General features: G+C 45.2%; 1 protein-coding gene across 1 annotated transcript; it reads left to right on the top strand.

Annotated features, from left to right (window-relative positions):
- The first annotated feature begins 120,606 nt into the window (after positions 1-120,606).
- Positions 120,607-397,597, top strand: LOC147678438 (retinal guanylyl cyclase 2-like). Its single transcript, XM_086946580.1, has 20 exons — positions 120,607-120,842; positions 124,551-125,409; positions 196,023-196,327; positions 200,640-200,991; positions 223,779-223,863; positions 229,501-229,597; positions 247,053-247,187; positions 313,617-313,697; positions 329,660-329,836; positions 334,675-334,831; positions 341,605-341,754; positions 342,325-342,473; positions 357,528-357,691; positions 361,290-361,482; positions 361,591-361,765; positions 375,670-375,768; positions 381,971-382,065; positions 389,667-389,752; positions 395,731-395,870; positions 396,364-397,597. The coding sequence occupies exons 2-19, from the start codon at positions 124,680-124,682 to the stop codon at positions 395,828-395,830; spliced, it is 3,330 nt and encodes a 1,109-aa protein (XP_086802706.1). The 5' UTR covers positions 120,607-120,842; positions 124,551-124,679; the 3' UTR covers positions 395,831-395,870; positions 396,364-397,597.
- Positions 397,598-478,074: the final 80,477 nt, after the last annotated feature.

The following is a 478,074-nucleotide window of genomic DNA, read 5'->3' as shown; positions in this document are numbered from 1 at the left end:
CATGGGGGCAATTTTTGCCCCCAATTTTGCTGTTCTGTTTGTTGATGACCTGGAATCTAACATCATTCTTAATACCACAAACCCATATTGTGGCAAAATCTGTCTTTGGCGCAGGTACATCGACTATGTCCTCATGATCTGGGATGGAGATGAGAATATTCTGAAGGAATTTTGTGAATAGCTCAAGTCAGCCAGATCTCAAATTTACATTTAATTATGACAGGCACCAGGTAAACTACTTGGATGTCATGATTAAATGCTTGGATGAGCAGTTATATACCACCCTCCTCAGAAAGCCAACTGAGCGTAACACCTTGCTCGAATACCATAGCGCTCACCCTAGGGCACTTAGTGATGGCCTCCCATACGGCCAATTTCTTAGGATCGGGCGCAACTGCTAGTTTAAAGAGGACTTCTATCAAGGGGCCGAGGTTTTATGCAAAAAATTGACAAGGGGTTATCTTGGGAAACTAGTGAGAAGGGCCATAAAAAGAGCTTGGTACGCCCATCGAGAACACCTGCTTCAACCCTAAGCGAAGAAACCATTAACTAGGATTACTTGTGTCACCACATTTAGCACTGTCAGCAACAAACTGGCTAAATTAGTTAAACATTGGTCAGTACTGGACCCACTGGAGCTTAACACAGGAACTCCATTGTTCTCATTCAAGAGGACGTAACCTTAAAGATCACCTAGTGAGGGCGTCCACTGTGACCAATAAGAACACGATTCAGGCATGTCTCAATCTACCACCTATTCTAGGGCATTACAAATGTAATCACTGCATGGCATGCGACTTCACCACCAATACTAAAGTCTTTGAATATGACCGTTGTAATCCTATGCTAAAATCATTCACCAACTGTAATTCGAAAAACGTAATCTACTGCATTGAATGCCCCTGCAAACTACTCTAGATTGGCCAGACTACCCAGCAGATTAAAACCCGGACCTCCAAACATAGAAGCAGAATCCGCTGCAAGGTTGTCACAGCACAGCTTGTGGAACACTATCTCGAACATGGACACTCAGAAAATGATCTGAAGTGGCAGGTGATAGACAAGCTGTTGCCCAGCGCAAGGGGAGGCAACCAACAAACCACATGGAATCGTTTGGAATGCAAATGGATTTATAATTGTAAAACCATTGAGAGGACTCAACACTCTTGACGAATGGAACACATGCATTTGACTTGATTGTGCTATACGTATCAACACCTGACGATAGTCTGTAGACCCTATGTATGAATTACAAATATGCATTGCTATTGCCAAGAAATCCCTCTCTGTGCCTTTAATGTGTACGCTAATGTGCCTCCTAAGGAGTATTGTATATTGGGTGGCCCCCTATATTTATTGAAAATGTTTTTAAATATTGCTGAAATCTGTATCTGAAAAACAGGTTAGTATTATATTCCTTACCTTAGAATATCCCCAGGCGTCAGACTGGATCCGGAAATTTTTGCGTAGCAGTACCCTTGAGCGTCGGTAGGCGGCTCCGCGTGGGCGCAGTGATGACGTAGTTTAAGTACTTAAATGCCGCCTCCGCGTGCTGACGTCAGTTCTTCTTTTTTCCGCACCAGCAGCGCAGATCTGGAAAAAGTGGTACCATAGTCATTTTTTGACTAAACTTTTTACGATCCCTTTTGATCATTTTTCTGAGTCTTCGACTCCGGACGGTGCCACTAGGGATGCCAGGTTTCAAGCCTTGTAAGGATTGCGACCGACTGTCGGTCAGCGACCCTCACCGTCGGTGTCTTCACTGTCTCTGCGTCTACCACGACAACAAGACCTGCTCCGACTGCCGGGCCTCCGGTCCCTGGGCAGCATGCGACGCCGGAGGAGATAGAGCGCTTCCTCATGGCCATGAGGTCCCTCGCTCCTCCGACTGGCTGCGCGGTGCCTTCGGGCCCAGCGGACCCGTCTGGGGGCCCTAGCGGGTCGGGTGCTTCTGCTCCGCCGCCGCCGGCGCCTTCGGGTCCGGTGCCGCAGGGCCCCACTGGATCCGCTTCTGAATCCGGGTTGTCGCCTGTTGACCTCACAGGTCCAGTCCCCCAGGTGTCTCCTCCGGCGCCGTCTCCGATACCTCCCTCGATCCGGTTCCGGCGTCAGAACGGCGCCGCTTTCGAAGCCGCTTGGGGAGTTTACTTCAACGGGCTGGGCCCATATTTTGACAACCCTGATTATCAGGGGATGGGTGATGAGGAGTATTGGGAGGGGTCTGAAGACTCTCTGACACGTGAGTGTCAGTCCCAGGAGGACTGGACAGGTGGACTTGGGGATGCGCCAGACACTGGTTTTGTCTCGCCTCCTACCGTGGCTTCGGAGGAGGGGGCAACCTACAGTGTGGTGTTGACGCGGGCGGCCAAGGCCTTGGGCCTTGAGCTCCCCGTCGCTGCCGTGAGGACTAACCACCTCACTGAGGTCCTTAAACTGCAGTCAAGCTCGGCTGAGCCTCTGCTGCTGTTTAATGAGGCCTTGACTGAAGTTCTTTTGGGCACTTGGTCCAGGCCCGCTACAGGTTCGCCTGTTGATAGGAATGTGGCCAGACTCCACCGCCTAGCCCAGGAGACCCATGTTTCCTGTCCACCCACCCCACCCCTGAGAGCCTGGTCATCCAGACCTCCAATTCCCAGACCGCATTCCCGTCTGCTCCGCCGGACAGGGAATCAAAGAGGTATGCGCAGTACTGCAAGAAGGTATTCTCCTCTAGTCTGGGACTGCGGTCTTCCAGTACTGCATGCCTCTTGGGCCGCTACACCCACTCTCTGTGGGACACAGTTGCGAAAGTGCTGCCAGAGTGCCCGTTGGGCCAAACTCGGCCAAGCCCTTGTGGAAGGCCGGAATGCGGCACAGTATTCTATCCGGTGTGGGCTGGATACCACCAACTCACTGGGCAGAGTGATGGCAACGACGTTGACGCTTCGCCACCACGCCTGGTTGAGGTCTGCCAACTTATTGGCCGATGTCCAGAATACACTCATGGACATGCCGTTTGATGGCCGTCGCCTTTTTGGCGACAAGGCAGACAATGCGCTTGAGCGCTTTAAGGACTCCAGGGCTACGGCCAGGTCTTTGGGCCTTTCGGCCCCGCGCCAGCAAACGGGTGCCTTTCGCTCCTTTCGTGGCCAAGGAAGGGGTGCCCCACACGTGCTGCCAGCCAAGCACCGCAGACTAACATCCAACGTGGTGACGGCCGTGGTAACCGCCGTGGCGGCGGTTGGGGACAAGGGCGAGGTCAGTCCACACCTTCCCCCTCCCCCCCCAGCATCCGCCTCAAAACCCTCCTAGTCCGTGCTTTCAGGCCCATGTGACGCCAGTGGGGGGCAGGGTTCGCCATCACCTCCACCACTGGTGCACTGTCACATCGAACAGGTGGGTGCTGCAAATCGTCCGAAGGAGCTACTCCCTCCCCTTTGAGGCGGCCCCTCAAGCTGTGTCACCGCTATACCACCACGAATCGGGGGATCAATTGCAACTTCTGCAGGAGGAAGTTACGGACCTCTTGGCCAAGGGGGCCCATTGAGCATGTTCCTGGGCCAGAAGTAGGGTGTGGTTGCTACTCCCACTACTTTCTGGTACCCAAGAAGGGCAAAGGGGGCCTATGCCCTTTCTTGGACCCAAGGAACGTCAACTGCTTCCTCCAGAAGTTCAAAATGCTGACATTGCCTCAGGTCTTAGCTGCCCTAGACCCTGGAGACTGGATGGTAGCGTTAGACTTGCAGGACGCTTATTTCCACATCCCCGTCCTGCCGGCCCACCGGCGCTACCTGCGGTTCACGGTAGGCCACGAGCACTTTCAGTTTACCGTGCTCCCCTTCGGCCTTACCAGCGCCCCACGGGTGTTCACGAAGGTTATGGCGGTGGTCGCAGCTAATCTGCGCAGGTTAGGGTTTTCAGTCTCCCCCTACCTCGACGACTGGTTGTTGAAGGCGAGCTCGCCTCAGACAGTAGTCAGCCACCTCCAGACTACGGCGGACCTCCTGCACCAGCTGGGGTTTTCCATCAATGTGCCGAAGTCACACCTGTGTCCCTCTCGGAAGCTCCTCTTCATCGGAGCAGTTCTCGATTAGGCGCAGTTTCGGGTTTATCCACCCGAACAGCGGGTCCGGGATATTCAGGCTCTGATTCTACTCTTTCAGCCTTTATCCCGGGTCTCGGTCAGGTTGACTCTGCGGCTTCTGGGGCTGATGGCCTCCTGCATCCTTCTGGTGCATCATGCCAGGTGGCGGATGCGGGCTCCGCAGTGGGACCTGAAGTTTCAGTGGGCCCAGCATCAGGGCAACCTGTCCGACCATGTTCTGATCTCGGAGGGCACTGCGAGACTGCTGCAGTGGTGGCTCACGGACTGCGATTGGGTCAGCGGCAGATTCCTCTCCCTTCCCCCAACCGGAGTACGTGGTTGTGACGGATGCGTCCCTCCAGGGCTGGGGAGGCCACATGGGAGAGGCGGAGATCAGAGGCCTCTGGTCTCCGGCGGAGTCCCGGCTCCATATCAACCTTTTGGAGCTGCGGCCGATTCGTTTGGCACTGAAGGCATTCCTCCCCTCTGTCAGGGGGAGTGTAGTGCAGGTGTTCATGGACAACACCACCGCCATGTGGTACCGCAACAAGCGGGGCGGGGTCGTGGACCCTGTGCCAGGAGGCTCTGCACCTCTGGCAGTGGCTGGAACATCATGGCGTGACCCTGGTGGTTCAACACCTGGCAGGTTCTCTGAACGCCAGGGTATGATGGATCACGAATGGCGTCTGAACTCTGACGTGGCGCAAGGTCTTTCTGCAGTTGTGAGAGCCTTGGTTAGATCGATTTGACACAGAAGAGAACGCGCAATGTCATCAGTTCTGCGTGTTGGAATTTCCAGGGCGACTCTCGCTCTATCGTCGCGAGTGGAGTTGTGGTCTGTTGTACGCCTTTCCGCCTATACCACTTCTGACCAGAGTGCGGAAGATCAAACGCGACCGGGCCCAAGTCATCCTTGTGGCTCTGGACTGGGCACGAAGGTACTGGTATCCCGAGCTACTCGGTATGTCAGTCGACCCCCCCGGTTTGTCTGCCTCTTCATGGGGACCTTCTGTCGCAGCAGCAAGGGATGGTCCTCCACCTGAACCTGTCCAGTCTCCATCTCCATGCTTGGAGATTGAGCGGCGACAGTTGAGGCCATTTGACTTGCCTCCTGCAGTCTGTAATATCATTCTGGCAGCCAGGTGTCCCTCCACGAAGTCTGTATACGCCTGCAGGTGGAACAGATTTGTGGCATGGTGCACAGCAAAGGCTGTGGATCCTCTCTCTGCCCCTCTTGCTGAGGTTCTTCTCTTCCTTCTTTCTCTTGCCCAGCAGGACTCTGCTCGGGGCACTATCAAGGGCTACCTTTCTGCCCTTTCAGACTTTCTAAGGCTGCCTGATCAACCTTCTTTGTTAAAGTCCCCTATTGTAACTCGTTTTCTGAAAGGCATCACACACGCTTCCACCTGTTCAGTCTGTGATGCCTCAATGGGACTTGAACCTGGTTCTTACCTATCTGATGTGCGCTCCCTTTGAGCCACTTCACAACTGTCCTCTCCGCCTTCTTACTTTGAAGACTGCTTTCCTGGTTGCCATCACCTCTGCCAGGAGAGTGAGTGAGCTCGGGGCTCTTTCATCCAAACCGCCTTTCCTTTCAGTCCATCCGGACAAGGTTGTTTTGCGGAAGAGACCCTCTTTCCTGCCAGAGGTTGTCACGGCCTTCCACATCGGGCAGTCTAATCACCTTGCCCACCTTCTTTCCGCCTCTGCATCCCACAAAGGAGGAAGAGCCGCTCCACCGTCTGGACCAACTCTTTCTTGGTTACGTGGGCGCTAAAGAGGGAAGGGCGGTACACAAGCGGACCATCTCCCGGTGGATCATCTTGTGCATCCAGGCGTGTTACTCCTTGGCTAAAAAGGAACCCCCTGTTGGGCTGAGGGCTCATTCCACTCGAGCCACAGCCACTACACCTGCCTTGGGCCGAGGTGTGCCCTTTCAGGACATTTGCCAGGCGGCTACGTAGGCCTCGCTGCACAAGTTTGCGCGACATTATTGCCTGGACAGTCAAGTCCGGAGGGGATGGCTACTTTGGCCGTTCAGTCCTCCAGGACTTTCTGGTGTGATTATTGGTTCGCAGACCCACCACCACGGGGTTGGTATTGCTGGAGTATCTATTCTAAGGTAAGGAATCTATCACTAACGTGTCTTTCAGATGCACAAGTTACTACTTGTGTAACGATATATCTGTAAGAGACATTAGTTAGTGATAGATTCCTTACCGACCCACCCATACTCCCCGTTCTGTGAACCAATATCTAGGGTTACGGTTATCCCCTTTCAAGGCCCTAGTTTCATGGCACCAGTGTTGGTTTTTGGCATGGCTCTGGGCTTCTGGCTGGGAAAAGCTGTGTCTAAGAACTGACGTCAGCACGCGGAGGCGGCCTCTAAGTACTCCGACGTCATCACGGCGTCCACGACGCCGACGACTGACGCGGAGCCGCAGACGACGCCTACCGACGCGCAAGGGTACTGCTACGCAAAAGTTTCCGGATCCAGTCTGACGCCTGGGGATATTCTAAGGTAAGGAATCTATCACTAATGTCTCTTACAGATATATCGTTACACAAGTAGTAACTTGTGCTTCAAGGACTCTAGAGCTATGGCCAGATCCTTGGGCCTTGCTGCCACCTCTCGCCCTGTGCAGTCTGCCTTTCGCCCCTTATGTGGCTACTGAAGGCGTGCCCCACCACGTTCCACCCAGGGCCACATGCCGGGGCAAGCTACCCAGCCTCTGTTCAGCCGGTGACTTGGGACCCAGCGCCATGGGTCTGGGGGCCAGCGGGCAGGCCAGTCCACCAGTGCCCCCTCTGCAGCAGCCCCCAAACCTTCCTAGTCAGACCTATCGGGGCCACCAGTTGCCATTGGGCGGCAGGATTTGCCATAACCTCCCCCACTGGCACAACCTCACGTTGGACAGGTGGGTTTTGCAGATAGTCCGAAGGGGCCACTCCCTCCCCTTCAAGATGACCCCTCCCTCCGTGCCCCCCACACTCCATCGCATGTCTGAGGTTCACTTGAACCTTCTCCGTCAGGAAGTTACGGTTCTCTTGGCCAAGGGAGCTATTGAGCGAGTCCCAGTCCCACAAGTAGGCCGTGGTTGTTACTCCCACTACTTTCTGGTACCCAAGAAGAACAAAGGTATACGTCCCATCTTGGATCTCAGGGATGTCTATCGCTTCCTCCGGAAGGTGAAGTTCAAAATGTGGACATTAGCTCCGGTCCTGTCTGACCTTGACCATGAAGACTGGATGGTAGCATTGGACTTGCAGGACTCCTACTTCCACATCCCCGTCCTGCCAGCCCACAGGCGTTACCTACCGTTCACTGTAGGCCACAAGCATTTTCAGTTTACCGTGCTCCTCTTTGGCCTTACCAGCACACCTCTGGTGTTCACGAACGTGATGGCGGTGGTTGCAGCTCATCTGGGCAAATCAGGGGTTCCAGTCGTCCTCTAACTCGACGACTGGCTGCTGAAGGCAGGCTCTCCCCAGGCTGTCGTTTCCCACCTCCAGACTACGGAGGACCTTCTGCACTCTCTGGGGTTCAGTATCAACGTGCCGAAGTCGCACTTGATTCCCTCTCAGAAGCTCCTTTTCATTGGAGCAGTTCTGGATACAGCGCAGTTTTGGGCTTATCCTGCTGAGCGAGTTTGGGATATTCAGGCTATGATACCAATGTTTTAGCCTCTCCCCCGGGTTTTGGTGAGAATGACCTTGAGGCTGCTGGGCCTCATTGCCTCCTACATCCTGCTGGTGGATCCTGCCAGGTGGCATATGCAAGCTCTGCAGTGGGACCTGATGTTCCAGTGAGCCCAGCATCAGGAGAATCTTTCCTATTGCGTCCAAATCTCAGAGGGCACTGCACACCAATTGCAGTGGTGGCTAATGAACCAGGATTGGGTCAACGGCAGATCCCTCTCACTTCCCCAACCAGAGTTAACAGTAGTGACAGATGCGTCACTCCTGGGATGAAGCAGACACATGGGAGATGCGTAGATCAGAGGTTTCTAGTCTCCGGCGGATTCCGGGTTCCACATCAATCTTCTGGAGCTCTTGGCACTGAAGGCATTCCTTCCTTCTGTCAAAGGAAGGGTAGTGCAGGTGTTCACGGACAACACCACCGCCATGTTGTACTGCAACAAACAGGGCGGGGTGGGGTCGTGGACCCTGTGTCAAGAGGCTCTTCGCCTTTGGACATGGCCGGAACATTAGAGCATGTTCCTGGTGGGTCAACACCTGGCAGGTTCTCTGAACACCAGGGCAGACCAACTCAGCCGCCGGTGCATGATTGATTACGAATGGCGTCTTCACTCAGATGGGGTGCAAGGTCTCTTTCAGCAGTAGGGGGAAGAGCCTTTGTTAGATCTGTTCGCCACCAAAGAGAGCACGCACTGTCAGCAGTTTTGCGAGATGGAATTTCCAAGGTGGCACTCGCTCAGCAAATATTGTCATCGCAAACGTGATTGCGGTCTCCAATAAGCCTATACACTTCTGCCCAGAGTGCTGAAGAAGATCAAGCGCGAACGGGCACGAGTCATTATTGTGGCTCAGGACTGGGAATGAAGAGTCTGGTGTCCCAAGCTCTTGAACACGGCCATCGATCCTCCTATCAGACAGCCTCTTCGGGAGGATCCTCTGTCTCAACAGCAGAGAGCGGCGGTCCTCCACCCGACCCTGTCCAGCCTCCACCTCCTTGCGTGGAGATTGAGCGGCGCCAGTTGACAGCTTTTGACCTTCCTCCCGAAGTCTGTAACGTCTTATTTGGAGCCAGGCGTCCCTCCACTAAAACTGTATACACCTGTGGATGGAACAAATTTGTGGCATGGTGCACAGCAAAGGCTGTAGATCCCCTTTTGCTCCTCTTTCAGAGGTTCCTCTCTTCATTCTATCTTTGGCCCAGCAGGGCAATGCTCTGGGCACCCCTAAAGGCTATCTTTTGCCCATTTCAACCTTTCTTTGCCTTCCTGATCAGCCTTCTCTTTTTAAGTCCCCTATTGTAAATAGGTTTAAGGGCATTACTGACCTCTTCCCTCCTATTCTTTTCGTAATGCACGTGTGGGACTTTAATCTGGTCTTTACTTACCTTGTGTGCTCCTTTTGAGCTACTACATAAATGTCCTCTCAGACTCTTGACCTTAAAGACAGTTTTTCTGGTTGCTATCACCTCTGCTTGCTCTTTCTTCTAAAGCTCCTTTCTTTGCTGTCCATCCGGACCTTCTTTTCTTCTGAAAGTGATTACCTCTTTCCACATAAGACAGACAATCACTTTGCCCACCATCTTCCTGCCCCTGCATCCTTTCAAGGAGGAGTAGAGATTCCACCCTCAGGATCCACAACGGTGTTATTCTTTTATTTGGATCACACAAAACAATTCCGGGTAGACCAACTTTTTGTTGGCTATGTGAGTGCCAAGAAAGGTTGAGCGTGCAAAAACGGACCATCTCTGGATTGGTCGTCCTTTGCATTAAGATCTGTTACTCTTTAGCAAAAAAGGAGCCTCCGGTAGGACTGCGACCCATTCCTTCAGGGCGACAGCAGCCACTACTGCTTTGGGACGTGGAGTCTCGCTCTGATATCTGCCAGGCAGCTACAAGAGGGCATCATTGCACACGGTCGCTAAGCATTACTACCTGGATAGTCCAGTCCAGAGAGTCGGCTTCTTTGGCCGTTCAGTTCGCCAGGTTTCTCTGTTGTGAACTTAGTTCCCAGGCCCACCTCTTGGGTTGGTATTGCTGGGTATCTATTCTAAGGTAAGGAATCTATAACTAATAGTCTCGATGAACTAGTTACTTACCTTCGGTAACAATATATCTGTAAGAGACATATGTTATAGATTCCTTCCCGCCACACCCATCCTACCCTTTCTCGGACTGACTTCTAGGGTAAGGGATTCCCTTTCAGGGCCCTAGTTCTGTGCACCAGGGGTCAGTGTCTTGCATGGCTCTGCGTTTCTGGCATGGAATGTCGTGTAAAGAACGGATGTCTGCGTGCAGGGGTGGCATCTAAGTAGATACCGTGACATCATTCTGGTGATCACGACACCAACGACGTACGCGAAGTCTACCGACTTCACCTACCAACACTCATGGGGTATTGCTGAGAAAATTCTCCTGATCCAATCGGATGCCTGGGGGAATTTCTAAGGTAAGGAATCTATAACTAATGTCTCTTGCAGATATTTTGTTATTGAAGGTAAGTAACTTGTTCTTTAGGTATCTTCTGCCTCCAAGTAGCACTCTGATTCTTTCACCCACTTCTCCTGCTGATAGGGATCTGAAGAGGGTTGAGGAGAAGGTGAAGGGGGTGTTTTTTGGAAGCCTTGCCTTTTGATCCACAAATGCAGCTTGCCTTCAAGCCTGTCATTTCGACTGCTTGTGGAAGATGGTGCAGGCAGCCATTCTGAAGCTCCCTAATCATCTTTGCGGAAGCTCTGCATGGTGGACAGAATGCAGCAAAAGAAACCCTGTACCCTGGAATTGGATTGGGTCCTTGGGTTCCGGTATTGAAATCCACTGCCATGCTTGGATGCGCTCCACCATATCTTGGGAAAGGTCCAAGCAAAGCTAATAGACATGCCCTTTGATGATGCTTGTCTATTAGGTGAGAAAGCAGATTCCATCCTGGAGTGCTTCAATTAGGCCTGGGCCATGGCCCGATCCTTGGGACTGTCTTCTCCTGCACACCAGTTACCTCAGCAGGGTCACAAATTCAGGAGATCTACCTTTTGGTGGCACCAGCCTGTGCAGCCACCCAATAACTTTCAGAGTTGTAGTGGACAAAGCGATTCCAAAATACATTGTGGGAAAAAGCAGCAGTTGTCTTCCTCTTAATCCCCAGTCCCTCTCGTAGGACGGCTTTCTTCCACGCTTGAGGAACATGTTAGACCTGACTAGAGGTGTTTTTTTTTTTTTAATTGCCATTTCAAAAACCAATATTGCATACAATTACAAAAAGAGCCAGACAGTTGCTTATACAATAGAGATATTGTTCCGTAACAGTCATGTGTACTCTGATCATATTGATATACATAATTGCTCTGATATATAGTCCCAATAACATGGTAAGTGTAGCCAGTATAAATGATTCAGCAGTGCCCCTAGCACAAGAAATCAGAACAGGGTATGTCGCATCTAAAATTATAAAATACAAAATGCGTACAATATAATCAGGCACATTGGCTATACCTCCAGATTACATTTCACTCCTCCTTTAAGGCTACTCTTGGGGTCCCATGGCGTCCGTTGTCTCTTGATGTTCACGGACCCACATCACGAAACGTTCCCATATGTCCTTGGGTCTTGATGTGGAGGCTATTAGTTCCCAAAAAGTGGTTAGTTGTGAGTGACCAAACGTTATGTATGTTATCTAATCAATTTTGAATGGAACCCTTTTACTTCCCCAATGCATGGCAACTCGTCTCTTGGCGAAAAGTAGCAGTAATGCATGTCCTTTCCTGAGCTTGGCAGGAGTGTCTTTAACATATCTCAACACTCCCTGCAAAAGAGTGGGGTCCCCAGCCAACCCGGTTATTTGGTGAAGGACATGTAACACATCGGCCAAATATTTCCCTAATCTAGGGCAATCCCATGCAACATGTAGAAACCCGGCAGGGGCTCTCCCACATTTCCAGCAACTGTTCTCCTCTTTGAGACCTACATGATGTAAACTAATAGGTGTCCTATAAAATCTATGTAGGAATTTGAAATGGACTAAACAATTGTAGTTTGGGTAAAGTGCTGTGAGTTGACTGCAACAGTAAAGCCACTGGTCTTCTGTGAGTGAGGTTTGTAGTTTTCATTCCAAGCCCCTATTGCTCGTGGTGTCATCAGAGGGTTCGAATTCTGCATGTGATTGTATATTCTGGTGATTAGATGGCGAGGGGAGGCTGACTTAAGAACTTATTCAAAGGCACTAAGAGTAGGTGGGGCATCTGGAAAAGTACCATGTAGAGATCGACACGTAGCCTTGAGTTTGATATGCAAATAGTTCGGAAAACTGCACTTGCCTTTCTTCCGTGGTCGAAAGGCGGTCGGAAAGACCCTTCTGTGTAGAGGTCAGCGAAAGTGTGTAATTTGATATTATGTGCTTAATCTCTTCCAAGACCCTCCCCTGTGGGGGAACAGCAGCAGGTTATTAGCTATAGGTATTGCAGGGGCATATAGGTTGGAATAGCCTGCTCTCTTCCTCAACTCGTTCCAGGCCCATCGCACAGTCTCTACCGTATCAATGTCTTCCCTAGGGTGTTAGTATTCCTTATATAGAGCAGCCTGTAGAGGAAGGGGCGCCGCAACAGCAGCTTGTGGCTGAAAAGGAGTGGGGTGTGCCCAGTAGTGTAAGAACTGCGCCTGTGCGCTCCAAGTATATAATTGCATGTCTGGAGCTCCAAGACCACCTTTTGGTGGAGAAGTGTGGCTCAATGGTTAGAGCGGCAGACCCTGATGCAGAGGTCTGGCCCGGGACCAGGGTTCAATACCCGCCTCGGCGGGTCTTGGGCTCAATTTCCTCGAACCTGTTAATTCTTGCTTCAGTGCCTATTCTAATCATGGGTCCCACTCTGCAACGCTGGGCAATAGCTTGCTTAATCTCCACAATGGCCCCAACAGCGCTGGATGCCTGGCTTCACCTTGGGGGTGCCCAGGAGTGGACATTCCACAGGGAAAAGCCAGGAAGGGTTCCATAGCGGTATACGGACAGCGCCGGGACACTTCGATGGAGGTAGCTGGGCGCTTTATAAATGCTGGGATTTCATTTCATCGTAAAGGGAGTGTCAAATGTTCCCAGGAAATTCTAGCTCGTTTACCCGCCCAAATCAGGGAAATTGGGAGGGACCGTAGGGTCCTAAAAAGGCCTGTGTGAGTGGTAGTGGGATATTAACAAAGGAATTTTGGAAGTACCACCATCTTGACCAGTGCTATTCTCCTGGCCAATGAGTGGGAACCCAGCCCAAGCAGTGACCTTCTCCTCCAACCAGTTTATGGCACGTCCATAACTCATGTTCCATAAGACCTGCATTTCTCTGCTAACCCATATGCCTAAATACTTCATGGGCTCCGTCATCCATGTGAGGGGTAACTCAGAAGGAGTTTGGACAGTAGTGTCGGTGAAAGAGAAAATTACTGACTTAGCCCAGTTGATTGATATACCGGAGAGGCACCGAATTTAATAAACTCCCACAATAATGGATCTAAATTTGATTCTGAATCGGACACATACAGGGTGACGTCATCCGCATAGAGTGAAGTTAACAGAGTACGGGCACCAAATCCAATTCCCTTGGCAGTATGGTGTTGCCTGAGCCGCGCCGCTAACGGTGCCTCGCAAAATGTTAAATGGTGCACAGAGGAGCCCATTCACTCTCACACGTGCTATCGGGCGGGTGTACAGTAGGTGTATTAAACTGATAAATAACGGACTAAACCCCATATGGCCAAGTATTGTAAATGGGTATTGCCATTCCAAAGTATTGAATGCTTTTGTATCGTCTAAAATACAGCGGCTGCCTGTAGTTCTGGATGTAAATAATGTAACGCCAAGAATAAAGTCCTGAGGTTTAGGGATGTCTATCTCCCAGGGATGAACCCAGATTGGTCCAGGAGGGCCATCAGTGGGAGCAAGCGCTGTGGCCTATTAGCGATGAGTTACGCCATTATTTTGACATTTACATTTATTAGCAAGAGTGGCCTATAGGAGTCCAATTCGTCGGCAGGCTTTCCTGGTTTTAAGAGGGTAATTATAATTGCCTCCCGCATTGATTGAGGCAGGACACCTGTTTCACGGGCCTCCTCAAACATCCCATTCCTCAACATATGTTTTTATAAAAAAGCAGTGGTTAGGCTGTCCAATCCAGGGCGTTTGTTTAACAGTAGGCTTGTTATAACCTTTGCCACATCGTCTACTGTAAAGGGAAAATCCAAATACTCCCTATACCCATCACTCAGCCAAAGCAGTCCAATCGAGTCCAGGAACTGCAGCATGCCTTCCGGAATTGAGCACTGCGAGGTGGAGTAGAGCTCGGCGTGAAATCTAGAGAATTCATCTAGTAAAGCCTTCCGACCTCTAACTATATAGTGGCCTTCAGTTTTTAACTCTGGGACGAATGCAGAGGATCGTGGGGGTCGTAACATAGCCACCAGCGTCCTCCCGGGCCTATATCCCTCACCATAGTGCCTAGTCCGAGCGGGTTTACCTAGGAATTTCACTTCTCTGTGTCCCTCTTCCTCAAATTAAAGTATTTTTTTCTTTCAGAAGAGCCAGTTTAATTGACTCGCCGGATGCATAGAATTGTTGCTCCAGTTCTCTAATCTGTTTTTCGAGTGAGTCCAGTGTTCACAGAATGGCCTTCAACACCCCGGCTTATCTTGCTATACAGTTCCCTTATTACAGTTTTAAAGGCTTCCCATAGCTTAGCAACTGTGTCTACATAGCCTGTGTTGAGCGAAAAATAATAATGTAGGTCTCCTCTAATTTCTTCTTTAAAAGCTTAGTCTAATAGTGAGTCTTGGGGCAGTCTCCAAGTGTACATCCTTGGTATGGAATGTGGTAGTTCCAGGCACAATAAACTAGATGCGTGATCTGATAAGGATCGGGGAAGATGTAGGGCCTCCCTAGTTCAAGTAGCCACATCTCTGGAAACTAACCAATAATTCAGCTTTGACCATGCCTTATGATATTCTGAAATGCATTTTCCCTCCCTAACCTCCGGATGGACCCTTCTCCAGAAGTCAACCAAGTCTCCATCTGACAGTATGGCATTCAGAGTGGTGCTAGCCAAGGGATGTAGTGTTCGTGATATCCCTTTTCTTTCCAGTACATCATCAAGAATGGCATTAAAATCCCCATCCCATATAATAGTGTTGCAATTTGTCGGTTTCACTTTAGCCCATATATTTTGAAAAAATTCTGGTGTCAGCGTTGGGGCCGGCGATTGCGACTATCACCATTTGATTACCAGCTAGAGTGCCTTGTATTAGTACATATCTGCCTTCTGGGTCAAATTGTTGTTCTCCAGCCTTCCAGTCTAGATCTCGTCTGATCAATACAGTGACTCCTCTAGCATAGTTAGAATAGGTAGAGGAGTATATCGACCCCCATCTTGTGGCCAATATAGGTGAGGCTGAACTACTTAGATGTCTCCTGCAGCAGACAAATATCAATCTTATGTCTAAGTAAATAAGAGTGCACTAACCTAGCTTTCCTACCATCATTTAGCCCACAAATGTTCCAGGTAAGGAAGTTTAAAGAGGTCATCTGGCAACTATGTCTGTATAATACAATGATCCATCAGGAGCGGAGCATAACAGCTTGTACATTTCCACATGACAAGTAGTAGTAACATTAAAAAGCATAGATCTGGCTAACCATTAAACATCCCTTACCCCCAACCCACCACCCATTCCAACCCCCAATCAGGTTGCAGAGTATCCATCCCAAACATCACTAACGATACAACTACTACTGGGAGCTCTCCCATAGGGGCGTGGTATCGCTGGCATATTCCCCTGATTTCTCAGGGTGGCCAAGAAAATGTCGGTAAGTCATTCCAATCTCTTACAGTAGTTAAAAACCCTAATTACCCAAATCTTCAAGAACAAATGCAGTAGGTGTATATTTACCCCAGTAGGTCCTAACCTATATCAAATTAACGGTCCTCAGGTAGCCCCAGCAATCGGTACTGGCAGATGTAAAACCCGCAGAACCAACAATTAGTCACGACAGCGTTGTATATCAAAAACCAGTAGCAAAAAATATATAGTAAAATGCAACTTTCCATCTACAAAGATCACACCATGTCGTCATAAGCCGTCTAGATGTAGACCAAGGGCTCCCAGGAGCACGATCCGCATCAGTCATTGTCGCTTAAACTGTTCTCTTCGGAGGCCGACCCCGTGGAACGTTGTTTTGGTGCCTTCCCTCCTATATGCTTTGCGAATTTGAGGGCAGACGTGGAAAAAATGGACAGAGCCCATCATAGGTTACTTTAAGTTTTGCAGGATTAAGAAGTGCATACGAATTCTGGGCCTGCAGCAATAGACGCTTAGCTTGGAGAAATTCCTGCCTTGCCGCCTGCACTGCGGGTGTAAAGTCCGGGTAGAAGGAAATTGTGCTGCCCCCATAGGTGATCATCCCTTGACCCCTGGCTAGGCATAAGACAGTATCTCGATCTTGGTAATTCAGCATCTTGGCTAAGATGGGTCAGGGGGTAGCGCCAACTGGCGGTCGAGGATCCAGAGCGCGATGCTCCCTTTTCACGGCAAAGACTGAGGAAAGATGTAGGTCAAATAGCTTGTGGAGGAGGTCTGCCACTTATGTCTGTATCTTCGCAATTGCTGTTGTCTCTGGTATGCCACTAATGCTGAGGTTACTCCGGCGAGACCTAGCCTCCAAATCCTTGTTTTTAGCGCGTATTATGCCAATCACTTTGTCCATCTGGAGGAGTTGCTCTTTTGTCTCCATTTGAAACTCATGATAGTCCGAGGTCCTATTTTCAAGCTCGTCCACCCTAGTTTTCTGTGCTCCCACCTGCGTCTTAACAGCTTCCAATTGGGGGGTCAGAGTATCCAGTTTGGAGTCTATATTACGAAGACTGGTCCTCATTTAGAGCACTAAGGTACGTAAATCCTCCCCCTGGTCTTCCGTCTGCTGGTTCAACTGCTTCTCCATTCCGGCCTCTGACTCTTGCTCCGCGAGACTCGTGTTACTCCTCTGCTCAAAGTTTTATTTCGGTTGTTTTGCATCTGACTTCCCCATGGTTCAATTATGTACAGATTCAGGCTCAACGTGCACACTGTATTGCTCTATCACCGATCAAACGGGTGGTGGAGTCCTTCTGAGTCACCGACCCAATCCACCACCTAAACCCCTTGCTCCAGAGTATTTCACCCCCTTCTTCTTTTTGTCAATGGAGCATTAGTAGCAGGGGGAGATATAAAAACAGAGGAGTTGTCGCCTTTCCTTCCCCAAGGTCTCGGTAATGCTCCGCAGTCTAGTGGCCTCAGCTGTGTTGCAGCGTAATATGCAGCCACCAACCTCTATGTACTGTAGGCTTCGCACAGAGCAGTGCGGTCTCATCACGCAATATCGACCACCAGCCTCCGTGATCCCCCAGATACATAGCATGCCTGGCAGTCCTTTAGCATGGGGTCTCGTAGTGCCGACCTCTACTGTTAGGGCGCGGGTCCACTCAGTAACATATTGCCATACCTGCCACTTCAGCCGCCAGGGCCCATCCTCCCAAGCCGTCTTCCTGCCATCCGTGGACTGCCACAGTGAAGTTAATGCCCCGTAGAGATGCCACTGATCCTCTGGTAGTTCCGATCAGGTCCTCCTCCTCGCAAGGAGTCAGCCAGTTCTCCGCTGCCGTGTATGGAGGTTACGGCCTCCTGCACCTCGACGCCACGGCATAGATTTCTGCGCAGTCCGCCACCCTTGCGTTTCACCGGAGCACAACGAGCCTCCCCCGCAGGCCAAGTCGCACTCATCCGCTGTGGAGGCACATCCAGCAGCTATCGTCTGGTCAGTGGGCTCCGCGTTCCTTGGGCTGTAGACGAGGGGTAGTTTTGCACAGAATGTGCTCACCAGATATCGGGATAGTGCAAGGATGATGTCCCGGCCGGCGGAGCTCGTCTAGCTAGCTGCTATTTCGCAGCTCGGCAAGCCACGCCCCAACAACCTGACTCGAGATTGGTGTCACTTGGCAAGATTGCAGTCCACCACAACAGACCATTGGGTCCAGCAAATTGTCAGTCAAGGGTGTTCTGTTTCTTTCCAGTTTTTCACATTTCATGCTCTAACCTGAATGACCATGCTCACATTCTGCAGCTGAAGGTTTTGCCTCTTTGGAGCAAGGATGCCACGGAGTTGGTTCCAGAGAATGGGATGGGACATGAATCCTTATTTAATAATTTCTTGTTCCAAGAAAATTCTGTTAATTCTGAACGCATATCTTTGTAACATGAATTTCAAGATGCTGTTTCAGGCTCAAGTTCTCTAACTGTATGGTTAGGTGTGGTCCACCGACGTGCAGGATATGCAATTTCTCATACCAATCCTCTGGCAGTGCAGGAGGTACTTGTGGTTTGCGAAGAGTTCCACCAACTATCAATTGGCTTTCCTACCATTCGAGTTAACTTTTACAAAGTGTTTTTTCACAAAGGCGAGATCAGTGGGGTGCCGCATCATAGCAAATAAGAGGGTCTGTCTTTTACGATACCTCTGCAATTGGTTGCTAAAGGTGGGCTCACCACAGCTAGTGTTGGATCACCTGCAGGCCATGAACTCCCTCCTGTTCGACCTGTAGTTTTCCATCAAACACCCCAAGTCGCAACTTTAGAACTCCCAAAGTTCCCTTTTCATCTGGAAGAAGTTTGACACTGTCTCCCTTAAGGCCGTTGCCAGACACAATGGTGACCTCGTTCTCTCTGGTGGTGCCTCCACTTCCAGTGGATCCAGCACTGTAAAGACCTCACAGACATTTAAATTTCACCAGAGGAGGTGGTTCGGGACCTGCAGTGATGGCTTATGACAGACCACCTCACGTGGGAAGCTTTCTGCCTTTCACCAACGATTGCTACATTGATGACTGATACATCCTTCACAGCTGGGACAGTCATCTCGATATGCTGGAGATCAGAAGCCTATATTCTCAGTCGGAACTCTTTTCAGATGGCCAAGGAGCAATAGCAGCTACTGGGCCCAACCTTGGAAGTTTAGACCTTTTTACTCCTGATGTCCCGGGCCTGAGCTGCTATTGATCCTGAGCATCTGGGCCAACTACCCCTTCAGGGCGTGGGAGGAGGGGGGGGGGTTCTTTTATGACAAAATGAGGACTGTTATACAAACCCAAAGTGAAATACTGCATACACAAACAAAATACAGCCCACTGAGGTCGGGGCATTAGTGTTCAATAGGCAGGTGCCCAAGTCCCACTTCCCTCTCAATAGGGGTAGTGGTTGTTTCTCATTCTCTAATAGACATTCAGGTTAGGCCCAACTAGTAGCCAGAGTCTCAGGAGTCCCACCAACTGCTAAAAGTAAAAAGTGTTCCAGTGCCTGAAGCGCAATGCAGCACAAGTTCCTCCTGGGCCTTCCAGCCCTATGATCAGTTTTACCTGCTCCTTCATGAATGGTCTACATGGAGTCTCTGTGGCAAGTGGCAATGACTGCTTTTGGTGAGTAGCATTCCCTGCTCTGCAGGGGCAGCGGCTGGGTTCCACAGCACTTCTTTCTGTGAGACAGTAAGTTTGTTTGATCCTTCCCACAGGGAAGTTGCTCTTGTTCTGATCCTTAGCCTGACTCTGGCCCGCATTGGTCACCACAATGACTTCTTACCATGACTACTTAAACTAGGCAGCTGTCCTTTTTTGGGCCCCACCTGGCATATGGGGGGTCACTGACCTTACTCTGCACACCAGCTATGGCCCAATCTGCACACCAGTATTTACAGCCACACAACCTGGCAAACTGGGTCACAGACTTTCCTACACACGCGGATTATGACCCGATTGGTACAGCAGTGATGCTGATTATAATTAACTTCACAGCAGCCCTCTCTGGTATACGGGGTTGCAAACTTGACCCTCCAAGCTGGTGATGGCCAGATCGGTTAGCAAATACCAAATAAACACTTGATTGACAGAATGCAGAACAATGTCCTACATTCACCCCAGTACAGAGATCTGGGCATAAATCTATAGGTTTTTTTGCTCACCATGCCATTCCAGTTTGGACCCAGTCCTGTCCGATCGGTTACCAGCCATCTCCTCACTCAAATGGAATCCACTTGCTATGATCACCCCCCACTGGAACTCTATCTGCAGTGCTCTCCTCTTCACAGTGCACACTGATCTTGGCAAGCAGGCAGGCCCTGGTACTCCAGCGGATTTCCCGGAGTGATGTCCCCTCACCTAGCTGGGATACTGGCTGGCCACAGCCCCGGTCACAGGCAGAAGTCTTGCAGAGCTTCTCCTCGCACAGCCCTACTGGCTGTTAGACAGTTGACCATTTTTATAGTCCATTTCCAGACACCAAATGTGTATTATGGACTCTGTCTTTGAAGTTTGTGTTGGGGGTCTTCTTTTTTAAATGCCCACTACTCTGCCTTTTCATTCCTCCAGAAAGTAGTCTGACACAGCAGAAGCAGCTCCAAATCTGACTTCCCCACAACACAGGCCATAGGAGTGACTAGAGATTCACACCGGATGTCAGCCGTAGTGATAAGTGTATCAAAGTTACCCCAGGGCCCCCAGCACCACTCATTATGATTCTCTTAACCTCACCCCTTTAGCTGAGCCCCGGCTCTTTTTCAGTCGCCCCTTGCTGAATCAAAGAACACCCTTTTAAGTGTACTGAAGCGCCTGGCTATTCTTTCAGTCTTGCCTAGCTCACAGAAATGCGGTAATCCACGTACCAATTTGGGGGATTCCTATACCTCCTCATGATCCTTTCCAGCCAGCCCTGGATCTCCCAAAATAGAACTCAGTCTTTTATTCCACACAAATGCATTGAAGAGCGTAATTAAATTCATGTAGGCTAGTGGTGGGCTAAGCACAAATCAACTGCACTTTACATGTAGACCTCACTCCAGTGACACTGGTAAAAAGGCCTGTTCACTCTACTGTTCACTACATGGTATGCTGCCACTACCACGCTTCTGCTGCTTAACTCCTGGCAAAGGCAGTAGCCTTCCACCACTATGAGCGTAACGCTTTGGGTGGTCACCCCCTGACCCAATAATACCACAATCCATGAGACATGACTACATCATGGCGCATACACAGTATCAGTTTTCGCCCATGGAAAAAAAAAATCAGCATCAGGGATCTATACATTACAGTTGGGCACTAAGGGCAGTGATGCGCGTCCATAATCATGTGAAGGACTTTTCTATCCCAACAATCTTTCTGAGCAGAAGTCTTACATCAACCTGATCGGGCTTAATGCCATCTGCCTGCCCTCAAATCATTCCTGCTCTCCTTCCAAGGCCAACAGGTCAAACGACTGCCATGCGGTATGCTAACAAGCAGGGTGGTATGGGCTCACCTACCCTCTATCTGGAATCACTGATATGAGCCCCAATATAGACCTAGGTATCTGCACAACCTTTTACTTAGATTTCAAACAGGTCTCAGCTATCTTATTAGCTAACATTAAAGGTGAAGCAGCATCAGTGACAATCCACCAGAAATTAAAAGAACTTGATATTACTGAGCAACCGTCTGAACTTGCCAGAAATATTGAAAAATCCTATAAAGAACTAGGAAGAGATAGTTTGGGAGGGACACCTGTAAAGCCTAAACTAACAGAAATCCTGAAAAAGTTTTTATCAAAAACAATCTAATTACTCCTAAAAAGAAATAGGAAAATAGTAGACAGTCAGTTCCTAAAGAGAAGCGCTCTCAGTCCAGAGGTAGATCTCCTCAAAAGGAGCACTCTGAAAAGAGATATAACCTTAGAAATAGGGATAATTTAAGAAAACCTGATAGATATCAAGATACTGATACACGATCCTCTCGTACCTTTCAGACTTCCTCGCAGAAATCTGAAAGAAGAGGACAATCAGAACAAAAAGAAGAATGCGTGAAGTCCAAAGACGAACAACACGTTCCAAAAAATAAGAAAACTTAATTCTCCAAAAAGAAGGTAGCAAGTATTAAAATCAGACATGCTGAGGATCTTGAGGACAAAACTCAAGAACTGGGAGTAGGCCCAGACAATGCTGGACAGTGCAGCAGAGGTCACCATAGCTTGCAGGATCCTGAAAGATCATCTGGAGACAGTGGATCTGAATTAATGCATTCAGGTTGAAACTGCTGACACCAGGGTTAGTGTACCGCATAAGTTATATGAAGTAACACTCCGAATAGAAGGGGACATAACTAGAAAAATAAAACACTCTTTTGGGAAAAACTATCTAAGGGATATGACATCCTTCTGGCTAAAAAAGACTGGCCACCTGAATTTGTCAGGGAGTGTCCACATGGCGAAGAGATTATGCCAGCCTTCTCTAATCATATTCCTATTCATAAAAAATACACCTATGCCAGAAAATGGGCTGTGGCCCATGCTCCAGCATTATACAAAAATCATGTGGGATGGGATGAGGATTCTCCTCACCATAAACTCCAGTTAAAAAATCAACCTACTGCTCAGAGGCAGTATCCAGTAAAGCAGAAAGCTAAAAAACAAGTCAGGGAGATCTTAAATTAGCTTGAATACCAAGGGGTGATTGAAACATGCACCTAGTCAATGAACAATCCTTTGTTTCCTGTCTCCAAACCAGACAATACAGATCATCTAGTTTTGGATTACAGACATTTAAAATCTTGTTGCAAAACATTTGCAGTATAAAATGCACACAGTGCAGCACTGATGAACAATATAGTTCGGAAGAAATATAAAACTACTTTAGATATTTCAAACGGTTTCTTCTGTCAAAACATTAATTAATTGTGGGTTTCTAACGCGCTAGAATCGACTCCTGAAGGAGTATCTCTGCGCAGTAGACCGCTGGGGAACCTGTCCTGGCTTTCCCTGTGGGATGGTCCATACTATCTCACTATACTATCTCCAAGGTGAAACCAGGCATCCCCGGCGTATGTGGGGGGCCGTTGTGGAGATGAGGCAAGCTAATGCCCAGAGTTGCCGAGTGTGATCCCTGGTTAGAGTAGGCACCGAGGTGAGAATTATCGAGTCCGCTGACCCTGGTCCATGACCCTGCCGCGTCTGGAATTGAACCCTGGTACCAGGCCGTCCTCTGCTCCCAGGTCTGCACCTCTAACCAGTAAGCCACACCACTCCACACCATTGCACCAGAAAGCAGGTACTTGACCGCTTTCTCAATAATGGGGACAGAACGACACTTCTATCGTCTCCCCCAGGGATTCAAGAACATTCCTGGATTATTTTCAGCCAGGGTAACAGAGTTACTACAAACATATGATGATGAGATATTATCTTATGTCGATTACATCTACCTTACAGATGATGATTTGGACAGGCACTTGAACAGGGTGAACACCATAATACTTGGGTTCACCTCAGAAGGGTATACATTCAACTTTAAAAAGTCCAGAATTGCCCACCTCAACGTCCTATTCTTGGGATACGAACTTTCAAGTGAAGGCAAAAGCCTGGCAGCAAACCTTTTAGAAAAATGTGCGCTGCTCCAAACTCCAAAAACGCTGAAAAACGTAGTCAATTCTAGGATTCCTAAACTTCACAAGAACGTACATTCTGAATTACACAGAAAGGGTTAAACCTCTCTACGAATTAATCAAACCTGATTTCAAACAACTAATTGGACTCAAAAACACACAGAAATTTTGTGTTTAGTACAGACATGTTGGCAACAAAACATTTACAAACACGCGACAATGTACGCAACCTTGGTATCCAAATCATCCCAGGGAGATGCAGATTCACATACCTAACCTTTAATGAAGGTAAAAAGGTACCAATAGCTTACAAATCACACTTGTACACAAGCTGAAATGAGATTCACTTCAACAGACAACATTCTGACAGCGGTTCAGACTGCTGTAGCAAAGGAGAGAACCCTCGCACAGGGTAAACGCATTAAAATAGTTACACCTGTACCTGCCTTAGAGGCAGTGACAAAGGCAAGCATTCCAAATGCAGAAGCTCTACATCCAAGATGGATACAATGGGTTAATTATCTTGCTGCAACAGACGAATACGTTTTTGACCCTTACTTGAAGACACAAGAATTTCTCCAATACGAACAAGAATGTCCTCTGCCTACTGAAATTCTACCTCTAGAACATTACGGCTGTATAATATATATGGACGGGTCAGCACAGCCCGCAATTGGCGATAAACAAGCCTATAGTGCTGCGTGTGCGATTGTTAAAGGTCACTGGCACAATGGTAAATTCATACCTATGGTCACAAAAACTCAATCTCTCGGAGACTGTACAGCTCAGCGAGCTGAACTACAGCCATTCAAGATGGCGCTTGAAAATACCGAACGCTAATTCCCCACACTCGTAGTGTGCGATTCATATAACTGCGTCAGGAATTACAATGAATATCTGCAGACCTGGGTTCAAAATGGTTTTAAGAACACAAAAGGTGGCACAATCCAGCATAAATTGCTTTGGGTACAAGTAGTTCTATTACAGAAAGAACTACAAAAGACTCACGTGATCCTTACACTGAGTCATCAGCGTGATGCATTCACGTTGCAGGGAATTCATTGGCTGATGAAGCCGCGAAGGCGGTTGTGAAAACGGCTTCCGTAGCTACATTAAATCGTTCGAAAACAACGGTAGACGGTGAAACCATGCTAGCTGTCAATGCCACGAGCAAAGGCAGCAGAGCTGCATTACCTCTAACTTATCCTCTCGAGTATACATACATAATTGATGCAAACTCTGTTCCTTTTGCTCGAATCCCTGGAGTGGGGGATAGGGCAATTCCAAACAGGAGAGGTGCTCTCATTTTTGAAGCACATATGGGAGAGGGTCTGATACATCAAGGGATCTCTGAATCTCTACTAGAATTAGAGGAGATGTTCTGTGACCAGGGATGAAAGCTCACGTATACAAATTCGAAATTAATTGCGATGACTATTACAAATACCACAGCTTTGAACACCACCAGATTCCTGACTACAGCGTAGCCAGCCCAGTACAGACACCACTGTTAGACAGCATAAGGCTATCTACATGCGGACGTCCAAATGGATTGATGCAGTCCCACAAATATTAAGACAGATTCATTTGGATGTGGCCTCAGCGCTCAGCTGACGCCCGAACTGGTATAAAAGATTGGTGAGTCTTTATCGGCACATACGCAATCGGCACGCTACATTCTGACCAGGGTCCTGCATTTAGCCCTAGGGCTTACAAGGAGGCCATAGCCAGCTTGGGCATTGCATTACGATTTCCGAGTCCATTCCATCCTGAGGGAAAATCGGTTGTGGAGAGAAAAAAACGTGACATAAAGCAATATATAACAGCTAGGGTATTAGGTTTGGGTGATGGGTGGGTCAAACATCTAATAAATGTCCAACATAGTCTTAATAACCTGCCAAGAAATTCTCTGGGTGGAATCACTCCAAATGAAATCCTTTTTGGTACTAGAATGTTGGTTGAAGACTTCGATCGTCACACTTCAGTGGTGGAACAAAAACCTTTTGATATCAAAGATCGTTTGGCTGTTTTACAGGACTTAAATGAAACAAGAAGAAGTCTAAGCAATACCAGTGAAAAGCCAACGACCACTGAAGAATAACCACCTGTCCCAGCAAGACCTGTCTGGATTCCAAAGATTGGGTATATGGTCAGGGAGAAAATAGCGGATAAGAAGGAATTTGGGCCTTCTTACAGAAAACCAGTACCTGTACTAGCAATCTACGGATCAAGAGCAGTGCTGCTGCTGCCCCTTGCTGGAAAAAAGGAGAACCTGTCTGTCAATTGACCTGGTAAAACCACACAATGTGGCCAATAATAAGTAGTAGGCCCAGTGGACTCCCAAGATCTAGCAGACGACCAAATCTTGCTACTATCCAAGAGGTTCAAACTGAAAGACTCATCACCTTTGAAGATTCTAAAGTGAGAAAAGGACTATGCAATAAAGCCATGGAACTTGTGCCTCTTGAAAGCCAAATAAGTCGTCAAGAAACTCTCGTCTATAATGATGTAGCATCTGACTATACAAACATGTCAAGGGAACAAGCAACTCCAGCGATTACAAAGAATCCGGAAGCGATACCAACAATTGACAGAACTGCCTCTGGCTATTTTATGTTATGTTATTGTTATTGTTATTTGTTGTGCGCACAGCTACTCCAGCTAAGGAGCGTCCTGGCGCATTGACAAGGAGGAACATAACACAACAGGAACAAGCAGAAAACTAGAAGGGGCCATTCTAAGTTTAATAACACAACAAAACAAGCAGAAAACTAGAAGGGGCAACTAAAACAGAAAGGTTTTTATGGCTTTCCGGAAAGCCATGAGATCCTCCAGCAGGCGAATTTCAACTGGAAGAGAGTTCCAAGTTGATGCAGCTTTTACGCTGAAGGAGCGTCCCCCCATACGGCTGAGCCTATATCTAGGGACTACAGCAAAGGCCTGGCCTTGGGAGCGGAGGGTGCGTGTGGGGACATAAAAAGAAAGAAAGCTGGACATGATTTCAGGGCCTATACCTCTCAAAATCTTAAAGGTCAAACAGAGGACCTTGAAGAGAATACGCTTCCTCACTGGAAGCCAGTGTAAGGAGCGAAGGACACTCGCCACCGGGCAAAATCTGGGCAGGCCGACAATCGCTCTAGCCGCAGCATTTTGTACCCGTTGCAGGCGAGTAAGCTCAGCCTGATTGGCCCCGACCAGGAGAGAGCTCGCGTAATCCAGGCGAGAGATGACCGTGGCCTGGATTACCAGCTATCTGGTTGGGGCGTCGAAATATTTGAGGGCAGGTCTTAAGCCTCTCAACAGACCAAAACAACAGGCAGCTGTTTTTTTAGTGAGTCCTACGAAGGTAAGACCAGCGTCCAGCCAGACTCCCAGATTTTTCAACTCCGACACCGGAGTCGGGGTTGGTCCCAGCTCTGGTGGCCGCCATTGGTCACCCCATAGTTCCACTCCCCTTCCGACAATCATGTACCTCTGTCTTAGTGGCATTAAGCTGGAGACAGTTCCCCGTCAACCAGCTAGCCACCGCCTTCAGTCCATCCTGAAACCTGGGGTCATCTAGTTCCGCATCGCCGCTGAGAGTAACGCCAGCTGTGTGTCGTCGGCATATGAGACCAAAGTTAGGCCCCACTGCCTGGCGACCTCAGCCAGCGGTCTCATGTACAGATTAAACAACGTGGGTCTCAGCGAGGATCCCTGCGGAACCCCCATGGCCAGTGGCTGGAAATTGGACTTGAAGGGAGGGATGGCAACACAGAAGGAACGATTGCCGAGGAAGGAGTGGAACCACTGCAGGGCCTGGCCGCCGACACCAATCTCCTCGAGCCGATGCAGAAGGATACTGTGAGAGACCGTGTCGAAGGCGGCGCTGAGGTCTAACAATATCAGCGCCGCCGTCTGACCAGCATCCAACACCGCACGGAGATGTTCCACCATCACAAGAAGAGCGGTCTCCGTGCTGTGCCCAGCACGGAAGCCATTTTGTGTGGGATCAAGGGCATTGGTCCTGGCGAGATGTTCTGACAGGGCCAAGTTGACATGAGCCTCTGTTATCTTCGCCGGCCAGGGTAGCAGTGAGATGGGACGGTAACTTTCGGGCTTAGACGGGTCCAAGGAGGGCTTTTTGATGATAGGGGACACCACCGCCTGCTTCCACTTAGTTGGAACTACACCCGACTCCAATGAGAGGTTGACTAGGGAACACACAACAGAGCGTCCCATAAAGGCCTGATCTCTAAAAAGAGCCGGTCTTACTGGATCAGATGGAGAACCAGATTTAACTTGCAAAGCAAGTTTGTCAAACCCCTCCGGAGAAAGAGGGGGAAATGAGAGCAGGGTGGTATGATGTAGCGTCCCATTAGAGCTTCCCAGGTCGATCCCTGTGCTGGGGAATGCCCGGTAAATTGCTTGGACTTTTCCCAGAAAGTACGAAGCAAGGGATTCACAGTGGGAGATGGAACTCACAGCCACAGAGTAAGTCCGCTTCGCCACAAGATCTTTCACGGCCTTTAAGTTATCAACTTCGATAACTATTCTAAGGATCCCAGTGAACCTGAAACTACACCAGCAAACAAATCTTTCAAGGAAAAAGTAAAGGAACTTGGTCAAGAGCTTACAAATACATATCTGGTTTCACCTTGGGTTGTACTTTGGATTGTGTTAGGTGTACTTTTTCTCCTGCTATTGCTCATTCTTGTGTTAAGTTTGGGAAAGCTGATAGATGGAAAGCACATTAAAATGGACACAGCAGGGGGCGTGGCTAGCAGCCAACGATGGCGGCCGCAGCTTAGGGAGGCTCCCGGGTAAAGGCGGCTTTCCGCAGCAATCCGTACAATTATCCTGATCTACTCCGGCTACAAAGGGTGGACCGGACCCGGAGTCCGTGCAGCGAGCGACTCCAGAACCTTTTGGGTCGGCAATAGACCGCACAAGCACATTCCAGCTGGCCGGAGACGGAGGAGGAGCCAGGCCTGCACTCGACCACGAAGCCGCAGAGCCGCAGTTTGGTCGGACCCGACCGGAAGCGACCTGAGGCCGGGGTCGGGGGACAGGAAGTGTCGGCTCCCCAACTGCATCACTCCAAAGACCCGCGAACGTCCCCCACAACGACCCAAGCTCAAGAACACGCTTTGCAGTCACCTGTTAACCCTCTCCGGGCGTGCAAAACTCTGCAGAGGGCGCGGAGGACGTCGCGCACGTTGGGCACAACGCCGCCATTACCCGGCGGAGACGAACGGGAGGGCCGCTGAGCCGCCTCAACAGCAACTGCAATATGTCGCACAGGGGCCCCAAGAACACAACAACCCAGGCCAAGTTGGACAAATTCGCGTATGAGAGACGCTCACCCCCCCAGGACCAGCGAAAAACCGGTGGGAAGATGGCGGAAGCCGAGGTGGCGAGGAAGGCCACGCTGGACGATGTCCTGGCGGCGCTGGCGCAAGTACAAGAGACAGTGGGGGCCACGGCGACTGAAGTCACCTTAATCAGGGCGGATCTTCAAAAAATGAACGAGCGGGTCAAACAGGTTAAAGTGGTCACCAAATCGCTGATCGAGGATGTGTCCGAACTGCAGATAGCTATGGAACGCCTGCAAACTGACAATAAACTACTCAGGGACAAGCTGGACGACCCGGAAGGTCGCTCACGACGCAACAATGTCCGTATTCTCGGGGTACCGGAATCGGAAGACACTGGGGCCCTGGATTTATATGTGGAAGAATTGATAAAAACTCGACTCCAGCCAAAAGGCCTGTCCAATTTTTTCTCGGTCGAAAGGGCCCACAGTGTCCCGGGGGGGAAACCCAAGACGGGAGGCGCGCCACGACCAATACTGGCGAGATTGTTCAATTTCCGGGATCGGGACGCCATTTTGCAGGCCGCGAGAGTGGCGCCGGCCATTCAGATTCAGAACTCAAAAATTGCCTTCTTCCCGGACTATACAGCGGAGGTTTCTAGGAAGAGGCGAACGTTCCTGGAAGTGAAGAAAACCTTAAGAGAGAAAGAGCTACCATACTCAATGGTATTCCCGGCCAAACTACGAGTGGTGGCGGACAAGAAAGTGTGTTTTTTTGACTCTCCTGACGCGGCCCGAGACTGGCTGGAGGGCTGGCACACAGTTGGACGACAGCGCAGGACGAATAGACCGGATCAGGATCGCAGAGGAGACAGCAGAAATGGCTCGCAGGCGTCTGGTCGTGTGTAGGGTGCCTTCCCATGGATTTGAAGGGGGAGGCGGAGATGAATGACTCCGGCTACGGACTCTGAACTGACCGAGATTGCCGATCATCTACCTAACTTGGTGCTCCATAGCTGCACGCTGACTCTGGCATGGCAACCCCGAGAGCCTACAGGGGAGCCGCCAACCCGGGGAGACGCTCTCCCCCCTACACGCAAGTACTCTGGTTTTGGGATGGGTAAAGCACTCTGCTCAGTTGGGGTGGCGGGCAGTTGAAGGTCCATTAAGCAGGGGGGCAGGGAGGGGGGTTTGTTTCGAACTGTTTATGTTAGGAATGTGCAAAAAGGGTCGAGGACAATGTTTCAGTACTTATGGGATTCAGGACACATTGCTGGGAACGGACAGTGACACTATGCCCCCATGATGCTTCTGGACGCCTTGCTGCGAGACGACGCAGCCGATAGCCCGGTTACATCTGATACCCCCCGATGGCTAACAATTCCGTACCGACAGGGGGGATGAATCCCTCTGACACACAATGCCCACCTATGACCTTGTTGTCCTGGAATGTGAGAGGCTTGGGGGACAAGGTTAAGCGGGGATTGGTATTGACTGCTATTAAGCGTCTGCGGCCTACTGTGGCCCTGTTGCAAGAGACACACCTAGTGGGGGGGCTACGAAGGCCTTGGATAGGCGAGGTTACAAAATGTGGGCCCACTCTGCTTTCACGTCCGGCTCCAGGGGGTCCGGCGTTCTGGTACAGAAGAACTCACGTTTCTTGCCCCTCTCAATTAAAACTGATGACCAGGGCTGCTTCGCGGCCGTGCAGGGACAATGGGAGGGAAAACTCTTCAACTTGGTATCAGTGTATATTCCACCGGCATTGCATTCGGTCCACCTCCCGAGACTGGGGGACTTCCTTTTAACTCTCCCCGAGGGTGAGACCATTCTAGGGGGGGATTTCAACGCGGTCATGGACCCACAACTAGATAAACACCCCTCCCCCAACCAGACAGGGGGGGAAACGTATTTTCGACGGTTTGCCACGGCTATGGGCCTGACAGACATCTGGAGGCACTTACACCCGGGCATGCAACAATACACGTTCCATTCCACGGTATATGGCAGCCTGTCTCGCATCGATTATTTCCTGTCACTGGGGGAAGCCCTTTGCCATGTAGATACCCTAGTGATACACCCTCGAGGTATTTCGGACCACTCACCACTCACACTGACACTTTCCCTAGAGACGAGAGCACGTAAGCGTATTTACCCCATGCACGCATCGTATTTTAAAGTTCCACAGGTTCGCAAAGCACTCAAACACGCCACGAAACAATACTTTCTTGAAAATGCACATTCAGTGCGTTCCCCGACAACGCTTTGGGAGGCCTATAAAACGGTTCTGCGGGGCCAAACCATTAACACTATAACCGGACATAAAAGACAACTGTCACAGGAACTGGCCGACCTAGAGGTTACTTTGAGGGAACGGACCGCGGCACATGAGTCTCACCCTTCTCCCTCTGCCCTGCATGCACTTACTCTCCAACAACAGTTGTATAATGATCACCTACGCTTGGTAGTCAAGGGTCTCATAACCGACACTCAGAACAGGATTTATGAAGTGGGGGACAAAGCAGGGAAAATGCTGGCGTGGCTCGATAAGCGTGAGGGCAGCTCCAGGGGAGTCCAGCGTCTAAAAGATGAACAGGGAGTGACACACACCGATCCGAGGCATATAACTGAACTGCTTGCGACCCATTTTGAACAAGTGTACACCCCGGCTCGTAAGATTACACCTGAGAGAGCCAGGGCGCTCTTGGGACCGATCGAAGTTCAGACCCTCTCGCCGGAGGCGGACATTACGGCCGATGAAATTCAGCTGGCCATTAAGGCTCTAAACCCGGGCAAGGCATTAGGACCGAACGGGATACCTATAGAATGGTATCAATTGATGCCGGACACCCTCAGCACGCACTTGTTGGGGATGTTCAAGGACAGTTTGGAGAGGGGTTCCCTTCCACCGGACCAGCGTGTGGCTACTATCGTAACAATCCCCAAGCCGGGCAAGCCACCAGAAGACTGTTCCTCCTATCGACCCATTTCCTTATTGAACGCGGAAGTGAAAATCTTGGCCAAGCTTCTGGCACAAAGGATCCTGCCCCATCTGTCCTCGATTATACACCCGGACCAGTCCGGATTTATGCCGCATAGGAACACAGCGCTGAATTTGCGGCGACTGCATGGTATCTTGGCCAGGGCGGACACCATCAACACGCCGGCAGTAATCCTAGCACTTGATGCCAAAATGGCATTTGACCTGGTGGAGTGGGAGTACCTTTTCGAAACGCTGACGCGTATGGGGTTCGGGCCTCGCTTTCTAGCATGGGTCAAACTGCTGTACACAGCCCCAGTGGCTCACGTAGTAGCGAACGGCCACATTTCCCGCACTTTCCCGCTGGGACGGGGCACGCGACAGGGATGCCCTCTGTCACCTCTGTTGTTCGCCATCTCACTGGAGCCCCTTGCGACTCTCATACGAGCCTCTCCCCTCCTCAAGGGTATACCAGGGGCCTGGTGTTGGGAAGACCGTCTGTCCCTATACGCAGACGACATGCTGCTGTATTTAACAGAACCCGAGGAGGGTGTACCGGCCTTGTTGCGCATCTGCGACACGTACGGCAGGATCTCCGGCTACACGCTAAACTGGTCCAAGTCAGAGATATATGTCTTACGAGGTCCGGCCCCAGATCTCGGCAATGATTGCCCGCTACGACTGGCGGGATCTTCTTTTAAATATCTAGGCATACACGTCACTAGGGACCCGAGTGAATTCATGGATAAGAATCTGAAGCCGCCCTTGGACAGGCTCAAGCGGGATGTGGAGTTCTGGTCCGGCCTACCACTAACACTCCTCGGTAGGGCGGCACTTTACAAGATGATGGCGTTACCGCGCTTCTTGTACGTTCTTGATAATTCGCCCTACCCTGTGCCGCCCAAGTTTTTCCAGAAAGTGGCGGCTCTGGTCTCCAACCTATTATGGGGCAACCTCCCGGCGAGAGTGGCACAATCCAAGTTACACAGAGACTGGTATAGCGGGGGCATTGCACTACCGAATTTAAAACTGTACTATTGGGCTGCACACCTAAAACCCATTAATCAATGGATCCACACACCGCATACAGAGCCAGCATTTCACTCAGACCGGGTTCAGTTGGGCGCTGATAGTCTATTGGGTCCACTGTATGATCACCGCAAGTTGCGAACTCTGGTCGGCCCCACCAAGTTAACCGTGCAGATATGGCACGCAGCTACGGCAGCTCTGGACTGGAAAGGGAGAATCACTAGGATGACTCCGCTGTGGGACTCTCGCGCACTGGGCAACCTGAGGAACACCAAGGGGTTCGCACAATGGGACACGATAGGCATCTCCGTGGTGGGTGACCTATGGGAGAAGAATGAGGTTATCCCATTTGCCCGACTGAAAGAACTCTATGAGCTCAACGACAGGGAACTCTACAGGTACATTCAGGTCCGTCACGCACTATTGGCAGCCATCCCAGCAGACACGCCACTGCCAGAATCCTCGCCCTTGGAGGATCGACTACTCACTGATTACATGTTAGAACGGGCGACATCCCTCACTTATCGCAAGTTACTCAATAACTCCCCTGAGCCCACATCGCACCTGAAAGAGAAATGGGAAGGAGAGATTAATGACATGGATGAGCATGAGTGGAATGAGGCACTTGGGTCCCCTAAAGAAGTAGGCATCTCGGCACGCATGCGGCTGGTGCAATTTAAGATCTTGCACAGGGTCTATTACACAAGGACAATGCTACATCACATACACAGGGTGCCCCATCCTTACTGTCTACGTGGGTGCGGGCAGGAGGGCACGTTCTTCCATACCATTTGGGACTGCCCCAGGATCCAGGAATATTGGAAACAGGTGCGCCGCACACTCTCACAAGCATTAGATCACTCCATACTGCCTGACCCGAGAATGTGCTTGCTTAATTTATGGGGGCCTACCGACTTGACCCGATACGAGCAACTTTGGGTCACGGCGGGGCTAATGGTAGCGAAACGGGACATAGCACAGCGCTGGGGGGCAGCAGAACTGCCAACCAAGTCCCAATGGTGCTTGAACATGGATCGAGTGATGTTAACCGAGCGAGCAGTGTACACCAACCGAGCCTGCCCCGGGAAATGGAATAAGATATGGCTGAAATGGAATGAGTACAGGGGGGACATCTGCGAACCCCTACCAGAGGATGACCAGGATGAATCTGATGATGAGGGAGAGGAGGGCCTAACCTAGACGGGATGTAGGGATGGGGAGGAGGCCTGGGCTGCTATAGGAGGCTTCTTCTTAGAGCTTACCCTGATGAGTCAAGGGGGTGGGGGCGTGTGTGGTGAGTGGAGGCATGCGAGCACTGTGTAGGGGTGCCGGATTTCCGCACTCCCAAGAGACACTGGAGACTTGAGATGCACTGATTCGTGTCAGACCATAATGTCATTCCTAACTGTTGTTGTTTTGAGTTTGTTATTTTTCAAAAAACGAGAAAACTCCATAAAAACCTCATTTCCTGCATCGAATAATTGCTCAACTGGCACTTTTGGTTTTTTCAGTACGCTACATCACGCATTTATAATAACTGTGGCTTCGTTATCCTTTGTGCTGAACATCATTGTATACAACGCTCCTCTGATAGCGGCCGGCCCACAGGGTTGTAGGCATTCCGCTGTGTACTATGCAAAGTGCAATAAAGGTTTTGAAAAAAAATAAAAAAATAAAAAAATGGACACAGCAAGTAAGAACATCAACTTGCTCCTGAAGCCACACAAATTATCTCATCGTGAACAACGAGACCTGTCATCAGTGAACATCACAGCGGTCCCACTACCTGGTGGAATAGCATGGGATACAACTGATTATGACATTTATGGCCCTGTTGAGCTACTAAGATTCCTCATCAATTTAAGTCCTTGAGTGATTTAGTCTCACCTAGCAAATTATCTGATGTTTGGGACTTTGAGACTTTTAATAACATGATGGCAGACTTAGAAATGTCAACAAAATGTACAAAACATGAATACTTAGAAGGTTCATCAAATTATGAAGACATATATTGTTTTAATCATTGTGGCCATCATTACTTGCATAAATCTGCAAACCCTAGAAATGTTTTAACACATAATCAATGGGAACATTGTCCAACTCCTCCAGAAGGTAGTTCTAAAACGTTTGTTAGAAAATTCCCATATTTCACAGGTTAATGTTACAAACCCAGAAAGTTTTTACTTAAAAAATGTGAATAAGACAGGCATGAAAAGTATGTTGACAAATACTAAACAAATTTATTCTGCTTTTATGCTCAATTGTCCACCTTAGACTTTGACTTTTGGAAAGACAACATTGAGACAAAAACTGTTTGGGGCACAAAAGACTGGGAGGTACAAGGTTTAGAAGCATTGTTCAGAGCCTGCATCATCCCAGAACAAATGACGTTCCTAAATGACACTGTTCAACAGACATCTTATCTTGGCATTGCTAAGATAAAAGATTTAAACAAACCGTCCATACCTAAACCCACACCTGATAGTAATTTAACTTCAGATGAGGAGGTAGACGTAAATTATATTTTACAAAAGAACAGAACAAATCCTGAATGGAAAAAATGGTTAATCTGGCCAACAGACACAAATAACTGTCAAGATAGATTCCTGAACAAGACACAAGGGTTCACAGTAACTCTGCCAGATCCAAGATATACCCAAAGACAACATCCAGGGATAATAACAACTTACAGTGTAGGAAAACTGTGCCTTGAATGGCTACAGAAATCCACACTTCCAGAAATAAAACAACACTTATCTTTGCTTAAAGATGGCGTTGATTTATGAGAATTTTTACCAGGACCTCTTAATCCACGTCATAAACTTTTAATATTCGCCGGTATATTAGCCTAATCCACAAACCAAAAAAGTTTGTATATTCTGCTATGGGATGGTCTCGACCTTTTTCTTCTGTAACTAAGAGCCATTTCATTAATGTAATTTTCGGGATTCATTCAGTTAGCCTTTCTAATATCATATCATATGCTTACAATGAAGTCATTTTCCTTAAATGTGTACTGTACAAAATGCTAAATTTTTCGTGTACAACCATTTCGAATGCATTTTATATGATTTTTTGGGGGTTGTAAACACATGCTCTAGATTATATGTTTTAGTGCTTGAACTTAGATGAACATGATAACGTGGAGTGGGTGTTATGCATCATTTTAGGACCCTATTGTAAGTTTCCCGATTCATGCCCTTATACAGGTATAAATCACCATATCCTTATATAGGCATAGAAATCATAACTATATTTAGGCATAGCTCATGCAGCCCAAATATGGCAGGGCTACTTCCACTAGTTTATGCGGTTGTCAGAGACTAATCCCTTCTTATGAATTCGAGAAAGTTTCTAGTGACCTCTGAGCTAGCTGGCACACACAATTAAGTCTAGTATATTTGATATAGACCTAGTCGACCTCAGTCCTATGTCTAATCTATAGGATATATCATTCCAATGCGCAGAGCCTATTGGGAATATAGGAACTACACTACAGCACCATGGTAGAATTCTACCTTTTATTTAGTCTGTCGGTGCTTGTGTTCTTCTATATCTGTTTCTGTCTAATGATTGTTGCAACAAATATTTTATACTAGATTTGATGCTGGTTGGGGGGGGGGGCGTGGCTACGCCGTGTTCGGGATGGCCGCACGGAGCTGAAGCTCTCCCGGCCATAACCCCAATTAAACTAATTTCCTGTGATAAATGCGGCCAATAATACCTGTATGTGGCTGAGAGATCTGTGAAGGGGCTCCAACATTGGCGGCGGCAGTCGGGCAGCCTTAAATGACAACATGAGGCTAATTGGCGGCTTTGTCGGCTCCGGTGGCGTCCACACAAAATGGCGGAGATGCGAACGAGGACAGAGGAGGAAAGTGGAACGCAGCAGTGCAGCGGCCCCTGATCGGCGCGGAGGACGGGCGGTGAGTGCGGGTTTTCCCGTGGGACCCCTGGGGGCCTGACATCCACACCAAGAGCCGTCTAGCTTTGTGGAGGTCCCTCAAGCCTCCCGCGTGACGCGCCCTGCTGATTCAATCCCTGCGGGCTCTCGAGGGTGCTGGGAGGTGGCCTCTGCTCTTTGGGCGCGGGGTGCGGGCACCAGCCCTACAGTTACGCTCCTGCTGGCCCCAAGGGGCAAAGAAGACCAGATCATGGGCCCAGCACTTGGAATACGCGGGTGGCCCCTTCCCCCCTGACCAACCTCTTCTATGGCGGCCTAGGGCTGGGATTTTTTCCACATTACTCAGCTAGCAACCAAAGTCAGTCCCTGGCTGTGCATCTGGCTGCTTATCTCTGCGTGTGGCTCATTCATTTTGAAGAGGACATAGACACAGGGGAGACACTACATCCATTCCTCCTCGGGTGGAGCCTGGGTGTGTATTTCCTGCCCTGCCTTCTTGTGAGTGGCTGACAGCGCTGGCAGCATTTGAGGCCCACCCGGGCAAACATTGTGACTGGTGGTGAGGGTAACGTGTGAGTAGCGAAGGCGGAGTGGGTCCTTGCTCTGCTGCACCTGTTGTGTCCCCCCAGCACCACACCATTGGTTTTCACGCCCTCTGGAATTGGTTGACCGCCACCAGTGATCTGACCTGCCTGATTGCAGCATGGGCTGCAAATATCCAAAGCAGAGTGTGCTCCCTTTTGAAAAGCTTCGTCAAGAGACCGGTCTACAGACATGGCAGAAGGTGGGCAACCCTAATCCACCTCGGCGGAGTACCTGCATCAACTGCACCCATGACTGATGGAAACTAGAGCAGGGTTTAAGGCACTAGATGTCTACTTCGACTCCCTGGACAGGAACATGGCGGAGCGGGGAACCAAGATCCATGCGCATGATAGACAACTGGATGTTGTGGAGTCGCGCACATCAGACCTGGAGGATGGAACGGCGCAATTGGTGAAGAGGTTAGACCGCATGGAAAGGATCCTAAAGGAAGTCGCGTCGAAGAACGAAGATTTGGAGGCGCAGCTGGCGCAATAATATTGGCCTGATGGGTGTCCCGGAATCCACAGCGAAACGCATGGACACAATAGTAGACACATTAGTAGAAATGATCCTCACGGACCTCTTTGGGAAGGAGTCTTTCACTACTGGATTTGTGGTGGAGCATGCCCACAGACCATTAGGCCCACACCCCAATCCCGGTTGCCCTCTTAGACCCATCATGGTGTGCATAATGAATTTTCGGGACAGGGACACAGCACTACGCCTAGCACGGGAACATGGCGAACTCTCCTGGCAGTGTTCCAGACTGTCGCTGTATCCAGACTTCACTGCCATGGTACAAGATGCTCAGAGGAAATACCTGGGGGTGAAGGCAACGCTGAAGAACTTAGGGCTGAAATACGGCATGATATACCCGGCCAGGCTGAGAGTGGAGGTGAATGACCGGGCATGTTTCTTTGAGAATCCTACAGAAGCTCCAGAATTCTTCCGCACTTATAAGCAACGCACCAAACGATCCGCAGGAGCGGATTCCGCCTCACCCCCACACAGTGGCTCAGCGAACAGTGTGGTCTTGTTTTCGAACTCTGGGCATGGCTGACTCTTGATGGCGGGCCTCCTTCCACTATGCCGCATGTTTACTATGTAGAAATGACTGCCGGGACTCCATATGTTACATATAATGATCATTTGGGTTGTTAGGCCGTTAGAGAACGACCCCCCCCCCCCCCCCCCCCCCACTTTGGTGTACACCTTGAGACTGTAATGGTGATATCAGAATGTACCACAATAGTTACACCATTTTCTGGATGTTGAACTCCTATTGGTACTGTTGTACGTTGTTATGCAGTTGGTATTGCCTCTCCGGATGTGCGGGCAGGCTGGGTGGGGGGAGGTGGGTGGGGTATTGTTTTCACTGTAGCTTTAGTTCCTTTTTTCAGTTTACAGCAGATGGGCAACATACTTGGTTTTGTACTATGCATGATTGGTACTCTTTAAAATGGCACAGTTAGGTTACAACACTGGTCCTTCAACTATTACACTAGCGACGTGGAATATCCGCGGCTTAAACGACACGCGCAAAAAACGTCAGGTGGTTCATTATTTTGCTCAGACACTGGGTGGATGTGGCCTTCTTGCAGGAGACCCACCTCCCTACTAGCGATCAAGCCAGGTTTGCCTCCTCTTGGGGCCCAAATAGGTTTTTCGCAAACTTCAGCAATTACGCAAGGGGCACTGCCATACTTATTCACAAGAGGTTACATTTCAAAAGTCACTCGGTTACTACTGACCCAGATGGCAGATACGTGATAGTGGTAGGCACGCTGCTTAATCAAAAGATAGCTCTAGTTTGTTTATATGGTCCAAACACTGACTCCCCTGACTTTTACTATACTTTGCTGTCCAAACTGCTACTGTTAGGCCCCATTCCTCTCCTACTAGGGGGTGATATTAATATCGCACTCCACCCTCCCACTGACAGCACTTTGACCGCCCCGGACGCTAAAGCTTGAGCCCACAAAGCTTTGCGATCTATATGCGAGCATTTTTCACTCCAAGACTTGGGCCGTTCACGGGACCCGGTACACACCACTTACACCCACTACATAAGTCTGCACGATACTTGGACCGAACTTGATTATTGGTTGGTTACTCTTGACATCTCCAAGTGGTTCCACCGACTTAGAACACTGCCCAGGACATATTCTGACCACTCCCCTTTATTGCTGACTTTTCAGATCCCGCGCCCGAAGGTTTTGAGAGGCAATGGAGGTTCCGCCATCGAGAATTGGAAGATGAGGTGTTTAGACAAGAGATCCAGGATGCAATAGAGGAATATTATACACTTAACACAGGTTCAGTAAACACGGAGGCGGTACTGTGGGAGGGCTTTAAGGCTTATATTAGAGGAGTGTGTATGGCTAAGTGTTCCGGGGTACTCCGGGACATACGCAATACTCTGACTCGGATTGAGAGGGAGATTGGGGCCTTGGACTCTGCACAAATGGCAGCTTTTGACCGGGAGCGCATGGTAACAAGGGCTGCCTTGCTCCTAGAATATAGAGAGCTTGCTGAGCGGGAAAGTCTGTACATGGTGAAGTACCATAATGCAAGGGTGTACGGAGAGGGAGACCACCCTGGTAGGGTTCTGGCACAAATAGGTCGGCCCACCTACACTAAGGCTCAAATTACTGAGGTACGCTCCCAGTCGGGGCAACACATTACTGACCCTTTGGAAATACAGCAGGAATGTATTTCCTATTTTAAGACACTATACTCCACAAAACTGGGATCTGACTGTTCAGGCCAGGAAGCCTATTTATCAGAAATTGCACTTGTGTTCCTCGAAAAATTCATGCAGGACTTCCCAGCAATACCAATCACAGCGGAAAGCATAGACGAAGCAATTACATCCCTGAACCCCTCCTCTGCCCCTGACCTGGATGGGTACACGGGGGAATTTTACAAGGCTTACAAGGAACTGTTGATTCCTTGTCTATTAGACATGTATGCCGAAGCATTAGAAAAGCAGATCCTCCCACCCATGATCCGCGAAGCAGTTATTAGACTACTCCCTAAACCCGGGAAAGCCCCCTTATTGTGCTGTTCCGACCGGCCTCTGTCTCTCCTTAACCTTGACTTTAAAATACTTGCCAAGGCTCTATCCTGTCGCCTTTCATTACTTAGGGAGTCCATAATTGCTCCAGCCCAGTCGGGTATTTATACCCCATCGATCCACAGCGTTTAACCTTCACACGCTATTTAACACCCTACATAGGCTGGATCCTGACACCCCCGCAGCCGCTGTCCTGTTGGACACCGAAAAGGTCTTTGATTCCCTGGAATGACCCTTTTTCCTCTCGATAATGCAGCGAATGGATATGCCACAGGACTTTATAGCCACCACGGCCCTGTTATACACCTCGCCTACTGCCAGGCTCAGACTAAATGGCACCTTGTCTTCACCCTTCCCGCTATCTCGAGGTACGACACAGGGATGCCCCCTGTCTCCCCTGTTGTTCATTCTGGCAATGAACCCGCTAGTGCAGCATTTGCAGGAGAAACATCTTCATAGGGGCCTGGTGTTTTGCACGGGCCCGTTATTGGTCTTGCTGTATGCAGACGATCCTCCAAGACTAACTTAGACCCACTTCTACGAGAAATTATACGCTTTGGCACTCACTCTGGCCTAGGGATAAACTGGCATAAATCTGTAGTTTTCCCACTTACGAAGAGTACCGCCCCTTGGGTGCTGGAATTCCCATTGGAATGGTGTTTCGACTCAGTGAAATACCTGGGGGTACATGTTCACAGCGATCCGGACCAAGTTCTTCGCCTCAATTATGGGGTGGCGATCTCTAAGCTTGAGACACAAGTAGATCATTGGTTGAAACTGCCTCTGTCTATGGCAGGACGCGTGACACTAATCAAAATGATAGTCCTTCCAAAATGTCTATATATTTTTCATAATATCCCAATTCCCCTGTATGGGAAGTTTTTTAGCATGTTTCGCACCCAATTAAATAGATTGGTTTGGGGCAATAGAACGCCTAGAGTAAGATGGCAGGCCATGACTCACTCTCACACCAAAGGGAGGTATGGCGTCCCAGACATGCAGCTATACTACCTGGCGGCGCAGTGCAGCTTTGCACAGGCATGTTATCATCCGGAGGCTTTTTGAGGCCAGAGTCGGACTTTTTTCTGCCGGACACTTTAGCTGCAGTCCTGCCGATTGGGGTCCCACGAGATCGCACAGATATTCAACCAGTCTCCACTACAAGCTGGGCGTGGGCCACTCTGGGACGCCTCACAAATACACAAATGGTTTATTCATCTGCCATACCTCTCCCGAATCCCAAACTGCTGCCCATTAACCGAGAAAAGCTTGTACAAAAAACTTGCACAAAGTTTAGTATCGCCAAAATGGGAGATTTCTTTCCTGCGGGCCACGTATTTAACCTGGAGGATGCGTCCCTTTTTCCAGATGCTTCATTTATGGACAGGTTTGTGCTGGCCAGGCTCAGGGCTGCGCTTCTGTCCCGGCTTCCTGGCTTTCCTCTGGAACCCCCGTCTTTTGCTCGCTGAATGGTTATTGACAGTAGCAGAGGAGCACATTTGATTTCGCAGCTTTATAAGGCGGGTGTGGACTTAGTCGCAATAGATGATGCCAGAGTGTGGGGAACCTGGGAGACGGACTTGTGTGGTCCTGTGTCTGATGAGCAGTGGGCTCCATGCTGTTTGGAGACGCAACAAGTGTCCATTAACAGCAGGCACAGATTGATTCATTTTAAGTTTTTACGCCGAATATACGTTACCCCACACAGGGTGCACGGGATTGACCCCAATAGGTCTCATCAATGTCAACGGTGCCAATCCCCTCAGGCAGACTTTGCACACTTGGCCTGGACCTGCCCACGTATTCATGTGTTCTAGCTGGAAGTTCATCGCACACTTAGCAAGATTATTCAGGTACAGGTGAACCCCATGCCCGAGATTGCTTTATTGGAAAACGTGGTACAATTCCCCCTTAAGATCAGAAGGTTCACAGCCATCGCCTTGCTTTTGGCGAAGAGGGAAGTGGCGATACACTGGGGAGGTAGGAGAGCCCCTACAGTACAGTCCTGGCTACAGAGTTTAGCGTCCTGCTCTGTGAGAAGTGAGCACTATGCAGACATATCCCCCCAAACCTCCAGACCTAGGGACATATGGGGCCCCTTCAGGGCTTATCTCGAAGTCAAACGGCAGGAACATTCTACACAACAAGAGCAAATGCTTGGTGCCAACTGGTGTGGGTTAAAGTACCGCTTTATAATGTAAGCACGATTTGTGCTCCGACGGACTGCATGTGCGCTGTGACTGACCAATGTGACACTGGGAACTCTTGGTGGGACGGAGGGAGTGGGGGTATCCAGGCACCATCATTGGAGGCTAAGATTAACATGGGCCAGATTTGTGTACTTTATATATCGTACTGTTTACAGGTAACCTATTGTACAGCTAGGAGGTTGCTTGTAGATTTTCATGTATGTATAATCGAGTTGGGCTTACACAGGGCTCAGTGCATTGCTTTGTTATTTCTTAAAATGCTAAATAAAGTAAAAAAAAAAAGAATTGACGCTGGTTCAATAAATGCTTATATGAAAACGTCTATTTTTAAAACTGGGGAACTGCGTACTCTTTTTTTACATACTAATGTTAGGGCACGTACACTGGACCCTGTTAAACAGCCCTCTCTGGCCCTCTTTTTGTTAGGATATATGAAAACGTCCCCATAGTTTATTCTGTATACCTCTTGGGGACAAAGTGGGCACAATTGACTGAGCGAAAGGTACTGTACTGTTTCCACAATCCCTGAAGGATCAAGGGTTGTCTTGTTTGATAGTTGCCAGAAACTATTCGCTCCTTGGTAAGGTTAGGGGGCCTATGGTGGCACTGCGAGCTAGCTGGTCTAAAGGCTAAAATATCCTTTGGAGATGTCTGGAATCAGTCTGGACACCAAATCCTTAGTTTGTTATCTAAACGAAGATCCTATATATTATTAGCAACTACACAACATGGTGCCACCAACGTTGGTTTGGTTCTTATTTAACGGTCAAATCTGACTAGTTTAGTCGTGCTGTCTCAGAGATCCCTGCTCGCATATACCCAGAGACATCTGGGGTGGGAAGGAAAAAATCTGCTGCAGCTGAGTAGGTATATCTTATGTATTGGCTGTAGGTTTATTCAAGCTTGAAGGATAATTACTCCAGTATTGGAACTTTCATAGATTCCCCGTCAGAATAGGAGTCCCCGGTGTACCTTAAATAACAATAGAAACCATCACCAAAACAGAACCTAGGTCTAGGCTAATTCTTGTTTTGCAATCTATCCACTTCTTTTTGCAAAAGAGACCAAAAAGATGAACAACCAATCGGATTAGTCTCATCCCATAGAACCCTCCTGAGAGAAGCTCAGAACCTCAGATTTTCTACCACACGTTGTGCAAGGGAGTCTCCACTGAGCTCTGCTCATTTTTTTCCTGTAAACTCTATTTCTACAGTTTTTCACCTGTTTTTTCTTCAACAACTACTTCGGGATGTCTGATAAGGAGAAGGCCCTCTTTAAAGTCTTGTGCTAAGAAGAGATTATATGTGGAGGACAAGCACAAGGATTGTATTTACTGTCTGTACCCAGACCATAAGGCAGCATACTGTAAAATATGCTGCGCTTTTTCTACAAAGACTCTGCGAGACCGTGAGGGGCGTGTTTTGACCTGGCTCCAGAAGCTTAAGTCAAGGAAAAAACCTGTCTCCAGTGACAGTGATGAAGCATCCTCTGCTACATCTTCCAGAAAGTCTGTAAAAAGGGGTAGAGCTTCTCCTTCACCTTCTGAAGGACTTCCTGGTAAGGCATTAAAAAAGAGCTCTCATGGGTCTGAAGGGCTTAGTCCTGGCAAATCTCCTCACCGAGGTGTAAAGGAAAGAGAAGGACTGTCAAAAGGAATACTATCTGGGAGGAAATCCAGCTCTGTTCCTCCAGCCTGTCCTCCAGCAGCTCCAAAGACTTTCAAAAAGCCCTCATCACTCTCTTCTGAGGTAAAAGCTATGAAGAAAGTTCACTCGTCGCCGATGCTGTCAATGACTCCGTCAACGAAATTATCAAAGGTTCAGTCTTCTCCTTCATCTCTAGCTTCGCAGACGGTGATTTCATCATCTCCGGCACTGTGTCAGAGTTCTATGTCAACGACTTTGACGCCCGTGGTGCCTGTCGTCCTTGTCGATGGTATTGACTATATCGTCGACAGTGACTACGACGACGGCTGGGGTGTCGACGGGCTCGACGAAGGCTGTGCCGACGACGTCGATTTTATCGTAGACTATTCTTTCATAGTCATCGAACTAGCGGACTTGCAATCTATGCTTGTGGACTGTAAATGGAGATTTTCAGCGCAACCTCCAGTTCCATTGCCTGAGGATGCAAAAAAAGAGGTGAAGAAGATTCTTCAGGAAGGAGAAGTAACATCGGCTGAAGTGATTGACTGCAATGGACATTGCAACGACTGCATTCTGCTCCCTGGCGGGCGCTGTTGTCCTTCGCCATCAAGGCTGGCTGCGGGCTACATGGTTCCATCCTGAGGTCCAGAACAAGATCTTGGATCTTCTCTTTGATGGAGAAGCGCTCTTTGGGAAACATATTGATGATGTGCTTCAGGACATCAAAAAAGATACGGGAGACCGCAAAATCCTTACAGACTCTGCAGTACCGCAAGGTCCCCTTCCGTGGAACCAAAAGGAGAGGTAATGCCACATATCAAGGAGGGTACCAGCAACAACGGTATTCCTCATATGGATCTAAGTCGCAATCTTACCGGACGAATTACAACCAGCGGCAAAATCAATCCTCTCCTTTCTCTAGATTGTCAAACAGAGGAAGACGAGGACACCAGGGGAGAGATTCCTCAAAGCGTCAATAGCGGCTTGCCGGCTCTTACTACTGTCCCTTCTCCTCCTGTGACATCAGTAGGAGTCAGAATATCTCTATACCTCCACAAATGGCAACAAATAACATCGGACCATTGGCTGCTGAAGATCGTTCAATGCGGCCATACTATGGAGTTTGTCCAAGCACCCCCTTCCAAGCTCCCTCGGGCCACTGTGTCAAAACATCTGTTTTCTGCGATTGGAAGTCCATCAAATGCTCCTCAAAGGAGCAATAGAGCCAGTCCCCATCTCTCAGAGGTGAGAGGATTTCTACTCCCGGTTCTTCCTGGTCTAGAAGACTTTAGAAAAATGGCGCCCTATTCTAGATCTGAGGGAGCTCAACACCCATCTCATCAAGCAATCATCTTCTCAACTCCGGGGATTACATGGCCACATTGGATCTAGAGGATGCTTATTTTCACGTACCCATGCATCCAGCCCACAGGAGGTTTCTTCGCTTCACAGTAGCCAGGAGCCACTTTCAGTTCGAGGTCCTACCTTTTAGACTCCGTTCTGCTCCGCGGATCTAAACAAAGGTGTTTGCTCCTGTAGCAGCCTTTCTATGAAAGCAACAGCATCAGATCTTCCCTTACCTGGATGACTGGTTGCTGAAGGCTCCTACCAAGCAGGCAGCAAAGTATTCTGACATAGTGTGCACACGCCTGTTCGACAATCTCGGACTAACTCGCAACACAGAAAATGAATCTCTCTCTCCATCCAGAACAGCCAGATTTCTGGGAGCCATTCTGAACACGTCCATCAACAAAGCTTTTCCGACCCTGGAGAGGCAAGAAAAGCTGATGGCCATGGCCCTTCTGCTGTTAAAAAGAAAGTCACTTTCAGTTCACCTCTACAAGTCCCTCTTAGGGTCCATTTCCTCCTGAATCCCTCTGATCCCTCACTGCAGGTTGCAGATGCGTCCTCTCCAGGAGGAGTTGGACTTGCAGTGGCGCCAAGTCGACGGATCCTTTGACGACAAGGTTCCAGTTACCGAGGCCATGAGGGATGAGGCATCATGGTGGACGAGCGAGGAGAACATTTCTCAGGGTCTTTCCTTCAGGATCACCCCTGCTCCTCAGATAATAACTACAGAAGCCTCGCTGGAGGGCTGGGGAGCAGTCTTGCAAGACCTTCATGTAAGCAGCCGTTGGCTACCCCAACATCGTCTTCTACATATCAATCTGCTTGAGCTCAGAGCGATTCGCCTGGCCTTGCAGGATTTTCTTCCGCGAATACAACAGTCTGCAGTTATAATACGTACAGACAATATGACAGCCATGCATTATAGAAACCAGGAAGGCGACACCAGATCTCGACTTGTCTCAAGAAGCCCAGACAATCTGGGAATGAGCAATCCAGCAGGGGGCATCACTCTAAGCGAAGCACCTTCCAGGTGTTCTCAACAAGGTAGCGGACATGCTGAGCAGATTAAAATGGGTCAGCTATGAATGGAAACTGGACCACTCCACTCTTCAGAAGATCTTGAGCAGATGGGGTAGGCCTTCCATAGATCTCTTTGCCACGCCGGAGAACAAGAAATGCCGATTTTACGCAAGCAGGCTTCACCATCCGGGATCGTTGGGGAATGCGCTTTTGATGGCCTGGTCAGGCGCCGTTTGTTTACGCTTTTCCCCCCATTCCTCTGATCCCCAGGCTTCTCAGGAAGCTCAAAGCGGAACCCTGCAATATGATTCTGATAGCTCCTGTGTGGCCCTGAAAGTTTTGGATCACAAACTGCACCTTCTCTCCCTGGACCTTACACTTGCGTTGCAGCTGATTCCTTTGCTGTTGACTATGTCCCAGGGTCAAGTCTGGCATCTGAATCCGCAATCTCTGCAGCTCTCGGCATGGCTCCTGAGAAGCGAGAATTGTTTGGGTTGACCCTTTCAACAGAATGTAGAGAGGTTCTCTCTCAGGCATGAGCCCCAAGTACCAACAAGACATACAAGTTGAAGTGGAAGTGTTTCTCCATTTGGTACCAGTAAAGGGTGTCCATCCTTTCAAGTCTGAACAACATGAAGTTCTTCCATACATTCTTTCATTGGCAAAATCAGGACTGGCTCACTCCTCTATTAAGGTGCACTGTGCAGCCATCTCTCGCTTCAGACGCACATCTTCAGGTCCTTCCTTCTGGTCGGCACGAATAATGAAACAGTTTCTCAAGGGCCTTTTCAGAGTTTTCCCTCCAGTCAAGCCTCCTCCTACTCTTTGGCATCTTAACTTGGTTTTTGCCCAACTCATGAAGCCTCCTTTCGAGCCTATTCGAGTTGAAAGTCCTCTCCTGGATGGTAGCTCTTCTGCTAGCCTTGACTTTGGCTAGACTTGTGGGTGAATTGTAGGCTCTCGCCATTCAAGAACCTTTTCTCCAGTTCAAAAAGGGTTCGGTTATACTGCATACCAATCCAAAGTTCTTACCGAAAGTACCTTCAGACTTTCATTTGAATGAGCCAGGTATACTTCAAACTGATTTTCTTCAACCCCGCTACTTCGGCAGAAAAAGCACTTCACTCTCTGGACATTGAGGTTCTTAAAATTCCATCTCCTACGTACTAAGGACTTCAGGAAGTCTTATCAACTATTTGTGTCCTTTAGTGACCCTCATAAGGGCTTTCCCCTTTTCAAGCAGGGGATTGCTCGTTGGATTACCAGCGCTATCCAGTATTGTCACAGAGCAGCGGGTAAGCCCCTGGAAGGTCGGATCCATGCTCACTCCACAAGAGCGATTTCTTCTTCGACAGCCCTCTTTGCCGGAGTTCCTATCCGGTAGATCTGCAGGGCGGCGACCAGGAGCAGTACTCATATGTTTACAAGCCATTACTGCCTGGATTCTGCAACGCAGAGTGATACAGCCGTCGGCAAGGCAGTCCTGAGGAACCTCTTTCAGTAGTGGTGAGCTTTCCCTTTCATCCCTCCTTCCACGTTACTGTCTTTTCAGCTCTTGCACATTTCTGAAACTCATGTGTTACTATGTTCTAATGTTGCTAAGTATGCTGTTGACCATTGAAATTGTCATTATGGTGAATATGCTATTGCTTTGTTCTTGGTTGTATAATGATCATGGTTCCAAAAATGTGCTGATAACTGCTAGCTACTCTGATACAAGCATGGGAATCTATGAAAGTTCCAATACTGGTGTAAGAACACAAGTTACCTGTAACTTTTGGTATTGGAAACTTTCAGAGATACCCATGTGTTTCACCCTCCTCCCCTGGGAAAGTTTAGCCTTTAGCTTCTTCAGTGGTGTGGTTACATAACGGCTACGAAAATCTGAGGTTCTGAGCTTCTCTCAGGAGGGTTATATGGGGCGAGGCAAATCTGATTGGTGGTTCATTTTTTTGGTCTCTTTTACAAAAAGAGGTGGATAGGTTGCAAAACAAGAATGAGCCTAGGTTCTGTTTTGGTGATGGTTTCTATTGCTATTTCATGTATACCTGGGACTCCTATTCCGACGACGGGGAATGATACAAGCATGGGAGTCTATGAAAGTTTCCACTACTGGAGAACCAAAGTTACATTTAAGTAACTGGTTTTCTTCCCTACATTGTGCATTAGCTTGTTGCCGTAAATACTTCCTCTCAGAATGGAGAAGCTCGTGCTAGTGGTACTAGTGCAGAGGAAGCTGAGCTTGAAGGAGCTCTTAACATTTCAGAAAATTGCAAATATGCGGTTACTATGAAATTTGGGTGGGACCGTTACCTTTGTGATTGAGGCACACAAGAAATTCAGAACAGAGGTATTCGATTTGTGGGTTAGATTCCCACCTGCAGATGCAGGCTGTAAGAAAGCGCCCTCTTTTTGCATGCTTGCCCCCACTTTTTGCCAAACTGCTGATGTACTTTGCCAAACAGGTACCTATGGCCTATGTTCTTTCCCTAAAACTAAACTGCATTAAACCAAAACCCAATTGGCACTCTTGGCCACAGGTCAGTCCCTTGTAAATAGTACCATAGGTACCAAGGGCACTGTGGCCAGTGAAGGCCTATAAGGGCTGCAGCACTTATTGTGCCACCCTTAGAGGCCCTGTACCTTTACACACACACTGCCATTGCAGGCTGCGTGTTTTGGTGCATAACAAAGTGAAGTCGACATGGCACATATACCTGTGTGCCATGCCTATAACCACTGCCCTGGCATAGGTGAGCCACCCCTCTAGCTGGGTGCACTATACCAGTGGTGAGGGTACAGGTGCAGGAGCCCTGTACCCCAACAGTGTCTAAGTCAATTCTTAGACATTGTAAGATACAGTAATGCCTTTAGAGTAAATGGTGCTGGGAGTTTGTCATTATGACCTCCACAGTACCATAATGGGTTTACTGAAAACTGGGAAGTTTGGTATCAAACTTCTGAGCACATTAAACCCACACTGATGCCAGTGTGGAATGTAATGAAAAATGCAATCAGAGGGCATCTTAGAGATGGCCCCTGAAAAAGGACCTAACATTAGTGTCCAGGCTGAGTGGCTGCTTGCCAGTTGCCACCACCAGACATGTTTCTGGTCCCCTGGGTCGAGAGCCTTCTGCTCTCAGGAGTCTGAAACCATGCACATCCTGAGACGAGGTGCCCCCCCTCTCCTCCCACCCCACCCATGATAGGCAGGGTCCACGAAGGAGAAGCTTGCCGCCTTCGTGAGCTACCCCAGGCCTTTGCTGCTTCCAGCAACTGGCCCCCACCGGTTCTGCCACCACTTTGGGCAGGAGAATTGGCTGGAAAGCCAAGTGTGGAAGGGAGGTGTGCCCACTTTGCCAACCCCACCCCTCGGGTGGGGAGGTGAGGTGAAGCACAACTGTCAGTCCACCATCCTGTAGATGGAGGACCCAGCCAACAAGAGTGAGGCATATGTCCCTCTCCCACTGGAGGGTGGCATAATTGGGGGTGTAACCACCCCAACGAAGGAACCCATTGGTCCCAACCTTTACTTACCTGTAACACCCCTAAATCTAGTATTTAGGGGCAACCCAGAACCTTGCCTCCTCAGACAAGAATTGACAAAAAGCGAGAAGGGCCGAAGAAGCCATGCTAAAAATAAGAGGAGGACGCCCACTGACTTGGCTCCAGTCGTACTGGCCTGTCCCCACCTCGAACCTGCTCCAGCGAAATCCCAGTGTGTCCTGCAGCCTCTAGAACACGAAGGACCTGCCCTGCCTTCCAAGTCAAAGACTTTGTCAACCGTGAGCACTGGATTTGCTCACCCACACACTCAGGCCCCAGCCAAAACTGCGAGTCTGCACCCGACACCCATGGCCCAAGTACGAGTGGCCCAACACCACAAGGAGGTCTCCCTGGCCATCCTGATCTGAGATCTGGTGATCTCTGGCCTGCCTCAAATCTCCAAGCGAAGCCTGCAGCCTCTTTCTGGAGGATCCCCCGGACCGTGATCGGAGCTGGTAGGAATACCGAAGCCTAAAGACACCCCTGCACCCGACATCCCATGGCCTTGGGTGGCCCAACCGACTGTGTCCCTGCATCCCCAGGGATACCAACTTACTTCTCCAGCCAGTGGTCACCTTCAGAAGATCTTCGTCCCCTGCTGTCTTTGTTGTAACCGGAGAATCCCCATGGAAATCAACAGGGCACCTGACTCCAAAACAGCACCCTACACCGAGCCGCCACTGCGGGTGTACTTTGGATGCTAACTCGGATCCCCCTTTGCCCTGAGCTAACACCTGGAGCTTTGTTCCAACAACTGTGTGGCCTGCTCGTAAGCAGCCACCAACCGGAGACCCCTTATTGGATAACATTGGGCCTCAGCACTCGGCACCCGACCGCCCTAGTGCAGCTGAGGGGGCTTTGAGAATGCATCCTTGACCCTAGGAGAACCTTGTTTCTAACCCCAAAATACCAACTCCCACAAACAAGTACTTAACTGCAAAATTGTAACTTCATTTTTCTCCATAGGAATACAATGACTGTTTTTCCTTGAACATTTTTTGGAGTTGGTTTTGTATGAGAACTTGAAAAACTGCAAATAACTAAAAACTGCTTTAGTTACCTTTTCTCACAGAATTGTCCCTGAGTGATACCTAGGCATATCCACTGAGAAGAAAAAGTAATCCATAAAGTAATCAATAAAGTAATCTGTAAAGTAATCAAACAGTAATTTCTACTTTATTGAAAAGATTTACAAAGCTGTAACAAATGCATTTTCATTCACCATGCTTGCATTGTTCAACCTGCCTGGAAAAGTACCATTTACACTTACCTACACCAGGCTTGCTAGGTTCTGTAAAATAAATATACCAAAATATTTTTTATGCAAACAAATTGGTCTGAGTTCAGTCTATTAGAATGTGACATAATTTGCTGCCTGAGCGTGTACAAGTAAAGTCTTACTGATTGCCCACACTACCACAAATGGAGAGTAAGGTGCTTTCTGCTTTGTGTACATTTGGGGTTCCCCTGGACTCTGTGCACACTATATCTCATTTTGGTATAGTATGTACAGAGCCAGCTTCCTACACATGCACACATACGTTTCACTCTTATACTCCAGACGAACTACTGGAAGAATACATTCCATACAAGGACATAGAAGTCCTGTTGACTTACCAAGAGCATATCAATTGATTTATAGGTGCGCTCCCCCATACCATAGATAAAGTTAGACTCACACCGTATCCAGAGATTGATACATTGCCAGCAGCAGAATTGCATTCACTTTATAAAGAGATAATAAAACTCTACAGAACTCTTACACAGTTCATAATGCGAACACTTAAGATTTAAACTTCAAGGGTCACTCAAGCTGGTCAGCCACAAGGGACTGCATCAAAAATCACCCCACAAACGCTGAATGCGATTATGGGACGAATGCCCACTAGACATTTTTTTTTTTATTTTTTTTTTAGATTTGTAAAGCGCATAGCTGCCCCAGTGACTGGGCATCCCAGCACTACCTAAGCTAGGGCTAAGACCACTCGAAGGATGGAAAGCAGCCTACGCTGGAAAGAGCCAGGTCTTTAAAGCCTTTCGAAAAGCCAGGTGGTTCTGAAGTCCTCTAATAGGGATCGGAAGAGAGTTCCAGAGGCGCGCTGCCTGAACTTTGAAGGAGCGACCACCTGCTCTCGCTCTGTGAAAACGGGGAGTGCAGACCGAACCAGAGTTAGCGATTTGGCACATATTGGACAAGCAGATCCGCTAAAATCGGCGACCCTTGACGAGTCAAGATTTTATGGGCCACACACAAAGACTTAAAATGAATTCTTTTCGCTATCGGCAGCCAGTGCAGCTTAGGCAAAAGGTGCGCAACCGAACACGATTTGGGCGGTGCTAGCAGGGCGCGAGCCACTTTGGAGGCGAGCAATACAGGATTTGTTGGCACCTAGATAGAGGGAGTTACCATAGTCCAACCTCGATAAAATTGTGGCCTGAAGAATGGTTTGGCAGACTTTTGGTGCAAAATAGACAAGTAAAGGTCTCAGCCCTCTTAGGAGACCAAAGCAGGATCCCGCTAAGGCCTTGGATTGCGCATCAAATGAAAGTTCACTATCAATCCAAAAGCCTAGGTTTTTTTTACTGCCTTTTTTGGCAGGAGCGCAGGTTTTAGTTTGTCAGGCCACCACTGTTCGGACCAAAGGGCACTGTCTCTCCCCATCACTAGAATTTCTGACTTGTTTACAGCTGAATGCGGCCAATTTGCTGCCATCCAGTCAGAAATGGCTACCAGGTCCTTTTTAAATTTAAAAAGATTTTCTTGGCATTTTCTTGAGAAAGCGATGACTAGCCGATGGGTGTCATCGGCGTAAGAAACAAATGACAACCCTCTACTTTTTGACAGCACAGCTAGGGGTTGTACATAAATGTTAAAAAGCGCAGGGCTCAATATAGAGCCCTGAGGGACCCCATGTTTGATAGCATGTATCTGTGAGTGATACGGTGGCACCACCACTTGAAAGGTTCTACCTTCCAAGAAGGACTGAAACCAGGCCAATGCCAGCTCCCGGACCCCAAAATCATGTAGTCTGCCTACAAGAATCTCATGGGAAACAGTGTTGAACGCTGCACTTAAATCCAAAAGAAATAAGACAGCGGAGTTTCCAACATCTATGCTACGCCGGATGTCCTCGATTACGGCTAACAGTGCCAATTCGGTGCTGTGACTGGGACGAAAGCTGTTTTGAGAGGGGTTGAGGGTTTTGTTGTGCTCTACAAATTCACCCAAGACTGAGTTAACATATGACTCATTGACCTTAGCTAAAAAAGGAAGCTGGGAGATAGGACAAAAATTGCTCGGGTCCGACGGCTCCAAGGAAGGCTTTTTTTTTTTTAAACCCTTCGCTGAGGGGGTAATTCCCTCGCTGTGCTGGGGGGGGAGGGGGCTCGCACAGCGCCCGCATGCTCATGATGAGCTGAGCTCGTCATGAGGCACGGCGCTCCTGTGCTCATGACGAGCTGAGCTCGTCACAGGTGCACCGGCTCCCGTGGAATGCTCAGCACAACAGGGGAATTCTCCCCGCACCTGAGCGTTCCGCGGCTCATGATGAGCTGAGCTAGTCATGAGCACCGCAGCACCGTGCCTCATGGTAAAGGTTAAAGAGGTATAACTTTTGCATGCTTCCAGGATGCCGATAATAGTGCAGAGGACAGTGATAAATTAACCAATTCCCTCAGACGTTCAACTGGAGAGCCTGATGAATGAATGAACGCAGTCTTATATTGCGCAGACTTAGCCCATGGGCATCAAGGCGCCTAACAAGAATTTGTTTTGATTTTAAAACCGAGAGATTCCATCTCAGAGATGGAAAGTGGGGGGAAAAGAGCACAATGTTAACTTAGCAGAGTTTAGCCTATCTTCAGGCACGAATATTCAGTTGATATTCAATATGACTTTAATGGGGCAGACCATTGGCAAGTTGTTATAGATAGTCTCTACCTTGCGCACAAAGAAATCTGTAAGTTCCTCACAATGAATGTTAGGGGAGATTGGGGGAGCAACTTTTTCGTTAGAATGTTGCATGTTTTTAAGTAGGGAAAAGATCACATGAGCAAATTCCATTCTGGATAGCACAGAAAATAGCCCAGCTTGAGGCAGTGTTTTCACATAAGGACCCGCATGAAAAACAATACTGACAATTTGCTTGCCAATGGGAATAGCCCCTGATAGAGCATTGTACCACTTGGGGTACAGTTTTCACTGCCGTTTACACCCGAACTCATGGTACCCTCTCAATAGCAGTGATACCAGAAGTATTGAATCAAATACATAACGAGTACGGGCAGAACCTGCCTTTGACTTAGGGATGATTTTGATAGGCAATTTTGCCCAGGTATTCACAATTATGTTAGCCAACATAAAAGGGGCGGCAGCAGCGGTGGCTATACGCCAATGCCCAAGGGAATGCACTCTTGCACACCAGGTGCGAGAATTACCAGAAATTATCAAAGATACCTATGCATCACTGGGTAGAGATAATTTAGGAGCTAGACCTGCGAAACCCCAATTAATGGGTAATTCTAATAAGGACAACTTGAAGCAGGCACCCGATTGTTCTAAAAAGAAATAGGACAACAATAAAAAATAATAAGCAGAATGCATCACAATCCTGGGGTGGCTCTCCTTAAGAGGAGCCCTCTGACAGGAAAACAATGATAATATTAAAAAAACCTGACCGATATCAGGATTCCGATACCCGTTCCTCTTGTTCGTTTCAGGGTTCATCCGAAAAATTCCGAGAGGGAAGGATGGTCAGAACGCATATCAGAAGAGCGAGCAAAACCAAGAGACACATATCGCACTTCATATTACATTATCAAACAAGATCAACCCAAAAGCAAACCTTAATTTAAAAAGAAGGTAGCTGATATAATAAGAAATGCCCAGGCTACTGAGGACTCAACTGCTGAACAGGGAATGGGCTCTGACGATGCTCGATAGTGCAGCAGAAGTAACAATAGCTCGCCAGAACCCGATGGTGACAGCAGCATTGAATGAGCATGTTACGGTTGAAACACCTGATACTAGGGTAAGTGTCCCACATCAGTTACACGAAATAACGCTCCAAATGCCGGGGGACATACCCAGAAAAGTGAAAAGTCTCTTTTGGGAGAACCTGACTTTTGGATGCAATATCCTTCTGGCTGAAAGAGATTGGCTGCCTGAGTTCGTCATGGATTGCCCCAAAGGGGGATGAAGTAATTTTACTGGCTTTCTTCAAACACATTCCAGAATAACTAAAACACACATACACGCAGGAGTGGGCAGTAGCACTAGCTCCTGCATTATACCACAGTCATGTAGGGTGGAATGCCGAGTCACCTCACCATGAAATCCTAGTTAAAACTAGTCCTACACCACATAAGCTGTATCCAATAAAACATGACTCAAAGAAACTAGATCAACTTGAATACCAAGGTGTGATTGAGAATTGTACCTCCTCCATGAATAATCCTCTGTTTCCCATAATGAAACCCGAAAACTCATACCATGTAGTTTTAGACTACAGGCATTGAAACACATGCACATAGACATTTGCAGTACAAAAAGCACACAGTGCCACATTAATGAATAATATTGTGCGTAAAAAATACAAAACATTAGTTATCTCAAATAGATTCTTCTGCCAAAATATAGTGCCTGAAAGCAAACATTTGCGATACAAAAGGGGGTGGTGATGGACGGAGCATCTGAATCAATCAAACACTCACACCCAGTCAAAAGATCTGGGTTTAATCCATCACCGTTCTTTAGCTCACTCAGCCACCCCAGGTCAGACATGGCCATATGCAAATCAGTCTGACCCTGTTCCTCATGGGAACAGTCCAGCCCGAACTGCCAAGCCATGTCTTCCCTGGACCGGAAACAAGCTTCCGAGGACCGGTTTCTGGCATTCCAGCCGTCTTCAGCCCGGCTTGCTTGAATCCAGTGGCAAAGTGAGCAAGGGACTCACGTCTGAGCATACCCTGCCACACTTATGGCGGCCAAAAGCGGTACAAAAGGGGGTGGTGATGGACGGAGCATCTGAATCAATCAAACACTCACACCCAGTCAAAAGGTCTGGGTTTAATCCATCACTGTTCTTTAGCCCACTCTGCCACCCCAGTTCAGACATGGCAATATGTAAATCAGTCTGACCCTGTGCCTCCTGGGAACAGTCCAGGCCGAACTGCCAAGCCATGTCTTCCCTGGACCGGAAACAAGCTTCCGAGGACCGGTTTCTGGCATTCCAGCCGTCTTCAGCCCGGCTTGCTTGAATCCAGTGGCAAAGTGAGCAAGGGACTCACGTCTGAGCATACCCTGCCACACTTATGGCGGCCAAAAGCGGTACAAAAGGGGGTGGTGATGGACGCAGCATCTGAATGAATCAAACACTCACACCCAGTCAAAAGATCTGGGTTTAATCCATCACCGTTCTTTAGCCCACTCTGCCACCCCAGTTCAGACATGGCTATATGCAAATCAGTCTGACCCTGACCACGCATTTTCAGTGCTCGGCTTTCAGAGCCAATTCAGTAAACTGCTCCAAGGGCATAAGAATAGGCCTGGGTTGTTCTCAGCCAGAGTGACAGTTACTTCCAAAATGTAATGAGTCATTGTCCTATGTAGATGACATTCATCCAACGGATGATTAATTATTGGATCGCTTGCACACGGTACACAACATAAACTTGGGGTTCCCCACCGTGGGGTACAAATTTAAATCAAAAATTGCCCACCTCAATGTCCTACTTTTATGATATGAACTCTCAATTGAAGTAAAAAGCCTGTCGGCTAATGTTTTAGAAAATGTGTGTTGCTCCAACCTCCATAGACTGAAAAATGTACAATCGATTTTAGGATCCTTAAATTTTGGCAGAACATACATTTTGGATTACGTGAAAAAAGTAAAACCTTTCTATGACTTAATTAGACTTGACTTTTCAGTTTCACATTGGACAAAGCAACACACAGATATTCTCTGTTCATTACAAGCTGACATGATAGCTTCTAAACACTTACACACACGTGTAAATACAACAAACTTTGTGATCCGTGTAATAGCGGGTCAATCAGGATGTACTTACCTAACCTTCAAGAAGGCGAAACTGTTCTCATTGCATACAAATCTCATTTGTACCCAAACGATGAAATGCATTTTGCATCCACAGAAAAAATACTGACAGCAGTACAGACTGCTGTAGTGAGAGAAAGAGCACTACCTCCAGGGAAACGAATAATTGCTGTGACTCCAGTAGCTTCCTTAGATGTTGTTATCAAAGCAAGCATTCCAAACTCAAAAGCACTGCATCCAAGATGGATACAACAGGCTAATTCTCTCACTACAACAGGTGTAGACTACAAATTTGATTCACAAGCATCCCTGTAGCACGGACAAAAATATTCTCTCCTGAATTAAATAATGCCTCTAGATCAGTATGAATAAATCATTTACACTGACGGATCTGCCCAGCTTGCCATAGGAAGTAAACAGCAATACAGCACAGCATGTGTGATTGTGAAGGGATGTAAGCAGGATGGCACATTCCTTCTTAGCAACACGCAGACCCAGGCTATAGGAGATTGCACGGCACAGCTGGCAGAACTAAAAGCACTGATACTGGCACTAAAAAATATTGACCTGGAATTCCCCACACTTATTGTGTGCGACTCATTTTACTGTGTCCAGTCATACAATGAATATCTTAATTATTGGGTCCAGAATGGGTTTAGAGATTCCAAAGGTTGCACAGTAAAGCACAAGTTGCTTTGGTAACCAGTGGTAGAGATGATACAGGGCTTGCCATGGGCTCATGTAATTCACACATTGAGTCATCTGCATTTTGGCATGCACGTTGAAGGGAATTCACTGGCTGATGAAGCTGTTAAGGCGACTGTGAGAACTGCTGCTGTTGCTACAATCACTTGTTCTAGTACAAGGATAGATGGACAGATAGTGATAGCTGTGAACGCTATGCGCAACAACTCAGCCTTGCTAAAAGGTTTTCCTTAAGTACTCCTACAAGTTAGATGGGCAAAATATTCTGTATGCTCAAATTCCAGGAGTGGGGGATGGAGAAATACCAAACATGGATCGCAGATTGGGTTTAATTCTAGGTGCACACAAGGGTCTGAGTTCAGCACAAACAGCTTTTACTGCAATGGTTTCACTACTGAAACAACGTTCTTGGTGGCCAGGTCTTAGTAAACAGACCAAAGATTTTGTCCTTAAGTGCAACATATGTCAACAGATGAAGGGTTCCACCGTAGCAGGTCTACCGCAAACACCACAACTGATATCAGACAGACATCTTGCATGTGTCTATTTGGACCACTGTGGCCGCTTACAATCTGACGGGGCTTACAGGTACATCCTAGTGGCAGTGGATTTGTGCTCTAGATTCCTGTGGGTTTGGCCCCAGGACTCTGCTGATGCTCAAATTATCATAAAGTATTTGCTAGTCTTTATAGGGACATGTGCAATTAGCACATTACATTCTGACTGTGGCCCTGCATTTAGCTCACAGTCTTACAAAGAAGCCATGTGAGGTTTGGGTGTGGCATTGCGGTACTCATCTCCGTATCATCCAGAGGGAAATTCGATTGTGGAGAGAAAAAAACATGATTTAAGGCAATCCTTAACAACTAGGGTATTAGGCTCGGGTGGCAGTTGGGTCAATCACCTATATGGGGTCCAGAAGGGCACTTAACATGCCAAGAAGTTCCTGGGGGGCCGTACTCCCTATGAAGTCCTGTTCGGGATTAGAATGTGGGTACATGACCTAGACTGTGACAGCACAGTGGCGGATGAAACCCATTCGACATCAATGATAGTTTGGCTATTTTACAGGAACTCCATGAATTCCGGGCATTACAAAGCAATGTCCAAGTAAAATGCACTGCCACTGGAAAAGTGAAAGCTGTACCGGCAAGACCTGCCTGGATCCGGAAGGTTGGGGCTCTGGTCCAAGAAAAGGACAAAAGTATCGGTAGCAGTCGCGAGCATACGTGACCACTCACAATGAGAAATCTGCCCTACCCGCGTTGAGAATCTCTCTGGGAGGTTTATTTTCCACGCTTGCGATCAGCAACTTGATGTTGCTGATCCCGAACAAGGAAAAAGTCTCGCCAGGATGTCATTTTGCTCGCTTGCCGTCGCCAACTTGATGTTGAGGACCGCGAGCAAGCAAAAAATTACCGCTACGCTACGCGTGTTTGCACTGTGCTAAGTGCAATTTGCGTAGTGCGAAGTAGCGCAAACTGCGCGAGTGCAGCGTAGTACTTCGCCCAGGGTTAACTATGTGGTCGATACTCAGAAGTAGGCTACGTGGGCTCCTGGATAGTACCAGATCTCCTCTTGCTACCATACAGGAAGTTCAAACAGAAAGATTATTAACGTTTGAAGATTCTACTATGCACAGTCAAGGAGTTGCCTACAATGGAATGGTACTCATATCAGTTGAAATTGAACAAAAAAGTACAAATGAAACATGGATCTCAATTCGGCCTAATACTGACATTTATGTGAATATGTCTTGACAGACATCTGCCAGTTCTACTAAACCTGCTGAGCTATCAAAGATAGATTGAACTGAGTCTGGCTACCTAATCGACTTTTTCTCTGGATCCAAGTGAACCCGAGTTACTGCCACCACCTGTTTCCCCACAAACAACAAATTCATGGGTTCTACCTTTGGCTGAAAAATACTTACTCTGTTTCTCCCTGGCTACAGCTCTGGATTGCTAAAGGTCTACTGTTCCTAGCCCTTTGGATAGGTGTAGTGACTGCCTTTTTCCTGCTCCTGAACGGTGTACCTCCCAGAACGCTCATAGTATAAAATGTGAACTTGGTCCTGAAAACACATTCACCATCACACTGTGAACAAAAAGACCTGTACTTAATGAACATTACAGCAGTACCAGTTCCTGAAGGAATAGTTAGGGACCGGGTTTCATATGATGTATATGGGCCAACTGAACTTTTAAAAATACTACATTTATTTAAAATTTCATTAAGTGATATCATCTCCGCCAGTTCATTCTCTGATTGGGACTTTGAAACTGTGAATAATATGCTGTCTGATTTAGAACAATTAGCTGCATTTTCTGGCGATTATTGTTTCTGATGATGCATCTGATTTTGACTGGTTAAGTGCGTTACCAAGTGCGTAAACGCATCCTTGTGATAGGGCACACCTTTGGGTTCGTCAATCACTCACAGACTCCGTGGATATTTTGAAGAAAAAACCTTTTTAATTTTCTTGATTAAAGTGCTTCATAGTTATTCACATTGTTTTTTTGTATCCATGTTTAACCATGTAAATTCATTGAGATTGAGACTCCACTTTGTTATATAACACAAATGCTCCGATGCATTTCAGGCTGGGATAGCCCTTTCTCAAGGAGCGCTGTAATATAATGATATACGCTTTGGTAAAAAAGTAACACTGACATCAAGAAATCAAAAAAATCACATATTTGTACACATCACATTTTCTTTGAATGAGTTCAATAAGTAAACATGCTAGTGTGTAACCCGTGAGTGTGTTAGAAGGTCACCTTATAGACCAAGGGGGTGGATTTGAATCAGGGGATCAGGGTATGAGTAAAAAGAAAGAAGGATCTTACGTCAATCGGAATTGGCGGTTCAGAAGGATACCTGTTGGAGAAATGAAGACATTGGTGAGCGTTTCAAGCCAAATTGGCAAAAAACGGCGTGTTTTCACCCGTCGGGGCCCCGACTTACTTGTAAAGGTGATTGCGCTGTCATAGCGCTTCTAGTGAACTCTGTTGTCTGGAACGGTAACCGGAATTAGATGCGGAGTATTCCGCGTAAAGGGCTTCTAGTTTAGCGGAGTTACGGCGAGACATGTGACGCCGTCACGTGACTCGGTGGGAGACATAGAGAAGGGACTAGTGTTGAATGTGGAATGGAAGTTGCCATATTGGAATGGTGGGAAAGGAGATCAAGGGCGGGTGGGGCAAAGTGTAAAATGGATGTGTGGTCAAGTTGCAAAGGAATCATACATTAAACAATCATGTATGTACAAAGGATAATAAACAAATGAATGAATGTTCAAGCTGCACCGAGCAGGCAGTCAATGTGTAGAAAAAACAGGTACCACAAGGGTACTACAAGAATGCACTTAGTTCAAAGCGGTCATTAAGGCCGTATGGTTTCATGGCTCTCAGTCTATAAATCCAGGCTAATTCTCTCTGAAGAAGTACTTTATTATTGTCTTTTCCTTCTTTTTTTTGTATAGTTTCCAAGACCATGTACTTCACTTGGGCCACATTGTGATTGAAGTCATTAAAGTGAGTGGCAACACTGGACTTCTGGTTTTTGGTGCGGATATTTGATTTGTGTTCGTTAAGACGCACTTTAATTTTTCTGGTGGTCTTACCCACGTAAATCATGCCACAGGGGCATTTGAGGAGGTAAATGAGGTTCGAAGAATCGCATGTAGCATCAACGTTGACTTTGATTTTAAAGCCTTTCAAACTAAAACTCATTTCACTAAACCTACGCAGTGCGCCTGACCTCTCACTCTGATTTTGACAACATGTATTGTTACCAACACTATGGTCATAATTTCTTGCACAAAGCTAGCATCCAACATAATATTTTCTCTTACCATCAATGGGAACATTGTCCAACACTGCCAAAAGGTAGTTCAACAACATTTGCACAAACGTTTGCTATTTTTCAGGGTGTATGGCTGACAGAGGAACTCCTTCTCTATTTTGCAGCAGACCGTGCAGACCCTTTTGACCAAAGGAGCCGTAGAGAGGATTACGGCCTCAGAAGTAGGAACTGGGTGTTACTTCTGTTGCAAAAGGACAGAGGCATTTACCCAATTTTAGACCTCTGCCTTCTCAATGCCTTCCTGTGAAAGGACATATTCAAGTAATTCACTCTTTCCTAGGTTTTGTTTGCTGTGGATCCTGGCCACTGGATGGTAGCATTGGACCTATAGTTTTTTTATTAGTCCTTCCTACAGGCCCACATTGTGCCAGGAGTATTTTCAGTTTGTGGTGCTCCCTTTTGGTCTTACCAGTGCCTCTCTGGTGTTCATGAAACTGATGGTGGTGATCTTTGTGCACCTTTAGAGGTTTGGTGTACTAGTTTTACCTTATCTTGATGACTGACTGTTGAAGTTGGGTTCACCCCAGGCAGTTGCAGACCACCTCTAGATGACAGCAAATTTCCTAACATCGTTGGGGTTCACTATCAACTTGCCGAAGTCACACCTGACTTCTTCACAGATACTTCCATGCATCGGAGCTATCACAGATACTGGGCTGTGTCAATTGTTCCCCCTGGAGTGGAAAGCTCTGGACATTTGGGCTATGATCCTGATGTTTCAGCCTTTGTCTTGAATCTCAATGAGTTCAGCGTTAAAGCTACTGGAACTATTGTCATCGTGCTAGGCAACCCGCCCCAGATAGCACATGTGGGCTCTGAAGTACTAGTGGGTACATAACCAGGGGAGCCTTTCTGATTCCATACAGGTTCCGAAGAAGACGGCAAAAGATCTGTAGTGGTGGCTACTAGATTGTGATTTGGCCAGTTGCCGACTCCTCCTTACACCACCCTGAGATGATGGTGGTGACGGTTACCTCATTACTGGGCTGGCAAGGCCATCTGGAAGAGGTGCTCAGATAACTCTGGTCTCCAGCAGAAATCTGCTTCCACATCAATTTGTTGAAGTTGTGGGTGAACCACGTGGCATTGAAGACCTTGCTACCATCAATCAATCAGGGGGTTGTATTTTCTTTCTTTTTACAGAGTTATATAGCGCAAACTTGACCCAAATCGGGTATCAGATCGCTTTGCATAGCACCAGTTGCGTTACACGAGGACACATTCATTTTTGTTAGGCATGGGGAGATTAAGTGATTTGTCCAGGATCACAGGATGTTCAGCGCCATTGCCTAGACTCAAACCCAGTTCCCCAGATTTGGGGTTGACTGCCCTAGCCATTAGAAAAATTGCAAAAACAACAAGTGATGGACCGAATGTGGATCAATGTCACACATTCCCCCAGTCAAAAGATCTGGGCCCAAATCCATCGTTTTTTTTGCACTCCACACCACCCTGGGTTAGACAATGGCGATATGCAAATCAGCTCTGACCCTGTTGCCCCATGGGAACAGTCCAGTCCGAACTACAAAAGCTATGTCCTTCCCAGAACGGAATCAAGCATCCGAGGACCGGACCGGTTTCGAGGTAACACCTCTCATCAGCCCGGCTAGCTTGACTCCAAGTGGTGTGGAGTGCCTGGGACCCACGTCTGGGCATCCCCAGCGCACTTAGGGCGGCAATTGCAAAAACAACAAGTGATGGACCGAATGTGGATCAATGTCACACATTCCCCCAGTCAAAAGATCTGGGCCCAAATCCATTAGGCCAACTCCTCTCCCATAGTATCATGCAGGTACTCACCTGTGATTGCCTCAAGGTGCTAGGGAGAGCTGCTAATCTGTCTGGGTGTGGAGATTCAGTCGAAGAGGCAGGTCCTGAGGTCCTTCCTGAAATAGGTCAAGGCACGGATTGCCTGAGGTGGAGGGACAGGGTACTCCAGGTCTTGAAGGTGAGGTAGAAGTTTCTTCCGCTTCTGGTCTTGTGGATCCATGGGATGGAGGCCAGGGTGACTTGGGCGGAGCAGAGTTGTCTGGCGGGTGTGTAGAATGAGAGGCAGTTGTTCAGGTTTTCTAGTCCTACATTTTGTAGAGCTTTGTCCACATGTGTAAGGAGCTTGAAGGCGATTCTCTTGTTGATTGGGAACCAGTGGAGTTGTCGGAGGTATTGCGTTATGTTGCTGGAGATGTCGAGGACAAGTCTGGCTGCGGAATTCTGGATGTTCTTTAGTTTCCTGAGCTATTTCTGGGTGACACTGGTGTAGAGTGCATTGCTGTAGCCGAGTCTGCTGGTGCTCAGTGCATGGGTGACTGTGTTTCTGGATTCTGTGAGGATCCATCTAAATTTCTTTTGAAGCAGGCGGAGCGTGTAGAAGCAGGCTGAGGATACTGTGTTGATTTGGCAGGTCATTTGAGAGCAAGAAGTCCAGTATTATGCAGAGGTTGCGTGAATGGTCCATAGGAGTGGAAGGGGTTCCTAGTGCGGCAGGCCACCAGGAGTCATCTCAGGCTGAGGGGGTGGGTCCCAGGATGAGTACTTCGGTCTTGTTCGAGTTGAGCTTGAGGCAGCTATCTTTCATCCAGGTAGCAATGACCTTCATTGAAGTAGTGAAGTAGTGTGGCTCACTGGTTAGAGGCGGCAGACCCGAGAGCAGTGGACGGCCCGGGACCAGGGTTCGAATCCCGGCACGGCAGGTTTCTGGACCAGGGTCAGCGGACTCGATAATTCTCTCGCCTCGGTGCCCACTCTGATCAGCGATCACACTCGGCAACTCTGGGCATTAGCTTGCCTCATCTTCACTAACGGCCCCACCAGACCGCCGGGGATGCCTGGTCTCACCCTGGAGATACCCATTAAGGGACCATCTCTCAGGGAAGCCAGGAAGGGTTTCGCAGCGGTCGAAGCGCCTTGGGACCCTCCGGGTAAGTAGTGCGCTATATAAATGCCTATACATTTACATACATTTACATTTACATTTACATTTACATTCATTCCGCTGTTAAAGTTGAATCTGGCATCTGTGGGTACGTTGGTGAGGATCAGCTGGGTGTCGTCGGCGTAGAAGACCATATTGAGTCCATGGCTTCTGATGATGGCTGCCAGGTGGGCCTTGTAGATGTTGAAGAGGGTGGAGCTCAGAAAGGAGCCCTGGGGCACTCTGCAGCTGATCTCTGTAGTTTCAGAGAGGAACGGTGGTAGTTTGACTCTCTTTGTTCGGCAGGCACAGAAGGAGTGGATCCAGTCCAGTGCCTTGTCATGAATGCCGGCATCGTGGAGTCTCATGATTAGGGTGCGGTGGGAGATAGTGTCGAAGGCGGACGAGAAGTACAGTAGGATGAGGGCTGTGGGTTTGCCCCGGTCGAGGATGGAGCAGAAGTCGGGGGCGGTGAGGAGTGCGGTCTCGGTGCTGTAGTTTCTTTGGAAGTCAGATTGGGAGGTGTCCAGGATGTTGTTCTCTTCAAGGGTAGACTAGTACAGGTACTAAGACAACATTACAGCCATGTGCTACTGCAACGAGCAGTGTGGAGTGGGGTCTTGTGCCAGGAGACTCTGCGCCTCTGGAAGTGGCCATCTCATCAGAACATTTCTCTGGTCGTAACTCACTGTATGGGATCCCTCAATGCTAGGGTGAACGAACGCAGTTACAGATACAGATAGATCATGCATGGCAACTACACGTGGAGGTCGTGCAGCACATTTTTAACAGCAACACGGAGAACCATGACTCAATAATTTCACCACAGTCGAGAATATGCAATGTCAGTTTTTTTTTAACTTAACAGCCCTGATAATAAATTCAAACCAGTCCTGGTGGGCAGAATTCATCTTGAAGATGTTTTTAGTAATCTTAGAACTAGGGAAGATTCCCACTAATTGGAAGGGTGCAATAATTAGGCTGATTCACAAGAAAGGGGATGTATATGTCCCTAAGAATTACAGACTCATTAACCTGTTAGATATAGGAGAAAAGAGCTTTGCGAAAATACTATTAGGTAAATTAAAAGATTGGGTAGACCAGGGATCTATTTTACCAGTTGAAAAAGGAGGGTTTAAAGAAGGTCACTCCACAATAGACCATTGCTTTGCCCTGTGGGCATTGGCCAGGACATCGATAGAGCAAAATGGCAAACTGTTTTGTTGCTTTGTCGATTTCAGGGCGGCTTTCGATTCTGTGGATCGTAATAGCCTTTGGGAAGTCCTGGAAAATTATGGAATACAGGATGGTATCTTGATCATTTTAAAAGAGTTACACAGTGACAACTGGGCCCAGGTCATTAGAAATACAAAGGGGTCACTAACTCATAAAATACCTGTAAAGAACGGTCTTAGACAGGGGTGCGTGTTGGCACCCCTGCTTTTTAGGATTTTTCTAGCAGATCCCCCCGCAGTGCTAGAAATTGAAAAAAGTGCGAGTCCGCTTATTAACAGAAATAAAGTGCCCTGTGTTTTGTACGCCGACGACCTTGTGATCTTTGTCCAAACTGCAATGGGACTCCATAGAAAATTAAATGTGTTTAAAAATTACTATGATCAAAAGTTTTTAATTCGAAACATGGAAAAAACAAAGGTCTTACGATTTGGGAAGAGAGTTAAAAATAAAAATGTAAATTGGTTTTTAGGACAAGATAAATTAGAAATGGTAAGCGAATATAAATACCTAGGCCTTTGGTTTGATAGTGCACTGCAGTGGGATACTCACTTGGAGGCACAAGCCGCATAAGCCTTTTCGTCAGTATGAGGTCTGAAAAAATTTAACAAAGAATACCGCGACATGTCACATAGACCATAGTTAAAGGAATTTGAAGTTATGATCCCCCCGCAAGTTCTGTATGGTGCAGAAGTGCTCTATTTGAGTGGCAAAAGGGTGTGGGATCGTGAAGAAGGAAAGATTTTTAAAATGCTGCTGTCTTTACCAAATAGTACCATGATTCAAGCAATCAGAATGGAGGTAGGACTAATAGCCTGGAATGTAAAGACCCTAATGTCCCTACTAAGATTCTGGAAACGCCAGGAGCCAGATGGCGTGCAAAAGGTTTCAACATGGTGCAGAGGAAATCCTAACGAGAAGCCTTGCTTGGGCACGGGATGTAAGGAAAACCCTCCAGACCGTAGCTGCGCATCTAAAGTTGAGCCTTTCCCAGCCATTCCTGGACATAGTCTTTACTAAGAGAATGCTTAGAGAACAAGGGCTCCAATACTCTAGATCACAAGACCTTGACTATTTGAGGGAGAAAAGATCGGTTAACTGGGTAAGGAGCGCACGGGAAAGGGAGGTCCGGTTTCCATATTTGGATTTTTTGCCCAATAAATGGCTAAGACACAAAATCCTACGGGTTCGTGTGGGTATTAACCCTTGGAAGTTGGAAGGAAAAATAAAAACAGCATTGATCCAAATGGATGGTATTTGTAAATGTGGCCTAGGAGTAAGAAATGATATTTTGCCCATACTGCTTGATTGCACATTGATTTTAGCTATATGGAAAGTATTTTTACATCCAATATTTTTAAAATATAAGGTGAATTCACGTGCTCAAGCGGCTTGTCTCCTTATGGATATGCCATCCCTAAATATTACAATTGCTTTGGGGAAGTTCCTGAAAGCAATACAGGACTTTACAAAGGAGAAATTAAAAGAGGAATGTTGATTTTAAAACTTTTTAAAATGTTTTCCCAAAAGTGAGAATTTATGGATGAGAATTTTATGGATTTATATTTTTTGTAAATTGTGTTAAAATGAATTGTGTCTTTTATTATGTTATCACTATGAGGATCCAAAAGCTGTGTATGGTTTTAAAGACTATGGTCTAAAGAAACATTATTTATCTCTCTCTCTCAGTGTTTTTGTGCATAGGAATTAAAAGGGTGTCTCTTGCAGACACATTTCACCTAGAGTGGAGCTCTGGATTCCTGTATGCCTTTCCACCTCTTGGATGGAGTTTTGCTGAAGATCAAGATCTGCTGAGCCCAAGTCTGGCTCCGGTGTGGACCAGAATGCTGTGGTTTCCAGAGCTTTTGGGCATGTGCGTCTGTCCTCTGATCAAGCTGCCGGTCGGGAAGATCTATTGGCCCAGAAACAGGTCTCGGGCCTGCACCCGGAACTCCTCAGTCCGCATCTACATGTGTAGAGATTGAGCGGCAGCTAAACTCCTTTGATCGTCCTCTTGAGGTTGTTTATGTTCTTCTGGCGGCCAGGCACTCATCTACAAAATGGGTGTATGCCTGGGGCTGGGACAAGTTTGTGGCTCGTGCAATACCCTTCAGATTGACCTGCTACAAAGCTATGTTGTCTGAAGTGCTGATTGATTTTTTCGGTGGCCCAGCAAGGACTTGCTATGGCCACTGTTAGAGGCTATTCATAGTCTCTCTGCTTTTGCCGGATCAGCCTCTTTGCTTAAATCAGCTGTTGTGATGAGATTTTTAAATTTTTAATTTTTTAAAGGTTTCCAACATGTGTTAGACTGGTCATCCCAGTGTTGGCCTTCTCCCAACTTTATGCCTGCTTACCTCCACTTTTTACTCTATATTTTTGTTGACATTAGAACTCTGAGCTATTTACCACTGCTAAAAAGTGCTAAATTGTATGTGCTTTGCCCCCAAATATGGCGACATTGGTATACACCTGATTGGCAAATATAGTTTACTTAAAAGCCTCTTGTAAAGTGGTATACCATATACCCAGGGACTGTAATCTAAATGCTACTTGTGGGCCTGCAGCACTTGTTGTGCCACTCACACAAATAGCCTTTCAAACCTGTCTCAAGCCTGCCACTGCAGGGCATGTGTGTGCAGTTTACTACAACTTCGACTTGCCACTTAAAACCACTTGCCAAGCCTTAAACTCCTCTTTTAATACACATATGTCACCCCTAAGCGGGGCCTTGTCTAGTCCCAAGGGCAGTGTGCTATGTAACTAAATGGTAGGACATATGTTTTTTCCAAGTTTTACACTTCCTTGTAGTGACAAATAGCTAAATGTGTTCTTCACTACTTCCAAACCTACTCCTCCCAGACTAGCATTGGGAATTCCTTAAAACCCGTTAAAGCTGTAATTCCTGATTAGAAAGGAGTAGCTAAATCATGTTTTATATCTTTAGAATAGTAAGGAGAAATCCTTTCTAGTGGTAAAGTTGGATTTATCATCACTATTTTAGAAATGCCACTTTTAAAAAGTAAACATTTCTCTGCTCTTAACTTCGCTCTATGTGCCTGCAGCCGGTCTCCTATGCAAGTCTGGGATGGGTTTACAGCTACACTTTGTGCATTCTCTCTAGACAGTCAAAAAACAGAAAGGGTGGGTGTGACAGAGGACTAATCTGCATTCTGATAGCCTTCCTGAGCAGAAAGGGAGCTGACACTTAATCTGAATAGGCCTTGTACTATCCCCACAAAAAGAACTGATTACAGTCCACAGATAGCCTGGCAGAAAGGACTGGACTCAAAGGAGACCTGTGCACTTCAAGAAACTGTTTTGAAGTCACCTCCCAATTCAAAGGCACATTTGGGTATAAGTACTGGGACACTACCGCTACCAAATCAGTACACTAATGGACCTGGGAAGAACTGTGCTAGAGTAAAGACTGCTGTGCAGTAAGGATTGCCACTTTGCCTTGAATTTCTGTTTTGAGGAACTGCTTTTCTGATTTGCTTAGCTGCCCTACTGCCTGCTGATCTCTACCCTGCTGAGGTCAAGGACTGGAACCCTCTCACTTGAACCCAGAGGTACTCCAATGGCTTGCCTCCTGTTTTCTGAAGTCTCAGAGACACAAAAGACTTCCTGCAATTCTGTTGGTGCTGCTGGACTCGGCCATCGGTGAGTCCTACCCTTTCCTGAGGAGCCCCCCTCGAGTCTCACGCCTCAGAAGTGGGATCTACAGCTAATTTGCCACAAAACAGATGCATCGTCACTTTTTCACTGATCAGAAACTATATATCGCTCTTTGATGCAGGCTGTTTGACAGCGACCCTACAGCCTGCACGGCCCGGCAATGAGGCTCTGCACAGCTCGATAACAACACATTGCCTGTATTTCAATTAGGCTCGACGATGAGGCTACCTGACTATGTGGAAAAGATAGACATATCTTGCCCGCAGCATCAGCGCTTTGCTCCATTCAAGTTACTGTTTTCAGCTGGACCTATATGAGTCTTGTAGCTGCCTTCCCTCCATCACGGTTGGCCTGAACTTTGGATCAATATCAGTACCTCGCGACCTCAAGTAACCTTTCAGTGCTATTGACTTCAAAGCACGGTTTTTGCATTTTTTCTTTAAAAAAAATTGTATCTTGACTTCTACTGCCTGACTGGATTTTTGGCTTTTTGATCTTGTTTTACTCAAATATTCCCTTTTTCTAAACCTGTGTTAAGTCTTTTTGTGGTGTATTCATTTTGTTAGTTACTTTGTGTGTGTTGCACAAATATGTTACACATTGCTTCTTTAGCTGCGCCTGCCTGCTCTATGCTAAGCTAACAGAGGGTGAGCACAGGTTCGTTTCAAGTGTGTATCTAGGTTACCTTGTCCAGGATTGTGATCCCTATTTGGACAGTGTGCAAACCTCTGCCAACTAGAGACCTAATTTCTAACCATATGTTTCTGCGGAAGCCTTTGTGATACCACAGTGGAACTTGAATGTGATTCTCACTTTTCTAATATGCATCCCATCTGAGCCAATACACTGCTTGATCTTGAAAACAGTCTTTATGTTCACAATACCATCAGCTCTCGGTGTGACTGAGCTGCAAACACTCTCAGTCCAGCCACCATGCACAATGTTTTTTTCAGAAAAACTGGAGGGGAGAACTGGAGCTGCATTTCTGTCAAAAGTGGTGCCATCTTTCCAGGTCAGGCAGGCTATCACCCATCTGACTTTGTTAGCACCACCTCATCCCTAGAAAACGGAAGCGGGACTTCCCACATTTGGATCCCAGAAGTCCTCCGTTTTTACTCTATTAGTACCAGACACCACTAGGTAGATGATCAACTTTTTGTGGGCATCTCGTGGGCAAAGTGAAAGGTAGCGCAGAAAGGAACCATTTCTAAGTGGATGTTATATTAAAATATGCTACATGCTAGCTGTTGGTACAGAAACAGAAAAGCCCCTTCTTGGTGATGAATGTTTAACCCTGCCCTGAGTGTCCCCACTACAATCCAGTCTGGATTCCTGGTACTGATTTTCATTGCCATGGGCTAAAACAAATGATGTGTGTACACCATAACAAAGGCCTGTTTCACAGATAGCGGTCTTTTTGAACTGGGAGGGGTGCCCAAAGCACTACCCTCAAAGTGATGAAAGGCGGCTGTCTTTGCAAAGAGTTAAGCAGCATGAGTGGAGTGGTGGCGGCTGCATACTGTGTAGTAATCAGTAGAAGTGGACAGGCCTTTTTACCTGTGTCACTGAAGTGCGGTCTATAGACTGACTTAAGTAAAGTTCTACTGTTGTCAACATAGAGTTATTATGTAGTGCTTGCAGTGTGTGTACCCGATAAGCATTTTCTGGGCGTATGTGTGCCTGTGAATGATATTGTATAAGGAAGATTCTTGGTTCCATTTCGGGAGACTCAGGGCTGACCGGTGAGGAGCATGTGTAGAAAGATGAATCCCTCAGACAGGTTTGTGGATTGCTGCATTCCTGTGAGCTGCTCAGGACATTCACTGGAGGAAGGAGAGCCTGGCTCTCCAGCACACTTCCAAGGGGGCTCTTTGATTCAGAAAGAGGTCACTGGAAAGAGGCCTGGGCACATCTCAGGAAGGAGATGGGGGTGATAAGACAATCATAAAGAGTAGGGCTGAGGCCTTGGGGTAACCATTCAATACACACATCACTGTGGCTGATTTCCAGGTGTGAACCTCTATTCACTCCCATGGCCTGTTTTGTGGGGCTATCAGATTTGGAGTTGCTCCTGCTGTGACAAACAGCCTTCTAGAGCAACTCATGTCAGTGCATCTGGGTGGCACTTGTATGCAGCTTTAATCATCACTTTTGAAGGAAAACATCATCTGTGCAGAGCAGCACAATGGTTCCCACCGGTGGACATGAGTATAGCTTTTGATTTTTCTGAATCCGGTTTCACACCCGGGGGAATCTGCGCTTAGAGTATCCACCGAAAAGAGTGTTACCAAAGGTAAGTAACTTGTTCTTCTTTCCCGTGTCTGCATTACTAACAATCACCAACAAAAAGTGTTTTATTATGCTTGGTGATGTATGTTTAGGTTTTGAGATGTATTGTGGCATCAGTCACTGAAGTGCCCCTTTAAGTTTAAGTGGCCTTCCAGGGAATGGAACTGCAGTTTTGTGGATTCTAGTGAAGTAATGCAGTGTCAGCTTGTCAATGGGGTTTTCTTGCCTTTTACTGTTCTTTCAAGAGATCTTGGGGCACATGCATCAAGCGATTTTGGAGTCGCAAACGGTGCGAATCGCAAAATTCGTCCGTTTGCGATTCCAAAATCACTTTTTGGGTTGCATTAAACAATTTTTTAGAAATCACAATTTTTTGCGATTTCTAAAAATGCGATTGCATTTAAGGAATCGCATTTTTGCGATTCCTTAAAAAAATGCGAATTCGCAAATAGGGGGAGCAAATTAACACGAGGGTTGATTGCCGTTTGCCATTTCTAAATTGCGATTCCTTAATTTTCGCAATTTAGGAATCGCAAACGGGTGCAAGGATGCATGTGCCCCCTTGTCTTTTGTTTCGGAACCTTCAGCTCTGGTGTCACCAGATAAAGTTTGACATTAATGAGAGGTTTTGGTGGTGTTTGATTTGGTGAAGATTTGAGAATTAATGTCAGCCAAGTGGTGGAACTAATGAACTAAAATAGGGCGTTATTAGCCACCATCAAGTTAAGTTGAGCACACTGAATGGAGCTGGCCAACAATTTTCATATTCTGATAGATCTTTTTTTAGGTTGTAGCTGTAGATTTGGCTTGTGTGGGGCTTATATGGGGGGAGTTAGGTGTGGTTGAATTTAGTTGCTGCATTGTCCATGCAGGTCATGGGATATTTGCTGGTGATAGTGATGAGATTCTGAGGGTTCAAAGATTGCATCAAGAGGATAAACAGATGCGTGGGGAGGGCCAGAAATAATTTGGATCTTATCCCGTTATTTCATGCTGGAAAACGGGTATTTAAATATGGGAAACTCAGGTTTGTCAAACCACTTATTGGAAGTCCCCAGTATACAAAGGTTGATAAGATTCTTTAAAGGGATATCTATAAAGGTGTCAGGAAATGTGGAATTGTAATGGGGGAGCCTGTTGATGAGGAGAATTGAAGTATACGAGTGTGTAAAAAAAAGTTTGGATGAGCAGAGGTCTGCTGTCTGGAGTGGTGCAGTTCATAATGGAGTTTGTTGGTAGTGAAATAAGGCGATTTGTCTTCCCGTCTCCTTTGTTGTGCAGTTTCTTGTAAGGGTTTTGTAGCCAGCAGGCATGGCTGAACAAAGGACTGGTCTGGCGTCATCTTGCTCTAAGACGGTGCACTTTACTTCTTTGTTGGGTAAGGCTGGCCTAGTTTTAAAGTGAAAAAGCCAAAAACTGCTTGGTAGCAATGTTGTTCTGTGTGGTTTTAAATCCACTGCATCTATTTTTTTGCATGACATTAGAGCCAAGTCATACTGGGGCAATGTAGACTTTTTGAAACTCCAAAATATTTTTGCCTATAGATAGTAGGGTTTATTTTTATGATGGCGAGTTCCCGGACCTCCCCCAACAAAAGTTTAAAACAAGCATTGGCAATGCCAATTGGTCCGGCTTTAAAGGAATGTTGCATGGCAATGTGAAACATTACAAGTAAATTCCATACATATTTGTGCGTAATCAAAGAACTGAAGAATACATTTATTGTAGTTTAAAAGGTCTAGTGGCAGTTGCGCTGTCAAGCCAGACCTAAAAAACCATATTGGTTAATAACTGCCTTTTCCCATCTGTGCTGCTGCCTTAGAAAGACAAAAATAACACTTTTAAAGCATCACAGTGTCATGTGTGTGCCCCTGAAAGTTCAGGCCATTGAATAAAAAAATGCAAAATGATCACAATTGGTAAAGGGCAAGCACTTTTTTGTGGCAGCCCACAACTTCTGCCCAGTCAAGCCAGACCATAAAAACCATGACCGACAAGCATGACAAAGCCAAAAGGCTGACAGACCTATTGCCTTTGACAATGCTGGTTTTATTATTTAGTTCGCTCTCTAGGATATAATGGTTTATTTTATTGATTTATTCTAAATGTAATAAAATGTTGCTTATACAGAATTCTTTGTTTATAATTGGAGAGCTGGATTTTGACATTTTCAAAAGCATTGTATAGACCTTTCTAAATAGAATGTGCTCTGTTTGTCCAAGTTCCCACACCTCATTGATGTTGGCGCTGTACAATGTAGCTTGTCTCACCTGTGTTGGGACCAAGTCCCCCCTTCACCTTTTACGCAGATGGTAGGGCCTTATAGAGAATTGTTTTCCTGACTTTTACCGCCTATAACAAAATCATTGTCTACTGAGAAGATCATACACTCACACATTTCTGGGCCCTTAGATCAACAGGCTTCAGCTTGCTGGACAGAGACATTTGTGAGATACCAGTTTTCAAGTTTGAGCCTTTGCTATGAGTTTGCATTTGTGTAGACTTGCCCATAGGTCAGATACAAGTTAAAGTTCTGCCAGCTTTGGCAGACATGGTTTAAACCACCCTATCTGGTTATTTCAGCCCCCACCTTAATCATCGTGGTGCCTTCTGTCTTATTGTATTGGGGGCATTTTTAGGACCCACCTGCATCCACGCTGGCCTGAACACAACATCCTGAAGCCCCTGCATGGCTGGAGGAGCCCGAGGCTCCCGGGGCTGGGCTCTGTAAGGCAAGGGATTTCTGAAGTGACATATGTTGCTGTAAGCCATCTCGCTGCCGTGGCGGCGGCGGCTCAGCCTGGGCTGATTAACCTAATCTGCTTCGCTGGGTGAATGCTGGTTTACGCAACCTCACAGAGCCATCCTTCCACTGGGGGAAGGGGAATCCAGGAAGCTTACAAACTGGCTGAGTTTTTGGTCTGACGTTATATATATATATATATATTTTCACTTAAAAAAACATAGGTTTCAGGCCTTATATATTTAGGAATTAGCATTTAAAAAAACCATTGAAATTGCTCCTATATAGTTAGTTGTACTAACTATATTTCGCGCACCCGCAATACACTGCTGATGATGTCACATATTACATCATTTATGACATGGTCAGTGACATCACTGATGACATCACTGATGACATCTCAAATGACATCATTCATGACATCACTGACTTAGTAGGTGCGTGACTGACGGTATGAGTGAGTGATTAAATGTGTCTTACTAAATGCATGGGTTAGTGACTAAACTGTCGGAATGTGTGCATCAGTATGTCTGTTGTTGTGTAAGCTGCTGCATGTGTTGATCAGTAGCTATATTAGTGGCTATATGGGTTATTGATTGGTTGCCCAAGTATTTGAATGGGAGACTGAGTGTGTGTGTGGGTGGCTGGGAGGTGTGTGACTCTGTGCATAGATGTGTTAGCAGTTGATTCACTAGGTGTATGAGTTCAAGACTGCATGTGGAAACAGCTACATTGGCGGTTGACTGTGTGCATGGGTGTGTTGATGAGTGAATGGATATCTCAGTGCTACATGTCCAAGTAAGTACATATGTAAAACACAGTGCATGTGAGAGTTGGCATATATAAATGACTATACATGAGAGCCAGTGAATGTGCAAGTGGCTGTATGGATCATTGTGTACTTGTATCAGTCATTGTATAAGAGAGTAAGTATGTGTTAGTATATGTTTGAATAAATAAGGTGTTGTGTGTATAACTGTATAGTTGAGGAAATGGAAGTGTGATTGATTCTTTGCATGACTGACTAGGTGTGTAAGTAACTCCATGGATGAGTGGCAGTGTGTGAGTGTCTGTATAGGTGTATGAGTGCATATGATAGTGTTGTATTGATGAGTGACTGTATGTATGAGTGATTCTATGGGTGAATGAGTGAATGTGTGTGTAGACCTAGGAATCAGTGAGTGCGTATGTAGTAACTGGAATTGGTGTGTCAATGGTTTCAAGAATGGTAGTCTGTATTTAACACTGGGTGTATCAAAGGTTATATTAGAGTGTGAGAAGGTGCATCGTATTATCACATGAATTATATCAGCAGTGATGTGATCAGTGATGTCAAATGAGATGTCATCAGTGATGTCATTTGAGATGTCATCAGTGATGTCACTGACCATGTCGTGAATGAGGTAATATGTGACATCATCAGCTGTGGATTGCGGGTGCGTGAAATATAGTTAGTACAACTAACTATATAGGAGCAATTTCAATGGTTTTTTAAATGCTAATTCCTAACTATATAAGGCCTGAAACCTATGGTTTTTAAATGAATTTACAAGTTTTTTAAAATGCTAATTCCTAACTATATAAGGCCTGAAACCTATGGTTTTTTAAGTGAATTTGCAAGGTTTTTTAAATGCTAATTCCTAACTATAAAAGGCCTGAAACCTATGGTTTTTTCAGTGAATTTGCAAGTTTTTTTAAATGCCAATTCCTAACTATATCAGGCGTGAAACCTATATTTTTTTTCAATAAATTTCAAAGGTTTTGTAAATGCTAATTCTATTAGCGGATAACGTTTATATATGTTATTATCCTTCTGGGACCACCTGAGCAGCCATCTTGTTTCTCAGGAGAAGTGAGGCACAAGAGAGCACAAAACAAGAGTGGAAAACGCAAAGAGGGGGCAGGGTAGAGACCCCCTGACCCCCTAGCCCTTCTCAGGGGGTCCCAGAAGGACCACCAAGTGCAAAACAATAAAAAAAAAAATGTTAAATCTCGGGGTACGCACACGGTACGCGTACGGTGTGCGCACACCTCGATTTTTTTTTTTTTTTGCCCTTGGGGGTCCTTCTGAGATCCCCTGAGAGGGGCTAGAGGGTTGGGGGGTCTCTACCTTGCCCCCTTTTCGTGTTTTCCACTCATGTTTTGGGCTCTCTTGTGCCTCAGTTCTCCTGAAAAACAAGATGGTGGCCAACACTTCCTGGTTTGGACAGTTTGGAATGTTGACAGTCGACTGCCAGCCAATCAGAAACTCGCTCGCGTACATAAGGGTACGCGCACGCACGCGTACAGTACGCGTATCATGCGCGTACTGTGAGCACATATAGATATATAATTTGCTCAAATTCAATTTTTTCAACAACTACTGGAGGGATTTTCACCAAATATAGAAAAGGCACTACTGCATACCTGTCCCTACCATTTTGCCAAGTTTGGTGTAATTCCGTTCAGCCTGCAGCCGTGTCTAAAAGTCCCATAGAAAAAACCATTTGAAAAATTTCATATTCAATTTTCTCAAGAACTACTGGAGGGATTTTCACCAAACATAGCAAAGGCACATCTGCATACCAGGCCCTACCATTTTGCCAAGTTTGGTGTAATCCCTATTGAAATTAACAAGGGGAAAACACCTTTTGGGACCCCCCTTTTTTCTTGGCCCCCGCTTGATGAATCCCCCTGAAACTTTCAGGGAAGGAGCGGAGCGTAGATGAGCAAATTTAAGGAAAATTACACACAGATTCCTCAATCGGCGCCAAAGTTATTCCCAATAGAATGTTGGGGATTTCCTATGGTAACTAGGTCCTAACTATATATACCTTTATTTATATATATATATATATATATATATTAGTAGGTAGTTATAGTTAGAATTATTTTCAATAGAAAAATCGGAACATTCTATTGGGAATAACTTTGGCGCCGGTTGAGGAATCTGCCTGAAAATTTCCTCAAATTTGCCTCGCGGAGCTCCGGTCCTTCCCTGAAAGTTTGGGGGGGATTCATCAAGCGGGGGCCGAGATAAAAGGGGGGGTCCCAAAACGTGTTTTCCCCATGTTAATTTCCATAGGGCGGTCAACCTCACTTTTAGCCCAAACGGCTGAATGGATTTCCACCAAACTTGGCAAAATTGTAGGGACTGGTAGCCCGATGTGCCTTTGCTATGTCTCAAGATATGTGCTCCAGTGGATTTTGAGTAATTTAGGTTCTAAAAAATATATATATCTATAAGCGCGCCCGGGTACGCGCACCGGGCGCGCTACGCGAGTTCGCGAGCGGAGAGCTGATTGGCTCTCGGGTGTCTGTCAACATTCCAAACAGTCCGGAGCGGCCGCCATCTTGTGTCTCGGTAGGATCGAGACACAAGAGGTGGCAAAAACAAAGGGGGAAATGAGCAAAAGGGGGCAGGGTAGACCCCCCCTGACCCCCTAGGTTTGATGTGGGGGCCATAAAAGGGCCCCGCGGGGCAAAACATTTTTATTTTTTTTCGACTTTCGCGGGGGGAGCGCCCGGTACGTGCACCGGAGAGCATACGGGAGAGCGTAGCATGGGGAAAACCCAGTTCATTCACTGCGACACCTCTATGACCCGTTCTTGCGTCAATACGCCCCTTTTGCATACATTACACCTGACGTAGGTATAATGTGGCGCAGGGGTTTACAAAGTGACGCATCTACCTGGATGCGTCACTTTGTAAATATGACTCAATAACTAAATATGACTCAATAAATAAATATGACTCAGTGACGCATGGCCTCATAAATGAGGCCTTCAGTCTTCTACTCATGCGTCATATTAAATATATGACGCATTATGTTGCAAGTACTTACAGATACGTCAGTATTTCAGACGTATCTGTAAGCGCAAAAGTGATGCATTGCTGGAGTGTGTCATAAAAATGATGCAACTCCAGCAATGCATCCTTTCACATGGGGCCATGCCCATGTGAAAGGGCCTTCATCAGTCTTACGCCTGCTGTGAAACAGGCGCAAGATTTGGACGCAATAGCGTCATAAAAGTGACGCAGTGATATCTCATAGATTTCACTGCGTCACCTCTACGACCCTTTCTTGCGTCAATACGTCCCTTTTGCATACATTACACCTGACGTAGGTATAATGTGGCGCAGGGGTTTACAAAGTGACACATCTACCTAGATGCGTCACTTTGTAAATATGACTCAATAAGGTGCATTTTTAACAGCACTGGTGCGTCACAAAAAGTGACGTACCAGTGGCGTAAAAGTGACGCAAGGCCTCATAAATGAGGCCTTCAGTCTTCTACTCATGCGTCATATTAAATATATGATGTATTATGTCGCAAGTACTTACAGATACGTCAGTATTTCAGACGTATCTGTAAGCGCAAAAGTGATGCATTGCTGGAGTGTGTCACAAAAATGATGCAACTCCAGCAATGCATCCTTTCACATGGGGCCAGGCCCATGTGAAAGGGCCTGCATCAGTCTTACGCCTGCTGTGAAACAGGCGCAAGATTTGGACGCAACAGCGTCAAAAAAAGTGACGCAGTGATAGCTCATAGATTTCACTGCGTCACCTCTACGACCCTTTCTTGCGTCAATACGTCCCTTTTGCATACTTTACACTTGACGTAGGTTTAATGTGGGGCAGGGGTTTACAAAGTGACGCATCTAGCTAGATGCGTCACTTTGTAAATATGACTCAATAAGGTGCATTTTTAACAGCACTGGTGCGTCACAAAAAGTGACGCACCGGTGGCGTAAAAGTGACGCATGGCCTCATAAATGAGGCCTTCAGTCTTCTAGTCATGCGCCATATTAAATATATGACGTATTATGTCGCAAGTACTGACAGATACGTCAGTATTTTAGATGTATACGTAAGCGCAAAAGTGATGCATTGCTGGAGTGTGTCACAAAAATAATGCAACTCCAGCAATGCATCTTTTCTTACCCTTCCACAATCCCGTTCCTTTTCTACATTTTCTTTGAATATCCACATTCCCCATGTTCACTCTCCTTCTCCTTACTTTCCTTCCCAACACTCACCTTCTTTCAGTCCCCCTACTTCACTTCCTTTCTCCTCTGATACCTTTCTGTTCTTTCTTACTCATTTTCCTTTCCTTTATCAATGCACTCCACTTCACTTACTCTTTTTCATTTTTTTAAGAACATAGCTCTTTGATGAGAATTGGAGGTAGTTCTGAAAAGAAATTTTTTTTTCTTCTTTTTTCTTTTTTTTAGAACAAAAACAAAAACAGGGAATGGAAACTGCTCAACAGGAGCAAAAAAATAAAAATAATTAGGGCTGGGAACGGCAGCGATGGTTCTCCAATGCTCCAACCATGAGCAGAACACTTTGCTCCCCATATCAAAGTAGCTGATCACAGTCTCTGCATTTCAGGACGCCTTTGTTAAATGCAGGCTGAATGTTGGGAACCAGCTCTTGTGATCTCCCCCTCACCGATGTTGTTGGTCCTCCGGTTGATGTAGAAGCCCCATCACTGGGAACCTCTTGTGCCAGAGCCCTGATACTTTCCCGGGCAAAATTCTGGGGGTGCCTCCTCTCCACATGGCGAATCATTGTGGAGATCCCAAAATAACATTTTTTAGTGGGGTCATCCCGTGACAGGACTGTGTGACAGATCCTGCACTCCACTTTTGGAGCATTTACCTTGTTCTGGTCATCAGGTATGGAAAAACATTTCCAGATGAAATGTTCTTTGACTTTTGGCTGAGGAGGCTCTTCATCGATGAATTCATTGGAGTCATCTTCACTGCTGGATGGCCTGGCAGCCATGATAATCCAAGATATCCAACAAAGAACCAAGAGCAAAAAGGCAGGTCTTTCAGTCACAAAAGTGAAAGAAGAAGAGAAGGAAATGGGTGGGGATTTCATTCTTTGTAAAAAAAACTGTTAGCAACCAATGAAAAGTGTTATTTTAAGGTCACATGACTTGACGCGCTTACGCTGCGTGCACGAAGCACTTCCGGGGGCGCTTACGCGGCGCGAACATAGGCGCTTCCGGGGGCGCATACGCGGCGAGAACGAAGGCGCTTCCGGGGGCGCTTACGCGGCGCGCCTAAGTGACGTTTTGATAGTTTCACGGAAATGCAAAATCATTTTAATTTCCTTATTCAAAAATACTGCTTTTATATGTATGGTACTAAATGTCTTGCGTTATTATTTACTTTTCATTCATATTTCTTTACACGAACGCAAGTAGCGCTCTGGGTGCGCTTTCCAGAGAGCTTACCGGTGCGCGCACCCAGAGCGCCCCAGGAAAAAATGATCAAAAAAAAATAAACATTTAAAAAATATTATTATAAGAAAAAATCATACTTACACAAAACAGCAAATTAAAAACAAATCGTAGGTTACAAACTCGATATAGAAAGGAATTAGCTTTTAAAAAACTTTCACTGAAAAAACCATAGGTTTGACACCAGTTATAGTTAGCTGGAAATTTTACTGACATAAAACCATTGAAATTCCCAAGTTGTAGTTACTTGGACTCACTATAACTTGCGCGCCTGCAATGCACTGCTGATGACGTCACATATTACATCACTCATGACATGGTCAGTGACATCACTCATGACATCACTCATGACATCACTGATGACACCATCCTTGTGACAGAGTGACAGACCTCCTTTCAGTGTAATGTAATCCTTGAAACACATATTCAAAAATAGAAACTAAAATTTTCAAAAAAATGGAGATGCCCATACCAGTTACAACAACCAATTCAGTAATTCAACCAACTATATACACATCCACTCATTCACCAACAGTTCTATATAGTCATTCATACATATACTCACTCATCATATGTAGTGATACACCTATACATCCTGTTACACACCGACAGTCATCCAAAAGTTACTCACACATGCAAATAAAGTATTGAACATCCATTTATTTGCATATACAGCTATACACCCACTACCACCTTACTTCTAAGGAAACTTACACATACTTACTCTCTAAAACAATCACTTATAGAAAGACATACTTATTTAAACAGGAACTCTTACAATCTCTCACTCTCACATATACTCACTTATATACATCAATACTCACATATACTAGATTAAACCAAATGTAGTTACTGATAAAGACACTAGGGAGACAGTCATTCACTCACTAACACACACATATACACACTCATCCACCCATACAGTCCTGCACCCACATCAAACCTAGGGGGTCAGGGAGGGTCTACTCTGCCCCCTTATGGTCATTTCCCCCTTTGTTCTGGCCACCTCTTGTGTCTCGATCCTACCGAGACACAAGATGGCGGCCGCTCCGGACTGTTTAGAATGTTTACAGACACCCGACAGCCAATCAGCTTTCCGCGCGCAAGTCGCGTGGCGCGCCCGGTGCGCTCCCCGGTGCGCGTACCGGGGCGCGCTTACAGATATATATATATTTTTTAACCTAAATTACTCAAAATCCACTGGAGCACATATCTGGAGACATAGCAAAGGCACATCGGGCTACTAATCCCTACAATTTTGCCAAGTTTGGTGTAAATCCATTCAGCCGTTCGGGCTAAAAGTGAGGTCGACCGCCCTATGGAAATTAACATGGGGAAAACGCGTTTTGGGACCCCCCTTTTATCTCGGCCCCCGCTTGACGCATCCCCCACAAACTTTCAGGGAAGGACCAGAGCTCGACGAGGCCATTTTGAAGAAATTTTCAGGCAGATTCGTCAACCGGCGCCAAAGTTATTCCAAATAGAATTTTGAGATTTAACATTGAAAAAAATCCTAACTATAACTACCTATTTGCGACTGCCAGTAGGTAATATATATATATATACTAGCAGCCCGTCCCGACGTTGTCCGGGTATGAATTGCTGCCCGCCAGTAGTATATTGTTTTGTAGGATTTCGTTTTGATAGCATTTCTTATCTGTGACAGGCCTGTGAAACGCTCCGATTCACAGTGCACTGCTGATGCACTTAAGAGTGCACGTTCAGTAGTGTGTGAACTCGAGTTTCCCTACTTTATTTTTCCTTGCAATATTATATAGTGCAAACTCGACAACATGGCATGAGCACAATTTACATTACAGAAAAACACATTAATTTGTGGTAGGCACGGGGAGACAAATCGATTTGCCTGGAATCACAGGATGTTGAGCTGATGCCGAGATTCGAACGTAGCTCCCCAGCTCTAAAGTTCGCAATTCTAGAACTTGTGGTGGGAGGTGTGTCTAAAAGTGTATGTCGGTGCTGGCCATCAATGAGAGAGACCTGTGCATTTTTTAAATCGGTGGTGAAAAAATATGAGTATGTTGCTGGAGATGTGGGCCGCCGTGCCACCAATGTACTTACCGGGGGAGGGTAAACACCCCTTATTCCGCAACTTTCTTTCCGCATACCATCACTCTACATACTTTCATTACGAAAGTACCATGACTCTGCAATGCCATTATAACGCATGGCATTACATTTAATATGCTTTTACCACACACACATTTACAACGAATTCGTTGAAAATGCATGAATGGTAAAAGCTTGTTTTTTTAATGTTTGGAAAAGGTAAGTATGGGTATAGGGGTATATGTTTTGGGGTACTGAGGTATATGTTTTGGGGTGTTTGGGTATTTTAAGGGTTCAGATATAGTTTTGGGTTATGGGGTACAGGGGTAGTTTTAGGGTTTAGGGCTAGGTTTGGGTTTTGGGGTGCAGAGGTATTTTTAGGGTTCAGGGGTAGGTTTGGGTTTTGAGGTACAGGGGTATTTATAGGGTTAAGGGCTAGGTTTGGGTTTTGGGGTACAGAGGTATTTTTAAGGTTTAGGGATAGGTTTGGGTTTTGGGGTAAAGGGCTTATTTATAGGGTTAAGATGGGTTAGTGTTTAAGGGTGTTGGGGTATTTTAAGGAGTAAGGGTAGGTTATGATTATGGGGTGCAGGGGTATTTAAAGGGAGCAGGAGGGATTCATTTTTAGGGTGTGAAGGGTAATAAAATAAAATAATAAATAAAAATGTTATGAATAATGCAATTTAAAAGAATAAATGTTTTAATTAAATGAAAAAAAAATGTATATTTAATTAAATATTTAATTCAAGAACTCTTTTTGTACAAGGGAATTAACTTGTTTACATTTAATAACGTATGCACTTGCACTTTGAGAATTATATATGATATTTACTAGATAGAGATATACATACCTATATATCTCTTCTATTTTTGAGCATTTCTCGAATTTCTTTTGCGTTAATGTTCTGTTGTGAGAAGTCCAAAACAGGTTATTCACTTGAATATCTATGTATTTGATATAGTGTTAAGATGGCCGCTATGTTTTTACTTAACAGTCCCTCCCTCTGAGTCCCTTTTCTGTTTTTACCACTCTGTATTTGTGTAAAAGGGAAACTCAGACCAACGCATAAACATCGTGAGCAAGGGAGCGTGACTCCCGAAACGCGTTGATGATATATGCTTAATAAATAAGCTTTTTGATAAACCCTGTTCGTGAGTGCCTGGATGCTTTCAGTTGCCGAAACTGCGAAATCTGGATTCCTATTCTGAATATAGAGCGACTTGGTCGATAGTCGCGGAACCAGGCACCGCCGGCGGTTTGGCAGCACGCCAGTTTGAATCGCCAAACAAACGAAGTAAAACAGAGACAGGCGCGCCCCCCGCTAAGATCCAGTGGACCGGCGAAGAGTACGCGAGTGGTGGAGCTGAGGAAGGCGGCTTCCGGCAACCCAGGGATCGGAGGATCTCGGCGGTTCTGGTAAGTCAGCCGGACTCGCTTTTACTGATAAACGCGCCGTTTTGGGTCCGTATCTGCAATAGCGGGAGCCGGTCTTTGGTGGATTATTTTTACTGTGTGGGTTCACGATCAAAAAAGAGCCCGCTTTCCTTGAAGAATTTGAGGGACTACTTTCACAGTATTAATCACCAGACGAACAGGGTAAAGGCTAAAAAATGAGCGAAGAAGAATATGCAGCGAGGGAACTCGAGGCAGTGAAACTATTTGAGGATTCTGCACAGTTAATACCGGAGAAAGCGGGTGCGGCTGCATCTGCCAGTAATTCGGATTTGACAAAGAATTTGCAGTCTCTGGAAAAATTAAAGAAAAGAGAAATATCCCGTTGGTGGGAAGTGGCATCACTGAGGCGTTACCTTGATGTAAACAGGATTCCGCGAGGGCGCCGCATAATGATTTCCCCCTCATCCGAAAACCCGGATATTGGAATGTTAGAAGAATGGGCTGAAAACAGCGCTGGAAGCTCTAAGAATATGATGCAAATACTTCTGAAGTACGCAGAGAAAGAGCGTTTAGAAGTAATTGATAAAATCAAAGATCTGACTGATATGTTAGATAAACATGATGACAAAACGCGGATTGAAAAATTTAAAACTGAGCTGAAGCCAAAACTTGAAAAATACGAGAAACGCATCAAAGACAGGAAGGCGACGAAATTTATAAGGGATCGAATTGATTACGAGACCGGGCGAATTTATACATTCGCAAAGAAATTCGACATGGTCCGTCGCCAGAAGATCTACAGTGGCCAAAATGCCCAACAAACACCGATGCAGAGTGATGCAAGTTCAGGAACAGGCTCAGAACAAGAATCAGATGACGGTAACCGGAGAGGTCCGAATGATGTACGGCTGCCGGTCACTGATGAGGTCCGTTTTATGATCATAGAGCAACAGTCGGACCATCGCATGGGGAGAGGAAGAGGCGGGGGGAGAGGCCGCGGAAAAGAAGACAAAGACGAGGGGGGGAAGGCTACAGGAGGAGTGCAAGGTTGGCAAACAAAAAGATCTCTGCGGTCCAACACCAAGAAGCAGTAGATATTGTGAATATTGCCAAAGAGGACACAACAATTATTAATCTGAGCTCAGTTCAGTTAACCAGTGACGACGAGAAAATCCTGAAGTTAGGTCTCTCCTACTGTGATTCAAATGATTTTAATTATCCTAACAGTAGGATGGACCTGTACAAATATATCAGGAAGCTCAAACTGAGTAAAATGCATGCAACTAAAAAGAGCAATGCCGGACTGAGCTCAGCTATGGAATCAAGTACTACATTGCCCTCCCTCACAGTCCATGAATTACCAGCATTACAAGATATGATAGCGCTCATGGATGACACCTCTGAGGAAGAAAATATTGAGAATTCTGACTTTGGAAATGATCTGTTACCTGAAGACCATACACCCTTTAGAGCTACATCAAAATTTCTTCCTCAAACAATGAAAGATAATGTAGACTTATTTGGGGAAAATGTAACTAGAGATCTGAAAAGTCTATACTTGCAGGAAAATCAGAAAAAATGCAAGCTGAATCTGAGGAAAGCTAACTTCCACAAAACTGTGAAGAAACTACAAACGGAAGATGGTCTCCTGGTAAAACCCTCCGACAAAGGAGGAAACGTGGTTCTCTGTGGAAAAGAACAGTACAAGAAAGAGGCTATGAACCAACTATTGGACCACAGCTGCTATAAAAGAATTAGTAACAGAGAATATGAGGATGTCATCAGAGAATTTCATGGAAGACTGGATCACTGGAAAGAAACCGGCCTACTTAGCTGGGATGAACATACATACATTAAACAAGACAATCCAGTGATTCCAGTCTTTTATATGTTACCTAAAATACATAAAAATGCCACTAGTCCACCAGGGAGACCTATTATCTCTTCATGTGGGAGTCTCTTTGAGAAAGCTTCACGTTATATAGACTATTTCCTTAATCCCATGGTCAGAACACTTCCTTCGTACATTAAAGACTCAACTGACTTTTTAAAATGTATTTTCGATATTTGTTGGGATCCAAATACTATGATCCTGTTGACATTAGACATTTCTACTCTGTACACGAGTATAAGACACAATGATGGCCTAAAAGCGTGTGCCCACTATTTGAATAGAAGACCCATTCGTCTTGCATCCCAAAATAGGATGATTCTTGAGATCATGGAGTGGTGTCTATCAAAGAATATTTTTCTGTTTGGTAATGATCTTTATATTCAGGAAAGGGGTACTGCAATGGGCACCTGCTTTGCCCCTAGTTATGCCAACCTACACCTTGGCTACTGGGAAGAGCAGGTGCTGAGAGGGGGCCCGTTGGATCATTGGTCGGAGCACATTCTTTTATGGGTGCGCTATATCGATGATGTCTTCGTGCTGTGGCAGGGCACGGAGGCATCAATCAGCACCTTTATTGGGGAGATCAATCAAAACTCTTTGAATCTGGAATTTGTGGGGAACTTTAGTAAGGACTCGATTGATTTTTTAGATATCAGGGTCACCCCCTCCAATAATAAGCTTGAAACAACTGTGTTCCGCAAACAGACAGCAGGGAATTCGATACTGCACGCTGGAAGTGCACATCCAACCGCTTTAATAAGGAGCATTCCGTTTGGGGAATACTATAGGGCCAGACGGACATGTAGCAGCGATGAGCAGTTCGACACCATAGAAGGAGAAATGACCCAGAGATTCCTTGAGAGAGGATATAGCAAGAAAGTTCTTCAGGGTGCCGCTAGTAAAGCTAGAAAACTAACTAGGCAAACTTTACTTTTCGAACCATCCAGAACCTATAAGTCAAAGTCTAACCAACAGGATCAAATCAGTTCTAGATTTATCACTACGTATAATATTCAGCACAAACAAATTAGATCGATATTAAGAAAACATTGGTATCTGATAAAGAATGATCCAGTGTTGGGCTCCAAGGTGAAGAAAAACCCAGAGATCACTTATCGGAAGTCCAAATCACTTAAAGATCTAATTGTCCGTAGTGAGTTTGAGGACAAGCGTAAGAGTGGTGCAGATTGGATGAAGGCAAAACCAGGGTTTAAGAAGTGCTTTAAATGTAAGGCGTGCCTACATGGCATGAATCGTACAGAATTTAAAACTTCTTTCAACAAAACTGTAACAATTAAGAGTGCCATCACCTGCAAGAGCGAATTTGTTGTATACCTCTTACAATGTCCTTGTCCAAAGATCTATATCGGAAGTACAACCTTACCAGTACACCAACGAGTGTTACAACATAGAAGAGCTATAGTGAACCAGGATAGGTCTTACCCTGTGGCCCGTCACTTTGAACTCCATCATCAAAGTAACCCCGAAGGTCTGTTATACTCCTGTATTGCAGAGGTCCCCAAAAAGAAGAGAGGGGGAGATAGAAAGGGGGATTTAAGGAGATTGGAAACTTACTTTATTTTGGAATTTAATTGTAAGGAACCACAGGGTTTGAATGTTGACGAAGACCTGTACACGTGCCTGGGTTGACTATACATACATGATGATTTATTTCTGAAACCTCGAGGACCCTGATACTGCATTTTTTAAGATTTTCTCATTATGAATTCTTTTATTGTGAAAATCTCTTGTCGATTTTAATGGTTTAAATCTGAAGTTTTCCTTGCCTGTATTCTCAAATGCAGAGGTGGTTTCATGTGTGAATGAAGGCTCTGGGAGAAAATTCTTTATCTGTGATGTAGTTATGCTGTCTTTTATCTTGCGATTTGCACTGTGATTTTGGATTAATGTTTTTTTGATTGTGCAATTTGAGTAGAATGTTTACATTTATGAAGTACTGTATTATTGCTGCAACAGCACCTGTCACTTTATAATAGAACTTAGGAATTCCTCCTATGCATTTTAATTTTAAGCCATAGGAGGGTAATGTGGAGATATGGAATTCTGTAAAAAATACAGAAATATCTACACCCCTGGTGGGACATTGTTTACCTCTCAAGCACTAGCACTTTGTCACCTTCCATGTGCAATATCCAGTCGAATCGTTTACAGTATTTATTTTATCTGTGAACCAATGCACTTGCACTTTATGTCTATAATAAGGTACATCTGTTGGGCAGCATTACCATAGATATAACTCCCTCACAATGTAAAAATGGAATTTTAATTATAAGAGCCAGGACTAACTCTTAGGGAATTGACTGTGTTAAATTGAAGACGGCGACCTTGTGGACAGTATATAAAATTTAGGACAGTGAATTATCTCTCACACATAAAGATGAGTTATGCTTCAGTAAAACTGGCACTTGCCAGATTTTAATTCAAGAACTCTTTTTGTACAAGGGAATTAACTTGTTTACATTTAATAACGTATGCACTTGCACTTTGAGAATTATATATGATATTTACTAGATAGAGATATACATACCTATATATCTCTTCTATTTTTGAGCATTTCTCGAATTTCTTTTGCGTTAATGTTCTGTTGTGAGAAGTCCAAAAACAGGTTATTCACTTGAATATCTATGTATTTGATATAGTGTTAAGATGGCTGCTATGTTTTTACTTAACAGTCCCTCCCTCTGAGTCCCTTTTCTGTTTTTACCACTCTGTATTTGAGTAAAAGGGAAACTCAGACCAACGCATAAACATCGTGAGCAAGGGAGCGTGACTCCCGAAACGCGTTGATGATATATGCTTAATAAATAAGCTTTTTGATAAACCCTGCTCGTGAGTGCCTGGATGCTTTCAGTTGCCGAAACTGCGAAATCTGGATTCCTATTCTGAATATATATATATAAATACACATACACACAAACATATATTTGATGTCTTAATAATGTACTTTTACAATGTATATGACTTTACCACACATGCATTTGCGTTATAATGGGATGTGTGATAAAGTCATATGCTTTGTAAAAGTTTTAGAAATGATGTCTTTGCGGAGTACTAGTCCTGCGTTATAAAAATTGCGGAGTGATGGTATGCGGGATGTTGGTTTGCGGAATAACGTCACATATTCCCGGGGGAGGGATAGTCCCTTTCTTGCTATTTCCGTGGAGGCGGGCCTTGTGGCCAGATGGGCGTGGCGGGAGGGCTGTGCGCAACAGAAGTGGAAAATCTCCAGTGTGCGCTTCAGGCATCACCGGAAGTTAAGGCGAGATTACATTTCCTGTACAATGGCCCCTGTTTGCACTCCTTCTGGCCCTTGGGAATAGCGCCATGCCTGTCCTCCATACAGTAAAGCAGGTGCACGTCACTGGGAGCGCGGGGCAAGCACACCCAGAGCTGGAATGTACAGAACCTTGGAAGAAAAAACAATGAAATATTGGGCACAATGCTCGCTTTTTTTTCCCGTAATCCCACGCCCCGCACACGCCCCCAGCACACAATATGAGACATGGGATGAAGGGCGGAACGTACCACACGCCCCCAGCGTATGTCACGCCCCCAGCACACGCCCACAGCGCAAAGCAGACACGCCCACAAGGGACTACTTTGCTGGCACAGTTCTTTTACCTTTTAAATGTATATGGTGGGCGTCTGCATAGCCTATGTCCTTCTGCCGCAACTGCCCTTTCCAATGCTGTATTGGGCTTTGTGATTGGTGCTGTGGTTCCTGAGATTATCCGCCTCAAAGGTTTGGGCTCTCTCTTTATTATATTAGTATAGGTGTATATATATATATATATATAGAAACAAAGTCCTGCAATGCGACTCCTCACATCACCATCAGGAACAGATCTCCAAAACACCAAGAGTTTGATTAAAAAAAGTGGCTTTATTTTTCCCTCGCCATCGGCATGACGCGTTTCGGCCGTCACAAAACGGCCTTGATCACATGGCCTCAAATTACCAATGGGGGTGTTTATATACTGTGTGAAATAGAGGTAGAAACAATAACATCAAATCAATGGGGAAACTGACATGGAAAAAATACTACCTTGCACATACGTGAAAAAATTATTATATACAATCTCAATATTAATTATATTAGTATAGATGTATATATATATATATATATATATATATATATATATATATATATATATATATATATATATATATATATATATTTTCGCGCTCCTGTCCCTGCAGATTTCGGGAGCACTCTCAGACGGGTGCGTGATGCGGTTGCAGGACCCGCAAAATATTCCGCTCAGGGTTTCCACCTTGCTCGCACTAGAAACCACGCACTCCGGGGGTAATTCTCATATGTTTTTATTTTATTTGCAACAGACGCGTTTCGGCGCTCCACCTTCCTCAATGTTACAAACATGTTTGTAACATTGAGGAGCGCCGAAACGCGTCTGTTGCAAATAAAATAAAAACATCTGAGAATTACCCCCGGAGTGCGTGGTTTCTAGTGCGAGCAAGGTGGAAACCCTGAGCGGAATATATATGATTTGTTCTTAATTTGGCGAGGTTCAAAAACAGCAGCGCAGATTTTCATCTCAGAACTCAACAAAAACAACCTAAATCTAGAATTTACTTCTTGCATAAATGAAAAGGCGGTGGTTTTTCTAGATACAGAAGTATATGTATCAGGTGACAGATTAGCAACCAGAATGCACAGAAAGCCCACAGCAGGGAATACAATTTTACATGCTTCTAGTCAGCACCCTCGTCACCTAATTGACAGCATTCCCTTCGGGGAAATGCTGCGAATTAGGCGGATTTGCAGTTCAGAAACAGTGTGCCATAAATTACAGGATGAAAGCAAAGAACGCTTTTTGGCTCGTGGATACTCTGTTAGAACAGTTCAACGAGCTATTAATAGATCTCAAACAATATCCAGGGATGAAGCTCTGACTAGAAAAGAGAGATCTAAAGAAAGGGTAACTGACAAAAATAAACTGATTGCACCCAGAGTCATTGTCACCTTTAGCAGACAACATGAAGAGATCAGACGAATCTTTTACAAGAACTGGAATCTAATAACGGGGGATCCCGTTATTGGCAAATTTGTGGTAAAAAAACCTGACATTACCTTTAGAAAGTCCGTTTCAATGTCAGACAGACTAGTTAAGAACTTTTTGGAAAAACCTATCTCTGACACTTGGGAAGCATTGGGAGGCGGTTTTAAAAGGTGAGCTGTGTGCAAAGCTTGTAAAAACGGGTGCAGCAAAACTCAATATACAGTGCCTTTTTCAACCAAACCGGTACAAATAAAAAAGCGCATGTCCTGTAAAACTGACTTTGCTGTATATGTGCTGCAGTGCCCGTGTGAGCTTCGATATATAGGCAGCACTCGCTTGCCGGTGCACAGACGGGTATTGCAGCACATCAGAGCAATAGTGGGTAAAGACCAAACTTACCCGGTGGCACGCCACTTTGAAAAGGCCCACAATAGCGATCCGTCGGGCCTTTTATACTATGCTATAGATTGTGTCTTGCCCTTAAAAAGAGGAGGAGACAGGGATGCCAAACTCCGCCTTCTCGAAACAAGGTACATTATCGAACTTGACAGTAAGGCCCCCAGGGGCCTGAATGCAGGTGAAGATTTGTACACTTGTTTATAAGCACCCACTAATAAACTGCATAATAGCTCCTAGACAACTAGTGTGACATTTCAGAGATTGTAGTTCCTATATAGGGTAGTCCTAGATCTGACAAATAAATAAATAGGTCTGTAGTTGTGGGATCAGTAACTAATGTACATCTTGGAGGCGGTGCTAATAGGCTGCCATGAATAAGAAAGAAATAACATCTTATATAAGCAAAAGTCAAATTCTTTCACCTCCCACTCCATGAATGTGAAAATGAATTGGATATCATTTTTCACACAAATTAAACATAAAAAAAGATAAAAAACACTAAAAGAAAAAGAAATCAATTACACCATTATTTTCAGTTATAAAATATTTGCACTGGGGTTTTTTCTTTTTCCTGGAGTCATGAGAGATCAAAGTACTGTGGCACATAAGAACCAAGAGTTTCGGTAAAATCCGACACAAACAATTCGTATAAACAAGTTCTAAAAATACAAATGGTACTATTGTAATATAGGTTAAAAAAGTACATAACACATTGCACTTTACCTGTTTGAATTTGCACAATTTGGTATTTTTATAAATATGAATTACATAGAGGATTAACAATGCAGACACTGAGTCTTTTATTGTAAATAGTATGTATATATCATGAATTTTAATTATTTATGAAATTTTATATATATTTTTTCCTCAAGAATGTAATTTCAAATTCGTGTACATTTTGTATTTTTCTACAGAATTTTCAGTAGATTAGATATTAGTTCCATTTGAACTTGAAATGTATAAAAGAATATGGCACTGCGCCATTTATATGTGTAAATAATGAACCAAATACCACTGTGTACATATGTATTGAAAGAAAGACCACAAGGAGTTAATTTGGGCGGTTTATTTGTACAAAACTCCGCCCTTTGTCGGTTCAGAAATGCCTTAAGTACCCTCTTTGAGATCTAGTAGCGTATCATGTGATCAAGCCTCTGGCTAGAGGCGAAACGCGTCATGCAGGACAGCTTGGGTGTTATTTGATGAAATAAAAAACACTTAACTTTGCACAAGATCTTGGGTCTGGCTTGTTCGTTTTTCCGGTTGGAGCAGTGGAACTGGGATGCTGGTAGCATCAAGCGATACAGGACTTCATATATATATATATATATATATATATATATATATACACACACACACACAGTCTTCCCTCTTCATACATTGGTCAGTTGTTTTGTCATTCACATTTTTCTTCCGCCTGCTTCAGGAGACAGCGGATTGGCCCACTTTAGCTATTGGCTAACTTCAGTGTGAGTGACCACATTCTGTTCTTGCACAAAGTGCATATTAGAAAGGCTTTGTCAATTTCTTTTAGCATGTTAAAAGTTAATGGCTTATTAGAAAGTGGCGTAGAGTAGAGTGGCGTGGATTGGCATTGTGTGGCTAGAGTAATACAGTTGTGGGTATAAGTAACTTAAACAAGTGGCCGAACTTAATTCAAAGGTATGAGGCATAAAGGGGATGAATGACAGAAAGGTAACGAAAATAGGGTGCAGCGGCAACCATCATGAAGGTGTAAATGTGTTGTTAGTGTGGTATTTATCAGTTTTAACGGCTTTATCCAGCCACGTAAAATGTAATTTTATTGTAGTAAGAGTAAGCCAAAAGATGCAGGTGTAGGAAATTAGTGACCAAAAATGCATTTGGAACTGCACGAATGGAGACAGCATCACGAGAACTGAAAACAGAGGAAGGGTCCTGGATTGCGTACCTGAATCACAGCAAGGTCAGCAAAGGGATGCTAATTAAGTAGGATCAATCTTTGCTTGGTTCATGCACCACAGAAAGAAAAGGAAGTGACAACCAGCACAAGCCGGCCAATGGAGGAGGCAGCAAAGAAAAGTGACCATAAAGCCAATAAATGGTAAGCAATGGGTGGGCTCCAAGCCCCTATTGTAAACAATACCCCTCACAAGCTAGAGTTAAAAAGTAGATCCCTTCAGTGCCAGGGGTGACTGTGATAGTGTGCTTTTTGATAAATAATTATATATATATATATATATATATATATATATATATATATATATATATATATATATATATATATATATATATATATATATATATATATTTAATTTTTTTTCACTTCGAAATTGACGTTATTGTTAGGTGGCAGGGGCCAGGTACAGTCAAGTCAAGTTTAAAGTCAAGTTTAAATTTGTATAGCGCACTACTCACCCAGAGGGTCTCAAGGCGCTTGAGGGAGGGGGGGAGCTTTACTTATCAAATATCCAAGTTTTTAGTTGTTTTCTGAAGGAGAGGTGGTTCTGTGTAAGGCGGAGCTACAAAGCAACAGTTTTAAGTTCCCAATAACAACAAGTATTGGCAAGGCCAATAGGCCTCTCTTAGTGGTAAAATATTGTCTTCAGCAATCGGGTGAGGGTGGAGAGCAGTACGGTAAAAAAAAAATGCTATGAAGAAAACAGCACAGTGCAAGTGAAGGGGGAAGAAACATGGACGGGGCAGATGGGGGAGAGATGAAGCAGAGACGGTGTCGGCAAGAAGGAACAGGGGCAGATGGGAGGGGAAGAAGAACCGAGGCAGGTGGAATTAGAAGAAGAAACTGGGGCCGGAGCTGGAGGCCAGGATGAGAAGCAACAGGCAAGGTTGCGATTAAATATCAGAATATCACGTTCAGAAATATTTCCTAACATGAATATCATTTACAAAAACATTGTAAAGGATATTTAAGGGAAGATATGTCAGGCAATACTAACAGCGGTGTTATGGTACCATACCAAGGCTGCCCTTCCCACATAAACACGAGTGTTTCCTAGGACTTTCTGAATGAACATCTAAGCTAGACACATCAAAGTACAGAGGAGTGAAATATTCTGAGAAAAAGGATGTATCCAGCTATTACTGAACAAGGCACATGCCATTGATTTAGGGGTTGGCGCGTCCAGTATTTATTTTCTAATAGGCAATGATAATGTTAAGTTTATTATTATCATTTAAAAAAATAAAGCAGCAGGAACTGGAACGGGACCTTCTGTGGCAGATATGGTAAGTGAAACATGTTTTTAAATGTATGTTGTGTGCATGCAAGTGAGCATGTGTGTGTGTGAGAGACCGTGTTTATGTATGAGCATGTTGGATGTATGACCATATGTGTGTGTGTAAGCAAGTGAAAATTTGTGAGAATGGCTGAGATTGAGGAGATTTACCAAGACTTATGCTGGTGCTAAGACATGCAAATTGGCGCAAAGTCCTGATAAACTATTTACCTTCCAGTGCAAAGGTTTTTTGGTACACTGGAATGTAGCCTCAAAGTAGCGCAAAGGATGCTCTTCTGCTACTCTGTGCTGCTTTGCATCACGGTGCATACCATGGGTGTTATTTAGGTATTCCCACACTATGACTCGTTTTTTTAATGCGAAGCCCTATCTACTAAAAATGTTAGGACTTTGCATAAAAAGCACCTTCCTGAGGTAAGCATTAAGATGGAGAAATAAAAGTACATTGGCATTCATAGCTTGGCTCCAGGGTTGAGCCTACACCAGGTCAGTCCCCGCGCGTTCCGAGTTTCCGTGAGCTGGAATGACCCCATCCCAACTCCAGGAGTTTTATGAGGACGTGCACCTCCTATACGGGCAGCTCATCCCCTACAGGACTTCCGCCAGGCGGGTTTGCCCTGGCGCCGGCGCCAGTCAGTGCCCTTGGATCCATGAATGGATCCGGACCGATGCTGCTCAAGCCACATCAACCTCCCCCGGAGCCACCCCTATTGCTGACGCTGCCCCCATACGCTGGATAGAAGTTATCTGAGCTCTGTTTCTATGGGCTTGGACTTGGGATAATTAGGAGGGGCCACGGAGCCTGATGAATACCAGCCCCTAGGTGTCACCGAGGACACCTGGTGTGAGGGTCTGCCAGATGCTGGTGGTCTTGACCCCCCCTACAGATACTGACTTGGTCTCATCTACCATGGCTACGTAGGAGGAAGCTTCATTTGCTATGGTGGTGAGGAGGGTGGCCGACGTCCTGGACCTTCAGCCGCCCTCTGAGGTGTCCAAGACGAACATCTTTATGGAGGTGCTTCAGCCTAGAATGACCCCATCTGGACCACTTCTCCCGTTTAACGAAGCCCTCGTGGACGTCCTACTTGGGCCTGGTCCAAGCCCTGCACAGGGCTCCTGTAAATAGGACTATTGCCAGCCGCCATCACCCAGCCCCAGGGACCCCATCTTCCTCACCCAGCACCCTACACCGGAGAGCTTGGTGGTCTAAGCTTCCACTTCCAGAGTAAATCCTAGCACATTCCCTACCACTTCACCAAACAGGGAATCCAAGAGGCTGGATACCTTGGGAAAGAAGATGTTTTCTTCTGCCAGCCTTGCACTGCGGTCAGTGAACACCACTTGCCCTTTGGGCTGATACTCCCATCCATTCTGGGACTTGGTTGCGCTAGTTCTGCCTATGGTCTTGGAGAAGGCCCTGAGTCATACTCCCCCAAGGTATTGCTGATGGGAGATACACAGCTAAGTTCACTATATCCTTTGGGCTGGATACAACCTACTCACTAGGCACAGCAGGGTAGCAGTTTCCTCGTAAGTGGCCCTTAGGCACCACGCCTGGTTGAGAACCACTGGCTTTTCGGGGGATGACCAGGTCTCACTCATAGACAGGCCCTTCAATGGTTCAAGTCTATTTGGAGACAAGATGGACTTCGAGCTGGAGTGCTTCAAGGGTAGCAGGGCTACAGCTAGGTCCTTAGGTTTTCCATTGCCCCTAGCCAGCCCTAGTCTATCTTGCGCTTTCAGCCGCCTAGCCATCACACCCTGCAAGCCTCCCAGCCTTTGCATGGCTCAGGACGTGGTACCCACAGACCTTGTGGGTCAGGTAGCCAGAGGTCGGGCCAGTCCACCCCCTGACCTCTGACCATCATGGGCATCCAGTCTGGAGGCAGTATGCATCATCACCTGTTATGTTATGTTAATAAATTTGTTAAGCTTGCGAATACCCGAGGGTGTCTTGGCGCTGAGCAATGGATTATGCCAGTATCCGTAAGGCTAAGTGACTATTTATCAAATAGCCAGGTTTTCAAGGCCTTAAAGGCAAATAGAGTAGGAAGGGTTCTGATGGAGAAAGGGAGCGCATTCCAGAGTTTGGGGGCAACTGCCCTAAAGCTTCTACCACCCCATCTGTCCTTGAAGTCTGTGTGGATGAAAAGTAGTATTTTGTTGATGGTTTTAAGCAAGAAAAAAATGTGATGCACCACTGGAGGTTAACATCCGAAAACTGGGTTTTCCAGATTGTCCAAACGGGCTGATCCCTCCCCTTTGTGACACCCTTCCATCCATGCCACCCACTTGTGACAGGCTGATGGAGAACCACATCTCTTTACTCGAACCACAAGTAATGTCTGTGGGCAGACATGATGTAAAGGTGGAAGTAGGTGTCCTACAAGTCCAACACTACCATCCAGTCTCCTGGGTCCAGGGCACACAAGACTTGAGCAAGCATGAGCATTTTGAATTTCCCCTTTTTCAGGAAGAAATTGAGAGGGCACAGGTCTAGGATTGGACGAAGGTCTCTGTCCTTTTTGAGCACCCAGCTGGAATAACAACCACAACCTACTTCTGATGCTGGCACCCTCTCTTTGGCTCCCTTGGCAAGAAGAGCTGCCACTTCTTTGCGAAGTAAAGAGGTGTTGTCCTCCGCCAGCCTGTCACAAGTGGGTGGCATGAGAGGAGGGGTAGTCACAATGGGGAGTGAGTAGCCTCTTTGGACTATCTGGAGAGCCCAGCAGTTGGATGTTATCGATCTTCAGTGTTTTTTAAGCAAATTGATGTGAAACTGTGTTTTAAAATGCACTATCTGGTCAATTCTTTAAACATTTTCCTGGAAGGAGACCTCCCCAGTCCCCACACCTCCACCAGAACCCTACCTAGTGGGTATTACAGCCTACTTCATTTGAAAATCAGCAGCTGCCACTTCAAGAACAGAAGGTAAACAGTGTCTTGAGGAGCACTGTTTACTTTCTGCAGCATCCACTGGGACCATGACTAGGACATTACACATTAGGCTTTGTAAAGGCAGTACATTTATTAGTAAATTGTGCACTCTTCTGATTAAATAAATCACTTCACTAAAAAAACAATAATTTTACACAAGTTGGTGCCATGTTCCATTTTTCTTAACGATTAAGTGTCTGAATAACATCTTCAACTCTGTGCTTTACATGCACGATAGGTTCTTGCAAGTGATCTTAATTCAGAATGTATTAAAAGTAAGGAATAGTTGAGGCCAATAATTTAGCTCAAATTCAATATGTGGGTAACATTAATTAATACATGTGGACATTACTGTTGATTTGTTTAAATATTTTTGTCTCTCCCTATAATTTAGCAACAGATTTCTCATTGCAGTATATAGTAGGAGATTATTAAATCATAAGAGTTTGTGGTGCAAAAAAATGGGTTACCGGTGCCTTGTGTGTGTTTCCGCACTATAGCCTCTTCAGATGAACACATACATTTACATGTAAAACTAAGAGACTCAATCAGTGATCCCCTTGTATATCATGTCAGCACACACCCTACTACAGGTGGTATTAAAAAATACATGTGTCTGTTATTATATTGATCATGCATTTATTATGGAACTTCAGCAATGTCAATCATTGTGATGTCATCAGGGTTAAGAGCATGTGACATCACTTCCTTGGAACAGTGAGAGCCAAAGGTTACATTATGTCACTTCCTGTGATGTAATTAAAGTTAAGGTTGTGTGATGTGACTTCTGCTACCTCAGGCATTTTGGTGAATTGACGCCCATGATGACCTTGACAATGTGTTTGGACTAACATTAAATATGATGCAATTACTGCCATTACAGTCCAAAATCTCCAGTTTCCTGGGGAAAATCGGACTCCACAGGCACATTTGATCAATCGATCAGGATTTGTATAGCGCGACTGCATAACCCCTTGGGGTCTCTAGGCGCTGGGAGATCATGCTGCCTGTTCTCCTTTTGGTTGAACATCCAGGACTTGAGGTCCTTCCTGCACTGCTGGACTGATGGTGAGGCTCTAAGGTGCAGGGGGAGGTTGTTTCACGCCTTGGGAGAAAGAGCGGCCTCCACTGTCCATCAGGATATGTCCGTGGTTGCTAGGGAGAGGGATTTGGAGCGAAGTTTCCTGGTAGGTTGGTGGAAGTTAATTTGATTGTTGAGGTACGCCAGTCCTTCGTTATGTAGTGCCTTGTAAGTGTGGGTGAGCAGCTTGAACTGGTATCTCTTAGCAACATGTAGCCAGTGGAGTTTTTTGAGGTGAGGGATGATGTGCGTATATCTGGGGAGGTGGAGGATGAGTCTAGCTGCTTTGTTCTGGATAGTCTGGAGTTTCGTCATGAGTTGGGCGATGATTCTTACATAGAGGGATTTGCCGTAGTCTAATCTACTAGTGATGAGAGCTTGTGTGACTGTTCACCTGGTTGGGTGGGAGCCATATAAAGACCTTCCTGAGCATTCGGAGGGTGAGGAAGCAAGTGGAGGAGATGGCACTGACCTGCGTCTTCATGGATAGCTTGTTGTCCATGGCGATGCCAAGGTTTTGGGTGTGTTCGGTGAGTTTTGGGTTTGGGTTACAGCTTAGTTGGCCTCCATTCAAAATTCCAGATAGTATCCTTGCCTTTCTCAAAGATGAGTACTTCTGTCTTGTCGGTGTTGAGTGTGAGACAGTTGTTGTTTATCCAGATAGCCATGTCTTTCATCCATCTATGGAACTTGTCCTTGGTGGTCGTTAGTCAGGGAGAGGATGAGTTGGGTGTCATCGGTGTAGGAGATGATGTTGAGCCCATGGCTCTTAATGATTTTGACCAGGGGTGTCATGTATACGTTAAAAAGGGTTGGGATGAGGGATGATCCTTGAGGTACACCACAGGTGATGTTCTTAGGGAGTAGGGAGGGAGGGTGACCTGTGTACCTCCTGTGAGGTATGATGTGATCCACTTGAAGGCTGCTCCTTGGATTGCAATTTGGTGGAGTCTGTTGATCAGTGTGTGGTGGGATACAGTGTTGAAAGCTGCTGAGAGGTCAAGGAGGATGAGGGCTGCTGTTCCTCCATGGTGTAGCAGCATTCTGATGTGGTCTGTGGCTGTGACTAAGGCTATCTCTCTGCTGTGGTTTGCTCTGAAGCCAGATTAGGAGTGGTCCAGAAGGTTGGGGTTTTCAAGATTTCTAGTGAGCTGGATGTTGATGGCTTTGTCCATGACCTTGGCTGGTAATGGGTTCATGGAGATTGGTCGATAGGTCTTAGGTTCTCCTGGGTCCACGGATGGCTTTTTCAGCAACGGCTTCACGTCAGCATGTTTCTATTTCTGGAGCGAGTAGGCCTTGGTAATTGAGGAAGTTAGGTAGACCGTAACCTTAAACCTGGTAGTGCAGGCATATAATTCATTTACACTCTTTGGTGTAACGCCTTTTGCGGTAATCTTGCCTCATTAAAATGCCACAGTTCACCTGTCACAGCCACACTGACTATCAAGAAGGGTATTTACAACATTGTTGTTGGAAATAGAAAGAATGAAGTGTAATCTCCTACTCTTCTCATCAAGAATGCAGTTTCTTTCGTGCCTTTCTGTTTTGTAAAGTAACACCTTACAAAGAATAGATATGGAAATAATAATAGTTTGATGTGGTTAGCCCAAGCCATTATTAAATAATGCAGTTGAGATTTATTTAACAAAAACGTTGTGTGAAAAACTATAAAAGAAAATAAGAACAGAAAGATAGAAGATGCTTTGCAAAACTGCAATGTTTTTCTGCAGATAGCTGATTTGGTGATTTGGATACATGCATTTAAAATTGTGCATTGACACAGTGTCATAATGTTAACAACAAATGATAGAGAACTTGTTTCTTATCAGACAAAATATACTAAACTCATTGCAAAGGCGTCCTCTGTGTCCTTTGAAAATAAGCGAGAGCTAGAAAAAGCCTTATGGCGTGGCCACCTCTGGCCAGATCATAGCACATTTATACCTGCTTTAGGGGGAGAAGAAAGAAACAAAAAATAGTAATTTAATCACAGCCCCAGCAGCAGAAGGACCTTAATAACTTTGAAGCAATCAGTACTTAGTCTGTGCTCCTACAGAAACAAGATGAAGTGAAAAAAACAGCTTGTGCTGCCCAGTTAGGAGTGGGCGGGCTCCAAGCCCCTTATTCAAGATAATATGTCTCGCCAGCGAGCATACATGCGCTACTGCACATTTGATCATGCAGGCGAGACATAAAGACTAGAAGTAGAGCAAGAGTGTATACTAAAGTACACAAGTGCATGAATCGAAGTACAGAGCGGTCAAGTAATTTGGAAGTGCTGCACTATACAGAACCCCAGTAGCAGAAAATGATATCAAAATCCAGCACGGCAAGTTAAAAATAAACATGAGATCTTCTAGTAGGGATGTGTAGAAAATGAGATTATTAGATAGGGTGGGTGACTACCCATCTCAAGGAATTATCACAACCCTTGTCATGGTGAACTCCTCAAAGTCACTAAATTTAGCTAATCTCAAACCGCTGGTAGCTATAGCACAGAGTACACCGGCCTATTTTAGGATAATGTGTAAACTATGTATTCAGTACTAAAAAAGTAATAATGTCAAAATTCAAAACAATAAAAATGTCAAAGTGAATTAGAACACTACAGTAAAATGTAATAATCAAAATGAGAACAAAATTACAAATATCCAATAAGAGGAACCAGTGATATGAGATTGTAAATATAAAGGGAAAATAGTGACATAAAGCACAAAGCACTAATGACTGTCAGTGGTTGCGGTGGACTGGGCCCTAGGCACAATTTGAGGCTAGTTGGAGATTCGTCCTGGTTAAAGATTTTACATACTGACTTTTTATGTCCTTATCCAACAAAGGAGCGATAGTAACCCAAAACATTTGTGCTTTCGTGACGCCCTGGGCAGCAGAACCTACCGGCACTTTTCTCGCCAGTGGAAGCTCATTGGCAAGGATGCATTCAATGGGCATCTAGAGACTGACAATGACCCTCAGGGCAAGTACATTGTCCCAATCTAAGGCATACCATGGCAATAGGGCAGACCTAGTCAGTCAGTCAGTCAGTCAGTCAAAGTACTTTATTCAGTTAATTAAAACCATAAAAGCATTCTATACAAAAATATCAAAATTAATATAACATTTGTTAGCAGCGATAATATTGAACTAAGTTATGAAAATAAAATAGACAAAAACGAACAGTTTAAAATACAACATTAAAAAACCCCAATCTACTAAAAATAAGTTAATGTTGACTGGGTCATAGAGAACACACTGACTTTTTTCCTCCTTATTCTCGCTGCTGCAGTAAGGAACCTCGCTACACTAAAGATTTCCCAGACATTGGATAGCATCTGCAAATACATAGGTGCTGGTTTTGCTTGTAAAAACCCCTTGTCCTTTAGAATTGGAACAAAAAAACGTTTCTGACTGTGCAAAAAGTGCTCACAAAATAAAACAAAATGCAGTGTATCCTGGGTGGAGAATTTGTCACATGAACAAACTCCCAGGTCCTCCACTCTTCTCCATCCCGGGGGATCTGGAAGGAGAAAATGTAACTGATACAGCCTGAATCTTACCAGGAGAAAGCAGTGGTATGGGTTGGTTACTACATTCAAATACGGTTCAATTGCACAAGACGTTTTTAGCAATTGATGGGCACGGCATGCCAACTCCCTTTCTTCTCTTTCCATGAATGCCATATATAGATAAGATCTCTTCGCCCACTGGATATCACCCTTTTCCAATTTATCTGGGGAAATAAATAGTTCAGGCCATCCCAGTTTCTCTGCCAGCCTTTTTACATGGCACAACCAAGGAATGCTACTAGCTCGGTCTAGAGCTAAGCAATCTCTCAGGATTTTACGATTCATTTCAAGTTCAGGTTTTAACCAAATTGCTATCCATTTTAATAAAGGTGCTATTGCAATTAAGTCCTCCACAAAGCCTGTCCCAGTCTCTTTATGACTAATATATGTTGGCAAAGACTGTGGCACCAATAGCAAGTTTCTTAAAAATGTATTTTCAACTACTTGAATTTCCTTTGCTTCCCTAAAACCCCATAACTCAGAACCATAAATTGAGAATGGAGGTACATTTAGCACTATAAACATTTAACAGTGCTTGCATTGCTTTTCCCCCCTAGCCTGCGTGCAAAACCTAGAACTGTAGAGGTCAATCTAGCAAGTACATTTCTCTTTGCCTTCATTTGTGGGATCCACAAGCCCTTTTCATCAAATAAAACTCCTAAATAAGGGATAATGGTAACCCTTGTGATCACATTACCCTCGCAATACAGACTTTTGACCCTATTGGGTTTAGGACCTACTATAATTGTAAATGATTTTGAAAAGTTAACACTTAGGTCCAAAGATTTCATGAAAACAGCAAATGAAGTTAAAAGACTTTGTAGACCAACCTCTGTTCTTGCTAATAGGGGACATCCTCCGCGTATAGGAGTGCTGGGATCAGTCGCTCCCCCACACGTGGAATATCTTTACTTGCTATCCCTAAATCTTGATTTAGGTTATTGATATAAAGGGTAAAGAGTAGGGGAGCCAGAATACATCCCTGCCTAACACCATTAGCGATACGTATTCCCTGGGTACAGTTCCCCATTTGATCGTACCTCACTGTAGCGGTCAGGTCCTTATGCAGGTCGCCAAGGAAATAGGCAATGTTTCCATCCACTCCTAATTTGGTAAGTATAGCCCATAACTTGGATCTATTCACTCGGTCAAAGGTCGATGAAAAATCCATAAACGCCAAATACAAGGTGCCCTTCTTGGCAATGGTATTCTTCCCAATTAGTAGGTGCAGGTTCAGGCATTGGTTGGTGGTGCCCTTTCCGTTCCTAAAACCATATTGCAGGTCTTGTAGGGTGTTAGATTCAATTAACCAAGCCATGAGTTTGCTAAGTACGACCCTTCCAAACACCTTTACAGCAGAGTCTATAAGTGAAATTGGTCTGTAACAGCTTGGGGCCTCTCTATTACCCTTTTTAAAGATCGGCACAATGACTGACTCAGACCATGACCTGGGTAGACCTAATTTTCATGCCCTTGCTCATTGCACCATCAGGATTCAAGCAAACCGGGCCGAAGACGGCTGTAATGCCAGAAACCGGTCCCCGGGAGCTTGTTTCCTTCCCAGTGTAAGAATTGGCTTTTGTAGTTTGGTTTGCCCTGTTCCCATCATGCACTGGGACAGGAACAGACTAATTTGCATACAGCCAGGTTCTGAAACTGGGATGGTGCAGTGAGCTAAAAAACGGTGTTGGATCTAGCCCTGATCTCTTGACTGGGTGAGAGCTTTCTGCTTAATTCAGAGACTCTGTCCCTCACCACCCATTGTTGTAAATATTTTTGTCCACCCTAAGCGTGGAAGGGTATTCTCAGATGTGAGACCCTTGCTCATTGCACCATCAGGATTCAAGCAAACCGGGCCGAAGACGGCTGTAATGCCAGAAACCGGTCCCCGGGAGCTTGTTTCCTTCCCAGTGTAAGAATTGGCTTTTGTAGTTTGGTTTGCCCTGTTCCCATCATGCACTGGGACAGGAACAGACTAATTTGCATACAGCCAGGTTCTGAAACTGGGATGGTGCAGTGAGCTAAAAAACGGTGTTGGATCTAGCCCTGATCTCTTGACTGGGTGAGAGCTTTCTGCTTAATTCAGAGACTCTGTCCCTCACCACCCCTTGTTGTAAATATATTAAAAACATTGGCCAATAGTTTGGACCAAAATGTTACGTTACATTTAAAAAGATCGGCTGGTACCCCATCTGGTCTAGGAGCTTTATTACTTGTCATTTCGCCTCAACTACTTCTAGCTCTGTAAAAATCATAGTATATGCCTTAACATCAAATACAGTAGCTGAAGACCCTTGGGTCTCCTGGTCACCATATATAGATTTTAAATGGTTGAACCAATCTTGCTCCTGTATATTATATTCAAGAGGACTGCCCATAGATTCTTGAAAAAAGGATTTGTTTACAATTTCCCAGAAATGGGCACTACTTCTAATAACATCAGTGGACAGTGGATCGTTCCATGCCTCATGTTTGATCTCTTTTTTACGTTTATTTATTGCCAGTTTATATTTTTTCCTTAGAGCTATGGCACTTTTATCTTGTGGTTTAAGTTTTAAAGATGCTAGCAACTTTCAATGGGCAACTGAGCAGTTATGATCGAACCACCTATCCCCCATATTTTGACGTTCCTTAAAAGGGCGTTTAAGGTCAGAAGCCACCTGAGTGCAGATTTTGGTGTATACTATAATGACCTCTTTACCCCTTAAGTTGTCATCTGAGCAGTGGTCCATCTCCCTTCCAACAGTATTCAACAGGTTCGCATGAAAATCCCCTGGCACTGCCATACTCGACTTAAGTCTACGGGCCTGGACTTTAGGTCTTATGTTAAAAGTGCAAGCATATCTTTTCGTTTTTTGGTCATTTTTAACACCGCCCGCCAATGTCAGATGTATAGGGTTGTGTTCACTAAACTGAGACCACGTAGTGGTGTACCCTATCACCCGGGGGGTTAAAGCTACACTAATAAAAATATAATCAATAGTGGAATACATTCCCCTACCTCTAAAGGTAGGAATATCAATATCATGCGTTGTATTGGGATAGAATAAACCATGATCCGCTAAAGTGCTTTCTAAGAATCCACCCTGTAGTGAGTGTTCAAAATGTATCTCTGCATGATTATCAGGAACTCGGCTGTCAAAAACATTACCGTTCAATTGACATCTATGTACATTAAATTCACCTAAAACAATAACCGAATAGGGAAAAGTTTGTTTCTGTAGGAGAGTAGGGTCTGCTTCCTATGGTTACCCCCACTTTTTGCTGTGATTCTCTGGTTTATCGACTTTAGTCTGGCTGTGGCCCTGCTAATAAGGCCCACAGCCTAGCTGTTCTCTCTCTAAAATGATACCATGTACTTTAGGTACATACCAGATTGGTTACTGGGTCACCCTGGTGAGCCCCTGTGTAGTGTACCCTAGGTACCCAGGGCATAGGTGCACCCTAGGCCTACCAGGGGCTGCAGCATGTATTGTGCCACCCCTGGTTTGCCTTCCAAACTGACACCACAGGTCTGTTCACACAGCCTGGGTAAGGTGGTGTAATCACCCCTTACTTAGATATGGTATACTTATATCTATATATACATATAGACACATATACACCTATAAGACACTCCTAAGGCAGACCTCGGCAATCCTGGAGGTAGAGTGCTTGGTTTTATGTGAGAGGGTGCCCTAGCATGATCTGAACTCCTCTGCAGCTTTTGGAACCATCTCCTTATAGCTGTTCTAAGATATAGCCATAGCATATACTCTTAAGTGCATTATAATCCTTGCGGTTAATGCTAACTTTGTTTTGGCTTTATCAAAACATGTCGTGTAAGGTGTCAAACACTTTGGAATACTACCCCCCCCTCCGCCAGTCCTGACGGCGGGGGTAGCATTCCACCCTTCTAGAGGGAGAAGACATGTAGTTACTGGTTTACCCGGCTAAAGTTAAACAGAGCCTCAGCATCACAAAATGGATGCTGCTGCCACAGACACGAGTCTGACCTCCTGCTGCTGGACGAAACTCCGGCAGGGGAGGCCTGGACAATAGGTTTCCTGTCCAACCTCCCCAGACAGGATTGTGTGTATTGGGGCAGGGAGGACTGCATTCAGTGAATGCTTTCCAGACAATGCCTGGGGCACGCTAGGTGCTCCATGCATTTCCCAGTTCAAACCGGTTGCTGGGGAAACCACCCCCTTCCCAGGTCCACCCATAGGAGGGACCTTACAGGTAGCCCAACCCCTAAACTTAATATAAGTATAGGAGCTGTGTCCCTAGGACTTTAGATTACCCTAGATGAAATTTTGAAACACAAATCCTGGACCTTCGACATTCCATTTCGACTGGAAGATGGAAGACATCTCCCTTGTGGTCAAGGAGTGACCACCCTGTTCAAACAGGCACCAACAGCAACTTTGCCAGTCTGCATTTTCGAGGCTCCCGCCGGATCCCGAAGATTATGCGACACAGGACATGGACTTTCAGACATCTCTGCGCTGCTCGACGTTCCCAGCAAAGCTGAGACCCTTGGCGGACACGAGAGATGTGGGACCGGAACTCCTGGACATTCTGCATTTTGCTTACTACATCTACTTCCAAGGTATCTCGCAGTTGTGCATTGGGGTATGAGAAGCCCCAACCCTGAGCACCATTTGCACCGAAGCTCAGGCCTCCACACTCCAAGAGTGTCCTGTGACCCTGCTGGTCTGCACCGAAGCCAATCTCGACATCCTGCGTGGATTGCGTTTGCCAAGGCTTGTTAGGTCCAATCCGGATACTGACACCGCAGTCAACTAGATCCTTTGTGGGACAACTTGAATCCAGCTCCTGGTTGTCGTCGACACCTCCTGGACCTCGTGGGTGAAGAGACAAGCTTCACCTTTCCACCTGAAATCACCCGATATCGCCTGGTTCCATCCTGGTCACTGGCAAGTGACCCAGACTCTGTCCCTTCTGCTTTCAGGTTCTTCAGATCTTCAATCCACCCTTGGATCCACCCAGACACTTTTCCTCTGGTTACCTGCAGCACTTCTTTGCAGCTCTCCATTGAAATCGATGACGAACCCCGACATCAAAAGACACCTATGCACCCGGCTTCCCTGGGTGAGGTAACACGAGTACTCTGGTAGTCTCGAGGGTATTGGCCCTCCTAGAGTCTAAGTCTAAAAGGGTTTCATCGTAGTCCATCCGGAAGTATCCTTAAATTGTATAATTGTAACTTCTTTGTTTCCCATAGAAAGTCAATGGTAACCTGCGTCTGTGTTTAGACACTGCGCGCATCTCCCTTGGGCCTCCTACTTCCTAACCTTTGGTTGTTTAGAGTAGCCCCAGCGATTCCACAGGCCCCAGGCCTGCTTTCTAATTCTCACGTGGTTCTTATACCACTATTTTAGTATATGGTTTGTGAGGCCCCTAGGGCAAAACGTATACTGTGCAACTTATCGTATGCTAATTGAGTAACTTGTATTGTACTTTTACCTCTGACCTCATAAAGAGTGCAGAGGGGTTGTGTTTAGAATAAATACATATATATTTGATATATACCTTGTGTGGTGTGCTTTCATTTGGTACTCAAGAGATTATAATTGGTAAAACAACTTGCTTAAAATCGCCTACTGAAGTCTTAGCCTGATGACTGCTGGTCCATGCTACCACTAGGATAGTTTTCTATAAGGTTGACTTTACAACCATCATCAATAAGGGTTGATTAGACTGGTGCAAGGTGCCCACTAGAACTAGTGGACATCATATGCCAGGCTAACTTTTCACTGTTTCCCACTGTACAACTCAAAGAAACGATTTAGACTGACCGTATGTTCATTTACGATAGTTCTATCGAATGAATTATAAAATTTAACGATGAGCAAATTAGGTGCATTAGTGGAAGTAATCTGTACGACTAGACAATTCGATGAACCTGAGTCCCATTTACAATGATTACATGCAACTTTTACGGAGATCAGGGTCAATAAACCACCCTTTGCCCTGCCAGCTACCGATGGTTTGGCTGGCTCAGAATAGGTGGTATAGCCATCCAACCGTAGACTGTTCTCAGTATCCCAGGTCTCCTGGAGCCCAATCATGTAGAACCCACTTAAAAAGACTTTCCACCTATCATCATCTAACTTATTTTTAAGTCATGCAATGTTCCAACTTAGTATCTTAACATGCTGCCGTAAGTTATTCTCTACCCCCTGTGCTTGTTTAAAAATACAATTCATATGGTTATCTCCATCTCCATCTCTACTGTGCCCTTCAATAGAATAACAAGGTTCTAGTCAATCATTACTGTCCAACTCACTCAAAGGAGCAAATCTATTTGAAATCTCAAGTCTACTCTCATTATTTCTATTATTTGCTCCAACAGTGACATTTAGACAACCTTGAGGAGGGTCAATATTTTTTACACAGAGGGGTTGGCTAGAATTATGCGCAATTTTAACAATAGGTCTAAACAACCCTTTTCCTGTCGTGTGTCTTTGCGTCTCCTTGCTAACGCTACCCCAGTCACCTATAACCGGCGGATAGAAGAAGCCCAGGGGTAAGGCTGTGATCTCTCCCCAACCCCGGTTAGGGCTCTCCTGGAAGAGCCAGCCTGCTACGTCTGTCTGATCAAAATTAATCCCTATGCAGTCACCATCCTCAGTTTTAGGGCGGCTTCCCACCCATCCTACCCGCCTGGCTATTATGATGTGTGTGGATGCTCTACAGCCTACCTCAGAAAACCTACTACACCAAAACATGACTTTGCAAATAAGTTCCTCAGTTGTTTCCATATTGTTGCTTTTGAGTGGGGGCACTCCTACCAGAACCGCTACAAGAGGAGTGGCCTCAGTTGGCAGATTCAGCCTTCCTTGTTTGATAGGTGCTTCTATGGGTATTAAGTTTGGTCCTGTCAAATATTGTCTTTTGAACTTCCCCTGGAAAGTGCTTGCATCTCCCTGAGCAATGCCACCCCTTGGGCCACTACATACCTCATTTATTTTTATATGCCCCGGAGGTGTCCTAGTCGGTGGCCTTCCCTCTTCAGGGGTTCTGTTCTGAGTTGTTTGTAAACTCGTGCCAATCTCAGCCTTACCGAATCTATTACCTGCGACATTAACATTGTGAACCTGACTCCTTCCCATGCTAGGTTCATCAAGCTAGGACTCTATTTTAGTTAGCCTATCCATCACACAATCTAAACCAGAAATGACAAACTTAAATAAGTCCTCCTTAAGTGAGCCACAGAGCATATCGATGTGTAATAGGACAGAGTCCGCATTTGCTTTAATCCGATTTAGGGATGATATTTCCACTGTTGCCCGATAATCTACGCCCCCTTCCATGTTAGTGCGTCCTTTATAACGGGCCTGTTTTGGGGCATTTTTTCCTCTTTTTTTACCAATGGGTACAGCCATATCTCTTGACAGTTCCGAGCTCCCCTTGCCCTCCGGTTTTCCTTTAGGGCGAGAGATAGAAGAAATGTCATTGTCCCTGATAGTGTTATTGTCTCTAGTAATGTTATCTACAACAACGTCTATGGTTAAGCTGGGGACAGGGTCTACACATAAGGCGTCATCAGTGCAATTGACCACCAGACCATCTACTCCCAACCCCAACCGGGCCTCCACATCCTGAATCGCATTCGTTATGGCTCCCACTGCTGTGGTTAGGTAGGAGGTAATAGAGGCACAGTTGCGTGGTATCTTTGCCTTGGATTTAGTCATGTCTGCGGAACATTGGTCTTTCCGCTTACCCATGGTGATATCTCAATTAAAGAGAGTTGGCCCGGTCCGGTCTCAGTCAATCGCTGACAGGCGCAGACGGGCCCGCCATTGGCCTGGGCTATGCCCGAGCGCGTCCCGCTCTGAGGTAGGTTGGTGGTGTTTTAAACGCGCCTCCAGGCACGTGTGCAGTGTCACCGGGTGCAGGGATGCTGGGAACTGTAGTCCAGCCGTTTCCCTCACGGTGCGATTGGAATGCATCCAGCCGTCCCCCTCACGGCAATGAAAGCAGGAGAGAAGTACCGGACCCTGAGCGTCCCGCGCTGTGGGAGGTCAGTGGTGTTTTTAACACGCCTCCAGGCGCGTGTGGAGCGTCATCAGGTGCAGGGCTACTGGGAAGGGTAGTCAGCCATTTCCCTCACAGCGCGATTGGAATGCGACCTGCCTCATGGCAATGAAACAGGAGAGAAGTACCCAACATACTTATACCCATGGGCCTCGTTATCATACAGCCCTGCTGTGGCAAATATGGTTCTGGGGAAACCAACTTTGCTACTACTATATCTGGTTGGCACAGGCATCATGCAGAACAGTGATAGGGACCCCACTCACTGTGGCCTACTGGAAGTTATGTCTACCTCCCTTGGGGATCACCAGCATACCTTCTTGGTCCACCTCCAGCTGGGGGATATGAGGACATGCTACACCCTCTCCTCCTGGGAAACACTAGTCATCCCTGCTGAGCGCACACCCGTGGGTGTCTTTCGGGTACATACAATGTCCCTCTTCTTGTGCTCTGTGTATAGACAGGCATAACACTGGGCTGGGTGATAAAGAACCATGGTCTTCTGCCACCAAAACTTCTTTCTTAAGCTCAGAAGTGGTCTGGGATTCACTGCCAACTCTTTTGCAGTCCTATGGGGATCTTCTCTGTATCATCGTGACCTTCCCCTTCCTTCTGCGGTAGGGAACCTAAACCGCCCTTCTTTTGGCTGACCCAGAGACCTGCTTCTTTCCCAAGCTCTTTGGGCACATTAAGCTTGCAGTCTATCAGGTGACTTTGTACCTCTGCAAAGCAATCACTAAAGATGTGCTCCTTTGTAAACAAACTGCACAGCCCATCATAATCTGTTACTTTATTGTCCTTCACACAACCTTCCAGTGCATCTACAAAGTCCACACAAGACTGGTGTGCCTGCTTCTGGGTATCCCTGAACTTCAGACGATAGTTATCTGTAGTTGCACCAAAATTGGTTATAAGGTCTTCTTTAATGGAGCCATAAGTAACCCATTCAGCTGCATCTATGGCCAATAGACTCTCCCTTCCAGCAGTCAGCATTTGCTTTCACAGTGTTCCACTCACCTTTCTGCGTCACTGCCAACATTATCACTGGACTAAGAGGCCCTCTTGGACCTGAAGTCCATCTTGCGCTGGTTCCTCTCTGGGCCAACAGGGTCATCTTTTCTTCTAAGGACAGAGTCAACTTTTACTCCTCCAATGCAAGGGGTGCTGTTTATGTTCTCGCCTCCGTCGTCATCACTGCATCTGCCTTCTTCTCCACAACATCCACAGCCAACTTTTTCTCCTCAAGGGCAAGAGTAGTCCGCTGCAATTTCAAGGTCCCTCTCCATCTGCCTGTCCTTCAGCTCTGAAGGGGATAAACGTTGTGAGGATACACAGCTCTCTGCCCTGGGCACTGCAGATGATGCTGTCCCTTGGGAGGAATACTCGTGTGGCCTTATCAATTCCATTCTCAATTCCTTCCTTAACTTCATCCTCTTTCCTCTCCGAGATATAATGTAGCCAACTAACTTCTCTCAGGCTCTGGGGGCAAAGTGGTAATCTTCCTTCTTGGACTGCTTGTCCAGCTTCAGTCCTTGTTGCTTGCACAGCTCTGTCATGCGAAGACTCTCCACGTTAGCCAGATTCACTTCTATGCTCCAGAAAATCTTAAGATGAAGAAATAAGTGCAAGAGTAAATTTGTAAAACAAAAAACAACAAAATTAATATTTGTTTAAATCTAAAACGTCTATTTTTGCTGTCAATTTAAAAAGGGTTTTTAAATTTCAGCTTAAATCACTTTATGGTACTGCAAAACACAAGTCCTGGGTTCCATTGCTGAACAACACCATTGTAGAGATTGGAATATTACTTGGGGAAGGTGACTACCCACCTAAAGGAATAGTGACAACTCTTGTCAGGGTGAACCCTCAAAGTCACTAAATGAACCTGAGCTCAAACCCCTTGCTAACTGGCATGGAGCAGATAGGCTTAACTTCAGGCAATGTGTAAAGTATTTATGCAGTACCAAAACAGTAATATGCAAAAGAATAAAAATCCCAATCCAAACTAAACTATTGTGTGAAATGTATTTAATAAAACAACATCAAAATGACTCAAATCCAATAAGGTGAACCCGCTATAGGAGTTTTTAAGGATTCAAGGGAAAATAGTGTAACAAAGCACCAGCGATTGTGATAGACCAGGACCTAGGCTCAGTTTGAGGCTGACAATTATGGAATGCAGGTCGGATGCACCAACTAAGTCCTTCCTGATCTAAGATTTTACCTTCCGACTTAGTCTTTTCAATCCAATGCACCCCAGAACCTCAGAGGAGTCAATCGAAGACTCAGTGTTGGGCAGATTCCACCAGCAAAGGCCAGTCCAGGTATATTTTGCTTCATGTTAGCTGGGTACTTCCAGGAAAAGGCCTCTTGCAGCTTTTTGTTTCCCTGTAGCCACACAAGGTCAGCCAACTAACCCTTGGAATCCGCGTCTTTGTCGTGGATACAAGAGGAAGCAGGTCCAGTCTTTCAGGAGTTCTCTCGGGTCACAGACAGCAGGCCCAGACCTCTTATGATCTTCTGCAATTCAGACAGTGTTCTAAAGTGGGTGCCTGGAGGTGCCACATTTATACCTAGCACTGGCTAGGTTGTGGGGTGCCTCCTAGGCATACCCTAACCAGTGGGAAGCATGTTCTATGGGCCAGCTCACCTACTTTTGTCAGTAGCAAACCAAAATACAACAAAGCACACCAAGTAGTTATAACTATTATCCAAAAGCAAAAAGAAAATCAATAAAGGAATAAAGTTTTTTCCAGACTGTGTGGTTCAATTCGCCATAGATCAATGTCCTTTTTGTGGGAATCCACAAAGAGTCTTGAATCAGGTCCTTTTGCTTGTTTTATTTCATTTCTTTAAACATGAAAAACAGCAGCAGCCAACGTACGTTTCGCCCCCCTGAGACAAGAATCACAATCCTTGTTATGGTGAGCCACGAAAAAGTCACAAAATTAACCTGTGCTTTACCCTGTGGAAGCTTGGCACAAAAGAAGTTAGTCTTAACTTCGCGTTAATGTGTAAAGTATTTATGCAGGACTCAAACAATAATAAAGTGAAAACACAACACAAGAAATACCTCAAACCAACGTACAGAAATGGAGTATTAAATAAATTATTAGAACAAAAATCCAATCAGTAGAACCAGAAAGATGCAATTTCAAACTTCTTAGTGAAAATAGCTCCTCAAAGCACACAACACCACTCATGGTCATCTGATTACGCTAGACTGGGATAAAGGTCATAAGTTCAAGTCGACCGTGTTGCAGCATGGGTTGGATCCAGGGACCAAGTTAGTGCCGCTGAAGAGTTGCCTTCTGAGTCCGGCGGGAGGAGTTCTGTTCTCGGTGGAGGAGGCTGCAAGGAGCAGGGAAAGCGTTGCAGATAGTCATTGCTGTAGCGCAAAGAATATGTCGGGTGGCACAGCCTGTTAACACGAACAGCTGTTCGAGCATTGCAAACAGTCTTTGTTAGATCTTCTTATTGGTGGTCACTGAGGGCTGTAGTTGCTGTAGCACAGAGCTATGATCTCGCGTTGCTGGCCACTGTAGACTAAAGAGCAGGTTTCACCGGACCTTCACATTGGCTTTTCATCGTGGGCAGCAGAGCCCTGGTGCGAAGGGACCCGTTCAGAAAGAGTCCAAACTTTTGGATTTCACCTTTTCTTCTTTGGAGTTGCTCACACTGATGCCAGCCAAGGGTCCAGGACCTGTGGTGCATCTGTTAGGGATCAATAACTCACTCCAGCAGAGGAAAACCAGCGCTTGAACAGGTCCACTTGCAGGTTCGGTGCAGCAGGCCAGCTGGGCAGTTGCAGGGAGCCTCTAGAGCTTTTTATGTCTCTGTAGTTCACACAGGGGGTCAGCCAACTGACCCTTGCAGCTACTTGGGTTAGTCTGAGATGAAGGTAAGACGCGGTTCCAGTCTTTCTTCTCAGACAACAAGGCAGCCCTCTAGCAGCAGGGCAGTTCACTGACATCAGGGCACTCATTCTACTGTAATGTCCACAGGTCCAGGAGTGTTCTGATGAGTTGCTCTGGAGGTACAATAATTATACCTGGTAACAGCCAGGTCAGACCCCCCCCCCGCCCCCCCCGCCACCCCGCCCCCTAAATCTGGTTTTAAAAGTTCTTCTCCTTCCCCTGCAAGGCTACAAACAGGCTGGGGAGACAAAAGATAGGGCTGGCCGAGTGTCATATTCCTTTGTGTGTGTAGGGGGCAAAGCCCTCTGAAAGGTAAGTAGGACTGGGCACAGCCCCTTCCAGTCATTCTGCAAAAATGGCACATCCTGTCCACACCTAAGCCTCTTTTGTGTTACTGTCTGGAGGTCGACTCTGAGAATGCTGGGACTGATGGCTATCTGAATTCTGCTGGTCGAGCAATCAAGGTGGTGTATGTGGCCTCTGCAGTGGGATCTTAAGTCCCAGTGGACCCAACATCAAGGTGACCCCTCCGATGATGTCCAGATTTCAGAAGAGGCTACAAAAGAGGTGCAGTGGTGGCAACTGGGCCACGATTAAGTAGGCAGCAGCTGGCAACTGGACCACGATTAAGTAGGCAGCAGACCCCCTGCTCTTCCCCCCCCAGAGCTGACAGTGGGGACCAATGCGTCACTTCTGGGCAAGGCCAACCACCTTGGGGAGGTGGAGATCAGAGGCCTTTGATCTGCAGTGGAGACAAGGCTCTAAATCAAACTTCTGTACCTGAGGGCCATTCGCTTGGCCCTTAAAGCCTTACTGCTGTCCATCAAGGGTAGGCTAGCACAGGTGTTCACAGACAACATCACTGCTATGTGATACGGTAACAAACAAGGCAGGGTGGGATCCTGCCCCTATGCCAGGTGGCCTTGTGCCTCTGTAAATGGCTGGATCGCCAAGGAAACTTCCTGGTGGCAATCACCTGGCGGGCTCACTGAACGCCAGGGTGGACAAACTCAGCCCTTGGCTCCCAGGAGATCACGAGTGGCAGTTACATCCGGAGGTGGCGCAAGGTCTATTCAGCAAATGGGGAGCCCCTTCGCTTGATCTATTTACCACCGCAGAGAATGTGCTATGTCAGCACTTCTGCAAGTTGGAGTTTCTCACAGGCAACTGATCGTGGGTTGCTGTGTTCCGGTTCAGAGAGGACTTAGTATGCCAGTTTGGGATGGACTGTTCTATTGAATCAGGACCAAGAATGATTTGCATTTGGCTTTGTCAAATCCGAGGTGGCATGGTGGGCAATAGAACAGTTGTTAGACAAATGGCAAGGGTTCCTCTCATCACCTTTTGTGTCTTTGTGATACATACTATTCTGCTGCTGTCTTCATTGGAACAAACCTTAGGTTCCAGTAGGGTATCTCTAAGACAATACCAAGCGCTCTTTTTAGCCAACTTAAACAGTTCTTTCAGATATCCTCCATCAGAATATTTGTTGATCAGAATGTCTGATTTCTTTGAAATAATCAAACCTGAGGGCACAGTTTCTACGCATTCGCAAGAACTGTCCATGGGGCAAACTGCCCCTTAGGCTTCTAGGAGGGTGGCTCCAATACCTAAGCACTCAGTTTGCTTGGGTATATGGTTGTGTATAGTTTATCATCCATGACCTAGATGGTAATATCTAGGAAGTTGATTTCATCTCTACTGTATGTCATGGTATATTAGAAGTGAACAGCCTTACTGTTTAACCAATGCAAGAATGCTTAATGTCATATCATCACCTGTCTAAATCATTATGACATGAAGTCGGTGGCGATCACGCACCTTTGATCCTAACTGGGGTGAGTTGATTCTTTCATATACACTACATACTTTTCCTTAAGGCCGTACAATAAACCACTGCCTTACCTATACTTCTTTTGAACCACCGAGCGACCTCCTGGAGCTAAGTGTTGAAGTCCATGACAACTTTCATGAGCCTTAGTTGCGATTTCTTCACACACAGTGATTAGGTGAGAGACCATTTCTGGTGCACGATGACACACAACCATTGACAATGCACACACAGTTGAGATAAAATATCTTTATTTGACAACACAGGGTGTCTCCACGCGCTGTCCTGAGGAAGACCCCATTTTGATGATCCAATGTCACTTACATATAGGGGTTCAAATGTTGTTGGTATCATTTAGTTGTACTGGCTTATATCAAGGCACTAAGAAAAACGACTCAGTCCAAATTGATGTTTAAATCAGTTGGGCAGAGTTACACAACTATGATTGATTGATCGAACATTGTGTACATCTATTCATGATTGATTGATTGAATGGCGATTTGTAAAGCGCAACTTTGCCCGAAGGCGTCAAGGCGCAAGTCATGCACATATCATTTGTACAAGCACTTTTCTTGCTGCACAAGGAGCACCTTACTTATGCATATTGCCCTTATAGTGATTTCAACTATTTAGAGACAATATACTTTAAACTCATGAAACAATGTGTCTGTTTTTGTGTGTTGATGGATCAATCTTGACCTTAATATATATTTCAGGTGAGATTGCTTGAGACCTATTCCCCTCCCCCATCTCCCTAATGTTATAAGCACATTTACGACACAACCATTTCTTTTTTGTGTGTTATGTAATAACCCAGGTTCTGAGGCACGGGTCCTACTCATATTAGTTTCCGGTTCTCAAGAAAGATGCGGTCTGTGTCCAATCTTAGACTTTATGCTCTTGAACCTTTACCTTTGCAAGGAAAAGTTCAAGATGCTGTCCCTGGCTCATGTAGTTTTGGTAGTGGAAGCAGAAGACTGTATGTTGTCTCTGAACTTGCATAATACATATTTCCACATATGGAGCATGTAGCTGTACAGGAGAGGTACCTGTGGTTTGTGGCAGCTCCCACCTAGTACGAGTGTGTGGTCCTCCCATTTGAACTTACATTGGCACCCAGAGTCTTCACTAAGGTGGTGGAACATCTGCGAAGGTCTGGGATCTCAGTGTTCATGTACCTTGACTACTGGCTGCTGAAGGTAGGTTTGCCCCAACTGGTGTGAGACCACCAGAAGGCTGCTGCATCCCTGCCCAAGTTGCACCTAAAGTCCTTTCAGTGCCTTTCATGGCCATTGGGCTTGTTCCATGCTGCAAACTGCCCGCTCCTCCAGATCCAGCTCCTGGAAGAGGATTTGGGTCTGGTGTCTGTTCAAAGGGTGAGGAATCTGCAAGTAGAAGTATCCATCAAAGAAAAACGGGGCATATTACCAAGCAATAGCGATAATTATCGCTATTGCTTGGTTAGAGACAAAAATTTACCGCTGAGCTGCGGCGATTTTTACCGCAAATAAACCTTGGTATTACCAAGGTTTATCGCACATGCGATAAAAATCGCCGCAATGCATGAATATCGCTGAAAAGTCAGCGATATTCATGCATTACCGAGCTAATGCTCTCAGCCATGTTATCCACCTCCCATTGGATAACATGGCTAAGAACTGCTCAGGGCAAGTGTTAGCTTTTGGAGATATTCGCGCTTAGCGCGAATATCTCCAAAAGTTGGTAATAGGAGATAGCGATGTTAGTGACTGTTTTCAGTCGCTAACATCTTGGCACGCCCACTCTGCATATCATTAGTGATAAATATCACTGACATGCAAAGCGGGGCCCAAGATGGTCGCTATCTCCTACTAGCTGTCGCTAACTGGTGTTAGGGACAGCTAGGTAATAGGGAGATAATTTTATCTCCGCTTTCTTGGCTTTTAAAGCCAAAAAAGCGGAGATAAACCCCCATGATAATATGCCCCAACGTTACTTATCTTCAGTAACAATCTTTCTGGTGGATACTCGGTCTACCTGCAGATTCCTCACTGATCCTGCAGACCTCCCCGTTCTGAAGAATGGTCATAGATCTTTGAAAACAAATAAGGTTACAATGTATTTATCTCGCACTGCACATTCACGTTCAATCTTCTGCTCTCCTCGTTCTGCCTCTAAAGGCACAGTAAAAAAATGGATGAGAAACATATTTGCGACTCCACAAAATCTCAACAAGATGAAGAGAGAATTACCCGAAACGACGCAGACAACATTGGTTCACTGAACTAGTTCTCACGTTGGAGAAACTTCAAATTCAGCTGAAACCTTTCCCCAAACTGTGACAATGAACCACACCAAATACTTCACTTGGATCCAAAATTCTTACAATTGTGTGCCTGGCTCCTGGACACAATGAGCTTGCATACTTAAACATCTCACAAGACTGTAAAGAAATTCTTGCTACAGCTGATCAACCAACAAAACTTACCAACTTAAATGGAAGTGTTTCTGTTTATGGTGCCAGAAGTCGATGATTAGCCCTAAATATCACAACCAGAGCAGATTCTACTTTACCAGTTAGATTTAGATAAAACAGGTTTGGTTCATACTTTAATAAAAGGGATGTATGTCGTTACAACGCATGCTTTTTCCACGCATGCCTTTACAACGCAAATCCTTACAACGACTTGCGTTGGGGGGTGCTGGATAGTGAATAGTTTAATTTACTATCCCAACTCCAGTCCCCGTGGATAGTAGGGAAGGTTTTGGATAGTAAATTAAACTATTCCCTTTCCGACAGCGCCCTCCAGGGCAAGTCGTTGTAACGACTTGTGTTGTAATTCCTGCGTTGTAAAGGTACTGCGTGGAAAAAGTTTCGTTGTAAAGGATGTTTCCCAATAAAAGTGCACTTAGCGGCAGTAGCACACTTTAGGAGATTATCTGGTCCACTGTCTTTATGATCAAGAAGGAACATCAAAGAGTTTCCTAAAGGACTTTGTCAATCACGGGATTGGGTAATCAGATCTCTGAGACGTACAGACCTTTAAGAATATGTTCAACAAAAAGACTGCTCTCTATTAATAAGGAAGCCCCTGACCAACATTACTGTGTAAGAAAATTATAACTGGAGCCTTCTACGCCGCGTTGGGTAGTAAGCGCTATATAAATACCATTATAATACAATAAGAGCCAGATGTACGACTCACCAATTAGCGAGTCGCAAAATAGGATTAGTACATGGGCCACAAGTCTTTTGCGGTCGCAAACGGGTCTAAAACCCATTTGCGCCCACAAACAATGTTAGTACATCTGGCCCTAAGTGTCGAAGACGACCCTATCAAGGGGTGTGTAGGGCGTCTAATGTCCTACCCACCCCTTGATAGCACAGCCAACCAGGCTCTTCCTCCCCAGACAGATATGTAGCTCTCGCCACACGTGGGCCCTCTCCCTCCAAGATGGAGGTGGGTGAGCCATTAAAAAGTGAAGCCAGGCTCAAGCGAGAGGCCTGGCTCTGGCTCAGCTCGAGGTCTTCTTGAAACCTTGAGCCCAAAACGAGCTGACCTATGTGCGACTTCTGCATGCCACCACGTTCTAACTTCATGCGGCAAAGACGAGGAAGCAGGGACCTTTCATGGAAAAGAGAGATAGACATGGGGAACTAGTGGCTGAATTGCACAGTGTGGCCTCCTTTTCTTTATTCCCCCATGTTGAGAGACCCTTCAAATGCGTGCGTTCAGGAACAGAGTGTGCTGCACAAAATCGTCTTGTGTGTATGATAAGAATCCAGGCCACACAAAAAGTGCACATAACAACGGGCTTCCCTCTTAGTTCACTAGCGGAGGTGTCGTCAGGGAGGGCAGAAATGTTTCTGAGTTCATGTTTAATAAAACTATCACCTTAAATAAATGCCTCTCATTGTAGGCGTCGGGCGCCCCTCATCAGCTATGATGCGAATCCGTCCTCACAGGACCTGCCAGAGACCCACAACCAATGTTTTGCCAGCATCCTCCAGGAAGTATGTTCATTCCTGAGGCACTCTTAATCCACACACCTTTAAAGACCCCTCCTCTCTTCCCAAAACGACAATAGCTGCTGAAGATATGTAGGTAGTCTGCCCATTTAGATCAGTGGAGTGTACTCACTACTCCTGCCTGGCATTCATGACTGGCCTCTGCCGCCAGTTTGCCCAGGGTCACAGACTATCCCAGGCCGCGCTGAGACTTGGGCCCCCGCCGCCCCGATCTCAAAGCGCTGCAGATCGCCTCATTAACAGGAATCCTGCCCTGACTGACACCTCCCGCCTCCCTGCTCCCGCCGTGAAAAGTCATGGGGAGCTTTTCTCGTAATCTCTCTCATCTCTTCCCTATCCCTGGCATGGCTCCCCCCGGCGCCCTCCACCCGCAGTCTTTGCATTAATCAGCTTACATCCAAATAGATACGAGAAGGTGGGGGTTAAAGAGGTGGGGGGGATTAGCGTTCGAAAAAAAAATCTCCCTTTTGCTGCGCACTCTCAGCAGCCAAGAGATGCACCTAGATGAAGTGTCCGCCCGCCCCAAGGCAGAGGCTGCCCCGCACAAGGAACCAGGGGCCTAGGAGGGGTACCACCCTGGAAGCCCACCCATCCCGAGCCCGCCTGGCAGGGCCTGAAGGACTTGGGCAACTTTACTAGCGGAGATCTGGGGCTGCGGAGATGGGCGTCATCCAACCAGATCCCGCGCGGACAATCTCCTCCGGATATTCACCATGTGAATAGATTTTGGGTTAGATTTTTTCTACCTATGTCTCCAGTCTTTTTTTTATTTCCACTACCCAGAAGCGGCAGAAAGTCGCGTCGGCATCTTGACTCTTCCTGGTGGTGCTGGATTCCATGTCCTACAGGTGGGTTGTCATTTCAGCTTTTGATGGGGGTTCTCTTTGAGTTGGGCCAGTAGGTCCCAAGTGCTGTTACACAGATCTAGCGTTTTCAATTGACAGTATGAGCCAATTACCATCACAAATGACAATCTGAGATAAATCTTGTCCTAGAGATGAAAGATCAGATTCCTGCAATCTCCAAATTCAAGCAGAAGTATGTATGTGTCTTGTAAAGCGCACTGCTGCCCTGAGGCGTTGTGGCACTGTAGACCGCTGGGGAACCCGTCCTGGCTATTCCTGTGCGATGATCCCCACTGGGTATCTCCAAGGTGAAACCAGCATCCCCGGCGAATGTGGGGGGCCGTTGTAGGGATGAGGCAAGCTAATGCCCAGAGTTGCCGAGTGTGATCCCTGGTTAGAGTAGGCACCGAGGCGAGAATTATTGAGTCCACTGACCCTGGTCCACGACCCTGCCGCGTCGGGAATTGAACCCTGGTCCCGGGCCGTTGCCTCTAACCAGTGAGCCACACCACTCCACACTCTCAGTCAAACTCTCAGCCAACTAGTATACAACAAATGTACGGATGCAACGTCTTGTTCTCCTCATTCGACTGTCCTTTCCTAATCTTCTCAGCATCAGAACTCTGCTGTGGGGTTTTAAGTAGGGGCTATGATATTATTTTTTATTGAGGGCTGATGCACAAACTTTTACGTTGCACCTACAGAATCATGCAGTCGGTTCAGGGTTTCTCCCTGAATAAAAAATATATGAGCCCCAATTTAAAACCCACCAGTAGATTGTACCTTCAAAATGTATTCAACTTCCAGTCAATTGCAAGGCTGGTGGCCAAGAGGAGAATGTTCCATAGAAGGGACCATTGCTGCTGTTGTGAAGCTGTGTTTCTGTGACCACGACGGAGCTTCTTTTCCCAGACCGCCGCTGCGGCTCATTCATCCTTTTCACTGCTGTTCTGTGAAGGAACAGCTCTACTGCTTGGTTCTATCCAATGTCAAGCTCAGGTAGCCTAGCCGCCCTCTGCCTCCATTCCTGTACAGAAAACAACCTCAACTGGTTTAGCCTCTCCTCATCAATTACCCAAAAACCTAGAATTCAGTAAGTTTCCCTTGTTTGGCATGACTTAAAATCTTTTATATCTGTATTCGGCTCCTGAGGAAGGTGCCTTGGGTAGATGAAACCACATATAATTGTGTTAATTGTCGTTGTAATATATATACACATATAGATACATATATACTTCTTTATACGTCAAAATAATATAGATTTCATCACCTCCCAAAAATAAATTTTCTCCCATTGGCATCTCATGCACCCGCCAAATAACACCCAGAGCAACAATATGTCTAATAAATGGTTCTGGATCTCATTAATGCCTGCCATGCCCACCTAACCTAAGGGGGGAAATGGAAAACTAAGACCCGTGCATCCCTGGAGAGGATCCTGTGGTTTAGAAGGGCTTTTCATAAACCTCTTGAGATGCTTTGTAAGAACAAATCTCTCCCAAGCGTAGGCGCTTTAGGGATCCCGCTGTCTTCTGAGCACACCTTGCGGTGACGCAGGCTGGCCCCTGCTTCTGTATCGGCTGTTTGCCAAGCCACCAGATGTACCCATGGTGCATCTGTGCCCTTAGGGAAGTGAGATATCGATACCTACATCATCAGGGATAATTTGGCTCTAGTAGTGAGACAACTGCTGTGTTTTATATTTGTATAACAATTTATGCCACTTCAAGGTCATCTCAAGGCCTTCAAGTGGGACATAAGAGATGAAAGATAGTAACATGGAGAAGAAAGGACCAATGAAGGGGCAGAAGCAGGAAAGAGCTTGGGATGGAGTTGTATTTTTCAAACCTCTAGTATCTTACTATGGAAACAGGGAGCGCGCCATGTGGCAGCCGATCATTAGGAAGTTGTCACATAAGGTTCTTACGGGAAACAACCTTTACAATGCAACTTTTACAACGCACTACCATTACAACAAAACTTTTACAAAGCAACATCCATTACAACGCATGCCATTACAACGCAACCATTACAACGCATGACACTACAACGCATACCACTACAACGCATGTCATTACAGCGCAGTCATTCCAACGCATACCATTACAACACATACCATCACAACCCATAGTACCCTTACACTATCCAACACTCACCCTACTGTTGCACCCCCTGGAGTTAGAATAGTAATTTTTACCCCTATACTATCCAACACTTACCCTACTGTTGCACCCTCTGGAGTTAGCATAGTCATTTTTACCCCTACACTATCCAACACTTACCCTACTGTTGCACCCCCTGGAGTTAGAATAGTAATCTTTACCCCTACACTATGCAATACTTACCATACAGGTAATGTAATGGTATGCGCTGAAATGGTATGCGTTGTAAAGGTAGTATGCGTTGTAATAGAATGCGTTGTAAAGGTAGTTTTTAAAAATTCGTTGTAATGGCAAGCGTTGTAATGGAATGCGTTGTAATGGATGTTGCGTTGTAAAAAATGCGTTGTAAAGGTATGCGTTGTAAAAGTATGCGTTGTAACGTCATACATTTGGTTCATACACACTGCCAGTGATGTTTCTTGGTGGAAGCGATGCCATTCAACACTGATTGCAAGGCCATAAGAGCTGTTATGTGTAATTGTAACGTATAAATATCACCAGCAAGGGTTTCCTGGTGCTGAACAGGTGTGCGCCTAGCCCTGCCTATGGTAGATTGGTTAATTGAAAACTTCAGCTTCCTATAGAAATCAAGAAGAGAATAGGCTCTGATGCGGAGTGGGAGGCTGTTCCACACTTTCTAAGCGATGTAAGAGACCGCATGTCCTCCTGACCTAGTTTTGTGGGTACGATGTCTTGAAATGTAAGATACCATCTCACACTGGTTAGATGTTCATATACTGTGATGTCTCCTGGATGAAGAGATGTCATCCATCAATGACTGTAAAGTAATAGAGGCTGTAAACAATGTCTCTTACAGTGTAAGTAATTTAATCTTAGAGCTTAGGCTGGTTGTAAGGTTTTAGTGACTAAGGAAGATGCCACTTACAGAGTAAGTGTTGTCATCTCAGAGACGGGTGGTGGGTAATATGCACTGCTAGCTATGTCTCTTGGTTGAACAGATGCTATCTTACAGTCCCTAAAGGTGTCTAAACTGTGACTGAAGTCAGAATTTGTAAGATGTAATTTCACGCAAGGTACATACAGAGTACTGGGAGCTGTGGATATGTTCTTCTACAGTATAAAATGTGACGTCTGATTTCTATAGATTACGGGTGGTGGATGGTGTAGTTTATGGTAGGCTGACATGTCAACCAATTCTTTTTCTTTAGTTTGTTCTGTCTTCTTCCTTCTTTATCTTCTCTCTTTACTGTATTACTTTGCTTGCTTTCCCTATCTTCTCTTCCTTTCCTTCCTTGTTCTCGCCTTTCCTTTCCTCTCTCTTGTACCATAGTCTCCCTGCTTTTTACTGCTTTGCATCACTCCCACCCTCTTTGACTTCTTCCTGTTCTTGTTTGCAGGTTGATCTCTGGTTCTTTGTATGAACAGCTTTCTTTTTCCTGTCCATGGCACCCCCATACCTGTAGAGAGCTACCAGCAATGTGCCACAAAGGGAACCTTTCCCTGAGTCCCCTTCCTCAAGAAGGTGGTTTCTGTTGACCAGATTGTGAGCTGTCTCATTGACTTATTTTGTCTCTCCCTCTCTTTGTAGGTATTTAGGTGGGAAAACCTTAACGGAGTCTCTGCAAATGGCTGCCTCTCTTCCAGCGTCTGCTCAGAAAGGCTTTAGCGACTTCCTAGCTGGACTCTAGAAATCTTCGTGCATAAGTGACGGTTGATCATGACGCTTTTGGATTGTAGGTTCCAGAATTTCTTGTTGATGCTCTCTAACCACCCGAGGTGGAGACGGAGGAGACACACCCTCGAAAGCAATCGAAACTGGTCCTACAGCATCTGCCTCCTTCTTTTCTGCTTGCCTTGGTGCATCCAGTCCACCACTTTCAAAGTGGGTATAGTTGGGCCCTGGTCCTGTGACCCAATGTTTGCCAAAGCCCTGCCTGAGCTGGCTGCCAAGCTGGCGGTGAGCCGGATCAACAGAGACCCTTTATTGAACAAGGGTTACTGGTACGACTATGTTATGTTCAACGAAGACTGCCTGACCTCAAGGGCGTTGGCTGGGTTTGTCAACACAGTGAACTACGCCTCTGGGTTTGTAGGACCGGTCAACCCCGGGTACTGCACAGCAGCTGGACTCTTTGGGAAGCACTGGAACAAGGCAGTTTTCTCCTGGGCCTGTCTGAACACCAACACCGAGGTGCGCGGTTTCTCTACCTTTGTCCGGCCTCTCCCACTGGCCTCAGAGGTTCTCTACACAGTCCTCCGGTTCTTTCAGTGGGCCCACGTCGCTATCATCACGGCACCACAGGACATCTGGGTGCAGACTGGGCAGGAGCTGGCTGGCTCTCTTCGGGATTTTGGCCTGCCAGTCAGCGTTGTGATCACCATGCAGGCAAACCCCAAGGGAGCTGAGGAGGCCCTGAGGCGTATCCAGAGGGCTTTCAAAGTAAGAGGTAGGAGGCGCCCAGAGATGGGTTGAATCTGTGAAGAATCCATAACTCCTACAGGGAGGTGCTCTTAACTTGTTCTTATGTTGTGTTTTTTATTAAAGATGTGAGCCCTGGTTCTGACAACAGAATGCGCCTTAAGACTCGATTCACGAGCCCCAGCATCCCTTCAGGGATCATAGTGTGGTGTCTCTTAAGAGGATACACTTCTAGCACATGTAGCACCCACTTCACTACACAGAATATGGTCCACAAGGGGCCTTGTTGGAAAGTATCTCATAGGACTCACCTAACTGCCCTTGACTACCACAAGGAACAGGGCTTAGAAAGGCTTTATATGGGATAGATAAGAAACTCACCACAACAGTCCCTCCACCCAAAGGAAAAAGCTAAAGAGCCTAGAAGGGATTTATGTAAACACCACTGGATTCAGAAACAGAGCCTGGAATCTATATAAGGAATGTACCCATAGGACTCACCTCAAGAGTCTCTGCATCATCTAAGAAAATAGGATTTATATAGGGAAAATGCCACTGGGACTCACATGGGGAATGTAAACCATGGACCAGCCTGAGTTCCACACAGTCACACCTCACCTTCACGAGCTCAGGGCACCATCTTTAGATTCTGCAAAAGGGAATATACCATTGGCCCGCACCTCAGTCACTGTGCCTCCAAAGCCTGTGAGGCAGTCATACAGCCGCAACACAAGGTGATGGGTGGAATGCTTGAATTCATCTCAGCCACTGGCTATATCGAACAGGCTATATTCCACTCCAACATTTTTCTTTTACTATACCACTCTAGAAAGACACCAGCCATATGGAAATCAACTTTGTTCCTGCTCCAATAGGGCTAGTTAAGTCCAAAACGCAAGTCCATGTTCTCTACACAAGCACCCTCATATGTGTTTAAGACTTACATCCCAGTTACATTTTCCAGTTTTACATCACAGTTCTTTACTTCACAGATACATTAGTTTTAGGTGTTCTAACCTTAGAATAAATATATATATGCCTCTGTGTAGGCCGAAACGTTATATATATATATATGACTGCCACACACTCCAGGTCCTCGAGTGAAAAAGTAGACGGCACTCCAATTCTGTGTTCACCATAAAATGTTTATTGGCAGACCCCCCTGCCCCCTTGACAAACGCGTTTCACCGTTTAGGCTTCGTCAGTGTCAACCATGATTGCGTGCAGTTCACCATTATATCTCCACCCCTCCTTGTACATAGAGAGAGGACTGAACTTGCCAAGAATCTCTTGGCGGCCATCTTATAATGTGCAATATGTATTACATATATAAACATCAAAAACATTCCATACGCCGGGGAAATGGTGATAGTAAAGTGCTCGTGCAGTTTAAGAAAAGCAACAAGGTTGTACCCAACATTGTCAATGTCATATTTTATTCTAGTGCCAGAGTGCAAGGGATATTTGTTGATATACTTCTTCTCTTATGGGATATTACATTCACCACTGCACCCATACATGCACTATTTTATTTGGCCCTTTATGGGCTAAATCGACTGTTTTAGGTTACCTTGTTCTGTTGTTTCGCCCTCTATGGGGCTATAATACAATTCAAATATTATTACTCCCAGGAAATTAATTGGGAGAGAGAAAAGGGTAGATATAAAAAAGGAGCAAGATGTTCTAAACTCAAGTCAAACTTCCCTACTGGATATCTTCCTAGTATGCCTAACTAGGTAGGAAGTTACTTGTTGCAGATCTACAATTACATTTGAAAGTACCACCTTAGAGAATGGACCAGATCACTCCAAATGGACCCAAAGTTCCTCATCGTTGTTCAATCCTTTGGGCTGCATACTTTGGAGGTCAATTATATACCTGGATTCTAATGCCCTTAACGCTCTTATCTTGTCTCCACCCCGTTCTTGCTTACCCAGTTGATCAATTAGGTAAAAAGACAACAGGTCCCTATTGCTTTTATGGTGGGTCTCAAAATGGCGTGCCACCGGATAGTTCTTATCTTTATTTGTGATGGCACGCATGTGCTCCAGGATACGTTTTTTAGCCGGGTTGATTGTACTACCGATGTATCTCATGGAGCACAGGCATTCTAGGCAATAAATTACATATTCAGAATTACAGTTCAAGAATTTTGTGATCTCTCTCATGGGTCGTGGGTCATTAGGTCTTCCCTCATATTTGGTCCGCTTTTTACTATACTTGCATGCCTTGCATTGCATGCATGGAAAGAAACCATTTATGGGTTTAGATTTTAATGTTTTGGGGGATTCCTAAAAGTGGCTGCTAGTTAGATGGTCACTGAGAGACTGGCAACACCTGTAAGTTATAGACATTTTTTACGGTAGTATGTTTTTTATAGTTGTATCCGTCCCTAGGATGTGCCAGCTTTTATTGAATATCTGCACCAGCTCACTAGATCTCATGTTGAAGCTGGTAATCATTCTTGCTACACCCTCTGGCTCCGTCTCCCTCACTTTCATCTTGATGAGGTCTTTTCTGTCTACTAGCTCCGCCTTGCTCACTGCACTTGTTAGTGTTGAGCTAGAGTATCCTCTATCTTTAAACCTCGACAATGCTTCATCCCGTGCCTGTGAGAAATCTTTAGGATCAGAACAGGTTCTCTTCAGACGTAATAATTCCCCAAATGGGATATTTTTTATCATACTCTTGGGATGATGGCTTGCCGCATATAATACGGTATTACCCGCTGTGGGCTTACGATAGAGTCTAGTTTGTAGGGAGCTTCCTGTCACAAAGACCTCTAGGTCGAGGTAATATACCGATGTCTCACTTATGTTGCTGGTGAATCTCAAATTGAGATGCGACATACTCCTCAGCCGATGATCTAACGCCCCGCCAAATGACAAACAGATCATCGATATATCTCGACCAGATCATAATATGATCTAGCCATCTTTCGTTGGTCCCCCCCCAGGCCACGTGCTTCTCCCACCAGCCGACGAATAAATTTGCGTAGCTGGGGGCGAAGCACGTGCCCATGGCGGTCCCTCTCATCTGGCGATACATGCTGCCTGCAAATAGAAAAATAATTTTGTGGAGGCATAACTCTGTCATTTTCAATAGCATACAGTTATGTTGATGATATTTCATGTTTTTCTTCCCCAAAAACCATTTTATAGCAGAGATACCGTATTTATGTTCTATACAGGTGTATAGACTGGTAGCATCAAGGGTAATGAGAAGCATGTCTTTTTCCCACTTGATGCCATCAATTTGTCTTATAAAATCTTGGGTATCCCTAACATAGGAGGGCAAGTCTCTGACAAAGGGGGCCAGGTAACTGTCGATGAACCTTGATGTATTCTCCAGTAAGCTTCCTATAGAGGAAACCATGGGCCTCCCCGGGGGATTTCTGATGTCCTTATGCACCTTGGGGAGGTGGTAGAATGTGGGAATAATCGGATGTTCGCAAAGCAAATAGTCGTATTCATTTTTATTGAGCATTCCCTCATCCCTCCACCCCTCCAATAGTGCATGATAATCCGTTATGCATTTCGCAAAATCCCTTCTGTCTAAGATCTTATAGCAGCTACTGTCCTGTAACTGTCTCAGGGCCTCCTTTTTAGGTCTCGCCTCTCAATTCGCATGCGCATTGAGCGAGACTATAGGGGCTTAAATAAGGCTTACCTAGACTGGAGATTTGATGCTGTGCCCGTGCGCTTTTAGGTCAATGCGCATGCGCATTGACCTAAAATACGCGTGCACATCATCAAATCGCCATCTGTTCCACAGCAGCACTCCTCCCACACCTTTGAAGTGAAGCTTAGCTTCACTTCAAAGGCCCCTGCTGCTTCACACTATTCACAGCCGTAAGGCCGTGTCTCTCCCCCATCGCCGCTCTCCCCGCTCCGCCCCCTGCTGCGGCCGTGTCGCATTTCTCCTCCCCCCTCCCCACAGCAATGCCCTCCGTCTTGTTTGTTATATGTTTTAATGGTGAGGAATTGTTTCCATTCTACTGTGTCTACTATTTTCTTGAACGTTAAGTAGCAACAGTTCCATGCCTTCCCCTGAGAAGCGTGTGTGCTTCGTGTTCCCAGTGGACCGTGCATGAATGTTTAATGTGCCTCCGAGGACCCATCAATTAAGGTGCTTTTAAATCCTCCATTTTTTTCCCCTTCAGAACACCGTCTCCTATATGGCTTTTTTGTTTACGTGTTTCGCATTCCCGGCCTCTCCCAGTCAACTGACTGAGTGGTTAATCCCACATTAATCGCTGCGCTGCACATGCACTGGAGTCAAGGGTTTTAACGGGAGCTTTGAAATTTCAACATCTCCTGGGGCGTTTTTACTTGCAGTTTTATTTCTTTAAACCTGCAGATGTGGATTGATTTTCACAACGGATTCCTGCTCTTTTATGACCTCTGGTTAAAGATTGGGTTAGTTGAATGAATTTGGACGCCTTTTCGCTCAGTAAACATGCCGGCGCTTTTTGAGAACGCGTGCGGTACATAAAACAGTAAACCAAAGCTGAAATTCCAAGTTTTCTATTGGAGCTAGTGGTTTTAAAAGCGGTAGTTTTTCCACCTAACGTAAACTTTACTTTTACTGTAGGAGTAGCAACATTCAAAATCTACATAAAAATGTGAACATAAAGTGAATATTTCTCAAATGTCTGTGTAGATATTTTGTAAGAGCTGCCTGGCAACCTGAAAATCTGTAAAAATCGAGGTGAAAATGTACATTATATTTATCATGTTTCTATAAATAACCTAGCAACGTTAAACTGCACTCTTGGTATGTCACTCTCCCCTGTCCTCACTCTCCCCTCTCCTCACTATCTATTTGAATAACAAGCACTAAGTCCTTTAAAACGAACGCACATTTGTCAGACCATTCCTAGCAGCCATTTCCTAAAATTATTTGAAAAAAGTCACACTATTCCAAGAGTTACTTTTGCGACCTTCCTCACACACCCACTCACCCTCACCCTCACACCCCCTCACCCTCACACCCCTCACCCTCACACCCCTCACCTTCACAACACTCAGTGCTACAACACATATTGTGTTTACAATAGGTGTCACATTTGCGAAAGATAAAACTATTGGCATTGTAAATAACAAAGCTATTAATTTCGCTATTTTCAAAACAAGCACATAAATAAAAAATGTGTCCTTTATAATACCAATAGCTCAAACTTTCCTAATTTGAGACCTATTGCATTGCTGTGCTTCTCTCCCCTGCTGCACTCTCCTGCTCTCTAGAGATGTGGCCTAACGACCAGAGCTGCCATCAAAGTCACGTAAATACAAAACATGTTGCATTCCAAATGCTATAGGTGTCACATTCGCGAAAGTTATAACTATTGGCATTGTAAATGACAAAGCTATCAATTTAGCTATTTTAAAAACCAACAAATAAATACAATATTTGTCATTTACAAGACCAATAGCTCCAACTTTTCTAATGCGAGACCTATTGCATTTCCAATGCTTGTTATGTTTGCTTTTACTGAAGATTACAATTTTCCCCCCCTTATCTGAGGGCTTGATCTCAATCGAGGTATCATCTTTCTGAGACTTGATCGCTTCCCATTCCAACCGTGAGATGTTGGAGTTCTTTTTTGTCAGTTCTGTGTTTTTTAATGTCATTTTCTCCAGGTCTTGGAGGACAGCGTCATTAAAGACGTCTATTGCATCATGTGTAACATGTGGTAAAATTCTTGATTTGCGTTTTAGATTGCTAGGATCCCTTGTTTGTATGATCTCCTCCCTCCTTAGCACCTCCATGGAGCTGGGCACATCATCCTGGTCCACAAGCTCGTGCGCGGTTGTGAGGAGTGTTAAATCACTGTCCATGAGAGCAAGTCCGGTTTCTGCTGTTTCTACCGGAATATTTCGAGTTCCAGATCGATTTTTCAAAGCAAATATTTTTTGTAATTTGAGCTTCCGGACAAACTTGAAGATATCTATTCTGGTTTGCACCGGGTCAAATTTGGCTGTTGGGCAGAACTTCATTCCTTTCTTCAGAATTGTTTCTTCATATGTTGTAAGCTTTCTTTCAGAAACGTTCACAATGGTACGTTGGTCCTCTACCATCTTCCCCTTCTGCCTTTGCTGCGAGTTACCATTGGTGGCGCCGCCTGCGCGCCCCCTTCTGCCCCGCCTTGTTTTCCTCCTCTTTTTGGTGGTGGTATTTGTGGCATCTGTGGTTGGGCTCGATGCCTGGTTTCCTTCATCACCTGGTACTCGTCTAAAAAGGGGGGAGGGACTGTAGTTCCGCTATCATATCATTCGCCTTCTTCTTGCCTTTACTACTCCTGGCAGATTCATCCTCTGAGATGGACGCATCGGACTCTGATGTGATCGTCCCTGAGGAGATTTGAACTCCCTGAGCAAGTCTCTTTCTTGTTGCATCAAACTTTTTTGCAAAAGGGAGTATTCTGCCAGTTAAATAGTCTTGTTCATCCCTCTGAAACTTAGTTTGTTTTCTTTTTTTTATTCCATTCTCATAGTCCTTCCATCTTTTTTGCATTTGATTCCGCAAATCCTCAGCAGATTTAATGTCTTTGTCCTTGCTGATTAAGTCCTCCAGTCTTTAGATTTCGGAGAGGGCTTTATCCCTATCGCTCCAGGCATATTTAATTAGCATTAACAACATTCCTTTGCTCGAATCGGCAGTGTATATTGCCCAGTCTTTCAGTAGTTGCGGGTCCGGGTTCTCGTAAGAGGGTATTGTGAAAATCCTTCAGCACTTCCGCAGTTTTGGATGCCGATGTGGATCCTTCGTACCTCGGGTCGACGGCCAAATTAACTTATCGAACAGCTACGTCACCGCCGTCGCTCCTCCTTGGCCCCCTTTGGAATCCAGTTAGTAAGCTACGCCGATGACACTCAGCTAGTTGTCTCCTTAAATCAGGTGGAGCCCCTTCCGACCAATATTTGCAGCTGCCTGGAGGCGGTTGCGAAGTGGATGGACTCGTCCCATCTGAAGTTGATCAGGGGGAAAACTGAGCTGATGTTACTAGGGAAAAAAGCCACATTCAATAACTCCACACTGTGGCCTTCCTGCATGGGGCCTGGGCCCATTCCAAAGACCGAGATTAAAAGTCTCGGTTTCTGGTTGGATACGGAGTCGTCATTTAAAATCCAGGCAAGAAAGACAGTGGCTACTTGCTTTGGTTTGCTGAAGACAATTCGTAAAATCCTCCCTCAGCTACCCGAAGCAGCCAAGAAAACCATAGTCCAGTCCCTTATTCTATCTAGGCTGGACTATGGAAATGCGCTTTACCTAGGAGCCCCTGCTCGGTCACCCGGCAACTCCAGGTTGCCCAGAACTCTGCAGCGAGGCTACTTACGGGTACCAGCCGCCGTACATCAGCTGCCCCCGCGTTGAGCACCCTGCATTGGCTTCCAATAAAGGAGCGGGTTCAATTCAAGACCCTTTGTCTGGTCCACAAAACACTTTATGGGAAGGGCCCCCCCATCCTAAATGACATGATCAGGCCATATAAACCATCCAGGAACCTTCGCTCAAACCAGCAAAACATTTTAGTAATTCCCAGGATTAATAGGGCCCGCACAGGGGGCCGCCTTTTTTCTCAAAATGCGGCTAAGTTATGGAATGCTCTTCCCCCACTTCTCCGTCAAGAGCCTAACTTGCTCGCATTTCGAAAGAAGTTAAAAACTGTCCTGTTCCCCAAGATCTAGACAAGCTAGGCGTCCGCACTTTCTGTAATCTATTTCCCTTTGGTTAGTCCTAAGTGCTGGGATGCTTCCGAGTAGCCATGCGCTATAGAAGAGCCTTTACAATTACAATTACAATTACCATATATATATATATATAGGTGTAGCCATGGGGGCCTGTTTCTCTCCCAGCCTAGCGTGCTTGCACATGGGCTGGTGGGAGGAACAGGTCCTCATGGTACAACATCAGGCCAGCATGGAGAACCATGTCCCCCTTTATTTGAGGTATATAGATGACCTCTTCTTTATATGGCAAGGTACAATGCAGGAAGCAAGTGAATTTGTAGAACAGCTCAATGCTAACAATTTAAATCTTGAATTTACATCCACCATAAGTACAGTGCAGGTATGCTTTTTGGACATAGAGGTTTACATTGATTCAGGAACATTAGCGACTAGGCTATACAGAAAGCCGACTGCAGGCAACACCGTCCTGCATGCGGCCAGTCAGCACCCCCATCATTTGATACGGAGCATCCCCTTTGGGGAGATGCTTCGTATCAAAAGAATCTGCAGTGACGAAATGGAGTGTTCCAAAGCCATGGAAGCAAGTAAATTGCGCTTTCTGGCACGGGGTTATTCTGAGAATATATTAGCCAAGGCAATGGAGCGCTCTAATACTATTTCTAGAGCCCAGGCATTAGCCCCAAAAACGGTGTCAGGAACATCTCATTCAGACACCATGAGTGATGTCACTGACCATGTCATGAGTGATGTAATATGTGACGTCATCAGCAGTGCATTGCAGGCGCGCAAGTTATAGTGAGTCCAACTAACTATAACGTGGAATTTCAATGGTTTTATGTCAGTAAAATTTCCAGCTAACTATAACTGGTGTGAAACCTATGGTTTTTTCAGTGAATGTACTAGGTTTTTTAAATGCTAATTCCTAACTATAACTGGTGTGAAACCCATGGTTTTTTCAGTGAATTTCTTAGGTTTTTTAAATGCAAATTCCTAACTATAACTGGTGTGAAACCTATGGTTTTTTCAGTGAATTTCAAAGGTTTTTTTAATGCTAATTCCTAACTATAAGGCTCACTTTATAAGTAAGACTGTTAGCGCTCTAGTTGTTCTTTAGAACACTCTGGTACATTCTGTCATTGGGCTGTAGTTGGGCTACATCTGGCTGATATTTGGGCTACATTTGTTTTTTTTTTGTCTCTGGTGGCCATCTTTGGGCTACATTGGGCTACATTGGGCTACATTTGGGCTCAAACATATATATAGCCCAATGTAGCACAATATATATTTTTTTCAAAGTAAATTTTCCTAAAAACCACTTGAGCATATATCTTGAGACATAGCAAAGGCACATCGGGCTACCAGTCCCTAAAATTTTGCCAATATTTTATTGTATATATATATATATATTTTTTTGCCTTGGAGCGCTCCCGGTGCGCGCCCCGGTGAGCGCCCCGGAAAGAGTAGTTTTATGAAGCGCCCTGGGGCGCGCACCGGGGACCGTCCCGTAAGCGCCAATATCGCGAACGAAAACATGATCGTGACGTATCGCGTAGCCGCGTCCGCGTGATACGCACGGCGTAAGCGCACCCGGAAGCACTCGCGCGAATACGATCGTGCAACGTGGGCGTCCGACGGGCTTGCGCGACGCGCCCCTGGGCGCGCCCCGGGGCAAGCCCCGGGGCGCGTAGCGTAAGAGCGTCGGGTCATGTGACCTGAAAATAACACTTTTCATTGCTTCATAACAGTTTTGGTTTCATAATGATGAAGCCCCTGGTCATGTGACCTAAAAATAACACTTTTCATTGGTTCAATATTTTTTTTTTTTCAAAAGGATGAAAGACCCCACCTTTTTTCCTTATTCTGACTTTGTCCTTTGACTTAGGAAGACCTGTTTGTACCTCTCTGTACCTTTTTGATCTATATAATGGCTTCAGTAGCAGCAGCAGCTGGTGCACCTGCACCACCACCACCACCACAACCACCAAGAGGACCACCTCAAGATATCATTGGTGGTCAACAAGAGGAGGAAGAGGAGGAGGAGGAGGAAGAGGAGAGGAGAACATGGCTTGAAGAACAAAATACCCCATACCAGCCAAGACCACACATTATCTGGGAGTTTTTTTCGATCCCAGTGGGGAAGAAAAAAGTAAATGCAGCCAAGGTGACTTGCAAAATCTGTGGCATGGAACTTTCCAGGGGAAACCCGAACAAGAAATATTCATTTGGAAACAACACGATGATACGCCACATGCAGCGCAAGCATCCAATAAATTATTCTGCTGCAGAGATGAGGGAACTGGCCAGTAACCCTCCCCAATCCACAAACACCACCTCAAAAAGGAAGCAACCCACTCCGTCGGCACCAGAGGAAAGTGAGACGATGCCTTGCATTCAGCCACGATTTGCAGATTTCCGAATTATCTGTAAATATTGTGGGAAGACCATCTCCTACTGAGAACAAAGCGTAAAGCTCATCGTCCTTGCTGGGGACAACCATAAATGCTCCAATAAACCCTAATTATTTCTTTTCTTTTTTTTTGCTCCAGTTGAGCCATTTTCAATTCCCTATTTTTTCGTTTCTCCCCATGAAAAATACAAAAAAAATATAAAACTGTTCAGAAAACCCAAAAAAAGTACAAAATGTTCAAAAAAACAATAAAAAAATAGAAAACAACAAAAAGAAGAAAAAAAACTGTTCTTTTTAGAACTACCTCCAATTTAAAAAAAAGGCTACATTTTTTAAAAACTCTATTATTCATTTTTCCCCATGGGACGCTCCCCGGTCCGCTCCCCGGTGCGCATACCGGGCGCTCCCGGCGCGCAAATAAAAAAAAAAAAAAATGTTTTGCCCCGCGGGACCCTATTATAGCCCCCACATCAAACCTAGGGGGTCAGGGGGGTCTACCCTGCCCCCTTATGGTCATTTCCCCCCTTTTTTTTTTGCCAACTCTTGTGTCTCGATCCTACCGAGACACAAGGTGGCGGCTGCTCCGGACTGTTTCGAATGTTTACAGACACCCGAGAGCCAATCAGCTTTCCGTGCGCACCTCGCGTGGCGCGCCCGGAGCGCTCCCCGGTGCGCGTACCGGGGCGCTGCCATAGATATATATATTTTTTTGAACCTAAATTACTCAAAATCCACTGGAGCACATATCTTGAGACATAGCAAAGGCACATCGGGCTACCAGTCCCTACAATTTTGCCAAGTTTGGTGGTAATCCATTCAGCCGTTCGGGCTAAAAGTGAAACCGACCGCCCTATGGAAATTAACATGGGGAAAACACGTTTTGGGACCCCCCTTTTATCTCAGCCCCCCACTTGACGAATCCCCCCCAAACTTTCAGGGAAGGAGCGGGCCATTTTCTTGGAGAAATTCGCGAAGATTCGTCCACCGGCGCCAAAGTTATTCCCAATAGAATGTTGCGGATTTCCTATGGAAAGTAGATCCTAACTATAACTACCCACTGGCGACCACCAGTAGGTTATATAAATATATATATATATATATATATATATATATATATATATATATATATATATATATATATATATATATATATATATATATATATATATATATATATATATATATATATATATATATATATATATATATAAAACTATGATTCCAAAATATAAATACACACACACACCATTCACACACATCTGCATAGTTATAGTTGGATTACCGTAGGAAATAGATTTTTTGGTTCGCTAATAACTGTGGTGCAGCTTGAAAAATCTACACAAAACTTCCCCCCTCTGAATTAAAAATGATGAATTATTATGGATGTATATTTAGGAAAATAATAATTTATAAAAAAATATTTGTAATTCAATTGTGTGTGTGTGTGTATATATATATATGAATCCATACACGTTAGCAACTCCTTCTGGATCTTCAGGACCCGTGAAAGGTGGCATGCACGTCGACGGAGTAAATCCGACAATCTTTACTCTCTCACTCAAAAGCCTTAGAAGCACGCTGCTGTTTATTCCACAATGCGTTTCGCCGAAAAAACGGCTTGATCAAGCCGTCTTTTTGGCGAAACGCGTTGTGGAATAAACAGCATTTCTCTGATTTCGGTGTTTACCTCGTTTTTGTCCTGAGAGCGTGCTTCGAAGACTTTTGAGTGAGAGAATATATATATATATATATATATATATATATATGTGAGAGAATATATATATACATATATATATATATATATATATATATATATATATATAAACTATGATTCCAAAATATAAATACACACACACCATACACACACATCTGCGTAGTTATAGTTGGATTACCGTAGGAAATAGATTTTTTGGTTCGCTAATAACTGTGGTGCAGCTTGACAAATCTACACAAAACTTCCCCCCCAAAAAGTTCACCCCTCTCAGCTCCTTCTTGAAAAGGTTTGGAGAAATCCATAAATCAGGGGCTGAGAAAAAGCAGGGGTCCCAAAACACAATTTCCCCATGCAATTTCGATAGGGATTTTCAAACAGTGCTGCAGCCCAAACGGCTTAACAGAATTACTCCAAATTTGACAGAAATCTAGATCATTACCCAGAAAGTCTGCTTTTGTGATTTGTTGTACATCTGTTCAGTAGTTTTTAAGAAACTGAGGGACAAAGTTTGAAGATATCCGGACGGTTGGGTATGCGGTAGTTCCGCAGGCAGGCAACCTCAATAGAGCAATCTAATTGGCTAAGGGGGCTTTTCCCAATCAGCTGCCTTGCCCCTGCAAGACCCACCGTTCCTCGTGTTCTGATTGGCTAGCCGCAATATTAGGAGAAATGTGGCCACCATTACAGGTCACCGCCTACGTGTCCTGAAAACCAACACGGAAATAATGGATAAGGAGGTAAAATTAAACAAAATAAATATTTTTGTTGTAGGTGGTTGCTATTCTGCGGGACTCTTGCAAGAGCCAGTGCAATTCCCTTACTCCTGCTAGAGTCCAAGGATAAAAAAACAACAACAAAAAAGTGGGGTGGGTGCCCTTATTGCAGCCCAGACCCTGTTGCCAGCCTCATGCTGCATACGGTGGACGGCACTTCGGGGGTTGCCTATCTGTGGCGGACTAGGCACAGAACCTGCAACTAACCCTATACAGAGCTGAAAGCATAGTGGCATTGGATTGGCTGACCACAGGGGGTGGGCCCATGGCCTGTCACCTAATCCAATAGATGTACGGTGGAAGGCTGTGGAAGGGCGGGGTTTGGCCGAATCCAGGGGGTTGGGCGTAGCGCCTGGCAATAGTTTTATCTCAAACCATTTATGGTATTTATGGTTGGATTTTCCACATGAGCAATCTCTCGATCCTGAGAGGTGCCCTCGGACACCCCACAGTCCCATCAAAGATCCATAATCAGTAACTCTTCATGTTGATGAGAAGATCTAATTGAGGGATGCTTGTAAGAAGGCAAATCTTGAGAATTAAAAGTGTGGCAGAAGGAGGGGATATAATTAATAAAGACCATATTAAAAATTTGAGCTTTTGTTTATTGTTTTTGTTTAATTTAAGGATGTCTGGTGATATCGTTGGGTCATTTGGTAGGGAGTCCTATTCTGGGCTGACCCATCCTGAAAATCAAGTGTCCAAAAACAGTGTGGTTGAATATTCAGTGCCTCTTTTAATATGCCTAGTAGAACTCCTGTGCACTGAAACTGTTCAGCAGCACTGTATGTATGGAAATCTTTTCTTAAATTCAGCTCCAAGTAGAAGGAGTAAAAGTGTGAAGTTTCAAAATCTGCAGAAAATAAATCCCTTGAAATACTTGCATTCAAGATACTGTGCTGGGATTTGGAAAGGCGTCAATGGTTCTCAAATGGTGGCATTTAATGCTTGCATACATTACAATGGCAGGCACTTTTCACATACTTTGGGAAACGCACGGGCCCCTGAAAAAAGGATACAACCCTATCAGGGAAATCAACTGCTTTGAAAGAACTTTAGTACCGGGCTCAGTGCTGATTAACTATAAAGTAGCGTGCAAACTCTAGACACTCAACAACAACTCACATTATAATAAACAACTTAGAAAAATATTTTTGATTTTATTGATCTTTTTGTATTTTTTTATGGATAGAAAAAAACATATATAAAAATAGATTCAATTTATACATGATTTGCTTCAAAGCATAAATACATATACATAACACCATATTTTGCACTGGTTTGAACCACATATTAATACCGATTATAATGTCACCTGAAGGAAGTTGATATTCATGTGCTGATAAAATACACAAACTTGTATATGGTAGATAGTCAAACAGTGCATTACATTTATCACACTCTGTATTGGCAGAACACAATTTGACTTGAAATTAAAGCCATATATGCAAAACACTGGTAGTGATTTGAGGAATACCAACAACGCGTTTCGGCAAATGCCTTCTTCAGGATTTTCTTTACCAGTGGGTACTGTGCTGGACTCTTCAATGATACTGACAGTGACCACCCTTCATTATTTATTCGGTTATGAACTTAAATTGGCAGCTCTTTTTAGCACTTTAACTAATCGAAGAAGTATCTTTAATTTTAAAATGGTATTTAGGATGTGAAGGTAAGCTCGAAGGACTTGTCCTGTTTTATATCTTCTTTTTTATCCCTTTGTCAGTCCTTGACTGTATATCTTAACTATTTCTATTGGTCGGAGGTCTGTTGAGTATACATATATATATATCTCGTCTAACATTAGCAGGGGCCTGTCCACAATGACATATTCCTATTTTCTTTCTCCCTCAGCAGAGTATTGCTGTGTGATATAATTCAAGGATCCTAAAACTACATACCCATTCGCTTCCTGTTTCATTAAATATTCCAACGTAGATGTTTGACCAATTTTTGGACCCACAAGGGACCCCAGTGTTATATCTGGACCACACTCATCGGGCATTCTCTATTCCTGCCTCCGACCAGCTTTCCGTCGACCTTGCATATATGGCTTTAATTTCAAGTCAAATTGTGTTCTGCCAATACAGAGTGTGATAAATGTAATACACTGTTTCACTATCTTATAGGCCGCACGCCAAATGCTTTGCGTAGTCTGGTTAAAACCTTTATTGAGTACATGGACGGTCTGGATCTACGTGTGAATTTTTAAAAATCGTTTATTATGTCATGCGGACCAGGGAAACGCCAGCTCAATTCTATATTGGTAGGGAATGACAGACTAATTTCCACCTGTACTTTCCCATATCTGGGGATGGTCTTTGCTGCGAACGGCTCGGGGACTGGGCATTTGGCCCACTCCACGAGCAAGTTCTCAAAGGCCATCAAATCAATTCTAAGTCTCCCCCGTCCAAAGAAAACAGGTGCTATCCAAGCTATTTTAAGAATTTTTTAATTGCAATGCGTTCCAGTAGCCACGTATGGGGCTGAGGTATGGGGTTTGGAGAAGAATCAGTGCATCCAGCAGGAAGAAAATCGTTTTTGTAGAAAGCTGCTGGGTGTTCCAATCTCCACCTCCCAGTGTATCTGCCAAAGGGAACTTAATCTAAATTTTATATGTTATTTTATTAGCGCCCGACTTGCGTTATTTTGGCTCTCAGTTTGGAGGAATAAATCTGCATCCTTAACGGAAGAAATGATAACAGATTGCCTTAAGTGCGAGAGAGGAATGGATTTTCCATGGCTATCGGGGGTCTATCAGAGTCTATCTAGTATTGACAAAGGTAGCCTCTTTTTAGACCCAAGTAGAGCCGATTCATTCCACAAGAATGACTTGAAAAAATCCCTCTATGCACTTTACAATTCGAAAAGGATCAGTGAGGAAACTAAGAAATCCTCTGTTTTGAGTTACTTGGGCAAGGAATTGTATGGCTATCCTTTATCAAAATATCTTACCTTGCCAATGACAAACTGGGAAAGAAGCCTATTATTTCGATTGAGGGCGGGAACTGTAAGATTTCTGTTATGTTTCCCTTTAGGCCATCGGTTAAACTTAGTAAATATACCATGCCCTTGTGATGGAGTGAGCGCACAAACTGAGTTGCACTTTTTCTTCTTTTGTAAATATTATTTAAAATATGCAAAATGGTTTTTAATTCCCTTTTAAAAAAATATATATACCTCTCTCTTTGGGGGAATCTTATCAGATGCTGTTTTCTCTGGATAATGAAGAAATAGTTTTCCGCACTAGCACTTTTTTGAGAACCGCCACCCGAGCCCGCAAAATGATGGATAATCCTTGACTTCCTTTTTGTATAGAACTCTGCTAAAACTGTCTGATGTTTATTATGGTTTAACAAAGCTTTTATATAATGATTTTATAATAATATTGTAAATTTGTGAATGTGCTTTTATGAATTCTTGGAATTCGAATAAAGATTTATGAAATGACTATCTACCATATACAAGTTTGTGTATTCTATCTGTACATGAATAGCAACTTCCTTCAGGTGACATTATAATTGGTATTAATATGTGGTTCAAACCAGTGCAATATATTGTGTAATGTATATGTATTTATGCTTTGGAGCAAATCATGTATACATTGAATCTATTTTTATATATATATATATTTTCTATCCATAAAAAGATACAAAAAATACAAAAAGATCAATAAAAGCAAAAATATTTATCGAAGTTGTTTATTATAATGTGTATTGTTGTTGAGTGCCTGGAGTTTGCACGCTACTTTATAGTTAATCAGCACTGAGCCCGGTGCTAAAGTTCTTTCAAAACAGGGACTTTTCACATAAACATGGCTTTTGACTTGTCTCTCTATTCACAGTAACGCCTATTCTTTTATAGAAAGTAGACAGAGATGTTATATGTAAGTGCCTCTGCTAAGAGATGCTTCTCTTCCTTCCAGTGTGTCATTAAGCAGAGTAAAGAATACATCCCTGTACAATATAATACAGCTGCCTCTAATGGCATCAACAAACCATGTTGCATAGTTCAGAACAAATGCAATTAATGGTAATAAATGATATTTCTTCTTCTACATGAGCTAACGTTTCTTTAGTGTGCACGTATGTTTACTTTTCTGTGCCCATATTTTTTGTCCTTTTCCTGCTACCACTCCTAGTCAGCATTTGATGGGATAGAATGTAGGAGCAGTTTATGAGGGTGAAATAAGGATCTTGCAAACTTTTTAAATATTTCTGCTAATGACACTGATTCAACTAGGGTGGTACAGTGAAGCACATTAAAAACTGGATCTGGTGGATCAGTGGACCAGTGCACTGGCTTAAGCAATCTTTGTCGACCTTATGTTTATAGGTTCCGTTTCCTGCAGGTCCATTTGGTCTTTCATCCTGCTGAGGTCGATACTATGAGTGCCATTGAGTTCTATAACAATAAATGTATGCTATACATTGTAGAATAGCTTCCCCCGTCTCTGTTTTTCATAGTGTATGAAGTTCCATTAGCAAAGCAAAGAGGACAGGCTTTAATGTGCTAAATCATGCAGACCACAGGCATGCACAATGCTATTTACCTGTATTAGTGCATTAAAGACAGAGGAATTGGTTTTCTAGGGGAATTTCGTAAATCATAAGAAGATAATGAAGAAGCTACACCGCACTAATCCTGTCAGTGTATTAAAGTTTAGTGAATTTGTAAAGCAAATGTTCTTCGTGTGGGGTATCTTGGAGCAGAGTAATCAATATTTATTCATATCCAACACATTTAATTGACGATAGAAGGATGCAATGCTGAGTAAACGTATCAAGATTGACTTTGACATAATAATTCTGGTGACTATGGGTGCATGTGCATGAGTGGCTATTTTTGAAAGCTTTTATGTAAAGTATAACAAAAATCTTTCCAAAATGGCTGTCATTGCGTTCGCACACATGTGGCCATTTTGGAATGTTCCTTCATTCTTTACCCATTCAAGATGGTTGGCATATTGCGTCCAAACATTCCGTCCATCTTGAAACCGTATGTTTAAACTGAGCTAAATTAACATTTGCAAAGCCAAAGCCCTTATACCCAAGGCCGGACATCTTACCTTGCCAGTGCTTGGTACTTCTTAAAGACTGTGATTTCTTCAAGTGTTAAAGAGCTTGACTTGGTAGTAGGATTGCCTATCAGAGAATTCTTTCCCTTCTTTTATGTATGATATTTATTTTTGTTCAGCGTATTGTTACAGTTTGTATAGCCTGGTTGTCCTTTCAAACTGTAGGTGCCCAGTAGACATGGTTTGGGAATTCACATCAGCCAGAGTCATGGTGGTCTGGTGTCCTTGTGTTTGTTGAGTCAAACTGGTCATTGTAAAGAATTGCTTAGTGATGGTTCCTGTGGGCTTTACTATCTTTACTAATGTGCTAATGTGCTTAACCCTCTTTTATAATCTTGATTATTGGACAGCAGGTTTTTCTTTTTTTTAAAACCTTTATTCGAAAAAGTGCACACAGCTATTCAGCCTGACATCCCGGAGGCAAGGCAGCATTTGTAAACAGGAGAGCAATAGTGTAAGAATCAATGTCACAGTACAATGAGGTTGATTTTATTGTTTTTTGTACAGAGGAACATAAAGAGAGAAAAAGAAAAGGGCGCCAGAAGGGCGCAGTAAGAGTGGCAATGGGGTAGAAAAACCCAGTGAAGCGTAGGCTGCGGGGTAGGGGGGGGAGCAGTGGGAACACAAGTACGGAAACAGGAGAATAGATCAGAATAAGGGGGGAGGAAGAGAGAGCAGGAGAAAAATTTCCAACGTGTCACAGTTGGTGTCACAGGCTATGGCGACAAATGTTCCTCCAATGAGACAGGTTCCGGGGGTACACAAATGTCTCCCCTAAAGGTATTCCAGGCACCCCACACCTTCAACCATTTTTTGGGCTTACCCTTGGCAACATAGACCGTCTTTTCCCTGAACATACACCAATCCATGTTGGCTTTCCATTGCACCACCATGGGAGCTACCGAAGCCCCCCACTTCTGAGCAATATCGCGTTTAGCCACTATGTTGCCAAGGGTCACCCACTGCGTCTGAGCCACATTGTGGTCTGTCGGTCCCCAAATGTTGAGGAGGCACCTCCTAGCTTCCGCATTCACTACCACCCCAGTTACTTCATCCATAATCTGGTGCACTCGTCTCCAGTAGGAGGCTATGGCGGGGCATTCCCAGAGAATGTGCATAAAGGTGGCAAGGGCACCACAGCCGCGGCGACAAAGCCCATCGACCGAGTAGCCCATATGCACAAGCCGGGGGCCAGTCACGTACACCCTATGGAGGATTTTGAGCTGCACCAGCCTGAGACGGGAGGAGATGGCAACCTCCTTAGGGGAAGAAACTGCACTCTGCCAATCCTCATCGTCGAATTCCAATCCGTCACACACCCACTGATCCCGCACACCCAGGAGGAGGTCAGTGCGAACATTAATAAGTTTCTTGTAAGACAGTGAGATGGCACTGTCAGGCATATGGCCGTCTAGCACCCTGTCTTCCAACGGGGAGCTTTCTGGAATCGCCTCCTCATCTAGTTTAGCAGAAAGCAATGCGTGTCGCAACTGGGCATACCGGAAAGCCTCTGAGGTACCCAGCTGGTATTCAGCCTGCAATTGGGAGAAGGTCTTGATCTCACCTTTCGATAACATATCATCCACCCTGGAAATACCTATAAGGTCCCATTTATCAAACCCTTTGGTGTGCCATAACTTGCCCAAAATGTCTGAATCGTACAATGGGGTGAATCTAGTCAGCCTGCCTTGCCAGCCCTGAGCCTTGGTAATTGCCCTCCAAATATGGACCGCCGTTCTAGTTGGGCCCGACATCCGCCTGTCCAGAGACCTCGAATAAAGCGCCCTATAATAATTGCCGCCACTCAAAAGCCACTTATCCATAGCGTATCCGGGGTTATTGTCCGGACCATAGAAACCGTGATTGATGGCTGCCAATTGGGAGGCCCAGCAGTATTTACGCACGTCCGGTAGCGCTATACCTCCGTCGTACCACGGAAGCGTAAGCTTCGTGATAGCGATACGGGGTCGGCCATCCCAGAGCAAGGCACGTTGAAGGCCTTCGATCTCCCGGAAGTATCGGGCGGGAACCGGATCTTGGGTGTTCTGCAGGGCGTACAAGAACCTGGGCAAAGACATCATCTTAAATAATGCCGCGCGCCCGAGTAAGGAAAGCGGAAGTTTGCGCCAACCCTCCACGTCTCGCCGGAGGCGGAGAAGAGGGGGAAGCAGATTGTGTTCATTGCGCGCCTTCGCATTACCAGAGATATAGATCCCTAAGTATTTAAAGCCCTGGCTGGCCACCTGGATGCCGCAGCCTCTAGGGAGGCGTGGTGTGTCCCCTTTCAGTACATAGAGGGAAGACTTGGCCCAGTTAATGACGAGGCCAGAATACTGGCCAAAAAGTCTAAGTACATCACATGCCACAATAAGTGACTTGCAGGGGGAAGTGAGGTAAAGCAGAATATCATCCGCATAAAGGGAGACTCTGTCCTCGAAGCCAGGGGCCCAGCTGATACCATGTAGATCCGGGTGTGTCCGTATCAAGGCCGCGAGTGGCTCAAGAGCGAGCGCAAACAAAAGAGGCGACAAGGGGCAACCCTGCCTGGTGCCCCTGTGAAGGGCAAAAGTCGCCGAGATACGGCCATTGACAGCAACGTTAGCCAGTGGGTCAGCGTACAAAAGCTTCACCCATCCCACAAACACCGGGCCAAAACCGAGCTTCGCCAACAACGCCCAAAGGTAACTCCATTCGAGAGAGTCGAAAGCCATCGTGGTGTCCAGGGACGCAAGGACTGCCGGCTCCTCAAGAGTGTGGGCCCTGGCCTGGGCGCCGTGGAGTCTACACAAATTAAGAGCAGTGTTGCGGTGTGGAATAAAGCCCGATTGGTCCGGATGCACTAAGTCGCCGATAACACCAATCAGACGATTAGCGAGTATCTTGGCGAGAATCTTAGGCTCAGCATTCAGGAGAGAGATGGGGCGGTACGACCGACACAAATCTCTCGGCTTCCCTTCCTTATGGATGACCACAATAGTGGCCAACCTCTGGTCAAGGGGAAGTAGGCCATTATCCCGCGCTTCCAGGAACATGTTACGCAGGTGTGGGGAAACCACATCCGGCCTAATCTTATATAACTCAACTGGAATACCATTGGGACCAGGTGCCTTGCCCGATCGTAGTGAGCGGATCGCAAGTGCGACCTCATCCACAGAGACGTCCCTGTCCAGGTCACCGCGCTCTTCTTCCGACAGGCACGGGAGATCGACAGCCGAAAGGAACACTGTCGAATCGGTCTCAGACCGGTCCGAGACAGAGGTGTAGACGCCTCGAAAGTGGTCGGCGAAGGACTCGGCAATGGCACTTGGATCAGTGACGACAACTCCGTCCTCCCCCAGTATCTCGGGTACCACACGGCTAGCCATCTCCTTTCTGTCCAGCCAGGCCAGCAACTTCCCGGCCTTGTCGCCGACGTCATACACCCGACCCTGCTGTTCTTTAGCTAAGGCGAGGGCAGCGTTTGTAGCAAGGTCACGGTACTCCGACTGTTTGAGGGAGAGGTCGTGTAGGCGAGCAGGATCGGGCTCAGCCTCCAAGTGGGAGTCAAGCGCCATGATCTCCTCCTCAATGCGTAGTAAATCAGCATTCTTAACCCTACGGGCTTCCGCTATAAGAGCAAAGGCTTCGCCCCTCAAAACTGTCTTAAACGCCTCCCATAAAGTTGCGGCCGACGCAACCGATCCCTCGTTTTCAGTAAAATAGAGATCAATGGCCTTGGCTAGGAGATTACGAGCCTTGGGATTACGGAAATACCACGGGTTAACAACCGCCGGTCGTTCCGACAAGACAATATCAAAGTCAAAAGAGACCCACAGCGGGGAATGATCAGAAACACCCCGCGCCAGAAAACGAGCCTCAGAAACAGCAGGCGCGTGAGCAGCCAGTGTAAGAACGTAGTCGATCCTAGAAAGACTACCATGGGCGCCAGAGTGAAAGGAATAATGACATTGCGTGGGATGCAAAAGCCGCCAACTATCTACCAGCCCCAACGTCTCAAGGAAAGATGGTAACCACAATTGGGAGCTACGGAGGTCTCTAGGCGGATGGCGGTCCAAGGAGCCGGAGCAAACCGAGTTGAAATCACCCCCCACTATCAGCAATCCAGCAGGCAAATTCAAAATGGCGCCACCGAGGTCCTGGAAAGTGCTAGACTGCAGGCCCGGGGGAACGTAAACTGAAAGCAATGTCAGGGCACGCCCTTCCCATCGACCCGCCACAGCGGCATACCGCCCCCTCTCATCGATCACAGTGGTGTCAACCTCAAGCGGAAGGGACGCACGAACAAGAACACCCGCCCCCGAGATCCCGAAGAGAACCCCGAATGAGCCACCATTTTGTACCCCTTGCGATTAAGCGCTTTACAAGTATTTCCAACCAAATGTGTCTCCTGCAGGAGAACGACATCTGGCATATGACGTTTAATCACTTGAAGCACAACTCCTCTCTTAATACGGTCACCCAACCCGTTAACATTCCAACTGAGAACTCGTAGTTTCCTACCCCCCATCATCGTGGCCCTGGCCCCACCCCACCCCAGCAAGCCTCAACAAAAAGTGAAACAGATCAATATATACCACCCATTGCCTAAGAGATAGGAAGAGAAAAGAAAGAATAAACAAACAAACTTCCCCACCGCCACCCCCCACCTGCACCCCTGCAGCAGACTAGAAAGCCCCCCCAACCAGCAGTGTGCCTGTCGCCCCATAAACTAATCTACAAAAAGACCCTAGAGGAGTAAGGAATCTCTGCAAACCCCTCCCGCCACCCTCCATGGAAAAACAGAGGAAATATCAAAATCGGAAAAGCATTGGTATCAGCAGTCACAGACATCAGGGACACCAACCGCCATATTCGGCACAGCAGAACCTAGTCCTAGAGATCAGGGCCACCAGTTGTGCCACCGGAGTGTTCGTCATGTTCTTACCGGCGTTGCGGCAAAGTGTCCAGCCAGTCGCTCGCATTCTCTAGCACATCGAAGAACAGAGCTCGGCCCTCGTACTCAATCCGTAATTTGGCAGGGAAGAGCATAGAGTACTTGAAACCCATGTCCCTTAGGCGCCGTTTCACCCCTGCAAAACTCTGACGCTGTCTCTGAACGGCCCTGGTGAAGTCCGGGTAAAAGTGCACCTCAGAGTTCTGAAATTTGAGCGGCCCATGTCTCCTGGAGGCTTGAAGGATCACATCTCGGTCTCTAAAGTTGAAGAGCCGGGCAATGATGGGTCTAGGTGCAGCCCCCGACTTCGGAGGGCCGCCAGGTATCCGATGGGCCCGTTCCACAGAAAAGAAGTTACTCAGGCCAGATGGCGCGAGATGTGTCTGTATCAAATCTTCCACAAAAAGGTCCACTGCCGCCTCCTCCGCTCCCTCCGGTATACCAATAATGCGAACATTCTGCCGCCTTGCACGCCCATCAAAATCCTCCAGCCTTCTGGAGAATTGGTCGTTGACCGATCTTAGGTTCCGGACCTCTGCTTGCAGGTCCGAAACATCGGTAGTCAAACTGGAGGTCTTGATATCAAGGGATTTCACCCGATCGTTGGTCTTTCCCAAGTCGGCCCTGATCAGGTTGAGATCCACTGCCAGAGTGTCCACTTTATGAGTCAGGACCTCGTGTTGCTTCTGCATTTCAGTCCGAATGCCCGCGATGGCCCCCATAACATCACTCAAAGTAGGCTCAGAACCATCAGGCGAGCCCGCACGTTGTGAGTCCTTAGAGGAGGCCATCACAGTGGGCGAGGTCCGCTGCTGGGCATACCGGTCAATTTTATTCAACTGCGCCTGAGTCGTCCTTCGAACGCCTCTGTTCGACGTCTTGTCGGGGTCTCCTCTGCCGGCCATGATGGACCGAAGGAGAACAAAGGGCCACGCTATCAGACAAGGAGGCAGATGTGCAGAACAGAGGCGAAGCCAGCAAATAAACCAGGCCGACAACAGGCGACTTCGCAGCTACATGCACTTCGCCAGCAGGGACCGAAGACGTCCACTTCGCATTCCAATCATGCGGAGTGTCGGTACGAGCAGCAGCCACCCATGAGACAGTGGCGCATCCCTGGCACGAAGTTCAGCTCGACGTAGCTTCGCCTAGGAGCAACGGATTTGAAAGCGGAAAGCAGTTCCTGCGTCCGTGACCTCTCACCAATCGGAATCCACTAACGTGGAGCAGGATTCTCAACAGGATATTTGCGGAGGGTCGGAGGGTCCGCGGAGCTCCGAGCTTACGCGGCCATCTTGGTCGCCCGCGAAGCTCCTCCCCCTGGACAGCAGGTTTGACCTAGTCCCATTGAGCTCCCCTGACCCAGATTTGGGTTGAATAATCAGTCTTTCTTCACACCAGTTCCTTCAAAGGCCACTCTCCTGGGTTACCTAACTAGACTGAGGCTTTTTATTTCTGGACCACCCTGATTGTGGTGTTGGCCAAAACTGAATTTCTTCCCAATCCAGCTGTCACCATCCAAACATGTGCAGCTTCTCCCTTTTGTGTTCAATTGTACATGCCACTGCATGTGCTACCTACCTACCTTGTTCTCCTGTAGCTTCTGATGTGTTACTGAGTCTCCCTCCATGCTCTAATCTAGATAACACCTGTCCCAATCAAGCAAATACCTCTCCTTTATATTGCCACATGGTATCCTCTATATAAATTGTGTATAACTAATAGTGTGGCTCTGGAGTGAACCGTCTTGAGGTTTACGCATGCTATTGCATGGTATAAAACTGGTGACTCGTGTGAGCTATTCTGCTTTTTATCTATGTTTTAGCATTTGTATAGGTCTAACCTAGATTTGCAAGCAACAGAGAGGTAAACAAATGGCTTAGCCCTAGAAATGATTCTAGGTAATTCACAGGAGATTGGTTGAAGATAGAGTTGTTTTTCAGCAGGCGGCTAATAGTTTTTGAGGAGGTAGGTCTTTAGGCACTTTCTGAATTGTAGGTGGTTGAGAACCATTCTTATGCTTTTTGAGATGCTGTTTGTTCGGACAAGAATGTCTACTGTGTGGTAAATGGGGATGTACTCCTGCCCTGAGTGCAAAACTGGTATTCAACGTTTTATTTGGCCCTGGCATTACGGTAATCTAACGTGTGAACAGAGGCGTAAGCCTGCTCCTGGTGAGGTCTAGAACATGACTGTGGCCTTGGGAAGCACACTAAGCGTGCCCACATAGTGGGCGTTGGACTAGTATTTAGGCCCTGGCTCAATCACATCCTATTGTGGTGGCAGTTTACCATGTTTTGTGAACCTTTAGCATGATCTTTCTCTCAGTGCCAGAGAGTACGGTCCACTGATCCCTGTTGTGTAAAGTTCCACTGTTATGTAAAGCCCCAGAACCTTGCACTGGCATCCTGTGTGCATGTGATATGTGTTACTGCAGTGAATGTGCAGCACATATATGGTAGTAGGGCTCTGTGTGCAGTTTGAGTGGGGCCAATGGGATCCATTTTAGATGCTCCCGGGTTTGCATGGTACAGGATGTGGGATGGAGGCAGGTTTCCCTGACAGAGTTAGTGTGTGGCCTCCATTCCTGCAATTTGAGGGTGTAGAACCAGATATTGAGGTGAGGGGTATGGAGAGAGAGCTTCCCTTACCGGTTCAATAAAGACCTTGTTAGCAGAGGGCTTCGATTAGTTCTTCTTGAGCACTGCCATTGGGTCGATGATAGGGGAGAGGGTTGGAACTGCTGTTTCGTTTGTTCAAGGTGACCGAGGATGTCCTTTTGTCTGTCCCTGATTGGTGCTTCAGGAAAGCTGGTGTCAGGCAGGTGCAGAGATCTCACACTTCATTGTGCCCTTGCTTTGGATACTTTGATTACTCTGCTGCTTAAGAAAGTCCCATTTGTACCCACAATGAGAGCAATTATCTTGTACAAATGGTTTGTCTGAGGAACAGCCAGAAAATGACATTCAAAAGAGAGCCGGCCCAAAGGTATTCTCTAGCCTTAGACGATGGGCGCACATTTACTGTCTGGAACATGGGTATAAAAATGGGTTCCAAACCACCCACTTTGTTCCACTGCAAAGTCCTCGAAGAGCTACTATGGGTGGCTGCCTGACAGTCAACGGAACACCATCCGAAGTATGCAGTTTCTGCTGGAGGAGCTGAGTGTTTGTCTAGTGCCTAGAAGCCTGCCTGCCACTTGAGCAAGTGAAAAAGAGTGATTAGGTTTGTAGAAGCATACACTGTCAGGGAGGAAGAGTCCAGCATGTTCCTGGTATGAGAAACAGGCAGAAAAAGCTGACCACGAAAGACAGGCTAGCCAGGAGTGACCAGTGCTGTCACAGGAACCTCATTCTCATTGTGGGGTTCCTGTTATAAACTGAAGCAAGGCTTTGTGAAATAAAGAATCACTGTGTTGTCTGGAAGCCTTCTGCAAGCCTCTAAGATGGGTACTGCCAATGTCAGCTGTGTTGCTGCTGAAGGAAAAGACCTGATCTGCATGGAGGCCGCAACTGTCGGGGGCACACCCTCACGGACGACACAGCCACCACAGCTCCATACCTGAGCAACGACTATACTACGTCCAGCGACCCTGTTCTAACGCGAAGCTGGCACAGCGGCCCGAAAGAAGACTAGAATCTGCTGTGTGGATTTAAGACTTTTTGCCTGAGTGAACATAAGGCTCAAAAGACATTGAACTGAGTTGCACATCTGATTAGTAGGGTATCTTTAAATAATCTGCACCTGTGCCTAATTAATATCTATGCCCGCAGTATCTGGGGCGATTGTCATTAGAAATTACCCAATTTGGGGAAAGAGCACCCAACGGGGTACGAGGGGCCTTTTAGAAGATTGTAACCAGGATTACAACACTGCAATTGCAATTCCTACTGCACTGTGTGGCATTTCATTTTGCTGTGAGATTAACTTAATTTCTGTTAAATCAAAGAATTACTGGGTGGGACAATATGCTATTGTGTCTGTTGGCTGACTGTTGATTTCTGATCTCATGCCCCATACCAACTCCCTGAGTAGCCTTTGTGGGTTTTGAGCTCTTGCCCACAAACTACCTCCCTGAAAACCCTTTGACTGGTCGCCTGAGAGTCCAATTCGGAAAAGGTTGCATTTGTCCTACAGTGCAGAACTATAGTGGAATGAACCCCCGGACACTAGTGGCAAACTAACTCAACCACAACAGTGGGGGTCCAGATGGCCACCTGAATGAGGTCGGACTGTGTTCAAGATCCTGATACTTGAAATTGAGAAGGCCTGGCTTCTGGTGTTTTCCTACTTTGCACCTTTTAAATCTCTTAAACTCCAATATGGTCAGGTCTTGGCTCGGCATTGTCCATGTGATGTAACAAGTTTCTTTGTCAGGCAGTTAGAGATGCTGTTTCTGATGTTTTTAACTGAATTAGTTGGCCTCAATATGGGGGTGATGATGATGAATCTCTTCAGGTTTATGATGAGACATACTGTACCAGAAGGATGCCTTTGAGGGAGATCAGAGTGGTGTTGGGGAAGCCAGTAGGGCTTTGTCTCCATATAATTGAAAGAAAGGTAGACTCCACAATGTCACCTTGAAGGCTGTGTTTCACTTTTTCTCAGGAGAGATACATGATACAATGGTCTCTCTGTTTTCTTTGTAAGAGAGGATTGTGCTTAAGACGAATCACAGTGATTTGCACTGGTAGACATGTAGTGGGGGGAAGCCACCAATGTTCTTTTCATACAAAAAGGCTTGAATCTGTAGTTGCTGCATTGCCAGCCATCAGGTGGAAGGGTTTTTGTTAAGCTTTAGATAGGTGGTTGACATCCAGTTCTGGATTAGACTGATATAGGTTCTAAGCTCTCAAATGTCATCAGTCAAGGAGATTCTTTAGGTTCAGTTGTTTGACTTCAGCATTTTGAAGGAGCATGATGCTGTTGTCGATGACCATGGATCCAGGAGGCTCCAAGTACATATTGAATGTAATGTGGTAGAGGGTGGATCTAAGGGATGTTCGCATGAGATGAGGGGGTTCTTGGATCTCAAGATGCCATCGAGACATGTTGATGATCGATGGTGATTGTAATATAGTGCTAGAGAAGTTTGCACATGTTTCTAAAAGTTTGGGCCAGTTTTAGGGGGATTACCATGTATAAGGTTGCAGAGAGGTGACGCAGTACAGAATTAGGTGTCATTTCTGTTGGCTATTAGGGGCTTTGCATACATTACGTGGTTGATAGCAGTTTACGTGCTGAACCATGACCTGCACCTGGATCAATAATCCTTCAGCAGGTTGTTTTTATTGATCTCAGCGTGCAGTAGCCTGGAGGCTGTTTTCTTGATGATTCCTCCTATGAAAGGTAGGTGGGTAATGGGCCAGTAGGTTCAGAGAAGGCCTGGTACAACATCTGGAAAGGATCCCCAGCTGAACAAGGGGATGAAAATGTTTAGGAGGAGGAGTGTGGACATCTCCACCATGGGGAGTTCGTGATGGAAGAGCAGTGGACTGCGACGTGCCATCGGCCATGTTAATCCTGTTACCACCATTCAATATCATACAGGCACCTTCTTCACTACAGTCCCGATAGAGGTGGTGTCAGAAAATATTATTAAAACCATGAAAGAAACATTTTCTGCAGCCAAGCCTTCCATCTTCTTCTTTTTAGAGGGATCAGATGCACAATCTTTTTCTAACTCTACACTCTCCCTAATAGACAGGTGATTATGATGGAACAGTATCAGCGGTTAGTACAGACATTGGGTCCTAAGTCAACCGACCATAAAAAGCTGTCCTCTGCATGGCCAAGAAGCAGTAGAAATTTCTCAATGCCCGCCTCTGCACTTCTCTTAGCCCGTGAATACGCCAGTTCAGAAGAGGACATCAATGCACAGATAATTCAATAATGTTGCTGTACAAAGTCAAGGCACTTACATGAAAAGAACCTAGGAATGCCACTGTTAGACATTCTGACTTTAAGTACCACCTGAACATTGGAAAACATGTGCAGTGCACATTGAGTCATCTGTGGCAGAAGTCACTGTTAAACCTGCACCTTATAATTCAGCGAATCGAACTTCCACCCAAGGAACCATGAGAGCGAGGTTTCGGGAGAAGAGGTGTATGAAGAAATTGCAAGGGTATCTTCCCACACAAGTGGAACACAAGGGATAGAGCAGTGCAAAGATACAGCACCCATGGGTGGATAAAAAGAGGAACACATCTCTGTAATCTCACCCAGTGAGGAGCTTTCGGAATGTAGAATGCAACGCCTAGGACAGCCAGCAATGGCCCTGATTGGCTTCAAATCATCTGTGTCATGTCACCTCAGAGAACATTGTTCAACAACTGAGTGCTATCCCGTCACCAGTGCCCACCCGAGTGAAAATTTGAATCCAGTGGCAGCAAGCCATCCATCCCAATTGACAAGGTATTAGTTGCAAACATGAACCACAAGAATCACTTAATTAATGCACAAATCCTTGTCAACAAGAAAGAAAACCATACACTCTGGAGCTGCTAAGCAGGGTAAGCACCACAGCTTCTCCTTCCAAACATGGGACCTTGCAGAGATGCTAGTCAAATAAAAAAAAGTCTTTCAGTCAATTGGCTGCCTGAAAAGTAAGTGTCAGATTACACATCTACTTGTTGGTCCAATTGTTTACTCCACTGCTGGATACACTTTGAAATGAGAAACCAAACAGACACTGAGGTGAAGAAGGTAAAGAAGACAGGCTCATTGGAGAGTCTGAGAGTCTCACACCTTGGGTCTCGCTTATTGTCATTACCAAGAAACAAAAATAAATTAGTGAGGTCCACATCTTTGTCAACATGCTTACGCCCAACAAGGCCATCGTTAGTGAGCACCACATCACCCAACAAGCGGGTGCTCTACTGCTTGAGGTAAATGGTTCAAAGTGCTTTTCCAGCATCAGACTTGTTGCAGAATACAAAGAGTCATTGAGTGAGTCGTTTTATATTCCCAGGCTCCTGATCATGTGGGACTCAGGCAGCCCAGACGGCTACATTTGGCATATCGAGCACAGCGGAGATGCTCTAAAGCTGCATCGGATGCATGCTACCTTACTATACAACCATTCAGCACACCTCAGAGCAGTGCTCAAAGGAATCTAGGACAGAGGGCAGACAACACACTGCAGAAAAGGTCAATTTCATGATCCAGCTCAGAATTGTTTAGCTACTGTTTCTTAGTTGAAGAAAGTGACTATGTTTCCACAACCTCAAAGTATTAGCCATACAATGCTAGACTTCCTGAAAACGGATGCAACCTAGGAGTGAAATGAAAGCCAAAAACAGGTATTCAGTGACACCAAAGATGACTTGTCAGCTGAAACTACAATACAACATTATGATCCAAGGTAATTCACGAGCTAGTACGCGATGCTAGTCCCACTGGACTACATGCCACCCACAATCAAAGGCACAATATGGCACTTGTTGTTTACACCAGCTGGGCCCTTTACTGCACTCAACAGAGGTACTCACATGGTGTAAAAGTAGCAATAGTAGATTTGTGAGGATAACACAATTTTTGTTATAGATCTCTACACAAATGGTTTCGAAATTTGTTCAGCTCACAAGACTTTGTTCCCTTACTCCTGAGGTCATCAATGAAACTCCCTCAGAAGACTGGAAAATTGTTCTTTTATTGTACAAGAATATTCTTTCACCATTTTATTCACACACAGAGCCAGCACTCCTGGTAGACAACAGCCGTTAAAAACTTCCAACCTGTGGAGAGTGGAAAATAATGACACCTCATTACTGATGGTTCGAGCCATAGCCGATGGGTCTTGATGACATTTCTACCACTACAACTGGGTATGTAATAATGCGAAGCAGGTCTTTGGAAAAACCCATGTAAATGAATCCTGCAGAGACAATCCTAGACATGAAGAGCACCCAAAATATATGTCATTCCTTCCATAGCATACACCATCAAGCTTCAGTCACCGAGGGTCAACTGCTAGGAGACTGTATTGTAATTACAACTTACATAATTCCATGCATATTGAACTAGGATGATTCCTCAAAGGAAATTGAGAGTTCTGTAAAATGCATGCTTCCCAGTCATGGTGCTCAAGTAGAAACACTACTCCCAGCTCGAGTGATCACTATAGCGATCATATCATCGGGTCATAGTGAGTGCCGATTTTGGTTCGTCCCAGATGGGCAATAACTTCTGTCCTCTGCTGATGACTTGAGCAAGTCCCTTTAACTATATGTTGGGTAGGCCACAGCGGCTGAATTAGTTCCAAAGATAGTGCTATTGACACCTGAAGACATCAGGGTGGACAACCGGGATGTGGTTTCTCAACAAATCTAGTATCCTTGGGCAGTAAACATCTCAACTGGATCCATACTAACTGAGAAGTTGAGTGTTCGATGGAGACACAGAAAAACAAAGGTGCATGTTGTCAAAGCTCAATGAAGATACATAGAGTGGGAAATCAGTGCCACCAAGTGCATCTACAAACATCAATGCTCACAGAAATTATAACCTCTCCACCGGCTGTGCAGTCAAGCCAAGAAGGAGGTAGGTGGAAAAGAGGCAGCTCAGGCGCCAGACCCTTCCTTTCTTGTAGAAGTGTCATAGGAACGAGATTACATCATTGTGATAGGGCAGCCCTATGCAGGCCTCTTCTTTGTCACCTACCCAACATCCTTAGAGAGTGCCAAAACAATCAACACATCTCAACCATTTGCACTACGATGACCATGGTGACACGCTGGACCATGTTCAGGTTCATACTTCATCATTCACATTGGAAATCCAGACAAGACAGTTCAGGTGCAATCCAAAAGAGCTGAATAGTACAGATATGTCGCAAGAGGAGATTCAGAAAGTGGAATTTTTGATTAGGTGACCTCCAGCTAGAGAGTATGTTCAGAACGCTTTACAAACCTCGACCACTGAGTGCTCACTAGGGAAGGTACAGAAGGAATGGCCCAGCAAGACACTTGCGTGCCAGTTACTGGCCTGCGTTACAACGCTTCACATCCTACAAACATTTATGATGACGGTTTTCTGAGTAATGGTCCCAGCAGCTCAGCATCTTCCACATGTGAGACTCCCAGCAATCCCTCGACCATACCATCATCACTGTCTGGCATCCATTTCTTAACAACTTCTGCATCCTCATGCTCCACCATCCCAAAAATTTGTATTCTTTATTTGACATTAGTGTAACTAACAAATACCGCAACTGTCACTGACACGTACTGTTATACCACCTCCTGTGCTCTGTGTCGCTGCTTCAATGCCACTGTGTGCCGATGCGTAACACAACGTCTACTCACCTGACTGTAGATGGCAAAGCATGGGCTGACCCCTGGCTTTGTGTGGTTGATCAAACTATGCAGCTTCCCCATGTTAGGGTTTGGTTGTTGGTGTTCATCTTTCATTGGCTGATGGCAGAATAAGTCCTAGTAGCTTCCCAAGGGGCCTCTCCATTCCTTAATTAACATGTAACATTTGCATAAGGCGCTCAAGACAGAGACAGAAATTACCTGGCACAGTGCCAATAAAGGCGGTAGTCATAAATTTGGCTTTAGAAAGGCCTCATTACACAAAACAAAGGAGAGGGGCCACTTTACCGCTAAAGGGGTAGGGCACCAGATAGACCGTAGTCAAAAACAGATCCTCTTTAGGTATAATTCATCCAAACAGAGCCAAACCACTCTTCACATCCAAACTATTACCAGACTATATGTGCAATATAAAAATATTTTATTTAAAAAAATCTTCAATTATTCATCAGCAAAAGATCATTATGCACCATTAAAAAAGATAAATACATATACATAATTCAGTCTACACAATTGATCATAGGGAGAAATTGCTAGAAGAAATACTTTCTAATCATCAAAAAGCACATACACTAGATCAAGATCATTTGTGAGACATAGACAGTCATATACATTTGATATTAACAGTTTCACAAATGTCAACACAATCTACAGTGTGCCTTTTTATAGTATGCGTCGACACGTGTCGGTGGATGTCTGTGTTCAAAAAACCACCTTCCTCAGGACAAGATATAATCACTCCCACATGGATTTATGAATCTGTCACTGTTTCGGATATACATCTAGTTTCAATCAATCAATCAAAGACATTTATATAGCGCACTACTTACCCGTAGGGTCTCAAGGCGCTGGGGGGACGGGGGTGCCGCTACTGCTCGAACAGCCAGGTCTTCAGCTTCTTCCTGAAGGAGAGGTGGTCTTGGGTCAGGCACAGGTCGGTCGGGAGGGAGTTCCAGGTCTTGGCGGCCAGGTAAGAGAAGGACCTTCCTCCTGTAGTCGCTCTTCGGATGCGGGGGACGGCGGCGAGGGCGTGGTTGGCTGATCGGAGGTGTCGTTGGGGAGCGTAGAAGTTGATTCGGTTGTTGAGGTAGCTCGGGCCTTGGTCGTGTAGGGCTTTGTGTGCGTGGGTGAGGAGGCGGAAGGTGATTCTTTTGTTGATGGGGAGCCAATGCAGGTCTCTCAGATGTCCGGAGATGTGGCTGGTTCGTGGGATGTCGAGGATGAGTCTGGCTGAGGCGTTCTGGATCCGCTGGAGTCTCTTCTGGAGCTTGGCGGTGGTACCGGCGTAGAGGGCGTTGCCGTAGTCCAGTCGACTGGTGACGAGGGCCTGGGTGACGGTCTTCCTGGTCTCGGTGGGGATCCACCAGAAGATCTTTCGTAGCATGCGTAGGATGTTGAAGCACGCCGAGGAGACGTTGTTGACTTGCCTGGTCATGGAGAGGGAGGAGTCCAGGATGAAGCCCAGGTTGCGTGCGTGGTCTGTCGGTTTGGGTGCGGTGCCCAGGGCGGGGGGCCACCAGGAGTCGTCCCAGGCGGAGGGCGAAGAGCCCAGGATGAGGACCTCCGTCTTGTCTGAGTTCAGTTTCAGGCGGCTGGTCGTCATCCACTCGGCTACCTCTTTCATCCCTTCGTGCAGGTTGGCTCTGGCGGCGGCGGGGTCTTTGGTCAGGGAGAGGATCAGCTGGGTGTCGTCGGCGTAGGAGATTATGCTGAGGTTGTGCTGGCGTGCGATGGCCGCGAGGGGGCTCATGTAGACGTTGAAGAGGGTGGGGCTCAGTGAGGATCCTTGAGGGACGCCGCAGATGACTTCGGTGGCCTCTGACTTGTACGGTGGTAGGCGGACTCTCTCTGTTCTTCCGTCGAGGAAGGAGATGATCCATTCCAGAGCCTTCTCCTGGATTCCGACGTTGCTGAGGCGCTGTACTAGGGTGCGGTGGCAGACAGTGTCGAATGCCGCGGAGAGGTCTAGGAGGATGAGGGCCGCTGTTTCCACTGCAGTTTCCACTGCAGTACATATTACTTGCAGGCCCAAATACAAGGATTATCAAATCTCTCCATGGGACATCCCCTTCGGATATAGGAGTATATCTTTAAAAAGTCAAGAGATTCCTAGTACTGATGCTCCAGTTAAAAGATGTTGTTCCCTGCCACTTCAAATTGTATTCCGCTTTATTCGTCTGGCGCATTTATCAGTTAGATGACCAGCGCTTTTAAAAAAAGAAAACGATATCTTTTTGGTATTCATAAAACAATCCTCTTCATAGATTCACAAGATATAAACAGTTCTGGCCGAACGTGTTATTTCTTATTAGACACGATCCAGCTGAAAACCTCTGTAATCGATATAGTCTCTCCCTTAGAAAGGCCTCAACCAGCCCCTAACATTCAACAATAGGTGAGTTGGGTAGTTTGGGGGAAAGGCCCGTATTAGAGCATCTCTGATATCTCAAGTGACCTTGGTCAATAACTGGAGCCAAAATAGCTGGAAGCACAAAATCTTTGTTAAATTTTGATGCATTGCATCTAAGGATGTTGACTAGGTGATGAAAAAGAGGCCTGCATAGGGATGGCTTAACACAGTGATGTCATCTCATCGCTGCCTTACCTCTGCATAGAAGAAATGGTCTGTCGGGTGAGCCGAGCTCCCTCGTTTCCACCTAGCTCCTTCTTGGCTTGATGCCACAACTGGCGGAGGTGGAGATGGGGGTTGTCGGGAGGGTATACTTTCTCTGCTGATTATAGGTTGTAGATGCACTTGGTGACCCTGCTTTCTTGGACCGATACAGGACTCCTGATTTTTAAACATGCTACTCATGCATGATGCGAGACAGCTTGAGGCATTTGCAAATGTCTTAGAGACGTCCAGCAGGAGGAGGTGACAAGCATCCCTATTGTTTAATTCCTGCAGTATGTCCTCCATTACTTGAACATACTGGTTTTGGTGCTCCATCCTGGGAGGGATACTGACTGCCTGCGGTCAAGAGGATTTCTACGGACTACAAAATTTGGAAGTTGCTCAGGCATGAACGTCTCAGTTATTGTTCATATAAGTGAAAAGGTAGGGGGTACAAGTAAGTCCAATTCGCAGTTGCGCCTCCCACACTTTTGGTAATATAGCTTCAGGAGCCATACTCACTCAGACCTGAAGCCTTTTCTGCTTAAAGGTTGAACTTACATTCTAAAATGGCTTGAGATATGAGAATAAATTTACTCAGCAAGTGATATTAGGCCATTATACACAGTGCAGTCTGTTTCCAGGAATGGGAATTCCAGAGTCCTGGTGCCCATAAAAGTCTGTGAGTCTGCAGGTACTCGCAAACTTTTCCTCAACCCATTCCTAAAAAAATATGAAAATAGTTGACGATTTATGCCTATCACAGGGACCCCCAAATGTTGTTCCATAGTGTCGGTGGGCAGACAACACCTCCAAAAGTGGCGATGGTGTAGGGGAACATGCAACCTCACAACAACAAATAGTTGGCAACCATATTTTGGAGATGTTTGCACAAACAAAAATTTACCTTTACAGTTGTTCATGAGGACATGGAATTCATAATAATTCTAGGGGAACTCCTAGAAAAAGTAACAGCTGCAACTTCCTGAAAATCTGAATTTAAAATCCAGAAACCCAGTCCTGGGTGGATGAGTGTGAGATCCTGAGACAGTATCAGGCAGGCTTCCGCAAAAACATTTCTACCATCGATCAAATTTTCAGGCTCCAATTATTGTATTGGAAGATGACTATAGAGGGTGGGAGCCTCTATTTGATCTTCGTTGATCTACTCTGTTTTGTCTTTTTATTTATGCCCTGGAGGACCAACTAAACGAGGCAGCCAACACTGATGCCCCAAAGCTTGCTCGTGGCAAGGTGCCAGCAATGATGTTCGCGGATGACACCTTGCTACTATCTAAATGTCCCCTGGGCATACAAAGGATACTCAACAGCTTCTGTCTATTCTGTAAAAATAGGGACCTACAGATTAACACACTAAAAACCAAGTACATGGTATTCATTCCTAGTAAAACATCTAGAGAGGGTAGCTATCTTCGATTACTTAGGTGTCACACTTACAGAAACCTTTGGTTTGGGCCCACAGCAAGACAAGGCAGGCCTAATGTTAGCACAGATTATTATTATTATTATATTCTTATATAGCTCCAGATTCGACCCCCGAAGGGGTATCTCCACGCTTGCCTTGGGAACCCGTCCTGGCTTTTCCCTGTGAGATAGCCCCTACAGGGCATCCCCAAGGTGAAAGCCAGGCATCCCGCCGCAGGGGGGCCGTTGTGGAGATTAAGCAAGCTTAATGCCCAGAGTTGCAGAGTGTGAACCCATGATTAGGTCAGGCACCGAAGCGAGAATTATCGAGTCCGTGGACATTTGAGCTCAAGACCCTGCCGCGTCGGGAATTGAACCCTGGTCCCGGGTCTGACCTCTGCTTCAGGGTCTGCCTGCTCTAACCAGTGAGCCACACTTCTCCACTCACAGATGGTGGGGGGATTAGTAAAACTTTATAGAAACTCCACATCTAGACAACCAGACCCAGTGACTGGGATATATAATGTTCAAATTTGGAGTGCTGCAATGTACGGGGCAGAACTATGGGGACATCTCCCTGAAGGTGAATTGGGCAAAACTGAGAACAGGTTTATGAGGCAGCTCTTGGGCCTGCCGCAAAGCACCCCTCTCATCCCCTTACGTATGGACCTTGGGATAAGACCCTTGGAGGAGGAGATCGGATTGCGACCTCTGTCTTTTGGCGCAGGCTATGGGCGACCCCCGAGCTAATAGCCTACCAGTAGGAACTCAAAGTGATTATGGGGCTCCCAGGAGTAGGTAACCTACCCTGGTTCACATACATAAAAGACGTGCTGTAGTCTAGGCTGGCCAAACCTATGGTCTCACCCTATGGAAGTGTCATCGACAATTTCACAGCTTCAATTAGTCAAAAACTATAGATAGATTGGCTGAAATTCAAGGGAGCACAAAACCAGGCCACCTAACCTCTGACTTCCTCAATTTTAAAGACCAGTACTCATTTGAACCCTTCCTTGATGATGTACATCCGTTTATAGCAAGGAAACTCTTTGTACAATTTAGACTGGGCTGCTTGCCGGTCCACGCATACACACAGAACTGGTCAAAAGCTTCCCCTGTTAGTTGCCCTGCCTGCAATAGCCAAGAAGAGACTCCCATTCACGTTCTCTTCTTTTGCCCAGAATTTGATGTGCCCAGGAGGTACTGGCTTTTACCAATATGCAGGAACTTTGGGTATCGACAGTTACGGGAGGCCTTTAGAGTCTTGAGAGCCGACACCCCCCCGATTGTTTTTGCTGTGTCCCATTTTCAAAACTCCATGTGGCACAGGCGCCGTAAGTTTTTAACTCCCCCTTGAATATGATAACTGTTCTTCTGCCATTTCCTATTGTCTCGACTTCATCTACAAATGAAAACAATGTTTAATTCTCTTTTTAAACTTTTTAACATCTTTTTAACTGTTTTTAACTCACTGTACATGGACTACCTTGTAATGGCCATTGATGTTTTTTTTGTTCAACTTCACTTTGTATGCATTTACGTTTAAGCTTTTATGGTCTACCAGATCGAAATAAAGCTTCGAAATGGGATGGAATTTCAAATCAGTCAAAAATGATCTCTAAGCATTAAAGGAAATCTATGTGACTACATTTCTGGCTGTTTTTCATTGTTTAGTCTTATTAGGATACAATGAACTGAATGAGGTTTTCATCATTGAGTTTTGGAGAGGGTCTGCATTGAAGAAGGTCTGCATTGTATCCAGTGATCATCAGAGGAGCCAAAGGCTGTCCGAAGGTGGATAAACGGTATTGGACAAAGCAGTAAATTCCAGCCATCTGTCTGGGGATTTGGCTCTAGCACTGCTGATCCAGCTCACGTGGCCGCGTAGTCTCATTTCTGAGCTCTGGGATTCTGTCTGCGAATAAGGTGACAAATTCAAAGCACTTTCCTGAGGCTGAGAGGGGATTGGACAATGTTCCATTACTTTCAAAGACAGTTGTTTGCTTAATTGATGAGCCAGTTTAGACAGAATGCCCTTGTCTCAATAATAATCTTTTTGTGGGTTTTCCTTGTTTATCTCTATGACCAAAATTATGTTTTTTTTAAAAATGTGAGTCTGACAATATTGTCCCAGGAAGGAGAGGTTACGTTTTTCCATTTTCGGGATTAGCGACACCGTGGTGCCGACAGTGCTGTCCAGGTTTGTCATGAAACGCTTGACCACATGTTTGTTCCATCAGGGAGAAGGCCATGTAGACTGCTGCCTTGAGGGTCTACTAGGAGATGCTTTTGAGCTTGCAGTTTCCGATGGCATGTCGCCTGGGTTTAGTAGTAAAAAAATGTTCTAGGTTGAGGAAGAAAAGTACCTTAGGGAGATCTAAGAATCCACCTGAAAAAGCTGTTGACTCTTGAGAGATGAATTTATGAAGGTCAGGAATGTGGACAGGTGTGTGGGTGTGGGTGTTGGGTGGGTTGCAGCATATTTGTATCAGGTTACCGTGTGGAATTCACCTTGGGTGCAAGAAGGCAAGATCAGCGTAGTAATGCTAATAAAAGTTGAAGATGCAAGAGACCCGCACATTTTGTTTAGAATGTTCCAAATGTCCTAACAGCTGGTCATGGAAAACATTGCTTTAGGAGACCTTGTGATCCAGCGGTCCATGTAGCGATAAACCTGTACCTATCAGAGATGCTGGTTGTCTGCCTCCAGTGGCTGAACCTTGGTTAAAACACACTAGGAGGCATTCAGGTAAAAAACAGGTTCCTTCACTGTTAATTCTGATCTTTAGCTCATGAACCTGAAGTGACTACTACCATCCACTCTTCCTCCAAAACGGAATTGTGGTGTAGACACGCTGCATGGCTAGCAAACACCCCCAATACTAATGGTGCACATATGTCAAGATTTGCATAGGTGGACATTGCAAGGTTCTCCTGCGTCATGTGCTGCGTGACTCAGAACGTTTGTAGGACAAAGGTACTATCCTCCCTTTCTGGCCTTTTTTATTTTTATTGAAAAACTCCTAGAATCAGTTCAGTGAGATACACAAGCAAGGCCACCAAATGTATTTTATTTCCTGCTGGAATTTCCCTTTAAATTGAATACCAATGGAGCAGTTAAAGAACAAATATTATATTGATTTGAAAAGCTTTGTAACCTTGGTAGCCAAGACCAGGTACTGTTCCCATCAGCACCATATGGTCAAATACAGCAACATAAGAGCCTCTCAGAAGGTATATGACATTTTGCTGACCCAGCCACAAAATACTCTCCTTCCTCTAGTTCTACATTCCTGAAGTCAGTTTGACCTTCTGAGGGTTCTTGTGTTTGTGGGAACCCTCTACGTGTGATCTCGCCTTAGTACGGACTCACAAACACTAGAAGAAGAACGATATATGTTTTCCCACTGACTGACTTCATAGGAACTTTGATATATAATGAATACAATGCAGGCAGTATTAACGCTCTATTTGCCAATAAAACAATATTGGCTTCAGGGCCTGTAGATTCATTTGCCAGAGTTGCCTGTGACTTTTGAGTCTGTCTTTAGCAGGGGTCCCTAGATGGGCTCTGGATCACAGCAGAGACACTGAGTCTTCTGCTTCATACAAAGAGACAATCTTGTGACCTGTGCTATCTGCATCAGAATGCACCGGATGGTTGGCAGTTCCTGGCTCAGATTGTGTATGATCAGGACCCGACCTATAATCTCCTTTGGTCATCAGAAACCTAAAAGCAGTTCCATGCTTTGTGGTTGACACGGATGGTCTGGTGGCCCAGTGGACTCATCCACTGCAGGACCATTGTTCAACCTCATAGTCCCAGGTTCAAATCCTGATAGTTCACTCAGCCTTTCATCCTTCGTCTATAAAATTAGTACAATTGATCTGTTATTCAGCGCCAAGATGCCCGTGGGTGAATGCGCGCTCTACAAATGCACGTTTTGTTATGCTATGTGAAACTGTCGCCATCGGATTCATACTGATGTGTGGTTCTGTGAATGGGACGGTGCAGAGCATGTGCTGGAAACAGAAGGGGTACCACCGGCCCTCACATGCTACACCAGTGGGAAATACAGTGGTCCGAATTATAGTGCTTCATAAGGAACCCAACAAGCATTGGCAAAGTCTATAAGTCTTACAGCTTTTAAATATGCAGCAGCAAAGGTAATAGGTTTGGCTTTCTTTAGGGGAAGGACTTGGTAATAGTTGGGTGACTTTGTCTTGCTCCAAGCTATCCTAGAAAATACCATAATGAAGCAAAATCTGGGGCTGCACTCGTATGGAAGCTCGGGGAAGAACCCTTTGTATACCTCTGCGCATTAGCAGAGTTAAACTGTATCCTCCAAGAAGAATGTTATAAAAAGGAGCCAGAAGATAAAGTCTGTTTAGTAAATGTTCAGCTTTAAAGGCATAAACATCAAAGTATTCCATGACCTTGACGTACAGCCCGTTAAAGCAACGACAAACCATACAATCCCATGATAGCCAGTGTCTGCGGTGGGCTGATCCAAAGCCCTCTTCCTGTACCACTGCTTGTATCTGGTGCTATGTAAAGTATTGGTACCATCAGGTCTCTCAGGCAGATTAAACTGTAAGAGACCTAAAAATGACAATTGTGTTCCATGTACAAGGAGCAAAGTGGGATGGGCATGAGGGCAACATACGCCGGAGAAATCTAGGTTGAAGTTGGAAAAAATAATTGGGGGGGAAAACTTCCTTAAAATGGGAACTACAAGGGGATGTAAAGATTAATTGATGTCATTGTTCAACATTTAAAGTCCCCAACATTTTCTGTTCCTTAATTCTTAAACCTATCCTCCAAACCTAATTGTAACAATATTGATTTATCATATCTCATAAATGTAACTTCAATGAGACTCCCTAATCTTACTTGTGAATTATTCATTAGCCTAATTCTAGTTTAAGAACTTTGTCTTATCCTATCCGAAAACCTGCCTCTCACTAGCTCCTCTGTCACCTAAACCCTAATCCTTTCCCTTGACTCACACTGTGCACACCTCTTACCTAACCCTTTTCCAACCCTTACACATGCCCTTACCTTGACAGTATGCACTTTTCTAACTCCAGTCCTTTCTCAAACTCTAGTCCTTACCTTTAGATCATTCATTTTCTCTATCCCCAATCCTTTCTCAGACTTTAACCCTTACCCATACCTTCACATTATGCATATCACTTACCCACATCATAATCTTACCCATACCATTACCTTCAGACAATGCATATCTCTTACTCAAAGCCCAATCCTTACCAGTATCTTCACACTATGCATATCTCTTACTTTAAAACAAACCCAAATACTTCCCTATACCTTCAAATATGTATATCTGCTCCTCTAGCCTTTTCCCAAATTCGTACCATAACCCTAGTCTACTAACTAACCTTTACTTTAACTCTAATGAAGGACTTTCAAGTACCTGCCAATGACCTTTTATCTGTCGCTCTGCACATCAATTCTTACTCTAACCCTAATCCTTTCCATATTTTTTGTACTTCTTTTCAAAGCTATCATTTGTACTCACTTTGTTTTCTCACTCTTTGTGTGTCTCACTGTTTCCCCATTTCTGACTATTTTGTCTCACTTTTGATCCAAATGTCTCTGGTTATTATCATGTGTTGGCCAGCACAAGAACACTCTGATCAGGGCTACCCAGCACGAGTACCTTGAATGTCTTTGCGTTTTGACAGGCATAGCTGGCACACTCAGACTGTGGTACAGATATGCTACTGGTATTAGGTGGCAATGTGTCCAGTAGGGCTGTGAGGTTTCAGGCCCAGTGCCAGCAGAAAGGGTGTTTTGCTGGTGAGTCCAGATTGTGTCTGCTACCAGTTGTTAAGAGAGGCAGGCCCTGCTCTAGCACAGGTAGATGTGAGGCAGGGAACTGGTTGCTATCGAAAGGTACTGGGTAGGCCGGCAACCGCTGAGTTCTTAAGCAGTAGGTGGGAATAGGGGCTCAAAAATCCCACAGAAGGATTCCTCAGTTCAAGGCAGCAGGCATCTGATGGCGCCCTGGCAGAAACTGCAATATGCTGAGAAGGAATGGGAGACCTTCTCTTCTGGATGTGTCTGGTGGCCACGGAAGCACTGCCTAGGGTGGGACCTGACCTCCAGAGCCGGACTGGGCAACCAAAACCAGCCCTCGCAAAAATACTCAAACCAGCTCCGTTCCTTCCAGGATCTTGCGCTACTGGTCCCTTTCCATCCATTCATTCTCGCGCCCTCCTTTATCACCTCTCTCTCTCTCTTCTACCTCTCTGGTTGCTTTATCTTTACCCTCCCTCCCTCTGTTTATCCCTCTTGAAGCCTCCGTGTGTTTCTGCTGCAGTTAAGTGTGGGGAACTGTGGAAAGCGGCAGAGGCACCCGGATTGGCCTGGATTCTCAAAACCAGCCTCCAAGGATTCCTGCCCACTTGGGAATGCTTGGCGGAAAACAAGGCCTGTCCAACCCTGATGGCCTTTCTTCCTCTGTTGTGCCCCATACCCGAGGTACTGCTCTGGTGGTTCTGGGTCAGAGCTGGTAGACGGCACCAAGGTTCCTTGTTGAATATTCCCACTGCTGACCTCACTAGAACCTACCTTTGACCTGGGTGGAACAGTAGTGCCAAGAGCGTTGGATGTCATCTCGAGCAGCCCTCAAACCTCATCATGACTCTCCTTTATTTGGGGAGGTCTGGTAGAGAATCTTGCATCTGCTGGAAATATTTTTATGGCATCTGGGCATTTGCAGACTTACTGAGCCAGCTAGAAGGCAACTCTTTATGTGAATGGAGCAGGTTTAGAAGGTCTAGATGTGTGTATATGTCTGGTAGCAGGTGGGTGCTTTTGTCTGCTGAAATGTTAACTTACAGCCAGATTCATCAAACCGAATTCGGCTCGCAAAGGTCCAGATTCTGAGAATCTGGCCCTTTGCGAGCGCCATTTTTGCATTTGGGATTCATCATCCCAAATGCAAAAATCACAATTCTAGAAATCACTAAATTGCGATTAATTGCATTTAAGGAATCTCAATTTGAGATTCCTTAAATGCAATTCATGAACCATTTTAAAATTGCGAATTCGCAATCTGGGGCCGCTATTTACGGCGAAGTCTAACTACGTGGTAAATAGCAAAAACTTAGTAAAAATGCACTGTAGTGCATTTTTCTAAGTTGTATGTTACACACACACATGTGTATGCGCAACACCAGTGTACATTACCATTTCAGGGGTGCTACAGGGTGTCCTTTGGACACCCTGGCACCCTTGAAATTGCTTCCTTATTTGCGATTCGCTAATTGCTAATCGCAAATAAGGAATGACTCCCAATTCATTCCTATGGGCCTTTAGGCCCATAGAAATGAATGGGAAAGCCATTTCTTATGTGTGATTAGCAATTAGCGAATTGCAAATAAGGAAGTAGTAGAAATTGCATAAAATATTGCGATTTCTACATGCATCCCGTTTTGCGAGTCTTTAATAGCGAATCCCTAATTAGTAATTTTGCATCATGGCCATTGCAAATTATTCTTCACCTCAAATTTTCCTCAGATTCGGGGATTCAGCCCTCATCTTCCTGCAGGGCGCTTTAGGGGAGTCTAGAATATTTTAATCTGGCTACAAGGATACAAAGTAACAGGAAGTATCACATTTGAGTGAAAGCATTTTCTTAGCTTTTTTGTTTTATTTATTAAATAACTTGTAGCTGTGGATAGATTAGGGGTGGCCACGAGTAAACTATATTAGTCCTGTGTGCTAATGACCTGTGCATTTATCAGGGCCATCGCATTAGGAAAGAGAGGAGTTCGCAACAATTGATCATATTTAGCAACTGGAGCATTGCAGCAGAGGAGGTGGATGTACATTGAGTGATTCTAGCCTGGTGGAGATAAATAGTGGTTCTAGGCGCCTGGCTCTCGGAGAAGGTGCAACTTCATCCGGGGGAAGGAGAGGGGAGGGAGTTGCTGATGAGGTGGGGAAGTAGATAGTTTGCTGTTTTGGAGGAGTTCACATTTAGGGAGCGGAAAGCCATCCAGTGTCATGCTGTTGTTAGACTGACAAAGCATTTATTGTGGGGGAAAGTAAGGAAGATAAAGATGTGTTTCATCAGTGTTGACATGAAATGAGAACAAAAGGAAAGGATGCCACCAGGCAAGGGGGTGTTGAGGGTCAGCAAGTGAGGACCCAGGAATATGGCTGGTAAGGGGTAGGTGTCACGAGCAAGGGTCGCCAGAAGACAGAGAAAGTGTGGTTAGAGAGTAGAGGGAAACAACACTTACAACGCAACTTTTACAATGCACTACCTTTACAATGAAACTTTTACAACGCAACATCCATTACAACGCATGCCATTACAACAAATGTCACTACAATGCATACCACTACAATGCATGTCATTACAACGCAGTCATTACAACGCATACCATTACAACGCATACCTACACTATCCAACTCTTACCCTACTGTTGCACCCCCTGGAGTTAGAATAGTCATTTTTACCCCTACACTATCCAATACTTACCCTACTGTTGCACCCCCTGGAGTTAGAATAGTAATTTTTACCCCTACACTATCCAACACTTACCATACATGCAATGTAATGGTATGCGTTGTAATGGTATGCGTTGTAAATGTAGTATGCGTTGTAGTGGAATGCGTTGTAAAGGTAGTTTCAAAGAATTCGTTGTAATGGCATACGTTGTAATGTAATGCATTGTAATGGATGTTGGGATGTAAAAAATGCACTGTAAAGGTATGCGTTGTAAAAGTATGCATTGTAACGACATACATCCGAACTAGTCTACAGCACCTTATTTGTAGCGCCTCGAGAAGAAAGAATGCAGAGCATGGGGAAGTGGGGAAGTTGTGTTCTGTGTCATTGGAGTGAAGCCTGCTGAGGAATGAGTGAAGGGCACTGAGACTGGCGAAATGTTCAGGCATGAGTGACAGCTGTTACAATAGCTGGAGTGAGTTGGAACAGCAAAGCTAGCGTGATAAGTCATGTTAGCTGTATTAGGAAGCGCACTATTATCCGTGAGGGCATCAAGGCACTGTGTCGATGAGGAAGTCTAGCCTTGAAGCCAGTGTCCTTCGAGGAGCCAGGTTCCCAGCTTTTTGTGGCATTCAAGAAGCGAGGAGGAGACCTTGATGTGTAGGGGAAGGTAGTGCCACCCTGTAGGGGCAACATATGAGAAGCCTCCAGATGTGTTCTTGTGTATGCGTGGGATGTGTGTGAGCTTGAGTCTGGTTGATGGACGGACATGCAGTTGCTTGGGTAGGTTAGTCCTGTGTTGCGTAGTGCCTTGATTGAGTAGGTGAGGAGTTTGAAGCGTGTGCGCTTGTGTGTCGGGAGTAAGTGAGCCGATCGAACACCAGGCACTCCAGGGTCTTAGGGAAGAAAGGACGATGGGGTATAAGGCGACAAGTGAAGGGAGACAGGGGATCATCTGTCTGCTGTTTCAGAAGGGGCAGAATGGACACAGACATAAAGCAGTCTGGGTAAATTCCAGTTTCGAACAAAGTGGAATTATGGAACTAGAACTAATGAATTATTAATTTGAGAGGAAAATGTGTCAGAGATCACAGGAGGGGTTAGCAGTACAGAGAATGAGGGAAGCAGGTTAAGTAGGAAATGACACACCAATGGGGCATTATGAGAGGCATTACAAATACTGTAGGATGGGTTTTAATGAGAAGTAGGGACATAATCATTGTCTGTTATTTTGATTTCTGTTAGCAGGGTCAGACTGGTATAGAGGGCAATCAGGGAGTGCCCGACCGACTGGTCTTGCTTCAGTGTATGGGTCAATCTTTGGGGGTTTGTGGGCCTGTTTTGTGATCTGCAGTGCCAGGTTTTACTGTTGATTTCTTGATATTAAAACAAACATCGCCAGCAGCAAGCTCAAATCCAGGCAGTCTTAGATGCTCCACAAAACACTTATACAGTATGTCTTTATGAGTTTAAAACTGCCCAAAATTACAAACATTAGCCATATTTTTAACTTTCTAATACACTAATGGGGGCTACTTTTATTTTAGTGTCTGGCCTAATTTTCTGTCCCAGTCTGACCCTGACTGCTAGCACATGGACTGGACCAGCGGAAGATAGTACGGGCTAGAGCGGGGATAATGTTTGAGGAAAGAGGTTAGTTTGAGGAAGTAGTTTTATTTGAGTAAATCAAGGGCAGAAATCATCAGATTTCAAAATCAACTTCTGAGAGTCAAGTTGCTCCTAGGCATGGGACTTCCCTGATTTTCTTCAATGTGTGTACATTTGCGTTTTCAGGGCACGGAGGGTTGTTGTGAGCCAGGGTTGTGCGCATGCATAAGAGAGGGTGAAGGTGGATCGCTGAACTGTTGAAAAGGACACAGTTGTGGCTCTAGAGAAATACAGTCAACATACATTGAAAGTGGTTGATTGTGGTCAAAGAGGATTTTACGCCTGGAGATGGATGTTGATGAAGGTGGGATGATTGGTGGTGATTAGTGCTCTGGAAAGTGAAGTAAGGAGAGGGTGTAATGATGGGACTGGAGGGGAGTGGATTGGAGACTAGGGTGAGATCTGCTAGAGTGCTGGGAGATAGGTTCAGGCGGCAGGTAGGACTTGATTGAGTTGATGTGTGTTTAGGTCCATGCTGAATTCATCATCATCATATTATTAGTTTAATTTATAGAGCATATGAATCACCCCGGGGGTGGGGTATCTCAGCACAAGGCAGATGCACAGGCAGGAAGGAATCCATTGAAAACTGCACTGTCTTCAAGTAATCTCCTGAAACTGTCATGATCAGTGCAAGTATGAATGTAATAAGGCAGCTTATTCCAATAGATAGGGGTTAGTTAGGAGAAAGAAATGCCTCCCATGCTAGACTTTATGATCCAAGGGGCAGTAAGCAAAGACTTGTCACTTGATCTTAGAAGTCTAGCTGGATGATAGTCTGTAAGCCTTGAACAGAAGTCGCTGGGTCCTTTTCCGATCAAAAAAGTATGGGTTAGGCAGCAGATGTTAAAAACAAATCTTTTCTGAATTGGTAGCCAATATAAGGAGTGTGAAAGGTAGGAGGAAGCCGCCTGTGGTATTCCATGACTTGATGTCATTTGGAATTAGTTTATGTCATTTGGAATTAGTTCATGTCATCTAGAATGTTTATCCTTGATTTCTTGGCCAGTTGCTCAGAGGTCTGACTTGGGAGAATATCATCTTCCTACTTGTGGTTGTTAAGCTGTTCTTCTGTACAATAAATCTATATGGAACCTACTTCTTGTGTGGTTGGAAATTACTACACATTTACTGGCGACGAGGATGGGAGGTTGGAAATTACTACACCGCCCCCGAAGGAAGGTTGCAAATGAGACGAGCTGTGGTGTTCTGGACAACTTGTAGCTGTGATAGCAGCGTCTCATTTGCAGAGGCCGGTAGGGCATTGCGATAATCTAGATGGGATATGACAAGTGCCTGTACCAATGTTTTCCTTGCAGAGAGAGGGAGGAAAGGGAGGGCTCTCCCCAGTCGGTGTATTGTATGGAAGCAGGTAGCAGTAATGGACCGAACCTGCTCTTTTATGGTGAGGGATTGATTGATTTGTACCACTAGGTATTTAAGTACCAGTCGGGGGTAGGAGCAATGCCTAATTCAGGAGGCCCAAAGTTGTTGGGCTTTGCCAAACAGCATATTTTCAGTTTTCCCAGCATTTAGCTGGAGATAATTTAGATCACAAGGTCTCTAAATGGTGGCACCACCTTCAAGACGGTGTTGGAGCCCTGAAAGAATCTCAGAGTGGTTGAAGGGGAGCACTAGGATGCAATAGTGGGAGTACAGAATGGGTCATTGGTTATACTGGTGATGTACTTAAGGGAGGGGGATTGGCAAGTCTCAGATGGTATAGAGTGTGTGAATGGGAGGGCTATGTTTAGGAGAAGATTGAAGCTGCTGCCTTTATGTAGAGTTCCAGGTGTGTTTCTCTTCCCATTTACCCAGGTTACCCGCTTTGCCATTAAAAGTTAGCAGAACACGCCTCCTTTTCATGACTCTCTTCTAATACTAGTTTTTGATCAGTCAAGGGCTAATCTTGGAAGGTGGTATGAAGATGTGTCCAAAATAATGCAGAACACAAGTTATTATAATCAATGAATAATAATGGCTTTCTTGATTCACTTAAGATTGCAGCTAGAGACATTGTTTTTAAATACAAATCAGTATTACCATGTATGGATGCAGATTTAACATTTTTGAAACTCACAACGGAATCCTTGGGTACTTCCGGAAACCAGTGTCACATGCGGGTTTCCAGGCACACTCTTCGAACACTTCTGCGAATTCCAATTATATGATAACGCAGCAGTGTTTCTGCATATGTAATTGTTAGTAACATGCAATGTCACATGTGGAAATGGCTTCATTTGTTTGCAGTTACACATTTTCCCTCTTTTTTCTTTCACTATAGTAATTAGAATAATAATTAGAATTCGTACAGCGAGAACATATCACCCCCTTAAGGGTTTCAAGTCGCTGGGGGTCGTCGGGGAGATTAGGGCCAGATGTATCAAAGGGTTTTGCCCATTCTGTGTCTATGGGGAAATATGTTGATACATATGGCCCTAAGTGAGCTATTGCCCGGAGTCTCATGATGCTGAGCTGAGCTGCCACTGGCGATCGCACAGCGAACCAGGTGCTCTGGAGTCAGCCGCTCTGGCTGCTGTGCCACACCTGCCCCGTAAGGGAAATCTCCCCAGAGAGAAACTCCTTTCATTCCCACCAATTGTGGGTGTGTCTCGCTCACATTCCTTTCCTGGAAATAAATGTCCAATTTCCACTGGGGAAGGGTTTGCAGAAAAATTCTGTGAATACTCATAGACATGTATCTCTATGAGCAGTTAAAATGCTGAAAAATTGTAAAAGTAGAACATTTTGGTCCTTCTGGTGTACATCATTAGACCCCAGATGTACTTTAGCATGTGACACAAGTTAACCAACCTAGCAGCTGTTGCTTTTAGGAGAATGAGCTTTTTACTGCCTTTGTTGTTATTTGGCAGTAGTATAGCACACAATCTGCCATTAGGATGGCATCACAGAGCGTTTCGCAATACTATGGTTGATTTTCCAGCTTGCTCCTAGGTTCGGTCACAGACTGGGGTATAAATCAGTTTTTTGTGATATGAGGGCTGATCATTAAATGATAATATATCTGTTAATTGAATGTGTCAATATTTGAGGGTTTGATGGGTGAGACTGGCATGGTACACTAAACCACTTGTGAGACTTCTTTGGTGGTAGACCTACCTGTAAGAAATTGAGTTAGTAGTTAAGTACTACTCAAGCAGCAATCACAGTTCTTCTCAGGGTGAAGTCACAAGTAAACCCTAAATGAACTTGTGCTCACCCCCTGGTAGCTTGGCCCAGAGCAGTTAGTCGTAACCTAGAGGCAATGTGTAAAGAATGTGTGCAACACTTCAAACAGTAACACAGTGGATACACACCACAAAAGGATCCCACACCAGTTTTTAGAAAAAATAGAGTAATTTGTAATAAATAAAGCAAGACCAAAATGAATAATCCATTCAGTAAAACCGTAGATATGCAGTTTGAAAGATTATTGCGAAAATAGCTCCAAATTCACAATGCACCAACTGTGGTTATCTGTCTTGTAGGACTGAGACAAAGTCACAAGTTTAGGCCAACCACGATGGAGCGTGGGCCGGGTGCAGTCCTTTAGAGTGGCAGTCCTTTCAGCAGCACATCAGTCATTCATCCTGGCTGATTATCCTCAGGGCCAGAAGTGCACCAAAGAGTTGGTATCTGCCGTCCAATATTTATACCTAGTGTTCTTCCTCTGGAAAGTGAGAGAAGCTTCTCCTGTAGCTAGAGCTCTGTGTGTTTCATCCTTGGGTCTGGGCTTTATGGGTTGAGTGTGGAGCATCTTGAGGTCATCACAGCTGGTGTAGTGTACAAGCTGGTGGTTAGGCTGTGGGGTAGGGACGGTCAGGCTGGCTCAGCTCCTCAAATACCTGTGAACCAATGTGACTCCTGTTAATTCACAGGGAACAGCCTACTGTGTGCGCCATTTTAATGGGCTCTAAAAATACTTGGGGCATATTATCAAAGGATTTATCTAGGCTTTTTTGGCTTTAAAAGCCAAGAAAGCGGAGATAAAATTATCTCCCTATCAGCAACAGGGTGCTAACACGCAAATTCGCATGTTAGCACCCTTTTTCTCTACGCTTCCCCTTGCATCTCTAATGAGATGCATAGGGGGCGTTCCAGAGAAAAATAATAGGAGAAATGTTGTTAAGGGACATTTCTCCTATTATCAAGGATTTTGCTAACCCTGTTAGTGATAAGAAAAGCAGCGCTAACCGCGGTTAGCACTGCTTTTTTTACACCTGGTATTTTCCCGACTTAGTCATGATCTCCTATGGAAGGTGGATATCATGGCTAAATTTGTGAGCCGCTATCATCAAGCTAACTCCAAACTTCGAGAGATTATCGTTGGTTTTCCAGCGATAATCTCTCAATTGGCAGTTAGAGCGAGGATTTTTATCACTACTGAGATAAACCTTGCTAATAGCAAGTTATCTCTGCGATAATTTCCGGCGATGCATAGCGTTAAAAAATTTGTTGCTAAGCATCGTTAGCGATAAATATCGCTAAACGTTGGTAATATGCCCCCTTATGTTTATTTTATTTGTTCATCGTAACCATTACAAATGTATATATAATTAAAAATGTAATTATAATAGTGCAGGCAGTCTAAGAAGTATACACTTCTTCATAGGTATGCGTTGCAAGCAATATAAATAATACATTTTACTAAATCACCAACAGGGGCGCAGCTTGGTCCTTATGATGGGGGGTGGTGTTAACTTCAGATTTCCCAACAATCAAGCTGGGACATCTGGCTAAAACACACATTATATGAGAAGTAGGACATGAGGGGTGATTTGGACCATTTCTCCAGATTCTGTGTCTTAGTGACTCACTGCTAGTATAAACAAGCAGTGGCAAAAGCAGTATGTCTGGTGTTGGCAGGCTGGTGCAATGGTTAAATTCTTTCTTTTTAATTGCACACATGTGTCACAAAAAGTGAAGGTTACGATTAAAAATGTAACATTTAAAAAACATTGAATGATTGGCTGTTTTACTAGTGATCCATTTGTTATAACAGACTCTCAATTGTGCAACACATTTTATTATAATTTGTGAAAGAGATAAGAATAAATGACAATCTATCAAAGTACTCAAACCACAGGCAGCTACAATGTTACGATGTCACCTATACACCTTAAAACTTCATATAGGAGGCAGGAACTAAATCACTATGTATTTGGACACCCAAATCGGAGGTCACTAAAAATTAATAAAAATGACAAATAAAATGAAAAGCACGTATGCAGCTGGGTTTATCGCTGAAGAGAAAGCAACTGTTTTCAGGTGGATGTGAACAATTTGCACAGGCTTCATGCAATTACTCAAAATGAAAGAAGCCAATGGTTACGTCCAGTTGGCTAAACCACTGACCCATAGTGTGGGCTGTGGTGGGCGGAAACAAACGTGAATGAAAATTGTATGGACCAATGGATGGAGAGTGCTACCCACAACCTCCTGTTTGTATGTTTATTTGTTATGTAAAAAGAAGTTTGGAAAGCCAATAACCTAGCAAGACCGCTAAAGCTGAGGCCAGACCTAAATATGAGATATTATTTTCTTTCAACTGGCCTGGAAAATACCAAATCCTAGTGTTTGCATGGTTAGTTAAAACATTCTAAGTTTCCTGTAGCCCTATCACATAAAGTGAGCGCTAAGTTAAGACGCCGATTTCAATAGTTGAGGAGCTTCAGCAGCTGTATTTGTTTGTCACTGGAATTTAAAAAGACTATGCATCTTTTGACAAAACATGTAAGGGCATTTTTTGAGATACCTAAATTAAACAAGCATTTGCAATGCAATAGGTCTCGCATTAGGAAAGTGTGAGCTATTGGTATTGTAAATGACAATTGTTCTTAATATGTGTTGGCTTTGAAAATATATAAATTAATAGCATTGTTATTCACAAAGCCAATAGCTTACACTTTCCTAAATCAAGTCCTGTTGGCTACGGCAATGGTTGTTGGTAGCAAGCAAGGACAGTGCTGCTGTGGTGCTGAGTGATGATGTGGTTGGGCTGAGTGATGTGGTGGTGTATTAGAGTGATGCGGTGGTGTATTAGAGTTATGTGGTGGTGTTCCTGAGTTATGTGGTGGTGTCCCAGAGTGATGTAGTGGTGTCCCAGAGTGATGTGGTGGTGTCCTTGAGTGGTGCCCATGAGTGATGTGGTGGTGCCCCCGAGTGATGTGGTGGTGTCCCTGAGTGATGTGGTGGTGTTCCTGAGTGATGTGGTGGTGTCCCTGAGTGATGTGGTGGTGTCTCTGAGTGATGTGGTGGTGTCCCTGAGTGATGTGGTGGTGTCCCCGAGTGATGTGGTGGTGAAAAAGGTTGCTTTCATACTTAATAAATGAATGAGGGTCCACAGCTTTCTTTATCTTTTAAGCAGCAAAAAAAAAACAAGTGATATCTTTTAAAGGGTGCTGATTTATAAAAGGGGGTTATGGAATTAAAACTTAAAATTAGTTTTAGGATGCATAATCTTCATTGTTCTGATATGTCTTGAATGCAAACAGTTGCTGCGTGCCCAAGTATTACGACCTCTGCAAATAACCTAATACGTCCGGGCAGCCTGGTAGCTTTCCAGCCTGTAGGAAGGAAAAGTGCTGCAAGCAAAGCGCCTTCAACACGGCAAATAAGACACATTGGATTTGAAAGTGTGAATTAGTTGGGGCTTAAAGGGTTTGGGCGTTGGGGGGACGAAGACATGAAAAGGAGGAAGGCAGACAGCTAGTTAGGGGCCTGGTGGAGCTGTTGGACAGAACTGAACTTCGCCAAGGAAGAGATGGGCTGGATCATGAAAGATCGTGTCTGCCAGCAGCTGCAAGAGTACACTTTAACCCTTGCTGCTCAGAGCGAGAAAGGGAGAAAATGAAGTTCGGCGAGCCGCGCGCCTTTCTTTTCTTCTGTGTGACTTGGCCAACTGAGTTTTTCAATATTATATGTTTTTTTAAGCAACGTGGCACGCTGGCAGAAGAAAAGAAAGGCGCAGACGCCATTGTTGAAGATGAAGTGCCGCGTGCTGCGCTGCTTAAAAAAAACAAGTGCTTGTGTTTTTAGCTGATCCTTGTTAGTTTGCAAGCAATTAACGAGGATCAGCTGAAAACAGAAGAGCTATTTAAAGAAAGACACAAGTTCCCCCCCCCCCATGTAGAGTTTTTATATTGGGCACTGCATACCTTACCCGCGAATTGGGGAAGTTCACAGATCCTTCCACTTGCTCCTCCCCCTCATCCATGGCCAAGCTGCGGGCCTCAAAGCGACGAAGGCGGGTGTTGGGCAGTAGCACTGTGTGCAACCGGAGTTGAAGTAGTGACTTTGTGTGCTGCAGCCTGCTGAGGCAGAGGTTGTGAGGACTGCCCAATTATTGAAAAAGACCCAAAAAAAACACAAACACTATAAAGATGACACTGCGTCCAGTGAAGAAAAAAACAAGGGACACGAAAGGCATTGTTAGAGGAAGGACGGGGGTGGGAGGGGGAACAATGGCACCCGCAGATTTCTTGAACGTGAGGCGTACATGCAGCAGGGGAACAGGGGAAGCATATTTAAGTGAAAGCGCAGCATGGGGAGCTTTATAAAAAAAATACTTTAATGTAAATAAGGCGAGCCACATATAAATAAAGCTGCGCCCGCCATGAAACGGAAAGTACAGGTAAAAAAAATATAGGCATTTGACACCGTAATTGATTAGTGAAGGAGACAGGTCTCTGGAGGTAGGTGAGACAGACAAGACCAAGAGGTGGGGATTAGTGAAGGAGACAGCTCTCTCGAGGTAGGTGAGACAGACAAGACAGAGAAGTGGGGATTAGTGAAGGAGACAGCTTGCTGGAGGTAGGTGAGACAGACAAGACCGAGAGGTGGGGATTAGTGAAGGAGACAGCTCGAGCAAACTTTCCTGGGGAGCGGCAGCGGCTGGTCTTATCACAAGGAGGATTAAAAAAAACAAGCTCTCTGCATTGCTGTGGCGTGGGCGGGAGCGCATTCCTTTGAAATCTGATGGGGGAAGCAGGGGAGCGGCAGCCTTTGAAGTCTGATGCGAGGCACAGACAAATGGTGGTTTGTGACGTGGCTGGTTTGTGCACGCCCATACATCACATGAGCTGTGGCTAATCCGCCGTTTTGGCAGACTTTTCAGACCGCTTACTAGAAATCTCGACAACCAAGCATTGCTAAAGCAATGCTTTAGGTTGAGACTTAAACAAACAAGCATTGCTAAAGCAATGCTTTTGGTCGAGACCTAAAAATACAGCAGCAACATAACACCACAATTAAAACAGTGGCAGCTGGTATCACAACAGGTTGGCGGGGAGGGAGGAATGATGACGAGACAAGAAAAGTAAAGAGAAGAAAACCACTTACCTTTCACTCACCGCATCGCCGACACAGTGTTCTTTTGGTTTACGACACTGGCTCTCAGACTCCCCTGAAGCCAATACTGACACTGTTCTCATGCATGAGAGTGGTGTTAGGATAAGCCTGAGCTCCCTTCTTTTGCTCCTATTGAGACTGGGAGCCTATGCCTGCATGTCTCCAACCTGGCAATGCAGCACGGGTTGGAGGCATGCAGTGAGGATGTCGGATTGGCTGGCCTGAGATGGTCGGTCAAACCGACATGCGCACTGACAGCAGCACGAAACACTCCCTCTCCAGCCTTTCATTGTCTGGCCCTGCCCCTAAGAATCTTTAAAAATAAAGTTTTTTGGCTGCTGGCAAGGGGCACGGGGAGGAGGTGACGCTCCGTAGCCACAGCAGAGGAGCTACAGCTGAATTAAAACATAACGGCACAACCTAACAAAACAGAACACAATAAAACAACCACTGTATAACACAACATCCCATTGCAATAATGCACTGCAAAAACACAAAACACAGGCAGCACACACACCACATCAAAGTGCCATACAAGAAATATGTACACACATTCGTATTACACAGTGCAATCTCCCTAATCCTGCTACAGTGGTAACATGTGTTAACATTAGCATCTGCTTCAGTATACCACCAAGGACCAGTCAAGCATTTTTTGTGACATTGCCCGCTTTTTTGTGACATAGACCGCTGTGGTGGAGATTGGTGCCAAAACTTCTGCAGGGTAAGACAGCTGCATGCAAATGCCTCCAGATTTTAGTTCTGAGGAAGTGTAGATAATGGAGAAAGAAACAAGAACTTGAAATCAAATTCTGGTAAGGGTGGAGGGTACCACTATTGTGCACTCTTCTGCCTCATAAGATACTAGAGCGGATGGCCCCACAGTGGTTGATCTCCATCCTTGTTCTGACTTTTCCATTTTAAGACTAGGGGTTCAGTGAACGACAGATGTGCACCGAGGGCCACATGAGTGGCTACATGAGAAGCAACATGAGGAGATCCTGCGTCCCAACAAACTGGCCTGCATTTTGATGGTGTTAGGATTATTTTAAATCTATATTGTTTTGACAATATTTTTCAACTCTTTCTGCCGCTTCATAGTGCAGACAAAAAACAGGAAAGAGGAAAGATGGAAATCAACAACGATATGGGAGATCCTTTCTGGCTAGCAGATAATCACCAGCTACTAGTGTAAAAGCACTTAGGAATCAATCATTGACAAGCTAAGTTCCCTACCAGTAATTCTGGAAGAAATAATAAGTATTAAAAAAGCACACCTGGCAAACAATTAAATGACCAACAACTGCCAACCACAAGAGGATAATAAAGATAATGAAAAGCAGGAAGCAGATGTAATAAAAAAAAGCAGCCATAAACAGCCCCACTCTACAATCTCTGCCAAAAAGAATACTGAACAGTAGAACAACAGAAAAAACCAACAATGATTGCAAAGTGGCAAGGAAAGAAACAAGACCATCAAAAAACAACAAAAAAACGTAACAGTGAAAAAAGTGCAAAAATTGCCGTTGTCCAGGTAAATCCCCCTGAAACTAGGAAAATATAACATTCAACCACACCCAAGACAACCATACAAACCAGATCAAAATGGGTGAAGTAAAAAAACAAACAAGGACGACAGATGCATCCAGTTCACCTGGCCGATAACATTTGCAACATACAGCTCTATGGGGATCATTCGACGTGACCAAGAATAAAACAAGGCAGAAAATCCCCAGGTCCGCCTGTTAACCACCCCTGAAGAGAGCACGCAAACAGACAATACGCAAACTAACAGATTTATGCCCCAAAAAAATCTTAGGGTGGAGATACAAACTTACGAAAAACAAACTCAGCCAGAAAATGCCTGGTGCACTCACCTGATCAGGAACATCCCCATCTCAAACAACAAGGCCACACGACAAATCATTTTCACCCCACTATATACCTCAAAAGGCCGACACAACATTCCTAACAGGTGGAATATGGTAAAAATGTCCAATGAAATTCCAGCGCTAAAACACATAGAATCCAAAGATTTGTTATCAGTGGAATTCTTACCCAACGAGGACTTTAAAATCCCTGAACGCACTTTAACCACATGGCAGTCTCAAGACACAGCACAACTGATATTGAGCAACACACAACATTTAGAAATTTCAGGTATAAAACTAAGAAAATAAATGAAGAAATGCTACCCCCAAACCCTAATGGTAAAGCTCACTATCAAAAACCACAACCCAAATTAAACTACTAGGAAAACTCAGGTCTACTCAGACCTGCAGAACGCATGAGGAAGTAGCCCAAATCCAGCACCAAAGAAAAGTAATTTTGACATGCAAACCAACTCTAACCAAACACAGTGGGACTGGCTTGTCACTACACTACACACGCACAACGTAGAATGACTCAGGGAGATCACACTAAGGAAGACGAAGAGAGGTGATCTACATATCCTCCCATGGAACATAGCGGGAGCAAAAAAACAGTGAATTCTTAATCGAAGACACCATCAATGCAATAAAGAGAGGCAGAAGTGAATCAGGTTTTGAGGGACCTCAAAACCTGGCTGTTTTAGCTGTACATAACCAGCTGCATTTCTCCTTACTCTGTATTTTTGATAGTTAAGCGCTAAGACGCCACGGCATACACACGCTCTATAAAAACCCTCATTTCATTCCATTTCAGAAGTGATGGGGCACTGAGAACAAACAGCTTCCTCCAAGCCATCTTCAAAGATGATACACAATTTTGGGGGACACATCTTTCTACGTTATTCAATGAAGAAGAACTACTAGGCAGCACCCCACTTAGCTGGTTAGGTTGCATAATACACCCAATTTATAATTGTTAAAGACCACGATTTAGAGTTTGGTGGGAAGGGTACTCTGTTGCAAATGTGTCAGAGGGCTTTGCCTGGGCCGCCCGCCTATTTAGAGACAGTCAGACCTTAAGTATTGCAGTGCCAGAGCCCCTGTTAGCTCTAACACTTTTTAGTGTTTGCACAGCCGCTTGTAACCCGTCTGCCAAAAACTCTCTTTCGGCCTCTCAACTGTTTGCACGTACCATGGAGCAGATTTACAAGCCACTTGCGCTACTTTTGCTTCACTTTTCCCATGTTAAAAGTGGCGTAAAAGTGGCGCAAGGTGCTTGTAAATGGGCTCTCATATCTCTACCAAAGTTCATGATCTAAACAGTGGAGGTCTACACAGAAGAATAACAACATCTTGTACTGTTCGCAGTATTCTAGGCCCCTGAAGAAGGGCCCATTCGGCCTGAAATGCATTGGGCATTCATTGGAATTTGGAAAAACGTTTTTATCATTGATGTTTGCAGTATTATAGTATAAAAATGCATTACACCGATTGGAAAATGTTCATTTGAATTTTGAAATTAAGTATAAAGCTAAAGTTAAAGCTTTCAAAGTTTTGTGTTTAAAATTTAAAATTTAAGGTTTTATAGGTTTATGATGTGTTAAAAATGTTGTATGTAAAATAGAGAAATTTGCCTATGAAAGACATTTAAACACTTGGTAGTAACCTACTTTTGGAAAGGGGCGACCACTCGGTCCCCCCGAACGTATGGCAGAGTACCACGATCCCCCCGGGAAGCCATCTTGGGCGGGAGGCGAGTCTCGGCTGGTATGCCCGAAGCGGCGTAGCCGGGGCGCGCCTTTTCCCGCCCTAGAGTGGGTTGGCCTAGACACGGACGCGGCTGGCCACGCCCTAGGGGCAGGCAGGGGCGGGTTTACGCCCGCCCTGAAGACGGATAAAAGGAGAAGCAAGATCCGAAGGCATCCTCTTGTTCCTGTGCTCTGAAGCTGCACCTCCTCGCTGCACGTGAGCTCGAGACGGAAAGGTCATGATCGGTGAGCACTAATTGGAAGATCCCTATGAGTGGGCGTCACCCAGCACGGATGGGAGCGCTCGGGGGAGGTGGCCATTGGCCCCTCAACGGGGAGGCGGTCCCTTCTAAGGATGGGTCGCCGAAAGAAGAGGAAAGGCGGTCAAGGCCCCTTCCTGGGTAGGAGGGGTTACAGCCCCCTCCTGGGGAATTTCCCGGGGCCAGGACGTCTGCGACGGCAGATATGGTAAGTTGTGTGGGGTTTGGGGGGGGGGTCTACGCTACCTTCTAGATACCTCACACGAGTCCTCGTACGACCTCTAAGTGGCGTCGAGTTTTATTGGGGCCCCCGTCAAGTCAAGGGAAATTGGTAATTGCACTTGAGGTACGCCTCTGGGCCGCCCCTCACAAGTGAGGGCGATATTTCTGGGTTAGGGATCTTGACACCGGTTACGACCTTGCCGTTGGCCCTTAAACGTTAGGATGTACAATTTCAAAATTTCAAGTAAATGTTTTGCAGGATGTTAGTTCGGCTAGGAGAACCTTTGTATTAGAGAATCTGTTAAGGTTAGCCAAACATCGCAATGTGGTAATGAAATTGTACATAATATGAAACTGTTTATTTAATGTTTTAATTTTGTTTCATATTTTAATAAATACGGCCGGGGGGGTTACTCCCTCCCGTCTTCCAAAGACTTCAGAACTGTTTCCGGTTTCCCATCCTTGGGGATTGTGTTGAGAGGGGGTGGCGGGTATCTCAGCCATATGGAAAGGGGCGACCACTCGGTCCCCCCGAACGTATGGCAGAGTACCACGATCCCCCCGGGAAGCCATCTTGGGCGGGAGGCGAGTCTCGGCTGGTATGCCCGAAGCGGCGTAGCCGGGGCGCGCCTTTTCCCGCCCTAGAGTGGGTTGGCCTAGACACGGACGCGGCTGGCCACGCCCTAGGGGCAGGCAGGGGCGGGTTTACGCCCGCCCTGAAGACGGATAAAAGGAGAAGCAAGATCCGAAGGCATCCTCTTGTTCCTGTGCTCTGAAGCTGCACCTCCTCGCTGCACGTGAGCTCGAGACGGAACGAAGAGCCAATTTTGACCCACCCACCAGCCCCTGATGACAGCAAGTGGTTTTGAATAAAGTTGATGGATAACTCTGATTTTCGTTTACAGGTTGTGGTATTATCGTGATGATTTTGAGTATGTAATAAAGAATGTCGATTTGTGTTACGTTTTGCAAATAAAGAAATTCTGCTTTAGTGTTCATTGGTAAGCATGCTTTTAATAAAAGTATAGTTGCTACTGTAATTTTAGTTTAGTCATTTAGTTAGCATTGTCGTATTTATTTTGGTCGGGCGGTAAGGTCATGATCGGTGAGCACTAATTGGAAGATCCCTATGAGTGGGCGTCACCCAGCACGGATGGGAGCGCTCGGGGGAGGTGGCCATTGGCCCCTCAACGGGGAGGCGGTCCCTTCTAAGGATGGGTCGCCGAAAGAAGAGGAAAGGCGGTCAAGGCCCCTTCCTGGGTAGGAGGGGTTACAGCCCCCTCCTGGGGAATTTCCCGGGGCCAGGACGTCTGCGACGGCAGATATGGTAAGTTGTGTGGGGTTTGGGGGGGGGGTCTACGCTACCTTCTAGATACCTCACACGAGTCCTCGTACGACCTCTAAGTGGCGTCGAGTTTTATTGGGGCCCCCGTCAAGTCAAGGGAAATTGGTAATTGCACTTGAGGTACGCCTCTGGGCCGCCCCTCACAAGTGAGGGCGATATTTCTGGGTTAGGGATCTTGACACCGGTTACGACCTTGCCGTTGGCCCTTAAACGTTAGGATGTACAATTTCAAAATTTCAAGTAAATGTTTTGCAGGATGTTAGTTCGGCTAGGAGAACCTTTGTATTAGAGAATCTGTTAAGGTTAGCCAAACATCGCAATGTGGTAATGAAATTGTACATAATATGAAACTGTTTATTTAATGTTTTAATTTTGTTTCATATTTTAATAAATACGGCCGGGGGGGTTACTCCCTCCCGTCTTCCAAAGACTTCAGAACTGTTTCCGGTTTCCCATCCTTGGGGATTGTGTTGAGAGGGGGTGGCGGGTATCTCAGCCATATGGAAAGGGGCGACCACTCGGTCCCCCCGAACGTATGGCAGAGTACCACGATCCCCCCGGGAAGCCATCTTGGGCGGGAGGCGAGTCTCGGCTGGTATGCCCGAAGCGGCGTAGCCGGGGCGCGCCTTTTCCCGCCCTAGAGTGGGTTGGCCTAGACACGGACGCGGCTGGCCACGCCCTAGGGGCAGGCAGGGGCGGGTTTACGCCCGCCCTGAAGACGGATAAAAGGAGAAGCAAGATCCGAAGGCATCCTCTTGTTCCTGTGCTCTGAAGCTGCACCTCCTCGCTGCACGTGAGCTCGAGACGGAACGAAGAGCCAATTTTGACCCACCCACCAGCCCCTGATGACAGCAAGTGGTTTTGAATAAAGTTGATGGATAACTCTGATTTTCGTTTACAGGTTGTGGTATTATCGTGATGATTTTGAGTATGTAATAAAGAATGTCGATTTGTGTTACGTTTTGCAAATAAAGAAATTCTGCTTTAGTGTTCATTGGTAAGCATGCTTTTAATAAAAGTATAGTTGCTACTGTAATTTTAGTTTAGTCATTTAGTTAGCATTGTCGTATTTATTTTGGTCGGGCGGTAAGGTCATGATCGGTGAGCACTAATTGGAAGATCCCTATGAGTGGGCGTCACCCAGCACGGATGGGAGCGCTCGGGGGAGGTGGCCATTGGCCCCTCAACGGGGAGGCGGTCCCTTCTAAGGATGGGTCGCCGAAAGAAGAGGAAAGGCGGTCAAGGCCCCTTCCTGGGTAGGAGGGGTTACAGCCCCCTCCTGGGGAATTTCCCGGGGCCAGGACGTCTGCGACGGCAGATATGGTAAGTTGTGTGGGGTTTGGGGGGGGGTCTACGCTACCTTCTAGATACCTCACACGAGTCCTCGTACGACCTCTAAGTGGCGTCGAGTTTTATTGGGGCCCCCGTCAAGTCAAGGGAAATTGGTAATTGCACTTGAGGTACGCCTCTGGGCCGCCCCTCACAAGTGAGGGCGATATTTCTGGGTTAGGGATCTTGACACCGGTTACGACCTTGCCGTTGGCCCTTAAACGTTAGGATGTACAATTTCAAAATTTCAAGTAAATGTTTTGCAGGATGTTAGTTCGGCTAGGAGAACCTTTGTATTAGAGAATCTGTTAAGGTTAGCCAAACATCGCAATGTGGTAATGAAATTGTACATAATATGAAACTGTTTATTTAATGTTTTAATTTTGTTTCATATTTTAATAAATACGGCCGGGGGGGTTACTCCCTCCCGTCTTCCAAAGACTTCAGAACTGTTTCCGGTTTCCCATCCTTGGGGATTGTGTTGAGAGGGGGTGGCGGGTATCTCAGCCATAAGAAACAGCTGCCATGTGCCATAAATCTAAGTTACCATTAACACTGCACATCCAAGCACATATTCACTTAAAATTTAATTAATGTTTAGCATATTCATATTAATTGTCAGATTAGTCTCCAGGTGATCTTTTCTATTTAAATGAAGTGAATTCTCCTTAATCTTCCTTTCACATTCTTAGGTGGCGTTATCTACAAATACATATTATACACGAGTGACCAAAAGGCTTGGACTTAAAATGTTCACAGTTAATCCAATGATTTCAATGTTAGGATTAGTGGATAGAAGAGGCTAATAATTCCTCATGCTCCTACTCAAACTATTTCGCTGCAACAATAACATAATGAAAAATGAAAATGTAAGCTGCCAATGAAAGGATTCTAAGATATAGTAGGTTGAGAAATATACTTTCTTCAAATATGTACTAGTTCATACAACATCCTCCTGTCATGCCAGATACAAGATACTACTTAAATAACCTACTAACCTCTAGGCTAGTCTTTTGCAAGGCTTCTATCGGATTTTAAATAACACATGCATTGAAAATATGAGAAATAAATGGACGAGTCTTATTTCTTTCCTTTTCTGATTTCGAATTGACACACAGGTGCTTATTATTTATCAGTGAAGTATCTTGAGGGTGTATTGGTTAGGATGAAAATTATTCATTTGCTTTTCTCTCTTATCTCTTGGTTCTGCAAATTTGTTGCAGTATCTTTGAATCATATTTGGGGATGTGGGAGAGTAGCGCCATTTTGGGCACATATGCTCTAATGGTAGGTAGGTAGGTAGGTCCATCACCACCCCCTTTTGTACCGCTTTTGGCCGCCATAAGTGTGGCAGGGTATGCTCAGACGTGAGTCCCTTGCTCACCTTGCCACTGGATTCAAGCAAGCCGGGCTGAAGACGGCTGGAATGCCAGAAACCGGTCCTCGGACGCTTTTTTCTGGTCCAGGGAAGACATGGCTTGGCAGTTCGGGCTGGACTGTTCCCATGAGGCACAGGGTCAGACTGATTTGCATATAGCCATGTCTGAACTGGGGTGGCAGAGTGGGCTAAAGGACGGTGATGGATTAAACCCAGATCTTTTGACTGAGTGTGAGTGTTTGATTGATTCAGATGCTCCGTCCATCACCACCCCCTTTTGTACTGCTAGTGGTAGGTAAAGCACTTTCCAAATCCCCAACAGCGAGGCTGTTTCATATTCTTCCTTTGGATTTTTTGCTCTCACAAACTAAGAATGTATGAGCATTGAGCAAGCAGAGGTTTTATGATGGCCAAGAACTTAATTTGTAGAAAATTGATTTTTGTTGCTGCTTCAGTTAGTGTTTGGGTGACTCTCTGTACTCTCCAATTTATGTTTAAAGAAAACAATCTAAAAAATATATACAGAAATATTTGGGATGATTTGATGAACTGTATCACTAATGTGTGTCTTGTTAGTAAAAACCCATTATATTTTTTACTTTTATTTTTTTGTCTTCTGTACATGTTGTCTCATGTTGATTTTGTCTATTAGAACATTCAGAAATATAGCACATAGTTAATTTCTGTTGGATGACAATGGTATCACTATGTTCTTTATCAGTCTGTACTGTTATTATATATGGCCACGGATTGTTTATCATGTATGTAAGAAAGATTTGGATATTAATTAGGACAGACAAAAGTTCTAACTTTTAAAACTAAAGGTAAGGTTGTGTTAAAATGTATACTTTTTCAGCACCACTCCAGGATAGATCTCAGTCATAGTTCTGACTACCTGAGAAACATTGTAAGCAGCTCTTCTGTTCTTCTGGATACAAAATACTCTGTGTAGAATGTTATAAAGTACAATATGGTGTTGTCAAAAATCTGTCACTTAATTGCCCTATAGAGTCTCTATATTTATCCAAAAGATTCATTCTTTTACCAGTCTGATTTTCAATTCACCTTTTTTCATAGTTTGAGATTGAGCTATAGGGATAAAGTGCTCCAATTCTGCTCATCCCAACTTTCTTTCTGTTAAGCAATAGTATTACATCTCTGTATCTGATGAATGATAAAAATATGATATTTTTATAGAACATAATTGAAGGTATCTAAACATGCATTGACTAGGAATCCAGATGTGTCTTGTCAAATAACAAAATAGAATTGCTGACCCATATTCAACTGTTTTATCGAATACGGCGAGGGCTAGTGAGAATATCTCCAGCAAACAAAATCTATTTACTTTATGCCAAATTGTATTATTGTGTGCTATATAAGTTAGATTCTTGCAGCCTGATTCATCATTCTCCCGTTTTGCGAGCCCCTAATAGCGATTCATAGCGAATCGCTATTAAGGACTCGCAAAACGGGATTCATGTAGAAATTGCATAAAGAAATGCGATTCCTACATATTCCTTATTTGCGATTAGCAAATTGCTAATCGCAAATAAGGAATAACTCGCCATTCATTCCTATGGGCCAAAAGGCCCATAGGAATGAATGGGGAGTATTCCTTATTTGCGATTAGCAATTTGCTAATCGCAAATAAGATAGCGATTTGAAGTGTGCCAGGGGTGTCCAAAGGACACCCTGTAGCACCCCTCAAATGAAATTTTACACAGGTGTTGCACACACACATGTCCAAAGGACATGTGTGTGTGTAACATGCAACTCAGAAAAATGCATTTAAATGCATTTTTCTGAGTTTTCGCAATTTACCACGAGGTCTGACCTCGCTGTAAATTGCGGCCAGAAATTGCGAATTCGCAAAATAAAATTGGATGATGAATTGCATTTAAGGAATCTCAAATAGAGATTCCTTAAATGTAATTCCTCGCAAAATTGCGAGATCGCAATTAGCGATTTTTGCATTTGGGATGCTGAATCCCAAATGCAAAAATTGCACTCGCAAAGGGCCAGATTCTCAGAATCTGGCCCTTTGCGAGCGCAATTTTCTTTGATGAATCGGGCGGATAGTTCTTATATACATTCTATAAAACATTATGTGGCCCTAGGTATTTTGATGTCATGATATTATGTTTTGCTTCCAGAAAAAGTTGTTTTAGCCATCCAGCGAGCTTTTCTACCCCATGGGAAGCTATATATACATCATTTCAATTCATTCATAAAATTGTTTGAGATTTTCAACAATATGTACATACATGGTGATAAAGGAAGGATAATCATTTTTATTGAATTTAGTTTTGCTGTGAAAGAGCTTTACTCTGCCCTATTGCTCAGTTTTACTGATATATTTTTTAAAGCACTGCATAATAGATTAAATATGCTGCCTGTGAGATGTTTTGCAACATTTGATTGCTAAGATAAAATGTGCTTGAGCACACTCAGCTTAATTTCATATGACACTGAAGAACATTTATTGAAGAGAAGAATACATTGAGTTGGCCCTCAAAGTCAAAGAGATATTTTCTGCTACATATTGCGAAGAGTGGTTGACATCACTTGAGGAAATCAGGCATTCATTGGCAAATAGAGAAATCCAATGCTCTCTACCCATCCGACTAGCCCCATATTCATAAAGATGGCTAATTAATTCGTTATAAGGTTTACTGATAACAAAAACCTCGTCGGTCAATATGGATGCGTCCTGATGAGTCCTGTGATACTCATAAATAGAGCTCATTACTTACCACTAAACACATGTTAAGGTTCTGAAAAAAGTGATAGGTTTTTAATACTATTGGTAATATTTCCACCAAATCTCTTTTCTGTACTGTTTACTAGACATCGAGACAATTGTAGCTGCCCTGCACTAATAGAGGAATGTAGGAGGCTGCTAAGGTTGGACTTTAATAGTCAAATTATACGAACATGCCGACAAGCAGTCATTGCCAGTTTACAAGGACAAAGCTTGCAATTTACGGGTAGACTTTTGAAGTTTATAGAAATAGTGGAGAAGAAATTGCTTAACTGTGGACAATGAGGAAGGTTTCATTTATACTTTGTTTTATACATTGATGAAAAGTTTCTTTTAACTATGTGGTCTTAATAATGTATGAAATGTAAGAAGAATTGTATGATGCTGTTTTAATAGTAAGTTTTTAGTAACTGAACAATACATTTTTCATTCATTCATTCATACTAGACGTCCTCCCAAAATAAGCTTTCCACACTCTTAGCTAGGCCAAATACTGCTAATGCTTAAATATTTTTATAGGCTTCATGGCAATAAATTGAGTTAGGTTGAAGGATACTGCATGTACAACTACATTATGACCCTTAACCATCGAAGCAGTAAACACAACAACCAAAAAGCTATTAACTTTGCATAGATTGTATTATGGCTGCTCAGAAGGGCATAGTTTATTCTTCTTTTCTTTTAAGAACACTCTTGTCTATGAAGTTACACAACTCCAAGGAAAAGGACCACTGGCTGAGACATCTGCCAGAACCTGGATAGTTAGGTTCCTGTGGAACTCACAAAAATTCTTTTGTTACCCCATCAGGATTTGGTGTCTTCCCTCTTCAGAACCATCTATAAATGTAATGATCTCTACTTCAATGAGGTGGATGTCTAGTTACCTTGCAATCTTAGGTGAAAGAAAGGCAGTTATATATTTCTTTTACAAACTGCAGGGTGGCCTCATTGTTATACTTGTTAATACATGCAGATTTCCAGTATCTATAACATTTCCATCAAATTAACTATTATACAGCCTCCTTTCTTGGAAATAGGGTAATTCTCTCTTCTTCATTTCAGATTTCATTTACCAGGCCCTCTGCTTTTTGACATTATCGTCAAATTTGAGATAAAGTTGTTTTGCTTGGGATGTGATAATCCCTATAGTTTCATTTCGAATCTGGCCGCATGTCATGATATGTGCTGTATTTGCACCAGGTAGCCATCAAATCTATCATACAATTTCAGACACTTACTGTCAGAAGGCCCTCTGGGACAGAGATGGCAAATGCAGTGTTTGTAACCTCACCCTTAATGAAATAGATGCAGTTGCAAATGCTGTAAATCATCTTACCGATGAGGGTACATATGATATTACCCAGACGACTTTGACAGAGGCGACTATAAATGTAGTATAATTTGTTGATTTGAGTATGTGTTTTTTAATTACATTTTGCTTGTGTACTGTTATTCTTTTGGTCAAAACATGGTGCAGTCAATAGCCTTACATTTGGAGTACAGGCATGAATTGTGGTCCTAACTGTAATTTGTGAAATTCAAGATTTTTAAGTGTCAGGTTTTAATAAATGTAAGTTAATGTGTTGGAACCAAAGCTAACTATGACTTTATGTTAACCTTGTTTTTTTCAAGTGATTTATTTGTTTTTTTTGGGCTTTTATACCACAAATAACAGTCCCCTACACCCAGTCGACCAAGTGCACAACGAAGGTCATTTGCAGAGGACAATGACTGTAGAGAGGACTGGCTGTCAGTACCCTCTGCTCATGGCCTTCAGCTATGGACATTGATAGTTTGCCCCTGGTCGTTGGCCAGTCCTTGCACTCAACCCTCGGCAGGTGGTCAACCATCCCTTTACATGGCCTTTAGCTGTGCATAGGTAGAGTGAGCATCAACACGTGTCAGCACACAACCCTCCACAGGCCAACCCTGTCTACTCATGGACTACAACAATGCAAACCAGTGGTAGGCAGCAGGTGGTCAGGTCCTGTTTCCAGTTCGCAGCATGTGACCTGCCCCTGCTACATAAGGCCTTTTGCTGTGCGCCTCATGGGTTTCTCCGCAGGGCCAATTCTCACCACAGAGGGTGGAAGCAAGTATTGGACTGTGGCCAGTCCCCTCTCCCAACTTCCATATGTAGCCGTTGACCAAGACCAGAATTAGTGCACTGAATACAATTTTTTTTACAAGGTTCGTGAATACAGCATTTATGAATCCTATTCTCGATTAGTTAATCCTGCAATAAATAATACATGTTTTTAATATTATATGTATTTTATAGTTTGAGATCCTCTTGGACTCCCCCACATGGGACTGAGGTTAAGGTAGATTCACTCTGCTCCCTTACGGCCTTTTTCTTTTTCCCAACTGGGTGATCGATGCAACATGGTGGGTAATGCCGCTGCCACAGAACGTTTTCTTTGACGGCTATCTAGTCAGAGTGCAGAAAGGATTCTGTAGCTGAGTTTGCAAATCTGAAATGTATGACGGGAGAAAAAGCCCCCTTGTCCAATGCTTTACCTTTATAGTTTAATTGGATTTGCAAATCCATCCTGGATTCACAAATCTGTGGAGGATCTGTCAATTAACAGTTTAGATATCTGGTGAATGTATAACAGAAAAAGAGCAGTCAAGCAAATGGTCAGTATGCTCTTACTATTGGAGTTTATACGAAAGGCAGTTTTTCAAAGCATTTGAAGTTTTGAACCTTTATCTGTGTATGAGCTCATCATCGGGAAAAAATGTTTGATTCAGAATTTGCTTCAGGTCAGATACGTGGGCATGAATCAGCTAGACAAGTTCTCAGCAGTTCAGAAAGGCATTGAGTCCAAAGTTGGGAATCTGTCAGAAAACAGAGATTAACCCCTTTGCTGCTCATGACGAGCTCAGCTCGTCATGCAGTACACTGGTCGTGTGCTCATGACGAGCTGAGCTCGTCATGAATCATGGGATATAACAATTTCCAGCACAGGAGACGAATCAGCTTAGCAGTCATGTGGTTAAGAAAAATGGAAATAAATTCATATGGAAGAGGGAGGAGGTCAAATAGTAATGAGAAATTATATGGCAGCATTTCTGGCAGAAGACTATGGATTAAAAGTATCGGCAAAATATGTGGCCATCAGGAAATATCTTGTAGGTAGTTTGCATTGTGAAGATCAGCAGTTCAAGAATTGCACTCAACTAAGTTGATAGAACAAGATACTACTATCCCATTGAGGCAGCCCAAGGATTCTCCTCCTGAGATAAAGATTTTTATTCATACAGCTGTGCTCTCGCAACTACAATAAAGTGTTACACAATTGAGTACAATGAGCAAGTATCAATAATGAAATAGAAGCAGATTCTTTGGTGTGTTTCTTGTCCCAGCAGGGTGAAGATTTATTGTATCCAGACTTGAGGAATATCACAATATGCCGACACGTGTTTCGTCGTGTGCCGTTGAGTCAACACGACTCTTCAGGGCTTTAGACTCAACTCCTGGGTGTGGGTTGAGAATAGTCTGGAAATATGGTGATGTTTCACGTGGGTGAATTAGAGAGAGACACTAGGATTATTTACATTCAAAAATGTTGATTGGTAGTGGTGGAGTATCCAGTGGGGTTATAAGCAAGAACGCGGTATATCCGCTCTGTTAAACTCTTTTGGGCGTGTTAGAGACTTCAGGGTTAAAGCGCTGAATAGCGGTGTGTTTCAGGTATTGACCGGGAGGGGATCCCTCAATTAGGAAACATCAGAAAACGGGTTCGTTTTCTCGATTGGCGGTATGCCGTAGTTTGGAATCCCTCCTCCGTTGGTTCCCGGTGGCCGTCTGTCGAGAGCGGCCACCGGGAACCAACGGAGGAGGGATTCCAAACTACGGCATACCGCCAATCGAGAAAACGAACCCGTTTTCTGATGTTTCCTAATTGAGGGATCCCCTCCCGGTCAATACCTGAAACACACCGCTATTCAGCGCTTTAACCCTGAAGTCTCTAACACGCCCAAAAGAGTTTAACAGAGCGGATATAACGCGTTCTTGCTTATAACCCCACTGGATACTCCACCACTACCAATCAACATTTTTGAATGTAAATAATCCTAGTGTCTCTCTCGAATTCACCCACGTGAAACATCACCATATTTCCAGACTATTCTCAACCCACACCCAGGAGTTGAGTCTAAAGCCCTGAAGAGTCGTGTTGACTCAACGGCACACAACGAAACACGTGTCGGCATATTGTGATATTCCTCAAGTCTGGATACAATAAATCTTCACCCTGCTGGGACAAGAAACACACCAAAGAATCTGCTTCTATTTCATTATTGATACTTGCTCATTGTACTCAATTGTGTAACACTTTATTGTAGTTGCGAGAGCACAGCTGTATGATTATTGTATAGTCTCTGACTTGTTAGACGGTTAAGGGTGTTTTTCCGCCTGCTCTTAACGCACTACACAGCTACCAATTTCTAACTATACACAGTAACGTAAGATTTGAGGCAGTGCGCCCCTGATATCTGAACTCTAAAAACCCCCTAGCAGTTCACTAAAGATTTTTATTGTTTTTCTCTTTTATCTAAGCTCTTATTTTTTACATATTTGCACGTATTCCAGAGAGTTGCAGGTCATAAGCCTTTAATATATATGTGTACTAATATGAGCCTCTCTTTTCAAGCTTATCATCTCAATTCCCTTGCACTGGGTCTAAGTGGTCTTCAGAATAAAGCACAATCCAGCACATATTGCATTTAAATCATAGGTATGCCTGACATTTTAATTTTGTGGTGAATTCTTGGGAAGGGCCATGCTTCCTGTGTGGATCAAATTTCAACAAAACTGTTTTTGCATGACTTTTTCCTGCAAATACTTTGCTTTGCACACTAATGTCCTGGAAACAACAGAAATGTTGTTGTTGTTTCTTCCACAAAACTTGCATTGAGGCCTTTCTCACCTATCCTCCCTAGAGTATTAGTTGCCACTTATTCTTTTGCCCCTCCACCTGTACATGTTGGAGTCACTGTCTTGTTGGCTGATTTGTGTCTAGCTTTCATGTGCAGACTAGGGTTGTTGTCTTAGGATATGCACCGTTGAGGGAATTTTAGTAGTCATTATCCTCTCTGATGCATATCAATTTGCTTCTGCTGGCTGTGCAGTAGTCCCTGAGTTATCATCATCCATGCTTGCTATGAGAGTACTCTCTTGCGCGAAGCGTTGTCATGACTGTAGACATATCATAGAATGTAGAGATTTATGACTCTAACTCTTCTCTGTTTTCCCCAAGCAGTTATTATCCTCTGCATGCATTCCGTGCTGATTGGTGGTGAAGAGCAGAGAATCTTACTGGAGAAGGCAGACAACTTAAGGATGACGGACGGCTCCTATGTGTTCCTCCCCTATGACACATTGCACTACAGCCTCCCTTATCACCGGGTACCCTATTACCTCCTTGGAAACAACACTCATCTACGGCGCGCCTACGACGCCGTACTTACCATCACCATCGACTCAAAGGATAGGAACTTCGAAGACGCCTTCCAGGAGGCGCAGAGTAACGGCGAGATCCCATCTGGATTGAATGCGGAAGAGGTAATCAGGGAGGTGGTGGGGTGATGCGAATTTGAGTGGTAGTAAAAATCCCAGCATTATCTGGGTAACACTGATGACAAGAGACTCCTGGGTAGCAGTAACCCATGGGTAAAGGGACATGATTGGCTGTAGCAAAGAGAAAAGTAGACATGGTTCATTCAAATTAAAGTATGAGGGACCCTGGGTTGCAGTCAAACTGTACTTACAGAGGGACGGCTGTAGCCTATCAGAAAAAAGGTAAACATCTTTGTCAAATGAGGAATGAGTCTAATATGAATATAAATAGGAAAAAAACTCTAACAAGGAGAATGTGGTTCTAACCAAAAGAAAACATGCAGAAAGTGTTGTAGCCGGTGGTGATGCAGAAGAAGCTGCTGAAATGAGAAAGGGGCCGAAGAAGGGCTCATAAAAATAAGAAAAAGACACAGATTGGGGTGAAGATGCCTAAGTGGCCCAATTGAGTTGAAGGAGCTTAGGAGGTTTTAGCCAATAGAGAAGACTGGGGTAATCTATGTGAGTAATCGTATCAGCGATTGTGACCAATGGGATGTAAAGCATACATCCTAAGATCAAAGTAGGAGTTTCTTTGGGAAGTGTCAAAAGAGGGATTTGTGGCACTCGCCAATCGAAACAGAGATATAGGCCAGATGTACGACCTGCCAAATAGCGCATTGCAAATTGCATCGCATTTGCGACTTGCAATTTGCGAGGCACTAATTGGCATGTACAACAGTGTGTTTAACACTGTTTGCGATTCCCAATGGGGTCGAAATTGCGAGGCTCATGAATAAATGAAACGTTTTCAATTCATATTTTAAGGGTAGGCATTGCATGCATTTGCCAAGGGGATTGGTCCCCTGGGGACTCCTTCCCGTTTGCGAATGCTTTACCACCTACCTGAAGTAGGTGGTAATTTGCAAGTGTTTTGCAACTGCAATTGTGGTTGCAAAACATTGGTACATAGGTTTGCAGTCGCCTTTTGGAAGGGAACGCCCCTTCCTAATAGTGAGTCGCAAAACAGTATGTTGTGAATCACAATTTATTCGCGATTCTCAAAATCCTGCTTGTACATTGGCCCATGCTTTTTAGCGTGCGCAAACAGGTTTAAGACCCGTTTGCGCGCGCTAAAAAGCGTTGTACATCTGGCCCTTATTGTCTTAAGTTAATTGGAATAAGTGCTAGCTTTAACCACCCACAAGAGGGCTAGTTGCTTGCAGAATAAAGTGACAGTAGTAAGTATTCTCTTAAGAGAAATGGTGCTGGGTGCAGACAACTGGAATAGAGGCACAGTAAGAGAAGGTGAAGGAATCAGAAGTGTTTGTAGCCGACTGGGCGAGAGTTACTCCAGGTAGTATCCAGTGAAATTACTTCAACATTCCAATCAAAATGCAATGTGTCTTAATTTAAAAGATGTTTCTAAGCAATGCATGTAAATGACAATTTATTTTTAAATATTGCTAAAGTCTCTAAACATTTAATAATAAAAAACTAAATTGATATAGTATCCAATAGGAGAGAGAAGCTAACTGAAGCCATGAATCAATGCAGACAATAAAAAATATATTGTCTGTAGTTGGATTCAGTCCATGGGAAGTGCATGTGGTATACAATGAGAAAGGAAGTCAGCATCATCATAGTGAATAAAACCAGAGACAAAAGTCACAGTAGCCAGTGGGAAATTGGCCTATTTCCAGTGCCCGTTCCATGTGTGTCTCATGGAAACCCACACACATTTGTCAAGGCTCTGTTTCAAAACAGGTATATACCTGAAGCCACCAGTGCCCAGTGAGCACCATGTATGCATATATGGTATTTCTCTAGTCCAAACCTAGCCAAAAAGCAGCGGCGCTCTGTACATGGTCAAAGCGAAGCATAGCGTCAACGAGTAATAGGATAAAGCTGGGCTATGGGTGTGGAATGCATTGTGATGTAGTGTTCCTTAAAGAGGTGAGCCTTCAACTGTTTCCTAAATTGGAGCAGTGTTGGGATGGTATGGATGGATACAGGGATGTTGTTACAGATCCTGGGTGCATAGATGGAAAAAGCCCGCTATCATGGTTTTGTTTTTGCATTTCTTAGTCTGCAGTCTCATGGCATCCTGAAGTATACACAAAAGTATATCATGGACAAATCCAAGTACATTGTTATTTTGCACACCATGCCAACTCAGTTTAGACCAAGCCATATGCAGATCAGTTTCAACACTGCTTTGTTAAGAACAGACCTCCCTGAATACCACAGTGCTGGTCCTCCATGAACAGGAACGCAGGCAATTCCAGACCAGTGTCACCCTGGTTGGGGCTCATCATTAAGGTATAGCTTGGTGCAGTGGCACAGCGAGTGGTGTCCTGGCTGCAGGAATGTTGAGAACCAGTAGAGATTGTGACTATATCTACTGTCCCTCTAGCTCGCTAGATTATAGCTCTTGCAGGCTAGGGTGTCCTACGCATAGCATATGTTTGTTGACAGCAAGTCAGCATTAACCCCATGCAGGCTGATGAAGGCCCCCGTCCATCATGCAGCACGGTGGGCGAGTGCTGTTGACGGCTGGGGGCCGTCATGAACCCGCCCACTCTTTAAAAGCGCCGCAAAGGCGCATAATCGTGGCCGCACGCAAGGGGTTAAAGATCCAGTCTAGAGTTGCAGATGCTATTTTTTTGGAGAGCACCCGTGAAAAAATAACTTCCCCATCTTTATTATAATCTATTCAGAAGATATGTGTGAAGTGTTTGTGGTAGCAGCCGTGGGAAAAGCCGAAGGACATCCAAGGTTGCCGGGTATCCAGCCACTTCAAAATTAAATAAATCCTACTGTTTGTGAGTTTGGAATTTTGATGTCTTAGGAGGCTGTTTTCTAGTGGTGGATATTCATTCATTTGGTGATTTGCAAAGCAGTGGTCATTTTGCAGAATGAGCTCACCATGAGTGATTACTCTGTATATGTGCCACCTTAGAAGGAAGTTGTGGTTTGCTCACTTAGAGTTATTTGATTAGCTCTTAGTGTCTGTGAACTCAGTTCTTTTTTGAACATTGTTTAGATGACTGCTGCTCTCAGATCAGGCCCATCACTTCCCATATTATACTTCCTCGTACTCTTTTAAAATAAATCTTGGCATGTTAATTTGATTTGGGGTTTCTAGTTCCAAGACACCCCAATAGAATGTATTTTAAAATTAGGGTTTTTCTGGAGGTATATCAGCCGTGTGTCCTGATATGTTTTGTCAATATCATCCAGGATCTTGGATTTGGATCTTAGTTTCATGAAGAGGTAATGGAGTGATTTGACATGGTCTGGTGATGTCTGGCCAGTTGGGCTGGATACTCTGTAGTTTCCAAATATCTTTTTTTGGGTATGCTGCTTAAACTGTTGAAGTAGTTTAGGCAGGAACGCAGTCTCAGTACTTTCCTGAGTTCATGTGTGGTGAGTTCCTGTTATTGACTGCTACTTAGATCTGAAGAACTAGAGGAGTGATCTGAACTGCATGGATTGTTGCTTCGGAGAATTTAATGTTGAGGGATCAAGGTTGCAAAAGGCCCATATGTTCTGAAAATGATTGGTACAACACACAGCGATGTGCCAATCATGTTTTTCACTGCAGACACAGTGGAGTCACTTCCAAATTGTTGATTTGGTATATTGGATGAAATATGTTCTAGTGGGTGGGACATGGGTTAGATTGGGAAATGCAGTCTAGTGAAAGATGGCTGCTATAACAAGAATTTGTTCAGTCTGGTAGAGGAGGTGTGGTTGAGTGGAGAGGGTGTCTGCAGATGGAGTAGATCTGTTTTAGTGGATGTGGTGTGGTCCAAGAGAGGAAGAGTGATGTAGCGACTTTGTAGTCAAGTGGGAAATATGATTCAATGGGGTAGATGGAATGTAGTGGAAAATTTATGCTAAGTAGACATGATGTGGGCAAATGGAGGAGATGGGGATTTATTATAGCAAATATTACAGTATTACATACTGGATAAGTAGTTTAGTGTTACAAATAAGGTCCAGTCGAGGAGTTTCTGTCTAGTAAATGAGATGTTGTCCATTGAGTGAAATTGTATTAAGTAGTGATGTAGACTACTGGTGAAAATTTGTTTTTTGTGGAAGAAACTTGGTTTAGTGGCTGAGTTGTCAAATGTGAAATCAGTAGACCTGCATTCTAATCCCAACTTCCCCACTTATCCAGATTGTGTGCCGTAGGAAAAAGTGTATATACTGTATGTGAACATTAATCAGTGTCCACTGTGTTTGGGTTCCCTGTATATTGTAGATGGTCCTAGAGCAAATACTGTTTTTGGTAATTGAATGTTGTTTTCCCCAGGTCTCTCCCCTCTTTGGTACCATCTATACATCAATTTACTTCCTAGCCAAGGCTGTGGAGGGTGCCCGGGTGCAGGGCAAATGGGTGATGGGCTCCAGCATTGCTGAACATGCCCCCAACATGTTTGTTGAGGGCTTCAACTACAATGTGACATCTGACGAGGATGGTGACCCGCTGACTAGCTATATACTGCTGGACACCGATGGCCGGGATCGCTATCTCCGACCCACCCATTTCATCGACCTTGCCAGGGGAATGCTCACTTACACAGATGACATCCACTTCCCTTACAGCTTTGCTCCTGGTACCGACTCCAACTGCTGGTTTGAACCCAGCATGATCTGCACTGGAGGTACGTGAGTAGCCCAGCAACATCTCACACAGACCTAACAAGTGTCTACGATTAACAACAAAAAGTCATTTGAAGAGGTGTGATGGCCCACTAGACTTTTTAGCAGGGGTGTCTTTGAGCTGGAAGATCTGCCTTTTCTGTGAGGGGGGGGGGGGGCTTCCTAATGCACTGAGTATAGAGGGACACAGCTAGAGTAAGTGGTGCAGATATAAATTACTGCAGTACTGCCTTCAGTAAATGTTGGCATCCAAGGTGTGCTTGCCCTACGTAGGGAGTGAATCCTAACGTAAGCCATACTCTGAAAACTCTGCAACCTATTGCTCGGCAGGTAGCTACTGGTGACAGCCTTCAGCCGCCTCTTGTCGGAAATAATTTTTAACCCGCTGCAAAATCTTTTATTTTTATTCTGTCACCATTTTCCTTCAACCCTTCTTGCTTGAACCGCCTGGCAACCATGCTGATCTGTGTGGGAGGGAGACTGGGTCTAGTGTCCCCACTGGTTTTGTGCAGCCGGTAAGGTCTTGAGCAGAATGGATTAATCACCTGCAAGTTTGGGCGAAACACATAAGCAGGTTTGCCCTAATATCCAGGGTTCAGTTATTATCACTAAAGACCAGTTGGGGTGTCATAGAATGGCTGTCATGCAGTATCATCTCACAACACCAGGGGCATTATTTTGTGTGTTAAGAGTGCTTGGCTCATTGTTTCTGTCTGGGAGGCCCTGAAGAAGCATGATGGGGTCATGGAGATGCATGGGAATATAGGCATCAGGCGACACAGTGTTTAGGGATATTTACTATTTTCAACACTGAGGAAATGTGTACAATTTATTTTTGTATGTCTAAGATGAAAAAGTTACATAGGAAAATTCCCTACCATTGGTAACATTGGTTGACAAGGATACTGAATTTGATGTGTTTTATCTTTCTTATGTAATGCTTCATCGAGGCAGTGCCTTTCGGACTTCCTCACAATGTCCCAGTGCACCCGGGATGTTTTGCACAGGCCCTGGTCATATCTAGTGCCAAATATTTGCTGGGCACCATAAAGTCCATACATACCATGGGTACAGGTCCTGGGTACAGGGCATGAATTGGGCGTAGGAGGATGTCATGGTTGTATTTGTGACTATACCTTCCAAATTTCAATGTTTTTAAAGGTTTTTAATCATAAAGACCCTCCAAGTGTTGTTTGCCAACTGAATGTACATGACATGTCTGGTTATTGTTACTGGACAGGCTGGTAGGTTTTCGAGGCATTCATTTCATTGGAATTGTGTCAGGACGTTTATTTTCCATCATTTGCAACAATTAAATCAATGTGTATTGCACATTTCAGTCAGTGGTAAGCCTCATAATTCAAGTCAAGTCAAGTCATGGAAATTTATATGGCGCACAAATCACTTCCAGGAAGTCTCATGGCGCCTAATTAGTATAATATACTGCAATATACAACTGTGTTCATTAGTACTGGTTTGAATATATATTTTCCCGCTTTAAAAAAACATGCTGCACAATCCTAGTAGCCCTGATGATGATAAAACTCTGCAGAGTGGTTTGGGGGTGGCACTATGATGATGAAATCCATATTGCATGTTGAACCGTGAACTGTGTTTCTTATTTCATAGATCGCTGTGATATATATATATATATATATATATATATATATATATATATATATATATATATATATATATATATATATTACCTACTGGCGGTCGCCGAAAGGTAGTTATAGTTAGGACCTATTATCCATAGGAAATCCGCAACATTCTATTCGGAATAACTTGGCGCCGGTTGACGAATCTTCGCAAAATTTTCAAAACTTATGGCCTGCTCCGGTCCGCTCCTATCCTTAAAGTCTTGGGGTGAGAGTTGTTGCTTTTGGTTAAATGGTGTAAATCCGTTCATTAGTTCCTGAGAAAATCAAAATCACAAATATATCTATGGCCGTGCAGGATCCGCGCACCCTGCCGAACACGAGCTGTATGCTAATAAGCTGTCAACACTCGAAACCAGGAAGTGTTGGCAGCCATCTTGTGCCTCGGTAGAACACCCTGACTCCCGAGGCCTGCGAAAGGGGGTCCCAAAAGGAACCCCAGGGCCAAAAAAAGCATTTAATAGAAAACAAATTGTCGGGATTCGCCCACCCGAGAATTTGGGGCTAAATTAAAAAACGAAGCACGGGAGGTTTGTTGGTAATTAGCCCCCCGGGGGGCCAAGTCCCGGGGGCATGATCAAAAAAAGTGTGCGGGACTCAATCCCCCCCACACTGCCCTGGGGACCGCCACCCCGGGGCTTATCATAATATAGGCAGGGGGCTCATGGCCCACCTGCCGCCCCGTGGACTTCCACCCCGGGGCTTCTTTAAATTAGGTGGGGGGGGGGCTCTCAGGACTTTGTTTGACACAATATATATATATATATATATATATATATATCCAACCACAAAGTTGCCTGCATCGAAGATATCTTCCAACAGGTTAGTTGTTCTGCCATCAATCTTTAGTGAGGAGTTTCAACTGGAGCAGCCACCGAACATTCACAGCACATATCACTCTCCAGCCTGACGCGTTTCATATTTGGCAACACTTCTTCAGAGGCTATGAGTAAGAGAAGCTTCGGTTAGGCATTTTGGGAGGCACCACATTTATTCACTAATCACGCCCATTTGGGCGTAGCCGCTCCTGCGGCATCATGGTAGTTGTAGTGTCTCGTTTGGCTCAAGTGAGTTGCTTCACCTCGCTTTCCCATATTAAAGTTTGTATTCAAACCAGGAAGTGTTGGCAGCCATCTTGTGCCTCGGTAGAACACCCTGACTCCCTAGGCCTGCTCAGGGGGTCCCACAAGGACCCCCCAGGGCCAAAAAAAGCATTAAAAAAAAACAAATTGTCGGGATTCGCCAACCCGAGAATTTCTGGCGAAATAAAAAAAACTGAAGCGCGGGAGGTTCGTTGGTAATTAGCCACCTGGGGTGCCAAGTCCCGGGGGCATGATCAAAAAAAGTGTGGGGAGCTCCATCCCCCCCCACACTGCCCGGGGACCGCCAACCCCAGGGCTTTATTTCTTTTTAAAATACCCTGTTTGGGGCGGCTCAAGCCCCCCCCCAGACGCCCCGGGGGCCGCAACCTCCCCGGGGCTCTAAAGATTCATTTTCGGGGGTACGTGATGGACTCCCAGCCCCCGGGGACCACCACCCCCTGGGGCTTTGTGAAATATGGGAGGCGGGCCGTGTGGTCCCCCACCTGGAGCCGTGTCATGGCCCTGGGGACCGCCACCCCCCCCAGGGCCGGCTCCTGCAGTGTTCCGGGTTGCCCACCCCTGGGACACTGTAGTTCGCCCTGTCATTGCAAACTGCTTTGCTTCATTGAAGCGAGAGCAGGTTTCCCTGAAGCAAAGCATATTTCTTTTCCACATGGGGAGCAGCATGTTAGCTGCTCCCCATGTGGAAAAGCAATGCCGGCTCCCGCAGTACACGGGGGGGCCGACTGGGACTGTGGGGGGATTGGGGACCCCCCCAGGGTCCCCAACGGAGAGGGCCAGCCCCAGGGGATGGGGTCCCCGGGGCACCAAGTGGCCTGGAAGGGGGGCCACCTGCCCCTCTTTCCCAAAAGTTAAAAAAAAAAATACAAAGGCAGGCCTTGGGGGATGGGGTCCCTAGGGTCAAAAAATAGAAAATGAAGGGGGGCTACACAGCCCCCCCCTCTTAAAAAAATTAAAAGACCGGCATTGCGCCGGAGGCCACTCCCCCTCCTTTCATCACTCTGCAAACACGCCCCCCTGGTAATTTTGCAGATGGGGAACAGATTTCCCTTGAATACTGGGGGTCCCTGGGGCCTACTAGCCCACCAGGAACCTCCAGTATGCCCCAGGCAGCTGCGTTGTAGAGAGGTGTTCTGAGGCCATGCCCCTTTTTACACTTCTCTGCAACGCAGCTCTGTGGCGCTTAGTGGAGGTAGCTGGTGGGCTTGTTGCACCCCAGGGACCCTCAGGATTCAAGGGGATTTAATCCCCCAACTTAAAATGCGCCACAGGGTGCGTTTGCACAGTGGTGAAGGGAGAGGGAGGGGCCTGAGTTCACATGGGTGCAAACACACCCTGTGGTACGGTTTAAGTTGGGGAATTAATTCCTTGTCAATTCTGCACCTCTCTTGCTTCTTTCTACACCCCTGTTACCTCTTTCTGCACCCTTCTTCCCCCTTTGTGTATCTCTCTTGCCTTTTTTTGCACCTCTCTTGCCTCTTTCTGCAATTCTCTTGTCTCTTTCTGCATCTCTTCCCTCTTTCTGTACCTCTCTTGCCTCTTTCTGTATCCCTCTTCCCTCTTTCTGCACCTCTCTTGCCTCTGTCTGTACCCCGTTCCCTCTTTTTGCACCTCTTTTGCCAGTTTCTGAAACACTCTTGCCTCTTTCTGCAGTTTTCTTGGCTCTTTCTGCAGCTCTCTTGTTTGTTTCTGCACTTCTCTCGCCTCTTTCTGTACCTCACTTGCCTCTTTCTGCAACTCTTTTGCTTTTATTGTACCTCTTGTGTTTTTTTCTGCAACTCTCTGGTCTCTTTCATCACTTCTCTTTCTTCTTTCTACACCTCTGTTCCTTCTTTCAGTACTTTCAGCACCGCTGTTAACTCTTTCTGCACCTCTCCTGCCTGTGTCTGCACCTATCATGCCATTCTGTACTTCTCTTGCCTCTTTCTGCACCTCTGTTGGTAATTTTTACACTTATTTTGCTTCTTTCTGTACCTCTCTTGCTTCTTTCTGCACCCTTCTTGCCTCTTTCGACACCCTTCTACCCTCTTTTGGCACCCTTCTTCCCTCTTTCTGCACCCCTCATGCATCTTTCTGTACCCTTCTTCCCTCTTTCGCTTCTTTCTGCACTTCTCCTGCCTCTTTCTGCACCTCCCTTGCCTCTTTCTGCACCTCTGTTGGTTCCTCCTGCACTGCGCTTGCTTCTTTCTGCACCTTTCTTGCAAATTTCTGGCCCCCTTTTGCTTTTTCCTTCAACCCTCCTAAGTCTTTCTGCACCTCTCTTGCCTCTGTTTGCACCCCGTCCCATCTTTCTCTACCTCTTTTGCCTCTTTCTGCACCCCTCTAGCCTCTTTCTGCACCCCTGTCGCTTAATTCTGCACTTCTCTTGCTTTTTTCTGTACTTCTCTTGCTTCTTTCTGTACCCCTCTTGCCTCTTTCTGCACCCCTCTTCCCTCTTTCTGTACCTATCCTGCCTCTTTCTGCACTTCTCTTGCCTCTTTCTGCACCTCTGTTACTTCTTTCTCCCCATCTCTTGCCTTCTTCTGCACCTCTGTTGTTTCTTTCTGCAATTCTCTTGCCTATTTCTGCACCCCTGCTACATATTCCTGCACCTCACTTGCCTCTTTCTGCACCTCTCATGTCTGTTTCTGTACTTCTCCTGACTCTTTCTGTATATCTCTTGCTTCTTTCTGCACCCATCTTGCCTCTTTCTGCACCCGTGTGCCTCTTACTGCACCCACCTTCCCTCTTTGTGCACCTCTCTTGTCTCTTTCTGTACCCCTCTTGCATCTTTCTGCACATTTCTTGCTTCTTTCTGCAACTCTATTGCTTCTTCCTACACATCTCTTGCCTCTGTCTGCACCTCTCTTCATTTCTCTTTTCTCTTTCTGTACCCTTCTTGCATGTTGCTGCACCTCACTTACCTCTTTCTGCACTTTTCTTGTCTGTTTCTGAACTTCTCCTGACTCTTTCTGAACCTCACTTGCTTCTTTCATAACTTCTCTTGCTTTTTCCTGCACCTCTCTTGTTTCTTCCAACAACTCTGTTGCTTCTTTCAGAACTTCTGTTGCCTCTTTCTGCACTTCTTTTGCCTTTTTATGTACCTCCCATGCCTCTTTCTGCACCTCTGTTACCTATTTCTGTACCTCACTTTCTTCTCTCTGCACCCATCTTGCCTCTTTCTGTACCCATGTTCCCTCTTTCTGTACCTCTCTTGCCTCTTTCTGCACTTCTATTGCTTATTTCTGTACTTTTGCTTCTTTCTGCACCTCTCTTGTTCTTTCTGCACCCCTCTTGCCTCTTTCTGAGCCCTTCTTCCCTCTTTGTGCACATCTCTTGTCTCTTTCTGCACATCTCTTGTCTCTTTCTGCACCTCTTCTGCTTCTTTCTGCACCTCTCTTGCCTTTCTTCACCTCTGTTGGTTCTTTCTGCACTGCTCCTGCTTTTTTCTGCAATTCTCTTAAAAATTTCTAGACCCCTTTTGCTTTTTTCTGCACCCCTCTTAACTCTTTCTGCACCTCTCTTGCCTTTCTCTGCACCACTGTTCCCTCTTTCTGCACCTCTTTTGCCTGTTTCTGCTACACTCTTGCCTCTTTCTGCAGTTCTCTTGCATCCTTTCACACCTCTTTTTCTTCTTTCTGTACTTCTCTTGTACTTTCTGCACCCCTCTAGCCTCTTTCTGCATCCCTGTTGTTACTTTCTGCACTTTTATTGCTTTTTTCTGTACTTCTCTTTCTTCTTTCTGCACCCCTCTTGCCTCCGTCTGTACCCCTCATTCCTCTTTATGAACCCCTCTTGCCTCTTTCTGTACTGCTCTTTCCTCTTTCTGCACCTCTTGCTCCTTTCTTTACATCTCTTGCTTCTGTCGGTACCTCTCGCTTCTTTCTGTACCCCATTGCCTCTTTTTGCGCTTGTCTTCCCTCTTTCTGCACTACTCCTGCCTCTTTCTGCACCCCTCTTCCTTCTTTCTTTACTTCACTTGCCTCTTTTTGTACTCAAATGGGAAGTGCAAGCCGTCTAGGTTAAAGGTCTGCATGCTCTTGTGACTCAGGTATATGTATTCTCACATGTGTTATGCATCAGACGATGGTGACTCAAAAAGTGGGTAGTTTCTACCATCGGTGGTTAAATGTTCCCAGTTCTGCTCTGTCATCCAGTTGCACGGCAGACATATTTTATGTATATATGTGTTATAGAGCCCCTAAAATATACTATTGAATACCCATGTGCCCTGTATTATGAGCAGAAAGAAATACATACACCTTTTTGTACACATATTTACAGAGTATGCTGTTTGAAACACAGGCATCCGAATATTTGTTTGTTTATATTTACTTAACTTGTCACTAGGTAAAAGCAGAAACACACATGCATACCTTCACAAACTTGGTCAGTCTTACAACAGTGATATGCTTAGGATTGCTGTTTTATGTTTGGTAGGCTTAACATTCTGAGCAGGCGATTAATAGTGAACCTTCAAGAGAAAAGTGAGGTTTAAGACATCTTGGGAGAAGGATTAGTGATTAGGCTACTTTGTATGAGTCTGTTGTAAGGTACAGCCAAAGTAGACCTTTCTGCACCTCTGTTGGTTTTTTCTGCACATCTCTTTCTTCTCTCTTTACCATTCTTCCTCTTTATGGACTTCTGTTGCCTCTTTCTGCATTTTTCTTGCTTCTTTCTGCACCTTTCTCCCTCTTCTGCACCTATCTTGCCTCTTTCTGCACTGCTCTTGCTTCTTTCTGCACCTCTCTTACCTCTTTCTGCATCCCTCTTTCCTCTTTCTGCGCCCTTCTTCCCCCTTTGTGTACCTCTCTTGCCTTTTTTTGCACCTCTCTTGCCTCTTTCTGCATTTCTCTTGCCTCTTTCTGTACCTCTCTTACCTCTTTCTGCACCTCTGTTGGTTCTTGCTGTACTGCTCTAGCTTCTTTCTGCACCTCTCTTGCCTCTTTCTGCATCCCTCTTTCCTCTTTCTGCACCTTTTTTGCCTCTTTCTGCACCCCTCTTCCCTCTTTTTGCACCTCCCTTACCTCTGTCTACACCCCTGTTCACTCTTTTTGCACCTCTTTTGCATGTTTCTGCAACTCTCATGCCTCTTTCTGCAGTTCTCTTGGCTCTTTCTGCAGCTCTGATGCTTCTTTCTGTACTTCTCTTGCCTCTTTCTGCTGTTCTCTTGCCTCCTTTTGCACCTCTGTTGCTTCTTTCTGCAATTCTCTTGCCTCTTTCTGTACCCCTCTTCCCTCTTTCTGCACCTCTCTTGCCTCTGTTTGCACCCGTTCCCTCTTTCTGCGCCCCTCTTGCCTGTTGCTGCACCTCACTTGCCTCTTTCTGCACTTTTCTTGTCTGTTTCTGCACTTCTCCTGACTCTTTCTGAAACTCACTTGCCTCTTTCATAACTTCTCTTGCTTTTTCCTGCACCTCTCTTGTTTCTTCCAACAACTCTGTTGCTTCTTTCAGAACTTCTGTTGCCTCTTTCTGCACCTCTTTTGCTTCTTTCTGCACCTCTCTTGCCTCTTTCGTCACCTCTTTTGGTTCTTTCTGCACTGCTCTTGCTTCTTTCTGCAATTCTCTTGAAAATTTCTAGACCCCTTTTGCTTTTTTCTGCACCCCTCTTAACTCTTTCTGCACCTCTCTTGCCTTTCTCTGCACCACTGTTCCCTCTTTCTGCACCTCTTTTGCCTGCTTCTGCAACACTCTTGCATCTTTCTGCAGTTCTCTTGCCTCCTTTCACACTTCTTTTTCTTCTTTCTGTACTTGTACTTTCTGCACCCCTCTAGCCTCTTTCTGCATCCCTGTTGTTTCTTTCTGCACTTTCATTGCTTCTTTCTGTACTTCTCTTCTTTCTGCACCCCTCTTGCCTCCGTCTGTACCCCTCATTCCTCTTTATGAACCTCTCTTGCCTCTTTCTGCACTTCTCTTTCCTCGTTCTGCACCTCTTGCTTCTTTCTTTACATCTCTTGCTTCTGTCGGTACCTCTCTTGCTTCTTTCTGTACCCCGTTGCCTCTTTTTGCGCTTGTCTTCCCTCTTTCTGCACTACTCTTGCCTCTTTCTGCACCCCTCTTCCTTCTTTCTGTACTTCACTTGCCTCTTTTTGTACTCAAATGGGAAGTGCAAGCTGTCAAGCTTAAAGGTCTGCATGCTCTTGTGACTCAGGTATATGTCTACTTGTATATGTATTCGCACATGTGTTATGCATCAGAAGATGGTGGCTTAAAAAGTGGGTAGTTTCTACCATTGGTGGTTAAATGTTCCCAGTTCTGCTCCGTCATCCAGTTGCACGACAGACATATTTTATGTATATATGTGTTATAGAGCCCCTAAAATATACTATTGAATACCCATGTGCCCTGTATTATGAGCAGAAAGAAATACATACACCTTTTTGTACACATATTTACAGAGTATGCTGTTTGAAACACAGGCATCCGAATATTTGTTTGTTTATATTTACTTAACTTGTCACTAGGTAAAAGCAGAAACACACATGCATACCTTCACAAACTTGGTCAGTCTTACAACAGTGATATGCTTAGGATTGCTGTTTTATGTTTGGTAGGCTTAACATTCTGAGCAGGCGATTAATAGTGAACCTTCAAGAGAAAAGTGAGGTTTAAGACATCTTGGGAGAACGATTAGTGATTAGGCTACTTTGTATGAGTCTGTTGTAAGGTACAGCCAAAGTAGACCTTTCTGCACCTCTGTTGGTTTTTTCTGCACATCTCTTTCTTCTCTCTTTACCATTCTTCCTCTTTATGGACTTCTGTTGCCTCTTTCTGCATTTTTCTTGCTTCTTTCTGCACCTTTCTCCCTCTTCTGCACCTATCTTGCCTCTTTCTGCACTGCTCTTGCTTCTTTCTGCACCTCTCTTACCTCTTTCTGCATCCCTCTTTCCTCTTTCTGCGCCCTTCTTCCCCCTTTGTGTACCTCTCTTGCCTTTTTTTGCACCTCTCTTGCCTCTTTCTGCATTTCTCTTGCCTCTTTCTGTACCTCTCTTACCTCTTTCTGCACCTCTGTTGGTTCTTGCTGTACTGCTCTAGCTTCTTTCTGCACCTCTCTTGCCTCTTTCTGCATCCCTCTTTCCTCTTTCTGCACCTTTTTTGCCTCTTTCTGCACCCCTCTTCCCTCTTTTTGCACCTCCCTTACCTCTGTCTACACCCCTGTTCACTCTTTTTGCACCTCTTTTGCATGTTTCTGCAACTCTCATGCCTCTTTCTGCAGTTCTCTTGGCTCTTTCTGCAGCTCTGATGCTTCTTTCTGTACTTCTCTTGCCTCTTTCTGCTGTTCTCTTGCCTCCTTTTGCACCTCTGTTGCTTCTTTCTGCAATTCTCTTGCCTCTTTCTGTACCCCTCTTCCCTCTTTCTGCACCTCTCTTGCCTCTGTTTGCACCCGTTCCCTCTTTCTGCGCCCCTCTTGCCTGTTGCTGCACCTCACTTGCCTCTTTCTGCACTTTTCTTGTCTGTTTCTGCACTTCTCCTGACTCTTTCTGAAACTCACTTGCCTCTTTCATAACTTCTCTTGCTTTTTCCTGCACCTCTCTTGTTTCTTCCAACAACTCTGTTGCTTCTTTCAGAACTTCTGTTGCCTCTTTCTGCACCTCTTTTGCTTCTTTCTGCACCTCTCTTGCCTCTTTCGTCACCTCTTTTGGTTCTTTCTGCACTGCTCTTGCTTCTTTCTGCAATTCTCTTGAAAATTTCTAGACCCCTTTTGCTTTTTTCTGCACCCCTCTTAACTCTTTCTGCACCTCTCTTGCCTTTCTCTGCACCACTGTTCCCTCTTTCTGCACCTCTTTTGCCTGCTTCTGCAACACTCTTGCATCTTTCTGCAGTTCTCTTGCCTCCTTTCACACTTCTTTTTCTTCTTTCTGTACTTGTACTTTCTGCACCCCTCTAGCCTCTTTCTGCATCCCTGTTGTTTCTTTCTGCACTTTCATTGCTTCTTTCTGTACTTCTCTTCTTTCTGCACCCCTCTTGCCTCCGTCTGTACCCCTCATTCCTCTTTATGAACCTCTCTTGCCTCTTTCTGCACTTCTCTTTCCTCGTTCTGCACCTCTTGCTCCTTTCTTTACATCTCTTGCTTCTGTCAGTACCTCTCTTGCTTCTTTCTGTACCCCGTTGCCTCTTTTTGCGCTTGTCTTCCCTCTTTCTGCACTACTCTTGCCTCTTTCTGCACCCCTCTTCCTTCTTTCTGTACTTCACTTGCCTCTTTTTGTACTCAAATGGGAAGTGCAAGCTGTCAAGCTTAAAGGTCTGCATGCTCTTGTGACTCAGGTATATGTCTACTTGTATATGTATTCGCACATGTGTTATGCATCAGAAGATGGTGGCTTAAAAAGTGGGTAGTTTCTACCATTGGTGGTTAAATGTTCCCAGTTCTGCTCCGTCATCCAGTTGCACGACAGACATATTTTATGTATATATGTGTTATAGAGCCCCTAAAATATACTATTGAATACCCATGTGCCCTGTATTATGAGCAGAAACAAATACATACACCTTTTTGTACACATATTTACAGAGTATGCTGTTTGAAACACAGGCATCCAAATATTTGTTTGTTTATATTTACTTAACTTGTCACTAGGTAAAAGCAGAAACACACATGCATACCTTCACAAACTTGGTCAGACTTACAACAGTGATATGCTTAGGATTGCTGTTTTATATTTGGTAGGCCTAACATTCTGAGCTGGCGATTAATAGTGAACCTTCAAGAGAAAAGTGAGGTTTAAGACATCTTGGGAGAAGGATTAATGATTAGGCTACTTTGTTTGAGTCTGTTGTAAGGTACAGCCAAAGTAGACCTTTCTGCACCTCTGTTGGTTCTTTCTGCATATCTCTTTCTTCTCTCTTTACCGTTCATCCTCTTTATGGACTTCTGTTGCCTCTTTCTGCATTTTTCTTGCTTCTTTCTGCACCTTTCTCCCTCTTCTGCACCTATCTTGCCTCTTTCTGCACTGCTCTTGCTTCTTTCGGCACCTCTCTTACCTCTTTCTGCATCCCTCTTTCCTCTTTCTGCGCCCTTCTTCCCCCTTTGTGTACCTCTCTTGCCTCTTTCTGCATTTCTCTTGCCTCTTTCTGTACCTCTCTTGCCTCTTTCTGCACCTCTGTTGGTTCTTGCTGTACTGCTCTAGCTTCTTTCTGCACCTCTCTTGCCTCTTTCTGCATCCCCCTTTCCTCTTTCTGCAACTTTTTTGCCTCTTTCTGCACCCCTCTTCCCTCTTTTTGCACCTCCCTTACCTCTGTCTGCACCCCTGTTCACTCTTTTTGCACCTCTTTTGCCTGTTTCTGCAACTCTCTTGCCTCTACAGTTCTCTTGGCTCTTTCTGCAGCTCTGTTGCTTCTTTCTGTACTTCTCTTGCCTCTTTCTGCTGTTCTATTGCTTCCTTCTGCACCTCTGTTGCTTCTTTCTGCAATTCTCTTGCCTCTTTCTGCACCTCTTCCCTCTTTCTGTACATCTCTTGCCCCTTTCTGTACCCCTCTTCCCTCTTTCTGCACCTCTCTTGCCTCTGTCTGCACCCCGTTCCCTCTTTTTGCACCTCTTTTGCCTGTTTCCGCAACTCTCTTTCCTCTTTCTGCAGTTTTCTTGGCTCTTTCTGCAGCTCTCTTGTTTGTTTCTGCACTTCTCTCACCTCTTTCTGTGCCTCACTTGCCTCTTTCTGCAACTCTTTTGCTTTTTATGTACCTCTTGTGTTTATTTCTGCAACTCTCTGGTCTCTTTCATCACTTCTCTTTCTTCTTTCTACACCTCTGTTGCTTCTTTCAGTACTCTCTGCACCCCTCTTACCTCTTTCTGAGCCCTTCTTCCTTCTTTGTGCATATCTCGTGTCTCTTTCTGCACATCTCTTGCCTCTTTCTGCACCTCTTTTGCTTCTTTCTGCACCTCTCTTGCCTCTTTCTTCACCTCTGTTGGTTCTTTCTGCACTGCTCTTGCTTCTTTCTGCAATTCTCTTGAACATTTCTAGACCCCTTTTGCTTTTTTCTGCACCCCTCTTAACTCTTTCTGCACCTCTCTTGCCTTTCTCTGTACCACTTTTCCCTCTTTCTGCACCTCTTTTGCCTGTTTCTGCAACACTCTTGCCTCTTTCTGCAGTTCTCTTGCCTCCTTCCACACCTCTTTTTCTTCTTTCTGTACTTCTCTTGTACTTTCTGCACCCCTCAAGCCTCTTTCTGCATCCCTGTTGTTTCTTTCTGCACTTTTATTGCTTCTTTCTGTACTTCTCTTTCTTCTTTCTGCACCCCTCTTGCCTCCGTCTGTACCCCTCATTCCTCTTTATGAACCTCTCTTGCCTCTTTCTGCACTTCTCTTTCCTCTTTCGGCACCTCTCTTGCTTCATCTGTACCCTGTTGCTTCTTTTTGCGCTCGCCTTCCCTCTTTCTGCACTACTCTTGCCTCTTTCTGCACCCCTCTTCCTTCTTTCTGTACTTCACTTGCCTCTTTTTGTACTCAAATGGGAAGTGCAAGCTGTCTAGGTTAAAGGTCTGCATGCTCTTGTGACTCAGGTATATGTCTACTTGTATATGTATTCTCACATGTGTTATGCATCAGAAGATGGTGGCTTAAAAAGTGGGTAGTTTCTACCATCGGTGCTTAAATGTCCCCCGTTCTGCTCTGTCATCCAGTTGCACGGCAGACATATTTCATGTATATATGTGTTATAGAGCCCCTAAAATATACTATTGAATACCCATGTGCCCTGTATTATGAGCAGATGAGCAGAAAGAAATACATACACCTTTTTGTACACATATTTACAGAGTATGCTGTTTGAAACACAGGCATCCAAATATTTGTTTGTTTATTTTTACGTAACTTGTCACTAGGTAAAAGCAGAGACACACATGCATACCTTCAAAAACTTGGTCAGACTTACAACAGTGATATGCTTAGGATTGCTGTTTTATATTTGGTAGGCCTAACATTCTGAGCTGGCGATTAATAGTGAACCTTCAAGAGAATAGTGAGGTCTAAGACATCTTGGGAGAAGGATTAATGATTAGGCTACTTTGTATGAGTCTGTTGTAAGGTGCAGCCAAAGTAGACCTTTCTGCACCTCTGTTGGTTCTTATTGCACATCTGTTTCTTTTCTCTTTACCATTCTTCCTCTTTATGGGCTTCTGTTGCCTCTTTCTGCATTTTTCTTGCTTCTTTCTGCACCCTTCTCCCTCTTATGCACCTATCTTGCCTCTTTCTGCACTGCTCTTGCTTCTTTCTGCACCTCTCTTGCCTCTTTCTGCATCCCTCTTTCCTCTTTCTGCACCTTTTTTGCCTCTTTCTTCAGCCCTCTTCCCTCTTTTTGCACCTCTCCTACCTCTGTCTGCACCCCTGTTCACTCATTTTGCACCTCTTTTGCCTGTTTCTGCAACTCTCTTGCCTCTATCTTCAGTTCTATTGGCTCTTTCTGTAGCTCTGGTGCTTCTTTCTGTACTTCTCTTGCCTCTTTCTGCTGTTCTCGTGCCTCCTTCTGCACCTCTGTTGCTTCTTTCTGTAATTCTCTTGCCTCTTTCTGTACCTCTTGCCTCTTTCTGTATCTCTCTTGCCTCTTTCTGTACCTCTCTTCCCTCTTTCTGCACCTCTCTTGCCTCTGACTTCACCCCGTTCCCTCTTTTTGCACCTCTTTTGCCTGTTTCTGCAACTCTCTTTCCTCTTTCTGCAGCTCTCTTGTTTGTTTCTGCACTTCTCTCACCTCTTTCTGTACCTCACTTGCCTCTTTCTACAACTCTTTTGCTTTTTTTGTACCTCTTGTGTTTTTTTTCTGCAACTCTCTGGTCTCTTTCATCACTTCTCTTTCTTCTTTCTACACCTCTGTTGCTTCTTTCAGTACTTTCAGCACCTCTGTTAACTCTTTCTGTACCTCTCCTGCCTGTGTCTGCACCTATCATGCCATTCTGTACTTCTCTTGCCTCTTTCTGCACCTCTGTTGCTTATTTCTGCACTTATTTTGCTTCTTTCTGTACCTCTCTTGCTTCTTTCTGCACCCTTCTTGCCTCTTTCGGCACCCTTCTTCCCTCTTTCGGCACCCTTTTTCCCTCTTTCTGCACCCCTCATGCATCTTTCGGTACCCTTCTTCCCTCTTTTGCTTCTTTCTGCACTTCTCTTGCCTCTTTCTGCACCTCCCTTGCCTCTTTCTGCACCTCTGTTAGTTCCTTCTGCACTGCTCTTGCTTCTTTCTGCACCTTTCTTTCAAATTTCTGCACCCTTTTGTTTTTTTTACAACCCTCTTAACTCTTTCTGCACCTCTCTTGCCTCTGTCTGCACCCCGTCCCATCTTTCTCTACCTCTTTTGCCTCTTTCTGCACCCCTCTACCCTCTTTCTGCACCCCTGTCGCTTAATTCCGCACTTCTCTAGCTTCTTTCTGTACTTCTCTTGCTTCTTTCTATACCCCTCTTGCCTCTTTCTGCACCCCTCTTCCTTCTTTCTGTACCTATCCTGTCTCTTTCTGCACTTCTCTTGCCTCTTTCTGCACCTCTGTTACTTCTTTCTCCACATCTCTTGCCTCCTTCTGTACTTCTGTTGTTTCTTTCTGCAATTTTCTTGCCTATTTCTGTACCCTTCCTACATATTTTTGCACCTCACTTGCCTCTTTCTGCACCTCTCGTGTCTGTTTCTGTACTTCTCCTGACTCTTTCTGCACATCTCTTGCTTCTTTCTGCACCCATCTTGCCTCTTTCTGCAACCCCTCTTGCCTCTTTCTGCACCAGTGTACCTCTTACTTCACCCATCTTCCCTCCTTGTGCACCTCTCTTGTCTCTTTCTGTACCCCTCTTGCCTCTTTCTGCACATCTCTTGCTTCCTTCTGCAACTCTATTGTTTCTTTCTACACCTCTCTTGCCTCTGTCTGCACCTCTGCTCTCGCTTTCTGCACCTCTTTTGCCTGTTATTGTAACTCTCTTGCCTCATTCTGCACCCCTGTTGCTTCTTTCTTCATTTCTCTTTTCTCTTACTGTACCCTTCTTGCATCTTTATGCACTTCCGTTGGTTCTTTCTGCACTTCTTTTACTTTTTTTGCACCTCTCTTGCCTCTTTCTGCACCCCTCTTTTCTATATCTGCACCTCACTTGCCTCTTTCTGCACCTCTATTGTCTGTTTCTGCACTTCTCCTGACTCTTTCTGCACCTAATTTGCTTTTTCTGCACATCTCTTGCTTCTTTCTGCACCCATCTTGCCTCTTTCTGCACCCACTCTTCCCTCTTTCTGCACCCCGTGTGCCTCTTACTGCACCCTTCTTCCCTCTTTGTGCACCTCTCTTGCCTCTTTCTGTACCCCTCTTGCCTCTTTCTGCACATCTCTTGCTTCTTTCTGCACCTCTATTGCTTCTTTCTGCACCTCTCTTGCCTCTGTCTGCACCTCTGTTCTCTCTTTCTGCACCTCTTTTGCCTGTTATTGTAACTCTCTTGCCTCTTTCTGCACCTCTGTTGCTTCTTTCTGAACTCCTCTTGCCTCTTTCTGCTCCCCTCTTGCCTGTTGCTGCACCTCAATTGCCTCTTTCTGCACCTCTCTTGTTTCTTCCAACAACTCTGTTGCTTCTTTCAGAACTTCTTTTGCCTCTTTATGCACATCTCTTGCCTCTTTCTGCACCTCTGTTACCTCTTTCTGTACCTCACTTTCTTCTCTCTGCACCCCTCTTGCCTCTTTCTGTACCCATGTTCCCTCTTTCTGCACCTCTCTTGCCTCTTTCTGCACCTTTATTGCTTAGTTATGTACTTTTGCTTCTTTCTGCACCTCTCTTGTTCTTTCTTCACCCCTCTTACCTCTTTCTGAGCCCTTCTTCCCTCTTTGTGCACATCTCTTGTCTCTTTCTGCACATCTCTTGCCTTTTTCTGCACCTCTTTTGCTTCTTTCTGCACCTCTATCACTTCTTTCTGCGCCTCTATTGCTTCTTTCTGCACCTCTCTTGCCTCTGTCTGCACCTCTGTTCTCTCTTTCTGCACCTCTTTTGCCTGGTTTTGTAACTCTCTTGCCTCTTTCTGCACCTCTGTTGCTTCTTTCTGAACTTCTCGTGCCTCTTTCTGCGCCCCTCTTGCCTGTTGCTGCACCTCACTTGCCTCTTTCGGCACTTTTCTTGTCTGTTTCTGCACTTCTCCTGACTCTTTCTGAACCTCACTTGCCTCTTTCATAACTTCTCTTGCTTTTTCCTGCACCTCTCTTGTTTTTTCCAACAACTCTGTTGCTTCTTTCAGAACTTCTGTTGCCTCTTTCTGCACTGCTTTTGCCTCTTTATGCACCTCTCATGCCTCTTTCTGCACCTCTGTTACCTCTTTCTGTACCTCACTTTCTTCTCTCTGCACCCCTCTTGCCTCTTTCTGTACCCATGTTCCCTCTTTCTGTACCTCTCTTGCCTCTTTCTGCACCTTTATTGCTTATTTATGTACTGTTGCTTCTTTTTGCACCTCTCTTGTTCTTTCTGCACCCCTCTTATCTCTTTATGAGCCCTTCTTCCCTCTTTGTGCACATCTCTTGTCTCTTTCTGCACATCTCTTGCCTCTTTCTGTACCTCTTTTGCTTCTTTCTGCACCTCTCTTGCCTCTTTCTTCACCTCTGTTGGTTCTTTCTGCACTGCTCTTGCATCTTTCTGCAATTCTCTTGAAAATGTCTAGACCCCTTTTGCTTTTTTCTGCACCCCTCTTAACTCTTTCTGCACCGCTCTTGCCTTTCTCTGCACCACTGTTTCCTCTTTCTGCACCTCTTTTGCCTGTTTCTGCAATTTGAGATGTCATCAGTGATGTCATCAGTGATGTCACTGACCATGTCATGAATGATGTAATATGTGACATCATCAGCAGTGGATTGTGGGTGCGTGAAATATAGTTAGTACAACTAACTATATAGGAACAATTTCAATGTTTTTTTAAATGCTAATTCCTAACTATATAAGGCCTGAAACCTATGGGTTTTTAAGTGAATTTGCAAGGTTTTTTAAATGGTAATTCCTAACTATATAAGACCTGAAACCTATGGTTTTTCAGTGAATTTGCAAGGTTTTTTAAATGCTAATTCCTAACTATATCAGGCGTGAAACCTATATTTTTTTTCAAGAAATTTCAAAGGATTTTTAAATGCTAATTCTATTAGCGGATAACGTTTATATATGTTATTATCCTTCTGGGACCACCTGAGCAGCCATCTTGTTTCTCAGGAGAAGTGAGGCACAAGAGAGCACAAAATAAGAGTGGAAAATGCAAAAAGGGGCAGGGTAGAGACCCCCTGACCCCCTAGCACTTCTCAGGGGTCCCAGAAGGACCACCAAGTGCAAAAATATATATATATTTTTAAATCGCGGGGTACGCTCATGGTACGCGTACCATACGCGTACAGTGTGTGTACCACTCGATTTTTTTGATTTTTTTTTTTTTTACCTTGGGGGTCCTTCTGGGACCCCCTGAGAAGGGCTAGAGGGTTGGGGGGGTCTCTACCCTGCCCCCTTTTCATGTTTTCCACTCTTGTTTTGGGCTCTCTTGTGCCTCAGTTCTCCAGAAAAACAAGATGGTGGCCAACACTTCCTGGTTTGGACAGTTTGGAATGTTGACAGTCGACTGCCAGCCAATCAAAAACTCGCTCGCGCACGTAAGGGTACAAGCACGTACGCATACAGTACGCGTACCGTACACGTACGGTGCGCGTACGGCAAGTGCATATAGATATATAATTTGCTCAAATTCAATTTTCTCAACAACTACTGGAGGGGTTTTCACCAAATATAGAAAAGGCACTACTGCATACCTGTCCCTACCATTTTGCCAAGTTTGGTGTAATTCCGTTCAGCCGTTCGGGCTGTAGCCGTGTCTAAAGGTCCCATAGAAAATGCCATTTGAAAAATTTCAAATTCAATTTTCTCAAAAACTACTGGAGGGATTTTCACCAAACATAGCAAAGGCACATCTGCATGCCAGGCACTACCATTTTGCCAAGTTTGATATAATTCCATTCAGCCATTCGGGCTGTAGCCGTGTCTAAAGGTCCCATAGAAAATGCCATTTGAAAAATTTCAAATTCAATTTTCTCAAAAATTACTGGAGGGATTTACACCAAACATACAAAAGGCACTGCTGCATACCAGTCCCTACCATTTTGCCAAATCAGGTGTAATTCCGTTCAGCCTTTCGAGCTGTAGCCTTGTCAGAATGTCCCTATGGAAATTAACTTGGGGAAAACACATTTTGGGATCCCCCTTTTTTCTCGGCCCCCGCTTGACGAATCCCCCCGAAACTTTCAGGTAAGGAGCGGAGCGCAGCGAGGCAAATTTAAGGAAAATTACAGGCAGATCCCTCAATCGGTGCCAAAGTTATTCCCAATAGAATGTTCGGAATTTCCTATGGTAACTAGGTCCTAACTATATATACCTACTGGCGACCGCCAGTAGGTAATGAGACAATATATGTATTATATATATGAGACAAGGTTTTGCATAACAGAAAAAACCTTTTGAAAACAGGCATAAAAAGGAAAGAATTTTTTTATTTCTCTTCCGACTTTGCATGTGAGATGCACTGTACAGCACACATACAAAGTAGGAAAAGTTTTAATGTTGTCTAGGCATAGTACTTTGTACTGGAAGAGAACCCTTCCAGTAACTTACCTATGTTAGACTCTTGAACACACCCTTCCACTATGACACAAAGGTGTGTGCATGGCGCATGGCAGCAAAATTCTCGACCAGCGCTAGCGAGAGGGTAGGAGAGGACTCTCTCTGTGTAGATATGGCTCTCTCCTGCTCCCTCTCTGTCACACAATGCAGTGCTGCCTTTGGGCTTCTGCGCTGAGTTGGGTAATAGTTTAGTAAATCTACCCCCAAATGTGCAGCACTCCACAAAGTCATCCTCAATACAGGTTCTACAGGTTTGATTATTATCGGGCAGGAAGGCCTGTCCAGGTCTGAATTCACAAGACTTGTATATCTTCCACTCATACTTTCTTCTATCCAGATGCCTATGCACAGAGTATGTCAGTCTCTATCTAATGATCTAGTCCAGGTGTGAACTTACCTGAATCCTCATGACACTCTCTCCTAGTGAGCGTAAATATTTTATAAGAGCAGGCAGTGGTCCCAGGGACCACTGCCTGCCCTTATAAAATGAAACCTTTCATTTTTGTTTATTAAATGCATCCTGTTTTCTTTTAAGGAAAAGTGGCTGCATTTATTTAAAAAAAAAACAGCTTTGTTTAAAAAGCAGTCCCAGACATGGTGGTCTGCTGACCCCAGCAGGCCACCATCCCTGGTAGTGCTAGCCATTCCCAATGGGGTCGCAAATTGCTCTTGCCTCATGAATATGGATGAGGCATGCAACTTGCAACCCCATTGGGAATCATAAAATTGTCTGAGACACTGTTGTACATTATATTTTGCAACTCGCAAATTGCGAGTCGCAAAACAACGCAATTTGCGAGTCGCAAAATGCATTCGTACATCTGGCCCTGTGTCCTGTCCAGATGTTAAGGCATAGACCTTGCATGCTTTCATCTAACACTCTGTCCTTTCCAGGTGTAAATGTATGGAGATTTTATGTTTCTTTCTAACTCTCTGTCCTGTCGAACTGTCAATATACAAAGCTTCCATGTTTTCTTCTAACACTTTATCCTGTCCAGGTGCTAAGGCACAGACTTTTCATGTTACCTTTTAATGCATCCATGTCTAGCTGTGATTTTACAAAGATTGTATGTTTCCTTCTAACACTTTGCCCTGTTTAGGCGGTAATGCACAGAACTTGTATGTTTCCTTCTAACACTCTGTCATGTCCAGGTGTGAATGCAATCTACGTGTATGTTTCCTCCTAACACAATCTCTGGCAAGGGGCTAATGCACATAACCTGTACATTTCCATTCTAACACTTTGTCCTGTCCAATTGTGAATATACAGCTTGTATGTTTCCCTTTAACATATTGTCCTATAAATAGACAAAGCTTGCATGTTCCCTTCTAACACTCTATCTTGTCCAGGTGTTAATGCACAGACCATGTATGTTTCCTTCTACCACTCTGTCTGGTTGAGGTGTAAATGCATAGACTTTGTATGCTTCCTTCTACCTTTCGGTCCTGTCCAGGTGTAGATGCACAGAGCTTTTCTGTTTTTTTCTACCACTCTGTCCTGCCCAGGCATTAGTGCCCAGGCCTTTCATGTTTCCTTCTAATGTTGTCCTCTCCAGATGTGAACATACGAAGCTTGTATATTTCGTTACAAAGCTTGTGTATTTACTTCTAACACTGTCCTGTTCAGCTGTGAATACAAAAAGCGTGCATGATTCCTTCTAACACTCTGCCCTGTCTAGATGTAAATGTAGAGTGCTTTTACCTTTATTTCTAACATTCTACCCTGTCCAGCGGCGAATAGACAAAGCTGGTATGTTTCCTTCTAGCACTCTATCCTGTCCAGGTATAAATGTACAGTACTTATATCTTTATTTCTCACATTCTGACCAGTCCAGGTGTGAATACACAAAGCTTGTATGTTTCCTTCTAACAATCTGTCTTGTTCATTTGTGAACATACAGAGCTTGCATGTTTCCTTCTTCACTGTCATGTCCAGTTGTGAAAACGCAAAGCTTATATGTTCCCTTCTAACACTGTCTTGTCCAGGTGTGAATAAGCAAAGCTTATATGTTCCCTTCTAACACTGTCCTGTCCAGGTGTGAATATGCAAATCTTGCATGTTTCCTACTAGAAATCTGTCCTATCCAGCGGAGACTACTACTAACACTATTTCGAGTCCAGTTGTGAATACACTAATTAAAGCTTTGTGTATTCATAACTGGACCGGAAAGAGTATTAGGAGTAGTCACAGCTGGACAGGATAGGGTATGAATTGAAAACACTGTCAGTATTTTCACACAAAGACAGAAGAGAACATTATAGGGAGGTGTAAAGCCTCTGTGTGTTCACACCTGGACAATCAATTTTCTTCTTCTGGTGTGAATACTCTGAGCTTGTATAGCTCAACTCTATTATGTTGCCTTATGCAGGAGTAAATACTCAGAACCTTCCTAGTGACCTCTAATGCTCTTACATGTCCTTTTTTTAATGCTCAGCTGTGGCATTTCTCAACTCAAATATTCTCTCTTGTATCAGAAGTTAATACACAGACCTAGCAACTCTGGGTCAAATACTCTTCACTGTCTGGTTATGGATACAACAGAATGTATATGTATTGTAGTACTTGCTCCTGTCCAAGTGTGAAGACACAGAGAATGTATGTGTGCTCATACTCAAGCCTGTCTGCGTGTAAATACACAGAACATGTATGTCTTGTATTACTGACTCCTGTCCAAGAGTGAAGACACAGAGAATGTATGTCTGCTCATAGTCTAGCCTGTCCATGTGTAAATACACAGAACATGTATGTCTTGTAACACTCCCTACTGTCCAAGTGTAAATGTGCAGAACATGTATGCCTTGTAATATTCGTTCCTGTCCAAGTGTAAATACAAAGAGCATGTATGTCTTGTGGATTGGTGACGGTACAACGCGTACCGTCACAACGCAGGCTGTTACAACGCGTCCCTTACAACGCAAGTCGTTACCACGACTTGCGTTGGGGGCGCGGATATCGAATAGTATCATTTACTATTCTAACACCAGTTCCCGTGGACACTAGGGAAGGTGTTGGAATAGTAAATTTACTATTTTTAATCTTCTAGCGCCCTCCAGTGCAAGTCGTGGTAACGACTTGCGTTGTTACGGACGCGTCGTAACAGCACCGCGTTGAAACATCCGCGTTGTAACGGATGTTTCCCATGTCTTGTAATTCTCACTCCTGTCCAAGTGGGAAGATACAGAGATGTATGTCTGCTTATACTTTAGTCTGTCCGTGCATAAATACACAGAACGTGTATGTCTTGTAAAAATCCCTACTGTCCAAGTGTAAATACAAAGAACATATACGTCTTGTAATTCTCACTCCTGTCCAAGTGTGAAGACACAGAGAATGTATGTCTGCTCATACTCTAGCCTGTCCACATGTAATTACACAAAACGTGTATGTATGCTTCCAATATTCTTTCCTACCCACGTGCGAATACACAGTTTGTACTTCTCCATCTTCCACTCTCTCTTCTCCAGGTGTGGACCCCGTGGCTGTGATGCTTGTATTCTTGTTGATCATCGCGCTGATGGTTAGTGGCATGGGTCTGGCATTTTACATCAGGTAAGTAGAGCTCTGCAACAAGTCCATGAATGCATCAATCGATGCATGAACGAATGAATGAACACATTTATCTGTTGAGTGTCAGGGTGTGAAACAGATAATGGTATTAAGGCGATGTGTGAACATAGCAGAGTCTTATCATCTACAGTGCTCTCCATAGTACAATGTGGACTCTGGGCAGAAAGACCAATGGACACCCAGAGACTGTGTGGAAAGGGGTGTTGTTGGTGTGGACAATAGGCCGAAGTGAAGTGGGATTGCCTAGACTACGAACGGGTTGGACCGGGGCAGTGTGGACAACATTTGGCATGGACAAGAGCTTGAGGTAACAAGCGTTCACATGGACATGGCATGAAGGAGTGATGGTGTGGACATGGGGGTTGCTTGGGGAGATGGTGTGGACAAGGAATACATGGGCAGCACGACAAGGGGTAGAAGGAACTATGGACGTTATGGGTGGTGGGTGGTGTGGATAGTCTTGTATTGGAGAGTCACATCAGTCTTATCTGTTTGTAGAGCTGGGCTGATAGTAGTCAGAATGAGTAGTAAATATATATTTTTTTCCTCTACAGTTTCTTATTTTTTCTTCAACATAGTATGCCTTATTATTTTGGTTTATCCTAACTTCTGCACTTTCTAGTGATGAAGAATGCATCAATGCTACGTTATCTCTAACAGGGCCGTATGAGGTAAAATCCAACACACTTTGCTCATGCAGCACACCCATGAAAGTAGTAATGAGATGACTCATCTGTGGCTTCTTTGCAAATGCATGCTAATAGGCTAACACATTAGTGATGCAAAGAAGTTGATTGCAACCTTCATGTACCCCGTTCTTGTATCAGGAACTTGTCCCAACTTTTATCACAATTTTGTTGACCCATTCCCACCATACGGGTTTGATTTATGATGAATCAAGATGCCCCCTATCTTTCACTAGCGAGGGTCTCCAATGTGGGTGTCCTGGCTGAAGGACATTGTGACTGAAAGACAAGAATTGGCCAACCCATGCATCCATCAGGCTCATCAGCCTCACCTGATTCTGTGTCACACTTCAGTCAGTGGGATACACCCCTTTAAGGGTGCCACTTGATCACCAACTACACCGTTGTCTGACAGAAATATTGCTGAAAATATCACATATCACAATATTGTCACAAATATCAAGGACCAAAATATTGAGAAGGTAATAGCAATAGGATAAGAATAGATTTACTATTCTTAACTCCACATCTATGTTCCATGAAGATGTATGTATATATGTATCACCAAGGTACATATATGTGGGGTTAAGTACAGTAAATATTTGCTTACTCCTAGAAACTTGCCTTTATGACATTTGTGTCAAACCTCCAAGGACCGGACCCAACCACCTCCGCTGCATACTCCTCAACACCCGCTCTGCACGCAAACACGCCGTCGAGCTCTGGGATCTGCTCGACACCTCCGCCCCAGATTTGGCCTTCCTAACCGAGACCTGGTGGAACGACTCCACGGCGCCCGACATCGCCATAGCCATCCCGAACGGCTACAAGATCACCCGCAGGGAGTGTGCCAACGGAATCGGAGGAGGAATAGCCATCGTCCACAAGTCCACCCTCAAGGTCGCCACCCACGCAGACGACACCCTCAACACCGCCAAACACCTGCAGTTCCGGATCCACACCGACCCCACCACCACTCTCAGAGGAACACTTATCTACAGACCACCCGGACCCCGAGCACAGTTCAGCAACTCCATCGCCGACCTCGCCAGCACCCACGCACTCGCCTCCATGGACCACATCCTCCTCCGGGACCTGAATTTCCACCTCGAGAACAACAACGATGCCAACTCCGCCACCCTGATCGACACCCTCGCCAACCTCGGCCTCAGACAACTCGTCACCGCACCCACCCACGCCGCTGGCCACACACTGGACCCCATCTTCTCCACAGGCACCCACGTCACCTTCGACCACACCACCGAACTCCACTGGACCGACCACCGCTGCATTCAATTCACCTTCAACAAACCAACCACGCACCAACGCACCCAACAGCTGCATCGCCGCTGCTGGTGCAAAGTCACCGAAGTCCAGCTGATCACCACCCACGCCCAGAACCCACCCACCGACCCCACCAACCCAGACGCCGCAGCCCACAACCTCAGACAGTGTATTGACCACTGCGCCAACACCCTCGCCCCACTCAAGAAGCCCTCCAACAACCACGGCAGCAAGAGAGCCCCCTGGTTCACCGACGAGCTGCAGACCTCCAAACGGGCCTGACGGAAACTGGAGAATATATGGCTCCACGAACGCAGTCCGGACAACCACGCAGCCCACAAGGATGCCTCTCGCAGACATCCCCACCTCATCAGAATAGCCAAGAGATCCTTCCTTCAAAGACCGCCTAGATAACAATGCACACGACAGCAATAAGCTCTTCAGCATTGTAAAGGAACTCTCCAACCCCAGCGCCAACGCCAACGACATATCGCCCTCGCAAGAACTGTGCAACTCACTAGCCATCTTCTTCCACCGCAAGATCGCTGACATCCATGACAGCTTCAATACCATGACCGCCCCGACTATGCCAGACCTCACCCCCCCTGTGAACACCACCAGTGCAAACCGCCTGAACTACTGGACCAATGTCAATGACGACGAGACACTCAAAGTCATGAACTCCATCCACTCAGGATCTCCGTCAGACCCATGCCCACACCACGTATTCAACAAAGCTGACGCTGCCATCGCACCCCAACTACGGAAGGTCATCAACATCTCCTTCGAAACAGCGACATTCCCGGAAAGCTGGAAACACGCCGAAATCAATGCCCTCCTCAAGAAGCCGAAGGCAGACCCCAAGGACCTCAAGAACTTCCGGCCCATCTCCCTGCTCCCGTTCCCGGCGAAGGTCATCGAGAAAATCGTCAACATGCAACTGGCCCGCCACCTGGAAGACAACAACATCTTGGACCCGTCCCAGTCCGGGTTCTGATGAAAGCACAGCACCGAGACAGCTCTCATTGCCACCACAGACAACATCAGGTGCCAACTAGGCAATGGCGAAACATCAGCCCTCATCCTCCTGGACCTGTCAGCCACCTTCGACACGGTCTGCCATTGCACTCTAAAGACACGCTTTCTAGAAGCCGGAATCCAAGAGAAGGCCCTTGACTGGACCACGTCCTTCCTCTCCGGCAGAACCCAGAGCGTCCACCTCCCGCCCTTCCGATCCGAGGCCACCGACATCATCTTCGGCGTCCCCCAGTGCTCATCCCTCAGCCCGAAGCAGTTCAACATCTACATGGCCCCCCTCGCACAAGTCGCCCGCCAACACGACCTCAACATCATCTCCTATGCCGACGACACCCAGGTCATCCTCTCCCTCACCAAGGACCCGCACACTGCCAAAACCAACCTCCACGAGGGATTGAAGGCCATCGCCGACTGGATGCAGAACAGCTGTCTGAAGCTGAACTCGGACAAGACAGAGGTACTCATCCTCGGACCCACCCCCTCAGCCTGGGACGGCTCCTGGTGGCCGACCACACTGGGAACAGCACCGACACCCACCGACTATGCACGCAACCTAGGATTCATCCACGACTCCTCCCTCTCCATGTCTAAACAGGTCAACGCCATCTCCTCCTCCTGCTACAACACCCACCACAGGATCTACAAGTGGATCCCGACCGAAACAAGAAGAACAGTGACACAGGCCCTCGCTCAACAGCAGACTGGACTACGGCAACGCACTCTACGCAGGAATCCCAGCCAAACACCTACAACGACTACAGCGCATCCAAAACGCCTCCGCCCGACTGATCGTCAACGTCCCCCGCCACAGCCACATCACCCCCACCTGAGAGACCTACACTGGCTTCCCGTCGACAAGAGGATCACCTTGAAGCGCCTCACCCACGCACACAAAGCACTTCACAATGCCGGACCAACCTATCTGAACAGTAGACTCAACTTCTGCACCCCGACCCTCCAGCTCCGCTCCGCCAGCCTCGCCCTCGCCGATGTCCCCCGCATCCAAAGAACAACCTCCGGTGGCAGATCCTTCTCCTACTTCGCCGCCAAGACCTGGAACACCCTCCCTACCCACCTATGGCAGACCCAAGACCTACTTGCCTTCATAAGACTCCTCAAGACCTGGCTCTTCGAGCAGTAGCAGCACCCCCTCCCCTCAGCACCTTGAGACCCTCACGGGTAAGTAGCGCACTTTACAAGTACTCTGATTGATTGATTGATTGAATTATTCTTGACACAATATTTTGTCCACACAATATTTGTTCTCTCATATTTTATCCAAACACCAACTAAACATCCTTTGTATCACCAGGATGATTCACGGCCACTCTCTCCCAGTGGTGGAATTGCAAATCTGTCAACAAAGCAATGGAAAAGAAAATGGGAAAATTGACGTAGATAGGTTGCCCATCCGTAATTGTCAGCCACAGAAACAAATCTGGGGCAGGCAAAGCACCGTGCATAATGCAGATAAGGATATCATGTAGAGCTTACTGGCAACAATTTAAACAAAAGAAGTTTTCAAAATATTATGAGAAATATCCAGTAGAATCTGAAAAATGCACATATCACATTGGAAGAGCATTGAAAGTGCCTTCTGTTCTTCAAATCGAACATGTCCATAATCTGTGTTACAACCATTAAGCATAAAATACATCCTCGGTTCCCCCCTTTAAAACCCCTTCCCCTCACTCCATGTCCAACTCCAACTGCTCAACTCCTACATCACTGAAAAATGAAGACTCTGAATATTCTAGTGGACCGCCCACTGCTTGGAGTGTACCTTGCCACGATACATCCTGAGGCTCAGGATATCATCAGTGCTCCAAACTTCAGTACTTTGCCATATGAAGCAAATGGTGTTGTCCAGCATGGTGATGAACAGCAGGGCCCTGGTTAGCTAGTGCAAGCTTAAAAGCATGTCTTGCCCATCCAAAAAAGAGGTCTGAAGGATCTCCAGAATGCACAGACTCCTACATTGTTCTGTGACCATCAGTCTGGCTTCAGTGATCAATAAAAATACTGAGGCATGCGAAAAGAAGGAGAAAAGGAGACACATTCTGGAGAAATACATTAGGAAGAGGTGATCATGGGGGAACCGTAACGTTAGAAGGTGCATTTTTAAAAGACCTCTTTCTACTGATTATCAGGGTCCAGAAAATATCTGACACCTCTATCTGTTAAACTCTTACAGTAAGCAAAACCGCGATCCTATCCTTAACCATAACTGTAACCGTAAGCCCTACCGCTAGCATAACCTTTAAACAACTCTCAACATCCTGCTAACCCAAAAAAATCATACATTATTAATTTGGAAAATATACTCCTGCAATGCCTAATGGATTCTCTTCATTATAACTCAAAAGCAAAAAGAGTTCCTGGTCACTTTTCTTCATATAAATTTTGTCATTACACTTTTCCGTATTGTATCTTTACTTTTAAAATACCTGTATGGTTTGAATGGGGATAGACTCGCGGTCTAGTCAAAGCTTTTATCTGATGGTTGAAAGCGCATTTCTTTTGTCACCTCTGCTGCTCTTTCCTTTTCCTTTCACAATTTTTCATTTTCTGTTGCAACTCCTTAATTCGCCCCACGCCTTCTCTCTTTTAGGCGTCGAGTCCAACATGCAAATATGATGAAGGGGCCTAACAAAATACTTCTCACCATGGAAGATTTGGCATTTATCAACACTCAAACCAGCAAAAAGGTGAGCAACTGCTGAGCCAGGTCTGTGGGAGATGGAGGACCCAATGCACAGAACAGTCCATCTCTCCTGCACCACACCCACTCTACCCAGAAGGGACCATAGAGGCAGCAGGGTATGGAGATGCTATGATACAATCCATAGCCTCTTCCCACGATTTCTGTTGTCTGCTGTGCTCACACCACTGTAGGGGCTGCTGTACAATCATACCTCATGCACTGTTGGGCTCTGATGGGCTCTCATTGTTATGTTATGTTATGTTATGTTATGTTATGTTATGTTATGTTATGTTATGTTATGTTATGTTATGTTATGTTATGTTATGTTATGTTATGTTATAAGGATTTTATAAAGCGCACGAACACCGGTTAGTTTCATGGCGGTGAGTCTAGGGTGGGTGTGCGATGCAACAGAGTAAGCTTCATGCGAAACTTAAGACTGCGTCCCTTCTTGTCACCCTCACCTCTGTGGGATTGTAAAGCAGTTTTGGACTCCTTATGATCTTCCAGGTGGTGTTTGAGGAGGTGTTCAGCCCTCCGTGTTGTCAGCGAAAGTTAATGTCAGCATGAAGGAGAGTGGTTATTAGTAGAAAAGCTGATGTTTTCCAACATTGGCCTGCCTTTTCTTAAGTAGATGCCCCTGGTCGTCCAGCACTAGAACCCTATCCAGTACCCTTCCTCTGGATAAAGGAGTATACTCTTTGAAAATTGCCATTCCTTGGGATAAATAATTATAATTCCTACCTATCGTCCTCAATTGGAATAACGCACAACTGCTTTCTTCCTGTACCAGTTGGAACCCTACATTTTGCCTTCCTTAGAATAATGCAAAAAGAACAATTGATGGATAGAATGCAGAACAATGTCATACATTCACCCCAGTACAGAGATCTGGGCCTAAATCCTTTGTTTTTTTGCTCACCATGCCATTCCAGTTTGGACCCAGCCATATGCAAATCAGTCTTTTTTTTTTTAAACACTTTTTATTGTTGAAGTTTTTGAATCATGTTCAATAGATAGACGAGTAATACAATATTAGCAAAACAATAAAGTACAAAATCATAATGATACAGAAGGCAACTTCCAAAATTACTCAAAATACGATTTCCAAATCTTATCAAATTTCCTCAGCCCCCCAATTCATTGTGCATAACGATATTCGCTGGTTCGAACATTCCTCATTTTCTGAAACCAGGCATTAAATGATGGTGCATGTATTGATTTCCAATTCTGCAGCACCAGGGATCTCGCTACTGCCATCATAATAAACAATAATTTAGCCATCTGTTCTGAAAATCCAAAATCACAATCATATCCATAGAGAATTAATTTGGCATTATAAGCAATTTCAATCCCACAATATTTTTCTATATATTTGAAGATTTCCCTCCAAAAAGGCACAATTTTATCACAATGAGCAATAGTGTGAGACCAGTTAGCAGGACTATATTGCTGACATCTAAAACATATAGCGCTGACATTCTCATACATTTTAGAAATGACGGCAGGAGTTCTATAAAGGAGCCATTTACTATAGAAAATCATTCTCCTCCAATTCGAACCTCGAAGAACACTAAAATTCATCTTATTTATCCATTTCCAGGTATTTAAGGTGAGAATATGATTTTCTTGATCGTTCCATTTTTTTATTGCTATAATACTCAGATCTATTTCCCTATGTTGCACTAAACATCTTTTCCATGCTCCTGGCTTCTTATTCTGAGGAATCAAGAATAACTCATCCCTCAACTGGGAAGGGGAGTCAATCATATTTGCTTCAACTTGTCTCAGTATTTTAAAAATTGAAACATAGGAGTTTAACAACATAAAATTACCTGAGATTATTCGTTGCATCTCTCCTGGTATCAACCAGGTCCCTTCTCTTAAAAAATCTGACAAGGAACCAAACCCAGCTCGCTCCCATTGAGAAACAATATCTGCTCCAATTTTAATTCCCATAAATAAAAAAGCGGTCCCTAAAGGAGTTCTAGAATTAAACTGGGGAAGGGAATACCTTTTTAGAAAAACATCACGAAGCTTAAAAAACCAGTGCATCATTTTATACCGGGTAAGTTTTGGTGATTTAGGAATATGTAGAGGAGCTGGAGTTTGAGCCTCTAAACTAATTAGGTCAAAAAAGAAATTGATAAATAATTTTGGTTTTTGCATTCCCAATTTAAATCGTTCTAAATATTGGGCGAAATATCCACTGTAATAGTCTCCAAGGTTCGGAACAGATAAGCCTCCCAATTCAGTGTCCACATAGAGTGTTTTCAATGCTATCCAAGGGTGTTTTTTGGCCCATATAAACCTTGAGAAAAGTGACTCTACTTTAGAAGAAAAACTACTAGGTAAGTAGCACGGAATGGTTGAAAATAAGAAGTTAAAAAGTGGCAGTATGGACATTTTTATAAGTGCAACCCGTCCCATAATAGTGAATGGCAATGAATCCCATCTAGTAAATAAGGATTGCACCTTCTGTAAAAGTGGGTCAAAATTAAATTTAAATAAATCGGAAACGAGATTAGAAAACATAACCCCTAAGTACCGTTTTGGTCTAGAACTAATACATCCAACTAAATCCGCATGTAAATCCACTTCCCCTCCACCACACACTAATATTTCATTTTTTTAAATTAATTCGATAACCTCCTAAGGCCTCGAATTCTTCAAAAAGCTGTAAAACAGCATTCTGGGATTGAATATCCGTTTTAATTATCAGCATGATATCATCGGCATAGAGTTTGATTTTGGCAATAGAAACTATTGGTGGGGGGATATTTACAGATTGACGAATTGCTATGGCTAACTGTTCAATAAAAAAAAAAGAATAGGAGATAAGGGGCAACCCTGCCTGGTGCCCCTTTGGACCGATACTGAGCCTACCATAACAGAATTAATAACTATATTAGCTCTTGCACCCGTGTATAAATTCTGAATTAAAGTAATAATTTGTGAAGGAATACCCAAATGTTTTAAAATAGCAAATAAAGTTGACCAAACCACTAAATCAAAAGCTTTTTCAGCATCTAATAATAATATTAGAGCCGGGATCTTTTTAACCTGAAAATAATCCAACGCCTCCGCAAGAAAATGGGTGTTAGTAGCTAACTGCCGACCTGCCACAAAACCATTCTGATCTAAATGAATAAGATCCGCAGCAATCGAGTTAAATCGTATTGCAATTAATTTAGTCAGGATCTTATAATCGGTGTTAAGTAGTGTAATGGGCCTATACGAGTTAGGGTCTTTTAAATTTTTCCCTTTCTTTAGAAAACTAACAACAGACCCATCCCCAAAAGAGCCTGAGACTTGACCCCCCATTAACATATAATTAAATAATTGTAATAATAAATCAGAAAAAACACTAAAGAAAGTCTTAAAAAATTCAGCCGGAAGCCCATCCGGGCCACAAGCTTTACCAATCGGTAAATTCTTCACCACAAATTCTAATTCTGATTTAGAAAAAGGACGCTTCATTGAATCACTATCCACAGGAGTTAAAGAGGGCATATTATATCTAGATAAAAAATTTACAAGTCTGGAGTGATCTATTGTTTGCTGATGACTATAAATCTGTTTATAATGGGACAACATAATAGTGCCAATAGCGTCCGTCTGTGAAACTTCAACATGAGTGACAGGGCATTTTAAGGAGTGAATAAAATTTGCGGCAGCCCGTTCTTTTGCCTGCCATGCGAGGAGTTTACCAGAGAAATTACTCTCCTCATAAATCCTCTGTGATTGTATCGAAAATTGCTGTTCACTCTGTGTGAAGAAAAACGTATTGAGTTCACGTTTAGCCTCATTTAATCTTTTTTGAACATCCCTAGAAGGGTTCACTTGTCTCAATAGAGTAAGTGAGTTACTTTTTTGGGAGAGTGAGGTTTTAATTTGTTTAATAGTGCGCCATTCTTCTGCGTCTTTACTAATTATAATGCCGCGAATAAAGGCTTTTAATGAGTCCCACACAATATGCAGTGGGGCTGTGTCTACGTTACGTGCTATAAACTCAACAATTTCGTTTTTTTCAAAAGAGATCCAATTATCATCCTGGGAGTTTTAGCGAGTACACAAGCAGCCTGATACTCTGCTGCATAGCACTACGCTAGAGAACAAATCTAAGCTGTATTGCCTCGAACGAATTAATTTTTAATATTGCATTGTTTGTTATATCTTGTACCTCCGTTTTTAAAATCACAAAATTGCAGACAGTCTTCTTGTCGCTGACCCGCAATCACCACAAGCATACACTCGCTCGATACCTGCCGATTTAGGGCAAGGCACCGAGCACCAGGGATTTTATTGGAACACATTGCCCATTCATATACGCAAAGAAGAAAATTACAGGAGCTTCAGGAAAAGCGTAAAAACCTGGTTGTTCGACAAATAATTGCCTTCTGATCTGTTCTCTCTCTAGTTGTGTCCTGTGTTTTGCTAATTCGGCGCCGGGAAACCCTTTGTGGGTAGCTGTGCGCCTTATAAATGCTATAAAATAAAATAAATAAATCATCCTGCAGATACACTTTATTAAATATCCATCTTTTAGTAGGCTTAACTTCATTACCTATTTCAAATTCAATTAACAACATTGCATGGTCTGAGAAACCATTATGAAAGAGATTTTGATAATTAAATTTTAATAATCTAGAAACCAAAAAAAAATCTAATCGAGACGAGGATCTATGTCTCCCAGACCAGCAAGTATATTCTTTTTTCTGTGGGAATTTACTACGCCATGGATCATTTAAATCTAATATTGACATATACTGCATAATAGAGCTTCTTGATTTTGGTTTGGATTGTTTCCTCGTCATAACGGAAGAATCCAATTTTCCAACCAGTAGGATATTAAAATCTCCCCCTATCACTATGTCCCCCCTAACTAACAACAAGGATTGAAATAGCTCATCATAACTTAGGGCACGATCTTCCACTGGGGCATAAAAGCTGACAAAAGTAATTGGCCTTCTCCTATTTTTCATTAAACAAGTGACCCAACACCACCTCCCTGCCCCCCCATTTTCAAACTGAATAATTTCTGCATCTAAATTTAAATTAAGAAAAATAGCAACCCCCCTTTTAGATTCTTGAGCACATGAAAACCCTCTATATGACGCCCAAGTTTTAAACATAGAAAAAGAATTAATTTTGGCACTTGAAATATGAGTCTCTTGGATCAATACAACAGCAGGCCGCTCAGACTTAATCCAAAGTTCTATTGCTCTCATCTTTTTTCGATTGTTCAACCCATTCACATTGAAAGAGATCACTCTAAGTACCCCCAGAGACATCTACATAAAAATATGTGAAACTCAGAAATACATCTTGCCAACTTATTTTTCTATCAATATTCAACAAAAACTTCAACTTTTTTATTCCCCCCCCCCCCCCCCTACCCCCCATCTCAGGTGCCCCCCTCCAGTACCTTGCCTTGTGAACCTGCTCTACACTTCCACCTCCTCCCCACGCTGACCACTTGACACTAACCCCCCTCATGAGGCGCCTTGTTATTGCGCCTCTAACCCTGTGATCTCCCAGTTCCTGACTTACCCTCCCCCCATCAATCTACAGTATCCTATTTGGGCTTAAATTAGCGGCAACAGATTAAGCATCTCACGTGCCTCGTCTACATCTGTAAATAGGTGAAATTTGCCTTTTATCAAAACTTTTAACTTTGCCTGTTGGGCCATTGAAGCTTGAACCCCCTTATCCTTAAACAATTGCAAAATTTTTACGAATTCTTTTCTTCGTTCAGCAGCGACTGCTGACATATCGGAAAAAATCCGACATTTAGTCGTGGGGTTAGCATAGAATTGTCTTTTCTTAAAGGCCTGCGAAAGAATTGTCTCTTTGACCCGTACATCGGCGAAGTTAACAATAATTGTCTGAGGAAATGGAGAGTTGAGGAATGGGCGTGCAGGTACTCGATGCGCACGTGTAATTGTTAGGTCTCCCTTAAACTCGGGGATTACCTCTTTTGAAAAGAAAGAAACAATCCATTGCATCATATCAGATCCCTCAATATTCTCTGGCACGCCCACCACTCGAAGGCTAGACCTTCTATTATAATTTTCTAATTCATCCAGTTTAATTTCAAAGGCTTTTGAAGATTTACAGATAGTAGACACTTCCTTCTGTATGGTAGTCATATTGTCTTCCAACCCTGAAATTCTAGTCTCAGATTCAAGAAATCGAGTTGTAAAGGAAGTCATTGAATCTTCAATTTTGTCCAGCCGATTACTGATTACTACCAACTCAGCCTTTTGAAATTGCTTCATCTCGCGTATTTCCCCTAATATCAAATTTAGCATATCTTTCACTGAAATTTGAAAGTCTCCGGTAGTCTTAGTGTCCATTTCCAAAATTGGGCTCTGCACCATTGCATGTACCATCGCGTCATCATCCGAGTCTATTTTTGATTGAGGCAAATTAGTAGTAGACATGGGAAGAGGAACGACCATAGATGGAGAAATTAACACCTCATTCTCAGTAATGATTGTGGTTTTTACGTCTACAGATGAAAAATCAACTAAATTGCCAACATTGCTGGTTAACATTGACGCCATTGACGCCATTGAATCTATAACGCTCAAGGGGGCAGAGACCTCAGGTGAGGCTACCCGACTCCCAGCTGTGCTAGCAGTACTATTAACGTGAGCTGATCCCTTCCGCTCAAATAACGGAAAATGTTTAGATGCCTTAGGGGTAGAAATTACCAGGAGATCCTTGGATACCTGTGAATCCTGAGCCACTATGGAATTAACACCTTGAGCCATTCCTAGTGATTTTTCTGTGAGACTTGAAACGGCCATGTCCAATCCAGCTATAGGCAGTTCTGATACTTCCTTCCCCTTTTACTACTAAGATTATCAAGGTTTGGTTGATGAGCAAGTGTTATATTATTTTCTCCCTCTTCAGAGCTCTCTGAATTTTCAGCTGCAGACGAGTTTTCCTTCTCTATGACAGGCTCTGCTAATTTAGCTTTTTCCGATTGATCTTTCAGCTGTTGTCTTCTTTTTATCGCTCTGGTCCTAGCTGTCAATTGCTTGCCCATACTCAGAAAACGAGAAGAAGCAATCTCACCTCAAAGTTTTTCTGAACTGCAATCTTCACCTCGAGCAAAGATATTCTCATTTGCTGGCAGGGACCAATTAAATTAAGAAGTCTTAGCTGAACAGCAATTTTACCAAGCACTTTGCAATAAAAAGATGAAATAGTTCAGTTCGATTAGGCCAATCCCTGGAATGCTGGGACTTGTAGTTTTCTCTTTTCCCCCTCCAAGAGCTGCCTTTCACGAGTCTTACTCAAAATATGGCACTATGCTTTAACAACACAGTTCCGATGAATCTCTTCTTAAATAAAGAAAAGAACACCTCATCTTTTCAACATTTCTATCTCCCCCATCGGATCGGCCATCTTAGCTTGTCTATCTTGGGGAGACCATCATGGTCTAGTCATTTCTACCATCGACCTTAAAGACCTAAGACCTCTTAGACTCTCAGACTACTTTTTAGTGGTTGCAAAATTTACACAGCTGGACGTTTTTCACGTCGGATTTAGATAGTCTGCTTCTTCACAGTGATATGTATTATTTTATAACTGATTGTATCCAGCACACCTCACTTTTTCTGCACCAATTGCAATTGCTACCCATATATTATTGCCTCGTACAGTAGCATTATATTCTATATATTCCTAACTGTATCATGCACGTCCCACTTTATCGTCACCGGTAATGCACCGTTTGCTACCTCATATATTTTTCTTTTGCTGCTCGCTAATGCCATTTGTTGTGCCATTTAATCTGTGTCATTTAATCTATGTATGCAATTGTATTACATCACCGTACCTTACATATTTTTGACTATTCACTATTGGCACCTTTGATTTAGATATTCTGTAGGGCCTGCACTGTTATTTTATTTTATCTTATTCAAGTACTTTTCTCAGTGCTATATTTCATATTTTATACCTCATATATTCTGCACTGTTATTTTAGTTTATCTTATTCAGTATTTTTCTCAGTGCTATATTTCATATTTTATACCTCATATATTTTTCGTTGCTGTTCACTAATGTCACTTGTTGATTCATATAAGTGGTGTGTGCAATGGTATTCTGTCACAGACTCCTGTACCCTACATATTTGTGACTACTCACTATTGTCACCTTCGATAGATATTATTACGGTTTGCTCAGTGTTTTATTCCAGTATTTGTCAGTATTATACTGCTACTTGTTCTGCACTTGTTTATAACCTACATCGAATTCACCCCTATTCCTAAAATATACTGTCGACTTTTCTCACATAGACTTGTCACTGATGTAACCTGCACTCACATTGTCCCTTCCCGTATACACTGATTATTATCGCATATGTGTTAACTGCTCGCATTATTCTGCTCCCTTATATCCTTAGTGCGCACCCTATACTTGTGCAACTCGCACCCATCTCAAGTGTTAATCTTGTATGCACCGAGCACTACCTCAACTACCTTGGCAACACACTAGTGTCAGTTATTCTTGCACGCACCAACTACTACCTCAAATACCTTGGCAGCTCACTAGTGTCTCTCCCAATTATCTCACTATTTTTGTCTGCGGCTGTACTCTGCGCATAGCATTACTGTGAACGCACTAGTATCACTTTAGGCAACTGTTTAGGACAGTGCACCCTCCCGCCTACACCCTCCCTCCTACACCTACCTAGACTGTCCTCCCATCATGGAACCCGTCGGCACATATAAAATCAACTACCCACCCTCACTCACTAAAAAAGCCGCTAAACGCTTTAAACACAACTTCCTGAGGTCCCACCCTGAAACTCCGTGTGCAGACACCTACTTCTCACCAGTCAATGGTTCACTGAACATTGATATTATCTTCCACACCACACGCAGAGCCCAATGGAGAAACACATTCCGCACCTTACTCACCGTCTCCACCTCCAGGAATTTCGCGCATGGCCTAAAACTTACCATCACTCCATCACAACTCTTCCCGGGCAGAACAACCATCACTATATACAATAACGGGATTATCCTAATTCAATCCACAGACAAGAACCTGGAACTACTAGACAACCTGTTCCCGCGTTCAAACAGCACCTCACCAGTCATCGGACCCCCACTCGCAGCACCCGCAGGCCTATCACCCCTGAATTCACAGCCCCCAACCACAACCCTTCTAACCTAGCTCAACCACAAAACGACACGCACCTTCCCTCCACCCCCGGCACCTTAGACATTCACCCACCTAATGTAGCTACCTCGCACTCCGCATTTACAGACATAGATCCCTCACCCACACAGTCCAGCGGTACCCCCTCCCCCTCCCACAACCTCACCCTGTCACCCTCCCATACCACACCCATTCCCGTCACCCCTGACACCGCAGCCTCAAACCACATTCACTCTAACCCAGCCCAACCCCAAAACAACATGCACCTCTTCTTTACTCCCGACACCCCAGTCACTCACCCACCTACCGTATCTACCTTACTCCCGTCGAACACAGACGTAGATTACTTACCCTCTTACACCAACCACCTCACCCCTTCCCCCCACACACCAGCCCTCATCCCCTTTCCCACCCTTGATACCACAGCTCCCACCCAAAAAGACATGCACCACCCCTCTACTTCCAGCACCTTAGTCATTCTCCCACCTACCGTAGCTACCCCACATCCCTCAAGCACAGACATAGATCTCTCTCCCTCTTATAACAACCACCCCACCCCTTCCACCTACACACCAGCCCTCATCCCCGTTCCTCTCACCCCTGATACCACAGCTCCCACCCGCATCCCGCCTATCCTAGATCAACATCAGACCGACACACACAAAGGCAAACCCCACCCTTTATCCCCACCCATTCTCAGCGCCCACTTCCTCTTAACTAATCACACAGAACACACCCCCTCCATCAACTCAACTCAACCCTCTCTAAATAGAACCATCTACAATCCCACTACCCCCCCAGTCTTACCACCCATTACCCAACCTCCACCCCCTTCACCACTAATAAACGCCCATCCTCCACCCTGCACTCTACGCCCACCACCAATACCCTCATCCACACCACCAACCTCTCCCCTATGTCATCCACGCCTGACCCTCCCATCCCCACCTCCAACACATGTCCCACAGTGGACCACATTACGGCCTCCCTCCTACAACTCAAAGAAGACATGTACATCATCAACCAACAACTACTCTGTCTATCACACTCCAGTCACCCCCCACCCAACACCCTCCATCAGATCAAACAAGACATTCACATCATCAAACAACTACTCAGCACACACCCCAGACACCACTCACGCGCCTCCACCATCACCTCCCCTCCCAACTGGTCCTCCACCCGGGCGGCGAACTCTCGCACTCGACTCCCACCGCACTGGACCTCAATCCCTGTTCACAATCGTGAAAACCGCCCCCATCGCTCCTGCAACCCTCTATCGGACCTAGACACAATCACCCTCCTCCGCTCCTATGACTTAGCTCCCCTTAGCAACACACCCGACACTCTCACTGCCATACCTACGATTCACTCCAATCCCCTTAGACCCCCCACACTGAACAACAGAGTCGCTATCCATAGTAACCTGAGTAAAGTCCCCCTCGCCCTAGAACACCCTTCCACCCTCGACACACCCCGTCTCAAATGCACTCTCCTAAACTGCAGATCAGCTGCTAGACACTCCGCCGCTATCGCAGATCTCATCCTAAAATTGGATCTGGACTTAATCATCATGACTGAAACATGGCTAACAGAATCTTCTACACCTATAATGGACATTCTGGTTCCCCCCAACTACCTCATCACTAGACTTGACAGGTCTGGCAATAAAAAAGGTGGCGGAATCGCATGTATATACAGGAGCAACCTCTCTGTCTTGAAAGTATCTTCCCCTTCCCTACCCTCCCCATCGTCCTGTGAATACATCAGCCTAGATATTATCAGTGAGGGCAAACCGATCTGCACTCTTCACAGCGTTTACCACCCACCCGGTGACAACCTCACCTTCTCCCAACAAATCATGGACATGATCTCAACCAACTCCGGGCGGCAACTCACACAAATATACCTTGGGTACTTCAACCTCCACTGGAACGATCATAATGATGCGGTGGTAAAAGGTCTGAAGAATTTCCTCAACGCCCTTGACCTTACACAAATTTGCAACAGTCCAACACACAAGAAAGGCTCTATCCTCGACCTTATCATCTCCAAAGAGGCCTCTATCCAACTCGAATCTATCCTACCCTGTGACAGCTCGGACCATCATATTATCACGTTCTTCATCAATGAAAAAGTTAAATTTAACCCTATTCAATCCGCCAGGCCCAAAGTCTGGAAAAGAGACATGAAAAAACTAAACTCAAACTCTCTGCCCCCCAACAGCTACAACTTACTACTTCCTCCGGCTGGCGTTAAGGACGTCCAATCCTTGACTGATCACTATCTTAACAATATGACCGCAATAATTAATGAAGTCGCACCCTTGCAGCTAAAAAAAGCCACCACAAAAATCTCCAATCCCTGGTATGACGGGAGTCTCAATGACGATAGACGCGCCATGAGATTGGCAGAGCGTTTCTGGAGATCAGCTCCCTCTGCACTGAACCTAAAAAACCTGAAGAAAAAGAGAAATGCCTACTTCAGGAAAATAAAACGATCAAAATCAGACTTCTTCAGCCGTCAGCTCGACCAAGCCAAAAATCGTCCGAGAAAGCTGTTTGAGCTTATCCGAACACAAACCAAAGAACAACCCCAACCTCTCAACACTAGGTGCAAAGCTCCCTCCTGCGAAGACTTCGCCTCTTTCTTTAACCAAAAAACTGACAACATAAAGAATGATCTCCTCATGGACGCAAGCCTCTATCCCAAACCCCACTGCATAACACCCACTAAACCAAAAAACAATGCAACCTGGTCAACCTTTGTCACCTACACGGAAGAAGAAATTGGCAAACTGCTCAGCACTCTGAAACCATCCAATCACCTCACGGACCCCCTTCCTGCTAACGCTGTTAAAGTCCTTACCCCGTCGCTCCTTCCACTCTGGACCAAAATTATTAACAGCTCACTTCAACAAGGGATCATTCCAGACTCCCTCAAAGTTGGACAAGTAACACCTTTGCTAAAGAAACCTACAGCCGACCCCTCTGACCTAAACAACTACCGTCCCATTACCAACATTCCGACTCTTGCCAAACTGCTGGAAAAATGCGCACAAATACAATTGACTAAACATATTAATCAATTTGATCTCCTCAACTCTCATCAATCAGGCTTCCGAGCCAATCACAGTACGGAAACTGCCATGATTCACATAATCGACGACGCCCTCCAAATCCTAGATCATAACGATACCTGCCTCCTCATCCTCCTTGATCTCTCCTCCGCATTTGACACCGTCAAACATGAGAACTTACTCGAACTATTAAACACAAGAATGGGCCTATCTGGAACTGTGCTCAAATGGTTCACTTCTTTTCTGCATAACAGGTCGCAGAAATTCAAGAGCAACAACTTGATGTCCGCACCAAGACCTGTATCGCTAGGCGTACCACAAGGATCCTCACTATCCCCAACTTTGTTCAACCTAGTTATGGAACCTCTCACCACCTTGCTGCAAGAATCCAATGTACACTTCCACATGTATGCTGATGACACCCAACTCTATCTCAAACTACGATCACCCAAAGACATCACGCTCTTGAACTCAACGATCAGAAGCACCCAATCTTGGTTGGCCGCTAATCATCTCAAACTCAATGCCCTTAAAACAGAGTTCCTCCTGATCGCACCTCCCGCGAAGATCACTACCGCACAAATATGGCTTAAAGACCTAACGGCACTCAATGTTCAACCCACCATCGTGGACTCAGCGAAATCTTTGGGCATAACACTTGACACCAATCTCAGCATGCAGGAACACATCAACAAAGCAACTAAGGGAGCAAACTACCAAATCAACACCCTTAGGAAACTTAAACCTTTCCTTCCAGCCAAAGACTTCCAAACTGCGGTACAATCACTAGTCATACCTCGAATAGAATACGGCAGCACCGCCCTCTGCGGTCTCCCCCTAGCTACTACGGCACCCATAAGAGCCTCTCTAAACGCCGCAGCGAGACTTATCACTGGATCAAAAAAACACTCACACATTTCCCCTGACTTCAAATCACTGAACTGGCTGCCGTTTGAAGCCAGAATACACCTGAAAATCGCTTGTTTGACCCACAAGGCTGTCCACCTGAGCTCACCTAGATACCTCGCTCAGAAGCTGACGATTTCTGGAGGCTCCAGAAACACTAGAGGCACAGACAATCTTTTGCTAAAGCCTAAAAGATTCCGCAAGGAAAAAACCTATAAACGCTCTTTCTCAGGAATGGCCCCCAGGATTTGGAACTCGCTCCCCCCTGAAACAAGGCTCATCACCTCTACCATACTCTTCAAGAGAGAAGTAAAAGCAATCCTTATGGCTAAATACACTTGAACCACTACTGGGGATAAACTACAAGGACTCGATACTCATCTGTACTACTTGTTCGAACCCTTGTATCTTTATGTTGACTTTGAAATTGACTTACTTGATTGTTTTATGATATCACTTCAATGTACTGTTAACTTGATTGATGTATCTGCGTATACATGCTCCCCCCCTCTGTAAAGCGCTCTGATATCTGCGAAGATCTTGTTCGCGCTATATAAAACTTTCAAAATAAATAAATAAATAAATCTTGATTGCGCTCAGAAGAGAATTATCGCATAATAAGTGCACAGCCTTCACCATGGCATGTAATGAGATATCGAAAAAGACCCTTCTTTCCAGTTCAAGCGGAACTGCTGCCAATTAACAAAGTCTTATTTGGCTAACTGGGGGATGCGTAGCCGGTCTCACTACAATATAGTCCAGAAAACAAAAACAAAAAAAAACTGCAATCTGCAGTCTGTCTCTTTTTTTCCCCGCTGTAAACGCAAATCTTTCCAGCAAGTAAGAAAAGGAATCAAGCTTACTTCAGTCCGTGTGAATTTTACACATCTCCCGTTCAATTCAACTCAGCACGGCTCGCCCGCAGTTAACTCCACCAGCCGGCAGAGTCCTTTATTCTTTAATCCGTCAAAGCGCTGTAGAGAAGGGCTCCTATTCCACACCATCCAGATTAGCAGGCTTTTTTCCCCCGTCTGCGCGCCTCATTCATTCAGCAAAAAGCTCGCATTAGACATGAGAGACAAGCCCTCGATATACAGCGGTCCAGCAAGACGCTGAGCACCTTCCGCCATCAGCCTCGTGTAAAGGGAGGGGAGGAGCCAGGAACTAGGGCATCCAGGTACTACATGGAGGCGTGGAACTCCGCCGTAGCAAATCAGTCTTGACCCTGCGCCCAATGGGAACAGTCCAGCCCGAACTGCCAGGCCAGGTCCTCCCTGGACTGGAAACAAGCATCCTAGGACCAGTTTCGGGCTTTCAGCCCTCATCAGCCAGGATAGCTTGACTCCAGCGGCATTGAGAGCACGGGACTCACGTCTGAGCATACCTGTCCCACTCGGGTGACAAATGCAAAAAGAAAAATTGATGGACAGAATGCAGAACAATGTCATACATTCACCCCGGTACAGAGATCTGAGCCTAAACCCATCTTTTTTTTGCTCACCATGCCATTCCAGTTTGGACCCAGCCATGTGCAGATCAGTCTTAACCCTGCGCCCAATGGGAACAGTCCAGCCCGAACCACTGGGCCAGGTCCTCCCTGAACTGGAAACAAGCATCCTAGGACCAGTTTCGGGCTTTCAGTCCTCATCAGCCAGGAAAGCTTGACTCGAGCGGCATGGAGAGCATGGGACTCACTTCTGAGCATACCCGTCCCACTCGGGGTGACAAATGTAAAAAGAACAATTGATGGACAGAATGCAGAACAATGTCATATATTCACCCCAGTACAGAGATCTGGTTCTAAATCTATCATGTTTTTGCTCACCATGCCATTCCAGTTTTAACCCAGCCATGTGCAGATCAGTCTTGACCATGTGCCCAATGGGAACAGTACATCCTGAACTGCCAGGCCAGGTCCTCCCTGGACTGGAAACAAGCATCCTATGACCGGTTTTGAGCTTTCAGTCCTCATCAGCCAGGATAGCTTGACTCCAGCGGCATAGAGAGCACAGGACTCATGTCTGAGCATACCCATCACACTCGGGGTGGCAAATGCAAAAAAAACAATTGATGGACAGAATGAAGAACAATGTCATACATTCACCCCAGTACAGAGATCTTGGCCTTAAATTCATCGTTTTTTTGCTCATGATGCCATTCCAGTTTGGACCCATCCATATGCAAATCAGTCTTGACCCTGCGCCCGATGGGAACAGTCCAGCCTGAACTGCTGGGCCAGGTCCTCCCTGGACTGGAAGCAAGCATCCTAGGACCAGTTCCGGGCTATCACCCCTCATCAGCCCGGATAGCTTTACTCCAGTGGCATGGAGAGCATGGGACTCATGTCTGAACATACCAGTCCCACTCGGGGTGACAAATGCAAAAAGAACAATTGATGAATAGAATGCAGAACAATGTTATATATTCACCTCAGTACAGAGATCTGGGCCTAAATCCATCATTTTGTTGCTCACATGCCATTCCAGTTTGGACCCAGCCATATGCAAATCAGTCTTGACCTTGCACCCAATGGGAACAGTCCAGCCTGAACTGCCAGGCCAGATCCTCCCTGGACTGGAAACGAGCAACCTAGGACCGGTTTCGGGCTTTCAGCCCTCATCAGCCAAGATAGCTTCACTCCAGCGGCATGGAAAGCACAGGACTTACGTCTAAGCATACCTGTCCCACTCGGGTGACAAATGCAAAAAGAACATTGATGGATAGTATGCGGAACAATGTCATACATTCATCCCAGTTAAGAGATCTGTGCCTAAATCCATCATTTTTTTGCTCACATGCCATTCCAGTTTGGACCCAGCCATATGCAAATCAGTCTTGACCCTGCGCCCAATGGGAACAGTCCAGCCCGAACTGCCAGACCAGGTCCTCCCTGGACTGGAAACAAGTATCCTAGGACCGGTTTCGGGCTTTCAGTCCTCAACAGCCAGGATAGCTTGACTCCAGCGGCATGGAGAGCACAGGACGCACGTCTGAGCATACCCGTCCCACTCGGGGTGAAAAATGCAAATAGAACAATTGATGGACAGAATGCAGAACAATGTCATACATTCACCCAATACAGAGATATGTGCCAAAATCCATAGCTTTTTTGCTCACCATGCCATTCCAGTTTGGACTCAGCCATATGCAAATCAGTCTCGACCCTGCGCCCAATGGGAACAGTCCAGCCCGAATTGCCATTGTGTGTCTTTTGCTTTCTCACCCTAAGTGCGCCAGGTATGCCCAGACGTGGGTCCCTGGCTCACTGTGCCACTGGAATCAAGCTATCTTGGCTTAAAAGGGGTGAAACCCTGAAACCGGTGCTAGGATACTTGTTTCCCGTCCAGAGAGGACCTGGCTTGGCAGTTCGGGCTGGACTGTTCCCATGAGGCACCGGGTCAAGACTGATTTGCATATGGCCAGGTCTAAACTGGGGTGGCATGGTGAGCAAAAGAATGATGAATTTAACCCAGATCTCTTGACTGGGGGTGAATGTTTTGATTTGTTCTGCATTCCGTTCATCAACTGTGTGTCTTTTGCTTCCTTAGAATAAAGCACTTTGAGCCATATCACTTGCTCATCTTTTAATTAAACTAATCAGAACCCGACCTATTACCTTGACTTAGGATAAAATACCATGAGGTCTATGGATTACCCTTTGTTGGAATTAAGAATTTGAATCTTATATAATGCCTCTCTTGCAATAAATCACTGTGTGCAGTTAATTGGCACCTTATGGAGGTCAGTAATATCAGCCTACAATTATACGGCATCCAGTACATCACCTGTCCCTACATCATCATAATAAACGTACTATTATTGTTAAAATCTGTCTTTTATAATTTAGTATACTATTGATTGTAGCGCTTATGTTGATGTAGTGGATGTAAAATAATTGCTGTGCAATTTAATGGCAGCAGTATAGTGGAGGTAGGCCATGTGAACCATATCTATTGCCCTTGCTTGGAATACCTACCTATTGCCCATCCTTTGAATGAACTAGTCTGAGCTCTACCTATCGTCCTTGCTTAAAATAATCCAGTCTGTACCTCCCTATTTCCCTTCCCTGGAATAAACTAGACTGAATCCTACCTATTCCCCTTAGAATAAACTAATTTGAAGCCTACCTATTAGTTTTCCTTTAAGTAAACTAGTCTGAACCCTACCTATTGCCATTACCTAGAATAAGGCAGTCTGAACCTGACCTATTGCACTTCCTTTAAATACACTAGGCCAAATCCCATATACTGACCTTCCTTGAAATAAACTAGTCTCACCTTTTTTGTTGCAGAAACTGAGCAGCAACGAGAGCCGAACCAGTCTCGGTGGGAGGAGCGTCAGTGGCATGAAGACCCCGCGGCATTCAGGGTCAGCCAAGAGCAATTCTGTGGCAACACCTGAAAGCTCCTGTCTAGCGGTATATGAGGTATGCCTACCCCATCCCTTGCTATGTGGCTGCTGGTGCCTGGCAGGCTTAGTTGTCTGGCAGATCTGGGTAGATCGATAGAAAGGGCTTTACACAGAGAGGGGCAAGTCATTGGCACACTGGGGCATCCTATTGGATGAGTAACAGATTAGAGCTATATTCTTGGGCAGAATGTTATTTTAGTGTTCATGCCCAATCATTCTGTTAGCTGTCTTTGTGAAATGAAGTGGGATCCTGTACTAATTCAGAAAACTTTAGCATTGCTATTGTTCAACTCTATTGGGCACAGTCACATGTGTGGTGGAATGGAGTTTGAAAGGACCTTGCAGTGTTGTTTGGTGGATACTGTTCTAGCTAGAAGTCACTCGTTTTCCTCTAATCCATCCCACTTGAGCAGCCAGTCAGCATTGCTGCAGTACTTTAGCGGGGAGCAAACTCCATACAGTGTTAAATTTACATAGACATTAATTTGCCCCTACCACAATACTGCCTTCTTGTACAATGTCAAATCACATAAGCATCTGCACCAAATAGGCTTAAGATTTGGCTTAAGAATTAGGGTTAAGTGACGGGGAAGGCTAGAGTCACTATTCAAGATTAGTGATAATGTAGGTGTTTAGGATAAGTTGAAGGTATGTAACAGGCTTATTGGCATTGCTCATGTTATACTTGGGGACAGGGACAATCTTAGGGATTCCGGTAGGGTTTATGTAAGATTTACACTTATGGTAAGGTTTTGGTTAGGCTTAAGGATATGGCAAGGACTAGGGTAAAGTTTAATATTAGGTTTAGGTATGGGACAGAAATAGTTTCCAAGTACGTTCTTAGTAACCCTGGGCGGAGTTTGCGGAGTTGCGCTATGCGAAACTCCATGAAGTGAAAAAACAACTCTGCAACACTACGCGGAGCTCCACAAGTGGCGGAGTGCGATAGAAAAATGCTGTTTGCGGTGATTTTCAGTGCTGGATGCTTGTCCGCACTGTGCAATCATCGCGAATGGCACCATGCACAGCGCAAGCTGCCACTTGAGTAGATTTTTACTCGAGCGGCAGCTTTCTCAACGCGAACGGGCAGTTTCTCAACGCGAGCGGTCGCAAGCATTCGTACCACTTGCAATGAGAAACCTGACCCCCCGCTTTGAGAAATCTCGCCGGGAGGTTTATTTTTCACACTCGCGAACTTGATGTTAACGATTGTGAAAGAGGAAAAATCTCACAGAGAGGTGGATTTTCCTTGCTCGCGCTCGCCAACATGACGTTGACACACGCGAGCAAGGAAAAAAACTCCACTCCGCGAGTTCTGCATAACGCGGAGTGCGGAAAACTCTACAAACTCCGCTAGCGGAGCGGAGTTCACCGCCGAGGCTTAGTTCTCAGGCAGAAGACAATGGGAAAGGTTAAGGCTGATGTTAAAGTTGTATACATAAGGACATAGGGCCTCATTTAGAGGTTGGCAGATGTGGGTTATTTTCCAAACAAACACTAGCCTCACGGGACCTCCACCTCTATGCCATTCACTAATGGGTGAACTCAAGCTAGTCACAGGCAAACTCCGCTTTAAGAGGCTTTTCGTTTTCTTATTCTTATACCAGAAAAACACTGCAGACCAGCTGTTGGCTATGAATCATTTTTTTTAAGGAATTAGTCCCAAGAAGCCATATCAGTGAGCAAGCGGTCCACAAACAAACTATAAAGTAACCTACCATAATAATGTGAAGATGGTGCTTGGGGTGTTGGATGACCATGACCACTATGCTTTATTATGTGACCAACATACATGGACACCCATCATTGCAAAAGGGGTCCAAGTGTTCCTCTTTAAATTTACTGTTTGAAGTTAATGTTGGCTTCTGTGTGATTTTTAAATATAGAGTATTTAAAACATGAGAAACTTGTCCTCTTGTGTGCCTTCTGACACTTTAGATAACCACAGCTGAGTTACATTCACGTCTCTGGCTGTCTGTTAGTTCTGTAGCATAGTGCATATCCAGTATTTCAGTGATCCCCACAACCTCATCGCACATGCATGGCTTGATATTGATTCTGAAAGTCTTATTATTCTTTGACCTGCCAGAACCATAGTTGGAGGTTTTGTTAATAAGGGGTTCTTCATCCCGAAGAAGCCTTTATAAACAAGCTTGGGTCGAAACATGTTAATCATGCAAATATATATCAGATGCTGTATGTGATACATGATCTTACTAAGGGTGCTAAACTAAAGTTGAAAGTCTCAAATTAGCTGCTCTTTTGAAGACACTGCACCACCTTTTATCCAAATAATACATTCACAATAATTAGGGTTTTAACACAGTACTGAAAATGCTACTCAGTGCGCAGGGCAGAGATCTTTCTTGCTGGGCGTGGCCATAAATAGGATTGAACATCTGGTAAATACACTCCTGAGAACAGAAAAATGTGTTCTACATCAATGTGCGTTCAACATAATATATACAGTCTGCATATAATTTTCAGATCCGTGTATGGTCTTAAGCGTTCTATACTGGGATGTGGCCACTTTTATCACAATGCACTGTTTTTATCACCTTCTTCGTTATCACACCGAGGCCACCTGTGACTTAAATGATTTTTGATGGAGCTTATGTTGGATCCCAAATAGTTAGGATACTGCAGGCTACAGTTGACTTTTCTCCACACTTTTGTAATCCATATTGTTCATTCTCTTTGTCCATTTGCACTCTTTGAAGGGCTGGTGTTAACAACAGCTAACACCCACATTTGAGGTTCCTTACTCCTATTAATTACTCACACTGCAGTTTCAGGCCCATAATGAGGCAAAGGGAAATTTACAGCTGTTCATGCTGATCTGCCTGTGTCCAATAGCATTCCTAGCACTTCTCCACTCATCCTCTCCCAGCACAGTTAGATAAAGAGTTCAGCTGTTCTCCTGTACTTTATGTTTATAACTCACACACACAGTGAACGAATAACCCTGCCAAAAGCTATTAAAGGCCCTGAACCCAAGTTATAGTCCCGAACCGTAACAACAACTGGTTAAGCCAGAGGCAGAAAAACTTTAACAACTGATATAGCCAGAGGCAGAAGAACTATAAAGCTATCAGAATATTGCACCTACTGGGGTGAAATAAATAGAAAGACAAACATTAGAAAGTTGGACCAGACGGGCTGTACCTCCCATTATTGGCCCTGAGCCACTACTTTGTCTTCAGTGGAGCTCTCAACGCTCCAGCCTTGTGGTAGGAGTTTGTGCCAGCATTCTGGCCATTGTGATTGGTGGAATCAATCATGCAATCCATGATGCTGATAACTATAGCTTCTTAAAATATAGCACTTGATACCATAGTTTGTTTTTAGTACTGTACATAGTAGTTGTTACTGTATCATTACTTTTCTGACCTGTCAAGAATGAAGGGCTTCGTTGGCCTAATCGTGAGTTGAATTTGCAACCGGCAGGTCTCCGCGAGATCTCCATAGCCAGGTCTTACCTATTTATAAACTGATCCATCTTGGGAGGACCCACCACTTACACCTTGAAAAAGCATTAAACCTAATCATTCCAACTTCAATCTGCTCAGTAGCCTCTTAGTATTTCCTGGAACTCCCAAGCTTCACTAATACAGAGGATTTAAAAGGGATCCACACGGGTGCAACCGGCTCCTTGACGTCAATACCATCTATGCGTTCAGATGAGCAGAAGAACACGTATTCCACATGCCACGGTCAGGAGCAACAGCTCCTCTCGCACAGATATATTCTCAGATCCCCAGAACATATGGACTTTATAGGCAGCAAAAATCACACAGATATAGAAGACAGACTAGAAATATGACCCTGAATGCACAAAAGAAATGCTACAATAGCATACAATTATTAGCTGTACTTTCTTGTTTTTATTTCAGCAAAAAGTGGTCCATATTTCAGCTTTGTGTTTACATTTTATAAACATACAGAAACATTTATAAATATGTTAGGTGTAAATGTCTGTTAGTTTGGTATTTAGCAGACAATTAGTTACTTGAAAACTTTTGAGTATAGCCAGTTTCTTAATGTGCTGATGATGTCATATGAAATGTCATCTGTGACATCAAGTGTGAGATCCCAGGCATTGTTATAAAGTGAAGTTATGGTTATGTTGTTCACCGTAATTAGTAAATTTCCGTTGTTATTAGCTTTGCATCATAACATACCAACCCTTCAACTGACGTTTTTTAGGGGTTTTTCTATGCTTATTTTACTACACTTATTAACTATAATTTATTATAAATAGCCAAAACTTTTTGGGCCCCTTTTGTTGTGCCATGCAAGCTGCGGATGCACTGGCATAATAAAATCACAAACACGTGCTGCGGTTGTTGCGCTCCGTCCGCCTTCCGAGGCCACGCACCTTTTATACAACGTCACACGTTGCGCGGGCGATACCATTTACCGCGAGAGGGAGCGACGATCAGACCAAACACATGACATTCCTCCCAAACAAAAAAACTCTTCATTTTGTCAATGTTACCTACCAGTCCTGTCCTCTGAAGTTAGAGAAATAGAACAAAAGAGAGACCCATGAAGAGAGTGAGAGAGATAATGACAGAGATAGAGAGAGAAAGCTATAGAAAAAAACCTCAATCTTTGGTGAGGAAAGGCCAGATCTTTGTTCACTGTCTTTTTCGCGAGGCGAAGGTTGAGGATTCGGACTCAGCAAGCATTGGTGCGGTCCTCCATGATTCCGCTAGCATCCCTCTGTACGCTTGATATAGTGATGTCCAGAGGGATGTCAGTGGACGCTGGTACTTCGTCTTCAAGATTAGGGGTGTTGCCAAGGTCAAATTAGGGGTTTCAAAATATTCTGTGTCCTGGGTGCCGGAGGGTGACAATAACAGTTCACCTTGATCCACAAAATTATCTCCCTCTTTGGTGGCACCATTTGAAATCCTTTTGAAGTACAAGATATTCCTGGTGACGCTTTGGCTCCCTTGACAGGTGGTGACCAGGAAGCCCTTGATGTGCGTTACTCGCTATGGCTTGGGTCTGAATCAAAGTCTGAAATTTCCACCCCCACACTCCTTAGGGTGGGAGAGTTCATACTAGCACAGAAGCACCCACTTTGATATTCTGCAGTGTGGCACAATGGCATTGACTTGCTGCTTCATTGCTACGTTTCCTTCAGTCTAAAATTGTGCTCCCTCCCGAGGTACCCAGGATGCAGTGTTAGAAATAAGTTCTAGAGATTGTTGACCCTCTAACATCGTTGCAGCCGATGTTTTGGTCAGAGTGTGGGGAATATTTTGGAAGGAAGTGATCTATTGCACATTATACATGCCCGTCCCAAGTTTCGCAATGTAGATGAGTTTATTATGCATTCTCATAAATCTTTCTACTTCCTCATTTGGTTGGGCCCACCTGGAGTACACAGCTATTTCTTACCATTGGAATGGTGGCTTGTTGTTAGTCTTGACTTCCATGGGAAGACCTTTCACTGCGAATATTTTTTCAATTTTTGGGAGCAAAGCATGTTATTCATTAACACCTTCAGGGCTGTTTATCGACAGGTTGCTGGATTTGCATCTCAACAGCTGCATTGTGCAGGACCACTCCTATGCCTTAGCTCCTCCCTACCAATAGGTACCCTTTTCACAGTTTTTAAATGGCTGAAAGAGCAACACTGCTTTTTCTTAGAGAATTTCAAAACTATTGGATAACCAAAATGCAAGTCAAAGGAACTGACTACCTCTACCTCTTGATACTTAATGAAGCCGTCTCTCACAATAAGGAGATGGAGGTCCCCAGGTAGAGTGGTGAAGTCCATTCTCACCTGTGTCCTGGGTGTTTCAGGTCCTTTTTCAGAGATGATCAGCATCAGTGGGTCAGACTTCCCCACAGCTTGACCCAACAGTCACATAAGGTCTTCTCTATCTAGATATTCATATTTCTATCTCTAGATTTTCTGCTGGAGCCTCGTTTTGGTATTAATGACCCGTTGATAATTGTGATTCGCAGTGCGCAAAAGATTGGATATAAGTTGTGTAGGAATGATAATGCAAGTGCCTCTCAGTTTTATCCTGTCTTCTGCCAGTGACAACTCATCATAAACGTTGTACATTGCTTGAATCAATTTTCAAGCTTCATGTGTTCTGTTTGGTTGCTCTTTCATGATATGCCACCAGTTGTCACCTATGATGGCTTGTCAAATTAGTCTGAGATATTCGTCCACTTGGGATACTTGACACATTTCAGCTGCGGTTAGAGATCTTTGCCTGGAACAGCCAACTGCGAGGCGCACATACTCTTCAGTTTCTTTAGCCATTTCTTGCTTGGCAGTGGTTGCAGCCCAATAGTGGCAGGACAAATAGACCACTGGGTTGTCCCAGACAGGCAATACAATTCTTTAAAATAATTCTCTTAGAGTTGTAACATCCACATTTCAGGCCGAAGAGGAAGCTTGCACTTCAACCCTTGCAAAAGAAGTATCTGGGATTTGTGATCAGTGGACACCTGGAATTCATTGACATGCAGATATAAGTGGAAGTGTCTGTATCCCCACAGAACTGGAATAGGCTCTCGTTCAATCTAGGAGTATCTCTGTTCTGTGTTAGTGAGAGCCCAACCAGCGTAGGCAACAGGGGTCCATATGGCATTAATTTGTTGCTGCATCAGGACAGACCCAGGTCCCATGGGACTGGCATCTACGGCCAATTCAGTCTGCTTCAATGGGTCATAATATTGCATTTTGGTTTCAAATGACAGGATGGCCTTGGTGTTGTTAGAAGCGTGCTGCTCTTTTGGCCTACAGCTCTGTCTTAAGGTGGTTGCGCAGTGGGTTGGTCAATGTTGTGATTTTACATATGAACTGGCCACAGTAAGTGACCATGCCTATAAAAGTCCTGACTTCAGATACATTTGTGGCAGGACAGGCATTTTGAATTTCTCGTACCTTCTTCAGATTCAGCAATATTCCCTTGTCGGAAAATCCGTATCCAAAAAACTCAATGTTATTTCTAAGAATCTCACATTCCTCCCAATTGAGCATGAGCCCACTTTGTTTGATCTTCTCCAGCAGGGCATGGAGACGACTGGGTAGGGCAATTTTTGTGGCTAAGACTAAGATGTTGTCATTGACATGTAGTACTACCTGCAGTCCTGTCAGCACTTCTGGTATACAGTTTTGGAACACTTGGGCAGCACTCAAGATACCAAGATTTAGACGTGGCAGCGTCGGAGCCTACATATGTCAAAAACATTGTGATGTTTCTGGATTTTTTGCTGAGACTGGTATCCAGATTTCGGATTGAAATTCAAAAAACTATTTGGACCAATTGGTGCCATTAATATCATCATTTGTAGTTGGTGTTAAATGTTGTTCTCTCTTGATTACCTTGTTTGGCATTGCAAAAGTATGCAGGAGCAAACCGCTCCAGGCTCCTTCGGGTAATGTGCCACTACAGTGGGGGATACCCATGGGTTTAGCCGGTCTACTTTTTATATGATTTTTTGCAGTCTCCAATTGTTCTAGCTCATGTTCTACTTGGGATTGCATGGGGAAATGGATTCTCCAGTGGTGAAGTACAACGGGTTGTATAGTGCAACCAATATAAAAAATAAAAAATGTGTTCCTGAGGCATCTAATGCCCTTGAACACCTCTACAAATGCATCCAGCATTTCTATGATGGACTGTTGTTCTACGTGTAATGTGAATGCAACCAGAGTCAGTGACTTTGCAGCTGATCAGCGTAGTCCTCTTGGCTCTGGTTACATAAATCATACTAGGTTAGAGTTGTTGTGGTGGACAATCCTAGCAGTGAAAACACCCACAGGGTCAATGGGGGCAGCATTGTCATCGTCGTAGATCTTCGTAGTGGTAGGTTTCATATTTGGTGGTGGATGTAGCTGTTGGTAGTCTGCCATTGGCATCACACAAACTTTGGCACCAGTGTTACTCAAACCGTTTATCTAACACCCTGGAATTTGTAGGCGTCATTGCAGCTGTGTTCTTGCCTGCTTCGTGCATGGTTATCTAGACCTGAGATAAGGTGGAAGTGTTCTTGGTCAGATGAGACATTGCCTTCAGATTTCGATTAGCTCTTTGTGTCTGCCATTGGGGTCTATGTGTCGCTCCATGAGCAAACCCTTCTTTCTTCCTCGGTCCGTCTTTGCTCTCATTATGTTCGCTGATCTGTATACCATAGCAAAATAGTTTGTTTTCCCCATTAACAGGTCTTGACTTTCACTAAACACATTGGCCCTCGATGTGCTACATTGCCACATTACCCACACAATTTGTCAGTTTCTGTGTTCTTGTACTTCTGTACTACATGTTTATTCCTTGATCTTAATTGGTTTGGTTTGGTTTTGATAGCCTTGGAGGCAATCAACAGTACAGTGTGAGCTCCTGTAGCATCAACTAATCCATGTCCAGAGCAAGCATCATGGCTAGTCTCATCTTGGCAGTATTCAAAGTTTCATTGCAGAGGACGGAGGAGCCGTCACCTTTGGATAATTTGTGCTCATAGCTCCTCCCCCACATTGTGAAGCGAGCACATGCTGGCAATGCCCCAAATGGCATGCATAGAACACTTCAATGGGTTCTGGTGGGCCTTCTTTTGCTAATGTAACACAACCATTTTGCAATCTGGGTTTGTCTGTGTGCTTAATTGGAGGTTCAAAGCAACTAGCTCTACAGCATAGTCATCGTCCTGTCCAATGTTTGGTAGCGTTAAGAACATTTTGTGAACTACTTCTGCTGCCAGGTGAAGGAGAAGGCACCTCTTAGATTCAAAATCAGTATCTTGTATAGCTTTTAAGTAGTTTTCGAACCTTGTGACCCATATTTTACAAAGGGCAGGCACTGATGAAGGTCTGACAGTATGTCAAATGGCTGAATCGCATTGACAACATTGCTCAACATGGTGGAATGTTGCATATTTTTGGCTGCATGATGGATGGGAAATGTTTGGCCCTTTTCCAAGCACATGGATGTTTTCTCTCATTGTCTGTAACAGGCCTGTGTGGAGCAGGACATCTTGGATGAGGCGAACATGTGTGTGGCTCAAGCTACACCCGACAGCACAATTTAGGGTAACTAGTGAGCAAGAAGGATGGGGAGAGCTGCATAAAATATACACTGACCCTGCCAGTACAAATCAAGAATGTCCCGCTTGATACGTTTCATTAGACGGTACAGCTGACATTGGGAGATGCCATGATGTTCTGTGTGGGCGTTACCATTTACCACGCTGAGCACAGGGGAGTCACAATCAGGCCAACAACATTGCATCCTAATATTTTTCTATAAGGAGGTTTGAGAACAGCCAGCTCAAAAACACAAACTTTTAGCAGCCAAATAGATGGGGCAGTTATCGTGTATGTTATGTGCAGTGAACTGCTTGCATGATGTTTGGGCATAATATCGAGTTGGAAATATCGTATGTAGAAATATCGGAAATCAAATATTGTGACACAACAATATTGTGATGCAGAAATATGGTTGTCAAGATTTCGATTTTTTTAGGTGAGTAATATAATTTTCAAGAATATTGTTGTAAATATCGTTTTCAATAATATAGCTGTTAATAATATCACTATTAATTTTGTTTATGTGTGTTAGTTTATATATAATTTTGGGGGGTTACTATTTGTATAATTGCTAAAAATATTTTTAAATATAGTTTGTAATATTAAGTGATTTATAGTTTTTAATTTAATTATGATAGTAATTTAGATTGTTATTGTTATATTGTTATAGTGTGTTGCTCAGTTTGTAGGGCTGTAGGGTGGGAAGTTAATTAAGTATAAATAATAAATAATGTATTTATTTTGATTATTCAATTGATAAATATGAAAATTGTGCAATAATTATATTTGTAAGTTATTTGTTAGGTGTGGGTTGCTGGGTTTGTAGGCGGGTGGGGTGGGAAGATATGTAATAAATGAATAATTCATTATTAATTGCTTAATTACTAATTAATTAATGAATACATATTATTATATTAATTACTATTACTATTACTTAGTTATTAATTATGTAAATTGTGTTACATTTATTTTAGTTATATTTTATTTGTGGGCTGCTATGTTTGTTGGGGTATGGTGTAGTGAGCTAATTAAGTAATAAATAATGGTCAATTTGTTTTAATTGATAGTATATTTGTTAAGAATCTTGTTAATTGTTTTCAAATATTTTTTGGTTAACTAATACATTTTATATTAATAGTTTAATATTTTTATGAAGTTAATCGGGTTATGTTTCATATATGTTATGTGTTTGAAGTAAAGTACTTTCCCTGCTTTTGCACAGTCTGGAGGGAGAATAGTAAATGTTATCCCTCCGAAGTCCAACGCTTTCCCTATGATTGCACAGACTGGAGTGGGAATAGTAAATGTTACCTCTCCAAAGTCCAATGCTTCTCCTACTATTGCACAGACTGGAGTAGGAATAGTACATTTTACCTCTCCGAAGGGGAATGCTGCCCTACTGTTGCGCAGACAGGAGTGGGAATATTAAATGTTACCCCTCTAGAGTCAAAAGGTTTCCCCACTGTTGCACAGACTGAACTGGGTATAGCATATGTACTATTCCTAGATTTTAATATTTTTTAATATTGGTTAAATCTGTACAATATAATTTGTATATTGTTAAATTATTTGTCTACATTTGTATTCTATAATCTTGTTTTCTAGTAATTATTTTATTTTATTTTGTAATTTATTAAATATTTGCATTTGATTTGTTGGTTATTTGTGTTATTTATATATATATATATATATATATATATATATATATATATATATATATATATATATATATATATATACATATATTTTCTTTTCACAAATCAAATCTGTCTGAAAATGATAGCCTGGACACCTTTTCTGTGCAAATATAATAGATTTAATGGCAACAACAACGCGTTTCGGCGATTAAGCCTTGATCACGATGATCAGCGTGATCAAGGCTTAATCGCCGAAACACGTTGTTGTTGCCATTAAATCTATTATATTTGCACAGAAAAGGTGTCCGGGCTATCATTTGAGACAGATTTGATTTGTGAAAAGAATTAATTGGGACCGCTGGTGCCCGGCTCGGACCGCCCGCCGACAGTGCTTCTCCACTACCAGCACTCGTGGAAAGGATATATATATATATATATATATATATATATATATATATATATATATATATATATATATATATATATATATATATATATATATATATATATATATATATATATATATATATGTGTGCGTGTGTGTGATTATATGTTTATATATGTATGCTTTGTCTAGTTGTATAATAAAAAATAATATAATGCAAAATATATATTTTTTTATAATAGTGTTATATTATATATATGTACATATAAATATACACCCTCAGGTGGCCTTAGCATATGGGTGAGGCAAAGTATTAACTGCAGACCCACTAAATTAGTCACTGCAGTTTGGATCTCTTAGTTATTCTGTTGCATTTTCAGGATTCTCCTGATATCCTTATTGTCAATGTATACAATAGAGGCCAACCCGGAGGGCGTGGTACTGATACCTTCCTAAAACTGGATGGGTTATTGGATTCAGTTATCCCCGATATTAATGTAATATTAGTAGGGGACCTAAATTTGCTCTTTTGAACCTCTAAGTGTAGACGGGGAAACTCTGCAGACAGAAGCGGATGCCCAATGGAACATCCCCATTGTTGATCTTATACCTTTAAAGAAATGGACAGAATCGGCCCTACAGTGGATGGGATTCTGTTTAGAGCCCGGTTACAGGGCGGCTAATGGACGGACTGTCTCCGATAAAATTGGCAGGAACACCTTTGATAACGGCCTACGTAAAATCTGAATAGACTACGCTCTCCTAAAAGTTGCATTCTGGTCAACTCTAAGGGATATGGAGATCTTGGACCGCCCGGAAAGTGACCACAACCCGCTTGTAGTTAGCCTCCAGCTAAACAGTGTCCCCAGATGTGAAGCACATACAGAGTTAGTCCCTGCAGATGCCCTACTTACTAACAACTTACGTAGGGTGCGCTGGGCAAGGGTCGCTGTTGACCCTGGGGCATTAGCGGAGATTAGTATGGAAGTCACACGGGCCCTGGAAGTTTTGCGCTCTCTTCCAACCGAGGAAGATATTAATAGAGAGATCACAAAACTCCATGAAGATTTATTTTCTGGCCTTAAAATAAACTTTTCCAAACCCATTAACCCAAATAACAAAATTGGTCAACCAAAGCGTAAACATTGGTACAATAAACTGTGCCGGGATTCCTATGGCAAACTGGCCTCTGCAATTAAATCCAAGAACATGGTCGATATCAGACTAGCTAGGTTTAACTACCGCAAAGCTAAAAATCGAGCTAAACAAGAATGGATAATGAATACTGGCAGGACCTTCTTGTTGCCAGCAAACAAAAAAACCTGACCAAGTTCCGGCATATTGTTAAATGGGGCAAATCCTCCAACTCCCAGGTTCCCATTAACTATGTCCCGGCGGAGACTTGGGTAGAGCATTTGAGTCCCAGTTTTGTGGCCCTCAATTGAAAATTGAAAGCTCTCCTTTAGATTCCTGCCCTACGGCTAACACGCACAACCTCGTATTTGACTGTAGAGAAGTCGAGGATGCCTTGAGTAAGATCCCCAGTGGAAAGGCTCCAGGTATTGACTGCATCATGGCGGACCTCTTCAAATACGATCTAACCAACTTGGTGCCCTACATTGCTTTCTTGGCCACCGCCATTGCCAGGGGGGCCGCTATCCCAGACACATGGAGAGGAGCCGAGATAGTGTGAATATATAAGAAGGGTGATCGTTCATGTCCAGGAATTATCGGCCAATCAGTTTAATCGACTGTATTAAAAAACTGTGGCCAGGATGGTCCTGGCTCGAATACAGAGTTGGATAGAGTTGGAGGATATCCTATCACCCCTACAGGCCGTGTTCAGATCCTGTATCAGCACCATCGAGCAGGTCCTTAGGTTCCAGCTAATATATTGGAAAACAGTCAGCCTAGGCGGTGGCACACTGTTTGCTGCCTTCGTTGACCTTAGGTCAGCATTTGACCTAGTTCCCAGGGCCAAACTGTGGGGGGTCCTAGATAGCCTGGGGATGCCTCCAGACCTTCTAAACATCGTAGTTAGGCTCCATGAGGCAAACTACGCCCAAGTTTGTTGGGGCAAACAAGGGCAGGTAACTAACAGATTTGCAGTGTCACGGGGTGTAAGGCAAGGATGCGTCTTAGCACCAACCCTTTTTTTGTTATTCATAAACAGGGTTGTGCAGTATTTTTCTACCTTTCCGCCAGACGCTCCTTCTTTGGGTGGCATAAAGTGTCCGTTACTAATGTTTGCGGATGACACCCTCCTACTGTCGCAGACACAGAGGGGCCTGCAAGCTTCCTTGGATAGGTTTGATGTTTTCTGCCAAGACCACGACCTTCAGGTTAATGTCACCAAGTTCATGGTCCTTAGTAAGGGGAGACCTGTGGTAGGCCATGTCACGCTGAACAACACCAAGCTTGAACAGACTAATGTAATGACCTAATTAAACAACAGGGGGTGGTGATGGACAGAGTTTCTGAATTAAGCAGAATACTCTCACCCAGTCAAGAGATCAGGGCTTGATCCAACACCGTTTTTTAGCTCACTGCACCATCCCAGCTCAGAACCTGGCTATATGCAAATCAGTCTGTCCCTGGCCCAGTGCATCATGGGAACAGGGCAGACCAAACTACCAAGCCAATTCTTTGACTGGGAATGAAACAAGCTTCCGGGGACCGGTTTCTGGCATTACAGCCTTCTTCGGCCCGGCTTGCTTGAATCCTGATGGTGCAATGAGCAAGGGCCTCACGTCTGAGTATACCCTTCCACGCTTATGGTGGACAAAATAATTAAACAACAGGGGGTGGTGATTGACAGAGTTTCTGAATTAAGCAGAATACTCTCACCCAGTCAAGAGATCAGGGCTTGATCCAACACCGTTTTTTAGCTCACTGCACCATCCCAGCTCAGAACCTGGCTATATGCAAATCAGTCTGTCCCTGGCCCAGTGCATCATGGGAACAGGGCAGACCAAACTACCAAGCCAATTCTTTCACTGGGAAGGAAACAAGCTTCCGGGGACCGGTTTCTGGCATTACAGCCTTCTTCGGCCCGGCTTGCTTGAATCCTGATGGTGCAATGAGCAAGGGCCTCACGTCTGAGTATACCCTTCCACGCTTATGGTGGACAAAATAATTAAACAACAGGGGGTGGTGATGGACAGAGTTTCTGAATTAAGCAGAATACTCTCACCCAGTCAAGAGATCAGGGCTTGATCCAACACCATTTTTTAGCTCACTGCACCATCCCAGCTCAGAACCTGGCTATATGCAAATTAGTCTGTCCCAGGCCCAGTGCATCATGGGAACAGGGCAGACCAAACTACCAAGCCAATTCTTTCACTGGGAAGGAAACAAGCTTCCGGGGACTGGTTTCTGGCATTACAGCCTTCTTCGGCCCGGCTTGCTTGAATCCTGATGGTGCAATGAGCAAGGGCCTCACGTCTGAGTATACCCTTTCACGCTTATGGTGGACAAAATAATTAAACAACAGGGGGTGGTGATGGACAGAGTTTCTGAATTAAGCAGAATACTCTCACCCAGTCAAGAGATCAGGGTTTGATCCAACAACGTTTTTTAGCTTACTGCACCATCCAAGCTCAGAACCAGCCTATATGCAAATCAGTCTGTCCCTGGCCCAGTGCATCATGGGAACAGGGCAGACCAAACTACCAAGCCAATTCTTTCACTGGGAAGGAAACAAGCTTCCGGGGACCGGTTTCTGACATTACAGCCTTCTTCGGCCCGGCTTGCTTGAATCCTGATGGTGCAATGAGCAAGGGCCTCACGTCTGAGTATACCCTTCCACGCTTATGGTGGACAAAATATTTAAACAACAGGGGGTGGTGATGGACAGAGTTTCTGAATTAAGCAGAATACTCTCACCCAGTCAAGAGATCAGGGCTTGATCCAACACCGTTTTTTAGCTCACTGCACCATCCCAGCTCAGAACCTGGCTATATGCAAATCAGTCTGTCCCTGGCCCAGTGCATCATGGGAACAGGGCAGACCAAACTACCAAGCCAATTCTTTCACTGGGAAGGAAACAAGCTTCCGGGGACCGGTTTCTGGCATTACAGCCTTCTTCGGCCCGGCTTGCTTGAATCCCCGGAAGCTTGTTTCCTTCCCAGTGAAAGAATTGGCTTGGTAGTTTGGTTTGCCCTGTTCCCATGATGCACTGGGCCAGGGACAGACTAATTTGCATATAGCCAGGTTCTGAGCTGGGATGGTGCAGTGAGCTAAAAAACGGTTTTGGATTAAGCCCTGATCTCTTGACTGGGTGAGAGTATTCTGCTTAATTCAGAAACTCTGTCCATCACCACCCCCTATTGTTTAATTATTTTGTCCACCATAAGCGTGGAAGGGTATACTCAGACGTGAGTCCCTTGCTCATTGCACCATCAGGATTCAAGCAAGCCGGGCCGAAGACGGCTGAAATGCCAGAAACCGGCCCCCGGAAGCTTGTTTCCTTCCCAGTGAAAGAATTGGCTTGGTAGTTTGGTTTGCCCTGTTCCCATGATGCACTGGGCCAGGGACAGACTAATTTGCATATAGCCAGGTTCTGAGCTGGGATGGTGCAGTGAGCTAAAAAACGGTTTTGGATTAAGCCCTGATCTCTTGACTGGGTGAGAGTATTCTGCTTAATTCAGAAACTCTGTCCATCACCACCCCCTGTTGTTTAATTAATGTAATGACCTACCTTGGGATAGTTTTAGAGAGCAAGATGAGTTGGAAGCCCCAAATTGATACTCTATCCCTCAAGTTTTCCCAGCTTTCAGGGTGCTTGGTTAAAGAACAGAGAATGTCCCAGACCAAAAAAATTGGCCCCGCGCTGAAGATTTATAACTCCAGGATAGGTTCAGCGATCCTATACGGTGCGGAACTATGGGGTTTTGGGGACCTATCCTCTCTGGTCAAAATTCAAGACAAATTTTTGAGGACTCTCACAGGTCTTCCCTGTTCTAGTCCCACTGGTCCACTATTAACGGATTTAGGCTGTCTCTCTATTGATGACATTGCACAATTCAAACCAGTGGCCCTATGGATGAGGATCTAGACCACCCCTGAACTAGCCCTTTATGCTAAGGCAATACTCGGCGTTAGATCTATTTTGGGTTCGGGAAATATACCATGGTTTAAGCAAGTCAGGTTGCTCCTGGAGTCTATGGGCCGGGTAATCTGTGGTCTGATCCCGCGAATAATACCTTCCCCTCCAAAAAACGATACAAAAACCTATACTGGTCCTTGATAGGCCAGAATCGCTTTAAAGTATCATCAGCTACCTCGCGTACTCGTATGCTCTTGGAGTTTAAAAGTGACCCTTCGTTAGAAAAGTACTGGGACATTATTACCAGGTTCAGCGACAGGAAACTCTATCACCAGCTAAGGGTAGGTTCCCTACCCATTCGAACTTTTACCAAAAACTGGAAGGGTCAGGTGACCGAATTCTGTCGTTGGTGTACTGACTGTAGGGAATTCATTGGACATGTATTCTTTGAATGTCCGGCTTACGAAGCACCACGTGTTAAATGGCTAAAACCCATTTGTAGAAATTTGGGCACAAGGGTGGGGTCAGTAGCTTTAAGGATCCTGAGGTATGATACGAGCGAACCAATAGTAATTGCTGTTGGCAAAATTCCTAGGTTGGGTGTGGATCATTCGGACCAGGCCGTAGTCGTGTAGTGATTCCATTCAGTTTTATTTCTATTGTAACTACTGTATTATTATTATGTTTTTACCGCATTAATTTGACTTTTTAAAGTTAGTGCTTTTTTAATGCCCATGGATTTGTATCTTATTCTATTTTAATGAATCATTGTACTCCTTTCACTATGGATGTATTTTTAAACATACAAAGTCTTTTATGATGAAATCATCGAAATAAAGACAACTGAATTGAATTGAAATAAATATGCACACACATATTTGTGGGTATGTTTATATAAGTATATATTTATATATAGTATTAAATATTACTTACATTTATTTAATTTACATTATATTATGATTATGTATTAAAATATTTAAGATTCACTTTTTAAAACTATATATATATATATATATATATATATATATATATATATATATATATATATATATATATATATATATATATATATATATATATATATATATATATATATATATATATATATATATATATTCAAACAATCTTCCCTTCCTGTAAAACTCCACAGAAACAAAAGAGCGCCGCACACCGGATTCCTGAAACATAAGCACTTTATTTCCAGAACATTCAGGCAAAACATGGGGTTATTATTCAAAGTCCATTTTCTTACGCATTTCAGGTAACGTGTAGCCTTGATCACAGGTGAGACTTCTTGAATTCACTGAGTGACGCTTTCATTTGAAGCGCCTGACTGAACTACAACTTGCTACGTAGTATCCTTGTACACTGCAAGTCCCAAAATGCACCATGAAAGTCATTCAACATCCTTTTGTGCTTTACATTCTCTCTTTCTTTCTTTTTCCATATCAGAGAGTTCCAGCTTTAAAATAACACGGGTTGACTTACAGAGTGTGTTAATTTTGCCACATGCCGCCGCTGTGTTCATTTTGTAAAGTGTCCTGAAAGATGGAAATCCAAAGGCAGAAAGACTGGTGTCAAACTGCACTCCCTTGACTAAGCATCCACCAAATATATATATATATATATAAAATTATATTTTGGGTGTTTTGATTGATATTAGTGTAAAACAATATATATTTTTTCGATATTCTTGTAGTTTCCATTATAAGTATAGGGACATTTTTTTTTGTAATCAATATTTTTTACTTGATATTTATGTCCCTATTGTTGGAATCGATAATCTGTCAAAGATCCACATGCACAACTAGTCAATTAATTTTTTTTTCCAATTCGAAATTCTTTCTTGAACTCAGCTGTCACCTGGACCTGTAAAGCCTACCTTACACATATTTGTAACACAATTTCCTCAAAAACTACCAAACAGATTTTCAGCAGATCATAAAATGAGTCTTTTCTGAGTACAATTCTACCTACAAGTGGTGCTTGTTGTGATTCTGTTTAGCTTTCTTTGCTGTAGCAGAGAGATAAAATACCTTTGGTACTTAAACTGAAAATGCTACTTTTCATTTTATCACCCCAAAAAACTTGGACCCCATTTAACTATCGGCATGGCATTTGAAATGAATAACATGCGTTTGGTGTTTCAAGGATCTGCTAAATTACTTGCTGATTCATCCAACAACATCAAAGTTATAAAAATTTTATAATAATAAATGACAATGACTTTTCAACTTAACTATATTACAGACTTTCTGAAACATGTATGTAAGCGTATGTATACACGCACATACAGAACAGTTAAAGTGGCAATATGGCTCTGCTACAAAATCTAAAATGAATTATTGAATCATAACTCATACAACTACCATGCACTACACATGAGATCCCTGATGACAACTCAAATGACATTACTGATGTGGCCCCTTTATTCATCAGTTGCTTTCTTTTAACTATTGATCTTTGTAAAATACATTTCCCGAAAAACTACTGAACAGATTTATTTTAGATTTTTATGTTGTATGCAGTGAGTGCTGTGGTTGTATGGTGGTGGCTCTGTGCCCTTGTAAGTGTTTATTTGTTGGCATAAGACAAAGGGGGGATGGTATTTGTTGGGTGCTGACTAGACATTTGTCGTTGGCTGAGTGGTTGTATAAGACAGTGGCTGTTTGGCAATATGATGGTGCATGGGTGGATGTATGGGTTGGTATTATAGCTGTACTATGATAGCTGTCTTAGTGTATGGAAGTTAGGGAGTTTTTGTGGTGGATGTATGATGGTGAGTATGATAGTAGGTGTATGGTCATCTGATGGTAAGTGAATTGGCCTATGTGAATTGTTGTGTGGTGGACATGAAATGGAGGATGTTGGGCCTTATAATGGTGGTTGTGAGGTGTGTTGATGTATGAAGGTGCATGTTTCTATATAATGATGGGTGTTTGGGTGTACAATATGAAGTGTGTTGACTTATGATGGGCCTTACATGGTGACTGTGCACATGTGTGCTAGTTTTCCTAGAGTTGTGAGATGGTGGGCGCATGGGTTCATGAGGTGCCTTGAGGTTGTGTTTTTTTGTGTACATCTGAAGTACTCATAAGTCTAAAGGTAGACCAAGACTTAATTGTAAACATCAATGTGTGAGGAAAAAAGAGCACTTTACAGGTGTTACTTCTCATGCCTTATATAATGTTATCAGTGATATCATTGGAGAGGTCATCTGTAATGTCATGTGTGAGGTCATGAGAAGTACTTGGCCCAAGTAGCGTCAATGGTGAATTTCAAGGGTTTTTAGGTTTTGGCATAGTGAATAACATCACGTTTACTGTGGTTTTTCCAGTGAATTACTTGGTTCTTTTCCCAAGGAAAGGTGAAAGTGTTTTCACTAGGTGGACTATAAGTTATTTTTTTAAATACATTTCTGAATTTGTTTTACATTTTCTGATTGAGAAGGCTTAATGTTGGATGTGTGGAAATGTGTGCTGGATGTGTGGTGGTAAATAATAATACCCTCTATATGATGCAGTCAATACTTTGTTGTGCATGGTCTGCAGACTGGTGTAGAGGTAGTTGACTGGAGGCCCTGTTTAACCCCTCCTGCACATAACCTTTGACCATGCACAACAGGAGGTTACTACAAACAATGAGCTCAAATGCAGCCAACACCAATCTATGCATGTAGTATGACCGAAATTCTGGTATCTCAAGTTTCACTCATGTCTATCAAATGTATTATTAGCAAATCTAAGGTGACCCTGTGGGATAGCCAGCTGCAGTGGGTTGGGCTTAGTACCTTTTTATTTATAGTGAATACATGTATAGAATTTGAATCTAGTATATTATTAAAAATACTGAAATTTACTTAAATGCACAGTTAAAATGAAGAGATGGTTACAAAAATCTGTTGCATTTAGCCAGGTATGGGTAGCTCCATGATCTGTATTTCACACAGCAGCCATGTTAACAATATCTCGCACACCAAATACTTGTAATATCACAATATTTAAACCAACTAGTAACAACACCTAAAAGTTCAACCTCTTTAAATAAAAACACATGCTAAAACCCCAAAATAATAATATCTTCATAGTTTTCTTATTAGTAGTGTTAAGGGTAATGGGATATGTAAGACCTGAAAGGTAGTTTAAGAAATGTGAAATTTCATCTGCTATAGCAAGGGTGGTGAAGTCATAAGCATTGCATTTTGTGTGTGTTATAGATCATGGAGCTTACCATTATTGGTGAGTTTTTTTGTGTTTTTTTAGGTTTAGATGTTGTACCCAATACTTCACTTTAACTGTGGTTTTATACACATTGTCAAGGAAAGAAATGTGGTTAAATAATACTTTATTTGGTAAAATGTAGTATAAATACACTTTCAGTCATTTATTGCTACTGGGCAAAAGTCAAATAACTTTTGACTGGCGGTCGCCAGTAGGTAGTTATAGTTAGGACCTAGTTACCATAGGAAATCCTCAACATTCTATTGGGAAAAACGTTGGCGCCTGTTGAGGAATGAATGTGAAATTTTCTAAAATTTAGGCCAGCTCTGCTCCGCTCCTTCCCTGGAAGTTTCGGTGGGATTCGTCATGTGGGGGCCGAGAAAAAAGGGGGGTCCCAAAACGTGTTTTCCCCATGTTATTTTCCATAGGACATTTAGACACGGCTACAGCCCAAACCGCTGAAAGGAAATACAGCTAACTTGGCAAAATTGTAGGGACTGGTACACAGAAGTGCCTTTTCTATATTTGGTGAAAATTGCTCCAGTGGTTTTTATGAAAAGTAAGTTCAAAAACACATATATATATCTATATGCTTACGGGTACGCGTACCGGGGAGCGCACCCGGCGTGCCACAGAAGTGCGCGAGCGGAAAGTTGATTGGCTCTCAGGTGTCTTTCAACTTTCCAAACAGTCCGGAGAGTCCGCCATCTTGTGTCTCGGTAGAATCGAGGCACAAGAGGTGAAAAAAAGGGGAAATGATTAAAAGGGGGTGGGGTAGGCACCCCCTGACCCCCTATGTTTTCTGAGGGGGGCCTAGAAGGACCACAAAGGGCCAAAAAACATATATATATATTTTTAATTTTCGCGGAGTGCACTCTGGGTGCGCGTACAGGTACGCATACCACGGGGAAAAACAGAGGAAAAAATGTAGTTTAAATAAGGAATTTAGAGTGTTTAGAGGTAGGGTAGCTCTGAAAAGAGCTGTTGTGTTATCTGGGTGACTTAAGTACCTACAAGTAATATTTTTAAAAAAATAATCATTTTTAACAATTTTTAATTACTAAATATAAATTTATTGTTCTGAATTTTCGTAATTTGAAAGAACTTCTAACATTAATTTGTCAGAAATTTCATCATTGGTAGTCTCCAAAGAAGAATCCTGGAACTCAATGAACTCCAAATATTCAATTAATTCTGAATCCAAAGATTCATCGCAAAAATCCCCCATGCCATCTTCTTCTTCAATAAGGTCTTCATTATGTGTATTCACATTAACTGGATCATTCAAATTGTCAACTTACTCCTCATTAAGATCCATCATTGTTGTTAGGGTACTATAAAAAGAGAGAGAGATAAAGACAGTGAGAGTAAGAAATTTTTACGGTTTATAAAAATAAAAAATACTACTTTTATGAGTATGCTACTGAATGTCTTGCATTACTATTTACTTTAAATACATAATTATATATTTTTTCGCATGCGGGAATAGCGCTCTCGCTACGTGTACGGATGCGTTTACGGGTCCGAGTACCCTGTGCGCTCTGGGGTAAAAAGATTTTTTAAAAACATAGAAAAAATACATTGAAAAATTAATGTAAGAAAAATAAAAAAAAATCAAATAATTTTATTAAAATTATAATAATTAATAGCTATAAAAAATAGCTATTAAAAAAACGTAATAATTCACTTTAAAAACCGTAGGTTACAAACTCGTTATAGTTAGGAATTAGCTTTTAAAAAACCTTTGAAATTCACTGAAAAAACCATAGGTTTAACACTCGTTATAGTTAGGAATTAGCATTTAAAAGACCTTTGAAATTCACTGAAAAAACCATAGGTTTCACACCAGTTATAGTTAGCTGAACATTTTACTCATACAAAACCATTAACATTCCCACATTATAGTTAGTTGGACTCACTATAACTCGCGCGCCCGCAATCCACTGCTGATGATGTCACATATTACATCATTCATGACACGGTCAGTGACATCACTGATGACATCACTGATGACATCATCAACCGACAGCACTGATCACAACACTGATGACATCATTCATGTGATAATACGATGCACCTCCTCACACTCTATTCTAATCTTTGATACACTCAATGTTAAATACATACAGTCACTCATCAATACAACAATATCATATGCAATCAATCACACTCCCATTTCCTCATCTGTATAGTTATACACAGAAAACCTTACTTATTCAAACATATACTAACACATACTTACTCTCTTTTACAATCACTGATACAAGTACACATTGATCCATACAGCCAATTGCACAATCACTGGCTCTCATGTATAGTCATTTATATATGCCAACTCACACATGCACTGTGTTTTACATATGTACTTTCTTGAACATGTAGCACTGAGATATCCATCCACTTACCAACACACCCATGCACACAGTCAACCGCCCATACGGCTGTTTCCACATGCACTCTTGAACCCATACACCAAGTGAATTTACTGCTCACACATCTATGCACAGAGTCACACACCTCCCAGCCACCCACACACACACTCAGCCTCACATACAAATACTTGGGCAACCAATCAATAACCCATATAGCCACTCATATAGCTACTGATCAACACATGCAACAGCTTACACAACAACAGACTTAATGATGCACACATTCAGACAGTTTAGTCACTAACCCATGCATTCAGTAAGACACATTTAATCAGTCACTCATACAGTCAGTCACGCACCTACTAAATCCTTCATCCATACACTTATACATCCACTCAGTCTTCAATATGTAAAACATATTTAAACTTTACAGAAACACACAGACACTGGATGATGTCATCAGTGATGACATTTGAGATGTCATCAGTGATGTCATCAGTGATGTCATTTGAGATGTCATCAGTGATGTTATCAGTGATGTCACTGACCATGTCATGAATGATGTAATATGTGACATCATCAGCAGTGGATTGCGGGCGCACGAGTTATAGTGAGTCCAACTAACTATAACGTAGGAATTTCAATGGTTTTGTATGAGTAAAATGTTCAGCTAACTATAACTGGTGGAAACTTATGTTTTTTTCAGTGAATATATAAATATATATATATATATATATATATATATATGTACATATATATATATATATATATATATATATATATATATATATATATATATATATATATATATATATATATATATATATATATATATATATATTACCTACTGGCGGTCGCCAGTAGGTATATATAGTTAGGATTTTTTCCCTATGGCATTTTTGAAAATTCTATGTCTAATAACTTTGGCGTTTGTGGACGGAATCGGCTGAAATTTTCAGGAAAATGGCACATTTTGTTTCTGAGCAGCTCCTGGAAATTTGGGGGGGGGTCGTCAAGGGGGGGCCGAGAAAAAAGGGGGGTCCCAAAACGCGTTTTTCCCATGTTAATTTCCATAGGGCGGTTGGACTCACTTTTAGCCCGAACGGCTGAATGGATTTTCACGAAACTTGGCAAAATTGTAGGGACTGTTAGCCCGATGTGCCTTTGCTAGGTCTCAATATATGTGCTCCAGTAGTTTTTGAGAAATTAACGTTCAAAACAAGATATATATCTGTAACAGCGCTCCGGGCAGCGATCCGGTCCGCTTACTTTTCGCGAAACGGAACTTTGCGCGCAGAAAGCTGATTGGCTCTCCGGTGTCTGTCAACATTCTAAACAGTCTGGAGCGGCCGCCATCTTATCTCTCGGTAGGATCGAGAGAGAAGAAGAGGTGAAAAACGAAGGGGGAATTTAATGAAAGGGGGCAAGGTATACCCCTCTTGACCCCCTAGGATTGTTGTTGGGGTTATTAAAGGGTCCCGTGGGGAAAATAAAAAAGAAATGATTTTTCACGCTAGAAGCGCTTCACGGGCCGCGAACTGGGCCGCAAACTGGTAGCGAAACGGGAATTCGCCATTTTGTGCTTCGTTTTAATTGTTTAGAGACAAAAATTATCGCCGCACATTGGCCACAATGCATGAATATCGCTGAAAAGTCAGCGATATTCATGCATTATCCAGCAAATGCTCTTAGCCATGTTATCCACCTTCCATTGGATAACAGAAAGCTGATTGGCTCTCCGGTGTCTGTCAACATTCTAAACAGTCCGGAGCGGCCGCCATCTTATCTCTCGGTAGGATCGAGAGAGAAGAAGAGGTGAAAAACGAAGGGGGAATTTATTGAAAGGGGGCAAGGTATACCCCTCTTGACCCCCTAGGAATGTTGTTGGGGTTATTAAAGGGTCCCGTGGGGAAAATAAAAAAAAAAAGATTTTTCACGGTAGAAGCGCTTCACGGGCCGCGAACTGGGCCGCAAACTGGTGGCGAAACGGGAATTCGCCATTTTGTGCTTCGTTTTAATTGTTTAGAGACAAAAATTATCGCCGCACATCGGCCACAATGCATGAATATCGCTGAAAAGTCAGCGATATTCATGCATTATCCAGCAAATGCTCTTAGCCATGTTACCCACCTTCCATTGGATAACATGGCTAAAAACTGCTCTGTGCGTGAGCTTTTTTTTTTTTTTTTTGCTGCGTGACGTTTGTTAACGTTCGATTCGATGGAAATCAGGAAGTGTTGACCACCATTTTGTCACTGCGAGTAAACATTTTGTTATAAATGAATCCTTATTGATAAACATTGTCTGCGCCATCTTGCGTTTTTGTCCAATGCCACAATTTTGTCGTGCACGGCAGCCATTTTAGATGCCTTGACCAGGGCCACTCTCTGCACGCCGCCGATCCTCAGCATGGCTCCCCACCCTCGCAAGCATCTCCCCCACGCACTGGTCACCCCCGCTCTTTCTCTCATGCATGGGCCATATACTTCCCCCCATCTGCGCTGCTCTTCTCTGAGAATCACACCCTGTGCCCGCCCGACACCTCCCTTTCACCCTATTCACTACCGCACCCTCTGACACTCCTCTTCCTCTGTGTCCGATTGTCCAGGCCGGACCTAGGCTATCACCTAGCCCTGCGGATGTAGTTTATGGCCCCAGCTGTAGAGTATCCAGACATGCCAACCTTCCCGATTCAGGCGTGAGACTACTGATTTCAGTGCTAGTCTCCCGCCTCCCGATTCCTGCAAGCAAAAACCCGGGGGCATATTACCAACAACTAGCGATAATTTTTGTCTCTAACTTGTTTAGAGACAAAAATTATCGCCGCACATCGGCGAATTTTATCGCACATAAACCTCGCTATTAGCAAGGTTTATCGCAAATGCGATAAAAAACGGCCGCAATGCATGAATATCGTTGAAAAGTCAGCGATATTCATGCATTATCCAGCAAATGCTCTTAGCCATGTTATCCACTTCCCATTGGATAACATGGCTAAAACTGCTCAAGCAGGTGTTAGGTTTTGGAGATATTCGCGCTTAGCGCGAATATCTCCAAAAGTTGGTAATAGGAGATAGCGATGGTTAGGGACTGTTTCCAGTCGCTAAAATCTTGGCACGCCCACTTTGCATGTCATTAGTGATAAATATCACTGATATGCAAAGCGGGGCCCAAGATGGTCGCTATCTCCTTTTAGCTGTCACTAACTGGTGTTAGCGACAGCTTGGTAATAGGGAGATAATTTTATCTCTTTTTTTTTTGGCTTTTAAAGCCCAAAAAGCGGAAATAACCCCCCTTGATAATATGCCCCATGATTTCTCGGGGGTTTCAGCTGACAGGGCTTGGTATTGTGTTACGTGCTAATTCTTCCAGGAAACGTCAGAGGGTCGATGCAGGGGTTCTAGAAGGGGTGATAAACCATTTAAGCCTCATGAACAAGCGCATGGTCTTTTAAAGATTTATGAAGTACTCGGGGCGGCGGTGTGTGTGTGCCCTCTTTCAGGAGCGGGCGGGGGGGGGGCACTGCCAGCAACTTGCCAGGCCAGGCAGTGTTCAACACGTGCATCACCCTTTCTCTGCCTGCTATTGCGCTCCATGCTTCGGAAAGGTAAGAAAAAGAACGTGCATTTGAGTTTGAAATGTCCGATCTTGTAGCAGTACACTTGCAAAGCCCACACATGACAATAATCCGATTCAAGGCCCCATTTACCCGATTTTTTAAACATATATAGCACTCCAACAAAGTTAGATTTTAAAACTTTATTAACATTTAACTATAATGAACGGAACAAAAACTGTAAAAACATTTAAACATTTTTCACCCAAAAAAGCAACAATGGTCAGAAGCTGTCTTTTGTGCGAATAGTCCCAAGGCAGCACAACGTGCAGAGTTCTGGACGGCACCCAGGTGATGTCGCCTGGGTGCCGCACTGGTTTTGGTATCCTACAATGCTGCTCCGAAAATTGGCGTGGGGCGTCCCGGGTGGTGCGGGGGGAGGCCTCGTCAGTAGCGGTCTGTTGTGCGAATAGTCCCAAGGCAGCAGAACGCGCTGAGATGTTGATGGCACCCAGGTGATGTCCAGTAAACTGCCGCACTGGTTTTGGTATCCTACAATGCTGCTCCGAAAATTTGCGTGCGGCGGCCCGGGGGGGGGGGGGGGGGCGCGTGGGGGAGGCGGCGTGAACGGGCCTCCCCAGGTGGCGGCCATCCAGCTGAGTTGCGCCCGCTCTTGCGGCTACAGCGTCTCGCTCACCATGTTGTTGAGTTGCTCCCACTCTTGCAGTGCAGCGATAGGCGCCTGCCACATGACTCTTAAAATGGCGGACGGCTCTTCGGTTTTGGGCCTGGTCCACTGAAATGGCCCTGGGACACCTTGGAACTCGGACGCTTGCCTGCTAGGGCTTGGGCTCCATTCTCGAAAAGCGTCCCCTCAGCCGTGAAGATTCTACAAAAGTCTTGGGGGCCCCCGACTCCCGCAGGCTTCCGGTGGGGAGCGGCTGCCATGATTGCTCGCGGAATGACCACGACGGAGCCACGAGATGGTGGTGCTCTCATGCTGACGCCAGCTTCAGTCTGAATGATCCAGAAACAAGGTGGGGCTTTCATCGTTTGGGAAAAAAAATGTTCTAAACCAATGAAAAGTGTTATTTTTAGGTCATATGACCAAGCCTTCCATCTTTAGGAAACCAAAAGTAAAATGATCCAATGAAAAGTTTTATAAACAAGTCACATGACCTGTTATGCGGCATAGGGCTACAAAAAGCGTAGAAAATCCGTTGGCACGTGAGGCGGCGTCAGTAGCGGACCGATGTGCGAATAGGCCGAAGGCAGCACAACGCGCTGAGATCCGGATGGCACCGAGGTGGTGTCAAGCAAATTGCCGCACTGGTGTGGCCATCCTACAATGCTGCGCCGAAAGACGGCGTGTCCAGCTGAGTTCCGGTCACTCTTGCGGTACAGTGAGTCGAACGTGCCGAGATCCGGATGGCACCGAGGTGGTGTCCAGCAAATTGCCGCACTGGTGTGGCCATCCTACAATGCTGCGCCGAAAGACGGCGTGTTCAGCTGAGTTCCGGTCACTCTTCCGGCACAGTGACTCGAACGCGCAGAGATCCGGATGGCACCGAGGTGGTGTCCAGCAAGTTGCCGCACTGGTGTGGCCATCCTACAATGCTGCGCCGAAAGTCGGCGTGGGGTGCCCCGTTGGCTTATGAGGTGATGTCAGTAGTGGACCGATGTGTGAATAGGTCGGAACCAGCACAAGGCGCCAAGATCCGAATGGCAAGTCCTGGATGTTGAGTGCCTCAGTTGAGATTTCTGAGCAGTGTTTGTAAGACTGTCTGAAGCTTATGTGCACCTGCTGCAGCTTCACTATTGCCCTGGTGTGGCCAAAGGTCGCACATGACATAGGCGGCCGGCTCCCGAGGTCCGGCGGAACTTTTTTCCTTTTCCTTTCTGCTTCTTTTCCTACAATCCGTTTCATCTGAAGACACGACCAGGTCCCTGAATGTGTGCAGGGGGACGCTATTGATTGAATGAAAATGGCGGCTTGACACAAAGCTGACTCAAGCGTTGCTGTTGATGCTATACAGACAAAAATTGGTTTTCAGTTTGTACATTCTTCAGGATTTTTTTTTCTATCCAAGTCTGATTGACAGTTTGTAGAAAAATGGCTTCAGATTTTCCACATACTACTCTTCAACATTCTTCCTAAATGTAACAATGTGAAACTCACTAGGAGAACGGCTGTTTCTGTTTCCTTTCAAAATGCTGCCAACAATATTTTCTGAATGGAAGACACCATCTTGTAGCATAAAGGGCCGAAAGGGGTTCTGGTCTGGCCGATGGTTGGTGGAGACATTTTGACTATATCTTGGACCTGCCCGGCCTCGCACAAAATGGCGCCGGTATAAATGGGACTCGTAACTCCTTGCCCGCAAATGTATATCTAGAAAATGTTATTGTAAGTGGCCCTGTCGTATTTTAATTACAAAATGTACGTCCACCGATTCCGCAACTGTTAGACACCTTTGTTCTTGCAACCTAATGGCCCGCTCGTTACGTTCCTCTACAGTGTAAATGTCTCCTCATCATATACGATTTCAGTTTGCTCCGTGGCCGGCCCACGTGGTTATAGGCCCGTATTTGTATACTGATATTTTCACAATAAAGGTTTTTAAAACAAAACACGGTAGTAGTATTTACATTGGTAAAGTTTTTACTTTTAGTCACTGTTTTCGAATCAGTAAAAGGCAAGTGAAATAAAGCAGTCCAATTACATGACGGATAAAAGGTATAATATGTAGGAACGCAGTAAAGATAAATGGTCAAGGGCAGTTGTGTTTTTCATTTCTGCAACATAAAGTGATCGATAAGAATCTGATAATCAGGCGTATCGGCGACTAAGACAGCAGGCCGAGTCTCTTTTACTCAACGGCTCCGTCATGGAACGAAGAAACGCCCTTTTTCTCGAAAAAGGAATATATTTTACTTGCAGGACAGTTGTAAATTTTCCGGGAAAGTACATTAGCCTGGAATATTATAACATATATGTTTTAAAAAAAATAATGTTCGAAAACAATAAAAAGCGTAATTTTTAGGTCATATGACCAAACTTTTCATCATTAAAATAACAAAAGCAAAATGAACCAATGAAAAGTTTTATTAACAAGTCACATGACCTGTTATGCTTACGTTACGCGCTGCGCGCCGCGCCTCGGATCACTTCCGGGTGCGCTAACGCGGCGTGTCATATAACGCATTACGCGACAACGTAGGTCAAGAATATAGTCAAAATGTCTCCACCAACCAGCGTTCGGAACACAACCCCTTTCAGCAGTCCAAAAAGTTCTGTTAAATGACAACAGAGGGGACAGGCAAGAAGAACCATCAGTCAAAGAGGGGAGGGCAAGTTCTTCTCTTCCGGGTCATGTTGGGGCGCTACCGGAACTGATCGAATTGGTAGTCTAAAGTGTTTCTGGATGTTTCAGACTAAAGCTGGCGTCAGCATGAGAGCACTACCATCTCGTAGCTCCGTCATGGCCATTCCACGAGCAATCATGGCAGCCGCTCCCCACCAGAAGCCTGCTGGAGTCGGAGGCCCCCAAGACTTTTGTAGAATCTTCACGGCTGAGGGGACGCTTTCGAGAATGGGACCCAAGCCCTATCAGGGAAGCGTCCGAGTTCAAAGGTGTCTCAGGGCCATTTTAGGGGACCAGGTCCAAAACCGAAGAGCCGGCCGCCATTTTGAGAGTCCTGTGGCAGCCGCCTATCGCTGCACCGCAAGAGCGGGAGCAAATCAACTACATGATGAGCGAGACGCTGTAGTCGCAAGAGCGGGCGGTAAACAGCAGAATGGCGGAAGAGGCACAGTGTAGCAAAAGCGGGCGGAATGGCAACTGAAACGGTAAAGGGGCGCCCCACTACAGCGTGTCTTCAGGTCAAACGGATTGTGGGACAAAGTCCAGAATAGAAGAGTCATCAAAAGGCAAAAAGTTCCGCCGGACCCCGGGAGCCGGCCGCTTATGTCGGGGGCGATCTCAGGCTACACCAGTGCTATAAGACTTGGGGAGGGTGTCGGAGCCAAGCGTCTTCTCCGAGTCCATGGCCATCACACCGCCCCTCAGGGGCCTCCGTCAAGCTGTTTAGGAAGGTAACATATCACATTGTTTTCTAATGCAGTCAGGTCCACAAACGACACTCACTTACTTTGAGAATAGTGAAGCTGCAGTAGGTGGAAATAAGCTTCAGACAGTGTTACAAGCACTGCTCAGAACTCTTAACTATGGCACCCAACATCCAGAACTTATGCCATTTGAGAATGGCAGTGACATTGAAGCAACTCAGGGACCAAAACCATTAACGTACTTTCACGTATGAAAAACTTACTTGGGGAGGGGGCAGGAGCGAAGCGCCCCCTCCCAGTCCGCGCCACCACACCGTATGTTGAAAATCTGAAGCCATCGTTCTACAAAGTCAACCAACCTTGGATTGAAAAATCTAGAAAAATGTACAAACTGAAAACCAGTTTTGGTCTGCATAGCATCAGTAGCAACGCTTGCTATCAGAGTGCATGAGTTTCATGCTCGATCGATTGAGCTAGCCGGATCGGGCAATAAAAAGTATAAAATAGTTATGTAAATAGTTATTTAATAAAATGTTTTACCCTGTTTCTTTGCTGGTGTGTTGTCTATATTTTTATTATTTGCATAGGGTTTGTCGTTATTTTGGGCGGGGTGGGTGACGGAGTCGAGCTGTCTTGCAGCCCTCATGGTGTGGAGCTCAGTTCATCTCACTATTTTCGTATTTCTCATGAAGGGTTGTTCCTAATATTTCTATTTTAGCGAGGTCAAAAAGAGATCCAATTAGTGGCCTACTGATTTTGCTCGATTACTTTTATTTTTTTACACGATTTTTCACTATCTGCAAAGACTAAACAGAGTATTGCGACTTTGTGCTTGTTTGTAAATAGAGAATGATCCAAAGAGAACCAATTCTAAAACAGTAAATGCTTGGATAACAATCAATCAAATGGAGAGACAAGCAGGCACGACGGATTACAACGGGGGCAAAGGCCTGCGTTAACTACCGTTCACTATCTGCAAAGAGAGAGTACTACTAAGAGAAAAGAGGGGAGGGGGGGGGGGCAGCGTTCAAAGCACATCAGCGTGCATAAATACGAAAATGTTTTTATCTATCACGTACTTGACATTTTAAAGCTTTTCATATTTGCTATTAAAAAACCAATGAAATTCATAGAAAAAACCATAGGTTATAGTGGATATATAGTTAGGAATTTGCATTTACAAAACCTTGAAAATTCAATGAAAAAACCATTGGTTTTAGGCCATATATAGTTAGGGATTTGCATTTACAAAACCTTATTTTACTCGCATAAAACCATTGAAATTCCATATATAGTTATAAGCGCTAACTATATATCGCGCACCCGCAATCCACTGCTGATGATGTCACATATTACATCATTCATGACATGGTTAGTGACATCACTGATGACATCTCAAATGACATCACTGATGACATCACTGAAAACATCTCATTTGACATGACTGATAACATCACTGATGATATCATTCATGTGATAATACCATGAACCTCTTCAGACTCTAATATAACCTTAGATACAATCAGTGTAAACAGACAGTCACAGACTGTCACTCATCCATGGAGTTACTCACACACCTAGTCAGTTATGCCAAAAATCAATCACACCTCCATTTTCTCAACTATACAGTTATACACACCTTACTTATTCAAACATATACTAACACATATTTACTTTACTCTCTTATACAATCCCTGATACAAGTTCACAATGATCCATACAGCCACTCACACATTCACTGGCTCTTATGCACAGTTATTTATATATGTCAACTCTCACATGTACTGTGTTTTACATATGTACTTACTTTGACATGTAGCACTGAGATATCCATTCATTCACCAATACACTCATGCACACAGTCAACCGCCCATACAGCTGTTTCCACATGCACTTTTGAACCCATACATCTAGTGAATCAACTGCTCACACATCTATGCACAGAGTCATACACCTCCCAGCCACCCACACACACACTCAGTCTCCCATACAAATACTTGGGCAACCAATCAATAACCCATATAGTTACTCATATAGCTACTGATCAACACATGCAGCAGTTTACAGAACAACAGACATAATGATGCACAAATTAAGACAGTTTAGTCACTAACCCATGCACTCAGTGAGACACATTTAATCACTCACTCATACAGTCAGACATGCACCTACTAAATCCTTCATCCAGACACTTATACATCCACTCATTCTTCAATATGTAAGACATATTTTTACTTTACAGAAACATACAGTCACTGGATGTTGTCATCAGTGATGTCATCAGTGATGTCATTTGAGATGTCATCAGTGATGTCATCAGTGATGTCACTAACCATGTCATGAATGATGTAATATGTGACATCATCAGCAGTGGATTGCGGGTGCGCAATATATAGTTAGCGCTTATAACTATATATGGAATTTCAATGGTTTTATGCGAGTAAAATAAGGTTTTGTAAATGCAAATCCCTAACTATATATGGCCTAAAACCAATGGTTTTTTCATTGAATATATATATATATATATATATATATATATATATATGAGAGAGCAAACGCCTTGGAGCTTGAAGAGGGCTACTCGCACGCTGTCAGCCATCCAGCTTGATTGCCCTGCAGCACCCTTTGGCAACCTTCATAATATTTGTAATCCAAGTTCGACGCGTTTCAGGGCCAACGCCCCTTCCTCATGAACTGCGCATAAAGGGATGACATCTCACTATGCCTTTATTTTCCGACCTTTATTGAGGGAAAAAACGCCCTGCACGGGGCGTGGCAGCAGTTGAAAAATCCAGCGGAATGCTGGGAGTTGCAGTCCTTGGTAACGTGAGTCCAGTGTTTTAACCCTAAGTGGGCTCAGTCCCTTTATTGATTGTTTGCGTTTCAAATCCTTAAGTAGGAAAAAAGGTTGGCTTAGGTGTGCTGAAATTCGTAAGACAACGTGTGCTTCCGATGAAAGGGAGACAGTTCCATTTCTGAAGCGCCTTCTTGCTCCCGCTGAGTTTGATTGGAAGCAGAAGTGGTGCCCCTCTTCCACGGCCAAGGTAGCCGTGTGGGTAATGAGAGAGCAAACGCCTTGGAGCTTGAAGAGGGCTACTCGCACGCTGTCAGCCATCCAGCTTGATTGCCCTGCAGCACCCTTTGGCAACCTTCATAATATTTGTAATCCAAGTTCGACGCGTTTCAGGGCCAACGCCCCTTCCTCATGAACTGCGCATAAAGGGATGACATCTCACTATGCCTTTATTTTCCGACCTTTATTGAGGTATATATATATATATTCCAAGCACACTGGGTCTTTCCGGGTACCTCCTCCCGTCGTCAGGTGGCGCGAAAGTTCGGCAAACCCATAGCCGAATGATTTAATGAAAATCCGCAATTCTGCCCATAAGCAAGGTCGCGCACTCAAGGAGATTCAGTCATGAAGGTTTTATTCACCAGATATCGCTACGCGTTTCGACACACAAGGGTGTCTTGATCAAGATACCATGATCTAATTGATTATACTTTAGGCTGTTTGTTTAAATTAATAAAAACATGTGCAAATTTAAAAACCAAACTCATGTAGAAAAGTCAAAGTGCAAGTGCAGAGAACAAACAAATTATTTGAAAGCCACAAGTTGATGTTGTGCATTTGAAAGCAGCTATCTAAGCTTTTTCAAGATACTGATGGAAATTACTTTTTTTGTAATTTTCTCATTTCATGATTTTTTTATATTATGATAAGGTTATAACTTATTTTTCAATATTTCTTTTTTTTCCCGCTTTTTTTCGCTGTGTTTTTCATTATTATTAAAAAGGCAAGGTGAACCAGTTAATTAACACCGGAGCTCCGGTGATAATTGTGCCTATTATATTAAAATAAAAATAAAGTGCTACGTGCTTGCACAGAGAAGGAAGCGGGGGAATGTTGTTAAGTTCATATGTCAGTACAAATACATGAGTCACCACCAATATCTCCAGTTGATGTGGTTTGCAGAAGAGTGTATACTCCAGAAGCTGTGCCATAACTAACCCGGGATGGGCATATCAGATATCACTTGAGTGGGCATACATGCTCCTTACAGTTGATTCAAATGTGCAAAAAACTATTTAAGTTAATGTCATACGAATAAAAACCTTAAAAATGTTTAAATGACGACTAAAATTGTAACTCTGTCAAAGATATAGAAATCTAAAGGGCAATATGCATACAAAAGAGTCAATCATAAAAATGAATCTATAAATATATAAATATATCAATAAATATCTAAAAAGTATAAAAAGTTATTAAATCATTATATATTTACACATCCCTAAGGCACAGCATTTGTTAAAACTCAGAATGGTTTTTTGGGGATGAATTAAAGGCATGTATAAAGGTCCTCCGTGTTGTTTAACCCCGATGGTTGTTTAGTATTGAGTTCTAAAATGTAGCGGGTCTCAAGGCGGCGTAATTTTTCTTCTCTGTTGCCGCCTCTTTTGTTTGGAAGAACACAATCTATTACAAAATACTTCAATTCCACACTTTTGGAATTATGTTCAGCCTTGAAGTGTCTTGCCACTGGATATGTGTTGTCTTGATTGTTAATCTCTCTAATATGCTGTAAAATTCTTTTATGTACTGGGAGTTTAGTGCTCCCCACATAGAGCAGATTACAAGGACATGACAAAACATAAACTGCATACTCAGTTTTGCATGTGAGTACTTTAGTGATTTTGTGTTCTTTCAGATCAAACGGTAATAGGTAGCTGATTTTATTCACTGCTATTGAGCAGGCTTTGCAGACCTTACAATTAAAGAACCCACCATGTGTTTGGAGCCAAATATTGGATTCCATGATTTCAGGGCTACTTTTTACAAGTGCGTAAATATATATTATATTCATAGATATATTCTAAACTCAAGCCATAAGAATTCCCCAGTGAAGTACTAAACTACCATAACCTTGATTACCGCCACCCTGCCAATCCTGTGTGAAAGATGTAAATGACATATGACTGAGCTACTGATTGAGTATATTGCTGACTGTAGATCTTTGTAGGATTGCATTTAACATTGAGGACAAAATTTGATAGGGTTGTTCCTATGGTCATGACGAGTAATGTTACATTCACTTTATGTCTCAGTGTATCAAATTTCTATTGGTGTTTGTTATTTAAAAATGTGATTTGATGCATGTGTAATCAGTTATGAGTGATTGGTGAGCCTGTTGATTGTGTAATGTGCCGTTTGTAAGTGTGAAAGTATGTGGATAATATTAAGAGTGTATGGTGGGGTCTGGTTTTAGGGTTATGGTAGTATCTTTACTAGTAAATTTACTATTTCTGATGTATACTTCTAACCCTAGATTCCTCATATTATAATATTCCACAAGACTGGATCTGGAAACCTGTTTTATCAATGCTCCTGCATGCTGCAGGTAATGCCATGCAGCTCCTGGTTGACTCTATATCGCCCCCTAAGTGACAAAGCAGAGCTGGATATAAGCGCCACTGCTGCACGCTTGTGTGAGGTGCTTCCTTTCCACCTATTTCGATGCGGATCCAGAGCTGCAATCCCAAGCATGTATGTCTTCTAAAATCAAATCAACTGTGTTTCATTAAACTACAGGTTTCAAACCATGCTGTGACTGCAAGAACAAATAAACACATGCTGGTAATGGGCTTGCACAAGGTGTATCTATATTGTCTGGGCTCTGTCTACAGCTCATAATTGTGTGATGAGTGTGGACTCACGCATCAAAAGTCAATCCTGGACAAGGAGACATAACGATACATTGCCGAACACAAGAAATTGTAGCTTTCAAGTAAATTCTGCTCCCGCTCAAGATGCCATCTTGAGCACAGACTTGATAATGCTGTCACGATCTGTCAACTTCTTACTCAAATTTCTTCAAGTCAGAATGTAAGCAAAAAAAATAGAAATCATAGTGGGGCTCAACCCTATCCAGCTCCTCTGAACCCAAGGAGAGAGTGCTAAATTGTCATGGTGTGAGACGTTCACCCGTGAGGTCTGCGGTAATGGGGCCGATCCCTCAGCTGGCCTCGATGCATTCCGAGTTTTCTCACTGGTAGGTTTTTCTATGTAATGATGAGTCCATTTGCCCTATTGCAAGGGCACTCTTTAAGTAGCCAAGCGCTCAACAAATCCCTGCATTCCTTCATCCCGGGCCATCTGTGGCAACTCAGCAAATTAGGGCCTTCAAGAGCGACCTGCTTCAACTGTTTGCCATATTTCTGGATCCCTCTGGCAAGCATTTGGGCATGAAAGAACTACAGGGGCACCCTGTCTGGTGACTGGCAGCAGAACTGTTGGGCTTAGTCGAAAAGTTAGGTCTTGAGTCTTTTCCTGAAGTCTGTCAGCAAGTCTAATGTTTGGAGGTGGAGAGGGCGGGCATTCCAGGACGTGGCGGCGAGGTGGGAGAAGGAGCACGAAGCACAACTAATTAATTTCCCTCATGATCATTCAGGATTGTTTGGTCAGAGTTCACTCCAAAGACCTTCCACTTTGGGGAGGTACTGCTTTGGTATCTATTCTATGGTAAGGAATCTTCAGTTAGAAGTGTCCATCAGAAGAACAACTTACTTACCTTCGGTAATATACTCTCTGCTGGATACTCTAAACGCAGTTTCTTCACCGCCCTCCCGCCTCTCCATTCCGTGGAGTGGGCTCTTATTAGCATCTAAAAAAGTCCCAAGTTAGAGATCAGCTTACAGATACCAGCAACTGTTCATGATCTGTATTTGAGGACGTTGAAAGAGAAATAAGAAACTGACGTTAGCTTACAGGGGGGCGCTTATCTGCGGTTCCAGCCACCACTTGCAGAACAGTATGCAACAACACTGTGCCACGGAGTGAGGCATAGGAACACTGCTGAAAAAAGTTTTCAGATTTTGGATCCAGTCTGGTGCCTGATGAATTTTCCAAGATGTGGAATCTACAGTTAGATAAAGTATCCACCACAAAGAGTGTTACAAAAGGTAAGTAACTTTCTCCTTTTAGGTTTTCTGGTGTTCTTGGAATTCTAATCTATTCAACTTTAATTTCCACTAAGCTAAACTTTTTGTAGGGAATTTGCCTGATTTTTATGTTTAAGGTTGTTGTAAGGCTGAGGAGTGGGGTTCCGTAAAATGGTATTTTATCACATGTATATTTATGTATCTATATATAGATGTGGTGTTTGCAAACGTTTCATTCAATTGTTTTTGTGTTATCAACGAGTCTCAATTATTTTTGGGTCATCATTGCAACATTTGCTTTTTGTTTCTTGTGATATTTACAAACATTGTGTAAAAAAAAGAAGGTAATTGGCTTGAATGAGTATGTAGAGATGTTTAAATCATGTTGTGCTCTTTGTGTACCTGGTAAATGTTTGATAAACAGGCTGCATTTGGTGTATTGTTTTGTGTTTATGAGCATATATTGTTGTATTTTAAAACACATTCCATGTGCTTGTGACTGTAAGCCGGGTCTGTGTCACGCTGGTTCACACTTGTCTCCATGTACTTCTGTAGATCTTTCTGTGCGTCAATGTGGTTGTACATTACCTGAATAACATGTTATAGTGCCTGCTTAGTTTGTTTATGTTGGTCTATAGAACCTTGTGAATCATAAAGTGGCACACACTATATGTTTGTGAAACTTCAAATCCATGTAACGCCAACTCATAGTGTCGGTGGGGTGTGGGACTCGCCCATGCTGGGCTTCATGTAGGTGTTCAGCACATAGTTTGGTTTCCATAATATGTATAGCACTTTACTTGTCCTGGAATTATCCCTACTTATTTGCAAATCCCATGCACTATCAAGTTGTTGCATCAGTAGTCTATTGGTTTTGTCTGAGTGTGTGGTGTTGCAGGGATTCTGCTCATACACCGAACTATGCACAGAGACCTAGGCCCTCAGTGAATTAGGTTGTGCCAAAACTCACCGTAGTACCCAAAATCCCCTGCCAGACTAGCAATCAGTGTCACATTAGCTCTTAGTCCTATAGCAAAGAAACCAATGATTAGACAACCCAGAACATGCGACTTAGGTTACCTCAGGTAAAGTAGAAAACATGAGCACTCTTTTGGTATACTCTCATACCAGTCCAGAACAGGGAGTAAAGTGAGATATTTGCAAGTTAAAAATATTTATTTAACGCCATGATCTCCAGTGCATAATTTTAGCTAATACAGGCAGACATATAATGAGAAATAAGATTGTCAGCATAGTTACTATTCCATAAAATACAAAGGGAGAAAGCATGTTATATCGCTAAATGGAAACAGGTTTAAAATATGCCAATATTTCACCCTCCCTTGCTAGTAGGTTATTTTATAATTACAGAAGGTCTCTTGGGATTACATAGGTGGCCCCATACCTCTGGTATTCAGCAGAAGTGGATCACATCAAATTCTGCACAAGCTCTCAGCATATGAATGTTCTCCAAGTGTGTTCAAGAATGCCTACGCAGTGCATTATTAAAGCCACCAGAATCTGAGGTGCCCTCAGCTGTATATGTGTTATGTCTAGAACGTGCGCTGATCAGTCCGAACAACAACCACAGTGGTGAAATAACCTTGAAGGCCTCGGCACTCACTGTTCAGACTAAGCTTATCAAGCAAGGCTACTAATGTAGAAAAACACGTTATTCTCATGTGAAGCAAAACACCCTGCCAAACTCTAAACAATTAATAAAGTGTGTGCCGTGTGCAAAAGGCAGCAGAAAGGAAAAATGGTTTTTAACTTCTAATAAGCTCATGTCAACTTAACACTGTGTGAATGCAAGGCTCAGCCCCACAACACCCTCCCTTGATCTGAGCATTGATAAGAAGGGGTCAAATTTGGAAGTTCAAGTTCAAGAGTCAGAATCAAGTTCAAATTGCCACAGTGTAGAAACGGGAGCACACTCCACATTTTGAAAATACTTCAAATCAAGAATCACTTTATAGGCACAGTAAAGTCAATGGGCCTGGGAGAAAAAAATGAAGATGGCAAAAAATATCATAAAATAAAATTTAAAAAATCCAATGTCCAACATGTGACGTCGGCCATGAAAAACAGAGAAGAGGAAACAAATCTCACTCCAACAGTGTATATGCACAGTATGTTGCAACAGCCTCCATTTCAGTAATGGGAAGGAACATACATGTTCCTCAATAACCGGAGCCTCTAGTACCATCAGAGGACAACTCAGGTTTTCTTCAATATAACTGCGTGCCAAGAAGTCATTGCCGCTGCAAAAACATTCCAACGTCCCAGGACTCCATGCATCGCTGCAAAGGCCATAATCCTGTCACCAGAACAAAGCAATTCATGAGCAACTAAGGGGCTCATCAGTTGATCATAATCCGCATTAGGAGAAACCGTATTGCAGAGACACAAATCCAGGGCCCAGTCGAAATCACAGCTCAGGCAATGAAAGACAGGCAGGACGCATGGGAAACAGGAAAATCGAAACGATAAACCATAAGCTGCACTCAATGTAGCAAGAGGTAGTGCTCCATAATAATCAAGCATTCGGTTGCAGAGCAGCAACAGCCGTGGCAGGTCGCCTTGTAACACAGAACATGCATCCATTTTGAAATAAACAAATTAAGAGAAGCACTCCTACAACCAGAGCGAGCATCAAGGGGAATCCACCAAACCGGCTGGAAAAAATCGAATGAAAAAATGCCTGGAACACACCAAATATAGGGGCCGATTAGGATGGCGGACGGACCTGCGTCCGTCCGCCACCCCAGAGGAGGAGGGACCGTCCGCAGGGGCAGCGGTGGTCGCTCCGTGCTAATTAGGATGTGACCGCCACCCTGGCGGTCACATCCTGTATTTTTAACATTGCGGCGGGTGCTGCTTGAAGCAGCACACGCCGCAATGTTAAGAAAACATGTTTACCTTTGCGTGCACGAAGCTGCAGGCACCGCATGGTGCCTGCCGCTTCGTGCACGCAAAGGTACCCCCCATGTGCACCCCCCATGCCCCCTTCACCCCTGGGGGCCCGCAACGGGCCCCCAAAGACAACACCGTATGCCTTTCCACAGCAGAAATGCCACCGTGGAAAGGCATATGACTGCAACTATCGTAATATGGCTGGCAGTGTCTGATAGACACCACCAGCCATGTTAGAGCTTTTCCGCCGCGGTCGGAAGGCGACCGCGGCGGAAAAGCAGCGGACGGAAGATAGATCGTTAAGCCATCCTAATCTGGCGGGGGGTCTTTTTCCAGTCCGCAGCGGATAATCCGCATCCTCTGAGCCGGCGGTGGCTTCCACCGGCCCGGAGGATGTGGATTATCCGCAATCCTAATGAGCCACATAGTCTGAAAAGAAGTCACAAGGCCACTACTAACAACTTTAAAAAAGTGAGCCACCCCCGTGGTGGAGGAAGCATTAAAGATAGTGTGAGGGCGACTTCTTTTTGAGACAAAAGAGCTCTTATGTTCATTTTGTTGAACTCTGCTTTTAAGGTCGGAATTGATGGCCAGATGGAAACATCTAGCTTCCCATGTGGAGAAGGAAACATTACGTTTTTACAACAAACTACGCGTTCCGAGACCGTAACGATGTAAGGAATTCCGGCTAACATCCCACAACCATCCTCATTATTTAAAAGTAAATAACTACCGTTTGCTAATAATGTGAATGTGGGTATGATAGCAGGCGTTGGTGTACTTTTCAAAACACAGGCTAGATTAGACGCATCCTGGTTGCATGAGCCATGCAATAGGATATTCCTACACACTAATGAATCATCCGGTGTTGTTGTGCAATCCTCACCATTCAAATAAACCTTTTCCCTCCCTCAGGCACCTATAGGTAAAAGGTAGTGACCAAGCTTCATGGAGGTAAGCGGTGCCCAGAGGTTCATATCTACCAATTGCGTAGTACTTCATGCAAGCTTCGAATTTGAACAAAGGAAAAGCAATGTTATTAACTCATGGACGAGCCACACAGCAAAATTTGTTTCGACCACAGAAAACGGCAAAGGTTCTAACTTTTTATTATGTAACATAGAAAAAGTTGCATCTATCATAGACATAAAACGTTGCTTGTCAGTCAAGTTAAAAGGGGCAAATACAGATGATGTGTTCATGTAGTGCCAAGGCACTTATCCTTCCTTTAACGTTTGCAAAGTCCATGCAAATTGCATAATGGAACGCAATTGATTCTGACCATGGTACAAAACAGAGACATCTTCTTGCACAATATCAACAACCGAGGAAACAATATTATCTGAGGTGTAACTGCTGGAAAAAAGTGTGTTAATGCTGTTATCTACAACTGCCAGCACCTTTTCTAAATTCGCTTGATCTATAGCCCTGAAGCGGGAAGCAGCCTCAATCTGGGACAGTTTCAAAAACTTTGTTGTAAATAGCATATATCCACCTTTTGGATCTGCCCGAAGCAGGGCCCTTGACAAAATCATTTAGATCAACATCTTCAGTCAATTTAGACAAATGAAGCTTAACTGACGCTAAAGTGGAGTGTTTGAGCCAATTCTGACATAACTTGCCTACTGAATAGGTAGTCACAGAATGGTCACTCTTAAAACGGGGATCCACCCTAGCCTGCTTGTACCAAGAGGCTAAACCCAGAAAACGATGTTTGCAAGAATCTGCACTTTTGTGCCACAACAACCAAACATTAGGATCCAAACTGGATATGTTAAAAGTAGAATTCAGCAATAGGGTCTGTAATTCTCTGATACAAAAACTTGTATTGTTATCCCAACTGGGGTATTCTTCCAATTCAGGAAAAGAAGGAGAATTTAATTATTTAGTAGTAGCCAACCCAAACCAGGTGGTTTGTGTAATAGTAGAATTCAAAAACAACAGATGGTTCGGGATGAGACATGCACGATGCAAAGCCTCAGTGCCTTGCACTTGCCAACTTTTAGAACCCCAAACAGATTTAAGATCAATAGTATCTTTCCACAGTTCATAGCCCCCAATAGCCAATTGGTAAAGAAAGGACTTGGAATATAACAATTTTGTGTGGGTAAGTCTAACTTTGGAAGTGGACATCTTGGCCATCTTAAAATAAAATGCATTGGAATTTGACTAATTAAACTCAGTAAAATTGGTGAACCTCTTTAAAAGAGAATTTGAGCTGCCTTCAACAGGAACGGAGCAATGTTCCCATTGCGTGTAATTAACCGTATTTCTCCTGGTGTTTGCCTTATGCACGTAATGATTGCCAAAGTGTTGATAACAAAACAAATTACAATAATTTGCCGAATATAAGTATAAATCTTCAGCATCAAAAGCAGCATATTACTTCAAATCTGAAAATAAAGCCTCTACGCCTTGAACATCCCAATCATCTGAGCGAATATTCTGTTTAATCACATCCCCCATAGAAACTCTTAGGACATTCAGGACATTATTAACCTGTGTAGGGCCATGGATTTGAAATTTAACAGCATCCCATACAATCCCATCTAAGATGGGCCAAGCAGTAATGTTTACAAAAGTCAGGTCAATCTGTGTGATGAGGAATGGGGTGCCGAATAGATGTTCTCTCTTCAACGTAGTGTTCGTTTACAAGACGGAAAAAATACACCACAAATCCAATTGACATGAACAAAAAAATTGAAAAAAGCACCAACCAAATGTAAGTCAAAGGAGAAATCAAAAAATGTTTTCAAACCATGTTGCAAAAACAGAGATTTTTGAAGGAAACTTTGATGTGGTAGAGTTAGTGTCAAACAAAAATCTGGACTCAGTTACCGAACAAGTTTATAAATCGGGCATTGATAAGTCTGTGGGGTAAGTATACTCAGTATCATCAAGATGATCATCAGGTAGGGTACTCAATAAAGGACTTGAAACGGCAGGCATCTCGCTGGCAACGTCAGGCCTGGTGTTAGGAGCCGGAGCTAAAACAGAATGTCTCAGTATAGATGGACAAGAGACCGCAGGAATCATACTAAGAAGAATCGGCCACTCTGTGTAATTTGACATTGTCAATGGAGATGTACCTTTTTTCTTTTCGACCTGGAAGTGGTGGTAAAATGACTGTTCACGTGCACTGCAAGCCAAGTACAGGAACTGGAGCTCGATATGAGGGACCAAATTATTTCTTGTTCTTGGTCTTCTCTCGAACCAGTTCTCCAATTCAGGGTAGCCAGCCAACTACCAGAATCTGCAACGCAGACTCTGATGTGGAGGGCAAGTGTTCCTTTGCAAGACTGTCTCTTGTCTCTTGTAGATTCTGTAAAACATGACAATGTTCATCTACGGCAAAGGGGGCAGCCGCCGCCGCCTGGTCTAGACCTTCAAGGTCCGGGACGAATATTTTGATGCCAAAGAGCATCTCGTATGGGGTCCACCCACGCAGAGACCTTCTAGGGAGATTATTAAGTGCACGCTGTACGCTATTGAGATGGGCTAGCCAGTTCTGTCCTGTACCTATAACTCAGGCTGTCAATGACTGCTTTAAGTCTCGGTTCATTCATTCCACAACACTATTACCCTCAGGTCTGTATGGAGATGAAAATTTGCCTTGGACCCCCAATGAACTCATGCCATCCTTGTACGCCTTAGAGGCAAACACCAGACACTGATCTGAATGGAAGGTGCCGCACGCAAAAATTCCCACAAAGACATGCAAATCTCCTATGACAGTACGTGAATCAGCACTGTGGTGCGGCCACACCCATGCAAAGCACGTGCAGGAATCAACTGCAACTAAGATATACTTATATGCAGTATCAGAGGAAAAAGGGCCGCAGTGATCTAAATAAACACAACCAAGTGGTCTATTAGAAATGTACAACTGTGTCTGGGGTGGACGCTCAGCAGTCGAAGGCTTTATCTGCTGACAAATTTCACATTGAAGGACATAATCACCCGTCTGTTTGTACAGTCTCCGCCACCAGAATAGTTGTTGTAACTGAGATACAGTAGCCGAAATGCCTGCATGCGGGGACGCAACATCCTTGTGGGCAGCTGTAATCTTTGTGGACCTGTGGTCCACGTTGGAAATCAATCTGTCACTAACGTCCGGTATTTTCACATAAGGAACTTTATCAGGACTTAAATGATAAGAATACTTTGAAGGAAATCCAGTAGAAACTTTTTCTTCCCTTCTCAGTAGCGTCAATTGCTGCCAAGATGTCAACATCAATCTTACTTTTGGAACGTGTAACTGCTGCAACCAAATATGTCAAAACTGCTGTCTTCGCGGCCTCATCGGCCAAACTATTGCCAACCGCGTGAACTTCCACACGTTGATGGCCAAGAGTATGAATTACATATACGAATGTCAGCTGCTCTTTAAGTTCAGCCACTCAAACCCAGATCATTTTATGTTTAAGTGAGATACCTTTGGAATCAAGAAAGTCATTCTGAGTCCAAAAGAACAGGTTTTCATTGTAAGACTGGAAACAGTAGTAAGAGTCACTTACTATGAGAGTAGTCACACCAGGATCAGTGTACTCTAATGCAAGCATTAGTGAATGGAGCTCTGTCAATTGGGTGGTATAGTCCCCTAATGTTTTCTTATGTACGACATCGGACTTGAATTCACCATTCACCATGGTACCAACCACAATGGCGCAAGCTGAGACGTATGTGTGTTTAGACCCATGCGCAACTTGAGCTGAACCATCAGTGTAAATAATTCAATGGAAATCCTCCAAAGGCCTCATAGTCAAAGGGGCAGGATGAACAAACTCATACTGCAAAAACTTCTGCGACTGTAAGGAGTCGTCAAAAATGAATGTGACATCCAGAGACGTCAATGATGATGCCCATTGTATCCACCGTGGGTGCAAAGCTTTAGAATTAGGTACACTGGCCTTCGTCACTGCCTACAAGGCAGGATACGGGGTAACTACCAACATGCGTTTTCCCTGCGACAGTGCGCGTTCCTTCAGAATCGCCATTTGCACTGCTGTCAAAACTTTTACCACAGTGGAAAACCGCATTTCAGCTGAAGTGTACAAGTGTGACTTGTAAGCGATAGGTACTTTGTCACCTTCGTTAAAAGTAAGGTATGTGAAACCCACCGCCCCAGGGATGATTCTTATCACCAGGTTGGTGTGGTTATCACAAGTCAGTAAGAATTTAGATTCTAGCAGATCAGCCTGCAATGTTCGGGCAGCCAGCACGATTTGGTAAAAGTTGGTTGTATCAAAGCATACAATGGCTTGATACGCTGGGTATATTTGGGAATGCCAAATCAGCTCAGCACAGTAAGGCGCTAGCAAGCGGTGGTGTATTTTTCTGTATTGCGCTCTCTGAAATTTGATGTGAGAAATTTCGAGGGACCTCTTTTTAAAACTTGTATATATTTTAAACTGCCCATTTTTACTCATGCTCATTCTTGCTCCTTCTTCCGGTCTGAGCCCCGTTCCACCACGGCTTGTGCCGCTTGTGTGGAGGGCGTTGACAGATCCGGCTCAGCCCCTCGAGGGCGACGCATTTCCGGCAGGGGCGGGCCCTGAGCCCTTATAGCTGCCATGCCTGCACTCCCGCGCAGCGGACGCACCTGCTCAGTATGGCGCTAGCAAGCGATGGTGTGTTTTTCTGTATTGTGCTCTCTGAAATTTGATGTTAGAAATTTCGAGGCACCTCTTCTTAAAACTTGTGTATATTTTAAACTGCCCATTTTTACTCATGCTCATTCTTGCTCCTTCTTCCGGTCTGAGCCCCCTTCCACCACGGCTTGTGCCGCTTGTGGGGAGGGAGGGCTCAGCCCCTCGAGGGCGACGCATTTCCGGCAGGGGCGGGCCCTGCGCCCTTATAGCTGCCATGCCTGCACTCCCGCGCAGCGGATGCGCCAGCTCAGTAAGGCGCTAGCAAGCGGATGTGTGTTTTTCTGTATTGCGCTCTCTGAAATTTGATGTTAGAAATTTCGAGGCACCTCTTTTTAAAACTTGTGTATATTTTAAACTGCCCATTTTTACTTGCGCTCATTATTGCTCCTTCTTCCGGTCAGAGCCCCGTTCCACCACGGCTTGTGCCGCTTGTGTGGAGGGCGTTGACAGATCCGGCTCAGCCCCTCGAGGGAGACGCATTTCCAGCAGGGGCGGGCCCTGCGCCCTTATAGCTGTCATTCCTGCACTCCCGCGCAGCGGGCGCGCCCAAGGCAAGCCCGTCTGCGCCCATCCGCGCCAGTCCAACGCAGAACGCCAGACCCCCTGGGTGTCCGACGGCTCGCCCTCTCCAGTACTCTCGCGAGGACCTACTTTCCCTCTGGTGTCACGCCCTCTGCGCAGATCACTGCTGGAGTATAGACATCCATGGCATGAGGTGCAAAAGATGTGGTTTTAAGGCTACTGAGGTTGATTCAATAACCCCAGAGCCTGCCAACCCCGCTAACCTAAATATACTCAGTTTGAACTGCAGGTCCTTGGTGAGACACCACGAGGATGTCTTTGAGTTGCTTCAGGATAGGTCCCCTGATATACTTTCTCTCACGGAGATATGGCTCACCAATGACGCTACTGCTATCCCGGCCTTGGCACTCCCACCAGGCTATTCCATGTATACCAAGAATAGGCCCAACGGTAGGGGGGGGTGGGCTAGCTGTGCTAACCAAATCCACCCTCCCCTGCACCCTTTCCCCAGTGATACTACCTGACTGTGAATGTACGCAGTTTAAGATCAGGATTTCAGATAATTTCACTATCACTGGGCTTCTTATATACCACCCCCCAGGACCGGTAAGAGCTTTCCAGGAAGCCCTACCCCAGATCACCTCCTCCATGACCCTGCAGACATCTAATTTTAGTATACTGGGAGACCTCAATTTACACATAGAGCGACTTGACTCCCAGGACATCACTAACTTCCTGGGAGATCTGGAAGCCTGCCAGCTGTTTCAGCTGGTTCAAGGCCCTTCACACCTGGTGGGCCACTTGCTTGATCCGGTATTTTCAAACCTTAAGGGAATCAGAGTTCATGCCCCCCTCCCCCTCGTCTGGACGGATCACTTTCTCATCCACATTTGTATTAGGGCCACGGCCACTGCTCGTCAAGTACAGGAACTGGAGCTCGATTTGAGGGACCAAATTCTTTCTTGTTCTCGGTCTTCTCTCGAACCAGTTCTCCAACTCAGGTTAGCCAGCCAACTACCAGAATCTGCAACCCAGCTTCTGATGTGGAGGGCAAGTGTTCCTTTGCAAGACTGTCTCTCGTCTCTTGTAGATTCTGTAAAACATGACAATGTTCATCTACGCCAAAGGGGGCAGCCGCCGCCGCCTGGTCTAGACCTTCAAGGTCCGCAACAAATATTTTGATGCCAAAGAGCATCTCGCATGGGGTCCGCCCACCCAGAGACCTTCTAGGGAGATTATTAAGTGCACGCTGTCCGCTATATAGATGGGTTAGCCAGTTTTCGCTTGTAACTATAACTCAGGCTGTCAGTGACTGCTTTAAGTCTCGGTTCATTCATTCCACAACACTATTACCCTCAGGTCTGTATGGAGATGAAAATTTGCCTTGGACCCCCAATGAACTCATGCCATCCTTGTACGCCTTAGAGGCAAACACCAGACACTGATCCGAATGGACGGTGCCACACGCAAAAATTCCCACAAAGACATGCAAATCTCCTATGACAGTACGTGAATCAGCACTGCGGTGCGGCCACACCCATACAAGCACGTGTAGGAATCAACTGCAACTAAGATATACTTACATGCAGTATCAGAGGAAAAAGGGCCACAGTGATCTAAATAAACACAACCAAGTGGTCTATTAGGAATGTACAACTGTGTCTGGGGTGGACGCTCAGCAGTCGAAGGCTTTATCTGATGACAAATTTCACATTGAAGGACATAATCACCCGTCTGTTTGTACAGTCTCCGCCACCAGAATAGTTGTTGTAACTGAGATACAGTAGCCGAAACGCCTGCATGCGGGGACGCAACACCCTTGTGGGCAGCTGTAATCTTTGTGGACCTGCGGTCCACGTTGGAAATTAATCTGTCACTAACGTCCGGTATTTTCACATAAGGAACTTTATCAGGACTTAAATGATAAGAATACTTTGAAGGAAATCCAGTAGAACATTTACTTCCCTTCTCAGTAGCGTCAATTGCTGCCAAGATGTCAACATCAATCTTACTTTTGGAACGCGTAACTACTGCAACCAAATATGTCAAAACTGCTGTCTTCGCGGCCTCATCGGCCAAACTATTGCCAACCGCGTGAACTTCCACACGTTGATGGCCAAGAGTATGAATTACATATACGAATGTCAGCTGCTCTTTAAGTTCAGCCACTCAAACCCAGATCATTTTATGTTTAATTGAGATACCTTTGGAATCAAGAAAGTCATTCTGAGTCCAAAAGAACAGGTTTTCATTGTAAGACTGGATACAGTAGTAAGAGTCACTTACTATGAGAGTAGTCACACCAGGATCAGTGTACTCTAATGCAAGCATTAGAGCATGGAGCTCTGTCAATTGGGTGGTATAGTCCCCTAATGTCTTCTTATGTACGACATCGGACTTGAATTCACCATTCACCATGGTACCAACCACAATGGCGCAAGCTGAGACGTATGCGTGTTTAGACCCATGCGCAACTTGAGCTGAACCATCAGTGTAAATAATTCAATGGAAATCCTCCAAAGGCCTCATAGTCAAAGGGGCAGGATGAACAAACTCATACTGCAAAAACTTCTGCGACTGTAAGGAGTCGTAAAAAATGAATGTGACATCCAGAGACGTCAATGATGATGCCCATTGTATTCACCGTGGGTGCAAAGCTTTAGAAATAGGTACATTGGCCTTCGTCACTGCCTACAAGGCAGGCTACGGGGTAACTACCAACATGCGTTTTCCATGCGACAGTGCGCGTTCCTTCAGAATCGCCATTTGCACTGCTGTCAAAACTTTTACCACAGTGGAAAACCGCATTTCAGCTGAAGTGTACAAGTGTGACTTGTAAGCGATAGGTACTGTGTCACCTTCGGTAAAAGTAAGGTATGTGAAACCCACCGCCCCAGGGATGATTCTTATCACCAGGTTGGTGTGGTTATCATGAGTCAGTAAGAATTTAGATTTTAGCAGATCAGCCTGCAATGTTCGGGCAGCCAGCACGATTTGATAAAAGTTGGTTGTATCAAAGCATACAATGGCTTGATACGCTGGGTATATTTGGGAATGCCAAATCAGCTCAGCACAGTAAGGCGCTAGCAAGCGGTGGTGTGTTTTTCTGTATTGCGCTCTCTGAAATTTGATGTGAGAAATTTCGAGGGACCTCTTTTTAAAACTTGTATATATTTTAAACTGCCCATTTTTACTCATGCTCATTCTTGCTCCTTCTTCTGGTCTGAGCCCCGTTCCACCACGGCTTGTGCCGCTTGTGTGGAGGGCGTTGACAGATCAGGCTCAGCCCCTCGAGGGCGACGCATTTCCGGCAGGGGCGGGCCCTGCGCCCTTATAGCTGCCATGCCTGCACTCCCGCGCAGCGGACGCACCCGCTCAGTATGGCGCTAGCAAGCGATGGTGTGTTTTTCTGTATTGTGCTCTCTCCTTGATGTTAGAAATTTCGAGGCACCTCTTTTTAAAACTTGTGTATATTTTAAACTGCTCATTTTTACTCCTGCTCATTCTTGCTCCTTCTTCCGGTCTGAGCCCGCTTCCACCACGGCTTGTGCCGCTTGTGGGGAGGGAGGGCTCAGCCCCTCGAGGGCGACGCATTTCCGGCAGGGGCGGGCCCTGCTCCCTTATAGCTGCCATGCCTGCACTCCCGCGCAGCGGATGCGCCAGCTCAGTAAGGCGCTAGCAAGCGGTGGTGTGTTTTTCTGAATTGCGCTCTCTGAAATTTGATGTTAGAAATTTCTAGGCACCTCTTTTTAAAACTTGTGTATATTTTAAACTGCCCATTTTTACTCACGCTCATTATTGCTCCTTCTTCCGGTCTGAGCCCCGTTCCACCACGGCTTGTGCCGCTTGTGTGGAGGGCGTTGACAGATCCGGCTCAGCCCCTCGAGGGAGACGCATTAACAGTAGGGGCGGGCCCTGCGCCCTTATAGCTGTCATTCCTGCACTCCCGCGCAACGGGCGCGCCCAAGGCAAGCCTGTCTGCGCCCTTCCGCGCCAGTTCAATGCAGGACGCCAGACCCCTGGGCGTCCGACGGCTCGCCCTCTCCAGTACTCTCGCGAGGACCTACTTTCCCTCTGGTGTCACGCCCTCTGCGCAGATCACTGCTGGAATATAGACATCCATGGCATGAGGTGCAAAAGATGTGGTTTTAAGGCTACTGAGGTTGATTCAATAACCCCAGAGCCTGCCAACCCCGCAAACCTAAATATACTCAGTTTGAACTGCAGGTCCTTGGCGACACACCATGAGGATGTCTTTGATTTGCTTCAGGATAGGTCCCCTGATATACTTTTTCTCACGGAGATATGGCTCACCAATGACGCTACTGCTGTCCCGGCCTTGGCCCTCCCACCAGGCTATTCCATGTATACCAAGAATAGGCCCAACGGTAGGGGGGGTGGGCTAGCTGTGCTAACCAAATGCACCCTCCCCTGCACCCTTTCCCCAGTGATAATACCTGACTGTGAATGTACGCAGTTTAAGATCAGGATTTCAGATAATTTCACTATCACTGGGCTTCTTATATACCACCCCCCGGACCGGTAAGAGCTTTCCAGGAAGCCCTACCCCAGATCACCTCCTCCATGACCCTGCAGACATCTAATTTTAGTATACTGGGAGACCTCAATTTACACCTAGAGCGACTTGACTCCCAGGACATCACTAACTTCCTGGGAGATCTGGAAGCCTGCCAGCTGTTTCAGCTGGTTCAAGGCCCTTCACACCTGGTGGGCCACTTGCTTGATCCGGTATTTTCGAACCTTAAGGGAATCAGAGTTCATGCCCCCCTCCCCCTCGTCTGGACGGATCACTTTCTCATCCACATTTGTATTAGGGCCACGGCCACTGCTCGTCAAGTACAGGAACTGGAGCTCGATATGAGGGACCAAATTCTTTCTTGTTCTCAGTCTTCTCTCGAACCAGTTCTCCAACTCAGGTTAGCCAGCCAACTACCAGAATCTGCAACGCAGCTTCTGATGTGGAGGGCAAGTGTTCCTTTGCAAGACTGTCTCTCGTCTCTTGTAGATTCTGTAAAACATGACAATGTTCATCTACGTCAAAGGGGGCAGCCGCCGCCGCCTGGTCTAGACCTTCAAAGTCCGCGACAAATATTTTGATGCCAAAGAGCATCTCGTATGGGGTCCGCCCACCCAGAGACCTTCTAGGGAGATTATTAAGTGCACGCTGTCCGCTATTGAGATGGGTTAGCCAGTTCTGGCTTGTACCTATAACTCAGGCTGTCAGTGACTGCTTTAAGTCTCGGTTCATTCATTCCACAACACTATTACCCTCAGGTCTGTATGGAGATGAAAATTTGCCTTGGACCCCCAATGAACTCATGCCATCCTTGTACGCCTTAGAGGCAAACACCAGACCCTGATCCGAATGGAAGGTGCCACACGCAAAAATTCCCACAAAGACATGCAAATCTCCTATGACAGTACGTGAATCAGCACTGCGTTGCGGCCACACCCATACAAAGCACGTGCAGGAATCAACTGCAACTAAGATATACTTATATGCAGTATCAGAGGAAAAAGGGCCGCAGTGATCTAAATAAACACAACCAAGTGGTCTATTAGAAATGTACAACTGTGTCTGGGGTGGACGCTCAGCAGTCGAAGGCTTTATCTGCTGACAAATTTCACATTGAAGGACATAATCACCCGTCTGTTTGTACAGTCTCCGCCACCAGAATAGTTGTTGTAACTGAGATACAGTAGCCGAAATGCCTGCATGCGGGGACGCAACATCCTTGTGGGCAGCTGTAATCTTTGTGGACCTGTGGTCCACGTTGGAAATCAATCTGTCACTAACGTCCGGTATTTTCACATAAGGAACTTTATCAGGACTTAAATGATAAGAATACTTTGAAGGAAATCCAGTAGAAACTTTTTCTTCCCTTCTCAGTAGCGTCAATTGCTGCCAAGATGTCAACATCAATCTTACTTTTGGAACGTGTAACTGCTGCAACCAAATATGTCAAAACTGCTGTCTTCGCGGCCTCATCGGCCAAACTATTGCCAACCGCGTGAACTTCCACACGTTGATGGCCAAGAGTATGAATTACATATACGAATATCAGCTGCTCTTTAAGTTCAGCCACTCAAACCCAGATCATTTTATGTTTAAGTGAGATACCTTTGGAATCAAGAAAGTCATTCTGAGTCCAAAAGAACAGGTTTTCATTGTAAGACTGGATACAGTAGTAAGAGTCACTTACTATGAGAGTAGTCACACCAGGATCAGTGTACTCTAATGCAAGCATTAGAGCATGGAGCTCTGTCAATTGGGTGGTATAGTCCCCTAATGTCTTCTTATGTACGACATCGGACTTGAATTCACCATTCACCATGGTACCAACCACAATGGCGCAAGCTGAGACGTATGCGTGTTTAGACCCATGCGCAACTTGAGCTGAACCATCAGTGTAAATAATTCAATGGAAATCCTCCAAAGGCCTCATAGTCAAAGGGGCAGGATGAACAAACTCATACTGCAAAAACTTCTGCGACTGTAAGGAGTCGTCAAAAATGAATGTGACATCCAGAGACGTCAATGATGATGCCCATTGTATTCACCGTGGGTACAAAGCTTTAGAATTAGGTACACTGGCCTTCGTCACTGCCTACAAGGCAGGATACGGGCGAACTACCAACATGCGTTTTCCCTGCGACAGTGCGCGTTCCTTCAGAATCGCCATTTGCACTGCTGTCAAAACTTTTTCCACAGTGGAAAACCGCATTTCAGCTGAAGTGTACAAGTGTGACTTGTAAGCGATAGGTACTGTGTCACCTTCGTTAAAAGTAAGGTATGTGAAACCTACCGCCCCAGGGATGATTCTTATCACCAGGTTGGTGTGGTTATCACGAGTCAGTAAGAATTTAGATTCTAGCAGATCAGCCTGCAATGTTCGGGCAGCCAGCACGATTTGATAAAAGTTGGTTGTATCAAAGCATACAATGGCTTGATACGCTGGGTATATTTGGGAATGTCAAATCAGCTCAGCACAGTAAGGCGCTAGCAAGCGGTGGTGTGTTTTTCTGTATTGCGCTCTCTGAAATTTGATGTTAGCAATTTCGAGGGACCTCTTTTTAAAACTTGTACATATTTTAAACTGCCCATTTTTACTCATGTTCATTCTTGCTCCTTCTTCCGGTCTGAGCCCCGTTCCACCACGGCTTGTGCCACTTGTGTGGAGGGCGTTGACAGATCCGGCTCAGCCCCTCGAGGGCGACGCATTTCCGGCAGGGGCGGGCCCTGCGCCCTTATAGCTGCCATGCCTGCAATCCCGCGCAGTGGATGCACCCGCTCAGTATGGCGCTAGCAAGCGATGATGTGTTTTTCTGTATTGTGCTCTCTGAAATTTGATGTTGGAAATTTCGAGGCACCTCTTTTTAAAACTTGTGTATATTTTAAACTGCCCATTTTTACTCACGCTCATTCTTGCTCATTCTTCCGGTCTGAGCCCCCTTCCACCACGGCTTGTGCCGCTTGTGGGGAGGGAGGGCTCAGCCCCTCGAGGGCAACGCATTTCTGGCAGGGGCGGGTCCTAGGCCCTTATAGCTGCCATGCCTGCACTCCCGCGCAGCAAACGCGCCAGCTCAGTAAGGTGCTAGCAAGCGGTGGTGTGTTTTTCTGTATTGCACTCTCTGAAATTTGATGTTAGAAATTTCGAGGCACCTCTTTTTAAAACTTGTGTATATTTTAAACTGCCCATTTTTACTCACGCTCATTCTTGCTCCTTCTTCCGCTCTGAGCCTCGTTCCTCCACGGCTTGTGCCGCTTGTGTGAAGGGCGTAGACAGATCCGGCCCAGCCCCTCGAGGGAGACGCATTTCCAGCAGGGGCGGGCCCTGTGCCCTTATAGCTGTCATGCCTGCACTCCCGCGCAGCGGACGCACGCAGCGGGCGCGCCCAAGGAAAGCCCGTCTGCGCCCATCCGCGCCAGTCCGACGCAAGAAGCCAGACCCCCTGGGTGTCCGACGGCTCGCCCTCTCCAGTACTCCCGCGAGGACCTACTTGCCCTCTCGTGTCACGCCCTCTGCGCAAATCACTGCTGGAGTATAGACATCCATGGCATGAGGTGCAAAAGATGTGGTTTTAAGGCTACTGAGGTTGATTCAATAACCCCAGAGTCTGCCAACCCCGCAAACCTAAATATACTCAGTTTGAACTGCAGGTCCTTGGCGAGACACCATGAGGATGTCTTTGAGTTGCTTCAGGATAGGTCCCCTGATATACTTTTTCTCACGGAGATATGGCTCACCAATGACGCTACTGCTATCCTGGCCTTGGCCCTCCCACCAGGCTATTCCATGTATACCAAGAATAGGCCCAACGGTAGGGGGGTGGGCTAGCTGTGCTAACCAAATCCACCCTCCCCTGCACCCTTTCCCCAGTGATAATACCTGACTGTGAATGTACGCAGTTTAAGATCAGGATTTCAGATAATTTCACTTTCACTGGGCTTCTTATATACCACCCCCCAGGACCAGTAAGAGATTTCCAGGAAGCCCTACCCCAGATCACCTCCTCCATGACCCTGCAGACATCTAATTTTAGTATACTGGGAGACCTCAATTTACACCTAGAGCAACTTGACTCCCAGGACATCACTAACTTTCTGGGAGATCTGGAAGCCTGCCAGCTGTTTCAGCTGGTTCAAGGCCCTTCACACCTGGCGGGCCACTTGCTTGATCCGGTATTTACGAACCTTAAGGGAATCAGAGTTCATGCCCCCCTCCCCCTCGTCAGGAAAGATCACTTTCTCATCCACATTTGTATTAGGGCCACGGCCACTGCTCGTCAATGTCCCTCCCTCCCCCTCTGGAGGAGCCCATGGCATAAACTGGACACCCCCAGCCTAGAGGCCAGCCTTAAATCCTCTCGTCCGGTCTGGCCGAACAACCTGGAGGATGCGGACACAGCCTTTAGGGACTGGATTAATAGGTTCCTGGACCTCCAGATTCCCAATAAAATGTCCCGGCCAAAATGGGTGCAATCACACCCATGGTATACTGAGACTTTAGCGTCTGAAATAAAGCACTGTAAGATTATCGAACGCGCCTGGTGCCGCTCCTACGACTCTATAGCAAAGAATAGCTATAGGTCGGCCACCAAAGCATACCACAAACTTATTAGGAAAACTAAGGCAGCATTCTACGCTGACCTGATTAACTCCAATCAGAGCCCCTCAAAAACTATTTTTTCTTTAATAAAAGATATGACCAAAGCCCCAGAGGGATCCAGCAATTTATTTGCGTCCAATTCACAATGTGAAGATCTGGCCCTCTTTTTCATTAACAAAATTCAGGAGATTTACACCTGACTTGAAACCAGTAAGCCCTCCCCCACCCCCGGCCTAGGGATGCACCGACCCAACTTTCCCATCCCTCTACAAACTCTTCCCCTTATTTCTCACATAGATCTCGCTCTCCTTGCCTCCAAGGTAAAGTCCGGATCGCCTGATGATCCAGCTAAACCTGATACCTTTCGGCTCAATCTTGTATGAAGGACGGGAACTGATTAATAGGTCCTGGAAACATGCTAAAGTCTTCCCCTTGTTGAAAAAGCCTTCCCTTGACCCTTCCCGCCCTGAAATTTCAGACCCATCTCCCTCCTACCGTACCTGGCAAAGGTGATGGAAGCGCATGTGAATGTTACCCTGACCAACCACCTGGAAACCAATGGTATCCTGGACAAATCACAGAATGGCTTTCGGGCTAAACACAGCACGAGTCAACTCTTGTGGCTGTCGTGGAACAACTGAGGGCCTCACAAGATCTAGGAAACACCTCCGCCCTGATCCTGCTGGATTTGAGTGCGGCGTTCAACATGGTCTCCCATGAGATATTGCTCAGCATTCTCGCGGAGATAGGGGTCGTACAAGGGGCCCTGGCTTGGTTCGCATCATTTCTATCCGACCGTTCCTTCCAGATCCACGCTCCACCATACTCATCCAGCAGGTTCTCTCTGGAGTGCGATGTTCCTCAGGACTATGCGCTTAGCCCCACGTTGTTTAACGTATACGTCGGCCCACTGGCCCTACTGGCAAGGGAACGAAAGATCAAAATTATCTCTTATGCGGATGATACGCAACTTATCTTTACGTTCCCTAAGGATGCCATACCTGACCATGCTAAAGTCCAGGCTGATGTTCTGGCCATTTCCAACTGGTTGATGGACAATTGCCTTCAGCTTAACTCCTCCAAAACGGAGGTGCTCTGGCTGGGAGGTGTCAGAAGTGGGACCATCATTGGTGGCCCCCTTCGCTGGGCCCTACCCCTACCCCTAAAGAGGCTGTCAAGAACTTGTGTGTCTTAATGGACAATTCTCTGTCCTTTGAATCCCATGCAAAAAGGTCGCAGGCACCTGTTTTGGCCGTCTACGCTGTATTAAGCCCATCTTAGGCTTCTTTGAGCCGCCCACCCGCCAAGTCATTGTCCAGCCCTTGGTCCTTTCCCATCTAGACTACTGTAACAGTCTTCTATTGGGCGCTAACAAGGCGGTTATCAACAGACTCCAGAGGGCCCAGAAGGCAGCGGCACGCATCCTCTTTGCCCTACCCAAACACTGCCACACCTCTCACCTCCTTCACCGACTGCACTGGCTGCCGGTGAAACAAAGAATCAAATTCAAGACCCTTTGTCTCACCCACAAAATTCTTCACGGCCAGGACCCTCAGATACTGCAGGACCTGTGTACCCCCTATGTTCCTACTCGGGGCCTGCACTCTGCTGATCTCCAACTTGCTCGCACCATTAGAGTGCGTAAGAGCAGGGCGGGCGGTCGATCTTTTAGGTCTCTCGCTCCGGCCCTCTGGAAGTCTAGCCCTATGGAGGCACGTGCCATCCAAGATCGCTGGCACTTCCGAAAATATATTAAAACCTGGCTGTTTGCCTCCCTCCAGGGGGCTGAGATTTAGGCTGCTTTACAGTGCCCGATCCCTCTTGCCGTGCCTTTCTGTCCGGCTGTCCACAAGTGCTGGGACGCCCCGTTGCTGGGGCAGCCATGCGCTCTACCAGCATATTTAACATAACATAACATAACCCGAAATTAAAAAATCGCAGCAAGGATTGCGATTTTTTCAGTGTTGTAGGAGCGTGCAGCTGTGCGCATTTCTCCAAGAAGTGAGGATCCAACCATCGACCTTCATTGTTTATCTCATAGCCCAGGAACAACACTGTGTACTCTGGTGTGACTTTGCAAAGTTAAATTTGTATCCGAAGTCCGCAAAATTACAAAATATGCAGTCAACACGGCACAGATGCGCCCATATTTTGTCGTCTGTGAGATAAATGTCATCCACATACGAACACGCATCTGGGTCGGCTCTCTCTAGTAGAGATACGATGCGAGCAGCAAACACACCTGGACTATTCTTATAGCCCATGGCCAAGCGTTTAAATTGGCGTTTTTTGGCACCACTGGTAAAACTGGTCCATTGACAACTTAAACCAGAAAGGTTGTGGGCATAAAAACCATTGGATATGTCAAGTGTGGTTTTAAACCGTTTACGCACAAGACCATCCACCAAAGCAGAGCTGTGGGTATTCTGTACTGCACAGGTACGGCAATACGAGTTTAAATGCCGGTAATCCAATACCAAATGGTATGAACCATCAGGCTTGGTTACAGTGAAAAGTAAGTTATTCTGACATGGCCATATGCAAATCAGTCTGACCCTGTGCCATATGGGAACAGTCCAGCCCGAACTGCCAAGCCATGTCTTCCCTGGACCGGAAACAAGCATCCTGGGACCAGTTTCGGATTCATAATCCTCATCAGCCAGGCTATCTTGAATCCAGTGGCCAAGTGAGCAAGGGACTCACGTCTGAGCATACCCTGCCAACTTAGGGCGAACTAAGCGATACAAAAAGGGATGATGGACGGAGCGTTTGAGTGCGATGGGTATGCTCAGACGTGAGTCCCATGCTCCCCACACCACTGGAGTCAAGCTATCCTGGCTGAAGATGGCTGATAGCCAGAAACCGGTCCTAGGATGCTTGATTCCGGTCCAGTAAAGGCATGGCTTGGCAGTTCGGGCTGGACTGTTCCCATGAGGCACAGGGTCAAGGCTGATTTACATGTGGCCATGTCTGAACTGGGGTGGTGTGGAGTGCAAAAAAATGATGGATTTAGGCCCAGATCGCTGTACTGGGGTGAATGCATGACATTGTTCAGCATTCTGTCCATCAACTGTTGTTTTTGCGAGGAGCAGGAAAGCATAGTGCATGGTCATTATAGCAACGCGAAGAGTAGGAGGCGCATCGCGGATGGTCGTTGCTGTATCGCAGCGAGCCTATTGTGGGGGGTGGTTGGGCCAGAGCTTTGCGATGGTGCTCCCTGCTAGCGGTCCATGCTGTAGCGCGAAGGGTTGTGTTGATAGAACTTTGTGCAAGCAACAAGGTTTTGCCGCCAGTGGGCCCATTTGTGGTTGCCCAGAGCCCAAAAACTTAAATTCAGCTCCACTGAGACCGCACCAAGTGTCGAGGACCTGAGGGGCACCACTTGGGGTCAGAATCGTACTCCAGCTGGATCTGGGTGCTGTTTCAGGTGGTTGAGAGCCTGTTATGTCCTTATGACTCTAAACTAGTCCCTGGAATTACTCTAGGAGTCTTGAGTTCAGGTGCAAGTCCAATCCCTCTGACACAGGCAGGAGGGTAGCAGGGCAGCAGAACAGAAATCCAGAAAGGCAGCAGTCCAGAAGGGTAGCAGTCCAGCAGAGTGGCAGTCCTTTCAAGGCACATCAGTCCTTTTTCCTCGCAAAGTCTCCACAGCTCCAGATGTGTATTCAAGAGATGGTGTCTGAGATCCAGTATGTATACCTGGTGCCTCCTTTGAAGTAGGAGACACCTCTAGAAGTTTCCCTTTGAAGTGCACAGGTTTCCTGCCTTCCCTGCCCTCGCTCCAGTCTAACAACAGGCGGTATTCAGCCCTTTGTGAGGAGGCAAGACACAACCTTTTCAGGTGTAAGTAGGACTGTGCCAAGCTCTGCCCTCCCATCATGCCAGTGGTGGCCCATCCAGGCACATGTAAGCCCTCTCTTGTTTGTGGCTATCTAGGAGGAATACGCAAAGCTCAACTGTCAGCTCCAACCAGACATGTGACCTAGACGCAGGCTACAGGCACTAAATGGCTAAGGCAGGAAAATGCCAACTTTCTAAAAGTGACATTTTCTAAATTGAAATTTAAAATCGGACTTTACCATAAAAGAGGAGTTTTCATTACAATTCCAAAGACACCAAACATTATCTGTATACCTCTTCCCATTTGGAAGTTACATCTTATCAAATGTAATAAGGTAACTACAATGTTATCCTATGAGATTTAGGCCTTGCAGTAGTGAAAAATTAATTTAAGATTTTGCCTCCACCAGGACATGTAAAACTTAAAAGTACATGTCCAACTTTTTGAATACACTGCCCACTGCCCTCTGGGCTTTCCAAGATCTACTCTAGGGGTGACCTATAAATGTTAAAGCCAAAGGTTTGGCTTAGCAAAAGGTTTATTTTGCCAGGACGAAGTGACCAGGTTGCAATGGCAGGCCTGATGCATGTTTATAGGCTGCTAAAGTGTATGGCACAATCAGTGCTGCAAGTCCTCTAGTACCATTTAATTTACAGGCCCTGGGCCTTGGTAGTGCCACTTTGCTAGGGACTTACAAGTTAATTAAATATTCCAAATGGGTATAAGCCACTTTCACCATGTTTTAAGAGTGAGCACAAGCACTTTAGCACTGGTATGCTGTGGTAATGTGTGCAGAGTCCTAAGGCCAACAAAACGGGTTCAGAAAACAGGAGGATGAAGATAAAACATTTGCAAATGACCCTGAAGAAAGTTCCAAGTCCTACATCCACCAACAGACTGAATATATTTTCTACTTAGGTAAATGGTGCTTTAAAAAAAAACTACATTCCTAACTGCATAATTAAGAGTTTTCTAGACATTTTTTCAACATATAACCAAACAGTATAATCCAGTATTTCAATTGCTATTTTCAATAAACATTTACCTATTTGAAAAAGTAACCTTTTCAATCTAAGTGCCCAAACAAACACGTAATGCAAAAATATGTATCCGTAACATGTATAAAGCAATCTTATAGTGCTGTCTTGCGGTTCTATTGGCATTTACTATTTCCAATAAACATTTCCCTGTTAATAAACACTTTACCAGCTAACATCCTCTAAATAATCATGTTATTTAAAAATACGTAACAGATATCGTGTGCAGTCTGGTCTTATATGGTTTGTTGACATTTGCAAACCAAGTGGACTTCGGCTATGTGTTTTTTGCTGTCACCAGAATCACTCGACCACAATGTAAGCAAATGTTACCTGGTATGTATAATATGTACATACATATTTATTCATGTGGGCACAAATGCCTCACAATTCACCATTGTGCATTGTAGGTGACTCAGTTAGCATTATCGGTGACTCCTGCCATTGCAGCCCTGTAAATGATTTTTCAAAACATCACTGTTTAGGTTCTGGGAGTTTGTATGTGTTTTAGGTTCTGAATGTGAGTAAGTGGCTGATATATTCTGGGCTCTTAATGGAAGACCCAGGGAGCTGCAGTGTCAAGCGTATGCACCACAGACTGACTACATACATCAGTAAAGTTCTGTGAAGTACCGGTTAAGCATGTGAAGAACTCTTTTACAGAGGATCAGGACACCTGGCAACTCAGGTGCATTTAGCATAAGTGGTGCAGAAACACTGTACCTTGGTCCCACCAGCCCAGCATGCCAGGAGCATATGGACTGGCATAAACATGGAGTCAAACTCCTACGCCTAGCTGCCTTCTCTTCAATCAGAGCAGGCATGAATCTCATAAAGGCTAGAGGAGGAAACATATGCTTCAGGAGCTGGGCTGTGATGACAGTCTAATACTCAGTAGTAATTTGGTAGGATTTGGTTAGGAGGCATTGCTTGTGTCCGGCTGTTGAGAGTAGGAATATGTTCTTATTATTCGGAGAAGTTAATACAGTGAGCTCATGTATTCCCGACTTTAATCAATGAGGGTTCTAATATGGTTGTCTCATTAGCTTACCATATTGGGACCAAACCCCTTTATATGGAGTGGCCAGGGCCCCTTGATCAGAAGGCATTCCAATTTTCAGCTCCAGCTTCCAGGTTTTCAGTACTGGGTTGACACTCTTAAAATAAATGTTATGGGACATGCTTGTACTTTATAAACACCCACATGTAGACATAAATCAGCAACATCTATGAAAGGTGGTTTGATTGGACGTCAGGTTTTGGGTTCTAGTACGTTTTGAACCTTTATCGAATACGTTCAGATTTACTGCCTGTTTTTATCTTTCTGGATTGCATCTCTATGCAAAGCAAGACTACCATTCCAAGATGACCACCATGTATATTTGTTATATGTATGATGTACATGTAGACTCATTCTCTTGAATTGCAGAAGTAGTTGTTTAAAGAAGCGAGTATAGTGTTATGCACTGTGCTTACGCTGTTTGCTTACAACATTTGCATCAAATTGACATTCTGATTTCTCCTGTTATATGTCTCCCCTACTCTGTCTCCTTCCTGTGTTTGAGGCAGGAGCTGTGAGGATGAGGCTAGCCAGGAGATCACAGTTGTGCGTATGCTTCAGTTAGCGCAATAGCATTATGCCCTTTCTTCAAATCCCAGGGGTAATCTTGCACATGCATGGCTTCTTAAAAGCACATCACCACTGTACAACCCTATCATACTGAGGTCTTCTCAGATGCTCAGAGTACCAATGACTGGAATGTTCCATCTTCCATATTCTATGAGCATAGGCTAGTCTTGCATCACTCAAGTCATTTGTTTATGTGGGGCCTTTCAAAACTGAGCCTGGCGAGTCAATACAGTCCTTACTTGGAGTGGGGCTTGCAGGGTCGTAGGCAGAAAACTATGAAGTTGGCGGTACTGCTAAACGTATTCCCTCCTCTGCTTTGAGACATGGATTGCGCTGCTAGTGAGTGCTGGTGACTTCCCCACTGTGTAAGTGACGCTGAGCTTTCTCCCGACTCCCTTCCGGCTCTGCTAATGTAGAGTAGGCATCAGTCCCCGATCCATGACTGACCGCACCTTCCTGCTGTCCTTTAGGGAGAGGGAGGAGCGAATAAGGGTATCCATATGCCTTTGCTTCTCCTCTTGTTTAACAAGAGAAGCCTACCACTCTCTACGAAGCAGGTAAGCTCACTTCATTCTGCCCTCCTTTTATTGAGCATTGTGGGAGGTGGGGAGTGAGGGGCTTGAGAAGGGGTAATGATGATAGGCACCAAGAGGGCATGCAACCCAGAAGTGCTTCATTTTTTCCTGTTATCTGACCAAGCAGACAATATTGGTAGCAAGATGGTTCTAGACACCAGAGAGATGCACTTCCTTTGATCCAGAGTGAGATACCTCTTCATGACTATCCAATCCGTCACAATGCAGTCAGTGGGTGGGCACCTCTAAATTGTCCTGCTGCGCAACATCTCAAAACTAGTACAGCAGGGCAGTCCTGACTCGACTGGTACACAGAGCCAAGTCTAGATTGAGTTTGAAATCTCCCAGCCACAAGTGCTCCTTCTACATACCACTCGGGTTCCTCTCTCTCATTTGGTATACAACTTGCCTGAAGGGATTAAACCATTGCTTTCTTCCCCAAGTGATCTCTGCCCCTCCTCCAAGGGTTTGATTAATCTTCTGTGGCAAATCACCATTTTACTTTGGCCATGCGGTTTGTACCTGATTGAAAATTTTGCCATATTTGATTCTTGGCTGAATTCTTGATTGACTGGTGATTGCCTTCTGACATCAGTATTTTAGAACCTGAGCCTCCGTTTCCTGCCACAGCGTTGAGTTACCATCCTTACACTCACCTTACTGTTCTGAGACTTCTGCACCTTTAGCCTTTTAAGGCTTCCTCTTATGCGGTCACGTGAAGAGCATGCAGGGAGGTGCTCCATTCAGGACCGTCATTCAGCATGCAGGTGGGCTTGTTAACCTGGTGTAGGAATGGCAGTGGTTAGTTGGCTTACAGTACTGTTAGTGTCACTTTCCATGCTGCAATTGTTGGTTAGTTCAAAGACAAGCGAATAAGGTTGTTTCTTATTTCTCAATACAATACAAGCTTTAGCAAAGCCAATCATTCTTGCTTTGCTAATGCATGTAGGCTGCCAATATTAGCTTTGCCAATGCTATTAGAATTGTGGCAGAAGTATTCGTGGAGTCAATAGAAGCTGGTGGTTCTCTCAGAATGTTATTTTGTATAGTTCCAAGATGAGATGCACAAAAAAAGCTAAAGGAGGTTTAAAGACCAACAAGGGAATACTCCCCTTATTCATACAGTCAAACACACATGGGCCCTCAGATCTAAAGGGTGGAGTTAGGCTGAAGGAATCAACACCAAATTCAAAACACTAGTGGAAACCAGCTGGCTTCCACTGCCCATGTCCTTCGGCATAGCCAGCAGCATTCCCGATTTGCACACAGCAGTCGGAGACTTAACTGCCCCTTGAGCGCCTACGCCAAGAACAGCTGAGGCATTACACCCGACCTATGCGGGTACTACCAGTGAATCCACCACCCCAAAAACCTATGGATCACTGATTTTGCATATTAATAATAAATCCACACACCACCTTCACAGCAGTAGCACCTATTAGATCCTAAAGAAGGCCACAACACTGACGAGGTCACTGGCCGAAACATGTTGATCTTTAAGCAACATGTGCATGTCTAATGTTTAAAAAACTAGAAAGGAGGGGGGAGAGGGAGGATAAACTAAACTAGGTCGTCCTCCAGTCTATATCAGAAAATAAGGAACCCCCTGTAAAGGGTTCAGAGACCTAGTTTATGTGTATGGTAACTGCTAAATTTTAACAGTGTTTGCCAAAATGAGAAAGAAAAATTTCTTTCTAGAGTCCCCTCACTCACCGGGGTTTCCCCACGGTGACATGCTTCATCATTGGGGCTTCCCAGTTCTCTACGAAAAGGGGCGTGCTGCGACTAGCGGACTACGCAGGAGCACTATTATTGTGACGGGCTATGTGTGGTGCAAAATGTGGTGATGGTGGAGTGGGTGTGTGATTAAAAATACCGTGCTAGTGGGCCTCAACAATTTATTCTGCTCCTAGTTTGGTATATTAAAAAGGGGTGACACTGTTATCTGGCCTTAAGTTAGGGCTAGATCAGTGTTCAGTGGTCGACATGTTTCAAGCTCCCCCAAGCTTTTCATCAGGACCATACAGGGTCCAGCCCTGTATATTCCACTCCTATATTTAAATAAATAAATAAATCTGTCTCAATACAATATCTTTACGCTGTTAACTAATAAACATGCGTATTGCATACATACGATTTTGTATCTTATTGGTGCATATGTATAGGTGCTAATTTGCACTTCATGGTCTCAGGTGAGGGCAGGATCACCTCGTGGAAACATTGTTCCTATTGGTAAACCCGCTCGGTATTACCTATTCGATCCTCACCCGACCGCATTCTGTCTAATGTTTCCCATTGTGCTTTTATGTTTTTAATCCTAGCACAAGGTTGCCTGACTAAAGACATTCGGCGAACCCTGTAGCTAGTTTTAACTCACTTTACTGTTTGTACTGCTTTCCTCACCACGTCCTCAGGCTCTCATTGGGTAGTTAGTAAATACCCTCCTAGTATACAAAACATCCCTGAGCTCCTCTCTCTCAGTGAGGATGTTGCAGCCTGCACCATGACTAGGCCTCAAGGTGAGAGGAGGTTCCCCAATGATGAAGCATGCCACTTTTGGTGGGTGAGGGAAACCATCCTTTAAAGAGACGCCTTTTGAATTTAGTGTTGATTCCTTCAGCCTAACTTCACCCTTTAGACCCGAGGGCCTGTGTGTGTTTTACTTCCAAGAAGGCCATAACATTGCATCTAAGCTGTACAAGTTGGCCTTCTTGGATAAGCATAAGAAAATGAATGTGTACAAAATAATGTTATTCCGTTCCTAGATTTGATGCGATGTGACAGCCATCTTGGAAGTATAGAACAAAAATTCCACGATGGCTACCTGACACTGTTAGCTTTGCAAGAGTAGCATCAGAAGTCACTGGCCAGAGGGTTGGCGGGGTGTTAGAGGCCACAGAGGCAGAGACAAGTGAGGGAGGAAGGAGAGAGGAACTGAATGCCGGTACTGCTTGGTATTCAAAAAGAAGGAATGTAGGCAGTGTTAAGAGCAGAAAACGTTAGAAGGCTGGAGATGCATGACTCCAGATGATTAGGTCGGCAGGGTGGGGAGAGAGACAAGGCAGAAAGACAGAGAGCGGGGAAGGAGCAGGAGGTGCAGTCCCATGGCATGTTGAAACTCAAATGCCACTGTAACCCGTTAAAACAGAAATGTTCTATGATGGTGGCAATGGAAGGATACACTCAACTAATCAAGAAGCAGAGTAGGGGAGGCGGAAAAAATGCAAGAAAAAGGAGAAAGAGATCACATCAAGAACAGGGAATTAATTTAGACAAGAAAGCTATCCAATCATGAGCAATGGGCAGACCCAAAACCCACTGTAAGTATATTGGCTACATTGGTCTCTGTGCAAGACCACAAAAGGGGGAACGCTAGTACATCAGCAAATATCATTGTGTCATACAGAGAGAAGGAAGAAAAGCAAGGGAATGGCGAGAGGGATACATGGAATGTGGAATTGAGTTCACGTAGGGAAGAAGGGAAATATATACAGATTACTGGGTCAAGAGAGGGATAGGGAAAAATGGGAGCTGGAAGAGAAGAACACTGGGAAGTGTTAAGGAAGGGACAGGCTGTAGAAAGGAAAGAGGGTCACAGAGTAGGAGGAGACAAGAGGCACAAGGAGGTAAAACATTACTAAAAGAGCACAGTCAAGCAAAGTCTTACGTGACAGGCTCGGCTCACTTTCACAAGCCCAGGCCCTGTAAAAAGCAGTCAAGCACTCACTTACCCAAACCTCTGTTTCTGTTCAGTGTAACATGTCTTCCTTTCTACTTACACAATGGTGTATATCTGATCTCTTCAACAACCGTTCTCTCTTTGTGTAACAAGCTCTTTTCTGTTCCTCATCCCTTCCTTCAGGGAGACTGGGTCTGGCTGAAGAAGTTCCCAGGAGAGAAACACACTGAAATCAAACAGGCCACCAAATTAACATTCTGCAAGGTGAGTTTTATCCAGAGCACAATCTATAAATGCACACATTTTAGTTTTATTTATTTATTTTTGGAGTTTTCTGTAGCGCGAACCAGTCCCAGGGTAGGGTAGCAGAGCGCTTTACATATCAAACAATGTGACAAACAATTAGTGAAAATACATTATATAACAAAGAAAAGCATAAAAGTAACAGCATATAGTAAAAGGGTTTGGGTGGATCGCATCATTGAGCATTGTTCTGAGCAATAAAATACAAGTATGAGTTCTAATAGATCTTATCTTACACTCGAAAGTAGAGGTAATTAGGAGGTTGTATAGCTGGGGTTGTGATTGTGCAGATTTAAGGTAGGAATTTGCTCATCAAGAAGGATTTTGCCTCTTTTTTGTAGAGGCGTAGAGGAGATTTTTCTGATGTATTACAGAAGCGAGTTCCATATTCTTGGCGCTGCTCCAGAGAAAGCTCTGTTGGAGGTTTTGGTCTTGTTGAAACATGAGGGTCTCAGAAGTTGATTGTCTGCACTCCTAGAGTGTCTGTTTCCTCCCGATAAGGTAAGTTTTTGGGCTAGGTACAGGGGGGTGTTGTGGTGTAGCGCCTTGTGAGTGATACATGCCATCTTTGGGTGTATTCGCGATTCATAGGATAGCCTCTTGAGTGCTTGCAGGTGTGGTGATATGTGGTCGTATTTCCTGGATCCTGTTAAGAGTCTTGCTGCAGCATGGAGACAGACTTTAAGAGGGGCGGTTGATATTTTGGGAAGTTCTGTGAGGGTGGTACATCCGTATTCCAGCCTTGAGATAACTCAGGACTGAACTGCAGTTTTGAGGTCCGGGTTCTCGATGAATGGCTTCATTTTTCTGAGGTAGCTGAGTTGGAAGCGGGCGTTTTTATCCAACAAGGTGATATGACTTTGCATGTTAAGGTTCTTATCCAGTGTGATTCCAAGTGATATGGTGTAGTCCACCAGAGTCGGCGTGCAGTTCAGAACAGTGATCATTTTGATCCACCGTGGAGTTATTTCCTGGGGAGATCAGAAGAAATTCTGTTTTTTGTGAGTTTAGCTTTAGGAAGTGGTTTGTTAGCCATTGGGCAGTCTTTTCGAGAGCTAGATTCATTGTCTTTAGCTCATCGATAGAGGAGATCTTGATGTACAGTTGGGTGTCGTCCGTGTACATGTGTAAGGAAATGTTCGCCTGCTGTAGTAGATCGGTAAGTGGTTCTACATAAAGGTTGAATAGCGTGGGGGATAGGCTAGAGCCTTGTGGAACTTCTAGTAGGTCAGGTGAGGCAGCGGAGAGATTTTTGTTGACCATGTACGATTGTGTTCTGTTTTCCAGGAAGGACGTGAACCATTACAGGACTTTCCCAGATAAACCCATCCTGTATTCTAGTCTTCTTAGAAGTTTGTCGTGATTGACCTTATCAAAGGCTACTGAGAGGTCGAGTAGGACTAGCAGGCAGGTTTCCTTGCGGTCAGAAGCTTGAAGGGCATCGTCAACTATGTGCAGGATGGCTGTTTCTGTGCTATGACCAGGTCTGAAACCCAATTGGTGGATGTTCAGTAGATTGAAGTTCAAGATGTGTTGGTTAAATTGTTGTTGAACACATTTTTCTAAGACTTTAGCAAGCATGGGAATGTTGGTTATTGGTCAGAAGTTGTTGGGGTTGGAGGTGTTAGCTGTGCATTTTTGTAGGATAAGGGTGACTTGTCCCGTCTTCAAGCAATCCGGTATGTGACCTTGTGCTAGCGAGGCATTGATGATTTTGGTCCAGAGAGGTGCGATGGTTTGGTAGAGGTGGGGTAGGCAATTTGAGGGGACAGGGTTATTGAAGTGGTTGTTGAGCTTGGTACTTGCTAGAATATTGGTGATGTCATTAAGATCATATAGTTTGAAAGTAGACCAGTGCGAGTTATTCTTGGGCAGTGGTATCTCATGTAGTGCAGAGTTATCATCTTGTATGCTATTTAGGGTGACTGAGTTACTTGCCGCCGCACTAAGCTCGAGTTGCTGGGAGTTTGTTTTAGTTGTGAAAAATGACGAAAATTCTTCACTACTCAGCTGTGATTTCGATGTTAGGAGTGAAGATTTGGCTACATTGTTGGATTGTTGTTTCAGAATTGCAAAGAGTCTCTTTGGTCTATTTTTATCCTTGTCTAGTTCGGATCTGAAAAAGTATTTTTTTATTGTAGAATGTTTTTATTGGAGGAGTTTCTAGATTCCCGGAGAAGTTTAAGATGGTGGGGGGAAGGATGTTACCTCCATTTTTGTTCCTTTGATCTAAGTTTGAGTCTCTCTTCGTTCAACGCTTCGCTGAACCATGGGTTTTTGTCTTTGTCCGGAATTCTTTTTAGTTTTGGTGGCGCGGCTTGGTCAAAGATTTTGGTCATCGAGGAGTTATGGTGAGCGGTGAGGTCATTGACGTCTGACATGTTGTTGGGGGAGTGAGAACCTTCTCACAGTGGTAGGTAGGTCATTTCAATCGATGTTTTTTGTGTCTCTTATCCATTGTTTTGGCTTGACTTGTTTCGTAAAGGCTTCTTGTTAGCTGAGGGAATTTAGAAGGTGATAATGTGATGCTCTGACCAGTCACATTGGGTTACCGAGAGCGAATCAATCGTGTTTTGTTTAGAAATGATCCAATCCAGAGTAGCACCCTTTGTGTGGGTCGGCTTCGAGATGGCTTGGGTCAGGGAGTGGTCAGCTAGGAAGGTTTTGAGGGGGTTAACCTGCTTGTCCAAAGGGTTTTCCCAATGGAGATTGAAATCGCCAAGGAATATGTCATTGGAGTGAGGGGAAGAGTTAGAAGTAATGATTTCCATAAGATGTTCTGTGAACTCAGCGTTCAAACCTGGAGGATGGTAGAGTATATATAGTTTGTGGGAGTGGATGCAGGATGATTTAACAGAAATCCCAAGGTATTCACGAGAGTCCAGGGGTTCCTCGTGAAACTTTGTGTTGGTGATGTCGGAGCGTTGTATGCAGGCTACGCCTCCGCCTATTTTGTGAGTTCTGTCTAGTCTAATGATGTTGTAGTCTGGGGGGACTAGAAGGTCTAGGCATGGAGAGGAGGAGTCATTGAGCCAAGTTTCTGTGAGGATGATTCCAAATGTTTTCGTGTTAAGGATGAGGTCGGCGATATCAGAGGAGTGTTTTAGTGCTGACCAGCAGCTCAGTAGTAGACAGTAGATTGAGTTAGAGGAATTTTTTAACATAGGCTCACGAATCTCGGTGTTAGAGGTTAAGGATTGAAGGTTATGCAGGTTTATTCCTCTGTGTGTTGGGTGGGATGTTCTGTTTGGGTTGGGAGAATAGCGTATTCTTCTTTATTTGTGGTGGGACAGGAAGGAGTTTCATATAGCAGTAGTTGTGTTTGAATTTAAGGGTCCGTTATGTTGTTCGGGAGTTTGCAAGTGTGCAGGAGTCGGTTGGTTAGAGGCAGGGGGATAGTTTCCATCACCTTGTCGACTGTAGCTAGAGAATTTTGGAGATGTATAAGTGAAGAAAGAGATTTTTCAGCGAGTTGTAGAATGTTTCTGATTTCTACGTTAACGTTTTGTAAATTCTGGGAGGTGATGTACGACTGGGTTTCTGGTGACTCTTGTTGCGCCTGCTGAAGGGGCTGGAGAGATAGGATGTTGGGTGATGAGGGAGGGGCATTGATTTTTGTTTTCCTGATAGATATTGATGAGGCTGTCAATGCAGTGCGTGTTGAAGGAAGTGAGATGTTGACGCTTCTTTCCCCTGTCCTAGGTGGAGGCGGGGGTCGTTGAACCACAGGGAAAGATGATGAGGATGGGGTGGTGGGAATAGGTAGGACCTGAGGTACACTGGGCAGGTTGATGGTGTAGCTTTTTAGTGCTCAGAGATGATGGGAGTTGATGATGCTTCTTTCATCGGTTCTGGGTGATGTAGTGGGTCATTGATCTTCATGAGAGGAAGGGGTGGTTGGAGTAGTTAGGTCCTGGGGCGTTGTTAGTCCAGGTGATGGTGTGGGTTTTTAGGGTGAAGAAGAATTTGTTGAATAGTTCTAGGTCTTTGTTAGCTGCTTAAATGAGAATGGTGCCATTTTTGCAGGATGTTATATTCAAAGTAGCTCTGAGGTTTTGTGTGGGTTTCGTTGTGAACCTGGTTCCGTAGGGAATATTTTTCTGGTCCTTGATGCTTAGTAACTTGGAGAAGGCTGATCGCTATTTGGCTATTTTTCTTGTGAAAAATATGAGGTTATCGATTATAATGCCTTTTTTGGCATTGAAGGAGGGGTCTAGGAATAAGGTGTTTGAAGGTTTTAGAGGCATTTTACGACACATTGTGGGGGTATTGAATGGAGTACGCACTGTTTCCTTCCGGTATCATGTTTGGTCCAGCCATGCTGTAAAATTCCTCTGGATAGGGTGGGAGCGACCATAGAACAAATAGGTTGAGGGCTCAATCCCAGTTGGTTGTTGCTGAGTGGTATTTTTCCTTCTGAGTAGTATCTGTTACAAGACAGCTTCAAGTTCTGTATTGATGGACGCCCTGTCGAATTGAACGATATCTTAGTGGGTGATGTCAAATAGTCATTCAGCTTGAGTGGATTTTTAATGTTGATTGATAAAATAGGAATGGAGAGATAGCTGTTACAAGATGTTTGCCATTTATTTGGGAGCCCATTACAGGACACAGGATTTTGGGCTCCTGTTTGAGTAGGCACATGCCTACTCAAACATGTGGTGGGCAGATTATGTTTTGTTTGGCCATCTCCTACATCTGTTTTTTATACATTTTCATTGACAATTCTATAACATAGATCGTTGTACTTCTAAAGAAATGACTAGCAGGACAGGAGTAGACAAGTGTCAAGAGCTTTAACATGCAAAAGGTAACCCCCAGAGCACTTTATTAGAGCTATCCATTAACACAGGCAAGTCAAAAGCCTTGACTTCAAGTACCCATGTTTCGCCTTCAGCTTGTACCAGCAAACCCATGCTTAACTCTTCTAGAGGTTTTGGGGATGGAGAAATCAACAATCTCCAAGCAAAACACCAACAAAGGACTTGGGCCTGATTTAGTTTTTGGCGGGGCCAGGGTGACGGAGTAAAATGTTTAAATGTTTGCCAGCCTGAAATACATTTCAAGCATTGATAGGAACCGCAAGTCGGTTCCTGCCAGTGCATTGTGCTGGATGGCTCAGTTGAATATGACAGTCAAACGTCAAAGTTACATATATATATTTTTTACAATTTTCAAAAAGAATATCCCAAAGCGGAATTTTATTTTTGAAAATAAAAATACCAATTCCTCCGATGCCATGGGAATGTCTTATGGCAAGGTGGGCATTAAGCGCTTTTTAAAGCCCCTTACTGCCAGCTATTTTCTTGCTGTGATGGGCATTAAAAACAGCTATATGGCTGCTCATCTAATTAAGTGGGCAGACATATAGCAAACCTTTGATGGTCCTTACTTCATCGGGTCATCAGAGACGTTCGACCACAGCGGAGGCGGTGTAGTCTCCACCATCGCCAGACTACGGTCCACCCAGCAGCAGTATTAGGTTTATCTTCAGCTTGAACAAATAAATGGCTAATAATAAGGACATGTGCAAATCTTTGCAGGGCAATGCAAGGTTGATATTTCCATTTACCAGTAAGCTTGGCTAGAGTAGTTGGGTCTGAAGCCAGAGAATCAGGAAAAGTCACAGATCTCCCATTCAGTGGCATTTTCTGTCCATCCACTCACAGGGTCCTCCACCTGTAAAAAACTGTTTTTTTTAACCTGTCCTCATCTCTCCAGTATCTTCCTCCTCATGAACAGCCTCATCCCAATGTCTCCAAATGAGGCCAAAACATCTAAATGTACATCTTGTATCTCCATTGTCCACCTCAAATGCATCAAGATTAGAGCTTCACTCTAATCTTGGACTGTGAAGGTTTTCCTTCAACTACCACCAGTTTACTGAAATTCCCAGCGTTGCCTGGGTCTGCATAGTGATGTGTGACAAAAGTTCTCTACAGGCTTATCCTACTATTATTGCTACCTACAGCTACAGATCAGAGTGATCAATGTTCACTACCAACAGTATGGCTGTCAGGCTTTTGCCTGATCATTAATGGTATAGGGACCACCCTGCAGAACCTAAGGTGAGACTTTGTGAGTTCCATGCTGAGCAGAGTTCTGTGGGTACTTGGGGGCACATGTTAGATGTCTTCACATCTAACATGGGCTTCGATTGGAATTCCATCGAGCATATTATCAAGCCCATTATTGCCGCTTTATCGGCATTTTTCTGCCGATAAAGCGGCGATAATTGTATCTCCTGTCTTGATAATATGCCCCTTGGTGTGAGACAGATCACTGATACTCAGCCGCCCCATCCTCCTCGAATCTATGTAGTAACTTGGCCAACTAGTTAAGAACTAGCTCCTGAGAGGCGGTTGTCAGTGTTAAGACTACATCCTGTATATCATAGTCATCGCAATCTCCATAAAGACTAAGGGCCTCATTAGGATGACGGGCGGACTTTGCCCGCCCGTCGTCCCATCGTATATCGGGACCGCCCGCCATAAGGGCGGGGGTCCTGGGTGCTATTAGGATGTGCCCGCCACAGTGGTGGGCACATCCTGTATTTTCAGCATTGTGGTGGGCGGTGCTCTCTGCACCGCCCGCCACAATGCTGAAAATGCACTTTCACATTGTCATTTATAAAGCGGCAGGCACCACGTGGTGCCTGCCGCTTTGTAAATGACAATGAAGGGGGGTACCACAGGTACCCCCCGTGTGCACCCCCCCCACTGACCTTCACTCTGGGGGCCCGCAGGGGGCCCCCAGAGTGAAGACAGCCTGCCTTTCCGTGGCGGCATTAGCGCCACGGAAAGGCATTGCACTTTTGAAATCGTAATAGTCTGGAGGTGTCTAATAGACACCACCATCATATTAAACATTTTTCGCCCCGGCCGCAAGTGGCGGGCGGTGTTTTCTTACGCCGTGGTCCCCCCTGCCATACTAATATGGCGGGGGGGAATACAGGGATGGATGGCGGGCGGATTGCCCCTGCCAGGCTGGCAGTGGTTACCGCCAGCCTGGCGGGGGCAATCCGCCCGTCATCCTAATGAGGCCCTTAATGTTCAACCAAAACTGTTCCTTCATAAAAAAAACACTTCAATAACACCTTAAAGTTACATGTAAAGTAAAAAGTAAAACAAATAAAAATCCCAAATTACAATAAACACAAAATATTACCACTGAACACTCACTTTATCATCTAAGATTACTGTTAAAAATCAATGAGGTCTTTATAATGAGATGTTGACAGAATTTTAGGGCCAAGGTCCTCTTTCCTAGGAAACAATATATTACTGTTAAGTTAGGAAGTGATCTGACTGCCATTCCTCCTGCATGCAACAGTGATGCTACTTTGCCACTCTCAAATACTACAATCCTCAGAAAACATTGTTCAGAACAGTAGTGATTGGAACTCTTATAGGAAGAAAAGGACTCGTGGTATATAAAGGGGAGGATCTGAATGATAATGTGACCTCCAAAGTTCTCCCTGCTGTACTGTTCATGGTCACTAACTTCTCACAATCACCATTAAATGCGCAACAGCATACATTCGGCAATATCGGTTGTTATAGTAAATATATGTTGGTCCATTGAAAGATTTTCGGGTGATAGAACGCCTCCCGGCAAGATTTCTCAGTGTGGGTGGTCCCGGCAGGTCACAATCATTCAAATTGTGAAAGCTGCCGTTTGTGTAGAAAATCTACTCAAGCATCAGCAAGAAGCAGCACCCTCTGGTGCGCTGCGGTGTGCTTTCACATTGCGGAACAAGCTCCCGGTGCAAAAATCCGCACCAGCATCATGGCGTTCCAAATTCCGCCTGCTCGTGGAACTCCACGGAATCTCACAGAGTTTTTATGTAACTCCTCGGAATTCCGCAGTGTGAAACTCTGCAAGGTCCGCCCACCCCTAGTAAAAATCTTGCTCGGCCAGATGACCCGTCCTTGCTACTAGAGCCATGTTCCACCTCTCCTCACGTGTTCCCTGGGCTTCTTCCTTTGAGCAGCTCAGATGTAGGTATTCCTGAGCCACAGACAAAGTTAACATTTTGATGAGAAGCACTTCCTTTCCTGCTGCAACAAAGCTTTTTGAAGCTGTTTATTAGGATATGGCATCATATGGAGGCCATTTGTGGTAGTGCCATGACACAGATGCCATATCTAATAGGACAGAGCCACCCAATAATTCCACAAGGGCTGGGTATGATCAATAACACAATAACAATTTGTCCCCATAGGAATTATTTTCACAATATTCTTCAATAAATAGCAGTCACCATAGTGATCATATACTCATAAAGCAGCAAGGAAGATTACAGTATGGAACTGTTATTTTATTTTGTCTTTATCACAAGTTTTTTATGGCAACAAAAAATACTACACAACATATACACTTTTTCTTGTAGTATTGGACACCTTATGTTTTTTTACATGGGGAAACACACTACCATGTGAAAAGAATGCAATTGTAACATAATTCATTCATTGTGACAAATATTCAAACAATGATACAAATAAAGTGTTGTCGTGCGTCGACGTTTCGGTCCCTCGTTGGTTAAGACAAATCCATAGGACCATCATCAGGACTAGTTGCACATATATATCAACAACCTCCAGCCGGAGGTGAAGAAGTCTATGATGGATAAAGTTGTTCAAACAATACAAACGACTTTCAAATATGTCTCCAATCGGCGTTTCAAGTGAGATAATCAATCCAACAGCGACTAGATCACTAGCAACGGAAATAGGCATAACAGTCCTTATTCCAGTCAGTTATGATACGAATTCCAAACAACTTCCAAATAAATTTCAGGTTGGCGTCTTAGATGTAATCATTGATCCAGAAGCAGCGACTTAATCACTAGCAATGGAAAAGAAACATCCGTGTCTTTCTCTCAGTCTCTCGTAATGCGAGTGCCGATCCCGGCTACTTCTGCATTTCCCTAGCAGAACGGCAACGTTGCCTATATTGTGTAGTATTTTTTGTTGCCATAAAAAACTTGTGATAAAGACAAAATAAAATAACAGTTCCATACTGTAATCTTCCTTGCTGCTTTATGAGTATATGATCACTATGGTGACTGATATTTATTGAAGAATATTGTGAAAATAATTCCTACGGGGACAAATTGTTATTGTGTTATGACACAGATGTCTGCACTACTCTTCAGGTATAACACAAGCCCTGTATGTGAGAGGATTTCAGGCATTGAGGTAGGTGCACATACAGTACAGCGATCTTTACAAGAGCAACATATGCCAGTCCCACAATACTACTTGTAGTTCACGCGCAGGGGTGGCTTATTTCAGTGCCATTTCTCCAGGCACTAGTGCACATGAGTATGTACCAAGACAAGGGTTGAAAAGAGAGAAAAGATGATAACTCGAGAAGAGAGAAAGAAAGAAAGGGGCTGAAAAAGAAGTGAAAAAGGGAGAAACACAAATAAGTATTGGCAAAGCCAATAGGTAAGATTTGTTATTTAGAATGTACATACTAATTCTTCGTTTTGTTAAAAAACTGTCTTGAAAGAGAACCCTACTGCTGGGTTGTATTTTATTTAGTTGTACACAATATGTTAGAGTTGTTTGTTATATGCATGCACACGTATGACGTTGAAATTGTAAGACTTTTAAATGGAATTGGAAAAAAATTGCTGCATAGGTATATACAGCTGCAAAAAAAATAGTGCTCACAAAGCTGCAATTAAAATATGCTCACTGGCCTCCGAGCTTGGAACAGCCTACTAGCTGACCTATTTTACCTGGCTTGGCACCGTATGGAAAGATTCACACCTTCTTTCAAACTTGCTCTGACATACTGCAAGCATAAATCACCAACCACTCACGAGGTGCTTCCAATTGCGCATGCGCAAATAATGTAACAAATAAAACCCCATTTTAGTTCAGTTGTATATTGCAGCTGCTATTAGTATTATAATCAGAATGATTCACCCATTCAAAATGGAACCCAAGTCTGCCATTTTGCAGAGACCTTATGGTGCTGCACAGCCACATACCTCTATAGCAGAAGCTTATAACATCTTCGACCCCTACTTTCGGCATACCACATAGTACACTGTGTGTGTCTTTATTAAGCAAGCAATATATTACTTTCACTGGAATAAATCTGTACAGGGAAACAATAATTATGTAAATGAGATGGATTTACTTGCACTTAATATAAATGTGCTTATCCTGAAAATGAGCAAGAATCTACCTCTCCTGGAAAAATGTTGAACACCCCTGAAATAAAACTGCATGAGGATGGCAGCTGGTGCCACAGGGATATTAGGTAATGCAACGTGTAGGAAGACAGAAAAACCTAGAAGGAGGCAATATTTAAAACAATTGGGGAAACTGTCTTTAGAACTTTGTGTGTAGATAAGGACTCCTATAGCATGGGGGTGGGCAATGTAGGGTCAAGGAGAGCCAGATCCATGCCAGGTTTTTCAGGATGTTCACATTATCTGAGTTCACTGTTTTACATGGGCAGTGATTGGCCAGAACCTTTCCCATAGGAGCGGATTGCTAAATAGTTTAAGTAGACATAGCAAAATAGTTCTCGTAAATGTGGAAGAGATAGGACGCGAAGCTTGATCTGTAAATTTTACCCTTGGTCTTTCGGATATCATTGGATCAGATTAATTCAATGTAAACCTCATGAAAAAGACTACAGTTTGATTTTAGTTGAAGCACATGAGGGGGGCAATGCTTCATCCTGGATTTTATGAAGCGGGCACCCCCATTTCCTTTTTAGTAAGGTCCCCATCAAACGTGCTGTTAGCCTTGTAGGTATGGCAGGCGAGTTAGCATGGGTAGGCATGTTAGATTAGAAAGGTGTGGTAGGTAAATATGGTGGGTTTAGTTAGTAAGTATAGTAGGGTAGATACAGTAGGTTAGATACAGGTAAGGTATGGTAAGTTAGGTGTGATATGTAGGAATGTTAGATAGGTATGGTTGGTTAGGGGAAACATCCTTTACAACGGAACCGTTACAACGCGGTACCGTTACAATGCAGAATTCACAACGAAAGTCTTTACAACGACTTTCGCTGGAGGGGGCTCTAGGATAGGGGATAGTTTAATTTACTATCCAACACCTTCCCTACTATCCACGGGGACTGGAGTTGGAATAGTAAATTAAACTATTCACTATCCAGCACCCCCCAACGCAAGTCGTTGTAACGACTTGCGTTGTTAAACCTGCATCGTAAAGGTACGCTTTGTAACGGTACGCGTTGTACCGTCATACATCCGTTGGTTAGGTATGATATGGCAAGCACGCCAGTAGTTAAAGAGGAATCTCCAAAAGCCCCATTTATGAGAGATTGTATGTTGTTTGGTCTACATTGTGTGTTGCTGTGTATAGTGTGCAATTGTGAAATGAGGACATACTCTACAGCCAAAGCTGTCTGTAGCCAAAATTATATCTTCAAGAAAGAATGTCATACACAGGTGCCCGAAGATAAATTTACGTTATAAGAGGTGAACTTGAATGGCATACACAGCAAAACATTTAATTGTAGATACTTCTAACAGGGACAAGTATTTTTATTACATCTGTAGAAAGCATATATTTTTACTTTGTGGCAAAAATAGCAATAAATCCCAAAATATCATATCCATCCTGGAAAGTAAAACAAATGAGAAGGCAATTGCAATTAGAGATTAGCACTGTGCCTCTGTGGAAGGCTAGAGCAACTCAATAACACATACTCCTTAAACAAAAAAAGCCTAAAATCAGCAATTACAATATTGTCATGTAAGCAGAGATTAGAATTAGAAGCTGTGCGTCATGTTGCATCTGCAGTCTTACAAAAGGACCACTTGATGCCCCACCACCAAAATCTAATGGAAGCACATATGGGACAATGTACCATTCATTTAATACCATGACCTTGATGCATAAACCGATCTGCTAATGGTAGACCATAGAAAACGCGTGACTGAAGGATGCTGATTCAAAGTCCTCTCTCGTTGTACTTCTTATGTACTCTTTTCAAGATTTGGTAACATGAAGTGTTGCAGACAACTAAAGTTGACTATAGTTAGAACTAAAAATAAAAGGAGACAAAGAGATGAATAGGCGTAATAGGCAAAGACAAGCTATAAACGAGTGGATTCAAGAGGGAAAATGGGAAAATGCAGTAAACAAAATGTTGTATAAACAAAAAAATGAAAATTAGGATTAAAATGGATAGGGCAGCACACAAGAAAACTAAAAAGGGTGAAATTGAAGACACAGAATCAGCAGAAAAGGTCCATTTAGGGGAAAGATGGAAAAAGAGAGACTGCATGTAAAAATGATTCCAAAACCTGAAAGAAGGGTGTGCACTTGAATATCGATCCAAGAATATTGATAGGACAATACTGAGGACAAAATATCGCAAAACAAAATCGGCAGGTAAGTATGTATAGATTTTCTTTACCTAATTCCATATATATGTACCTACACGATACATATATCTTCAAGGTACGTAGGTGTGGAGTTCAGAGTAGTTAATTTATGCTTCTCTATTTGCACTTACCTTTCGATATTTCGTCCCTTGATATTTTGTCCTCGATATTTTTGTACCACAATATTCTGGGGGTTAATATTCAGTAGTTCAATAGAAAAGAGGGGATAAAGAAATACAGTTAAAAAGAAGGGAAAGAAGAAGAAACAGCAGCAACATCAACTGGCCTTTTGCATTGCAGTTTAAAATGAGTGAGGTGCCTCCCTATGTTAATGTACCTTCCACAAGCTTTGTGTGTAACTTGTAAGTCAATGGTACCCATCTTAGTGATAGGCGTAAATATGTGGGCAAGTTCAACAGGCATTTGTGAGTAATGTGAAGCCACAGTTCCTAATCCTAATCTGAAAAATCATTGGCTAAATAGAACTACAGCAGATTTTGTGTCTGTATGTGTGTTCACATGTCTGTATCTGCATGTGTGTGAGAGAGACATATCTAGTCTCAGAAGAAATTGATTAATCTAAATGGGTGAATGAATGTTTATGCTGAGATGTGTGTCTAACCTCACATCCACGCATTTGATCTATGTGTATGCGGATAACATAATTATTTCTGCGACGGATATTCTGGGATGGCTAGACCTGATACAGGGAATTTTCGCCAGTTTCGAATGGATTTCTGGCTTAGCCATAAATGAATCAAAATTTAATCAAAATTGAACGCCTTCTTCTTCCAAGAACAACCACGCCCTGACAGAATCAATCTTGGATGCTCTCCCTTCCTGTAGCACGACGCACGGTTAAATATTTGGGTATCAATATATACATCGCTCCCATACAGACGTGTTGGAGGGTAACCTCATTAAGGCTATTAGGGGAATACACTCACAAGTAGCTCTTTGGACCACGTTGCCTCTCTCAGCAATGGGCCGTGTGGCAGTGTCTAAGATGGTGATACTTCCACGGCTCATTTATTATTTTACTAATTTACTGATTATAGTACTACCTCCAATTATTTTTAACACACTAGACACTATGCTATCAGATCTTATCTGGGGAATGAGTCGTCGTAGAGTAAGCCTCAAGAAATTACAAATAGACACAAAGGGAGGGGGCCTGGGCGCACCGGATTTCCGAGCCTACTATTATGCGAGCAAACTACAGTGGCTGTCCTACTGGATGGCGGGACGTTACTTACAAAAGATTGGTTTCACTATAAAAAATATTGAACAGGTACTGCTACACGGATGTATGACATCACAATGCATGCTTTTACATCGCATGCTTTTACATCGCAAGTTGTACAACGCATGCCTTTACAACGCAGAGTGTTAAGGGGTGCTGGATAGTGAATAGTTTAATTTACTATTCCAACTCCAGTCCCCGTGGATAGTAGGGAAGGTGTTAGATAGTAAATTAAATCTATTCCCTATCCTAGAGCGTCCCCCAGCGCAATGCTTTGTAATGGTTTGCGTTGTAAAGGTTGCGATGTAAAGGCACTGCGTGGTAAAAGTTACGTTGTAAAGGATGTTTCCCCTGCTACACACACTGTTATTGCTGCAAAGCAAAATCTCCTTGGTATTACCACCTTTACTACAAACCGCACTGACATACTGGAAGAAAGCTCTGAAATACACATTTAGCTGCAACCCCTGTGCAGGTAACATCCCTTATAGTGAGGATCCCACTATTGAATGATAGGCTCACAAAATATAAACTCAGACCATGGCTAGATGTAGTGGTGTGTACGGTAGGAGTACTCTTTAATGGGGAGATTGTAATTGACCACGACAATTTTGTACGAAAAGCAGGGCACCAAGCACTCTATATATGGTACACGTTGCACTAATACAATATGTTAAGAAACACGGGCCTCCTCACTGGGAAGAACCCAAGATGCATGAATTAGTTAAATCACCATACTATATGGGGCAGGGAAGCCACCTTATCAAATGGCTATATTTGAGCATTCGGGCTTACGTTAAGCTGCCCCTTGATGCCCTTTGGGCTCAATGGGTGGCTGATGTGGGAAGGGACTTCTCTGATAGGGAATGGGCAGATATTTTGGAACATCCAAGGAAGGTGTCCTGTAATGTCAAGTTTAAGTTCATACAATACATGGTCCTACACAGAGCTTATCTTATGCCACATCGATTACAGAGGATGTACCCGAACATGGCACATCAATGTCCCAGATGCAAAATGACAGCGGCGGACTTAATACATATGCTGTGGGCATGCCCGTGTCTCTGAGACTTCTGAGGAGGGTTTAAATGAATATTTGAGGAGACTAACCATAGAAGGCTCGGTGCTGGAGTGCTTGTTGGGCTTCCGTAAGTGTAGGACTCCACAGAAGGTCCAGCTCCGCTTCCTTGATCTGGCCCTTATAGTGGCCAAGAGATCTATTACCATGCGCTGGAAATCAGCGAAACCCCATTCAATATACACATGGCACAGCAAACTAACGAGATCGGGTGGAGCTGAAAGCGCTGCCCTGTGCAGAGAGGAGGCCCGTGGGCTAAGGAAAAATCTGATATTCCTGGATTGGGACACAATGCTAAAAGCCCTTAAAGGCACTAACACTGAGGACATTTCTGATACTCCGAACACACAGTAGACACTGGTGAAGAGGTGATGTATATGGCTCTCACATAGTGGATAGGGAGAGGGCCAGTGCACAAACATGCGCAAAGGAATGACAGCAAAACTTTGGGACGCAATGGGAATTTATGTTGTGAAAGAGAATGCCAGAGCCTGTGGGGTTGGGGGAGGAGTGGGCGGGAGGGTGTTACAAGTTAAGTTTGTGATTATTGTATATACATACTGGTGTCACAGCACTCAATTATATTGGAGATGGATACCTGCGGTATTGCTGCACAATAGACCAAGCATGAGGTTATGATTATAATGTACGCAATGCCAACTTGAATAATATAAATGAACAAAGGCTTAAACATGTTGGACTGTAATAGAAATATGTGGAAAATCAATAAAGTATGTTTTGAAAAAAAAGATGTATGTCTAACCTAACAGCTGCAGGAACCAGTTTTAATAAAATAGATCTGTGAGTCCCCTCTTGGCCCCAGTCTATAGGCCTAGTAAAATCTCCACACCAGCAGTGCATTGTCTCTACATGATACCTCTCAACAGAGCCCTACAGTTAGAAAGAGGAAAAAAAATCTAATTGAAACATATACCCATAAAATCCCAAAACGTATCACCAAAGATCACCCTTACTCTGCGCTCCTCAGACCTGCCATAACTATGACTGACCCATCTTTCAATCTTAATGTGTCCTTTGCCTTCAATCTGCTGCTTTAATGTTTTCCACAGGGTCTTGGGTACCTCTTCCTGGCTGGGAGATTCCTTATTTATTTCAAGAACTCCCTCCACAGACCAAAGTACCCTTTGATGATCCTCTCTGCCACCAGAGTTAAGCTTGGCTTTCTGCTTTCTAACCTCTTTGCCACACTTGCTTCCCAGCTGCGGGACCTGAGGCACGAGAACGTCAACCTGTACCTGGGCTTCTTCCATGACTGCGGCATTTTTGCCATCGTGTCAGAACACTGCTCCCGCGGCAGCCTTGAGGACCTCATCCGCAACGACGACATGAAGCTGGACTGGATGTTCAAGTCCTCCCTCCTGCTTGACCTCATCAAGGTGACATCATAAGACATTCTTCTTTTTTCCTTTATGGGCCCCTCCACTCATGTTCAGTCCCAAACCGGGTCTTCCTACAGTAGGTGGACTGTGGCCTAAAGAGAAACAAGGGATTAGTGGCTCATCTGGTAATTTCCTTAAATGTCTTCTAAAGTCTTTTGCTGTTGGGTAAGAAAGGTGGTATTGACCTCGGAAACACTATTTCCCACAATCCCAGCCAGCCCCCGCTTTCTTCCTGTTTTCTTTACGGACCCCTCCACTCATGTGCAGTCCCAAACCGGGTCATTAGTGGACTGTAATGAACCCTGTAGTTGCCTCAGTTTTCCACAGGTCCATTTCAGTTGGTCAAAGCTGCTGAAATTAACAGGGGAGGGGTAACTCTTCGTAATTTTGCGGAATAGAAGGTGTTTGTGGAACTCAATAAACACTTGAATCGCCAGTGTTGGTATTTACCAGTGATACCTCATGCCCCTCTGCTGCACTTGTGATCAGGCCCCAAATATGGTACCCGTCGGCCGTACATGTGATCTTTTTTATAAGTCAGGGTCTCTTCCGAGGTGCAAGCCAGCAAGTTTAGACCGACTAGCAGAGCGATGTTGGTGGCTGCGTATGGGCATCAGTACAATGGTAGCCTCTGGGTCTTTTGGCAAAAATCCTTGAAAAGGTATCCAAGTCCTACTTTTAGAGTTAGGCTGGAGGTGTACACTCTGGCACTTATCCAAGGACCCTAGAACCTTAGGGACACCATGTGGGCGTCAGCACACATTCCAGGGGAACCCACCTGCATGGTCCAGTGCAAATCCAGTTGAAATTTGTCATCTGGTTCCTCAGGATGGTGGGCTTCTTGCAGCTTTTCGCGTCCCTGTAGCTTAACAGGAGGTTAGCCAACTAGCCCTTGGTGTACACTCTTCTCCCCTGGCCTCAAGTGGAAGCAGGTCCTGCCTTGGGGTTACTCTCCGCAGTTTAGAGTAGGTGCAGTCTTTTTTTCTGAAGTTCTTAGGGGTTAGCAGGTGAAGTCCTTCTTCTGTCTTCCTCAGGGCAAGCAGTGTTCTCAATAAGGTAAACACCGGCGCCACTTTTATGCCTGGCACTAGCTTGTGGGTTGGTTGAGTCTCCCTGTCCAATAGTTTAAAAAAATCCCTGGGGCAACCCTACCCACTGATATCACGTCCTGGAGGTTTGTCCTTGAACAATCCACCAGCGCCCTACTCTGCCAAAATCCAACATTGCAGAATCTTTCTTCTGCTGGTCACAGCTCTGGGCACACCCCTGAGGCATGGCTAGTGAAATGAGGAACTCCCCCACCAAACAATTCCTGAAACAGGTTTTCCCCCCACTGGCTATGGTGCCATTCAAGCTACTTGGACAATGGTGAGGTCAGGCCTAGGTGTGAGTTACATCTGTCTGTGAACAGGAATGCCCTTTGAAGCTTGTTCAATTAGTGGGCACACCCACCAGGCCATCCTCCCTTTTCTGGGAGTCATATCTCCCAGCAGTCTTGCCAGGTGAGAGCTGGGGGTTATCTCTGGAAGGGTTATTGAAAGCACTAGGCAGTAAAATGGCAACTTTCCAAAAGTGTATTTTCAAAATAATAATTTAAAATCCGACTTGACCATCAGATTGGATTTTCATTCCTATTCATTTGCGGCCTTGAACCATGTTTCTAGTTTTTCCCAAAACAAAGTTATGCATTGTAAGAGATTATCATGTAACCAAGTGCTTCTCTATGGGAGAGCCATCCTTTCCACTGTGGAAACATCTTTGGAGATTGTTCACTGCCAAGGCATATGAAACATACTTAAAAACACATGTCCTGCTTTTTAAATACCATGCACCCTGCTCTCTGAGCATTTAGGTCCTACTTTAGGGGCGTCTTACCATGATTGAAAAGGAAGGTTTAGGCCTGTGCAAAGGTTAATTTTGCCAGGTCAAATTTGCCATTTGGAAACTGCACACTCAGGCTGAAGTTGCAGGCCTGAAGACATTCTTTGCCCTTTCACTTTAGTGGTAGCACAATTTGTGCCCCAGTCACTAGTGACATTTAACGTACAGGTCCTGGGTGCAAAGAGTACCATAAACAAGGGATTTATAGTATGCTAAATGTTAATACGTTAAATGTGGCAATCCACTAAAATCTAGCAAATAGTGTGGGTGTTTAACCACAGAAAAAGGGCATTCTCTTACAAATGACTTCAACAATGTGTACCCTTGATTAGGATGCTTATATGCTGCCATTATGGGTTCAGCTTGGGTTAATGGGCACCTTTCATAGCCTTTTATCTTGGAAAATGGAACAAGGCAAGAGGTGTTCTGATAATGCGGCTCCCATGGATTTCCCAATGGCACAAGAAGCTATCTACGTATGAATATGATATCCTTCTATATATTGCGGCCCGTGCTTTGTCTGTTGAAATAATTCAGTTTTAAGCTGTTCTGAAAACATTTCGCATTTAGGATCCGTTAACATAAATAGATTTAGCATCATAACACCTAAGCTACTTGGGTGTTGCAAGAAAATAAGTAAATCTTGTACTATATGTGAAGGTCATAGCCTACAGGGTCATAATAAGATATTTGAGAGGTCGCCTCACTCAAAACTTATCAGGGCATGCTGCAACACACTGGAGTAGGACAGCACCACCCAGTTGCCTCAACCAAAGGGATGTCCATTATGACATAAACTCTATTTAGGCACCTGACATATGGCAGGATGTAGACAAAATAGGTTCCATAGATTGCGTCTACCTGAAGCCCGTAGTTTCCCCAAATTGGGTGTCTGTCATAAGTGATGTCCCTTTCCATGAGAGCATAGTCTTTGTTTTTCTGCATGTAACTCGTGCTATGCGGATAGGGAGTTCTTTGACCCTGATGAAGACATTTGACCATTTTTGGCACTATTGTTAATTGAAGCATGTTGATATTCTCGAGTGGTTAGGTGAACCACTATATTCTGCCCTTAAAGCACAACTCTGATTTTAACCTATACCGGGGGTACCCATTAATAATGGAATCTCATTTGGGTATACCCCTTGTTAATTTTTAGCTTTTGATCTGGAACGGTGAATTTGTCGTGTAAAAAAATATCTAAGAGCTCCCAATTTTATTAGGATGAGTCCACTGGAGTGGTACTGTCCTACTCCAGCGTGAGAGGTCGCCTATGTTGAAGCATGCCATGATAAGTTATGGGTGAGGCCACCTCTCAAATATCTTATTATGCCCCTGTAGTCTTTGACCTTCACATATAGGACAAGATTTACTTGTTTCCTGTAGCACCCAGCATAGGTGTTATGATGTTGTAATCAAGAGGATGTACTTTCATTCTTTTCCCTCTTTACTCTCCCATGGGGACTGGGGAGATAAATCATTGTAACTCTTATGAGCCTGAGATCAAACAGTGGCCAATTATCTGCCTTTCATATAGTAACTAGGGTTTTTTTGCTTTTTAGCATCAAACCGCCCGATTCATCAAACAAAATTGCGCTCGCAAAGGGCCAGATTCTGAGAATCTGGCCCTTTGCGAGTGCGATTTTTGCATTTGGGATTCAGCATCCCAAATTCAAAAATCGCTAATTGCGATCTCGCAATTTTGCGAGGAATTACATTTAAGGAATCTCTATTTGAGATTCCTTAAATGCAATTCATCATCCAAATTTTTTTTGCGAATTTGCAATTTCTGGCCGCAATTTACCGCGAGGTCAGACCTCGTGGTAAATTGAGAAAACTCAGAAAAATGCATTTAAATGCATTTTTCTGAGTTGCATGTTACACACACACATGTCCTTTGGACATGTGTGTGTGCAACACCTGTGTAAAATTTCATTTGAGGTGTGCTACAGGGTGTCCTTTGGACACCCCTGGCACCCTTCAAATCGCTATCTTATTTGCGATTAGCAAATTGCTAATCGCAAATAAGGAATACTCCCCATTCATTCCTATGGGCCTTTTGGCCCATAGGAATGAATGGGGAGTTATTCCTTATTTGCAATTAGCAATTTGCTAATCGCAAATAAGGAATATGTAGGAATCGCATTTCTTTATGCAATTTCTACATGAATCCCGTTTTGCGAGTCCTTAATAGCGATTCGCTATGAATCGCTATTAGGGGCTTGCAAAACGGGAGAATGATGAATTAGGCTGTATATCTTGACAAATAGCGAACAATTCAGACTCCTATTGAATTTGTCGCATGCAAAGCTGTAACTGCCAGACTGACTACGTGGTAAATGTTTTTATTTTTGAGGTTGAAGTATAAGGGCCAGTTTCAGCTGCCCTTCTCAGTGGCTAGAAACATTTGCACTGCTACAAGGGGACTTGCAGGGCAGCTGGTGGAATGGCACCACTTGGTGATTCCTCTACTGAGCTGTATATTTACCAGTGATTGCCACTCTCCTGATTCCTCACTCACGGACACCCCACACCATTTCCCATGGCGCCCTACAACACTTCTTACTGGGTGAGACCCTTGGAGGGCTGCTGCTGTGACAATCTGCTGCTTTAATCCTAGAGCAAGAAATCATCAGAGGAATGGTAGGCCAGGTTTTTCCACTACAACTCTGTGAATCAGGTACAGTCAGGAAAGTCCAAGTCCAAATGCATCTGACTTTTTCAGAATGTGCAATGATACTAAAAACATTACCCATCCCTAATCTCTACCTGCTATATATCAAATTTTTTTTTAAATCTTGTATTTAAATTGCTGTACTGTGTGTTTTTTTTATCAGACATGCTTCGTCATTATGGATTTTGGTGCTGTAATTTTGTTTGTCACCTATTTCCTTTCTGAATATGTAGAGCTTGGTATAAATTATGCTGATCGCATCTCCCTTTTGCCCTGGCAGGGTCTAAAGTATCTTCACCATCGGGAGATCGTACATGGACGACTGAAGTCCAGGAACTGCGTAGTCGATGGGCGATTTGTCCTAAAGGTGACCGACCATGGTTATAATGAACTGCTGGATGCTCAACGAGTGTACCATATGGAAGCAAGGCCTGAAGGTGATTGAGTGTAGGGATCAGAGGCCAACTGTGTCTGATTCACTTTGGGCTAAAGTGTCCTACATGTCCAGTTATTCTGGCTTTCCTACTCTTACCGCCCTTCTTCCAACTTCCCATAGCTCATTCCCAGAATGTTTTCCCTTCATCTCTACTTGAGTTCTTGTAATTCTTCCAGTACATCACTTGATTCGTCTGTCCATCTTCATCCATGGGTTGCAGTCTTTCTTTTGAGCCATCGCCATGTGGATGCCTCAAAATATCGTAAACAAATAACATACTATAAGAAGTTACATAAAAATGTGGAAGGCTATGTCTGATAAGATATTGTTGGTGACTTTATATGACATGGAAAAGTGGGACAACAGTGGGTGACAATAAGATGCATGCATTACACAGAGACAAGTTGATTAGAATGTTTCTGTTTCATGGTAAACAGTGGGACACCGTGAATCGCACTGGATCCAAGGGACGCCAGGTGCGCGTAAACAGATATCAGGGAGAGCTAGATCATTATAGAGAATACTTATAAAGCATAATTTACAAAAGGTGTTTTCCCTGGCTGTTGGCCTTTGTGGAGGGTTACATGGAGACTAGGGGTGGCTGAAATTAAAATTTTTCCCAAGAAGCTCAAAACCTTTGCAAAGTTTTCAGAGGTTGCAAAGTTTTGACAGAACAAAAAGTTACTGAATTGGTTGGAGGCTGGAGTCCTTACTTTGGAATACAGCTAATTTACTTTTAGTCATTTCTGCTCTTTATTTCCTATTTGGAGAATACCATAAATTGGCGACGCGGATGGGATGGCGACCACAGTTTGTTTTTAGATTTTGTTTAAAAGTGTTGAAATTATTTCCTTGACTTAAATCGTCTGGGAGCCTGTTCCAGAGATAAACTCCAAGAGAACTTAGTCATCTTCTTCCCTTAGTTTGAGAGTTATGGAAACTTTCATCATTAGAGTAAAGAACCCAAGGTGGTTAACATGTGGTAATCTTGCTTTGCAGTTTTATATGTGCATTATAAAAACAGAATTAAGTATATGGACATTCACTGATATGATGCTATGCAGCATTGTATAAATGCTGGCTGAAATCATAGTCCATCCAATCAAAGGCCAGTAAGAAATCAAGCAGGATCTCTATTCCGGGCACAGTCATTGATAGCTTCAAGAATGCTATCTACAACATTTACAAAGGTAGTATTGTTCAGGGTGTAATCTTGATTGATTGAAATCAAGGATTGAAACCATAGCCATCAGAGAGGAGCAAAACATTTAGAAGATTTTAATCAAAGCACATGGATGCGATATATTTACAATAATATGTCGCATTGCTGTGTTCTCCCCTGCACTGGCACACAATGGGCTGCCATGTGCCGACACACGCACCCTTGCACCATGGTGCAAGGATGCCTGCATCATGGTGATGATTGTTTATGTGCAGGAAGGTTTCCCTTCCCGAACATAAACAATCTGAAATGGCATTTTACAACTTCTATGTGTGCTGCATTAGCACACATAGAACTTGCAAATTGTAATTTTTCTAATGATTATTTATGTACAGGAAGGGACACCTTCCTGTCCTTAAATAATCCCCTGAGGTGATTTCCTCCTTCTATGTGTGCTGCAAAGTGCAGCATGCATAGTAAGAGGAAAGAAACAAGGAAATATTAATGCATTTCTCCTCGTTTTGCCTCCCTACACCTCCCCTGGGGTGGCGTATCATTCAAACACATTTCCAGGTTTTCGATTTTTCGTAAATCTGGAAATGTGTCAGGTTCCATGGGTGTTGCGTGGGTACACCCACAGTAACACTCATGGAACGCCCCTGATCCAGCGCTCGGATTGAAAAACTGTCTCATAAACGCTACCTAACACCTCAATGCTCACCATTAAACATCAAACACATATTCAGGCCCATAACACCAATGAGACAATTTCTGAGCAACTGAATCAGGTGATTTGATTAATCAATCTATTCACAAAATATTTACATTATTATATACAACTGCAGTTTATCTTTCTTAAACATGATATTAAACATATTATCACCCTTAAATGAATTCACTTAAGGCGATTGGATCAACTGATGGAAACTAGACCATGAATAAACAAGACCAGCTTGTCTTTTCAAATCTAATTTTTATTATCTTTATTTTTCATAAGGAAAAAGCATTTACGTTTTTGATTCTTTATTTTATTAGCAAATAAGTAAGCAGCATTTAATAAAGAAATGAAATTAAGACTGACATATCAAAGCAAGCTAAGAAACATGAATTATTAGCAAAATACCAGATTCCTTTCCCTAAATCTATTTCCCTAACTATTTCTCTCTTCGCCTGAAAAGGAAAAATCATTTAAAGTCGGCTGTCCTTACATGCGCCAAAGGTCCATCAGCATGTCACGACACTCAGGAATCGGAAAGTAATAGTTTTTTCCTTGCTCATTGTGTCAGACTTTATACCTTTCTTTCTAGCTAAACTTTCTACATTTTACATTCTTTCATGGAAATCCGTGCTTTTCATTGGCTGTCCTGTGTCAGTCCACGATAAAGTTGTTAGGTCATGTCCGACTCTTGACCAAATCCAGGCTTTACATAAGCCCTATTGTCTTTTAATTCAGCTTCCTCAAGAAAGTAACTTTCCTCGAGTTTTGTACATTTCACTTCCTAACCTTGGCTGGCATATCAAGTTCCTGTCCTTGGGTCATCTTTCCATGAGCACATTCAACACGACCAAAGAGGCTGCTTTTTAATTCACGATGACAATGCAGCAAAATTCTTCTCAGCTGCGCATGTGTGAAAAGTTCACTCTGCACAAGCTTTTGCGTCTGCAGCTCTGTCAGCCATATTTTCTGAACCATCTTTTAGGCCTCACTTCGGAAACTATTATTAAACAAACACAAGACATCAATTAATTAAAGAATTTAGACCCATTCTGTTACCCTCCCCCTTTACTAATTAACCCTGTTAATTATGTTACCTAGCTGAAGCACACATAGGCAGCATCATAATTACTTCTCCTTTTCGTATAGCAGGAACTTCATGAGCTTTCATCACAAAAGACATAACATAAGCACATAAATAAGCACATACCATTAGTTTTACTGCCGCGTTTAATACTGACAAAGACAATAGACAAGGTTAGTTTATTATTCTTTCTTTGCGTTTGCAACATAGAGCACATTAGTTTATCCCGCGTGTAATGATAAATGCATTCTTAAACTGAGTTGATTAATAATTTCACCACAAGCTTTTAATTTGGTTACTTTGTTATTGAGAGATTAACTTCACAAGTTTGAACAAAATGTTGTTCTTCACCTTGCTCCATCACCCCTTTCACGCAAAGTGCTGTGTGTGAAGGGACCGTATTTAAAAGGACAGGAAAAGCCATGCAGGGTGGCTTTTCCTGTCCTTGTAAATATCGGCAGGAAAATGCACCGCCGGCGCGTCACGAAAAGTGATGCACCGGCGCCTCAGGGGATTGAAAAAAAACCTCTGAGTGCTCTGTTAGATTCTTAATAAGTTGTGCGAGATGCTCTCAAAATCCATTTGAGAAGCTAGAGACCCATCAAAAACAGTTGGCAGGGATCTATGACAAACTATAAAAGTTTAGGGGGACCCTTGAAAAATTATCAGCGTTTACAGTGATTATGGACCCACCTAAGAGATGATAAAGCATATATGGTCATGTGGATTCATGAAAAACCATGCGTAGGATGACAGGTCCTGAATAACCATTAGAGGTACCAGAGGTACTCATACCACACTGAAAGTTTAGAGGAGACTGTAGGAAATCGGCTTTTTCTACACGGTCAGCCCTGATGTTTGCAGTTTGTTGGACTGTGTGTTTTTGCTGGCTTTAGGTCTTTCTGCACTTTAACCCTGCTAACCATTTGTAAATTGCCTGAGCTCGCCCTTTTAACATAGTTGAACTGGCATATTCCTAATGCTATATTTGGAATGCAGTACCTATTGTGACATCTACTACAGTGACAGTGCAAACATGGCTGCAGGCCTACCATTGTAGCCTGTCTGTAGCAGTGCAGAAATTGCAATTTGGATATGTAAGGATTTAATATTAAACATGTTTTACGAAGACTAGCACCCAAAAGCTATTTACAAGGTAGTAAGGCTGGCTAGCCCACAGAGAACATCAAAGTGCAGATTAAAATACTAATACAGTGCCTCAGGAATGGGACTAGCTAGTTTAATATCTAACCCTATAGATTGAAGTACATTGATCAAATCAGAAATTGAATAAATATTCAAAACAAAAGCACCTATGATTAGTCTGCTATCTGTAAATCAAAGACTAGATCTAGTCTTTGATTTACAGATAGCAGACTAATCATAGGTGCTTTTGTTTTGAATATTTATTCAATTTCTGATTTGATCAATGTACTTCAATCTATAGGTCTAGGACCATTGTTTGTTTATATCTCTAGTTACCCAGGTCCATACCTTAAGGGTCACCCCATTTTTGTAATAGTTTAATATCTAAACAACTGTTTTTAATAGGTATTAAAAATCCAATTGAATAGTGAATTTGGATTTTAATTAATATTAAGGAACATAAACCTTTAGAAAGTTACCTTTTCCCTGCCTGAAGTTCCTGGAGCCTAATATGCATTGGCGTTCCAGCTTTTCCCAGCCAGTGATGAGCATTTGAATACATGTGAAAAAGTGTTAAATACCACAGGAGGAAACAATAGACTAACCCGAATCTTCAGGGGAGGGATGACCCCTCTGAACTTCACAGAATATGTAGAGTGAGGCGGGGGCCTTTTTCTGACAGCATAGTGTCAAATCCTACTTGACAGTTCTACTGGGCTGTGTGTAACACTTGAAAGAGATTGAACAGGATGCAGACCACTGTCTGTTTGCTGAAGGACAATGCTTTAGCCTTCCAGACTGCTATCTTTGAGTTTTACCTATACTAGTTGGGGCATTCCTGAAAGGGAGAGAACAGGATGCAGGACAATTCTCGTGTAGCCACTGCCTGGTCGTTAAAGTACCTGCTTCAAACTGGAGTTTAGTGTTAGATGTGGGAGGAGATTAGAATTACAATATTACACTACACCCTCCACTCTCCTGACCTCAGAGGCCACGTTTATTGTGGTTGAAGACTTTTGCCATCTTAACATTTCTCAAAGTGCCCAGGGATGGCACCAGGAACTTTATCCCCCATTGGTTAGTGTACAACAAAGAGTAATTTCCACTTACTAGCTAGTGCCATGCGCAAGTGTTGCACCTCCAGCCCCCTCCTTCAGAATACATTGCTGAGCCTCGACCAGCCGTATGTCACTTGAAAAGAGCCCTGCAGGACTGGATGTGCTCTTTATACCTAGAAATAAGAAGTGGACTCAAGCTACAGGGATACAGAAAGCTACAGGAGGCCTTTCTTGCAACTGCCAAGCTACCCAGTTGTAACTGGACCTAAACGTAATCTCCTGTTGGCCTCTGCGTGACACCCTGTAAATGTTTAAGTGCTTCCCCTGAGGTCCTGGGGGTGGGGGTGGGGGGCTTATAAAGTGAACTCCAGTTGCACACTGGGATTTTAAAGGACTGAGTCAGTAAGTAAAATCTTTGACCAAGACGAACATGGTTGGTGTATCCGACCCACGCTCCATCGCAGCCAGTCTAAAATTGTGCCTAAGATGTGGTCAACCATGACCATTGACTATCATTAGCACTTTGGGGATTCTTGGCGCTATACCTACTTAAAATCTTAAAAATTCAAATCTTTAGTTCCCATTATTGGATTTTTTTGTTATTGTGTTTATAACATTTTACAACATTTTTCTGATTTGGTCTAGGAGTTTTATTGTTTTAAATGTTGACTTTATTTCTGCTTTAGTACTGCATAAATACTTTACACGTTGCCCTAGGTTAAGCCTCTCAGCTCTATACCTTAGCTACCACAGGGTTGAGCTGATGTTAATATAGTGACTTTGAGGGTTTGCTCTGAAAGGGTTGTGATTATTCCTTGAGGTGGGTAGTCACCCACCCTAAATAATAATCACATTTCTTACAGAGACCATTAAAAACATTGTGATCCATTATCAAATAGGAACTCCCATAAGGATTTGTCCCAAAAATAAGGAGTGAAAGGGATCAGTGGAAGAAAAGCCAGTAGCTTTTGGAAGGGTCAATTAAAACCATGATCAGAGGAGGGGATCATGATGAGGCCTTTAGATGTTAAGCAATCTCTGAAAAACAGAAATCCGATGGACTCTAAACCATAAGAGGTAAGAGCATTATACAAATAACCACAAGACCTGGAAAGGATCCATGAAAAACTGCAACAGATCAGAGGGTTTCTTAAAAAACATTGAATGCTAGGAAACTCTAAAAATACAGAAGTTGGCAGAGGGATAAAAAAAAACACACAAGAAGCCAAAGAGATCCATGAAGAACAAAATGGCACGTCTACTGCTACTAGGAAAGAGACCAAACATATCCAACCTATACTATAAGAAAGGTCAATGAGACTCAAAGGGTAGTCAACAAGTTTATTGGAATCTATAAAACTGCGTCTTTATTTCTTTACTGGATTGTAGTACACCTTAGGATGTCATTGACTCAATAGAACACATAGATTCTTAAAAGGTGACTGTCAGCAAGAATGCCAAATTCTTCTGGTTTGCCCAGTTCACAACAAATGCTAGTTAGCCTCCTGTCTGCAAGGCTAGTATTCCTCTAGAGCTACACAAATTTAGGAGGACCTGTAGATGTCTACTTTGAATATTTTTTGTAAAAAATGGTGTTATTGCCCCACAGATCTCTTCTGGACAGCCCCAGAGATGCTTCGAGATCCTATCATGGAACGTAAGGGAAGCTACAGAGGGGACATCTACAGCGTTGGAATAATTATGCAGGAAGTGATCATTCGTGGAACTCCATACTGTATGCTGGAGCTGCCGGTGGCAGGTACCCCACTGTTACAGTTTTGGTTTGTGCTGGTATTGACGTGTGTGTATGCTTCTGAGTGCAGGGGATCAACCGCCTACAAATGATGTATCCACAGTATCTTGAGTGTTTCACACATCTGGGATGCAGTGTCTCCTTTTACTCCGTTATTAGAACCTACAAACAGCTTTGCTAATGCACCACAATCTTATCAGGTAGCACCAAAGCTGTTTGGGTACCTCCACCCACATACAGTTCTGTATTTGACACACTCACCTCTGCCAGTGAACATCTATGCATACCTATAGCACCAATTCTGAGGGACATCGCATAAGGGGGTACTTTACGTATGCCCAAACATTTCAAGCAAATAATCCTCTATGTATTTGGAAGAATTCGTTGAACTGGGGCTTGTAAAAAGACAATATAAAGAAGTGAGAGTCTGATGCCTTCTCACTCAGCATTGTACATCAAACCTGTTCTAGTACTGGATTATAAATGTAAGTTCAAACTCCATGATCGTGCAATCTTTCTTTCTGCAGTTGTGGACGTGATGAAAGGTCTCTCTTTCTTTCCCTGTATGCTCTTTAGAAATTATCAAGAAAGTCCAGAGGCCCCCTCCTCTCTGCCGACCCTCTGTGTCAGTGGACCAGGCTCCCTTGGAGTGTGTACAGCTGATGAAGCAATGCTGGAGTGAACAGCCAGAACGACGGCCCACTGTTGACGAAATCTTCGACCAGGTGAGAGGGCCATACCAAAGATCCCACTATTGATTAGATCTGTAACTGGGATCTGCCAAAGGTATGCCAAAGATGAGCAAGTTATTTACCTTCAGTGTAGGGAATTTGCCCTTTCTGCAGGGTCACTCATGATTTTTTTGCCTTCTGCTGGGCCATACATTTTTGCTGGCTGTAGAACTCTGTGCACTTTACTCCTGGTAACCAGTCATAAAATGCCTTTGATCCCCCTTTCAACATGGTAAAAGTGACATACCCGATTGGCATATTTAACTTCACTACAGTGACTGTGCAAACAAGACTGCAGACCTAGCATTTGTAGCCTGGCTTTTTCAGTTTTAAAGTGCAAATTTAACCTGTAAAAAAACCACCCATTTTGCCATGTCAAAACCTTCCTTTTAAACATTTAAAAGTCACTTCTATGTCAGCCTTAATGCCCATAAGGCAGAGTGCATGGCATTTAAAAGTAGAATATGTAGTAGTTTATTGTTAAACATCAAGAACGGGATACAAGACAATTCTTGTGTATCCACTGTCTGGTTGTTGAAGTACCTTTTTCAAAATGGATATTAGTGTTCGATATGGGGGGACACTAGCATTATCATAGCACACTTCCGCACATGCCCAGTCCTCACTGCCCAAGTTTAGTGTGGCTGAAGACATCTGCCATCTTGAAAATACCCAAAGTGGATAGGGTTGGCCCTGTGTTCTTTTACCCCATTGGTTAGGGCATGCCAAGAAGTCATTCCCACCTATTAACTTGTGCCAGGCATAAATGTGGCATCTTCAGGGACCATCTTCCGAACACTCCTGGATCTGAAGAAAATTAGAAGAGGACTGAACTTGCTGTCTGCAACCTGAGAAGAGCCCTGCAAGGAATGGACCTACTAGCTATTGTATGTAGGACATAAAAGTGGACTCCAAGTGCCATAAGGTTGGCCGTCTGTTAAAGCTACAAGAACACAACCGGCTACAAGAGGCTTTTGCTCCCAACTGCCAAACTGACCATGGTACTGGACCAGACTCCACTGTTGGCCTATTTCTAGCACCTTGTGAATCTCTAAGTGCATCCCCTGTGCCCTGTAGGCTTTATAAGTGTACCCCTATGGTGGATTGGAACCAAATGGACTAAAAGAGAAGATCAAATATTTGACCAGGACGAACCTGATTGGTATATCTGACCGCATTCCATTGTGGTCAGTATCAAATTATGCCTAGGTCCCTGTCTACCATGACAATTGACTATCATTGGCACTTTATGCTTCTTGGCATTATTCCTACTTTCAAAAACTTGAAAAATTCATATCCCTGGTTCCCCTTATTGGATTTTGCCATTTGTTTAATAAATGTAACTTAGTTTCTTATTGGTTTTGGTATTTCTATTGTTTTTGAATTTTACTTTTATTTGACTGTTTTTGTACTGTATAAGTACTTTAAACATTGCCCTAAGTTAAGCCTGTTTCCTCTGTCCCATAGCTACTGGGGGTTGAGCCCAGGGTAATTAACTAAATTTAGGGGTCCACCCTGACAAGGGTTGTTAGTTTTGCTTGAGGTGACTAGTTACTCACTCCAAAGAATCATCTGATTTCTTACATTCAGTAATGCTCTTTCGGAATGATACGCTGTTTAAATGTAGATTCCTCACCATGTGAATCTACCCAGGTGCTAGACTGGAACTGAAAACCATTTTTAAAATCTCCCACATGCTGGCAGGTGCTGCCATGGGACTCCATGATGACTCTGTCCCACTTCTGGAAGTAATGACACATAATTGCCTAAAGGTGCCACGCATGCAGGTTTTGCGACAGGTCATTTCTGTGCCCTCAGACACACAGAGACTGACAAATTAGGACGGTGTGCAAATTCCAACTTGGAATATAGTAACTTACATGAAGTCGGCTCTAAAGAATGGAGTGGAGAGCGGATGGTGAAGAATCTACAGCTGGAGTATCCAATAGAAAGAGTGTCACCTACTACTAACTACAGATTCCTCACCTTTTCAATAGATATCAAAAGAGTGCCCTCATAATGGTGGAGAGTGTGAGGAGTAGATTTCACATCAGCTTGGACCTGCTGGACTGAGCTGGTAAAATGTCCCCTGCGGCGGACCAGAGAGTCAACACGATAGGGCCCAATGAAGGTATGCATGGATACCCATGTGTCAGCTTCACAGATGTCTAACATAGGATTCCCTCCAGCCAGGACTGTAGTTGCAAACTTTGCTCTGATGGAATGACCCTGAAGGAACTCAGGAGCCTCTGCCTTGGTCAAAGCTTAGCACAGCTATAGGTCCTTTCCTAAACTGACTTTCCTTTCTTTGCACCAGTGTTGTCCTCCTGGTGCTTCCTTCTTCTATCAGTATATAAACTAAGTGCCCACTTGGTATCTATTTGCTGTCCCTCTCCCTATTACAGGGATGTGGTAGGAAGAAGACTGCAGGGAGCTTGATGGAGTGCCCCACATAAAAAAGTGACACCACTTTCTGTAGCAGGGATTCCCAAGTCTGAAGCACCAGTTTGTCAGGAAAAAGTTGTTATAGAGTGGTTGGACAGACAAGACCAGCAACTCACTGACATAACATGCATAAGTGATGGTAATAAGAAAAAAATGTCTTGGGGCCAAAAGTCTCACAGTGTATTTGAGAGATTAATTAAATTAAGCACCCAATGCAGCATAATAAAATGACATGTGGGAAAGATCTATGAGAGCTATTTTAAGTAATGCACTGGTGACTTGAATAAACAGGCCTGACCTGGCAAGTAAAGACCAAGTGGACGGATTTGTTGATGATGCTGCTTAGGTTCTCTTACACTGGGGCGCCATATTTGGCTAGCCATATGCTTTATAAACTCATTCTCAATTCAAATATCCCTTAACAGTGCCCACAGCAAAGCCCTGGTAGGCCAGAGACAAAACAAACAGCTTGGCTGTTTGTCATGTTTCGCACTAGGTAACAAACCTAGAACAATAACCAGAAAAGATGGATTTTGTGAAGGGGCCTTGAATAGCTAAAATGACATCTACGACATCTGGCATACAGTCAAAGCCTCTCAGTTGATTCGACTCAATCTCCATGTATGGAGGTTTGGTTTGTGGCGGTTCAGATGCAATACCCTGTCCTTTGGGACAGCAGATACTCCCTAAGAGACCATCAAAGTGTAGGCCGTATCCAGAATTATTAGGATTAGTGGAGCCCAGTCCCTCCTGAAAATCTTCAGTGCTAGAGAGATAAAAGGCTGGGTGGAAATGCCTAAAGGTGTTCAGAGTTTCACTGAAGGTGAAATACGTCTCCCAGAGATCCCCCAAGAAGGAAACCATATTCCCCAGAATGTGAGATATTGAGCAGTCTTGGTGCTAAAAAGTAGATCTACAAAGGCTCACCCATGTAGGGGAGGAGGAGTTGTGCCACTTCCAGTAGCAGGTGCCTCTCACGATTGACAAGATGACACCTTTTGAGGTCATCCTCCTTGATGTTCTGAGAACCCACCAGGTGACTAACCCTTTAGGGATCTCTTGTGAGGACCAGCCACTGTCATAGCCTCAGTGCCTTCAGATAGAGGGCACCAGAACCCCACACCATTCTCCGTATTGCAGTACCATTTGGTGGACTTGTTGCTTGTTAGAATCTGAACAGATCTGACCTGATGGAAAGCAGAAAAGGCCTTAAGAGCCAGACGCATGGCACACAGCACCAGAAGGTTGAGATTGGGCTACAACTCAACCAGAGACCAATTCACTGAACTCTACTTTGTCCAGGTGACTCTCAGTCCTGAGATGAGACATCTAACACTAATATAAGCTCTGGAATTAGTAGGCAGAATTGTCTTCTGCCTGTTAGATTTGCATTGATTACCTATCAATAAGGTCCCATCTCGCCGGATGTGAAAATGTTGCCCTAGAGACACACCTAGTGTTGGGCCTATTGAAGGTTAAGGTTTCCCTGCAAGGCTCATGTGTTCCCAGCCCAGAATATCAGAATCATAGCCTGAATGCCCTAGACTATTTGCACGTGGCAGAAATGCCTTGAAAGCCACCATGTTCAGGGAGGCCCCTCTAACAGGAACCCTTTGCACTAGTTGGTTTATTGACGGAGAACCCGATGATAGACTGCAACAATACTGCCAAGGTAAAACAGAAGGGCAGCATGGTGAACTGGAAGTGCTCCAGCTCCATGAAAGACCATAGGAAATGACTGCAGGACCTGCACATGAAAGTATGTGACCTCCAATTCCAAGGACCCATCCAATCACCAACAACCAAGGCCAAAAAGACCTGAACCATCCTCAGTATTTTGAAGTTGTAATTTCTAACGCAGGCGCTCATACGCCTGAATAGGATTAAGTCCTGTTCTGTTTAAGGACTAGAAAATTGCGAGAGAACCGTCCTGTGCCTACCTCCACCTTGGGTACCGCTTTGATTACACCTTTGGCAAGCAGCCTCTGAACTTCACTGGCTAAAATAGTGGCTTGGTCCAGTGATGTCAGGCCACAAACCACTGGGACACGAATAGAAGTGGACACAAGCGAGATTGTGTAACCAATTTTAACATCCTGCAAGAGCTACTGCTCCAAAGTAATTACATGCCAGCCAAACAGGCAAAACCGATTCTGCACCCCACTGGCCCAGGATGACGACTGGAGTGGGAACTTAAGAGGCTTGCAGCAGATGAAAATGGCTGCTGCATTCACTGGTGGCCAGGGACTCTGCCACCACCTTTTGCTTTGGTGTCATGAAAGGGCTGGGCTGGGTAAGCTGCCTGAAAGGTTGCAAAGATTGCCTCTATTGGCAGGAAAGGCCCCTTAAGTAGTCCTGGGTCTTCCAGTACTGGTGGTGGAACTAGCGAGTGGGAGAAAGTAACCCCATGAAGCGAGCCAAAGTCTGGCTATCCCTAAAGCGTTCCAGAGCTGAATCTGCCTTTCTGCTAAAGAACCTGACCTCATCATACGCCATGGCCACCAGTGATGCATGCATGTCCTCATAGAACCTGGTATCACTCATCAAAGCATGTTGTCTGATAACAAACCCGAAGCCCATGGCACGGCCAGCACAGTCCGTAGGGGCCTGACCAGCCATTAAGATGTAATTGGGCATGTCCTGACCATCATGCACAGATTGTGTAAAGGAATTCCTAAAATACTCAAGGAGGGTGAGAAGATTTTCACTCCGCATTTCCTAGAGTGGACGTGTATAATAGGCTCAAGTGGAACACAGCATTAAAGTTCTGTAGAGCCAGACTAACAGAAGAAATAACTCTTTTGCCTAGGGCATCATACTTTTGACTCCCACTCTGGAGCAGAAGTAGGGAAAGCTTTAGGTTAGATTTGCTCATTGAAGCCTCCACAACAAGACCTTTTGGAAGTCATGTGCTAAGTCAGGAAAGATAGGTCCCCAGGAGCAGGTCTTTGAGGCTCATAGACAGTGTAGAAGGAGGTTGAGACTAGACTGCCATAAGACATTCAGTCATGGCCTTGTTAAATGGCAGTGAGGGCTCAGCTGCCGATGGACCAGTGTAAAATATCCCAATCAGTAAGTTTGCTGTAGTCTCCAGTGCACCCAACTGCAAGTCTAAGACCTCCATCTCCCTGTGTACAACCATCGGAAAGGAGGCATTCTCTTTAGTAAGGTGACCCAAGCAGGAAATCCATGTCTGTTTCAAGTGAAGTGCCCAAACCACTGACTTTCTGAAGGTCAAGATTTGGGCTTGCTCACTATATTGAGGATGGAGAAAGTGTTCCCCACCTCATCCTCCTCATGAGGCACTTGTCGGAGCCCCTAGGCTACATTAAAGTCAGAACCGAACTGGCTTCCAGCTTCCTTTGGTATTGGTGTTGAGGCAGGGGAACAGGAGGGGAATGTTCCCAGACCGTAGACTGTGCTTTTGTTTTTCTGTAGTGCAACATGGGCAGAGCTTGAGATGAAGTTGGCTTGAGATCTGACACCGGAGTTAGGAAAGACTCCAGAACCAGCACCTCTGGAGCCGAGGCTGGGGGTGAGCTGGGTAGAACCAGTATGCATGGCCTTGTGCTGATGGTGGATCAGGCTGAAGCTGGGCCAGGACAGTCAGCTCCAGGGATTGGCCTTTTAGCAATTAGATGCCCTGAGGGATTCATGGGGTCGAAGGCAAACAGAGGGGCTTTGAACTACCCTAAACAAATACCACTTCATCTCCTTAAAGGCCTCAATCTACTGCAGTGTTTACGATGGCCAGGACAAATTCAAGGCACATTTTCAGAATCTGTTTTAAAGCAGACAATGATGCTGGAGTCGCCCCTTGGAGTTCTACCTGTGCGACTTCTCCTTGAAGCAGGAGCAGCGGGGTGGAGTGGAATCCCTCTTAAACTTCTGTTGCTTCCTTCAAGACTGGACTTTTGACTTCCTTTTGGACTTTCCCAAGGACCGCGACTGGGACTGGGAACTCCATTCAGACTTAGAACAGGACTGGCCTCCATGATTGTCCTTCAGGACTTCGAGTCATGGTTGGAACTGAGTCACCAAAGACAGAGGTTGCATGGCACACTGAAATTCTGTGGTTGTGGGAAGAGCCATCAGTGCACACTGTCCCAAAGTAATTTAGAAAACAAAGTCAGTAAAACACACAAAAAATATGGGAGCAGAGCTCTGGATCCACATTGAAGGGTTAAGAGGAACTAACATCAAAATGCAGAGGTGGCACCTATATGTGGCTCCATGTCATCACATCTGGAGGTGGGATGGAGCTGTCACAGACTCTAAGGGCACCACCTGCCGGCAACCTGGATCTTTTGCTGGATGTTTTGTGGAATCAGTCTAGCGCTGAGGAGATTTACAAGTGAGACATCGGCAGTTAGATGTGTCTATCAGAAGAAATATTTGACCAGGTAAAACGGTCCAACCAGTGGCACATTGTTGAGCTCTTCAAGCAAGCAAAAGAGTCTAAAGGCCAACTGCTGATGAATTCTTTAACCAGGTGGGATGACCCAAACACTGGCCCACCGTTGATGAGATCTTTGTCTGCATGCGAAGGTCCAAAATCGGCTCTCTATTGATCCTATCTGGGTTCAAACCAACTGACCGTCGTTGATGAGGACTTTAACAGGATTTGAGAGTGTTACCCTACATCCCATCTCTAGTCAGAGCTTTGAAACCCGTCACCATCACCATCATGCTTATGCACACAAAATTGCCGGACATAAGCTAAAATGTATATCTATTTTATTATCATCACAAATGATTTGAAAACACAACAGCATTAGCCACATTTCGTCAATCTCCAGAAGCTGTTTCTAGCAAAACAATACTTCCAGGGTTTGGTTGTCACAATGCAACTTTAAGTATCATACCATCCATACCATTAAATCACAATATGCAAAGGGCCATATGTAGGTAGCCCAATTGCGATTGCAAATGCAGAAATTCCCAGAATTTCTGCGTTTGCGATCGCAATTTGGGCAGTGTGCTATGTAGCACACAAAAACCCACACGCAAAAAAGGAATCGCAAAATTTGTGATTCCTTATTTTGCGAATGCATTTAAGGAATCCTAAATTGCGATTCCTTTAATGCAATGTAGGTAGCACCCAAGTTGTGCGATTTTGGCTTAAGGAATCGCAAATTACCACCAACTTCAGGTTGGTGGTAATTTGTGATTTCTTTGAAAAATTAACTTTTTTGCATTTTTGAAAGTGCCATGTGGTGCACATACATGCCCTTAGGGCATGTATGTGCGCCACATGTGTACACATGTTTATTTCAGGGGTGCAAAAGGGTGTCCTATTGACACCCTTGCAACCTTGAAATTGCATTCTCAATTTGCGATTCCCTAATTGAGAATCGCAAACTGAGAAAGTCTTCCCATTCATTCCTATGGCTTCTATCCCATGGGAATGAATGGAAAGGTATTCCTTATTTGCGAATCTCAATTTGCGATTCTCAAATAAGGAATAGGTGGGATTCGCAAAATATTTTGCTAATCCTACCTACATTGCGTTTTGCGATTCTCTAATTGCGATTCCCTAAAAATCGCAATTTGAGAATCGCAAAAAACACATTACCTACATATGGCCCAAAGTTCTTACAACCTCCATCTGTCCGGGCAAATAGCATTATATGTATGTGTAAAAATGCATTACATCATATGGTCCAATTTTGCCTTCGATAACTTTGGGTGGCCTCATTAACCACATGGCAAATTGCTTTGTAAGGGTCACCAGAACCCCGAGATGGCAATGTAGGAGCATATACATGATACCCATTATATTTTGTTTTATATATCACATATTTATTTTGAGGTTTAAAAAAAACTGTTTTCTTCCAAGTAAAGTTAACAGCGGGCATTCATTTGAATTAGAGCGTTAGGCTTTGTTTACTATACTTGAATAAATCGCTACTAAAACAATGGGCAATGGTGAGGGTCACTGCATTTAGGCAATTTGATGGCTGAACTGTTTACTGCGTAATTATGGATTTACTGCATTTGCCACATAATTTGGAGCACATATTTTCAAATTCCGCTAAAATCTTGTTTTCATCTCAAATGCATAAAAATATTAATGAAAGAGAACGTGGTGCATAATTGGCATTTTTTGCTCTTCCATTCTGCATAATCCTAGTAGCCTTGTCACTGTTAAAGCTCTGGAGAATGGTTTGTGGGCTGTCATTTAGATGATTAAATGCACAGGCAACTGTGAAGCATTTACAATATTTATCCTATTTCATGGTTCCTCAAGAAATATAGATTTTTATACCACTGCTTTTATTCCTTGTTGCTACTTGCTGAGTATGCTACACCATCGGTCCAATAAGAAACATATAAAACGATATCAGTTACCTATTTTAATCGATTCAGAATGTTTTGTAACCCTAAGTTTCTCATGTCCTAATTGTTCATACAATATATAATATATAGTGTATGCTTCTACACCTATTATTAGATATACCTAATCCAAGTAGTTGTTTTATAACTACATCAACAATAGAAATCTCCATTACAACAATTATAAATTCCAAAAATAAGGCGTCTGTAGCAGTATACTTGCACACAATCATGACCATTATCTGACCTATAATATATGTAATTAATGTTTTTTGCTTCTAATTTTCTTAGGGTTAGTTCCCTATGACCTCCTCTTGGATTTCTTGATGCTATAGAAATCCTAACAAAATTAATTTGAGTTAGATTACCTTCATGGCATTCAAAAAAGTATTGTGGCAGGATATCGGCCATAAGATTGACTGATTGCTTTCGAAGGTTGGCCTAATTGTAAGTTTAGTTGTCAGACTGTACTATCAATACCTTACGACGCACAAGATCAGATAAGATGACACATGAGAAATATGGTTTTGCAGTAAAGTCATGAATTGTAGAAGCAGCTCCCCTGAATAAACCATCATTCATTTCCTTGCATTTACTTATGACATATAATCAAATATGATTAACAACCACAGGGGCTGTCCACAAAACCCCGAACCCGGGACAAGCAATCAATACATCTAACAAAAGGTTCAGGGGGAAAGGACAATGAAAACTAAATATACTCTCACAAATTCAGAAGAAAGGAATTAGAAAGAAAAAGATAAATAGTGCTTAAAGAGGCCCTTTAAAACATAATTACTGATATCAAAATTCCATATTTATTACATAATACAACAATAGTTCTAAAAACCACAAATATGCTCAAGACAAAAGTGCTGGTGTACATAAAAGGAAACATATATCACAAACCAGACAAGTGGCAAACAAAAACCATTACAAGTTGGGATAAAGGAACAACATAAACATAAATATTGTGTCCTTAAATCAATTTGGGCCACAGAGAAGCGTTGATGACCTTGTTGCTCCGTTCATCATTGACCCCAGAGCCTACATTCTCCTTGGTGACCTCAACATTCCCTTGGAAGCCTGAAACAACCCCTGCTCTACAGCACTGCTCAATGCCTTGGGCAACACCCGACTCACCGGGCTGTCCACAGAACCAACACATTCGGCGGACATGCACTGGTCTTCAACATGAGCAACAGCATCAAATACAACTCCATCAAGCCGCTCACATGGACCGAGCACTCTATCATCCACTTCCAAATCAACACAACTCAAGTCAACAGCCCTGCCTGGTTTAGCATTTCAACCAGCAACTGTTGCAAAACCACAGAAGCAGCAGGGATTAGCACCCTCAGCACAGATCTACCTAGCCCCACAGACAACCTCAACAAGGACATCACCAACTTAAAAAACTGGATGAAAAACTGCACCGACTCCCTCCCACCCATCAAATCCAACAAGCATAGCAGATCAAACAAGCAGGCCAGCTGGTAATCAGAAGATCGCTGAGACACCCAACGACACTGTATACAGGTAGAAAGGAGAAAAGACAGCCAGCCACGACACCACTGACAGAACTAACTACAAGGCTGCACGCAGACACTATCACCAGGAAATAAGAGACACCAAAAAATAACACTAGTGGAGTGCATCAAAGAAATCTCCAACAGCTACAAGAAGATCTTCTCAATGTCAAGGATATCACCTCATGCTCAGCCACAGTTAACAACATCCCTGCCTCCTAACAACTCTGCGACAATCTATCTTACTTCCACATCAGAATAGCAAGCATCTACAGCAACTTAGCACACCAACCTAACCCCAGAGAACTCATCGCTAAACTACCCACCACCAGCCAAGACGGACACCTGACAGGATGGACAGCCTTCACTCGAAAAGACACTGCGGTAATCATGCGCACCATCCACTCAAGGGCCCCAGTGGACGCATGCCCTCACCACATCTATACATGACACAGCTGTCCAACCTCTTCCAATCAAAACACATCAGTGTCATCTCTTAAGCCGATGAAGCCCAACTCATCCTCTCCCCGCCGGACAAGACAAACAGCACCAGAATCAACTTCACCCACTCCATGACCATTGTAGCAGACTGGTTGTGAACCAACTGCCTGAAGTTCAACTTTGACAAGACTCAAGTACTGGTTCTCAGCAACAAGACCTCCTCATGGGATTCAACCTGGTTGCTGTCAGAGCTAAGACCAACACCCACAGACCACGCAAGGCATCTAGGGATCATCTTACATGACAAGTTCAACATGACTGCCGAAGTCAATGCAGTGTGAACCTCCTACTTCCACATCCTACACATAAACAAGCTGCTAAAGATCTTCAAATTGTTGCTTCAGAACACCTAACAGACCATCACACAAGCACTCATCACCAGCAGACTGGACTACAGCAACACTCTCTATGCCAGAATCTCCACACAACTGCTACACAGACTCTGGACCATCCAGGACACTGTCACAAGACTCACACTCGACCTCCTATTCTGCACCCACATCACACTGCACCTCAGAAAGCTTCACTGGCTTCCCATTCACAGGTGCAGCCAACTCAAACTTCTCATAAACACATACAAAGCCCTAAACATCACAGAACCAGAATACCTGAACAACCGCATACACTTTCACCCAATTGCCAGATACCTACACTCTGCCTCCCTTTCACTCACACACTAGCCCATCTGCAAAAGCAAAACTGGAGGTTGCTCATTCTCCTACATTGCACCAAGGACATGGAACAACCTCCTTCAACACATCAGAGACTCCTCCTTATTCTTGAGTTCCACATGAAGCTGAAGACCTTGCTTGTCTTATAAGCACCTTGGCAACTCAAATCTACACACTTGTCCATGTGCCTGGATACCCTCTTGTGTGATTAGTGTGCTATACAAATCAAAATAATAATGGCATCTAGTAGCAGATCACAAATGGAAAGGGCCTCAGCTAAAAAAAAAACTTGAGGGTATGATGAAAATCAGGTAGATAGGTGACTTTGTTAAGAAGGTTTGATCAGATCTCCTGCAGTGGAGAATGTCCTGTGGATGGCCTCACAGATGTCACATAATCTAATATATAATGATCTCAAAATAAGTGCCAACATTTCTCCCCACATTTTTTAAATCTTTTTTAATCTTTTACGTTTGCTTGTGACATTTTATGATATGTCTTATTTTGTGGATTTGAGTGGGGTATGGCTTTCAATAAATCTTTCATTTTTATTTTTTTGGCTTTAAGAGCTGCTTCCTGAGCCACTTTCTGAGAAATTACTCAGAACATTTCTGTTCATTGTGTTTCTTTCTGCCATCAAGAACTGCCTCTTCTACTAAAACAAGATTTCCATCCTCATGTGCACATGGGGTTGAGGAGCATTTATAGAGAGGAGGAATAAGGTGAGCTAGCCTCTGTTTAGATAGACCTCAGTGCCTAGATTTGTTTTCCAATGGGTTGGCTCCAAGACTTACACTCCATGCCAGAAAAGGACTCAAAGTAGTGCCTTTTCCTACAAGGCCTCTAAAGCACTTTACTGAGACTGAATGCACGTTGCCTTCTGCATCTTGCAGAGGTGTCCCCTAAGCAATCGGAAATGTGATGTACAGTGGAGTTCCTTTCGAGGCCCTACAACTATGAAATTACAACATGATTTTCCCTGATACCTACCTGTACCAAAAGGCCTTTAAATCATGTCTCTGGGCAGAGCCCTGATGTGCACTCTGAGCCTTACTGCACTGCATAGGAATGTTCAAATGTCTTCAGATGGTCCTATGCAGCAAGGCCTTCTGAAGGCTGAAACCAAAACCTTGCTACTGTTAGAAGAGTGTAATGCCATCTCTCCATCTGACAAAGAGTCCAAGGTCATAGATTTCTTGGAGAACCATTTCAGAGGGTATTCTGACTGTGTGCATTGACCAAATGCAGCAAGATATAAAAGAATACAAGTAGCAACTTATATCCTCATCCCAAAACAGGTTCTCAGCATTTTTGACAAATGCAAAATCTCAACTATGCATCTTTCTTCCTTCTCTTATGATCACACTATGATGCCAGTGTTGGCATTGTTGATCAAAAAGCTATTGCAGTCAGGGGCGAAAATCATGTCAATTCAAAGTATATTGGGAAAGGTTTCTACTACTGCTTGTTTTCTGTTGGGAAGATCTGCATCAACATTTCACCCCATTCAGATCTCCACCACTTCAACCTTTGTTATGTTTTGGGCGTAATGGAAATGTGTGACCCTTTCACAACTCTGCTGTTGAATAAAGGAGCTCTTTGAATGCTGGATCGGAAAGTTGTCTATGTCCATATTTTTATGTTGGGCAGTTACAGATTGTTCCTCATATTTGTGACCAAAGGTAGGCACTTCCAGTAGCAGAACCTCCCACTTGGTAGGGTTGCTACACCCACAGCATTCATATGTTGATGGCAACAGTTGTGGCATTTTCTGAGGCTAAAATGCACTCACATGCATAATTGTCTGCTTAGCACTGCTTCCCTTGCTTCCCATCAGGCTCTTACCGGTGGACCTTCCTAGTTTTAGATAAATGTCTGTCTTCATATCTGAAGAGCGTCTCTTTGATTCCTTTCCTGAGATTCATTGATTGTTACTCTGTGTGGAGGCAGATAAAGCTTTTACTTTCACAGGATAGATTTTAGCCAAACAAGTAGATTCTTGTTACTTCAGGTTTAGGTATCTTGCCTTGGTACAATGATTCCAGATACACGATGTCCTCTAGTGTTTGGATGATCTCAACCTAGTGTGAGAACCTTGTACCAGGCCTTCATCAATAATGAATCCACTCTCTGATCTGGTAGACCCTTCCCTAGGTGATCATGAACGACAACTTATTGTCTGTAAGTCTCTGTCTGGATCCTCTACTACTCCCATGTCGTCACCAAAATAGGTTCTCTCCGAGTAGGAATGGAGTGGGTTTCCCAATGGGGTTCCCAATCCTCTCTAACTAGCTGTAGTCACAACGCCTTCGCATAAATCTCTTGAAGTTAAATCCATTTGTGTGACCACAAAAGCAACGGTGGGATGGTTAATGCTGTCAAAAAGACAACGTTATTTAATATTAGCAAACTGGAAGGGACACGTTTTTCCATTTATGCAAGTTTCCAGTCCAGGTATGGTGATGGCACTCTGCAGGAACTTCTTTCCCTAGGCTTTTTATTAGGTCTGGATAGAGATTCCACATCATGGGCTAAAGCTTTACCCGGAATTGGTATCCCAAAGAAGAGTGGAAGTCGAACAGCGGATCTACCCACCTTGAGAAGAACACAAATGACCTGTACCTCCTGGCCAGGATGGTCCTCAAGTTTGTAGAGGCTTGATTTGGGAGGCCAGATCTACTCAATGTTCTCTGGTCTGGAATGTTACTGCTGAGATATGTTTTTAAGAAGGACCTTCATTTAGACAGTACAGTTTAGAGTACACTATGGCTCATTGAGTTAATGGAGGCGAAGGTGTGCCAACCACATTGATGTTTCTAGAGTAGAGAGGTGAGGTATCAAATTACCCACTACAGACAAAGTGAGTACTCCATCACAGCACAATGGCTATCCCATCTACTGTATTACAAGTGCAATAGGCTACAATGCCGTTTTATTGTCACGGAGGGGACGTCCACATTTGGGATGTAGTATTCAATCCATCAAACTCTAAATAAAGACTAAAGAACCTAATCGGCATGTTATGTCACCTGGTCCTCATGCTGTTTCCCCAATTTACTAAAAAATTCCTTTAATCCATTCATGAGAATGGAAGAGGGAAACAGGATTTAAAGATTAAGCATAAGTAACCCACTTTAGGGACGATTGTACATTACTCCAAGCCCTTCCCTTTTAGATTCCAAACACAGTGGGGTCGGTAACCATACTATGGATGCAAACTTGAGTTTGGCATTACAATGTAGGCACAAAATACAGGGGTAGATAGCTCACACAAGCAGTTTGCATACTCAAGGATAGATAAAAATAGATAGATAAAAACATGCACTATTGGCACATAGTCCATTTTTCAAGGTATGAAGCTGGGAATTGTGTCCAAATTGAAAATCTATTAATGTCTGCATCCTTCAATAATACAAGGTGGAAATCTCTGGATATTTCCTGCTTCTTCCCTTCGGGTTCCTGATCCGTTATCTCTGTCTAAAATTTAAGCTCGCGCAGGGGGTTTGCAAGAGGAGATTAATGGGCCAGTTTCCTGGTGATCATACAGCATTTATCTTTTCCTCCAGTTCAAGAGCATCAACAAGGGGCGGAAGACCAACATCATTGACTCTATGCTGCGAATGCTAGAACAGTACTCGAGCAACCTGGAGGACCTCATCCGAGAGAGGACAGAAGAGCTCGAGATCGAGAAACAGAAAACCGACAAACTTCTTACCCAAATGCTGCCCCCGTGAGTGCCCATATTAGGGTTATCAGTTTTAATTTTCATTATCTTAATTCAAAGAAAGCTGCATCAGGCACACTCCAGACCTGAGCACACTAGCGTTGCAAACGTGACAGGTGTCCTTTCTCAAGGATGGACAGATTTTACCAGCCCTTAAAACATCTAGGTCAGGAAAGGTGTTTCCTCTGATCTGGATAGATGAGCTCAAAGCAGGGTGAAAACCAGACAGTCTTTATTAAACTTACCCTCACTCTGCAGGAGGCAGAAGTGAAAAGGTAGTAAAAGAAGGTATCAAACTTTGAGAACCTATCTACATGGGCCTGTCCAGCCCTTGGGACCAATTGAAGCCTTGTCTCCCACAGCACTCTGTGTGCTCATAATGTTGTTGTTCCTTGCCACTGATACCTTCAACACTATGACTAGTCATATTTCCTACATTTAGAACCACTTCACTTATTTTTTACATTATCTATTCTACTGACACTCTCTCACAGATCTGCTTTAGCCTAATGTTTCTTAATCTCTTCTTTCAAAAGCATGTTTCCTGCAGCACATTCAGTGTGCACAGCAAACCCACTTTTACCCGAAGACTTTTATTTAGTCAAATCTTTAGTTTTCTGTCCTAGTAACTTCTGCAATTCATTTTTCGATGTTAGCACATTTTCTGCCCTGTCTCCTATACGCTCCTTGTACTCTCCCATGCCATGCTCTATTAGTACTGATGGTGACACAAGTGATGTCATGTCTCTTCCTGAACTCATCTAGTCTGTATTCCAGTTTTCCCCTTTGAATATCACCTGTTTCTGTTCCCCAAGCCCTATCAGCTTTCTTTTTAGTTCTCTGTCATTTTCATGTATCCTCTTTTCTCTTTTTGCTCTGATTATCCAGCCTCTTTGGCTCTTTTTCCAGCCCAAATTATCACTATCTTTCATGGAGATGTCAGTGTTTAACTTCACTCTGCACTTCTTAGCTTTCTCTTCATTCCTATTCTTGAGTACTGCTGTGCTGAACTCTTTCATCTCTCAAAACTCTATGTGCCCGTAAGCCTCTCATCTCTTTCTTTTCAGACCCATAGCTTCTCTCCCTCTTCTTTGTGCGGACCATCAGCATTGGCCATTTTCGTTGTTCATCTGCTAGCCTTTATTTACCAGTTTGTCCCCTCCTTCTGCATTTGTTTGGCAGGACCTTCACTGATCCTTTCAATGCTCACATCACCTGTTACTGATTTCCTTCCCCAACTCAACAAATTTCTCTCTCTCTTCAGCCCAGTTCTGTGTACAATGCTCTTCTCTCTGCTGATAGATCTGCACTAGACCTGATTCATCCTTTCGTTCAATCGTTACCTTCTCGTAAGCAACACTAGTCGTGGCTCACTCCTGCTCGCATGGTCTTAAATTCCCTCTGACCATCTCCTGGATGATGCTCAACTCCTATACCTTTATCAACCCATCTTTCCTCACCTTTGCGATCTGCTCCCTCTACTCAACTTACTTCTTGCCCTCTGCCTCTCTTTCTTCTGTACCTGCTTTAGACTTCAACAGACTGTCTGCTTCGTGTCCTCTGTCCTTCAACCACCTCATCGCTCCTGTTTGTGCAACCTTCTCATCACTCTCCTCTTTCTGTACCATTTTGGACTCTGACCTTCATGACTGTCTCCAGTATGCTAATCATTCTACTACTTCCGCATCCATCCACACCATGTATTTTCTTATATTTCAGCCCTTTTAAGTAGTTCCATTTCTCTAGCATCTTCCTGACTCCTTCAAACATGCCTCTGTCCTTTGCAATCTCACTTAAGCTATCCTGGCTGTCCTTACCCTTAACCTCACACAGATTTCCCTCCCTTTTTCCTTTCCTTTCCAAGTCTTGAGCAAGTGAAATTTTGATGTGACTGCACTTGTGTCACAATCACTACCTCTATGGATTTTTCTTGGTGTGACCTATGTCACTACCATTAGTCTCACTTTGTAATCTTTACTCATCAGCCTGGCTTATGCATAGTTCACTGTAATGAGACTGATCTTCTACCCATCGTAAACTTCCTCAGCTCAATGTTGAAAGCACTCTTCTTTCTATCTTATCCTCAGACTATTGTCAGTATTTGGTACTGGTGATCTCTCCGTTCTTCTCCACCGCTTTCACTTGGTGTCTCAGATTCAGCATGAGGCTGCCAAGCCATCTCTGTCATCACCCCTCCTTGTTTGTGTGGTCTTCTCATCCTGTCTGCTGATGTCCCCCAAGACTCTATCCTTTGATCACCACTCTTCCCATTTTCACAACCACCTTGTTCTGCACTCTCTTCCTACATTTATTCATATCACTTTTATGCCCACAGCTCTCTGATCATAAATTCCTTCTCTTCTTTCGGATGCCACCTTCGCACTGTCTCCTGCTGACTCTCGGCCATCCAATCCTTCATGCTTTCACATTCCTCACACCTCAACTTTAACAAAAATGTAAATTTCTTGCCTTCCTTCTCTTTCTCAATGCTATACCTGCACCTTCGGCTGTGTTATTCCTTTCGCTTGTTTATCCTTAATTTACATTCAGCTAAAACTCTTATTCCTGCTTTTGTTCCTGCTTTTGTCTTCACTCGCCTTGTTCTGCACTCCCTGTATATACCTTCCTACCTGCATGCTTTGTCCACCGTAATAACTCTTCAATTCTGCTGTTACGCTCTTCTTGAAATATCATTCTGTTGTCCACATCTCCTCAGTTCCCTTCTTTCCCAGATGGTCACACTTTCCTTCTAATCTCAATTTACACTCTCTAAATCATCTTCAAGTGTGGTCCTGGTCAATTCGTCCTGTATTTTCCTTCTCTGTTGACTTGTTTCCAACCTACAACCTCCCTTCACATCACACACCCTTCTGGCTGCTCCTTGCTTTTTCTCTCACTACCACAATTCTTCTCCATCTTCTGCCCTTTCTTTCACTCAGAGTACCATAACTACAGAACCCCTTTCCTGTCCCTTACCAGCTGTAACAATACTGACTTCCTTCCATCCTTTGTGAAGCCTTAAGGAGCTCTTGCTAGCCTAACCCTCATTGCCTCAACTATCCCCCTAATTATGACTTATACTTTCCACAATTAATTTGTCCACTGTGCGCACTATCAATGGCACTTTTTTATTTTAAAAAGTGTGTCTGGGAAGCAAAGGGGAGGCAAATGAGAGAAGGGAATCAGTGGAGAAAAGCAGGGAGAGGCAAGGACCAATGAGAAAGCGCATGAGAAGATAGAATGGGGCTGAGAAGAATGAAGGAAATATGGAATTGACATCACATGATTTCTGTTTATCACTTTTTTTAAGCCTGGGTACCCATCACCTATCTTTCTGTGATACCTTCTTTTTTTATTTGTCAACATCTCCCTCTTTGTTGTCTAAATCTTACTTCCCTGTGTATTGACTTTTCTGTCATTATCTTCCAAATGTTTTTCTTGTTTCTTCATTCTTTCCCTTTGATGCCATTTGGTCACACTCCCTTCTTTGAATTTTTCTTTCCTCTTTCTACCTGAATTGTTTCCCAACCTTACTTTCTTTTCTCCTCACTACTCTCCCTTCACCATTTGTTCCCCTTTTATCTCGTTCCTTTCCCTGCTGTAGATCTGTGGCAGAAGCCCTGAAAACTGGAGCCCCTGTACGGCCAGAATATTTTGACCAGGTGACTATCTACTTCAGTGACATTGTGGGCTTCACAACCATCTCAGCCTTGAGTGAGCCCATCGAGGTGGTCGATCTGCTGAATGACCTCTACACACTCTTCGATGCCATTATCGGCTCTCATGATGTCTATAAGGTAAGCACTGCACAGTGCAGTGTGATGAGGATATCCCTACTGCAAAGATAATGTGTTCATTCAATGCACCTGTTTACCATTCAGTCCTGCTCTCTATTTCTCCTATAGGTGGAAACTATTGGAGATGCTTACATGGTGGCATCAGGGCTGCCCAACCGCAATGGCAACCGCCATGCAGCCGAAATCTCCAATATGTCTCTTGATATCCTGAGCTCCATGGGATCCTTCCGGATGCGACACATGCCTGATGTCCCTGTGCGGATCCGTATCGGACTGCACTCAGGTTGGTGCTGCTAGCTACCTCTCCCTGCTCGCTATGGGTCAATGTTTTTGTCACACCATCAGTACTATCCACAAAGACTATCATATTTGAGTTGGCCCTATTACCACCTTTAGCAGATTTCTATTTGCATCACTTGCACTCACCCATTTAACATGGATTTATTTGATGTCAATTTGATGTGGCTGTCACCTGTCTCACCAGGCCAACTCTTGCTGCTCTTGAAGTTCTAGAACCAGGGAGCTGCAGAGTGTTGAAAACAAGACAAATAGCAGCAGAATGCAAATTAGGTGACCTCAATTCAGTCAATAATGTGCAAAATTGTGAAGACTTTTGTTTGCAAATACAGTGAAGTATTTTTTAAATTATGCAGGTTTCCTGCTGTTTGCAAAGGTTGCAATGTGTTTAAATATTCTGACACAGAAACTTTTTGCAGAGCAGTATCTTCCTCAAATCTTTGAAGACCTGAATTTTCGCTGCATGCAAAGTTTCCAAAGATCACATAGTGCAATGTTAAGTTCGCCAAACTTTCCGTACATATTTTAAATTTGACACCCCTAATATTTGGGTCCATAGTTTCACTGCTCCTTTCCTGTGCGTTGAGGTAGACACATCTCAACCTATGTAGCAAAGGTTGTAGGGTTAAAGCAGTGTCAGTAATAGCAGCTCATTCCAGCCAGAATTAATTTGCTAGAGCCTTTTCGACCTTTCAGATACACCGCGGAGAAGTCTTTCGGTTCCCTGTGGGCTAGTAGTCCTGTTCTAACGAGTGTCAATAAAATATTGGCTTTGAGTTGCTGGATACCTGAGCCATGCATCAGACAATCTTCCTTTCTTCTAATCTCAGTTCTCTCTTTTCTATGGGAGCATCCATGCTCTGTTATGTCTTCCTACTGATGAATACAAGAGCAGTTGACCTCAACCCCAACATCTCAAATCTTAACAGAGTCCAGCGTAGGAGGCGTCCTCTGTAGAGTATTGTCTCCTTTATGTCAGGATTGATGTGGATATGTAGTCCAAATACTATCATGCCCTTGCAACAGAAGGTTTATATGTGCTTATTACCTTTAGCAATTCCATGCTTCACCTCAAAGAAGGGCAGTTGTGCTTGTAACCTTCCCAACATCGGTGTCCTCCACAGCCACATGGTGGTATTCTCCTTCCTCAGAGTGTTGTTGCCGCTGATGAAGGTCCTGAGCCTCAGTGTGGAGCTCACTCAAGGCTGCATAACCACTCAGATCTGGGTCTCCTTCAGTTTCATTGTACATACAATATATTTATAGCAATCGAGAAATTACCTTCAGGTAAGCCAATGTCAAAGTCGCTTACAGTTGGGTTACTCCAAAAACAAATCTGTTAATTTATCAATGAATAGATAATTCATGTAGAGATACAGAGATAAGGAAAGGGAAAACAAGGGTGTATGTATTCAAAAACCAAATTTTATATTGTTTGAAAATCATTAGTTATAAAGGGTACAAAATCAAGAATCAACACAATGTAGCCAGAAGTAAAAGATACATAAGGTTAAGTAGCCTTCACAGTTACAATTGTGAACACATTTTCACAAAATGTTTCTAGGCAATCTGAAGGGTTTACACAAAGCCAAAATTGCCTGTAGTACAATAAAATAAGGAATAGGTGTGATAGTCGACGTTTCGGTCTAATGTTGTCTTTGTCCATTAGACCATCCTCAGGACCTTGCTTATGTTGATAAAAAGACCCTTCGCGCTAGAAAAGATGAATGTTTGGAGGAACTAGTCCATAGATCGACTCTCTGGTCAAGCACACAATGGCTGTCACTACTTCACTTGAAGACCCCAGTGAATGTGGGTACTTTTTGTGTTAATAGATATGGAAAAGTTATGAAACCTACTACTTACTTACATTACTTGCACATATGACCAAATTTAATCCAAAACTATTTGGCTGTTTGGCTGCTAAATCCAATACAAAAAGTTTATGGGAAGTGCATTGGGGGCAAAACACGTTTTGGGACCCCCTGTTTTTCTTTATACCTTTCTGACCAATTACCAATCTAGAAGGTAAATAGGTCTGGAAGGTTCTGTGGAGATTCGTCGAAGGAGCGCACAGTTACTAAGAGGCAAAAATCTGAGGAAATTCTATCTCTAGTAACCCTAACAATAATTGCCACCGCCACTCTGTAATTTATATATATATCTTACCCAGTGGCGGTTGCCTCTGGGTACTTATAGTTTGGTTAGATGTAGAAAATGCATTTTTTGTGTTGCTAATAACTTTGGTCTCGTTTGATGAATCTGTCCAAAAAGGTAATATGTTTTGACTAGTTTGTGCATGGAAAGTATTGGGGTGAACCATCAAGTGGGGGCTGAGAAAATAAGGGGGGGTCCCAAAATGCAAAATCCCCGTGCAGTTTCCATGGACCTCTTTAGGTAGTGAAACAGGGAAAACTGCTGAAGGGAATTGTACCAAATTTGGCAGGAAGCTAGATCTTGATTCGCAGATTGTGCTTTTTGTGATTTAGTGTAAATCCGTTCAGGAGTTTTTAAAAATGAAGGTTCAAAGATAATCGTGTATCTGGCCATGCACCCCGTCCCCCTCCCCCAGCGCTCAAGCCTTTAAAATGCTCTGGGGTCCCCATCCCCCAGGGCTACTATTTATAAAAATAGGGAGGGGCCACCCGACCCCCCTCCCTGAGCCAGTAATGGCTCCAGGGACCCTTTCCCCAGAAATCTGCTCACATACTGCGTCCCGGGGAGACGGCCCCTGGGACACAATGGCTTCTCAGGCAGGAAAACTTGTGTTTGCTTCCACCTGGCGGGAATTGTTTTTAAACCTCTGCTAAACGGTATTAAACACAGAGTCTGCTCCAAGTGGGCTGTAGCTTTAAAAACTACACACGCCATCTGGGAGCAGACTTGGGATCTGTTTCCCGGCCCGCTCTGATGCAGAAGGGGAACAGATCAACATATTGCTCACGCCTGGAGGGAACAGCATAAATAGCTGCTCCCTCCGGGCACTGCAATGTTGGCTTCCCCAGTGTTGTGCATGGTGGGTACACGGGCACGCACCTTCAAATAATGCTGGCCCGGGGGATGGGGTCGACAGGACAAGCATAAGCTCAGGGATGGGGCCACATGCCCCTTTGGGATGAGGTCCTCCAAGGCCTAATCAGTCTCAGGGAGAGGGGGCCACGTTTCCCCTCTCCCTTTTAAAATCCTTAAGGCCAGGGGGGATGGGGTCCCCAGGGCCTATTGTGGCTCAGGGAGGATGCTTGCATTCACACTTCCCTTATATTTTGCTCCCGGGTATGGGGTCTCTGGGGGCCTTACAAGGCTTGGAAATGGGTGCTGCGAGGCCCCACTCCCTTTTTTTATTGTATTTGGCCCAGGGTGATGTGACTCCTAGGGCATATTAAGGCATGCAAAGTGGTGTTCCATGCCCTCGACTCCTGTTTAATTGTATTAGAACCCAGGGGATGGGGTCCTTGGGGGTCAATTAAGGGTCGGAACTGCACACCCCGCTCCGGTTCATATACTTTGGCCTCAGGGGATGAGGTCCCTGGGCCCTTAAGCCAACCCTATTGTGCGCATGGCAAATGCTGTGCATGGTGTGGTGTTGACAGCCTGCTGATGATTGGAAACAGGGCCTGGCTTCAACACAGGACCTGCAGCTAACCCGACGCCACACACGAGCAAAGGCAGTGCACAGCATGGGGTTGGCTGCCTCTGGGTGGCTGCCTGAGGGGAGTTGGACACAGGGCCTGGCTGCAAGCCAGGTACTTCAGCCAAACCCATGCATTGCACTACCAAAGGCGTGAGCAGCGTTAGTTTGGCTGTCTGCAGGAGGGGGTGAGTTGCCTCCAGATGTGTTGTCCATAGCGTATATATATATACGTGACTGTGAACAAGGGCAACTGCCCGAAACGCGTCAGTCTCGTATGCTGCCTCTGCCTTAAGAAAATAAAAAGAACTTGCCTTGATTTTGGGACTCGTGTCGTTTTCTGGGTCTGGGGCTCCAGATTTCAGTCTTCGTGCTTTGCCTGCATATATATATATATATATATATATATATATGTATATAATCTTGTTTGGCTACTTGGAATTCTCTGGATTAAGGTGCCAACATGAATGTGCTGCCCTTCTTGTGGATGTATTATACTTTACTGTGATTTGTAAATGGAGAGGCGCCATGAACAAGTATAATATTTTCCCTGTAGTTACCCCGTAGTTACGTGAAGATATAAAACAATCGAACAGTGCCAAGGTGCTATTCTAATGAAATGCTCAAGGTGGGCAGAGACAGTGAACATGTGCCCTTCCATTTCTGGTGTTTTGCAGTAGTTTTAAGATCTTCTTGTTCCTCAAATGGTTTGTAATTTCTGCTATATGAAGACAATGTTTACCTCGTCTTCATTGCTTGATTTTGCTCATGAGAAAGTGTCACTCATAGTTATTGAATTTCACTTATAATTACACTGAAATTAAGAAAATGTCACACATCAGCAACCTGAAATATTCGTAGCTATGATTCAGTAGTTATAGTTAGCTGAGATAACTATTACTTACGCCCCTGTAATGCACTGCTTATGACTGCATTTATTACATCACTCATGACACGGTCAGTGAAATCACTGATGACATCACAAATTACATCATCAAATGAGTGTAAGTTTTTTCTAAAAGTTTATGAGTGTTAAATAACCCTGGGCGTAGTTCGCGTAGTAGCGCTGCGCGTAGCTATGCGAAGTGCACTTCGTACTACGCGAGCTATGTGAACTGCATAGTGCACTGTGCAAAATGCTGTTCGCACTGTTTGCACAGTCCCGGATGCTTGTCCGCACAGTGCAATCAGTGCAAACCGCATCTTGCACAGTGCGAGCCATCATTTTCTGCCGGTCAAGTAGATTTCTACTCGAGCGGCAGCTTTCTCAACGCGGACTGGTAGTTTCTCATCGCGCGCGGTCGCGAACATAGGCAACCACTCGCAATGAGAAACCTGACCTCCCCACGTTGAGAATCTCGCTAGGAGGTTTATTTTCCAGGTTCGCGATCGCCAACTTGATGTTGCTGATTGCAAACGAGGAAAAAGTCTTGCCGGGATTGCTAGCTCGCGGTCACCAACTTGGCGTTGAGGACTACGAGCAAGCAAAAAAATGACTGCTACGCGTGATTGCACTGTGCTACATGCAATTAGTGTAGTGCGACGTAGCAGCAAACTTCGCAAACTACGCGAGCATAGCACAGTACTTCGTCCAGGGTTAGTGTTAAATATGTATGCTAAGCCACCACAAAACTTAAATTTCTATACTTCGTGTACTACTAATGAGTGATACTACACTACGAGTGAAATAAGAACCTAAATAAAACATCCCTGTAATCTATGTTTCTTTCAAAGAATTTCTAAGGTTTTTTTAATTCTACTTCTTAACTATAATATCGCTGTCATCTTTTGTTTTTTTTTGTGTTGTAATTCTTTATTGAAAAAATAAAGAGAAATAAATACATAAAAGTGTAGCACAAGATAATGGTCTATTGTCAGTACATATACTAATGTGCTACAAAGAAGAGAAAGCTATATAAATAAGAGGAGAGAGGAAGGAAAAAAGAAAAAAAGGATGAAGTAAAAGACAAAAGGTCAATAATGAAAGAGAGGAATATTGCATATGGTATGCTTGAAAATCCATACCTCCTGTCATTCATCACCATGAGATGGGATAGACATAATGGACCATGGGTAAAGCAAACAAAACGGATAAAATTGGATTTACAAAAGTATTAAATATGTAAAATGTAGTGTACATTGAGAATGATGGGAGGTCCTAAAGAATCCTAAGTATATAAATAAATAGTTAAAAAATTAAATAAATAGACAAATATACGATCAATTAGATGGATGAATAAATAGAAGAATGAATACATAAATAGATAATTAGAGAACAAATGACTTATCCTTACCTGGAAAAAGAAAAAAACAATAGCATAAGAAAACAAGAAAAGGAAAAAGAGAAAATAAGATAAGAAGAAAGAAGATAAACGATATGAGGAAGAGAGAAAGAGATAGGGACAGAGTGAGAGAAGAGAGGAGAGAAAGGCAAAAGGGGAAAGATGAAAGGAGAAATAGGAAATAAGGGAGGGGAGAGGGTAAGTTAGGAAAAGAAAGCATTCAGGAGTCTCTGAGAAAAGAAGCCCATACCTGTTGGAACATTTCCTCCTGATCTTGTAATCTATATAGTATAGGAACATGGGATGCTGTCTGAATCATTGCTACCATCCAGTCCTCCTTCGAGGGGGGATTCGGCAATTGTCATAGACTCAAGACACACATTTTGGCTGTAGAGAGTGCAGCATGTAATAGACGACTCTGTGGGCATGTAATATCAGGAAAGCTCTTAAGATCATGTAATAGAATAATGGGGGGTGTAAGGGGAAGTCAGAAGGGAATTGTTTCCTTAAGATAATGTGTAAGCGTTCCTGCCATTTCTCACGAAGAGCTTTAAGAAGTGGTTGTGTTACAGTTGCAAATGCCGCAAGATCTGGTGTAGAGGAAGATCAAATTCCTCACAAAGTAGGTCAAAGGATTTAAAATCTCCATTTAGAATGACCTGATTTAATATCTGTATTCCTCTTGAACTCCAACTGGACCAATGAAGCGCATGACCATTTATTCGGGTACTCTCGTTACCCCAAAGTGGAGCTTTAGAATGCAAACGATGAGCAACCCTAAGAAGACGATGTGCTTGATGCCATGCTTTATTATGTGGTTTGCTTCACAGGATGTGGAGGAGATATTCATGAACTGCGAGCTCCATATAAAAATTCAAGGCCATCATTACAGTTAAGTTGTGAGTGTTCTATTGTAACACATTGTGGAGTGTCTGTCTTACTCGGAAATAGGTAAGCTTATTGTGCCAGTTGTAAGGCTAAAGAGTAATGCTCCAGCGATGGCAAATCTAAGCCACTGTGGGAGCATCAAGCTATTAGTATGGCACCAGCTAAATGAGGATGCATAGATCCCCAGACAAAAACCCGTATACGGGCATCCACATGGCACAATGTGGATAAGGGAACTGCAATTGGAAGCATTCCAAGAACATAAGTAAAGTAAGTTAGAGTGACCATTCATACCGCTTGTACTCTTCCCGACATGGAAAAACACAAAAGAGACCACTTGGCACAATCAGTTTGCATTTGTCCTATTATTCGAGACCATCCCCTCTAATCCACGATTAACCAAAATTCCCAAGTATTTTAGGTGTGATGATTTCCAGCAAAAAAGGGATGTCATCAATTGATACTTTTGTGGTGCCATAAGAGAGTGGAAGAGCTTCACCTTATAACCAGAAAGGGTAGAAAACCTATTAATAATCTCAAGCAAGGCTGGTAAAGAATAAGAGAGATCCTTAAGAGTAGGAAGGATATCATCAGCATATAAGTATAACTTAGATACACCTCCCGCTACAGATATTCCCTGAATCTGCGACGGGTGACGAATAAGTGAGGCAAGGGGTTCCATCGCCAATAAGAAAAAAAAGGGAGGAGAGTACCCCATTGAATTGGAAAAGGTTCCGATAAAAAACTGCTGCAGTTGACTTGGGCTACAGACCTTAGAAATTAACGGATCCCCTAGGCCAGAACGTTTCATGGCGGCAAAGAGATAGACCCAGTTAATGCGGTCAAATGCTTTCTCTGCGTCCAGGGAAAGGGCCACAGCATCTTCCGTCATCTCTTTTGCAGCCCATAAAATATGAGCTAATGTTCGTAGCTGATTTCTGGAGGAACGACCTGGGACAATTCCAACCTGAGAATGGTGTATGAGGGATGGACTGACTTTGCGGAGTCGGGATGCTAAAATACTTGCCAATACTTTAAAATCCCCATTTATTAGGGAGATAGGACGAAAACTACCACAAGCAAGCGGATCTCTTCCCAGCTTAGGGATAACCGCAATCAATGCCCTATTAAAAATAGGACCAAGTGAGGATGTCTTAACAGCTTCATGAAAGGCAGAATAAAGAGTATCAATTGTTGTTTCCCCAAACCATTTATAATACTCTGCATAAAAACCGTCTTCTGCTGGTGATTTGTGATAAGGTAATTTGGCAATGGCTGCAGCAATTTACTCTCTGCTAATGTCACCATCAAGTAAGTCCCTAGCTTCATCTGTAAGGCATGGATGATCAATATCCGCAAGGTAGGCCGCTAATTGATCTTCATTTGCTGAAGTCTCAGGAGTGTAAAGTTTTTCATAAAAGGATGCAAAAGTATTTACTATTTCTTGTGGCTTAGTTAGAATCATACCTGATTCCGTCCTTATTGCAGGTATAGCCATGGCAGATTCACGTTGTTTCAGCTGTGCTGCAAGCAGTCCGCCTGCTTACTCCCCTGTTCATAATGTCTACCTTTTAGACGTGGACGGCATATTCAGCTTTGGAAGTATATAGATTGTTAAGTGCCTTTTTAGCTAACTCTAAGTTCTTGCGGTTGGGTTTAGTGCGACAAGAAGAATATATCCATGTAAGAGAGGTAATTTGGGCCTCAAGTTCAGTAAGACGCAGGGATACTGATTTATTGGCATCGGCTGCATCTCTCATTAGTTGTCCACAAATAGTTGCCTTCGCAGCTGCCCATATGGTTCTACAGGAGGTAACTGATGATTTGTTTTGATTAAATAATCAGAAAAATGAGAACGAAGTTGGACTTTACCTTTGGGTGAGCGGTATCTCTGAACATTCAGACGCCATGGTTTATGGCCTGGGGAAGTTAGACCTATTTCTAGAATAGGAAAAACCAGGGAGTGATCGGAAAGGCCAGCTTCAAAAATTAGGGATTCACTAATGCTAATGAATGGGAAATAAGAAAATAATCAATCCTGGATTGTGGGCCATGAGCAGAAGAAAGGAAGGTGTATTCCTTATCTGAGGGATGACAGAGGTGCAAATGATCCACCAATCCGTGGTCGGATGTTATTTATCCTAGCAAAGCTCTGTCTTCTTCATAACATCTATCTAAGGAACCTGTTCTGTCCAGACTGTGTCACGAGCTAGATTCCAATCACCACCAATAATACAGCTATATGCTCCAATTTCAATTAGCAATTGGTTCAATTTGAGAAGATAGGAACCTTTAGCTTTCGTTGGAACATATACTGAGCCCACACAAAGGATCCTATCCCCTATTTCTAACTTAGCATAGATGTATCTGCCTTCTGGATCAACCCAGGTGTTGAAAATTGTGACGTGTAGTGATTTGTGTAAGAGAATAGCTACTCCACATTTCCGCGGCTGACCCTTCTCAGAGGAAGATTGTGTTGTCAATCTGCAATGAATTACTTTTGCCACCCAATGTTGCTGTAATTTAGATGATCCTAAAGCATCCAAGTGAGCCTCTTGCAGAAGAGCAATATCAGTTCTTTTCATTTGCAAATAAGAGAGTACTTTCTTACGTTTAATAAAATACATACGCCCATTAATATTCCACAAAAGAATACGTAATGAATGATAGAAAGAAGACATGTTTGCTGTCATAGTTATGTTAGAAGGCGAAGGAGGCTAGTTTGACGGAAAAACTCATGTAAGGAATGAGAGGTATTAGTTTAAGGGAGGAGTGAAATAAAGAAGAAAATAAAGTATAATAGTGAAAGCTGTACACATTTTGGGGGGGTAGCAGGGTAAAGAAGGGAGATAGAGAATAAGGAAAATGCTATGTAAGATAGATGTCATAGAAAAAGGAAAGGGAAAAGATGGGAGATGGAAAATAAGTAAGTTCCGAGTAAGGAGAGAGGTCAAAGATGATATCAGAAAACTTCTAGAAAATTCCAAGGAGATTAAAGTATTGTGGGAAGGAAAAATTAGAAAGTTGCTTATAAGTACACAGGAGAATAAGGGAAAAGGGGGAAAGTAAGATTCTAGGAAATCTGGAAGAAAGACAAAAGAAATAAAGGGAAAAATAGTAAACGTGCTTCGTGGGGGAAACACGGCACTGGGGAAACAGGACTACTCTTGGCAGGTCTGAACTTTTGGGCTAAGTGCACTGGATGAGCCCCGTCTGGCGACAAAGTCAATAGTAAAAGTTACATGTGTACAATAATAGTAAAAGCATTGAGGTCGAGATAGTAAGAATATCTAAGTATTCAGAAGATCAGGTTATTTGATCTACAGTATAAAGATTGGAATTAAAAGTTGAAGAGATAGGGATAAAGAAATAAGCATCTTGAGAATCCAGTGTTAAAGAAAAGAAGGAGATCAAAGAAAAAAATAGAGAAAGAGAGAAGAATAAAGAAAGTCTATATAATATGTGTTTATCATAAACATAATATGATTATCAAAGTTTGCTTAACATAGTAGTAAAGGAAACAGAATATTAAATATCATAAATAGGAGTTATCACAATTAAATATTATCATATGTAAAATTAACACCATGCAGATAAATAGTATCATAGTTTAATATTGACACAATAAAATATCAAATATCATTATAATGAACTAATATTATAAATATTGGTTAAACAGAGAAAGAGGGGGAGGAGATATGTGGGAAGAGAACGAAAGAGGAGAAACATTAAAGTACATATCATGCATAGCAAATAAGCAAGAATTAAGAAATATAATCAATAAATAATTATCCTAATTTATAGCATAAAAGATTATACAATATATGAAAGGTAAGAGTATGTGGGTATTCGAGTTTTCAAATTCTCGAGTATTTAATCCGTAATATAGATATCAGGATAAAAGTTTGAGGGAATAGGGGGCAGGAGACAACCTTCCTAATAGTGCAACATTAAAGAAAAGTAGAAAATCAGAGGAGGCAAAAAAGGAGGAAGAAAAAGAAGATCGTAGGAAATTATCATATGTAGGATACAGTCAAAACAAGCATAGTTGAATATTAACTCAGATAGTTAAATAGCATCATAACCATAACTAAATTATTTGATATATATTTGTTAAAAAGGAGAAAGAGGGAGAGAAAGATGCAAGAAGGGGTTAAAAAAGAGGAGGAACATTCTGAAGCATATATTACAAGTGAGCAGAAATGCAGGTCTATAACCAGTAATCCTTGTTCATGTCATATATTGAAAGATTAACAATAATAAAAGTATAAGTAGAGAAGCATTGTATAACAATGTGAGGACAAATACAAGTTAGCAGAGTTATACATTAGAAAAAAGGAATAGGGTAAAATGGGGACATTATAAAGCAAATAATATATAACAAGGAGAACTAATGTTCAGGTACTCATCCAATCGTTGTCTTCAGCAGGAAAAGAAGATAACAGACTTTCATCAATTCATCCATGTAAGAAGGTAGAATTTCCAGCGTAAAGTTCAAGAGTTCAAGACATGCTCTTTTCAGATGAAGGGAAGTGTAAGAGGAGTACATGATTTGACTCTGTTTCTTTACTGTACAGGGCTATTACTATCTAAAGCACCTATTCAGCATCATCTTCTTCAATGAGTGTCAAGACAACGAATATCAAATTTCTCAATAATGTAGGTAGGTCAGTCATTCAACATATTTCAAGAGACACCATCCTCTGATAAAGGGGGCTTAAGAGGAGAGCGTGATTTGTCTCTGTCTCTTTCCTGTGTGAGGGCAGTCACTGCTTGAAGAGCCTGTGCTCGATCTCCAATTGGGCGAACAGGTCAATCTGGGTCCTGTCCTCTACTCCTGGACCGCCTGAGTTATGTCGAGACCCACCAGAGGATATCATAGATAAAAATGATTGGGGTTGGGATTGGGATTCAAATTCTGGTAGAGATGCAGAACACTCCACGTTTTGAGTAGAAAGACTGGCCAAAAAATGACGAAGGTCTTCCTGATTTTTAGATTTCAGTGTAGTTCAACTCCCACCCTAAATCAGTTTCACAATAGTATAGATAGGGGGAGTTACTCAAGATGTGAAATGGCTGTACATCGACCCAATGAAGATGGTGAACTCATCCAGTTCTTGGATAGAGCCCGAATTCAATGTTCAGATAAGGTCCTTAGTCAATGCAAGCAATGTGCTTGTTCTCCAAGTGCAATTCCATCTGGATGAATGTTTCCAGTATGGACGGCCTGAAAATATTTCAGAAAACGGCAGTCACAATGCTAAATGAATTGGCATGGACGTGACCCTCTCATCCACCACTTGACGATAGCCCCAAACCTTTCCATGAACAGCTAGAATTACCAGCACACTTTTTTGGGAACATTTTGTGAAGATTCGTCAAACTGCGCCAAAGATATAGGCATGTCAAAAAGCGCATTTCCTATGGAAACATGGTCCTGAGTATAACTACCTACTGTCGACCGTCAGTAAAATATATAAATACCCTATTGAAGGCTAGGGCTGAAACGCGTTGGCCTTGTGCGTGTCCGCACTCAATGGTGATGTTTTTTGAATAAACTAAGGATTTAATGAATCCCGGTTTTGCTGCTGTGTCCTTACCTCAATGTGAAGCGATTCCAAAATGAAGGTTGAAAAACTGGGACATATTTTCATATATTTATATATATTTGTATGTGCACATGCATGGGCTGACATGAGTTTGGTGAATCCGCTTCTTCCATTAGCTATCTTGCAAAGCGAGTCACAGAATCTCGTCTGAATCCTTGTGCACAGCCAGTTTGAAAGGAGCGTAGTACTGTTGCAAAGTTGGTGTGCCTGAGGACTTCTAATTTTACTCAATTATTTTACATATTACGGGGCAGATTTATGATAACTGGCGCATCCCCAGGGATGCACCAGTTATTTTGCGCCGCTGCTCCGCCACCCATGGTGCGCCGCATTTACAATGCGGCGCACCATGGGGCAAAAACGGCACAGATGCGTGAGTAAAGGTGGCGCATTGCTGGTGTTGCGTCGCAAGTGCGACGCAGCTCCAGCAAGGCTCGGGGGTGCCCCATCTTTACAATGCTGCATCAAGACCTACGCCTGCTTCAAGCAGGCGCAGGGTTTTGACGCAGCATTGGACTGAAAGTGACTGAGTGAAATCTTATGGAATGCCCACCCTGCGCCGGAACGCCCACAAGTGGCGCAGGGCTTTACAACGTGACGCATCTGCCTAGATGCGTCACGTTGTAAATGGGTCGTAGGGATGCGCCATGTTTACGCCGCTGTTGCGTGACGCAAACATGGCGCATTCCCAACATAAATCTGCCCCTACATGTGTTTGACAAAGCTGTGTTGGCTTTGACTTTAATTTTGTTCAGAAGATCTTCAAAGCATCAGATAGCAAGCTTGTTTGCAAGCCCCAGGTGCCCATTAAGTTATACTGCAAGTGCTGAAAATAATGGGTGTTATGATTATCCAATACAGTGGGGCCTTTTCTATTGACCTCAGAAGGATAAGTAGCAGAGTTATGCCCTATCAGGATCTCTGTGTAGACCTGTAGGGTCCACACATATCTCTGCCGCAGGTAAACAGCACATTGTACTGACTAGTTCATTGCCTTTGCATTCCATTTGCAAAGTTTCATTATAAGAGTATTGCTCAAATTAACAAAGTTTGTTGACTATATGCTAGTTTAGCACATATTCTCCTATTGTTCATGATATTGTGTGATTTTAAGGTGGGCATGTGAAGCAGCTCAATCCACCAAGAGTTTACCTCTCATACCATCAATCACAACTTTTTTTTCTACTCCTGTCTCTCCAGCACCACCTTCTGTTGTGTCTGTCATTTTCTCCTGCTCACTGTCTTCTTCTCTAATTTCTTGAGTCTCAGCCTGGCCCCTGTCTAGCAAGGGGTTTACATGAGATGTTCAAGTGGCTGATCCAGTGAAAGCAAATGGAAGAAATGCTTTTGTGATATCATGGTCTCTTAGACTGCAGAGGAGGCCTTTGGCAGGTTAAAAGGGGGATACGATGACAATGAAGCCTTCAAAATGAAGGTGCACTAGAAGTTCTTCTAATCTTGGCTTCTCTTTGTTCATTGGTAGGGCCCTGCGTAGCGGGCGTGGTGGGGCTCACGATGCCTCGATACTGCCTCTTTGGGGACACGGTGAACACTGCCTCCCGCATGGAATCTACAGGCCTGCGTAAGTCACGTGTTTTTCCCTTTCTTCGTTTTCTAGAGCTTCTAACGACTCTCATGTTGGAATTGTAAAGTATCTAAAAGTTGACAGATTACAAGACCCATGTGTTTTAAATCCTGTATAGTAGCACTGTGGCCAATACATTTTTGGCGAATCTATTGAGTAGCTGCACGCCTTACAAGTACTGAATAACATAACATCAAATGTCTTACTTTGTGAAGAGTTTAATGATGTGTTAGCCTCCCTCATTGATGGTTTCATAACAAAGCATGGATTCATGGGACCAATAAATAGGGATAATTCACCAATTGCTATATTCCTGCCACGGGCTTCTTGAGTATGTGATCATGGGGTGTTGTCAGGCTATCCGACTCATCACAGGAGAGTTTTATGCTTTGTCTGCACTTGTGGGACTCTCCTTGGGCATTAATCCATTGAGTCCACTGGAGCCATGTGTGTGTGCTGGTCTTATATACAATAGGATCCCCTTTTGCTTTAATCTGCTTAACCTCCTGATGGAAAACCATAGGCTGGATGGACTTCATACAGTGATATCCTGCTTTGGGTTTGATATGTATTACTTAGTAATTGAACATATGGTCTTCTTGGCTGAATAGAGTGGGATTTCTTATCCATTTCTGGTATTGGAAGATAGGAGGGCCTTTAAATTATTAAACGTTCAATTGGCTGTTGAGTAAAGAAGGACATGCAGAGTGGAAGCAAGAAAACAAGCTAATAATGTATTTATTTGCCATTTGCAATACAATATTCACATGTGTTGGTCTTGCCTGAAGTTAGCATTAGCTGCCTTCCCAGCCTCATGAAATCAAGGAAATTGATGAATACAAATAGATGCACGAATGCACACACCTTCTCTTGATCTGTCCTGCTGCCATTCACATTTTGTGTGTGCCTGCAGCAGCATAATGCATGTGGCAATGGTTCAGCCCATTTCAGTTATTGCCTCTCTTGCCTGTCAGCAGTGGCGGTGCGTCCATTAGGGGCGTTGGGGTGTTGCCCCACTGACCATGGACGACCGCACGCTGCAGGAAGTAGTAAATACTATAGGCTTCAAAAATAATGTATCCGCGCTTCACTAAGCGCACTCGCAGTACTGTTTGCGGCAGAGAGAGCCAGCGGGACAAGCCCGACAGATTCGGAATCGCGGAAGGCAGTGGGGGCGGGGCTGCGGCAATGAGTGACAGCGAAGCCATAGGTAGCGCAGCAGGCACTGAGTGTGTGTGCGCGCATTTTGGGCTAGTCATTTTTTTGACTGGCCCACGCATGCGCACACCCAGTAGTACCTTCCCCCCTCCTCCTCCCCTACAGCACACAAACAGGCAGGGACCCGGCACTCCCGGGTCTCATAATGTGTGAGAAACAGGATTGAACCCACGTGCAAAGGGTGGCGGCCACCGGCATTATAGAAAACGTGCTCCCACACACCGCGCGTGGACTTACACCGCTCAACACGCACACTTATATGAGCGGCGCTGCGCACTCACACAAGGAAAGATGTTTACAGCTGAACCTGAAGGAAGGCCACTATGGTAACAAAAGCGAGGTAAGTGGGGTACTCCTGGCGACCGGTTATAGGACTCACATTCTTTCTGCATTTAGTGGATTTCATTCCTCCATGGGTGTGAATCTTTATTTTAATCATTCCACACATCAGCGAACTCTGGCTTCTCAGAGAACAGCATGCTGCATTTTGGAGCAGGGGCTAATAATACAAATCCCCTTTTGATCGGACCAGGCGGGCATCATTGCAATATAAAATGCTCCTTGGGCCTGAAAGTCTACAAAGATTCATCGGTATACACAGAGTAAGAACCCGGCAAACAGCAACTGAATCGTCAAGGGTAGCATTATACAGGGCCACTGCTATCATGTAATTATGCGACCGCGTCGTTTTTCGCTTAAGTATGCATTTGCCGTATCCGCCACATAATCCATTGTCTTCTGCATAATCTTCAGATTGTAATAAAAAAAGGTTCATTTCTATCTCAAAGGTTTCAAAAGTTTCTAAAGACGCAGCAACACGTGCTGCCCCTCAGTGGAAGGTCCTCTGTAAAGCTTGATTGGTCACCATTCTGTTGCTTATTGCTATATTTTTGTGTTAAACCGGTGCTAATGAGAGTCAAGCAATGCCCAGGAAGTGTTAACAAGTGCAAAGATGACAAAAACATGCAGTATTACGATCGTAAAATGTGCCACATTAAACCACATCATTTGTGTTTTCTTGCCGCAAAATGTGGTCCTTCCCTGCCGCATAATTCCAGTGGCCCTGATTATACATTGCGTCACAGGCTTTTTAGGGGGACCAGGGGCATAGCTGCCTTTGGTGTAGTGACAGGGGTGCCCATGGGCTTGAGCGGCCTATGCCCTGATAGTTGTTCACTTTTACTGCCCACTTGCAGCCAAATGGGTAGTTTTCCTTGCTTGCACCAGGACCATTGGCACCATTGCTAATGGCGTCATGCAGCTTGTCTCTATTTTTTAGACACCACATGCATATTTTTTGCTGTCCTCTCCACTGTCTTGAGGGAGTAGAGTCCTCAGACATGCTGCCTCCTTGTGTGCTGCTTTCGCGTCCACATACGTTTTTCGCACTTAAGTTGCTTGCTTCTGGTTCCAAGCAGCTTCACCTAAAAGCAGCTTTGGAATTATGTAAGTGAACTTCCTGACTGTGAGTGCGTACAGAGGAGGATATTTAGGTTTAGCGTTGGGCCTGGGACCGGTTGGTTAACTGTTCTGCATTAAATGGTTCTAAAAATCGTAATGAGCTCTTGAAGGCAGTAAGGAATGGCGTGGCCAAGGGGGCCGCGGTGTCTACAGTCTACGCACTTAGGTACAGAGGTGGGCTGATCTGTTTGCAAATGCATCGGGCGTCACGTACATTGACTGGGCTACAGGCGTTTTGGGGCTGGGCCGAGTCAGAGTCAAGCTTATATGTCAGGCATGATGCCCTACTTTGGTTTCTTATGCGGTCTGAGATTAAGGTCTGGGGACGGAAGGGAGTCCGAGGGTGGCATGGGGTCGGGGAGCACTAGAATGGATAGATTAGGTCCTGGGTGTGTCTGGCAGGTCGGCGGTCCGAGAATGGATTGGAGGCTGTGGTTACCATGGATGGACTGGAGGTCAGAGTTCAGATCCTCTCAGTGAGGGCAGGGGCAGGGTATATTTGAGAACCTGGTTTTGAACGTGATATCGGTGGAAGACAGTCTTTGGAATTTATGTTGGAAACAATCATGGATCACACATTGAAAGTGAGTGAGGACAACTGCAACCTCTGATAGAGTGCTACTAGATTTGGATGATATATATTGGGCGGACGCCCTTTAAAAGGAGCGTGTAATACGCAAGTATTGGAAGATAAAGTATCGTACAAATTGGAGATTTGCCTTGAGAAAGCCCATAGGGGGCGAAACGCGCGTCGGCTGTCAAGAACTGTGTTTTAAAAAGAAATAAAGTTAGGATTTAGGATGCACTACGTGTTTCCTTTGAACAAAGAAATTGGGTCTATGCGTGCTTACAGCAAATGATTGAAAGAGACTTTTTGTGATGTGCAATGATGTTTTTCTATCGTATATTTGAGAACATCACAGACATGCATTGCAGATTCTGGGAGCATCTCTCCCACACGGTGTTTTGGAAAACCTCACCTGCAGATAGTGGCCCGAATGTTCTCTTTTCGTATTCCACCAGTCCCACGTACATGGATGAGAACAGGTTATAATGTACGGCAGCTTCCTATGAAGCTCTGTTTGATAATGGCCTCCATTTATGTGCAACCCGGCTCTATTAAAGTTATTTTTAAACACTCGTAAAGGGCGGAGGTCGGTGACCCGCAGCATCAACAAACATACATCATTGTGACGTTGACAGTTTTCCTAAATACACAGGAGAAAATAAAGGGCATTGCAGTTGAATCAAAACAGAAAGAAAATTATATACACCCCTACCCCCATCGTACTGTCTACCTACCATACAAGGGCTCTATTAAAGTTTGCCATGATGAATTCTGTGGTGAGATGGTGGTGCTCTCCTTATTGGTCTTTTTGAGGGTCTCTTCGTTCACGAAGACTCTCACATGCCTGTTTCTTCGCTTTCTCAAAGGACATTTCACTCACTGGTGATACGTGCGGCTTCTAGTATCTACAGCTCTTTCATATCTTCAACTCAACATGCGAACGTGGAAGTGGATGTGTTTGTCTTGGTTTTGAAATAGGGTTAGGGAGACTAGATTTCTCTGGTTGTTTGTGGGGGTGAGGGTGCTGGTTATCATTGAGTTCAAAGGATTTTTCCAATCTTAAAAAGGCAACTTGTACCACTTGTAGGTAGCACTGGGCAATGTTGAGGTCTGCACTAAAACTGGTTTCACTTCAGGAAGACTGATTTTTACACTTAGAAGGTTGCAGATTTATCTGCCCAGCTCCTCCTTTTCCCCATGCCCATCCTGGCTAGATTTAAGTCTGGAAGGGACTGCTAACGTGTTAATATGCAGAGTTGGTATTAAGATTTGTTTCTTTGCTTATCCGAGTCTTTAGAAATGTTTTTTGAACGGTTTACAAGAGCTCGCCTTTAATCTCTGTATCTTGTCCATCTATGCTAGATGGGACAGGAAATCTTGCAAACAGTTTCGTTCCTGCGCTTTAGGTTGGGAATTTTCTGAGTAGTGTGCCTACTTGAAAATATTACCTACGTAACAACCTGCATGTCTGTTGCTTTTCGCTAGGCTACAAGTCTGCAGTGTATTGAGTGTTGGCTAGATATTTCTTTGTGCCTATGCTAGTGCTGCCAACTGGGGATTGTCCTGAACCTTGGATGAATAATTAATAGCTAAAATATTTTGTTACTTTTTACTGGACAGCCTTTTAACTGCAGGGCATCGACGGGAAGGAAGGTTACAGTTAAACCTGTAGAAAAGCAATCGGCCTCATTAAGAGACCTGCATTGAATTCTCAGTTTCCCACTAACTGTTCAGGCAGTTGGGGCAAGTTAACATTCTGCCACGTCCTAGGCATAGTTCCCAACATCTATTGGCTCTTAGTTGCATTGCCCTGAACCCTTCAGAACAGCCCTGGTCTTGGGGTGTAGGGCGGGTTCATGCTGTCCCATATACTGTGTGGGTTCATGCTGTCCCATATATAGTCCCGGGACAGGAGACATGCTCTCACATATTTCACCCATGCATTCGCACCCTCTTCTCGCCTGAAGGTCCTTCTTCCTGAAGGACTGCGAGTGCGCACCCCCCTTCTCACGAGTGTGTCTCAAGCCCCGGGCCCGCACCCTCCCTGATTCGGTCACAGACCAGCGCCCCGGGCCGTTTTTCTCCTAAGGCTGCAGGAGTCTGTTCTGAAGCACTGTGGTTATACTGAATAAGCAGCTACCTATGTTATGTGACAGCTCTTTAATAATGTAATACCTGCACTTTCACAATTGCTTTATTAACCTTCCTGCTTACTCAAATTTGCTTGAAAATGCACAATTTTTCCACTATTTTTTCAAAATGTTCTCTGGGGAAATGCCCCCGAACCCTGCTTAGGGGGTTCGGGCTCGCTCGCTCCGCTCGCTTGCTACAGTGCAGTATGATTATCCGTTTCCACCCCACCACTTTCAAATGTCACCAGCCGCCACTGCCTGTCAGTGACGACATTTCTCATGATCACATGTGCACAACTACCTAAAAAGAGGTGGCACTCAGTACCATGGCTGGTGGGCAAGGTCTTTACTTCGCCATTGTTTTTGCTTTCTATTCCTAATACTTTTTTTTTAAATGTCTTAGTCAATTATGTGTTTTAAATATGACTTTGGGTTACAGTGATTGAAAGACAATAGTCCCTTCCATGTGCGCCAATGAAAAACAATTTTTGGGGGGATGTGCATTAAAACTACTAATAGTTTCCCCTATACCTGTATGCTTGCTAAATCTTTATTAAGATAATACGCAATGATTAATTGTGCATACATTTATTTTGCAAACATACTGGCTGCCACATTTAGGTGGTAGCATGTTTTCGTTTTTTAAAACTTTGTTGTGGCATATGGATCCATGACAATTTCAAAAAAAGGAATCCATCTCACGAGCTTGCTAAGGCCAGACCTGCTGGCATTTCCCTTGCTTGACATTTAATGATTTCAAAGTTCTATGTTTTTCGTTAAGTCACGTATGCAATTGCACCTCTTTTATTTCTCTCTCCAGCTTGCCGTATTCACGTAAACGTGAGTACAGTCAACATCCTGAAGAGCCTGCAGGAAGGTTATAAGGTGGATGTCAGGGGGAAGACCGAGCTGAAGGTAACACTGTCTGGGAGGCAGGACATGAACCACACAGCAGCACACTTCAAGGGGGGACAGACATGTTTTCCTTTTGTATCAACAGAATAACTCAGTGGAAACAGTGAAGTGAATGACTGGGTAAACTTATCAAGCCCTAGATAATATGAGCAAGGTGAATGGATGTGCCAGGTAATATCATGTGACAAGAGGAATGATCCGCCCACGAAGGGATAGGCGAATAAATGATCAGTGATGATAGATGGGCGAATGGTTAGGCGAATGAGCAAAGTACCGAGCCACTAGTCAAAGAGGTGGAGAGATACCCAAGAGATGGGCAAACAGAAGAACAGCCGAGTAAAGGGGATGGTAGAGCTAGGCAGGATTGGGAGCCAGGCATAGGGATGGAGGGCCAGGCATAGGGATGGAGGGCCGGGCAAAGGGATGGAGAGCCAGGCAAAGGGATGAGAGCTAAGCAAAGGGATGGAGAGCTAGGCAAAGAGATGGAGAGCCAGGCAAAGGGATGGAGAGCCAGGCAAAGGGATGAGAGCTAAGCAAAGGGATGGAGAGCTAGGCAAAGAGATGGAGAGCTGGAGGCAAAGGGATGGAGAGCCAGGCAAAGGGATGGGGAGCGGGGTAAAGGGATGGAGAGCGGGGCAAAGGGATGGAGAGGTAGACAACGGGTTAGACAGCTAGGCAAAGATATGGAGAGCCAGGCATAGGGATGGAGGGCCGGGCAAAGGGATGGAGAGCAAGGCAAAGGGATGGAGGGCAAGGCAAAGGGATGGAGAGCTAGGCAAAGGGATGGAGAACTGGGCAAAGGGATGGCGAGGTGGGCAAACGGATGGAGAGCTAGGCACAGGAATGGAGAACTGGGCAAAGGGATGGAGAGGTGGGCTAAGGGATGGAGAGCTGGGCTAAGAGATGGAGAGCAAGGCAAAGGTATGGATAGCGGGGCAAAGGATGAAGAGCTAGGCAAAGGGATGGACAGCCAGGCAAATTAATGGAGAGCTGGGCTAAGGAATTAAGAGCTAGGCAAAGTGATGGAGAGCCAGTTAAAGGGACGGAGAGTCAGGCAAAAGTATGGAGAGCTAGACAATGGGATTGGGAGCTGCACAAAGGGATGGGATCTCGGCAAAGGGATGGAGAGCCAGGCAAAGAAATTGAAAGCCAGGCAAAGGGATGGAGACCTGTAGAAAAGGATAAAGAGCTGGGCAATGGTATGAATAGCTGAGCAGAGGGATGGAGACTGTGGCAAAAGATGGAGAGCTGGGCTAAGAGGAAGAGCTGAACAAAAGGAGAGAAGGCTGGGGAAAATGGTGGAGCACTGGGCTAAGGGATGGAGAACTATGGGAAGGGATGGAGATCTGGCCTAAGAGATGGGCATCTAGGCTAATGGCGGGGAAGCTGCTAATGAGAAGGGTAGCTTGGCATAGACAAAGGGGAGGACGGCTGAACCAAAGGATGGGCATCAATGCAAAGAGGAGTGCGGCCACACAAATGCACGGACTGTTGGACAAGGAGATGGACAAATAGGAGAACAGTAAATCAAAACAATGTTCAGATTGGCAAAGCTATGGGCAGCTGGCCAAAGGGAGGGCAGCCGAGAACAGAGATGGGCAGCTGGCCAAAAAGATGGAACTCTCGACAACGATAATGATTGCTGGCACAAAGAGATTGCCGGACAAAGAGATAGACTACTGGGCAAAGAGATCAACAGTTTGGCAAAGGAATTGAAAGGTAGGCAAAGATATGAGCAGCTGGGAAAAGAGATGGGCAAAGAGGGGCACTGCTGAGTGAAGATTTGGACAACAGCTCAAAGATATGGACATATGCACAAACAAATGGATGCAATGCAAAGAGAAAAACATCTTGGTAAAGGGAAGCAAGACTAAATAAGAATGGACAGCTAGGTAAAGAGATGAACAGTTGGGTAAAAATAAGACATGAGCTTGATTTGATTTGATTTTGGGTTTTATAAAGCGCTCTCATGCTCTGAGGTGTCTTGCCGCTGATCTGAGCAAGAGAGAGTACAGAGATAACAAGAAGGTGAAAGATATATTATTTGTAGTAAAGCCAGGTTTCGAATTTTTTCCTAAAAAATATAAGGAGAGTGGGGGCAGTTTTTAAATCAAGACTAAGGGGTCGATTATTAATGAGGTGAATCCGCATCCTCTGGCCGGTGGAAGCCACCACTGGCCCGGAGGATGCGGATTCACCGCTCCGGACCTGCAAAACACCCACCGCCAGATTATGATGGCGGTGGGAGCAGCAACGGACGGCAGGTCCATCCGCCGCTGATCCGTGGGTGTAGGCCGCAATTTGGTGGCAGTGTCTGCAAGACACCGCCAGCCAAATTACGATGGATTAGTAAACATGCTTTTCCGCGGCGGATTTTCCGCTGTGGAAAAGCATGTGGGCTTTAGCTTCTAGGGGGCCCTTGCGGGCCCCCAGGGTGTCAGGGGGTGGGGGGTGCACATGGGGGGTACCTATGGTACCCCCCTGCATTTGCATGTACAAAGCGGCAGGCACCGCTAGGTGCCTGCCGCTTTGTGCATGTAAATGCAAAGCATGCATATTTAACCTTGCGGCGGGTGCTGCTTCAAGCAGCACCTGCCGCAAGGTTAAAGATACAGGATGTGACCGCCAGGGTGGGGTCACATCCTAATCCCAATGGAGGGAACGCCGCTGCCCCTGCGGACGGTCCCTCCACCTCGGGGGTGGCGGACGAATGCAAGTCCGACCGCCATCCTAATCGACCACTATGTTCATTCCAAAGGAGTGGGTGTTTTTCACAAAGCCTCTGCCACAGGGCCGGTCTGGCATTTGTGGGCACCGGGCATTTCCCCGGTGGGCTGGAGGGGTGGGGGCCGGTTTTGTTGTCGCAGGGGGCCGCTTTTCTTACAGAGTGCCGATTTTGTAGCAGCGCTGCAAAATCGGCCCTCTGTAAGAAAAGCGGTAGCAGTGCTTTGCGGGTAACAACCCCCTCCCCTCCCATTACCAGGGCTGGTGGAGAAGCAACCTGCCAGGGCCGGATGCTGGTCTCAGTCCGGCCTTGCTCTGCCACCCCAAGAAGTCAGTCTGTGCCGAGACACAACGCCAGGCTGGAGTGGAGGAGTCTATTAGGAGTGTAACAGCAAAATGTATTTTTCAAATACTCCGGACCTGTACCAGCCAACGCCTTATAAGTAATACATAAAGATTTAAAAGCAGCTCGCTTTCTCACTGGAAGCCAGTGGAGATCGTTCAATGCTGGCATATCAGATTGGAATTTAGGCAGATTATTAAGCATTCTCTCAGTGGAATTCCGTACAGTTTGCAATTTCCACATAATATTCACTTGCAAACTGAGATAGAGACCATTGCAGTAGTTGATGTGTGAAAGCACTACAGCAATGACCACGGATTTCAGAAGGTCATGAAGGATCAGATTTTTTATTTTCTTTAAGGTTTTTAAGATAAAAAAAGAAGAAGAGATTGCTGCATTAACCTGATTCTTGTTTTTTAATTTATTGCCCAGTAGAACTCCTATGTTCTTGACTTTATTCTTAGGGATGGGAAGAGTCCCCATATCTTTGGGCCAGCATGATGGGGTCCAGAAGAATGTGTTATGGCCAAACAGCCTCACCTCAATTTTAGCAGAATTTAATTTGAGGCAGTTTTTTCCTATCCAGTCGCTAACTGCGGACATACAGTTGCGAAAGGATTCATCATTGCCTTTATTAGAATTGGAAAGGGATACTACTATCTGGGTGTCATCGGCATATGAAACCAATGAGAACCCAAAAGGTCTAATAAGTGCTACCAGAGGAGTGACATAGATGTCGAACGATGATAAGCTGTATGATGAGCCCTGGGGGACACCGCATGGTGGAACATAGGATTCCGAAGTGTATTAGTCAAGATTAACTGATTGAACTCTAGACGTCAGGAAGGATTTAAGTAAGGCAATTGCCTGGCTCTTAACTCCTAAAGCGTTTAATCGGTCGACCACACGAACGTGGCTGACTGTATCAAACGCGGTGGAGAGATCAACTACGACCAGGGCCATTCTTCTACCACTATCCAGGGTTGCGCAAATCTCATCAATATCAACTATAAGGGAAGTCTCTATGCCATGTCCACTGCGGAACTCCAATTGAGAGGAATCTAATAGGTTGCTTTGTTCAATGAAAGATGTAAGCTGTTCGTTCAGTGCTTTTTCCACATATATGGCTGGAAAAGGCAGCCTAGCTATGGGACGGTATCTGTTGGTGTCTAGGGGATCAAGATTTGATTTTTTTAAGAGTGGCAAAACTGAAGCTTTCTTCTAGTTTGCAGGAAAAATCCCTGGTTGAAACATGGTGTTAAAAATAGTAGAAAGCTGTTTTGCCACAATATCTGAATTATGGAAGCGGGACAGTGATCAATGGGGGAACCTGAATTAGTGGTCAGGATTGACTGGTCAGATAGCATAGAGAATTCTGTAATAGACCTGGATTCCTCATCTGCGTAGGGGTAAAAAGGGGCAGGCACTAGAGCACACTGATTAGTTATCAGAAAACTGTCAAAAATGTCCTGAACCTTCTTCTGAAAGAAGAGTGCCAGGGCATTGCAAAAATTACTACTGGGTACGGTGGGATTGGGAGTAGGAATAGTAGTTAAAGTAGTGATAGTGCGAAAGAGCTCCTTGGAGGAGTTTTTTGCCTGGTCTATTTTTAAAGTATTGAATTTTTATTTGGTGGCTGTAATAAGGGCTTTATATTTGGCAACGCATTGTTTCAATTTTCTTTTTCAGTTAGACTGTAATCCTTCCTCCATATTCTCTCCTGTTTCCGACAGTATTGCTTGTAGGTTTTAAGTTCAGAGTTACACCAGGGAGCGGAGGGGCAACTTTTCTTTAAACTTTTACTTTATAGTGGTGCAAGGTTGTCAGTAGCTGCCTGAATCCAAAGTTTGTAGTTCCTGGCAGCAGCGTCTGGATCTACTAAAGTTACTGGTTCTGTGGTTAGGAGAGCATCCCTGAGCTCTGGGACCTGGATTTTCTGCCACAGTCAGAAGGATTTAGCATTATTTGTCTTGGGAGGCCTAACATTAAAGGGAGAGAATGCGACTGAAAACATCACCGCCCTTTGGTCAGACCACAATAAGTCTAAGGCCTTCAGGAATTTGATATTTGAAGTGTTGGTGAATAGTCCATCCAGCGTGTCACCAGCCGAATGAGTTGAAGTGTTTATGATTTGGGAAAAACCAAACCCAAACATGGTGTCTATCAAATCATCAGTGTCATGATCAGTCAATGTTTCTAAATGGTAATTCAAATCTCAGAAAATGGTAAAAAAAAAATTTAAGAATATGGTTAATCAGGGCACTAATGTGTTGTGGAAACATAGTTCTAGCGCCTGGTGGGCGATAGAGTAAAAGGCTGTTGAAAGACTGATTTTTATGATTTTTAGAGAGTTCAACATTGAAAAGTAAAGCTTCACAATTGATGAGAACTGCAGGGGGCATAAGGCTGAGAAAGAAACTCTATGTATTACTACCCGCCTTCCCCCTTTCTTATGCATTCTATCAGATCTAAAAATAGCATACCCTGGGGGCATGGCGGACAATAAATCGGAATTACACATAGGATCCACCCATGATTCCATGATGAAGGCGGAGTCAACGCAGTGGCTTTCTAGAAATTCAGCAAAGTCCAGCGGGTGTTTAAAGAGACGCTTTAATCAAAGCAAAGCTAATTGATAAATAATCCTCTTTGGACATTTGGGTTTTTATACTAAGGTCATTAATTTCAATGTTTAAGCAATAGAGATGGCATTTAGTGCATATGAGGCTGTTAGGCTCTGACACTATGTCGGGATCAAGTATTTTGCATTTGAGATTCTTCCCTTAGCCACAGGAGACAGGGCCGGACTGGGAACCACAACCGGCCCTGGCCCCCCCCCCCCCCCGCCCACTAGGGGGGTTGGGGGTGCCGCCGAGCTCTTTCCCGGGACCGGTTTTTGGCCGATTTTGTTACAGGGCCGATTTTGCAAAAACGGCCCTGTAACATAAACGGCTCCAGGGGCCCAAAACCAGCCCCCACCCGTGCGGCGCACCGGGGGATTGCCCGGTGCCCGCTATGGCCAGTCCGGCCCTGGCAGGAGATCGTTTCTAGTGTAAAGAAACCGTGAGGAGGTTTCTGAGACTTGAGAACCAGGGGGACGGGCTCCTGGGGGCCGTCCAGGCATGGACGGGTGCAGACAGGATTGTATTTGGCGTGCCCTTGGTGCGGACTTGCATTGCATTTGTTTAAATGGTCGTCATACAGAGGGACGTGTCTGGGGTCGTGGTTAGCTCCAGGGCTTTCGAGCACAATAACAGGCAGGAGAACAGAAAAATTAACTGGGGTCCAGAAACCCCTGACCAGAATCTCGGGCTTCTCCACAAGACTGGACTGCTGGTAAAGAAAAAGTAACTAAGTTAAAGGTGAAAAAAGAAAACAAACTAATAAAAGCGGGCAGAGCCTGATTCAGTATGGTGGCCAAAGGAGCCAGTCACCTCCTAAAAGCAGCACATGAGTGCTGTACAAGGAAATTAAAAGAGCTGGCACACCAACCATGCTACAGAGCTGGCCGGTTGTGCTTTGCATGTGTGTAAGTGGCCCGTCACACAGAGGGGCCACAAGGCTGGACTACTGGTAACGCAAAAGTAACTAAATTAACAGTGAGAAATTAAAAGAGCTGACACATCAACCTCGCTACAGAGCTGCGCATGCACGCTTTGCGTGCTTTTAAGTGACCCATCATACAGAGGAGTGAGGCAGGGGGCGTGGTTAGCTCGAGCGCTTTCAAGCGCTATAACAGGCAGGGGACCAGAAAAATAACTGGGGTCCAGCAACCCCTTGAGCAATGTGGTGCACAACAGAGCAAAGAGATAAATGTAGGCAAAGGTATATAAGACTTGGAACGACCTCCCTGTCCGCTTATGACAGACCAAGGACCTGCTGACCTTCAGGAGACTTCTCAAGATCTGGCTGTTTGGGCAGTAGCAGCCCCCCCCCCCTCCCCGCCCAGTGCCATGAGACCCTCACGGGTGCTTTACGAATGGATTGATTGATTGATTGATAAATTGTTGTGTAAGGAATGAGCATTGGGATGTGCAGCTCAGCATATCGGGGTAGCTAAAGCTCGAAGGAGGGTGGACAGAGGGCCAAGGGATAGGTCTGCTGGGGAAAGGTATATATATTCTGATCTACTAAAGAATTCAGTAGCTGGAGCTGTGACAGATCTAGCTTGTCAGAATGGATGACTGGACGACAACTGACAGGTAGAGGGCTGTCTTTTGCCTGAAGGGGGGAAGCATGATAGACATGGAGTTAGCTGCGGTGAATGCATAGTTCAGCAGAGAGAGTACCTGCTTCATGATGTGAATTATTGAGAGTCAGAGGCGTAGATATAGCAGAAGCAGTGTGATTGCTGGTCATCCAATAAAAAAGCAGAAACTTTCCTACTGAAGAACCTAGGTTATTTTTATTTCCTTGAACAAAACCTATGAATCCTGACCTGAAATGGTTTCTGTTATTTCAATATTGGATTCCCACTCAGCTTTGCCAAGGCATCCCAATAATCATGTATGTCTTGCTGATTTTGTTTATCTAGGGCAAAGGCATGGAAGACACCTACTGGCTTGTTGGAAAACTTGGGTATGACAAGCCAATTCCGGTTCCTCCAGATCTTACTCCAGGGTAAGTGTTCTACAAATGGCCTAACAATCCCAGTTTGTGTGATGTGAGGTTCTGACAAGCTCTTCTATGAAACCCCCTTGGTTGACCTGTATATAAGGCACACGTTGTGTAGCACGGACTCCAATTCCTGATTTCCCTGAGTGTAAAAATCCCTTCACTTGGACTCTCATTGATACTCATCACCATATAATAACACTTGCTCTTATTATGAAGTACTTGCATGAGAAGTATTGACAAAAGCATGGCCAGCATGCCAACCACACCCTCAAGGTTCCTTTCAAACAACATTTTTTCTGAAATACTGATCAGTCATTTTCTTGTCCCTGTAATGTTGTCAAGCTTAGTTCCGCCTCTCTAGCTATTGTCAGGGTTACAATGTGCTCCTGGATATCAGGAATGTGTATTTTATGTTACGTCTAAGAGAGTTCTTGAGCTTAAGACCAACTGTGTGGCAAGATGTTGACATCAAACTAAAATGAAGTGAAATGAAGGACCAATCTCTGAATCATTCATTCTTCTTATCAAGGACAAATGCTTGATTCACAACAGAGTAGGAATTGGAAATCCATGGTGAAATTGGCAATTGTAGGGTCGGTGTCCTCAGAGGCCCTGCATAGGCCAGTCATCGAGAATCCAATAATAGTTACACTGGGTTGGCTTAGGCATTCCTCCCCCCAGTGTAAGGAGTCCAGTAAATTTTTGCATAACTCTGTAGCCCCAAGTCAAGTTACCTTTCCAAATCCCCCACACACTGCTTGAAATTTAGCTATGAAGTCCAAAGGTGGATTTTCCGTCAAAGGATTTAGCTATTTTTGTGTGATAACCTCCTCCATCTCCTAGCAGAACTATGGGAGCTGAGGGTTCTTCTGCCTTGTCTTGGCATAAATATCGACAAAATTGCACCTGCCAAAGTCTAAATCAGATCATTATTCGGGACAAAACTCATTCTTTTATCTCTCTTTCCTTTTAGGAAACTGTTTGTTAACTGTTTGTTTCCTACCTTAGGATTCTTGCATGTCTGCACCTCAGACACTTGAAGAAGATTTTCTTCCCAGAAAAAATATGTTTTATCAGAGAAAACACTCTTTGAGACACACTTTATGTTAGAGACTTTGCTAGAAATATCTGTATGAATTTTACAAAGTTGGCTAAGTTTGTATCTTCAGGAAGTTGCACCTGTACCTAATTCTGCCCCTGGTATTCTTATGTGAAGAACCAGGAGTTTAAGAAGTAGATCTCTGCTTCAGCTTGCGGGAACCAAGTAGAGAATGGAAATGGGGCTTGAAACAAGAATAAGTGGAGGTAAAGAAGAGCTTCTTGGAGGATGTTCACACTTGAGACAAGATGTGGGTTTTCTTAATAATAGAGTGGCGGATAAAGAAGGAAGATTACAGGATGCCATTGTAACGTGGGCTGAGGTTTTTGGCAAGATTAAAACTGTGGAACCACATCCAACAGAAATGTGAAGACCTAGACAATTAGGCAAAAAGGGACATGTGTACCAGAAGCTTAAAGAAACAAAAGCCTCGGATATCACTGGGTCCGCCACTGTTGCCTACAGTTTTAGGTGGGAGCAAAGAACTCTCACATCACAACAGAAAGGACTAAAAGTCCTCCTGACAAAGGATATCTGCCTCGCAAAGCAACTTTGATAAACGTATCACCCTAAATCCCAGCATTATGGCCTGAAAATCAAAGGAATAAGCTGATTCAGAGAAAGGGAGAAACACTAAGGGACATATCACCAACAACCGGCGATAGTTATTGTTAAGCGCATTTAGCACTGGGATAATTATCGTTGGCTATCGCTTGTTTTTATCACGGAGATAGCGTGCTATCAGCGACGTTTAACTGGTATACACCTGTTACAACGCAACTTTTACAACTACCTACTGTTACAACGCAACTTTTACAACGCATACCATTACAACGCATTGCGCTGGGGGGCGCTCTAGGATAGGGAATAAGTATAATTTACTATCCAACACCTTCCCTAGGGTCCACGGGGACTGGAGTTAGAATAGTAAATTATACTTACCACTATCCAGCACCTCAAAGCACTATGCGTTGTAATGGTATGCGTTGTAATGGTCGCGTTGTAACAGTAGGTAGTTGTAATGGTATGCGTTGTAACATGGTACATCCGTTTAATTCCAGAGCGATAAAAACAACTGAGTTAGCTGCCAAATGTGCAATTATTGCTGGGATTCCAGCGATAATCGCACAACGTTTGGCGCTACGTTGGTGATAAGACAGGGCATACTTAGCCATGATATCCACCTTCCATTGGATATCATGGCTATGTCAGATGAAAAGCAGGCATAAGGAAATTAGCGATAACCGAGGTAAGCATTACTTTTCTTATCGCTCTGCAGGTTAGTGTGATGCTTGATAATAGGAGAGATGTTGCTTAGCAACATTTCTCCCCTTATTCTGGGGAGGAACGCCCACTTTGCATCTCATTAGAGATGCAAAGCTAGGCGTTAAGGAAAAGGGCGCTGAGGCAAGGATTCACGTGATAGCGTGACCTTGCTAATAGGGCGATACAATTATCGCCGCTTTCCTGCCTAAAACGGCCGCTAAAGCGGCGATAATTGTACTGCTGATATGCCCCTAATATCTTAAACCTCCATAAAGACTTTTCACCACTATGGACGATGCAATGCAAGTGCGAGGGGGATGCTTGACACCGGTCACTCAGCCATTCTTTAGTAGTACGGCGTGATCCTTGGGGATCATAAATGAACACCTCTTAGTGAGCTCCATTGTTGTTCCTATCACTGTGCTGGACCTGAGACAGCAGACCATGTTAAGGGGCTGGCAACATACTTTTGTGTGATAGTTTACTTCTGTTCATTCTTTTCATTTAGAATAGTTAGCATTGGCTTGGGGTAGTTGTGGTTTCATTTTGGCATGTGCCTGCATAAATTGTCACAATATCTGGAACCTGGCTTAGGTGGGGCTAGAGATTTAACATCTCTGCATTCAACGCACTTATGTTGAGCGTGAGGGAAATTAGTAGTGTAATACGAGAATATTGATGTCAGAATATCGTCTGATGTAAATATTGCTTCCCAAATATTTTGTGGAAAAATATCACCACATTGGAGGTATTAAAGAAAATCTGGGACAATATGCATGTAAACAATATTTAGGATACAACATTTATGTCAGTTGATATTCTGATATATAGCCGGTTTAACTTCCCTGCAAGGAGATAATAATGCATTCATTCTTAAAGCTGGAAAAAGCGGATATTGCCCTCCTTCAAGAAACCCACTGAGAAAACGAGTATCGGGGCGTGTTTGGTGTTGGTGTGTATGATTGATAAAAAAGAGGGGGACACCCCGGTGAAGTAATGGGTTGATAGGGATCCAGTAACAGCAGTAGCCATTATTTCTACAGCCAGGGCCAGATTTGCTTTATCTTAGTGTCCTCAGGTAGGCCTATCCCATAACTCAATCTTGTTCTGATGGTCTATACGAAAGTCTTGTTTAACAGACTTTTATGGTTGTTGCTGACATTGATCAACTTGTGTGAAATATCAGTAGGAACAAATATAAAGTTGGTTTTGCTGGGGGTAAATATGGAAAAGCCTTTGACATATTGAGTTTGATCTTAGTGCTAAATACTATGGGAATATTTAGACGCAGTACAAGATTCATTATAAGTGTAACAGCAGGTTATCAAGAAGCAAAAGTAAGCGCCTCCGTACACAGAATTTGTTCCCTCCCCTTTGATATAACAACAGCTACCAGGAATGGAAGTCCAATGTCGCCACTTCTGAGCCTCTTGCCATAAATATCCGGCTACTCTGCTGGTTCGGGGATTCCCATTAGGAGATTGAAAGCATGACATCTCAATGGGGTTGATACATGCCATCTATGGACAATCAGATTATTGTTATCCCTTTGTTGTGATGATATGGAAGGATTATAGACTGGCGTCCATTACAAAATGAAATGGGATGCTGCCCATGAACCCCAAAAGGAGGAATGACCTCACTGCTAGTGATGGTAATATTCCACATTGCTGATAAATTGGTTATATGTCATCCAGATTACTATATCCTTCTGAAGCCCATTCGATTCACGTTGACAAAAAACTCTTAATGACCTTCGAAAAGAAAGGCTGAAGATTCAATGGCAGGTTAAACTCTCAGCAAAGTTATTGGTCAAAGCTGAGGTTAGACTTAGGCTTGGTAAATATGCACTATAGTGCAGAGCTGCAAAGTTGTACATTGTGGTAGAGTAGTCCTTGAGGGGTCCTTTAACACCTTGGCTGCTAATGGTTTTCCCCTCCTGTGCTGAAAGGCTTTGAAAGCCCATTGTTCATGACGAGCTCAGCTCGTCATCAGCACAGCTCAACCGTGCCTCATGACGAGCTGAGCTCGTCATGAGCATGGAAGGGGTTAAATAGAGGGAATATTTGGGCCTCGCCATAGCTCAGACGACCTTATTATATATAATATAGCTGACAAGGAAAAATAGACCCCAAAATTTATATTATACCCATATTACCAATACCTTGCTTGATGTCTGTGATTCAGTGGCATTGAAAATACGACTGAGAACTTTCCCATTCCCCCTGACCCTGATATACTTTAATCCAGAGTTCTTCCCAGCTAGGAATGAAGTGGAGAGAAGGGGGCTGCTTTATTGTATTATGCATGTTCCAGGGCTTGAAATGAGGTTTACCTGCTAGTGAAAGATTCCAGTATCAGCAGGTGGATTATTGGGTTTGAAATAACTTATGAGTTTGAGAGACACTTGGAGATCTTCTTCCTCCGCATCTTCACGGTGTGAAGCAGAATGCAGCTAATACATTCAACCTTTATATGAATTTCATTTTTGTGTTACAGACTGTATAATGTCACTGTTTGGGGTTCTGTATCCCCATAACAAGCATAACCCTAACACTGCTTGAGGGGAAGTCTTGAGTATGGCCAATAGAACCAATGGGTGAGTCACAGATCCTTTTAAGGAGTCTTTGATTTGTTTCTGGTGCCCTCAACCAGCAAGTCACACCTAAACCTATGTAGACCCTTATCCTCTGGCTGTCAGAGTATTTTCTTACTCCAGTAGAAAAACAAATGGGGAGGAGTGTGGCTCAATGGTTAGAGTGGCAAATCCTGATGCAGAGATCTAGCCCAGACCAGGGCTCAATTCCCGCCTCGGCGGGTCTTGGGCTCAATTTCCCCAGACCTGATAATTCTCTCGCCTCGGTGCCTATTCTAATCATGGGTCCAACTCTGGGCAATAGCTTGCTTAATCTCCACAATGGCCCCAACAGCGCTAGGATGCCTGGCTTTACCTTGGGGGTGCCCAGGAGTGGGCACTTCACAGGGAAAGGCCAGGAAGGGTTCCACAGCGGTATGTGCACAGCACCTGAGAGACCCCTTCGGGGGTGATTCGGGCGCTATATAAATGCACTACATTTACAAATGACCTCTTGTAAGGGTTTTTCCCAATGGATACATTGTTGCCACTTCCTTATGACTCTCCCATCTATGCATGGGACAATGATGAGTTCCATCAAACTCTGGCATCTGTGGGGCAGAGAAATGAAGTGTGCGGCAAGACCTCTCTTGATATACTCTAATGACTTCATTTCCAGGACCTTGTGGTGCCTTGTCATGATTACTCTCTCACAATCTAAGAAGTAGGTATGTGTGACTTTCTGGGAGGAAACAAATTCATAAAATGTGCAAAGTTTGTAAGGAAAAACGTATCCACCCAAAAAAAACATTGAAGGTAAGTAACTTGCATATCATAATCTGGTATTACATATTCAATTATGTAAGATCTCCTAAATGTTGATACTGTGTTACAATGGTGCCTTTTGATGCAAGCATGGAGTTATCCATTAAGTAATTGTCACTGTTGTGAGATGCAATGCCACACTGGTGGCTCTGAGACAGGAAGAAGTGTTGGTTTAGGCTCTTTCTTTCATTCAATGGTTTAATTCCTGTTTTTCAGAGCCAGCAACCATGGGATAAGTTTAGCGGATATCCCCGAGGATCGCCGTAGGAAGCTGGAGCAGGAGCGCAACATCGTCCAGAAGCAGAAGATGAAGTGAGCGCTGAGGCCAAGAAGGCATTGGCCTTTTCTGTGAGGAGGCAAGTGCTGTTTATTTCTAAAGCTGATATCTCTGGATAGACTTTGAGGTCCCACTTGACCTCATATTAACATGATCAAATTCCAAGGATTTTTTGGGATCAGTTTGTGTGATTAATCTTAGATGAGGGATATTGTCTAATAGAAACATGAAAAATCTTACTGAAGCTAAGTAAGACCTGGATTTCTAATCTCCCTGCTACCCATTGACACCAAACGCCCTGCATGGTGCATTGTCGTTTCCCTGCTTTGCCATGAGTATTGCCCCACAAGTTTTTCCTCAATTTCATTCTGGAGTTAGTCTATCAGCTCTTAAAGTTTAGGATCCAGCCTTTGTCACAGATTGATTTCACTGTGTGCATCATTACACAGGTTTCCCACTTCCTTTGCCAATTTCTGACCTTGCGCAAGGCAAGCAGACTGATCAGAAATGTTATCAGCCTGAAGTAAATTTACACTTTAATTGATGGATGTATCTTTTCTTTTCTCTCACAGTGTGGTTTTACGCCGTGGAAGGAATGAGCAGCATCGTATATGAGGTGACGCAAGGAGGGCCGGGGAATATGTGCAGAATGACCGCTGCTGCTTTGACAGCAGGAGGAAAGTGCAAGGGAGATAAGGTCCAGATCTAAAAGTCGCACCACCAGAAGTCCTTGGTCGGTTCCAGGAAACAACCCGAATCTTTAGTCCTGCTCGTGGTTTCTGGGACACTTTTATCTGGTTCAGGAGAAGAACACAAGAACTGGACTGCACCGACTGCAGCACTTTAACTTTTCACCCTTTGAGTGTAAGATGCGACCTCATCCAGATCACCTTTTTTGCTCTAGTATCTCCTGCGTCACTCCAGTCTCTCCTCTGCATTGTCTCATTTGAACCATCAGCATCTCATGCAGTTATTCTTTTTTGCAAGAACTCATCACAAATCACTGCGCTTGTAGTGTTACACCCTGTAGCCCAAGATTGCTATTGGTTACAGACCACAGCTCAGTATAGACCTTTTTCACACTCAAATCCTGTGCTAAAAAGACAACTAGTTACACAAACATGTTACAGACACAGACAGTCGGTTACATAAATCACTTTTCTAACAATGGAAGGTTGGTTACCTGGGTAAATCTGTCAGCAATGTAAAGTTGGTTATATTGGTCACTCAGCTAACAACAGCCATTCAATTTCATGGAGCACACTGATAATAATTGAATATTCATTAACTGGATACTTCTGCTAATACTTTAAAACTGGTTACATGGAGCAATCAGCAGATAATGGACTGCCAAGTTACCCTGGGAGAAATACCAATAATGTTGAATTTGTTACATGGAGATCTTCCTGATAATGGACAAATGGGTACAAATTGATGGACAACTGATTAACTGGAGCACATTGTTGACAGTGGTTAATAGCTTTACTGGTTCGCCCTGTTAATAGTGGATATTAGATCGCCTGTAACCCCTTGCTAATAGCGAATCATTGGTTACACGTAGCTCTCTCTGCTAGTAATGGACAATTGGTTATGTGGAGGCTTCTGCTATAAGGAACACAGAATTACAGAGAGTAAACTACCAATTACTACAAAAAACTGAAGGATCATTCTGCTAAAAATGGAACATCAATTACTTGGATCACTCTGCCATTGACTGAAAAAACCCTTCTTTGGATCATTCCTCCAATGATGCATACTCAGTGATGTGAATCACTCTTTGAATAATAAACAATTGATTACATGAGGAGCATGAATGGTCCATTACACCAAGCACTCCAATAATAGTGTGTAATAGGTTACAGGGAGGATTGTTGTAATAAAGGAACTGATTGCACAGAAGACAATGCTCGTAATAGGTAATCGGCTATTAAAGGCACTTTGCAATAAATAGACAGATGCTTACACAGTACACTATTTAATATCAATCCATTACAAAGACCAGTATTCTTACCATAGACAGTTATTTGTACAAAGCACTCACCACATATCGGTAACTTATGAAAAGCAATATTCTTGCAATCGAAAATTCGATACACAGAGCACCGGTTATATGGAGCAGTCTGATGATGTCAGTCAGGTACTACAAGGAGTGTTGTTACTACAGATGATTGTTACACTGAGTATTTTTCTGGTATCAGCCAGTTACAAAGAGCACTATTCGTAATCAATTCCCCATTCAGAGCATGCTGTGACATTAATCAATGACAAAGGCAAAATTCTTATAGTAGACCATTGGCTATTCAGAATGCTTTGCTGATATCACCCATATACAAATAGGACTAGTCTTACAACAGAAGATTGGTTATACTTAAGGCTCCCAGTTTTCCGTTTTTACTGATTTTTACAGATAAATGCAGACAGGAAATCATCTTTGTTCCTGTCTGTATTTACATTAAAATGTGGACAAATATAGGAAATAGGTTTTATTTTGGACAATTGTCACTACTGTCAATCATGAGTGCTAGGCCAATAGCTATGCAGATTGGGAGGCAGAGCAGTTAAAAACTATTTGAAAGAATTTCTTTAAGAAGCTTAAATAACTGCAGCAGGACAGTCGTTCAAGCTGTTGTGCAATGGAGATGGTTTTCTGACTGTATTATACTGTAACTGGCTAAACCCCGTTGAACATTCAAACAAGAGTAAGCATTTGTCTATTAAATAAATATGGAAATATACCTAATGCAGCTTCATTTTTTACACTCGGTGCAAAATAAATATGGATAAATACAGAAATGTAAAAGATGCAAAAACAAAAACATAAAACTGTGATCCCTAGTTATTCTGAAGGTTTGCTGATACTAGTTAATTACTAGGAGGGATGTTTTTACAACAGATGATTGGTTATATAGGGTATTACTCGTCGAATACTGCTGATAATAAACAATGACAAAAAGTGATATTGTCATAGTAGGCAACTGGCTATACAGAAAACTCTGCTGTTATCGATCATTTACAAACAGGACTAGTCTTACAATAAAGGATGAGTTATACTGAACACTCTGCTGATATCAGTCAATTACAAAGAGGGTGTTCTTCCAATAGACAGTTAATTATATTGCCCACTTTGCTAATTTCTCTCAATTACAACTGGGAGTGTTCGTACTAAAGATGATTTGTTATAAAGAGCACTCAGCAGTTGTAAATCAGTTACACAGACTGTCCTTTTCAACTGTGACTGGTTGTAGAGATTATTCAGCTGATTTTGATTAATCACAAAAAATAATAATCCTATAAGTGACATCTCATTAGACAAGACGCTCTGCTGTTATTGATCAATTACACAAAACCTTATTCTTGCAGGAGACTCCTAGTTACACAGGGCACTATGATCTATTCTTTCATTTGAATACTTTATTTTGGTCTATAGACCATAGAAGTGCAAATGCAATAAAAACATACAATATATTCAAACGATCATTATAAAAAACACACGTTCAAGTAACCAGTGAAGTCCTCAGTTACAAATATTGTTAGAAAACCTTTGCCTTAAACAGAACTCCAAACAGTAAAACATTGGTCTATTACTAATCGCATCCTTTTTGCAACAAATGATTGGGTATGCTGAGTACTCTGGTTTAAAATAGACAGAGAGTTATAAAGATCGCTCTGCTGATGGCGGACAAGAAATTAAAATGTTTTAGGTCCTTTGCATAGTCCTAACATCCAGTGATTGATTCTCGAATAGTTAGTTAACAGTAGTGTGAAAGGAGTCCTATCTGCATCAATTGAGAGTATGTTTGTATCCGGACTCCTTTTACATTGTCTCTATCCCTAGAATTATTTTTGATTCAACACGATCATCTGATTTTTTTTTGTCCAGCCCTGAATTTTGGCCGAGATATGAAGAGCTTCAAGATATCTATGATTTAGAGCAGGGGTCTCCAAACCGGTCATGGAGGGCCGGATCCATGCCAGATTTTTTGGATACCCCCATTGAGATACATGTAGTAATTTTAAAAATCTGGCATGGATCCGGCCCTCCAGGACCGGTTTGGAGACCCCTGATTTAGAGGATTCTAGAGAACTTTTTCCACAACAACTTTGAAGCGAAATGATACATCAGCCAAGAATGGAACCTGGCAAATACTCATACAGTAGAATTTGCCTCAAAGTAGTGTGTATAAAAGTAAACTATGTAACATGCTTTGTTTACCAGTTCTTTGGAGATGTTTGGCAATGCGCCATATAAGGTGTTTAAATTGTGTCCTATTTTAAAATATGTGATTAAAGTGGAACACAGTTTGTGTGTTCATTATCTTCCTATGGATCATGGTTTGAAGTCGTGTACGAAATATGCTGGTTTCAAACTAAAACTCTTTAGAGATGAAAGAAGCTAGGCTGGCATGAAAATCTGTGCCAGCATCAAATATGAAAGAGACAGTTTCTTCAAACGAGAACACCAATTTTCCAGTGTTCAGTGTGACGAATCTCAGTTAGACAATCTTTCCTTGCAAAAATTAATGACTATACATTGCATAATATCAACCATGCACAAATATCTTCCCACAGAGATTTGAGTTGCATCCAATGTAACTATTAAACACTTACTGTGGTCAGGAAGGGGCCACTTTAGTGAACACAATCTATTAGGAGTTTGTAAAGAGCGGCTACTCACTCATGAGGTTCTCAAGACGCTGAGCGGGCTGCTGAACTGTCTGGGCATGGAGGTTCAGTCGAAGATCCAGGTCTTGAGATACTTCCTGAATTGGGTCAGCGAAGCACACTGAAGGAAAGTCTAGAAAACTAATATTCAATAACAACAGGAGCCCTATTGTTGAAGCACCTCAATACTCAATAAAAGATCTCTTTATTTACACTGCCCTTCCACACAGAATTACAATAGTGCATTGAATAAAGTCTCTCCTCAAAAAGAGATTTCTCATGGTGAGATTGGAGCCTGAGAACCATACACGCCCTCGCCTTTGTCGATTCTGGCCAACTTCACAGAACCAGCAAAGGATATTTCCTTTTCACTTGTTACCATTAGATCATGAGCAGCATGGCCTGAAAAGAAGAGTACACATGCATCCAAGGATTTGCCTTTTTTGAGGCGAAACAATATTGCTTGTAATCGGTGGAACGAGAGTTGGTTAGCACTGTGCACCTGGCCTTCAAAAACAAACTCTTTCAGGGCTGTAGTGCAACCTGGCCAGCAGTGTTATTGCCATATGATGGCATGGCACTAAGCAGTACCATAACAGTTGTACCACTCATGCAGTTAGTGGGTGCAGCATGGCGTGGTACCAATCAGATGGGCACCCTGCTCACTGTTGCACCCCTGATCAGGAATGTATGTAACACTGCCACCTTTTAATATATGATGTAACCACTTCCTCCAAGAGATACGCTAATCAATATTTGATCAATAATGCAGTACACTAAAGTAGGAGTGTAGTAAAAAGGTTTATTGCACTGTCACTTGGCCAAAAGAGTCGAGAAATGAAAAAAATTAACTAAAAACAGGTTTATTCTATATCCTAGAATTTTGTAGTTAAAAACACATTCTGGCCTTGTGGGCATCCTTTGAATTGCATATAAATACTTTTTTAGCAAATCCATATGGTCTAGACGAGCAGTTCTTAACCTGGGTTCCGCGAACAACAAGGGGGTCTATGATGCCAATTTAGGCGGTTCACGACTGTTTCCAAAATTGAAAAATATTAGCTGATTAATAAAGTATAAATAGAAATGCAAAATTGAAAATGGTAAAATGCTCTGTAAATATAAGCAAATTTGAAATTAGAGGCTAAACATTAAGTTGTATCCTTACCTTGATTTGTGGGAGAAACAGAAGTACAGCAAATAGAATCAAGTATGGAAGATTGGTGGTCGCAATTGAAGCACTCTTATGCGCCACCAAAGAAGATAATGCATCAGGAGCAAAAAAGACATAGAAATATGATATAGAGTCTATCATATCCCTTGCTTTATCTTTCAGAAATAAAACGAAATTTTGAAAAATCTCCAACCTACCCATTAAAATGTTGATGTTCTCATATTTTTTGTTTGTAAATTAAATAACATATTTAAACATTAATGTATTTGTTTGATGTATACTTTACTTGATTCCGTATTTTTGTGTACTATTTGGAGGGTCAAATCATAGAAATTGCTTAAGGGGAGATTTCCAGCTTCATTTTTGATTGAGTGGGTGTCCACAAAAGTCAAAAGGTTAAGAAGAGCTGGTCTAGACCGAATCACTACATCTGTCTATTGACACTGTTGAATGTCAGCATCATTGAGGTCCATAATCCTAAATTCAATCCTAGATTCAACCTTTATAATGATTTGTTGTTAAGTTGACTCCACACAGGAATTTAATTAAAGTATATTTATTTGTAGAAAGCACAGGGGCAAGGTAGGACACAACCTACACAGGACTTCTTCCCCAGCAACTGTCCACACAGAAGCTAGGAAAGGAATCCTGCAGACAAACAGAACTTTGGATAACCCACATCTTCCTCCTTATAAAACAATGGAAACAAAAACAAAAGAATTAACAAATAAAATCTTGCAACCACTTAGGTTTGGAGCAAACACGTTTCTTACACATAACAGTATCATTTTACAATTAGATTCTTCAACAGATGTAAAGTTGGGATCTTGATTCTGTGGAATAACTTCCTGTGAAATACCCTCACTAGACATGTTGGTAGGTGAATCAATAACAACAACATCACTAGCATTCTCTGGAGGATTGTTACATTCATCAGAGATGGAAATGTTTTCTGATACAACCAAACCACCATTATCCTCATTATGAACAAATTGAGATTCAGACACATTGTTTGAGTAATGGGAAGAATCATTTGAATCCTTCTTCAAATTTTTCTTCCCTTTGTAAATAGCGATTCTCTTTAAATTCCACACCTTTCCATCAATTAGAAGAACAGCATTCCGTAAAATTTTCTTAATCATTAATGGTTCCGAAAACTGAGATTCCCCCTTACAAACTTTCCAAGGTTTCTTGACCTTAACCCACATACCAGCTTTTACATTCACAGTGCCAGTACCACATTTACTGTCAAAATTTCTTTTATATTCTAGATGTTTTTCAATAACATTAGTTCTAACTTTATTCATGCATATATCCAAGCAAGATTTCTTGTGTAACCAATTAGGATTACACTTGGTTCTAGCAACGCGACCTCTCATGACTTCAAAAGGTGACATTTTCAATGCGTCATGAATGTTGGTTCTATAGGACCAAACCGCTTTGTAAATTGAAGTTTCCAATCTTCTTTTTTTAGATTTGCAATTTGAATAGCATTCTTTAGAACTCTGTTGAATCTTTCACATAATCCATTACCACTTGGATTATATAAAGAAGTGGTTTTGTGGACAATACCAGTTCTGTCAAAATAGGATTTAGTCAATTTTGACGTGAATTGAACAACATTATCACTTATGATTTGGTTGGGAAGACCTTCTTCAATAAAAACCTTGTCAATAACATTTATAACAGAAGCAGAATCTACTTTGTCTACAATAGTAATGCGAGGCCCCCTTGAAAAAATATCAGTTATTGAAATCACACATTTTTGATTATCTCCAATAGGCCCCATAATATCCATTGCAACTGTATGCCAAGGACCCTCCAGAATTATGGGTTCACACATGTCAGGTCTAAGAGTGTTAAGCACTTTATCTGAATTAGAGCACGAAATACACTCACGTACAATTCTTTCAGTAAGAACATCAATCCCTGGCGACCAATACCATTGTTTGACGTTTTGCTTGATTTTGACAATGCCACAATGGTCTTTGTGACACAACCCAATAATATTATTCCTTAAAGATGAAGGGAGAACAGCTTGATTACCCCGAAAAATAGTATCATCACACACAGTAAGTTCATTCCTAACTTCCCAAAATGGTTTGAGATCCGACAACAATCTTTTCTTCTCTGTCCACCCCTTACGAATAAATGAAATTACAGAGGTTAAAATCTTGTCTTTCAAATACTCTTCACTCCATACTTTGTTTCCAATGCAGAAAGGATTTCCATCATGAATAAGAGCAATGTGAAAAGAATCCCACTCATTCACTTCACACTCTTGCAAGTCAGTAGGCATGCAAGAAAGAAAATCGGCAATGACGTTACTTTTCTCTGGAAAATATTCAATCTTAATAACAAAATCTTGTAGACGCATAGACATCCTAGCTATTCTAGCTGTAGCATTGTAAAGACCTTCAGTGGAAAGAAGTTTGGTGAGTGGTTTGTGGTCAGACCTAACTACACATTTCTTTCCCCACACAAAACTTTGAAAAAGTTCTAGAGCCCAGACTACAGCTAGAGTTTCCTTCTCTATAACAGAGAACTTGCTCTCTGGAACAGAAAGTGCCCTTGAAGCGAACGCAACAATACGTTCTTTTCCTAAACCATCGATTTGTGAGAGGACACTGCCTAACCCTTTGTTACTAGCATCAACATTGATCACAGAATCAAGGTCTAAATCAAAAGGAGATAACACAGGAGCATTAATGATGTCCATCTTAATACCATTGAATTCATTCTCGCACAGGGCCAACCATTAAAATCTGACCTTACTTTTCAAAAGCTGCCTAATATTAAAAACCTTGCTAGGAAAGTTCTTAATAAATTTTGAATACAATTCTACCATTCCTAGGAATGACCGAACATCATCTTTATTGGTAGTAGGAGGAGCCTCCTTTATAGCATCCACCAATTTAGGTTTGGTAGATACTCCCTCACAACATAATACATGTCCAAGATAAGTCACGGATTTAACTCCAAAATTACATTTCGAAAACTCAATAGTTAACCCCTTTTCCTCAAGAATACCTAACACTTCTTCAAGAATAGAATTATGTTAATTTTTATCCTCTCCATATACAAGAATGTCATCTTGAAAATTTTTTACTTTAGGGTGTTTTCCAAAAAGTTGATGCATGATACGTTGGAAAATGGCGGCTGCGGGTGCCAATCCAAATGGCATCCTTTTGAACTGGAAACACCCCATGGGAGTAATGAATGCTGTAGGTTGCTTACTATCATTGTCAAGGGAAATCTGATGGTATGCAGCAGAAAGATCTATTGTGGAAAAAATGTTAGCACCATTAACTGAGGATAGCATTTCAGACCTTTTCGGTAAGGGAAATTTATCTATTACAATATTCTCGTTCAAACGACGAAGATCTACACATAGGCGGATCTTGCCATTAGCATGTCTTGCGATTACAACTGGCGAAATCCAATTGGAGGACTCAATAGGTTTGATGATATCTTCTTTAACTAGTTTTTCCAATTCTTTTTCTACATCACTTTGTACTAAAATTGGAATATTCCTGGCTTTAAACGTTTTAGGATTGGCATTATCCTTTAGAACAATGTGATGAGAAAACCCTTGAAAGTTACCAATTTTACCACTAAAGACTTTTGGAAATTTTTTAAGCATAGAGTCACCAATCTCTACACCATCATTGACAACTGAAACAGGATCTGGACTGTTAGGATTCAATATAATATCCAAATACCTTTGATCTCTCCATCCGAGAACAGAAGGTCCGTGTTTAGCCACATATGATTTCCCAAAAGATTCCTTACCCTTGAACCTGAACTTCAAGGGTTTGAAACCGATCATGTCTATCTTTCCCCCTGAATATCCCTCCGGGGAAATATCTGGGGTGTAAAGATCATCTCCAAGATAACGTGCAAAATCAGAATTCCAGACATTCTCATTGATAATAGTGTATGGAGAACCTGAATCAGCGTAAATATCAATTGGGACCCCACCAATTAGCATATTGCAAATAGGTTTTTTGAGAATATTTCTCTTACAAGAATCATTAATATTAAATATATAAACCTTTTCAATAGGTCTTTGGATGCATTCATCTTTTACTGAACAATGTATCACTTTCTTAACACACTCATCCTCAACAGAACAGTGCATGACTTTTTTAACCAAGTCCTCTTCATCACTTGAAGAAGAATCATAAATGACTTTCACTTTTTTACTCTTGACTCTATTGCAAGCTCTGGAATAATGCCCAATTAACCCACAATTCGAGCATTTCTCCTTAAATGCTGGACATAAATTATATTTAGCCAAGTGTGAATTGCTACCACAATGGAAACACTTTAAATTATCCTTCTTTTTGACATCACTAGGTTTAATTTTCGATTGATATTTTTGTTTATAATTAGATTTGCTTTGAACTTTTGAAACAGTTTGTTCAGTGGTAGCTTTTTGCTCAAGAATAGTTTTCTCCTCATTTTTAATTGCTTTTGCACTTCGTCCTGAAAGTTCAGCCTTTCTGACAATGGCTAAAACATCTTTAAGCTCTGAATCGCCATTGATCCAAAGTCTGTCTTGAATAGATGGATCCGAAGCATGCATTACCACTTGATCTCTTATGAACTGTTCTTGAAGATGGTCAAACTTACAATCCTCTGCTATTTTTTGAGTTCAGCAACATATATTATTATTATTATTGACCATTTGTAGAGCGCCTGGTTACGCCACCGGCGTGTCCCCGCGCTATGATCAATACATCAATACTTTCCCCAGGTTGTTGGTTCCTGCGAAAAAACTTGTAACGCGTAATACCTATTCATACTTTAGGAGAAAAGTGATTATCAAAGTCCTTCAAAATATCATCGAAAACATTACAATCACCACCACCGCTAAATTTTGACATTTCTTCATAAATTTTAAGACCACCAGCACCTAAAGAGTGTAAAAATAGTTTCTTCTTCCTTTCTGGTTTCATTCTACCATCTTCATCAATGGTGTCAATAAAGTTTAGAAAATAAGCTTTCCATTGTAGCCACTTTATACATGGTTCTATACCAGATGGCCAAAAGGCTTGTGGTGATTGTATAGTGAAGTTTTGTGAAGCCATGTTAAATTATAATTTCCACAACAAAACGCTTGAAAATATAATTTGAATAGTTCCTCAGTTACTTTAGTAAAGTTTTTAAATAATGAAGAAATATAGCTTACTTGATGACTAACACGATGATTCACTCATCATAGGTATTCCTCCAAAACGCTCTGAAGTTGAAGATAATAATTGTATATTAATTATTTTAATTAGGAATGAAATCTAGTTCACAAAAAGCGTTTAAAAAAAAAACAAAAAAAAAAACTCTTCCTAAATAATCGGAATCAACGATGTAATCCGTTATCTGAGCTTGTTCGGGTTACTGCAAACGTTGCTATGGTGATTTAAAATGGCCGCCGTGCGTCTTTCGTCATAACGCTACCATCACGCTACCATAACGCGCTGCGTGTATTGCGCGTATGACACGATGACCTCACAAGCCGCAGAAGAGACAGAAGCATAAGAAGTGCGTGAGAAGGCAGAGTTCGCGCTGAAGGTAACCGCTTCACAAACAGTTTTGAAATATGCACATTAAATTAATCTGCCATCTGATAGATAGAATCTTTACAGATAATTGCGCAAAATATGAAAAACCAGAGTCACTTTTGAACTAATTCCCCAGCAACTGTCCACACAGAAGCTAGGAAAGGAATCCTGCAGACAAACAGAACTTTGGATAAAAACAATTCTAAAGAAATACTTATAGGGACAACATAACATTTGTGCTTTCCAACTTTTGTCTTAAATTCAAATAGATTATGAGTTATTTTTCTTCTCAGCCCCTGCCTGGATCCTGTTCACAAATACATGCTCAGCCACTTTGACTGATGAGTTCTTCAGAGAGCTAAGCTGATAAATATTAGCATAATTCTTAGCCTAATGACAAATTGACAGGGAGAAGGTGAAGTTGAATAACAGTGTTCAAAACCTTCATGAAGAGCATGTCCCAGGGCTCTAATCTGGCTTCATATATTTCTTTTGGGGCACTGTCAGGCCCCTTAGATTTTCTGATTGGTCTGTAATTCAGGACAAACACAACCTCTGAAACAGAGTTAACACCAATTTATCAGAAACTAGCACTACTGAGTCTGTATAGCCTGCATAAAGGGATTGAAAGTGTTTCACCCATGAGGGACTGGAAATGTCCATATCCACGGAATCCTATCCTAAAGGGACTTTGAAAATACTATACATCACTGGCTAAATGTTTGCCAAAATCCTATGGGAGAAGATCTTATCAAGTTTCTCCTAGAGAGATGACTGGTAGATCTTTCTTTGAATTTTGAAAGGCAGTTTATATGAAGAGTGAGTGTTAGATACTTGTTTTTTTATTTCTTTTTATTGAGCAGCTTGTAACACAAGTATACATAGTCCCACAGCTGGAACCGAATAAAGCAATTGTAATCATATAGCAATACAAGCACTTTTTATCTGAAATTACTCAATGACCAGCCCTCAACTCAATCCTCCCCCCCCCCCCCTCCGGCACCGTTAGCTGATATTCCTGAACCCATAGCAACTTATACATCATAATTTTGGTATCCATAGTAACAGACCTAACCCTTGCAAACATTGGCAACCTCACATTTATGCATTTTGTCTACCACAAGTCAGGATTCCCAAGTAAGTACACGGTCAACGGAGCCCAAAAGTCCTTCGGCCAAGAAGTCTCAGGTAGTTCCTCTGCATAGGTACCCAGTTGTTCTCTGCAATATATCAAATCCCGGATCCACTTTTTCACGGTTGGGATAGTTTTGGCACCCCCGCCATTGCGCCACCGCCCGCTTAGTGAACAAGGTCGAAACAGCAACAATTTGCTGATTACATGGCTTAAGCTTCTTCACCCAGCCCAGTAGACAAACATCAGGCGTGCACATCACGTTTTCTAGCACAACCTCAGTGAGCACTCTCGTCTCTTTGGTCCAGAATGTGAATATTTATAATCGCAGCTCCATGCAAGATGCATAAAGTCTGCATCCTCCTGTCCCCATCTCACACAGCATGCAGTCTCACGCAGACCAAAATTGAATGGGTGTATAATATAGCTGGTGCAGATATTTAAAATGAATAATGCGGAGGGTACAGCTTGCCATCAATCGGCCAGTCAGCTCACAGCAATACTTCAATTGTTCCAGTCACAGTGAGGACCCAAGCATCGAATTCCATTTATTGTATGAAGGGCTTTCCATGAGTCCCCTTTCTCTCAGTGATGCATTATACATTTTAGTTATCAGACCCCTAAGTTCCTCCCCCGCCAGCACCGCCTGCAGCGCTAGAAATGATCTTGGCTCTGCTGGATAATCAGGGTAAATAGTTCTGACCGCCTGCAGCACCCTTACATATGTGAAACCCAGCTTCATACCATGATCCCGTCCACCCTGCAAGTCCAGAAGGGACCGAAACTGGCCATTCTTATACAGCTCTCCCAGTGTTTTGATCCCTGCTTCCTTCAGTGCTCTCAAGGCTGCCTGCTCCTGAGTCGCGGAAATGTCCGGGTGCGAAGCAAGTGGTAGCGTTGGGTCATACAAATAGTCTAGCTGTGCCCTCTTAGCCAGAGTCTTCCATGCCAATGCAGTGCATTGAACTGAGTTAATTCCAGTTTGTGAACCTCCTCCTACCCCAAACAGCGTCGTCGCTGCCAGAGGCACTGGGTTCGCGGTGTCCTCCTCAATTGCAGTATGCGGCAAGAACCGCTGCAGGAAGTACCAATAGTGCGCAAACTGCGCCTCTGCGCACAAATGGTACAGCCGCATATCAGGAGCTTCAAACCTCCCCGTTCAAATGGTTGTGTAAGCACACTCCAACTGCATCTGGGTTTCTTACCTCCCAGGCAAAGATCAGTAGGGCAGATTGAAGCATAGTAAAGAATGCGATATTCAGCTAAACGGGGATATTGACAAACAAATAGAAGAGTTTGCACAAGATCGTCGTTTTTGTTACCGTAATTCTGTCAGCCAGCGAGAGAGGCAACTTAGCCCACCGCGACGCTTGGTCCGTTATTTGTGTAATGACTCGGCCATAGTTCATTGTGAGTACCTTATCTGATAGAGACTACTAGCCGCAGATTCCTTAACGTAGAATTATCCCCAGGCGCGAGACTGGATCCGGAAAATGTTCTTTGCAACAGCATCTCTGCACGCCTGGGGCTGTACCACGTGAATCCACCCTGACCTTGTCCGCGGGCGTGACGTCAGTGAGGTCACATAAGCCCAACCCCGGTGCGCAGACGTCAGTTTTTTCACTTTTCCGCGTGCAATGCGGATCCGGACCGTGTCCTGGCCTGTTTTCAGGCTTTCTGTTCACGCTTTGCGTTGAGGAACAGTGTGCGAATGCCTGCAGGCTTCAAGACGTGTACTTCTTGTGCACGTCAGATGTCGGAGACGGACCCTCACCCTATCTGTATGTGGGGTTTGGACAAGCACCATGACTCTACAGACTGTGAAGGTTGTCAGCACCTCAAACCGAAGTCCAGGAGGGAGCGCCGGATGAAATTGCTGTCGGCTCGCTTGGCCAGGTTGGTGTCGTCCCAGCGTCCATCCCCTACCTCGGAAGCCAGGAGCCGCCGATTCTGACTGCATCATCGCCCTGCGCCATGGCCCCAAGGGCATCGCTCGCCAGCTGGTAGGTCCTGCAGCTTGTCTCCGAGGCCTTGTCCTCGTTCGACAGAGGGTATGGGTTCTCCTTGGGACATGCGCCCTCGCCTATCGCCACCCTAACTGCCAATTCCTGGCATTGGGGTGACTAGGGCCCACATGAAAGCCTATGCTGTGGCTCTGCAGGCTTATTTGGCCCCTCCTCCTCCTCCTCCTGACATGCCTGCAGATCCCTTGCCTCACGCGGGGCCTTTCGCGGAGTCGCTGGCGGCTTCGACCCCGGCGCCGAAGGGTTCTGCTTCAGGTTGTAGGAGGGTGGTGTTGTCGGGGCGCGGTCCTGCGGTGTTTCCCTCTTTGATCCATGGCATCCCTGCCTCGTCGCAAATCCCTACAGGACTCCCTGTGGCATTGCAGGAGATCACCGGGACTCAGGGCTCATCCCCGAGTCCCCCTCGGTCCTCTGAGCAAGCAGCTGCCTCACCAGAGGCCGAGCCGGCGCCTTTTCGGCTCCAAAGGCTTTCCTCCCCAGGCCGGTCGGTGCCGCGTGTGGAGGGCGGGGCCTGGGGTGCTTTCCTGAGTCTGTCTCGGTCCTCTACGCAGGTGGCTGCCTCATGTGAGGTCGAGCCGGTGCCTTTTCAGCGCCGTTCCTTAGCTGAACTGGCTCCGACCCCTCCCCATTCTCTTAGGGAACACGTGGTGGTGGAGGTCGACTCGGCGCCACCTATGTCCACACCGGCGCCGATCGTTGTCGCTTCGGCGCCTGTGGCAGACTCCACTGCGCCGTGCCAGCGTCGGGTCATCGACTCGTATCCAGAGGTTTGTCAACTCCTGGTCTCTTCTTCTCCGGAGATGGGCCGCCATGTCATTGCCCTTTTCACCGGTGTCTTCTAGGGAGGGCTCCTCGCCGTCCCCTCGGCCTCAGCCCCCGGACCCCCTCTTCCGCAGCTCGCGGTTGGTTGCTCCACCGGCTTCTCCACCTTCCCTAGGGGCCACTTAGGTCCCCCACTTGTCCATGGATCCCCCACTATTCAAAGGCTGGCCGTTTGTTCTTCCTACTGGACTTGGGGATGGATGACTTAGTTTACAGCCATCGCCCACGGAGGAATAGCTTTCTCCCCTGTGGCGCCCTATGGAGGCCAGTGTTGCCTTTTTTCAGGGTATTTCCACAGCCACTGGCATTTTGCGCATGGGTGACCCCGTCAACCCATTCCCTACGGATCATCTGTTGGAAGTTCTCCACCAGGGCTCTGGTGGATGGGAGCTGCTTCTTCCATTCAAAGCTTCGCTCCACAACTCTCTTCTGAGACTTGCGGGTGTCCTGCCACGAGTTATCCGGTACCGCATCTGCTCCTACACTTCCGCCATCCTGCTCCGTACGACCCAGTCTGCCTTTCATTCCACCCTTCTACTCAGGGCCCTCTCCTGCAGACTGCTTTTCCGTCCTTGCCTGAAGTGTTGGTTTCTCCGTCACAGAAGACCCGGTGGTTGGATTCATGGGGGCATAACATCTTCGCTTCCTCCAGTGCTGCTTTGCAAGCGCTCAACACACTTTGTGTGTTGGCCAGGTCTACCTCCAGCTTGTGGGATTCTGTGGAGTCCCTTCTGTCTCACGCCTCCCCAGACGATGCCCGTGCTGATCTACGGCACCATGTGTTGGATGGTCGGGAGTTGGCCGCGTTTATTCTCAGTTATGTTATGTTATGTTAAATGGCATTTTTTGAGCGCACTGACACCCGGAGGTTTCCTGGCGCTTGCTGACAGAGCATGTGTAGGGTGACAAGGAGAGATTACCCAGAGAGAGTGAACAGAAAAGTTTTGAGAAGTTTCCTGAACTGAAAAAGGGAACCACTGGATTTGATGGACTGGGGAAGGGGGTTCCAGAATTTAGGGGCAAGGAGAGGAAAACGACGGCCCCCAAATTTATTGGTTTTGAATTTGGGAGTGACAAGTAGGTGATGGTGAACTGAACGGAGGGAGCGTGCAGGTCGATACAGAGTGATCAGGGAGTTAAGAAAAGCGGGGCAGGGTCAGTGAAGAGATTTGAAAACCATGCAGCCCGTCTTAAAGGCTGCCCTCTCCTCAACTGGAGCTTGCGGAGCAAGGGCTTCGCAGATTGCCACCTAGGGATCTTAAAGATAAGACGGGCCGCCTGATTCTGCACGACCTGGAGACGAGCCAAAAGAAATCGGGGGAGTGCGTGATAGAGAGAGTTAGAAAAGTCGAGACGAGAGAGAACAAGGGACATGACGACCTGACACAGAGCCGCATGTGGAAGTAGGTGCCTGATCTTCCGGATCTTTCGGAGCTGGAACATGCACGAAGAGACCGTGGCACCCACTTGAGCTTTAAGTGACAGCTCCGCATCGATCGTCACCCCCAAGCTCTTAACTGCCTTGACTGGTGTGGGGGGGGGGGGGGCAAGATCGAGGGGCCAAAACTGTGGGCCCCAGTATGCAGCACTCGAGCCAGGGAGGAGCAGCTCAGTCTTTCCAGGGTTGAGCTTTAATTGATTTTGATTCATCCATTGGTGGATATGGGTCATAACGGCGTGAAAGTTGTTGACCGCCTGTGGAGAATCAAGTGGAAAGACGAGCTGCAAATCATCCACATAATTGAAGACTGTGACATCCCAATTATGGAGAGAGCAAATTAAAGGGCGAAGGTATAGGTTAAATAATAAAGGGGAAAGTGAGGAGCCTTGGGGGACTCCGCAGGTGGTAGGAGACTTCGGCGCAGTGAAGGGACCCAAACGTACAGCTTGTGACCTGCCTGTGAGGAATGACTCGACCCACCTAAGAGCTGAGCCCTGAATGCCAGCCTGTCCGACACGGTGGAGAAGGATGTCATGATCCACCGTGTCGAACGCGGCCGACAGGTCCAGAAGCACAAGGGCCTGAGGTCTTTTTGCATCTGCATTCCCTCTCAAGGTATCCATAACTGCCTTGGATGTTGCTGATGCTCGCGGCCATGCTATGGCCAGTTCTGTGCCTCTCTGTTGCCATGCTTGGTTGCAGGATAGTGTTTTTCCTGAGAATATTAGGGAGCGTCTGGTTGACCTGTCCTTTGATGGGGTTCTGGTTGATAATCTGAAAGACAAGAAAACAAGAAAGCTTCAGCTGTGAAAGAAATAACTCTGTGTAAACTCATACTTCAGACATCTTTCGTTTAAGTCAACTCCCTCACTACACAGCCTCTGATTAGTTCCTGGGGCAGGGATGAACATTCCAGCTAGCTCCATGTTTCGTGAAAGTTGATAATGGGCATTTTCGTCTCTTCTGGTTTTCTTAAAATCCTAAATTAAGATTTAACCAACACTGAAACATGCACCCCATGCCCTGGCAAGTAGTCACTTATAAAAACAACTGTCTAAATACACCAGATCAATAAATAATATAGAAACTATGAAGTTATATCCTCATTTTATCAGCCCAATTGTCTTTTGCACACTTTTCTTTCTGATGCACACCAAACAGCCCGCAATTCACAATCAAACTTCAAAGACAATCACAGTTACCAATTAAACAAAAAAAATTCCTCACAATAGGCGTAAACACATTAATATATATATATATATTTTTTAATTCTGTTTATTTATTTAACATAGCTCATAGTACCAAGTCACAGTGATCTGCGAGCAACAACCAGACTAAAAGATAACATTGTGGTGATCAGCCAAAACAGTACAGCAGTACACAATCGGAATGAAAAGTTGCATGGTTACTCTCCCAACCCCCTCCCCCCTCCCTGTACTTTCGCCATGGTCCCCAAATCTTTTTCTATTTCTTTGTACATCCCCATCTCTTATATATGGTTTCTTTGGAATGATGGCACCAATCTAGGTCCCTCTCCCACTGCTCCCATGACGGGGCATCTGATATCCCCATCCCCTGGCGATGTTTCTCTTTGCTATCGCCGCTGCCAGTGCCAATCAGAGTTCCACATGTCTTGACCAATCTGTGTAACCTTTATCATCAATAACAACCACCTCGGCTCCAGTGGAACAGGTGTGCCCACAACCACCGACATTATGTCTGCCACTTTGGTCCAGAACGGGACTATAGTGGGTCACTTCCAAATTATGTAGTAGAAGGTGCCTTCCCCCTGACAACCTTTCACGCAAAGGGCCGATCGGCTCGTGCCCCATTTGTAAAAGTGTGTGCGGGGATAGTATACGCGGTGAAGTATTTTCAATTGGACCAGTCTGAACCTCGGACGAATTGCTATCTCCCGTGGGCTCTGTTTGGCGTCTTGCCAGTCGTCTTCAATGGCACCTAAGTCGCGTGTCCACTTCTCTCTAAGTTTCACCAGTGGGTCAGGCATATTGTTTATGAGTTTTCGGTAGATGGTGGACGTGGGCTTCTCTAATATGGGATCTAACAATAGCCTATCCTCCATGGGGGAGTACTCTGGAATGGATGTGTCTTTGCTCGTGTGTGAGCGGCTGGAGTGTGTAAGGCGTAGGTAGTGGTAGTGTTGTGACTCATGGAGGTCGTATTCCTTCTTGAGGTATGCAAAGTAGCGGGGAGCAGAACCTTTCCAAACATTGCCCAAATAATCTATCCCGATTCATTTCCACACCCCAAAGCCTGTCAGTCGTGACACCTCTCGCAGTTGATCTCCCAGCCACAGGGGGGTTCTACCAGTCAATTTGTCCGTCCATCCCAGGAACCAGTTCGCCTTCTTCTAGCACTGGACCACCACCTTAGTATGCACAGGCCACTATTTCCCTCCTCTCCGTGCATAGAGCAAGTGCTCACAGTTTCCCTTAGGCATTGCCAGTCTGTCCACTCTATAGGCCGGTTCGGAGCTGTCTGCATACGCCCTGTCGTTTACTATTTGAAGCTGGGAGGCCCAGTAGTACAGTCGCACGTCCGGGACTGCCAGGCCCCCATCGTATACCCCCCTAGTAAGTTTGGTTAGAGCTATTCTGGGAGTTCCACCATTCCAGAGCAGTGCCGGCACTGCCTGCGGGATACGCATGAATACTCCCTGGGGGGACCGGGTACGGTGTATTTTGTGGGATATACAGCAGCGTCGGCAGGGCGAGCATCTTAAATACTGCTGCTCGGCGCATGAGGGAAAGCGGGAGGGATCTCCAATGGCTGACCTCGGTCCCAAGGTACGCCAACTGGGGTTCAAGGTTTTTATGAAAAATTCCCCCACATCCCTAGTTATGTAAACCCCTAAATATTTAAAGCCATCCATTGCGACGGTAGCTGGAGATCTGGTAGGGACCCGTGGGGGGACCCGACAGAGGAAAGGTCACCGACTTCCCCCAATTGATAGTATATCCGGAATGGCTGCCGAACAGTTCAAAAAGATGTAGCACCTGCGCTATCGAATGGTATGGCCACGTCATATATAGTATGATATCATCAGCGTATAGAGAAATACGCTCCTCCCAGTCCTCCGTCAGAGCCAGGCCCCAAAAAGACCTCTCCCTCCTGATGTGTGCCAATGTCTCCAAGGCCAGGGTGAACAAGAGAGGAGACAAGGGGCAGCCCTGTCTGGTACCCCTCTTAAGGGGGAACACCCTGGACATCGTCCCATTCACCCTAACCCGAGCCATCGGTTGTTCGTACAGAAGACGCATCCATGCACAGAAGGTGGGACCAAAGCCAAATTTCTGAAGCACCATAAATAGGTAAGACCATTCGATACTATTGAATGCCATTGATGCATCCAATGACATTAATGCCGTCTGCGCATCTCCAACATCCTCTGTCATATATAACACTCCGTAGAAACGTCGCAGGTTGTGACGGGTGCTCCTACAGGGCATGAATCCAGATTGGTCTACATGCACCAAGTCTGGAAGGACAGACAGCAGTCTGTCCACCAAGGCCTTGGCCAGAACCTTGGCCTCCACATTGATAATTGATAAGGGAGATGGGGCGGTACGAGGAGCAGTGGTCCAGTGGATTCCCAACTTTGTGAATAACCACTATTGTAGCTTCCCGTTGATCGGGGGAGTGTGCCCCTCTCCCTAGCTTCGGAGAACATCTGAATAAGGGATTTGATGATGACATTTGCCTGTCTCTTATAGATTTCCATTGGGATCCTGTTGGGCCCAGGTGCTTTTCCAGATTGTAATGAATTAAGGGCTTTACTAATTTCTTCTTCTGTGAGGTCCGCGTCAAGGTGGTCACTCTGCTCACGGGACAGATGTGGCAGCCGGAAATCCTGCAGGAATTCAGCACAGTCCCCCTCAGTTCTAGCGCACACTGGTGAATACACCCATTCAAAATGGGACTCGAACGCCTCCGCTATGGCCATTCTCCTGGATACTGGGGACCCCGACTCATCTATCACCTGCGCTACCCATGAGCGTTCCCTATCTCACCGCTCAAGCCAGGCAAGCAACTTTAGGGATTTATCTCCCACATCATATAGCCGGCGCTGTGTGGCCAGTGCATAAGCCCGTGCCTCCTCTTCTGCTAGGGAACAAAGCTCCCGTTGTTTGAGTGTCAGTCTATGACGGAGGTCTACCGAGGAGGCTGTACCAGCCTCCCCTTCCAATTGCGCAATGTCTTGTTCAATTTGGCCGCTCCGCAGGCATTCCTCCTTCTTTTGGGCACCAACCAATGCCTGTGCCTGCCCCCTCAACACCGAACCCTGGTTTTCCTCGAAATAGAGCCGCAAGCCCTCTCAGAGTTTGTCGCCTATAGATTGAACACGGAAATGCTATGGGTCAATCTTCGGGAAGGAGGCCCTGTTCATGAACGGGCCCTTGAGTGTGACCTCTACCAGCCTGTGGTCTGAGATTCCACAGGCCAAGATGGGGGGTCAATAAAGGCTCCCATCTGATTGGAGTGAGCGAAGAAATAGTCAAGCCTCGAAGATGTCATATGTCGGGCTGAGTAAAAGGTATATTGCCTACTGGTTGGGTGGTGTGTGTGCCACTGGTCGCTAAGGCCCATCACTGTGACAAACCACCCAGACCCCGCTCCCCCCTGTATCCAGACCCATCACCTGACCGGTCCACATCAGCAGTCATTACCGCATTCATGTCACCCCCCAATAGGAGAAGCCCCTGGGGAAGATCCTCCAGGAAGGAGCCCAGCCGTGGTAGCATAGATGGGTGTAGGCCCGGCGGGATATAACAGGAGCAAAAGACTACTGTGCGGCCCTCCCACTTCACCGCATCCGCGACAAGGCAGCCCGCATCGTTAGGCCACTTGCCCAGCAGGACCGCTGGCATGGCATTACGGATCAGGATGCCCACCCCCTGGAGCCCGATGTGAACCCTGAGTGAAAAAACAATTTATAACCAAAGCGGTCAAGGACTCTACATCTGTTCCCAGCCAGGTGCGCCTCCTGGATGAGGACCACATCTGGAGCATGTCCTTTAAGGTATTGTAGGATTAGGGTCCTCTTTATTTTGTTACCCAGCCTGTTCACATTCCACGTCCATGTGATACACTTAGGGGGTCATTAGGATGGCGGACGGAAGTGCCTCCGCAGACCCAGAGTATGCGGAACAAGCCTTTTTTCCGTGCGCCCGTCGCGGACACTCCGTCCGCCAAATCAGGATAAGAAATACGGGCCAAATTCCGTCCTCGGCGGTAGAACACGGTCCGCCGCACCACCACACCCAACCACGCGGCGGACGTAACCTTTCCAGAGACTCCGCCGTACGGACTGACGACTAGGACTGTCCTCCAAATCAAGATGGCGGAAAACACACATAAAAGCGCGGTGGAAAAACAACCTGCCTGAACACGGCGGATGCTCCACAGCGACCATACCCACCACGAGCCGCACGCCGACATGGACCCTGCACTACAGGCTTACCCGATACTCTACGCGATCCAGTACGTCCTCGTCTTGGCCCACCATCGACGACGACGCAGGTAGGCAACAAACCATTCGCTGTCTGGAGAGGAGTACCGGCAAGGGCGGTGACGTAGGGAGGGGGGAGTGACATGTCCCGAAATGCACATATGCCTGTGTACGGCAACGCCTCCAAGGGCCGTGACCCAGGTAGGGGAGAGTGACATGTAGCAGAACCCACCGCTCCCAAGAAAATACTACTCCACACCAGCATCACACACGCAAGAATGACTCTGACAAACCACGACACATTAATGCCAATTTTATTTACACTGATTCGGAGCAAAGTCACAGTCTAGGATGGAGCATGGCCATAGTGGACACCAGAGCAGGTACATCAGAGGCAGTACATCAGTATGAGGATAGCAACAGGGCAGCAACAGGCCATTGTGGACACCAGAGCAGGTACATCAGAGGCAGTACATCAGCATGAGTATAGCAACAGGGCAGCAACAGGGCAGTGTGGACACCAGAGCAGGTACATCAGAGGCAGTACATCAGTATGAGTATAGCAACAGGGCAGCAACAGGGCAGTGTGGACACCAGAGCAGGTACATCAGAGGCAGTACATCAGCATGAGTATAGCAACAGGGCAGCAACAGGGCAGTGTGGACACCAGAGCAGGTACATCAGAGGCAGTACATCAGCATGAGTATAGCAACAGGGCAGCAACAGGGCAGTGTGGACACCAGAGCAGGTACATCAGAGGCAGTACATCAGTATGAGTATAGCAACAGGGCAGCAACAGGCCATTGTGGACACCAGAGCAGGTACATCAGAGGCAGTACATCAGTATGAGGATAGCAACAGGGCAGCAACAGGGCAGTGTGGACACCAGAGCAGGTACATCAGAGGCAGTACATCAGTATGAGGATAGCAACAGGGCAGCAACAGGCCAGTGTGGACACCAGAGCAGGTACATCAGAGGCAGGACATCAGAGGGCACACTACAGCAACTTACAGCACACTATCAGGTGGATTGCGTGAAGTACCCGCATCGGACACACTGACAGCACCAGAAACCGGAGTGTGACACACAGCCACAGATGTAGTGACTGACACGTGAGCCACAGACCCAGATACACTGCCAGCACCTGATACATGAGTGTGAGACACAGCCACAGCCCGAGTGACTGACACATGGCCCATAGACCCAGATACACTGCCAGCACCTGATACAGGAGTGTGAGACACAGCCACAGACCGAGTGACTGACACATGGCCCATAGACCCAGATACACTGCCAGCACCTGATACAGGAGTGTGAGACACAGCCACAGACCGAGTGACTGACACATGGCCCATAGACCCAGATACACTGCCAGCACCTGATACAGGAGTGTGAGACACAGCCACAGCCCGAGTGACTGACACATGGCCCATAGACCCAGATACACTGCCAGCACCTGATACAGGATATGTCTCGACTGATACCCTGCCACTAACAGACACATGCGAGTCAACTGCACCAGCGCCACTGTGACCACTGAAATGATGAGCCACAGGGCTGTATGGTCCAGGAGGCAGGGTGGCTCTGGGAGCGGGGGATAGTTGCAATTGGCCGACATCGGATTGGGCATGTGTCAATGCTGTGTGTCTACGCTTCTTTTGGACATGTGCCTGCACCCTGGACAGGACAGGACTCAAAAGTCGACCGGACTGAGAAGCAATTTCACCCACCATGGGAGGTGCATGTGCTGGGGGGGGAATGGTCTCTGGGGACGTGCTGGAGCCTGCTTGTCGTTTGCTGTGTGGCTGCCTTGTGGCCTCTGCAACATGTGTCATGGGGGATGCCACTACAGGGTCCACCTGCATCCGTCCCTGACGGGCCCTGAAGGGAGTGGAGGTAAGGGGTGACTCCACTGCGGAGTCTTCTGTATTCCGTTTCCCAGAAAACAGCTGCCTCAGTGCAACAATGGGTGATGTATGCCTGTCCCTGACAGCGCCACTGTTCATGGGCGAGTCCTTGTGCCTTGGATGTTCCATTTCCGTAGGAGTACTGTAGTCTGCGGACTTGCCCTGTTCCCTGGATGGTGCCCTCTTCCAGGCAGCAGACTTGTCGTCTGTGGTGTACATATCCCCAGGACACCCCTTCTGCCCGTGTGTGTCCCTGCCCCTGGGACTGTCCGTGCTCCTCTTAGGTGCGTTTGTCTTGTGACTGTCCTTGTCCCTGCCCTTGGGAGTGGCTCCTTCCTTCGTAGTCTCCCTGCCCTTGGGAGTGCCTACATCCTTCCTGCTTTCCCTGCCCTTGGGAGTGGCACCTTCCTTCGTAGTCTCCCTGCCCTTGGGAGTGCCTACATCCTTCCTGCTTTCCCTGCCCTTGGGAGTGGCACCTTCCTTCGTAGTCTCCCTTCCCTTGGGAGTGCCTACATCCTTCCTGCTTTCCCTGCCCTTGGGAGTGGCACCTTCCTTCGTAGTCTCCCTGCCCTTGGGAGTGCCTACATCCTTCCTGCTTTCCCTGCCCTTGGGAGTGGCTCCTACCTGCCTAGTCTCCCTGCCCTTGGGAGTGCCTACTTCCTTCCTGCTTTCCCTGCCCTTGGGAGTGCCTACTTCCTTCCTGCTTTCCCTGCCCTTGGGAGTGCCTACTTCCTTCCTCGTTTCCCTGCCCTTGGAAGTGGCTCCTTCCTTCCTAGTGTCCCTGGCACTGGGAGTATGCGAGCCCTCAAGAGATGTATTCGTCTGCTCACTGTCCTCGTACAAGGTAGTGTCAATGGAAGCGGGAGTGAGTCTTGGCCTGGTAGTACCTTGTGTGTGGGATGGCTGTGCAGCATGTGTAGCCATTACACCCAACCCCTCTTTTGCTTCACGTGTGTGTACTCCACTATATCTGACGTTGTCCTTGTGAACAGATTTACCTGACCTAGGGGATGGGGTCTGAGGCCTCCGTGCCTTGACGTGCTGGCTGACGCTGCTTCTAGTGCAATAACCTGTATTAGAGTCCAGGTCAGAAAATTCACTCCCCCCTGACACATCCAGAGTTGTAGATGGTGGAACAGAAGTACCACCCAGTCCATGCGACTGTGCAATGGCAGACGACACACTGTTAGACAATGACTGCAGTGTCCTGTGTACACCAGCCAGATCACCATGCATACCTTCCATGAATGCCATCACCTGCCCCAACTTCCTATCGTGGTCTTGGAAAGCATTAATCATATTGGTCTGCCCCACACACAGCTGTCGCAGCAGATCAACAGCCTCTGCACAAAGTGCATTTTGGCTCACCGAGGCTGGGGCAGCGGTGCCGACACCGAACGCCACTCTGCTCCCCCTACTCCTGCGTGCACGAACAGTACATGGTGCAGTTGGCGGCAGGGTGGGCCCTGTGTGCTGTGTCCCGACCGAAGGTGTTGGTTGCCCACTCCCAGTCTGTGACAACAGTGCTGACTCACCAACACTGTCGGAAGATGATGACGATGTTGTCTCCACATGCGAGTCCTCCGGGACGGTCCTGTCCCCCTCTCCGGCGCTGGCCCCTTCGGTGTCAGTCTGCGTGTGCGCGACGTCTGATCCGGATGCATTGCCTTCTGTCATCTCCGCCGTCTGTGGCTGAGTGCCCTCTGCCAAAGCTGAAATGCACAGGAAATGGGTGTAAGTAATGGGCACACACACGTACAGTACTGCTGCGGAATCCCTAAAGCCACTGATGACAATGTCCATCGATCCCCCAACCTGCACACGGCCCACCCCAACCAGTCATCCTCACAGGAATTCTGTGGCGTTGGCCGTAATACATGTACAGCATGCACACTGGGCATGAGGAACTACATCAGCACACAAGTGTTGCCAAGGGGTGACGGAGCACTACAGCATGTGCATGACAACTGAACAGCTTAGCAGGTGGCGTCTCAACATGCCGCATCTGCAAGTGAAAATTTAACTGTGGCAATGTCACCAACATGCCATTGGAAAGAGCCTCACGATCGACGGAAGACCCTAATGTGTGTGGGCAACCATACATGCATTGCACTCACAAGCAACATACACTGACAGTATGCTTACCGCCACGTTGCTGTTCATCCACACGCAACCGCTCGGACAGGTCAGGATGCGTCACAGCTATGATACGGTGCATGAGAGGGGTCATTGAGCGTCGGGCCAGATGTGCCGTCCTTGGAATCATCCCTAGTGTCACTTCCGTTACATTCTTGCTCAGTCTGGAAATGTCGTCCCAGCGTTTGTGGCAGTGTGTATGTCGTCTATTGGACACCCCCGCTGCTCGTACTTCACGTGCAATGCTCCTCCACACGTCCTTGCGAAGGTGCAGCTTCACCTACCATGATGGGAGACAAAAGGGTGGAAGTCAGTGGACAGTTGGCCAGTCACACAGATAGGAGCAACACATTACTCTCAGCAGCCATGCACATATCGATTCTTTAGTTGTTCACACATCACACCGCCAAGTTTCCAGAGCCCAGGTGCCATATGACACCTCATGCACTACAACTCATCCCCCACTGCACTTACCGCCTGTCCGGGTGCGCCGTACAGGCGTCCGTAGTTGCGTAGCACTGCGTCCACGAGGACATCCAGCTCCGCGGCGGTGAAGGGACGAGACCGGACCTTTTTGACTCTCGACATGGCAAGGTCACGGAGTATGGCACTAGAGCGGCAGTCGGTGGTCAGCTCCGCAGCAGCAGGTGGAGGTGATGGTCACAGGCAGCAGTCGGTGGTCAGCTCCGCAGCAGCAGGTGGAGGTGATGGTCACAGGCAGCAGTCGGTGGTCAGCTCCGCAGCAGCAGGTGGAGGTGATGGTCACAGGCAGCAGTCGGTGGTCAGCTCCGCAGCAGCAGGTGGAGGTGATGGTCACAGGCAGCAGTCGGTGGTCATCGTAGACAGTATGCTTTTGCACATCACACATATATAGGGCCCTGTGGCCATGTCAGTGGCATACGGCGCCAGCCATTGGTCCGCCGTGAGAGCGTGTTTGGAATTGGGCCAATGATTGGCCCTGGTGTTGCGGTGAACAGCATACGGTACTTGCAATTGGCCAACCGTGGCCCATGTCCACACCTCCCATTGGCTGCACGTGCACAGACCGTCACGCTCACACACCGGCAAGTGCACGTGCTAGACACCGGGACGGATGCATCATTTGCAACAAAGTTGTACCAGTGGCGCCACCATGGCGGGGCACGTATTCGGCGGGGGAGGTGGAGGCCAAAACATCCATAATCTGATGTCCATGCACATGGCAGTTCATGATCCCCCTTACAGTGACATTGCATCAGCCAGCCTACACCGGCCGGTCCACCTCTACCCACTACCGCCGTGCCAGGCCCAGCCCATGACCGCCGTTCCGGCCATGCCAACTACCGCCGCTTCAGGCCCCCTCCACTACCGCCGTGCCAGGCCCAGCCCATGACCGCCGTTCCGGCCATGCCAACTACCGCCGCTTCAGGCCCCCTCCACTACCGCCGTGCCAGGCCCAGCCCATGACCGCAGTTCCGGCCATGCCAACTACCGCCGCTTCAGGCCCCCTCCACTACCGCCGTGCCCTGGCGGCCCTGGCACGGCGGTCATGGGCTGGGCCTGGTACGGCGGTAGTGGAGGGGGCCTGAAGCGGCGGTAGTTGGCATGGCCGGAACGGCGGTTATGGGCTGGGCCTGGCACGGCGGTAGTGGAGGGGGCCTGAAGCGGCGGTAGTTGGCATGGCCGGAACGGCGGTCATGGGCTGGGCCTGGCACGGCGGTAGTGGAGGGGGCCTGAAGCGGCGGTAGTTGGCATGGCCGGAACGGCGGTCATGGGCTGGGCCTGGCACGGCGGTAGTGGAGGGGGCCTGAAGCGGCGGTAGTTGGCATGGCCGGAACGGCGGTCATGGGCTGGGCCTGGCACGGTGGTAGTGGAGGGGGCCTGAAGCGGCGGTAGTTGGCATGGCCGGAACGGCGGTCATGGGCTGGGCCTGGCACGGCGGTAGTGGAGGGGGCCTGAAGCGGCGGTAGTTGGCATGGCCGGAACGGCGGTCATGGGCTGGGCCTGGCACGGCGGTAGTGGGTAGAGCTGGGCCGGCCGGTGTAGGCTGGCTGATGCAATGTCACTGTAAGGGGGGTCATGAACTGCCATGTGCATGGACATCAGCTTATGGATGTTTTGGCCTCCACCTCCCCCGCCGAATACGTGCCCCGCCATGGTGGCGCCACTGTTACAACTTTGTTGCAAATGATGCTTCCGTCCCGGTGTCTAGCACATGCACTAGCCGGTGTGTGAGCGTGACGGTCTGTGCACGTGCAGACAATGGGAATGTTGAACGCGGGCCGCGTATGGCCAGACGTCAACAGCGGAAGCAGTGCACCGCCATGGCGGCGTCAATGAGTGCATGTCAGCTGACGATGCACCTTGTTTAATTGTCTGCAGCTGCATGATGAGGGTTGTGTGCGTGATTGCGTGACTCCACACTTCATGCTCTATCCCATGTTTTTCCATACCATGCCCATCGGTGTGCCACTAATGACCGTCACTTTTGGGTCATGTCACATGTCTTGTTGGCAGTGATGTTGAGGTGAGACAGAGTGCATTGGACATGTTGCAACACATCATGTAGCTGGTGGGTGCACATTGCTACGTCAATCCATGTTGTTGTGACAATCAGAGGTGTCACACGTATGCAAATTGTACACTGCCTATTACATGTTGGATAGAGTGCGGTGACATGTGAGTGACTTGCAGAGACATGCGTTGTATGTGAATTGACTACTATTCCATTTACTCCCACACAGGAGGGCTCAAAATGTCCATCGCCCATACACTGTGCTGGAGGATATGGTGGACGAGGAGGTGATCCGGAAATTCAGGCTTGATCGACGTCGATTGCTGGAGCTTGTGAACAAGTTGTCTCCTCACCTGCAGCCGCGGAGAACTTATCCAGGCTCAATTTCACTCACCCAAAAGGTGATGGCGGCACTCCATTTCTTTGCAACAGGCACATTCCAGTACACTATAGGACATGCCGGGGAATGTCACAGGCCATGTTCAGCACGGTACTTAGGGATGTACTGACAGCCATGATGCTGTACAAGAATGACTACATACATTTTCCACAGGCGGCAGAGTTGGCAGCGGTCAAAGCAGACTTTTATGCACTGGGTCGCATACCACACGTTGTGGGTTCAATTGATGGCACGCATATTGCGATCATTCCGCCACGGGCACGTGAGCAGGTGTTTCGGAATCGGAAGCACTTCCACTCCCTTAACGTGCAGGTGGTGTGCCAGGCCGACAACATTATCTCACATGTGTGTGCAAGATTTCCTGGCTCTGCACATGACGCCCACATCATGCGGAGCAGCATTGTCCCCCAACTGATGGCAAATCTGCGTCCGACACAAGCCTGGCTTGTTGGTGAGTATGCTGTGGTGACTGGAGTGATATCTGGGTGGCTTGGTGTGGCCACATGTTCAGGTAGTGATGTTTCTCTCTCTCTCTAATTTCCACATACACAGGCGACTCGGCTTACCCAAACAGGCCTTGGCTTCTAAGTCCAATTCGCAATCCCACCACTGCAGGAGAAATGCGATACAACGATGCCCATGGTAGGACACGTCGAGTGGTGGAACGAACATTTGGCCTGCTTAAGTCTAGGTTTCGGTGCCTGGATAAGACTGGAGGGGCCCTGCCTTACGCACCAGGCAAAGTATGCAAGATTGTGATAGCCTGCTGCATGCTCCACAACCTGGCTGTGCGAAATAACATTGAACTGATCTTGGACCCAGATGAACAGCAAGTTCCTCGCCCTCCCGACTCACCCATGTCAACTGATGAGGATAGTGGTGCGGAGGAAGGTGTGGACCAGAGGCGCCAGCTCATTCAACGCTACTTCCCTTGATTGTGAGTGTGCCCCTCTTGTGCTGCTTGTGTGTGCCCTGTGTAGGTTTGCTGCTCTTGTGTCATTGTGTTGTGCATCATCTATGTGTTTTGTTATGTGATGTATGCATGTGTGTGTGTGTCTTCATTTATGAGTACATGCACTTCTCCATGATGTGTGTAGTGTCATCCATTCGTCTAGTGATGTGTGTGGTTTGTTGTAAGTTGCACTGCAGTGAGTTGGGATGAGTGTGATGCTGTTTCCTAACGTCTGTTTGCGATTTCTATGTTTCCCTAGGTCACTCCCTTGCGGCATGATTCTGTACCTGTTGGATCCCTGAACCTGGTTACCTCTGTTTCTGATGCAATCATGTGAATAAACATGGAGGCAACACATCATTGAGTGAGTAAGTGGTATTTATTTACAGATTGTGCATAGGTGTAGGTGCATATTTACAAAGGAGTGAAGGGGTGGGGGAGTGACAGTCCAAGGTAATGGAAGATAAGATGTCCGTGCAGACACCACATAGGGTGGTGTGTGCCTAGTGCAGCAGGCCTGTGCCAGGTGGGACCGGATAGTTGCCAGGATGGATCGGAGGCTCAGGTACTCCAATGAGTCAATGTCGGCTCCTCTTGGAGCGTGTGGCATGAGCTCCGACACTGCTCTCGCCCACTTCCTGCCTCGGACGGCCCCTCCGTCTTTGTGTCGGGACGGAGTCAGCTGGGGGCGCAGGCTGATCCGGTACCACATCCGCCGCCAGGGGCGCAGGTGGCGGTGGCGGTGTTGTGGCCGGTGCCGTTGTTTGAGGGGGGGGGGGGTGGTGGGTGGTGTTGGCGGATGCCCTGGTGCTGAAAATGTCCACGAGTTGGCCAAGCCGCCTCTCGATGGCCCCCAACATCGCAGTGTTGTCCACAAAGTCCTGGTGGGCCCGGTCTGCATGTGCCTGGCTACGTGCATAGCCCGCCTCCACCCGGACTAGTGCTTCAAGACACTGTTGCACAGCATTGAGTGTAGTGTCATCAGGCCTTCTTTCCGCCGTGCTCCTGCCTGCAGGATCTGCCCTTGCATTGGTGGTTTGCCTCACTGTCTCCCTGCGTGGCTGGGATGGCGCTGCCCCAGCGTTGGCCGGTGGGTTGGGCAGGGTGGCAGGGGCAGAAGTGGTGGTAGTAGTGGTGGTGGAGGTGGTGCTGGAGGCAGCTGTGCAGGTCACAGTAGCCGGTGTTGTCGTGATGCCAGAACCCGTTGTTGTTGTAGGTGCAGGTGTGACCTGCGTGCCAGAGGTCCCTGGTTGGCTGCTTGATCCGGCACCATCCTCTGCCCCGGAGGTGGCTGGACAATCGTCCCCTGAAAGTTCAGAGTGTGGGGATGCTGGAGGCCTGGTGTCAATTGCAGCACTCAGATTAGGATCCCCTGCAAAACAATAATGTGAGGATGAGTCATGTTGCCTAAACGTGTACATTTATTTATGTTTGACATTCAGTCGGCATTGGCACACACCCCACCCAGCCACCACCACCCTCTCTATGGACATGGGGGCCTGTTGGGAGTTGTAGTTCCGTCCCCTCACACACCCCACCCAGCCACCACCACCCTCTCTATGGACATGGGGGCCTGTTGGGAGTTGTAGTTCCGTCCCCTCACACACCCCACCCAGCCACCACCACCCTCTCTATGGACATGGGGGCCTGTTGGGAGTTGTAGTTCCGTCCCCTCACACACCCCACCCAGCCACCACCACCCTCTCTATGGACATGGGGGCCTGTTGGGAGTTGTAGTTCCGTCCCCTCACACACCCCACCCACCACCACCACCACCCTCTCTATGGACATGGGGGCCTGTTGGGAGTTGTAGTTCCGTCCCCTCACACACCCCACCCAGCCACCACCACCCTCTCTATGGACATGGGGGCCTGTTGGGAGTTGTAGTTCCGTCCCCTCACACACCCCACCCACCACCACCACCACCCTCTCTATGGACATGGGGGCCTGTTGGGAGTTGTAGTTCCGTCCCCTCACACACCCCACCCAGCCACCACCACCCTCTCTATGGACATGGGGGCCTGTTGGGAGTTGTAGTTCCGTCTCCTCACACACCCCACCCACCACCACCACCACCCTCTCTATGGACATGGGGGCCTGTTGGGAGTTGTAGTTCCGTCCCCTCACACACCCCACCCAGCCACCACCACCCTCTCTATGGACATGGGGGCCTGTTGGGAGTTGTAGTTCCGTCCCCTCACACACCCCACCCACCACCACCTCCCTCTCTATGGACATGGGGGCCTGTTGGGAGTTGTAGTTCCGTCCCCTCACACACCCCGCCCACCACCAACACCACCCTCTCTATGGACATGGGGGCCTGTTGGGAGTTGTAGTTCCGTCCCCTCACACACCCCACCCACCACCAACACCACCCTCTCTATGGACATGGGGGCCTGTTGGGAGTTGTAGTTCCGTCCCCTCACACACCCCACCCACCACCACCACCCTCTCTATGGACATGGGGGCCTGTAGGAGTGCTTTAGAGGTTGGTGAGTATGTGGACTGCATGCAAGGCTGGGGTATGTGGGATGTGTCTTCAGAGTTGTGTGAGGCACACCGTGTTGTTGTGTTTGTGGTGCTTGGTTGGTACTTACCAGCCTCTTCTCCATCAGGAAGTCCATCGAGGGTCTCAGGGTGCAGGATGGCCAGCACCTTCTCCTCCCACTCGGTGTATGGTAGGGGCTCCGGGGGGGTTCCACCGCCTGTGTGGTTGGCCCGGAGGAAGTTCCTGGCTCTAATGGACTTCACCCGGGTCTTAAGGTCGTGCCACCGCCTCTGGATGTCAGGCTTGGTCCTCGGGACGGTCCCGGAGGCATTGACCCTGGTGACGATCCGGTCCCACAGGCTGTTCTTCCGAGCTATGCTCGTCTGCTGCACTAGGGATCCAAAGATGTGGGGTTCCACACGAATGATCTCATCCACCATTACCCTGAGCTCGGTGTCGGTGAATTTGGGATTCTTCTTGGGTGCCATGGTGCTCGGGGTGTGTGTTTGTGTGGATTTCGGAGGTGCTGGTGTGTGGTGTTTGGGTATGGTGTGGTGGGTGTTTGTGTGCAGGGTGTGTTTGGGTGTGGGTTATGTGTATGAATTAAATTGTTTGCTGTTGGCCAAGTGTTGTCTCCTGCTGGCAGCTATGCTGTGATGCAGAGGATTTCGGGAGTGGGTGGGAGTTAATTTATAGTCTGTGTGTTGGCCCTGTGTGAATGTTGATTGGCAGTCAGGTGATAGGTGGGTGTGTTGTCAGGTGTGGTCTATGCAGTTCTTGGGGGTGGGTAATTGTGTCTTGTGTTTGGTTTAGATGTGTCAGGTGGGTGGTCGTCCATTTTGCTGTGTTTGGTGATGGATTCTGTCGGTATGTATGCCATTGGTTTGACTGTAGGGATGTTGGACTTCCGCTGTGGTGCACCGTTTCTCATAGCATTGCTACCGCCGCGGACGTGGATCGCGGTGGCTACCGGGGTACTTGCGGAGTTATCCTAATTGCGGACACGGAAAGTACGCAGGTATCGCGGGGGAGGTTGTTGTTCTCCTGGTCATGTGCGTACGCGGCGGTCGGTGTTTTGTAGGTTCCGTCCGCATGCCGCGGACTCAGGTGTACTTCGACCGCCGCGGACGGGGATTGTTGTGCTCCGTCCGCCGCGGTCGGCGTTTCGGTCACATTTGATCCTAATCACTAATGCGGTTTTTCCGCGGGCAGGTCCGGAGTATCTTGCCACCTTCCTCGGCGGACGGAACACGTTTCCGTCCGCGATCCTAATCGACCCCTTAGTTTGGGAACCCATTACAGACAAAAAGAGTTGACTGCATCGGATAGGTGATAGGACCTTTAGTTTCAACAGACAAAACCCCACATGCTAAAGGACTGTATTGGACTAAAACATAACATACAATCCCCCAAAGCAATCCTGCCCTTCCAACACCCCCCATCCTGCCTCCCTGCTAGGTGGGTCCCCAACCTCCCACCTTATGAGCATGCAGAGTGCCTGTCGCCCCATTACATCCCCACACAACATGTAAGAGGAAACATGAACTTGCAGTCAGCCAGAAAAATTATACAAAACTAACGAATGTCCCACCCCCATGAACTTTTTGGTATTAGGGCAAACCAGTGGGATGTTGCGATGGCCAACTCCCTATTGAGGTTGCCCCCTGTTAAAGTCATGACTTCTCATGGCTTCCAGCCCCTGGAGCAGCTACATAGGAGTCCAACAGTTCTCACCTAGAGAGGCTTCGGGTGTTTCCAGCATCCCCCCTCCCTTTTATGCCTCTACATACGTCGAGATCTCTGGGCCGGGGAAACTAAATACCATTCAGTCTCTGTGGCTTCACCACCCCAAATTACTTCATGCCTCTCTTCTCGGGGCCCTGATTGCCCGCTATGGGTCTCACGGTGTTGTCAGAGTTCTGTGCACATGGTTGCGGGTTCGTTCTCTGGGGGTTTCCCTTCTTTCCGACAGTCCGCTAACCCTCCAACCAGTCATTGGCCTCCTCCGGTGATTCAAAGAAATAGGCCTTGAGACCATCCATGATTTTGAGTCGCACAGGGAAGAGCATCATATATTTCAGCCCTTGTTCCCTTGAGGAAACAGAAATTTTAGGTAGTCAGTGTGTCCCCCCTCGCACCCTATCCATGTACCTATGTCCCATGTATGTCCTTGTTATTGTGTAATTCCTTTCCCGTGCCTGTTTTAATAATGCCCCTGCATTTCCGTCAAATGTTAGCATGTCAGTTATTAGGCCTTTCATGATATTAATGTCGATTCCGCACTGAGGCCTACGTTTCCAATGCATTTACATGGTGCACTTTTAAATATCGCGAAGTACACGTTTTTGTGGCTCAGCCGAGCCCGGCCCTGAATTCAGGCTCCGAGCCTCTTCTGTCTCTGAAAGCTGTAGTTTAGGTATGCATCCCTGACCTCTACCTTACTCCCTGCCCAGCCAAGCGGTGCCCGGCCTGGCTTGCCTGCCTGCCAAGACGATATTTTGCCTACAGTTATCTGCTCAGCCTCCGCAAAAACACATTCCAGTCTAGTGAAATAGGTAAACATATTTCCGCCTGCAGAGCATAGAGCCCAGCCTTCCTGTCTCCATGCAAGAGATTTACTGAACCCGTTGCCATAGTATGACCATGGCCCTGCGCATTGCAGGAAGAAATATATGCACACACTAGCATTCAGTGATGAACGGCCTCTGCTCGAGAGACCTTTTACTTCAGACAATACATCCCCCAAACACAAGATACCAGATATGTAAAAGGTGCAGGTCGTTCTGACATCCCAGACTCCAGACTCCTCTACTAGTGCTAAAAGTCACACCCCCCAGCTCTCCCCAGTTACACGTCAATCCCACGTCATGATCAGTTGCGCGCACATGTAGGGTAAAGGTTTCTGCTGACCCTGCAGATTTTCTCTATGCATCCACCCACCTATGACACTTCTGTGACTCATCAGGTACACACCTCCGTGTACGCCCCCTTACACGCCTTCTTTTACGCCCATGTGTTCTTATCTCTCTCTTTTCACTTGTTACGCCTACTGTATTCATTGCAATCGTACAGTTTTACTATATATAATGTGTGATGTTAATAAAACGTTAGATATCCCTTCCTGAACCTTAGTGGTGATGGAACCCGATTCTCGTTGACTCGAGTCATCTTAATTAAAGCCCGTATGACTCAGATACCACGGACTCTGCCTCTCATTTTTATGAGCTATTCTTATTGTTATTTAATGTATAGAAAAATAGTCCCGGTAATTTTATTTACCACATAAATCTGGCGCCCGAACAGGGACTAGTCCCCTTCCCCACGCGCCGGCGATGTAACGCAGCCCCCTGACCCCTTCTACAGCCGTGACGGACCCCCTTCTGTGCACATTCGCGGGTTTTCCTGCTAACTCCCTCAGGCCCACGGAGGAGACGGAGACTGCGACCAGGCATCCACACGAGGCAGTGAGGAATGCGGACTGTCCCGACCAGAGCCCAAGCTGAGAGAGCAAGGTCCGAGGTATCCGGAGGCCCACCTGTTTCCGAGGCGCATGCGTAGCAGTCAGAAGCCGTAGCAGTCCAGTCCAGTCCAGTGTCGAGTTTCCGAGGCCTTCAGTGAGTGCTTCCCGGTGAGTACCGTTGTTGGGAACGCATATAGACGGGTTCATTTATTTGAGCCCGGTCAAGACGGGTCTGGGTACACAGATCCGGTATAGACGTGTCCATTTAGGTGGATACGGTATGACGTGTCTCTTTATGGGACAGGTATGACTGTACTGTTCTAGCAGTGCAGCCAGTATTCTAGTATTGTTTTTCGGAATTGTGTTATTCTATGTACCAGGTAGTATCTGTTCGCAATGTTTTAATGTCGTGGTATGAATGATTGTTTGCAGCTAATTATCGTGTTTACAGTGTTTTTGTTCAAGTCAGTTCAAATATGCCGCTGTTTTCAAAATTACGTCAGATAGGAACCAGGAAAGGGATACTCGAAGAGGCAGTCCCCGTCCCGCCTAGGGATACTCCCGGACATTTTATGTACCACAAGCATGGTTTAGATGCCATACTGTACTTAGATTTATGGGTAGACTATACTAAAGATCTGGAAGAGAAATATAGATGGCCTGTCTCAGGGACATGGGATGCTGATTGCATCATGAGAGTAGAAGAAGCACTGTGGAAAAAGAAAGCCAGACAATCCCAGAAAAATGCCATAGAATTGTGGCGTAAAGAAGCGCATAGAAGAACAGAGAAAGAAATTAGGAAAGCAGAGAGAAGTAGAGAAGCATCAGAAAAAGCCCAAGAAAAAGAATTACAAGAAGAAGGTGAACGAGTTAGAGCAGAACAATTAGACCGACAAAGAAATGCCCTTATTAAAGGCATGTACCCCCTTCTCGGCGAGGGCCTACCTAAGGTGACCCCGGAAGTACCCAGTAACTTGCCGCCACCACTGATCCCGACTAAACTCCGTAGTCATAAACAGACCGCAGCGGACATTTTCCTTTCCTCCTATTTAGATGACGCTGCTCCAGAATATGTAAACGTACGTGTACCTCCTACTAATCCTCCCAATCCTGTTAATAACACGAATCCCCCTACTGTTCCTCCTGTTACCAACCCCCCTCCGAATCCTTTTCTCCCAGCACCTGTAGTCCAAGATCAACCTGCATTACCAGTAACAACACTACCAGCGACAGCGCAGCCAGTAAAAGTCGACTCAGGCCTAGGCGATTCCAGTTTGGGAGCAGCGGGAGGGGGCCCCTCCACCCCACCTCAGTTAAAACGATCATCACTACGAGAACTAGCATTACAGCGCACGCCAAAAGCAGCTACTCACGCAACCCTTAGACAGTACCTTACTGATTGTATATATGATCCAGTACCAGGTGAAGGTCCTATGCTCATATACTCAGTACGATTAAGACGTGTTACAAATTACTTGAGTATTCTACCAGACATGAAGGAGCATTTAGACAAAATATACCACTTCATTAGAACGGGGGAGGGACCAGAAAGTATTCACGAGGCCATGGCACAAAGAAAAGTGGAGCTTCAACGCATTATCTTACAGTTTTTGATTAATTGTTTGATAAGGGAACAAGACCAGCCAAGTAAAAATAAAGAAGGGATTAAAGTCCTGACAAACTGGAGTGACAACATAACTGCTGGTAAACATGATAAACAGAGTTGTGTAGATGCCATGTACAGGAAAATCCGTAAAGAAATTGTTGAGATACACAAGAGAGAACGGGCGGAGAAAGAAGCCGAGAAAGAGGATGACGAAGTCTCAGAGGACGATGATTTAGCAATTGAGGACACTAGTAGAATAAACTACGTAGGTAGGGCAAGACCTTTTGATAGACCTATACGCCTAGAATACAAGAAACGTTCTCTTTCTCCCATACCAGAACAGTATTCCCTCAAACACATATTTCAAGCCACTGACCAAGCATTGAAAAGACGAGTAGGGAGTAGCGAACTTAGTACCATGCATGAACAGGAATTAGCCCGGTCAGCAGTACAATGGGCTGGCAATTCTAACATATATAAGGATGACATAGTAGCGCAAACATTTTTGAGTCTTCCTCCGGAAGAACAGCGATTGGCTTTATGTACATGATTCAACATCTCATCACATTATACGAGAATCAGCATTCTGATCCAGGTCCCCTATATACTTTATTGGACGATTTACTCCTAGCAAGATGGAGAGGTCTAGGTACTGAATTAATTAATGTCATTCTAGATCAACGACATAAATACAGGACTTTCCTGACTCCACATTTTGTTCCTGTTCCACACCAAGAAAGGAAGACCTTTTACATAGACAGACAGAATCCCTTACGAGAGGTTCATCCCATTAGAGATAATGCGGGTACGCTTCATCGAGTATACGTTTACCCACCCTTGACGAAAATGGAATTATTGGAAATGAAGAAATTGCTACCCTGTCACGACAAAGATCCAGCAGGGTTCCACCGTGAATTAAAAGACATGCTCCGCATGGGAGAGTATACATATGCTGATACAATTAAAATGTTGAAAGTCCTGTTACCTGCAGGCATTTATGAAAAACGTAAAGAAAAAGAATGGGAGGTGGGAGAGAAAAAGATTAACTGGACAGAATTAGAAAACGAGGATAATGCACGAATCTCTGGTACTGGTCTCGGGGATAAAGCTAAAGAATTACCAGAGCTATTGATACAGGTTTTGCCGAGATTATTGGTTACCAAAAAGGAAGATTGGGATGCCATTTCAGCCTGCAAACAGAAACAAGATGAAGACACTAGTGATTTCTATTCTAGATTTGAGAAATGTTTTAATATTAATAGCGGCCTAAAGACAAGTAGTGAATCGTATCCACATCTGTTTGTGACCAAATTAGTAGAGAATTCCTTACCCCAGGTTAAAAATAGAGTACTAAAGGTTGAGAGTACCTGGCAAGCTAATACCCCTTCCCAAATGTTACAAATGTTACAGTATCATCAGAACCGAATTAGAGAAGAACAGGAACACGAAAAGAGACGTATGAAAGACACGAAAATGAAAGTTCTAGTTGCCCAATCAGTTCCAGCCGCCGATGGTCAGAGAAAGGGCGCGGCACCTGTTAAAGGGACCTGCAACTATTGTAAACAGCCAGGTCACTATATAAATGAATGTACTGTCCTGAAACACAATATAGCTACAGGCAAGACGAAAGAAAGACAGCGTCCTCCTAGACAGGAACACATCCCGCAGAACACACAACCTCCACAGAACGCGCAACAGACAGTAGCTGTACCCCAACCCATAGCTGCCACACAACATGTCACGCAACAAATGTACCAGTATGCTCAGTCAGATTACCCAGATTATCAACAGTACTCATGAAACAGCCTAGAGAGGGAGGTTGGCTTGCCCCTTATCGAGGTTCCTGTAGATCAAGAGGGTCCCTATGTGCATAGTCATGTATTAGGGAAAGACAGAAAATTTTTGATTGACACAGGGGCGAGCAGAACTACCATCAGTCATGACGAGGTTCCAGGGGCACCCCTCTCAGGCTCACGAAATACTTCCCTGGGATTTTCAGGAAAACCTATTGTTAACGAAGTGTCAAAGCCAGTTTCCCTAGAGGTTGGACCATTGTCCTGCACTACAGACTTGTTACTTACGAAATCATGTCCAGAGAACTTGCTTGGTATAAAAACGTTGAAAGAACTAGGAGCAGTGATTTGTTGTTCTCCGGAAGGAGTGAGATTGTTTTTACGTGATTTTAAAGGACATTATGTGTTGAGAGATTTTGATCCAAGACTTCAGAATGTACCCCAGCATGTATGGGCGCAAGGTCCGACTGATGTAGGTTGCATGCACATTACACCATACCGTGTCACTCTCAAACAAGGAGTTGTACTGCCACGAATCCGACAATACAAGTTACCACCTGAGGCTGTAGTGGCCTTACTGAAAATTGTTGACGAACTCATTGCACAAGGAGTGGTTGTAGAAACTGACTCCAATGTATGTAATTCTCCTATCATCCCGATTCTTAAACGAACTGACCCTAATGCACCACCGGTCTATAGACTGGTGATTGACCTCCGAGAATTAAACAAATGCATAATACCCCAGTACCCAGTGGTTCCAGACATTTCTTCCCTATTGACTGCTATTGATTCAGAAGCAGCGTTCTTTACTGTAATTGATCTCAAGAACGCCTTCTTTAGTGTCCCCATCCATCCGGAAAGCCAGTATCTTTTCGGATTCTGTTTAAATGGCCGAAGCTTCAAATTTGCAAGGGCTCCTCAAGGATTCACGGAAAGCCCTAGTATTTACAGTCAAGCACTGAAACGACAACTAGACAGTATTCACATGCCTACTGACACGACCCTGCTCCAATACGTTGATGATCTATTGATCACAGCACGAACAGAACGAGACTGCGAACGTGCATCACTGACAGTCTTATATTTCCTGGCCGAAAAGGGGCATAAAGTGTCCCCTTCGAAGCTACAATTATGTGCCCAGCAAGTGGTATACCTTGGACACTTGCTGTCCAAGAGGGGTAGACAGTTGACACCTGACCGCATTCAGTTAATTGCACATCTTCCACAGCCCAAGACACAAAAGGAAGTACGGGCCTTCATTGGCCTCACTTCTTACTGCAGACAATGGATTCCCCAGTATGCATATCTAGCCAAACCACTTATACAGTTGACAACACAGGAGGCAGCGATTTCGAATGTCCTCCCTTGGACTCAGGAACATACACTTGCTTTTGATGAACTGAAGAAAGCCCTATGTCAAGCACCTGTTTTAGCAACACCATGTTACAGCAAGCCTTTTACACTTTTTGTCACTGAACGCGATGGCACAGCATTATCTGTTCTCACACAAGATCAAGCAGGAAAACACAAGCCTTGTGCTTACTTTTCTAGTACACTAGATCCAGTGGCCCAGGCTCTGCCTGCGTGCCTAAAATCAGTTGCAGCAACAGCTTTAGCAATCAGACAAAGTGATTCCATAGTGTTAGGACATCCCATGACAGTACAGGTTCCACACTCCGTGGAAGTCCTCTTAAACAGGACACAAACACAACACTTGACCATAGCAAGATTGATAGGATATGAATTGACACTGTTTCAGCCACACATAGAGATCAGACGTTGTAACATATTAAACCCTGCTACACTTTTACCCTCAATTACAGCAGACCCTGCACCACATGACTGTGTGGAAGTCATTAACACAGTGACGAAGCCAAGACAAGACTTGACAGACATCGCATTGCCCGACCCAGACCTGACACTTTATGTGGATGGTTCATGTATGAGAACAAACACAGGAGAATTAGTGGCCGCATATGCAGTGACCACTGAAACTGAAGTCATAGAGACACATCGTATTGACACATTGTCAGCTCAAGCAGCAGAGCTCATCGCTCTGACCCAAGCCTGCATACGAGCCAAGAACCTGAAAGTAAACATATACACAGATTCACAGTACGCATTCGGAGTCGTTCACGACTTCGGTGTCCTCTGGCAAGAGAGAGGTTTTTTGACTTCTCATGGAGCCAAGATACAGCATGGTCCCCTCATTCAAGCTCTGTTAGATGCAATACACTTGCCTACAGCCATAGCCATCATGAAGTGCAAAGCACATACGAAAATCACTGACACTATTTCCCAGGGTAACGACCTGGCAGATCGAACAGCCAAACTTACAGCACAGACTCATACAGACATTCCAGCTGACACGTCGAAGACTGAAGTACCATCACTGACGAATTGCATGACAGTCAGGGATCCCTCACAAGATGTACTCGACATACAGACACTCGCCACTCCAGACGAAATCAAGAAATGGACTGAACAAGGAGGGGTCCAGACAGATCAGGGATGGTTGACAAAGGGAAAAGCCACATGGTTTCTCCCTGATTCCATGGTTCAAGCTATCATTAATACAGCACATAGTCCAGCACACTTCGGAGAAAAAGCCATGTTAGACAGCATACAGAACATCTGGTTCAACAAGCATTTACGTGCAGCAGCGAAACAGAAAGTGCGTACCTGCATGATCTGTTGTCAGTTCAATCCAGGCAAAGGCATTCCCGTGGAACAAGGTGGATTTCATCCTCCTGACCACCCTTTTGAAGTCCTCCAGATGGATTATATCCAGATGGACCGATGTCGAGGATTCAAGTATGTCCTCGTAGTTGTATGTGCCCTATCCAGATGGACAGAAGCGTACCCAGTCCCCGATTACACTGCTGTGACCACTGCCAAACAGTTGGTCCGTGAATTCTTCCCACGATATGGTTTGCCCCGTGTCGTGTACTCAGATAATGGACAGCCATTCTCTTCTGAATTAATGAAAGAAGTATCTCTTCTGTTAGGGTACCAGTGGAAGTTCCATTGCGTACGACACCCAGAGGCGGCTGGCCTCGTCGAGCGACACAATCAGACTCTGAAAACACGGTTAGCGAAGGTCTGTGCAGAAAAAGGCGTGGATTGGATGGTAGCCCTGCCGGTTGCCCTCTTTTACATGCGTATGGTAGCTCATTCCAGAACCGGACTATCTCCTTATGAGGTTGTTTTCGGTAGACCGCCAAATATGTGGGGTACGCCTATGCCTAGAAAAATAACAGATGTTGACAGTAATATGCTGACAGATTACCTGGCTTCCTTGATGTCTGCACTACTCTCTTGTCGTTCACAGGTTGCCGCCGCTTTCCCTGACAACACCCAGGTTAAAGATCACGCCATTGTTCCAGGTGATCTTGTCCTTGTGCGTAATTTTGACCGGTCGAGCCCCCTGGAGCCGCGTTGGAAATCACCGAAACTTGTGCTACTGACGACGAGGACGGCTATTAAAGTGGAAGGACTAAAGGGCTGGATCCATGCCCACCACGTGAAGCGGTTTCATGGACTTGGCTCGGATTCCAAAGACTGTTTCGCGAAGGTTTCTGAGAACATTTCTGATAATGACACTAAACTCCCTTTTCTAGAAAAAACTCCGCAACAGGAGTATCGTTCTAAGCTACGGTCTAGTAAGTCAGACAGCGTTTAATTGTTTAAGTCCCCCTCGGGTGAAGCGGTTAGACAGGTTCCTGACATGTATGAGACTGTAGACCCAAATAGTGAGAGAGATAGACAGAGACAAATGAAAGTTAACTACTGCAAAAATCTACGCAGTCGATGCATAGTTACCTTGCTTATTATGTTTTTTCTAAGTATCTCGATTATATGTATAAGCTTGACGCTACATGTTTTCTTTCCTCCTCTTGGTTCACATGTCCATTCTTCTTTCAATGACACTGTAGAGCACACATTCAGTGACCTGCCACCTCACGAACTATCCTATCGACTAGCACTGCGCAACAACACTTTTATCCGTATGTTACACCATTCTCACCAGACCAGCAATGTCACGAATTGCTGGGTATGTGGCCGACTCCCACCCTACCAGAAAATGAAGGGAGCTCTGCCCCTCTTTCCTTATCCGTTTTCACACAATGGTTCGTGCGGAGCATGGTTTGCTTTAATGTCCTCACTGGGCAGTCAGTCCACAGTTTCCCAGAGCGATTGGATATGGGGAGACCTGAATACAGTTATGAATAAAGCCTGTTTCCCAGACAAGGACGGTCTTCCCCAAAGGACAGGGACCGATCTAGAAAATGAAGTGTATGAATTAGGTAATTTTTCCCTTAACCTTATGATTCTGAACGTCCAGTCTGAGACTAATTCAGATTTGCCGTTTATAACCGTCTTACCAGTGAAAGGTGAATTATGCGTTAGGAAAAATGGTTCAGTACACCTAGGACACAGTGATTGTAATACTGTGGTCGAATTCAGTGATAAAGGAAAGTCTACTTTCAAAGCTTCCCGCCATTCCTATTTTATTTGTGGTCAGACAGCTTATGTACGTCTGCCCTTAGATTGGGGTGGAACATGTTATATTGCATTCTTACTGCCACCAGTATTTCTAGCCCCATCCGATTATCATCGGGATTCCCGACTCATACATGTTAGACATAAGAGAGACATTCCTCCTGTTATCGATTACTCTGAGTCAGCGTGGGACCAGTATAAGGATTACATTAAAGGATACTTCTGGTTCATAGGTCCCGTCCAAAATAGTAAAATAATACGCAAGTTAACCAGAACTTTAGAAGCAGTAGTGAACGAAACTACTTTTGCCTTAGGTAACTTGACCGAAGAGCAGTCTGCTATAAGACTTGTTGTTCTTCAGAACCGCCTTGTTCTTGACGTCATCTTGGCCGATAGGGGCGGAGCTTGTAGAGTGATCGGCTCCAGTTGTTGTGTGTTTATTCCTAATAACGCACCATCAGTGTATTCAGCAATAACAAGGCTCCATAAAATAGCTCACCAGATACACCAGAATCCTGGCACTTGGACCTGGTCCCGTTGGCTCTGGAGTGTGATATCAGCCTGGGGATGGAAAGTATTGTCATTCCTAGGAATAGTACTGCTCATACTATTTAGTTGCTGTCTCTGTCTGCAATGTAGCCCAGCGATTTGCGGCTTGTGTGCCACTGCTTGCATTCCCTGTTCACGTTCACGTTCCCGTGCTCGAATGAAAAAAGACGAGCAAATGATGCTATATGAACAAATAGATGGTCTCATGAAAATAGATATATCCTAAAGGGCGCAGTAGGGGCCAAGGAGGGAATGAGGAAACAGAAATTTTAGGTAGTCAGTGTGTCCCCCCCTCGCACCCTATCCATGTACCTATGTCCCATGTATGTCCATGGTATTGTGTAATTCCTTTCCCGTGCCTGTTTTAATAATGCCCCTGCATTTCCGTCAAATGTTAGCATGTCAGTTATTAGGCCTTTCATGATATTAATGTCAATTCCGCACTGAGGCCTACGTTTCCAATGCATTTACATGGTGCACTTTTAAATATCGCGAAGTACACGTTTTTGTGGCTCAGCCGAGCCCGGCCCTGAATTCAGGCTCCGAGCCTCTTCTGTCTCTGAAAGCTGTAGTTTAGGTATGCATCCCTGACCTTTACCTTACTCCCTGCCCAGCCAAGCGGTGCCCGGCCTGGCTTGCCTGCCTGCCAAGACGATATTTTGCCTACAGTTATCTGCTCAGCCTCCGCAAAAACACATTCCAGTCTAGTGAAATAGGTAAACATATTTCCGCCTGCAGAGCATAGGGCCCAGCCTTCCTGTCTCCATGCAAGAGATTTACTGAACCCGTTGCCATAGTATGACCATGGCCCTGCGCATTGCAGGAAGAAATATATGCACACACTAGCATTCAGTGATGAACGGCCTCTGCTCGAGAGACCTTTTACTTCAGACAATACATCCCCCAAACACAAGATACCAGATATGTAAAAGGTGCAGGTCGTTCTGACATCCCAGACTCCAGACTCCACTACTAGTGCTAAAAGTCACACCCCTCAGCTCTCCCCAGTTACACGTCAATCCCACGTCATGATCAGTTGCGCGCACATGTAGGGTAAAGGTTTCTGCTGACCCTGCAGATTTTCTCTATGCATCCACCCGCCTATGACACTTCTGTGACTCATCAGGTACACACCTCCGTGTACGCCCCCTTACACGCCTTCTTTTACGCCCATGTGTTCTTATCTCTCTCTTTTCACTTGTTACGCCTACTGTATTCATTGCAATCGTACAGTTTTACTATATATAATGTGTGATGTTAATAAAACGTTAGATATCCCTTCCTGAACCTTAGTGGTGATGGAACCCGATTCTCGTTGACTCGAGTCATCTTAATTAAAGCCCGTATGACTCAGATACCACGGACTCTGCCTCTCATTTTTATGAGCTATTCTTATTGTTATTTAATGTATAGAAAAATAGTCCCGGTAATTTTATTTACCACACCCTGAGGGCTCTCTTCACTCCCTCGAAGGATCGACGCTGTCGCTGGAAGTGCAAGGTGAAGTCCTGGAAGAATCGAATCGTGGTATTCTCAAGGAGAAGGTCTCCTGTCGACCGCGCCACCTGCAGGGTGGCGTCCCGGTCTTGGAAATTCAGATTGCGGGCAATGATGGTGTGTGGGGGGGGGGGGGGCCCTGGCTTAGGCCTACCTCCCAGCGCCTAGTGAGCGCGCTCAACTGAGAAAAAATTGGATAAACGTTTGGGTTTCAGATGGTTCATTATCACGTCTCCGATGAACCAGTCCACGGCCGGTCCCTCCAGTCCTTCCGGAACCCCCACCATGCGAATGTTGTTGCGCCTGGCTCGCCCTTCTTGATCCTCGAGCCTGGCGAAGATGTCAGTCTGATTTCTGGTGCGTGCTGCCACTTTTTCTTCAAGCTTTTGGGTTTTCGACTGTAGGCCCCTAATGCCCGATTCTGCCGCTGCCACTTTGTCGGACATTTTTCTAAAGTGTGCCCCTAGGAGGTTGACCTACTCCGTCACAGAGTCTAGTTTGGGCTTCAATGTCCCCCTGAGGTCACAAATAACTGCCATTATGTCCCTCAGGGATGAGTCGGGCCAGTAGCTTCCGGATCCTCCTGTTGGCTACCACCCGGAGCCCAATCGTCCTTGCCCATGGCTACCGTGTATCTATCTATCTGGTTGGTCTGTCCCTGACTCAGTTGTCTGTTGTGGCCCATGTCCCTGGGTAGCCCCAGGCCAGATGCGACAGTAGGGGGGACCTCTCGGGCGAACAGGTGCTGCTTAGTTATGAAGGGAGAAACCGGGTCTCCAACCACTCTTCCGGCCCGGTCACCACCCCAGGGCAGTATAAGTGTGGCAGGCAGCACCCTCTGGGCTAGTCCCCGTCTCACCAGATGCCTCCTCTAATGACTTTAGTCACTGCCCACAGCTTGCAATGTGAAGACCACAAGACACTGCCTCCTCAGAGCACAGTGCACTCTCCCCGGTAGTTCCAGGCCTCTCAGGCAAACAAAGTTAGTTCAGCTGTGAGGGGAGAAACGGGGTCTCCCACCACTCTTCTGGCCCAACTGCCACCCCAGATCAGTGTGCGTGCAGCCCGCAGCACCCACAGGGCTAGTCCCGGTGACACCAAGTGCCTCCTTCAACAACGTTAGTCACTGCCCACAGCACACAATACGAAGAGCACCAGGCCCTTCCTCAATGGATCACTGCTCACTCCTCCCGGTAGTCCCAGGCCTCCGGAGAATCCCAGGCCCACGCTGGTTCTTTTTCTCCAAGGGGGCAGGGGCCGATGTTACAGTCAGCCAGAGCGATGTCTGTTCATGAAACGGGCCCGATCCACCCCCCTGAGCCGTATAGTCGCTTGGTCCGGTGCTCCTTCGTGGCCCCCCTGATTCAGGCCGCGGTCACGCCGCGCCAAGCCGGCACTCACTGGGTTTTCTGCAGGGACGCCTCCCGCAGCACGCGGTATATGCTCACAGCCACTGCCTGCCAACTGTCTGGAAACAGTGGAGCGATATGCTGACCGGCCTCCAGGCCAGTGTCCACAGCCTCAGATTCCAGTCGCTGCAGTGCCAGGGCGCCATTTTGTTGGTGCAGGGGGGGAGCCTCGCCACTCACGGTTTTCCGGCGTGAGCGGTTAAAGAGGGCCGCTTCAAGCGTCCTCGGTGGGCCCCGTTCTCTGTGTAGCAGATCTCTGGCGTTTCGTCTCGAATAGCCCTCGGACGATGACCGATGGCCGGTCTATGCGCTGACCGCTAGCGGAGCTCTAGCAACCTGCGGCCATCTTCCGCGGCTTCAAGCAGCGCCCCCACATTAATATTTTTTTATAGTGATAATGGGTAACTATCCACAAGTTCATGCAACTGGGCAGCAATTTAGGCAACATCCTAAGAAATGATTTATTGTTGAAACTAAAAACTACAGTGTCCCCTGAGTTCACAGGCCTTTCCAATGCTTGTAAATTACCTGAAAAGGTATCCAACACAATTTGAAGAAAGTGACAGGTAGAGATTCATCCAGACCAATGGACCGCTCTTCTTAGGCCTGTGGGCTGATGATGGTATAGGATCTACCAAGAAGATTTGGTACCGGCAGGGAAAAGAACGAAGGTAACACAAGGTTCCTGAAAAATCAGGAAGTGAAATTCATTAACAAACTGGACCCAAGAGCTTCGCGGGCAACCAAGATGGCCGCGTGAGCTCGGAGCTCCGAAGACCCTCCGATCCTCCGAATTAATCCTGTCGTCTATCCTGTCCCACGGAAGTGGGAAACTGTTGGTGAACTGCTGCTGACACGGGACTCGTTGACCGATTGAAAATCCGAGGTCCCTAGGTGGAGTAACACCGTGTGGAAGTTTGGGAACGACGACGTCATCAGCGCCCCTGCCTGAATCGGTGACTGCGACATAGCCGTGCGGTGGTGGAGTGGATAGAGAGTGACTGTCCCGTCTCGAAGTAAAGCTTGCGGAGCTCCGGAGCTCGTTGGTGCCGCACAAGCGGTCACACGGCTGCTACTGTTCACCGTGTTGGTGCTCCGGCAAAGGCCTGGGGGTTTTCCCAATCATGGTGGCCCTCGCCTATCATGGCTGGCAAGGGTGAACCCGACAGAGGGAAGCCCCGGGTCAGTAGAAAGTCAACTTTCTCTCAATCCACCAACATAGAACGCTACGCCCACCCAAAGGGTTCACCCGGGGCCGCTGCGAGGCCAAAGGACATGCATCGAGATGCGTCGCCGGATGACTCGGCCCCAACCCTCCGGGACGTCATGGGTGCCATTGCGGGCATCAAAGCCGAGATGCACAAGCAACACGAGGTATTGACGCATAAGGTCGACACGCTGGCCATTGAGGTCAACTTGATCAGGGCCGATCTGGGCAAGACCAATGATCGGGTCAAGTCCCTTGATATAAAAACATCGAGCTTGACCTCGGATGTATCGGACCTGCAATCGGAGGTCCGTGACCTGAAAGCTGCGAACTCGTTGTTTGCCCGTAGGCTTGATGATTTTGAAGGACGTGCCAGGCGCCAGAACGTCCGAATTGTAGGTGTTCCGGAGGGGGCCGAGGAGGATGCCACCGACCTCTTTGTCGAGAACTTGGTCCAGAACCACCTGGCCCCGGGGGGCCTCAGCAAGTTTTTCTCGGTTGAGAGAGCTCATAGACTGCCCGGAGGCTGTCCAAAGCTGGGGGCCCTTTCGCGTCCTATCATCGCCCGCGTGTTCAACTTTAGGGACCGGGACGCTATCCTGCAGGCATCGAGGAGAGGTGGACCGCTGAAATTTCAAAATGCTGACATTAACTTTTTCCCAGACTTCTCCCAAGCAGTGCAGAAGCGGAGGCAAAGTTTCACGGGTGTGAAACGTAGACTACGCGAGTTGGGGATGAAGTACTCCATGCTGTTCCCCGCGAAACTACGTATCAAACATGATGGCCGTGCATTGTTCTTCGACATGCCTGAAGTTGTTGGGGACTGGCTGGACACTTTGCCTCAGCGCCGGGAGGCTCCCGAGGAACAGTCGGAAGGGGCAGCTGGAGGCCCTGATCCTCAGGAATAGAACGATCCTTTGGACTTTGTTCGGACGATGAGACTGCCCAGGCAGTAGTTTATACAGTACTGTACTTTTTGTTACTATCCTTGCGTACGAACGGGGGTACCGGGGGGGGGGTTGGGTAGACTCCTTTCTCCTCTAGGGGCTTTTCTTAGAGTAGTTTTTGGGGGCGACAGGCACACTGCTAGTTGGGGGGGCTCTTTAGTCTAATGCAGGGGTGCAGGGTGAGGGGTGGACGGGTCGTTTGTTTTCTATGTGTTTCCTTTTTTCCTTTTTCTACTTCATGGCAAGGTAACTGTTATGCTGCTAATTGTGTTGTAGCGACGCCACCCTGCAGGGCGGGCATGGGCCTCTACATTGACGATGGGGGGTAAGAAGTTAAATGTTCTGAGTTGGAATGTTAACGGGCTGGGGGATCGTATTAAGAGAGGTGTGGTGCTACAAATGTTTAAGAGATGCATGCCTGATGTCATTCTGCTGCAAGAAACCCATTTCATAGGAAATACGTGCCACGCGCTTAATAGAAAAGGTTTCAAGATGGTGGCACACTCGGGGTTCTCTTCGGGGTCCCGTGGGGCGGGGATCATGGTGCGCATGTCACTCCCGTTTGAGATGGAATCCAGCGTGATTGATGAGAGAGGACGCTACGTCGCCGTCACGGGTAGGTGGGAGGGGCGTACCCTAGTCTTGGTTTCTGTTTACGTCCCCCCTGGTTTGCAAACGACTACGTTTCAGGATCTTGGGGGCGCCATTTTGGGTCTGCCTGAAGGTCTGCTTATAGTTGGTGGTGACTTTAACGTGGTTGGTTCTGGGACCTTAGATAGACATCCATCCAGAGATCTTCGGAGTGCGCAGTCCTGGCTTCCAGACTTCTTGGATACTATGGGGCTTATTGACTGCTGGAGGCTTCTTCATCCCGCCCAGCGTCAGTACTCCTTTCACTCCGGAGCGCATGGTAGCCTCTCCAGGATTGATTACATTCTGGCATTGGCGGCCCATGCGTCGGCTGTTTCTGAGGCCCGTCTGATGGCCAGGGGTATCTCGGACCATTCTCCGGTCTGGGTGTCTTTTGATTTTGACATTGTGGTGGCTAAGAGGGTGGCACCTGTTAACCCGTGGTACTTCCGTAACCCTAAGACCCGTGGACTCCTGTCTAAAGCCATTGAGCTCTACTTTTCTGAAAATGCGGGCTCGGTTACGTCATCTGTGTCCCTATGGGAGGTCTTCAAGACTGTCTTGAGAGGCGAAGCCTTCTCCTTAATAGCCGAGGCACGCAGACGTAGAGACGAGGATGCGGTGCGGGTGGAATCAGAGATCGGGGAACTTGACTCCCAATTGGAGACTGCCCCGACGCCTGCCCTGCTCCACGCTCTCTCCCTTAAGCAGTCTAAGCACCGGGCCATTGTTACTGACGCTGCCAAGGCTATGGGCAGAGAACAGCAAGGGAGGATATACGATGTTGGGGACAAGGCAGGCAAGCTTATTGTGTGGCTTGACAAAAAGGAGATGGCTTCCCGGGTTGTCCCTGAGGTGCTGGGGGAGGACGGCTTGTCTGTTACGGATCCCAGCGCTATAGTCACGGTTTTCACCGATTATTTCGAGTCCGTCTACACCTCGGTTTCAGATATGTCTGAGGCGGACTCGGACGCCCTTTTGAGAGAGGTGGACCTGTGGAAAATTAATACGGTTTGGTGAACATTATCTGCGCCATCTTCCCTTTGCCCCGATGCCACACTCTTTGTCGCACACACCCGCCATTTTAGCTGCCTTGATCAGAACCACCCTCTGCACACCCCTGACCCCCAGCACGGCTCTTCACCCTCACAAGCACCCCCACGCACTGATCACTCCCGCTCTCACATGCCTTGCGCGTAAGCGGCAGCCATTTTGAGCACCACGGCCCCTCTGCCCCTCGCTGATAGCCAGCGCATCTCTCACTCTCCCTTAGCCCCGCAGGCATCCCCCGCATGCTGACAACCCCCTCGCTCTCATATGCCTCGGGTCATAAACCCCTCTTCAGCGCAGCTCTGCCTCGGAATCCCATCCTGTTCCCAGCGCGACACCTCCCTCCATCCCTTTCATGGTCTCGGGTCCTTTGATACAAACCCCCTTTTTCCTGTGTGCCCGTTTGTCTTCCTTGTTCCCAGGCCGCCACCTGGCCCTGCAGATACTGTTTATTACCCCGTACAGTAGGGAGCTTCCCCTCCCCATTAAAGGACCCTCGACTTGATCAAAGCCCTCACCCTATGAGATCTGATCAAACCCCACACATTCCGTGAATCAGCGGAATGCCCAGCTGTGCGATAATCATCACCTGTTGTGACCGGGGCAGGGACTTCAACTGTAAATGTTTGGGAACGGGCTTGAAGCGGGGATTCCTAGGATACCTTTCCGTACATCAAAGTACTGACAAGTATATGTTTCATGTAATAAAGCAATAAACCTGTGTATAAGAGGCCAGGCCTCAGAGATGCGGTTAGAGCACCTCTTGACGATACTTGCTGTCCGAATTGATGTGTTCTCCTCCGGAGAAAATAAACCCTCGTTTCCTGCCTTTCAGTCTCCAGCGCCTGCTTCTTCATTGATTAATATTTTGTGGGTAATAGAGGCGACACCGCCGGGCAACACAAAAGGGTCTTTTGGTCACTGGTTGTCTAGCCACCCTTTTACAAATTGGCGTCCCAAGCGTGGGGCCCATCAGCGACTCGTGGATCCAGTGGGAGAGGTCCTGACGACAGAGTGAACGACTGCAACGATCGGGAGGTACCCTGTCCGATAGACCCTCGTCTGACAGCCGATCATCCGAACTTCACTGGTTCCGAACAGACCCCTCTCGAGTGATCTACGGTCCTGACTGGGAACCATCAGGAGTGCCGCGAGGATTACGAAGAAAAGAGGACGATCGGGCGCTGGATTCGGAAGACAAGAAACTGTCCACGCGGTCCGGGTAAGGTCGTGTAGACACGACGAATTACAAAATAATTGTTTGATTGATTAAAAAAATACTAGTATTACCCTTTGTTGATTCATTTGGAGTTTCGCTGTCGGCAAACGGAGAAACAACCGGCTCTCTCTTTGCAAGCAGTGAAGGATAGGTAACGCACCCGTCGTACCTATCTTTCTCCCCCACTGATTAATTGCCCTCCCCCATTGATTAACTGTTACGGATTATTTTCTGGAGATTCTCTGTCTGCAAACAGGAAAGAATAGGTTCCCTCTTTGCAGATAGTGAAAGGGTAGGTGACGCAGACCTTTTTGCGGGCCTACTTATTCTCCCCATTGACCATTTTTGATTGATATTGGTTCATGAGGTATTCACTGCCTGCAAACAACGTAGAATAGAAATATTCTGTCTAGTCTTTGCACACAGTGATAAGATAGGTAGTGCTGACTATTGTCCCCATTGTGACCCGTCATGCCTGTCTTCTCCCCACTGATTGGTAGCTGGTTCAGCCCGGACCGTTTATTAGAGGTGGACCATCTAGCCCCGCTGGAAGGCACCCCTAATAAAGAAATGTTCACAAAGTATGGATTCATTACCATAGCCTATAGTAAGCTATGGCACAAGTATACCAAAGCAAATCAAGAGAAACAGTGGCCACTGATAGGATCCTTCGATCTTGACAAAATAGAAACGTTAGAAATAGCCCTCCGTAGTAGTAAGACAACGCCTATTATGCTCGACAGTCTCGGTATGTGGCGCAAAGAAGCAATGCAACGAAAGGAAAGAGACGAAGTCAGAGTAGGTAAAGAAACGCGACAGACAACCTTCCAAGCGTCTGGTAGGCAAAAGGAAGGGGCAGCGACGACACAGTTCCAAGGATTAGACACAAAAAGGGAACAGTGTAAAGGGACGTACCGACAGGACAACCCCGAGACACAACGACCCGAAAGTAATCCCCCGACACTACGCACAGGACGAACAGACATAGGGCAGAATCAATGTGCTTTTTGTAAATATTTCGGGCACTGGAAAGCCCAATGCCCGACTCTACGGAACATAGGTAAGAGCGGAGGGCCGACAGAAATAACAGGCCGGCAGAAAGGGAAAAGGCGTGAGACAAAGACGAATCAGACTAGCACGGACAGGACGGATAGAACCACCACGTTTGATTACGCCCGATGGCACAGATTTCGCCAGGCCGATTTTAGCGACATGTTTGAGTTCTCATAGATCGGACAACACTAAGACGAGGAATCCAGTCAAACTCTGAGCTACCCAGTAACGAACCCCGTACTACCGCTACTGTTCCCGAACACGAAAAGCTACCCTTTTGGATAACATACAGGAACAACGCACAGAGTAGTTTCGGACAGATTAGTATACATTCCATTAATGAACTCAAACTTCGAGTGCAATGGGACTGATTACTGTCTGTTTGCCCCCACTCTGTGAACAAAGCAATTACAGGCCTGCATAGACAACCCCCCCATGCAGGAAATCTGTGCTTGTGGATACCCCGCCCCCATTACCCAGGCATAACTACCTACCCCCACTGTAATGAGGTTCTCGTAGTAAAAGGATTCAAGGAAGCCAAGTCTCTGTTATATAATTTAAGATTTAATTACAGTAAAGATAACACACAACCAACGATAAATAGAAAACTAGTAAAACATTCTGTAAAGTAAAAACCGTACTAATAGGAACAATACAAAACATATTACGCCAACTCCGGAAGTTCCCAAAATGTAGCAGGTCACCGGTCCCGCCCATCCGGAAGGTGAAACACACAGCACGTGTGGGGCGGGGCCTGCCGACAGCCATAGACCAAAGAGGTCGCCGGTGAGATGTCCAGGAGGCCCCATGGGCCCGGCATGAAATGGTCTTCCCATCCTCTCCTTCCTGGGGCGGCGTCCCCCGGGCCACGAGTAGGGAGGGGGCGGATGCAGATGACCCCCTCCCTCGTATCTCCTGGTCCGGCCATCGCAAATACCTCCGCTGAACTGGTGCAGGGTGGGCTGGGAGGGAGAGGCGGCGCGAACGAGCCCCTCCCACCTCCACAGGTAGGAGGTTTCCCAGCCCCGGCCCGGCGCCGAAATCCTCCAGCCGGGCGACGGATATACCTGCGCAGCACAGAACATACAATGTCCGACGGACCTACTTCCGCAGCACAGAACATACAATGTCCGGCGGGCATACTTGCGCAGCACCGGACATACAATGGTCCTCCAGAGTACTCGCAGAGTCAGGGGTGTAGGGTGGTCATCATGTACACCCCTGATTCGAAGGAACGGCGTGGGGTGCACTGGGAGAGGGAGGCGGCGCGAACGAGCCTCCCTCACCTCCCCAGGTAGAGGCGCCACAGCTGCATCCTAGCGCCCCGAGCCAATGTCCTGCTCCAACGGCACGGTGTTCCATTTTTTCGCCCCAAGAAGTCTCTTCCACTCTTGAAGACGCGACGAAGAGCGGCTGCTGCAGGGTCTCAAAATGGCGCCTGGGCCCCCTGGAAGGCGGGTCTAGGCCGCTGAAGTAACTTTGTCTGGTATTGTAACTCGGGCACTTGCCCGCCTGGGCACGAGCCCCCACCTCCGACAACATCCCCACAGCTTTGAAGATTCTACCAAAGTCCCAGGAGTTCTTGGCATCCACAGGCTTCCGGTGGGGAACAACTGCCTTGATCACTAGCGAAACGATCACGACATAGCCACAAGATGGTGGTGCTCTCGTGTCAGCACCAGCTTCAGTCCGAACCATCCAGAAACATTGTGGTCTAACGAATTCGAGTAAGTTCCGGCTGAACCTCAACGTGACCTGGTAGGGAAGATTCTACCTCCCTCCCCTTTTGATTGACGGTCCACATTACCAGCCCCTCTGTTAGCACAGGTTTTTGAACTGCCGAAAGGGACTCTGGTACAACCGCCGGTCGTTGGAAACATTTTGCCCCTGATACTACTCCCAGACTAACCCGGCCTCGCCCAAATGGCGCCGGTGTCAATAGGAACTTACAAACACCTCGTGGCTTTTTTTTAGCTAATAAGACTTGATGTTCTGAGATATGTATGTGATCCTTTTGTACACTTGACGAAAAAGGGAGGAGGGTTCACTTGGCGAACATTTAAAAGGATCCCGTTAAAATGTTGATTTCAATGTACAATTTATTGTGATATTTATTGTAACCGATACATAACGTCGCTCATGACGCACACCCACGGTATACATCTAGGAAATGTGATTGCAATTAATCTGACTGTGTTTCCAATTATGAAGTAAATGCCCCTGATCCCTCAATTATCAATAGACGTTTTTAGTTTCTTGCAAATAACTAAGTACACCCTTTTTTTAAAATGTTTTTTAAATACTGCAAAATAGCCCCCCTACTGAATGTGCTTCAGCCATCGTCATGTCCGGAAAAATACGATTGCACTCTCATATTTACTTACTGAACGATTATGCAAATAAAGGTTTTCCAAACTATGAACAGGTATCGCATACTTTTGTAAATGTGGGAATTAGCGGGAGGGTTTTTTTTTTTGTGTGTGCAACCGTTTTGCTCTCTTTTTAAGGTTATTAGAAAATGGCTGTTCGGCCCCGGATTGATGATCGAATCTAAGGTATGATACGCTGCCTCCAAATATGCGACTAAGCTCAGGAACTAACGCATGAAGAAGGACCTCGACTTCTGAGAATGGGTAAAGCGAAGCGGTGTGAATGTTAGAATGTTATAAAGGTAGGGTACTCGAAGGTACTAAGGAACAGGGTTGGCCGAAGAACTGATATGCCTTAGAACATCACAGCGTTGGGAATGATTTAAGGATCCCGATAGCTAGATACATCTACAAACCGGATACCTTGCGCTAGGCGCCCCTGATTTCTTTTTAGCGTTTCCCTACACACGATCTATAATGCCACACTCGGACCCCCCCCCCCATGAACAACCTATCGCTCGCCATCCTTACCACAATGCCCCCCCCCCCTTGGCTTCAGAAACCAAGACCCCAGGGATTATATCCCGAGGGGTTAAGACGAGTATGTGGTAAGTAAAGAACTTTCGTGCCCGTACCTTTGATATGCTCGAATGTTGTTCCCCCTCCCTTTCTTCCTTTTTCTCCCTCTACAGGTTACATTGGAATCACGACTAGGGTATAGTAAAGATCTGGAGCCACGCCATGTCCGATACATGAAGCGGACCTACGCTGCAAGATGGCACCTAAAGACACCCAACTCAATGCATGTCCTTATGTACCCGGCCTAATGCTCTTCTGTCCCAAACTGCATGCTTTCTACATTCTAGCACAGACCCGAAATGTCTCATGTTGGGTAATGCACTGAATAGCCTAAATAGTACACGGCCACTCTCCATACCACACGTGTACTGTTTAGCCTATTGCTGCTCTCTCTTTCTCTCTCTCTCTCTCTCTCTCTCTCTCTCTCTCTCTCTCTCTCCCTCTCTCTTCCACGTTCTCACTCTTCCTAGCGACTGGCACCTAATTGGCGAACCACCACCCCTGGTGCACCACCTGATTGGCTCCAAATACCACAAGTATTTGCACAAATTTGTCTTAAATAAAAACTACATCGATACCACGTACTACCTCTCCTTTTCTGCTAAATACTGATGAAACCTAGATTGGCCGATAAGAAAGGGACAGGTAAGACGACTAAGGTTCCCTAATCTGATCCGTAATGAGGGAACTACTTGTCAGTGGTTTCTATGATAAAAATGCCTCAGGTAACGCGACCTTCCCCGTCCCGAAATTATATCAATGCCCAAACAGTAAAAGTGATCGAGACATCCCCGTTTTCCCAGAATGCCCCCAGTTTTGTATCAACTGCCCCGGACGAGAGTTTTGAAAAACGTCCCTTGCCCCAGTTCGCTATGTTCCTAGTTGTTTTCCATAAGACCCCGCTCACCCCAAGGATGAGTTGAATAGTTATCGCAAGCCCCCGAGTTTTTAAATGAAGTAGCCAGGTTGTAAGAAACTATGTAGAATTTAGAGTGATGTTTGCGAAGTTAGAATTAAGTAAAAAAAAAAAACTGAAAGAACTTGTTGCAAGTAAACCCTGTTGAAAGTAAAATGTTTAGCCGAAAGATAGGATGCATTGATATAATGGAAAATCGTTTAGCCTATGTTCATTCCTCAGAAAGATACCTATCAGACCATGGTGAATAGCACGTTGCACTTTTTCCGTAAAATACAAAGCCCTGAAGAACGGCATAGCTTCGTAAGACTCGTACTAGGAAAGTGGGTCTCTGCCAGAAGAACTGATGTGACTATAATAAAATGCAATGAATAGGTATCAGACCTCGTACCACGACAATGAATGTAATACCAACAAAAAGCCAAAGAAATAGTCACGAAGGAAAGCTGTAGGGAACCCAGCAAACCTATCATCGATTATTTATACGTTGGCCGCAAACCTCAATGTAACGGATGCTTACCCAGTTGCTTGGTGTTGGGAGAGAAATAGATTTATGTGATTACCTTCCTCTGCAAAATCTCTAAAGACTGTCTTTTCAAACTCATTTTAAGGGAACTACTGTCGGAGGAGAAAGAGACCGGATGTGGGAGCACGCGGCCTGACTGCAGATCGTGGAATATCAGCGACGGTGGCCAAGGCGAGACCGCAACAGTAAGGAGTCGCAGGACGAGGCACTGTTTCCGACAAAACAAAAGGAAAGGGCTGACCTGAGGCCCCTGCTTTATGATCGACATGTGCCGAAAAGTCCCCGCTCTCCGAACCCGGTTATGGACCCGCCTGTCTAAAAATTTTCCGTCCCCCTGGTCTGTTCCCGATCTGGCCCTGCTCCATCCCCTCTTCCTCCGACCTACCATAAAGACTATTCACACACCCCCCTCCTTCCACTTGAACTTTCAAAAATCCTACTGTGCCATCCAGAGAAGGGTATTTCCTGCGTCAAAAGGGAGGGAGCTCCGACTAAGTAGACCACGAACTATGTTAAATCTCAGAACGGTGACCTAAACACCACCAAGGGTCGCCCCAAAGAGAAGCTAAACGAAGTCTGTGGTTCTGCCCGCTACCGAGCACCTTGAAGATGATGGAAGCAACAGGAAATACCCACTACAGAGACCCAAGGACAGACAGACTCCACAACTCAAAGACAATTGCACTCTTCATCACAATCTTTTTCTGTCTCCTCCTAATGACCATGCTCTGGGTTATGGAAGAAAATGCACCTGCTCCAAAACCGTAACGCATTTCTCCCACGAGGTCTGGCGAAACAAAACAAAGACACACTCCTGTCCGCAGACCTCCAACGGCTCAACCCACATGGACATCCCTACTAAAGAACGAATTGTAATGCAGGTGCTCAACAGTGCCAACAGAAGACGACAAAGAATGCTGAGAACTCACTAATAATGGTCCACGACCATAAGACGCTGGAAACCCTGATTATTGTTTTTACTGTGTCTCATTTTTCTCCCAGCCACCATTGAATTGACTATGCTCCAACTGAGTACGAAAAGAACTTACTTACGTGATAACCTATCAGTTCCTATTCCGAATGACTATAAGCATCTATGATCTGTACCCAACGCTCTCACTACATAATTTTTGCCTGATATCGCATTACTATGACCTTCCTGCAACGAGCTTAACGATGAGCCCGCCCACTAAGATGAAAAGATTTAAAAAATGTGATGTTTATGTACAGTTCCTTCACCTGGGTTATCACTTCCTTACTTATGACCACCGCAGTAGACATAGATAGGAAATAGGCCAGCAAGATGTCTTAGAAATGTTAAAGGGAGGACTGTGGAAAATTAATACGGTTTGGTGAACATTATCTGCGCCATCTTCCCTTTGCCCCGATGCCACACTCTTTGTCGCACACACCCGCCATTTTAGCTGCCTTGATCAGAACCACCCTCTGCACACCCCTGACCCCCAGCACGGCTCTTCACCCTCACAAGCACCCCCACGCACTGATCACTCCCGCTCTCACATGCCTTGCGCGTAAGCGGCAGCCATTTTGAGCACCACGGCCCCTCTGCCCCTCGCTGATAGCCAGCGCGTCTCTCACTTTCCCTTAGCCCCGCAGGCATCCCCCGCATGCTGACAACCCCCTCGCTCTCATATGCCTCGGGTCATAAACCCCTCTTCAGCGCAGCTCTGCCTCGGAATCCCATCCTGTTCCCAGCGCGACACCTCCCTCCATCCCTTTCATGGTCTCGGGTCCTTTGATACAAACCCCCTTTTTCCTGTGTGCCCGTTTGTCTTCCTTGTTCCCAGGCCGCCACCTGGCCCTGCAGATACTGTTTATTACCCCGTACAGTAGGGAGCTTCCCCTCCCCATTAAAGGACCCTCGACTTGATCAAAGCCCTCACCCTATGAGATCTGATCAAACCCCACACATTCCGTGAATCAGCGGAATGCCCAGCTGTGCGATAATCATCACCTGTTGTGACCGGGGCAGGGACTTCAACTGTAAATGTTTGGGAACGGGCTTGAAGCGGGGATTCCTAGGATACCTTTCCGTACATCAAAGTACTGACAAGTATATGTTTCATGTAATAAAGCAATAAACCTGTGTATAAGAGGCCAGGCCTCAGAGATGCGGTTAGAGCACCTCTTGACGATACTTGCTGTCCGAATTGATGTGTTCTCCTCCGGAGAAAATAAACCCTCGTTTCCTGCCTTTCAGTCTCCAGCGCCTGCTTCTTCATTGATTAATATTTTGTGGGTAATAGAGGCGACACCGCCGGGCAACACAAAAGGGTCTTTTGGTCACTGGTTGTCTAGCCACCCTTTTACAGACCTCCCGTGCCTGTCGGACATTGAACGCGATGACATGGATAGAGGTATAACAGCAGATGAGGTCGCATTGGTGATACGCTCTCTGAGGTCCGGCAAGGCACCCGGCCCTAATGGTCTCCCGGTGGAGCTTTATAAAATAAAGGCCGACACCATCGCCCCGCCCCTGCGGGACATGTTCTTGGAGGCGCGAGAGATGGGCGCGCTCCCCCCGGACCAGAGATTGGCCACCATTGTGGTCATTCATAAGGAAGGGAAGCCCAGAGACCTATGCCGCTCGTATCGCCCTATTTCTCTGTTGAATGCCGAGCCTAAGATCCTGGCTAAATTACTGGCCAATCGACTGGTGGGCGTGATTAGCGACTTGGTTCACCCGGATCAATCGGGCTTTATTCCTCACCGTAACACCGCCCTTAACCTTAGGAGAATCCATGCGATCATGGCGAGGATCCGTACGCTCCGGGAGCCGGCCGTTTTGGCGTCCTTGGATGCCACGATGGCCTTTGACTCCCTTGAGTGGAAGTACCTGTGGGCGGTGCTGACGAAGTTCGGGTTTGGCCCTGACTTTATAGGATGGGTCAAACTTCTGTATGCTAGTCCACTTGCTAATGTTACGGTCAATGGCCGAGTATCTGCATCCTTTGCTCTTCGCAGGAGCACCAGGCAGGGCTGCCCCTTGTCGCCTCTGTTGTTTGCGTTGGCGCTGGAACCTCTGGCTGCCTGGTTACGGATTCACCCAGATATCAACGGGATACGGTGGTCTTCTGGCTTCGAGGACCGCGTGTCTTTATATGCTGACGACATCCTGCTCTACCTTACCTCTCCCTGTAAGTCCCTTATTGTGGTATGCGACGTGTTGTATACCTTTGGTAGGTATTCGGGCCTGGTCATTAACTGGTCGAAGTCCCACTTATATGTTTTGAGTGGTGAGACTCCGCGGCTCCCCAGGGGTTGCACCATACAGATCGCAAGGCAGGGGTTTAAATACCTGGGAATCTATATCTCAACCGATGCCCAGACACGTTATGCGAACAACTTGCTTCCCCCTCTTGCACGCCTTCGGCGTGACGTAGAGGGGTGGCAGAAGCTACCGCTTTCCCTGCTTGGACGGGCAGCGTTGTTCAAAATGATGTCCCAGCCCAGATTTTTGTATGCGCTCCAGAATACCCAGGACCCAGTCCCCTCAGGGTACTTCAGAGAGGTCGAGGGCCTGCAGCGGGCCCTTCTCTGGGACGGTAGACCGCATATTGCTATAACCAAACTCACACTCCCGTGGTATGACGGAGGTATCGCTTTGCCTGATATCCGGAGGTACTATTGGGCCTCCCAACTAGCCACCCTCAACCATGGTTTTTACGGTCCAGCCGATAGTCCGGGGTACGCCATGGACCGGTGGCTCCTCGATGGTGGGAAGTACTACAGGGCGTTGTACTCTAGATCTCTGGATGGAAGGATGACGGGCCCTACCAGGACAGCGGTGCACATATGGAGGGATGTCACAAAGGCACAGGGATAGAAGGGGAGACTCACGTTGGCCACCCCACTTTACGACTCAGACCTACTGCGTAAATTGTGGCATACTAAGAGGTTTGACCGATGGGACCTCATTGGTATCTCCGAGGTCGACGACATGATGGCTAAGGGTGGGATAAAATCTTTCGCCGCTCTACAGACAAAATTTCAACTGGGAGCGACGGAATTTTTTAGATACGCTCAATTGCGGCACGCCCTTCTGGCGGTGCTGCCGTTGGGTGAGAAGGTCCCTGAGTCGTCCCTGCTGGAAGATAGGGTGCTGGATGGTCATATGCCGGACAGTGCCATCTCGTTGGTATATAAAAAACTGATTAATGTCCGGACGGACCTCCTTCTGAGTGTGAGAGACCAATGGGTGCGTGATGGAGTTGAACTGGATGATGAGGATTGGCAGTGTGCGGTGTCATCCACCAAGGAAGTGGCAATCCCAGCCAGACTACGTTTGGTCCAACTGAAAATTTTGCATAGAGTGTATGTGACCGGCCCCCGGTTGATCCACATGGGCCATTCGGTGGACGGTCTTTGTAGGCGTGGATGTGGTGAACTGGCCACCTTCATGCACATTATCTGGGAGTGCCACGCGGTCGCTTCCTACTGGAGGCGTGTCCACGCGGTGATGTGTGAGGTGGCTGGTGTCGAATTGCCGGCTGAAGCCCGGCGCTGCTTATTGAATGTGTGGGGCCCCACGGACTACAATAATGCGCAAACCCAATGGGTCACTTTGGGAAACATGGTGGCAAAGCGTGACATCGCTCAGAAATGGGGAGCCACATTGCCTCCCTCTGTGGAATTGTGGAAGACCAATATGGACTGGTGCATGCTTCGTGAGAAAACGGTTTATGTGGCCCGGGGCAAACCTAAGAAATGGCTTGGGATCCGGGGGGCCTGGAACGAATACAGGGGTGATATCTGTCTCCCTCCCGACACTGCCCCATTGGAGGTACGACTTTCCCCTTAGCCTTTACTTCCAACCAAACTGCCATTACCTTGCAAATCCTGCATTCTTCCCCTCCCGATATCGTCCATTTTGCACTGTTCATACGTGTACTCTTTGGGCTCAAGGCCCAGCCTTCTCCTGCGCTGGGTACTGTCGCACTTAAGTACTTTTGCCTTGCCTTTTTCGGCTGTTTCTGGTGCTCTTTTATGGTATTTTAATTTCTGTTTTCATTACTTATAACATAAAACTAAACCTTGTACGATTTTATAATATGCACTGTGTGCACTGATCATCCTCTTTTTATACTGCTGCCTAGCCTCCGGGATGTAAGGCTGAATAGCCGTGTACTTTGATCTGTAAATAAAGGTTTTCAAAAAAAAAAAAAAAAAAACTGGACCCAAGAATGTGTGCCAAGCCTGGGTTGCTAACCTGTAATGTTTAATGGTAATATCCTAAGTTCTGAGCTATGAGAAGACACACCCTACAACAATCTCACACTAAAGAAAGGGGCGGAAGGTTAGTATTGGCACTATCTATTTTGAAGGGTGTGACCTGGAGGTAAAGGCTTGAGAAAAAGGGTGTCAGGGGTAGCTCGTGTAGGCCTTGATGTATTGATGGCTGCTATAGATTGAGGTCTAGCCTCCAAATGCATAGTGTGGAACAGCAATAAAAAAGTGTAGATGGGCAATCAGGATTTGTGAATTAGGAAACGTGTGTTGGTTATAAGACTTATAAGGCCCAGTAAAGATTTAAGTAATTTACCCCTGAGATGAACCCCTAGTAGATATAGCAAAGAGCAGACAGGCTTAACTTAAGAAAATTTGTAAAGCATTTAGAATGATCAAAACAGTTAAAAATTGGAAAACACTACACCATGAAAATCTCATGATGCACTCTCTGTGGATCGGCTGGCAGTTTGGTCATGTTCCCACAATGGTTCTTTAGGCATAAATTTAGCAAACAGTTTCTAAACTCCAGATTTCTAGGTTTAGCGAGGAAGAGTAAAGAGTTCCAGGCCCTCAGGTATAACACTTGGGGGTCAGGGCTCATTCCAAAAGAAGCCAGAAGCAGAGTCCAGGGTAGGTCCAGTTGCCTCTGGTCAGCTGTGTATTTGCAGCAAAATACCTCTTTTACCATGGTGTGTCCCTGTAGATTTAACTGGAGGTCAGTGTTATGACCGTTGGAGTCTACCTTTTGGGTACAAGTGGGGGCAGGTCCACCTCTTAGGGTGCCCCTAAACTGGTCTCAGCAGCAGGTGCAGTTATTCTTCTGTCTTCCACAGGTCCAGTAGTGCTCTTAAGAGGGTGCCCAAGGATGCCACATTTATGCCTGGCACTAGCCTGTGGGTGGGGGTGACTTCTGGACCCTCCATAACCAACGGGGGAAAAAGTTCACACTTTTGCAGCAGTACCTTGTGTCCTACTGCAAACAATCCCACAGTGCCCTTCGTTACCCAAAACCAAGATGATAGAACTTTACTTCCTCCATGCAGATCCCTTGTGCACCCCTAGCTGTGTGGTGAGGGAAATGAGTAAACCCTCCTCTGGTCACTCAACACCGGTTCTCGGGCAGCTTCTGTCCTACTGGGCCTGGTGCCTGAATGGCAAGGGAAATAATGGAAGGGTAAAGGTCCAGGTGTCTGCTACATCTGTCTGTGACAGGGTCTGCCTCTTTTACGATAATTAAGTTCCTGAGCAGATCCCAGTTGGTCATCCGTTCAGAGGAACAGAATACCTCCACACACTCAAGGGCATATTTACAAGCCCCTATCGCCACCACAACGCCACTTTTCAGGACGTTGTGGTGGCCGTAGGTGCTTTGCCTTATGTACAAGGCAGCATTAAGCCACTAAATGTAGTTTAATGCTGCCTTGTAAATAAGGCACCATTTAATGCTATACTTAGCGTGAAAGGGGAGGGCAATGAGTGTTGCTGTGGGCAGTGGCGTAGCTAGCCCGTGTGCCTCCCATGGCAGTCACTGGTTTTGCCGCCCGCAGCGGCCGCATGAAAGAGCGGGGTTGCTGGCCATTTTTCTGCATGAAAGAGCGGTGTGGAGGCCATCGCTCCCAAACCATGTGCCGCCCAGGGTGGACCGCCCCTCCCTTGCTACGCCACTGGCTGTGGGTGTTTCACCACAACACCCATTGATTTTGATGCTGCCCCATGTTTACACAGGTAGTGTAAATATGGGGCAGTGCCAACATTAAGATCAGGAAAACGTGGTCTTACCTTGGCGAAACGAGGAAAATGTTTAATTTGTCCTTGTTTTTGCTGTTTCCATGTGTGCTGCGTTGTGCAGCACACATGGAAACAGCAAAACGCAAATGATTGTTTATGTGCAGGAAGGTGTCCTTTCCTGCACATAAACAATCTTTTTTTTTTTATTACGTTTTGCAACTTCTATGTGTGCTGTATTAAGAAGTTACAAAACACCATTTAAAGATTGTTTATGTGCAGGAAGGTACACCTTCCTGCACATAAACAATCTTTCCCTGCAACGCAGACATCCTTTCACTATGGTGCAAGGGTGCTTATGTTGGTGCTAGCTAGATAATTTAGAGCCAGCGCAGGGGGAAATGCAGGCTTGCACCATATTCTTGTAAATATGGTGCAGCCCTGCATTTCAGAAGTGGTGGAGCGTGGCATTAGCCTTCTTGGCTTAACGACATGCTTCGCTAATTTCCTTGTGAATATGGCCCTCAAATCTTTTGTCTCATCTCTGGCAGAAAGTTCACACCTCATCAAGGAGCGATTTAGCTCCAGGTGACCGTTGCAAAGTCATGCAAATGGGCTTCGAGTGGCTTTAGGCAAACAAAAGATGACTTTTTAAAAGTGTCTTTTGTAAAATATGTAGTACAAATCCGACTTTACCAATGAATTAGATTTGTATTAAACATTTTTAAACTGACTTTATAGCTGGTTCCTAGCTGGAGAGTACATTATTTAATTGTAATATTAATAATCAATGCTTTTCAATAGAATAGCTAAACCTGCTATAGTGCAAATAGTTTTTGTGGCCTTGTCACTGTAAGTACATGTTTTATATTAACTTTTGAAATGTCCTAATTTTAAAAACCAAGTGTCCCGCCTTGTTAGGCATTAAGTAGGGGTTAGAATAACTTGTGTAATTTGATTTAGCGTAATCAAGCAGAATTAAACAATTATGTGTAATTACGTGGAGAATATTAATTCTGCATGTGGAGCTATTTTCTTAGCATAAAAATGCCCCATCACATCTAAAATGGATTTGAGAATTTCGCCCCAATTTACTCCTACATATTTAGCACTAGTTTCGTAGCACAAAATGGACCCTCGCATCCAAAATGGACGTAAGGAAGCATGTTGTGCTTAGAAAATAGCGCTATATGTAACAGAACATAATCAGCAGCGTGAGCAGCGGCAAATTGCTCTTAATTACGTGAGCGGACATAATTGCATTAATATCAGTAATTCCTCATCAAAGAGTAATACCGAATTACTCTGATTACTCCTGTGTTCATGAAAATTCCAACCACGCCTAGCATTAAGGCTTACTTATGCAATACTTATTCATATATGTAAAAGGAGGGTTTAGACCTGTCAACAGGAGTTATTTGACATGTCAAATTTGCAGTTTAAACCTGCACTGCTTACCGGTGGCAGGGCTGCAGCCATGTTTTGCATTGTCACTTTAGTGGTGGTCCAATAAGTGCTGCAAATCGCTAGTGTTATTTAACGTATGCGCCCTGAGTACACTTTGTACCATATACTAGGGACTTATAGGTTAGTTAAATGTGCCAATTGAGAGTACAGCCAATCTCATCATGTACTTTGTGGGTAAGTAATGTTTACATCATGCCATACCTCACTGAGTTGTGCCATCATCTTCAGTCTTATCTAAAAAATAGGAGATCTGAATTTCTGCAGATATCACCCTCTGAAATCCAAATGAATCAACTTTTGTACTATAGGGAAGTCAATATTAGTACATTATTATGGAGCTTTCAAATTTAATTTTAGGGAGCTGTGTTGTCCTGTAATACAGTATGAAATGTGGGGAATTAAGTACTCTTTTATTTACAGCTTGTGTGAGTTTAGTCATACACACTTGAATATTTTTGTTGCAACCATTTTAAATGTGAAACTATCTACATGTGCTTCTAGTTTTTTGAAAATGGAATTGGGCACTGATGTTGGGAAGCTGGGAAGCTCAAAACAGCTTGATAAAAAACACATTCTCCCAGTCAGGGTGATTGGCAAATATTGAATTAAGTCCTTCAATGAGATGCTTTCTTTCAGAACTGATTAATGATTGAGCTAATAGGCTTGTGTATAGTCCATGGGTATTTTGAGAGTTAGGTATCATATGCCTTCCTTCTCATATCTAATTAACTAGTTATGTTGCCCATATTTTTTTTTAAACATCTTTTTTATTAAACAAAAAAGGACATTACACAACTTAAAACTGACCAGAGCGCATTGAGCGACTGCAAATATACACATAGAGACCATAGACCTCCATATTAGACAGATAAAGCAAAGTATAAAGAATGGGCTTAGGTGTCTTCCAATTCCACACTGGCCGGATCCACGATAAGCGTTCCAAACTCCCCAGATCTTACCCCACTTGCGGGGTCGCCCCCTAGACACATACACAGACCTCTCCCGGAACATACACCAGTCGAGGTCCTCCATCCACTTCCCAACCCGAGGCGCCCGAACAGCACCCCAGAGTTGTGCAATATTACGTTTGGCTATCGCGCAAGCAAGAGTGACCCAGAGTTTGCCATGACTCGAGCGGTCGGAGGGCTCCCAAACATTCAGCAAGCACCGACGTGCCTCCAACTCAATCCGCACACCCCATACTTCACTCATCTTCAAATGTATCCTCGTCCAAAAATCACGGACCTTCTCACACTCCCACAGAATATGAAGGAACGTTCCAGGCATTCCACACCCTCTTCGACAATCTGCAGACACGGCCAACCCCATCCTCAACAATCCAGGACCTGTGGTGTAGGAACGGTGCAGAATCCTGAGTTGGACCAATTGAAGTCTCATTGGGACCGCCACTATTCTAGGGGATGACACCGCCTCCCTCCAATCTTCCTCATCCAGAACGAATCCATCTGCAACCCACTGTTCCCTAAGCTGCACCAGGGGATCCTCAGTATGGTTAATAAGTTTTCTGTAGGTCAACGATATTGCTTTGGTAGGCAAATAACCATCCAACAGTCGGTCCTCTAGCGGGGAGGCCACCGGAGGTGTCTCGCCACGGGGGATTGCAGCACGTAAAGCATGACTAACCTGAAGGTATCGAAACCGTTCAGTATCATGCAGCTGGTACTTGGCCTGCAACTCCTCAAATGTCAACACCCAATCCTTACCCCACACATCTGTCACCTGTGTAATTCCAATCAAATCCCAACGGTCAAACCCTTTCGTTTTCCACAGATTACCCAACATCTCCGGGCTCCACAAAGGTGTAGCTAGTGTTATAGGCCCCGCCCATTTAAGGGCCATGTTAGCCTCATGCCATACCCTCGTCGCTGTCGATGGAGGACCCACCAAAGGGAAACGACCACTCTTCGCATACAACACTCTAGTATACTCTCCCCCGGGCACTTGGCCACGGTCCATCGCAAAGCCCGGGTCTACCGGCGAGCCATAAATTGCATGATTAATAGGAGCCAACTGGGACGCCCAATAGTATTTCCTGATATTAGGCAGACCAATACCCCCGTCATACCAGGGCAACATCCATTTTGACAATGCAATACGCAGCCTCCCCTCCCACAGAAGGCCACGCTGCAAAGATTCGATCTCGTTAAAATACGACGGAGGCACCGGGTCGAAGGAATTCTGCAGAGCATACAAAATCGGCCAAAAACCGGGGGGGGGGGGGGCAGGGTGGGGGGCGGCCGAGCACTTTGCCAGAGCCGGTTTCGGATCCCAGTCCGGCCCTGCACCTGCTCCATATCACGAATAAAGTATTCTTTACAGACTGTGCATCTGCCGGTATATGAATCAAAATGCGTTGTTTACTCTCAGTTTATCTATGAACTCTAAGCACATAATGCAAAATGTAGGGGTAGATTCACGAACTTGTCACGCAGTGCAGTGCAGCAAGGCACCTTGTGTGACAGGGAAAGGGCAGGAATGTGCCGTATTTAAGCCAATATGGCCCATTCCTGCCTTGTCCCTTACGCTGGTGTCCTTCGGGCTGCCTAGTGCACGGGTGCATCCGTTGCCTGCAGGATTGTTTTAGTACTGGAAGGGGCACCTTCCTGCGCAAAAACAATCCTGAGAGGCATATTCCTATTTGTATGCGCGCTGCAGAATGCAGCACGCATAGAAAGAGGAAGCAACGAGGAGAAAAAAATTCAGAGATGTTACTTTGTTAGGCCTTCCCCTGGAAAGGCGTATCTTTTAAGTCAATTCCCTGGTTCACCAATTCTGGTTAATCTCTGGGGATGCGTCAAAATCCATGAGAGGTGCGTGGAAACGCACATACGATGCCCATGGAATGCCTCCCCAGGGCAGAGAAAGGCAAAGGAGTGATTTACGCTGCGTTGCTTTACTCCCGATTTATGGAGACACTGAGGGCCACGCAAAGTGGCCTTGCGCAGCTTCATAAATCTCACTTAAGGTTTGCATTGTGCATGTACCACGTTGCATAGTGCAAACGCAAACCGGGTCATAAATAGACCTCTTAGTGTTTCTATATCCCTACACCAAGCACAGAGTACAGTTTGGGGCATATTTACAAGGGCATTGCGCCACCGGAGCGTCACTTTTTCCAATGCTCCGGGGGCACAATGCCCTGCTCCATATTTACAAAGAGGCGCTAAGCCACTTTGCGTGGCTTAACGCCGCTTTGTAAATATGGTACCCTCTGATGTATTTTTCTGCAACAAAGGGGCGTGCAATGGGTGCTGCTCTGGGCGTTCCCAAGCAACACCCATTACTTTTTAACGCTGCCCCAAACAACGCCATTGAAAAGCAGGCATTAGAGTGGCGCATTGAGGAGAAATACTTTTATTTCTCCTCTTTCTTTGCTCTTTTTATAAGTGCCGTGCAGCACACATAGACGGAGCAAAACGCCATTAATGACTGTTTACGTGCAGGAAGGTGTCCCTTCCTGCACAAGCACAGTCATCCCTGCAAAGCAGGCACTCTTGCACCATGGAAGAAAAATGTTGCTAACGTGCACTCAAATTCAAGATAGCTAAAGTCTAAATCTTCGAAAATATTCTTTGCAATTGTGCTTCACTAACCAATGAAGCACAATATTAATGCAACAAAAATACCACACTTTACAGTCTCTGCTTCTGGCTCCAGAAGCACATAATAAAAGCGGAGCCTATAAAGGAAGGTGTGAAACGAGCCAATTTACTGACGTCACAGGACCGTGTGACTAGGCCCCACCAGAAGCTCAGTCCAGCAGCACATTTAGGGGGCACGGATATTCCACCGCCCATTTGTCAAAGTCCTGTCCCTTCCCAGCATCCATTCCATAGGCAGCATGTGTGCCTATGTACGAGCACACACAAATGTCTACTTCCGACGTGACGCTTGACTTCCAGGTACGTGGCACAGCGCCTGGCGGGCGGTCTTGTTACTCATCTCAGTAGCGCTACTTTTTATCAGCATTAAGTGGACGGGAAGCGGAGCTGCCCACACGCAGCAGTAGATTCTCGGAAGAGGAGCCTTATCTCGCGGCGGTATCTCGGTGGCTGTATCTTCTGATTGGGTGTCCCGGGTGGTTCCTATCTCGGGGACTGTGAGGCCCTCTGCAGAGATATGCGCCTATCGAGGCCTCTCCCGTCACATCCGGCGCGGAGAGGGTCCGTGAGTCATGACAGGGCTCAGCAGGGAGTCGCAGGGACGGGGAAACCAGAGTCCAGGAGACCAGGGTGGGTTTGAATCCGAAGGGGCTGATTTACAAGACCCTTGCGACGCCCTTACGTCACTTTTCCCATGTTAAAAATGACGCAAAAGTGGCGCAAGGGGTTTGTAAATAAGCCCCTTAGAATGAAGGCCCAGTGAGTCACGAGGATGCGGTCATCAGGGCGGCAGAGGGGCGGGGCTGGTGGTGCATCAGGAGACGGGAAAAGGGTAGTAATGAGTCTTTAGAAAGCGGGTCGCACTGGCCTGAAAGAACTGGAGCTGAAGGGAACTGAGAAAGGTGGGAATGAGTCTGGAGAGTGGGGCTAGCATAAGGGTGGAAGTGAGGCGTGAGAATGCAGATAGGAATGATTTGGGGCAGTGAGGGGTAGAAGAGTTAGGCAGGGATAGGACAGGTTCAGAGCTGGTCACTGCTTCCAGCTTGGATCTCCTACCTATGGACTTTGACATGGGCAGAGTCAAGCACCCTGGCCTGTCGGTTGCCTTTGACACTATCATGAACTCATTGATATGTAAACTGAGGTAAGGGATGTATGACGTTACAGCGTATACTTTTTCAATGCATACCTTTACAACGCATTTTATACAACGCAACATCCATTACAACGCATTCCATTACAACGCATGCCATTACAACAAATTTGTAAAAACTACCTTTACAACGCATTCCATTACAACGCATACTACCTTTACAACGCATACCATTTCATTGCATGTATGGTAAGTATTGGATAGTGTAAGGGTAAAAATTACTATTCTAACTCCAGGGGGGTGCAACAGCAGGGTAAGTGTTGGATAGTGTAGGGGTAAAAATTACTATTCTAACTCCAGGGGGGTGCAACAGTAGGGTAAGTGTTGGATAGTGTAGGGGTAAAAATTACTATTCTAACTCCAGGGGGGTGCAACAGTACGGTATGTGTTGGATAGTGTAGGGGTAAAAATTACTATTCTAACTCCAGGGGGTGCAACAGTAGGGTAAGTGTTGGATAGTGGAAGGGTACTATGCGTTGTGAAGGTATGCGTTGTAATGGTATGCGTTGTAATGACTGCGTTGTAATGACATGCGTTGTAGTGGTATGCGTTGTAGTGTCATGCGTTGTAATGGTTGCGTTGTAATGGCATGCAACGTAATGGATGTTGCGTTGTAAAAGTTTCGTTGTAATGGTAGTGCGTTGTAAATGTTGCGTTGTAAAGGTTGTTTCCCGAGGTAAGTGAAGCAACAGGGACAGTACTGAAGCAATATTTCTTTGTACAAGATGGCTCTCAGATTGCTTGCCCACCTCCCTTTCAATCTGCGGCCTCCTCTATCTGATGTTGAGTTCTGCAGACTTGGCACTATCTCTGCTCACAATCTTTAGTAAATGAAGGCCTGAATAGCCTAGCTGTGTGAGTGTGTGCATGGCTTGTACTGTGTGGCCCCTCCCTCTGTCCTTGCCGCCCCTATTCTCAGGGTCATGGATGCAGCAACAGAAACCAAAAGTAAAGAAAGATTTAAGAGCCACCTTCACTTTGTCCCACGCCCACTCCTCCCACAGTCAGCAGCCCATTTGAAGCTAATGGGAGCCATAGGCGGCAAAATGTGAACTCTGTGATGTCATTGGGGTAAAAGGGCATGTGATATCACTTCCGATTCCCTTGCTATTTTGGTGATACTAAGACAAGAGAATATGATCCCAAGTGAGGCAAGACTGTAGGGGCTGACGTAAATGACAAGAATGGGGTAACTCCCCACAAGACAATAAAGTAGTCTTGTGGGGAGTAACATTGAGACCCTGGCGCTTGGTGGTGAGTGTTAGAATTCTGGGACCCAGCTGCATGACTACAGTTGTATTATATTTAAATCTCCCAGTTTTCAGTTTTTACTGATTTTTACAGATAATTACAGACAGAAAACAAAGTGTTTCCTGTCTGTATTTATTTTAAAAGCGGAAAAATGCAGAAAAGTGTGCTTCTTGTGGGTGACTCTCCAGACTGTTTTTTGTGATTTTAAGGGCAACAGCTGAGCAGACGGACAGCATGGGAAATAAAAATAGGTTGAGATTTCCCTAAATGCAGGTGTATGGTAACATATATGTGTATTATAATGCTCATATTTACCTGAAGGTGTAGTGTTTTGCTATATTTGGCTGCTCAATTTGCTAAAATGCTGCAGGAGGCAAAGTATGAGTGCATGTTTATCAGTTAAATAAATGAGGACATGTACCATTTTATGACTCCATATATTCGCACAACACAAAATAAATATGGATAAAACCAATAAGATGGGCAAAAAAGAAATATGGATAAATACAGAAGGAAATGTCAAAAAAAGAAATACCATAAAACCGGGTCCCCTAATTATATTATAGTCTACATTACTGTAGGCCTGGATTTGCAGACCTGTGACATTCACAGCAGGTGCATGCCTTTGTTGGCAGTGGCCTGAACACAGTCTGGCTCGTGTTGTGGTCCGGTGTGAAAAAGTATTTGCAGGGTTAGAGGATTGCAATCATTATCAAAGATTATCATACTTTGTGTACTTGGGCGGAGGTTTACTAAATGTTTGTGAGGCCCTTGCAAGACGCGCATCAGTGTTGTGCAGCGCAAATGAAGGAAGGGCTAATCGACTTTCCTGCGTTAAACGTTTTTAGCACAAAAAGTTGACCCTCGCACAGCAACAAAAACAGACCCATTTTTATCAAGGTTTTGCATCACTCTTCCGCCGTGCAAGGGTGACGCAAAACCTAAGTGAGATTTCTCAAACGACGCATGGTCCACTTGCGTGATCTTGTGTGGCATGATAAATCTAGAGTAACTTAGCGCAAATCACTGCGTTGCGCTACTCTGCCTCTGGGTGGCATTCCATAGGTGGAGCGTGGGTGTTTCAACGCTTCCACCCATGAGCATTGTGCAGCACACACAGAAAGAGGGAAATGCCTCTCAGGATTGTTTTTGTGCAAGAAGGTGTCCCTTTCCTACAAGATACCCTGGGGCCCACCTATGAATAGGTTACACATTGAGTCCCAAGCTGGGAAACTATCCTGTGCTCAGATCAGAGCAAGGAGTCAAGTAGGGAGGGTAAGACCTCACCATTTTTGATGTGAGGAGGGGCACCACCCTCCCCAATGTAGTGAGTGGTAAGGTCCTACAAAGTTGTTTCATCCTTCAGGGTTGGAATCCCTGTTGGTTTTACCCACTTACTGCTTGTAAGGAGCTATCACGTCTGGGTGCCTCGACTCCACTCCCCCTTCTGCATGTTGTGAAGACTGTTAGGGACCAGGATGGCCCTGGGGAATGTCTGCAAGACACTGGAACCAGTCTAGGGCCACAGAATCAGCTTTCCTCCTTGCAAGCAGACGCGATCCTTCAGGAGAAGTGAGAACCACTCAAAACAAGCATTTGCAATGCAATAGGTCTCGCATTCACACAAGTTTGAGCTTTTGGCATTGTAAATGACAATGCCTTTTTAAAACAGAAATAAGAGGCATTGTTATTTACAATACTTATAGCTTAAACTCTGGCAAATGTGAGACCTATTGCATTGCAATAAAGGGGCTACTCTGCCACTTGTTAGATTGTAAATATCAAGGGAAGAGGCCGGCCTGCAACGTCTTCAAAGTAGTGATAAATAGTGCAGTGAAGAAGATGTGTAAGTGTTGTAAATTACACAGACACAAAGTGTGAAGTGAAAGTTACATATGATCCAAGCTATAAACACTAACAAGGCGCTCAAACACCTTTCGCTCTCTGATTACACTGTTGTGGCTCAGGAGCAAGTGCGGGAGGAGGGGCTATTTCCTGCCCTCTCCATGATTTGGGTGTGCAGTGTGGCATTACGTAATGTCATTGCTATTTATGGCCTAATAAAAACGGCTCCAGCTGTCGAAGGGCGCTGGCTTCACCTCCTGGTGCAGGGAGGACTGTGCTTTATGGCGGGCATGGAGGGAGGAAGGGACGGTCTCAGCTGCAGCTCTGGCCTCGTAAAGTGCCCCTGCTATTACTAGTGAGCAAGAGGCTCTGAGGTGGTGCTATTGGTGGTGGTGTTATTGGTGGTATTAGTGGTGGTAGTGGTGATATTGGTATTGGTGGAATTGGTGATGGTGGTGTTGGTATTGGTGGTGGTGGTATTGGTGATATTGGTGGTGATGGGTGGTGGTGGTGGTATTGGTGGTGGCATTGGTGGTGGTGGTATTGGTGGTGGTGGTATTGGTGGTGGTGGTATTGGTGGTAGTGGTGGTGGTACTGGTGGTGGTATTGGTGGTGGTGGCAGTATTGGTGGTGGTGGTATTGGTGATGGTGGTATTTGTGGTGGTGGTGGTATTGGTGGTGGTGATATTGGTGGCGATGGTATTGGTAGTGGTGGTATTGGTGGTTGTGGCAGTATTGGTGGTTGTATTAGTAGTGGTGATGGTATTCCTGGTGATATTGGTGGTGGTGGTCGTATTGGTGGTGGTATTAGTATTGGTGGTGGTGGTATTAGTGGTGGTGGTATTTGTGGTGGTGGTGGTGGTATTGGTGGTGGTGATATTGGTGATATTGGTGGTGGTATTGGTTGTGGTATTGGTCGTGGTGGTGGTATTGGTGGTGATGGTATTGGTCGTGATGGTATTGGTAGTGGTGGTATTGGTGGTTGTGGCGGTATTGGTGGTGGTATATTGGTGGTGGTATTAGTGGTGGTGATGGTATTCCTGGTGATATTGGTGGTGGCGGTTGTATTGGTGCTGCTATTGGTGTTGGTGGTGGTGGTGGTGGTGGTATTGGTGGTGGTGGTGGTGTTGGTGGTGATGTTATTGGTGGTTGTAGTGCTGGTTGTATTGGTATTGGTGGTGGTATTGTTGCTTGTGGTGGTGGTACTGGTGGTGGTGGGATTGGCATTGGTGGTTGTATTGTTGGTATTACCAATGAGCAAGAGGCTCTGAGGTGGTGCTATTGGTATTGGTGGTGGTGGTGGCATTGGTGCTGGTATTGGTGGTGGTAGTATTGGTGGTTGCGGTATTGGTATTGGTGGTGGTATTGGTATTTGTGCTGGTGGTACAGGTATTGGTGGTGGTATTATTGGTGGTAGAATTGGTGGTATTGATGGGGGTGTTGGTCTTGGTGGTATGGGTGGTGGTGGTGGTATTGGTGGTGGTGGTATTGGTGGTGGTGATATTGGTGGTGGTATTGGTCGAGGTGGTGGTATCGGTAGTGGTATTAGTGATGATGGTGGTATTGGTAGTAGTGGTATTGGTGGTTGTGGTTGTATATTAGTGGTGCTATCAGTGGTGGTATTTGTGGTGATATTGGTGGTGGTGGTATTAGTATTGGTGGTGGTATTGGTGGTGGTGGTATTGGTGGTGGTAATGGCATTGGTGGTATTGGTGGTGGTGGCATTGGTGGTGGTGGAACTGGTATTGGTGGTGGTGGTATTGGTGGTGGTGATACTCGTGGTGATGTTATTGGTGGTGGTGGTTGTATTGGTATTTGTGGTGGTGGTTCTATTGGTATTGGTGGTGGTGGTTCTATTGGTATTGGTGGTGGTATTGGTGCTGGTGGTGGTGGTATTGTTGGTGGGATTGGCATTCGTGGTATTGGTGGTGGTGGTATTGGCGGTGATATTGGTGGTGGGATTGGTGGTGGTTATTTTGGTGGTGGTGGTATTGGTGATGGTGGTGGTATTGGTGGTGATGGTGGTATTGGTGGTGGTGCTGATGGTGGTATCGGTGATAGTGGTATTGGTGGTGGTGGTATTGGTGGTGGTGGTGGTGTTAATGGTGCTATTGGTGGTGCTTTTGGTGGTGGTATAGGTGGTATTGGTTATGATGGTGGTATTGATGGTGGTATTGGTGTTGGTGGTATTGGTATTGGTGGTGATAGTGGTATTGGAGGTGGTGGTATTGGTGGTGATGGTGGTATTGGTGGGGGTGGCAGTGGTGGTAGAGGTGGTATTAGTGGTGATATTGGTGTTGATGGTATTGGTGTTGGTATAGGTGGTGATGGTGGTTTTGGTGGTGATAGTGGTATTGGTGGTGGTGGTATTGGTGGTGATGGTAGTATTGGTGGTGGTGATGTTAGTGGTGGTACTATTTGTATTGGTGGTGGTGATGGTGGTGGTGGTGTATTGGTGGTGATGTAATCGGTGGTGGAAGTATTAGTGGTAGTGGTGGTATTGGTGTTGGTGGTGGTATTGGTGTTCTTGGTGGTAAGGGAGGTGGTATTGGTGCTGGTGGTGGTGGTATTGGTGGTGGTGGTACTGGCATTGGTTGTATTGGTGGTGGTGGCGGCATTGTGGTGGTATTAGTGGTAGTGGATGTATTGGTGGTGGTGGTATTGGTGGTGGTGGTATTGGTGGTGGTATTGATGGTGGTATTGGTGTTGATGGTGGTATTGGTGGTGGTGGTATTGGTAGTGGTGCTATTGGTGGTTGTGGTGGTATTGGTGGTAGTATATTGGTGGTGGTATTAATGGTGGTGGTGGTATTCGTGGTGATATTGGTGGTGGTGGTATTGGTGGTGGTGGTATTAGTATTGGTGGTGGTGGTATTGGTAATGGTGTTGGTATTGGTGGTGGTGGAACTGGTATCGGTGGTGGTGGTATTGGTGGTGGTGGTACTCGTGGTGATGTTATTGGTGGTGGTGGTTGTATTGGTATTGATGGTGGTGGTTGTATTGGTATTGGTGGTGGTTACTTGTTCTGGTGGTGGTGGTATTGGTGGTAAGATTGGCATTCGTGGTATTGGTGGTGACATTGGTGATGATTATTTTGGTGGTGGTGGTATTGGTGGTGGTATTGGTGGTGATGGTGGTATTGGTGGTGGTGCTGGTGGTGATGGTGGTATTGGTAATAGTGGTATTGGTGGTGGTGGTATTGGTGGTGATGGTGGTATTAGTGGTGATATTGTTGGTGGTGGTATTGGTGTTGGTGGTGGTATAGGTGGTGATGGTGGTATTGGTGGTGATGGTGATGGTTGGTGGTATTGATATTGGTGGTGATAGTGGTATTGGTGGTTGTGGTATTGGTGGTGGTGGCAGTGGTTGTTGTGGTATTAGTGGCGACATTGGTGGTGGTGGTGGTATTGGTGTTGATATAGGTGGTGATGGTGGTATTGGTGGTGGTGGTGGTATTGGTGGTAATAGTGGTATTGGTGGTGATGGTGGTATTGGTGGTGGTAGTATTGGTGGTGGTGATGTTGGTGGTGGTAGTATTGGTGATGTTGGTGGTAGTGGCGGTTTATTGGTGGTGATGGAATCGGTGGTGGTAGTATTAGTGGTAGTGGTGGTGTTGGTGTTCGTGGTATTGGTGGTGGTATTGGTATTGGCGTGGGTATTAGTACTGGCGTTAGTATTAGTATTGGTGGTGGTCCTGGTGGTGGTATTGGTATGTTATGTTATGTTATACTGAATTTGTAGCGCGCACTGTTACTCTGGAGTGTCCTGGCGCGATAGAGAGCTGGGGTAGGGTGAAAGTCATGTTAGTTTAACTTGCTGAACAGGTGTGCTTTTATGTGTTTTTTAAAAGGTTGGAACTCATGAATAAGTTGAAGGGCAGAAGGGAGTGCATTCCAAGCTTCCGCAGCTTTGACAGCCAGCGATTGGCCCCCCAAGCGCACTCTGCGAAAGCGAGGAATAATCATCCGGCGGTGAGAAGCCGAGCGCAAAAGGCGGTTTGGCACCTAAAAAGAGAAAAGTTTCCTCAGATATGTGGGACCCAGCCCATGAAGGGCGCGGTGAGCCAGATTGATAGCTTTGAATTGCACCCGCTGAGCCACCAGCAGCCAGTGCAGTTCCTGTAGGAATTGACGCGTGCTAGATCTCCTAGAGGCATTGAAAAGGAGCCTGGCTGCCGCGTTCTGAATAATCGGGAGCCTATGCAACAGATATCCAGGCAAACCAGTACACAGAGCATTAGCGTAGTCCAGCCTGGACAAGATCAGGGAGCGGGCAATCATCTCTTTGGCTACTTGTGGGAGAAAGGGGAACATTTTACTGAGCGTTTTGAGGGTACCAAAACAAGCTCCCAATAGTTTCTCTACATGATCGCTAAATCGAAGGTCCTCACTAAACCAGACCCCTAGATTTTTAGCAGGCCCGCCCTCAGACTGACGCCTAGGGTGGTTGGGAGGCCACAGGCGGTGTCTGAAATCTGTAGGGAACTGGCCGAATAGGAGGACCTCCGACTTATCCTCATTGCATTTGAGGGAGGCTTGAGCCATCCAATGAAAAACAGCGGTAAGGCTCGTCTGTGCCACGAGTGTGTTCAAATCCGTGCTCCCTCAAGTAAAAAGCAGCTGTGTGTCATCAGCATATGCCATTACTTTTGCGCTGAGTTCCTCAGCTAGATAAATCAAAGGTGTTGAGTAAACATTAAACAGCAGAGGACTCAGCGTTGAGCCTTCCGGAACCCCAGTGGACAAGCTTCTAACCGACGAGGCACAGGGGCCCATGCAGACCTGCCGCATGCGGGAGCCCAATAAGGATTTAACCCAGTCCCAAACGGAGCCCGAGATCCCAATTGCAGAGAGCCTAGCCAAGAGCCGCTGGTGGGGAACCATATCGAAGGCGGCAGAGAGGTCAAGTAACACCAGGGCCGCCCTTCCGCCCCCATCAAGACCCTCTCTAATCGCCTCCGATACCTCCACCAGAGCAGTCTCAGTTCTATAGGCAGCTCTGAAGCCTGACTGAGCTGAGTGGAGTGCCCGGGAAAGTTTCCACAAACCTCTCCAGTTGCCTAAAGGCCACCTTCTCACAAACTTTAGCCAATGCTGGCAGAAGTGAGATAGGCCGATAATTGGCCAGCAACAGGGGGTCCAATGAAGGTTTTTTCAGGAGGGGTAGTAATTTGGCCCGCTTCCATTGGGCGGGTACATGGGCATCCAGAAGGGAAGAATATACCAAGGCTACAACTGCTGGGCAAACTACCTCAGATATACCTGCTAGGACTCGCGCCGGACAGGGATCCGCCGGAGAACCCGACTTAAGAGACCCCAGAATAGCTGAGATATCTGTCTCAGAGGTGGGGTGGAATGAGGTGAGCTGGGTGGTGATCGCCGGCAGGTTCGGGGACAACACCCGGGAAGGGGATTCCCCATATCTGGAGAGAGGACCAATATTCTCCTGGATCTTAAGAACCTTGTCGGTGGTGGTGGTGGTGGTAGTATTGATATTGGTGGTGGTGATGTTGGTGGTGGTGGTGTATTGGTGGTGATGGAATCCGTGGTGGTAGTATTAGTGGTAGTGGTGGTATTGGTGTTCGTGGTATTGGTGGTGGTGGTTGTATTGGTGGTGGTATTAGTGTTGGTGGTGGTGGTATTGGTGGTGGTGGTGGTGGTATTGGTGGTGGTGGTGGTGGTGGTGGTGATGTTATTGGTGGAGGTAGTGCTGGTTGTATTGGTATTGGTGGTGGTATTGTTGCTTGTGGTGGTGGTACTGGTGGTGGTGGGATTGGCATTGGTGGTGGTATAGTTGGTATTACCAGTGAGCAAGAGGCTCTGAGGTGGTGCTATTGGTATTGGTGGTGGTGGTGGCATTGGTGCTGGTATTGGTGGTGGTGGTATTGGGCTTTGCGGTATTGGTATTGGTGGTGGTATTGGTATTTGTGCTGGTGGTACAGGTATTGGTGGTGGTATTGGTATTGGTGGTGGTATTATTGGTGGTAGAATTGGTGGTATTGATGGGGGTGTTGGTCTTGGTGGTGTGGGTGGTGGTGGTGGTATTGGTGGTGGTGATATTGGTGGTGGTATTGGTCGAGGTGGTGGTATCGGTAGTGGTATTGGTGAGGATGGTGGTATTGGTAGTAGTGGTATTGGTGTTGTGGTTGTATATTGGTGGTGCTATCAGTGGTGGTATTTGTGGTGATGTTGGTGGTGATGGTGGTATTAGTATTGGTGGTGGTATTGGTGGTGGTGGTATTGGTGGTGGTAATGGCATTGGTGGTATTGGTGGTGGTGGCATTGGTGGTGGTGGAACTGGTATTGGTGGTGGTGGTATTGGTGGTGGTGATACTCGTGGTGATGTTATTGGTGGTGGTGGTTGTATTGGTATTGGTGGTGGTGGTTCTATTGGTATTAGTGGTGGTATTGGTGCTGGTGGTGGTGGTATTGTTGGTGGGATTGGCATTCGTGGTATTGGTGGTGGTGGTATTGGTGGTGATGTTGGTGGTGGGATTGGTGGTGGTTATTTTGGTGGTGGTGGTGGTATTGGTGATGGTGGTGGTATTGGTGGTGATGGTGGTATTGGTGGTGGTGCTGATGGTGGTATTGGTGATAGTGGTATTGGTGGTGGTGGTATTGGTGGTGATGGTGGTATTGCTGGTGGTGGCATTAGTGGTGGTGGTGGTGTTAATGGTGCTATTGGTGGTGGTATTGGTGTTGGTGGTGGTATAGGTGGTGATGGTGGTATTGGTTATGATGGTGCTATTGATGGTGGTATTGGTATTGGTGGTGATAGTGGTATTGGAGGTGGTGGTATTGGTGGTGATGGTGGTATTGGTGGTGGTGGCAGTGGTGGTGGTGGTGGTATTAGTGGTGATATTGGTGGTGATGGTATTGGAATAGGTGGTGATGGTGGTTTTGGTGGTGATAGTGGTATTGGTGGTGGTGGTGGTATTGGTGGTGATGGTAGTATTGGTGGTGGTGATGTTGGTGGTGGTACTATTGGTATTGGTGGTGGTGATGGTGGTGGTGGTGTATTGGTGGTGATGTAATCGGTGGTGGTAGTATTAGTGGTAGTGGTGGTATTGGTGTTGGTGGTGGTATTGGTGTTCTTGGTGGTAAGGGAGGTGGTATTGGTGCTGGTGGTGGTGGTATTGGTGGTGGTGGTATTTGCATTGGTTGTATTGGTGGTGGTGGCGGCATTGTGGTGGTATTAGTGGTAGTGGATGTATTGGTGGTGGTGGTATTGGTGGTGGTATTGATGGTGGTATTGGTGGTGATGGTGGTATTGGTGGTGGTGGTATTGGTAGTGGTGCTATTGGTGGTTGCGGTGGTATTGGTGGTAGTATATTGGTTGTGGTATTAATGGTGGTGGTGGTATTCGTGGTGATATTGGTGGTGGTGGTATTGGTGGTGGTTGTATTAGTATTGGTGGTGGTAGTATTGGTGGTGGTGGTGATATTGGTGGTGGTGGTATTGGTAATGGTGTTGGTATTGGTGGTGGTGGAACTGGTATCGGTGGTGGTGGTATTGGTGGTGGTGGTACTCGTGGTGATGTTTTTGGTGGTGGTGGTTGTATTGGTATTGATGGTGGTGGTTGTATTGGTATTGGTGGAGGTTACTTGTTCTGGTGGTGGTGGTATTGGTGGTGGGATTGGCATTCGTGGTATTGGTGGTGGTGGTGACATTGGTGATGATTATTTTGGTGGTGGTGGTATTGGTGGTGATGGTGGTATTGGTGGGGGTGCTGGTGGTGATGGTGGTATTGGTAATAGTGGTATTGGTGGTGGTGGTGGTATTGGTGGTGATGGTGGTATTGGTGGTGGTGGCATTGGTGGTGGTGGTGGTATTAGTGGTGATATTGTTGGTGGTGGTATTGGTGTTGGTATAGGTGGTGATGGTGGTATTGGTGGTGATGGTGATGGTTGGTGGTATTGATATTGGTGGTGATAGTGGTATTTGTGGTTGTGTTATTGGTGGTGGTGGTGGTGGTGGTGGTATTAGTGGCGACA

Source organism: Lissotriton vulgaris, chromosome 12, assembly GCF_964263255.1.
Source record: "Lissotriton vulgaris chromosome 12, aLisVul1.2, whole genome shotgun sequence".
NCBI lineage: Eukaryota > Metazoa > Chordata > Amphibia > Caudata > Salamandridae > Lissotriton > Lissotriton vulgaris.
This window is presented reverse-complemented; position numbering and strand designations above follow the sequence as displayed.

What these genes read in the sequence shown, in the direction of transcription:
- LOC147678438 (XM_086946580.1), top strand. Translation starts at nt 124,680, where the DNA reads ATGACGCTTTTGGATTGTAGGTTCCAGAATTTCTTGTTGATGCTCTCT. An exon ending in ACACTCAAACCAGCAAAAAG is followed by an intron (nt 229,598 to 247,052) that starts GTGAGCAACTGC and finishes TTTTTGTTGCAG; the next exon opens with AAACTGAGCAGCAACGAGAG. An exon ending in TCCTGCTTGACCTCATCAAG is followed by an intron (nt 329,837 to 334,674) that starts GTGACATCATAA and finishes TTGCCCTGGCAG; the next exon opens with GGTCTAAAGTATCTTCACCA.